This window comes from Mobula birostris, chromosome 2 (assembly GCF_030028105.1).
Source record: "Mobula birostris isolate sMobBir1 chromosome 2, sMobBir1.hap1, whole genome shotgun sequence".
NCBI classification, from domain to species: domain Eukaryota; kingdom Metazoa; phylum Chordata; class Chondrichthyes; order Myliobatiformes; family Myliobatidae; genus Mobula; species Mobula birostris.
The window spans coordinates 86,518,489-87,095,204 of NC_092371.1; the positions used below are offsets into that span (position 1 = coordinate 86,518,489).

Below are 576,716 nucleotides of genomic sequence, written 5' to 3' on the forward strand. Positions count from 1 at the left end.
TCACAGTGAACTCAATCATGTTATGATCACTGCCTCCTAAGGGTTCCTTCACCTCAATCTCTCCAATCACCTTCATTTTCATGGATCCTTGTAGAAACTTTTCTCCCAGTTTGGCTTACGTAATGCTTGCTGCGGTCCAATGGGTAGCAAATGATTGCCAATGGCACTGAATGAAAGACTAAAGGTTTTGTACATCTGTGGAGCCTCACTGGGGGAGGAAGTTGCCTGCAGAAATGAAACATTAGAAAAATCAAGCCAGTCCAAGCCCCTCTGATCTGCGACAGTGGCAATTTACCATCTACCATCAGGGAGATATAAGGGAACAGGGGAGAGAGGAATCAGGGAGGGATCTGTCATCATTGCTACAATCAGGGAGAAGGTACAGGAGCCTGAAGATACACACTCAACATTTCAGGAACAGTTTCTTCCCCTCTGCCATCAGATTTCTGAATGATCCATGAACCCATGAACACCACCTCACTATCTTTGCTTTCCTGTTGCACTACTTTTTAAATATTTTAATATACATTTCTTATTGTGAGTTCAGGGGTTCCTAACCTGCGATCCACAAGCCCCCTTGCTTAATGGTTTTGGTCAATGGCTTAAAAAAGGTTGGAAACCCAATTTAAAGTAATTTTTATGGACTGCACTGCACTGCTGCTACAAAACAACAAATTTCTCAATAGATGTCAGTGATATTAAACCTGATTTTGATTCTGATACTGGATTAAAATTACACTACAGTTACAGCTCCTGTCCAATCCATTGGTTATACACCGGTTTTCTCCCATCACATTCCTGTGCATTTCTGGTCATACCTGCTCTGTGTGTTTATGTAGTTTCCCCGCACTGTCATCTGCCATGTTAGCCCCAACCCTTACTCTTGTCCATTCACCTCTCCCCAGTATATGGACATTTCAGTCAGGACCAGAATTTGTTGTCCAAATCTAATTGTCCCTGGGGAGTTATTGGTGAGCTGCTTTCTTGAACTGCAGCTTTCAGAGTCACAGAGCTGCAGAGCACAGAAACAGGCTCTTCACCCCATCCTGCTCAGAGCGACCTTCCGACGCAACTCCATTAATCCCACCTGCCTCATTAATACGGTAGTAAATTCAGCATGGTGTTCTCCGAAGGGGTTGACATCTGGGATGTTGACGTGGATTCCCCTAGCGGAGAGTGCCTGGGCATGACTTCATTTAATGTGGGAGGCCTGATTCATGGATAACCACCACACAGTCACTGATAGGTCAGGGTCAGGATCTTGTGGCATGGAATGGAAGCTGACCGCACCCTTTGCCTTCACAACAATTGTGACGTATCATCACCTTCTACCAGCTCCGCCGCTGAGATTTTGGTTGGATTGTTCCTTAGTTGTAACTCCTCCTTTGACCTTACCGCTACGTCTGACCCTAGCAGGAGCTAAGCTCCAGACAACATCACACTCTCGGGATTTCAGGAACTCACAACTTTCTCCACCATGACGAGGTGATGATCATCAGAGGATTAAGACTATATCCCCATATTGCTTTCCGCTTTCAGTGTCTGTTAGAGAGAAAGTTCCAGAAACAATGATGCATGTGATCAAGATAGAGTGAGAAATCCAAATTCACCCTACCACCCGGGAAAAAGGACTTCCCCGAAATACCCGCTAGAAAGCTGTACTGACTGGAAAAGCCACATTGATGGTTCAGCACTGGAAAGGTGTGCAGATTAAACTTCCTAACGGGGGGATCAACACCTAGGAGCAATTATTCTCAGATCAAAACATTGAAGCAAGATTAACAAAGGTATCCCAGCAGTGAAAGCAAGCGGAGCATGGACAGTATCTCACTTCACCGCACTCAGACCATGGAGCATACCTTGTTTACTCCATTCAGACTATGGACAGTGTGTCACTTCACTCCATTCAGACCATGGACAGTATCTCACTAATCCGTATTCAGACAATGGACAGTGTCTCACTATTCTCCATTCAGACTGTGGTCAATTTCTCACTGTTCCCATTCATACCATGGAGAGTATCTCACTTCAGTCCACTCAGAACATCAGCAGTACTGTCAACTCAGACCACAGGCAGTATCTCACTCTTTGCCATTCAGTCCAAGGATAGTATCTCACTATTCTCCATTCAGATCATGGTCTGTATCTACTATTTCCCATTCAGACCATGGAGAGTATCTCACTATTCCCCATTCAGACAGTAGACCGTATGTCACTTCCCTCCATTCAGATCATGGACAGCATCTTACTCACTCCATTCAGACCATCACTAGTAATTCCCTATCCTCTACTCAGACCATGAACAGTGTCTCACTATTCTCCATTCAATCCATGGACAGTATCTCATTTTATTCCATTCATACCATGGAGCGTATCTCACTTCACTCCTTTCAGAGCATGGACTGAATCTCACTATTCTCCTTTCAGACCATAGACAGTATCTCGCTATTCTCCATTCAGACCAAGTACAGTATCTCACTCTTCTCCTTTCAGACCATGGACAGTATCTCACTTCACTCCATTCAGACCAAGTACATTATCTCACTCCTCTCCTTTCAGACCAAGCACAGTATTTCACTCTTCTCCATTCAGACCAAGTACAGTATCTCACTCTTCTCCATTCAGACCATGGACAGTATCTCACTCTTCTCCATTCAGACCAAGTACAGTATCTCACTCTTCTCCATTCAGACCATGGACAGTATCTCACTTCACCGCACTCAGACCATGGACAGTATATCACTATTCTCCATTCAGACTATGGACAGTATCTCACTTCACCGCACTCAGACCATGGAGAGTACCTTGTTTACTCCATTCAGACTATGGACAGTATCTCACTATTCTCAATTCAGAGCATGGACATTGTCTCAATTCACTCCATACAGACAATGGACAATACCACACTATTCTCCATACAGACCATGGACAGTATATCACTATTCTCCATTCAGACAATGAACAGTATCTCAGTGTTCTCAATTCAGACCATGGAGAGAATCTCACTTAACTCCATTCAGACAATGGACAGTATCTGATTTCTCTCCATTCAGACCAAGAAGAGTATCTCACTAATCTCTGTTCAGGCCATGGACAGTATCTCACTATTCTCTTTCTTTATTAATCTTTTTATTGATTTAAAAGGAACATAAATACAAACAAGAGGAGAATTATCTCAAATATATATATATATCAATAACAATACAAACTGAGATTGAGATAGACATCAAAATCATACATAGTGTTAAGCTAGTATATAGTATATAATAAAAAAGAAAACAGCAATTCTTCTCTTATCAGTTCATAAAGAGGAAAGAAAAAACTGAATTTTAAATTAAGAAAAACAATCACTACACTAGACAAAAAAAAAATAAAAAAAAAAGGGACTGGGCAGTCCATTCTGAGCATGCAACCAAAAAAAAAAGACTTTCTGATCAAATCTAGAACTTCGAGAAAAAAGATTGGAAGAGTAATAAATCAAATTAAATGAAAATATTGAATAAAAGGTCACCAGATTTGCTCTAATTTAAAAGATGTATCAAATGTCTGACTTCTTATTTTCTCTAAACTTAAACGAGACATAATGGAGGAGAGCCAATAAAAGACCATAGGTGGATTAGAATCCTTCCACTTCAATAAAATGGCTCTCCTAGCCAATATAGTTGAAAAGGCTATCATACATTGAACGGAAACAGAAATGTTTCCTGCTTCCGATGGGATAATCCCAAAAATTGCCGTAAGCAAATTAGGTTGTAGATCCAGATCCAAGACTTTTGATAGCATTTTAAAAACATCTCTCCAAAAGTTATCTAGCTTTATACAAGACCAATACATATGACTTGAAGTGGCCACCTCAATATTACATCTGTCACAAATAGGATTGATGTTGGAAAAAATACACGCTAGTTTATCCTTTGACATATGGGCCCGATGTACTACCTTGAACTGTATCAAGGAATGACAGGCACAAGTAGATGAGTTATTAACCAAATGAAGAAATTTACTCCATTGATTATCTGAAAATAACTCTTGAAATGTCGATTCCCAAGCACGTTTAATTTTATCATTAGATATCATTTGTGAGTTCAATAACCGTTTATAGATTATAGCTATCAACCCTTTTTGAAATGGCTTAAACTGAAAGAGAGCATCTGTTATATTAGATGGATAAGCAGAAGGGTAATTTGGCAACAAACCACGTAAAAAATTCCTAATTTGTAAATATCTAAAGAAGTGTACATTAGATAAATCATATTTATCCACTAACTGAGAAAAAGACATTAAACAGTCCCCTAAAAACAAATCTGAAAAAGTTATTATTTCCTTGGTTTTCCAAATTAAAAAGGCCTTATCCAAAATTGATGGTTTAAAAATAATTGAGATGGATATTACTAGAAAGAATAAAATTGTTTAACTCAAAAAATCTACGAAACTGAAACCAAATTCTTAACATATGTTTAATAATGGGATTAAAATCTTGTCTACTAATCTAGAAAACAAAAAGGGAAGAGAAGCTCCCAGTAAAGAGGCCAAAGAAAATCCTTTCACCAAGTTTTCCTCTAAATCCAACCATGAAGGACATTCATGTATATCTGAATAATGAATCCAAAAAGTAATATATCGAATATTAATTGCCAAATAGTATATTCCAAAAATTGGCAAGGCCATCCCACCATCCTTTTTTAATTTCTGCAACAAGGGTTTACTCAATCTAGGATTTTTATTGTTCCAAATATCAAATAAGATTATAGAATCTATTCTGTCAAAGATTTTTTAGGAACAGAGGAAGGAACTGCCTGAAATCACTATTCTTCATTCAGACCATGAACAGTAACTTACCTCACTCCATTCAGACCATAGACATGATCTCACTGTTCTCCATTCAGTCCATGAAGCGCATCTCACATCACTCCATTCAGACCATGGATGGTATCTCACTATTCTTTATTCAGACCATGGACAGTATTGCACTTCTCTCCATTCAGAACATCGGCAATATTTCACTATTCCCCATTCAGACCAATGGTAATATCTTATTTCCCTCCATTCAGACCATGGACACTATTTCACTTCACTCCATTCAGACCAAGAAGAGTATCTCACTAATCTCCAGTCAGGCCATGGACAGTATCTCACTATTCTCCATTCAGACCATGGACTGTATCTCGCTTCTCTCCATTGACACCATAGGCATTATCTCACTATTCTTCATTCAGAACATGGACAGTATCTCACAATTCTCCATTCAGACAAAGAACTGTATCTCACTCCACTCCATTCAGACCATGGGCAGTATATTATTTCACTCTATTCAGACCATAGTCAGTATCTCAGCATTCTCCATTCAGACCATGGACGGTATCTTACAATTCCCCATTCAGACAATGGACAGTGTCTCATTTCACCCCATTCAGCCCATGGACACTATAACACTTCAATTTATGATCTCACAATTCTCCATTGAGAACATGGACAGTATCTGTTTCACTATTCTCCATTCAGAATATGGACGTTGTCTCAATTCACTCCATTCAGACCATGCACAGCATCTCACTATTCTCCATTCAGAGCATGGACAGTATCTTACTATTCTCCATTCAGTCCATGGAGAGTATCTCACTATGCTCCATTCAGCCCATCGGCAGTATCTCACTATTCTCCATTCAGACCATGGACAGTATCTCGGTATTCCACATTCAGACCATGGACAGCATCTCACTATTCTCCATACAGACCATGGACAGCATCTCACTATTCTCCAGCCCATGGACAGCTTCTCACTATTCTCCATACAGACCATGGACAGTATCTCACTTCACTTCATTGAGACCATGAACAGTATCTCACTTCACTCCTTTCAGACAATGGACAGCATCTTACTTCAATCCATCCAGACCATGGTCAGTATCTCAGTATTCTCCATTCAGACCATAGACAGTGTCTCACTGCACTCCATTCAGACCATGCATAATATCTCACTTCACTCCATTCAGATTATGGAAATAATCTCAATATTCACCATTCAGACCATGAACAGTATCTCAGTATTCTCCATTCAGACAATGGACAGCATCTCACTTCAATCCATTCAGACCATGGACCGTATCCCACTATTCTCCATTATGTCCATGGAGAGTATCTCACTTCACTGCATTCAGACAATGGACAGTATCTCACTGCACTCCGGTCAGACAATGGACAGTATCTTACTATTGCCCATTCACACCATGGACAATTTCTCATTTCACTCCATTCAGTCCATGGACACTATCTCACTTCACTCAGTTCTAACCATGGACAGTATCTCACCATTCTCAGTTAAGACCATGGTCAGTATCACACTCCACTTCATTCAGATCATGAAGAGTATCTCACTTCGCTCCACTCAGACAATGCACAGTATCTTACTACTCTTCATTCAAATCATGGACAGTATCTCACTTCACTCCATTCAGACCATGGACAGTATCTCACTAATCCGTATTCAGACAATGGACAGTATCTCACTATTCTCCATTCAGACCGTGGTCAATTTCTCACTATTCCCATTCATACCATGGAGAGTATCTCACTTCAGTCCACTCAGAACATCAGCAGTACTGTCAACTCAGACCATAGGCAGTATTTCACTCTTCGCCATTCAGTCCAAGGATAGTATCTCACTATTCTCCATTCAGATCATGGTCTGTATCTCACTATTTCCCATTCAGACCGTAGACCGTATGTCACTTCCCTCCATTCAGATCATGGACAGTATCCATTCAGACCATCGCTAGTAATTCCCTATCCTCTACTCAGACCATGAACAGTGTCTCACTATTCTCCATTCAATCCATGGACAGTATCTCATTTTATTCCATTCATACCATGGAGCGTATCTCACTTCACTCCTTTCAGAGCATGGACTGAATCTCACTCTTCTCCTTTCAGACCATGGACAGTATCTCACTTCACTCCATTCAGACCAAGTACAGAATCTCACTTCACTCCATTCAGACCATGGACAGTATCTCACTTCACTCCATTCAGACCAAGTACAGTATCTCACTTCACTCCATTCAGACCATGGACAGTATCTCACTCTTCTCCATTCAGACCATGGACAGTATCTGACTTCACTCCATTCAGACCAAGTACAGTATCTCACTTCACTCCATTCAGACCAAGTACATTATCTCACTCCTCTCCTTTCAGACCAAGCACAGTATTTCACTCTTCTCCATTCAGACCATGGACAGTATCTCACTCTTCTCCATTCAGACCATGGACAGTATCTCACTCCTCTCCTTTCAGACCATGGACAGTATCTCACTTCACTCCATTCAGACCAAGTACAGTATCTCACTCTTCTCCATTCAGACCAAGTACAGTATCTCACTCTTCTCCATTCAGACCATGGACAGTATCTCACTTCACCGCACTCAGACCATGGACAGTATATCACTATTCTCCATTCAGACTATGGACAGTATCTCACTTCACCGCACTCAGACCATGGAGAGTACCTTGTTTACTCCATTCAGACTATGGATAGTATCTCACTATTCTCAATTCAGAGCATGGACATTGTCTCAATTCACTCCATACAGACAATGGACAATATCACACTATTCTCCGTACAGACCATGGACAGTATCTCAGTGTTCTCAATTCAGACCATGGAGAGAATCTCACTTAACTCCATTCAGACAATGGACAGTATCTGATTTCTCTCCATTCAGACCAAGTACAGTATCTCACTCCTCTCCTTTCAGACCAAGCACAGTATTTCACTCTTCTCCATTCAGACCATGGACAGTATCTCACTCTTCTCCATTCAGACCATGGACAGTATCTCACTCCTCTCCTTTCAGACTAAGCACAGTATTTCACTCTTCTCCATTCAGACCATGGACAGTATCTCACTCTTCTCCATTCAGACCATGGACAGTATCTCACTCTTCTCCATTCAGACCATGGACAGTATCTCACTCTTCTCCATTTAGACCAAGTACAGTATCTCACTCCTCTCCTTTCAGACCAAGCACAGTATTTCACTCTTCTCCATTCAGACCATGGACAGTATCTCACTCTTCTCCATTCAGACCATGGACAGTATCTCACTCTTCTCCGTTCAGACCATGGACAGTATCTCACTCTTCTCCATTCAGACCAAGTACAGTATCTCACTCTTCTCCATTCAGACCAAGTACAGTATCTCACTCTTCTCCATTCAGACCATGGACAGTATCTCACTTCACTGTACTCAGACCATGGAGAGTACCTTGTTTACTCCATTCAGACTATGGACAGTATCTCACTATTCTCAATTCAGAGCATGGACATTGTCTCAATTCACTCCATACAGACAATGGACAATATCACACTATTCTCCGTACAGACCATGGACAGTATATCACTATTCTCCATTCAGACCATGAACAGTATCTCAGTGTTCTCAATTCAGACCATGGAGAGAATCTCACTTAACTCCATTCAGACAATGGACAGTATCTGATTTCTCTCCATTCAGACCAAGTACAGTATCTCACTCCTCTCCTTTCAGACCAAGCACAGTATTTCACTCTTCTCCATTCAGACCATGGACAGTATCTCACTCTTCTCCATTCAGACCATGGACAGTATCTCACTCCTCTCCTTTCAGACTAAGCACAGTATTTCACTCTTCTCCATTCAGACCATGGACAGTATCTCACTCTTCTCCATTCAGACCATGGACAGTATCTCACTCCTCTCCTTTCAGACCAAGCACAGTATCTCACTCTTCTCCGTTCAGACCAAGTACAGTATCTCACTCTTCTCCATTCAGACCAAGTACAGTATCTCACTATTCTCCTTTCAGACCATGGACAATAGCTCAGTAATCTACTTTTGCCCTGTTTCTACATTTGCTTATTGATAGTTTGTGACTGATAGTAATTTTTATGGATTTACACTGTGAGTGAGGGCTCTGTCGTTTGTCGACCAACGATGCCTTTTCCATTGTACCTGTCTATGTGACACACAAGTTAGGGCAGCACAATATGGAGAGCAAGCTATTACCTGTGTATCATTCTCCTGCTCTCTACTCAGATTATGAGCCCAAAGGAACAGCAGAGACTGATGCATTTTGGCACCAGCAGCGTTGCAGGAGCTGCCAGTCAGTATTGAACTCAATGGAGGCCTGCCCTCGGTACGCCAGCTCCGGATTTTTCCTCCGGTTTTACTCCTGAAGTCTTCCCCGTGAGTGGGTACAGCTGTAAGGCTGCAGAGGTTTAAGATCAGAGTTTTTCCTTCTCCTAGATGAGCTGCCAACCACCACAGGTGAGCCCTATGTGCCCTTTAGACCTTACTGCTACCGCAAAAGAACAAATCTCCTGACATAAAGATAAAAGATTTGCGGGGGTCTTGTTCTGTATCCAGTGCTCCCACTGCTGAGGGCTGGGATTGGTGCCGGAGCAACTGGCTGGGTCATGCGAAGAGATAGGAAACAGAGAGGGAACAGGTTACTGGAAATTGGAGAATTTAGTGTTCCTATCATAAGGTTAGATGGGCCAAATGGTCTGTTTCTATGCTCTGTGATTCCCTGACTCTGTAATTTCAAAGTAAATGACAAATCCAGTGACAGTAGAGACTTTGCTTGAAGGGAGAATGCCACATCCACCACCTGACAGAACATAAGACAAAGGAACAGAATTAGGAGACTCTGCCCATCAAGTTTACCCTGCCATTCCATCATGGTTGGTTCATTTTCTCTCTCAACCACATTCTGCTGCCTTCTCGCTGTAACCTTTGGCACTCTGATAAATCAAGAACCAACCAGCCTGTGCTTTAAATATTCCCAACGTCTTGGCCTCCAGAGCCATCTGTGGCAAAGAATTTCACAGATTCACCACCCTCTGACTAAAGAAATTCCTTCTCATCTGTGTTCTAAAGGGACGTCACTCTATTCTGAAGCTGTGCCCTCTGGTCCTCTGGAAACTAGAAGGTTCACTTTGTCCACCTAGCTCTTCAGAACTTTCTCCTTCAGCTTCTCACCCAGAACCCTCCACCTGACAAGATATATTTCGGAGATATAATTCAGAGGTATTGCTGGGACAGTCAGACGGTTTAACCAGAGCTTCATTGTTGTGCAAAGTAATTGAGCTGGAATCCCAGATGAGAACGTGACCCAGCTTCTAACATTGCTCTGACGTGAGGCTTCTCATTCCTGGAGAATTTACGTAAGCAGACTTTTATTCTGTACTTCAGAAATATTAACCTGGAGAATTCAGTTGCTTCCATAGAGGCATTAAAAAAGCTTTTTACAGGGCCCAGGGGACAGTCACATCTCTAAGCAAATTTATCTGTGTCGTGAACTCCATCTCACTGCGTTCTGAATTCCAAGCTCCACAGAGTGACACACTTCAGAAATAGTGTTGGATCGGCAGCAGGAAGCAGAGCAGGGCAGGAAATTCACAAGTTCATCATGGAGTGAAGAATCACAGGAGAGGGAGGAATTTATTAGTCAGAAGCTTGAACAGAGAATTCAGAAAAAAAACACACAGCACTGTAAAACTCCAGCATCCATAACCCTCCAGACCTCACAAAGGGTCTCAGCCTGAAATGTCCACTGGTTATTCCCCTGCATAGATGCTGAGTTCCTCCAGCATTTTGTCTGTGTTACCCTGTATTTCCAGTGTCTCCCTGTGTGTCTACTGAAAGATTAGATTGAGGTTGATAGAGGGCAGTGTAGATAATCACAGACCCTGCTGTCTACTTTCCATCTCTCTCCTCTCTCTCTCTCTCTCTCTCTCTCTCTCTCTCACTCACTCTCTTTTCTCTCCTTCTCTGTCTATCTCTCTTTTTCTCTCTTTCCGCTCTCTCTCTGTCTTTCTTGCCTCTCTCTCTCTCCTTCTCTCCGCCCTCTCTCCCTTTCTGTCTCTCTTTCTCTCCTATCTCTCCCCCTCTCTTTGTCTCTCTCTGTCTCTGTCTGCTGTCTGTTTCTCTCTCTCTATAACACACACACACACACTCTGTCTCTCTATTCAACCTCTTTGCAAATCAACAGGCGCCTCCAGTGAGACTCCAGAGAGCATAGATTAACAAGAGTCCAAACATGGCTCTTGCTGGAGTACTTTACATACAAAGTACATCACCACAAGAAACAGCAGAGAGTTGCGGACACAGCCACTTGAACACAGAAACCAGCCTTCCCTCCGTGGACCCTGTCTACACTTCCCACCGCCTCAGTAAAGCAGCCAGCATAATCCTGGACATTCTCTCTTCTCCCCTCTCCCATTGGGCAGTCGATGCAAAGGCCTGAAAGCAGGTCAAGGACAGCCTCTCAAAGCTTCTTAGTACAAGAAGATAGCCTCTTGATCTCACAGGCTACCTCGTTGCGGTCTTGCGCCTCATTGTCTGTCTGCACTGCACTTTCTCTGTAACAGTAACACTAGATTCGATTTTTTTTTAAGATTCAGGATTGTTTGTTGTCATTATTCAGTACACAAGTGTAAAGGAGAACAAGATAATTGTTACTCGAGTCCAGATCCCCCTGTACAACCTTGATGTACTTGTGCCTGGAATGGTCAGACTGCTGGCACACAATGCTTTTCACAGTGGCTCAGTACATGAGACATGGATAAACTAGTCCCAGTGAGCAATAGTACCTCTCTGTCGGCGATCAGGAGTGAGCAGCTATTGATATCTCCGAATCCCAACCTGAGTCAGAATCACTGACGTATGTGTGAAATGTGTTGTTTTGCAGCAGCAGTACACACAAAAAAAGTTTCAATGAAAGTTCAAAGTGCAAAGTGCATTAATCATCAAAACATTTACTCCGTACACAACCAAGGGGAAGTATGCAGATGCTGGAAATCTAAGTAACACGCACAAAATGCTGGAGAACTCAGCAGGCTTGCTGAAGGGTCTCGGCCCGAAACTCTTTTCCAAAGATGCTGCCGGGCAGCCACAAAACAAAGAAACCTAATAAAACCCATTAAAATAAGAAGTCCACCAAACACCCGATGTGCAGAAAAGCAAAACAAATCGTGCACTCAATAAAAGTAAGCAAATGACATTTAAATCTGAAGTTCATGAAAGTGAGTCAACAGCCAGTCATCACTGCAGTCGATTCAGAAACCTGTTAGTTGCAGGCCACAGCCTCCATTCAATGCAGAGGTAATAACCTTCGCTGAATCGACCTGTCCCTCGCCCCTTGGCCCCGCCACCTTGACCCTTTCAACCCGGCCTGGTGCTTAAATCGTCCAAACCTTGAGTCATTCCTCATTCTTGCGCCGCCTTGACTTGGCCCCTACCCACTCTTTCCAATTAAATTAAATAAGTAATGAAATAATTACATTTCAATTTAAAAATTAAATGAAGCAAGTAGGGCAAGAGAGAGCAAAAATAATGAGGTAGAGTTCATGGGGTCAATGTATTGCGGGAAAGATACTAACTGGATAGAGGAATGACTGACAGAAAGAAGACAGCCAGTGGGAATAAAAGGGGCCTTTTCTGGTTGGCTGCCCCTGACTGGTGGTGTTCCTCAGGGGTCAGTATCGGGACCGCCAGCTTTCACGTTGTTTGTCAATGATTTAGATGATGCAATTGATGGCTTTGTGGCAAAGTTTGTGGATGATATGAAGATAGGTGAAGGGGTAAGTAATGCTGAGGAAGCAATGCGATTGCAGCAGGACTTAGACAAATTGGAAGAATGGGAAAAAAGTGGCAGATGGAATACAGTGTTGGGAAATGTATGATAATGCATTTTGGTAAAGGGAACAATAGTGTGAACTATTATCTAAATGGGGGGAAGGTTCAAACATCATAGGTACAGAGGGACTTAGGAGTCCTTGTGCAAGACTCCCATAATTTACAGATTGAGTTTATGGTAAAGAAGGCAAATGCAATGCTTGTGTTTAAAACTGGTGACCCACTTTAGAAGTCTCCAGAACCTGCTGTTCTTTAGCAATGGGAAACTCTGAGTCAGACCCAGCCACCGTGTAGTAAGACACTTGTCACATCTCGCAAGTGTTTCTGAGGACTTGCACCTGATGCGTGATGAACAATTTGTGGCGACTTCATCCTTCTCTGCAGTTCTCCCACCCCAGGTGCTCGTGACTGCCTGGGCAACTTCACAAGGTGCTGGAGAGTCTGCTAGGCTGGAGTCACGTCTGGCCACCATGATAAAGTTTGCAAATTCTCTTCCTAAAGAAAATTCGAGGATAGAATTAGATTCACAGTCCAGTTTATTATCTCTGACATATGACGTGAAATCTTGTTTTGCAGCAGCAGTACAGTGAAAGACATAAAATCTATAAGTTACCTGCTAGAAATAAATGGTACAGAAAAAAGGAAGAGTGAGGTAGTGTTCATGACTTCATCTTAAGGTGGATTGGAGGAAAGTATAGGGGGGGATGTCAGAGGTAGGATTTATCACAGAGACTGGTGGGTGTGTGGAAGGTGCTGCCTTTAATACCATCATTCCCACAATCCTGATTGAGAAGTTGCAGAACCTGGACCTCTGTACCTCCCTATGTAATTGGATCCTTGACTTCCTAACTGGAGACCATAATCTGTATGGATTGGTGATAACATCTCCTCCTCGCTGACAAGTAACACTGGGGCACCTTAGGGCTGTGTGCTTAGCCCACTGCTCTACTCTCTATATACACATGACTGTGTGGCTAGGCATAGCTCAAATACCATCTATAAATTTGATGACGAGAAGGCGTACAGGAATGAGATATGCCAACTAGTGGAGTGGTAGCAACAACCTGGCACTCAACGTCAGTATGACGAAAGAGTTGATTGTGGACTTCAAGAAGGGTAAGATGAAGGAACACATACCAATCCTCATAGAGGGATCAGAAATGGAGAGAGTGAGCAGTTTCAAGTTCCTGGGTGTCAAGACCTCTGAAGATCTAACCTGGTCTCAACATATCGATAAAGAAGACAAGACAGTGGCTATACTTCATCAGGAGTTTGAAGAGGTTTGGTATGTCAACCAATACACTCAAAAACTTCTGTAGATGTACTGTGGAGAGCATTCTGTCAGGCTGCATCTCTGTCTGGTATGGGGGGGCTACTGCACAGGACCAAAAGAAGCTGCAGAAGGTTGTAAATCTAGTCAGCTCCATCTTGGGTACTAGCCTACAAAATACCCAGGATATCTTCAGGGAGCGGTGTCTCAGAAAGGCAGCATCCATTATTAAGGATCTCCAGCACCCAAGGCATGCCCTTTTCTCACTGGCAGGAGGTACAGAAGCCTGAAGGCACACACTCAGCGATTCAGGAACAGCTTCTTCCCCTCTGCCATCCAATTCCTAAATGGACATTGAACCCTTGGACTCTATCTCATTTTTAAAAATATTTAGTATTTCTGTTTTTACATGTTTTTTAAAATCTATTCAGTATATGTACCGTATACTGTAATTGATTTGCTTATTTATTTGTTATTATTATTATTTCATTTATTATCTTTTCTGTTGCATTGAAGTGCTGCCGCTAAGTTAACAAATTTCACGTCACGTGCTGGTGATAATAAACCTGATTCTGATTCAAGGGTGATTGTAGATACAGATACAGTATGGACACTTAAAAAGACTCTCAGATTGGCACATTGATGAAAAGAAAAATGGAGGGTTATGGAGGAGAGAAGGTTTAGATTGATCTTTTAGGTTAAAAGGTCAACATTCTATGTTCAGAAATCTGACGGCAGAGGGAAAGAAGCTGTTTCTGAATCAGTGAATATGTGTCTTCACACTCCTGTACCTCCTCCCTGATGGTAGTAATGAGAAGAGGGCATGCTGAGAGCCTTACTGATGGATGTTGTGTTCGTGAGGTGCCAGATCTTGAAGATGCCCTCGATGGTGGGGAGGGTGGTACCCATGATGGATTTGGCTGGGTCTACAGCCTCTGTTCGTTCCTGGGCATTGGAGCCTCCACACCAGGCTGTGATGTAACCTGTCAGAGTGCTCTCTACCATATATGCATAGCAATTTCTAAGAGTCTTGGTGACATACAAAATCTCCTCAAACACAACAGATTGTGCTGAGGCTGGAAATCCAGAGCAACACACACAACAAATACATTTGACATTTCAGGATGAGGCCTGAAGTGTCGACTGTTCATTCCTCTCCAAAGTTGCTGTCTGGCTTGTTGAGTTCCTCCACCATTTTGTTTGTGTCCTCAGCTCCTCTAAAATAGACTTTTACCTGTACTGTGTATTCTCCAAGTAAAATTCTAAACCACAAACATCAGCGGGATTTTTAACCCATTTAATTTTTCAATTTATAGCTCATGCTTTCTGCATTAAAAAATCTGAGTACGTAATCACTTTGAGTCTTCTTAGTAACTTGAGAAATTATCGGCCTGCTCTGGCGTGCTGGGCCTGTCCCTCTGCTGTGACATGAGTAATGCACAATGCAGACAGAGGCATAATCCACGTCTGACTGCCACATTAACCCTTTAGTTCTCACTTTCTCAGAGATACACCCCATGTGGAGCACCTTCCCACCCCTTCCCACCTCCCCCAACACTGAACACCTGCTCGTTTTCATTTTAAACCGTTAGGATGAAGGTTGGTTGAGGAACAGTTATTACCCTACAACCATCAGGCTCCTCATAGAATCATAGAAAAGTACAGCATAGAAACAGGCCCCTCAGACCATCTAGTCCATGCTGACCTGCACTGGGACCATAGCCCTCAGTATCCCCACTTCACTCACTTCAGTTCGGGGCTGATTTCACAACCTATGGGCTCATTTTCAAGGACTCTGCAACTTATGTTCTCAGTTTTATTTATTACTAGTTGTTTTTTGTGTATGCACCATTTATCTTCTTTTGCAGGTTGATAGATTGTGTTTGTATTTTTCCACTGATTCCATTGTATTTCTTTGTATTTTCTATGAATGCCTGCAAGAAAATGAATTTCAGGGTTGTGCAGTATATGGGGACATACATGTACTTTGTAAGGCTTCGGGAGTAAACTCAGAGGAAGAAATCCGGAACTGGGGTCCCTAAGGCAGTTTGATGTTGTTTACAACTTCACTCTGGCAGCCTCTGTGACAACACTGGTGCCAAGCTGTATTGGCACTTACCCTTCCCTTGGACTACATCAGTGACGTGGAGAGGGGGAATCCACTGCATGGACAATAGCTGGTTCTTCAAATCTTCCTGCCCAGGCTTGTGCCCTGGAGAGGACACAGTCCACCAGAGGCGCAAACCCACGATCCCCTGGGATTGACAGCTGCCTACTACTACTGCATGTGCTTTGATAATAACTTTACTTTGAACTTTGAACGGTCTTCAAGTGGAAATGTTAACCCAAATGGTTCAAATGTTTTAATTTAATATCAGAGAATGTAACCTGAAATTCTTACTCTTCACAGAGACATCCACAAACCAAGAACCCCAAAAAAATGAATGATAGTAAGATCAGAACCACAAAGCCCCCCTTACCCCTCCCATGCACAAGCTGCAGCAGAAGCATTGACCCAGCCAACACCACCCCCCCACCATGCAAGCACCAGCAAACACCCCCAAAGAGACATTGGTCCAGAGCCAATCAAAAACCACAGCACCTCGGTATTTCAGACAAGCTCCACTCACCATCCAAAGAGAGAGAGAAAGATTCTTTCCTTTTTCTGTACATGGTGCCTCACCTCCTGAGAGTTCCATGGAATTACAAAGGGATGCAGCATGCAATCTGGCCCTTCTGCTGCCTCTTTACATCGATCCCAATTTTTCACTTTCCCACATTCCTTTCAAATCTCCCCCTCACCTGGACACTGGGGAGAATGGATGTGCTTTGGCCAAACCTTCAGTGCTGAACTCCCTCCGCGTCAGAGGGATTTCTATCATGGAATCACAGAGCACTACTGAACAGAATCGGGCCCTGCAATCCATCTGGTCTGTGCTAGCCTGGTCTTCTGCCTACTCCCTTTGACTTGCACCTGGATCATGGCTCTCCATACCCCTCCCATCCATGTATTTCTCCAGACATCTTAAATGTTGAAATCGAATCCACTGGTAGCTCGTTTCACACTCTCCCCCTCTTCAATATTTCACCTTTTACCCTTAACCTGTGACCTCTAGATCATCACCCAACCTCAGTGGAAACAGCCTGCTTGCATTTACCCTGTCTATACCCCTTACAATGTACACCTTTATCATTCTCCTGTGCTCCAGGGAATGAAGTCGTAAGCTATTTAATCTTCCCCTGTATCTCAGGTCCTCAAGTCCTGACACCATTCTTGTAAATTTTCTCTGTACTCTTTCAACCTTATTTACATTTTTCCTGTAGTTGGTGATCAAAACTGCACACAGTTCTCCAAATTAGGCCTCACCAATGTCTTGTACGACTTCAACATAACATCCCATCTCCTGTACTCAATACACTGATTTCTGAAGGCCAATGTACCGACTCTTTCTACCTGTGAAGCCACAATGACCTGTATTTTCACTCCGGCTGTTCTACTACACTCCTCCATGCCCTGCTGTTCACTGTGTAACCCCGAGAGATTCTGTAAACGCTGGAAGTCCAGAGCAACACCCACAAAATGCTGGAGCAACTCAGCAGGTCAGGCAGCATCGATGGTAATAAGTTAACAGCCGATATTTCGGGCTGAGGCCCTTCACCTGGACTGGAAAGGAAGGTGGAAGGTGCCAGAATTGGGAGGGGGCGTGGAAGGAGGAGACTATCTGGAAGGTGATCGGTGAAGCCAGGTGGATAGGTAAAGGGCTGGAGATGAAGAAATTTGATAGGAGAGGAGAGTGGATCTTAGGAGAAAGGGAAGGAGGAGGCTTCCCACAAGGAAGTGATAGGCTCCTACCCTGGTTGGGCCTCTCAAAGTGTACCATTCCACACTTATCTGCATTAAATTTCATCTGCCATTTTTTCAAACCATTTTGCTAGAGGTAGCTGTTATGTACAGTGGGCCTCCTCTCCACCCCCTCGCACGCCCCCCCCCATTCCAGGGGACGTCTGTCGAAGTGAAGCTAGGATTTTTAGATCCATGGATCTGTTGTATTGTAACTCCTCTCCACCCTCTCCCCCCTGCTCCAGGGGACGTCTGTTGAGGTGAAGCTAGGATTTTTAGATCCATGGATCTGTTGTATTGTAACTCCTCTCCACCCTCTCCCCCCTGCTCCAGGGGACATCTGTTGAGGTGAAGCTAGGATTTTTAGATCCATGGATCTGTTGTATTGTAACTCCTCTCCACCCTCTCCCCCCTGCTCCAGGGGACATCTGTTGAGGTGAAGCTAGGATCTTTAGATCCATGGATCTGTTGTATTGTAACTCCTCTCCACACCCTCCCCCCTGCTCCAGGGGACGTCTGTTGAGGTGAAGCTAGGATTTTTAGATCCATGGATCTGTTGTATTGTCAAAATTTTGATGACACACACGCCCACAGAACTATTTTTTTCTGAGCTCTTGACACTCATTATTAAAATAGGAATTAATACAAAAAGCCAAGAATAATTTTTAGACTTCACACCGTTCCCCTGAATCAACTCCCAAACATGTAATTAAATTCTGTGGTTATTTTGGAATAGATTTGGAACTTGAAGCATTGAATATGTAAATGCAGAGCTGAGTAACAGCTGGTGTTCTGATGAAGTTCCTGCCTGTGATTTACAAATTCTACAGAGAGGACAAATAATCTCATTGAGATGTATAGAATTCTTCCTGGCTTCGCAGTCAGGGTGGAGAGATGATGTTGCCTGTGCCTTGGACGTCCAGAGCAGGAGACACTGGCTCGCAATAGTGGGTTGGCCATGCAGGACAGTGTGTCTTCACAGATTCAGCATCAGGTTTAACATATTGTGAAATTTGTTGTTTTGTGCCAGCAGTGCATTGCAATGTACAATTAAAAACTATAAATTACAATATGTAATATATATAACATTGAATTAAATAAGTTGTGCAAAAAGAGAGCAAAGAAAAAGAATACTGAGGTAGTGTTCATGGGTTCATTGTCCATTCAGAGATCTGAAGGTGGAGGGAAAAGAGTCTGTTCCTGAAACATTGGGTGTGTGTCTTCAGGCTCCTGTACCTCCTCTCTGATAGTAACAATAAGAAGGGGGCTTGTCCCATGAGAATTTTTCTCAGGGTGGAAATGGCTAATATGAGGGGGAATAACTGTAGGAAAGTATTTGGGGGCAAGAATGTCAGAAGCAGATTTTTTGCACAGAGTGGTGAGTGCGTGGGACATTCTGATGGGGTTGGCGGTCGAGGGAAAATAAATAAATGGTAGCGTAGTAGTTAGTGTAACACTACTCCAGTGCCAACGACCTGGCTTCGCTTCAACTGCTTCTGTAAGGAGTTGGCGCATTATCCTGTGACCACATGGGTTTCCTCTGGGTGCTCCAGTTTGGGGATCGCTGTCCCTAAGGAGTTTGCACGTTTTCCTGTGACCGTGTGGGTTTCCTCCCACATTGAGAAGATGTACAGGTTGGCAGGTTGATTGGTTACAGGGTGTAATTTGGTGAAGTAGGCTCGTCGGGATGGAAAGACCTGTTAACATGTTGTATCTCTATATAAATAACAAATAAATAAATCAATTCACCATGACTCGATGGGCTGAATGGCCTGATTCTGTTCATTATGGACTTCCGTCAGCGCTCATCTATTCCGCACCCGACTATTTGAAATCTCTGCCTTTGACCCCTCTCTGGAGGGAACAACTGGATGATCCTACCCGCTCCCCAGTAGAGTTCTGCACCTTAATTAAATCTCCCTCTGCCTTCCCTGTTTCAAAGTAAAACAAGATGCCCTATCTTTCCTCTACAATCACCCAGAGCCAGTGATGTCCTGATAACCCCCTGCACCCTCCCCAGTGCACTCACATCCTTCAGTAGTCAGGATAATGAAAACCTCCCGGCCTCTCCTTCACATCTGCTGACTCAAATAGTTGTAAATGACTTAACAGCATTTTTTTTAAAAACAGAGACATTAAAAAGTTATTAAAATTGAAATAAATCATTTTTAAAAAGTTAGAAAGTATTAATTTTTTAAGAAAGAGAAAAGTTAATTAAAATATCTGTAACTCTAATAAATAATTAAAGATGTCAAGCTAATTCAGGGCAGTGTAATAATGGTAACTTACATTTCCTGACTCTAGATCCAAGACTTTAGAGCAGGGGATCCCAACCTTCTTAATGCCATGGAACCATTAACCGAAGGGTCCGGGGACACCAGGTTGGCAACCCCTGCTCCAGAATTACATAGAACTTACACCATGGAACAGCACAGAACAGGAACAGGCTATTCAGCCCCCAATGTCTGTGCTATCCATGATGGAATTAAACTAATTCTATATGATCTACATCCCTCCATTCCCATCTGTTCTTGTATCTGTCTATTCTTCAAGGTTCCCATTATTTCTATTTCCACCACCGGTCCGGGCAAATACCATTCCTTATGTAAAAAACATGCCTCCTAAATCTCCTTCATGCTTCTCCCGGTTCACAGTAAACTTACTTCCCTTGGAAACTAACTCTTCCTACCCTATCTGTACATCTTATAACTTTATATTTTTCTGTTAGGTCACCTTTCAACCAGAGATAACAGTCCACATTTGTCTAACATCTCCTTGTAGTTAATACTCTGCAATCCAGTCAGGATCCCAAGCTCTTCTTCACCCTCTTCAAAGTCTTCACATTCTTCTTGAAATCCTCTAATTCCACCTGCCTTGCCTGTAATACGTCTTGCTTTGAACTACATACCCTTCAAACCATCCATTGAGAATCGTCCTGGTTAGCAATCTGGCTCTATTGGACTCAGTTGACCTAACCTCCACGTTCCCCTCAATTGCTCTACCTGCTGACCCTTTGTCCCTGGGACTCCATTCCCAATCCCATTACTCCCCCGACCTGAATCCATCAGCCCATCATCTCCCTTTCATCTCATTCCACTTGTCATCTACCTGTCTCACCCCTTCCTCTTGCTTTTATAACCTGACGTTCTCATTCTCAACCCAAAACATCAACCATCCCTTTCCTTCCACGGACACTGTCTGACCTGCTGAGTTCCCGATTCAATTACCCGCAGTCTCCTGTGTCTCCATTCCTTCTGAAACTGTCTCTCACCTCACCATCTCCTCACTAACAGGTCTTTGCTAAACTGGAGGGTAAAGAGAAATAAAAGACTCCCTTTCCACCCCACCCTGACCTGCTAGCCCACCTCAGGTATCCCCCTTCAACAAGTACTGGATCTTTATCCCCGGAAGTCGTTTGTCAATGGAAGGGATGTATGGGGAGGATGGCAAGACATTGAGATTCTGGGGTGCCAACAGGGATGATGTTAACAACTAAAGGTTGGGATTTCTATAGCACCTTCCTGCAACTTCAGGCAATGCAAGGAACAACCAAGGAGACTTTTCTGAAGACTAGGCTTGGTTGTACACAGCAAGATCTGATAAAAAGATATAGGGGATATGTCAAGAGGTAGGCTTTTTTTTAACGCAGAGTGGTAGGTGCATGGAATCTGCTAACAGGCAGATACATTGGGGACAGTTAAGGGATGCTTGGATAGGCACGTGGATGATAGAAAAATGGAAAGTCATGTAGGAGGGAAGAGTTAGATTAATCTTAGAGTAGATTAAAATGTTGGCACAACATTGTGTGCCGAAGGGCTAGTATCGTGTTGTAATGTTCTATGTTCTATAAAGCAAAGTAAATGATTTGCTTGGAGTGATTCTGATTAAGGAGCAGGTCCTCGATGAAAAACAGATGAGATCACCATTGTCCCATTTTCTATCTGTGGGATCTCACTGTATATACATTGATAGCTGCCAACTCTATATTGCACAGTAACCACACTTCAAAAGTACACCGGCAGATGCTGGAAATGCAGAGTAACACACACACACAAAATGCTGGAGGAACTCAGCAGGTCAGGCAGCCTCTATAGAGGGAAGAGATGGCCAATCCTTATGAAGGGTCTCAGCCTGAAACATCAACTGTTCATTTCCCTCCTTGTTGGATTAGACTATATATTGTTATTTGTTTCACAGTTTAACATTTTATGCCTGATTGTATTTTATATAATTACGTACAGTGTACACAGTACATATAATTCCCCTCGTGCTTTCTCTTTCTGGAAGCTTCTTTGGTATTGCATTATTTGAATAGGGACTATCTGATTGGTTAACAATTATCTATAAATTTGAATGGAATGTCTCTCATTTAAGGTATAAGAAGGCAGAGCACATTGGCTTCCGTCTTTTACTTCTCCTACTGGACTCTTGCTACTCTCCATTTCCCATTCCTTTGCATTTAGTAAAACAATTCAGTGAAGCAACAAGTTTTACGCCTCTTTCTTGAAAGAACCCGAGATCAAAACATCGGAAAACCAACACCATAGATGCTGCTTGACCTGCTGAGTTCCTCCAGCATTTTTATTTATTTACTTCCAGTTGCACTGCCCAGCAACCTGTGAAAACCCATATTTAACCCTTACCTAACAAGGGGCCATTTACAATAATCAATTAACTTGTCCGGTAGGTCTTTGGATGGAGTGAGGAAACCAGAGGGCCTGGAGTAAACCCACACATTCCATGAGGAGGATGTACAAACTCCTTACAGAGGATGCCGGGATTCAACTCTAAATTACAGACTGCCCTGAACTGTAACATCGTCATGCTAACCACTACTCTACAGTGGGTGGTGGGGTGGAGATACATCTCTACCAAAGGAGGTGTAAGGTGCTCCTTCCCTCAGCTAGCCTGCGGGTCACCCTTGGACAAGGAGCAGCACCTGCTTAGCCCCTGATCAGGGTCACGTAAAGCCATGGAGCAGGTGGTGGACGGTCGTACAAGCAGCTGGTGCAGATCACACGTCCTGGTTGTGCGACCACTGATGCCAGGCAGACAGTCTCTGACTGTCTGGGATAACCTGTCTTGTAAATACACTGGCTAGAAGAAGGCAATGGCTAACCACTTCTATAGAAAAATTTGCCAAAACAATAATGGTCATAGAAAGACCGTGATCAACCATGTCAAACGACACAGCACATAATGATGATGATGATGACCATAACCGCTCGGATTTTAAATCTTATCTCGCAGATTGGGGTGTCCTGAGGGTATGTAGGATGTTAGAGAAAGGCAGTTCTTTCTTTCATTCATATTTGGAGGACCCTTTCTGTAGCCTTATTGTGCTCAGTTCTAGTCACCTCACTACAGGAAGGACGTGGAAACCATAGGAAGGGTGCAGAGGAGATTTACAAGGATGTTGCCTGGATTGGGAAGCATGCATTATGAGAATAGGTTGAGTGAACTCGGCTTTTTCTCCTTGGAGTGACAGAGGTTGAGAGGTGACCTGATAGAGGTGTATAAGATGATGAGAGGCATTGATCGTGTGGCTAGTGAGAGGCTTTTTCCCAGGACTGAAATGGCTGCCACAAGAGGGCACAGGTTTAAGGTGCTGGGGAGTAGGTACAGAGGAGATGTCAGGGGTAAGTTTTTTATGCAGAGAGTGGTGAGTGCATGGAATGGGCTGCCAGCGATGGTGGAGGCGGATACAATAGGGTCTTTTAAGAGACTTTTGGATAGGTACATGGGGCTTAGAAAAATAGAGGGCTATGGGTAACTCTCGGTAATTTCTAAGGCAAGGACGTGTTCAGCACAGCTTTGTGGGCCGAAGGGCCTGAATTGTGTGTAGGTTTTCTATGTTTCTATGTTTTTTAGCCTGGACAGGTCAGAAATACATGACCTCCTGTTGTGACGGCATTTCTGTCGACACTGCTTGACCTGTCACACAAATGCTGGCCCACAATTTTGAACTTCGAGGTGTGGCGTGATGATCTTTCTGTGGATCAGAGCACTTCTCAGGCCTTTCCCTGTGAACCCACCTGCTATGATCCTCCTGTATTCATGGCTTGGCTGGTTCTACCTTCTCAGGCATTCTCACTGTTTACGTTTGGCTTCTAGGCATAAGAGCTTTGTGAATTAACAATGGAGATTGAAGTGCTAATTCATTCATTGACTGTGAGAGAATTGTGTTTCCTTAATTCTGACTTTCACACTGTACACCAAAGAGACTGCTATACTCGCCCACAGTTCCCATTTCAAGATGGGTGTGATATTCTGGAATCGCTCAAACAGGGTATGGGTTTGACTAGTCCCCTCTCACCACTTCTCTTCTCCTCTCCTGCCCATCTCCTCCCTCTAGTGCCCCTCCTCCTTCCCCTTTTCCCATGGTCCACTCCCCTCTCCTATCAGATTCTTTCTTCTTCAGCTCTTTACCTTTTCCACCTATCACCTCCCAGCTTCCTACTTACACTTACTTCCCCCCTCACCTGACATCACCTATCACCTGTCAGCTTTTACTCAAATCCAATACCTTCTTATTCTGGCTTCTGCCCCCTTCCTTTCCAGTCCCGAAGAAGGGTCTCAGCCCAAAAAGTCGACTGTTTATTCATTTCCATAGATGCTGCCTGACCTGCTGAGTTCCTCCAACATTTTGTGTGTGTTGCTCTGGATTTCCAGCATCTGCAGAATCTCTTGTGTTATTACCGTGGCTGTGGCTGTCAGCAGTTCCAGGACACCAGTCTTTTTAATTCTCATCCACACCGCTACACTGACCTCTCTATCCTCGGTCTCCTCCATTGCTAGAAGCACCAAGTTCTCCAATTAAAAGCAACCTCTATTTCCTCTCTCTCCTCCTGATCCACTGAACCCATCGCAGCCCACTTCACCTTATTTCTAATCCCTCCACCACCCACTACATCTACCCATCACCCACCCACCCACCCACACACACGCCCACTGGTCCTGTCCCCCTGCCCTCCCCATCTCTGTTACATGGTTCCATGCTCCATCCTCCAGTCCCCTGGCATGGTGAGATGGACTCCTGACCTCACAATCTACTATACCTCATCATGCCCTCGCCCTGCACTATCTCTGTAACAATTCATTTTATTCGTTTCCCTTGTTCTACCTCCATGCACTGTTGTAATGAATTGATCTGTGTACTAGATGGCATGCAAAACAGTTTTCACTGTACCTTGGTGTACAAGATAATGAGAGACATTGATCGTGTGGATAGTCAGGGGCTTTTCCCCAGGGCTGACATGTCTAGCACGAGAGGGCATAGTTTTAAGGTGCTTGGAAGTAGGTACAGAGGAGATGTCAGGGTTAAGTTTTTTACGCAGAGAGTGGTGAGTGCGTGGAATGGGCTGCCGGCGGCAGTGGTGGAGGCAGAAATGATAGGGTCTTTTAAGAGACTCCTGGATGGATACATGGAGCTTAGAAAAATAGAGGGCTATGGGTCAGCCTAGGTAGCTCTAAGGTAAGGACATGTTCGGCACAGCTTTGTGGGCTGAAGGGCCTGTATCCTGCTGTAGGTTTTCTATGTTTCTATACGACAATAACAAACCAATTATTTATTTGAATGAAGTATTAAACTTAGTCTGGGTCTTAAACAGATGTTGAAGATTGTAGGCCTCAAGAATATAGAAGAGTATAGCACAGTGCAGGTCCTTTGGCCCAATGTGTTGTGTCTAACCTAATTTTAACACACTGAGCTGAGAGCTGGCAGATGAAGCTTAACTTGGAGAAGTGTGAAGTGATTCACTTTGGAAGGTCGAGCTTGAAGACAGAGTACAGGGTTAATGGCAGTATTCTTGGCAGTTGCTGCGTAAGTTGATAGTGTGGTTAAGAAGACATATGGTGTTTTGGCCTTCATTGAGTTCAAGAACTGTGAGCTAATATTGCAGCTCTATAAAACCCTGGTTAGACAAAACTTGAACTATTGAGCTCAATCTGTTTGCCTCCTGTGAGAATAATTTACCAATGTACCTGCCAGATTCCACCATCCTCAGCCCTTTGTTGCCTCCACCCATCACCACCCAACTGCTGATGGTATTTCTATCCTTCCCTCCTCAATCGACCAACCTGTCCTTCATCTATCATGCCTCATTCTCCCTCCTTCCCTCCTCAATTGACCTATCACCCCTCCTTACCTGGATCTATGTATCACATGTCTGCTCTTGCTCCACCTTCTTCCTTTATACCAGCTAACTCCCCCTCATCTTTCAGTGTTGTGTAAGGTGATGAACACTCAGTGACACTTTGTAAGACCATAAGATATAGGAGCAGAAGTAGGCCATTCAGCCCATCGAGTCTGCTCCGCCATTCAATCATGGGCTGATCCAATTCTTCCAGTCATCCCCACTCCTCTACCTTCTTCCCATTCCCTTTGATTCCCTGGCTAATCAAGAACCTATCTATCTCTGCCTTAAATGCACCCAATGACTTGGCCTCCACAGCCATTCGTGGCAAGAAATTCCACAGATTTATCACCCTCTGACTATAGTAATTTCTCCGCATCTCCATTCTAAATGGACGTCCTTCAATCCTCAAGTCGTACCCTCTTGTCCTAGACTCCCCTACCATGGGAAATAACTTTGCCATATCTAATCGCCTTTTAATATTTGGAATGTTTCTATGAGATCCCCCCTCATTCTCCTGAACTGCAGGGAATACAGCCCAAGAGCTGCCAGACATTCCTCATACAGTAACCCTTTCATTCATTTATGAGGTATACCTGCTCGTTACTGCAAATATCTAATCAGCCAAACATGTGGCAGCCATTCATTTGCATAAAGTCATGAAGGTGTGGTCAAGGGGTTCAGTTCAAACATCAGAATGGGTAAAAAATGTGATCTAAGTGACTTCAACTGTGGAATGATCATTGATTGTTGATGGTTTGAGTATCTCAGAAGCTGCTGATCACCTGGGATTTTCAGTCTCTAGAGTTTACAGAGAAGGGTGTGAAAAACAGAAAAACATCCAGTGACTGGCTTTCTGTGGGAGAAAATGCCTTATTAATGAGAGAGGGGTCAGAGGATAATGGCCAGAAGACCATGAACATACATGTAAAGTCAAACCATTGCATGCCATATTGTGAAGCGTCGACTGTTTATTCCTCTCCATAGATGCTGCCTGACCTCCTGAGTTCCTCCAACATTTTGTGCGTGTTGTTCTGAATTATCAGGTATCTTGGTGTAATGAGCTCTTCAGACCTGTGTGGGGCGCTGGAGAACACTGGGCGCTGAAGTTTTTCTGAGAACCTGAATGCGTTAATTGTTGTTTAACGAGTACTTTTAATTGTTTAGAGATCCTAGTGTTTTTCTTGAGAAATACGGACTCCTGGTGTTTTCTGTTTAAGCTTGTTGAGCTTATTTTGATGGACTTGGGGATTCTGTGTTACTTGTATTACTTGAGAGGATGACTGATTGGCGTTAATCGCAGGGTCCTAGTTTTGAGAATGTTACTTCTTGTGATGTTGCTCCGTCGAGCCACCATTGTCCTTTTGAAATTATAATGAATAAAGTCTGGTCACCAGCCCTATATTGAAGACTGTCTTTCCTCTGCACTTGGGTTCCGACATTGCTAGCTCACATTGTGACACAGTATCAAATTGTCTTTATTAATCATTCCTATAAAACAGACCACAATGTGTTACGAAACAAGAGCCTCTTTATAAGCGCAAGTTCTTAATGAGTTTTATAAAGTGTAACTAAAGTGAAACATAAAGGTGAGAGCATGACTCTTCTATGACGAAAGTCTAACCAGAACATTTACTGACTCGAGGAGCTGCGCATAGCCATGACCTGCTCTCCTTGCTGTGATGTTACCTCTCACGTGCTGATGAAGCCCAAGGCTTAATTTTTAATCATGCGCCCCTCGCTGTTCTGAATAATTTTCTGCGGTGACTCATTCCAGGAAGAGGCAGACTCTGTACACAGCAGGGACGGAGTCATTATAGCTTGGCTTCCTGTGAGGAGCCCGGCATTTGAGCAGATCATCAATTTCTGCCCTGCTTGCCGAGCATTACTGAGAAGCGTGGAGTGGTAGAAATTGAGCAAAAGAGCAGTCACTGTGTCCCCTTATGCAAACAAATAAAATTATTCAAGTAAAACGGGGAGAAAGATTCATAGTCACAGAGCACGACAGCACAGATAGATGCAACTTCAGGCGTCTGTCCTTTTCCTTTCCAATCCTGATGAAGGTCTCAGCCCAAAACGTTGACTGTTTATTCCTTTCGATAGATGCTGCCTGACCTGCTGAATTCCTTCAGAATTTTTTGTGTGTTGCTCTGGATTTCCAGCATCTATAGTATCTCTTACACTGAAGAAGAGTGACAAAACCTGTATTCCTAAAGCACTTGAGAATGGTGTTGAAATCACCGTGTGCCCCTTGGTGTAATGTACAAAATATATTAACAACCAGCAGAGATAGTGACTGAATTATCTGTTTTTATTATTATCATTATCATCATCATCATCATCATCATCATGTACCATATCGCATGACATGGGTAATCATGGTCTTTATGACCATGATCGTTCTTGGCAAATTGTTCTACAGAAGTGGTTTGCCATTGCTTTCTTCTGGGCAGTGTCTTTACGAGATGGGTGACCCCAATCATTATCAATACTCTTCAGTAATTGTGTGCCTGGCATCAGTGGTCGCATCACCAAGACTTGTGATCTGCACCGGCTGCTCATATGACCATCCATCACCTGCTCCCATGGCTTCATGTGACCCTGATCAGGGCTAACAGATGCTAACACCTTGCCCAATAGTGACTTGCAGGCTAGTGGAGGGAAGGAGTGCCCTACACCTCCTTTGGTAGAGACATATCTCCACACCACCACCCAGTTCTTTTAATATCACTCTTTGAAAATTAAGGCAAAGAAAATTTCATCTCAATTTATATATACTGCAGATTCTGGAAACATGAAACTAAAACAGAAAGTGCAGAGAACACTTGACAGGTCAGGCAGCATCTGTGAGGTAGAGTTCATGTTTCTGGTCAAACTGGGAAAAGTTAGAAACCCAACATGCTTACACTGTGGAGAAATTAAAGGAAGTATCTGTGATAGGGTGAGACCAAGAGAGACTGAATGACTTCGACAGAGCTAGTGCCAGTTGAGAGAGACAAGGAAGCTAACAAAATTCCCCACTGGCTTTCCACAATTTTTATTGACACACCATAGGCAGTGTAGTGTATTTAATATTTCAATAATGGAGATCTCCATCGGTTAGGGTCGACCATAGATATTGCTACTAGCTGTCCAGGTACACAAGCCAGTGCAGTACCATATAGAAAGCAAACTGTTGCCTATGTAGTAAACTCCCGCTCTCCAACCATCTGACGAATCTAAAGGAACAGAAAAGACTGATACAGATTGGCATCAATAATGTCGCTGGTGTTGCCAGTCAATGTTGAACTCAACATAGGACTGCCTTAAGAACTCCAGCCCTGGATTTTTTCCTCGGGGTTTACTCCCAAAGCCTTCCCCATGAGTGAGTATAGCCACAAGGCAGTGGAAGTTTGAAATCAGAGTCTTGTAAACTCTCAGCAGTATATCCTAACCTTTATACTGTATTCTAACAGGCCGCTGGATACTCAGTGGATCCAGAAGGCAGTGATCTCCACAGGACAGCACTCACCATCCCAGTGCAAAAGTTGAACTCTCCTGGCATTGAGGAGCAAGAAGGAAAGGTGATGGAGCTCAAGGGTAACATTCTGTCTTCAACAGAACCCAAATTCAACAAACTTGGAAAAGTTCGTCCTTCACACACAAGATGAATGAGCTGTCAATAAAACAAAAACATGACCTCCCTCATCTCTTGACCAGCTGTTTTTATATTTAACCCGTTTACAGTCGGAGGATATCAAGGGAAAGGAGCCCAGTTCATGGGAAGTTTTTGTGGATTGTGATGTTGTTCCTGAAGAGTTTTGCAGTGGGGATGTTGCTAGATTGTGACGTTGTGTCATGGTCCCTTCTGGCAATTCCCCCACCTTGCTATTTGCCTCAAGAATTGGGCCTCAATCACCTCAATTAGATTCCAATCGTTCCCAGGTTCCACTAACTGCACGTACCTGCTTCCCATCAGAAACGGCAGGATAAAAACCCTCTGACCACAGTAAGAAGCTGCCAATTTGTTGGTTGACTCTTGTGAGAGTAAACCTTGTTTCCTATTCCTGAGAACTGTTAGTTCTAAGCTTTGCATTGTCTCCTGGATATTGGCTCCCTGTTTGTGGTGGTGCTACGTCTAACGACTCTGCCTCAGCTTCTGTGTCCTGCACTTGGGTTTGTCCCCAGCCATGTCCTTGCAACACGTGGTTTCTGAAGAGTTTCAAGGTGGGGATGTTGATAGATTGTGATGTTGTTCCTGAAGAGTTCTGCAGTGGGGGTATTTATAGCCCCTCCGGTGGGTGATGATGTGTGCAGAGCCTGCTGTGAGAAGCTCAGTCAATTTAATCAGATCAGAATGAGATACAGAATCAGATTCACGTTTAATATTACTGACCTACAGTATTGTGCAAAAGTCTTGGATATATATATATAGTCACAATACCATATTTCCTCTCTCCTTGCCCCCTTGTTGTTTTGTGACAGCAGTACAATGCAATATGTAGAATATGCTATAAATTATAATAAGAAATATATCATTAAACAATATAAAGTGGATGTAACAATTAAATAAATAGCACAAAATGAGAGCAAAAATAGTGAGGGGTGTTCATGGGCCATTCAGAAATCTGATGCTGGTAGAGGGGAAGGAGCTGTTCCTGAAATGGTGAGTGTGTGACCTCAGGCTCCTGTACCTCCTCCTTGATGGTAGCAATGAGAAGAGGACGTGTCCTGGATGATGAGGGTCCTTAATGATGGATGCCAGCTTCAAAAGGTAATGCATCAAAAAGGTAGCATCCGTCATTAAAGATGCTGGCTTCTTGAAGCATCACCTATTGAAGATGAACTTGGTGATGAGAAAGCTAGTGTCCATGATGGAGATGGATGAGTTTACAAGCCTCTGTCATTTTTTCCAGTTCTGTGCAGTGACCCCCCCCCCCACTCCATACCGGATGGTGATAACACACCGAGGAGTTATGTGGTGGGGATGTTGGGACTACCCCGCCCCCCCCCGATGTGGATGATCATGTGTGTAGTTATGCATACGAACTGAAGTTTAGACTTCAAAGCCTGTTTTGAGAAGCTGTACCTTAATCAAATGCTATAATATGAGTGGAAAATATCCTGGAAGTGTTGTAAACTTGATTTATTTATGGAGTAGATAGATAGATAGATTGTTAAATAAATGGACATGCATAAGAAATAGGAGCAGGAGTAGGCCATTCGGCCCATTGAGCCTGCCCCGCCATTGAATAAGATCATGGCTGATCTGTCTGTAAACTCAGCTCCATCTACCTGTCTTTTCCCCATAACCCTTATTCCCTTACTGTGTAAAAACCTATCTAACTGTATCTTAAATATACTTAGTGAAGAAGCCTCAACTGCTTCCCTGGGCAGAGAATTCCAGATTCACCACTCTCTGGGTAAAACAGTTTCTCCTCATCTCCGTCCTAAATCTTCTCCCCTGAATCTTGAGGCAATGTCCCCTAGTTCTAGTCTCACCTATCAATGGAAACAACTTTCCTACTTCTATCTTATCTATCCCTTTCAAAATTTTGTATGTTTCTATAAGATCCCCTCTCATTCTTCTGAATTCCAGAGAGTATAGTCCCAGGCGACTCAATCGCTCCTCATAGGTTAACCCCTTCATCCCTGGAATCAACCTGGTGAACCACGTCTGCACTGCCTTCAAAGCCAGTATACCCTTCCTCAAGCATGGAGACTAGAACTGCATGCAGTACTCCAGGTACGGCCTCACCAGTACCCTGTACAGTTGCAGCATAACCTCCCTGCTCCTGAATTCAATCCCTCCAGCAATGAAGGCCAACATTCCGTTTGCTTTCTCAATAACCTGTTGTACCTGCAAGCCAACTTTTTGCGATTCATGCACAAGCACTCCCAAGTCCCTCTGCACAACAGCATGCTGCAATCTTTCACCATTTAAATAATAATCTGCTCTTTTATTATTCCTTCCAAAGTGGATGATCTCACATTTACCAACGTTGTATTCCCAGCCCTTGGCCCACTCACTTAACCAATCTATATCCCTCTGTGGACTCTCCACATCCTCTCAACAAACAAATAATGACTAAAAAGTGAAAATGCCCCAGAAGTGTTATAAGTTCAGGATGATCTGGAGGGGAATTTGACAGGGTTCATGGTTCCTTCCACAGAGGCTACACTGAGGGATGGTGAGCTGTCAGCTACCTCTCTCCACACATTCTCACTCCACAGAGAATTCCCATTCTCATTTTTACACAGGCAAACTCAGGCCCTGAAAATGTAACATCTCATCCTAATAAAGATGAAACAAGATTGGCTTTATGTATATGGAAACAGTGAACTGGGTTGTTTGTGTCGATGACCAACACAATCCAATATGTGCTGGGGGCAGCCTGCAAGCGTCGCCATGCTTTCAGTGCCAACACGGCACGCCCAGATGTACCAACTCTAACCTGTACATCTTTTTTAATCAGGAGGAAACCTACACAGTCAAGATGAGGACATATGAGTTCCTTACAGTCTGCGGTGGGAATTGAACCAGTATCGCAGACGTTCTGTGAATCGTGTGGCTACAATGATTCCCCTCCATGCTACACGTCACTTATAATAACATCAGCACCAGGGCTGAGTCATAGTCTCGGAGTCCTACAGACCATTCCACACAACTCATTTTAGATAATTCCCATCTAAAATAATCCCAGTTGTTCACTTTGGGCCCATATCCCTCTAAACCAGGGGTTCCACCCTTAACGCCATGGAGCCTTACCATTAACTGAGGGATCTGTGGATCCCAGGTTGGGAACCTCTGCTCTAAACCTTTCCTAAACATGTACCTGTCCAATGGTCTTCTAATGTAGCAGCTCCGTAGTGTAGAGGTTATCACAGCACCAGCAACCCGGGTTCAATTGCACTGCTCTCTGTGAGGAGTGTGTACCTTCTCCCCGTGAACTGTCTGGGTTTCCTCAGGGTGCTACGGTTCCACAATCCAAAGATGCACAGGTTAGTAGGTTAATTGGGCAGCACAGGCTAGTTGAGCCAGAAGGGCCTCTGTAACCACGTTGTATCTCTGAATAAATGTCACAATTGTACCCACCCCTACCATTTCTTCTGGTAGTCTGCTCCATATATAAGACCATAAGGCCGTAAGATATAGGAACAGAATGAGGCAATCTGGCCCATCAAGTCTGCTCTGCCCTCTGCCTTCCCACTCAATGACTTGGTTTCCACTGCCACCTGTGCCAATGAATTCCACAGCTTTACTACCTTCAGGCTAAAGAAATTCTTCATCTACATTCTAAATGCTCAACACTCTCTTTTGAGGCTGTGCCCTTGCGTCCTAGACTTCCCTGCTATAGGAACCATCCTCTCCACATCCACTCTACCTAGGCCTTTCAACTTTCAATAGATTTCAATGAGACTTCTCCTCCCCCATTCTTCTAAATTCCAGTCAGTACAGGCCCAGGGCTATTTATTCCACCTTGTGCATAAAGAAGTTACCCCACAAATCCTTCACCTTAAAATCTGATATCCTTCAACTCACTGTACTGAGCTGGTGGTGATCACAGTCCAACCATTTTGTTTGCCTGTCTGGGTATTGACCCTGAGAACTCTGATATCCCGCACGTATGCTCACCCCGATCTGTACATGTGACACAGATCTCACTGCAGTCCTCATTACAGTATTCCCCCAAAACTTACAGCAGATTTCCATCCCTGGAGGGGTTACAGAACCAAATGGAGCTTTGTCAGTTTTATTCAAATTCCTAGTTGAGTTTTTAAAAGATTTTAAAGATTAGCTCTATTTTGCCTCACATCCATTCAAGCATACAGTGAAGTGCGTTCTTTGCGCCATCTTGATTAGTGATCGCTGGATCTATAAAGCAATGATACTAAACACTACTCAACCGTGCCTCCACTGAGCTGCCGTGACAGGCCTTTGGATCAAAGATATCAAACTCTGGCTAGTAGTCCTGTGATCTAACCACTGTGCTGCCCACCGCTAATGTCCACCATACTGAGACTCACAGAACTGGAGGGACGAGGGGCTATTCACACCCAAACATCAGGCATAGAATGTTTTGTTTCATTGTTTACGTGTGTATGGGGTGGCCGGGGGGGGGTAGAACCCCTGGTGAAGGGGCAGCTCATTCACCTTTGATCCCCACCTGACACTTACCTCTCACCTGTGGCTCCAAGTAGCAGTTTGCAAGTGACAGCAGCCACACCCCAGTACACCGCTTCGACAGGTGAGCTAAAGCACGCAAGGGAAACCGGGGGGCCTCATATTCAGAATCAGAATCAGAATCAGAATCCTTTATTATCGCCAAGTATGTGGACACATACAGGGAATTTGATGCCGGTTTCCCTGAGCTCTCGCTGTACAGAATCAAAAAGCAAACAAAACAATTGTGCAAATAACTGTGAACTATATACAATGAGGTACACCTGTGTATGTACAGGTGGACTTGGTTTATAATAGACTAAAATTCAAGTGTTCATAAGACTGATGGCATATGGAAAGAAACTGTTCTTGTACCTATTTGTCCTGGCATACAGTGATCTAAAGCGCCTACCAGAAGGAAGGAGTTGGAACAGGTGATGTCCAGGGTGTGATGGGTCTACAATGATGCTGCTTGCTCGCTTCCTGACTCTTGATTCATATAAGTCCTGGATCGAGGGCAGCTTCACACCAATAATCCTTTCTGCAGCCCTGACGGTTCTTTGGAGTCTATTTCTGTCTTGTTTGGTAGCTGATCCAAACCAGACAGTGATGGATGAACAGAGAACAGACTGGATTATTCCTGAATAGAATTGAATCCGCAGCTCCTGAGGCAGGTTGTACTTCCTTAGTTGGCATAGGAAATACAACCTCTGCTGAGCCTTTTTGATAAGAGTGTCCATGTTGGGTGTCCACTTCAGGTCCTGGGAGATTGTGACACCCAGAAACCTGAAGGTCTCCACAGCAGACACAATACTGTTGAGTATAGTGAGTGGGGGGCTCCTCCTGAAGTCCACTGTCATCTCCACAGTCTTGAGCATATTTAGCTCCAGATTGTTCTGACCACACCAGAGGGCCAGCCGTTCCACCACCCGTCTGTATGCAGACTCATCACCGTTTCGGATAAGGCCAATGACAGTTGTGTCTTCTGCAAACTTCAGGAGTTTAACAGATGGATCCTGTGAGGTGCAGTCATTAGTGTAAAGGGAGAAGAGCAGTGGGGAGAACACACATCCCTGGGGAGCACCGGTACTGATTGTCCGGGTGCTAGAAATGATGCTCCCCAACCTCACTTGCTGCACCTCAGTGAGGTAGGGCCATACGTGTCTTAGCATGTGAAGTCAGCTCTGGCAGACTGGGCCGATGAGGTCTACAGTGAGATCCAACAGACAGGACGGCCATTCTGCAACACCTCATGGACAACGAAGGGCATGACAAGGCACAGAAGATGTCATGGTCATCCACTGCAACCAGGGAAGACCCCAGTTCGTGACAACTACTCGTACCACTGTACGCGGGCATCTGAGGCCAAGAGAGTGAAACTGCCCCAGTGCAAAAGCTTTTCCATTTTAAAAACTCTCCTGCACAGGTCTTCTGTCATTATCGAACCTCAGTAATATATTTAGGACAAGATTGAGCAATGAGGAAGGGTTAATTAGCAATCTTGTCGTGAGAGGCCCATGGGGTAAGAGTGACCATAATATGGTGGAGTTCTTTATTAAGATGGAGAGTGACATAGTTAATTCAGAAACAAAGGTTCTGAACTTAAAGAAGGGTAACTTTGAAGGTATAAGACATGAATTAGCTAAGATAGACTGGCAAATGACACTTAAAGGGTTGACGGTGGATATGCAATGAAAGCATTTAAAGATCGCATGGATGAACTACAACAATTGTTCATCCCAGTTTGGCAAAAGAATAAATCAAGGAAGGTAGTGCACCCGTGGCTGACAAGGGAAATTAGGGATAGTATCAATTCCAAAGAAGAAGTATACAAATTAGCCAGAAAAAGTGGCTCACCTGAGGACTGGGAGAAATTCAGAGTTCAGCAGAGGAGGACAAAGAGCTTAATTAGGAAGGGGAAAAAAGATTATCAGAGAAAACTGGCAGGGAACATAAAAACTGACTGTAAAAGCTTTTATAGATATGTAAAAAGGAAAAGACTGGTAAAGACAAATGTAGGTCCCCTCCAGACAGAAACAGGTGAATTGATTATGGGGAGCAAGGACATGGCAGACCAATTGAATAATTACTTTGGTTCTGTCTTCACTAAGGAGGACATAAATAGTCTTCCAGAAATAGTAGGGGACAGAGGGTCCAGTGAGATGGAGGAACTGAGCGAAATGCATATTAGTAGGGAAGTGGTGTTAGGTAAATTGAAGGGATTAAAGGCAGATAAATCCCCAGGGCCAGTTGGTCTGCATCCCAGAGTGCTTAAGGAAGTAGCCCAAGAAATAGTGGATGCATTAGTGATAATTTGTCAAAACTCATTAGATTCTGGACTAGTTCCTGAGGATTGGAGGGTGGCTAATGTAACCCCACTTTTTAAAAAAGGAGGGAGAGAGAAACCGGGGAATTATAGACCGGTTAGCCTAACGTCGGTGGTGGGGAAACTGCTGGAGTCAGTTATCAAAGATGTGATAACAGCACATTTGGAAAGCGGTGAAATGATCGGACAAAGTCAGCATGGATTTGTGAAAGGAAAATCATGTCTGACGAATCTCATAGAATTTTTTGAGGATGTAACTAGTAGAGTGGATAGGGGAGAACCAGTGGATGTGGTATATTTGGATTTTCAAAAGGCTTTTGACAAGGTCCCACACAGGAGATTAGTGTGCAAACTTAAAGCACACGGTATTGGGGGTAAGGTATTGATGTGGATGGTTAGCAGACAGGAAGCAAAGAGTGGGAATAAATGGGACCTTTTCAGAATGGCAGGCAGTGACTAGTGGGTACCGCAAGGCTCAGTGCAGGGATCCCAGTTGTTTACAATATATATTAATGACTTGGATGAGGGAATTAAATGCATCATCTCCAAGTTTGCGGATGACAGGAAGCTGGGCGGTAGTGTTAGCTGTGAGGAGGTTGCTAAGAGGATGCAGGGTGACTTGGATAGGTTGGGTGAGTGGGCAAACTCATGGCAGATGCAATTTAATGTGAATAAATGTGAAGTTATCCACTTTGGTGGCAAAAATAGGAAAACAGATTATTATCTGAATGGTGGCCAATTAGGAAAAGGGGAGGTGCAACGAGACTTGGGTGTCATTATACACCAGTCATTGAAAGTGGGCATGCAGGTACAGCAGGCGGTGAAAAAGGCGAATGGTATGCTGGCATTTATAGCGAGAGGATTCGAGTACAGGAGCAGGGAGGTACTACTGCAGTTGTACAAGGCCTTGGTGAGACCACACCTGGAGTATTGTGTGCAGTTTTGGTCCCCTAATCTGAGGAAAGACATCCTTGCCATAGAGGGAGTACAAAGAAGGTTCACCAGATTGATTCCTGGGATGGCAGGACTTTCATATGAAGAAAGACTGGATGAACTGGGCTTGTACTTGTTGGAATTTAGAAGATTGAGGGGGGATCTGATTGAAACGTATAAAATCCTAAAGGGATTGGACAGGCTAGATGCAGGGGGATTGTTCCCGATGTTGGGGAAGTCCAGAACGAGGAGTCACAGTTTGAGGATAAAGGGGAAGTCTTTTAGGACTGAGATTAGGAAAAATTTCTTCACACAGAGAATGGTGAATCTGTGGAATTCTCTGCCACAGGAAACAGTTGAGGCCAGTTCATTGGCTATATTTAAGAGGGAGTTAGATATGGCCCTTGTGGCTACGGGGGTCAGGGGGTATGGAGGGAAGGCTGGTGCAGGGTTCTGAGTTGGATGATCAGCCATGATCATAATAAATGGCGGTGCAGGCTCGAAGGGCCGAATGGCCTACTCCTGCACCTATTTCCTATGTTTCAATGTTTCTATTATGATAGATTTTTTGTATAGAAGCGGGAATCAAGGGTTATGGGGAAAAGGCAGGTAGGTGGAGATTGGTCCATGGCCAGATCAGCCATGAAGTTACTGAACGGCAGAGCAGGCTCGACAGGCCAGATGGCCTACTCCTCCTCCTGTTCTTATGTTCTTATGTATGGAGATTTGACATGACATCAAAAACCCTGGCAAACTTCTATAGATGTGTTGTGGAAAGTGTGCTGACTGGCTGCATTACAGCCTGGTATGGGAACACCAATGCCTTTGAGCATAAAATCCTAGTAGATTCGGCCCAGTACAACACGTGTAAATTCCTCCGAACCGTTGAGCACATCTACAGGAAACACTGTTGTAGGAAAGCAGCATCCATCATCAGTGACGCCCACCACCCAGGCCATGATCTTTTCTCACTGTTACCATCAGGTAAAAGGTACAGGTACATCAGGACTTGCACCATCAGATTCAGGAATGGTTACTACCCCTATTGACCAGGCTCTTTTTAAAAAAAAAGGGGATAACTACACTCATCTATTGAGATGTTGCCACAACCGATATTCTCACTTTAAGGACTCTTTATCTCATTATTTCATACTCTTGTTATTTATTGGTATTTATTTATAGTTGCATTTCAATAGTTTGTTGTCTTCTGTGCTCTTGCTCTTTAATTGATCCTGTTTACAGTGGCTATTTTATGGATTTTCTGAGTGTGCCCGCAGGATAGCCTCTTTTCATCGTTAATGTCAGGAAGGAGATACAGAAGCCTGAAGGTACAAGGGAATATTTTCTTTCCCTCTGCCATCTGATTTCTAAATGGACATTGAACCCATGACCACTACTTCAGTACTTCTTGTATTTCTGTTTTTGCATTACTTATTTTAATTTAACTATTTAATATTAACTATTTATACTGACTGTAATTAATGGTTTTTCTATATACCACATATTGCACTGTCCTATTGCTGCAAAGTTAACAAATTTCACGGTGACGTTAAACCTGGCTCTGATTCTGAGGAGAAAGAATCTCTGGGTTGTACATGGTGACATGTATGTACTCTGATCATAAATTTTACTTGGAACTTTGCTTTGAGACATGTTAAGGGAAAAGGCATTACAAGGGACAAAGTTGGTCCTCTGGAATATCAGAATGGTAATCCATGTGTGGAATCAAAAGAGAGGGGGGAGATCTTTAATAATTTTTTTGCATCTATATTTACTCAAGAGATGGACACAGGGTCTATATAACTGAGACAAAGCAGTAACAACTTCATGGACTCCATACAGATTACAGAGGAGGAAGTGTTTGCTATCTTGAGGCAATTTAGGGTGGATAAATCACCAGAGCCTGACAAGATGTTCCCTTGGATCCTATGGGATGCAAGTGCAGAAATTGCCAGGGACTGAGCAGAGATATTTAAATCACCCTTGGCAACAGGTGAGGTACCAGAGGATTGGAGGATAGACAATGTTGTTCCGCTATTTAAGAAAGGCTCTAAAAATAAACCAGGAAATTATAGGCTGGTGAGTATGATATCAGTTGTGGGAAAGTTATTGGAAGGTATTCTAAGGGACCAGATATATGAGTATTTGGACACAAATAGACTCTGTGTCCATCTCCTGAGCAAATACAGATGCAAAAGTAATTATTAAAGATCTCCCCTCTCTCCTTTGATTAAGGATATTCAGCATGGTTTCATGCATGGTAGGTCATGTCTAACCAATCTTTTAGAGTTTTTTGAGGAAGTTACCAGGAAAGTGGATGAAGGCAAGACCGTGAATGTTGTCTACATGGACTTTAGCAAAGGGTTTGAAAGGTCTCACATGGGAGGTTGATCAGAAATGTTTAGTCGCTCGGCAGTAAAGGTGAGGTTATAAATTGGATTAGACACTTGCTTTGTGGGAGAAGCTGGAGAATGGTAGTAGGTGGTTGCCTCTTTGACTGGAGGCTTATGACTGATGGCATGCTGCAGAGATCAGTGCTGGATCCTTTGCTGTTTGTCACCTATATCAGTGAACTGGATGATAACTGTATCATCAAATTTGCAGATGACACCAAGACTGAGGTTGCAGTGAACAGTGAGGAAGGCTGTCATGGCCTGCAGGGGGATTTGGATGAGCTGGAAAAATGGGTTGAAACAGGTCAGATGGAATTTAATGCAGACAGGTGTGAGGTGTTGCACTTTGGTAGGACCAACCAGGGTAGGTCTTGCACAGTGGACGGGAGGGCAAAGTGCTAGAGCAAAGGGATCTGAGACTACAGGTCCATTGAAGGTCACAGGTAGATAGGGTCGTAAAGAAAGCTTTGGCACGTTGGCCCAGGAGATGGGGCATTATGTTGAAGTTGTATAAGACACTGATGAGGCATAATTTGGAGTATTATGTGAAGTTCTGGTCACCTATCTACAGGAAAAATATAAATAAGTTTGAAAGTGTAGAGAAAATTTACAACGATGTTGCCAGGTCTGGAGGACCTGAGTTATGAGTAAAGATTGAATAGGTTAGAACTTTACTTTTTGGAATGTAGAAGATTGAGAGGAGAATTGATGGAGGTATACAAAATTATGAGGGGTATAGATAGGGTAAATGCAAGCAGGCTTTTTCCACTGAGGTTCGGGGTTGGGGGGGAGGAATGACAACCAGAGGTCATGGGTTAAGGGTGAAAGGTGAAAAGTTTAAAGGGAACATGAAGGATAACTTCTTCACTCAGAGGGTCGTGAGAGTGTGGAATAAGCAGCCAGCACAAGTGGTGCATATGAGCTTGAATTTAATGTTTAAGAGAAGTTTGGATAGGTACATCGGTGGTTGGAGTATGGAGGGCTATGGTCCCCGTGCAGATCAATTGGAGTATCCAGTTTAAATGATTCAGCATTGACTAGATGGGCCAAATGGTCTGTTTCTGTGCTGTTGTTTTCTTGACACCATTGTGCCAGACTGATGACTTCTCCTCTGTAGGCTGCCTTGTTATTATTTGAGACTAGGCCAATTATTGTAGTGTCGTTGGCAAATTTAATCAGCAGATTGGAACTGTGGGTGGCAACACAGTCATGGGTATACAGTGAGTAAGGAGGGGGCTTAGGACACAGCCCTGAGGGGCACCTGTGTTGAGGGGCAGAGGTGAGGGAGCCCACTTGAAGTTGAACTTGAGAATGTCATTCAGCCCCTTGAGCCGAGAAGTAGCTTTGGACTAATCATCCCATTTACCCTGCCTTTACTGACCCCCTTATACCTAACAGAAGTCCACTGCTCACACTGTTGAAATCATCCAGTAAGCCTCAAATTCCAAGTATCCACAGGAGACAAAATTCTATACTTTTATTAATAATCCAATGTTCAAAATTTCAAATTAAGTTTATTATCTAAGTATGTATACTATAGACAATAGGTGCAGGAGTAGGCCATTTGGCCCTTCGAGCCAGCACCACCATTCACTGTGATCATGGATCATCCACAATCAGTATTCAGTTCCTGCCTTATCCCCATAACTTTTGATTCTGCTATCTTTAAGAGCTCTATCCATCTCTTTCTTGAAAGCATCCAGAGACTTGGCCTCCACAGCCTTCTGGGGCAGAGCATTCCATATATCCACCACTTCCTGGGTGAAAAAGTTTTTCTTCAACTCCGTTCTAAATGGCCTACCCCTTATTCTTAAACTGTGGCCTCTGGTTCTGGACTCACCCATCAGTGGGAACATGCTTCCTGCCTCCAGCGTGTCCAATCCCTTAGTAATCTTACATATTTCAATAAGATCCCCTCTCAGCCTTCTAAATTCCGGAGTATACAAGCCCAGTTGCTCCACTCTTTCGACATATGACAGTCCCACCATCCCGGGAATTAACCTTGTGCACTCCCTCAACAGCAAGAACGTCCTTCCTCAAATTTGGAGACCAAAACTGCACACAGTACTCCAGGTGTGGTCTCACCAGGGCCCTGTACAGCTGCAGAAGGACCTCTTTGCTCCTATACTCAACTCCCCTTGTTATGAAGGCCAGCATGTCATTAGCTTTCTTCACTGCCTGCTGTACTTGCATGCTTGCTTTCAGTGACTGACGTACAAGCACACCTAGATCTCGTTGTACTTTCCCTTTTCCTAACTTGACTCCATTTAGATAATAATCTGCCTTCCTGTTCTTACCACCAAAGTGGATAACGTCACATTTATCCACATTAAACTGCATCTGCCATGCATCTGCCCACTCACCCAGCCTGTCCAAGTCACCCTGCATTCTCATAACATCCTCCTCACATTTCACACTGCCACCCAGCTTTGCGTCATTGGCAAATTTGCTAATGTTACTTTTAATTCCCTCATCTAAATCATTAATATATATCGTAAACAGCTGCGGTCCCAGCACTGAACCCTGCGGTACCCCACTGGTCACTGCCTGCCATTCCGAAAGGGACCCATTAATCGCTACTCTTTGTTTTCTGTCAGCCAGCCAATTTTCAATCCATGTCAGTACTCTGCCCCCAATACCATGTGCCCTAATTTTGCCCACTAATCTCCTATGTGGGACTTTACCAAAGGCTTTCTGAAAGTCCAGGTACACTCCATCCTCTGGCTCTCCCTTGTCCATTTTCATAGTTACATTCTCAAAAAATTCCAGAAGATTAGTCAAGCACGATACCCCCTTCGTAAATCCATGCTGACTCGGACCGATCCTGTTACTGCTATCCAGATGTGTCGTAATTTCATCTTTTATAATTGACTCCAGCATCTTTTCCACCATCGATGTCAGGCTAACCGGTCTATAATTTCCTGTTTTCTCTCTTCCTCCCTTCTTGAAGAGAGGGACAACATTAGCCACCCTCCAATCCACAGGAACTGATCCTGAATCTATAGAACATTGGAAAATGATTACCAATGCATCCAGGATTTCTAAAGCCACCCCCTTAAGTACCCTGGGATGCAGACCATCAGGTCCCGGGGTCTTATCAGCCTTCAGACCCAACAGCCTATCCAACACCATTTCCTGCCTAATATAAATTTCCTTCAATTCATCCATTACACTAGGTCCTTTGGCCACTATTATAGCTAGGAGATTGTTTGTGTCTTCCCTAGTGAAGGCAGATCCAAAGTACCTGTTCAACTCGTCTGCCATTTCCTTGTTCCCTGTAATAAATTCACCCGCTTCTGTCTTCAAGGGCCCAATTTTGGTCTTAACTATTTTTTTCCTTTTCACATACCTAAAGAAGCTTTTAGTATCCTCCTTTATATTCTTGGCTAGTTTACCTCCGTACCTCATTTTTTCTCCGCGTATTGCCTTTTTAGTTACCTTCTGTTGCTCTTTAAAAATTTCCTAATCCTCCGGCTTCCCACTTGTCTTTTCTATGTTATACTTCTCTTTTATTTTTATGCTGTCCATTACTTCCCTTGTCAGCCACGGCCTCCCCTTACTCCCCTTAGGATCTTTCTTCCTCTTTGGAATGAACTGATCCTGCACCTTCTGCATTATTCCCAGAAACACTTGCCATTGCTGTTCCACTGTCATCCCTGCTGGGGTATTGTTCCATTGAACTTTGTGCAGCTCCTCCCTCATAGCCCCATAGTTCCCTTTGTTCAACTGTAATGCTGACACTTCTGATTTTCCCTTCTCCCTCTCAATTTGTAGATTAAAACTTATCATATTATGGTCACTACCTCCTAATGGCTCCTTTACCTCAAGGTCCCTGATCAAATCCGGTTCATTGCACAACACTAAATCTAGAATTGCCTTCTCGCTGGTAGGCTCCAGTACAAGCTGTTCTAAGAATCCATCTCGGAGAGACTCCACAAACTCCCTTTCTTGGGATCCAGTACCAACCTGATTCCTCCAGTTTACCTGCATGTTGAAATCCCCCAGAACAACTGTAGCATTACCTTTGCGATATGCCAATTTTAACTCTTGATTCAACTTACACCCTACATCCATACTACTGTTTGGGGGCCTGTAGATAACTCCCATTAGGGTCTTTCTACCCTTAGAATTTCTCAGTTCTATCCATACTGCCTCTACGTCTCCTGATTCCATGTCCCCCCTCGCAAGGGACTGAATATCATTCTTCACCAACAGAGCCACCTCACCTCCTCTGCCCACCTGTCTGTCCTTTCAATAGGACGTATATCCTTGAATATTCATTTCCCAGGCCCTGTCCACTTGAAGCCATGTCTCTGTTATTCCCACAACATCATACTTGCCAATTTCCAACTGAGCCTCAAGCTCATCTACTTTATTTCTTATACTCTGTGCATTCATATGTAATACTGTATGTCACCCTGAGATTCATTTTCTTGCAACCGTTCACAGGGAAATAAAGACATGCAAAAGAATTTATGAAAAACTCTGCAGAGACAATGACTGGCAAAGAACCAATGTGCAAAAGAAGACAGGTCCCAATGGTCGTAGTGAGAAGACAGCATGGCCTGGATGGTGGGATCCTTGATGTTGACCACTACTCTCTTGTGACAGTGCTCCATGTTGATGTGATCAATGATGGGGAGGGTTTTCCCTGTGAGGGACAGTTGTACAAAAAATGTGTCGTCTAAAGGGATTGGCTCCAATTTAAATGGTTTCTGGATCTGAATTCACTCCTGCACGGTGGTGTAAATGTTTCTGCTGAGTACTTAAGAGGAAATAACTGATGGAGTTTGCGAATATGGACAAATCAGTAAGCGCCACAGAAAGTGAGACTGTATTTCACACCGGCAGTTCTTTGCAGTGTTCTCAATGTGATTGGCGCATCCCAAATGGAAATGCGATTCCCGATGGGATCACTGATTCTACAATGGATGTTTCCTGTAAGTGAAGAGAATTCCATCACATTCCAGACTTCACAAACCAGAGAAAATCTGCAGATGCTAGAAATCCAAGCAACACACACAAAATGCTGGAGAAACTCAGCCTTCATCAGGCTCTCAGCCCAAAACACTGACTGTTCTCTTGTCCATGGATGCTGCCTGGCCTGCTGGGTTCCTCCAGCATTTTGTGTGTGTTGCACATTCCAGACTTGTAGTCTGCAGACAGTGAAAAGCCCTTGTGTTATCAAGAAACGTGTGGCACATGACAAGGAAACCAAGATTTGACTAACTCATGTCATTGCCATTGTATATTGATGTGGAGACCCTCGGGATATTGATTCAATGGTAATGCTGTTGGAAGTCAAGGATGGTTGATGAGATTCCTATGGTAAGTATTGGGGAATTTTACTCCTGTTTGAAATTCACCATCTATAAATCCTCACAGTGGAATAGACCTGTACTGACATCAAACAATACACTGTGGTGACTCCCTGAATGATTGGTAAGGGTCTCTCACATTTACCTTCATTCTGACACAAGTCATGAGGCCTCCAACCAGGACAGAACAACCCTTGGAAAATTAAGGGCTAAACCAGTTCCTCTTGCAGTGGGCAAGAGAGGGATCCATGGTTGTCCCTCTAAGTATGTCATTATGAATATTTTCTCATTTAGGGGGCAGATCGAATTGATCTCTACTACCTGAACAGCATTATATTCTTTCTTTGCTCCTTTCTGTTTTAGCTCAGTGCTGACTGACAAATTAGCCGGCAAAATTCTGCCCTAGGGAGCGAACTGTCATTGTGAGTAACTTCACAACCAAGTTTGGTTTTAGAGTAGTTTTACTTCCAACAGCAGCCAACTCACAGCCCTGAGGGGGGGAGGTTCAGGATGGGGTGATAATTATTCATTAGCTTGACTTCTGACTAATCTGTAGGAATGTCACACATTGGTAGACACAAGGATGCCAGTCTTTAACTCTCTTTCTGATATTGGGGTTTATGTACCACTTTGTCATCTTCTGAAGCCCAACACCCCTAATGGGACATTGGCTGCCAACAGCAGCTTGCTAAAGTCCTTTGTCCTGGGCTGAAGTTTGATCAGCCTTGGGGCTTCCTCGTTCACTGCACAACTTTATATGGTTTTTAGGCAAAGATTCTTCCCTCCCCAAGGATGAAGTCTTTGGAGCTTCTGCTGGTGTTTCTGTAGCTCTGGGCTTTTACAGTCCTCCTACTTTCAGAGTCAGGATCGAGACTGTCCATGGCAAGGTTTTATTTACCACATGGAAGATAAAATGGAGCTGCTTAGTACTGAGGGAGAGGTGCAATGTTTTGGAGCGCTCAGGGAGGAAAGCAGCATTCATTATCAAGGAATTCCACCTTCCAGGTTGTGCTGTCTTCTCCCTGCTGCCATCAGGAGCCTCAGGTCCCACACCACCAGGTCCAGGAACAGTTATTACCCCTCAGTCATCAGGTCCCACACCACCAGGTCCAGGAACAGTTATTACCCCTCAGTCATCAGGTCCCACACCACCAGGTCCAGGAACAGTTATTACCCCTCAGTCATCAGGTCCCACACCACCAGGTCCAGGTATAGTTATTACCCCTCAGTCATCAGGTCCCACACCACCAGGTCCAGGAACAGTTATTACCCCTCAGTCATCAGGTCCCACACCACCAGGTCCAGGAACAGTTATTACCCCTCAGTCATCAGGTCCCACACCACCAGGTCCAGGAACAGTTATTACCCCTCAGTCATCAGGTCCCACACCACCAGGTCCAGGAACAGTTATTACCCCTCAGTCATCAGGTCCCACACCACCAGGTCCAGGAACAGTTATTACCCCTCAGTCATCAGGTCCCACACCACCAGGTCCAGGAACAGTTATTACCCCTCAGTCATCAGGTCCCACACCACCAGGTCCAGGAACAGTTATTACCCCTCAGTCATCAGGTCCCACACCACCAGGTTCAGGAACAGTTATTACCCCTCAGTCATCAGGTCCCACACCACCAGGTCCAGGAACAGTTATTACCCCTCAGTCATCAGGTCCCACACCACCAGGTCCAGGAACAGTTATTACCCCTCAGTCATCAGGTCCCACACCACCAGGTCCAGGAACAGTTATTACCCCTCAGTCATCAGGTCCCACACCGCCAGGTCCAGGAACAGTTATTACCCCTCAGTCATCAGGTCCCACACCACCAGGTCCAGGTACAGTTATTACCCCTCAGTCATCAGGTCCCACACCACCAGGTCCAGGAACAGTTATTACCCCTCAGTCATCAGGTCCCACACCACCAGGTCCAGGAACAGTTATTACCCCTCAGTCATCAGGTCCCACACCACCAGGTCCAGGAACAGTTATTACCCCTCAGTCATCAGGTCCCACACCACCAGGTCCAGGTACAGTTATTACCCCTCAGTCATCAGGTCCCACACCACCAGGTCCAGGTACAGTTATTACCCCTCAGTCATCAGGTCCCACACCACCAGGTCCAGGAACAGTTATTACCCCTCAGTCATCAGGCTCTCGAACCAGAGGGGCTAACTTCACTCAACTTTACTCATCTTAACACTGACCTGTCCAGAACCTATGGACTCGCTTTCAACGACTGTTCATCTCATGTTCTCAATATTTATTACTTGTCTATCAATCCATCTATTTATTATTATCATTATTATTTCTCTTTATTCTCTCTTTTTGTATTTGCACAGTCTGTTGGCTTTTGGGTGTTTGTACTTCTTGTTGGGGTGGTTTTTCATTGATTGTATTATTTTTGTATCTATTGTGATAAAATTAATCTCCGGGTCGTATATGGTGATATATATGTACTTGGATAATAAATTTACTTTGAACTTTGATAAATTGACTTTAGGAAACTTTTTGAATGAGAGCCTCCCTTGTCCCAGAGACTCATTTAGACGATAGGATGGTAAACTGGAAAGTTGGTTTATTATTGTCACATGTACTGAGGTACAGTGACAAACTTTGTCTTGCACTCCATCTGTGTTTATTTCCTCCCATCAGTACACTGAGGTAGTACAAAGTAAATCAATAATAGAATGCAGAAGAAAGTGTTACAGTTACAGAGAAAGCACAGTGCAGGGAACCATTAAGGTGCAAGGCCACAACGAGGTTGATTGTGAGGTCAAGGGTCCATCTTAACGGGCTAGGGTATCAGTCGATAGTCTGATAGAAGCTGTCCTTGAGGCTGAGGGACGTGCTTTCTGGCTTTTGTATTTTCTGCCCAATGGGAGAGGGGAGAAGAGAGAATGTTCGGGTGGGTGAGTCTTTGATTGAGCTAGCTGTGTTCCTGAGGCAATGAGAAGCATAGACAGAGTGCCCGGTTTCCATGATGCGCTCAGCTGTGCTGACAATGCTCTGCAGTTTATAGCAGTCACGGACAGAGCAGTGGATGTATCAAGCGATGATGCATCTGATTTGAATACTTTCTATGGTCCAACAATAACAACTGGTGTGACTTCTTTAGCTTTCTGAGGAATTAGGGCACCGGGGAATTTTCTTGGTGTGGCATCTACATGGTTGGAACAGGACAGACCATTGATGATTTTCACTCCTGGGAACTAGAGAAAATTTACAGGGATGTTGCTGGGACTGGAGGACCTGAGTTATAAGGAAAGATTGAATAGGTTAGGTCTGTGTTGTTTAGAACGTAGAGGATTGAGAGGAGATTTGATAGAGGTGTACAAAATTATGACAGGTATGGAGAGGGTAAATGAAAGGAAGCTTTTTCCACTGAGGTTGAGTGGGATCACAACCAGAGGTCATGGCTTAGGGGTGAAAGGCAAAAGGTTTAAAGGAAACATGAGGGGAAGCTTCTTCATTCAGAGCACCGTTAGAGTGTGGAATGAGCTGCTGGCACAAGTGGTGCATGCAAGTTTGATTTCAATGTTCAAGAGAAATTTGGATAGCTACGTGGATGGTAGGGGTATGGAGGGTTACGGTCTGGGAGCAGGTCGATGAGAGCTTAAATGGTTTGGCACAGACTAGATGGGCCGAAGGGCCTGTTTCTGTGCTGTGCTTTTCTATGACTATGACTATCTTGAAGCTCTCAACCTCTTGACCCCAGTACTGTTATTGTAAACAGGAGTGCATGCACACGATGTCAATGTGCCATCTGATAATCTGTTCATTAAAAAGGCAGAATTACATCTCTGCCATATATCCCACAAACTCAGGGTGTGTCAGAATCATGTCACTTGAATCTGTCTACCTTGTAGCTTAATTCTTGTCACTGGAATGTTGATTTTTCTCTTTAGTTCTTGAAAAGGATGACAATGATTTCTTTGCGCTCGGATCTTTTCCTTTGTTCTTGTAATACTTGATAAAACAGCTGTAAGGGACAAATTTTAAAGATTTTAAAGATTGACTTTCTATCCAAGCATCGAAACATACAGTGAAATGCATAATTTACAAGGATTGCGCTGGGCAGCCCACCAATGTCGCCAGGCTTCCAACACCAGCATACCATACTTATAACTTCCTAACCCTGTCCGCACGTCTTTGGAAAGTGAGAGGAATCCTAGGCGGTCACGAGAAGGAAGTACAACCTCTTCATGTACAGTGTCTGGAACTAAGCACTGATCAGTGATCAGTGGTGTTGTAAAGTGCTAGCTGTTATGCTACCGTGTGTGAGAGTGAGATGAGGCTGAGGCTGTCTACAAGAAGGGTCAGAGCCATCTCTACTTCCTGGGGAGACTGAGGTCCTTTAACATCTGCCGGACGATGCTGAGGATGTTCTATGGGTCTGTGGTGGCCAGTGTGATCATGTTTGCTGTTGTGTGCTGGGGCAGCAGGCTGAGGGTAGCAGACACCAACAGAATCAACAAACTCATTCGTAAGGCCAGTGATGTTGTGGGGATGGAAGTGGACTCTCTGACGGTGGTGTCTGAAAAGAGGATGCTGTCCAAGTTGCATGCCATCTTGAACAATGTCTCCCATCCACTACATAATGGACTGGGTGGGCACAGGAGTACATTCAGCCAGAGACTCATTCCACCGAGATGCAACACAGAGCATCATAGGAAGTCATTCCTGCCTGTGGCCATCAAACTTTACAACTCCTCCCTTGGAGGGTCAGACACTCTGAGCCAATAGGCTGGTCCTGGACATTTCCTGGCATAATTTACACATTACTATTTAATTATTTATGGTTTTATTACTATTTAATTATTTATGGTGCAACTGTAACGAAAACCACTTTCCCTCTGGATCAATAAAGTATGACTATGACTATGACTAGGAGCTCAGAGTTCATTACCGTGCAGGGGCGAGGAAAAATTATGGGATGGTTTCAGTACAGGAGCAGGAAGACTGGATTCCATGGCTTCTTTAACCCTTTATTGATCTTTAATGTAAACACTTGCACAGTGGGGTGGAGATATGTTTTTACTAAAGGAGCTATAAGGCACTCCTTCCCTCTGCTAGCCTGCAGGTCACCCTTGGGCAAGGAGTTATAAGGAAAGATTGAACAGGTTAGGACTGTGTTCTTTAGAACGTAGAAGATTGAGAGGAGATTTGATAGAGGTATACAAAATTATAAGGGGTAAGGTGTAGCACCTGCTTAGCCCCCTGATCAGGGTCACATCAAACCATGGGAGCAGCTGGTAGACGTTCGTACGAGCAGCTGGTGCAGATCACAAGTCCTAGTTTTGCGACCACTGACACCAGGCAGATAATCTCTGAATAGTATTGATAATGGCTGGGCTCACCCATCTTGTAAAGACACTGCCTAGAAGAAGGCAATGGCAAACCTCTTCAGTAGAACAATTTGCGAAAAACAATCATGGTCGTGAAAAGACCATGATCGCCCACATCATACGATATGGCGCAATATGATGATGTCATACAACACGGTACATGATAATGATGAATGTAATCACTGTTCATTTATTTCTTTCAGTTTGCCATTTGATGCCCTCACTGTTCCACTCAGTCGTAAAATTCCTACTTCACTGTCCTGTCAAACACTCTCAGAGCAGGGGTGGTCTGTGTAGTGTACAGATGTGAGCTCCCTCTGCATTAGTAATCAAAGTAAATTTATTATCCAAGTATATATATGTCATATATACCACCCTGAGATTCATTGTCTTGTAAGCGTTCATCTTAAGTGTAAGGAAATGCAATAGTTTTAGAAAAACATTACAAATATATAAAGACTAACAAACAGCCAGAGTGCAAAGGAAGACAAATTGTGAAAATAAAGAATAAGTAAATAAACTGAGAACATGAGTTGTAGAGTCCCTGAAAGTGAGTCTGTAGGTTGAGGAATCAGTTCAGTGCTGAGGTGACTGAAGTTACCACGCTGTTTCAGGAGCTGGATGGTTGTAGAGTAACGACTGTTCCTGAACCTGGTGGTGTGGGACACTCCTCCTCTGCCTCAGGGAGTCCCAGTCTGGGGTTCACAGATCCCTCGGCTAATGATAGGGATCCATGGCATAAAAAGGGTTGGGAACCCCCACTCTACCTCTTGCCTGATGGTAGTAACAAGAAGAAACCAAGGCCTGGATAGTGGGGGTCCAATTAATGACCACTGTGTTAGCTGCTGGAGAGAGAAGCCTGGATTTAAGTCCGTATGCTAGAGGACTCAGCCACCTGTGCTACCAGATATACCACTTCATTCACCGATCGCCACAGAGCAGGCCACCCATCCAGACATAATGTACCAGGCCGCTGACTAAACTGAAATAGCAAGACTTGGCATACAAGAATGAAAAAAGACAGCCGTCACCTCAATCATTTGGTCCTGTGTAACGTGTGTCAGGTAGGAGGAGCTGCTTAGAGGCTTTTGTTTGGGAAGTGTGACACGAGGTTTCTGCAGCTCCCAAAACTTCCAAAGCACTTTACAGCAAGGGAGGTTTAATCCTTAGTGTGGGTACTGCAATGACACCAGAGAGAGGGAAATTAGCGTCCCCTCCACGGACCCTGTCTACACTTCCCACCGCCTCAGTAAAGCAGCCAACATAATCTAAGACCCCAGCACCCCGGGCATTCTCTCTTCTCTCCTCTCCCCTCGGGCAAAAGATACAAAAGCCCGAAGGCACTCACAACTAGGCTGAAGGACAATTTCAACCCCACTGTATTCAGACTCTTGTACGATAAGATGAACTCTTGACCTCATAATCTACTTTATTGTGGCTTTGCACCTTATTGTTGGCCTGCACTGCACTTTATTCAGCACTCTGTTATTGTTTTTACACCTCAATACACTGATATGATAATATGATCTGCTTGAACTGTATACAACACAATTTTTCATTGTACATATATCAATAATAAAATAATCTACCAATTTACCAATTTATTTTGTGCACAGCCAGTTTCCAAAGAAGCAACATCAAACAAACAGATTTAGTGATGTCTGGTGAGGTTAAACATTGGCCAGATAAGTTATAAAGTACTGTCAGGAAATGTAGGGGAGGCTTGACCCAAATGCAGACCAGGAGAGACAACTTAGCAGTGAGGGATCAGGTTAATAATAAACTTCAAAAAACAAGCAACGAGGGTCAACAAAACAAGAGAGAACATACTTAACATGACAAGGTAACTGAAGGCTAGCAGCATCTGGCTGAGGCTGGCTGGTTCAAGTAAGTGAACAAGGACTGTGGATGCAAGCTGGGTCTAAATATGCTGCAGTCGATGAGTTGGAAACGAGTGGCTCATAACTCCTGTGCAGGCCTGACAATGCAAGATTATAATGAGATAGGTTGTGAGGTTAAAAGTCCTGCTTATTGTGCAAGATGTCTCTTTGAGAGTCTGATAACTGGGATAAAAACGAAAAGCAAAAAAAAAAATTTGTAAATAAAAATAACTAGGTAAATAAGTAATGCTGAGAACATTTTTTAAAGGTTCACTTGCAGGTTGAATCAGTGGTGAGGAAGTCAAATGCAATGTCAGCATCCATTTCAAGAGGACTAGAATACAAAAGCAAGGATGTAATGCTGAGACTTTTGGTCAGACCACACTTGGAGTATTGTGAGCAGTTTTTGGCCTCTGTATAAGAAATGATGAGCTGAATTTGCAGAGGGTCTAGAGGAGGTTCATGAGAATGACCCTGAAAATTAAAGGGTTATCATATGAGGAACGTTTGATGGTTCTGCGCCTGAACTTACTGGTTTAGAAGAATGAGGGGTGTCTCATTAAAACCTATTGAATATTGAAAGGCCTAGATAGAGTGGATGAGGAGAGGATGTTTCCTCTAGTGGGCGAGTCTAGGACCAGAGGACCCACCCTCGGAGTAGAGGGATGTCCACTTAGAGCAGATCAGGAGTAATTTCTTTAGCCAGAGGGTGGTGAATCTATGAAATTTCATTACCACAGATAGCTGTGGAGGCCAAGTCATTGGGTATATATAAAGCGGAGGTTGATGGGTTCTTGATTAGTCAGGGTGTCAAAGATTACAGAGAATGGGGTTGAAAGGGATAATAAATCAGCCATAATGGAATGTCAGAGCAGACTTGATGGGTTGAATGGCCTAATTCTGCTCCTTATGGGCTTAATATGAGTTGTAGGTCTTGAAATTGAGTCCAGAGGCTGTGGAAGCAGTTTAGAGTTGAGTTGAGGAAGGCTCAGAAATTCAACACATCCCCGTCGACTCCTACCCATAAGACCATAAGACATAGGAGCAGAATTAGGATATTTGGCCCATCGAGTCTGCTCTGCCATTTAATCATGGCTGATCCTTTTTTTCTCCTCCTCAGCCCCATTTCCTGGCCTTCTCCCCATAACCTTTGATGCCATGTCCAATCAAGAACCTATCAATCTCCTCCTTAAATACACCCAAGGACCTGGCCTCCACAGCTGCACATCTCTGTTTTGAAAGGATGCCTCTATATCCTGAGGCTGTGCCCTCTTGTCCTAGACCCTCCCACCATGGGAAACATCCTTTCCACATCTACTCTGTCAAGTGCTTTCAACATTCAAAAGGTTTCAATGAGATCCCCTCTCATCCTTCTAAATTCTAGTGAGTATAGACCCAGAGCCATTAAGCATTCCTCATATGATAACCCTTTCATTCCTAGAATCATCCTTGTGAACCTCCTCTGGACCCTCTCCAATGTCAGCACATCTTTTCTAAGATGAAGAGCCCAAAACTGTTCACAATACTCAAGGTGAGGCCTCACCAGTGCCTTATAAAACCTCAGCATCACATCCCTGCTCTTGTATTCTAGGCCTCTTGAAATGGATGCTAACATTGCATTCGCCTTCCTCACCACTGACTCAGCCTGCATGTTAACTTTTAGAGTGTTCTGCACAAGAGACTCCCAAGTTCCTTTGCATCTCAGATTTTTGGATTTTCTCCCCATTTAGAAAATATTCTGCACATTTATTTCTACAACCAAACTGCATAACCATGCATTTTCCAACGTTATATTTCATTTGCCACTTCCTTGCCCATTCTCCTAACCTGTCTAAGTCCTTCTGCATCCTACCTGTTTCCTCAACATAACCTGCTCCTCCACCAGTCTTCGTATCATCTGCAAACTTGGCAACAAAGCCATCTATTTCATCATCTAAATCATTTATATACAGCATAAAAAGAAGTGGTCCCAACACCGACCCCTGCGGAACACCACTGATTACCAGCAGCCAACCAGACAAGGATCCTTTTACTCCCACTCACTGACTTCTTCCAATCAGTCAATGCTCTAACCATGTTTGTAACTTTCCTGTAATACCATGGGCTCTTAACTTGGTAAGCAGCCTCATGTGTGGCACCTTGTCAAAGGCCTTCTGAAAGTTCAAGTATACAACATCCACTGCATCCCCCTTTATCTATCCTACTTGTAATCTTCTCAAAGAATTCCAACAAGTTTGTCAGGCAGGATTTTCCCTTAAGGACACCATGCAGACTCTGTCCTATCTTATCCTGTGTCACCAAGTACTCCATAACCTCATCCTTACCAATTGACTCCAACGTCTTCCCAACCACTGGGGTCAGGCTAACTGGTCTATAATTTCCTTTCTGCTGCCTTCCTCCTTTCTTAAAGAGTGGAGTGACATTTACAGTATTCCAGTCCTCAGCACCATGTCAGAGTCCAAAGATCTTTCAAAGATCATTTCTAATGCCACCACAATTTCTAACACTCTCTCTTTCAGAACCCTAGGGTGTAGTTCATCTGGTCTGGGAGACTTATGTACTTCTAGGTCTTTCAGCTTTTTGAGCACCTTCTCCCTTGTATTAGTAACTGCACCCACTTCTCTTCCCTCACACTCTTCAACATCTGGCACACTGCTAGTGTCTTCCATAGTGAAGGCTGATGCAAAATACTCATTTTGTTCACCTGCTATCTCCTTGTCCCCATTATTATTTCTCTTGCCTCATTTTCTAGCAGTCCTATATCGACTCTCATCTCTTTTTTAATTTTTACATACTTGAAAAAGCTTTTCCTATCCACTTTTATATTGTTTGCTAGCTTGCTTTCATATTTTATCTTTTAATTGCTCTCTGTAGGTTTTTAAAACCCTATCTTCCCACTAATTTTTGTTTTGTTTTATGCACTCTCTTTTCTTTGACTTCCCTTGTCTGCCATGGTTGTACTATTTTGCCATTTGAGTATTTCTTCACTTTTGGAATACACTGTCCTGCACCTTCCTCATTTTTCCCAGAAACGCACACCATTGTTGCTCTGCTGACATCCCTGCCAGCAGCTCCTTCCAATTTACTTTGGCCAACTCCTCTCTCATACCACTGTAATTTCCCTTACTCCACTGAAATACTGCTACATCAGACTTTACTTTCTCTGTATCAAATTCCAAGTTGAACTCAATCATATTGTGATCACTGGTTCCTAAGGGTTCTTAATCGCCTCCGGTTCACTACATAACACCCAGTCCAGTATAGCTGATCCTCTAGTAGGCTCAATGACAAACTGCTCTAAAAAGCCATCTTGCAGGCATTCAACAAACTCACTCTCTTGAGATCTATTACCAACCTAATTTTCCCGATCGACCTGCATGTTAAAATCTGCCATGACTATCCATGCCTCTCATAGTTTTAAGAACCTCTATCAGGTCTCCTCTCGGCTTCCAATGCTCTAATGAGGAGAACCCAATTCTGTCCACCCTTTCCTTCTAGCTCAACATTCCGGAAAGTGGGTTTTTGTTGTGGGGTACCAGCCCAGGTGATGCGGCTTCTGCTGTTTGGGGTCAATTATGGGTGTTGTGTCCCAGGTGTCTATGTGATATGCAAGCCAGGGCAGTACGATACGGAGAGGAAGCTATTGCCCATGAAGCAGGCCCCCTCACTCCATGCAGCTGATGAATCAAAAGGAATGTCAGAGACTGATACACTTTGGCACCAGCAGAGTTGCAGGAGTTGCCAGACATGATTCAACTCAGTGTAGGACTGTCTAAGCAACTCCATCTCCAGGTTTTCTCTGGAGGTTTACTCCTGAGGCCTTCCCCATGAGTGGGTACAGCTGCAAGGCAGCGGAGGCTTGAGATCACAGTTTTGAGCGGAGGTTTGAGATCAAAGTTTTCCTTCTCATAGATGAGCTGCCAACCACGGCTGATGAGCCCCATCTTCCCAAAGTGACTGGTTTTAAGATGCCAGTAACCTGCCTTTGACCCTTCTCTTGTCAGTAGAAATGGTTCTGCCGGTCTTAGTAATTAAACCACATGTGAAGGCCAGGAGCTGGGCTTGGTTGTCAAGGGCTATTTGAGACACATGCTATTGGGAGCATTTAATAGGTAGTGGGAGCTTGTCCCCATTACCAGCCCCAGCTATAACACCTTAAGGACCCCCAGGCCAAGTAGTAATGAACTTATCAGCACAGAGAAGGTTTCCTTCTCACGCTTTTGAAAATTATCCTCCTGATGTTTGCTGCGATTTCCACTTAACCCTGTTTCAGTGCCACATTTTCAACGCCTTGTGTAATTTATCTACAGATTAGTCTGTTTCCTTGCTGGGTCACCAAAAGCCCATTCTGCCTGTTCAGACTCTGAGCCTTGGCTGGACAGATCCAGAACCTCTTCATCCAGAAAATACCTTCAAATAAAAGGCAAAGCAAACAGGGGCAAAGAAATACCTGCAGGCCGGCATGTGAAACCTCATTAGTTGAAGAGAGATGTGAAGTAGGTTGGTGGAGATGCCGCGGTGCCTGCGTCGCGGGAGGGGCTGCTGCCAGATTCTGGGTCAATGATCTCTCGGGAGTCACTGAAGGACATCTTCATTTCTCAATGTCAAACACACAGAAAGGCGCACTGGCCCAATCACTAGGCACAGACACACTGATTCACAGGGAGAAACTCAACCATATTTATGTTTCTTCTCATTTTTGCTCACACATGCACACACTCACAAACACACACATGCACACAGGCACAGACACACATACACACTTACACTCACACACACTCACACAGACACACTCACATACATACACACACACTCACACATGCATACAAACACACACACACTCACACACACTTATACACTCACACACACACATACACACACACTCACACAGGCACAGACACACATACACACTTACACTCATACACACACAGACACACTCACACACATACACATACACACACACTCACACATGCATACAAACACACACACACACTTACACTCACACACACATATACACTCACACATACACATACACACACACTCACACAGGCACAGACACAAATACACACACTCACACAGACACACTCACACACTCACACAGACACACTCACACACACACATACACATACACACACACTCACACATGCATACAAGCACACACATACACACAGGCACACTCACACTCACACATATACACTCACTGTCACACACATATACTCACACACACATGCACACACACACACTCGCTTGCTCGCACTCTACCACATGCACAGCCACAATGGGTCACTCTCACACACACACTCACTCACACATGCACAGGTACACATACACACATGCATACTCACACAGACACTCACACACACATATAAACTCACTCACACACATCTGCTCACTCACACTCTATCACATGCACAGACACACACACACTCAGACACACTCACTCACGTACACACATGCTCTCACATGCACACACGGATACAGATGTGCACACACAAACACATGCATGCTCTCACACACAGATAGACACACACACAATTGCATACTCACACATACACAGACACACATGCACACACACATACACACATACCCACAGACACACACATACATACATACATAGCCACACAGACACACACACACTCATATACAAGGATTTATACATATTCACACACACACAGTCTCTCTCAAACACAGACAGGCACAGACACATACACACATATTCACATATGCACACTCTCTCACACACACACACTCGCTGTCACACACACACACACACTCACAGACACATATGCACACTCACATACACAGGTATAGACATAGATAAACACACACACATACACAGATACACACACACACTCTCACACACACATACCTGCACACTCTCTCACACACACATGTATAGGCATAGATAAACATACACAGACCCACATGTACACACATTCACTTACACACACTCTGTCACACACGCACACTCACACATACAAACAAACACAGGTGTAGGCACACACACACACACACACACACAGTCACAAAAACACACAAATACACACTCACACTCACATACATACATACACTCACGCATACTCACAGACACAGACAGACATGCATACATACACTTGTAAACACATACACATACACATATGTACACTTGCACAAACATAAACACAGGCACATTCACACATACAGACTCAGACAGATACACACACTCATTGTCACACACACAGACACACATACTCACACACCCACACGCACACTCGCTCACTCACACTCTATCACATGCACAGCCACAAGCACGCGTGCGCACACGCACACACACAGGCACATATATACTCACACATACTCACACATGCACTCACACATGCACACACACTCTCACACATATATACACATGCTCACATGCAAACACACAGACACACACACTCTCTCTCACATACACAGACACACACACATACTCACATACACACACCCACACACATATTTGCTCACTCAAACTCGATCACATGCACAGACACACAAAGTTGCTCACACACACACCGACACACACTCTCACACACAGACACATGTACTCACACACACACAGATACAGACAAGCACATGCAGACACACACACATACTCTCACACATTCTCTCTCACACAAAGACAGACACGCACACACTATCTCACACGCACATACACACATACTCACACACACATGCATACATACACAGACACACACACTCATACATGCATGCACACATATTCACACACACACAGACACATACACACATAGTTACATACGCACACTCTCTCACACACACATATGCACAGACACACACACTCTCTCACACACACACTCTCTCACACACAGACACACATATTCACACACACACACACTGACACACTCACACACATTCACACACACTCGCTCACACACACACTCGCTCTCACATACTCACGCACTCACACTTGCTCTCGCACTCACGCTTGTGCTCTCACACACACGCTTGCACTTTCTCACTCACACACACACACACACACACACACACACACAAATCACATTCAAATTCAGATTATGTAAACCTGAAGTATGTAAGTAGAAAATGTGAAGAAGAAAATACAAATAACGTAACAATTGCGTCTGGAATTTCTCTCCCAGATCCACAGCAGTGCAATCACAGGATCAACAAGGGAAGGATATCTGAAAATGATTGTATTCATTAGTTACTTTTGAAGATCAGGGGATACTGATAGTAAACCTTCCTGGGTTGATTTTGCATAGTGCCATGGGTGGGGAGGGTGCATGGTAGAGGGCTGTTGGGAAGAGTACAGTTGGAAATGAAGCCATTAGTAACACCAACTCAAACAGAGTACTGCTTCTCAGCATATGTGCTGAGCTCAATTTTATCAACATGAACACTCTCTTCCGCCAGAGGAACAAATCAAGGCACCTTGGAAGCAACCCCTGAGCTAAACAGTGTCACCTCACTGACTGTGTGTCATTGTCTGACTAGGGACCATCAGAAAGTGAGTATCGCAAGGACCACGAATAGCACAGACGACTGCTGGACGTTTCATTGGCCAGTCTGCTCCACCATGTCAGTCAGACATGAAAAAGAGGAGGGTTTTATGAGAAGCAGACCAGGCCAAGACTGAAACTTGAGAGCCTAACTGACACAACCAACTAACAGCACCTTCAGACCTTGTTTAGGGAAAACCTTCACCAGGAATATACGTAAGATATCAAAGAACACCAAGGCCCGCTGAAATCCGCCATCCTCGATACCTGCAAAAGCATCCTTGGGTACAAGTACAGAAAACATCAGAACTGGTTTGATGATAGGGCCTGGAGATAGAACAGTTTCTCTCCAAGAAGAGATCTGCCTTTTGTGCCTGGCAGAATGACACTGGCAGCAAGGCCAAAAGAGAAGCTTACTCCACAGCCAAGGCAAATGTCCAGCGCAGGGAGAGGGGGCTGAACAATTCTTGCTGAATTCAGGAAGAGCTGGAAATCCAGACACTGGTGAGCTCTGATGTTATGAGAGGCTTCTTCAGGTCCACCAAAGGAGTCTATGGTCCAAGCTTCTTGGGATTAAACCCCCTGCACTAAAGGGAGGGAAAACTTGCTGAAGGATCAGAAGGCCTTCAATGATGGATGGAGAGAGCACTTTCAAGAACTTCTTAACCACAGCAGTACTGCTGAACCAGAAGCTCCTAACCAATTCCTCCAGAGACCTGTGAGAGGCGACATGGGGGAAACTCCCAGTACGGAAGTGGTCCATGGAGAGAACATCAGGAGCCTGAAAAGCAACAGAACCACTGCTCAGCGCAGCAGAGAGCCTCAAGCACTCCTGCACCACCAACAGGCCCTGCTCTCCAAGGTCTGGGGAAAGGAATGAGTGCCCTCAGAGATCAGCAGTGGGGGTGTTGTAGTAGTGACCATAGAAGGGAGACAAGGCAGACTGTGGCAATTACAGAGGCATCCCCCTCCTGTCAAAAACAGGCAAAGTGCTGGCACTATCCTTGTCAATTGACTCGTATCTGAAGAAGTGTGCCCATCTAGAGGTACTGCAGACAGGATCTTCACCAATGACAGGAAAAATGCCAAGAACAAGCAATCCCTTCTGCTTGTCTTTCAGAAGTTTGACAAAGGCATTTGATACAGTAGACTGCCAAACTCTATGGGGTATACAATCAAGTCAGGTTGTCCTGACAAGTACTTATGAATACTGAGGCTTTTGTATGATGGAATGTCAGTCACAGTACTCGCAATAGCGGTGCTGAATCAGAACCCTTCACTGTCAGGACAGGAGGCAGACAGGGCTGTATCATTGTGCCCACCATATTTGCCATCTTTATCGCTGCTATCCTTCACCTCATTGGTCAAAACCTGCCACAGGGAATCCACCGTGCATAGAACGGACAACAGGCTTTTCAACCTCAACTGGGTCTGTACCACCATCATGGAGTTTCAGTATGCGGATGAAAACACCAGCACAGCGCGCTCTGTGGAAGACCTCCAGTGCATCCTGAGTGGCTGTACCAAGGCATATAGGGCCCTAGGTCTTGTTTCGAATGTTAAAAAAAGACACAGCTCCTCTATCAACCACCACCCAACCAGCCATTTATCCAGCCCTCCATAAGGGTTAACAATATCACCCTCAAAAATGTTGACCACTTTCCCTACCTTGCCAGCATTCTCTCCTCAGAAGCAGGCATCGACTCAGAGATCAACTACTGCCTGACTAGTGCAAACAACAGGAATTCTGCAGATGCTGGAAATTCAAGCAATACACATCAAAGTTGCTGGTGAACGCAGCAGGCCAGGCAGCATCTCTAGGAAGAGGTGCAGTCGACGTTTCAGGCCGAGACCCTTCGTCAGGACTAACTGAAGGAAGAGTGAGTAAGGGATTTGAAAGTTGGAGGGGGAGGGGGAGGGGAAGATCCAAAATGATAGGAGAAGACAGGAGGGGGAGGGATGGAGCCAAGAGCTGGACAGGTGATTGGCAAAAGGGATACGAGAGGATCATGGGACAGGAGGTCCAGGAAGAAAGACGGGGGGGGGGGACCCAGAGGATGGGCAAGGGGTATATTCAGAGGGACAGAGGGAGAAAAAGGAGAGTGAGAGAAAGAATGTGTGTATAAAAATAAGTAACAGATGGGGTACGAGGGGGAGGTGGGGCCTCAGCGGAAGTTAGAGAAGTCGATGTTCATGCCATCAGGTTGGAGGCTACCCAGACGGAATATAAGGTGTTGTTCCTCCAACCTGAGTGTGGCTTCATCTTTACAGTAGAGGAGGCTGTGGATAGACATGTCAGAATAGGAATGGGATGTGGAATTAAAATGTATGGCCACTGGGAGATCCTGCTTTCTCTGGCGGACAGAGCGTAGATGTTCAGCAAAGCGGTCTCCCAGTCTGCGTTGGGTCTCGCCAATATATAAAAGGCCACATCGAGAGCACCGGATGCAGTATATCACCCCAGTCGACTCACAGGTGAAGTATTGCCTCACCTGGAAGGACTGTTTGGGGCCCTGAATGGTGGTAAGGGAGGAAGTGTAAGGGCATGTGTAGCACTTGCTCTGCTTACACGGATAAGTGCCAGGAGGGAGATCAGTGGGGAGGGATGGGGGGGACAAATGGACAAGGGATTTGCGTAGGGAGCGATCCCTGCGGAAAGCAGAGAGAGGGGGTGAGGGAAAGATGTACTTAGTGGATAGATCCCGTTGGAGGTGGCGGAAGTTACGGAGAATAATATGTTGGACCTGGAGGCTGATGGGGTGGTAGGTGGGGACCAGGGGAACCCTATTCCTAGTGGGGTGGCGGGAGGATGGAGTGAGAGCAGATGTACGTGAAATGGGGGAGATGCGTTTAAGAGCAGAGTTGATAGTGGAGGAAGGGAAGCCCCTTTCTTTAAAAAAGGAAGACATCTCCCTCGTCCTAGAATGAAAAGCCTCATCCTGAGAGCAGATGCGGCAGAGACGGAGGAATTGCGAGAAGGGGATGGCATTTTTTCAAGAGACAGGGTGAGAAGAGGAATAGTCCAGATAGCTGTGAGAGTCAGTAGGCTTACAGTAGATATCAGTGGATAAGCTGTCTCCAGAGACAGAGACAGAAAGATCTAGAAAGGGGAGGGAGGTGTCGGAAATGGACCAGGTAAACTTGAGGGCAAGGTGAAAGTTGGAGGCAAAGTTAATAAAGTCAACGAGTTCTGCATGCGTGCAGGAAGCAGCGCCAATGCAGTCGTCGATGTAGCGAAGGAAAAGTCAACACCTTATATTCCGTCTGGGTAGCCTCCAACCTGATGGCATGAACATCGACTTCTCTAACTTCCGCTAAGGCCCCACCTCCCCCTCGTACCCCATCTGTTACTTATTTTTATACACACATTCTTTCTCTCACTCTCCTTTTTCTCCCTCTGTCCCTCTGAATATACCCCTTGCCCATCCTCTGGGTCCCCCCCCCCCCCGTCTTTCTTCCTGGACCTCCTGTCCCATGATCCTCTCGTATCCCTTTTGCCAATCACCTGTCCAGCTCTTGGCTCCATCCCTCCCCCTCCTGTCTTCTCCTATCATGTTGGATCTCCCCCCCCCCAACTTTCAAATCCCTTACTCACTCTTCCTTCAGTTAGTCCTGACGAAGGGTCTTGGCCTGAAACGTCGACTGCACCTCTTCCTAGAGATGCTGCCTGGCCTGCTGCGTTCACTAGCAACTTTGATGTGTGTTGCCTGACTAGTGCAAGTGGTTGGAGGTAAAGACTCTTAAGGTAAAGAGTCTTTTGAAGACTGCGACCTACAGGTCCAAACAAAACTTTTGGTCTGTAGAGCGTCGTCCTTCCTACATGACTGTTTGGAGCTGACCCATAGAGTACTACAGCAGGAGGCTGAAAGCCCTGGAAGAGTACCACCAAAGAACCTTGTGAAGGATTTTGAGGATCTGCTGGAAGGACAGACGTACCAACACCAGTGTTTTGGAGGAGGCCAACATGAACAGCATCTCCACTATGATGGAGCAACACCAACTCCGATGGATAGGTCATGTCATCCACAAGCCTAACTCACAGCTCCCCAAACAGATCCTTTAGGTCAGTGAGTCCCCGGTGGGCAAAGGAAACACTTCAACGATAACATCAAAATCAGCCTGAAGGAATTCAACGTTACGTGTGAAAACTGGGAAGACATTGTACTCAATAGATAAACCAGGAGGAAATCTGTTCAAGAGGGATCTGTGCTACATGAGAACGACCTCTGAAGAAGTGGGAGCTGAGAAAGGAGAGACTGAACAAGTAAAAGACCCAACCACTGACCACAGCCGCCACTTACTCTTGCCCACACTGCACAGGAATATGTGAATCCCTGATCAGCCTCTACAGCCACACGAGGACCCACCAATAGACAACCCCTTAGGGGAAGAGCGTACTTGGTTCGACAGATCACACATTTATGGGTACATGCAGGTTCGATCAATGATGGCGAAGCCACAGAAGTTTGAATTAAGTACGTTACTTAGCAACGGCTTGAATATATGAAGTGCTCTGACAGTAGTAGAGTTTAGCTCCATTGAACAAATCCTGAGTATTGTTATTTATATTTTTTTATTTTGAGATACATCACAGTAACTGAGTGATGACTGATTCGTCACCTCAGGAGAACTCCTGCTGGCCTGGAAGTCACGAGGCTGATCTGGTGATAAAATCTCCTGACTTGTCTCCTTGGGAGAGCTGAACTTAGGAAGGGAAAGCCTAAAATAGAGCACTATGTGCAGTTTTGGTCACCTACCATACCTACAGGAAAGATATCAACAAAATGGAAAGGGTACAGAGAAAACTTACAAGGATTTTGCTGGGACCTGAAGACCCGATTTATAAGGAAAGGTTGAATAGTGTAGAAGATTGAGAGGAGGTTTGACAGATATACAAAATTATAAGCAGTATAGATAAGGTAAATGCAAGCAGGCTTTCTCCACTGACGTTGAGTGAGACTACAACTAGAGTTAAGGATGGGTTAAGATGAAAGATGAAATGTTTAAGGAGGACATGAGGGGAAACTTCTTAGCTCAAAGGTAGTGAGAGTGTGGAACAAACTGCCAGTACAAGTAGTAGATGTGGTTTTGGTTTAACATTTAAGAGAAATTTGGATGGGTACAAGGATGGGAGAGATATGGAGGGCTATGGTCCAGAGGCATGTCAATGAGATGTGGCAGATTAATTGTTTGGCATGAACTAGATGGGCTGAAGGGCCTGATTCTCTGCTGTAGTGTTCTATGACTGTAAGGATGACTTTCAGCTCCACAAGCCCATTCAGCCATATTACAGACCAACTTTTTCCAAACTCCATCAACAGCAAAAATAAGAAAATTCCACTAACTTCAGACTTTGTAAAGTCCAACATTCACAATCTTTTGGGCACAGAGTCTCCATTTTCCTGAAAAAATAGTTTAACACGAAAGAAGAGATCAGGCTCAATTTTGGTGCTGTCCATTGTCAAATAGTTCACTAATACCTATTGTTTAGATGAGGTGTTGAGGGATGAGCACAGAATTGGATTTAAGTGCTTATCCATTCTCCACATGATTAATGTCTCTGAAGGAGACTAGGACAAAATTGGATGGCTGAAAATAGTAGTGTGAGGAATATCAGTCTGTATTAGAGATTCCATCATTGCCTCCTTGCTCATTGTCCACACATTAGTATTAATTTTTTATCAAATTAATTTCAGAAACAGGTAATAGTGAGCCAAAATTATAAAGATGATAAATGATTGCAATAAAATGAAATGAACAATCTGTTTTTTTTTCTTATTAAAATGTCACAGAGATCTGCAATGGCATTTGTTTTATCCTTTGCAACTCTTATCAAAGATAATTTAACTTTACCAAAGAAAAGCAATCGCAGGCTGATGGCTCTTGAACGTTGCTGCAGAGAGAATATGGTGGCCAATACTCAGCTTTATTGCACTGCGATTTGTTTTATTTTTAAAACATGCAGCGGAAAGACCTGCAAGTTCCTCTGATGCTTCAATTTTCTGTGGCAGGGATTCAACTCTCAACAAAATGCATTCACTAACATACTGCACATCCAAGATCTATTTCTGACCCTGGGTTTACGTATCAAGTTCAAGTTAACGTTCATGTCATTCAATTGTATACTGTGCATGTATACAATTAAATGAAACAACGTTTCTCCGGTCAAGGTTAACAACAAAATATGTATCACTCACACAGCCCACATAAAGCAAGCTGTTTCCCATCCTAACAGTCCTGCCCTAGTGTCTGATGGTAAGGGATCAGAGAGATTGTTGGATGGATAGGAAGGATTGGAGGGAAACCCTTTTGCAAATATTCCTTAACCTTTCTCTGTATCATGAAGGAAAACTGTGCATCCCCCACTCTCTTTATTACTACTTGCATGTTACAGTGAGATTGTATCAGAGAGTATTGCTTTCTGTGATTTATCATTGGTTATTGCAGCATAGACCTGTCACATTGTGGATATTTCAACAAATATTACTGTGCGGGAATATGCAGAAGAGTTACTGTGAGGGATGTATCGGAGGATGTTAGTGTGGGATACAATGGAGAATGTTAAAATGAGAGGTGCATAGAGGTGGGTAGGGTGGCACTGTGGCATAGCAGCTTGAGTAACGCTCTACAGGAGCGGTGACCAGGGTTCAATTCCCACTGTCGTCTGTAAGGAGTTTGTGAATGCAGGCATTTCCTCTGGTGCTCCAGTTTCCTCCCACATTCCAAAGACATATGGGTTCGTAAGCTGTGGACATGCAATGTTGGCGCCAGAAGCGTGGTGACACTTGGGGGCTGACCGACCCCTCCCAACCCCCCCCCCCCCAGCATGTCCTCAGATTGCGACAGTCATTTATGCAAACGATGCATTTCACCGTACAGTATATTTGGATGTATGTGTGACAAATAAAGCTCACCTTACATCATCTTATCTAATCTTATATCAGAGAATATCACAATGTAGGATACAACAGGATTTTATAGGGGGGGATATGGAAGTCGTTGCTAAAATTCTTTTCCTCCAGTTTTATTTCAATGGCTTACTTTATCGGATGGTCCCAACAGCCATTGGCGCAGTTTTGTACTGTCAGACTCAATCCCATAACCATTGTGAATGCAATGTTCTGCTACCGCCCATTTCTCTGAGTAACCCAAACGGATACACCTCCTTGATGCGGGTTTCCACCATGCGTCCTGTCTGGCGGATATTCGCTGCTCTGCATTCATACACCAGCCAGTCTGAGTCCCAGGTCATCTTTGACCCACATAAGCTGTGTTTGGAGTTTCCTTCTGGGTCTGTGGATAGCTTTAATCCAGAATTTTAACAAAGACGAAGGTCTTGCTCTAAGTAAGAACTGGAATTCAATTGTAAACAATGTGGGACAGTGGAAACCTGATTGGATGAGGACTAACCAATCAGGAGGGACAGATGATGGGGGTATAAATACCACCCAGGCATCATCCCTGATGAAGGTGGCAGAGTTTGTCATTGAAGCGTCAGTTAAAATCGATACTTGTACCCGGCTAGAAGCCCGAGAAGACTTTATATATCAAGAAGTGTTGGATTGTGGGATACTTCAGAAAGTGTTGCAGTGACAGTTGTGGGGTGTTGCCTTGGGGGTGCAGGTAATTACAGTGGGGGGATAGAGGATATGTCAGTATTACAGTGAGGCATTCAGAGTATATCAGTGTGTTACGACAGCGGATGTGAACTCTCTGTGAGAGTGTTAAAGCTATAGGAATCATTTGGTATATTTTATATGGGTGATATTTCCATGATTGAGGTGTTGGTGATAGCAGACGGTGTTCTTCGCTGCAGTCTGTGGCTCATCACTTCACTAAAGAAGTAATTGCTGAATATAGTTAGCACAACAAATGCCACAACAGACTGTTGGAGCTCTGGGGTCCGAGCTTAAACTCTCAAAGTCAAGAACTTTCCAAAATGACTTTCTAGTGGGAGGTACCTGCACATGATGATTGTTAAATTCTGTATGGGCGGGGGGAGGCGGGTGGATCTAACTGATGAGTAAATTGGGTGAATGAAGTAGGGAATATTTCTGCCCCCACCTTGCTCTATCCTTTTACCCACTCCCCACCCTCTCTATCTGCCCATCACCTACACACTCCAACCCCTAGTTCCTCTCCACATCTCCTGCTCATTATTCTATGCTCCACTCTTTTCCTGACAGATTCCATCACCTTTAGCCAATTTTCACCTTCCAGATTGAGACATCATTCCCACTCTTGCCCTTCCCTCTTCCACCCATCACCTCTGAGCCTCTTGTCTTCATCCACCTATAACCTGCCAGCTCTACCCCTTCCCCTCACCTCTTTATACTGGCTATCTCCCACTCTCTTTAAACACAAGACATACTGCAGATGCAGGAAATCCAGAGCAACACACATAAGATGCTGGAGGAGCTCAGCAGGTCAGGCAGCACTTATGGAGAGGAATAAAAACTCGATGTTTTGTGCTGCTACAAACAAGAGAAAATCTGCAGATGCTGGAAATCCAAGCAACACACACAAAATGCTGGAGGAACTCAGCAGGCCAGGCAGCATGCTTCACCAGGACTGGAAAGGAAGGGGGCGGAAACTAGAACAAGAAGGTGGGGGGGGCGGAGAGAGGGGAAGGAGTACAAACTGGTAGGTGATAGGAGAGACCAGGTGAGGAAGAAGGTGTGTGGGAAGAGGGATGAAGTATGAAACCCAGTCTCTGGTGCTGCGAAGTGTTACACCCTCCGTTATGCTGGCTACCTGTTGTAGAGTTGAGAGCTGTCCATTCAGAGCAGTACCACTGGGAGAGCTGCTGAAGCCCGAAGTCTTGCCTCCAACAGTGTTGGAATTAATGAACATAAGGAACAGGAGAGGAGTCAGCCATCTGTCCCGTTCTGCTCCACCATTCAATAAGATCATCACTGATCTGGCCACTGATACCGTTTACAGCTAAATAATCTCCATTGCTCTGCTTTTGGATCAAGCCTCCTCTACATCTTCCGACACCTGCGTTTTCCCTAGAACCCTCATTCCCCCATTATGCAAAAATCTCGATAACTGTGTCTTAAATAATTTTAATGCAGGAGTTCCCACTGCTTCCCTGCACAGCGAATTCCACTGATTCACCACTCTCTGGGAAAAGCAGTTTCTCCTCATCTCTGTCCTAAATCCATTCCCCTGAATCTTGAGGCTATGTCCCCCAGTTCTAGTCTCATCTACCAATGGAAACAACATTCTTGCCTCTATCTCATCTACCTCTTTAATAATTTTCTATATTTCTATAAGATCTCCTCTCATTCTGTGGTAATTCCAGCAAGTACTGTCCCAGCTGATGTAATCTCTCTTCCTAGGTTAACAGATGAAGCACTCTCCGGACAGGGCTAGTGCAATCTATTCTCATTCACACTGACACACTATCACTTGGCGTATATGTACACCATCCTTGAGTAAGGTAACAGATTCCTGCAGCTCACTGTGTGCCATGTGTCGTCAGTCACGGTCTCTTGTCATTGATCTGCTTGTGACGATCTTCTCACTGTAGCTGTGAGAGGTGGTGACAGAAGAGTAGCTTCAGCAGCCGGACCAGACTCTTTGACTAAAGTGGCCTGCGGCAACGTGTGTTGGGCTGAGGATGCAGGCTGGCCAGAAACGCAAACTGCTGGAGGATTCAAATATGTTTAATGTCATTTCCAGTACACAGGCGCAAAGGAGAACAGAATAACAGTTATTCCAGATTCAGTGCAGCACAAAAAACAAAATAAGATAAAGAGCTCAATAATAAAAGACAATAAGTATAAATACATAAGATAGCTTATATACATAGATTGATTGCCTGTCCATAGAGTGACACTAGGCTTAGAAGCATCTGTACTTAAGGTGACTCTGACAGGAGATGATAAAGTAGTGGTGGTTGGGGGTGTGGCAACCTCACTGCTTGGGGAAAGGTTCTGCTTTTGAGTCTGGTGGTCCTGGAGTGGATACTACATAACCTCTGCTCTGATGGGAGTGGGACAGACAGTCCATGAGCAGGGTGGGGGGGATCCTTCATGATGTTACTGCCCCTTTCTGGCTTCTTTCTGTATATATGTCCTTGATGGTGGGTAGGCTGGTGAGGGTGATTTATTGGGCAGTTTTGACTACCCATTGTAGTGACTTCCTGTCCACCACAGTGCGGTTTCTGTACCACACAGTGATGCAGTTTGTCAGGGTGCTCTCTATTGCACAGCTGTAGAATGATGTGAGTATAGAGGAGCTCAGCAGGTTGAGCTGTGGAGACCCTGAAACGTTGGTCATTCTTCTGTCCCCACAAATGCTGCTTGACCTGCTGAGATCCTCAAGCAGATTGGTTGTTGCTGCAGATTCCAGCATCTGTTTTCTCTTGTGTCTCTGTGAGAATGACCATCACATTCCTTCCACAGAGTCCTGATGCAAAGCTTCAACCCTGACAATGACAATTCTGCTCCCCGCCAAAGATGCTGCTCGGCCGCTGGGTTCTTCCAGTAGATTGTTTTATTTATGGAGACTCAGCATGGTAACAGGCCCTTCGAGCCCAACGAGCCTACACCACCCATTTACACCTATTTGACCAATTAACCGACTAACCCGTATGTCTTTGGAACGTGGGAGGAAACGGGAGAATCCAGAGGAAGCCTACACGATCATGGGGAGAACAGACAGACCCTGGCAGAAATTGAACCCGGCTTGCTGGCACTGTAATAGTGTTACACTAACTGCTACACTTTGGAGCCAGGTTGTTGCTTGGGATTCCAGTACCCAAGATCTCCTGTGTTCACATTTCTTCTGAGTTTGTTTCTCAGTTCACCATCTTATCATTGACTAGGTCTTTGTTAAACTGGGAAGTAACGAGAAAGAAAAGACTCCCTTCTCAACCCCATCTGTCTGGCCACCCCCCCTGCATCAGCCCATCCCCTCATCTTATTCCACCTATCACCTACCTGCCCCTGTTTCACCCCTTCTTCCCACTTCCATACCCTAGCTACCTCCCCCCTACATTCTCATTCTCAACCCAAAATATCGACCATCCCTTTCCCTCCACAACACTGCTGAGTTCCTCCAGCAGACCATTTGTAGCTCCAGGTTCTAGATCGACAGTCTCCTGTGTCTACATTCCTTCTGAGATTGTCACTCACGTCACTATCTCCTCATTGACCAAGTCTTTGTTAAACTGGGGAGTAAGGGGAAAGAAACGACTCCCTTCCAACTCCCCTTCCCAATCTGTTAACCCACTTCAACTTCATTCAGGTTCAAGTTTATTGTCATCTGACTGTACATACATGAGAGTTAATGTGAGAGAGCACAGTCTTAAGGTGCCTGGAAGTAGGTACAGAGGAGATGTCAGCGGTAAGTTTTTTATGCAGAGAGTGGCGAGTGTGCGGAATGGGCTGCCGGTGACAGTGGTGGAGGCGGATACCATAGGATCTTTTAAGGACTCATGGAGCTTAGAAAAATAGAGGGTTATGGGTAACCCTAGATAATTTCTAAAGTAAGTCAGTGTTTGGCACAGCACTGAGGGCCAAAGGGCCTGGGTATTATGATGTAGGTTTTCTATGTTTCTATATATAAAACCAAATGAAGCAACGTTCCTCCAGACCACAGTGTGCCCATAAAACACACAGCACATAGAACAAAATATCACCACAAATAAGTTCATAAAATATAATTCAAGAAGCACGTGAAGTGCAGAGGTTTCTTCTTTCGGGTATTAACTCTAAATTCCTCAACTTTCTAAGTTCAAAAAAGATGTGGGCAACCAGATTTTTTCACAGAGAGTGGTGAGTGGCAGGTGTGACAGAAGAGCAAACACAATGGAGATGTTTAACATAGAACATTACAGCACAGTGCAACCTTTTAACCTCCTCTAAATCAATCTAACCCTTCCTTCCTACGTAGGTCTTCATTTTTCTTTCATCCATTTGCTAATATGAGAGTTTCTTAAATGTCACTAATGTATCTTGGAGTCCAAATTTAAGAGGTACATGATCCGAGCCCAGCACTTAAGTGCAATTACAAAGAAAGCACTTAAAAAAAATTCATCGGGGTGGTTTTGTAGACTGAGAGGGGAGTGAGGGGTCATGTGGGGCGATCGGAGGACAGGCTGGAGTCGAAGTCTCCGCTGCATGTGCAAAGGCAGCATCATGGACATGTTTGGATGTTGGGTTGACAGACCAGTGAGACAAGGGCAGGACAACGAGTCGTTGGTAGGTTCCAGGATTGAGGTTCTATGTGAACAGGGTGCATGTGTGCACAGTGACCCCTAGGTACACAAATTGACAAGCCCAGGGCTCGGCCACTGGAGTTCATGGCTTCATCCAGAAACCTCGTTCGTCATTGGCAAATCCTGGGTTGATACTGAAGATCACAGCCTGCAGGTTGATCAGAAGTCCAGAAGTTGAGGCCCGATGGCTGAAGCCTTGAGTCTGTGAATCTCTGCTCGGGAGCCGAAGACCCGATGCCTGAGAGTCCAAGTCCATTAGTGGCTGGAGGCTGAAGACGGGCTGTCCTAGGATTAGAGGACTGTATCTGTGTGTGTTTGGGTGGGTGGGAGGGAGGAATGGGGCTTGTTTTGCTGTTGTTCTATTGCTTGTTGTGTTCTGTGTTGTTCTGCTGGAGTACTATGAAAGTGCTGGAACGTGTGGTGAAACTTGCAGGCTGCCCCCAGCACACCCTTAGGATGTGTTGGTTGTTAACGCAAACAACACATTTCACTGACTGTTTCGATGTACGTGTGATTAATAAATCTGAATTGACTTCTGTCTGTGGCACTATAACTACTCCTGCTTTAACCTTTTGAATATTAATGTCTTAGTGCAGAAGATTCACACAGTAGCTGTGACATTGCATTGAAAAACAGATGCAGTATCTATTTTCACTTTTATATCCTTCTCTGTAAGTGATGGCCTTCCACTGCAATTTGGCACTGCATAAGTTAGTTTCTTCCCTACAATTAATTTTTGTGGACTCTCTTGTTTTTGCAGTAAAGGGCAGAGCAGATGAAAAGCTGGGTCTTTAGTCTCGAACTGATTATTAGAGAGATCCTAATCCCTTCAGCCTGACTCATGCACATTCTGTCCCTCAGTAACAAGAACCAGGTACAATCAGCTTATGGAAATCAATGGGTTCAGACAGAGCAAATTAGACTGTAATGGGAACAGGCAGGAATTTGGTGCATTGGACTTTACTGAACATACATACAAGTAATACCTACAGACTCAGGTTCTTAGTAATATTTCTTTATTTATTGAATTTCCACAGTTTGTCTTCTATTACACACTGATTGTTTGTCAGTCTTTGTGTTAGTTTTTCATTGGTTCTGTTGTGTGTCTTGTTCTACTGTGAATATCCGCAAGAACATGAATCTCAGAGTAGTATATGGTGACATACACTCACTGGCCACTTTATTGGTACCTCCTCTACCTAATAAAATGGCCACTGAGTGTACGTTTGTGGTCTTCTGCTGCTGTAGCCCATCCACTTCAAGGTTTGACGTGTTGTTCACTCAGAGATGCTCTTCTGCACACCACTGTTGTGGCATGGTTATTTGAGTTGCTGTCACCTGCTGTCACCTTGAATCAGCCGGGTCATTCTCCTTTGATCTCTCTCATTAACAAGGCATTTTTGCCCACACAACTGCCACTTTTTGGATTTTTTTTTTTGATTTTCGCACCATTCTCTATAAACTCTAGAGACCATTGTGTGTGAAAATCCCAGCAGATCAGTAGTTTCTGAGATACTCAAACCATCCCAACTGGTACCAACAATCATTCACAGTCAAAGTCACTTAGATCTCATTTCTTCCCCATTCTGATGCTTGGTCTGAACAACAGCTGAACCTCTTGACCATGTCTGCATGCTTTTGTGCATTGAGTTGCTGCCACATGGTTGGCAGATTAGACATTGTTCTTAATGAGCAGGTGTGCAGGAGAACCTAATAAAGTGCCCACTGAGTGCATAGAAATTTTGATAATAAACTTACTTTCAACATAAACTTTGAAGTAAAGCATGCTGAGATGTTCAACTGCAGTGCGCTCATCTTTTCAGGTGGATGGAAAGGGTGTCATGATAACACACACAAAATGTTCTCAGCCCAAAATGTTGACTGTTTATTCCCCTTCATAGTTGCTGCCCGACCTGTAGAGTTCCTCCAGCATTTTGTGTGTAATACTTTGACTTCCTGCAGAATCTCTTGTGTTTATTATTAGGTGTCACAGTATGATTTTGAAGTAGTTGTCCAGACGTTGTGCCTTACTGTATATTTATCCCTCAACCAGCTCAATATCACAATGATATTAATGGAATCATTCTATGTACAACAGGGCATACCATCCGGGAACAGTTACCTCACACACAACTTCTTCCCTTCCACTGAATGGACATTAAACCCATGAACACTACTGTTTTTTTTATTATTCCTCTCTTCTTACATAACTTATTTAATTTTATACACATTTCCTTATTGTAATTTATAGTATTTTTCTACTTTTATGTGTAGAAGCCATGTATCTATTTTCTGTCTGTATTGTATATTGTGGCAGATTCATTATGGTCGGTTATGAGGGTTGAGGAGAGGTAGAAGCAAGCATTCCCGCTTTGTAAGCAAATGGGTATAGTTACGTATTCTTGCTTTGTCTTTATTCATTGTTTAGCTTAGGCTAGTGGAGGCAGGTTGAGCCACAGAGAATGATATTTTTTGTTGACCACCAATTATGACATTATTGGAGTGCTGACTAGACTGCTAACTTTGTATAGAACGTTAATTCTGAAATCACTAATTAGAACGCTAAGATAGCTATATCACTACTTCAGTTTCATTAGTTTTTTAGCAATACAGGATCGTCTGTCTTTGCTTGTTTCATAATAAAAGATCAAACGTGCCCTTTTTGATTTGGAAATTTGTTATTTGCATTACAGTGGTGATTACCCTGGCTCAGTCTCTCAGCGGTTTTGATTTGCTTTCAAGTAGCCACTAGTGTGTGTATTGCAATGTACTGCAGCCGCAAAATACGACACACGCCAGTGATATTAAACCTGATTCTGATCCTGTTTCAGGGCTGCTTCTCATACCATGACCTTCTATACAGTTCAAATATACTTCACTGTCTGGAGACCGTGCTTGGGCAGCTTGAGCTAATGGATCTGACTCTGACAATAAGGTTTTATGGAGACTGAAGTTGGGTTGTCATTACAACTGTACAGATCATTGGTGAGAGCATGCTTGGAGCATTGTGTACAGCTCTGGGCACCCAGTGTTAGGAAGGATGTCTCTAAGCTGGAAAGCTTGCTGAAAAAAAAGCAGGAGGTACAGGAGGGCTTAGAGAGAGGGTTTAGCTTTTTATGTCACATGTACATCAAAACATTCAGTGAAATTCATTGTTTGTGTCAACAACCAACACAGTCTGAGGATGTGCTGAGGGCAGCCCACAAGAGTCACCACACTTCCAGCTCTAACATAGTGTACCCATAACTCACCAACCCTACCCCGTACGTCTTCAGCAGTGGGAGGAAAGCAGAGCACCCGGAGGATACCCACGTGATCATGTAAACCCCTCAGAGACAGCAGTGAGAATTGAACCCAAGCTCTGTAATAATATTACACTAACCACTACACTACTGTGTAACAATATCACACTACTGTGTAACAGTATCACACTATTGTGTATCAGTATCACACTGCTGTATAATAGCTTTACTCTACTGTATAAGATTATTACTCTTCTGTGTAATAGCATGATACTACTGTGTAACAGTATTACTCTACTGTGCAATAGTATCACACTACTGTGTAACTGTATTACTCTACTGTGTAACAGTACTGTGTAATAGTATTACTCTGCTGTGTAAGAGTATTACACTACTACATAACAGTATCACTCTATTGTGTAACAGTATTTATCTACTGCGTAATCGTATTACTCTACTGTGTAACAATATCACACTACTGTGTAATAGCATCATTCTACTGTATAACAGTATTACTCTACTGTGTAATAGCATCACAGTACTGTGTAACAGTATTACACTAACTGCTACACTACTGTGCTGTCCTTTCAGAGAGGGCTTCACCACTACCTCCTGCAATATCATGAAGGATGCTTATGGATGAAGGAGTGTCAGGTGTGGGATGAGGCTGGGATTTACAGGGACTAAGCTCACGCTGAAACAGTCAGCAGGAGACATCTCATCCAATCTGTTCCTAAAGTTCCAGCACCAGGCGTCAGGAAGAACACCCTCAAACTTCCAGTCAGTCCATGGACAGAGGTGCTCAATGCACAGCACGTCTACTGCCTGGAGTTTTTGTCATGTTATCATAGGAATTACCATTTATCTGATGAACAGTTCATACACGTTGAACAGTTCTATGGCCACTCATAGATCCACCAAGATGGGAGCAGGTATATAGCTAACCAGCTGCAGAGGCTTGTAAACCCATTATGGGCAGTGGCCATCAAGGACATCTTCAAATGATGATGCTTTAAAAAGACAGCATCTATCATTATGGACCCCCTCCACCCAAGACATATCCTCTTCTCATTGCTGCCAACAAGAAGGAGGTACGGGAGCCTGAAGACACATAGTTAACATTTTAGAAATAGCTTCATCCCCACTGTCGTCAGATTTCTGAACATACAATTAACCCTTGAACACTACTCACTATTTTCTCAATATTTTTGCTCTCTTCTTGCAATACTTCTTTAATTTTAATTATATTTATATATAGTATATATTTCTTATAATAAGATATACATTGAGTCAGAGAATGGTGACTCTTTGTGGATGGAGTTAAGAAACTGCAAGGATGAAAAAAACTATTACGGGAATCATACATAGGCCTTCAAATAGTAGCCAAGATGTGAGGTTGAGATTGCAAAGGGAGCTGGAAGAGGCACGTAGTAAGGGTAGTTACACAAGTCTAATGGGGGACTTCAATATGCCAGAGAACTGGGAAAATCAGGCTGGTGTCGGATCCCAAGAGAGGGAATTTGTTGAATGCCTACGAGATGGCTTTTTAGAGCAGCTTGTGCTTGAGCCTACTTGGGAAAAGGCTTTCTTGGATTGGGTATTGTGTAATAACCCAGATCTTATTAGGGAGCTTAATTTAAAGGAACACTTAGGAGCCAGTGATCATAGTATGATTGAATTCATAATGTAATTTGAGAGGGAGAAGCATAAGTTACATGTATCAGTATTGCAATGGAACAAAGGGAATTACAGAGGCATGAGAGAGGAACTTGCCCAGGTGGATTGGATAATACTGGTGGAGATGACGGCAAGAGCAAAGATGGCTGAAGTTTCTGGGAATAGTTCATAAGGTGCAGGATAGATATTTCCCACAGAAAAAGTTGTTCTCAAATGGCAGGGGTAGGCAACCATGGTTGACAAAGGAAGTTAAGGACTGCATAAAAGCCAAGGAAAGGGCATATAAATTAGCGAAACTGAGTGGGAAGTTGATAATTCAGAAGCTTTTAAAATCCAACAAAAAGCAATTTAAAAAGCCATAAGAAGGGAAAAGATGAAATATGAGGACAAACTGGCCAATAATATAAAGCAGATATCAAAAGATTTTCCAGTTATATAAAGAGTAAACAGGAGGTGAGAGTTGATAGTGGATCACTGAAAGATGATGTTGGTGAGGTAGTAATGGGGGACAAAGAAGTGGCAGATGAACTTAATGGGTACTTTTCATCTGTCTTCACTGTGGAAGACACTAGCAGTGCGCTAGAGGTCAGCATTTGTCAGGGAGCAGGAGTGAGTGCTACTGCTATTACAAAGGAAAATCTGCTAGGCAAACTGAAAGCTCTTAAGGTGGATAAGTCACCTGGACTAGATGGACCACACCCCAGAGTCCTGAGAGAGGTTACTGAAGAGATAATGGATGCATTGGTCATGATCTTTCAAGAATCACTTGATTCTGGCATGGCCCTGGAGGACTGGAAGGTTACAAACGTCACTCCACTCTTTAAGAAGGGAGGAAGGTAGAAGAAAGGAAATTATAGGCCAGTTAGCCTAACATCTGTGGTTGGGAAGGTGTTGGAGTCTATTATTAAGAATGAGATTTTGGGGTACCTGGAGACTAATGATAAAATAAGTCAAAAGCAGCATGGTTCCTTGAAAGGCAAATCTTGCCTGACAAATCTGTTAGAGTTTTTTAAGGAAGTAACAAGCAGGGTGGACAAAGGAGAGGCAGTGGATATCACTTACTTGGATTTTCAGAAGGTATTTGATAATGTGCCACATATGAGACTGCTTAACAAAATAAAGTCCTGTAGTGTTACAGGAAAGATACTGGCATGGATAGAGGAATGGCTGACAGGCAGGAGGCAGCGAGTGGGAATAAAGGGAGCCTTTTCTGGTTGGCTGCCAGTGACTGGTAGTGTTCCTCAGGGGTCAGTATTGGGACCGCTGCTTTTCAGGTTGTTTGTCAATGATTTGAATAATGGAATTGTTGGCTTTGTGGCAAAGTTTGTGAATGATGCGAAGATAAGTGGGTAGGTAGTGCTGAGGAAGCAATGCAATTACAACAGGACTTGGACAAATTAGAAGAATGGGCAAAAAAGAATGGGCAGATGGAATACAGTGTTGGGAAATGTATGATAGAGTATTTTGGTAAAAGGGGCAATAGTGCAGACTATTGTATCTAAATGGGGAGAAGGTTCAAACATCAGAGGTGCAGAGGGACTTAGGAGTCCTTGTGCAAGACTCCCAGAAGGTTAATTTACAGGTTGAGTCTGCAGTAAAGAAGGCAAAGGCAATGTTGGCATTTATTTCAAGGGAAATAGAATATAAAAGCAAGGAGATAGTGTTGAGGCTTTATAAGACACTACTGTAGTCAGTTAATTGGGACACCTATTTATTTTGGACAATTCTTAAAGAACAAAAACTAATCAAGAAAATAGCCAGGACTGCCTTTGTTTATTTGGGACTCTATGCTACTTGAATGGGACAGACGACTTTTGCTGAACAGTTTCTAACTAGTAACACACATCAAAGTTGCTGGTGAACACAGCAGGCCAGGCAGCATCTCTAGGAAGAGGTACAGTCGAGGTTTCAGGCCAACACCCATCGTCAGGATTAACTGAAGGAAGAGTTAGTAAGAGATTTGAAAGTGGGAGGGGGAGATCCAAAATGATAGGAGAAGACAGGAGGAGGGATGGAGCCAAGAGCTGGACAGGTGATTGGCAAAAGGGATATGAGAGGATCATGGGACAGGAGGCCCGGGGAGAAAGACAAGGGGGGGGGAACCCAGAGGATGAAGGGTATAGTCAGAGGGACAGAGGGAGAAAAAGGAGAGTGAGAGAAAGAACATGTGTATAAAAATAAATAACGGATGGAGTACGAGGGGGAGGTGGGGCATTGGCAGAAGTTCGAGAAGTCGATGTTCATGCCATCAGGTTGGAGGCTACCCAGATGGAATATAAGGTGTTGTTCCTCCAACCTGAGTGTGGCTTCATCTTTACAGTAGAAGAGGCCGTGGATAGACTTGTCAGAATGGGAATGGGATGTGGAATTAAAATGTGTGGCCACTGGGAGATCCTGCTAACTAGTGTCAGTTGCGTGCACTTGTGTGGCCCTTAGACACTACACTGATCTTAGAGCAAACAGTTAATAAATACTGTCATTGGCATGTGTTTGTGTCCAATAATCAGTGATTTTTGTTACTGATAGTTGGCGAGAAATATGCAATAAGACAATTCGGAACTATTTTGTTCCCTGTGTTTTCTAAGATTCAGGCTTGGAGATGCCAGAAACAGCCGGGAGTGAAAATGAAACAACTTTACTACTTCAACAAGTTAGGAAGAATATCAAGGTATTGACAATCACCTTGAATGTTACAATGAAAATGAAGATTTGGAGTATACAATCATCCAGCATGAAGGCAGTTCATTATCATCACTAGGTGCCTGTGCTGAGTTTGTTCACTTACAGTCAGTCAAAAGAACACGACTGCGTACACTGGATAAATTCGTCTGTTGATAACTATTAAGAAATAATACACAGTTTTATAGTACTGTAGTAGTATTGGTAGTGTTCTAATGGGTCTGTATTTAATTTAAATACATAATCTGTTATGTAGTTAAACAGTAGTTTGTCTTTTTACACCTTTTTAACTATTCCATGAAACTTCAGCTAATTGGATTCTACTTAATTGTAACTTATAGTATATCTTCTGTCCTGCTCTGCACTGCTGCTGAAAAAAACAAATTTCATGACCTGTGTCAGTGATAATAAACCTGATTCTGATTCTGAAATGAGGCTGGAGAGCTGAAGAGTTTCTTCTGCAGGGTAGTGCATCGATTGTGTAGACTTTCAGGGAAAGCAGTTAATGTAGAATCAATTAACTCCATTTGGTCAAACTGAACTCAATCAATATCAGGTCAAGAATCTTTAGCAATATGCTTAGACCTTGATAATTAGATGCACGTTGGATCATCGCAGTCAAATCCAGGTGAATTATTTAAAAATACTGAATGGATGCATACATAAAGTGGAAAGTCTTGTAGGCATATTGGGGGAGTTGGATCTTGTGGATGGGTCAATGGAGCTAGTATAGATTATGGGCTGAATGGTCTCCTTCTGGGTCTATCATTCTGTGATAAAACTTTCAGTTTTATTAAGATCCCATAAAAGTATGTTGTCCACTCCTTATCCAGAGGAGACTCCAGTGCAGAACCTGGGGAGATTTGGATAGTTCAAGGACTCTGTTCTGTTAGGTGGATAAAGGCAATCCAAGGGTAATGGTTGATAAAAATATGTGGGAGGGTTATATGTGGGTTGTGAGGGAAGGAAGAGTTAGATTTTTAAAATTTATTTATATGTCAATTACTTTATTTACTTGTTTGATTGTTTGTTTATTAGTTGGGAGATATAGCACAGAACCAGCCCTTCTGGCCCAATGAGCCGCGACATCCAGCCACCCTGACCTAATCACAAGACCATTTACAATGACCAATTGCCCTACCTGGTACATCTTTGGACTGTGACAGAAAACTGGAGGACCCAAGGAAAACTTTTACACTCGAGGGGAGGGCGTACAGAGGACCCTGGGATTGAAGTCCATACCTTGGCACCCTGCGCAGTAATAGCCTCGCACTAACCACTACGTGACCGTGGCGCTAGTGTGACGCTATTATTTATATCTTTCTTGTAAAATTCTTGCCTATGGGAAAGACATCAGTATGCTTGAAAGAGTGCAGAGAAAAGTTATAGAAACATAGAAACATAGAAAATAGGTGCAGGAGTAGGCCATTCGGCCCTTCGAGCCTGCACCGCCATTTATTATGATCATGGCTGATCATCCAACTCAGAACCCCGCCCCAGCCTTCCCTCCATACCCCCTGACCCCCGTAGCCACAAGGGCCATATCTAACTCCCTCTTAAATATAGCCTATGAACTGGCCTCAACTGTTTCCTGAGGCAGAGAATTCCACAGATTCACAACTCTCTGTGTGAAGAAGTTTTTCCTCATCTCGGTCCTAAAAGGCTTCCCCTCTATCCTCAAACTGTGGCCCCTCGTTCTGGACTTCCCCAACATCGGGAACAATCTTCCTGCATCTAGCCTGTCCAATCCCTTTAGGATCTTATACGTTTCAATCAGATCCCCCCTCAATCTTCTAAATTCCAACGAGTACAAGCCCAGTTCATCCAGTCTTTCTTCATATGAAAGTCCTGCCATCCCAGGAATCAATCTGGTGAACCTTCTTTGTACTCCCTCTATGGCAAGGATGTCTTTCCTCAGATTAGGGGACCAAAACTGCACACAATACTCCAGGTGTGGTCTCACCAAGGCCTTGTACAACTGCAATAGTACCTCCCTGCTCCTGTACTCGAATCCTCTTGCTATAAATGCCAGCATACCATTTGCCTTTTTCACCGCCTGCCGTACCTGCATGCCCATTTTCAATGACTGGTGTATAATGACACCCAGGTCTCGTTGCACCTCCCCTTTTCCTAATCGGCCACCATTCAGATAATAATCTGTTTTCCTATTTTTGCCACCAAAGTGGATAACTTCACATTTATCCACATTAAATTGCATCTGCCATGAATTTGCCCACTCACCCAACCTATCCAAGTCACTCTGCATCCTCTTAGCATCCTCCTCACAGCTAACACTGCCACCCAGCTTCGTGTCATCCGCAAACTTAGAGATGCTGCATTTAATTCCCTCATCCAAGTCATTAATATATATTGTAAACAACTGGGGTCCCAGCACTGAGCCTTGCGGTACCCCACTAGTCACCGCCTGCCATTCTGAAAAGGTCCCATTTATTCCCACTCTTTGCTTCCTGTCTGCTAACCAACTCTCCACTCACACCAATACCTTACCCCCAATACCGTGTGCTTTAAGTTTGCACACTAATCTCCTGTGTGGGACCTTGTCAAAAGCCTTCTGAAAATCCAAATATACCACATCCACTGGTTCTCCCCTATCCACTCTACTAGTTACATCCTCAAAAAATTCTATGAGATTCGTCAGACATGATTTTCCTTTCACAAATCCATGCTGACTTTGTCCGATCATTTCACCACTTTCCAAATGTGCTGTTATCACATCCTTGATAACTGACTCCAGCAGTTTCCCCACCACCGACGTTAGGCTAACCGGTCTATAATTCCCTGGTTTCTCTCTCCCTCCTTTTTTAAAAAGTGGAGTTACATTAGCCACCCTCCAATCCTCAGGAACTAGTCCAGAATCTAACGAGTTTTGAAAAATTATCACTAATGCATCCACTATTTCTTGGGCTACTTCCTTAAGCACTCTGGGATGCAGACCATCTGGCCCTGGGGATTTATCTGCCTTCAATCCCTTCAATTTACCTAACACCACTTCCCTACTAACATGTATTTCGCTCAGTTCCTCCATCTCACTGGACCCTCTGTCCCCTACTATTTCTGGAAGATTATTTATGTCCTCCTTAGTGAAGACAGAACCAAAGTAATTATTCAATTGGTCTGCCATGTCCTTGCTCCCCATAATCAATTCACCTGTTTCTGTCTGCAGGGGACCTACATTTGTCTTTACCAGTCTTTTCCTTTTTACATATCTATAAAAGCTTTTACAGTCCATTTTTATGTTCCCTGCCAGTTTTCTCTCTAATCTTTTTTCCCTTTCCTAATTAAGCCCTTTGTCCTCCTCTGCTGAACTCTGAATTTCTCCCAGTCCTCAGGTGAGCCACTTTTCCTGGCTAATTTGTATGCTTCTTCTTTGGAATTGATACTATCCCTAATTTCTCTTGTCAGCCACGGGTGCACTACCTTCCTTGATTTATTCTTTTGCCAAACTGGGATGAACAATTGTTGTAGTTCATCCATGCAACCTTTAAATGCTTGACATTGCATATCCACCGTCAATCCTTTAAGTGTCATTTGCCAGTTTATCTTAGCTAATTCACGTCTCATACCTTCAAAGTTACCCCTCTTTAAGTTCAGAACCTTTGTTTCTGAATTAACTATGTCACTCTCCATCTTAATGAAGAATTCCACCATATTATGGTCACTCTTACCCAAGGGGCCTCTCACGACAAGATTGCTAATTAACCCTTCCTCATTGCTCAAAACCCAGTCCAGAATAGCCTGTTCTCTAGTTGGTTCCTCGACATGTTGGTTCAAAAAACCATCCTGCATACATTCCAAGAAATCCTCTTCCTCAGCACTTTTACCAATTTGGTTCACCCAATCTACATGTAGATTGAAGTCACCCATTATAACTGCTGTTCCTTTATTGCACACATTTCTAATTTCCTGTTTAATACCATCTCCGACCTCACTACTACTGTTAGGTGGCCTGTACACAACTCCCACCAGCGTCTTCTGCCCCTTAATGTTACGCAGCTCTACCCATATCGATTCCACATCTTCCCGGCTTAGATCATCAACTCGGTGAAAGACGCTCTTTGGTCAGCCCGAAACTTGATCATCTACCAGCACATGGAGATGTCCGTGGGAGAATGCTGCCGACTGGCACACTCTCGGCTGCAGGAGTACGTGCTGAGGGACGCACTGAAACTTGGTGCAGCCACCGCAAGGGCCCGGTGGGGAAGGACCACAGTATAGGTTTCTCCACCCGTGGGAGTGGGAGGGGTCGGTGGGCGAGGAGTATACCCCTCAACAATGAGATGCTAAGCTGAACTACTGGAGTGCCACGTGGGTGGCTATAAACACGGGTATTTCACTGAGTATAATGGAAACGTATGTAAAGGATGAAAAGTTATTGAATGGTTTATTGTATATATTTATTTTTGAATAAAGTATATTTTGAAATAAAAAAAAAAAAAAAAAATGTCTTTCCTTTCTATTGCGTTAATCTCTTCTTTAACCAGCAACGCCACCCCACCTCCCCTTCCTTCATGTCTATCCCTCCTGAATATTGAATATCCCTGAACGTTGAGCTCCCATCCCTGGTCACCCTGGAGCCATGTCTCTGTGATCCCAACTATATCATAATCATTAATAACAATCTGCACTTTCAATTCATCCACCTTATGAAGATGTTGCTGGGACTTGAGGACTTGAGTTATAGGGAAAGGCCGAATAGGTTAGGAATTTACTCACTGGAGCAAAGGAGAATGAGGGGAAATTTGACAGAGGGGTACAAAATTATGAGGGGTAAATGTAAGCAGGCTTTTTCCACTGAGGTTGAGTGAGACAAGAACTAGAGGTCATAGGTTAAGGGTCAAAGGTGAAATGCTTTAAGGGGAATCTGTGGGAACTTCGCTGCGGGTGGTGAGAGTGTGGAATGAGCTGCCAACAGGAGTGGTGGAAGTGGGTTCGATGCAACATTTAAGAAAAGTTAGGATAGGTACTTAGAAGGGAGGGGTATGGAAGGCTATGGTTCAGATGCAGATGGATGGGACTAGCCAGAATAACAGTTTGGCACTGACTAGGTGGCCCAAGATGCTTGTCCGTGAACAGTATTGCTCTATGACATGACACTCTGACCTACCCTAAGCTGGATCTAACCTTTCCCTCCTGCAAAACCCTCCATTGTTCTTTCATCAATGTGCCTCTTTTAAATGTCCCTAACATATCTGCCCCCACCTCCATCCCTACCTTTGTGTGGGCTCGATGGGCCAAAGGGTTGTTTCTGTGCTGTGGTGCTCTATAACTGCATGAGAGCAGAGGGTTGTGGCAAGCAGTTTGCGAACTCCACCTCCTCAGCCTCCCTCCTTCAACTCTTGTCCCTTTGTGTTCAGAGAGATTTTATTTTTTTTGCCAGAAGGTTTGGCTCCCAGGCACTGCTTGAGTGCCTACGCAAAGAGGAGCTCTTCAATTTGCTGGTGAGCCTCATCTCCCAGTCCCGAATGGGCAGCAATGCTGACAGTCAAACCTTCAGCACAGCTATTAATAGCAGCCTAACTACACCGGGAGCCTGCTGTGATTTAAGGAGCTTGCCAAGGTGTTCTATTCTAACCCAGAGGCTCAGATACGTGTTCAATGCTGTTCGCTTTATAGAGAGCAAAAAAAACCTACAAAATCTTAAATTCACAGTCCATGCAAATAGGATAGCCAAGCTAATTTTTAAATGTCACAGCCTAAAAGATTTTGATGTTAGAGCATAGCGTGCTTAAATCACCATAACTGCTCAGCACTACAGTTTGCTCTACAACACGTAGGAATAATCTTGTGAGTTTATAAAGCTGACCAGCTGGAGTTATTGGAACGTTCCATCATTTTATCCTATAAATGGAGCTGAGCTTGAACCAACCTTTAATGAAAAGACATGAATAATCTGTGCTGGATTAGGGTATAGAATTGGTATTTTTCTTGTTTAACTTTCTGATGGTCACCTGAAATTTTATATAATCACCTACATAAGAACAAGAAATATGAGCAGGAGTCGGCCATCTGGCCTGTCAGGCCTGCCCCGCCATTCAATATGGCTGATCTCGCCATGGACTCATCTCCACCTGCCTGCCTTTTCCCCATAACCCTCACATACACATGCACACTCACACTCATCTCACACTCACACACACACACACACACCACACACTGCAGGTCTCTGCAGGTCAGGAATAAACAGTTGATGTTTTGGATGTCCTGACGAAGGATCTCAGCCCAAAATGTTGATCATTTATTCTCAACCCTAGATGCTGCTTGTTCTGCTGAATTCCTCCGTACCTTGTGTCTGTTACTGCTCCCAGCACTACCCATTGGCAGATCCCGCTGTTTATTCCCATAGGAGGAAAATCTCACACACTGAAAAACAGGAATGAGTGGAAGGTACTGGAAATGAGCTAAGGAGGTTAAGTCATGGCACAAGGACATTCAGCCCATCAGTAAAAAGCTGCCAACTCTAATCCTGGGTCACAACTCTGTTTTTGGTCACCCTACTATCGTAAGGATGTCAAGGTTTTGGAGAGAGTTCATCAGGATGCTGCCTGGATTAGAGGGCATGTACTATAACGGGAAGTCGGAGAAACTTGGGTTGCTTTCCCTGGAGTGGTGGATCTTGAAGGAAAATCTGACAGAGGTTTATAAGATTATGAGAGGTATACATAAGATAGAGTGGACAGATAGCATCTTTTATCCTGGGTTGAAATGTCTAATACCAGAAGGAATGTATTTAAGGAGAAAAGGGGTCATTTCAAAGTAATTTCAAAGCAGGGCATGTATTTTATACTGAGATAAAGATAAAGATTAGTTTTATTTGTCACATGTACATCAAAATATTGAAGCCTCCAGTAATATGTGTCATTTCTATCAAATCAAATTAGTGAGGATTGTCCTGGGCAAGTGTCACCATACGTCCAGTGCCAACATAGCATGCCCACAACTCACTGACTTTCTGTAATGCTGACTCAGGTCCGTAGGTCTGGCAAATGATACAGAAGGCACTCTCTGTGAATAGGTATATCAATCATTTATTTACCAACAGTAAAAATTCGACCAAACATTCATGTTCCCCAAGTTACAGACACTACAAAGCCAAACACTCAACATGCATCCATTCACCAAACTTACTTAGTGAGAAGAGTACGGAGAGCGGACCTTCCCAATCAACTTCTTAAACAAAGGAAGAGGGGAGCAAGCCCCTTCCACATGCTATTCTGTATACCCAGGATATCTGAAATTGGACACCAGGCTGCCATCCAATGGGACAAGCAGCTGCAGCTTCTAAACTAACCAATCATGACGGAAGCAGCGTTCGACATTCAGAATCAGGCATGGCTCCCACAGGACAACTCTAACCCATACATCCTTAGGATGTGGGAGGAGACCGGGGCACCCAGAGGAAACCTGCATGGTGATGTGGAGAACATACAGACTCTTTACAGACAGCAGCAGGAATTGAACCACAATCTTACAGATAATGTGCTGTAAAGCATTGTGCTACCATGCTGCCTGGGGTGGTGGTGGAGGCAGATTCGATAACCTCCTTGGATAGGTGAAAGAATGAACAGGGAATGAAAGGCTACGGACATTGTGTAGGCAGAAGGGATTGGTTTAGTTAGGCATTTGATTACTGATGTAGTTAGGTTGGAACAAAACTGCAGGCCGAAGGCCCTTCTCCTGTGCTGTACTGTTGTACGTTCTAATTGCAGATCCAAGTTCTGTTTAAATGTGGAGTGGGTCCCTATCTCTCCCAACCCTTTCCATGGTGAGTTCCAGACCCCAATACTCATTGCAGCAGAAGGATCTCCCCATCTTCCCTCCAAACCTTCTCCCAGTTCCTTTAATTCCAGTCTCAGGCTCTCTACTGTACTTTCCATTAGGAAACATAGTTATTAAGTCATAGAGCATAACAACACAGAAGCAGGCACTTCGGCCCATCTATTATTCTGTGTAGTCCCATCAACCTGTACATGGACCCTGGCCCTCCACACCCTTCCCATCCATGTACTTATACAAACTTCTCTTAAACGTTGAAATTGAACTTCTGTCAGCAGCTCGTTCCACACTCTCACCACCCTTTGAGTGATGATCTTCCCCTCATGTTCCCCTTAGACATTTCATCTTTAACCTATGACCCGATGACCTCTAGTTCTAGTCGGTGGATTGAGTTTAGAAGTCACAAGATAATGTTGCAGCTGTGAGAAACTCTGGTCAGACCATACGTGCTGAGGAGATTTACCAGGATGCTGCCTGGATTAGACAGCATGTCTTATAAGGAAAGGTTAAGTGAGCCATGGGTTTTCTCTTTGGATTAGAATGCAGGAGGATGAGAAACAACTCAACAGAGGTATAAATCGAGTGGACAGCCGGAGACGTTTTCCCAGGGTGGCAATGGCTAATAGCAAAGGACATCCTTTCAACACAAGTGGAGGATAGAGATAATCCTGGCTAGAACACGTCTCTGGAGGCAGAGCATTGGTCAATGTTTAGGAGCCTCCAGCAACTCCTCCTCCTTCAGAATGTTGACATGTCACAGGTTTTCCTGGACTCATATCCATGGATTGTGATCTATTTCCCAGCTGGGATGGCGTGTGCCAATTTAAATCCAGCCCCGGCTGCCTTTGCCCTTCCCATTGGAAGAAACTGTGGCTTTGGTATTGAAGGTATTCATCCAACTCCATGCCCTGCCTCATTCCAGATGGCTAAACTAGGGGCTTAGTAGGATTCTAAACTAGGATTGGAGGAATGATGACTAATTGATTTGGTTCGGCACAACACTGTGATCTGAAGGACCTGTTCCTGTGCTGTACTAGTCTATGTTCCTTGAAAGCACAGGGGTTGTCAGAGGTAAGTTTTCACACAGAGAGTGGTGGGTGTGTGGAACACTGTCAGGGGTGGTGGTCGAGGCAGATGCATTAGGGGCATTTAGCAGACTCTTAGATCTACACATGGATGATGGAAAAATTGAGAGCTACATGGGAGGGAAGGGTTAGGTTCATCTTAGAGTAAATTAAAAAGTCAGCACAGCATTGCAGGCCAAAGGACCTGCCCTGTTAGAATTAGAGTAATACAGCATAAAAACAGGCCCTTCGGCCCAGCTGGACCATGCCATTCTCAACATCTTCTCAGCACTAGTCTTAGATGTCGGTGATCAGCCCTGAATCCTCCCAACCCTTTCAATAAATTTGCCGATGACACTACATTGATTGGCCTCATCTCAAACAATAACGAGCTGGCCTACAGGGAAGAAGTCATCACCCTGACACAGTGATGTGAAGAAAACAACCTCTCCATCAATGTCACAAAAACAAAGGAGCTGGTTTGTGGATTACAGGAGGAATGGAGCCGGGCTAACCCCTATTGACAGCAATGGTTCTGGGGTTGAGAAGGTAAACAGCTTTAAATTTTTTGGCATAAACATCACCTAGGACCTCACATGGTCTGTACACACCATCCGTGTGGTGAAAAGGCACACCAGTGCATCTTTCACCTCAGATGGTTGAGGAAGTTTGATATGGGCCAAATCCTAAGAACTTTCTACAGGAGCACAATTGAGAGCATCTTGACTGGCTGCATCACTGCCTGGTATGGGAACTGTACCTCCCTTAATCACAGGACTCTGCAGAGAGTGGTGCGGACAGCCCAGCGCATCTGTAGTTGTGATCTTCCCATGATTCAGGAGATTTACAAAGACAGGTGTGTAAAAAGGGCCTGAAGGATCATTGGGGACCTGAGTCACCCCAAACACAAACTGTTCCAGCTGCTACCATCCGGGAAATGGTACTGCAGCATAAAAGCCAGGATCAACAGGCTCCAGGACCGCTTCTTCCACCAGGCCATCAGACTGCTTAATTCATGCTGATTTGAGTGTATTTCTATGTTACATTGACTGTTTTATAAATTATTATAAATTACTATGATTGCACATTTAGAGGGAGACGCAATGTGAAGATTTTCAATGCTCATGTATGTGAAGGATGTAAGAAATAGTCAATTCAATTCAATATACAGATCCAAATGCATCTTCAAATGTTTTATGTAGTTTTTAATATCACAGGCATAAGTTGTGAAATTTGTTGTTTTGTGGTAGCAGTACATTGCAAACTATAATAATAAAACAACTATAAATTACAATATGAAAAAATAAAAAAAATCAATAAAAAGCTGCAAATTATAAGCTATACGCAGTAAGGTTGTGTAAAAAATAAATTCGATTTGGCTCCCTTTTTCTCTATGTGAATGTGTAAAAGCATTAAACTTTCTGGGTAATTCACTGATATGGGCTCCACTCTCTCTAGATTGTTACATTTGTTTTACTGACGGGATCTGGACAATACTCGGAGCATGAACAGCGGTTATCAGGTTAAGTCCTGCAGAGCCACCAGCATCCTGAGTGGCTGCTTGCACAAGCAAACAGACAGAGATAAAACGGAACTTCTCTTCTGATGGAGGGAACTGTCAATTCAACTGCAGAACCCGGCTACAATAATGCAACAAGAAGCAACCTACATCATACAAACCAGTTCTTAATACACACACACACACACACACACACACACACACACACACACACACACACATAGACACATAGACACACGCACAGAGACACAGACAAATAGGCACACACGCACTCACACACACACACACATACAGACAAATACACACACACAGACATACAGACAAATAGGCACACAGACACAGACAAATACACACACACACACACACACACAAATAGACACATAGACACGCACAGAGACACAAACAAATACACACACACACACACAAATAGGCACACACGCACTCACACACACAAACACATACACACAGACATACAGACAAATACACACAGACACAGACAAATACACACACACACACACACACACACACACACACACACAGACAAATAGACACATAGACACACGCACAGAGACACAGACAAATACAGACACACACAGACAAATAGGCACACACGCACTCACACACACAAACATACAGACAAATACACACACACACACATACAGACAAATAGACACACAGACACAGACAAATACACATACACACACACACACACACACACAGACAAATAGACACATAGACACACGCACAGAGACACAGACAAATACAGACACACACACACAAATAGGCACACACGCACTCACACACACAAACATACAGACAAATACACACACACACATACAGACAAATAGACACACAGACACAGACAAATACACATACACACACACACACACAGAGACAAATAGACACACAGACACACGCACAGAGACACAGACAAATACAGACACAGACACACACACAAACAAATACACACACACACACACACACACACACACACAGACAAATAGACACACAGACACATGCACAGAGACACAGACAAATACAGACACAGACACACGCACAGAGACCAGACACACACATAGAGACACAGATAAATAGACACACATGCACTCACACACAGACACACACACATAGAGACACAGACAAATAGACATACAGACACACGCACAGAGACACAGACAAACACAGACACAGACACACGCACAGAGACCAGACACACAGAGACACAGACAAATAGACACACATGCACTCACACACAGACACACACATACATGTGCACACAGACACATACACACATACACACAGATACACACACACACACACACACACACACACACACATACGCACACACAGATACAGACACACAATCACACACTCTCTCTCATACACACTGACATAGGCACAGACATACACATGCATACACACAGACACACACACACACATCCACTCATACAGAGATACAGACACACAATCACACACACACATAGACACACACTTCCACACACACACACACACACACACACACACACTCTCACATATCCACACAGAAGGACACATACATACACACAGATACAGACATACAATCTCACACACACTCTCTCTCTCTCACATACACTGAGACAGACACAGGCCCACACATCCATACACACACACATTCATTTGCACAACCACACAGACAGACAGCCAGGCAGACAGACAGACAGACACACACACACACACACACACACACATGACACACATGACACACACTCACTCTCTCACACACATAGATATACTCATCCATAGACACACATGAACACACACACTCACACTGACACAGACACACACATCCACCTAGACAGATACAGACACACAATCACACACACACACTGACACAGACACAGAAGTCATACGCACATCCATACACATGCACACACACAATCACATATAGACTGAAAGATAGACAGACACACACATCCAGATATGCACACAGACTGCCATACAGGTGGTCACATACACACACAGATAATGCATTGAAAACTGAAGAACTGCAGAATGGTAAAGATAAAGATTTGTTTTATTTGTCACATGTAGGAGTTATCAGAAAAGTTTGACTTTATTCCCTGGAGTGTAGGAGAATGAGGGGAGATTTGATAGAGGTATACACAGTTATGCGTGGTATAGATAGGGTAAATGCAAGCAGGTTTTTTCCGCTGAGGTTGGATGAGACTACAACTAGAAATCTTGGGTTAACGATGAAAGGTGAAATGTTTAAGGGGAATGAACATGAAGAGAGACTTCTTCACTCAGAGGCTGGTGAGAGTGTGGATGAGCTGCCAGCAGAATATAGGATTGTTTTCACCATTTAAGAGGAATTTAAATAGGTACATGGATGGGATGGTATGGAAGCTTACGGTCTGGCTGCAGGTGGTTGGGACTAGGCAGAGTAATGGGCCGGGTGGGCTAAGGGGCTGTTTCTGCACTGTGGAGTTTTATGAGTCTATGTTGTAACATACAGAGAAATGCATCATTTGCATTAATGACCTACACTGTCTGAGGATGTGCTGGGGGCAGCCTGCAAGTGTCCCCTCGCTTCCTGCTCCAACATAGCACGTCCAGAACTTACCAAGACAAACCTGTAAGTGGTTTTGGAATATGGGGTGACCCAGAGCATCCAGAGAAAACTAATACGGTCATGGTGAGAACATACAGTCTCCTTACAGACAGCAGTGGATGGCTGAAAATAATAAAGATAGGTACAGTTGTGACATTTATTTTTTAATCTTTACTTAGAGATACAGTGAGATAACAGGTCCTTTCGACCTAACGAGCCCGGGCTGCCCAGTTACACCCATGTTACCAATTAACCTAAAAGCCTGTACACTCTGGAAAGTGGGAGGAAACCGCAGCACCCGGAGGGAACCCACAGGGGCATGGAGGGAACCTTCACGGGCATGGAAGGAACCCACACGGGCATGGAGGGAACCCACACGGGCATGGAAGGAACCTTCACGGGCATGGAGAGAACCCACAGGGCAGGGAGGGAACCTTCATGGGCATGGAGGGAACCCACACGGGCATGGAAGGAACCCACACGGGCATGGAGGAAACCCGCACGGGCATGGAGGGAACCCGCACGGGCATGGAGGGAACCTTCACGGGCATGGAGGAAACCCACAGGGCATGGAGGGAACCTTCACGGGCATGGAGGGAACCCACACGGGCATGGAGGAAACCCACAGGGCATGGAGGGAACCCACAGGGCAGGGAGGGAACCTTCACGGGCATGGAGGGAACCCACAGGGCAGGGAGGGAACCTTCACGGGCATGGAGGGAACCCACACGGGTATGGAGGGAACCCGCACGGGCATGGAGGGAACCTCCATGGGCATGGAGGGAACCTTCACGGGTATGGAGGGAACCCGCACGGGCATGGAAGGAACCCGCACGGGCATGGAGGGAACCCACAGGGCAGGGAGGGAACCTTCACCGGCATGGAGGGAACCCACACGGGCATGGAGGAAACATTCACGGGCATGGAGGAAACATTCATGGGCATGGAGGGAACCTTCACGGGCAGGGAGGGAACCTTCACGGGCATGGAGGGAACCCACAGGGCATGGAGGGAACCTTTACGGGTATGGAGGAAACCCACACGGGCAGGGAGGGAACCCACATGGGCATGGAGGGAACACATAGATTCCTTACAGACAGCATTGGAATTAAACCACAATCTTACAGTTGGAAACCGGAAATTAAAAGGGTCTTGTCAGCAGATGAGGCATCACCTCTGGAAAGGGATACAAGGTTAACAAGTGAGGTCACTGGACTTCCGTCAGAATGTTGCCTCTTTCCGTAGGAGCTGCCTAACCAAGATTGTTCAATGTCATTTCCAGTACACAAGTGTAATGGAGAACAAAATCATTGTCACTCCAGATCCAATGCAGCACAAAAAAGCACACGAAGATAAAGAACACACTAATCAAAAAACACAATAAATGTGAATACATAAGATAGCTTATATAGATTGAGTTTATGTCCATAAAGTGACTCTAGGCAGAGGAATGTCTGTACATAGGGTGACTTTGACAGGAAATGATAAAGTAGTGGTGGTCAGAGGTGTGGAAGGGTGGAGGTTCTGATCAGCCTTACTGCTTGGGGAAAGTAACTGTTTTTGAGTTTGGCGATCTTGTTGAGACTTCCTGTGATTCCACACTGACTTTCCCTACATGACTCCACCACCTGAGGGGTGATCTTTATTCCATCAGTGGGCACATTTACAAGGACTGTCGGTGTGAGATACAAGCTCACTTTGTGTGGAGCTTCGTGACTTGTCCATATTCACCAACCTCCATTGATTATTCCATTTTAAATACTTGGCAGGAACATTTACACACAGTGCAGGAGCCCTCAGTGAATTCAGATCAGATCCAGAACCCATTTAAATTGGAGCCAATTCATTCAGACAACACATTTTCTGTACAAATAGCTATCACAGGGAAAACCCTCCCCATCATTGAGTAGATTTACAAGAATAGCTGCCACAAGAAAGATGCATCAGTCATCAAGTACCCCACCATCCAGGCCATGCTCTTTTTACACGGCTACTATTGGGAAAGGGGTATAGGAACCCACACCACCAGGTCCAGGCACAGGAATTACTCTACGGCCATCAGGCTCCTGAACCAACATGGATAACTTCATTCATCTCAATGATAAACTGATTCATACGCTACAGACTCACTTTCACGTTCTCTACAAGTCATGTTTCAGTACTGTTTATAATAAATAAAACAAACAATCAAATTAATAAATAATTCATTTATTTGAACAAATTTTCTTCCTTTGCACATTGGTTGCCAGTCTTTATTTATGTATAGATTTTCATAAATTCTATTGTATTTCTTTATTCTTCTGTAAATGCCTGCAAGAAAACGAATCTCAAGGTAGTAACTGGTGATGTACATGAACTCTGATAATAAGTTGGCTTTGAGTTTGAACTCAGCGGGTGAGAGAGCACACGTGGAGAGAAAGAGACGAACGGCAGTTTGGGTCGAGCTTGTTCATCTGGGCTCAGACTGCAGCCAAAGCTTTTAGTCCCACTCGTGCTCTTTTCTTCAGCCTCTTCCTCAAGCTCAAGGCACATTGCAGTCAAGGTACTTGTGAGGTGAGTGACTGGTGTAGGAGAAGAAATGCAGCAGGCAATCTGAGCACATCAGAGTCCCATGAGCACCAGAGTGATGACAGACAAATAACCAGTGTGGTTGGTATTCAACAAGAGCCAAATGTTGCTCAGGACATCACTGAGAAATGACAAGGTGTTACAGAACTTTTTCACAGTATAAATGTTAAAAAACATGATAGAACATGAAGGGTTTTAATGAATTAACTGAGATAAAGTCATACTGACAGTGTGACTCTCCCTCAGTTAGATAGCCAGTTAGCTCATCACCTTGCTGATCAGTGGGATTCAGTAGCTTAGAAGCAGTATATTCCTCACTTCAAATCTGGTCTGCTCATTGATGCCAATGTCCAGTACTACACCCAATACTACAATCCATCGAATACAATGTCCAACACTACACTCCATCGATAACAATGTCCAACACTACACTCCAACGATAACAATGTCCAACACTACACTCCATCCATAACAATGTCCAATGCTACACTCCATCGATAACAATGTCCAACACTACCCTCCATCCATAACAATGTCCAACACTACACTCCATCGATAACAATGTCCAACGCTACACTCCATTGAAAACAATGTCCAACACTACACTCCATCGATAACAATGTCCAACATGACACTCCATCGATAACAATGTCCAACGCTACACTCCATCGATAGCAATGTCCAATTGTACACTCCATTGATAACAATGTCCAACGTTACACTCTATCGATAACAATGTCCAACACGACACTCCATCGATAACAATGTCCAACACTACACTCCATCGATAACAATGTCCAATTGTACACCCCATCGATAACAATGTCCAACACTACAATCCATCGATAACAATGTCCAACGCTACACTCCATCGATAACAATGTCCAATGCTACACTCCATCGATAACAATGTCTAACACGACACTCCATCGATAACAATGTCCAACGCTACACTCCATCGATAACAATGTCCAACACTACAATCCATCGATAACAATGTCCAACATGACACTCCATTGATAACAATGTCCAACACGACACTCCATCGATAACAATGTCCAACGCTACACTCCATTGAAAACAATGTCCAACACTACACTCCATCGATAACAATGTCCAACACGACACTCCATCAATAACAATGTCCAACACTACACTCCATTGAAAACAATGTCCAACACTACAATCCATCGATAGCAATGTCCAACGCTACACTCCATCAATAACAATGTCCAACACGACACTCCATCGATAACAATGTCCAATTGTACACTCCATCCATAACAATGTCCAACACTACAATCCATTGATAACAATGTCCAACGCTACACTCCATCGATAACAATGTCCAACGCTACACTCCATCGATAACAATGTTCAATTGTACACTCCATCGATAACAATGTCCAACACTACACTCCATCGATAACAATGTCCAACGCTACACTCCATCGATAACAATGTCCAATTGTACACTCCACCGATAACAATGTCCAATTGTACACTCCATTGAAAACAATGTCCAATTGTACACCCCATCGATAACAATGTCCAACACGACACTCCATCGATAACAATGTCCAACGCTACACTCCATTGATAACAATGTCCAACACGACACCCCATCGATAACAATGTCCAACATGACACCCCATCGATAACAATGTCCAGCACTACACTCCATTGATAACAATGTCCAATTGTACACTCCATCCATAACATTTCAGTGCATCAGGCAATTTATTTCCAACTATGACACAGTTTCAGAAATATAGCCAGCTTTCTATTAATATACTAGATTTATAGAAATGACTAAATTCTGAATCTCTGTAGGTAATTATAGAACCTCTAATTGGACTCCTTGGGTTTAATGGATGTGGGAGGGCTTTCTGCTGTCAATGCCTAAAAGTAGCTTGGAAGAATGTGTCTCTTCACTGTGTGTTATACATGCTCAGAATGAGAATCACTGACATATGTTGTGAAATTTCTTGTACTGTGGCAGTAATACAGTTCAAGACACAAAATATTACTATGAATTACAATAAAATATAAAATATATAAATGGTGCGAAAGAGGAATAGGAGGAATTAGTCACAGAGTGGTGAATTTGTGGAATTCATTGCCACAGACAGACATAGAGGCCAAGTCAGTGGGTATATTTAAAAAATATTGATAGGTTCTTGATTAGTAAGTGCTTCAAAAGTTACAGGGAAAAGGCTGGAGAATGGGGTTGAGTGGGAAAACAAATCAGCCTTGATGAAATGGTGGAGTGAACTCAGTGGGCTAAATAACCTAAATCTGCTCTTCTGTCTTACGGTCTTATGGTTTGTGGACCCATGGTATTGGAGGGGCTACAGTGAAGGGTGTCACAAATGGGGGTTCAATACCGTGTGAAGCAAGGAAGATGCATGATAGGAAGAGGAAGGAAAGAATGAATACATTAATAAACTAAAATTCATAGTGTGATGCATAATGGAGACAGGGCATTTGACTGACCTGTGGCACCCTTCCATATAAATCACAACATCCTGAACTTGATCTCTAGCCCTCTCTACTCAGGTGATTCAATGCTTTTCTGACACTTCACACGGTCAATGACTTTGTTTTCACCACCCTCTCCAGCACTGTGTTCTAGGTTCTCACTGGTGGGCTGGTGGTGCAGTGAGATCAGCGCCGGGCTCGAGAACGGTTCCCGAGTTCGATCCAGTGACAGACTGCTCCCAAGTGCACTCTCCATTCGTGCCGGGTAGATGTCATTTTGTACTGTCTCAATACTTTTATACTTGTGTGCTGTAGCACTTACTTTTTATTCGCAGGTATTTTATAAATAACACTATTCTTTGCATTTCTGGTCAGATGCTAACTGCATTTCATTGGCTTTGTATCTGTACTCGGCACAATGACAATAAAGTTGAATCTAATCTAATCTAATCCAATGTTGAGCTTGCAGCTTGACCTCGTAAAAAAAAACACTGCCACCTCCAGTTTAAATTCCCACGTGGAATATTGTGGAGGATCAAATACCCAAACCCAAACACTCTCTGGATAAAAAATGTCCCCCTTATACCCCATCCCATCTGAAGCTTCCCCTAAATCTGCTTTAGAATTATTCGTGTTTATACCTCTCTGATAAGACCAACATTGACGGAAGGGACCAACAGCTGCTTCAAAATTTATATTGGAATCAAACGGCAGTGGTAAAAATTGATGATAATATAAGCAGTTGGACTAAAATTCAAAGAGGGGCTAGACAGGGATGCGTTGCCTCACCGGAATTATTTAATATCTATAGTGAAATGATTCTCAGAGAAATAGAAGACCTAGATAGGATAAAAATTGGAGGTGTAAACAACAAAAAATACAAGATATGCAGATGATACCACCCTAATAGCAAGTGCTGCAGAAGACCTACAAATCCTCCTAGACAAAGTAGTACAAACAAGTGCAGAGTTTGGTCTAACCATCAACTGTAAAAAAAGCAAATGTATGGTAATATCTAAACAGCAGGGTACTTCCAACTGCCAATTGTACATCAGTAACCAAGAGATTGAACAAAAGACCAGCTTTGATTACCTAGGTAGCTATATATCACAAGATGCTAGAAGTAAATTAGAACTAAAAAGAAGAATTGCCATTGCCAAAACCAACTTCCAAAAAATGAGACCCATTTTTACCAACAGACACATTTCTATGACACCAAGGCTTAGGCTACTAAAATGTTACATCTGGTCAATCTTGCTGTATGCTTCTGAAACACGGGCTATAACACCAGAACTCCAAAGAAACTTAGCAAAAGAAATATAGTTTCTTAGAAGAATGCTGAAAATATCTTATAGAGATAGGGTAACTAATAAGATAGTACTCCAACATGCCCATACAAAAAGATCTTTAATGAGAACATTAAATGAGAGGAAACTTAAATTCCTGGGCCATGTCATCAGAAAGGGCCATGTCATCAGAAAGGGCCATGTCATCAGAAAGGGCCATGTCATAGAATGCCTTACATTACAAGGCCGTATGCCTGGGAAATGTGGAAGAGGAAGGCAAAGAAGAAAATATATGGACACTGTGAAAGAACTAACAGATCTAAGTGTGCGAGATATCATTGATGCTTCGATGTGGAGAGCCATGATCGCCCAAGTGTGTAACGCACAAGGCACATGAAGAAGAAGAAGAAGATAAGACCAAAAGACAAAGGAGCAGAATTAGGCCATTTGGCCCACGAGCCTGTTCCACCATTCCATCATGGCTGATTTATTATTCTTCTCAAACCCATTCTCATGTCTTTTTCCCGTAACCAATAACACCCTTACTAGTAAAGAACCCAACAACCTCCACCTTAAATATATCCAACTGACTTTACCGCCACAGCCATTTGTGGCAATTAATTCCACAGACTCACCACACTCTGGCTAAAAAAGATCCTCCTCATCTCTGTTCTAAGTGAATACTTCTCTATACTGAGGCTGTGCCTTTTGTTCTTAGACTCCCCCATTATAGAAAACATCTTGTCCACATCCACCCTACCTAGGCCTTCCAATACTCAACAGATTTCAATGAGATCTCCCTTCCTCATTCTTCTAAACTCCAGTGAATACAGGCCGAGAGCCGTCAAACATTCTTCATGTGTTAACCCTTTCGTTCCAGGAATCATTCTTGTGAACTTTGTTTGAACCCTCTCCCATACCAGTGCATGCTTTCATAGACATGGAATCCAAAACTGTTCACAATGCTCCAAGAGCAGTCTGACCAATGCCTGATGAGGGGATAAGGTTCCTACTGTCTACCCTACCCATACCACTCATAATTTTATATACAAGTACTTCTCGCAACCTCCTTTGCCCCTGGAAGAACGCACCCAGCTTCTCCAGGCTAACACAGACAATATGCTGGTGGAAATCAGAAGGCCGGGCAACATCTATGGAGAGGAATAAAGAGTCAACATTTTGGGCTAAGACACTTCATCAGGATTTGAAGTATAGAAGCTGACTGATCTGCTGAGTTCCGCCAGCATTTTGTGTATGGATTTCCAGCATCTGCAGAATTTCTTGAGTTGATGATTCACCCAGCCCCTCCAGTCTCTTTGAATAACTAGAACCCTCCATTCTACTGCAGCATCCTGATGAATACCTTCCGCACCCTCTGCTGTGCAATCACATCCTTCCTAGAGTATGGAGACCAGAACAGCATTCAGTACACCAACATTGTGTGTGATTGCAACATGACATCCCTCAAGTCTCTCCCTTCTCTTGTTAGAACTATTATTTCTTCAGCCGAAGCATTGTTCAGGAGCAAAAGAAAATCTATCCAAGGTTCAGTTCCTTCTACAATACAAGCTATGTTCCATTGATCACAATACAAAGGAGGTCAATCAGCCAACTGTGGATGTGAAATGGCTGTCCAATTAGATCGTGCCTGGTCAATCTCTGTAATGCTGTAAACATTTCATTCTTTTATTGTTGTTCAAACTTCAGTGATAAAATTTAAGTTGTTTCCCCTCTTGTTCTGACAGTGTGCTCCAGATTACAGGGGAGATTTACTAGGGTTAGGCTGCCTGGATTAGAGAGCACATTTTATGAGGATAGGTAACTTGCACCACCAGATTCTAGAATGCTTACTACCTCTCAACCATCAGACTCCTGAATAAAGGGAATAACTACACTCACTTGCCCCATCATTGAGATGTTTCCCACAACCAATGATCTCACTCTTCATCTTATTATCTCACGTTCTCGTTATTTATTTATATTTGCATTTGCAGTTTGTTGTCTTCTGCACTGTTTGATCTTTCATTGATCTTATTATGGTTACTATTCTACAGATTTGCTGAGTATGCCCACAGGAAAGCAAATCTCAGGGTTGTATATGGTGACATGTACATATGTACCTTGATGATAAAATTTACTTTGAACTTTGAATTTTGAGCAAGTTAGGGCTTTTCTCTTTGGAGCAAAGGAGGATGAGAGGAGACTTGATAGAGATGAATGAAGTGATAGTGGCATAAATAGAGTGAGAGCCAGAGACTAATGCCCTTATTACTCAAGAACCTATCAACCTTTGCTTTAAATATACTCAATGACTTGTCCTATGCAGCCATCGGTGCCAATGAATTCCACAGATTCACCACCCTCTGGCTAAAGAAATTCCTTCTCATCGTTTTCCCTTTATCCTGAGGCTGTTCCCTTTGGTTCCTGACTCCCCCACCCCCGCTACCCCCCACTATCAGAAACATCCTCTTCACTCGATTGAGTAAAGGCTTAGAGCCATTAAATGTTCCTCATACGTCAACCCTTTCATTCCTGGGATCATTCTCGTGAACCTCCTCTGGATCCTCTCCAATGTTAGCTCATTTTTTCATAGATAAAGGGACCGAAGCTGCTCGCAATACTCCAACTGTGTCTGACCAATGCCTTATAAAGCCTCAGATTCCTGGATATGCTTTTCACAAATTATTAAAAGGCTATACTGCAATGCATCAAGTGTTCATGAGGGGAAAGGTGGTTTGGCCTTTTATTGTAAGAAGATTTGAGTACAGGAATGAAGATCTATAACTGCATCTTGACACATCCCCATCGGCCCTTATCAATTTTTATCGATGCACCATAGAAAGAATCCTATCGGGAAGTATCACGGCTCGGCATGGCAACTGCTCTCTCCATAACTGTAAGGAGCAGCTGCGAGTTGTGGACACAGCTCAGCGCATCGCAGAAATCAGCTTCCCCTCCAGGGAATGAGTCTACGCTTATTTCTGCCTCAGTAAAGCAGCCAGCATAATCAAAGACCTCACCTACCCCAGATATACTCTCCTCTCCACACTCTCCTTGGGCAGAAGATACAAAAGCCTGAAAGCACATACCACCAGGCTCCAGGACAGCTCCTATCCCACTGTTATCACAATGTCTTGTATGATAAGATAGGCCTTAGCCTCACAATCTACCTTGTTATGATCTTGTACTTTATCATTTACCTGCTCTGCACTCTCTCTATAGCTTTTACATTTTATTCTGTGTAGTTATTGTTTTACCTTATTCTAGCTCAAGGCACTGTGTAATGATCTGATCTGTATGAACACTACGCAAGACAAGCTTATCACTGTATCTTGGTACATGTGACAATAATAAACCCATTCCAATACCAATCCAAATAGCTCACGGCAAGACCATATCTGGAGAATATAGAGATTTGGTCTCTTTATCTAAAATAATAGTGTATTTGTTAACGGAGGGAGTTACATCAAAGATTCATCTGGGAAGGATGGTGTGTTTCCAGAGATGGCATGTTTGCCACAGGAGGAGAAATTGAGTAGGGACCTCCAATAGTTCCACAAGTGCAACAATTCAAGACGATGTTACAAAATTCTCAGAGCTTCACAGGTGGGTTTGCCCTGTCTGAGGAAGCTTGAACTGAAGGTTATGGAATCAGAAGTACAATTTCTTTACTCAGAGGCTGGTGGATCCTTGAAACTCTCTACTGAGAGTGCACACTCATTGAGTCATTCAAAACAGAACAACACATTAAAGGATTCGAGAAATATGAAGATGGGGCTGAATTCGGGCATGATGTTGATGATGGTTGGAACAAAATCAAAGTTCAAACTAAATTTATTATCAAAGTACACATATGTTACCATATGAGACCCTAAAGTTCATTTTCTTGCAGGCATTTACTGGAAAATAAGGATATGCAATAGCATTTATGAAAAACTATACATAGTCAAAGACTGACAACCAATGATGCCAAAGATGACAAGTTATGCAATTAAAAAGTAAATAATATGGAGAACATGAGTTGTTGAGTCCTTGAAAATGAGTCAGTAGGTTGTAGAATCAATCCAGTGCTGGGGTGAATGAAGTTACCCACGTTGGTTCAGGAACCTGGTGGTTGTAGGGTAATAACTGTTCCTGAACATGGTGGTGTGGGGCCCAAAGACTCCTGTAACTTCTTCCTAACGGTGGTGGCAAGGAGAAAGCATGGCCTGGATGATGAGCCTCTTGGATGATGGAGGCTGCTTTCTTGTGGCAGCACTGCTTGTAGATGTGCTCAGTGGTGGGGAGAGTTGTGTCAGTGATCGACTGGGTTGTATCCACCACTTCGAACTCACGTTCAAGTCTCTACCACTCACATTCTCAGTTTTATATATGTATGTACATATTTACTATTACTTGTTTCTTTTTGTATTTACACAATTTAACAGTCTCTGTAGTTTTTCATTGATTCTATTGCCTTTCTTTGTTCTACTGTGAATGCCTGCAAGACAGTGAATCTCAGGGTAGAGTTTGGTGACGTACTTTGATGATAACATCTACTTTGAGCTTTGCATAGAAGGTGGTAGCTGGCTCGAAGGATCAGCCTGCCTGCTCCTGCTGTGATTTCTATGTACTTATGTTGCATTTAAGGCATCTTTGATGTTTAAAATTGAATAATTTCTTTGCTCAGCTGTAGAGAGAAACACATCTCCCCCCCTCCTGATAGATTGAATTACAGGCAGATGCTCTTGGTGATATTTCTGTTAGGGGTGTCAAGACAATCATGTGTGTATCTTAGCAGATGTGACTCATGCTTCCTATCTTGGTGATAAGTTGCTGGCAGGAAGCTAGAAGGGACACAGAGAAGGAACCAGCTACTCAGCCAGTAACATTGATCAATTATATTGCAAGCAAAGTATTTAGATTTACTGATGACCAGGGAAAGTTATTCAACCTTAGTAGATACAGACAGTTTTTAGCTTGTAACTTGTCTGCATTTAAACACCAACACGCGATATAAATCAGTCTTCAGGCAATCCCTTGTGTTCAAGGATCAACTGCCTCCCATAATTAAATCTTCTCAAAGAAAGATACGGCTATGGAACAAGCCCATTGTCCCATTACATCTGTGCTGACCACTAATCACCCATTCATACTGATCTCACATTTTAACTCTATTCTTAATTCTCACTACATTCGCATGTGCTTCACCCTCCTCACCACTGCCCTTGGAATACTCCACTCCCTGACAGACGAGGAACAATTAACAGTGGCCAATGATCCTATGGTCTTTAGATAAGACCATAGACATGGGAGCAGAATTAGGCTATTCAGCCCATCAAGTCTGCTCCACCATTCCATCAGGGACAAATTGGAAGAATGGCCAAAAAAAAGTGGCAGATGGAATACAGTGTTGGGAAATGTACGATAATGCATTTTGGTAAAAGGAACAACAGTGTGGACTATTATCTAAATGGGGAGAAGGTTCAAACATCAGAGGTGCAGAGGGACTTAGGAGTCTTCGTGCAAGTCTACCAGAAGGTTCATCTACAGGTTGAGTGTGTGGTAAACAAGGCAAATGCAATGTTGGCATTTATTCAAGAGGAGTAAAATATAAAAGCAAGGAGATAATGCTGAGCCTTTATAAGGCACTAGTCAGGCTGCACGGAGTATTGTCAACAGTTTTGGGCCTCATATCTCAGAAAGGACATGTCGTCATTGGAGAGAGTTCAGAGGAGGTTCATGAGGATGATTCTGGGAATGAAGGGGCTAACATATGAAGAGCGTTTGGCAGTTTGGGCCTGTACTCAGTGGAATTTAGAAGAATGCGGGGGATCTCAGTGAAACCTACCGAATGTTGAAAAGGCTAGATAGGGTGGATGTGGAGAGGATGTTTCCTGTGGTGGGGGTATCCAGAACTACAGGACACAGCCTCAAAATTGACAGGCAACCTTTTAGAACAGAGGTAAGGAGTATTTTTTTTTATCCAGAGAGTAGTGAATCTGTGGAATTCTCTGTCACAGACCGTGGTGGAGGCCAAGTCCATGGGTATATTTAAGGTGGAAGTTGACAGTTTCCTGCTCAGTCAAGGCATCAAAGGATATGGCTAGAAGGCAGGTGTATGGGGTTGAGTGGGATCTGGGATTAGCCATGATGGAATGGCAGAGCAGACTCGATGGGCTGAATGGCCTAATTCTGCTCCTATGTTTTATGGCTGATTCATGTTCCCTCCCAACCCCATTCCCCTACCTTCTCCCTGTAACCTGTGACACCCTGACTAATCAGGAGCCTCTGTACCTCTGCTTTAAATATGCTTAATGATTTGGCCTCCGCAGCTGTCCGTGGCAATGAATTCCACAGATTTACTACCACCTGGCTAAAGAACTTCCTCCTCATCTTTTTTTTAAAGGGGTGTCCTTCTATCCTAAGGCTGTGCCTTCTGGTTTTAGACTCTCCCACAATTGGAAACATCTACAATATAGCCTCATGGGGGTGCGACCTTGACAAGGGAGCCTGAGTTGTGGGGAAAGATTTGCCACACTGAAGCTTTATTTCCTGGAGTGTAGGAGAATGCTGGGTGACTTCATAGAAGTTTATAAAGTCATGAGGGGCATGGATCAAGTGGACAGTCACAGTCCTTGCCCCAGGGTTGGAGAGTCCAAGACCAGGTACAAGATAAGAGGGAAGAGATTTAAAAGAGGCAACTCCTTTGCACAGAGGATGTACAGCAGAGAACAGGCTCTTTGGTCCCTAGTGATGTGCCAACATTTTAACTTCTATCCACTGAGCTTTGGTGAGACTAGAACTAGAGGTCATAGGTTAAGGGTGAATCACTTAAGGGAAACCTGAGGAGGAACTTCTCTCAGAGGGTGGTGCGAGTGTGGAATGAACTGCCAGTGGAACTGGTGGGTTCAGGTTCAATTGCAAAAGAGAAGTTTGGAGAAGTACATGGATGAGAGAGTTATGGAGGGCTATGGTCCAGGTGAGTGTCAATGGGACTAGGCGGAGCTGTTCAGCATGGACTAGATGGGTTGAAAGGCCTGTTTCTGTGCTGTAATGCTCTACGATCTACTCTAAGATCACTCTAATCCTCCCCTCCTGCATAGCCTTCTATTTTCCTTTCATCCATGTGACTATCTAAGAGTCTTTTAATTGTCCCTAATGTATCTGTCTTTACCACCACCACTGGCACAGCATTCCACGCACCCACCACTTTGTGTTAAAAACTTACCTCCGACTTCCTGCCTATATTTTCCTCCAATCACCTTGAAGTTATGCCCCCGTGTATTAGCCATCCCGCCCTGGGAAAACACTTCTGGCCGTCCACTCAATCTACACCTAATGGGCACTTTATTAGGTACACCTGTACACCTGTCTGTTAATGCAAACATCTAATCATCCAGTCGTGTGGCAGCAACTCAATGCATAAAAGCATGCAGACATGGTCAAAAGGTTCAGCTGTTATTCAGACTAAACATCAGAATGGGGAAGACATATGATCTAAGTAACTTGCCAGACTGGGTGGTTTGAGTATCTCAGAAACTGCTGACCTCCTGGGATCTTTAGGCACAACAGTCTCTAGAGTTTACAGAGAATGGTGCGAAAATAAAAAAAAACATTCAGTGAGAGGCAGTTCTGTGGTTGAAACTGCCTTGTTAATGAAAGAGGTCAGAGGAGAATGGCCAGACTGGTTCAAGCTGATAGGAAAGCGACAGTAACCCAAATAACCACACATTACAACAGTGGGGTGCAGAGGAGCATCTCTGAATGTACAACACTTTGAATCTTGAAGTGGATGGGCTATAGTAACAGAAGACAATGAATATACATTTAGTGGCCGTGCATATCACTCTGCACGCTTCAATTATATAGGTGCTTAAGAAGAACATAGTAACCGGTCTCAATGACTATTATCCAGTAGCACTGACATCCACAGTGATGAAGTGTTTTGAAAGGCTGGTAATGAAACATGTCAACTCCTGCGTGAGAAGTGACTTGGATCCACTCCAATTCGCCTACTGGAGCAACAAGTCCAGAGCAAATGCCATCATCTCCTTGGCTCTTTACTCAACCCTGAAACATCTGTACAGCAAAAATGCATACTTCAGGATGCTCTTTTTTGACTACAGCTTATCATCCACTCAAAACTAGTAACTAAGCTTCAAAACCTTGATTTCAATACCTCTTTGTGCAATTGGATTCTCAGTGTCCTCACTTGCAGACCCCAGGCAGTTTGCATTGGTAACAACATCTCCTCCACAATCTCCATCAGCCCAGGTGGAACATGGGACTGTGTGCTTAGCCCCCTGCTCTACTCGCTTTACACTTATGACTGTGAGGCTACGCACAGCTCAAACGCTATATTCAAGTTTACTGATGACACCAAATCAAAGGTGGTGACGAATCAGTATATCAGAATCAGGCTTATTATCACTAGCATGTGCCATGAAATTTGTTAATTTAGCAGCAGCAGTTCAATGCAATACATAAAATAGAAGAAAAATAATAATTATTAAGTAAATTCACTACAGTATGTGTATATTGAATAGATAAAAATCATGCAAAAAACAGAAATAATATACATTAAAAAAGTAAGGTAACGTTCAAGGGTTCAATGTCAATTTAGGAATTGGATGGCAGAGGGGAAGAAGCTGTTCCTGAATCACTGAGTGTGTGCCCTCAGGCTTCTGTACCTCCTACCTGATGGTAACAGTGAGGAAAGTGCATGCCCTGGGTGCCAGAGGTCCTTAATAATGGACTCTGCCTTTCTGAGACACCGCTCCCTGAAGATGTCCTGGGTACTTTGTAGGCTAGTTCCCAAGATGGAGCTGACTAGATTTACAACCCTCTGTAGCTTCTTTTGGTCCTGTGCGGTAGCCTCCCCCCACCCCCATACCAGACAGTGATGTAGTCTATCAGAATGCTCTCCACAATACATTTATAGAAGTTTTTGAGTGTATTTATTGACAAACCAAATCTCTTCAAACTCCTAATGAAGTATAGTCACTGTCTTCCCTTCTTTATAACTGGATTGATATGTTGGGAACAGGTTGGTCCTCAGAAATCTTGACACCCAGGATCTCCACTTCTGATCCCTCTATGAGGATTGGCATGTGTCCTTCTTCTTACCCTTCCTGAAGTCCACAATCAGCTCTTTCGTCTTACTGAGGTTGGGTGCCAGGTTGTTGCTATGACACCATTCCCCTATTTGGCATATCTCACTCCCGTACACCCTCTCATCATCATCTGAGATTCTAACAACAATAGTTGTATCATCAGCAAATTTGTAGATGGTATTTGAGCTATGCCTAGCCCTGTAGTCGTTGGTATATAGAGAGTAGAGCAGTGGGCTAAACACAAACCCCTGAGGTGCACTGGTGTTGATCATCAGTGAGGAAGAGATGTTATCTCCAATCCATGCAGATTGTGGTCTTCCGATTAGGAAGTTGAGGATAAAATTACAGAGGAAGGTACAAAAGCTCAGGTTCTGTAACTTCTCAATCAGGATTGGGGAATGATGGTATGAACTGCTGAGCTACAGTTGATGAACAGCATCCTGACATACGTGTTTGTGTTGTCCAGGTGGTCTTAGGCCGTGTGAAGAGCCATTGAGATTGCATCTGCCGTTGACCTATTGTGGCAATAGGCAAACTGCAATGGGTCCAGGTCCTTGCTGAAGCAGGAATTCAGTCTAGTCATGATCAACCTCTCAAAGCATTTCATCACTGTTGATGTAAGTGCTACCAGGCAATAGTCATTAAGGCTGCTCACATTATTCTTCTTAGGTACTGGTATAATTGTTGCCTTTTTGAAGCAAGTGGAAACTTCCACGCATAGCACTGAGAGGTTGAAAATGTCCTTGAATACTCCCACCAGTTGGTTGGCACAGATTTTCAGAGCCTTACCAGGTTCTCCATTTGGATCTTCTGCCTTGCGAGGGTTCACTCTCTTTAAAGACAGCCTAACATCGGCCTCTAAGACAGAGATCACAGGGCATCAGGTGCAGGAGGGATCTTCACAGCTGTAGTTATATTCTCCCTTTCAAAGCCGGCATAGAAGGCATTGAGTTCATCTGGTAGTGAAGCATCGCTGCCATTTATGCTATTGGGTTTCGCTTTGTAGGAGGTAATAGGAACAAAATTGAAAATCTGGCCGAATGGTGCCACAACAAAAAGAAACTCTCGCTTAATGTCAGCTCGATCAAGCAGTTGACTCTCGACTTCAGGAGGAGGAAACTGGAGGCCCATGAGCCACACCTCACCGTGGCATCAAAGGTGGAGAGGTTCAGCAACCTTAAACTCCTCAGTATTATCATTTCAGAGGACCTGTCCTGGGTCCAGCATGTATCTGCAATGAGGAAGAAAGCTCAGCAGTGTCTCTACTTCCTCAGGAGTTTGTGAAGATTCGATATGACATCTAAAACTTTGACAATCTTCTATAGATGTGTAGTGGAGAGTACATTGACTGGCTGCATCACAGCCTGGTATGGAAACACCAATGCTTTTGAACGGAAAATACTACAAAAAGTAGTGAATATGGCCTGGTCCTCCCCACCATTGAGCACATCTACATGAAATGCTGTTGCTGGAAAGCAGCATCCATCATCAGGGACCCCCACCATCCAGGACAAGCTCTCTTCTCACTGCTGCCATCAGGAAGAAGGTACAGGAGCCTCAGGACTCACACCAACAGGTTCAGGAACAGTTACTAACCCTCAACCATCAGGCTGTTGAACCAGAAGAATAACTTCACTTAACTTCACTTGCACCTTGACTGAACTGTTTCCACAACCTATGGATTCATATTCAAGGACTCTTCATCTCATGTTCTCGATATTCATTGCTTATTCATTTATTTATTATTATTATTTCTTTTCTCTCATATTTGCAGAGTTTGTTGTCTTTTGCACATTGGTTGTTTGTCTGTCCTGTTGGGTGCAGTCTTTTATTGATTCCGTTATGCTTCTTGGATTTGCTGAGTATGCCCACGAGAAAACTAATCTCATGGCTATATATATATGTACTTTGTTAATAAATTTACTTTGAACTTTGAATCTAAGATGATAGAGTGGACATTCAGAGACTTTTATTCTCCCCTATTCCCCCATGACTCTACCCCTCACCTCCACACTAGGGGTAACTTACAATGGGCAGTTAACCTACCAACCTGCCTGTCTTTGGACTGGAGAGGGTGAGGAGAATGGATGGGGAAGCTGGAGCTTGTTAGAGTGGAGTGGAGCTGTTCAGCGCTTCCACCTTTGCTCAGGGTCTCCACCCACCCCTCTCCATGTTGTATGACAGTACAGGCTCTCTCAGGGTCTCCACCCACCCCTCTCCATGTTGTATGACAGTACAGGCTCACTCAGGGTCTCCACCCACCCTTCTCCATGTTGTATGACAGTACAGGCTCATTCAGGGTCTCCACCCACCCCTCTCCATGTTATATGACAGTCCAGGCTCTCTCAGCTGTTGTAAAGATATCAGTTTCTCAGGAGGCTCTGATAACTTCTCTGAATGCTTCTGTTGGAAGTGGTGCCATTTTAGCTCCATGTGGGGTGCTTGTGTTGGGAGAGGTGCTGTCCTATTTGGCTCACTGTGGGGTACTTGTGTTGGGAGAGGTGCTGTCCTATTTGGCTCACTGTGGGGTACGTGTTGGGAGAGGTGCTGTCCTATTTGGCTCACTGTGGGGTGCTTCTGTTGGGAGAGGTGCTGTCCTATTTGGCTCACTGTGGGGTACTTGTGTTGGGAGAGGTGCTGTCCTATTTGGCTCACTGTGGGGTACTTGTGTTGGGAGAGGTGCTGTCCTATTTGGCTCACTGTGGAACGGTTCTGTTGAGTTTGGTGCTGGGTCCTTTAGGACTTGTTGTGGGGTGCTTGTGTTGGGAGTGGTGTTGGGCTGGTGGTCAAAATATTGCATCTATTGAAAATGGTATAGTGTGACCAGAAGCTGGGTGATCAGGAATGTGACACAGGAGAAACCAACCCAAGACTGGACACTGACCTGGGAGAGGAGACTGACCCAGGACTGGATGTTGCATTGGGAGAGGAGACTGGACATTATCCTAAGCCGGGACACTGACCCGGAAGAGGAGACTGACCCAGGACTGGACATTGCCCCAAGCTACGGCACTGACTTGAGAGAGGAGAGGTGACCCAGGGCTAGACATTATGTCCTGGGATTGGACACTGTCCCCTGACTGAACGCTGTTCTGGGAGACTGACCCAGGACAGGACTTTGTCCAGAGGAGAGGACAGGCCAGAAATTTGTCCTGAGAGGACATTGATACTGGACCAGACTCCAATTCCAGTCTGCTGCCTTTGTGGTGATGCACACTCTCACACATATAACAGGACTACACGCACACAAAACACGCGTGCACTGGTACGCGCACTCACAATCATGTACATACTTGTACACACATACACAAGGACCCACACAAACGCTCGCACACACATAAGGATCCATACACGCATGGCAGGTGTAGGGCGTCCGGTTACACCATGGACTGGGTGTCGCTGAGAAGAGGCGGTCCCTCACCGAGTGACTCCCACCTCTCCAGTCCCGCTTCCCCCGACCGCCGGCCGGCGATTGGCGGCTCGAACGTCAGCTGCCGGCGGATCCCACCCCCAGCCGCCCCTCCTTCCCTGCCCGCCCGCCCGCCCGCCCGCCCGCCCGTCCTCGTCCCATCAATGCGAGAGTGAGCACCGGGAGGTGTATGCCGAGTCGGGGATGTGACGGTCTATGAGGACAGGTAGAGTCGGGAGAGGGAGAGAAGCAGCGACCCCGCCCTCGCTCAGCTCAGCTCGGCGCGACCCCTGGCCACCGGCTCTCGGCAGGCAGACGTTTCTCGGCGCTCCCTGACCCCCCAACAGCTGCCAAGACGCCGCGAGCTGTGCTACGGGTGAAAAATGCGCCCCCGAGAGTGGCGAAGACGCCGGCCGCCACCGACCTGGCGCCGGGAGCCTTCAACATCCAGAGGTCGCAGAGCCGCATCAGCCTGTCCGCCTCGTTCGAAGCGCTCGCCATCTACTTCCCCTGCATGAACTCGTTCGACGAGGACGACGCCGGTAGGTGCAGGGGTCGCGGCCAGGGTGGGAGAGAGAGAGGAGGGGTCGATTAAAGGCGGGGGGGGGGGGTTCAGAGAGAGGGGAGAGTGAAGTGAGGGGGGGTCACAGACAGAGAGGACAGTGAAGTGAGGGGGTGTCACAGAGGGGAGAGTGAAGTGAGGGGTGTTCAGAGAGAGGGGGAGAGTGAAGTGAGGGGGTCACAGGGGAGAGTGAAGTGAGGGGGTTCAGAGAGAGGGGAGAGTGAAGTGAGGGGGTTACAGAGAGGGGAGAGTGGTGAGGGGGTGTCACAGAGAGGGGAGAGTGAAGTGGGGGGGGGTCACAGAGAGGGGAGAGTGAAGTGGGGGGGTCACAGGGGAGAGTGAAGTGAGGTGCTGTCACGGGAGAGTGAAATGAGGGGGATCACAGGGAGGGGAGAGTGAAGTGGGGGGGTCACAGGGGAGAGTGAAGTGAGGGGGATCACAGAGAGGGGAGAGTGAAGTGGGGGGGTCACAGGGGAGAGTGAAGTGAGGTGCTGTCACGGGAGAGTGAAATGAGGGGGATCACAGGGAGGGGAGAGTGAAGTGGGGGGGTCACGGGAGAGTGAAGTGGGGGGGTCACGGGGGAGAGTGGTGCTGTCACGGGAGAGTGAAGTGAGGGGGTCATAGAGGGGAGAGTGAAGTGGGGGGTAGCTGAGAGGGGAGAGTGAAGTGAGGGGGTCACGAAAGGGGAGATTGAAGTGGGGGGGGGTCGCAGGGAAGGGGATCACAGAGAGGAAAGGGGAGATTGAAGTGGGGGGGTCGCAGGGAAGGGGATCACAGAGAGGAAGAAGAAAGAGGGGTTTCATAGAAAGGGGAAAGAGAGGAGCGCGGAGAGGGAGAGTGTCCGTGTCAGGGAAGAGAAAGTGTCCGTGTCAGGGCTGTTGGAGAAAGAAGTGGCGGGAGATGTCGGGGAGAGGCGAGGAGAGAGGGATGCAGGGTCAGTCTGAAGGGGGGAGAGTAGGACATGGGCTGGAGAGAAGGCGAGAGTGTCGAGGGGAGAGAGTGGAGGATCGGATGGGGGAGGGAAGGGAATCTATCGATACGGAGCAGGAGGGAGAATTCGTTCACGAAATTATAGAGAGAGACGAACGAGGGGGAGACTGTGAAGGAGTCAGAGTGCCAGGAACGGTGTCAGAGCGAGTGCGTGAAACGAGAGGGGTGAGGACAGAAGGAGAGGGAGGGTGGGGGGCACTCAGATGTGCTTCTCGGAAGCGGCTCTCACACCTCGCTTGATCCGGGAGTCCGCACTCCCTCCGCCGGGGCGGTGTTCAGACAGCGAGTGACTGAGATGTGTGTCTAGCTTTGATAAAGTTATTCCGGGCTGGGCAGAGTGAGGACGGTCGGTAAGGGGTTGCGTGGGAGGGGGAGAGAGAGACTGCCGACCCTGAGACGCGGAACTGCACCCTCGTCTGATCCGGTGAATTGCGTCCCGTTATGGTGGATGGGCCCATCCCGCCCCCTCTCCAGCACCCCGTTTCTCCCTTTCGCCCCATCATCCTCTCTTTCCATCACCCCCCCCCCCATACTTCCCACTTGTCTCCTTCGAAGTACTTGGTACCCCCGAAGCTGACTGACAGGGTCCCAGGAAATGTTTTGGAGCGAGGAGAGTAAACTACCTACCCCCATCCCACCCCACCCTGATGCCTCTCTACCTTTACACCACCCACCAGCTGATTCCCCTCCATCCAGACCATCTGCCCCTCCCAATGTGTCACCGTGGCAGGGTGGCTCCCATAACCCGTTGGTGAAGTTACCGGGTGTGCAGCCCCTGCTCTGGACGCACAGATTCTAACCCCACGGAGCTGATTCTGATTGGAGCAGTGTACTATGTGGTGAAGGAACTCAGCCGACAGAGTAGTGTCCTCCTGACCTGCTGATGGTTGCTGGACCCGCTAAGTTTCTCCAGCAGATTGTGTATTCCTGCAGAATCTGCAGTCTCTCCTGTCTCTAATTTTCTCTAGAGTGTAGAAAACAGGAAGGTGGTGTTAACAAAGCACCCTGAATATGTTACTGGGCTTGATGGGGTGGATGCCAGTGTTGGAAATCTAAAAGCAGGAGGTGACAGTCTGAGTGTAAGAGGTCTACCATTCAGAACTTAAAATGGGGGATTTCAGCCAGAGGAGTGGCAAATCTGCACCAAGGGTTTGGAACCAACTGTGTGCATCATTGGATACCTAAGGTATCCGGGAAATAGGATTTGTGCAGGAATGAGGTGCTGAGGTTGCTGCATTGAATGGTGGTGCAGGTATGAGGGACTGAATGTAGCCTGTAATTGTAGGACATGACAAGGTATGAGGGACTGAATGTAGCCTGTAATTGTAGGACATGGACCAGGTATGAGGGACTGAATGTAGTCTATAATTGTAGGATATGGACCAGGTATGAGGGACACTGAATATGGTCTGTAATTGTAGGACATGGACCAGGTATGAGGGACTGAATGTAGTCTGTAATTGTAGGACATGACCATGCAATGAGGTATGAGGGACTGGATGTAGTCTGTAATTGTAGGACATGGACCAGGTATGGGGGACTGAATGTAGACTGTAATTGTAGGACATGACCATGCAATGAGGTATGAGGGACTGAATGTAGTCCGTAATTGTAGGACATGACCATGCAATGAGGTATGGGGGACTGAATGTAGTCTGTAATTGTAGGACATGACCATGCAATGAGGTATGAAGGACTGAATGTAGTCTGTAATTGTAGGACAATGCAGGATCAGGTCCTTCAGCCCACAGCATCTGAACTGAACAGTCAAGTTGAACTAAATCTTTTCTGCATGCTCTTCTGATCACTGACTGAAATGTGTTGTTTTCCAGCAGCAGTACAATGCAATGCATAAGATGTACGATGAATTGTAATAAAATATCAGAATCAGGTTTAATATCACCAGCATATGTTGTGAAATGTGGCAGCAGTACATTTCAATACATAATGAAAACTGAACTGCAGTAAGAAGTCTATATGTATTAAAAAGGTTAAATTAAGTAAGTAGTGCAAAAAGCACACACAAAAGTAGTGAGGTGGGAATGTGTCCATTCAGAGGAGAACATGTTCTGAGTGATGGGGTTTGCCTTTTGAAGATGTCCTTGATGCTGAGGTGGCTATTAACCATGAAGGAGCTGCCTGAGTCTGCAGCTCACGTTTCTGTCTAAAACCCATTATCACAGCTGCTTCCGTCACTGCCCTAGCAGTTGTTTTTAGGCACACAGGCACTGTGTTTAAAAATAAGATGCCCCCCCACCCTACATCTCCTTTAAACTTTCCCCTGCTCATCAGAAATGTATATGCTTGTATAATTGATATTTCTACCTTGGGAAAAGAGGTTCTGACTGCCCACCCTATCTACGCCTCTCACTATGATTTTTTTATATAGCTCTGTCAGGTCCCAAGAAAACAACTCAGCTTTGTCCAACTTCTCCTTACAGCTCATCCCCTCCAGGCAGCATCCTGCTAACCCTCTTCTGTACTGTTTCCACATCCTTCCTGTAATGGGGGTGACCAGTTGGTATGCCTGTAACATCCTATCTGGTCCATCACAGACCTTTGAATGTGGGAGCTACCATCCTTGCTCCTGTTTTGGATGTGACTCTACACTGACCAATGACTCTTCACTGCCTCCCTAGTTCAAGGAAGCTGGGTGTGGGCAATGTATTCTGTTAATGAGAGTGATGTTCATACCCCATCGATATGTAAATAAAAATAGCAAGCTGGTGGGGTCAGGCAGAGTTCTAGTTTTGCAACACCCACTACAGCTTCTGTGGGCATGGAGAAAAGGTTAAGTAGAGAGGGCAAAGAAAGTCTCCTTACAGAGACAGGAAATTTTATAATGGAGAATAAGGAAAGAACAATTAAACCAGTACATAGATCCCTGCAAGTTGTTAGGGTGGTTAAGAAGGCATATGGTGTGATGGCCTTCACTAGTCTGGGGACTGAGTTCAAGAGCCATGAGGTAATGTTGCAGCTCTATAAAGCCCTGGTTAGACCACACTTGGGGTATTTTCAGTTCTGGTCGTCTCATTATAGGAAGGATGAGGGTGCAGGGGAGATTTACCAGGATGCTGTCTGGATTGGAGAGCATGTCTTGTGAGGATAGGTTGAGTGAGCTAGGGTTTTTCTCTTTGGAGATGAGAATGAGATGTGACTTGATAGATATGTACTAGATGATAAGAGGCAAAGATTGAGTGGACAGGCACAAGAGGTTTTTTTTCTCAGGATGGAAATGGCTAATACAAAGAGGAATAATTTTAAGGTGATTGGAGGAAAGTATGGAGTGGGTGTCAGAGGTAGGGTTTTTTTTACACAGAGAGGTCGATATGTGAAACACCCTGCCAGGGGAGGTGGTAGAGGCAGATACATTAGGGACATTTAAGAACTCTTAGATAGCCACATGGATGAATGAAAAATGGAGGGGAATGTGGGAGGGAAGGGTTAGAGTAGGGTAAAAGGTTGGCATGACATTGTGCGCCGAAGGGCCTGTACTGCCTGATCTCTCTCTGGCCTCTTTGACCCTGTGGTGTTTTTCAGTTTTCATTGCACTGGAATGTGTTAATCAGAAATCTCTTCCATCTGCTCTTGATTCTAACTGACTCACTGAGACATTTTGCTATATTTGTCAAGAGTCTCAGAAACATAGGTCTGATGGTAATTGGCCACCAGTTGTCCAGGTTCTTTAATAACTCTCTGCCGTCAGTCTATGAGATTAATACCATTTGGCTGTTCAATGTACCTGGTTTTACTTTCTCAAGATACAATAAAACCTGCCAAAAATTCTAGCAAGCCAGGGAAATGAACTGAGGGAATTGAGTGTTAGTAAGGAGATAAATTGGTGAGTCTGATAAATCCCAAGGACATGATGATCTACATCTCAGATGGCTTTGGAGTTAATGGATGTTGTGAATATCTACATATACTGGAATTGTCCCTCTGGATTGGAGGGCAGAAAGTGTGATCCCACGATCTTAGACTGGAAGGAGAGACCAAACAGTGAACTCCTGACCTGTTAGCTTCATTTCAGTGGGGGGTAAAATCTATAATGAAGGATAAAAATACCTTGGGAAAAATTGATAGGATTAAGCAGAAGTAAGTATGGATTAATGAAGATTTATTCATGTTTGACTAATCTATTGGAATTATTTTGAGGATGTGGTAGACAAAGATGTGGTGAATTTGGATTTTTCCAAAGGCTGTCTATAAAGTCATACACAGGAATTAGTTGGCAGCATTAACACTCATGAAGTTGGGGAGGAAATGCTAGTGTGCTTTGAGAACTGGGTATTGAACAGAAATCAAAGTTTGGGAATAGATCCTTCTCAGATTGTGACTAGTGGAGTACCACAGAAACCGGTGCTTGAGTCCCAAAAATTCCACAATCTACGGCAGTGATTTAGTTGGGGGGGGGCAAATATTGCATTTCTCAATCTGCTGATGGATTGAGTGGGGAGGTGGATATATGGAAGTTTCAGGGGATACACACAAGCTGAGTATGTGGGGGTCACAATGTGGCAGATGAAATATAATGTGGAAAAATGTGAATACTAACAAAAAAAAGTATTTTTAAAATGATGAGATTCAAGTTGAATTTATCATCACATGCTCGGGTCTGGTGAGATTGTAACATTTATGTTCAAAGGAACTGAGGTGTCTTTGACCAGAAGTTATTGAAAGCCAAATTCATGTGATTAGGAAGGAAAATGATGTGTTAGTATTTATCACAAGAGGATTTGAGTGCATGAGTACAGTGCTGTCTTTAGGTAATTATGCAGGACATTGAGATCACACCTGAAGTGTTAGGAACAGCTTTGGTGTCCTTGCCTTGAAGGATGTACTTGATGTAGGAAAGGTTCACAAGGCTGGATCCAGAAATGGTTAGTTTGCCACTTGAAGTTTCTATGCCGTCTATAGAGTTGCAGAGGTTCCACGGACCCCTTGCTTAATGGTCCATGGCATAAAAATGGTTGGGAACCCCTATTCCAGAGTGTAGAAAATGTCATGGAGAGGACAAAGTCCTCAAGGCTCAAGAGACTAGGTGCCCGGAAGGCGTATCTCCTGAGGTTCCAGTCACAGGAAGTTTCTGACTGTCGTGGGGAGGTTTTCCCTAATGTAGAATGTGTGAATTCTTGAATGCAAAGCACTCTGGGGACTTGGTCACTGAATTCAGTCAAAACAGAGGTCAACACACCTCAGATGCTACTACCATCCAACAGGAAGTACACAAGCCTTAGGTTCCACAACACCAGGTTCAGGAATAGTTGTTACCTTACAATCATCAGCATCATAAAGACCCCCACCATCCAGGCTATGCTCTCTTCTTGCTGCTGTCATCAGGAAGGAAGTACAGGAGCCTCATGACCCACACCACCAGGTTCAGGAACAGTTATTACCCTTCAGCTCTCAGGCTCTTGAATCAGTGGGAATAACTTCACTCAATTTCATTCACCCCATCACTGAACTGTGCCCACAACCTAAGGACTCACTCTAAAGAACTCTTCACCTCGTTTTCTCGATATTTATTGCTTATTTATTTATTATTATTGTTTCTTTCTTTCTTTCTTTTGCTTAGTTTATTGTTTATTTGCACACTGGTCATTTGCTTGTCCTGTTGGGTGTGATATTATGTTCACTCTGATTTCCTGTGAATGCTCACAGGAAAATGAATGTTAGCATTGTATGTGGTGACGTATATACTTTTGATTTTGAACAGATTCCTGTTATGAAGGGAAATGAGGGATGAGGGGACAGTGCAGAGGGTAATTTTGAGGAAGTAGATCAGCTGTGATCTTGATGAATGATGGAACAGTCTCGAAGGGCCAAGTGGACTAATTTTGTATCTATTCCTATGTTAAAATATTTCCCATTTATAATATTTGGGGCACAATTCAGAATCTGATTTAATATCACCAGTATGTGTCATGAAATGTGTTGCTTTGCAGTGGCAGTACATTGCACTTTATATTTTATTATGCATTGCAATAAGTATATATAAAAATAAATTAAGTAAGTAATGCAAAAAGAGGGGAAAATACTGAGGAAATGTTCATGTCCAGTCAGAAATTTGATATTGGACAGGAAGAAGCTGTTCGAGGAAATTTTTAGTGTCTGTCTTCAGGCTCCTGTACCACCTCCTTGATGGTAGCAATGAGGAGAGGGCATAAATCCAGGGTGCCGATGGTCCTATTGACAGGGACTGCGCTTTTGATGCATCGTCCTTGGAAGGTGTCCTCAATGTGGGGGGGGGGCAGTGCCCATTCTGGAGCTGGCAGAGTTTACAACCCTCTGCAGCTTTTTCCCATCCTGTGCATTGGCCCCTCCGTATCAGACAGTGATGCAAGTCACAAGTCCATAACCCTTTCTAGTCCTACACCATTCTGAGATCTCTAAACCCCTCTGGTTTATTAATAAATGGAAGACAGTACTGTGATACAATTACTTTCTGTTCCAAAATGTATCTTCATAAACTGAGCATCGTTTGTCTTCTCTCCTGTTCCATGGTTACTGGTGTCTGTTTCTGATTTCCCCGTTAGCATTCCCTGTCCCAGTACCTCTCTGTTGCTGTCTTGCTCTGATACCTACTAGTGTGGGATATATCAGAAATGAATGAGGGAACTGTGTGGATTGCACAATAATAGTTATGTTGTACGGCTTTAAATATTATGTTTGTGGTGTTAGTTCTTCTGAGCTATACTGTTAGGGATGTAGTGCAATGTTGAGTATACGTGACAGTGTTATGGAGAGAGATCGGGGACGTCCCAGTGTTAAGTGTGGTTTGAAATCTATCCGTGTTACAGGAAGAGTTACAGTACTTCGACAATCATCGGCATTTTGGAAAAGCAGCATAAATCATCAGAGATCCCCCCCCCCCCCCCCAACTGTCCAGGACACCCTTTGATTGCTGCCATCAGGAAAGAGGTACAGGAGCCTCAGGACTCTCACCATTGGGTTCAGGATCAGTTATTACCCCTCAACCATCAGGCTCTCGAGCCAGAGCGAATAACTTCACTCAACTTCACTTGTCCCATCACTGACCTGTTCCCACAACCTATCACATTACAGTATTTCCTTACCGCGTAGCCCTCTATTTCTCTAAGCTCCATGTCCCTATCTAAAAGTCTTTTAAAAGACCCTGTTGTATCCGCCTCCACCGCTGTCGCTGCAGTGCATTCCACGCACCCACCACTCACTGTGTGAAAATCTTATCCTGACATCCCTTCTGTACCTACTTCCAAGCACTTTTAAACTATGCCCCCTTGCGTTAGCCATTTCAGCCCTGGGGGGGAAAAACTTCTTGCTATCCACATGATCAAAGCCTCTCATCATCTTATACACCTCTATCCTGCCACCTCTCATCCTCAGTTGCTCCAGGAGAAAAGGCCAAGCTGACTCAACCTTTTCTCATGAGGCATGCTGTCCAATCCAGGCAATATCCTTTGCACTCTCTCTATAGTGCACATCCTTCCAGTGGTGAGGTGACCCAAACTGGATACAGTTACTCCAAGTGAGGTTTGACCAAGGTGTTGTATAGTTGTAACATTAATCACGGCTCTTGAACTCAATCCCACAGTTGATGAATGCCATTATATTATATTCTGTCTTCAAATTTGACCTCCTGAAATGAACCGCTTCATGCTTATCTGGAATGAACTCCATCTGCCACTTCTCAGCCCAGTTTTGCATCCTATTGGTGTCCCACTGTAACCTCTGACAGCGCTCCACACTATCTACAACACCCACAACTTTTGTGCCATTAGCAAACTTACTAACTGATCCCTCCACTTCCTCATCCAGGTCATTTATAAAAATCTCAAAGAGGAGGGGTCCCAGAACAGATCCCTGTGGAACGCCACTGGTCACCAACCTCCATGCAAAATACGAACCATCTACAACCACGCTTTGCCTTCTGAGGACAAGCCAGTTCTGGACCCACAAAGAAAGATCTCCTTGGATCCCATGCCTCTTTACTTTCTGAAGGAATCTTGCATAGGGAACCTTATCAATACCTTACTGAAATCCATATACACTACATCCACTGCTCTACCTTCATCAATGTGTTGTTACATCCGCAAAGAATTCAATCAGGTTTGTAAGGCACAATCTGCCCTTGACAAAGCCATGCTGATTATCCCCAATCAGATTATGTCTCTCCAAACGCTCATAAATCCTGCCCCTCAGGATCTTCTCCAACAACTTGGCCACTACTGAAGTCAGACTCACTAGACTATAATTTCCTGGGTTATCTCTACTCTATTTCTTTAACAAGGGAACAACATTTGCAACCTTCCAATCCTTTGGTACTTCTGTCCCCATTGATGATGCAAAGAGTATCACAAGAGGCTCAGTATTCTCCTCCCTTGCTTCCCACAGTAGCCTTGGGTATATCTTGTCCGGTCGCGGCGACTTATGTAACTTAATGCTTTTCAAAAGCTCCAGCACATCCTCTTTCTTAATGTCCATATGCTCAAGCGTTTCAGTCTGCTGTAAGTCATTCCCACAATTGCCAAGGTCTTTTTCCCTGGGGAATACTGAAGCAAAGTATTCTTTAAATACCTCCGATACCTCCTCTGACTCCATGCACATGTTTTCATGATCGCACCTGATTGGTCCTATTCTCACACAGCTCATCTTCTTGCTTTTCACATACTTGTAGAATGCCTTGCAGTTTTCCTTAATCCTTCTCACAAGGCCTTCTCATGGCCTCTTCTCGTTCTCCTAATTTCATCCTTAAGCTCTTTCCTGGCAACCTTGTAATTTACTAGAGCTCTAACAGTACTTAGTTTTTTGAACCTTTCATAAGTTTATCTTTTCTTCATAACAAGATTTTCCACATCCTTTGTACACCATGGTTCTTTTACCCTACCATCCTTTCCCTGCATCTTTGGAACGTACCTATGTAAACACCATGCAAATGTTCGCTGAACATTTGCCACATTTCTGCCGTACGTTTCCCTGAGAACATCTCCCAATTTATGCTTCCAAGTTTCTGCCTAATAGCATCATATTTCCCCTTAGCTCAATTAAATGTTTTCCCAAATTGTCTGCTCCCATCCCTCTCCAGCACTATGGTAAAGGAGATAGAGTTACGATCACTACCTCCAAAATGCTCTCCCACTGTGAGATCTCCCACATGACCAGGTTCATTTCCCAATACCAAATCAAGGACAGTCTCTCCTCTAGTTGGCTTATCTACATATTGCGTCAGGAAACCTTCCTGAACACACTTAACGAACCACCCCATCTAAACCCCTTGCGCTAAGGAGATGCCAGTCACATCAAATCTCCCATCACAACAATCATATTATTATTGCACCGTTCCAGAATCTGCCTCCCCATCTACTTCGTGATGTCTCTGTTACTATTGGGGGGGGGGCACTATTAAAAAAAAACAGAGTTTTTCCCCTTTCCTGTTTCTGACTTCCACCCACACTGGCTCAATAGACAATCCCTCCATGACTTTCTCCTTTTCTGCAGCCATGACACTCTCCCTAATTAGCAATGCCACCCCCCACCTCCCTCCTTGTTCTTTATGAAGCATCCAAAGCCTGGCACACCCAGCCCCCATTCCTGCCCCTGGGACATCCAAGTCTCTGTAATGGCCACAACTCTTCATCTCATGTCTGCCATTAATTGCTTATTTGTATATTATGATTATTTCTTTTGTATTTGCATACTTTATTGTCATTTGCATGTGGCCAAGTGGTTAAGGCATTGGACTAGTGACCTGAAGGTCGTGAGTTCGAGCCCCAGCCGAGGTAACGTGTGTGTCCTTGAGCAAGGCACTTAATCACACATTGCTCTGCGACGACTCTGGTGCCAAGCTGTATGGATCATAATGCCCTTCCCCTGGACAACATCGGTGTCGTGGAGAGGGGAGACTTGCAGCATGGGCAACTGCTGGTCTTCCATACAACCTTGCCCAGGCCTGCGCCCTGGAGAGTGAAGACTTTCCAGGCGCAGATCCATGGTCTCGCAAGACTAACGGATGCCTTTACTATTGTCATTTGAACATTAATGGTTTGTCTGTCTTGGGAAATACCTTAACATGGGAATAAATACAGAATTAGTCTACTTGGCCCTTCGAGACTGTTCCATCATTCATCAAGATCACAGCTGATCTACTTCCTCATATTTACCCTGTGCACTGTCCTCTCATCCCTCAATTCCCTACAGAATAGGAACCTGTTGAAAGTCAAAAGATATCCGTGTTACAAGGAGAGTGCATGGTATTTCACAGGGTGTTTGATGGAGTGGGCTGAATCAGTAAATGCTAGAATTTAGTAGGAAGGATTGAGGGTTATTATCGAACGTTGGAATGACTGGCACAAAACATTGCAATGTTGCAGAGATTAGCTTCATTTGTCACAAGTACATGGAAGCATACAGTGAAATCAGTGAGGATGTGCTGGGGGCAGCCCACAAGTGTCACCATGCTTCTGGCATTAAATGCATCAGGCCCACAACACACTAACCCTAACCTGTACGTCTCGGGAATGTGGGAAGAAACCGGAGCACCTGGGTGAAGCTGATATAGTCATGGGGAGAACGTACAAGCTCCCTACACAAGGTGGTGGGATTTAAATCCCAATCCTGCAGCTGGTGCTGTAGTGCAATTGTGTACACTCCCATGACATTGCCACCCTTTTGGCATGGAACGTATCGGGCTGTGCTAAATATCTTCACCTCGTACGTGTGGGATGTATCAAAGCTGTTTTGTTCAGCTGTATGCATGTGTATGGTTGACTAATAGTTAAATGTACTTGAAGGCGAGTTGGAGGTCATGAGGACAGCTGGGGGAGAGAGTTAGGGGGGGCGCGAGGGCGGCTGGGGGAGAGTTAGGAGGCGCGAGGACGGCTGGGGGAGAGTTGGGGGGGCATGAGGATGGCTGGGGGAGAGTTGGGGCGCGAGGATGGCTGGGGGAGAGTTGGGGGGGCGCGAGGACGGCCGGGGGGAGAGTTGGGGGCGTGAGGACGGCTGGGGGGGGGGAGAGGGTTCGAGGGCGCGAGGACGGCTGGGGGTAGAGGTGGGGGGGGGGGCGCGAGGATGGCCAGGGAGGGGGGGGGGGTTGGGGGCGCGAGGACAGCTGGGGGGGTGGAGAGAGTTGGAGGGCACGAGGACGGCCGGGGGGGGAGAGTTGGGGGGGTGTGAGGACGGCCGGGGGGGGGGAGAGTTGGGTGCGAGGATGGCCGGGGGTAGAGTTGGGCGCAAGGACGGCTGGGGAGGGGGAGTTGGGGGTTGGGGGCACGAGGACGGCCTGGGGGAGAGTTGGGGGGTGCAAGGACGGCCGGGGGGGGGAGATTTGGGTGCGGGGACTGCCGGGGGCAGTGGGGGAGAGTTGGAGGGGAGCGAGGGCAGGTGGAGTGTGGAGTTTAGGGATGGGTGGGTGAGTTGGAGGATGGGCATGCAGACATGGCCAAGAGGTTCAGTTGTTATTTAAACCAAACATCAGAATGGGGAAGAAATTTGATCTCAGTGTCTTTGGCTCTGGAATGATTGTTGGTGCTAGACGGGGTGGTTTGAGTATCTCAGAAACTGCTGATCTCCTGGGATTTTCATGCACAACAGTCTCTCGAGTTTATAGAGAATGGTGGAAAAAAAAACAAAACAAATTCCAATGAGGGGCAGTTCTGTGGGTGAAAACACCTTGCTAATGAGAGTGGTCAGAGGACAATGGCCAGACTGGTTCAAACTGGTAGGAAGATGACAGTAACGCACATAACCACGCATTACAACAGTGGAGATCGCACTACACATGGAACTTTGAAGTGGATGGGCTGCAGCAGCTGATTAATTACGGGGAGTAGAGTACATGAGGTACCTGATAAAGTGGCCACTGATTATAAACATAATTTAAATTAATTAGACAGGCCAGATGAGGAAAACGCTGCAAGCTGTTGTGATCTCGAACATTCTGCCTGAAATGGTGTTGGAAACAAATGTAGTAATTTTCAGAAGAAGCAGAAATATCCAAAAACAAATTACCTCAGGGTGAAAAGGGCCAAGAGCTGGTGAATGAGTCCAGTGGGATTGCCAGCACGAGATTGCTGCATTGAATAGTTACCCTCCTGTGCGATGAGTCAGTGGAAGTGTTGGAAACACATCACTGTTTTCACAAAGTGTAGAGAGTGTGTGATGCATTCATTGATGAAATGACTTTACCTGGAGTATCAGAGTGAGGGGTCAGTTATTGTTGTGACTGAAATCTGCTGCAGCATCGTGAATGCACCTTCAGAAATACCATGTCAAGGAAACGTTCATGAATGGTTTTGCTGTGTTGCTATTGACAGACAGAGTCAATCTTCCACAGGGTGCATTCATTCAGAATTTCAGTGCTATGTGCAAGATCTCTCAGACTGAATGCAAAAGCAGATAAGTTCTGATTAAATTTAATTTCTCATCCAATAAAACATAGCAACAGAATTTGGCCTTTCGGCCCATTGAGTCTGCTCCAGCATTTCATCATGACAGACGGTGGCAGATTGCCATGAATGGTCCCAAAGCTGGGTGCGTAAGGAGAAGGGTTGGACACCCATCGACCATGAATGGTCCCAATGCCAGGTGTGTAAGGTGAAGGGTTGGACACCCATCGACCATGAATGGTCCCAATGCCAGGTGTGTAAGGAGAAGGGTTGGACACCCATCGACCATGAATGGTCCCAATGCCAGGTGTGTAAGGTGAAGGGTTGGACACCCATCGACCATGAATGGTCCCAATGCTGGGTGTTTAAGGAGAAGGGTTGGATACCCAACTATAAAATCCCAAATCTGCAGAAATGCCAATAGAAGTTCTGAGACCTTACCCCTGAGCGAGGAAGGATCTTCACTTCGAAGTCATGTGGTGAAAGTGGAAGCCACAAGGCTGATTAACTATCGGCCCAGGACAGAGCTGTCTGCTGAGCTGCTGTCAGCAAACTGTGATCCAGTAGAAGTGATGGGTTTAAGCAGAAGACGACGGTGGCGGGAATTGAACCCTGATTTTCTGATAGAAACATAGAAAACCTACAGCACAATACAGGCCCTTTTGCCCACAATGCTTCAGAACTTACCTGGGGTTACCCATAGCCCTCTATTTTTCTAAGCTCCATGTACCTATCCAGGAGTCTCTTAAAAGACTCTATCATATTACAGCAGTGCTCAGGCAGGACAGATTAGAGGGCTTGTCTACTGAGTCCTTATGGGTGGAGCTGAGAAACAGGAAAGGTATGGCCACATTAGTGGGATTGTATTACAGACCACCCAATAGTCAATGAGACTTGGAAGAGCAAATCTGCAGAGAGATAGCAGGCAACTGCAGGAAACATAAAGTTGTGGTGGTAGGGGATTTTAATTTTCCATACATTGATTGGGACTCACATACTGTTAGGGGTCTAGATGGTTTAGAGTTTGTAAAATGTGTTCAGGAAAGTTTTCTAAATCAGTATATAGAGGGACCAACTAGAGGGGATGCAATATTGGATCTCCTGTTAGGAAACGAATTAGGGCAAGTGACAGAAGTCTGTGTAGGGGAGCACTTTGGTTCCAGTGATCATAACACCATTAGTTTCAATTTGATCATGGACAAGGATAGATCTGGTCCTAGGGTTGAGGTTCTGAACTGGAAGAAGGCCAAATTTGAAGAAATGAGAAAGGATCTAAAAAGCGTGGATTGGGACAGGTTGTTCTCTGGCAAAGATGTGATTGGTAGGTGGGAAGCCCTCAAAGGGGAAATTTTGAGAGTGCAGAGTTTGTATGTTCCTGTCAGGATTAAAGGCAAATTGAATAGGAATAAGGAACCTTGGTTCTCAAGGGATGTTGCAACTCTGATAAAGAAGAAGAGGGAGTTGTATGAAATGTATAGGAAGCAGGGGGTAAATCAGGTGCTTGAGGAGTGTAAGAAGTGCAAGAAAATACTTAAGAAAGAAATCAGGAGGGCAAAAAGAAGACATGAGGTTGCCTTGGCAGTCAAAGTGAAGGATAATCCAAAGAGCTTTTACAAGTATATTAAGAGCAAAAGGATCGTAAGGGATAAAATTGGTCCTCTTGAAGATCAGAGTGGTTGGCTTTGTGCGGAACCAAAGGAAATGGGGGAGATCTTAAATAGGTTTTTTGCGTCTGTATTTACTAAGGAAGCTGGCATGAAATCTATGGAATTGAGGGAATCAAGTAGTGAGACCATGGAAACTGTACAGATTGAAAAGGAGGAGGTGCTTGCTGTCTTGAGGAAAATTAAAGTGGATAAATCCCCAGGACCTGACAGTGTGTTCCCTCGGACCTTGAAGGAGACTAGTGTTGAAATTGCGGGGGCCCTGGCAGAAATATTTAAAATGTTGCTGTCTACGGGTGAAGTGCCGGAGGATTGGAGAGTGGCTCATGTTGTTCCGTTGTTTAAAAAAGGATCGAAAAGTAATCCGGGAAATTATAGACAGGTGAGTTTAACGTCAGTAGTAGGTAAGTTATTGGAGGGAGTACTAAGAGACAGAATCTACAAGCATTTGGATAGACAGGGGCTTATTAGGGAGAGTCAACATGGCTTTGTGCGTGGTAGGTCATGTTTGACCAATCTGTTGGAGTTTTTCGAGGAGGTTACCAGGAAAGTGGATGAAGGGAAGGCAGTGGATATTGTCTACATGGACTTCAGTAAGGCCTTTGACAAGGTCCCGCATGGGAGGTTAGTTAGGAAAATTCAGTCGCTAGGTGTACATGGAGAGGTGGTAAATTGGATTAGACATTGGCTCGATGGAAGAAGCCAGAGAGTGGTGGTAGAGAATTGCTTCTCTGAGTGGAGGCCTGTGACTAGTGGTGTGCCACAGGGATCAGTGCTGGGTCCATTGTTATTTGTCATCTATATCAATGATCTGGATGATAATGTGGTAAATTAGATCAGCAAGTTTGCTGATGATACAAAGATTGGAGGTGTAGTAGGCAGTGAGGAAGGTTTTCAGAGCCTGCAGAGGGACTTGGACCAGCTGGAAAAATGGGCTGAAAAATGGCAGATGGAGTTTAATACTGACAAGTGTGAGGTATTGCACATTGGAAGGACAAACCAACGTAGAACATACAGGGTTAATGGTAAGGCACTGAGGAGTGCAGTGGAACAGAGGGATCTGGGAATACAGATACAAAATTCCCTAAAAGTGTCGTCACAGGTAGATAGGGTCGTAAAGAGAGCTTTTGGTACATTCGCCTTTATTAATCAAAGTATTGAGTATAAGAGCTGGAATGTTATGATGAGGTTGTATAAGGCATTGGTGAGGCTGAATCTGGAGTATTGTGTTCAGTTTTGGTCACCAAATTACAGGAAGGGTATAAATAAGGTTGAAAGAGTGCAGAGAAGGTTTATAAGGATGTTGCCGGGACTTGAGAAACTCAGTTACAGAGAAAGGTTGAATAGGTTAGGACTTTATTCCCTGGAGCGTAGAAGAATGAGGGGAGATTTGATAGAGGTATATAAAATTATGATGGGTATAGATAGAGTGAATGCAAGCAGGCTTTTTCCACTGAGGCAAGGGGAGAAAAAAACCAGAGGACATGGGTTCAGGGTGAGGGGGGAAAAGTTTAAAGGGAACATTAGGGGGGGCTTCTTCACACAGAGAGTGGTGGGAGTACGGAATGAGCTGCCAGACGAGGTGGTAAATGCGGGTTCTTTTTTAACATTTAAGAATAAATTGGACAGATACATGGATGGGAGGTGTATGGAGGGATATGGTCTGTGTGCAGGTCAGTGGGACTAGGCAGAAAATGGTTCGGCACAGCCAAGAAGGGCCAAAGGGCCTGTTTCTGTGCTGTAGTTTCTATGGTTCTATATCCGCCTCCACCACCATTGCTGGCAGCCCATTCCACACATTCACCACTCTCTGCGTTTTTAAAAAAAAAACTTCCCCCTGTCATCGCCTCTGTACCTACTTCCAAGCACCTTAAAACTGTGCCGTCTTGTGTTAGCCATTTTCGCCCTGGGAAAAAGCCTCTGACTATTCACACGATCAATGCCTCTCATCATTTTGTACATCTCTATCAGATCACCTCTTATCCTCTGCTGCTCCAAGGAGAAAAGGCCGAGTTCACTCAACCTGGTTTCATAAGGCATGCTCCCCAATCCAGGCAACATCCTCGTAAATCTCCTCTGCACCCTTTCTATAGTTTCAATATCCTGTAGTGAGGTGACCATAACTGAGCACAGTACTCCAAGTGGGGTCTGACCAGGGTTCTGTATAGCTGTAAATTACTCCTTGGCTCGTAAAACTCAATCCCACGATTGATGAAAGCCAATACACCGTATGCCTTCTTAACCACAGAGTCAACCTGTGCAGCAGCTCTGAGTGTCCTATGGACCCGGACCCTTATATCCCTCTGATCCTCCACACTGCCAAGAGTCCTACCATTAATATTATATTCTGCCATCATATTTGACCTGCCAAAATGAACCACCTCACACTTATCTGGGTTGAACTCCATCAGCCACTTCTCAGCCCAGTTTTGCATCCTATCAATGTCCTGCTGTAACCTCTGACAGCCCTGCACACTATCCACAACACCCCCAACCTTTGTGTCATCAACAAATTTACTAATCCTTCCCTCCACTTCCTCATCCAGGTCATTTATAAAAATCATGAAGAGGAGGGGTCCCAGAACAGATCCCTGAGGTACACCATTGGTCACCGACCTCCATGCAGAATACGACCCATCTACAACCACTCTTTGACTTCTGTGAGCAAGCCAATTCTGGATCCATAAAGCAAGGTCCCCTTGGATCCCATGCCTCCTTACTTTCTCAATAAGCCTTGCATGGGGTGCCTTATTAAATGCCTTGCTGAAACCCATATACACTACATCTACTGCTGTACCATCATCAATGTGTTTAGTCACGTCCTCAGAAAATTCAGTCAGACTCGTAAGGCATGACCTGCCTTTGGTAAAGCCATGCTGGCTATTTCTAATAATATTATGAGTCTCCAAATGTTCATAAATTCTGCCTCTCAGGATCTTCTCCATCAACTTACCAACCACTGAAGTAAGACTCATTGGTCTATAATTTCCTGGGCTATCTGTACTCCCTTTCTTGAATAAGGGAACAACATCTGCAACCCTCCAATCCTCCAGAACCTGTCCCGTCCCCATTGATGATGCAAAGATCATTGCCAGAGGATCAGCAATCTTCTCCCTCGCCTCCCACAGTAGCCTGGTGTACATCTCATCCGGTCCCAGAGACTTATCCAACTTGATGCTTTCTAAAAGCTCCAGCACATCCTCTTCCTTAATGTCTATATGCTCAAGCTTTTCAATCCACTGTAAGTCATCCCTACAATTGCCAAGATCCTTTTCCGTAGTGAATACTGAAGCAAAGTATTTATTAAGTATCTCTGCTATCTCCTCTGATTCCATACACACTTTTTCACTGTCACACTTGATTGGTCGTATTCCCTCACGTCTTATCCTCTTGCTCTTCACATACCTGTAGAATGCCTTGGGGTTTTCCTTAATCCTGCTCGCCAAGGCCTTCTCATAGCCCCTTCTGGCTCTCCTAATTTCATTCTTAAGCTCTGTCCTGCTAGCCTTATAATCTTCCAGATCTCTACCATTACTTAGTTTTTTAAACCTTTCGTAAGCTTTTCTTTTCTTCTTGACTAGATTTACAACAGCCTTTGTACACCCCGGTTCCTGTGCCCTACCGTCCTTTCCCTGTCTCGTTGGAATGTACCTGTGCAGAACCCCACACAAATATCCCCTGAAGATTTGCCACATTTCTTCGGTACATTTCCCTGAGAACATCTGTACCCTGCCTGATAGCTTCATATTTCCCCTTACCCCAATTAAACACTTTCATAACTTGTCTGTACCTATCTCTCTTCAATGCTGTGGTAAAGGAGATAGAATTGTGATCACTATCTCCAAGATGTTCTCCCACTGAGAGATCTGACACCTGACCAGGTTCCTTTCCCAATACCAGATCAAGTACAGCCTCTCCTCTTATAGGCTTATCTACATATTGTGTCAGGAAATCTTCCTGAACACACCTAACAAACTCCATCCCATCTCAACCCCTTGCTCTAGGGAAATACCAATCAATATTTAGGAAATTAAAATCTCCCACCACAACAACCCTGTTATTATTACACCTTTCCAGAATCTGTCTCCCTATCTGCTCCTCGATGTCCCTGTACTATTGGGTTGGTCTATTTAAAAAAAAAAACATCCAGTAGTGTTATTGACCCCTTCCTGTTCCTAATTTCCACCCACCGCAAAGTGTTCTTCCAACCATTACACTACCGTGTACATGGTGAAATCATCAGCGCACTACCATGACATGGGTTTGCAGCAAAATGATTTTGAAATGGGATGCACAGAGTTGACCTGAGGAGCAGTGCTGGTGTTTCCACTGCGGAGCACAGTCACAGATTAGGAGGCTGCTCATTCAGTAGTGCGATGGGGAGGTAGGGGCAGTGTGGTGGCATGGCATTGCGAGCGGGAAGGTGAAAGAAAGAGAGGAGGGTAGAATTTACCCAGAATTAGCTGCTAAATGTACGGTCACTCACTAAAGGACAGATGTTCCACCATCATCCCCTTCCTATGTTGTTGTTGGTCGGGATCAACCATAGATGTTACATCCTGGCTGTCTAGATACGCAAGCCTGGGCAGTAGGATATGAAGCGCAAGCTGTTGCCCATGCAGCAGGCTCCCCCTCTCCATGTAGCTGTTGAATCCAAAGGAACGGCAGAGACTGATATAGTTTGGCAGCACCAGCATGGCAGCTCATTGAACTCAACGTAGGACTGCCTTAGGGACTCCAGCTCTGGATTTTTCCTCAGGGTTTACTCCCGAAGCCTTCCCCACGAGTGGGTATAGCCACAAGGCAGCCGGGCTTTGAGATCAGAGTTTTATTTCTGCTTTGTGAGCTGCCAACCATTGCTGACGAACTCTATCTGCTTGACTGAGATGTAAATAAGATGGGAAAGCGGGGAAAGTGCGAGTGGCTATAGTTAGAGCCTCCTGCGGAAGCAATCTGGAGCAGTGTAGTTGAGCTTCCAGCCTCTGCAGTGGCTACCCTTGTAGGCACTGGCCCACCAAGGATGCTTTTGTGGTTCTTGTCAAAGTGACAGATGACAGCGCAAGAAGGGGAACATTCTTATCCCTTCTGTACAGTGCACACTTCTCAGATGTGATGGATCATATGCCTCTGTTACTGCTCAGTCCTCGGTGCCAGCTGGGGATCTGAGGGGGCTGTCTTGCTGTTGGATCCAGTCCCACTTCAGCGTCTCGAGCATGTGGTCAAAGCCTGGTACTGCCGTCCTCTTTGGAAAAAGTGCTGGACATCTCTTTCAATATTCAAGATTATTTAATGTCATTTCTGGCTCACAAGAGTGAAGGCTGTACATAGTGACTAGTGGGAAATAATAAAGTAGTGCCTGAAAGTGTTAATTAGCCTTATTACTTGGGGTAAGCAACTGTTTTTGAGTCTGGTGGTCCTGGTGTGGATGCTATGTAACATCCTCCCTGATGGGAATGGGAGAAGTCATCTCTCTGACACAGTGGTGACAAGAAAACAACCACTCCTTCAATTTTGCAGAAACGAAGGAGCTGGTTGTGGATTACAGGAGGAATGGAGATGGGCTAACCCTATTGAGATCAATGGATCTGGGGTTGAGAGGGTGAACAGCTTCAAGTTCCTTGGCATAAACATCACTGAGGATCTCACGTGGTCTGTACACACCAGCAGTAGTGAAAAAGCCACAACAGCGCCTCTTTCACCTCAGACGGTTGAAGAAGTTTGGTATGGGCCCCCAAATCTTAACAACTTTCTACAAGGGCACAATTGAGAGCACCTTGACTGGCTGCATCACTGCCTGGTATGGGAACTGTACTTCCCTCAATTGCAGGACTCTGCAGAGAGTGGTACGGACAGCCCAGCACAGCTGTAGATGTAAACTTCCCACTATTCAGGACGTTTACAAAGACAGGTGTGAGAAAAGGGCCTGAAGGATCATTGGGGACCTGAGTCACCCCAACCACAATCTATTCCAGCTGCTACCATCTGGGAAACAGTACTGCAGCATAAAAGCCGGCATCAACAGGCTCCGGGACAGCTTCTTCCACCAGACCATCAGTCTGATTGACTCTGCTAATTTGAGTGTATTTCTATGTTACATTGACAGTTCCATTTATTATAAATTACTATCATTGCACATTTAGACAGAGACATAACAAAGAATTTTACTCATTTATGTGAAGGATGCAAGAAATAAAGTCAATTCAATTCAAGTGGGATCCTTCATGGTGTTTCTGGTTCTTTTCTGGCATCTGTCTGCATATATAGTATGTCTTTGGCAGGTAGGGTGATGCATTGGACAATTCTGACTACCCATTGTAGAGGCTTCCTGTCCACCACAGTGTAATTTCTGTACCGTACAGTGGTGCAGTTTGTCAGGATGTTCTCCACTGTGCATCTGTAGAATGACGTCTAAAGTCCAGCTCTCTTCAGCCTCCTCAGAAGGTCGAGGCAATCATGAGTGTTCTTCACTGTGTAGGGTATGTTCTGAGAGGTTTCGTGTGATGTGTACTCCCAGGAGTTTGAAGCTGCTGTGCAGCCAATGTAAAGGGGGATGTGAGTGGCCTCCTATTAAATGTTCCTCTTATTTTAAACCTATGCCTTCTAGTTCTTGGTTTCCAATCTCTGGGGAAACAGACTGAGTGCATTCCCTCTTAGCACTGCCTCTCAGGATTTTATCAGCTCCATCGCTCCTCAGCTCTCCACCTGGAGAAAAGCCCTCCTGTTTTCAGGAGAGATACTCTGATGCTATGTTGGACTAGACTTCCTGCCCATTTAATACTTATCTCAGACTCTGAGTCAGGTTGATTATCACTTACATGTTGTGAAATTTGTTGTTTTGCTGCAGCTATACAGTTCAGTACATTAGAAATTAGTACAAGCTACATTCATCATCATTATGTGCTGTGTTGTATGACATGAGGGATCATGGTCTTTTCATGACAATTATTATTCTTGGCAAACTTTTCTATGGAAGTGGATTTCCTTTGCTGCCTTCTGGGCAGTGTCTTTACAAGACAGGTGACCCCAGCCATTATCAATACTCTTCAGAGATTGCCTGGTGACAGTGCATGCATAACCAGGGCTTGTGATATGCACCAGGTGCTCCACCTTGCTCAAGGGTGACTTGCAGGCTATTGGAAAGAAGAGGTGCCTTACAGCTCCTTTGGTAGAGACGTACCTCCACCTTGCCTCCCTGTAAGTTGCAATAAGAAGCATTTTTTAAAAAATAGTGCGGAAAGAGAGCAAAATATTGAGGTCATGCTCAATATCAGTTGATAAATCTGATGGCGGAAGGGAAGAAGCATTGAGTGTGTGTCTTCAGGCTCCTGTACCATATCCTGATGGTAACAATGAGAAGAGGGCATGGCCTGGCTGATGAGGGTCTGTAAGAATGCCGCTGCCTTCAGGGAGTATTTATGAACAGGTGGTTATTAGCACTGTTTAATATGATTGTAGAAAGGAATAGGAATCTTGAAACGGTATTGCTCAAACAAGGTTAAAGAGGGCAACAATATTTTCCTGTATAAGGCAATGTACCGGGGTGAGTGTAGAGTTATGTAATGTGGGACAGGAGTGCAATATTCAACAGAAATTTAATTGTGTGCATGTGGACCCTCCATATCTGTTGCACACTCTCCCAATGGTTCTTCGGTACTGGTCACGACCTCAGTGTGAAGAGGAGCTCCTGGAGACAAAGGAAAGCCTGCGAGTCTCTTTCACGTGCTATTCTTGTACCCCTGAGACACCCAGGACCACACTATTGCCGTGGTGAGAAAACAACCAATGGGAAAGAGCTGCTGTGTCCCTTGAACGGGTCAATGATAAACTGGCACAGTGGAAGCGGCTTTTGACTGGCAAGTAAGCTAACCCTTCACAATACACACTACAGACCCAGAAGCATCAAACACTCCTCATATGTTAAATGTTTTATTTCTTGGATTGTTCTTGGGAATCTCCTCTGGACCCACAGGGCCAGCACATCCGTCCTTAAATATGGGACTCAAGGTTGCTACAATATTCCAAATGCACTCTGTCAAGGGAAGAGATGTGCAGTATCGGATTTTGGAAATCTCAATAAAACAAAGTACTGGAAACACTCAGCCAGTCAGACAGTGTTTGTGGAGAGAGAAACAGTGTTAACATTTTGGGTCGGACAAATATTGTCAGTCCTGTGCAACAATCTCCAGCTCGTGATATACTCACAGTGGCCAATTTATTACTTACTGGTGTGGTCTTCTGTTGCTGATCCAAAGTGTTGTGCATTCACAGATGTTCTTCTGCACACCATTGTTGTAATGCGTGGTTATTTGAGTTACTGTCACCTTCCTGTCAACTTGAACCAGTTTGGCCATTGTCATCTGACCTCTCTCATTAACAAACCCATTTTCACCTACAGAGCTGGCATTCACTGGACATTTTTTGTTTTTTGCACCATTCACTGTAAACTCTAAAAACTGTTATGCATGAAAATCCCAGGAGATCAGCAGTTTCTGAGATACTCAAACCTCCCCATCAGACACCGACAATTACTCCATGCCCAAAGTCTCTTAGATCACATTTATTCCCCATTCCGATGTTTGGTCTGAACAACAACTGAACCTCTTGACCATGTCTGCATGCTTTAATATACTGAATTGCTGCCACATGATTGGCTGATTAGATATTTGCATTAACGAGCAGGTGTACCTGATAAAATGGCCTCTGAGAAACTGAAACAGTTTACAGAGAATGGCCAGCTTGTTCGGTACCAGCGTGGTCTTCTGCTGCGGGTGAAAACCTCTTGTTAATGAGAGAAGTCAGGAGAATGGCCAGACTGGTTCAAGCTGACAGGAAAGCAACAGTAACTCAAATAACCACAAGTAACAACAGTGGTGTGCAGAAGAGCATCTCTGAACGCACCAACACATCGAACCTTGAAGTGGATGGGCTACAGCAGCAGAAGACCACGGACATACACTCAGTAGCCACTTTAGGTACAGGAGGTATCTAGTAGAGAGGCCGCTGAGTGTGTGTAGCAATGCAAAATGATGGTGGCAGTGAGTTTGGTACAGGTTAACAGTGAGGACTGTACAACAGTATATCGAGCACCTGTGTAAAATTCAGTGATGTGGTTTGCTGCATAATATTTCATCAGGGAATGATTTCACATTGCACTGTAAGGAAAATGTTTGCTGATGCGACAACAAATGAATTATTTTTATTTCTGAAATTAAGAACACAGATGCAGAGACTGAAATAATCAGTGTGTGTCTTCACCCTAGACGCAGCAATGTAAAGGCATGGGGTGGGAAGATGCTTAAATGTGACAGATTTCACCCTGACATTTAAAGTAAGGCCTCCTACCCACTCGGAGCACAAAGGCTGGAACTGGGAATGGTCAGGATGAAGTCATCGTGATTATTTCAGGCACACTCCTGGAGTCCGGGCCACAGTTGGCAGCTATCCCAGTACCTTAGTGTTGAGCACCTGAGTGCCTTGCAGTTCCAGGGCACTTGCCTGTGCTGTCATCTTGGCTGAGCTTTAGTTACCCAGAGACGTGACGACAGGCAGCTCTTAGCCAAGGATCGGTAATACCTCTTGTGCCAAAAGGATGCCATTTAGCCCAACTAGCTGTTTAAAGGAGAAATCACATCAAGTCCTGTGCTCCACTCTTTCTGTAACTCTACAAGTCTACAAGTCATCGTCATACCATGTGGAGACTGGTCCTATGGCCCAACTCTGCCTCAAGATTCGAGGAGAAGATTTAGGACGGAGATGAGGAGAAAATGTTTTTCCTAGAAAGTGGTGAATCTGTGGAATTCTCTGCCCAGGGGACCAGTTGAGGCTTCTTCACTAAATATACTTAAGGAACAGTCAGATAGGTTTTTATATAGTAAGGAAACTAAGGGATATGGGGAAAAGGCAGGTAGATGGAGCTGAGTTTACGGACAGATCAGCCATGACCTTATTGAGTGGCGGGGCAGGCTTGATGGGCCGGATGGCCTACTCCTGCTCCTATTTTTTATGTTCTTATGTTCTAACTCATCCAAGTTGCCTTGTGCACTGGTCCCACCTGCCCGTGTTTGTAGCATCTTTGGCCAAACTGCTTCTGATGTCACAACTTGGTACCATACACCTTTATCCTGGGAACAGTGTGATGTAGCTTGTAACACCACACAGGGCACATGAAGTTCCCTGGGAGCAGTCTGATAGAACTCGTAACACCATACAGCATGGGAAGGATTTTAGACCCCATCTCTCACCAATGATTTCACACTGATGGCCCACTCACCAGAGTAATTGAGTGAAGTCCTCTCGGTGAAAACAGTCCTGATCTCTTCCCATAAACACAAGCCATGCAACCTGGGCCGCATCTCTGTGGAAGTTTTCTGCACCCACTCTAGCTTATTCATGTCCTTCCTATTGTGTGGTGATCAGAATTGCACTCAAAACTCCAAATGTGACCGAACCAACATTTTATAACGCAGGGACATGTGGGGCAACTCCTCCGTTGGCGGTCCCAGGCCCGGCTGTGAAAGGAGAAGGGTTTGGCATGGGTCTAGCAATCCCATCCCATTTAAAACCCAGAGCTACAGAAGCTCAAAAGACCCCCCCCCCCCCCCATCCCTGGGAGAGGAATGAACTTTGCCTAGAAGACGTGTGGAGCTGGTGTGGCAGTTAGTGTAACACTATTACAGCACCAGTGGCCCAGATTCCATTCCCACCGCTGTCTGTAAGGAGTTTGTACATTCTCTCTGTAACCACGTGGGCTTCCTCCCACACTCCAAAGGTGCAGGGGTTGGTAGGTTGTTTGGTCACGTGGGTGGCCAGGGCTTATTGAGTTGGAGGGGCCTGTTACTGTACTACAACTCTAAACACCATAAGACCTCGGAGCAGAATTAGGCCATTCAGCCCATTGAGTCTGCTTTGCAGGTAACATAACATCTCAAGTCTTGGTTTGTATGGGGGCTGTTGTAAGAAGTAGGTGTTTTATATGGTGGTGGGACAATTGAGCACCCTGCCAGGGATGTTGGTAGAGGCAGATACATTAGGGACGTTTAGGAAACCCTTAGGCATGTGGATGAAGGAAAATGGAGGGTAACGTTGGAGGGAAGGGTTAGATTGATGGTAGAGTAGGTTCAAAGGTTAGCACAGTATTGTGGGCCGAAAGGCCTGTACTGTGCTGCAATGTTCTATATTCTGTCTTGCTTCATTATGTTCTTATAGTTTGGTGACCAGTACTGCACTCAACTGCAAATTAACCAATATTTTATACAGCGGTATTGCTATAAGACACAGGAGCAGAATTAGGCCATTCCGCCCATTGAGTCTGTTCTGTTGGTAACATAATGCCCTAACTCTTGTACTCCCTACAATGGAAATCTGACTGTACTTTAGTTGTCTATCTTGTCTGTGGTGTGATAGGAATCTGCTCTTTGTCTTTGTAAGCCCCCTGATTTGACAGGGTCCCATTGCGTTCCAGAGAAAGCTAGCCAAGTAGATGAGGGAGAAGGGAGTAGAAAGGGGAGCCGGGCAAGAGGGACGGTTAGGCGGAGCCGGCATGCGGAACAGTCAGGCAGCGGACCCCAGGCAGTGGGGACATCTAGGGGGAAAGGTTCCAGGCTGTAAACAAGGTGACAGTGAAAGTGTTGTGTACTTTGTCAGGAAAGGAGATGTTGCGGGTTTTATAATGCACCTCAAATGCACCTGGGCAGAAATGTTCCTATTAAAATCCTTTTATTAATAGAAACAGTACAGATGGCAGAAATGAATGGAGAGTTTCTGACTGCAATTTTTTAGTTTTGTAGAAAAGCACAACTTGCATTTTTATTTGTAGCACTTTTTTCCCAGTGTCAGCCCATAAGAGAATATTTGAGATGCAAATATTCTTAATGCACGTGCAGAGCAAGATTGCACACACAGCAATGAGGTAACAATCTGCTCTTGTGAATGAGAGAGAGGTACTGCTTTATTATTGTCACATGTACTGAGACACAGCGAAAAGCTAGTGTGTTGATACAGATCAAATCGTTACTCAGTGCACTGAGCTGGAATAACAATGCAGAATGAAGTGTAACAGCTACCAAAAGAGTGCAGTGCAGGGAAACGATAAAGTGTAAGATCATAACAAAATAGATTGTGAGGCAGACAGTGGAATAAAACTTTCCTGGAGCCTGGTAATATGTTCTTTCAGCTGTTAATATCTTCTGCTTAATGGGAGTGTAGAGAAGAGAAAAGGCCTGTGGTGGGTGGTGTCTTTGACAACGCTGGCTACTTTACTGAGGCAGCGGGGAGTATAGACCGATTCCTGTGATGTGCTGTGTCCACAACCCTGCAGCTTCTTGCAGTCACGTGCAGAACAGTGGCCTCTGATTTTCTCCACTGGACCGCAGTCTCGTAGACCCAGTGCTTTGGCCAACTGGCTTCAGCTTCTCGACTTCTGATTGACCTTTGGGCTTTGATCTTCGGTATCAACCCCAGGACTATTACCCAGCCAAGTATAGCACCTGCCAATGAGAGAGGTCACAGAGAAAAATGTTATGAAAGGACAGTGTGTAGCACAATAGCACAGCTCCTTCCTCTCAGTAACAGAGTCCTTGGTTTGATGCTGACTGTACTGCTGCAAAAAAAAAATTTCACAATATGGCATGATACTGAAATGAGCAGGATATAGAAGGCTATGAAATTAATGCAGACACAATCAGAATCAGCTTTAATATCACTGGCATTTGTCATGATATTTGTCATGCAGTGCCTTACCTGATAAAACAATTATAAATTGCAACATTTTAAAAAAAAGTAAATAAGTAGTGCAATAAGAAAGACCATAGACCATAAGACATAGGAGCAGAATTAGGCCATTCAGCCCATCGAGTCTGCCCCATAGATCGAGACCATAAGACATAGGAGCAGAATTAGGCCATTCAGCCCATCGAGTCTGCCCCATAGATCGAGACCATAAGACATAGGAGCAGAATTAGGCCATTCAGCCCATCGAGTCTGCCCCATAGAGCAAGACCATAAGACATAGGAGCAGAATTAGGCCATTCAGCCCATCGAGTCTGCCCCATAGATCGAGACCATAAGACATAGGAGCAGAATTAGGCCATTCAGCCCATCGAGTCTGCCCCATAGATCGAGACCATAAGACATAGGAGCAGAATTAGGCCATTCAGCCCATCGAGTCTGCCCCATAGATCGAGACCATAAGACATAGGAGCAGAATTAGGCCATTCAGCCCATCGAGTCTGCCCCATAGATCGAGACCATAAGACATAGGAGCAGAATTAGGCCATTCAGCCCATCGAGTCTGCCCCATAGATCGAGACCATAAGACATAGGAGCAGAATTAGGCCATTCAGCCCATTGAGTCTGCTCCATAGATTGAGATGATAGACCATAAGACATAGGAGCAGGGGATATCAATGGTCTAAGTTCACCCAGCATCCTGGGGTGAAATTAAGCTCTCAATCAGATACTCGGAGGAGATGATCTGACCTTTATTACATTGCTCTGTGTGGGACTTGATCTGTAGTTGGGGTGCAATACATTACAGGTTTCCCCCGCCATCTGAAGATAGAGCGTTCCTATGAAACGGTTCGTAAGCCGAAATGTCGTAAAGCGAAGAAGCAATTACCATTTATTTATATGGGAAAGTTTTGTGAGCGTTCACAGACCCAAAAATAACCTACCAAATCATGCCAAATAACACATAAAACCTAAAATAACAGTAACATATAGTAAAAGCAGGAATGATATGATAAATACACAGCCTATATAAAGTAGAAATACTTTTCCACAATCATTGCCGGCACTGTTCTCCGAAGCGAAAATCTCATGCAAGTGCTGTTGGCAAAAACACTCTCCAGTAACCTTTAAGCTATGAAGCTGCCAAATCATACCAACTAACACGTAAAAATACACAGCCTATATAAAGTAGAAATAATGTATGTACAGTGTAGCAACACACATAAAAGTTGCTGGTGAACGCAGCAGGCCAGGCAGCATCTCTAGGAAGAGGTGCAGTCGATGTTTCAGGCCGAGACCGTTCGTCAGGACGTCCTGATTGCATCGCCTCTGATCTGGGCTGACGTTTACGTGTCGGGCAGCACCTAATTAATTAGCTTGTTTATTTCGGCTTTTTTCTTAAAGATGTGCTGGGTGCGTCCCGGCTACCACTGCATTCTCCGCAAATCGGTATCTGTCCGGGTCCTGGGTGTTGGGGTGGTGGGGCACTGGGGTGTCATCTCATCGTCGTCTGTTTCTATTAGAGCAGGTGGCTCATCTTCTCCTATGACTGCCCACCTCGATGTCGAAGGTCGAGGTTCGTTGTCTGCTGTGGCTGATGTGGAAGGCTTGCTTGACTGCTGAGCCTCGTGCATGTTTCTATCATACAGTTCTTTGTAAAGACTCAAACCATCTTGCAAATATCCCCTAAACCTATGTACCCTTTCAAAATTAAAGTCGTACTTGATCATTGCAGTGAAAATCTCACGCAGTTGCTTCACATTCATTTCGCTACTGAATTCGGTTTCGATTGTTATCCTTTCCTCTTCCAATTGCATCAGCTCTTCATCTATCAGTTCTTGGTCATGGGATGCCAAAACCTCTTCAATATCATCTTTGTCAGCTTCCATAAGCCAAACTCACTTTGTCCTTACTTCGTTCACCACGATCAAAACGCTTATTTATGTCTAGTTTTATGCTAAGTGTAACACTCTTACGAGATCTTTCAGCCTTTTCCAATACCTCAGAACTCATCTTGCAAACGGCTGCTCACAGGCACGTGTTAGAGCAATGCTGTTCTGAATCCGGGGGACAGCGGCTGCTCGGGGCGCGCACTGCCTTTTATCACGCGCTGGTTTTTTTCATAACAGTGAAAACACCTTCTAAAAGCGAAAACAGGGTACTAATGTAGGTCTTTCGTAACAGTGAGGTTTCGTAAAGCAAACGTTCGAAAAGCGGGGGACACCTGTACTGTAAGAGCAGAATTAGGCCATTCGACCCATTAAGTCTGCTCCACTATTCCATCATGGCTGATTATTTATCCCTCTGAACCCCAGTCTCCTGCCTTCTCCCCATAACCTTTGACCCCGTGCCTAATCAAGAACCTATCAACCTCTGCTTAAAATATGCTCAATGACTTGCTATCTGTGATAATGAATTCCACAGATTCACTATTCTCTGGCTAAAGAAATTCCTCTTTATCTCTATTATAAACGAACATCCCTCTATACTGAGGTTGTGCCCTCTAGTCTGAGACTCCCTCACTATAGGAAACATCCTCTCCACATCCACTTTATCTTGGTCTTTCAATATTCAATAGATTTCAATGAAATCCACACCACCCCCCATTCTTCTAAACTCATGTAAACACAGGTCCAGAACAATAAAATGCTCCTTGTGTGTTAACCCTTTCATTCCTGGAACCATTCTTGTGAACCATCTCTGGACCCTCTCTAATGCCAGCACATCCTTTCAAAGATGAGGGTCCAGAACTTTTCAATATTCCAAGTGAGGTCTGACCAATGCCTTATAAAGCCTCAGCGTTATATCCTTGTTTTTATATTCTAGTCCTTGAAATGAATGCTAACATTCCATTTGTTTTCTTTACCACCAAGCCATCCTGCAAGTTGACCTTTAGGGAATCCTGCCCAAGGACTCGAGTCTCTTTCCTCATTACCTCAATACGTATTGCTTATTTGCAAGGTTCTTGGTTAGCCAGGACATCAAAGGGTATGGGGAGAAGGCAGGGGAGTTGGGATGACTGGAAGAATTGGATCAGCCATGATTGAATGATGGAGCAGACTGAATGGGCCAAATGGCCTACTTCTGCTCCTATACATATGGTCTTTTTTTTTCTTTTTGTATTTGCACAGATCGTTGATTTTTGCACATTGGTTGTTGTCCGTCCTGTTGTGTGCCGTCTTTTATTGATTCTATTGCCTTCAGGAAAAATAATCTCGGGGTAGTATGTGGTGACATATGCTGTATGTACTTTGAACCTCTGATTTTTGAACGTTCTCCCCATTTATTCTTTCTACCAAAGTGCATGACCATCCACTTCCCGACACCGTGTTCCATCTGCCACTTCTTTGCATGTTTTCTCAATCTGTCCAAGTCCTTTTACAGACTCCCTGCACTTCCTGAACATTACCTGCCCCTCCACCTATCTGTGTATTATCTGCAAACTTGGCCAAAAAAAAAAAAATCAATGCTATCAACTAAATTGTTGACATATAACGTGAAAAGAAGCAGTCCAATACCAATCCCTGCAGAATACCACTTGTCACTGGCAGCCAACCAGAGTAGGCCACCTTCATTTTGACTCTGCCTCCTGCCAGCCTGCCAATTGTCTATCCATACCAGTATCTTTCCTGTAATACTTTGGAATCTCATCTTGTTAAGCAGCCTCATGTGTAGCACCTTGTCAAAGGCCATCTGAAAATTCAGGTAAACAACATCCACTGTCTCTCCTTTGTCTACCCAGCCTGTTCTTTCCACAAAGAATTCCAACAGCTGTGTTAGGCAAGATTTCCCCTTCAGGAAAGTTTGGCTATTTTAGCATACACTTCCAAGTACCCCAAAACCTCATTCTTAATAATGGACTCCAACATCTTCCCAACTACTGAAGTCAGGCTAACTGGCCTATAATTTATTTTCCTCTGCCTCCCTCTCTTCTTAAAATGTGGAGTGACATTTGCAATTTTCCATTTCTTTGGAACCATTCCAAAATCTAGTGATTTTTGAAAGATCATTACTAATACCTTCACAATCTCTCCAGCTACCTCTTTCAGAGCCCTGGGGTGTAGTCCATCTGGTTCAGGTAACTTGTCTACCTACAGACCTTTCAACTTACCAAGCAGCTTCTCCTTAGTATCATACACACCTCTGTCCCCTGATACACTCGAACTTCTGTTATATTGCTAGCGTCTTCCACAGTGAAAACAGACACAATACGTATTAGCTTCGTCTGCCATTTCTTTGTCTCCCATTATTACCTCTCTAGCATCATTTCCCAGCAGTCCGTTATACACTATCACACCTTTTTACTCTTTATATATCTGGAAAAAAGTTTTGGTTTATCCTTTGATCTTTTTGGCTAGCTTACCTTCATCTTTTCTCTCCTTATGTTTTTTTTTACTTGCCTTCTGTTGTTTTCTTTTTAAAGCTTCCAAATCCTCCAACTTCTCAGTAATTGTTGCTCTATTATATGCCCACTCTTTTGCTTTTATGCTGCCTTTGACTTCCCTTGTCAGCCACGATTGCCTCATTCTCCCTTAAGAATACTTGATCTTTGGGATGTATGTATTCTGCACCTTCCGAATTGCTTCTAGAAACTCTAGCCATTGCTGTTCTGCCATCGTCCCTGCTAGTGTCACCTTCCAATCAACTTTGACCAGGTCCTCTCTGGTACCTCTGCAATTCCCTTTACTCCACTGTAATACTGATATCTCTGACTTCATCGTCTCCCTCTCAAACTGCAGGGTGAATTCTATCATATTATGATCACTATCTCTTAAGGGTTCCTTTACCTTAAGCTCCTGAATCAAATCTGTTTCATTACACAATGCCCCATACAGAACCCTTTGTGGGCTCAACCACAAGCTGCTTTATAAAAGCATTCTATAAATTTCCTCTCTTGGGATCTAGCACCAACCCAATTTTTCCCCAATCTACCTGCACATTGAAGTCCCACATGAATATTGTATGTTGCCCTTATTACATGCCTTTTCTATTTCTTCTGTCTTCTGCCTGTCCTTCCTCACAATCTCACTACACATGCATCTGCTTGTATACCAGTTGCCCCATCCTCAGCCCTATCGCTCCAATTCGCATCCCTCCGTCAAATTAGTTTAAACCTTCCCAAGAGCTCTAGAAAATCTGCCTAAAAGAGAAAAAGTAGTGAGGTAATTGCATATTCAGAAAGCTGATGGCAGAGGGAAAGAAGCTGTTCCTGAAATCTTGTGTGTCTCTGTCATCTTCTGGTTCCTGTACCTCCTCCTTGTATTAATGAGAAGAGGGCATGTCCCAGATGGTGAGGTTCCTTAATGATAGATGCCACCTTGAGAATCCACCTTTTGAAAGTGTCCTCGATGGTGGGGAGGCTAGTTCCCATGATGGAGGTGGCAGAGTTTACACCCTCTGCAGCTTTTTCCAGTCCTGTGCGGTGGCCCTTCTATACCAGAATGTGCTGAAACCAGTCAGAATGCTCTCATAGAGTCACAGAGAAGTACAGCATTGAAACAGGCTCTTTGGCCCATCTAGTCCATGCCAAAATCATTTAAACTGCCTACTTCCATCGACCTGCACCATGCCCATAGCCCTCCATATCCCTACCATCCGTGTACCTATCCAAACTTCTCTTAAACATTGAAATCGAACTCACATGCACCACTTGTGCTAGCTGCCCATTCCGCACTCTCACAACCCTCTGAGTGAAGAAGTTTCACCTCGGGCTCCTCTTAAACTGCATCTGCCATCTTTTTCAGCCTATTTTTCCAGTGATGCAGATCCCTCTGTAAGCCATGATAGCCATCCTCTACACCCCTAATTTTGGAGTCATTCACAAATTTGCTGAGCCAGTAAACCACATTATCATCCAGATTATTGATGTTAGAAGAGAAACAACAACAGATCCAGCATTGATCCCTGCGGCGCACCACCAGTCACTGGCCTCCAGTCAGAGAGGCAACCCTCTACTACCACTCTCTGGATTCTTCTGCAAAGCCAGTGCCCAATCCAATTTACTGCCTGTTTGCTGAGTGACTGAACCTTCTTGATCAGCTTCCAATTCAGGACCTTGTCGAATGCCTTACTAATCGTAGACATATACGAGAGTCTCTTCAAGCTCCTAATGAAGTATATCCACTGTTATTCCTTCTTTGTAATGGCATTAATAAGGGCCAGGCTAGATCTTCAGAGATGTTGAGACCAGGAATGTGAATGTAGAAATGATCATGATGGCAAGCATAGACGTGATGGGTTGAAGGGCCTCTTTCTGTTCTATACATGTCCCATGGGGATGGGTGTTGGGTGTGGAAGTGGGGCACCTGGGAAAATCTGGGGATCTTCCAAAGTTAGGTGTTCCAGCAAGAAATCCCTTAGGTGAAACTTGATGCCTTTCAGTGGGCTGAAGGAAGGTTTACACTTCAGGCTTGGAAAGTGAAGGGTTAAATCGAACTTTGTCCTGGCAGCTGCTCTTGTCAATCAATGTCCTTTAGCTGCAGGCGGTGTTCAAGTGTACTGATACCTGATATACAGTACTTGACTGTACCATTTGGGAGCTGGTTAGGCAAGCAGACACTTGATCACGCACACCTTCAAGCACCAATGGTGGTGGAGCATTGACCTTGGTCCTTCTGATCAACTAGGCCATTTGCGTGTGCTCAGAACAGCATGGTTTGCATTGGAAATGAGGTTGAGGGGAGTGCAAGTGTGATAGGGTAGTTCAATACTCACTCGAGTCCACATGAGTGTGGCACTTATCTCCTTTGTCCCTGTCTCAAGTATGAGGAACTTGGCATCTATGTAGAGGAATAAAGAGTTAACATTGGATGGGAACTCAACAGGTCAAGCAGTGTATATGGAGATAAATGAAGAGTTGCACATTCCCATTGGCTGGGAACTCAGCAGGTCAGGCAGCATCTACGGAGAGAAATTAAGAGTTGATGCTGGATGAGAGATCAATGAAACTTAAAATTTGGGGTGTGTGGCAAGTGCATAAAGACACAAGAGCAACAAAAGGCACAAGAGCAACAAAAGTGAGCCCACCACGGGGTGGGGTGGGGGGGGGCAGGGGGTGTGAATTTGAATTAATGGTAATTATGTGGAATGGTTGGGTTTAGTGCTGAGCCTGGAAGGTTGTGATGTGCTGGGTTGGAAGACAAGTCCCTGAGTTTTCATTGCATTTGTCTGTTGTCATCTCAATGAACCCCACAGCTCTGGGACATTTTGAAATGCCCTCTGTTACAACGTCCTATCCCTGTTTGTGAAAGGCACTACCTAACGAAACCCTCTTCTCCCCTCTCTGCCCTTTAGCTCTCCTTTACCCCTCACTGCCTATCCCCTCTCTTTATGCCTTCCAGATACTCCCCTCTTCTCCCCTGCACCCGAGCTCCAGCTCTCCTCCCTCCTTAGTACCTAACCCCCCTCTTCATATCTTCCTGACCATCCCCTGCACTCATTCCTTCCTCCCCCACCCCTCCCCTTTCCTGGCTGTGTATGTGTTTACTCACATTCGGTAAACTCCCTACAGTTCTCAAATGCTCTGATGGTCTCTGCTCCAACTTCAGAAATCTCTTCAAATCCTGGCAACCAGCACCATCCAAACCATTAAACCAGATCGTTCTGTTCCTGTAACTTCTGCCACACTTTTATTTCCTGTTACGAGCTGCATTTTCATAAATCTGTCCGGTGGCTTTAATGCATCAGCTGGAAATGGAACGGCTGAACAGTAATGGCTTACATCCCCTGAGCTGATTTTATTATTGGGAACTTTAATATGGTCGACCGAGTCAAAATTTATGGAGACAAAAATTGCATAAATTCAGGTGACACAGGTTGGAGTAATATGTTGCTGTTTCTGTGAGCTTACTGTCTCAGATTTAGAAATGGCTTTGGTCTACATGAGATCACTGCCTGGTCCACCTGTTCCCATTATATTAATGGTAATAATTCAAGATTGAAGATTGTTTCATGTCATTTCCAGTACACAAGTGTAAAGGTGGATGAAATTTTTGTTACTCCGGATCTGGTGCAGCACCTAAAAACACACAATAAGATGAAGGACACAATAATAAAAACCACACTAAATCTAACGACATGAGATAGCTTGATGACTGACAGGAAATGAGAAAATAGTGGTGGTTGGAGGTGTGGAGGGGTGAGTTGGTGGTGGTGGTGTTGTTCAGTTTTACTGCTTGGGGAAAGGAACTATTTTTGAGTCTGGTGATCCAGACATGGATACTACGTAGCCTCCTCCCTGATGGGAGTGGGACAGCCAGTCCATGAGCAGGGTGGGTGGGATCCTTCATGATGCTACTGGACCTTTTCTGGCACCTTTCTGTATATATGTCCATGAGGCTGGTGAGGGTGATGTGTTGGGCAGTTCTGACTACCCATTGTAGAGATTTCCTGTCCACTGCAGAGCAGTTTCTGTACCGTGCAGTGATGCAGTTTGTCAGGATATTCCCTACTGTGCATCTGTAGAATGACGGGAGTGTGGATTTGCAAAGTCCAGCTCTTTTCAGTCTCCTCAGAAAGTAGAGGGGTTGGTGAGCTTTGTTCACTGTGTAGGATGTGTTCTGGGACCATGAGAGGTTGTGTGTGATGTGCACTCCCAGAGCTTTGAAACTGCTTGCAGTTTTCGCTACTGTGTGGCTGATGTAAAGAGGGGTGTGAGTTCTCCTGAAACTGATAACCATCTCCTTCCCCTTGTTGACACCGAGGAAGAGGGTTACTTGTCCCTTAGCTATTTGCCTATTAGCTTCACGATTAATTTTATGAATTATTCTCTTAGTTGGTTTATATTGTCACCTCTACTGAGGTAACAGTGAAAAGCTTTTATCTGTGTGCCATCTAGACATAATTAGATTGAAGTAGTACCAAAGGAATGCAGAGTGAAGTGTTACAGTTGTTAAGAATGAGCAGGTATGCGATAAGGTGCAAGGGCCTTCATGAGGTTGACTGGGAGATCAAAGAATTCATTGTTAGCTGTGAGAGTCCTAGTACAGAGGTACAAAATAGAAGCTGTCCTTGAGGTCGCTAGTATGAGTTCACAGGCTTTTGTATCTTCTGCCTGATGGAAGGGAAAATGACCAGAGTGGGAATTGTCCTTAATTATGCTGGCCATACCACCCAGGCCATGCTCTCTTCTCACTGCTGACATCAGGAAGAAGGTACAGGCACCACAGGACCCACATCATCAGGCTCTAGAACCAGAGAGATAACTTCACTCAGCTTCGCTTCCCCATCACTGAACTGTTCCCACAGCCTATGGACTGACTTTCAAGGACTCATCGTCTCATGTTCTCCATTTATTGTTTTTTTTTATTATTATTAATTCTCTTTTCTCTCCTCTACTTACAGTTAGTTGACTTTTGCACATTAGTTGTCTTGAGTGTGTTTTAATTGATTCCATTGTGTTTCTTTGTAGTTGCTGTGAATGCCCACAAGGAAATGAATCTTGTTATATATAGTGACGTGTATGTACTTTGATAATACACTATTGGGTGGCAGGTCAATCTAATTGCCTTATGGAATTACTCATCCTCTTGCAGATGGAGACGGTCGAAAGCTACGAGGCGCGATTCAACGCAGCACGGAGACGGGACTAGCTGTTGAGATGCCGAGGAGGACCATGCGTCAAGCCAGCCACGAGTCCATTGAGGAAAGCATGAACAGCTATGGATCGGAGGGAAAGTGAGTATCAGAATGGAATAGGCTGTAAACTGAACCAATGCAATTGTTGCTGTCTGATTCAGATTCAGCTTATTTATCACACGTATGTTGGAACATGCAGTGAAATGCGTCGTTTGTGTCAACCACCAACTCAGCCGAGGGATGTGCTGGGGGCAGCCCGCAGGTTTTGCCATGGATTCTGGTACCAACACAGGTGCCCACCGTGCTCGGCAGAACAACAAGCAACAGCAAAACAAGTCCCATCTGTCCCTCCCTCCCCTCTCCTCCCCTCCCATCCACCCACACACAGCCACAGTCCCTTAACCTTAGGACAAGCTGTCTTCGGCCTCCAGCAGGCTCGTGGGTTTGCAGACATTGTGCCTTCAACTTCCCCAGCAGACTCTCAGAGATTTGCAGCCTCTTGGCTTTGGCAATCAGAACTATAGTTCTGGGCTTCGCACTTCGTTATTGGTCCGGATGATAATCAATGAGGACCCGTACTACAGTTCTCATGCGTTGGAGTCACCAGTGACGGGACTCCAAACCAACTCTTCCTCAATTTCAAAGTTTTACAACATAATTGCCAATTAGAATTTATCAAGCAATCCTCACAGAGGCCAGATCGATGGTTGAAGGGTCTGTCTCCCATTCAGATGATACCAGCATCGGGATACACACACTTGAAGCTTCTCTTCACCCTGATGAGGTCTTTCTCCCCTGGACCACTGAAGTCCTTCTGAGTAAGGAGAACATCCCAGAGAGCTGGCATGAAAAACGAGGAGTGGGACTAGACTATTTGCACCCTGGAGGCTGCTCTACCATTCAGGACTGTGGTCCAACGCCGCCGCCTCGGGCAGTGAGGCAAGGACAATAAATTACCATAACACATAGGAGCCAAATTAGGCCATTCAGCCCATCAATTCTGCCCTGCCATTCCATCATGGCTGGTTTGTAATCCCATTCTCCTGCATTCTCTGCATAACCTTTGACTCACAGAACTTATCAACCCCTGATTTTCTTTAAACATACCCTATGACTTTGCCAATTAATTCCACAGATTCACCACACTCTGATTAAAGAAATCCCTCCTCCATTTCTCTTTTAAAGGGACGTCCTTATATTCTGAGGCTGTGCCCTCTGGTGCTCGACTCCCCCATGACAGAAAACATCCTCTACAGATCTACTCTAAATAGACCTTTCAATATTCGATGTGCTTCAAATGTTGGCCTACAGGAGTGTAACATCAGAGGGCACAGGGTTAGGATGAGAGGGGTAAGATTTTAAAGGGATCAACGGGACAGCTCCTTCACACACAGAGGGTGGTATGTGTGGAACAAGAAAGTGGTAGAGATGTACACAATTATAATAGTTAAAGAACAATAGAACAGGTACATGGTTTGGAGCAAGGATTCCCAACCTTCATGTCATGGATCAATAGCATTAACTAAGGGGTCCACGGACCCCCATGTTGCAAACCTCTGGTTTAGAGGGATACGGGCCAAGTGCAGGGAAATGGGACTTTCTCTGGGTCAGCTTGGACAAGTTGGGACTAAGGGCCTGTTTCCATACTGTGTTCCTCTGAGTGAAGGACCAGAAGGCGGTGAATCTGTGGAACTGGTTGCCACAGGCAACTGTGGAGGCCAAGTCACTGGATATATTTGAAGCAGAGGTTAGTAGGTTCTTGATTAATCAGCACCAGTGGTTACGGGGAGAAGGCAGAAGAATGGGGTTGAGAGGGATAATAAATCAGCCATGATGGAATGGTGGAGCAGACTCGATGGGCTGAATGTCCTAATTCTGCCCCTATGCCTTACGGTCTGGTACAGACAATGTTAGATATCAGTAAAGTTGCTGAAAATAAGTTTCACAGTTGGATGTATAGCAATGTCCATCTGCTGTGAAACGTATTCAGATATGTCTTCTCTATTGTAGATGTTTAAGAATTAATAATTAGTCGTTCTTAATAGATGTATGAAATATTGTATCATTTCTTAATGCATGCATTACTAAATGACAATAAAAAGAGGACTGCGTGTCTTCATAATCTAATAATCTAATAGAAGATTAATATAGAGATCCAATAACTAGAGAGCAGTTGGTATTATCACTATTTCTCAGGCCTCTGCAAACATAAATTGGCTAATTCTGTTCCCAAGTTGTATGTCTAAATGGGCTGAATGGCCTTTTCCCTGCTGTGTGACTCTGTGACCTGCCAGATGTGCTTAGATCTGAAAACTCGACCTCACAGTCAGTGACCAGAGCTGTGACTGCTCGCCCAAGCAAACAACAACGAGGATCAAGGGAGGAGGCAGTAGGGTCTGGTAGGGACTGGAGGCTGCCTTCGGGGAGGCTTTAAGGATATACTCAGGACACATTACACCAGAACAGACATACTACTTGAGGGCTGAGTTTCAAGATTCAAGATTGTTTGATGTCATTTTCAGTACATAAGTGCAAAGGAGAATGAAATAATTGTTACTCCAGATCTGATGCAGCCCAAAACACAATTAGATAAAGAATATAATTTTAAAAAACACAATAAATATAAATACATAAGATATCTTATGTACATTGATTGTTCATAAAGTAATGCCAGACACAGGAGAGTCTGTACATAAGGTGGTTGACAGGAAATGATAGTGGTGGTGGGAGGGTTAATTTATTGTCTAAAGAATCCAGATATGATCCTAAGGATAGAATGGGTACTTCTTCACGACTGAGGTCTGACAAAGATGCTTCTCCCAAGTTCGCTGCTGAATCTATTTGTTCCTTTTGAGTGTTCATGAGGATTTACTCTGGTCCTCATTCAAGTGAATGGACAGCATTTCCACTTGGATGAGGACCAACATAAATCCTCCTGAACGCTTGAAAGGAATAAATAAATTCAGCAGGGAATTCAGAAGTATCTTTATTCTGGAAGTGAAGGGATGCAGTGTAAATACATGACAATTGAAAGGGTTAAACTGTGAGGACTGATTGCATGGACCAAGCTCGTAATTCGTCCAAGAACAGAAGATTAAGGGATGATCCCATTAAGATTTATAAATTCTTACAGAATTTGAGTAGACAGAAATGATTCAGTCTGGCGAGGGAGGCCAGAACAAAGAGCCTCGCCCAAGCCCACAGGGAAAACAGACCCTCACACGAAGGCTGATGGAGTTTGCAAGCCTTCGTGCACAAATGAAAATTGAGAATCTTTGTTTGTAAAGGATTGACAGTGGCACAGATCTTTCAGCTGTGGCTCAGTGGGAGGAAACCGGCCTCTGGGTCAGGAAGCTGTCCCGCTGGAGACTTGAACACAGCAATTTACGCACCCTTGTGGCCTCAAGATTACCAGCTCTTTACTTACAAACCACAGCTTCAGTCTTCAATTACAAGGGGAATCACAATCAGTTAAACAAGACAGCTGAGGAATGGCAAAACTGGCATTCAATTTGGTAAAGTGCAACGTGTTGCATTTTAGGAAGTCAAACACGAATAGGACATTCACAGTGAATGGTTGGGACCTGGGGAGTGTTGTAGAACAGGGAGACATAGGGATATACATATGTACATGGCTGTCTGAAAATGAGTCACAGGTAGGCAGGGTGGAGAAGAAGTCAAAATTATTATCGAAGTATGTATACATCACCAAATACTACCCTGAGATTCATATTCTTACAGGAAAATGAAGAAATACAATATAATTGATGAAAAACCATGCACAAAGACAGACAAGCAACCAATGTGAAAAAGATGACGGATTGTGAAAATGAAATAGTGTTTCCATACAAGGTTGTGATGCAGCCGGTTAGGATTCTCTCTACTGTGCATTTATAGAAGTTTGTCAAAGTTTTTTGCATAAAATTCGGGTAAAGGTTTCCCTTGGTGTTGCTGAAGGGAGAGTTTCAGAATGTCGACCATATTGCACTGAAGGATTGGCAGGACAGGGTGATGCACGTGTTAGAGGAGACTTCTTTGGTGGTGACATTCCATGCACCAGTGACCAAAGTTGCAAGTTTGAGATGAGTTGCTTGACTGAGAGTCAGAATCAGGTTTATAATCACTGACATATGTCATGAAGTACATCGTACCCCTCTCCCCCACCTCTTTGATTTTTTTTTTCCTTTCCAGTCCTGATGAAGGGTCTCGGCCTGAAACGTCGACTGTCAATTCATTTCTGTAGTTGCTGCCTGACCTGCTGAGTTGCTCCAGCATTTTGTGTGTGTTGCTCTGGATTTCCAGCATCTGCAGAATCTCATGTTTATCTCATGTAATCTGTGGTTTTGCGGCAGCAGGACAGTATGATACATAAAAAATGTTAAAGTTACAATGAGAAATATAAAAGGATTAAATAAGTAGGGCAAAAGTGAGGCAGTGTCCATGGGTTTGTTGTCCATTCAGAAATCAGGTGGCAGAGAGCAAGAAGCTTTTCCTGAAACAATGAGTGTGGGTCTCCTCTCCCCCCTTCCTTGACGGTAGCAATGAGAAGAGGGCATGACTTGGATGGTGAGGATCCCTAATGACAGATGCTGCCTTCTTGAAAAACCGCTAGTTCCCTCAGTGGAGCTGGCAGAGTTCACCCCCTCTGCAGCTTTTTCCGGTCCTCTGTACCAGGCAGTGATGCAACCAGTCTGAGTGCTCTCTGCAGTACACTGGTAGAAATTTGCCAAATCTGTTGCATTCTGTGTCTGTGCCACAATCACTGTGCGTCGGTCATGGTGGGAGTGTCTCATTTTCTCTGTGTTTAGAGCCTTCCCCTCTCTATCCTATCATCTCTAATCAATTTAAAACATCCCAATTGGATGATCTGTTAATCCCCACACAAGGGGATTACTAGCTCCACTTGTGTAGCCTGTCCATGTAGTTAATCCTGTCTACTGAGATCTGGTGAATCTGTGACCACCAGCTTTAGTGACCAAAATCACCGGGACCTACACGAGGGCAGACTTTGCAGTCTAGCACTGAAACAGCCATTCATCCCAAATCATCCCTGCTGTTCTCTTTGCCTTGTCCTACATTCAGTTCCTTCCTTCATACTTAGAGTTTCCCCTTCAGTCCATTTCCATTTTTACCACAATTATTGTTTGTGGCGTTAAGTCGCCTATTTTCAGAACCAGAATCCCAATCAGGTCTAATATCATTGACATAGTTTTTGCCACAGCATTAGAGCACAATACATTAAAAATTGCGATAGAAAGTATATATAAGAATCAATTAAATGGACAGTGCAAAAAGAGGAAAAAATAGTGAGGTTGTGTACATGGGTTCATTGTCCATTCAGAAATCTGATGGTAGAGGGTTAGAAGTTGTTCCTAAAACATTGAGTGTGTGCCTTCAGTCCCCTGTACCTTCTCCCTGATGGTAGCAATAAGAGGGCATTTCCTAGGAGATGGGGTCCTTAATGATGGATGTTGCCTTTTTGAGGTATCACCAATGGAGAATGTTCCCGATGGTGGGGAGGCTGTTGCCCATGATGGAGTTGGCTGAGTTTACAACTTCCTGCAGCTTTTTCTGATCCCGTGCAGTGCCCCTCTATACCAGGTGGTTTTGCAACTGGTTAGAATGCTCTCTATAGTCCACCGTGTACTGTGGAATTACGTTAGCCTACAGGAGAGGAGATTGTGTTGGTCTAACCCTTCATCAAGCAACCCCATCACTTCACACGAGATTCTGCAGATGCTGGAAATCTGGAGCAACACACACAAAATGCTGGAGGAACTCTTCAGGTCAGGCAGCATCAGTGGAGGGGGATAAACAGTTGATGTTTCCGGCCAAGAGGATTGGGAAGGAGGGGAGGCAGAAGCCAGAATAAGGAGGTGGAGGAGTGGAAGGAGTACGAGCTGGCAGGTGAGGGGTGAGACCAGGTGAGGAAGAAGGTGGGTGGATAGGAGAGGGGTTGGGGGATGAAATGAAAAGCTGGGGTTGATAGGTGGAAGAGATAGGAGGATGGAAAGGAAGGAATCTGATAGGAGAGGAGAGTGGACCGTTGGAGAAAGGGAAGGAAGAGGGGAACCAGAATGGGGAATGGAAAAAGAGGGTGGAGAGAGGATGGAGAAAGTACTAGATTATACATATTGGTGTTCATGCTGTCAAGTTGGAGGCTACCCACATGGAATGAGGAGTTGTCTTTCCCTCCCTTTCTCTCCATAGACGCTGCCTGACCTGCTGAGGTCCTCCAGTATTTAGAGATTACAGTGTGGAAGAGATCTTTTCAGCGCACCGAACCAGACCCCCCAGCAACCCACCTCTGTAGCCTGAACCTAATCACAGGACAATTTACAATGACCAATTAACCTACTAACTGCTATGTCCTTGGACTGTGGGAGGAAACCCGGGCATGCAGAGGAAACCCACACATTCACTGTGAGGACATGCAAACTCCATACAGACAGTGTAGGAATTGAAGTTGTACCTGTAGTAACCGCTGTGTTAGTGTGGTGCCCCATTTTGGGTGTATTACTCCTTCACTTCTCTTTCCATGAGCAAGCCCCTGAAGCCTGTTCACCCTGTCATGGCTCTGGTGTTCTCCTTGTCAATCTTTCTACATGATTGCAGCCTCACATTCTGCACTGGCAGAACCGCACTCGCTTCTCTGAGTGTGCCACAAGCAAGGTTTGATACCAGTCTGGCACTGTTGTACTTTGCAGTCCTGTGTATTGAAATAAACCCTAATCTGTAGTGGCTTTGATCATCAGTACATTTTGGTGATTTATGTATTTATTCTCTAAGGAGTAACTCAGATTAATTTCCCAAGTAACATGTGATGTCATTATTTCATTATCAAAATGTAATGCTTACGTTGGAAACGGGTTACCACAACTTGCCCGATTCTGCCATTCTGTCAGCCTCCTCTCAGCTATCTGTCCCTAACAGCTGATGCTAAAGGGCATAGCACAGAGCAGCATAGCACAGAAACAGGCCCTTCAGCCCAATATATCTATGCTGACCACCTATTATTAAACCTCCTTACAACACAGAAGCATACTGCACAGATACAGTCCCCTCAGTCAATACTATTGTGCTGAACCAATTAAATTGGTCATCAAATGGCCAACTAAACTAACCTCTTCAGCCTATCTTTCCATTTTCCTCACATTCATGTGGCTATCTAAACATTGTGTTAACAGCCAGCACACCCAAGGATGTGCTGGGGGCAGTCTGCAAGTGTCACTGCACTTTCTGGTACCAATACAGTATATCCATAATGTTCAACAGAACACAACAAAACAACAACAGCAAAACAAGCCCTGCTCCTCCTCCCCCACCCCCGCCAAATTACATGAAACAGTACAGCAGAGGACAAGACCCTATGACCCACAGTTAAACGAACAATCAAATATCCAACTAAACCAAACCCTTCTGCCTACATAATGTCCATATCCCCCCATTTTCCTCACATTCATGTACCCATCTAAACATCTGTAAAAACTCCCTAATGTACCTGCCTCTGCCACCAGTACATTCCAGGCACCCACCACTCTCTGTGTAAATAATCTCCTTTAAAATTACCCCCCTCTCCTGAAATGCATGCCCTCTGGTATTAGACATTTCAACTCAGGGTGAAACGATACTGTCTGTCTACTACTCTATCTATGCCTCTCATAATCCTACAAACTGCTATCAGATCTCCCCTCAGCTTCTGTCGCTCCAGAGAAGACAACACATGTTTATTCAACCTCTTGTTATAGCACATGCCCTCTAATCCAGACAGCGTCCTGGTAAACCTCTTCTGCACTGTCTCCGAAGTCCCAACATCCTTCTTGTATTGGGGGTGACCAGAAATGAATGCAATATTCCAGATGAGCCTGACTAGAGTTTTATAAAGCTGCAACAAGACTTCCTGACTTTTGAACTTGGTGACTCAACTAATAAAGGCAAGCATACCAGATACTTTCTGAATCACCCTATCAAACTGTGTGGCCAACTAAAGTGACCCCAACATCCCTCTGCTCATCAAACCAGATACTTTCTGAACCACCTTATCAAACTGTGTAGCCAATTTCAGTGACCCCAACATCCCTCTTCTCATCAAACCAGATACCTTCGGAATTACCCTATCAAACTGTGTAGCCAATTTCAGTGACCCCAACATCCCTCTGCTCATCAACACTGTTAAGGGTCTTGCCTGCATTAATTCTATATTCCTCCGTGCCCACTTATTCTGGCACCCATCCTAAATATTGCTACTGACCCTGCCTCCACCACCACTTCTGGCAGCTCATTCCAGATGGCAATTACTATTTGTATGTGGAGAATTTACCCCTCAGACCCCCCTTCACACCATCTCCCTCTGACTTTAAAATGAAGGGCAGTACGGTTGGTTGTGTGGGGGTTAGTGTAACGCTCTACAGCACCAGCAATCTGGGTTCAGTTCCATCGCTGTCCTGGAAGGAGTTTGTACGTTCTCTCTGTAACCACATGGGTTTCCTCTGGGTGATCCGGTCTTCACCCACTTTCCAAAAATGTGCTGGTTTGTAGGTTAATTGGTCACACAGGTATAAGTGGGCAACACAGGCTTGTTGGGCTGAAAGGCCTTTTAACAAGCTGTATCTCTAAATAAGTGAACCCTTGCAAGGCAGAAGGTCCCGATGGAATACCTGGTAAGGCTCTGAAAACCTGTGCCAACCAACTAGCGGGAGTATTCAAGGACATTTTCAACCTCTCACTGTTATGGGCAGAAGTTCCCACTTGCTTCAAAAAGGCAGCAATTATACCAGTACCTAAGAAGAATAATATGGGCTACCTTAATGACTATCCCCCAGTAGCACTCACATTGACAGTGATGAAATACTTTGAGAGGTTGGTCATGACTAGACTGAACTCCTGCCTCAGCAAGGACCTGGACCCATTGCAATTTGCCTATTGCTACAATAGGTCAATGGTAGAAGCAATCTCAATGGCTCTCCACACGGCTTTTGACCACCTGGACAACACAAACACCTACATCAGGATGCTGTTCATCGACTATAACTCAGCATGGAATACCATTGTTCCCACAATCCTGAATGAGAAGTTGCAGAACCTGGGCCTCTGTACCTCCCTCTACAATTGGATCCTCAACTTCCTAACCAGAGACCGCAGTCTGTGCGGACTGGTGAAAACATCTCCTCCTCACTGACGATCAACACTGGTGCACCTCGGGTGAGTGCTTAGCCCACTGCTCTACTCTCTGTATACACATGACTGTGTGGCTAGGCATAGCTAAAATACCATCTACAAATTCGCTGACGATACAACCATTGTTGGTAGAATCTAAGGTGGTGACGAGAGAGCGTACAGGAGTGAGATATGCTAACTTGTGGAATGGTGCCATAGCAACGACCTAACACTCAACGTCAGTAAGACGAAAGAGCTGAGTGTGGACTTCAGGAAGGGTAAGACGAAGGAACACATACCAATCCTCGTAGAGGCATCAGAAGTGGAGAGAGTGAGCAGTTTCAAGTTCCTGGGTTTCATTATCTCTGAGGATCTAACCTGGTCCCAACATATCGATGTAGTTATAGAGAAGACAAGACAGCAGCTATACTTTATTAGGAGTTTGAAGAGATTTGGTGTGTCAACAAATACACTCAAAAACTTCTGTAGCTGTACCGTGGAGAGAATTCTGACAGTCTGCATCACTGTCTGGTATGGAGGGGCTGCAGCACAGGACCGAAAGAAGCTGCAGAAGGTTGTAAATCCAGACAGCTCCATCTTGGGTGCTAGCCTACAAAGTACCCAGGACATCTTCAGGGAGCGGTGTCTCAGAAAGGCAGCGTCCATTATTAAGGACCTCCAGCACCCAGGGTATGCCCTTTTCTCACTGTTACCATCAGGTAGGAGGTACAGAAGCCTGAAGGCACACACTCAGCAATTCTGGAACAGCTTCTTCCCCTCTGCCATCCGATTCCTAAATAGACATTGAAGATTTGAACACTACCTCACTTTTTAAAAAAATATACAGTATTGCTGTTTTTGCATGTTTTTTAATCTATTCAATGTGGAATTGATTTACTTGTTTATTATTGTTTTATTTATTATTATTTTTTTCTTTGTGCTAGATTATGTATTGCATTGAACTGCTGCTGCTAAGTTAACAAATTTTACGTCACATGCCAGTGATAATAAATCTGATTCTGAAAATACAATTAAATTAAATTAAACTCGTGCCCTCCAGTTTTAGATGCACCTACCACGTGGAATAGACGCTGACTATCTATGCTAACTGTGCTCTCGTGATGCCATAACCATCTATCATATCAACTTCAGTCTCGCTCACTCCAGGGAATGAAGGATTGGGGAAAGGCCTAACCTATCTAACCTCTCCCAATAACTCAAGCCCTCCAAAACAAGCAACCTCCCTCTAAATCTTATGTATTTAATTTTGGAGAGATACAGCACTTCTGGCCCGATCAGTCTGCACTACCCAATTAGACCCGTGTGACCAACCAACCTACTAACCCATACGCCTTGGGATTTTGTGGGAGGAAACCAGAGCAAGCACAGGAAGGATCTACAAATTCCTTAAAGACAGCCGTGGAATTGAACCCCTATTTTCCAGTCACTGGTGCTGTGAATGATTTTGCCAACTGCTATGTTATTGATCTATCTCCCCCCCCCCCCCCCCAAACTGCATGGCCAGTATGCATAACAAAGGTTTTCACTGTAGCTTGATACAATAAACCAACTTACTGTCAATATAAGGTGGTCACTGAGAAATTCAGAAAGAAACTTTTGTTATCCGGAGGGCTGCTGAGAATGTGGAGGGACTGAGGTGAGGAATGTAAATACCAGGTTTATCAGAATCAGATTCAATATCATTGGCATCTGTTGTGAGGTTCATTGTTTTGTGGCAGCAGTGCAATGCAATACATAAAAACTGAAATTCACAGTAAGAAATGGATATAGGAAAGGTAGTGTTCATGGGTTTATTGTTCATTCAGAAATCTCTTGGCAGAGGTGAAGATGCTGTTCCTGAAAAGGTTTAGGGGACGAGAGGAAGAGAAGGTGATGATAAAGGGGTGAAATGAAGAAGGCTGACAGGGTTTATGAGGAGAATTCATGCAAATTAAAATGGGAAAAGCTGTTAGTTTCAAAATCCAAATAAACCCCAGTTGGGGAAAATGTAAATTTCTAAAATTTGGGGGGAAAATTGAGAGCCAGCACAAATGGAATTTGTTATTTCTTAGAGGGTATTCCTTCACATTGAATAATGTGGTGGATTCTTTGTTAGCCGTTGCAATATGTACAACGCTTGTACCTTGTTAAAATATCATTTGGATATCATGGTGGCTATTATGCGTGTGAATGCTGGTGCAGACTGTTTTCCTGCTGCCAGTTCTGACTCATTCCACTACAGCATGACAATATCCAGATCCCCTATTCCCATCTAATAATCGACTGAGAAATATGACTGTCAGACTATTAGACAGCTCCACACTGTTGAGGGGGAACGGCCCATCTAGACCCAACCTATTGCCATGCCAACATACCGTACAAGAAGAAAATGCAAAAGAGTATTCCGCCATTGATTTTGTCTCTCTGCCAGCAGCCATTAAAATCTCCACAGCTTGGTCTGCACCACTGTCTCTAGGGCAACTCTTTCATCTTTCTGTCGCTAATTGAAGCCTCTCTCCAGAGGGGTCGGGAGAGCAGGTGGGATGGATTGATGTTGGTGACAAGCTGCTGGCTGGATAATTCAGCATAGTTCTCAGGATCAGGCAGAGATAAATCTGCCCGCATTGGCAGATGGAATATAGTGTGGGGAAGTGCATGGTCACGCCACTTGGGTAGAAGGAATAAAGGTGTAGATTATTTTCTAAACAGGGAGCAAAATCAGAAATTAGAGGTGCAAAGAGACGTGGGAGTCCTGAAGCATTCCCTAAAGGCTGAGTCATGATAAGGAAGGCAAATGCAACATTAGCATTCATTTTGAGAGGACTAGAATATAAAAGTAAGGATGTAATGTTGAGGCTTTAAAAGGCACTGGTCCAACTGCACTTGGGATATTGTGAGTAGTTTTGTACCTCTTATCTATGAAAAAATGTGTTGACATTGAAGAGGGTCCAGAATAGGTTCACAAGATTTATCCTGGGAATGAAAGGGTTAATGTATGAGGAGTGTTTGATGGCTCTGGGCTTGTACTCATTGGAGTTTAGAAGAATGAAAGGGGATTTCATTGAAGCCTATCAAATATTGAAGGCTGAGATACAGTGGATGTGGAGGGGCTGTTTCCTAGAGTGGGTGAGTTTAGGTCCAGAGGGGACAGCCTCAGAATAGAGTGACGTCCATTGAGAACAGATATGAATTTCTCTAGCCAGGGCATTGTGAATCTGTGGAATTCATTGCCATGGATGACCATGGATGCTATGCCAATAGGTATATTTAAAGGGGAGGTTAATAGGTTCTTTTAGTCAGGATGTCAAAGCTTAGGCGGGGAGAAGGCAGGAGAATGGGGTTGAGAGGGATAATAGATCTGCCATGATGGAATGGTTGAGCAGACTTGATGGGATGAATGGCCTAATTCTGGTCCAATGCTTCATGGTTTTATGAGTGAAGAGATTATAGATTAGATTTATTTGTTTCCCTTGCACTGATGTGTTGAAATGATTATTTGTCACATGCACATCAGAGCATTGGAACAGTGAAACACGCTATTTGCATCAAAACCAGTGCAGTTCGAGGATTGTGCTGGAGGCAGCCTGCAAGAGTCACCATTTATTATTTAATTCTAATTATAAAGGTTAGCTTATTTGTCAGTAGGGTAAGTGTGTACAGTATTCTCCACCCCTCCACCCCAAAGTTAGGGAATCAAGAACTAAAGGGCATAGGTTGAAGGTGAGGGGAGGGGAGGGAGATTTCATGTCCTCTCTGGGCCTTTCTGGTCAGTGGGTCAGGCAGTCAGTGTTTGGGTTGAGACCCCAGATATGGTTCAACACAACCCACAGAGTTTCTCCTGCACCTTATGAGTTGTTTGTAGTGCAGAAGCTTTTATTGTCCGTCTCCAAGAGTGAACAAAGTTCAAAGCAAACTTATTGAATACATTTATAAATATTGAGACCGTGAGTTGCAGATTCCTTGAGAGTGAGTACATAGGTTATGGGAACACTTCAGTGATGGGGTGAGTGAAGCTGTGTAAAGTTATCATCTCTGGTTTGAGACTGTTCCTGAAACTGGTGGTGAGAGTCCTGAGGCTCCTGTGCCACCTTACTGTGGGCAGCAGTGAGATGGCCTGGGTGCCAGGAACCCTTGATGATGGATGTTGCTTTCCTGCAACAGAGTTTCATGTAGATGCGCTTGATGGTGGAAGGACTTTATCTGGGATGGACTGGGCCATACTTTTTACAGGCTTTTCCTCAGTAATGAGGAGGGCTTTACCCAGGATGGACTGGGCCATATCCACGACCTTTTATAGGATTTTCCTCCGTAATGAGGAGGGCTTTACCCAGGATGGACTGGGCCATATCCACGACCTTTTATAGGATTTTCCTCAGTAATGAGAAGGGCTTTACCCAGGATGGACTGGGCCGTATCCACTACTTTCTTGAGGCCATCCATCAGTTTGTTGATTTTCAAGAAGCAACAGACACACCAAGGGGGTCGTTGGTGTATCGGGGTCTATCCAAAATCATTCTTATTTACACAGTCTTATAGAGTCTCTGAGCTGCTTGGCTCTCCTGCAACATTGAAACCTAACTGTTTTGGGCAAGAGTTGCACGTTAGTAAAGCAGCTACAAGTTCAAAGGAAACATTGTGATAAATGGTGAAATTTGCTTCAGAATGTAAGTCACAAATCAGATACACACAGACTAAAATAGTTAATAAGATTTGTGTTGATCAAAAAACAAGGCAGCAATTTAATAATAAATTGCACCGTGCTGGTTCTACAAGAAATGCTTCCATGAGAGCAGCATCTATCATCAGGGACCCCGCCACCCTGCCACCCCGCCATGCTGTCTTCACACTGCTCTTATTGGGAAGTTACAGGAGCTTTAGGTCCCTACCACATGATATAGTGCCGACCATACAACACAGGAGTAGTATCACACCATTCAGCCCATCCAGTCTGCTCAATCATGAATGGCAGAACAGACTTCTCCTTGTAACTGTTAATCCCCTTACCAGTCAAGAACTATTTAAATTAGATTAGATTAGATTCTACTTTATTTTCATTGTGCCGAGTACAGATACAAAGCCAGTGAAGTGCATTTAGCATCTGACCAGAAATGTGAAGAACAGTGTTATTTACAAAATAACTGCGAATAAAAAAAAAGTGCTACAGCACACAAATGTAAAAGTACTGAGACAGTACAATACGGGTGCAATGCTGCTTAGCGCTGTGATGAGAGGTTCAGCAGGGTCACAGCCTCGGAAGGAGCTCGTCCTGTGCCTGCTGGTGCGGGAGCAGAGGCTCCTGTAGCGCCTACTGGATGGGATGAGAGTAAAAAGTCCATGGTTAGGGTGAGATGCATCCCTGATAATGCTTTTCACCCTGCCCAGGCAGCGTTTATGGTAGATGTTCTCAATGGTGGGCAATTGGGTGCCGATAATCCACTGGGCAGTTTTCACCATGCTGGAGTGCTTTGCAGTCCGATACGGGACAATTGCCATACCACACAGAGGTGTAGTTGGTGAGTATACTCTCAATGGTACAGCAGTAAAAGTCCGTCAGTATCCTGGGACAGAGGTGAGTTTTCTTCATGCTCCGCAGGAAGTAAAGGCACTGTTGTGCCTTTTTGATCAGGATGGAGGAGTTCAGGGACCAGGTGAGATCCTCGGAAATGTGGACACCAAGGAATTTGAAGCTTGATACACGCTCCACTACAGTTCCGTTGATGTAGATGGGGACGTGAGTGTAACTCCTGGCATGCCTGAAGTCCACAATGATCTCCTTGGTCTTCTGGGTGTTAAGGGCCAGATTGTTGTCGGCACACCACGTGGCCAGGTGCTGGACCTCGTCCCTGTCGGCCGTCTCGTCATCCCCTCCTGATCAGGCCAACCACGATGGTGTAGTCTGCAAACTTGATTATGGAGTTAGAATCATGTACAGGAATAGAGTCATAGGTGAAAAGGGAGTACAGAAGAGGGCTCAGCACACAGCCTTGAGGCACGCCGGTGTTCAGGGTGAGAGTGGAGGAGGAGAGGTTGCCTCACTTAACAGATTGGGATCTGTTAGTCAGAAAGTCCAAGGTCCAATTGCAGAGGGATACGCTGATACCAAGCTGGTGAAGTTTGGTGATCAGCTTGGAGGGGATCACAGTATTGAATGCCGAACTAAAGTCAATGAACAGCATTCTGACGTAAGAGTTGGGGCTGTCCAGGTGGGTCAGGGCAGAGTGAAGTGCCGTGGAGATGGCATCCTTTGTTGACCTGTTGGTGCAATACGCAAATTGATGGGGGTCCAGGGTAGGGGGTAGACAGGATTTCAGATGTGATGGAACCAGTCTCTCAAAGCACTTTGCAATGATGGGGGTGAGTGCAACTGGGTGGAAGTCATTCAGGCCCGTGGCAGTGGAATACTTCGGCACTGGCATGATGGTGGCGATCTTGAAGCTTGTGGGGACAACTGGCTGGACCAGGGACAGATTAAAAATGTCCATGAAGACCCCAGCCAACTGCCCTGCACAGACTCTGAGCACACGGCCAGGTATTCCATCCAGACCAGCTGCCTTCCATACATTCACCCTGCTCAGGGTGGTGTAAACATCGGAGGTGGAAAGTGAGAGAGGCAGTTCATCAGGTGGTAGATCCACTTTGAGGATGACCTCCTTGTTCTGTAGGTCAAAGCATGCGTAAAAGTAATTGAGCTCATCAGGGGGGGAAGCAGAACTGGAAAGGGGGTTTGAAGTCTGTAATGACCTGTCTGCCATGCCACATGCGCTGGGGGTCCGAGGAGTTGAAATGCTCCTCAATTCTCTGTTTATATATGTGTTTAGCCTGAGAGATTCCCCTCCTCAGGTTGTCCCTGGCTGAGCTGTAAGCCTCCCGGTCTCCAGACCTAAAGGCTGAATCTCCGCCATTGACTTGGCCTCCACAGCCTTCTGTGGCAATGAATTCCACTTGCTCTCCTCTTACTGCTGCCATTGGTCAGAAGGCATTTACACCAGGACCACCTGGTTCAGGAACAGTTATTACACCTCAACCATCAGGCTCCTGAACCAGAGGAGATAACTCGCCTCAACACTGAACTGTTCTCACAAATTCATGTTATCGATATGTATTGGTTGTTTGTTTGTTTGTTTATTTATTTATTTATCTTTTACACTATGGTTGTTAGTGTAGTTTTTTGATTATTCTTTACTACTTTGTTCTACTGTCCATGTCAGTAAGAAAATGAATCTCGGGGTAGTATATAGTGACATATATGTACTTTGATAATAAATTTAGTTGAACTATTGATGCAGGAATGAAGTAGTAAATTCCATGGGTCGATTTACCAGAACCAGTAGACTCCAGGCATCCCTCACAGGTTTGGTCTAGGAGTGAATATACAATGCACGAACTTTGGTGCTGAGGTGAAAGTGACTTCAAAGGGCAACAACTGCGTGTGGCGTCAAGGAACAATGGTGCTCTGGGAAAAGGTTCAGGAGCTTGAATTGTACCTTAGCCAGATATCCTAGTCCCAGGACATCCCTGCAGGAGTTCCTCAGGGCATTATCCTGGGCCCAAACATCTTCATTTGCTTTACCAATGATCGACCTTCCATTATGAGGTTTCACACTATCTGGTGCAGTGTGGGCACAAGTAAGTGGTGGCTGTGGTTAGTGGTTGAGTCTTTTGATTACTCACTCTCTCCTTTCACAGCTGCCGCTTGTTCTGTACGTTACTGTGGAGGTCACTCTCGTGTAGCGCAGCTCCCTGTTGAACTGGTTTCCTCCATGTGTATTGAGTGCAGTGTCTTCCCAGTTTTCAGACGTAATGTTGGGTTTCTTCAGGAGGATTCTGATGTTATCTCTGAAGTGCTTCCTTTGCCCGCCAGGGTCTCGCTGAACTTTCAGCTAGGAGCCAAGGATCTGTTTGGAGAGACGCAAGTTAGGCATTCCAATAACATGGCCAATCTATCGGAGTTGGTGTTGCTTCGTCATGGTGGAAATGTTGTTCATGTTGGTCTCCTGTTGGTGTATCTGTCCTTCCAGCTGATCCTCAAAATTCTTTGCAAGGTTCTCTAGTGGTACTATCTCACGCAGTGCCAACTGACTCTAATAAATCCTCAGACAGTGCCTAATCTGCAAAAAAAATCAGCATTGTTTCCAGAAGTTGAACTGTTAACGTAAGTGGATGGGTACTCTGCATCAGCACACTTCAGATAAATCTTGTCCAACTACTTAACAAAACGAACACACTTAATTAACATCATTAAAGCAGGATTTATTGAGCTGTTGACAGTTCACCAGTTTGGCAGGACCTGTGGATTTCACTGGGGATCAGGGTGATTGCCAACACGACTGGTGTTTTAAAGAAGGTAACACTCACGGTTTTTTCCTGTGAATTTTCTCAGTTAGTAACTTCTCACTATGGTAGCAGTGCTGAGGTGGGACAGGGAAAAAATGGTGACAGGAGCGCAAGTTCATATTGACACACTCAAAACGTTTGAGGAACTCAGCAGGTCAGTCAGCGTCTATGGAGGGGAATAAACAGTAGATGTTTCCAGCTGAGAACCTTCATCAGGACGGGAGAGGAAGGGGAAAGAAACCAGAATAATGTGGGGGGAGAATAAGTGAATTGAGTGTTCTTATTAAAACCTATTGAATATTGAGAGGCCTAGATAGAGTGGACATGGAGAAGATGTTTCCTATAGTGGAGGCGTCTAGGACCAGAGGCACAGCCTCAGATTAGAGGAATGTCCCTCTAGAACAGAGATGAGGAATTTCTTTAGTCAGAAGGTGGTGAATCTGTGGAATTCATGTCGCAGGTGGGTGTAGAGGCCAAGTCATATAAAGTGGAGTTTGATAGGTTCCTGTTTAGTCGGGGCATTAAAGGGAGAAGGCAGGAGAATGGGGCTGAGATGAAAAATAAATCAGCCATGATTGACTGGTGGAGGACACTTTGGGCTGAATGGCCTAATTCTGCTCCTATGTCTTGTGGATGGGGTACAAGTTAGCAGGTGTTAGGTGAGAAGGGGTGAAGGGTGTGGGGGATGGAGTGGGATATAACGACGGGTCTATGCCGGAGAGAAGTTCCTTCCTGTTTGTGAGAGGGTTGGGAACCAGAGGGCACAATGAAGATGTTGGCAAAAGAAGCAAGGATGGAGTGAGCAGTTTTGTGAGTCGATGAATGGTTGGCACCTGGAATGCAGTGACTGATCTAATCCAAGCTTTTGAAAAGAAATTGGATGAGTCGTTGGATGTTGGTGCATTGCAAGGATCCTGGTATTGATTGGGGACAGAGCCCATGCTACTGCAGAGAACTTGGAAGGAGCACAGTTTTAAATCTAGTAATTTTCATGTTAACGTTGTCAGTGGTGAGACTCGCCTGTTAAAGCTGAACCCTTACCGACCTTCTAAAGATCAACTTTACACGTGCTGGTCAGGGTGTGACGTACAGTGAAAAACATGAACATTCAACAGTTACAAAGAATAAAGAATTATACAAATTACTTTCTTTAAAAGAATTATGGCGCGTTGTAGTAACGCAGTAGATGGTGCAATGCTAATACGGCTCGGGGCATCATCGTTTGGAGTTCAATTCCAGCGTCTTCAGTTATAAGTTTTATATTCTTTCCTGTGAGTGTGTGGATTTCCCCCCACAGTCCAAAGGTCCCCTGGTAAGTAGGTTAATTGGTCGTTGTAAATTGTCCTGTGATAGGTTAGGATTAAATCAGTGGCTTCCTGGGCCAGAAGGGCCAGTTCCGCACTATATCCCTAAATAAATAAGTAATTGTATGTAAATAAAAAATGCTGATAAAGTGAGAGGTTAAAGTACAGATATGGAATAAAATGTGCATAAATACACAATTCCCAGCATACTTACAATGTAAACAGCATTACCAGAAGTGGTTTAAAGAGTTTCTGGTGCAGTGATGAGTAATGGAGTGGGATTGGCGGGGGTGGGGGGGGGGGGCGCTAACTAGAATGGTTGATCAGATTAATTGCCTGGAGAAGAAACTTTTAAAATGGCATGAAGTTTTTATTTTAAGCTCCCTCTTGCGTTTTCCAGAACAGAGCTTTTGGAAAATTGAATGTAAATTTATTATCAAAGTGCATACAGTATATTTCACAATACATTACCATGAGATTCATTTTCTTGTAGGCATTTACAGGAAAAATAAAGAAATGGCAATAGAATTTGAGAAACTATACAAGGATTGTTAGACAACCAATGTTGAAAAGAAGCCAAACTGCAAATAAAAAAAATAATAATACCAAGGAGATGAGCTGTAAATAGTTCTTAAAGGTAAGCTGCCTTATTCTCTGCTTTCTCTTGCATTCCAATGATGCATAGGTTAGGGTTAGTAAGGTGTGGACAAGATACGTTGGCGTCGGAAACATTGCAAGCTGCCCCAACGCAATCCTCGCTGACTGGATTCAATGCAAATGACGCACTTCATTGTACATGTGACAAATAAAGTTCACCTTTGGAATTCCTATCTATCTTTCATGAAAGCAGGCTGTTGAACTATCCTGGTACCCTCTAGAGCAGTGCACAAAAGCTAACCAAGCAGAGTTATTTCAGTTTTACCTTTTGTATTCATCACTAATTTTTCTTCATGTGCTGTATAATGCATCCTTAGTAGATGCATAACAGCTTGGCAATGGCAACTGCTCAGCACTCAACCACGAGAAACTGCAGAGAGTTGTGGGCACAACTCAGCACATCATGGAAACCAGCCTCACGCCCACGAATTCTGCATACACACACTTCTTGCTGCCTCGGTATAGTAGCCAACATAATCAAAGATTCCACTCACCCTGGGCAGTCTCTCCTCTTTCCCCCTCCCCCTCCCCCTCCCCCACCCCCACCCCCACCCCTAATTGGGCAAAAATTACAAAAGCCTGAAAGCACATACCACCAGGCTCAGGGACAGCTTCTACCCCACTGTTATCCGACTCTTGAACAATAAGATGGACGTGTTCTCACAAGCTAACTTGTTACAGCTTTGCCCCTGTCTACCTGCATGCATAACCAGAGTGTGTGGCAACACTTGTGGGCTGCCTCCAGCACGTCCTTGGGTGTGCTGGTTGCTCATGCAAATGACACGTGAAATATGTTTCGATGTACCTGTGCTAAAAAAGCTTGAGTCCTGCACAGCACTTATTCAGTAACTGTAACACTTTATTTGACTGTTCATTTCCCTCTATCGATGCTGCCCGACTTGCTGAGTTCCTCCAACATTTTGTGTGTGTTGCTCTGGATTTAACTTCAAAAGCAACTGAAGATGCAACTTTAAAGTTCTCAGCATTATCATTTCAGAGGATCTGTCCTGGGCCATTACAAAGAGAGCATAGCAGCTCCTCTACTTCCTTAGAAGATTGTACAGATCTGGATGACATCTAAAACTTTGACAGACTTCTATAGATGTGTCGTGGAGAGCATGTTGACTGGTCTAGTCACAGCCTGGTATGAAAACACTAATGCCCTCGAGTGGAAAACCCTACAAAAGGTAGTGGACATGGCCCAGTCCATCAAGAAATGGCCTTGCCCACCATTGAGTACATCTACACAAAGCACTGTCACAGGAAAGCAGTACCATCGTCAAGAACCCTCACCATCCAGACCATGCTCTTTTCTCACTGCTGCCATCAGGAACAAGGTACAGGAACCTCAGGACCTATGACACCAGGTTTAGGAACAGTTACTACTTCAACCGTCAAGCTCTTGAATCAGAGTGGGATTACTTCACTCAACTTCACTTTAACACTGAACTGTTCCCACAACCTATGAACTCATTTTCAACTCGTGATCTCTATTTATTGCTTATTTATTATTATTATTATTATTTATTTTTGTATTTGCAGTTTGTGTCTTTTGCACACTAGTGAATCCCCAGCTGGTGCAGTCTTTCATTGATTCCATTATGGATTTATTGAGTACGCCCACAAGAAAATTAATGTATTTTTTTTCTTTTTGTATTTGCAGTTTGTTGTCTTTTACACATTGGTTGTTTTTTCCATCCTGTGTGTGGTCTTTCATTGATTCTGTGTGTTTTTGTATTTACTGTGAATGCCCACAAGGAAATGTTATACATGGTGACATATATGTACTTCGGTAATAAATTTACTTTGAACTTTTGAATTTTGATTTCCAACTTCTATTGTGTCGCTAGACAGGAGGGCCTCAAAGTGCCCTGCTTCCTTATGACAACAAACCCAGCTGGTTGCCCTCCACAATCACTTTCAAACTGGTCCTCGCCTTCAATAATTTCTCCTTTCGCTCCTCCCATTTCCTTCAAACAAAAGGACTCGCATGGGTCCAACTCTGCCTGCCTTTTTGTCGGCTATGTAGAACAGTCTATGTTCCAAGCCTACACTGCTATTGTTCCCCAACTCTTCCTTCATTGAGGACTGCATTGCTGCTGCTTCCTGCGCACCCAGGCTGAGCTTGTTGACTTCATCAACTTTGCCTCTAACTTCTACCCTGCCCTTACAATTCCACCACCTCTCTCCTCTTTCTCAATCTCTCTGTCTCTATCTCTGGAGACAGTTTATCTATTGATGTCTTTTACAAATCCACTAATTCTCACAGCTACCTGGACTATACCTCTTCCCACCCTGTCACTTGTAAAAATGCCACCCTCTTCTTTCAATTCCTCCATCTCCTCTGCATCTGCTCTCAGGGTGAGGCTGTTCATTCCCAAGCTACTAAGATGTCCTCCTCCTTCAAAGGAGGGGCTTCCCTTCCTCCACCATCAGTGCTGCCCTCATCCATAGCTCTTCCATTTTGAGCACGTCTGCCCTTACCCCATCCTCCTACCACCCCTCCAGGGATAGAGTTTCTGTTGTCCTCCACTGTCACCCCACCAACCTCTGCATCCAGCACATAATTTCTACCACCTCCAATGGGATGCCACCGGCAAACACATCTTTCCCTCCCCACTCCGCCCCCCCCCCCCAACATGACTCCCTTGTCCACTCGTTCATCCCTTCCAACTGATCTCCCTTCTGCTACTTAACCTTGCGAGCAGAACAAGTGCCTCACCTGCCCCTACACCTCCTCCCTCGCTACCATTCAGGGCCAAAAACAGTCCTTCCAGGTGAGGCAGCTCTTCACTTGTGAGTCTGTTGAGGTCATTCCTGTGCTCCCAATGTGGCTTCCTGTATATTAGTGAAATCTGATGTAGATTGGGAGACCACTTTGCCATGCATCTACTCTCCAAACTGCCAGAAAAAATGGGATCTCCCAGTAGCCATCATTTCAATTCTACTTCCCGTTTCCATTCTGACACATCTTCTTCTATGGCTGTGATGAGGCCACACTCAGGCTGAAGGAGCAGCGCCTTGTATTCCATCTGGGTAGCCTCCAATCTGATGGCATAAACATCAATTTCTCAAACTTCTGGTAATTTCCCCCTCAACCCCTCCCTTATTCCCGTTTTTCCCCTCTCACCTTATCTCCTTACCTGCACATCACCTCCCTCTGGTGCTCCTACCCATTCCCTTTCTTCCAGGGTCTTCTGTTCTCTCCTATCAGATTCCCCTTCCTGCAGCCCTTTATCACTTTCACCAATCGACTTCCCAGGTCTTACTTCACCCCCTTTCTCTCTCTCTGTTTCACCTATCACCTACCACCCACCACCTTTTTACTCTGACTCCTCTTCCTTTCCAGTCTCGATGGAGGGTCTCTGCCTGAAAAGCTGACTGTACTTTTTTCCATAGATGCTACCTGGCCGGCAGAGTTCCTCCAGCATTTTGTGTGCGTTTCTCTGCGTCTCTGTTAACTGGCCTTGTACTACCTCGATGCACTGTGGTAATGAAATGATCAGTATAAACAGTATGCAAGACAAGATTTTACCGAGCCTCAGCACATGTGACAATAATAAACCAACTTAGCAGTTGAAGATCTCCCTGGTCAGCAGTGTGACGACCAAATTGTTTGCTCTACCCACCCGCACCGCAACCCACCTTTCAAATGGCTTGTGAAATAAATTCGGCTGTCAGAAATAATGAACAGATTGAAGCAGCATTGGTGTCAGCGGCTACAATTCCACTGACTCTGCCATCAGTGCAGCATGTAAGATTTGTATTGGTGCATTATTTTTGACAGTTAGTGAAATGCAATTGTAGAAATGCTCCCAAGTTACAAAGAGGGAGAAGGGGCTGAGGTTTTATATAGTCACTCAGGGGATGAGGCCAGGTCAGCATTTGGAGTCACTTCAACCTTAGAGTCCTGTTGGGTTAATAACCGTGATGTTGAGTCTTGAACCACACATAAACTATGCTGGATCTGGATAAGGCATTATTCAGATAGCGCTTGGAGGATTGTGAGCAGTTCTAGGCCCTTTATCTAAGAAAGGATGTGCTGGCATTGGAGAGGGTCCAGAGGAGATTCAGGAGAATAAGTCTAGGAATGAAAGGGTTACTGTGCAAGGATAATAAAACAGCCATGATGGGATGGCAGAGCAGACTCGATGGGCCAAATGGCCTAATTTGCTCCTATGAGTTATGGATAGGGCAGGCTAGACTTCCTTCCCTGAAGGAGCTCATAAACCATGTGTTTATAACAGTTTTCTGGTTTTCTAGGCAGAAATATAAAATGTAGGAGGCTAGTCTAGAAGATGGAAATGCAGGGATCCAAGGTGAAGTGGCCATTGGGATTCTGAACTGGTTTGTCCATAGAAGGCAGAGGATAGCGATCGAAGGGACTTAATCTAGCTGGGGGTCTGTGATTAGTGGCGTTCCACAGGGGTTTGTACTGGGACCTCTGCTGTTCGTGATGTATGTAAATGACCTGGATGAAAATGTAGATGGGTGGGTTAGTAAATTTGCAGATGATATGAAGTTCCATACTGTTGTGAATACTGTGGAAGACTGGCAAAGAATACAGTGGGGTGTAGAGCAGTTACAAGTATGGGCAGAGTGTTGATAAGCAGAGGGACTTTGGGATCCAAGTGGCTACACAGATTGATAGGGCAGCTTATAAAGATTGTAGCTCTATAAAACTCTAGTAAGGCTGCATCTGGAGTATTGCAAACAGGTCTGGTTGTCCCATTACAGGAAGGATGTCGAAGCTTTGGAGATGGTACAGAAGAGGTTTACAAGGATGCCACCTGGATTAGAGAGCATTTGCAGGCAAAGGGTTGGACAAACTTGGGTTGTTTTCTCTGGAGCAGCAGAGGCTGAGTGGAGATCTGATAGAGGTTTATAAGATTAAGAGACATAGATAGAGTAGACAGACACTATCTTTTTTTCCCGGGTTTGAAATGTTTAATACAGAAAGGCATACATTTCAGGTGAGAGGTGATAATTTCAAAGGAGATGTGAGGGTCAAGTTTTTTTACATAGTGGTGGGTGCGTGGAATGCACTGCCTGGGCAGGAGGTCGAAGCAGAAACACCAGGGACTGTTAAGAGACATTTAGATAGGCAGACGAATGTGAGGGAAGTGGACATTGTGATTAGCTGGCCATTTGATTACCAATGTAATATGTTTGGCACAACATTGTGGGATGAAGGGCCTGTCCCTGTGCTGTACTGTGTAATAGGGCTGGAGGGAGGAACGGGGCTTGTTTTGCTGCTGTTGTTGTGTTGCCTGTTGTGTTCAGTGTTGTTCTCCCGAGTGTTGTAGGCCTGGTCTCGGCCTGAAATGTCGACTGTACCTCTTCCTATAGATGCTAACTGGCCTGCTGTGTTCACCAGTGAAATGCATCGTTTGTGTCCACGATCAACAGTCTGAGGATGTGCTGGAGGCAGCTCGCAAGTGTTGCCACGTTTCTGGTGCCAACACAGTGTGCCCACTACTTACTAGTCCTAGCCCGTACGTCTTTGGACTGTGGGAGGAAAGCCACGCAGTCACGGGGAGAACGTACAAACTCCTTACAGTCAGTGGCAGGAATTGAGCCCTGATCTTGCAGCTGTTACTGTAAAGTGTTGTGCTAACAGCTACGTTACCTTTTGACCAGTGCAGGAAGGTGAACATTTTATAAAAAAGTTTCATTTATTTTGAGATACAGCATGGTGACAGACCCTTCTGACCCAACGAGCCCATGCCACCCAATTACACGCATGTAACCAGTGAACCCACTAACCTGTACGTCTTTGGAGTGTGGGAGGGGACAGGAGTGCCCGAAGGAAACCCACGTGGTCATGGGGAGAACGTACAAACTCCTTACAGACAGTGATGGGAATTGAACCCCGCTGGGCACTGAAAATCGATGGTGCTAACCACTGCCCAGCTATAACAGTTAAACCTGAGCCTCGAGATACCTGTAAAGCAGCTTGCCCACTGTGTTACTGGCGTTGCTACATGGACTGTCAGGACAAATGGCATTTCTTTCCAGAATTTTCACCATGTTGCATTGACTTTTTCAGGACCAGCCAATTGAAATTTGATTGAACCAGCACTAAATTGCATTTGTAAAAATTTCTGAATCTAAGTGCAACACTTGGGGAATCAGAATCAGGTTTATTATCACAGACATATGTCATCAAATCTGTTGTTTTGCAGCAGCAGTACATTGCAACACAAAATGTATTTACCATAATAATATACAGAAATAAGGGCAATATTGTGAGATTGTGTTCATGGGTTCAGGGACCTTTCAGAAATCGAGAAGTTACAATGAGAAATATATTAAAAATCAATAGAGCAAAGTGAGAACTAATTTTCATGGACCGTTCAGAAATCTGATGGTAGGGGGGAAGAAGCTGTTGCTGAAATGTTTACTGTGTGTCTTCAGGCTCCTGTTCCTGCTCCCTGATGGTAGCAGTGAGAAGAAGGCATGTCCTGGGCAGTGACGGTTCTCCTGCCAGGCACTCTCTAGGGATCCCAGTGTAGTTTCTCCAGCATGCAAATAGGGATGGTTGTTCTTTCCTGCGGAACATTTCTTCAGGAACTAGATGTTACCCAGAGAACGCATCCACTGGACGGTGTGCGCCTAGTTTTAGTGGGTAATGCATTCACCGGTGGTGTTGATCACAGGGCAGTCCCGGGATAACGTCTGGATCTGACACCACCATACTGGGAGTCCTGATCACAGGGCAGTCCCGGGATGACGACCAGCTCCAGCACCACATTGGGGGTTCTGCATGAAATATAAAGTTTAATTAAATTATTCCGCACAGACGAGGCTCGTTTTACTGTGGTTGGCAGCTCATCTAGGAGAAGGAAAACTCTGATCTCAAATCTCCACTGACCTGTGGTCTATCCACTCAAAGGGAAGGCTTCGGGAGTAAACCCAGAGTGAAAAATGCGGAGCTGGAGTCACTAAGGCAGTCGTACGTTGAGTTCAACGCTGACATCTCCTGTGATGCAGCTGGTGCTGAACAGTGCTGGTATCTGCTGTTCCTTTGGGTTCATCAGTTGCATGGAGGGGGGAGCTGGCCACACGGGCAACAGCTTGCTCTCCATGTTGTCCCGGCCAGGCCGGTGTATCTATACAGCTTGGACACAACATCCATTGTCAACCCTGACCAACAGAGGGCCTCAACTAAATTATTGCCAGTACCGAGAAAGGCTCCTAAAGTTGAAACTTTGCGGCAAAGTCGCCCAAGAACAGTTCTGGAAACCGCCAGAGGCTTTGGGAGTGTGGGGTCTGATCTCAGCAGCAAACTGAAACAGTTTCCTTTCCTGGAAGGATTCTGCTCGGTGAAGCTTTTGGTTCATGTCTCTTCAGCGCCGAGCAGTGGTGTGGCTGGTGGATTGCCAAAGTCTAACTTTGCTGGGAGCCGGAACGAACTTATTCTGTTTGTAACAGCGGAAAACCCCAGCTCCACCTGCATGAAAACCCTCCCCACTCTTAACCCCTGACCCCGAAGTGCCTAGCCCAGGGCGACTAGGTGAAGAGGACTTTGGAGAGGCCGATGGAAGAAAGGACTGGCCTGGGGAAAAGCCTTTACTTGCAGTGCTGAAGTTTTAACACCCTACGGACTTCCCTGCCTATTCACTCCTTTTTTCCCCTCCCGTCCCATCTCGTCTGTGAAGTGTTTGTTTCTGACTGTTTGCTGGTGTCCCGCTGGGTGTGGACTGTGTAATATCTCAGTGCCGGTGTTGATCTTTGAATTTCTGAATGCTATGGCAGCCTGCAGCTCCAACATGTCGTATGTGGAGACTGTGGGCTCGGGAGATACAGCTCACAAAGAGAACCACCCGTTCAAGTTACTGACTTTAAAGAACGCCGTGCCTACTGCAGTTGGTAGCAATGCCACTGTAAGAGCCATGGCGGAGACTGCTGGAGGCTGTTAGGGCTTTGTTGTGTCAGCGGTTTTGAATGGGAAGACTATTTTCTATTCGGAGTCGGCGAGTGATGTGTTTTTTGGCTCTGGGTCAGGGGTTAAGAGTGGGGAGGGTTTTCATGCAGGTGAAGCTGGTGTTGCCCCCCCCCCCCATACAGATGGTGATACCCCCTATCAGCGCTCCATAAGTAAGGTGCGACCCAAAATAACCCAGGGCACCCCCGAGGGGTTATGAGCATCTTTTCTCATTTCAGCATATGCGACTGGAGCGGGGAGGGGATGCTGAGGGGCAGCTTCAGGTTTATTTTGACAAGCATTACTATGCCATCCCGTGGGCTACGGGCTGTCCGAGGTGCCATGCCTGTAGGGAGTCTGGGCACATTTGGAAGAATTGCCCGAACCATCAGGCTGCCGGTTCTCGGAGGCACAAGGTGATCTGATGGCTGGGCCTTCCCCTGCTGACCCCCTTCCTGCAGTTTTCCTCCCCCTGTTGCCCCATCACCCACCCCTCTGTGCCACCGGCTGTGGTTGGGCACGGTGCGAATGATGCAATGATGCTGACGGGTGGGTTCAGGAGAAAGCATCTGAAGGCTTCTGCCCCGGAGAAGGAGCGGACGGTTGTTGTTGAGTTAAGGACAGAGGGTCCGGAGGCTCCTGAGATCCAGCTAGAGCCTGGGGAAATCGAGGGAGGGGAAAGTGGTGCCAGAAACTGAGGACGCTTCTGAAATGGAGGCAGCAATTATACCAGTGCCTAAGAAGAATAATATGGGCTGCCTTAATGACTATCCCCCAGTAGCATTCACATTGACAGTGATGAAATGCTTTGAGAGGTTGGTCATGACTAGACTGAACTCCTGCCTCAGCAAGGACCTGGACCCATTGCAATTTGCCCATAGCCACAACAGGTCAACGGCAGACGCAATCTCAATGGCTCTCCACATGGCTTTAGACCAGCTGAACAACACAATCACCCATGTCAGGATGCTGTTCATCAACTAGAGCTCAGCATTTAACACCATCATTCCCACAATCCTGACTGAGAAGTTGCAGAACCTGGGCCTCTGTACCTCCCTCTGCAATTGGATCTTTGACTTCCTAACAGGAAGACCACAATCTGTGCAGATTGGTCATAACATATCCCCCTCACTGACGATCAACACTGGCACACCTCAGGGGTGTGTGCTTAGCCCACTGCTCTATTCTCTATATACACATGACTGTGTGGCTAGGCATTGCTGAAGTACCATCTACAAATTTGCTGACAATACAACCTTTGTTGGTAGAATCTCAGGTGGTGATGAGAGGGCGTACAGGAGTGAGATATGCCAACTAGTGGAATGGTGTCACAGCAACAACCTGGCACTCAACGTCAGTAAGACGAAAGAGCAATTTGTGGACTTCAGGGAGGGTAAGGTGAAGGAATACATATCAATCTTTATAGAGAGATCAGAAGTGGAGAGAGTGAGCAGCTTCAAGTTCCTGGGTGTCAAGATTTCTGAGGATCTAACCTGGTCCCAACATATCGATGTAGTTATAAAGAAGGCAAGACAGTGGCTATACTTATTAAGAGTTTGAAGAGATTTGGAATGTCAACAAATATACTCAAAAACTTCTGTAGCTGTACCGTGGAGAGCATTCTGACAGTCTGCATCACTGTCTGGTATGGAGGGGCTACTGCACAGGACTGAAAGAAGCTGCAGAAGGTTGTAAATCTAGTCACCTCCATCTTGTGCACTAGCCTACAAAGTACCCAGGACATCTTCAGGAAGTGGTGTCTCAGAAAGGTAGCATCCATTATTAAGGATCTCCAACACCCAGGGCATGCTCTTTTCTCACTGTTACCATCAGGTACGAGGTACAGAAGCCTGAAGGCACACACTCAGCGATTCAGGAACAGCTTCTTCCCTTCTGCCACCCGATTTCTGAATGGACATTGAACCCTTGGACACTACCTCACTTTTTTTAATATGCAGTATTTCTGTTTTTTGCGCTTTTTAAAATCTATTCAATATATGTATACTGTAATTAATTTACTTATTATTATTATTTTAATTTATTTTTTCTCTTCTATATTATGTACTGCATTGAACTGCTGTTGCTAAGTTAACAAATTTCACGTCACATGCCGGTGATAATAAACCTGATTCTCCCTCTGTCACCGGTCCTGGGGATGGGGTAGTGCCTGTGGTGGGGCCTCCCGTTAGGACTGTGGTGAGGAGTGAGGTGGTCACGTCAGGTGCAGATGATGACTACTTGGAGGGAGAGGAGAGTGTTGGACGTGGTGAGGGGGAAGAGGTGATGACTACTTGGAGGGAGATGAGAGTGTTGGACGTGGTGAGGGGGAAGAGGTGATGACTACTTGGAGGGAGATGAGAGTGTTGGACGTGGTGAGGGGGAAGAGGTGATGACTACTTGGAGGGAGACGAGAGTGTTGAATGTGGTGAGGGGGAAGGGGAGAACTCTTGAAGTCAAGCTGGCCACCTTTCTTGATCCCACCTCTGAGTTTCTGTGGAGGAGATCCGGCAGTTCATGAAGGACTACTGCAGGACACTGTTCAAGGAGTCTGCAAAGGTGTCACTCAGTCTATCTGCACAATCCTCCAAAAGATGAGGAGGGGAGCTCAGGTGACCTGTCAGGAGAAGCATCAGTTTAGGAGACTCCTGGAGTCACTGGAGAAGGGTTGTAAGCAAAGGTGGGAGAAGGCTGAAAGGAGAGCTCTGCTCCTTCTCCCAGGCCCAGGGGCTCTGGTGAGGGGTCTCAATGAAAGGAGAGCTGTGCTCCTTCTCCCAGGGGCTCTGGTGAGGGGTCTCAATGAAAGGAGAGCTCTGCTCCTTCTCCCAGGGGCTCTGGTGAGGGGTCTCAATGAAAGGAGAGCTCTGCTCCTTCTCCCAGGGCTCTGGTGAGGGGTCTCAATGAAAGGAGAGCTGTGCTCCTTCTCCCAGGGGCTCTGGTGAGGGGTCTCAATGAAAGGAGAGCTCTGCTCCTTCTCCCAGGCCCAGGGGCTCTGGTGAGGGGTCTCAATGAAAGGAGAGCTCTGCTCCTTCTCCCAGGCCCAGGGGCTCTGGTGAGGGGTCTCAATGAAAGGAGAGCTCTGCTCCTTCTCCCAGGCCCAGGGGCTCTGGTGAGGGGTCTCAATGAAAGGAGAGCTCTGCTCCTTCTCCCAGGCCCAGGGGCTCTGGTGAGGGGTCTCAATGAAAGGAGAGCTCTGCTCCTTCTCCCAGGCCCAGGGGCTCTGGTGAGGGGTCTCAATGAAAGGAGAGCTCTGCTGCTTCTCCCAGGGGCTCTGGTGAAGGGTCTCAATGAGATGCACCGTGAGGTTCATTGTTGCAACCCTTCATGTCAGTGGCAGTAGTGGGGCTCTGACCTTCGGGGCGGGCGATATGCGGTGATCTTCTTGCTGGAAACCCACACTGTTCCGGGAGATGAGTCCACCTGGCTCCTGGAATGGCGAGGTGAAGGGTTGGGGGGGGTCCACATTGGTCACCTCAGCCCCACTTCCAGGGGGGTGGCTGCATTTCTGGCCCCGTTTTTCTAGCCTGAGGTATTGCAGGTTCAGGAACTCGTGCCAGGCCGGCTGTTTTGCATTGCTGTGCATCAGTACAGTGTGCCGATGCATTTTGTAAATGTATACACCCTTGAACCTGGCCCGATGCAGGCGCGCCTGTTCTGAGAGTTATCACATTGCTGGGGTCCATAGATCATTGTGAGTGCGTTATCCTGGGGGGTGATTTCAATTGCCTCGAGGAGAGGGATCGCACTGGTCCCCAGAGTAGTCGAGCATCAGTAAGAGAGTTGAGGTATTTGGTCGTATCCTCCGACTTGGTTGATGTCTGGCGGAGCCTTCACCCTGCATTATGTCCTCCATTGCATCGTATTACACGCCCTGCGTTGCATCCTATTACATGCCCTGCATTGCATCGTATTACACGCCCTCCATTGCATCCTATTACACGCCCTCCATTGCATCCTATTACATGCCCTGCATTCTTGTTTCGAGGCTTCCGTTGTGACCTGACCAGGGGTTTCAGATTCAACCAGGCACTGACCACTCTCCTGTCTTTCTCTTGGCAGCTTAAACTACAGCGGTGTCTGCCTGGCATCTGACGGACAATTCCGAGACTTCTTGGATGGAATGGGCCCGGCCCAGTTTGTGGGGCGTCAGACCTTGGCCACCCCGTCGATGGGTAAGGCAAATGTGTCCCCTCTTCACCTATGTTCTGTAATATAGATCCATAATTCCTCAAAAGATATGGTAGTAAATTGGATTAGCTATTGGCTTTGTGGGAGAAGCCAGAGAGTGGTAGTAGGTGGTTGCCTCTCTGACTGGAGGCCTGTGACTAGTGGAGTGCCGCAGGGATCGGTACTGGGTTCGTTGTTATTTGTCATTGATATCCACAATCGGGACGAACGTGATTAACTGGATCGGCAAATTTGCAGGTGACACCAAGATTGTGGGTGTAGTGGACAACGAGGAAGACTCTGAAAGCTTGCAGCGGGATCTGGACTGGCTGGAAAAATGGCAGATGGAACTTAATGCCTACAGGGAAGATATTAACCTGCTTGAAAGAGTGCAGAGAAAATTTACAAGAAAGTTGCTGGAACTTGAGGACCTGGTTTACAGGGAAAGATTGAGTAGGTAGAACTTTATTCCCTAGAACACAGAAGATTGAGAGGAGATTTGATAGAGGTGTATAAAATTATGAGAGTATGGATAGGGTAAATGCAAGCAGGCTTTTCCGCTGAGTTTGGGTGCGACCACAACCAGAGGTCATGGGTTAGGGGTGAAAGGTGAAATGTTTAAGGGGAACTTCTTCACTCAGTGGTGAGAGTGCGAATCGAGCTGCCATCAGAAGTGGTGGATGTGGGTTTGACTTCAATATTTAAGAGAAGTTTGGATAGGTACATGGATGGGAGGGTATGGACGACTATGGTCTGGGTGTGGGTCAATGGGACCAGGGAGAAGTTTGGATGGGTACATGGATGGAAGGGATATGGAGGACTATGGTCTGGGTGTGGGTTGATGGGATTAGGGAGAAGTTTGGATAGGTACATGGATGGGAGGGTATGGAGGACTATGGTCCGGGTGTGGGTCGATGGGATTAGGGAGAAGTTTGGATAGGTACATGGATGGGAGGGTATGGAGGACTATGGTCCGGGTGTGGGTCAATGGGACCAGGGAGAAGTTTGGATAGGTACATGGAATGGAGGGTATGGAGGGCTATGGTCCGGGTGTGGGTCGATGGGACCAGGGAGAAGTTTGGATAGGTACATGGATGGGAGGGGTATGGAGGGCTATGGTCTGGGTGTGGGTCAATGGGACCAGGGAGAAGTTTGGATAGGTACATGGATGGGAGGGTATGGAGGGCTATGGTCTGGGTGTGGGTCGATGGGACTAGGGAGAAGTTTGGATAGGTACATGGATGGGAGGGTATGGAGGGCTATGGTCTGGGTGTGGGTCGATGGGACTAGGGAGAAGTTTGGATAGGTACATGGATGGGAGGGTATGGAGGGCTATGGTCAGGGTGTGGGTCAATGGGACCAGGGAGAAGTTTGGATAGATACATGGATGGGAGGGTATGGAGGGTTATGCTCTGGGTGTGGATCGATGGGACTGGGCAGAGTACCTGTTCAGTATGAACTGGATGGGCCTATCATAATTACTCTAGAATTGATTACTTTTTTACTGACTCTCGATTAGTTTCATATGTCACTACCTGTGAGTATGATACAATCGCCATTTCTGACCATGCGCCTTTGAAATTATCAATTAAAATTAGAGGTGCAACTTTTAGTATTAGACAGTTGTGGTTCAATTCTACTTTGCTTCAAGATTTAAATTTTGATAATTTTATTAAAGAACAGATTGCATTTTTCTTTTCATCTAACTCAATGGAAGAAATTTCCAGTGGGATATTATGGGATACCTTTAAAGCATATATTTGTGGGCAAATTATTTCATACTCGACTGAAGTGAAAAAACGTATTAATAGTGAAATACGTACGTTGGTTGATAACACTAAAGAAATTGATTAAAAATATTCCATTGCTCCTAATTTGGAGCTTAAGAAAGAGAGAGTTGAACTTCAGATGCAACAGAGTTTGTTATTAACAGCTCCGATTGAAAACCAATTACTTAAAACTAAGAGTCAATTTTACATACATGGTGATAAGTCGGGCAAGTTACTGGCTAATCAATTGAAAGCTGCTTTGGCGAAACGTCAGATTAATAAAATTCATAGATGGGATGGTAATTTGATGATTGACTATGATGAAATTAATAAATCTTTTCAAGAATTTTATACCAATTTATATCAATCAGAATTTCCTGATGATCCTATCGTAATGCATGAACTGTTAAGGAAACTAAATATTCCGAAATTACTAGCTGATGAATGTTTAACATTAGATGCATCCATTACTGAAGAGGAAATAAGGAAAGCAATTCTTTCAATGAACTCTGGTAAAGCTCCTGGCCCGGATGGGTATACAGCTTTATAAATTTTTTTCAGATGTACTGTCTCCTTGGTTATGTAGAATTTTTAAAGATGCCTTATTTGTAGGTAAGTTACCACAATCCTTTTATGAAGCATCTATCTCATTAATCCTTAAAATAGGTAAAGATCCCACTGAATGTGCATCATATAGACCTATATCTTTGTTGAATGTGGTTTCTAAAATCTTTTCCAAAATATTAGCGATTAGAATAGAGAAGGTACTACCACAAATTGTCACCAAAAATCAGACAGGATTTATTAAAAATCGTTAGGAGGCCATTGAACATTGTATACACTACGACACACATCAAAGTTGCTGGTGAACGTAGCAGGCCGGGCAGCATCTCTAGGAAGAGGTACATTCGACGTTTCGGGCCGAGACCCCGTCGACTGTACCTCTTCCTTGAGATGCTGCCTGGCCTGCTGCGTTCACCAGCAACTTTGTGTGTTGCTTGAATTTCCAGCATCTGCAGAATTCCTCGTGTTTATGATTGTATACACTACTTCAGTTAAAACCCCAGAACGTGTTATTTCGCTTGATGCCGAGAAGGCATTTGACAGACTTGAATGGGAATATTCATTTGATATACTTGAGAAATTTAATTTCAGCTCAAAATTTATATCCTGGATTCAATTGATGTATACCTCTGGCTGCTGTATTTACCAATAATCAGAGATCCCTGTTTTTTAGGCTTTTTCGAGGTACTAGACAGGGCTGTCCTTTAAATCCCTTACATTTTGATATTGCCCTGGAGACCTTGGCAATTGCTATTCGTGACTCACCTAATATATTTGGCATAATTCGTGGGAATGGGACGCATAAAGTATCACTATATGCAGATGACCTGTTACTATATATCTCTAACCCAGAGAAATCTATTCCTGCAGTCATACATTATTTGCTCAGTTTTTCTGGTTATAAATTGAATCTTAATAAGAGTGTGCTTTTCCCATTAAATATGCAAGTTCCGATTTATAGACAATCACCATTTAGATTAGTCACTGATTAATTTACTTTTTTGGGTGTTAAAATTACTAAGAAGCACAAGGATCTATTTAAAATTAATATATTTTTTTACCCTTAATCGATCATGTTAAACAACTGTTTACTAAATGGTCCCCTTTGTCTTTATCTTTGATTGGTCGAATTAATACTATTACGGTGATTATTTTACCTAAATTTTTGTATCTATTTCAGGCGGTATCAATTTTTATCCCTAAATCTTCTTTTGATATTATTGATTCTAAAATTTCTTCATATATATGGCAGAATAGAAATCCCAGGTTAGGTAAGAAATATTTACAGAAATCAAAAAAAGAAGATGGTTTGGCTTTGCCGAATCTTAGATTTTACTACTGGGCAATTAACATTCGATATTTAATGTTTTCGACTCAAGAATTGGATTAAACTCAAAGTCCACGATGCATGAACCTCGAGCGTGAGTCTGTACAGGGGTTCTCATTGGCTTCTATTTTAGGAGCTGCACTTTCCTTTGCACTTACTAAATTGAATAAACAAATGATAAATCCAGTAATTAAACATGCAATACGAATATGGCTTCAATTTCATAAATTCTTTGGATTGAACAAATTTATCCTGTCAAGGTCTATTATATCTAATTTTTTCTTTCAACCACCTAGAATTGACCAAGCTTTTTTTCTATGGAAAACAAAGGGAATAACATGTTTTTGTGATTTATTCATGGATGACTGTTTCAAGTCTTCTGATAAATATAATTTGCCTAGGTCACACTTTTTCAGATATTTACAGAATAGAAACTTTTTGAACCCTACTTTATCCACCTTTCTGATATCACATCAAATTGAAGTTACAAGAAAAAATTTTAGGTTTAAACCCCTTTCAGAAGAGTGTAATAGCAATTATTTATGATCTGATTATGAAAATACGTCTAGGTACATTTGATAAAAATTAAGTATGAGTGGGAAAGAGAACTTCAAATATCATTATCTACAGAGAAATGGGAAAAAATTCTTCAATTAGTCAATACTTCTTCAATGTGTGCTGGACAACGCCTTGATACAATTTAAGGTGGTTCATAGGGCTCATATGTCCAAGGATAAGCTAGCTCGTTTTTATTGCCATGTAAATCCTGTTTGTGATAAATGTAATTCTGAGGTAGCTTCCTTGACACATATTTTCTGGTCTTGTCCTCTTTTAGAAAAATATTGGAAAGATATTTTTGATATTATTTTAGTAGTTCTGCGTATTGATTTACAACCTCATCTTATTACTGCAATTTTTGGACTACCAGTGATGGACTCTAGTCGTTTATCCCCTTCAGTTTGCCGTCTAACTGCATTTGTTACATTAATAGCCAGAAGATCCATTTTATTTAAATGGAAAGATTCTAATTCTCCCAGTACCTTTCAATGGTTTTCCCAAACGACAGCATGCCTGAGCTTGGAAAAAATTAGGAGAGGTACTATGGATCCTTCCGTTAAATTTGAAGAAACTTGGGGCCATTTATTTAATATTTTCATATGATGTAAGTTGATCCTTTCTGAATCCTTTGTAGTAATTTTTTTCATGTATAGAGGAGCGGAGTTAACCACAAATAATTTTAGCCAACGTAATATGACAGCCCAAGCTTTGTTTGTTTTTTTTTAGTTTAGTTTCTTTTTAGTTTAGGGGCTTTTCTTTTTCTCTCTTTATTAATATCTTTTTCATGGTCAATTACTATGAGATTGGGAGGCTAAACTATACTTGCTACTTGGAATTTGTGTTAACTGTTATTATTGTAATCCCGATCTCTATGTATCATTACTATTATTGTTGTGTTTAATTTTGAAACCTAGTAAAAAGATTGAAAAAGAAAGAAAGAAAGAAAGAATGGGCCTGTTACTGGGCTGTAGTACTCTATGACTCTGTGGAGAGGTCTATGAATCCTGGCGTGGGCCCTTGGAGAAGGGGAGTGGGGGGTATTGTCGGCAGGCAGACCCTGGCGTTTGGGAGGGAGTTGGAGATCACGGCTTGGAGTGGGACAATGAAGCCAGAGCGACCATCAGGGACCCCAGCCTGAATGTGTCTATTGGGAGCACACCTCCTCCCAGCCTCCATGGAGGGCTGGACATGATATTTAACCCTGTCGGCCCACTTTTCTGCTTCCCATTCACAGCCACTTTCCCTGACTCCTGAGTCACTCACTCATCAGCTGGGACAAGGCAATCATCAGAACCAATGGGGGTTTACACCAAATCCAAAGGGGTCCGATCTCCACAATGAGAGGCACGTGGATCATGTATGACGTGTTGATGGAGTGTTGGGTTCTCCCTTCACCCTCCTCCCCCTCTACCCCATCACACACTCACCCTCACATTAGTCTCTCACCCTCTACCCCCCTTGGCATGTGTCCTGCCCCAATTACGTGGCACAGTGTCTCAAATAAACCAAGGGAATCCTAGCTAATTCCTCCATTAGTCTTTGTTCTTCAAGAGATGTTCCAAATAAGCATCTGCTCCAATTAATTGGAATCCACTGTACTGGAACCAAAAAGGCCTGGGAATGCTCAGCAAATGTAGAGAATAGAACGAGTTTAAATCCATATTGATTGTAGTTCAATAATGTGCCAAGTCATTTGCATGAAGAAAATCTGGGTCACAGAGAGAGGTGGCGGGGAGGCATAGAGGAGACAGAGAAAACAGGCAAACTGATGGGAGACAGGGAGGCGGAGATGTAATCAGACAGACTGATGGGAGAGAGACAGACAGACAGGGAGACAGAGATGTAATCAGACAGACTGATGGGAGAGAGACAGACCGACAGGGAGACAGAGATGTAATCAGACAGACTGATGGAAGACAGACAGACAGGGAGACAGAGATGTAATCAGACAGACTGATGGGAGAGAGACAGACCGACAGGGAGACGGAGATGTAATCAGACAGACTGATGGAAGACAGACAGACAGGGAGACAAAGATGTAATCAGACAGACTGATGGGAGAGAGACAGACTGACAGGGAGACGGAGATGTAATCAGACAGACTGATGGAAGACAGACAGGGAGATGGAGATGTAATCAGACAGTGATGGGAGAGAGACAGACAGACAGGGAGACGGATTTGTAATAGACAGACTGATGGGGGAGAGACAGACAGGGAGCCGGAGAAGTAAACAGGCTGATGGAGAGGGAGAGTTTCTACATTACTAAATAATAGGAATTTAGGAATATATGTTGTTGATGTTTACTGTGGAGATTGTAAGGTGGTGAATTTTGGTTGGAATTACGAGTACAGGTGATATAGAATACAGGACTTGTTCCAAAATGCGTGCAGGAGCAGGTAATCGAACCTGTACGTCAGGCTGAGGAACTGGTTTGTATGTGAACATGCTTCAGGGCTTTGTCAACAGTGTCACTGAGTATAAAAACAGAGGTCATGATGAACCTTTAAAACAGTCTTCCAGCCTTGTGATCAGTTTGGGTCCCTACATTACAGGAAAGGTGTGAGAGTCTTAAACAGGGTCCTGATAGATTTATGGGAATGTGCAATGAGGGTTACTGTTGCAAGGAAAGATGAAAGAGAGGAAAACTGTTCTTTTGGGAGATTTGCTAGAAATACATGGAAAGATGTGTAATCTGGGCAACGGGTCAAAGTTCTAAGTAAATTGATTATCAAAGTATCACCATATACTACCCTCAAATTCATTTTCTTGCAGGCATTCACAGGAAAATAAAGAAATGCAATAGAATTTACGAAAAATTATACAAATACTTTGTACGTAAATACTGACAAACAACTAATGTGTAAAAGACGACAAAATGTGCTAGTAAGTACATTAAACGTATATCACGAGCATAGTTGTGGAGTCCTTGACAAGTGAGTCTGTAGGGTGTGGAATGCACACAGAGTTGAGGTGAGTGAAGTTAGCCAGGTCAGTTCAATAGCCTGATGGTCGTTGAAAAGTTGAAAGTACATTTATCAGAGTATGTACAGTACACTTTACACAGCCTTGAGCTTAGTCTCCCTTCAGGCAGCTGCAAAACAAAGAAACCCAATACAACCCATTTCAAAAAGGAAACCTTCAAACACTTAATGTGCAGGAAAAAAAACAATTTGTGCAAACAATAAAATCAAGCTGATAACATTCAGAACTGAAGCTCAGAAAGTGAGTCCACAGCTATGAAGCCAGTCACAACACGCTGGAGGAACCCAGCAGGCCGGGCAGCATCTGTGGAAAAGATCGGTCGACGTTTCGGGCCGGAACCCTTCGTCAGGACTGAAGAGGGAGGAGGTAGAGGCCCAATAAAGAAGGTGGGGGGAGGGTGGGAAGGAGAAGGCTGCTAGGTTCCAGGTGAAAAACCAGTAAGGAGAAAGGTAAAGGGGTGGGGGAGGGGAGGCAGGGAGGTGATAGGCAGGAAAGGTGAAGAGAGAATAGGGGAAAACACAATGGGTAGTAGAAGGAGGCCATGTATGGACATATCAGAATGGGAGTGGGAAGCAGAGTTGAAGTGGGTGGCTACTGGGAGATCCTGTCTGTTTTGGCGCAATGGACAGGATCTCCCAGTAGCCACCCACTTCAACTTTGCTTCCCACTCCCATTCGGATATGTCCATACATGGCCTCCTCTACTGCCATGATGAGGCTAAACTCAGGTTGGAGGAGCAACACCTCATAGACCGTCTAGGTAGTCTCCAGCCCCTTGGTATGAACATAGAATTCTCCAACTTCCGGTAATTCCCTCCCCCTCCCTTCCTCTATCCCTATGTCACTCTGCCCCCTCCCCCAGCTGCCTACCTCCTCCCTCATGGTTCCGCCTCCTTCTACTACCCATTGTGTTTTCCCCTATTCTCTCTTCACCTTTCCTGCCTATCACCTCCCTGCCTCCCCTCCCCCACCCCTTTATCTTTCCCCTTACTGGTTTTTCACCTGGAACCTACCAGCCTTCTCCTTCCCACCCTCCCCCACCTTTTTTATAGGGCCTCTGCCCCTTTCCCCTACAGTCCTGATGAAGGGTTCCGACCCGAAACGTCGACCAATCTTTTCCATGGATGCTGCCCGGCCTGCTGTTCCTCCAGCATGTTGTGAGTGTTGCTTTGACCCCAGCATCTGCAGATTACTTTGTGTTTATGAAGCCAGTCACAGCCGCTCCAGAACCCTGTTAGTTGTAGGCCACGGCCTCAGTTCAGTGCAGAGACGAATAAATCTTGTGGATCAGCGAGCGGAACTGGCCTGTCCCTCGCCTCCGGCCCTGGCCCAGCTGCTTCAATACACTCTCGGGCCCAGGCCCACTGCCTCGATTCTGCCTCGCCTCCATTTATGCTGGTTCTGCCCCGTCAAATTGCAGCTAAGTCTGTGCCAGCAACAGCCAAGCATTGTCTCATTCCCCACTCTCGGGTCCAGGCCCCACTGCTTCATTTCAGCCCGTACGCACCGCGTCACAACCGCCCTGCGCCGTCGAGACTTTAGTTCACACTGCAAAAATGCAGGTCAAAGGTCAACTCCGAAAGGGAAGTTACTGGCTATTGATGGCAGTGGTTATATCCAAGAAAAATAACTGTTCCTGAATCGGGGAGTGGGACCTAGGGCTCCTGTACCCCCTTCCTGATGGTAGGAGGGAGAAGGGGCATGGCCTGTGTGGTGGGAGTCCTTGGTGATGGATGCTTCTTTCTTGTGGCAGTGCTCCTTGTCAATGCGCTCAGTGGCTGGGAGTGCTTTGCCTGTGATTGCCCGGGCTGTATTATGTAGTGGCATTGGAGGACTGGACTGGCAGAAAGTTAAGAGTGATATATATTGTGGCCTTCGAGAGGGATTGCATCACAACCTAGCAAAGGGAAGTTGACTGGACTGTGGAGGTGAAGTCTTTGGGGGGTAAATTTAGAGTGGAGGTTGATAACTTGATTAAAAAGGGCATCAAAGGTTAACGGAGAATGGGGATGAGAGGGAAAATAAATAAGCCATGATTGAATGGTGGAGCAAACCGGATAGGTCAAATGGCCCAATTCTGCCTATTAAATGCCCCTGTTGTATTTGCCTCCCCACCACTTCCCCACAAATCTCCTTTGAATGTAACCCCTCTCACTTTAAATGCCCTCTAGAGGGGAGGGGAAAAATCAGGGATAAAGGATTGTATAAACCGTGGAACAGCAATCTTGAGAGAAAGCCGCGCCCAGTGTTGCTGCTGGATGATCAGAACTGCCCAGGATTGGCTTTTCCAGATTCCGATTCATTAATTCAGATTGCATTGAACTGCTGCTAAATTAACAAATCTTACATCACATGCCGGCGATAAAAAACCTGATTCTGATTCTGAATTTATCACGTGTACATCGAAACAGACAGTGAAATGTGCTCTTTACATTAACAACAAACACAAACTAAGGATGCCCACAAATGTAGACACTTGTGTGTTGTTATCTACACTTGTAGACCTGTCTGCCCCTTTTAGATTTTTGCCAGAGCTTTAGTTCTAAAGCAACTCCACCAAGAGTCCTGGAGCCAGCACGGACTTGGAGCGTCACTGTAAATCTTCTGCCTCTTTTCTTTCTAGCCCTGATGAAGGGTCTTGGCCAGAAACGTCCAGTGTTTATTTCTTCCATTAAGTCCGGCGCCTCAAGGCGACTCGAGTAGCAGCAGAACTCTCAATGGATATGATTAAATATTCTCGTTTCAGCCTGATACAGCTAAAAAGCACAACTGCTTCCAAGGTCAGTACAGTCAACAAATATGTCTTAATGCGATTAACCAAACTATCGCTGCTTGAAACTGATGGAAACAACTCTGATTGTTTAACAGAAGCCTGGTTAACCCCTTCTGTACTGGATGCAGCAATCCAGATCAACGGGTTTGCTAAACATGGTCAGGATAGATCTACAAAGTCTCTCAAAAGCAGAGGTGGAGGAGTATGCCTCATGATCAACCCTTCTTGGTGCACAAACATATCAGTGCCGTCCCAATTCTGCTCACCAGACCTGGAATATCTAGCAGTAAAGTGCCGTCCTTTTTACCTACCACGGGAGTTCTCTGGGGTCATTTTGGTAGCAGTTTACATTCCACCTCAGGCCAATGTCAAGCAGGCTTTAGATGATCTGAGCAATGGGATCAACATGCATGAAGCAGCGTACCCTAACGCCTTCATCATTGTTTTAGAGGATTTTAACCAGGCCAGTCTGAAAAAAATCACTAAACAACTACCATCAACAGAACACTTGCAATACCAGAGGAAACAACATACTGGACCATTCCTACACCATCATCAGGAATGCCTGCCGTGTTATTCTACGCCCTCACTTTGGGAAGTCTGATCACCTAGCTGTACTTCTACTCCCCGAGTATAGGCAGAGACTGAAGACTGAAGTGAGGACCAAGAAGGTATGGACAAGGGAAGCACAGGAGCACTTACAGGACTGCTTTGAATCAGTGGACTGGACTGTATTCAGAGATTCATCTTCGAATCTGGGTATGCTGCAGTTGTTACCGACTTCATTAAGACCTTTGTGGATGAATGTATGCCTACAAAGACTTGCTATACATTCCCAGACCAAAATCCATGGATGAATCAGGAGGTATGTCATCTGTTGAAGGCTAGATCTGTGGCATTCAAGTCTGGCGACCCAGGTCTGTACCAGAAAACCAGCTATGATTTGCAGAGGGCTATTTCAAGGGCGAAGAGACAATTTTGAACAAAGTTGGAGGTGACATCGGATGCACGACAACACTGGCAGGGTTTGCAAGATATTACTTCCTACAAAGCGAAACCCAATAGCACCAATGGCAGATATGCTTCCCTACCAGATGAACTCAACGCCTTCTATGCCCGCTTTGAAAGGGAGAACATAACTACAGCTGTGAAAATCCCTGCTGCACCTGATGACCCTGTGATCTCTGTCTCAGAGGCTGATGTTAACCTGTCTTTAAAGAGAGTGAACCCTCACAAGGAGGAAGGTCCCTATGGAGTACCTGGTGAGGTTCTGAAAACCTGTGCCAACCAACTGGCAGGAGTATTCAAGGACATAAGTGGACTTCAGGAAGGGTAAGATGAAGGAACACATACCAATTCTCATAGAGGGATCAGAAGTGGAGAGAGTGAGCAGTTTCAAGTTCCTGGGTGTCAAGATCTCTGAAGATCTAACCTGGTCCCAACATATCGATGCAGTTATAAAGAAGGCAAGACAGTAACTATACTTCATTAGGAGTTTGAAGGTATTTGGTATGTCAACAAATACACTCAAAAACTTCTATAGTTGTACTGTGGAGAGCATTCTGACAGGCTGCATCACTGTCTGGTATGGGGGGGGGGCGGGAAGCTACTGCACAGGACTAAAAGAAGATGCAGAGGGTTGTAAATTTAGTTGGTACCATCTTAGGTACTAGCCTACAAAATACCTAGGACATTTTAAGGGAGCGGTGTCTCAGAAAGGCAGCGTCCATTATTAAGGACCTCCAGCACCCAGGGCATGCCCTTTTCTCACTGTTACCATCAGGTAGGAGGTACAGAAGCCTGAAGCACACACAAAGTGATTCAGGAACACTTTCTTCCCCTCTGCCATCTGATTCCGAAATAGACATTGAACCGGTGAACACTACTTCATTTTTTAAAATGTATATCATTAATGTTCTTTGCACGATTTTTAATGTATTCAATATATGTAAACTGTAATTGATTTAGTTATTTATTATTATTATTTTCTTTTTGTTCTTGCTGCTAAGTTAACAAAATTCACGACACATGCTGGTGATAATAAACCTGATTCTGATTCTGAGATCCTTCAGCATTTTGTTTCTGAGTTGCAGCTGAGTCTCTGATCTAGCTGTAGTGCTGTTGTCCACCACACGGTGGCAGTGCAGGACCATGTGTTGCATCTCCAACAAAGCTGTTGGCCGATGTTAAATTAAATGGAAGTTTTTAGAAAGCAGCCCCAGACGGTGTTTGAACATAAAACAATACAGTGCAGGAATAGGCCCATCAGCCTACGTATCTGTGCTAACCATGATGCATATCTGACTCATCCCATCTGAACCCATGAAGACTACTTCACTAGTTTGCTGTCTTTTTGCACTACTTATCTATTTTTAATATATTTCTTATTGTAACATAGTAATTTTAATGCATTACATTGTATGTGTATATACACAGTGGATTCTGGTTAATTGGCCCATTGGTTTATTGGGGCTGCTGCTTAATTAGGACGTTGCTGAACAGTTTCTAAAGAGCGTCTGTTGAGCGTTTATATTCAAATAGCCCTGACTTTTGTCACTAATAGGTGACTAGAAATGAGCAGTAAGACAATTTATCTGACCTCTCCCCTCCAATCTGGGCAACATTTTGGTGAAAAATAGATGGGTCAGGCAGCATTGTGGAGGTAAAGAGATGGTCACCATTTTGCATTGAGAGCCTGTGTTAGCTCTCCAGATTTCAACACCCACAGTTCCTTGTGTCAGCATCCCGGGCTGAACCTCTTCTGCACCCTCTCCAAAGCCTCCACATCGTTCCTGTGTTGCAGTGACCTGACCTTCTCACACAGACTTCAAATATAAGCTAATCAAAATTTTCCATGGCTGCAACATCACTTCCTGATTAAATGCCCAGTACTTCGACTGCTGAAGGCAAGCATACCAAATGCCGCCTTTATCTAATTGTCTTGTCACTTTCAGGGAGATGTGGACGTGCATCCTAAATACACCAGTGTTCCTGCACTTTCTGTACGCTTTCCTCTTGCACCTGCCCTCCTAGAATGCATCACCCCACAGAAACCTGAATTAAACTCAGTTAGATTTCCAACTGTTCTGCATCCTGGTATGTGGTATGTATTTGACAACCACATGAACAATGCCCCCCACCCCACTCCATTCCAATATCCCTTTATTCAAACTGTTCTTCAAGTTTTGAAGTTCTCGATCCACCTCGAGGGAAGACAGTAAAGGAGTGGGGTGGCACACTAGCACAGTGTTTAGCCGAATTACTTTACGGCACCAGCGATCGCCAATTGAGGTTCAATTCCCGCTACTGTCGGTATGGAGTTTGTACGTTCTCCCCGTGACCGTGCAGGTTTCCTCTGGGTACTCCGGTTTCCTCCCATGTTCCAAAGATGCACTGGTCAAGGTCAGTGAGTTGTGGGTGTGCTACATTGGTGTCGGAAGTGTTGAGACCCTTCCGAGCTGCCCAGCACATCCTTGTTGATGCAAATGAGGCATTTCACTGTCCGTTTTGCTGTTTCAACATATCTGTGACAAATAAAACTACTTCTTGTCTTTAAACCTCAGAAGAACTGACCGATGATTTCTTCCTCTTTGCACATTGCCAAATGCCAGAGATGGAATAACCTTCAGCTGGGCTTTTGACCAGCCCTAACATTTTAATTCATTTAAAATAAATTTCTTATTTAATTTTATTACAGTTTGTCAAGAAAGATATTAATCTCAGAGCAGCAGATGGTCAGCACTGAGAAACTCAGACACTCTGATGTGGGTATCGTGGTTTGAGATGCAATTTGTTCATTAATTAAATCACATCTTTCATACCAACACAGCTCTGCCGGGGAGCCGACTGTGATAACAGGAGCCTCTGAGGGTTTCAGGATAAAACTCTAATTTAATGCTGCAGTGTTGTGAAAGATTTGGGTCAGAAATCAATGGACAGCACTCTTATCTGAGATGGACGGTTGTAGGAGATAACCGCACTTAGTCCAGGGATCAGCAATTCAACATAGACTGAGACTGAGATCTGCACTGAGGGAGGGTCACACTGTGGGAGGGGTGGTACCGAGGGAGGGTCACAACGTGGGACGGGCGGTACCGAGGGAGGGTTTACACTGTGGGAGGGGCGGTACCGAGGGAGGGTCACAGCGTGGGAGGGGTGGTACCGAGGGAGGGTCACACTGTGGGAGGGGCGGTACCGAGGGAGATTCACACCGTGGGAGGAGCGGTACCGAGGGAGGGTCACACTGTGGGAGGGGTGGTACCGAGGGAGGGTCACACTGTGGGAAGGGCGGTACCGAGGGAGATTCACACTGTGGGAGGGGCGGTACCGAGGGAGGGTCACTCTGTGGGATGGGCAGTACCGAGGGAGGGTCACACCGTGGGAGGGGTGGTACCAAGGGAAATTCACACCGTGGGAGGGGTGGTACCGAGGGAGGGTCGTTGTGGGGATGGGTGGTACCTAGGGAGGGTCGTTGTGGGGACGGGTGGTACCAAGGGAGGGTCACACTGTGGGACGGGTGGTACCTAGGGAGGGTCACACTGTGGGACGGGTGGTACCGAGGGAAGGTCACACTGTGGGAGGGGCGATACCAAGGGAGGGTCACACTGAGGAAGGGGTGGTACCGGGGGAGGGTCACATTGAGGGAGAGGTGGTACCGGGGGAGGGTCACATTGAGGGAGGGGTGGTCCTGGGTACTGAGGGAGGGTCACACTTAGGGAGGGGAGGTACTGAGGGAGAGTCACACTGAGGGAGGGGAATACTACTGAGGACCAATGACACTGACGATTCTTAGGACGGGATATTAATGGTCTAAGTTCACCCAGAATCCTGGGGTGAAATTAAGCTCTCAATCAGATACTCGGAGGAGATGGTCTGATCTTTATTACATTGCTCTGTGTGGGATACATTGGGTGCAATACATTACTGTAAGAGCAGAATGAGGCCATTTGGCCCCTTGAGACCACTCTGCCGTTCCGTCATGACTGATTTTTAAAAATCCCTCTCAACCCCATTCTCCTGTCTTCTCCCCGTAACCTTTGATGCCTTTACTAATCAAGAACCTATGAGCCTCAGCTTTAAATATACTCAATGACTTGCCCTCGACAGCCGTCTGTTGCAATTAATTTCACAATTGTGTCTACACTACAAGAGGCTTGAGATGTCCAGAAGGGGACACGCCTTCCTCCCTCTTTCTGGGAGGAGGGTTGATGGCTACAGATGGGGCGTTGCAGTAAATCCTCAGCCCTCTTTCTTTCCCGACAGGTGACGTTGAAATGGGAATTCTGGAACGAGATGGGCAGCTGGAAGTGGAGGTGATTCAAGCTCGGGGTCTCACCCCGAAACCAGGGACCAAGACTCTGCCAGGTAGGCGTCTGTACCCAATGCCAGATCGAGCAAACCCATTAAAACACACAAACTGTGTGGGGTCCAGCAGGTCAAACAGCATGTGTGGAGGTGGAGAATTAGAGTAATAGAAAAGGCCCTTCAGCCCATCTGCTCCATGCTGACCAACATTCCCATTTGCCCATATTTGGCCCATGTCTGTCAAAGATTCCCAACGTGGGGTTCACGAACCCCTTGCTAAATGGTAAACCATGAAACTTGCTCTAAAACTTTCCTCTTCATGTACCTTTCAAATGCTTATTTATGTAGAGACACAGCGTGGAATGGCACCTTGAGCCACACTGTCCAGCAACTCACCGGTTTAACACTAGCCTAATCACAGGACAATTTACAGTGACCAATTGACTGAACAACTGGTACATTTTTGGGAGGAAACTTGAGCACCCGGAGGAAACCCACACGGTCACGGGGAGAATGTACAAACTCCTTACAGATAGTGCCGGAGTTGATCTCCAAACTATGCAACAGCCCAGGCTGCAATACAGTCACAATGTCCATCACCAAACTGTCCATCGCCCAATCCTCCAGGCTGTAATATATTCACACTGTCCACTGCCCAATCCCCCAGGCTGCAATACAGTCACAATGTCCATCTCCAAACTGTCCATCGCCCAATCCCCCAGGTACTAATACAGTCACAATGTCCATCGCCCAATCCCCCAGGTTCTAATACAGTCACACTGTCCATCGCCCATTCCCCCAGGCTGTAATACAGTCACACTGTCCATCGCCCAATCCCCCAGGCTGCAATACAGTCACAATGTCCATCGCCCAATCCCCCAGGCTGTAATACAATCACACTGTCCATCGCCCAATCCCTCAGGCTGCAATACAGTCACACTGTCCATCTCCAAACTGTCCATCGCCCAATCCCCCAGGCTGTAATACAGTCACACTGTCCATCAACAAACTGTCCATCGCCCAAGCCCCCAGGCTGCAATACAGTCACACTGTCCATCGCCCAATCCCTCAGGCTGCAATACAGTCACACTGTCCACCTCCAAACTGTCCATCGCCCAATCCCCCAGGCTGTAGTACAGTCACACTGTGCATCGCCCAATCCCCCAGGCTGTAATACAGTCACACTGTCCTTCGCCCAATCCCCCAGGCTGCAATACAGTCACACTGTCCATCTCCAAACTGTCCAGCGTCTAATCCCACAGCTGTAATACAGTTACACCGTCCTTCGCCCAATCCCCCAGGCTGCAATACAGTCACACTGTCCATCTCCAAACTGTCCATCGCCCAATCCCCCAGGTTCTAATACAGTCACAATGTCCATCGCCCAATCCCCCAGGTTCTAATACAGTCACACTGTCCATTGCCCATTCCCCCAGGCTGTAATACAGTCACACTGTCCATCGCCCAATCCCCCAGGCTGCAATACAGTCACAATGTCCATCGCCAAACTGTCCATCGCCCAATCCCCCAGGCTGTAATACAATCACACTGTCCATCGCCCAATCCCTCAGGCTGCAATACAGTCACACTGTCCATCTCCAAACTGTCCATCGCCCAATCCCCCAGGCTGTAATACAGTCACACTGTCCATCAACAAACTGTCCATCGCCCAAGCCCCCAGGCTGCAATACAGTCACACTGTCCATCGCCCAATCCCTCAGGCTGCAATACAGTCACACTGTCCACCTCCAAACTGTCCATCGCCCAATCCCCCAGGCTGTAGTACAGTCACACTGTGCATCGCCCAATCCCCCAGGCTGTAATACAGTCACACTGTCCTTCGCCCAATCCCCCAGGCTGCAATACAGTCACACTGTCCATCTCCAAACTGTCCAGCGTCCAATCCCACAGCTGTAATACAGTTACACCGTCCTTCGCCCAATCCCCCAGGCTGCAATACAGTCACACTGTCCATCTCCAAACTGTCCATCGCCCAATCCACCAGGCTGTAATACATTCACACTGTCCATCGCCCAATCCCCCAGGCTGCAATACAGTCATACTGTCCATCTCCAAACTGTCCATTGCCCAATCCCCCATGCTGTAATATAGTCACACTGTCCACTGCCCAATCCCCCAGGCTGCAATACAATCACAATGTCCATCGCTCAATCCCCCAGGCTGCAATACAGTCACAATATCCATCGCCCAATCCACCAGGCTGTAATACTGTCACACTGTCAATCGCCCAATCCCCCAGGCTGTAATATAGTCACACTGTCCATTGCCCAATCCCCCAGGCTGCAATACAGTCACACTGTCCATTGCCCAATGCCCCAGGCTGCAATACAGTCACACTGTCCACTGCCCAATCCCCCAGGCTGCAATACAGTCACACTGTTCATCGCCCAATCCCTCAGGCTGCAATACAGTCACACTGTCCATCTCCAAACTGTCCATCGCCCAATCCCCCAGGCTGTAATACAGTCACACTGTCCATCTACAAACTGTCCATCGCCCAATACCCCTGCTGCAATACAGTCATACTGTCCATCGCCCAATCCCTCAGGCTGCAATACAGTCAAACTGTCCATTGCCCAATCCCCCAGGCTGCAATACAGTCACACTGTCCATTGCCCAATCCCCCAGGCTGCAATACAGTCACACTGTCCACTGCCCAATCCCCCAGGCTGCAATACAGTCACACTGTCCATCGCCCAATCCCTCAGGCTGCAATACAGTCACACTGTCCATCTCCAAACTGTCCATCGCCCAATCCCCCAGGCTGTAATACAGTCACACTGTCCATCTACAAACTGTCCATCGCCCAATACCCCTGCTGCAATACAGTCATACTGTCCATCGCCCAATCCCTCAGGCTGCAATACAGTCACACTGTCCATCTCCAAACTGTCCATCGCCCAATCCCCCAGGCTGTAATACACTCACACTATCCATCGCCCAATCCCCCAGGCTGTAATACAGTCACACTATCCATCGCACAATCCCCCAGGCTGCAATACAGTCACACTGTCCATCTCCAAACTGTCCATCGCCCAATCCACAAGGCTGCAATACAGTCACACTGTCCATCTCTAAACTATCCATTGATTAACCCCCAGGCTGTAATGCATTCACACTGTCCATCGCCCAATCCCTCAGGCTGCAATACAGTCACACTGTCCAACTCCAAACTGTCCATCGCCCAATCCCCCAGGCTGTAATACAGTCACACTGTCCACCTCCAAACTGTCCATCGCCCAATCCCCCAGGCTGTAATACAGTCACACTGTGCATTGCCCAATCCCCCAGGCTGTAATACAGTCACACTGTCCTTCGCCCAATCCCCCAGACTGCAATACAGTCACACTGTCCATCTCCAAACTGTCCAGCGTCCAATCCCACAGGCTGTAATACAGTTACACCGTCCTTCGCCCAATCCCCCAGGCTGCAATACAGTCACACTGTCCATCTCCAAACTGTCCATCGCCCAATCCACCAGGCTGCAATACAGTCACACTGTCCATCTCCAAACTGTCCATCGACCAATCCCCCAGGCTGTAATACATTCACACTGTCCATCGCCCAATCCCCCAGGCTGCAATACAGTCACACTGTCCATCTCCAAACTGTCCATTGCTCAATCCCCCATGCTGTAATATAGTCACACTGTCCACTGCCCAATCCCCCAGGCTGCAATACAATCACAATGTCCATCGCTCAATCCCCCAGGCTGCAATACAGTCACAATATCCATCGTCCAATCTACCAGGCTGTAATACTGTCACACTGTCAATCGACCAATCCCCCAGGCTGTAATATAGTCACACTGTCCATTGCCCAATCCCCCAGGCTGCAATACAGTCACACTGTCCACTGCCCAATCCCCCAGGCTGCAATACAGTCACACTGTCCATTGCCCAATCCCTCAGGCTGCAATACAGTCACACTGTCCATCGCCCAATCCCTCAGGCTGCAATACAGTCATACTGTCCATCTCCAAACTGTCCATCGCCCAATCCCCCAGGCTGTAATACACTCACACTATCCATCGCCCAATCCCCCAGGCTGCAATACAGTCACACTGTCCATTGCCCAATCCCTCAGGCTGCAATACAGTCACACTGTCCATCGCCCAATCCCTCAGGCTGCAATACAGTCATACTGTCCATCTCCAAACTGTCCATTGCCCAATCCCCCATGCTGTAAAATAGTCACACTGTCCACTGCCCAATCCCCCAGGCTGCAATACAATCACAATGTCCATCGCTCAATCCCCCAGGCTGCAATACAGTCACAATATCCATCGCCCAATCTGCTAGGCTGTAATACTGTCACACTGTCAATCGCCCAATCCCCCAGGCTGTAATATAGTCACACTGTCCATTGCCCAATCCCCCAGGCTGCAATACAGTCACAATGTCCACTGCCCAATCCCCCAGGCTGCAATACAGTCACACTGTCCATCGCCCAATCCCTCAGGCTGCAATACAGTCACACTGTCCATCGCCCAATCCCTCAGGCTGCAATACAGTCATACTGTCCATCTCCAAACTGTCCATCACCCAATCCCCCAGGCTGTAATACACTCACACTATCCATCGCTCAATCCCCCAGGCTGCAATACAGTCACACTGTTCATCTCCAAACTGTCCATCGCCCAATCCACAAGGCTGCAATACTGTCACACTGCCCATCTCCAAACTGTCCATTGACTAATCCCCCAGGCTGTAATACAGTCACACTGTCCATCTACAAACTGTCCATCGCCCAATCCCCCTGCTGCAATACAGTCATAATGTCCATCGCCCAATCCCTCAGGCTGCAATACAGTCACACTGTCCATCGCCTAATCCCCCAGGCTGCAATACAGTCACACTGTCCATCTCCAAACTGTCCATCGCCCAATCCACAAGGCTGTAATACAGTCACACTGTCCATCGCCCAATCCCCCAGGCTGCAATACAGTCACAATGTCCATCGCCAAACTGTCCATCGCTCAATCCCCCAGGCTGTAATACAATCACACTGTCCATCGCTCAATCCCTCAGGCTGCAATACAGTCACACTGTCCATCTCCAAACTGTCCATCACCCAATCCCCCAGGCTGTAATACAGTCACACTGTCCATCAACAAACTGTCCATTGCCCAAGCCCCCAGGCTGCAATACAGTCACACTGTCCATCGCCCAATCCCTCAGGCTGCAATACAGTCACACTGTCCACCTCCAAACTGTCCATCGCCCAATCCCCCAGGCTGTAATACAGTCACACTGTGCATCGCCCAATCCCCCAGGCTGTAATACAGTCACACTGTCCTTCGCCCAATCCCCCAGGCTGCAATACAGTCACACTGTCCATCTCCAAACTGTCCAGCGTCCAATCCCACAGCTGTAATACAGTTACACCGTACTTCGCCCAATCCCCCAGGCTGCAATACAGTCACACTGTCCATCTCCAAACTGTCCATCGCCCAATCCACCAGGCTGCAATACAGTCACACTGTCCATCTCCAAACTGTCCATTGCCCAATCCCCCATGCTGTAATATAGTCACACTGTCCACTGCCCCATCCCCCAGGCTGCAATACAATCACAATGTCCATCGCTCATTCCCCCAGGCTGCAATACAGTCACAATATCCATCGCCCAATCTACCAGTCTGTAATACTGTCACACTGTCAATCGCCCAATCCCCCAGGCTGTAATATAGTCACACTGTCCATCTCCAAACTGTCCATCGCCCAGTCCCCCAGGCTGTAATACACTCACACCATCCATCGCCCAATCCCCCAGGCTGTAATACAGTCACACTATCCATCGCACAATCCCCCAGGCTGCAATACAGTCACACTGTTCATCTCCAAACTGTCCATCGCCCAATCCACAAGGCTGCAATACTGTCACACTGTCCATCTCCAAACTGTCCATTGACTAATCCCCCAGGCTGTAATGCATTCACACTGTCCATCGCCCAATCCCCCAGGCTGCAATATAGTCACAATGTCCATCTCCAAACTGTCCATCGCCCAATCCCCCAGGCTGTAATACAGTCAGAATTTCCATCGCCAAACTGCCCATCGCCCAATCCCCCAGGCTGCAATACAGTCACACTGTCCATCTCCAAACTGTCCATCGCCCAATCCCCCAGGCTGTAATACAGTCACACTATCCATCAACAAACTGTCCATTGCCTAAGCCCCCAGGCTGCAATACAGTCACACTGTCCATCGCCCAATCCCTCAGGCTGCAATACAATCACACTGTCCACCTCCAAACTGTCCATTGCCCAATCCCCCAGGCTGTAATACAGTCACACTGTCCTTCACCCAATCCCCCAGGCTGCAATACAGTCACACTGTCCATCTCCAAACTGTCCAGCGCCCAATCCCACAGGCTGTAATACAGTTACACCGTCCTTCGCCCAATCCCCCAGGCTGCAATACAGTCACACTGCCCATCTCCAAGCTGTCCATCGCCCAATCCACCAGGCTGCAATACAGTCACACTGTCCATCTCCAAACTGTCCATCGACCAATCCCCCAGGCTGTAATACATTCACACTGTCCATCGCCCAATCCCCCAGGCTGCAATACAGTCACACTGTCCATCTCCAAACTGTCCATTGCTCAATCCCCCATGCTGTAATATAGTCACACTGTCCACTGCCCAATCCCCCAGGCTGCAATACAATCACAATGTCCATCGCTCAATCCCCCAGGCTGCAATACAGTCACAATATCCATCGCCCAATCCACCAGGCTGTAATACTGTCACACTGTCAATCGCCCAATCCCCCAGGCTGTAATATAGTCACACTGTCCATTGCCCAATCTCCGAGGCTGCAATACAGTCACACTGTCCACTGCCCAATCCCCCAGGCTGCAATACAGTCACACTGTCCATCGCCCAATCCCTCAGGCTGCAATACAGTCACAATGTCCATCGCCAAACTGTCCATCGCCCAATCCCCCAGGCTGTAATACAATCACACTGTCCATCGCCTAATCCCTCAGGCTGCAATACAGTCACACTGTCCATCTCCAAACTGTCCATCGCCCAATCCCCCAGGCTGTAATACAGTCACACTGTCCATCAACAAACTGTCCATCGCCCAAGCCCCCAGGCTGCAATACAGTTATACTGTCCATCGCCCAATCCCTCAGGCTGCAATACAGTCACACTGTCCACCTCCAAACTGTCCATCGCCCAAGCCCCCAGGCTGCAATACAGTCATACTGTCTATCGCCCAATCCCTCAGGCTGCAATACAGTCACACTGTCCATCGCCCAATCCCCCAGGCTGCAATACAGTCAGAATGTCCATCGCCCAACTGTCCATCGCCCAATCCCTCAGGCTGCAATACAGTTACACTGTCCATCTCCAAACTGTCCATCGCCCAATCCCCCAGGCTGTAATACATTCACACTGTCCATCAACAAACTGTCCATCGCCCAAGCCCCCAGGCTGCAATACAGTCACACTGTCCATCGCCCAATCCCTCAGGCTGCAATACAGTCACACTGTCCACCTCCAAACTGTCCATCGCCCAATCCCCCAGGCTGTAATACAGTCACACTGTGCATTGCCCAATCCCCCAGGCTGTAATACAGTCACACTGCCCTTCGCCCAATCCCCCAGGCTGCAATACAGTCACACTGTCCATCCCCAAACTGTCCAGCGTCCAATCCCACAGGCTGTAATACAGTTACACCGTCCTTCGCCCAATCCCCCAGGCTGCAATACAGTCACACTGTCCATCTCCAAACTGTCCATCGCCCAATCCACCAGGCTGCAATACAGTCACACTGTCCATCTCCAAACTGTCCATCGACCAATCCCCCAGGCTGTAATACATTCATACTGTCCATCGCCCAATCCCCCAGGCTGCAATACAGTCACACTGTCCATCTCCAAACTGTCCATTGCTCAATCCCCCATGCTGTAATATAGTCACACTGTCCATTGCCCAATCCCCCAGGCTGCAATACAATCACAATGTCCATCGCTCAATCCCCCAGGCTGCAATACAGTCACACTGTCCATCTCCAAACTGTCCATCGCCCAATCCCCCAGGCTGTAATACAGTCACACTGTCCATCTACAAACTGTCCATCGCCCAATCCCCCTGCTGCAATACAGTCATACTGTCCATCGCCCAATCCCTCAGGCTGCAATACAGTCACACTATCCATCGCTCAATCCCCCAGGCTGTAATACACTCACACTATCCATCGCCCAATCCCCCAGGCTGTAATACAGTCACACTGTCCATCTCCAAACTGTCCATCGCCCAATCTACCAGGCTGCAATACAGTCACACTGTCTATCTCCAAACTGTCCATCGACCAATCCCCCAGGCTGTAATACATTCACACTGTCCATCGCCCAATCCCCCAGGCTGCAATACAGTCACACTGTCCATCTCCAAACTGTCCACTGCCCAATCCCCCAGGCTGCAATACAATCACAATGTCCATCGCTCAATCCCCCAGGCTGCAATACAGTCACAATATCCATTGCCCAATCCACCAGGCTGTAATACTGTCACACTGTTAATCGCCCAATCCGCCAGGCTGTAATATAGTCACACTGTCCATTGCACAATCCACCAGGCTACAATACAGTCACACTGTCCACTGCCCAATCCCCCAGGCTGCAATACAGTCAGACTGTCCATCGCCCAATCCCTCAGGCTGCAATACAGTCACAATGTCCATCGCCAAACTGTCCATCGCCCAATTCCCCAGGCTGTAATACAATCACACTGTCCATCGCCCAATCCCTCAGGCTGTAATACAGTCACACTGTCCATCTCCAAACTGTCCATCGCCCAATCCCCCAGGCTGTAATACAGTCACACTGTCCATCAACAAACTGTCCATCGCCCAAGCCCCCAGGCTGCAATACAGTCACACTGTCCATCGCCCAATCCCTCAGGCTGCAATACAGTCACACTGTCCACCTCCAAACTGTCCATCGCCCAATCCCCCAGGCTGTAATACAGTCACACTGTGCATCACCCAATCCCCCAGGCTGTAATACAGTCACTCTGTCCTTCGCCCAATCCCCCAGGCTGCAATACAGTCACACTGTCCATCTCCAAACTGTCCAGCGTCCAATCTCAAAGGCTGTAATACAGTTACACCGTCCTTCGCCCAATCCCCCAGGCTGCAATACAGTCACACTGTCCATCTCCATACTGTCCATCGCCTAATCCACCAGGCTGCAATACAGTCACACTGTCCATCTCCAAACTGTCCATCGACCAATCCCCCAGGCTGCAATACATTCACACTGTCCATCGCCCAATCCCCCAGGCTGCAATACAGTCTTACTGTCCATCTCCAAACTGTCCATTGCTCAATCCTCCATGCTATAATATAGTCACACTGTCCACTGCCCAATCCCCCAGGCTGCAATACAATCACAATGTCCATCGCTCAATCCCCCAGGCTGCAATAGAGTCACAATATACATCGCCCAATCCACCAGGCTGTAATACTGTCACACTGTCAATCGCCCAATCCCCCAGGCTGTAATATAGTCACACTGTCCATCGCCCAATCCCCCAGGCTGCAATATAGTCACAATGTCCATCTCCAAACTGTCCATCGCCCAATCCCCCAGGCTGTAATACAGTCAGAATTTCCATCGCCAAACTGCCCATCGCCCAATCCCCCAGGCTGCAATACAGTCACACTGTCCATCTCCAAACTGTCCATCGCCCAATCCCCCAGGCTGTAATACAGTCACACTATCCATCAACAAACTGTCCATTGCCTAAGCCCCCAGGCTGCAATACAGTCACACTGTCCATCGCCCAATCCCTCAGGCTGCAATACAATCACACTGTCCACCTCCAAACTGTCCATTGCCCAATCCCCCAGGCTGTAATACAGTCACACTGTCCTTCACCCAATCCCCCAGGCTGCAATACAGTCACACTGTCCATCTCCAAACTGTCCAGCGCCCAATCCCACAGGCTGTAATACAGTTACACCGTCCTTCGCCCAATCCCCCAGGCTGCAATACAGTCACACTGCCCATCTCCAAGCTGTCCATCGCCCAATCCACCAGGCTGCAATACAGTCACACTGTCCATCTCCAAACTGTCCATCGACCAATCCCCCAGGCTGTAATACATTCACACTGTCCATCGCCCAATCCCCCAGGCTGCAATACAGTCACACTGTCCATCTCCAAACTGTCCATTGCTCAATCCCCCATGCTGTAATATAGTCACACTGTCCACTGCCCAATCCCCCAGGCTGCAATACAATCACAATGTCCATCGCTCAATCCCCCAGGCTGCAATACAGTCACAATATCCATCGCCCAATCCACCAGGCTGTAATACTGTCACACTGTCAATCGCCCAATCCCCCAGGCTGTAATATAGTCACACTGTCCATTGCCCAATCTCCGAGGCTGCAATACAGTCACACTGTCCACTGCCCAATCCCCCAGGCTGCAATACAGTCACACTGTCCATCGCCCAATCCCTCAGGCTGCAATACAGTCACAATGTCCATCGCCAAACTGTCCATCGCCCAATCCCCCAGGCTGTAATACAATCACACTGTCCATCGCCTAATCCCTCAGGCTGCAATACAGTCACACTGTCCATCTCCAAACTGTCCATCGCCCAATCCCCCAGGCTGTAATACAGTCACACTGTCCATCAACAAACTGTCCATCGCCCAAGCCCCCAGGCTGCAATACAGTTATACTGTCCATCGCCCAATCCCTCAGGCTGCAATACAGTCACACTGTCCACCTCCAAACTGTCCATCGCCCAAGCCCCCAGGCTGCAATACAGTCATACTGTCTATCGCCCAATCCCTCAGGCTGCAATACAGTCACACTGTCCATCGCCCAATCCCCCAGGCTGCAATACAGTCAGAATGTCCATCGCCCAACTGTCCATCGCCCAATCCCTCAGGCTGCAATACAGTTACACTGTCCATCTCCAAACTGTCCATCGCCCAATCCCCCAGGCTGTAATACATTCACACTGTCCATCAACAAACTGTCCATCGCCCAAGCCCCCAGGCTGCAATACAGTCACACTGTCCATCGCCCAATCCCTCAGGCTGCAATACAGTCACACTGTCCACCTCCAAACTGTCCATCGCCCAATCCCCCAGGCTGTAATACAGTCACACTGTGCATTGCCCAATCCCCCAGGCTGTAATACAGTCACACTGCCCTTCGCCCAATCCCCCAGGCTGCAATACAGTCACACTGTCCATCCCCAAACTGTCCAGCGTCCAATCCCACAGGCTGTAATACAGTTACACCGTCCTTCGCCCAATCCCCCAGGCTGCAATACAGTCACACTGTCCATCTCCAAACTGTCCATCGCCCAATCCACCAGGCTGCAATACAGTCACACTGTCCATCTCCAAACTGTCCATCGACCAATCCCCCAGGCTGTAATACATTCATACTGTCCATCGCCCAATCCCCCAGGCTGCAATACAGTCACACTGTCCATCTCCAAACTGTCCATTGCTCAATCCCCCATGCTGTAATATAGTCACACTGTCCATTGCCCAATCCCCCAGGCTGCAATACAATCACAATGTCCATCGCTCAATCCCCCAGGCTGCAATACAGTCACACTGTCCATCTCCAAACTGTCCATCGCCCAATCCCCCAGGCTGTAATACAGTCACACTGTCCATCTACAAACTGTCCATCGCCCAATCCCCCTGCTGCAATACAGTCATACTGTCCATCGCCCAATCCCTCAGGCTGCAATACAGTCACACTATCCATCGCTCAATCCCCCAGGCTGTAATACACTCACACTATCCATCGCCCAATCCCCCAGGCTGTAATACAGTCACACTGTCCATCTCCAAACTGTCCATCGCCCAATCTACCAGGCTGCAATACAGTCACACTGTCTATCTCCAAACTGTCCATCGACCAATCCCCCAGGCTGTAATACATTCACACTGTCCATCGCCCAATCCCCCAGGCTGCAATACAGTCACACTGTCCATCTCCAAACTGTCCACTGCCCAATCCCCCAGGCTGCAATACAATCACAATGTCCATCGCTCAATCCCCCAGGCTGCAATACAGTCACAATATCCATTGCCCAATCCACCAGGCTGTAATACTGTCACACTGTTAATCGCCCAATCCGCCAGGCTGTAATATAGTCACACTGTCCATTGCACAATCCACCAGGCTACAATACAGTCACACTGTCCACTGCCCAATCCCCCAGGCTGCAATACAGTCAGACTGTCCATCGCCCAATCCCTCAGGCTGCAATACAGTCACAATGTCCATCGCCAAACTGTCCATCGCCCAATTCCCCAGGCTGTAATACAATCACACTGTCCATCGCCCAATCCCTCAGGCTGTAATACAGTCACACTGTCCATCTCCAAACTGTCCATCGCCCAATCCCCCAGGCTGTAATACAGTCACACTGTCCATCAACAAACTGTCCATCGCCCAAGCCCCCAGGCTGCAATACAGTCACACTGTCCATCGCCCAATCCCTCAGGCTGCAATACAGTCACACTGTCCACCTCCAAACTGTCCATCGCCCAATCCCCCAGGCTGTAATACAGTCACACTGTGCATCACCCAATCCCCCAGGCTGTAATACAGTCACTCTGTCCTTCGCCCAATCCCCCAGGCTGCAATACAGTCACACTGTCCATCTCCAAACTGTCCAGCGTCCAATCTCAAAGGCTGTAATACAGTTACACCGTCCTTCGCCCAATCCCCCAGGCTGCAATACAGTCACACTGTCCATCTCCATACTGTCCATCGCCTAATCCACCAGGCTGCAATACAGTCACACTGTCCATCTCCAAACTGTCCATCGACCAATCCCCCAGGCTGCAATACATTCACACTGTCCATCGCCCAATCCCCCAGGCTGCAATACAGTCTTACTGTCCATCTCCAAACTGTCCATTGCTCAATCCTCCATGCTATAATATAGTCACACTGTCCACTGCCCAATCCCCCAGGCTGCAATACAATCACAATGTCCATCGCTCAATCCCCCAGGCTGCAATAGAGTCACAATATACATCGCCCAATCCACCAGGCTGTAATACTGTCACACTGTCAATCGCCCAATCCCCCAGGCTGTAATATAGTCACACTGTCCATTGCCCAATCCCCCAGGCTGCAATACAGTCACACTGTCCACTGCCCAATCCCCCAGGCTGCAATACAGTCACACTGTCCATCTTCAAACTGTCCATCGCCCAATCGCCCAGCCTGTAATACAGTCACACTGTCCATCTACAAACTGTCCATGGCCCAATTCCCCTGCTGCAATACAGTCATACTGTCCATCGCCCAATCCCCCAGGCTGTAATACAGTCACACTGTCCATCTACAAACTGTCCATCGCCCAATCCCCCAGGCTGCAATACAGTCACAATGTCCATCGCCCAATCCCCCAGGCTGCAATACAGTCAGAATGTGCATCGCCAAGCTGTCCATTGCCCAATCCCCCAGGCTGTAATACAGTCACACTGTGCATTAACAAATTGTCCTTCGCCCAATCCCCCAGGCTGCAATACAGTCACACTGTCCATCTCCAAACTGTCCAGCGTCCAATCTCACAGGCTGTAATACAGTTTCACCGTCCTTCGCCCAATCCCCCAGGCTGCAATACAGTCACACTGTCCATTTCCAAACTGTCCATTGCCCAATCCCCCAGGCTGTAATACAGTCACACTGTGCATTAACAAATTGTCCATCGCCCAAGCCCCCAGGCTGCAATACAGTCACACTGTCCATCGCCCAATCCCTCAGGCTGCAATACAGTCACACTGTCCACCTCCAAACTGTCCATCGCCCAATCCCCCAGGCTGTAATACAGTCACACTGTGCATTGCCCAATCCCCCAGGCTGTAATACAGTCACACTGTCCTTCGCCCAATCCCCCAGGCTGCAATACAGTCACACTGTCCATCTCCAAACTGTCCAGCGTCCAATCCCACAGGCTGTAATACAGTTACACCATACTTCGCCCAATCCCCCAGGCTGCAATACAGTCACACTGTCCATCTCCAAACTGTCCATCGCCCAATCCACCAGGCTGCAATACAGTCACACTGTCCATCTCCAAACTGTCCATCGACCAATCCCCCAGGCTGCAATACAGTCACACTGTCCATCTCCAAACTGTCCAGCGTCCAATCTCACAGGCTGTAATACAGTTACACCGTCCTTCGCCCAATCCCCCATGCTGCTATACAGTCACACTCTTCATCTCCATACTGTCCATCGCCTAATCCACCAGGCTGCAATACAGTCACACTGTCCATCTCCAAACTGTCCATCGACCAATCCCCCAGGCTGTAATACATTCACACTGTCCATCGCCCAATCCCCCAGGCTGCAATATAGTCATACTGTCCATCTCCAAATTGTCCATTGCTCAATCCCCCATGGTATAATATAGTCACACTGTCCACTGCCCAATCCCCCAGGCTGCAATACAATCACAATGTCCATCGCTCAATCCCCCAGGCTGCAATAGAGTCACAATATCCATCGCCCAATCCACCAGGCTGTAATACTGTCACACTGTCAATCGCCCAATCCCCCAGGCTGTAATATAGTCACACTGTCCATTGCCCAATCCCCCAGGCTGCAATACAGTCACACTGTCCACTGCCCAATCCCCCAGGCTGCAATACAGTCACACTGTCCATCGCCCAATCTCTCAGGCTGCAATACAGTCACACTGTCCATCTTCAAACTGTCCATCGCCCAATCCCCCAGGCTGTAATACAGTCACACTGTTCATCTACAAACTGTCCATGGCCCAATTCCCCTGCTGCAATACAGTCATACTGTCCATCGCCCAATCCCCCAGGCTGTAATACAGTCACACTGTCCATCTACAAACTGTCCATCGCCCAATCCCCCAGGCTGCAATACAGTCACAATGTCCATCGCCCAATCCCCCAGGCTGCAATACAGTCAGAATGTGCATCGCCAAACTGTCCATCGCCCAATCCCTCAGGCTGCAATACAGTCACACTGTGCATTAACAAATTGTCCATTGCCCAAGCCCCCAGGCTGCAATACAGTCACACTGTCCATCGCCCAATCCCTCAGGCTGCAATACAGTCACACTGTCCACCTCCAAACTGTCCATCGCCCAATCCCCCAGGCTGTAATACAGTCACACTGTGCATTGCCCAATCCCCCAGGCTGTAATACAGTCACACTGCCCTTCGCCCAATCCCCCAGGCTGCAATACAGTCACACTGTCCATCCCCAAACTGTCCAGCGTCCAATCCCACAGGCTGTAATACAGTTACACCGTCCTTCGCCCAATCCCCCAGGCTGCAATACAGTCACACTGTCCATCTCCAAACTGTCCATCGCCCAATCCACCAGGCTGCAATACAGTCACACTGTCCATCTCCAAACTGTCCATCGACCAATCCCCCAGGCTGTAATACATTCATACTGTCCATCGCCCAATTCCCCAGGCTGCAATACAGTCACACTGTCCATCTCCAAACTGTCCATTGCTCAATCCCCCATGCTGTAATATAGTCACACTGTCCATTGCCCAATCCCCCAGGCTGCAATACAATCACAATGTCCATCGCTCAATCCCCCAGGCTGCAATACAGTCACACTGTCCATCTCCAAACTGTCCATCGCCCAATCCCCCAGGCTGTAATACAGTCACAATGTCCATCTCCAAACTGTCCATCGCCCAATCCCCCAGGCTGTAATACAGTCACACTGTCCATCTACAAACTGTCCATCGCCCAATCCCCCTGCTGCAATACAGTCATACTGTCCATCGCCCAATCCCTCAGGCTGCAATACAGTCACACTATCCATCGCTCAATCCCCCAGGCTGTAATACACTCACACTATCCATCGCCCAATCCCCCAGGCTGTAATACAGTCACACTGTCCATCTCCAAACTGTCCATCGCCCAATCTACCAGGCTGCAATACAGTCACACTGTCTATCTCCAAACTGTCCATCGACCAATCCCCCAGGCTGTAATACATTCACACTGTCCATCGCCCAATCCCCCAGGCTGCAATACAGTCACACTGTCCATCTCCAAACTGTCCACTGCCCAATCCCCCAGGCTGCAATACAATCACAATGTCCATCGCTCAATCCCCCAGGCTGCAATACAGTCACAATATCCATTGCCCAATCCACCAGGCTGTAATACTGTCACACTGTTAATCGCCCAATCCGCCAGGCTGTAATATAGTCACACTGTCCATTGCACAATCCACCAGGCTACAATACAGTCACACTGTCCACTGCCCAATCCCCCAGGCTGCAATACAGTCAGACTGTCCATCGCCCAATCCCTCAGGCTGCAATACAGTCACAATGTCCATCGCCAAACTGTCCATCGCCCAATTCCCCAGGCTGTAATACAATCACACTGTCCATCGCCCAATCCCTCAGGCTGTAATACAGTCACACTGTCCATCTCCAAACTGTCCATCGCCCAATCCCCCAGGCTGTAATACAGTCACACTGTCCATCAACAAACTGTCCATCGCCCAAGCCCCCAGGCTGCAATACAGTCACACTGTCCATCGCCCAATCCCTCAGGCTGCAATACAGTCACAATGTCCACCTCCAAACTGTCCATCGCCCAATCCCCCAGGCTGTAATACAGTCACACTGTGCATCACCCAATCCCCCAGGCTGTAATACAGTCACTCTGTCCTTCGCCCAATCCCCCAGGCTGTAATACAGTCACACTGTCCATCTCCAAACTGTCCAGCGTCCAATCTCAAAGGCTGTAATACAGTTACACCGTCCTTCGCCCAATCCCCCAGGCTGCAATACAGTCACACTGTCCATCTCCATACTGTCCATCGCCTAATCCACCAGGCTGCAATACAGTCACACTGTCCATCTCCAAACTGTCCATCGACCAATCCCCCAGGCTGTAATACATTCACACTGTCCATCGCCCAATCCCCCAGGCTGCAATACAGTCTTACTGTCCATCTCCAAACTGTCCATTGCTCAATCCTCCATGCTATAATATAGTCACACTGTCCACTGCCCAATCCCCCAGGCTGCAATACAATCACAATGTCCATCGCTCAATCCCCCAGGCTGCAATAGAGTCACAATATACATCGCCCAATCCACCAGGCTGTAATACTGTCACACTGTCAATCGCCCAATCCCCCAGGCTGTAATATAGTCACACTGTCCATTGCCCAATCCCCCAGGCTGCAATACAGTCACACTGTCCACTGCCCAATCCCCCAGGCTGCAATACAGTCACACTGTCCATCTTCAAACTGTCCATCGCCCAATCGCCCAGCCTGTAATACAGTCACACTGTCCATCTACAAACTGTCCATGGCCCAATTCCCCTGCTGCAATACAGTCATACTGTCCATCGCCCAATCCCCCAGGCTGTAATACAGTCACACTGTCCATCTACAAACTGTCCATCGCCCAATCCCCCAGGCTGCAATACAGTCACAATGTCCATCGCCCAATCCCCCAGGCTGCAATACAGTCAGAATGTGCATCGCCAAGCTGTCCATTGCCCAATCCCCCAGGCTGTAATACAGTCACACTGTGCATTAACAAATTGTCCTTCGCCCAATCCCCCAGGCTGCAATACAGTCACACTGTCCATCTCCAAACTGTCCAGCGTCCAATCTCACAGGCTGTAATACAGTTTCACCGTCCTTCGCCCAATCCCCCAGGCTGCAATACAGTCACACTGTCCATTTCCAAACTGTCCATTGCCCAATCCCCCAGGCTGTAATACAGTCACACTGTGCATTAACAAATTGTCCATCGCCCAAGCCCCCAGGCTGCAATACAGTCACACTGTCCATCGCCCAATCCCTCAGGCTGCAATACAGTCACACTGTCCACCTCCAAACTGTCCATCGCCCAATCCCCCAGGCTGTAATACAGTCACACTGTGCATTGCCCAATCCCCCAGGCTGTAATACAGTCACACTGTCCTTCGCCCAATCCCCCAGGCTGCAATACAGTCACACTGTCCATCTCCAAACTGTCCAGCGTCCAATCCCACAGGCTGTAATACAGTTACACCATACTTCGCCCAATCCCCCAGGCTGCAATACAGTCACACTGTCCATCTCCAAACTGTCCATCGCCCAATCCACCAGGCTGCAATACAGTCACACTGTCCATCTCCAAACTGTCCATCGACCAATCCCCCAGGCTGCAATACAGTCACACTGTCCATCTCCAAACTGTCCAGCGTCCAATCTCACAGGCTGTAATACAGTTACACCGTCCTTCGCCCAATCCCCCATGCTGCTATACAGTCACACTCTTCATCTCCATACTGTCCATCGCCTAATCCACCAGGCTGCAATACAGTCACACTGTCCATCTCCAAACTGTCCATCGACCAATCCCCCAGGCTGTAATACATTCACACTGTCCATCGCCCAATCCCCCAGGCTGCAATATAGTCATACTGTCCATCTCCAAATTGTCCATTGCTCAATCCCCCATGGTATAATATAGTCACACTGTCCACTGCCCAATCCCCCAGGCTGCAATACAATCACAATGTCCATCGCTCAATCCCCCAGGCTGCAATAGAGTCACAATATCCATCGCCCAATCCACCAGGCTGTAATACTGTCACACTGTCAATCGCCCAATCCCCCAGGCTGTAATATAGTCACACTGTCCATTGCCCAATCCCCCAGGCTGCAATACAGTCACACTGTCCACTGCCCAATCCCCCAGGCTGCAATACAGTCACACTGTCCATCGCCCAATCTCTCAGGCTGCAATACAGTCACACTGTCCATCTTCAAACTGTCCATCGCCCAATCCCCCAGGCTGTAATACAGTCACACTGTTCATCTACAAACTGTCCATGGCCCAATTCCCCTGCTGCAATACAGTCATACTGTCCATCGCCCAATCCCCCAGGCTGTAATACAGTCACACTGTCCATCTACAAACTGTCCATCGCCCAATCCCCCAGGCTGCAATACAGTCACAATGTCCATCGCCCAATCCCCCAGGCTGCAATACAGTCAGAATGTGCATCGCCAAACTGTCCATCGCCCAATCCCTCAGGCTGCAATACAGTCACACTGTGCATTAACAAATTGTCCATTGCCCAAGCCCCCAGGCTGCAATACAGTCACACTGTCCATCGCCCAATCCCTCAGGCTGCAATACAGTCACACTGTCCACCTCCAAACTGTCCATCGCCCAATCCCCCAGGCTGTAATACAGTCACACTGTGCATTGCCCAATCCCCCAGGCTGTAATACAGTCACACTGCCCTTCGCCCAATCCCCCAGGCTGCAATACAGTCACACTGTCCATCCCCAAACTGTCCAGCGTCCAATCCCACAGGCTGTAATACAGTTACACCGTCCTTCGCCCAATCCCCCAGGCTGCAATACAGTCACACTGTCCATCTCCAAACTGTCCATCGCCCAATCCACCAGGCTGCAATACAGTCACACTGTTCATCTCCAAACTGTCCATCGACCAATCCCCCAGGCTGTAATACATTCATACTGTCCATCGCCCAATCCCCCAGGCTGCAATACAGTCACACTGTCCATCTCCAAACTGTCCATTGCTCAATCCCCCATGCTGTAATATAGTCACACTGTCCATTGCCCAATCCCCCAGGCTGCAATACAATCACAATGTCCATCGCTCAATCCCCCAGGCTGCAATACAGTCACACTGTCCATCTCCAAACTGTCCATCGCCCAATCCCCCAGGCTGTAATACAGTCACAATGTCCATCTCCAAACTGTCCATCGCCCAATCCCCCAGGCTGTAATACAGTCACACTGTCCATCTACAAACTGTCCATCGCCCAATCCCCCTGCTGCAATACAGTCATACTGTCCATCGCCCAATCCCTCAGGCTGCAATACAGTCACACTATCCATCGCTCAATCCCCCAGGCTGTAATACACTCACACTATCCATCGCCCAATCCCCCAGGCTGTAATACAGTCACACTGTCCATCTCCAAACTGTCCATCGCCCAATCTACCAGGCTGCAATACAGTCACACTGTCTATCTCCAAACTGTCCATCGACCAATCCCCCAGGCTGTAATACATTCACACTGTCCATCGCCCAATCCCCCAGGCTGCAATACAGTCACACTGTCCATCTCCAAACTGTCCACTGCCCAATCCCCCAGGCTGCAATACAATCACAATGTCCATCGCTCAATCCCCCAGGCTGCAATACAGTCACAATATCCATTGCCCAATCCACCAGGCTGTAATACTGTCACACTGTTAATCGCCCAATCCGCCAGGCTGTAATATAGTCACACTGTCCATTGCACAATCCACCAGGCTACAATACAGTCACACTGTCCACTGCCCAATCCCCCAGGCTGCAATACAGTCAGATTGTCCATCGCCCAATCCCTCAGGCTGCAATACAGTCACAATGTCCATCGCCAAACTGTCCATCGCCCAATTCCCCAGGCTGTAATACAATCACACTGTCCATCGCCCAATCCCTCAGGCTGTAATACAGTCACACTGTCCATCTCCAAACTGTCCATCGCCCAATCCCCCAGGCTGTAATACAGTCACACTGTCCATCAACAAACTGTCCATCGCCCAAGCCCCCAGGCTGCAATACAGTCACACTGTCCATCGCCCAATCCCTCAGGCTGCAATACAGTCACACTGTCCACCTCCAAACTGTCCATCGCCCAATCCCCCAGGCTGTAATACAGTCACACTGTGCATCACCCAATCCCCCAGGCTGTAATACAGTCACTCTGTCCTTCGCCCAATCCCCCAGGCTGCAATACAGTCACACTGTCCATCTCCAAACTGTCCAGCGTCCAATCTCAAAGGCTGTAATACAGTTACACCGTCCTTCGCTCAATCCCCCAGGCTGCAATACAGTCACACTGTCCATCTCCATACTGTCCATCGCCTAATCCACCAGGCTGCAATACAGTCACACTGTCCATCTCCAAACTGTCCATCGACCAATCCCCCAGGCTGTAATACATTCACACTGTCCATCGCCCAATCCCCCAGGCTGCAATACAGTCTTACTGTCCATCTCCAAACTGTCCATTGCTCAATCCTCCATGCTATAATATAGTCACACTGTCCACTGCCCAATCCCCCAGGCTGCAATACAATCACAATGTCCATCGCTCAATCCCCCAGGCTGCAATAGAGTCACAATATACATCGCCCAATCCACCAGGCTGTAATACTGTCACACTGTCAATCGCCCAATCCCCCAGGCTGTAATATAGTCACACTGTCCATTGCCCAATCCCCCAGGCTGCAATACAGTCACACTGTCCACTGCCCAATCCCCCAGGCTGCAATACAGTCACACTGTCCATCTTCAAACTGTCCATCGCCCAATCGCCCAGCCTGTAATACAGTCACACTGTCCATCTACAAACTGTCCATGGCCCAATTCCCCTGCTGCAATACAGTCATACTGTCCATCGCCCAATCCCCCAGGCTGTAATACAGTCACACTGTCCATCTACAAACTGTCCATCGCCCAATCCCCCAGGCTGCAATACAGTCACAATGTCCATCGCCCAATCCCCCAGGCTGCAATACAGTCAGAATGTGCATCGCCAAGCTGTCCATTGCCCAATCCCCCAGGCTGTAATACAGTCACACTGTGCATTAACAAATTGTCCTTCGCCCAATCCCCCAGGCTGCAATACAGTCACACTGTCCATCTCCAAACTGTCCAGCGTCCAATCTCACAGGCTGTAATACAGTTTCACCGTCCTTCGCCCAATCCCCCAGGCTGCAATACAGTCACACTGTCCATTTCCAAACTGTCCATTGCCCAATCCCCCAGGCTGTAATACAGTCACACTGTGCATTAACAAATTGTCCATCGCCCAAGCCCCCAGGCTGCAATACAGTCACACTGTCCATCGCCCAATCCCTCAGGCTGCAATACAGTCACACTGTCCACCTCCAAACTGTCCATCGCCCAATCCCCCAGGCTGTAATACAGTCACACTGTGCATTGCCCAATCCCCCAGGCTGTAATACAGTCACACTGTCCTTCGCCCAATCCCCCAGGCTGCAATACAGTCACACTGTCCATCTCCAAACTGTCCAGCGTCCAATCCCACAGGCTGTAATACAGTTACACCATACTTCGCCCAATCCCCCAGGCTGCAATACAGTCACACTGTCCATCTCCAAACTGTCCATCGCCCAATCCACCAGGCTGCAATACAGTCACACTGTCCATCTCCAAACTGTCCATCGACCAATCCCCCAGGCTGCAATACAGTCACACTGTCCATCTCCAAACTGTCCAGCGTCCAATCTCACAGGCTGTAATACAGTTACACCGTCCTTCGCCCAATCCCCCATGCTGCTATACAGTCACACTCTTCATCTCCATACTGTCCATCGCCTAATCCACCAGGCTGCAATACAGTCACACTGTCCATCTCCAAACTGTCCATCGACCAATCCCCCAGGCTGTAATACATTCACACTGTCCATCGCCCAATCCCCCAGGCTGCAATATAGTCATACTGTCCATCTCCAAATTGTCCATTGCTCAATCCCCCATGGTATAATATAGTCACACTGTCCACTGCCCAATCCCCCAGGCTGCAATACAATCACAATGTCCATCGCTCAATCCCCCAGGCTGCAATAGAGTCACAATATCCATCGCCCAATCCACCAGGCTGTAATACTGTCACACTGTCAATCGCCCAATCCCCCAGGCTGCAATACAGTCACACTGTCCACTGCCCAATCCCTCAGGCTGCAATACAGTCACACTTTCCATCGCTCAATCCCCCAGGCTGCAATACAGTCACAATATCCATCGCCCAATCCACCAGGCTGTAATACTGTCACACTGTCAATCGCCCAATCCCCCAGGCTGCAATACAGTCACACTGTCCACTGCCCAATCCCTCAGGCTGCAATACAGTCACACTTTCCATCGCCCAATCCCTCAGGCTGCAATACAGTCACACTGTCCATCTCCAAACTGTCCATTGCCCAATCCCCCAGGCTGTAATACAGTCACACTGTCCATCTACAAATTGTCCATCGCCCAATCCCCCTGTTGCAATACAGTCATACTGTCCATCGCCCAATCCCTCAGGCTGCAATACAGTCACACTGTCCATCGCCCAATCCCGCAGGCTGTAATACACTCACACTATCCATCGCCCAATCCCCCAGGCTGTAATACAGTCACACTATCCATCGCTCAATCCCCCAGGCTGCAATACAGTCACACTGTTCATCTCCAAACTGTCCATCGCCCAATCCCGCAGGCTGCAATACAATCACACTGTCCATCGCCCAATTCCTCAGCCTGCAATACAGTCACACTGTCCATCTCCAAACTGTCCATCACCCAATCCCCGAGGCTGTAATACAGTCACACTGTCCATCAACAAACTGTCCATCGCCCAAGCCCCCAGGCTGCAATACCGTCACACTGTCCATCGCCCAATCCCTCAGGCTGCAATATAGTCACACTGTCCACCTCCAAACTGTCCATCGCCCAATCCCCCAGGCTGTAATACAGTCACACTGTGCATTGCCCAATCCCCCAGGCTGTAATACAGTCACACTGTCCTTCGCCCAATCCCCCAGGCTGCAATACAGTCACACTGTCCATCTCCAAACTGTCCAGCGTCCAATCCCACAGGCTGTAATACAGTTACACCGTCCTTCGCACAATCCCCCAGGCTGCAATACAGTCAAACTGTCCATCTCCAAACTGTCCACCGACCAATCCCCCAGGCTGTAATACATTCACACTGTCCATCGCCCAATCCCCCAGGCTGCAATACAGTCACACTGTGCATCGTCCAATCCCTTAGGTTGCAATACAGTAACACTGTTCATCTCCAAACTGTCTATTGTCCAATCCCCCAGGCAGCAATACAGTCACGGTGTCCATCTCCAAACAGTCCATTGCCCAATCCCCCAGGCTGCAATATAGTCACACTGTCCATTGCCAAACTGTCCATTGCCCAATCCCCCAGGTAGCAATACAGTCCCACTGTCTATTTCCAAACTGTCCATCGTCAAATCCCCCAGGTAGCAATACAGTCACGGTGTCCATCTCAAAACTGTCCGTCGCCCAATCCCCCAGGCTGTAATACAGTCACACCGTCCATCGCCCAGTCCCTCAGGCTGCAATACAGTAACACTGTCCATCGTCCAGTCTCCCAGGCTGCAGTACAGTCACACTGTCCATCGCCAATCTGTCTATCGCTCAATCCCCCAGGCTGCAATACAGTCACACTGTCTATCGCCCAATTCTGCAGGCTGCAATACACTCACACTGTCCATCTTCAATCTGTCCATCGACCAATCCCCCAGGCTGTAATACAGTCACACTGCCCATCGCCCAATCTTTAGGCTGCAATACAGTAACACTGTTCATCTCCAAACTATCCATCGCCCAATCCCCCAGGCTGCAATACAGTCACACTGTCCATCTCCAAACTGTCCATCGCCCAATCCCCGAGGCTGCAATACAGTCACACTGTCCGTTGCCCAATCCTGCAGGCTGCAATACAGTCACATTGTCCATCGTCTAATCCCCTAGGTTGTAATATAGTCACACTGTTCGTCTCCAAACAGTCTATTGCCCAATCCCGCAGGTTGTAATACAGTCACACCGTCCATCGCCCAGTCCCTCAGGCTGCAATACAGTAACACTGTTCATCTCAACTATCCATTGTCCAGTCTCCCAGGCTGCAGTACAGTCACTCTGTCCATTGTGCAAACTGTCTATCGCCCAATCCCCCAGGCAACATTACAATCAAACTATCTATCTCCAAACTGTCCATCGCCCAATCCCCCAGGCTGCAATACAGTCAAACTGTCCCTCGCCCAATCCCCCAGGCTGCAATACAGTCATACTGTCTATCGCCCAATCCCGTAGGCTGCAATACAGTCAAATTGTCCATCGCCCAATCCCCCAGGCTGTAATACAGTCACACTGCCCATCTCCAAACTGTCCGTCTCCCGATCCTTTAGGCTTTAATATAGTCACACTGTCCATCACCCAATCCCCCAGGCTGTAATACAGTCATACTGTCCATCGCCCAATCCCTCAGGCTGCAATACAGTCACACTATCCATCGCTCAATCCCCCAGGCTGTAATACACTCACACTATCCATCGCCCAATCCCCCAGGCTGTAATACAGTCACACTGTCCATCTCCAAACTGTCCATCGCCCAATCCCCCAGGCTGCAATACAGTCACACTGTCCATCTCCAAACTGTCCAGCGTCCAATCTCAAAGGCTGTAATACAGTTACACCGTCCTTCGCCCAATCCCCCAGGCTGCAATACAGTCACACTGTCCATCTCCATACTGTCCATCGCCTAATCCACCAGGCTGCAATACAGTCACACTGTCCATCTCCAAACTGTCCATCGACCAATCCCCCAGGCTGTAATACATTCACACTGTCCATCGCCCAATCCCCCAGGCTGCAATACAGTCTTACTGTCCATCTCCAAACTGTCCATTGCTCAATCCTCCATGCTATAATATAGTCACACTGTCCACTGCCCAATCCCCCAGGCTGCAATACAATCACAATGTCCATCGCTCAATCCCCCAGGCTGCAATAGAGTCACAATATACATCGCCCAATCCACCAGGCTGTAATACTGTCACACTGTCAATCGCCCAATCCCCCAGGCTGTAATATAGTCACACTGTCCATTGCCCAATCCCCCAGGCTGCAATACAGTCACACTGTCCACTGCCCAATCCCCCAGGCTGCAATACAGTCACACTGTCCATCTTCAAACTGTCCATCGCCCAATCGCCCAGCCTGTAATACAGTCACACTGTCCATCTACAAACTGTCCATGGCCCAATTCCCCTGCTGCAATACAGTCATACTGTCCATCGCCCAATCCCCCAGGCTGTAATACAGTCACACTGTCCATCTACAAACTGTCCATCGCCCAATCCCCCAGGCTGCAATACAGTCACAATGTCCATCGCCCAATCCCCCAGGCTGCAATACAGTCAGAATGTGCATCGCCAAGCTGTCCATTGCCCAATCCCCCAGGCTGTAATACAGTCACACTGTGCATTAACAAATTGTCCTTCGCCCAATCCCCCAGGCTGCAATACAGTCACACTGTCCATCTCCAAACTGTCCAGCGTCCAATCTCACAGGCTGTAATACAGTTTCACCGTCCTTCGCCCAATCCCCCAGGCTGCAATACAGTCACACTGTCCATTTCCAAACTGTCCATTGCCCAATCCCCCAGGCTGTAATACAGTCACACTGTGCATTAACAAATTGTCCATCGCCCAAGCCCCCAGGCTGCAATACAGTCACACTGTCCATCGCCCAATCCCTCAGGCTGCAATACAGTCACACTGTCCACCTCCAAACTGTCCATCGCCCAATCCCCCAGGCTGTAATACAGTCACACTGTGCATTGCCCAATCCCCCAGGCTGTAATACAGTCACACTGTCCTTCGCCCAATCCCCCAGGCTGCAATACAGTCACACTGTCCATCTCCAAACTGTCCAGCGTCCAATCCCACAGGCTGTAATACAGTTACACCATACTTCGCCCAATCCCCCAGGCTGCAATACAGTCACACTGTCCATCTCCAAACTGTCCATCGCCCAATCCACCAGGCTGCAATACAGTCACACTGTCCATCTCCAAACTGTCCATCGACCAATCCCCCAGGCTGCAATACAGTCACACTGTCCATCTCCAAACTGTCCAGCGTCCAATCTCACAGGCTGTAATACAGTTACACCGTCCTTCGCCCAATCCCCCATGCTGCTATACAGTCACACTCTTCATCTCCATACTGTCCATCGCCTAATCCACCAGGCTGCAATACAGTCACACTGTCCATCTCCAAACTGTCCATCGACCAATCCCCCAGGCTGTAATACATTCACACTGTCCATCGCCCAATCCCCCAGGCTGCAATATAGTCATACTGTCCATCTCCAAATTGTCCATTGCTCAATCCCCCATGGTATAATATAGTCACACTGTCCACTGCCCAATCCCCCAGGCTGCAATACAATCACAATGTCCATCGCTCAATCCCCCAGGCTGCAATAGAGTCACAATATCCATCGCCCAATCCACCAGGCTGTAATACTGTCACACTGTCAATCGCCCAATCCCCCAGGCTGTAATATAGTCACACTGTCCATTGCCCAATCCCCCAGGCTGCAATACAGTCACACTGTCCACTGCCCAATCCCCCAGGCTGCAATACAGTCACACTGTCCATCGCCCAATCTCTCAGGCTGCAATACAGTCACACTGTCCATCTTCAAACTGTCCATCGCCCAATCCCCCAGGCTGTAATACAGTCACACTGTTCATCTACAAACTGTCCATGGCCCAATTCCCCTGCTGCAATACAGTCATACTGTCCATCGCCCAATCCCCCAGGCTGTAATACAGTCACACTGTCCATCTACAAACTGTCCATCGCCCAATCCCCCAGGCTGCAATACAGTCACAATGTCCATCGCCCAATCCCCCAGGCTGCAATACAGTCAGAATGTGCATCGCCAAACTGTCCATCGCCCAATCCCTCAGGCTGCAATACAGTCACACTGTGCATTAACAAATTGTCCATTGCCCAAGCCCCCAGGCTGCAATACAGTCACACTGTCCATCGCCCAATCCCTCAGGCTGCAATACAGTCACACTGTCCACCTCCAAACTGTCCATCGCCCAATCCCCCAGGCTGTAATACAGTCACACTGTGCATTGCCCAATCCCCCAGGCTGTAATACAGTCACACTGCCCTTCGCCCAATCCCCCAGGCTGCAATACAGTCACACTGTCCATCCCCAAACTGTCCAGCGTCCAATCCCACAGGCTGTAATACAGTTACACCGTCCTTCGCCCAATCCCCCAGGCTGCAATACAGTCACACTGTCCATCTCCAAACTGTCCATCGCCCAATCCACCAGGCTGCAATACAGTCACACTGTTCATCTCCAAACTGTCCATCGACCAATCCCCCAGGCTGTAATACATTCATACTGTCCATCGCCCAATCCCCCAGGCTGCAATACAGTCACACTGTCCATCTCCAAACTGTCCATTGCTCAATCCCCCATGCTGTAATATAGTCACACTGTCCATTGCCCAATCCCCCAGGCTGCAATACAATCACAATGTCCATCGCTCAATCCCCCAGGCTGCAATACAGTCACACTGTCCATCTCCAAACTGTCCATCGCCCAATCCCCCAGGCTGTAATACAGTCACAATGTCCATCTCCAAACTGTCCATCGCCCAATCCCCCAGGCTGTAATACAGTCACACTGTCCATCTACAAACTGTCCATCGCCCAATCCCCCTGCTGCAATACAGTCATACTGTCCATCGCCCAATCCCTCAGGCTGCAATACAGTCACACTATCCATCGCTCAATCCCCCAGGCTGTAATACACTCACACTATCCATCGCCCAATCCCCCAGGCTGTAATACAGTCACACTGTCCATCTCCAAACTGTCCATCGCCCAATCTACCAGGCTGCAATACAGTCACACTGTCTATCTCCAAACTGTCCATCGACCAATCCCCCAGGCTGTAATACATTCACACTGTCCATCGCCCAATCCCCCAGGCTGCAATACAGTCACACTGTCCATCTCCAAACTGTCCACTGCCCAATCCCCCAGGCTGCAATACAATCACAATGTCCATCGCTCAATCCCCCAGGCTGCAATACAGTCACAATATCCATTGCCCAATCCACCAGGCTGTAATACTGTCACACTGTTAATCGCCCAATCCGCCAGGCTGTAATATAGTCACACTGTCCATTGCACAATCCACCAGGCTACAATACAGTCACACTGTCCACTGCCCAATCCCCCAGGCTGCAATACAGTCAGATTGTCCATCGCCCAATCCCTCAGGCTGCAATACAGTCACAATGTCCATCGCCAAACTGTCCATCGCCCAATTCCCCAGGCTGTAATACAATCACACTGTCCATCGCCCAATCCCTCAGGCTGTAATACAGTCACACTGTCCATCTCCAAACTGTCCATCGCCCAATCCCCCAGGCTGTAATACAGTCACACTGTCCATCAACAAACTGTCCATCGCCCAAGCCCCCAGGCTGCAATACAGTCACACTGTCCATCGCCCAATCCCTCAGGCTGCAATACAGTCACACTGTCCACCTCCAAACTGTCCATCGCCCAATCCCCCAGGCTGTAATACAGTCACACTGTGCATCACCCAATCCCCCAGGCTGTAATACAGTCACTCTGTCCTTCGCCCAATCCCCCAGGCTGCAATACAGTCACACTGTCCATCTCCAAACTGTCCAGCGTCCAATCTGAAAGGCTGTAATACAGTTACACCGTCCTTCGCTCAATCCCCCAGGCTGCAATACAGTCACACTGTCCATTTCCATACTGTCCATCGCCTAATCCACCAGGCTGCAATACAGTCACACTGTCCATCTCCAAACTGTCCATCGACCAATCCCCCAGGCTGTAATACATTCACACTGTCCATCGCCCAATCCCCCAGGCTGCAATACAGTCTTACTGTCCATCTCCAAACTGTCCATTGCTCAATCCTCCATGCTATAATATAGTCACACTGTCCACTGCCCAATCCCCCAGGCTGCAATACAATCACAATGTCCATCGCTCAATCCCCCAGGCTGCAATAGAGTCACAATATACATCGCCCAATCCACCAGGCTGTAATACTGTCACACTGTCAATCGCCCAATCCCCCAGGCTGTAATATAGTCACACTGTCCATTGCCCAATCCCCCAGGCTGCAATACAGTCACACTGTCCACTGCCCAATCCCCCAGGCTGCAATACAGTCACACTGTCCATCTTCAAACTGTCCATCGCCCAATCGCCCAGCCTGTAATACAGTCACACTGTCCATCTACAAACTGTCCATGGCCCAATTCCCCTGCTGCAATACAGTCATACTGTCCATCGCCCAATCCCCCAGGCTGTAATACAGTCACACTGTCCATCTACAAACTGTCCATCGCCCAATCCCCCAGGCTGCAATACAGTCACAATGTCCATCGCCCAATCCCCCAGGCTGCAATACAGTCAGAATGTGCATCGCCAAGCTGTCCATTGCCCAATCCCCCAGGCTGTAATACAGTCACACTGTGCATTAACAAATTGTCCTTCGCCCAATCCCCCAGGCTGCAATACAGTCACACTGTCCATCTCCAAACTGTCCAGCGTCCAATCTCACAGGCTGTAATACAGTTTCACCGTCCTTCGCCCAATCCCCCAGGCTGCAATACAGTCACACTGTCCATTTCCAAACTGTCCATTGCCCAATCCCCCAGGCTGTAATACAGTCACACTGTGCATTAACAAATTGTCCATCGCCCAAGCCCCCAGGCTGCAATACAGTCACACTGTCCATCGCCCAATCCCTCAGGCTGCAATACAGTCACACTGTCCACCTCCAAACTGTCCATCGCCCAATCCCCCAGGCTGTAATACAGTCACACTGTGCATTGCCCAATCCCCCAGGCTGTAATACAGTCACACTGTCCTTCGCCCAATCCCCCAGGCTGCAATACAGTCACACTGTCCATCTCCAAACTGTCCAGCGTCCAATCCCACAGGCTGTAATACAGTTACACCATACTTCGCCCAATCCCCCAGGCTGCAATACAGTCACACTGTCCATCTCCAAACTGTCCATCGCCCAATCCACCAGGCTGCAATACAGTCACACTGTCCATCTCCAAACTGTCCATCGACCAATCCCCCAGGCTGCAATACAGTCACACTGTCCATCTCCAAACTGTCCAGCGTCCAATCTCACAGGCTGTAATACAGTTACACCGTCCTTCGCCCAATCCCCCATGCTGCTATACAGTCACACTCTTCATCTCCATACTGTCCATCGCCTAATCCACCAGGCTGCAATACAGTCACACTGTCCATCTCCAAACTGTCCATCGACCAATCCCCCAGGCTGTAATACATTCACACTGTCCATCGCCCAATCCCCCAGGCTGCAATATAGTCATACTGTCCATCTCCAAATTGTCCATTGCTCAATCCCCCATGGTATAATATAGTCACACTGTCCACTGCCCAATCCCCCAGGCTGCAATACAATCACAATGTCCATCGCTCAATCCCCCAGGCTGCAATAGAGTCACAATATCCATCGCCCAATCCACCAGGCTGTAATACTGTCACACTGTCAATCGCCCAATCCCCCAGGCTGCAATACAGTCACACTGTCCACTGCCCAATCCCTCAGGCTGCAATACAGTCACACTTTCCATCGCTCAATCCCCCAGGCTGCAATACAGTCACAATATCCATCGCCCAATCCACCAGGCTGTAATACTGTCACACTGTCAATCGCCCAATCCCCCAGGCTGCAATACAGTCACACTGTCCACTGCCCAATCCCTCAGGCTGCAATACAGTCACACTTTCCATCGCCCAATCCCTCAGGCTGCAATACAGTCACACTGTCCATCTCCAAACTGTCCATTGCCCAATCCCCCAGGCTGTAATACAGTCACACTGTCCATCTACAAATTGTCCATCGCCCAATCCCCCTGTTGCAATACAGTCATACTGTCCATCGCCCAATCCCTCAGGCTGCAATACAGTCACACTGTCCATCGCCCAATCCCGCAGGCTGTAATACACTCACACTATCCATCGCCCAATCCCCCAGGCTGTAATACAGTCACACTATCCATCGCTCAATCCCCCAGGCTGCAATACAGTCACACTGTTCATCTCCAAACTGTCCATCGCCCAATCCCGCAGGCTGCAATACAATCACACTGTCCATCGCCCAATTCCTCAGCCTGCAATACAGTCACACTGTCCATCTCCAAACTGTCCATCACCCAATCCCCGAGGCTGTAATACAGTCACACTGTCCATCAACAAACTGTCCATCGCCCAAGCCCCCAGGCTGCAATACCGTCACACTGTCCATCGCCCAATCCCTCAGGCTGCAATATAGTCACACTGTCCACCTCCAAACTGTCCATCGCCCAATCCCCCAGGCTGTAATACAGTCACACTGTGCATTGCCCAATCCCCCAGGCTGTAATACAGTCACACTGTCCTTCGCCCAATCCCCCAGGCTGCAATACAGTCACACTGTCCATCTCCAAACTGTCCAGCGTCCAATCCCACAGGCTGTAATACAGTTACACCGTCCTTCGCACAATCCCCCAGGCTGCAATACAGTCAAACTGTCCATCTCCAAACTGTCCACCGACCAATCCCCCAGGCTGTAATACATTCACACTGTCCATCGCCCAATCCCCCAGGCTGCAATACAGTCACACTGTGCATCGTCCAATCCCTTAGGTTGCAATACAGTAACACTGTTCATCTCCAAACTGTCTATTGTCCAATCCCCCAGGCAGCAATACAGTCACGGTGTCCATCTCCAAACAGTCCATTGCCCAATCCCCCAGGCTGCAATATAGTCACACTGTCCATTGCCAAACTGTCCATTGCCCAATCCCCCAGGTAGCAATACAGTCCCACTGTCTATTTCCAAACTGTCCATCGTCAAATCCCCCAGGTAGCAATACAGTCACGGTGTCCATCTCAAAACTGTCCGTCGCCCAATCCCCCAGGCTGTAATACAGTCACACCGTCCATCGCCCAGTCCCTCAGGCTGCAATACAGTAACACTGTCCATCGTCCAGTCTCCCAGGCTGCAGTACAGTCACACTGTCCATCGCCAATCTGTCTATCGCTCAATCCCCCAGGCTGCAATACAGTCACACTGTCTATCGCCCAATTCTGCAGGCTGCAATACACTCACACTGTCCATCTTCAATCTGTCCATCGACCAATCCCCCAGGCTGTAATACAGTCACACTGCCCATCGCCCAATCTTTAGGCTGCAATACAGTAACACTGTTCATCTCCAAACTATCCATCGCCCAATCCCCCAGGCTGCAATACAGTCACACTGTCCATCTCCAAACTGTCCATCGCCCAATCCCCGAGGCTGCAATACAGTCACACTGTCCGTTGCCCAATCCTGCAGGCTGCAATACAGTCACATTGTCCATCGTCTAATCCCCTAGGTTGTAATATAGTCACACTGTTCGTCTCCAAACAGTCTATTGCCCAATCCCGCAGGTTGTAATACAGTCACACCGTCCATCGCCCAGTCCCTCAGGCTGCAATACAGTAACACTGTTCATCTCAACTATCCATTGTCCAGTCTCCCAGGCTGCAGTACAGTCACTCTGTCCATTGTGCAAACTGTCTATCGCCCAATCCCCCAGGCAACATTACAATCAAACTATCTATCTCCAAACTGTCCATCGCCCAATCCCCCAGGCTGCAATACAGTCAAACTGTCCCTCGCCCAATCCCCCAGGCTGCAATACAGTCATACTGTCTATCGCCCAATCCCGTAGGCTGCAATACAGTCAAATTGTCCATCGCCCAATCCCCCAGGCTGTAATACAGTCACACTGCCCATCTCCAAACTGTCCGTCTCCCGATCCTTTAGGCTTTAATATAGTCACACTGTCCATCACCCAATCCCCCAGGCTGTAATACAGTCACATTGTTCATCGCCCAATCCCCCAGGCTGTAATACAGTCACACTGTCCATCGCCCAATCCCCCAGGCTGCAGTACAGTCACACTCTCCATCGCCCAATCCCTCAAGCTGCAATACAGTAACACTGTCTATCTGCAAACTGTCCATCGTTCAATCCCCCAGGCAGCAATACAGTCACGGTGTCCATCTCAAAACTGTCCGTCGCCCAATAACCCAGGCTGTAATACAGAGAAACTGTTCATCTCCAAGCAGTCCATTGCCCAATTTCCCAGGCTGCAATATAGTCACACTATCCATCGCCCAACCCCACCAGGCTGCAATACAGTCACACTGTCCATTGCCGAACTGTCCATCGCCCAATCCCCCAGGCAGCAAAACAGTCACACTGTCCATCTCCAAACTGTCCATCGCCCAATCCCCCATGCTGCAATACAGTCACACTGTCCATCGCCCAATCCCCCAGGATGTAATATAGTCACATTGTCCATTGCCCAATCCCCCATGTTGCAATACATTCACACTTTGCATTTCCAAACTGTCCGTCGCCCAATCCCCCATGCTTCAATACAGTCACACTGCCCATCGCCCAATCCCCCCGGCTGCAATACAGTCAAACTGTCCATGTCCAAACTGTCCATCGCCCACTTCCCCAGGCTGCAATACAGTCACATTGTCCATCACCCAATCCCCCAGGCTGCAATACAGTCACACTGTCCATCTCCAAACTGTCCATCGTCCAATCCCCCAGGCTGCAATACAGTCACACTGTCCATCGCCCAATCCCCCATGCTGCAATACAGTCACACTGTCCATCGCCCAATCCCCCAGGATGTAATATAGTCACATTGTCCATCGCCCAATCCCCCATGTTGCAATACATTCACACTTTCCATTTCCAAACTGTCCGTCGCCTAATCCCCCCAGCTGCAGTACAGTCACACTGTCCATCGCCCAATCCCCTAGGCTGTAATACAGTCAAACTGTCCATCGCCCAATCCCCCAGGCTGCAATACAGTCATACTGTCCATCTCCAAACTGTCCATTGTCTAATCCCCCAGGCTGCAATACAGTCACACTGTCCATCGCCCAATCCCTCAGGCTGCAATACAGTCACACTTTGCATTTCCAAACTGTCCGTCGCCCGATCCCCCATGCTTCAATACAGTCACACTGCCCATCGCCCAATCCCCCCGGCTGCAATACAGTCAAACTGTCCATGTCCAAACTGTCCATCGCCCACTTCCCCAGGCTGCAATACAGTCATATTGTCCATCACCCAATCCCCCAGGCTGCAATACAGTCAACTGTCTATCACCCAATCCCCCAGGCTGTAATACAATCAAGCTGTCCATCTCCAAACTGTTCATCGCCTAATCCCCCAGGTTGCAATACAGTCACATTGTTCATCTCCAAACTGCCCACCGCCCAACCCCGCTAGGCTACAATACAGTCTCGCTGTCCATCGCCCATCCCCCAGGTTGTAATATAGTCACAATGTCCATTGGCAAACTGTCATTCACCCAATCCTATAGGCTGTAATATAGTCGCACTGTCCATCGCCCAATCCCCTAGGCTGTAATACAGTCACAATGTGTATCGTACAATCTCCCAGGGTATAATACAGTCACACTGTCCATTGCCAAACTGTCCATTTCCCAATCCCCTAGGCTGTAATACAGTCACACTGGCCATCGCCCAATACCCTAGGCTGTAATATAGTCACAATGTGTATCGTACAATTGTCCATCACACAATCCCCCAGGCTGCAATACAGTCACACTGTCCATCGCCCAATCCCGCAGGCTGCAATACACTCACATTGTCCATCGCACAATCCCCCAGGCTGTAATACAGTCAAACTGTCCATCTCCAAACTGTCCATCGCCCAACCCTCCAGGCTGCTATACAGTTACACTGTCCATCGCCCAATACCCCAGGCTGTAATACAGTTACAATGTCCATCTCGAAACTGTCCATCACCCAATTCCCGAGGCCTTAATACACTCACACTGTGCATCGCTCAATCCCCCAGGCTGTAATACAGTCACACTATCCATCTTCAAACTGTCCAGCGTCCAATCCCTCAGGCTATAATACAGTTACACCATCCTTCACCCAATCCCCCAGGATGTAATAAAGTCACACTGTCCATCTCCCAATCCCCCAGGCTGCAATACAGTCAAACTGTCCATCTCCCAATCCCCCAGGCTGCAATACAGTCACACTGTCAATCTCCAAACTGTCTATCATCCAGTCCCCCAGCCTGTAATATAGTCACACTGTTCATCTCCAAACTGTTCATCGCCCAATCCCCCAGGCTGCAACACAGTCACACTGTCCCTCGCCCAATCCCCCAAGCTGCAATACAGTCACAATGTTCATCTCCAAACTGTCCATCGTCCGGTCCCCTAGCCTGCAATACAGTCACATTGTCCATTTCCAAACTGTCCATCGCCCAATCCCCCAGGCTGTAATGCAGTCACAGTATCCTTTGACCAATCCCCCAGGCTGCAATACAGTCAAACTGTCCATCTCCCAATCCCCCAGGCTGCAATACAGTCAAACTGTCCATCTCGAAACTGTCCATCTCCCAATCCCCCAGGCTGCAATACAGTCACACTGTCAATCTCCACACTGTCCATCATCCAGTCCCCCAGCCTGCAATACAGTCACACTGTCGCTCGCCCAATCCCCCAAGCTGCAATACAGTCACAATGTCCATCGCCCAATCCCTCAGGCTGCAATACAGTCACACTGTCCATCGCCCAATCCTGCAGGCTGCAATACACTCACATTGTCCATCGCACAATCCCCCAGGCTGTAATACAGTTAAACTGTCCATCTCCAAACTGTCCATCGCCCAATCCCCCAGGCTGCAATACAGTCACACTGTCCATCTCCAAACTGTCCATCGTCCAATCCCCCAGGCTGCAATACAGTCACACTGTCCATCGCCCAATCCCCCATGCTGCAATACAGTCACACTGTCCATCGCCCAATCCCCCAGGATGTAATATAGTCATATTGTCCATCGCCCAATCCCCCATGTTGCAATACATTCACACTTTCCATTTCCAAACTGTCCGTCGCCTAATCCCCCCAGCTGCAGTACAGTCACACTGTCCATCGCCCAATCCCCTAGGCTGTAATACAGTCAAACTGTCTATCGCCCAATCCCCCAGGCTGCAATACAGTCATACTGTCCATCTCCAAACTGTCCATTGTCTAATCCCCTAGGCTGCAATACAGTCACACTGTCCATCACCCAATCCCTCAGGCTGCAATACAGTCACACTGTCCATCTCCAAACTATCCATTGTCCAATCCCCCAGGCTGCAATACAGTCACACTGTCTATCTCCAAACTGTCCATCGCCCAATCCCCCATGCTGCAATACAGTCACACTGTCCATCCCCCTATCCCCCAGGATGTAATATAGTCACATTGTCCATTGCCCAATCCCCCATGTTGCAATACATTCACACTTTGCATTTCCAAACTGTCCGTCGCCCAATCCCCCATGCTTCAATACAGTCACACTGCCCATCGCCCAATCCCCCCGGCTGCAATACAGTCAAACTGTCCATGTCCAAACTGTCCATCGCCCACTTCCCCAGGCTGCAATACAGTCACATTGTCCATCACCCAATCCCCCAGGCTGCAATACAGTCAACTGTCTATCACCCAATCCCCCAGGCTGTAACACAATCAAGCTGTCCATCTCCAAACTGTTCATCGCCTAATCCCCCAGGTTGCAATACAGTCACATTGTTCATCTCCAAACTGTCCACCGCCCAACCCCGCTAGGCTACAATACAGTCTCGCTGTCCATCGCCCATCCCCCAGGTTGTAATATAGTCACAATGTCCATTGGCAAACTGTCATTCACCCAATCCTACAGGCTGTAATATAGTCGCACTGTCCATCGCCCAATCCCTTAGGCTGTAATACAGTCACAATGTGTATCGTACAATCTCCCAGGGTGTAATACAGTCACACTGTCCATTGCCAAACTGTCCATTTCCCAATCCCCTAGGCTGTAATACAGTCACACTGGCCATCGCCCAATACCCTAGGCTGTAATATAGTCACAATGTGTATCGTACAATTGTCCATCACACAATCCCCCAGGCTGCAATACAGTCACACTGTCCATCGCCCAATCCCGCTGGCTGCAATACACTCACATTGTCCATCGCACAATCCCCCAGGCTGTAATACAGTCAAACTGTCCATCTCCAAACTGTCCATCGCCCAACCCTCCAGGCTGCTATACAGTTACACTGTCCATCGCCCAATACCCCAGGCTGTAATACAGTTACAATGTCCATCTCGAAACTGTCCATCACCCAATTCCCGAGGCCTTAATACACTCACACTGTCCAGCGTCCAATCCCTCAGGCTATAATACAGTTACACCATCCTTCACCCAATCCCCCAGGATGTAATAAAGTCACACTGTCCATCTCCCAATCCCCCAGGCTGCAATACAGTCAAACTGTCCATCTCCCAATCCCCTAGGCTGCAATACAGTAACACTGTCAATCTCCAAACTGTCTATCATCCAGTCCCCCAGCCTGTAATATAGTCACACTGTTCATCTCCAAACTGTTCATCGCCCAATCCCCCAGGCTGCAATACAGTCACATTGTCCCTCGCCCAATCCCCCAAGCTGCAATACAGTCACAATGTTCATCTCCAAACTGTCCATCGTCCTGTCCCCTAGCCTGCAATACAGTCACATTGTCCATTTCCAAACTGTCCATCGCCCAATCCCCCAGGCTGTAATGCAGTCACAGTATCCTTTGACCAATCCCCCAGGCTGCAATACAGTCAAACTGTCCATCTCGAAACTGTCCATCTCCCAATCCCCCAGGCTGCAATACAGTCACACTGTCAATCTCCACACTGTCCATCATCCAGTCCCCCAGCCTGCAATATAGTCACACTGTCGCTCGCCCAATCCCCCAAGCTGCAATACAGTCACAATGTCCATCGCCCAATCCCTCAGGCTGCAATACAGTCACACTGTCCATCGCCCAATCCCCAGGCCGCAATACAGTCACACTGTCCATTGTCCAATCCCGCAGGGTGTAATATAGTCACGCTGTCCATCATGTAATCTCCCAGTCTGCAATACAGTCACACTGTCCATCTCTAAGCTGTCCATCAAACAACCGCCCAGGCTGTAATAAATTCACACTGTGCATCGCCCAATCACCCAGGCTGCAATACAGTCACACTGTTCATCTCCAAACTGTTCATCGCCCCATCCCCCAGGCTGCAATACAGTCACACTGTCCCTCGCCCAATCCCTAGGCTGCAATATAGTCACATTGTCTATCGCGCAATCCCCCAGGCTGTAATACAGTCACTCTGTTCATCTCCAAACTGTCCATCGCCCAATCCCCCAGGCTGCAATACAGTCACACTGTTCATCTCCAAACTGTCCATCGTCCAGTCCCCCAGTCTGCAATACAGTCATACTGTCCATTTCCAAACTGTCCATCGCCCAATCCCTCAGGTAGTAATACAGTCACACTGTCCATTTCCAAACTGTCCATTGCCCAATCCTCCAGGCTGCAGTACAGTCACACTGTCTATCGTCCTATCCCGCAGCCTGTAATATAGTCACAGTGTCCATCGCCCAATCCCCCAGGCTGCAATACACTCACACTGTCCATCTCCAAAATGTTCATCGCCCAATCCCCTAGGCTGCAATACAGTCAAACTGTCCCTCGCCCAATCCCCTAGGCTGCAATACAGTCATAATGTCCATCTCCAAACTGTTCATCGCCCAATCCCCCAGGCTGCAATATAGTCACAATGTCCATCTCCAAACTGTCCATCACCTAATCTCCCAGGTCTTAATACACTCACACTGTGCATCGCCTATTCCCCCAGGCTGCAATACAGTCACATTGTCCATCTCCAAACTGTCCATCGCCCAATCCCCCAGGCTATAATGCAGTTACAGTATCCATTGACTAATCCCTAAAGGCTGCAATACAGTCAAACTGTCCATCTCAAAACTTTCCATCTCCTAATGCCCTAGGCTGTAATACAGTCAAACTGTCTGTCTCGAAACTGTCTATTTCCCAATCCCCCAGGCTGCAATACAGTTACACTGTCAATCTTCAAACTGTCCATCGTCCAGTCCCCCAGCCTGCAATACAGTCACACTGTGCATTTCCAAACTGTCCATCGCGCAATCCCCCAGGCCGCAATACAGTCACACTGTCCATCTTCAAACTGTCCAGCCTCCAATCCCCCAGGCTGTAATATAGTTACGCCATCCTTCACCCAGTCCCCCAGGATGTAATGCAGTCGCACTATCCATCGCACAATCCCCTAGGCTGCAATACAGTCACACGGTCTATCTCCAAACTATCCATGGCCCAATCCCCCAGGCTGTAGTACAGTCACACTATCCATCGCCCAATCCCCCAGGCTACAATACAGTCACACTGTCCCTCGCCCAATCCCTCAGGCTGTAATACAGTCACACTGTCCATCGCCCAGTCCCGCAGGCTGCAATACAGTCACATTGTCCATCGCCCAATCCCCTGGGCTGTAATACAGTCACACTGTCCATCTCCTAACTGTCCATCGCCCAATGGCCCAGGCTGCAATATAGTCACACTGTCCCTCGCCCAATCTCTAGGCTGTTATACAGTCATATTGTCTATCGCGCAATCCCCCAGGCTGCAATACAGTCATACTGTCCATCACCGAATTCCTCAGGCAGCAAAACAGTCACACTGTCCATCTCCAAACTGTCCAGTACCCAATCCCCAGGCTGTAATACGGTCACACAGTCCCTCGCCCAATCCCCCAGGCTGCAATACAGTCACAATGTCCCTCGCCCAATCCCCCAGGCTGCAATACAGTCACAATGTCTATCTCCAAACTGTTCATCGCCCAATCCCCCAGGCTGCAGTACAGTCACACTGTTCCTCTTCAAACTGTCCATCGTCCAGTCCCCCAGCCTGCAATACAGTCACACTGTGCATTTCCAAACTGTCCATCGCGCAATCCCTCAGGCCGCAATACAGTCACACTGTCCATCTTCAAACTGTCCAGCCTCCAATCCCCCAGGCTGTAATATAGTTACGCCATCCTTTACCTAGTCCCCCAGGATGTAATGCAGTCGCACTATCCATCGCACAATCCCCTAGGCTGCAATACAGTCACACGGTCTATCTCCAAACTATCCATGGCCCAATCCCCCAGGCTGTAGTACAGTCACACTATCCATCGCCCAATCCCTCAGGTTGCAATACAGTAACACTGTACATCTCCAAACTGTCCATTGTCCAATCCCCGAGGCAGCAATACAGTCACACTGTCCATCGCCCAATCCCCCAAGATAGTAATACAATCACACTGTCCATCTGCAAACTGTCCATCGCCCAATCCCCCAGGCTACAATACAGTCACACTGTCCCTCGCCCAATCCCCCAGGCTGTAATACAGTCACACTGTCCATCGCCCAGTCCCGCAGGCTGCAATACAGTCACATTGTCCATCGCCCAATCCCCTGGGCTGTAATACAGTCACACTGTCCATCTCCTAACTGTCCATCGCCCAATGGCCCAGGCTGCAATATAGTCACACTGTCCCTCGCCCAATCTCTAGGCTGTTATACAGTCATATTGTCTATCGCGCAATCCCCCAGGCTGCAATACAGTCATACTGTCCATCACCGAATTCCTCAGGCAGCAAAACAGTCACACTGTCCATCTCCAAACTGTCCAGTACCCAATCCCCAGGCTGTAATACGGTCACACAGTCCCTCGCCCAATCCCCCAGGCTGCAATACAGTCACAATGTCCCTCGCCCAATCCCCCAGGCTGCAATACAGTCACAATGTCTATCTCCAAACTGTTCATCGCCCAATCCCCCAGGCTGCAGTACAGTCACACTGTTCATCTCCAAACTGTCCATCGTCCAGTCCCCCAGCCTGCAATACAGTCACATTGTCCATTTCTAAACTGTCCATCGCCCAATCCCCCAGGCTGTAATGCAGTCACACTGTCCTTTGACTAATCCCCCAGGCTGCAATACAGTCAAGCTGTCCATCTCGAAACTGTTCATCTCCCAATCCCTCAGGCTGCAATACAGTCAAACTGTCCATCTCCAAACTGTTTATCTCCCAATCCCCCAGGCTGCAATACAGTCACACTGTCAATCTCCAAACTGTTCATCGTCCAGTCCCCCAGCCTGCAATACAGTCACACTGTCCATTTCCAAACTGTCCATTGCCCAATCCCCCAGGCCGCAATACAGTCACACTGTCTATCGTCCAATCCCGCAGGGTGTAATATAGTCACACTGTCCATCATGTAATCTCCCAGGCTGCAATGCAGTCACACTGTCCATCGTCCAATCCCGCAGGGTGTAATATAGTCACACTGTCCATCATGTAATCTCCCAGGCTGCAATACAGTCACACTGTCCATCTCCAAACTGTCCATTGAACAATCACCCAGGCTGTAATAAATTCACACTGTGCATCGCCCAATCACCTAGGCTGCAATACAGTCACACTGTTCATCTCCAAACTGTTCATCGCCCCATCCCCCAGGCTGCAATATAGTCACACTGTCCCTCGCCCAATCACTAGGCTGCAATACAGTCACACTGTCCCTCGCCCAATCACTAGGCTGCAATACAGTCACATTGTCTATCGCGCAATCCCCTAGGCTGTAATACAGTCACACTGTTCATCTCCAAACTGTTCATCGTCCAGTCCCCTAGTCTGCAATATAGTCATACTGTCTATTTCCAAACTGTCCATCGCCCAATCCCTCAGGTAGCAATACAGTCACACTGTCCATTTCCAAACTGTCCATTGCCCAATCCTCCAGGCTGCAGTACAGTCACACTATCCATTGCCCAATCCCCCACACTGTAATATAGTCACACTGTCCATCTCCAAATTGTCCATCGCCGAATCCACCAGGCTGCAATACAGTCACACTGTCCATTGCCCAATCCCCAAGGCTGCAATACAGTCACACTGTTCATCTCCAAACTGTCCATCGCTCAATCCCCCAGGCTGTAATATAGTCATACTGTCCCTCGCCCAATCCCATAGTCTGAAATACAGTCACACTGTCTATTGCCTAATCCCCCAGGCTTTAATACAGTCACACAGTCCATCGCCCAATCCCGCAGGCTGCAATACAGTTACATTGTCCATCGTCCAATCCCACCGGGGTGTAATACAGTCACACTGTCCACCTCCTAACTGTCCATCGCCCAATTCTCCAGGCTGCAATACAGTCACACTGTCCATCGCCCAATCCCCCAGGCTGCAATACATTCACAATGTCCATCTCCAATCTGTCCATCGCCCAATCCACCAGGCTGCAATATAGTCACACTGTTCATCTCTAAACTGTCCATCGTCCAGTCCCCTAGTCTGCAATACAGTCACACTGTTCATTTCCAAACTGTCCGTCGCGCAATCCCCCAGGCTGCAATACAGTCACACTGTCCATCGCCCAATCCCCCAGGCTGCAATACAGTCACAGTGTCCATCGTCCAATCCCCCAGGCTGCAATACACTCACACTGTCCATCTCCAAACTGTTCATCGCCCAATCCCCTAGGCTGCAATACAGTCACACTGTCCCTCGCCCAATCCCCCAGGCTGCAATACAGTCACAATGTTCATCTCCAAACTGTCCATCACCTAATCTCCCAGGTCTTAATACACTCACACTGTGCATCGCCTAATCCCCCAGACTGAAATACAGTTACACTGTCCATCTCCAAACTGTCCATCGTCCAATCCCCCAGCCTACAATACAGTCACATTGTCCATTTCCAAACTGTCCATCGCCCAATCCCCCAGGCTGTAATGCAGTCACGCTGTCCATTGACCAATCCCCTAGGCTGCAATACAGTTATACTGTCTATCTCAAAACTGTCCATCTCTCAATCCCCCAGGCTGCAATACAGTCACATTGTTCATCTCCAAGCTGTCCATCGTCCAGTCCCCCAGCCTGCAATACTGTCACACTGTCTATTTCCAAACTGTCCAATGCCCAGGCCACCATACAGTCACACTGTCCATCGTCCTATCCTGCAGGGTGTAATATAGTCACACTGTCCATCGCCCAATCCCCCAGGCTGCAATACAGTCACAGTGTCCATCGCCCAATCCCCCAGGCTGCAATACACTCACACTGTCTATCTCTAAACTGCCCATCATCCAGTCCCCCAGGCTGCAATACAGTCACATTGTCCATCGCGCAATCCCCCAGGCTGCAATACAGTCATACTGTTCATCTCCAAACTGTCCATCGCCTAATCCCTCAGGCTGCAATGCAGTTACATTGTCCATCGCTCAATCCCCTAGGCTGTAATACAGTCACACTGTCTATTTCCAAACTGTCCATCTCCCAATCCCCCAGGCTGCAATACAGTCACACTATCCATCTCCAAACTGTCCATCGTCCAATCCCCCAGCCTGCGATACAGTCACATTGTCCATTTCCAAACTGTCCATCGCCCAATCCCCCAGGCTGCAATACAGTCACACTGTCCATCGCCCAATCCCGCAGGCTGCAATACAGTCACATTGTCCATCGTCCAATCCCCCGGGTTGTAATACAGTCACATATCCACCTCCTAACTGTCCATCGCCCAATCCCCCAGGCTGCAATACAGTCACAATGTCCATTTCCAAACTGTCCATCGCCCAATCCCCCAGGCTGTAATGCAGTCACACTGTCCATTCACCAATCCCCTAGGCTGCAATACAGTTATACTGTCTATCTCAAAACTGTCCATCTCCCAATCCCCCAGGCTGCAATATAGTCACATTGTTCATCTCTAAGCTGTCCATCGTCCAGTCCCCCAGCCTGCAATACTGTCACACTGTTTATTTCCAAACTGTCCAATGCCCAGGCCACCATACAGTCACACTGTCCATCGTCCTATCCTGCGGGGTGTAATATAGTCACCCTGTCCATCGCCCAATCCCCCAGGCTGCAATACAGTCACAGTGTCCATCGCCCAATCCCCCAGGCTGCAATACACTCACACTGTCTATTTCCAAACTGTTCATCTCCCAATCCCCCAAGCTGCAATACAGTCACACTATCCATCTCCAAACTGTCCATCGTCCAATCCCCCAGCCTGCGATACAGTCACATTGTCCATTTCCAAACTGTCCATCGCCCAATCCCCTAGGCTGCAATACAGTCATACTGTCCATCGCCCAATCCCGCAGGCTGCAATACAGTCACATTGTCCATCGTCCAATCCCCCGGGCTGTAATACAGTCACATGTCCACCTCCTAACTGTCCATTGCCCAATCCCCCAGGCTGCAATACAGTCACAATGTCCATCTCCAAACTGTCCATCGTCCAGTCCCCTAGTCTGCAATACAGTCACACTGTCCATTTCCAAACTGTCCATTGCCCAATCCCCTGGCTACAATAAAGTTACACTGTTCATCGCCTAATCCCTCAGGCAGCAATACAGTCACACTGTCCATTGCCCAATCCCCCAGGCTGCAATACAGTCACACTGTCAATCGCCTAATCCCCCAGGCTGCAATACAGTCACAATGTCCATTTCTAAACTACCCATTGCCCAATTCCCTAGGCTGCAATACAGTCACACCGTCCATCGCCCAATCCCCCAGGCTGCAATAGAGTCACACTGTTAATTGCCCAACTTCTAGGCTGCAATATAGTCACACTGTTCATCTCCAAACTGTCCATTGCCCAATCCCCCAGGCTGCAATACAGTCACACTGTCTATCGTCCTATCATGCAGGGTGTAATATAGTCACACTGTCTATTGCTGAATCCCCCAGGCTGCAATACAGTCACAGTGTCCATCGCCCAATCCCCCAGGCTGCAATACACTCACATTGTCCATCTCCAAACTGTTCATCGCCCAATCCCCCAGGCTGCAATACAGTCACACTGTCAATTGCCCAACCCCTAGGCTGCAATACAGTCACACTGTTCATCTCCAAACTGTCCATCACCCAATCCCCCAGGCTGCAATGCAGTCACACTGTCCATCGCCTAATCCCCCAGGCTGAAATACAGTTATATTGTGCATCGCCTAATCTCGCAGGCTGCAATACAGTCACAATGTCCATTTCTAAACTACCTATCGCCCAATTCCCTAGGCTGCAATACAGTCACACCGTCCATTGCCCAGTCCCCCAGGCTGCAATACAGTCACACTGTTAATTGCCCAACCCCTAGGCTGCAATACAGTCACACTGTTCATCTCCAAACTGTCCATCGCCCAATCCCCCAGGCTGCAATACAGTCGTGTCCATCGCCCAATCCCCCAGGCTGCAATACACTCGCACTGTCCATCTCCAAACTGTTCATCGCCCAATCCCCCAGGCTGCAATACAGTCACACTGTCCCTCGCCCAATCCCCCAGGCTGCAATACAGTCACACTGTCCATCTCCAAACTGTCCATCGCCCAATCCCCCAGGCTGTAATGCAGTCACACTGTCCATTGACCAATCCCCTAGGCTGCAATACAGTTACACTGTCCATCTCGAAACTGTCCATCTCCCAATCCTCCAGGCTGCAATACAGTCACATTGTTCATCTCCAAGCTGTCCATCGTCCAGTCCCCCAGCCTGCAATACAGTCACACTGTCTATTTCCAAACTGTCTAATGCCTAGGCTACCATACAGTCACACTGTCCATCGTCCTATCCCGCAGGGTGTAATATAGTCACACTGTCCATCGCCCAATCCCCTAGGCTGCAATACAGTCACAGTGTCCCTCGCCCAATCCCCCAGGCTGCAATACACTCACACTGTCTATCTCCAAACTGCCTATCATCCAGTCCCCCAGGCTGCAATACAGGCACATTGTCCATCGCGCAATCCCCCAGGCTGTAATACAGTCACACTGTCTATTTCCAAACTGTCCATCTCCCAATCCCCCAGGCTGCAATACAGTCACACTGTCCATCGCCCAATCCCGCAGGCTGCAATACAGTCACGTTGTCCATCGTCCAATCCCCCGGGCTGTAATACAGTCACATGTCCACCTTCTAACTGTCCATCGCCCAATGCCCCAGGCTGCAATACAGTCACAATGTTCATCTCCAAACTGTCTATCGTCCAGTCCCCTAGTCTGTAATACAGTCACACTGTCCATTTCCAAACTGTCCATTGCCTAATCCCCTGGCTACAATAAAGTTACACTGTTCATCGCCTAATCCCTCAGGCAGCAATACAGTTACACTGTCCATTTCCAAACTGTCCATTGCCCAATCCCCCAGGCTGCAATACAGTCACACTGTCAATCGCCCAATCCCCCAGGCTGCAATACAGTCACAATGTCCATCTCCAAACTGTCCATCAAGCAATCCCCCAGGCCTTAATACACTCACACTGTGCATCGCCCAATCCCCGAGGCTGAAATAGAATCACACTGTCCACCTCCAAACTGTCCATCGTCAAATCCCCTAGCCTGCAATACAGTTACACTGTCCATCTCCAAACTGTCCATCGCCCAATCCCCAAGGCTGCTATACAGTCACACAGTCCATCGCGCAATCCCCCAGGCTGCAATCCAGTCACAATGTCCATCTCCAAACTGTCCATCGCCCAATTCCCCAGGCTGCAATACAGTCACACTGTCAATTGCCCAACCCCTAGGCTGCAATACAGTCACACTGTTCATCTCCAAACTGTCCATCACCCAATCCCCCAGGCTGCAATACAGTCGCACTGTCCATCGCCCAATCCCCCAGGCTGCAATACAGTCACACTGTCCATCGCCCAATCCCGCAGGCTGCAATACACTCACATTGTCCATCACACAATCCCCCAGGCTGTAATACAGTTAAACTGTCCATCTCCAAACTGTCCATCGCCCAATCCCCCAGGCTGCAATACAGTCACACTGTTCATCGCCCAATACCCAAGGCTGCAATACAGTCACACTGTCCGTCGCCCAATCCTGCAGGCTGCAATACAGTCACATTGTCCATCGCCCAATCTCCTAGGTTGTAATACAGTCACACTGTTCATCTCCAAACAGTCCATTGCCCAATCCCGCAGGTTGTAATACAGTCATACCGTCCATCGCCCAGTCACTCAGGCTGCAATACAGTAACACTGTTCATCTCCAAACTATCCATCGTCCAGTTCCCCAGGCTGCAGTACAGTCACACTGTCCATCGCCAAACTGTCCATCACCCAATTCTCCAGGCCTTAATATACTCACACTGTGCATCGCCCAATCCCCCAGGCTGCAATACAGTCACACTATCCATCTTCAAACTGTCCAGCGTCCAATCCCTTAGGCTGTAATACAGTTACACCATCCTTCGTCCAAATCACCCAGGATGTAATAAAGTCACACTATCCATCGCACAATCCCCTAGGCTGCAATACAGTTACACAGTCCATCTCCAAACTGTCTATGGCCCAATCCCCCAGGCTGCAGTACAGTCACACTGTCCATCGCCCAATCCCTCAGGTTGCAATACAGTAACACTGTCCATCTCCAAACTGTCCATTGTCCAATCCCCCAGGCAGCAATACAGTCACACTGTCCATCGCTAAACTGTCCATCGCCCAATCTACTAGGTCTTAATACACTCACACTGTGCATCACCTAATCCCCCAGGCTGCAATACAGTCACACTGTCCCTCGCCCAATCCCCCAGGCTGCAATACAGTCCCAATGTCCATCTCCAAACTGTCCATCACCCAATCTACTAGGTCTTAATGCACTCACACTGTGCATCGCCTAATCCCCCAGACTGCAATACAGTCACACTGTCGTTCTCCAAACTGTCCATCATCCAGTCCCCTAGCCTGCAATACAGTCACATTGTCCATTTCCAAACTGTCCATCGCCCAATCCCCCAGGCTGTAATGCAGTCACACTATCCTTTGACCAATCCCCCAGGCTGCAATACAGTCAAACTGTCCATCTCCCAATCCCCCAGGCTGCAATACAGTCAAACTGTCCATCTCGAAACTGTCCATCTCCCAATCCCCCAGGCTGCAATACAGTCACACTTGTCAATCTCCACACTGTCCATCATCCAGTCCCCCAGCCTGCAATACAGTCACACTGTCGCTCGCCCAATCCCCCAAGCTGCAATACAGTCACAATGTCCATCGCCCAATCCCTCAGGCTGCAATACAGTCACACTGTCCATCGCCCAATCCCGCAGGCTGCAATACACTCACATTGTCCATCGCACAATCCCCCAGGCTGTAATACAGTTAAACTGTCCATCTCCAAACTGTCCATCACCCAATCTACTAGGTCTTAATACACTCACACTGTGCATCGCCTAATCCCCCAGACTGCAATACAGTCACACTGTCGTTCTCCAAACTGTCCATCATCCAGTCCCCCAGCCTTCAATACAGTCACATTGTCCATTTCCAAACTGTCCATGGCCCAATCCCCCAGGCTTCAGTACAGTCACACTGTCCATCGCCCAACCCCGCCAGGCTGTAATACACTCACATTGTCCATCGTCTAATCCCCCAGGCTGTAATACAGTTACACTGTCCATCGCCCAATCCCTCAGGCTGCAATACAGTCACCCTGTTCATCTCCAAAGTGTCCATCACCCAATCCCCCAGGCTGCAATACAGTCACACTGTCCATTTCCAAACAGTCTATTGCCTAATCCCCTAGGTTGTAATACAGTCACACCATCCATTGCTCAGTTCCTCAGGCTGCAATACAGTAACACTGTCCATCTCCAAACTGTCCATCGCCCAATCCCGCAAGCTGCAATACAGTCACATTGTGGATAGGCGAATCCCCCAGGCTGCAATACAGTGACACTGTCCATCTCCAAAATGTCCATTGCTCAATCCCCCAGCTGCAATACAGTCACACTGTCTATCGCCCAATACCCCAGGCTGCAATACAGTCACAATGTCCATCTCGAAACTGTTCATCACCCAATTCCCCAGGCCTTAATATACCCACACTGTGCATCGCCCAATCACCCAGGCTGCAATACAGTCACACTATCTATCTTCAAACTGTCCAGCGTCCAATCCCTCAGGCTGTAATACAGTTACACCAACCTTCGCCCAATCCCCCAGGCTGCAATACAGTCAAACTGTCCAATGCCCAATACCCCAGGCTGCAATACAGTTACAATGTCCATCTTGAAACTGTCCATCACTCAATTCTCCAGGCCTTAATACACTCATACTGTGCATCGCCCAATCCCCCAGGCTGCAATACAGTCACACTATCCATCTTCAAACTGTCCAGCGTCCAATCCCTTAGGCTGTAATACAGTTACACTATCCTTCGTCCAAATCACCCAGGATGTAATAAAGTCATACTATCCATCGCACAATCTCCTAGGCTGCAATATAGTCACAATGTTCATCTCCAAACTGTCCATCACCCAATCTACTAGGTCTTAATACACTCACACTGTGCATCGCCTAATCCCCCAGACTGCAATACAGTCACACTGTCATTCTCCAAACTGTCCATCATCCAGTCCCCCAGCCTTCAATACAGTCACATTGTCCATTTCCAAACTGTCCATTGCCCAATCCCCCAGGCTGTAATGCAGTCACACTGTCCATTGACCAATCCCCCAGACTGCAATACAGTCAAACTGTCCATCTCCCAATCCCCCAGGCTGCAATACAGTCACACTGTCAATCTCCAAACTGTCTATCATCCAGTCCCCCAGCCTGCAATACAGTCACACTGTCCATCTCCAAACTGTTCATCGCCCAATCCCCCAGGCTGCAATACAGTCACACTGTCCCTCGCTCAATCCCCCAAGCTGCAATACAGTCACAATGTTCATCTCCAAACTGTCTATCGTCCGGTCCCCTAGCCTTCAATACAGTCACATTGTCCATTTCCAAACTGTCCATGGCCCAATTCCTCAGGCTGCAGTACAGTCACACTGTCCATCGCCCAATCCCCCAGGCTGCAATACAATCACAAAATCCATCTTCAAGCTGTCTATCACCCAATCCTCCAGGCCTTAATACACTCACACTGTCCATCGCCCAACCCCGCCAGGCTGCAATATAGTCACACTGTCCATCTCCAAACTGCCCATCACCCAATCCCCAAGGCTGTAATATAGTCACACTGTCCATCGCCCAACTGTTCATCGCCCAATCCCTCAGGCTGCAATACAATCACATTGTCCATCTCCAAAATGTTCATCGCCCAATCCCCCATGCTGCAATACAGTCACACTGTCCATCGCCCAATCCCCCAGGCTGCAATACAGTCACCCTGTCCATCTCCAAACTGTCCATCGCCCAATCCCCCAGGCTGCAATACAGTTACACTGTTCATCTCCAAACTGTCCATCGTCCAGTCCCCTAGTCTGCAATACAGTCATACTGTCCATTTCCAAACTGTCCATCGCCTAATCTCTCAGGTAGTAATACAGTCACACTGTCCATTTCCAAACTGTCCATTGCCCAATCCTCCAGGCTGCAGTACAGTCACACTGTCCATCGTCCTATCCCCCAGGCTGCAATACAGTCACACTGTCCCTCGCCCAATCCCGCAGGCTACAATACAGTCATAATGTCCATCTCCAAACTGTCCATCACCTAATCTCCTAGGTCTTAATACACTCACACTGTGCATCGCCTATTCCCCTAGGCTGCAATACAGTCACATTGTCCATCTCCAAACTGTCCATCGCCCAATCCCCCAGGCTATAATGCAGTTACACTATCCATTGACCAATCCCCAAAGGCTGCAATACAGTCAAACTGTCCATCTCAAAACTTTCCATCTCCCAATGCCCCAGGCTGCAATACATTTACACTGTCAATCTTCAAACTGTCCATCGTCCAGTCCCCCAGCCTGCAATACAGTCACACTGTGCATTTCCAAACTGTCCATCGCGCAATCCCCCAGGCCGCAATACAGTCACACTGTCCATCTTCAAACTGTCCAGCGTCCAATCCCCCAGGCTGTAATACAGTTACGCCATCCTTTACCCAGTCCCCCAGGATGTAATGCAGTCGCACTATCCATCGCACAATCCCCTAGGCTGCAATACAGTCACACGGTCCATCTCCAAACTATCCATGGCCCAATCCCCCAGGCTGTAGTACAGTCACACTATCCATCACCCAATCCCTCAGGTTGCAATACAGTAACACTGTCCATCTCCAAACTGTCCATTGTCCAATCCCCGAGGCAGCAATACAGTCACACTGTCCATCGCCAAACTGTCCGTCGCCCAATCCCCCAAGATGGTAATACAATCACACTGTTCATCTGCAAACTGTCCATCGCCCAATCCCCCAGGCTACAATACAGTCACACTGTCCCTCGCCCAATCCCCTAGGCTGTAATACAGTCACACTGTCCATCGCCCAGTCCCGCAGGCTGCAATACAGTCACATTGTCCATCGCCCAATCCCCTGGGCTGTAATGCAGTCACACTGTCCATCTCCTAACTGTCCATCGCCCAATGGCCCAGGCTGCAATATAGTCACACTGTCCCTCGCTCAATCTCTAGGCTGTTATACAGTCATATTGTCTATCGCGCAATCCCCCAGGCTGTAATACAGTCACACTGTCCATCATCCTATCCCGCAGGCTGTAATATAGTCATACTGTCCATCGCCCAATCCCCCAGGCTGCAATACAGTCACACTGTCCATCACCGAATTCCTCAGGCAGCAAAACAGTCACACTGTCCATCTCCAAACTGTCCAGTACCCAATCCCCAGGCTGTAATACGGTCACACAGTCCCTCGCCCAATTCCGCAGGCTGCAATACAGTCACAGTGTCCATCGCCCTATCCCCCAGGCTGCAATACAGTCACACTGTCCCTCGCCCAATCCCCCAGGCTGCAATACAGTCACAATGTCTATCTCCAAACTACCCATCGCCCAATTCCCTAGGCTGCAATACAGTCACACCGTCCATCGCCCAATCCCCCAGGCTGCAATACAGTCACACTGTTAATTGCCCAACCCCTAGGCTGCAATACAGTCACACTGTTCATCTCCAAACTGTCCATCGCCCAATCCCCCAGGCTGCAATACAGTCACAGTGTCCATCGCCCAATCCCCCAGGCTGCAATACACTCGCACTGTCCATCTCCAAACTGTTCATCGCCCAATCCCCCAGGCTGCAATACAGTCACACTGTCCCTCGCCCAATCCCCCAGGCTGCAATACAGTCACAATGTTCATCTCCAAACTGTCCATCACCCAATCTCCCAGGTCTTAATACACTCATACTGGGCATCGCCTAATCCCCCAGACTGAAATATAGTCACACTGTCCATCTCCAAACTGTCCATCGTCCAATCCCCCAGCCTACAATACAGTCACATTGTCCATTTCCAAACTGTCCATCGCCTAATCCCCCAGGCTGAAATACAGTTATATTGTGCATCACCCAATCTCGCAGGCTGCAATACAGTCACAATGTCTATTTCTAAACTACCCCTCTCCCAATTTCCTAGGCTGCAATACAGTCACACCGTCCGTCGTCCAATCCCCCAGGCTGCAATACAGTCACAATGTCCATCTCCAAACTATCCATTGCCCAATCCCCCAGGCTGCAATATAGTCATATTGTCCATCGCCCAACCCCGCCAGGCTGCAATATAGTCACACTGTCCATCTCCAAACTGCCCATCACCCAATCCCCAAGGCTGTAATATAGTCACACTGTCCATCGCCCAACTGTTCATCGCCCAATCCCTCAGGCTGCAATACAATCACATTGTCCATCTCCAAACTGTCCATCGCCCAATCCCCCATGCTGCAATACAGTCACACTGTCCATCGCCCAATCCCCCAGGCTGCAATACAGTCACACTGTCCATCGCCCAATCCCCTAGGCTGAAATACAGTCAAACTGTCCATCGCCCAATCCCCCAGGCTGCAATACAGTCACACTGCCTATCTCCAAACTGTCCATCGCCCAATCTCCCATGCTTCAATACAGTCACACTGTCCATCTTCAAACTGTCCGTCGCCCAATCCCCCAGGCTGCAATACAGTCACACTGTCCATCACCGAATCCCTCAGGTTGCAATACTGTAACACTGTCCATTGTCCAATCCCCCAGGCAGCAATACAGTCACACTGTCCATCGCTAAACTGTCCATCGCCCAATCTACTAGGTCTTAATACACTCACACTGTGCATTGCCTAATCCCCCAGGCTGCAATACAGTCACACTGTCCCTCGCCCAATCCCCCAGGCTGCAATACAGTCCCAATGTTCATCTCCAAACTGTCCATCACCCAATCTACTAGGTCTTAATACACTCACACTGTGCATCGCCTAATCCCCCAGACTGCAATACAGTCACACTGTTGTTCTCCAAACTGTCCATCATCCAGTCCCCCAGCCTGCAATACAGTCACACTGTCCATCTCCAAACTGTTCATCGCCCAATCCCCCAGGTTGCAATACAGTCACACTGTCCCTCGCCCAATCCCCCAAGCTGCAATACAGTCACAATGTTCATCTCCAAACCGTCCATCGTCCGGTCCCCTAGCCTGCAATACAGTCACATTGTCCATCTCCAAACTGTCCATCACCCAATCTACTAGGTCTTAATACACTCACACTGTGCATCGCCTAATCCCCCAGACTGCAATACAGTCACACTGTCGTTCTCCAAACTGTCCATCATCCAGTCCCCCAGCCTTCAATACAGTCACATTGTCCATTTCCAAACTGTCCATCGCCCAATCCCCCAGGCTGTAATGCAGTCACACTGTCCGTTGACCAATCCCCCAGACTGCAATACAGTCAAACTGTCCATCTCCCAATCCCCCAGGCTGCAATACAGTCAAACTGTCCATCTCCCAATCCCCCAGGCTGCAATACAGTCACACTGTCAATCTCCAAACTGTCTATCATCCAGTCCCCCAGCCTGCAATACAGTCAAACTGTCCATCTCCAAACTGTCCATCTCCCAATCCCCCAGGCTGCAATACAGTCACACTTGTCAATCTCCACACTGTCCATCATCCAGTCCCCCAGCCTGCAATACAGTCACACTGTCGCTCGCCCAATCCCCCAAGCTGCAATACAGTCACAATGTCCATCGCCCAATCCCTCAGGCTGCAATACAGTCACACTGTCCATCGCCCAATCCCGCAGGCTGCAATACACTCACATTGTCCATCGCACAATCCCCCAGGCTGTAATACAGTTAAACTGTCCATCTCCAAACTGTCCATCACCCAATCTACTAGGTCTTAATACACTCACACTGTGCATCGCCTAATCCCCCAGACTGCAATACAGTCACACTGTCGTTCTCCAAACTGTCTATCATCCAGTCCCCCAGCCTTCAATACAGTCACATTGTCCATTTCCAAACTGTCCATCGCCCAATCCCCCAGGCTGTAATGCAGTCACACTGTCCGTTGACCAATCCCCCAGACTGCAATACAGTCAAACTGTCCATCTCCCAATCCCCCAGGCTGCAATACAGTCAAACTGTCCATCTCCCAATCCCCCAGGCTGCAATACAGTCACACTGTCAATCTCCAAACTGTCTATCATCCAGTCCCCCAGCCTGCAATACAGTCACACTGTTCATCTCCAAACTGTTCATCGCCCAATCCCCCAGGTTGCAATACAGTCACACTGTCCCTCGCCCAATCCCCCAAGCTGCAATACAGTCAAAATGTTCATCTCCAAACTGTCCATCGTCCGGTCCCCTAGCCTGCAATACAGTCACATTGTCCATTTCCAAACTGTCCATCGCCCAATCCCTCAGGCTGTAATGCAGTCACACTATCCTTTGACCAATCCCCCAGGCTGCAATACAGTCAAACTGTCCATCTCCCAATCCCCCAGGCTGCAATACAGTCACACTGTCAATCTCCACACTGTCCATCATCCAGTCCCCCAGCCTGCAATACAGTCACACTGTCGCTCGCCCAATCCCCCAAGCTGCAATACAGTCACAATGTCCATCGCCCAATCCCTCAGGCTGCAATACAGTCACACTGTCCATCGCCCAATCCCGCAGGCTGCAATACACTCACATTGTCCATCGCACAATCCCCCAGGCTGTAATACAGTTAAACTGTCCATCTCCAAACTGTCCATCGCCCAATCCCCCAGGCTGCAATACAGTCACACTGTCTATCGCCCAATACCCCAGGCTGCAATACAGTCACAATGTCCATCTCGAAACTGTTCATCACCCAATTCCCCAGGCCTTAATATACCCACACTGTGCATCGCCCAATCACCCAGGCTGCAATACAGTCACACTATCTATCTTCAAACTGTCCAGCGTCCAATCCCTCAGGCTGTAATACAGTTACACCATCCTTCGCCTAATCCCCCAGGATGTAATAAAGTCACACTATCCATCGCACAATCCCCTAGGCTGCAATATAGTCACACAGTCCATCTCCAAACTGTCCATGGCCCAATCCCCCAGGCTTCAGTACAGTCACACTGTCCATCGCCCAATCCCCCAGGCTGCAATACAATCACAAAATCCATCTTCAAACTGTCTATCACCCAATCCCCCAGGCCTTAATACACTCACACTGTCCATCGCCCAACCCCGCCAGGCTGTAATACACTCACATTGTCCATCGTCTAATCCCCCAGGCTGTAATACAGTTACACTGTCCATCGCCCAATCCCTCAGGCTGCAATACAGTCACCCTGTTCATCTCCAAAGTGTCCATCACCCAATCCCCCAGGCTGCAATACAGTCACACTGTCCATTTCCAAACAGTCTATTGCCTAATCCCCTAGGTTGTAATACAGTCACACCATCCATTGCTCAGTTCCTCAGGCTGCAATACAGTAACACTGTCCATCTCCAAACTGTCCATCGCCCAATCCCGCAAGCTGCAATACAGTCACATTGTGGATAGGCGAATCCCCCAGGCTGCAATACAGTGACACTGTTCATCTCCAAAATGTCCATTGCTCAATCCCCCAGCTGCAATACAGTCGTACTGTCCATCGCCCAATCCCCCAGGCTGCAATACAGTCACACTGTCCATCGCCCAATCCCGCAGGCTGCAATACACTCACATTGTCCATCGCACAATCCCCCAGGCTGTAATACAGTTACAATGTCCATCTCGAAACTGTCTATCACCCAATTCCCCAGGCCTTAATACACTCACACTGTGCATCGCCCAATCCCCCAGGCTGCAATACAGTCACACTGTCAATCTCCACACTGTCCATCATCCAGTCCCCCAGCCTGCAATACAGTCACACTGTCGCTCGCCCAATCCCCCAAGCTGCAATACAGTCACAATGTCCATCGCCCAATCCCTCAGGCTGCAATACAGTCACACTGTCCATCGCCCAATCCCGCAGGCTGCAATACAGTCACACTATCCATCTTCAAACTGTCCAGCGTCCAATCCCTTAGGCTGTAATACAGTTACACTATCCTTCGTCCAAATCACCCAGGATGTAATAAAGTCACACTATCCATCGCACCATCCCCTAGGCTGCAATACAGTCACAATGTTCATCTCCAAACTGTCCATCACCCAATCTACTAGGTCTTAATACACTCACACTGTGCATCGCCTAATCCCCCAGACTGCAATACAGTCACACTGTCGTTCTCCAAACTGTCCATCATCCAGTCCCCCAGCCTTCAATACAGTCACATTGTCCATTTCCAAACTGTCCATTGCCCAATCCCCCAGGCTGTAATGCAGTCACACTGTCCATTGACCAATCCCCCAGACTGCAATACAGTCAAACTGTCCATCTCCCAATCCCCCAGGCTGCAATACAGTCACACTGTCAATCTCCAAACTGTCTATCATCCAGTCCCCCAGCCTGCAATACAGTCACACTGTCCATCTCCAAACTGTTCATCGCCCAATCCCCCAGGCTGCAATACAGTCACACTGTCCCTCGCCCAATCCCCCAAGCTGCAATACAGTCACAATGTTCATCTCCAAACTGTCTATCGTCCGGTCCCCTAGCCTTCAATACAGTCACATTGTCCATTTCCAAACTGTCCATGGCCCAATTCCTCAGGCTGCAGTACAGTCACACTGTCCATCGCCCAATCCCCCAGGCTGCAATACAATCACAAAATCCATCTTCAAGCTGTCTATCACCCAATCCTCCAGGCCTTAATACACTCACACTGTCCATCGCCCAACCCCGCTAGGCTGTAATACACTCACATTGTCCATCGCCTAATCCCCCAGGCTGTAATACAGTCACACTGGTCATCTCCAAACTGTCCATCGCCTAATCCCCCAGGCGACATTACAGTCACACTGTGCATCGCCCAATCCTCCACGCTGCAATATATTCACACTGTCCATGGCCCAAGCCCGCAGGCTGCAATACAGTCACCCTGTCCATCTCCAAACTGTCCATCGCCCAATCCCCCAGGCTGCAATACAGTTACACTGTTCATCTCCAAACTGTCCATCGTCCAGTCCCCTAGTCTGCAATACAGTCATACTGTCCATTTCCAAACTGTCCATCGCCTAATCTCTCAGGTAGTAATACAGTCACACTGTCCATTTCCAAACTGTCCATTGCCCAATCCTCCAGGCTGCAATACAGTCACACTGTCCCTCGCCCAATCCCCCAAGCTGCAATACAGTCACAATGTTCATCTCCAAACTGTCCATCGTCCGGTCCCCTAGCCTGCAATACAGTCACATTGTCCATTTCCAAACTGTCCATCGCCCAATTCCTCAGGCTGTAATGCAGTCACACTATCCTTTGACCAATCCCCCAGGCTGCAATACAGTCAAACTGTCCATCTCCCAATCCCCCAGGCTGCAATACAGTCACACTGTCAATCTCCACACTGTCCATCATCCAGTCCCCCAGCCTGCAATACAGTCACACTGTCGCTCGCCCAATCCCCCAAGCTGCAATACAGTCACAATGTCCATCGCCCAATCCCTCAGGCTGCAATACAGTCACACTGTCCATCGCCCAATCCCGCAGGCTGCAATACACTCACATTGTCCATCGCACAATCCCCCAGGCTGTAATACAGTTAAACTGTCCATCTCCAAACTGTCCATCGCCCAATCCCCCAGGCTGCAATACAGTCACACTGTCTATCGCCCAATACCCCAGGCTGCAATACAGTCACAATGTCCATCTCGAAACTGTTCATCACCCAATTCCCCAGGCCTTAATATACCCACACTGTGCATCGCCCAATCACCCAGGCTGCAATACAGTCACACTATCTATCTTCAAACTGTCCAGCGTCCAATCCCTCAGGCTGTAATACAGTTACACCATCCTTCGCCTAATCCCCCAGGATGTAATAAAGTCACACTATCCATCGCACAATCCCCTAGGCTGCAATATAGTCACACAGTCCATCTCCAAACTGTCCATGGCCCAATCCCCCAGGCTTCAGTACAGTCACACTGTCCATCGCCCAATCCCCCAGGCTGCAATACAATCACAAAATCCATCTTCAAACTGTCTATCACCCAATCCCCCAGGCCTTAATACACTCACACTGTCCATCGCCCAACCCCGCCAGGCTGTAATACACTCACATTGTCCATCGTCTAATCCCCCAGGCTGTAATACAGTTACACTGTCCATCGCCCAATCCCTCAGGCTGCAATACAGTCACCCTGTTCATCTCCAAAGTGTCCATCACCCAATCCCCCAGGCTGCAATACAGTCACACTGTCCATTTCCAAACAGTCTATTGCCTAATCCCCTAGGTTGTAATACAGTCACACCATCCATTGCTCAGTTCCTCAGGCTGCAATACAGTAACACTGTCCATCTCCAAACTGTCCATCGCCCAATCCCGCAAGCTGCAATACAGTCACATTGTGGATAGGCGAATCCCCTAGGCTGCAATACAGTGACACTGTCCATCTCCAAAATGTCCATTGCTCAATCCCCCAGCTGCAATACAGTCGTACTGTCCATCGCCCAATCCCCCAGGCTGCAATACAGTCACACTGTCCATCGCCCAATCCCGCAGGCTGCAATACACTCACATTGTCCATCGCACAATCCCCCAGGCTGTAATACAGTTACAATGTCCATCTCGAAACTGTCTATCACCCAATTCCCCAGGCCTTAATACACTCACACTGTGCATCGCCCAATCCCCCAGGCTGCAATACAGTCACACTGTCAATCTCCACACTGTCCATCATCCAGTCCCCCAGCCTGCAATACAGTCACACTGTCGCTCGCCCAATCCCCCAAGCTGCAATACAGTCACAATGTCCATCGCCCAATCCCTCAGGCTGCAATACAGTCACACTGTCCATCGCCCAATCCCGCAGGCTGCAATACAGTCACACTATCCATCTTCAAACTGTCCAGCGTCCAATCCCTTAGGCTGTAATACAGTTACACTATCCTTCGTCCAAATCACCCAGGATGTAATAAAGTCACACTATCCATCGCACCATCCCCTAGGCTGCAATACAGTCACAATGTTCATCTCCAAACTGTCCATCACCCAATCTACTAGGTCTTAATACACTCACACTGTGCATCGCCTAATCCCCCAGACTGCAATACAGTCACACTGTCGTTCTCCAAACTGTCCATCATCCAGTCCCCCAGCCTTCAATACAGTCACATTGTCCATTTCCAAACTGTCCATTGCCCAATCCCCCAGGCTGTAATGCAGTCACACTGTCCATTGACCAATCCCCCAGACTGCAATACAGTCAAACTGTCCATCTCCCAATCCCCCAGGCTGCAATACAGTCACACTGTCAATCTCCAAACTGTCTATCATCCAGTCCCCCAGCCTGCAATACAGTCACACTGTCCATCTCCAAACTGTTCATCGCCCAATCCCCCAGGCTGCAATACAGTCACACTGTCCCTCGCCCAATCCCCCAAGCTGCAATACAGTCACAATGTTCATCTCCAAACTGTCTATCGTCCGGTCCCCTAGCCTTCAATACAGTCACATTGTCCATTTCCAAACTGTCCATGGCCCAATTCCTCAGGCTGCAGTACAGTCACACTGTCCATCGCCCAATCCCCCAGGCTGCAATACAATCACAAAATCCATCTTCAAGCTATCTATCACCCAATCCTCCAGGCCTTAATACACTCACACTGTCCATCGCCCAACCCCGCTAGGCTGTAATACACTCACATTGTCCATCGCCTAATCCCCCAGGCTGTAATACAGTCACACTGTTCATCTCCAAACTGTCCATCGCCTAATCCCCCAGGCGACATTACAGTCACACTGTGCATCGCCCAATCCTCCACGCTGCAATATATTCACACTGTCCATGGCCCAAGCCTGCAGGCTGCAATACAGTCACCCTGTCCATCTCCAAACTGTCCATCGCCCAATCCCCCAGGCTGCAATACAGTTACACTGTTCATCTCCAAACTGTCCATCGTCCAGTCCCCTAGTCTGCAATACAGTCATACTGTCCATTTCCAAACTGTCCATCGCCTAATCTCTCAGGTAGTAATACAGTCACACTGTCCATTTCCAAACTGTCCATTGCCCAATCCTCCAGGCTGCAGTACAGTCACACTGTCCATCGTCCTATCCCGCAGGCTGTAATATAGTCACAGTGTCCATCGCCCAATCCCCCAGGCTGCAATACACTCACATTGTCCATCTCCAAAATGTTCATCGCCCAATCCCCCATGCTGCAATACAGTCAAACTGTCCCTCGCCCAATCCCCCAGGCTGCAATACAGTCACAATGTCCATCTCCAAACTGTTCATCGCCCAATCCCCCAGGCTGCAATACAGTCACACTGTCCCTCGCCCAATCCCCCAGGCTACAATACAGTCATAATGTCCATCTCCAAACTGTTCATCGCCCAATCCCCCAGGCTGCAATATAGTCACAATGTCCATCTCCAAACTGTCCATCACCTAATCTCCTAGGTCTTAATACACTCACACTGTGTATCGCCTATTCCCCCAGGCTGCAATACAGTCACATTGTCCATCTCCAAACTGTCCATCGCCCAATCCCCCAGGCTATAATGCAGTTACACTATCCATTGACCAATCCCCAAAGGCTGCAATACAGTCAAACTGTCCATCTCAAAACTTTCCATCTCCCAATGCCCCAGGCTGCAATACAGTTACACTGTCAATCTTCAAACTGTCCATCGTCCAGTCCCCCAGCCTGCAATACAGTCACACTGTGCATTTCCAAACTGTCCATCGCGCAATCCCCCAGGCCGCAATACAGTCACACTGTCCATCTTCAAACTGTCCAGCGTCCAATCCCCCAGGCTGTAATACAGTTACGCCATCCTTTACCCAGTCCCCCAGGATGTAATGCAGTCGCACTATCCATCGCACAATCCCCTAGGCTGCAATACAGTCACACGGTCCATCTCCAAACTATCCATGGCCCAATCCCCCAGGCTGTAGTACAGTCACACTATCCATCGCCCAATCCCTCAGGTTGCAATACAGTAACACTGTCCATCTCCAAACTGTCCATTGTCCAATCCCCGAGGCAGCAATACAGTCACACTGTCCATCGCCAAACTGTCCATCGCCCAATCCCCCAAGATGGTAATACAATCACACTGTTCATCTGCAAACTGTCCATCGCCCAATCCCCCAGGCTACAATACAGTCACACTGTCCCTCGCCCAATCCCCTAGGCTGTAATACAGTCACACTGTCCATCGCCCAGTCCCGCAGGCTGCAATACAGTCACATTGTCCATCGCCCAATCCCCTGGGCTGTAATACAGTCACACTGTCCATCTCCTAACTGTCCATCGCCCAATGGCCCAGGCTGCAATATAGTCACACTGTCCCTCGCCCAATCTCTAGGCTGTTATACAGTCATATTGTCTATCGCGCAATCCCCCAGGCTGTAATACAGTCACACTGTCCATCATCCTATCCCGCAGGCTGTAATATAGTCATACTGTCCATCGCCCAATCCCCCAGGCTGCAATACAGTCACACTGTTAATTGCCCAACCCCTAGGCTGCAATACAGTCACACTGTTCATCTCCAAACTGTCCATCGCCCAATCCCCCAGGCTGCAATACAGTCACAGTGTCCATCGCCCAATCCCCCAGGCTGCAATACACTCGCACTGTCCATCTCCAAACTGTTCATCGCCCAATCCCCCAGGCTGCAATACAGTCACACTGTCCCTCGCCCAATCCCCCAGGCTGCAATACAGTCACAATGTTCATCTCTAAACTGTCCATCACCCAATCTCCCAGGTCTTAATACACTCATACTGGGCATCGCCTAATCCCCCAGACTGAAATATAGTCACACTGTCCATCTCCAAACTGTCCATCGTCCAATCCCCCAGCCTACAATACAGTTACATTGTCCATTTCCAAACTGTCCATCGCCTAATCCCCCAGGCTGAAATACAGTTATATTGTGCATCACCCAATCTCGCAGGCTGCAATACAGTCACAATGTCTATTTCTAAACTACCCCTCTCCCAATTTTCTAGGCTGCAATACAGTCACACCGTCCATCGTCCAATCCCCCAGGCTGCAATACAGTCACAATGTCCATCTCCAAACTATCCATTGCCCAATCCCCCAGGCTGCAATATAGTCATATTGTCCATTGCCCAACCCCGCCAGGCTGCAATATAGTCACACTGTCCATCTCCAAACTGCCCATCACCCAATCCCCAAGGCTGTAATATAGTCACACTGTCCATCGCCCAACTGTTCATCGCCCAATCCCTCAGGCTGCAATACAATCACATTGTCCATCTCCAAACTGTCCATCGCCCAATCCCCCATGCTGCAATACAGTCACACTGTCCATCGCCCAATCCCCCAGGCTGCAATACAGTCACACTGTCCATCGCCCAATCCCCTAGGCTGAAATACAGTCAAACTGTCCATCGCCCAATCCCCCAGGCTGCAATACAGTCACACTGCCTATCTCCAAACTGTCCATCGCTCAATCTCCCATGCTTCAATATAGTCACACTGTCCATCGCCCAATCCCCCCGGCTGCAATACAGTCACACTGTCCATCGCTCAATCCCCCAGGCTGCAATACAGTCACACTGTCCATCTCCAAACTGTCCATCGTCCAATCCCCCAGGCTGCAATACAGTCACACTGTCCATCTCCAAACTGCCCATCGCCGAATCCCCCAGGCTGCAGTACAGTCACACTGTTCATCTCCAAACTGTCCATCACCCAATCTCGCAGGCTGCAATACAGTCATAATGTCTATTTCTAAACTACCCCTCTCCTAATTTCCTAGGCTGCAATACAGTCACACCGTCCATCGTCCAATCCCCCAGGCTGCAATACAGTCACAATGTCCATCTCCAAACTATCTATTGCCCAATCCCCCAGGCTGCAATATAGTCATATTGTCCATCGCCCAACCCCGCCAGGCTGCAATATAGTCACACTGTCCATCTCCAAACTGCCCATCACCCAATCCCCAAGGCTGTAATATAGTCACACTGTCCATCGCCCAACTGTTCATCGCCCAATCCCTCAGGCTGCAATACAATCACATTGTCCATCTCCAAACTGTCCATCGCCCAATCCCCCATGCTGCAATACAGTCACACTGTCCATCGCCCAATCCCCCAGGCTGCAATACAGTCACACTGTCCATCGCCCAATCCCCTAGGCTGAAATACAGTCAAACTGTCCATCGCCCAATCCCCCAGGCTGCAATAGAGTCACACTGCCTATCTCCAAACTGTCCATCGCCCAATCTCCCATGCTTCAATACAGTCACACTGTCCATCTTCAAACTGTCCGTCGCCCAATCTCCGAGGCTTTAATACAGTCACACTGTCCATCTCCAAACTGTCCATCGTCCAATCCTGTATGCTGCAATACAATCACACTGTCCATCGCTCAATCCCCCAGGCTGCAATACAGTCACACTGTCCATCTCCAAACTGTCCATCGTCCAATCCCCCAGGCTGCAATACAGTCACACTGTCCATCTCCAAACTGCCCATCGCCGAATCCCCTAGGCTGCAGTACAGTCACACTGTCCATCGCCCAATTCCCCAGGCTGTAATACAGTCACACTGTCCATCGCTCAACCCCGCCAGGCTGTATTACATTCACACTCTCCATTGCCCAATACCCCAGGCTGCAGTACAGTCACACTGTTCATCTCCAAACTGTCCATCACCCAATCTCGCAGGCTGCAATACAGTCATAATGTCTATTTCTAAACTACCCCTCTCCCAATTTCCTAGGCTGCAATACAGTCACACCGTCCATCGTCCAATCCCCCAGGCTGCAATACAGTCACAATGTCCATCTCCAAACTATCCATTGCCCAATCCCCCAGGCTGCAATATAGTCATATTGTCCATCGCCCAACCCCGCCAGGCTGCAATATAGTCACACTGTCCATCTCCAAACTGCCCATCACCCAATCCCCAAGGCTGTAATATAGTCACACTGTCCATCGCCCAACTGTTCATCGCCCAATCCCTCAGGCTGCAATATATTCACACTGTCCATGGCCCAAGCCCGCAGGCTGCAATACAGTCACCCTGTCCATCTCCAAACTGTCCATCGCCCAATCCCCCAGGCTGCAATACAGTTACACTGTTCATCTCCAAACTGTCCATCGTCCAGTCCCCTAGTCTGCAATACAGTCATACTGTCCATTTCCAAACTGTCCATCGCCTAATCTCTCAGGTAGTAATACAGTCACACTGTCCATTTCCAAACTGTCCATTGCCCAATCCTCCAGGCTGCAGTACAGTCACACTGTCCATCGTCCTATCCCGCAGGCTGTAATATAGTCACAGTGTCCATCGCCCAATCCCCCAGGCTGCAATACACTCACATTGTCCATCTCCAAAATGTTCATCGCCCAATCCCCCATGCTGCAATACAGTCAAACTGTCCCTCGCCCAATCCCCCAGGCTGCAATACAGTCACAATGTCCATCTCCAAACTGTTCATCGCCCAATCCCCCAGGCTGCAATACAGTCACACTGTCCCTCGCCCAATCCCCCAGGCTACAATACAGTCATAATGTCCATCTCCAAACTGTTCATCGCCCAATCCCCCAGGCTGCAATATAGTCACAATGTCCATCTCCAAACTGTCCATCACCTAATCTCCTAGGTCTTAATACACTCACACTGTGCATCGCCTATTCCCCCAGGCTGCAATACAGTCACATTGTCCATCTCCAAACTGTCCATCGCCCAATCCCCCAGGCTATAATGCAGTTACACTATCCATTGACCAATCCCCAAAGGCTGCAATACAGTCAAACTGTCCATCTCAAAACTTTCCATCTCCCAATGCCCCAGGCTGCAATACAGTTACACTGTCAATCTTCAAACTGTCCATCGTCCAGTCCCCCAGCCTGCAATACAGTCACACTGTGCATTTCCAAACTGTCCATCGCGCAATCCCCCAGGCCGCAATACAGTCACACTGTCCATCTTCAAACTGTCCAGCGTCCAATCCCCCAGGCTGCAATACAGTCACACTGTTAATTGCCCAACCCCTAGGCTGCAATACAGTCACACTGTTCATCTCCAAACTGTCCATCGCCCAATCCCCCAGGCTGCAATACAGTCACAGTGTCCATCGCCCAATCCCCCAGGCTGCAATACACTCGCACTGTCCATCTCCAAACTGTTCATCGCCCAATCCCCCAGGCTGCAATACAGTCACACTGTCCCTCGCCCAATCCCCCAGGCTGCAATACAGTCACAATGTTCATCTCTAAACTGTCCATCACCCAATCTCCCAGGTCTTAATACACTCATACTGGGCATCGCCTAATCCCCCAGACTGAAATATAGTCACACTGTCCATCTCCAAACTGTCCATCGTCCAATCCCCCAGCCTACAATACAGTCACATTGTCCATTTCCAAACTGTCCATCGCCTAATCCCCCAGGCTGAAATACAGTTATATTGTGCATCACCCAATCTCGCAGGCTGCAATACAGTCACAATGTCTATTTCTAAACTACCCCTCTCCCAATTTTCTAGGCTGCAATACAGTCACACCGTCCATCGTCCAATCCCCCAGGCTGCAATACAGTCACAATGTCCATCTCCAAACTATCCATTGCCGAATCCCCCAGGCTGCAATATAGTCATATTGTCCATTGCCCAACCCCGCCAGGCTGCAATATAGTCACACTGTCCATCTCCAAACTGCCCATCACCCAATCCCCAAGGCTGTAATATAGTCACACTGTCCATCGCCCAACTGTTCATCGCCCAATCCCTCAGGCTGCAATACAATCACATTGTCCATCTCCAAACTGTCCATCGCCCAATCCCCCATGCTGCAATACAGTCACACTGTCCATCGCCCAATCCCCCAGGCTGCAATACAGTCACACTGTCCATCGCCCAATCCCCTAGGCTGAAATACAGTCAAACTGTCCATCGCCCAATCCCCCAGGCTGCAATACAGTCACACTGCCTATCTCCAAACTGTCCATCGCCCAATCTCCCATGCTTCAATATAGTCACACTGTCCATCGCCCAATCCCCCCGGCTGCAATACAGTCACACTGTCCATCGCTCAATCCCCCAGGCTGCAATACAGTCACACTGTCCATCTCCAAACTGTCCATCGTCCAATCCCCCAGGCTGCAATACAGTCACACTGTCCATCTCCAAACTGCCCATCGCCGAATCCCCCAGGCTGCAGTACAGTCACACTGTTCATCTCCAAACTGTCCATCACCCAATCTCGCAGGCTGCAATACAGTCATAATGTCTATTTCTAAACTACCCCTCTCCTAATTTCCTAGGCTGCAATACAGTCACACCGTCCATCGTCCAATCCCCCAGGCTGCAATACAGTCACAATGTCCATCTCCAAACTATCTATTGCCCAATCCCCCAGGCTGCAATATAGTCATATTGTCCATCGCCCAACCCCGCCAGGCTGCAATATAGTCACACTGTCCATCTCCAAACTGCCCATCACCCAATCCCCAAGGCTGTAATATAGTCACACTGTCCATCGCCCAACTGTTCATCGCCCAATCCCTCAGGCTGCAATATATTCACACTGTCCATGGCCCAAGCCCGCAGGCTGCAATACAGTCACCCTGTCCATCTCCAAACTGTCCATCGCCCAATCCCCCAGGCTGCAATACAGTTACACTGTTCATCTCCAAACTGTCCATCGTCCAGTCCCCTAGTCTGCAATACAGTCATACTGTCCATTTCCAAACTGTCCATCGCCTAATCTCTCAGGTAGTAATACAGTCACACTGTCCATTTCCAAACTGTCCATTGCCCAATCCTCCAGGCTGCAGTACAGTCACACTGTCCATCGTCCTATCCCGCAGGCTGTAATATAGTCACAGTGTCCATCGCCCAATCCCCCAGGCTGCAATACACTCACATTGTCCATCTCCAAAATGTTCATCGCCCAATCCCCCATGCTGCAATACAGTCAAACTGTCCCTCGCCCAATCCCCCAGGCTGCAATACAGTCACAATGTCCATCTCCAAACTGTTCATCGCCCAATCCCCCAGGCTGCAATACAGTCACACTGTCCCTCGCCCAATCCCCCAGGCTACAATACAGTCATAATGTCCATCTCCAAACTGTTCATCGCCCAATCCCCCAGGCTGCAATATAGTCACAATGTCCATCTCCAAACTGTCCATCACCTAATCTCCTAGGTCTTAATACACTCACACTGTGCATCGCCTATTCCCCCAGGCTGCAATACAGTCACATTGTCCATCTCCAAACTGTCCATCGCCCAATCCCCCAGGCTATAATGCAGTTACACTATCCATTGACCAATCCCCAAAGGCTGCAATACAGTCAAACTGTCCATCTCAAAACTTTCCATCTCCCAATGCCCCAGGCTGCAATACAGTTACACTGTCAATCTTCAAACTGTCCATCGTCCAGTCCCCCAGCCTGCAATACAGTCACACTGTGCATTTCCAAACTGTCCATCGCGCAATCCCCCAGGCCGCAATACAGTCACACTGTCCATCTTCAAACTGTCCAGCGTCCAATCCCCCAGGCTGTAATACAGTTACGCCATCCTTTACCCAGTCCCCCAGGATGTAATGCAGTCGCACTATCCATCGCACAATCCCCTAGGCTGCAATACAGTCACACGGTCCATCTCCAAACTATCCATGGCCCAATCCCCCAGGCTGTAGTACAGTCACACTATCCATCGCCCAATCCCTCAGGTTGCAATACAGTAACACTGTCCATCTCCAAACTGTCCATTGTCCAATCCCCGAGGCAGCAATACAGTCACACTGTCCATCGCCAAACTGTCCATCGCCCAATCCCCCAAGATGGTAATACAATCACACTGTTCATCTGCAAACTGTCCATCGCCCAATCCCCCAGGCTACAATACAGTCACACTGTCCCTCGCCCAATCCCCTAGGCTGTAATACAGTCACACTGTCCATCGCCCAGTCCCGCAGGCTGCAATACAGTCACATTGTCCATCGCCCAATCCCCTGGGCTGTAATACAGTCACACTGTCCATCTCCTAACTGTCCATCGCCCAATGGCCCAGGCTGCAATATAGTCACACTGTCCCTCGCCCAATCTCTAGGCTGTTATACAGTCATATTGTCTATCGCGCAATCCCCCAGGCTGTAATACAGTCACACTGTCCATCATCCTATCCCGCAGGCTGTAATATAGTCATACTGTCCATCGCCCAATCCCCCAGGCTGCAATACAGTCACACTGTTAATTGCCCAACCCCTAGGCTGCAATACAGTCACACTGTTCATCTCCAAACTGTCCATCGCCCAATCCCCCAGGCTGCAATACAGTCACAGTGTCCATCGCCCAATCCCCCAGGCTGCAATACACTCGCACTGTCCATCTCCAAACTGTTCATCGCCCAATCCCCCAGGCTGCAATACAGTCACACTGTCCCTCGCCCAATCCCCCAGGCTGCAATACAGTCACAATGTTCATCTCTAAACTGTCCATCACCCAATCTCCCAGGTCTTAATACACTCATACTGGGCATCGCCTAATCCCCCAGACTGAAATATAGTCACACTGTCCATCTCCAAACTGTCCATCGTCCAATCCCCCAGCCTACAATACAGTCACATTGTCCATTTCCAAACTGTCCATCGCCTAATCCCCCAGGCTGAAATACAGTTATATTGTGCATCACCCAATCTCGCAGGCTGCAATACAGTCACAATGTCTATTTCTAAACTACCCCTCTCCCAATTTTCTAGGCTGCAATACAGTCACACCGTCCATCGTCCAATCCCCCAGGCTGCAATACAGTCACAATGTCCATCTCCAAACTATCCATTGCCGAATCCCCCAGGCTGCAATATAGTCATATTGTCCATTGCCCAACCCCGCCAGGCTGCAATATAGTCACACTGTCCATCTCCAAACTGCCCATCACCCAATCCCCAAGGCTGTAATATAGTCACACTGTCCATCGCCCAACTGTTCATCGCCCAATCCCTCAGGCTGCAATACAATCACATTGTCCATCTCCAAACTGTCCATCGCCCAATCCCCCATGCTGCAATACAGTCACACTGTCCATCGCCCAATCCCCCAGGCTGCAATACAGTCACACTGTCCATCGCCCAATCCCCTAGGCTGAAATACAGTCAAACTGTCCATCGCCCAATCCCCCAGGCTGCAATACAGTCACACTGCCTATCTCCAAACTGTCCATCGCCCAATCTCCCATGCTTCAATATAGTCACACTGTCCATCGCCCAATCCCCCCGGCTGCAATACAGTCACACTGTCCATCGCTCAATCCCCCAGGCTGCAATACAGTCACACTGTCCATCTCCAAACTGTCCATCGTCCAATCCCCCAGGCTGCAATACAGTCACACTGTCCATCTCCAAACTGCCCATCGCCGAATCCCCCAGGCTGCAGTACAGTCACACTGTTCATCTCCAAACTGTCCATCACCCAATCTCGCAGGCTGCAATACAGTCATAATGTCTATTTCTAAACTACCCCTCTCCTAATTTCCTAGGCTGCAATACAGTCACACCGTCCATCGTCCAATCCCCCAGGCTGCAATACAGTCACAATGTCCATCTCCAAACTATCTATTGCCCAATCCCCCAGGCTGCAATATAGTCATATTGTCCATCGCCCAACCCCGCCAGGCTGCAATATAGTCACACTGTCCATCTCCAAACTGCCCATCACCCAATCCCCAAGGCTGTAATATAGTCACACTGTCCATCGCCCAACTGTTCATCGCCCAATCCCGCAGGCTGCAATACACTCACATTGTCCATCGCACAATCCCCCAGGCTGTAATACAGTTAAACTGTCCATCTCCAAACTGTCCATCGCCCAATCCCCCAGGCTGCAATACAGTCACACTGTCTATCGCCCAATACCCCAGGCTGCAATACAGTCACAATGTCCATCTCGAAACTGTTCATCACCCAATTCCCCAGGCCTTAATATACCCACACTGTGCATCGCCCAATCACCCAGGCTGCAATACAGTCACACTATCTATCTTCAAACTGTCCAGCGTCCAATCCCTCAGGCTGTAATACAGTTACACCATCCTTCGCCTAATCCCCCAGGATGTAATAAAGTCACACTATCCATCGCACAATCCCCTAGGCTGCAATATAGTCACACAGTCCATCTCCAAACTGTCCATGGCCCAATCCCCCAGGCTTCAGTACAGTCACACTGTCCATCGCCCAATCCCCCAGGCTGCAATACAATCACAAAATCCATCTTCAAACTGTCTATCACCCAATCCCCCAGGCCTTAATACACTCACACTGTCCATCGCCCAACCCCGCCAGGCTGTAATACACTCACATTGTCCATCGTCTAATCCCCCAGGCTGTAATACAGTTACACTGTCCATCGCCCAATCCCTCAGGCTGCAATACAGTCACCCTGTTCATCTCCAAAGTGTCCATCACCCAATCCCCCAGGCTGCAATACAGTCACACTGTCCATTTCCAAACAGTCTATTGCCTAATCCCCTAGGTTGTAATACAGTCACACCATCCATTGCTCAGTTCCTCAGGCTGCAATACAGTAACACTGTCCATCTCCAAACTGTCCATCGCCCAATCCCGCAAGCTGCAATACAGTCACATTGTGGATAGGCGAATCCCCTAGGCTGCAATACAGTGACACTGTCCATCTCCAAAATGTCCATTGCTCAATCCCCCAGCTGCAATACAGTCGTACTGTCCATCGCCCAATCCCCCAGGCTGCAATACAGTCACACTGTCCATCGCCCAATCCCGCAGGCTGCAATACACTCACATTGTCCATCGCACAATCCCCCAGGCTGTAATACAGTTACAATGTCCATCTCGAAACTGTCTATCACCCAATTCCCCAGGCCTTAATACACTCACACTGTGCATCGCCCAATCCCCCAGGCTGCAATACAGTCACACTGTCAATCTCCACACTGTCCATCATCCAGTCCCCCAGCCTGCAATACAGTCACACTGTCGCTCGCCCAATCCCCCAAGCTGCAATACAGTCACAATGTCCATCGCCCAATCCCTCAGGCTGCAATACAGTCACACTGTCCATCGCCCAATCCCGCAGGCTGCAATACAGTCACACTATCCATCTTCAAACTGTCCAGCGTCCAATCCCTTAGGCTGTAATACAGTTACACTATCCTTCGTCCAAATCACCCAGGATGTAATAAAGTCACACTATCCATCGCACCATCCCCTAGGCTGCAATACAGTCACAATGTTCATCTCCAAACTGTCCATCACCCAATCTACTAGGTCTTAATACACTCACACTGTGCATCGCCTAATCCCCCAGACTGCAATACAGTCACACTGTCGTTCTCCAAACTGTCCATCATCCAGTCCCCCAGCCTTCAATACAGTCACATTGTCCATTTCCAAACTGTCCATTGCCCAATCCCCCAGGCTGTAATGCAGTCACACTGTCCATTGACCAATCCCCCAGACTGCAATACAGTCAAACTGTCCATCTCCCAATCCCCCAGGCTGCAATACAGTCACACTGTCAATCTCCAAACTGTCTATCATCCAGTCCCCCAGCCTGCAATACAGTCACACTGTCCATCTCCAAACTGTTCATCGCCCAATCCCCCAGGCTGCAATACAGTCACACTGTCCCTCGCCCAATCCCCCAAGCTGCAATACAGTCACAATGTTCATCTCCAAACTGTCTATCGTCCGGTCCCCTAGCCTTCAATACAGTCACATTGTCCATTTCCAAACTGTCCATGGCCCAATTCCTCAGGCTGCAGTACAGTCACACTGTCCATCGCCCAATCCCCCAGGCTGCAATACAATCACAAAATCCATCTTCAAGCTGTCTATCACCCAATCCTCCAGGCCTTAATACACTCACACTGTCCATCGCCCAACCCCGCTAGGCTGTAATACACTCACATTGTCCATCGCCTAATCCCCCAGGCTGTAATACAGTCACACTGTTCATCTCCAAACTGTCCATCGCCTAATCCCCCAGGCGACATTACAGTCACACTGTGCATCGCCCAATCCTCCACGCTGCAATATATTCACACTGTCCATGGCCCAAGCCCGCAGGCTGCAATACAGTCACCCTGTCCATCTCCAAACTGTCCATCGCCCAATCCCCCAGGCTGCAATACAGTTACACTGTTCATCTCCAAACTGTCCATCGTCCAGTCCCCTAGTCTGCAATACAGTCATACTGTCCATTTCCAAACTGTCCATCGCCTAATCTCTCAGGTAGTAATACAGTCACACTGTCCATTTCCAAACTGTCCATTGCCCAATCCTCCAGGCTGCAGTACAGTCACACTGTCCATCGTCCTATCCCGCAGGCTGTAATATAGTCACAGTGTCCATCGCCCAATCCCCCAGGCTGCAATACACTCACATTGTCCATCTCCAAAATGTTCATCGCCCAATCCCCCATGCTGCAATACAGTCAAACTGTCCCTCGCCCAATCCCCCAGGCTGCAATACAGTCACAATGTCCATCTCCAAACTGTTCATCGCCCAATCCCCCAGGCTGCAATACAGTCACACTGTCCCTCGCCCAATCCCCCAGGCTACAATACAGTCATAATGTCCATCTCCAAACTGTTCATCGCCCAATCCCCCAGGCTGCAATATAGTCACAATGTCCATCTCCAAACTGTCCATCACCTAATCTCCTAGGTCTTAATACACTCACACTGTGCATCGCCTATTCCCCCAGGCTGCAATACAGTCACATTGTCCATCTCCAAACTGTCCATCGCCCAATCCCCCAGGCTATAATGCAGTTACACTATCCATTGACCAATCCCCAAAGGCTGCAATACAGTCAAACTGTCCATCTCAAAACTTTCCATCTCCCAATGCCCCAGGCTGCAATACAGTTACACTGTCAATCTTCAAACTGTCCATCGTCCAGTCCCCCAGCCTGCAATACAGTCACACTGTGCATTTCCAAACTGTCCATCGCGCAATCCCCCAGGCCGCAATACAGTCACACTGTCCATCTTCAAACTGTCCAGCGTCCAATCCCCCAGGCTGTAATACAGTTACGCCATCCTTTACCCAGTCCCCCAGGATGTAATGCAGTCGCACTATCCATCGCACAATCCCCTAGGCTGCAATACAGTCACACGGTCCATCTCCAAACTATCCATGGCCCAATCCCCCAGGCTGTAGTACAGTCACACTATCCATCGCCCAATCCCTCAGGTTGCAATACAGTAACACTGTCCATCTCCAAACTGTCCATTGTCCAATCCCCGAGGCAGCAATACAGTCACACTGTCCATCGCCAAACTGTCCATCGCCCAATCCCCCAAGATGGTAATACAATCACACTGTTCATCTGCAAACTGTCCATCGCCCAATCCCCCAGGCTACAATACAGTCACACTGTCCCTCGCCCAATCCCCTAGGCTGTAATACAGTCACACTGTCCATCGCCCAGTCCCGCAGGCTGCAATACAGTCACATTGTCCATCGCCCAATCCCCTGGGCTGTAATACAGTCACACTGTCCATCTCCTAACTGTCCATCGCCCAATGGCCCAGGCTGCAATATAGTCACACTGTCCCTCGCCCAATCTCTAGGCTGTTATACAGTCATATTGTCTATCGCGCAATCCCCCAGGCTGTAATACAGTCACACTGTCCATCATCCTATCCCGCAGGCTGTAATATAGTCATACTGTCCATCGCCCAATCCCCCAGGCTGCAATACAGTCACACTGTTAATTGCCCAACCCCTAGGCTGCAATACAGTCACACTGTTCATCTCCAAACTGTCCATCGCCCAATCCCCCAGGCTGCAATACAGTCACAGTGTCCATCGCCCAATCCCCCAGGCTGCAATACACTCGCACTGTCCATCTCCAAACTGTTCATCGCCCAATCCCCCAGGCTGCAATACAGTCACACTGTCCCTCGCCCAATCCCCCAGGCTGCAATACAGTCACAATGTTCATCTCTAAACTGTCCATCACCCAATCTCCCAGGTCTTAATACACTCATACTGGGCATCGCCTAATCCCCCAGACTGAAATATAGTCACACTGTCCATCTCCAAACTGTCCATCGTCCAATCCCCCAGCCTACAATACAGTCACATTGTCCATTTCCAAACTGTCCATCGCCTAATCCCCCAGGCTGAAATACAGTTATATTGTGCATCACCCAATCTCGCAGGCTGCAATACAGTCACAATGTCTATTTCTAAACTACCCCTCTCCCAATTTTCTAGGCTGCAATACAGTCACACCGTCCATCGTCCAATCCCCCAGGCTGCAATACAGTCACAATGTCCATCTCCAAACTATCCATTGCCCAATCCCCCAGGCTGCAATATAGTCATATTGTCCATTGCCCAACCCCGCCAGGCTGCAATATAGTCACACTGTCCATCTCCAAACTGCCCATCACCCAATCCCCAAGGCTGTAATATAGTCACACTGTCCATCGCCCAACTGTTCATCGCCCAATCCCTCAGGCTGCAATACAATCACATTGTCCATCTCCAAACTGTCCATCGCCCAATCCCCCATGCTGCAATACAGTCACACTGTCCATCGCCCAATCCCCCAGGCTGCAATACAGTCACACTGTCCATCGCCCAATCCCCTAGGCTGAAATACAGTCAAACTGTCCATCGCCCAATCCCCCAGGCTGCAATACAGTCACACTGCCTATCTCCAAACTGTCCATCGCCCAATCTCCCATGCTTCAATATAGTCACACTGTCCATCGCCCAATCCCCCCGGCTGCAATACAGTCACACTGTCCATCGCTCAATCCCCCAGGCTGCAATACAGTCACACTGTCCATCTCCAAACTGTCCATCGTCCAATCCCCCAGGCTGCAATACAGTCACACTGTCCATCTCCAAACTGCCCATCGCCGAATCCCCCAGGCTGCAGTACAGTCACACTGTTCATCTCCAAACTGTCCATCACCCAATCTCGCAGGCTGCAATACAGTCATAATGTCTATTTCTAAACTACCCCTCTCCTAATTTCCTAGGCTGCAATACAGTCACACCGTCCATCGTCCAATCCCCCAGGCTGCAATACAGTCACAATGTCCATCTCCAAACTATCTATTGCCCAATCCCCCAGGCTGCAATATAGTCATATTGTCCATCGCCCAACCCCGCCAGGCTGCAATATAGTCACACTGTCCATCTCCAAACTGCCCATCACCCAATCCCCAAGGCTGTAATATAGTCACACTGTCCATCGCCCAACTGTTCATCGCCCAATCCCTCAGGCTGCAATACAATCACATTGTCCATCTCCAAACTGTCCATCGCCCAATCCCCCATGCTGCAATACAGTCACACTGTCCATCGCCCAATCCCCCAGGCTGCAATACAGTCACACTGTCCATCGCCCAATCCCCTAGGCTGAAATACAGTCAAACTGTCCATCGCCCAATCCCCCAGGCTGCAATAGAGTCACACTGCCTATCTCCAAACTGTCCATCGCCCAATCTCCCATGCTTCAATACAGTCACACTGTCCATCTTCAAACTGTCCGTCGCCCAATCTCCGAGGCTTTAATACAGTCACACTGTCCATCTCCAAACTGTCCATCGTCCAATCCTGTATGCTGCAATACAATCACACTGTCCATCGCTCAATCCCCCAGGCTGCAATACAGTCACACTGTCCATCTCCAAACTGTCCATCGTCCAATCCCCCAGGCTGCAATACAGTCACACTGTCCATCTCCAAACTGCCCATCGCCGAATCCCCTAGGCTGCAGTACAGTCACACTGTCCATCGCCCAATTCCCCAGGCTGTAATACAGTCACACTGTCCATCGCTCAACCCCGCCAGGCTGTATTACATTCACACTCTCCATTGCCCAATACCCCAGGCTGCAGTACAGTCACACTGTTCATCTCCAAACTGTCCATCACCCAATCTCGCAGGCTGCAATACAGTCATAATGTCTATTTCTAAACTACTCCTCTCCCAATTTCCTAGGCTGCAATACAGTCACACCGTCCATCGTCCAATCCCCCAGGCTGCAATACAGTCACAATGTCCATCTCCAAACTATCCATTGCCCAATCCCCCAGGCTGCAATATAGTCATATTGTCCATCGCCCAACCCCGCCAGGCTGCAATATAGTCACACTGTCCATCTCCAAACTGCCCATCACCCAATCCCCAAGGCTGTAATATAGTCACACTGTCCATCGCCCAACTGTTCATCGCCCAATCCCTCAGGCTGCAATATATTCACACTGTCCATGGCCCAAGCCCGCAGGCTGCAATACAGTCACCCTGTCCATCTCCAAACTGTCCATCGCCCAATCCCCCAGGCTGCAATACAGTTACACTGTTCATCTCCAAACTGTCCATCGTCCAGTCCCCTAGTCTGCAATACAGTCATACTGTCCATTTCCAAACTGTCCATCGCCTAATCTCTCAGGTAGTAATACAGTCACACTGTCCATTTCCAAACTGTCCATTGCCCAATCCTCCAGGCTGCAGTACAGTCACACTGTCCATCGTCCTATCCCGCAGGCTGTAATATAGTCACAGTGTCCATCGCCCAATCCCCCAGGCTGCAATACACTCACATTGTCCATCTCCAAAATGTTCATCGCCCAATCCCCCATGCTGCAATACAGTCAAACTGTCCCTCGCCCAATCCCCCAGGCTGCAATACAGTCACAATGTCCATCTCCAAACTGTTCATCGCCCAATCCCCCAGGCTGCAATACAGTCACACTGTCCCTCGCCCAATCCCCCAGGCTACAATACAGTCATAATGTCCATCTCCAAACTGTTCATCGCCCAATCCCCCAGGCTGCAATATAGTCACAATGTCCATCTCCAAACTGTCCATCACCTAATCTCCTAGGTCTTAATACACTCACACTGTGCATCGCCTATTCCCCCAGGCTGCAATACAGTCACATTGTCCATCTCCAAACTGTCCATCGCCCAATCCCCCAGGCTATAATGCAGTTACACTATCCATTGACCAATCCCCAAAGGCTGCAATACAGTCAAACTGTCCGTCTCAAAACTTTCCATCTCCCAATGCCCCAGGCTGCAATACAGTTACACTGTCAATCTTCAAACTGTCCATCGTCCAGTCCCCCAGCCTGCAATACAGTCACACTGTGCATTTCCAAACTGTCCATCGCGCAATCCCCCAGGCCGCAATACAGTCACACTGTCCATCTTCAAACTGTCCAGCGTCCAATCCCCCAGGCTGTAATACAGTTACGCCATCCTTTACCCAGTCCCCCAGGATGTAATGCAGTCGCACTATCCATCGCACAATCCCCTAGGCTGCAATACAGTCACACGGTCCATCTCCAAACTATCCATGGCCCAATCCCCCAGGCTGTAGTACAGTCACACTATCCATCGCCCAATCCCTCAGGTTGCAATACAGTAACACTGTCCATCTCCAAACTGTCCATTGTCCAATCCCCGAGGCAGCAATACAGTCACACTGTCCATCGCCAAACTGTCCATCGCCCAATCCCCCAAGATGGTAATACAATCACACTGTTCATCTGCAAACTGTCCATCGCCCAATCCCCCAGGCTACAATACAGTCACACTGTCCCTCGCCCAATCCCCTAGGCTGTAATACAGTCACACTGTCCATCGCCCAGTCCCGCAGGCTGCAATACAGTCACATTGTCCATCGCCCAATCCCCTGGGCTGTAATACAGTCACACTGTCCATCTCCTAACTGTCCATCGCCCAATGGCCCAGGCTGCAATATAGTCACACTGTCCCTCGCCCAATCTCTAGGCTGTTATACAGTCATATTGTCTATCGCGCAATCCCCCAGGCTGTAATACAGTCACACTGTCCATCATCCTATCCCGCAGGCTGTAATATAGTCATACTGTCCATCGCCCAATCCCCCAGGCTGCAATACAGTCACACTGTTAATTGCCCAACCCCTAGGCTGCAATACAGTCACACTGTTCATCTCCAAACTGTCCATCGCCCAATCCCCCAGGCTGCAATACAGTCACAGTGTCCATCGCCCAATCCCCCAGGCTGCAATACACTCGCACTGTCCATCTCCAAACTGTTCATCGCCCAATCCCCCAGGCTGCAATACAGTCACACTGTCCCTCGCCCAATCCCCCAGGCTGCAATACAGTCACAATGTTCATCTCTAAACTGTCCATCACCCAATCTCCCAGGTCTTAATACACTCATACTGGGCATCGCCTAATCCCCCAGACTGAAATATAGTCACACTGTCCATCTCCAAACTGTCCATCGTCCAATCCCCCAGCCTACAATACAGTCACATTGTCCATTTCCAAACTGTCCATCGCCTAATCCCCCAGGCTGAAATACAGTTATATTGTGCATCACCCAATCTCGCAGGCTGCAATACAGTCACAATGTCTATTTCTAAACTACCCCTCTCCCAATTTTCTAGGCTGCAATACAGTCACACCGTCCATCGTCCAATCCCCCAGGCTGCAATACAGTCACAATGTCCATCTCCAAACTATCCATTGCCCAATCCCCCAGGCTGCAATATAGTCATATTGTCCATTGCCCAACCCCGCCAGGCTGCAATATAGTCACACTGTCCATCTCCAAACTGCCCATCACCCAATCCCCAAGGCTGTAATATAGTCACACTGTCCATCGCCCAACTGTTCATCGCCCAATCCCTCAGGCTGCAATACAATCACATTGTCCATCTCCAAACTGTCCATCGCCCAATCCCCCATGCTGCAATACAGTCACACTGTCCATCGCCCAATCCCCCAGGCTGCAATACAGTCACACTGTCCATCGCCCAATCCCCTAGGCTGAAATACAGTCAAACTGTCCATCGCCCAATCCCCCAGGCTGCAATACAGTCACACTGCCTATCTCCAAACTGTCCATCGCCCAATCTCCCATGCTTCAATATAGTCACACTGTCCATCGCCCAATCCCCCCGGCTGCAATACAGTCACACTGTCCATCGCTCAATCCCCCAGGCTGCAATACAGTCACACTGTCCATCTCCAAACTGTCCATCGTCCAATCCCCCAGGCTGCAATACAGTCACACTGTCCATCTCCAAACTGCCCATCGCCGAATCCCCCAGGCTGCAGTACAGTCACACTGTTCATCTCCAAACTGTCCATCACCCAATCTCGCAGGCTGCAATACAGTCATAATGTCTATTTCTAAACTACCCCTCTCCTAATTTCCTAGGCTGCAATACAGTCACACCGTCCATCGTCCAATCCCCCAGGCTGCAATACAGTCACAATGTCCATCTCCAAACTATCTATTGCCCAATCCCCCAGGCTGCAATATAGTCATATTGTCCATCGCCCAACCCCGCCAGGCTGCAATATAGTCACACTGTCCATCTCCAAACTGCCCATCACCCAATCCCCAAGGCTGTAATATAGTCACACTGTCCATCGCCCAACTGTTCATCGCCCAATCCCTCAGGCTGCAATACAATCACATTGTCCATCTCCAAACTGTCCATCGCCCAATCCCCCATGCTGCAATACAGTCACACTGTCCATCGCCCAATCCCCCAGGCTGCAATACAGTCACACTGTCCATCGCCCAATCCCCTAGGCTGAAATACAGTCAAACTGTCCATCGCCCAATCCCCCAGGCTGCAATAGAGTCACACTGCCTATCTCCAAACTGTCCATCGCCCAATCTCCCATGCTTCAATACAGTCACACTGTCCATCTTCAAACTGTCCGTCGCCCAATCTCCGAGGCTTTAATACAGTCACACTGTCCATCTCCAAACTGTCCATCGTCCAATCCTGTATGCTGCAATACAATCACACTGTCCATCGCTCAATCCCCCAGGCTGCAATACAGTCACACTGTCCATCTCCAAACTGTCCATCGTCCAATCCCCCAGGCTGCAATACAGTCACACTGTCCATCTCCAAACTGCCCATCGCCGAATCCCCTAGGCTGCAGTACAGTCACACTGTCCATCGCCCAATTCCCCAGGCTGTAATACAGTCACACTGTCCATCGCTCAACCCCGCCAGGCTGTATTACATTCACACTCTCCATTGCCCAATACCCCAGGCTGCAGTACAGTCACACTGTTCATCTCCAAACTGTCCATCACCCAATCTCGCAGGCTGCAATACAGTCATAATGTCTATTTCTAAACTACCCCTCTCCCAATTTCCTAGGCTGCAATACAGTCACACCGTCCATCGTCCAATCCCCCAGGCTGCAATACAGTCACAATGTCCATCTCCAAACTATCCATTGCCCAATCCCCCAGGCTGCAATATAGTCATATTGTCCATCGCCCCACCCCGCCAGGCTGCAATATAGTCACACTGTCCATCTCCAAACTGCCCATCACCCAATCCCCAAGGCTGTAATATAGTCACACTGTCCATCGCCCAACTGTTCATCGCCCAATCCCTCAGGCTGCAATACAATCACATTGTCCATCTCCAAACTGTCCATCGCCCAATCCCCCATGCTGCAATACAGTCACACTGTCCATCGCTCAATCCCCCAGGCTGCAATACAGTCACACTGTCCATTTCCAAACTGTCCATCGTCCAATCCCCCAGGCTGCAATACAGTCACACTGTCCATCTCCAAACTGCCCATCGCCGAATCCCCCAGGCTGCAGTACAGTCACACTGTCCATCGCCCAATTCCCCAGGCTGTAATACAGTCACACTGTCCATCGCTCAACCCCGCCAGGCTGTATTACATTCACACTCTCCATTGCCCAATACCCCAGGCTGCAATACAGTCACACTGTCTATCTCCAAACTTTCAATCAGCCGATCCCCTAGGCTGTAATACCATCACAATATCCATCGCCCAATCCACCAATGTGTAATACAGTCACACTGTCCATCGCCCAATGCCCCAGGATGCAATACAGTCTCAATGTTCATCTCCAAACTATCCATCGCTCACTCCCCCAGGCTGTAATACAGTCACACTGTTCATCTACAAACAGTCCATCGTACAATCCCCCAGGCTGTAATACAGTCACACCGTCCATCGCCCAATCCCCCAGACTGTAATACATTCACACTGTCCATCTCCAAACTGTCCATCGCCCAATCCCCTAGGCTGTAATACAGTCACATTGTCCATCGCCTAACCCCACCAGGCTGCAATACAGTCACAATGTCCATCGCCAAACTGTCCATCGCCCAATCCCACATGCTGCAATACAGTCACACTGCCCATCTCCAAACTGTCCATCGCCGACTTCCCCAGGCTGCAATACAGTCACACTGTCCATCTCTAAACTGTCCATTGTCCAATCCCCCAGGCTGCAATACAGTCACACTGTCCATCGCCCAATCCCCCAGGATGTAATACAGTCACATTGTCCATCGCCCAACCCCCAGGTTGCAATACATTGATACTTTCTATCTCCAAACTGTCCATCGCCCAATCCCCCCGGCTGCAATACAGTCAAACTGTCCATGTCCAAACTGTCCATCGCCCACTTCCCCAGGCTGCAATATAGTCACACTGTCCATCGCCCAATCCCCCAGGCTGCAATACAGTCACAAAGTTCATCTCCAAACTGTTCATTGTCCAATCCCCCAGGCTGCAATACAGTCACAGTGTCCATCTCTAAACTATCCATTGCCCAATCCCCCAGGCTGCAATATAGTCACATTGTCCATCGCCCAACCCCGCCAGGCTGCAATACAGTCACACTGTCCATCTCCAAACTGTCCATCGCCCAATCCCCAAGGCTGTAATATATTCACACTGTCTATCGCCCAACTGTTCATCGACCAATCCCTTAGGCTGCAATACAATCACATTGTCCATTTCCAAACTGTCAATCACCCAATCCCCCAAGGTGTAATACAGTCACACTGTCCATCACCCAATCCCCTAGGCTGCAATACAGTCACATTGTGCATCTCCAAACTGTCAATCACCCAATCCCCCAGGCTGCAATACAGTCACAATGTGTATCGTACAATCCCCCAGGGTGTAATACAGTCACACTGTCCATCGTCAAACTGTCTATCGCCCAATCCCCTAGGCTGTAATACAGTCACACTGTCCATCGCTAAATACCCTAGGCTGCAATATAGTCACAATGTGTATCATACAGTTGTACATCACACAATCCCCCAGGCTGCAATACAGTCACACTGTCCATCTCCAAACTGTCCATCATCCAATCCCCCGGGCTGTAATACTGTCACACCGTCCATCGCCCAATCCCCCAGGATGTAATACATTTATGCTGTCTATCTCTAAACTATCCATCGCCCAATCCCCCAGGCTGTAATACAGTTACATTGTCCATCGCCTAACCCCACCAGGCTGCAATATAGTCACAATGTCCATCGGCAAACTGTCCATCGCCCAATCCCACATGCTGCAATAGTCACACTGTCCATCGCCCAATCCCCCAGGCTGTAATACAGTCACACTGTCCATCGCTCAACCCCGCCAGGCTGTATTACATTCACACTCTCCATTGCCCAATACCCCAGGCTGCAATACAGTCACACTGTCTATCTCCAAACTTTCAATCAGCCGATCCCCTAGGCTGTAATACCATCACAATATCCATCGCCCAATCCACCAATGTGTAATACAGTCACACTGTCCATCGCCCAATGCCCCAGGATGCAATACAGTCTCAATGTTCATCTCCAAACTATCCATCGCTCACTCCCCCAGGCTGTAATACAGTCACACTGTTCATCTACAAACAGTCCATCGTACAATCCCCCAGGCTGTAATACAGTCACACCGTCCATCGCCCAATCCCCCAGACTGTAATACATTCACACTGTCCATCTCCAAACTGTCCATCGCCCAATCCCCTAGGCTGTAATACAGTCACATTGTCCATCGCCTAACCCCACCAGGCTGCAATACAGTCACAATGTCCATCGCCAAACTGTCCATCGCCCAATCCCACATGCTGCAATACAGTCACACTGCCCATCTCCAAACTGTCCATCGCCGACTTCCCCAGGCTGCAATACAGTCACACTGTCCATCTCTAAACTGTCCATTGTCCAATCCCCCAGGCTGCAATACAGTCACACTGTCCATCGCCCAATCCCCCAGGATGTAATACAGTCACATTGTCCATCGCCCAACCCCCAGGTTGCAATACATTGATACTTTCTATCTCCAAACTGTCCATCGCCCAATCCCCCCGGCTGCAATACAGTCAAACTGTCCATGTCCAAACTGTCCATCGCCCACTTCCCCAGGCTGCAATATAGTCACACTGTCCATCGCCCAATCCCCCAGGCTGCAATACAGTCACAAAGTTCATCTCCAAACTGTTCATCGTCCAATCCCCCAGGCTGCAATACAGTCACAGTGTCCATCTCTAAACTATCCATTGCCCAATCCCCCAGGCTGCAATATAGTCACATTGTCCATCGCCCAACCCCGCCAGGCTGCAATACAGTCACACTGTCCATCTCCAAACTGTCCATCGCCCAATCCCCAAGGCTGTAATATATTCACACTGTCTATCGCCCAACTGTTCATCGACCAATCCCTTAGGCTGCAATACAATCACATTGTCCATTTCCAAACTGTCAATCACCCAATCCCCCAAGGTGTAATACAGTCACACTGTCCATCACCCAATCCCCTATGCTGCAATACAGTCACATTGTGCATCTCCAAACTGTCAATCACCCAATCCCCCAGGCTGCAATATAGTCACAATGTGTATCGTACAATCCCCCAGGGTGTAATACAGTCACACTGTCCATCGTCAAACTGTCTATCGCCCAATCCCCTAGGCTGTAATACAGTCACACTGTCCATCGCTAAATACCCTAGGCTGCAATATAGTCACAATGTGTATCATACAGTTGTACATCACACAATCCCCCAGGCTGCAATACAGTCACACTGTCCATCTCCAAACTGTCCATCATCCAATCCCCCGGGCTGTAATACTGTCACACCGTCCATCGCCCAATCCCCCAGGATGTAATACATTTATGCTGTCTATCTCTAAACTATCCATCGCCCAATCCCCCAGGCTGTAATACAGTTACATTGTCCATCGCCTAACCCCACCAGGCTGCAATATAGTCACAATGTCCATCGGCAAACTGTCCATCGCCCAATCCCACATGCTGCAATAGTCACACTGTCCATCGCCCAATCCCCCAGGCAGCAATACAGTCACAATGTCCATTGCCAAACTGTCCATTGCCCAATCCCCTAGGCTGTAATACAGTCAAACTGTCCATCACCTAATCTCCTAGGCTACAATACAGTTATACTGTCCATCGTCCAATCCCCCAGGCTGTAATATAGTCACACTGTTCATCTCCAAACTGTCCATCGCCCAATCCTCCATGCTGCAATATAGTCACACTGTCCATCGCCCAATCCCCCATGCTTCAATACAGTCACACTGTCCATCGCCCAATCCCTCAGGTTGCAATACATTCACACTTTCTATCTCCAAACTGTCCATTGCCGAATCCCCCCGGCTGCAATACAGTCAAACTGTCCATGTCCAAACTGTCCATCGCCCACGTCCCCAGGCTGCAATACAGTCATACTGTCCATCACCCAATCCCCCAGGCTGCAATACAGTCAACTGTCCATCTCCTAATCCCCTAGGCTGTAATACAGTCACACTGTCCATCTCCAAACTGTCCATCGTCCAATCCTCCATGCTGCAATACAGTCACACTGTCCATCGCCCAATCCCCCAGGCTGCAATACAGTCACTCTGTCCATCTCCAAACTTTCAATCAGCCGATCCCCTAGGCTGTAATACCATCACAATATCCATCGCCCAATCCACCAATGTGTAATACAGTCACACTGTCCATCGCCCAATGCCCCAGGATGCAATACAGTCTCAATGTTTATCTCCAAACTATCCATCGCTCACTCCCCCAGGCTGTAATACAGTCACACTGTTCATCTACAAACAGTCTATTGCCCAATCCCCCAGGCTGCAATATAGTCACACTGTCCATCGCCCAACCCCGCCAGGCTGCAACACAGTCACACTGTCCATCTCCAAACTGTCCATCGCCCAATCCCCAAGGCTGTAATATAGTCACAATGTCCATTGGCAAACTGTCATTCACCCAATCCTATTTGCTGTAATATAGTCACACTGTCCATTGCCCAATCCCTTGGGCTGCAATATAGTTACAATGTGTATCGTACAATCCCCAGGGTATAATACAGTCACACTGTCCATTGCCAAACTGTCCATTTCCCTATCCCCTAGGCTGTAATACAGTCATACTGGCCATCGCCCAATACCCTAGGCTGCAATACAGTTACAATGTGTATTGTACAATTCTCCATCACACAATCCCCCAGGCTGCAATACAGTCACACTTTTTATCGCCAAACTGTCCATCGTACAATCCCCTAGGCTGTAATACAGTCACACCGTCCATCGCCCAATCCCCCAGACTGTAATACATTCACACTGTCCATCTCCAAACTGTCCATCGCCCAATCCCCTAGGCTGTAATACAGTCACATTGTCCATCGCCTAACCCCACCAGGCTGCAATACAGTCACAATGTCCATCGCCAAACTGTCCATCGCCCAATCCCACATGCTGCAATACAGTCACACTGTCCATCGCCCAATCCCCCAGGCTGCAATGCAGTCACACTGTCCATCTCTAAAATGTCCATTGTCCAATCCCCCAGGCTGCAATACAGTCACACTGCCCATCTCCAAACTGTCCATTGTCTAATCCCCCAGGCTGCAATACAGTCACACTGCCCATCTCTAAACTGTCCATTGTCCAATCCCCCAGGCTGCAATACAGTCACACTGCCCATCTCCAAACTGTCCATCGCCGACTTCCCCAGGCTGCAATACAGTCACACTGTCCATCGCCCAATCCCCCAGGATGTAATACAGTCACATTGTCCATCGCCCAACCCCCAGGTTGCAATACATTGATACTTTCTATCTCCAAACTGTCCATCGCCCAATCCCCCCGGCTGCAATACAGTCAAACTGTCCATGTCCAAACTGTCCATCGCCCACTTCCCCAGGCTGCAATATAGTCACACTGTCCATCGCCCAATCCCCCAGGCTGCAATACAGTCACAAAGTTTATCTCCAAACTGTTCATCGTCCAATCCCCCAGGCTGCAATACAGTCACAGTGTCCATCTCTAAACTATCCATTGCCCAATCCCCCAGGCTGCAATATAGTCACATTGTCCATCGCCCAACCCCGCCAGGCTGCAATACAGTCACACTGTCCATCTCCAAACTGTCCATCGCCCAATCCCCAAGGCTGTAATATATTCACACTGTCTATCGCCCAACTGTTCATCGACCAATCCCTTAGGCTGCAATACAATCACATTGTCCATTTCCAAACTGTCAATCACCCAATCCCCCAGGCTGCAATACAGTCACACTGTCCATCGACCAAACCCCAGGCTGCAATACAGTCACAATGTGTATCGTACAATCCCCCAAGGTGTAATACAGTCACACTGTCCATCACCCAATCCCCTAGGCTGCAATACAGTCACATTGTGCATCTCCAAACTGTCAATCACCCAATCCCCCAGGCTGCAATACAGTCACAATGTGTATCGTACAATCCCCCAGGGTGTAATACAGTCACACTGTCCATCGTCAAACTGTCTATCGCCCAATCCCCTAGGCTGTAATACAGTCACACTGTCCATCGCTAAATACCCTAGGCTGCAATATAGTCACAATGTGTATCATACAGTTGTACATCACACAATCCCCCAGGCTGCAATACAGTCACACTGTCCATCTCCAAACTGTCCATCATCCAATCCCCCGGGCTGTAATACTGTCACACCGTCCATCGCCCAATCCCCCAGGATGTAATACATTTATGCTGTCTATCTCTAAACTATCCATCGCCCAATCCCCCAGGCTGTAATACAGTTACATTGTCCATCGCCTAACCCCACCAGGCTGCAATATAGTCACAATGTCCATCGGCAAACTGTCCATCGCCCAATCCCACATGCTGCAATAGTCACACTGTCCATCGCCCAATCCCCCAGGCAGCAATACAGTCACAATGTCCATTGCCAAACTGTCCATTGCCCAATCCCCTAGGCTGTAATACAGTCAAACTGTCCATCACCTAATCTCCTAGGCTACAATACAGTTATACTGTCCATCGTCCAATCCCCCAGGCTGTAGTATAGTCACACTGTTCATCTCCAAACTGTCCATCGCCCAATCCTCCATGCTGCAATATAGTCACACTGTCCATCGCCCAATCCCCCATGCTTCAATACAGTCACACTGTCCATCGCCCAATCCCTCAGGTTGCAATACATTCACACTTTCTATCTCCAAACTGTCCATTGCCCAATCCCCCCGGCTGCAATACAGTCAAACTGTCCATGTCCAAACTGTCCATCGCCCACGTCCCCAGGCTGCAATACAGTCATACTGTCCATCACCCAATCCCCCAGGCTGCAATACAGTCAACTGTCCATCTCCCAATCCCCTAGGCTGTAATACAGTCACACTGTCCATCTCCAAACTGTCTATCGTCCAATCTTCCATGCTGCAATACAGTCACACTGTCCATCGCCCAATCCCCCAGGCTGCAATACAGTCACTCTGTCCATCTCCAAACTGTCCATCGCCCAATCCCCTAGGCTGCAATACAGTCACACTCTTCATCTCCAAACTGTCCATTACCCAATCCCTCAGACTGCAATACAGTCACACTATCCATCTCCAAACTGTCCATCGTCCAATCCCCTAGGCTGCAATACAGTCATACTGTCCATCTCCAAACTGTCCATCGTCCAATCCCCCAGGCTGTAATACAGTCACACTGTCCATCGCCCAACCCCGCCAGGCTGTATTACATTCACACTCTCTATTGCCCAATACCCCAGGCTGCAATACAGTCACACTGTCCATCTCCAAACTTTCAATCGCCCGATCCCCCAGGCTGTAATACTATCACAATATCCATCGCCCAATCCACCAGTGTGTAATACAGTCACACTGTCCATTGCCCAATCCCCCAGGATGCAATAAAGTCACAATGTTCATCTCCAAACTATCCATTGCCCAATCCCCCAGGCTGTAATACAGTCACACTGTTCATCTCCAAACAGTCTATTGCCCAATCCCCCAGGCTGCAATACAATCACGCTGTCCATCTCCAAACTGTCCATCGCCTAATCCCCTAGGCTGCAATACAGTCACATTGTTCATTTCCAAACTGTCCACCGCCCAACCCCGCTAGGCTACAATACAGACTCACTGTCCATCGCCCAACCCCGCTAGGCTACAATACAGTCTCACTGTCCATTGCTCATCCCCCAGGTTGTAATATAGTCACAATGTCTATTGGCAAACTGTCATTCACCCAATCCTATAGGCTGTAATACAGTCACACTGTCCATCGCTCAATTCCCTAGGCTGTAATACAGTCACAATGTGTATCGTACAATCCCCCAGGGTGTAATACAGTCACACTGTCCATTGTCAAACTGTCCATTTCCCAATCCCCTAGGCTGTAATACAGTCATACTGGCCATCGCCCAATACCCTAGGCTGCAATACAGTCACAATGTGTATCGTACAATTGTCCATTACACAATCCCCCAGGCTGCAATACAGTCACACTGTCTATCACCAAACTGTCCATCGCCCAATCCCCCAGGCTGTAATACAGTTACACTGTACATCCCCTAATCCCCCAGGCTGCAATACAGTCACACTGTCTATCTCCAAACTGTCCATCGTCCAATCCCCCGGGCTGTAATACAGTCACACCGTCTATCGCCCAATCCCCCAGGATGTAATACAGTTACACTGTCCATCGCTCAATCCCCCAGAGTGTAATACATTCACACTGTCCATCTCCAAACTGTCCATCGCCCAATCCCCTAGGTTGTAATACAGTCACATTGTCCATCGCCTAACCCCACTAGGCTGCAATATAGTCACAATGTCCATCAGCAAACTGTCAATCACCCAATCCCCCAGGTTGTAATACAGTCACACTGTCCATTGCCCAATCCTCAGGCTGCAATACAGTCATAATGTCCATCGCCTAATCCCACATGCTACAATACAGTTACACTGTCTATTGCTCAATCTCCTAGGCAGCAATACAATCACAATGTCTTTTGCCAAACTGTCCATTGCCCAATTCCCCAGGCTGTAATATAGTCAAACTGTCCATCGCCTAATCCCCCAGGCTGCAATACAGTCACACTGTCCATCTCCAAACTGTCCATCGTCCAATCCCCCAGGCTGCAATACATTCACACTTTCCATTTCCAAACTGTCCGTCGCCCAATCCCCCAGGCTGCAATACAGTCACACTGTCCATCGCCCAATCCCTCAGGCTGCAATACAGTCACACTGTCCATCTCCAAACTATCCATCGTCCAATCCCCCGGGCTGCAATACAGTCACACTGTTCATCTCCAAACTGTCCATCGCCCAATCCCCCATGCTGCAATACAGTCACACTGTCCATCGCCCAATCCCCCAGGATGTAATATAGTCACATTGTCCATTGCCCAATCCCCCATGTTGCAATACGTTCACACTTTGCATTTCCAAACTGTCCATCGTCCAATCCTCCATGCTGCAATAGAGTCACACTGTCCATCGCCCAATCCCCCAGGATGTAATACAATCACATTGTCCACCGCCCTATCCCCCAGGCTGCAATACATTCACACTTTCTATCTCCAAACTGTCCGTCGCCCAATCCCCCATGCTTCAATACAGTCACACTGCCCATCGCCCAATCCCCCCGGCTGCAATACAGTCAAACTGTCCATGTCCAAACTGTCCATCGCCCACTTCCCCAGGCTGCAATACAGTCACATTGTCCATCACCCAATCCCCCAGGCTGCAATACAGTCAACTGTCCATCGACCAATCCCCTAGGCTGTAATACAGTCACACTGTCCATCTCCAAACTGTCCCTCGTCCAATCCTCCATGCTGCAATACAGTCACACTGTCCATCGCCCAATCCCCCAGGCTGCAATACAGTCACTCTGTCCATCTCCAAACTGTCCATCGTCCAATCCCCCAGGCTGTAATACAGTCACACTGTCCATCGCCCAACCCCGCCAGGCTGTATTACATTCACACTCTCCATTGCCCAATATCCCAGGCTGCAATACAGTCACACTATCCATCTCCAAACTTTCAATCGCCCGATCCCCCAGGCTGTAATACTATCACAATATCTATTGCCCAATCCACCAGTGTGTAATACAGTCATACTGTCCATCGTCTAATCCCCCAGGATGCAATAAAGTCACAATGTTCATCTCCAATCTATCCATCGCCCAATCCCCCAGGCTGTAATATAGTCACACTGTTCATCTCCAAACAGTCCATTGCCCAATCCCCCAGGCTGCAATATAGTCACACTGTCCATCGCCCAACTCCGCCAGGCTGCAACACAGTCACACTGTCCATCTCCAAACTGTCCATCGCCCAATCCCCAAGGCTGTAATATAGTCATATTGTCTATCGCCCAACTGTCTATCACCCAATCTCCCAGGCTGCAAGACAGTCACATTGTTCATCTCCAAACTGTCCACCGCCCAACCCCGCTAGGCTACAATACAGACTCACTGTCCATCGCCCAACCCCGCTAGGCTACAATACAGTCTCACTGTCCATCGCCCATCCCCCAGGCTGTAATATAGTCGCACTGTCTATCGCCCAATCCCCTAGGCTGTAATACAGTCACAATGTGTATCGTACAATCTCCCAGGGTGTAATACAGTCACACTGTCCATTGCCAAACTGTCCATTTCCCAATCCCCTAGGCTGTAATACAGTCACACTGGCCATCGCCTAACCCCACCAGGCTGCAATATAGTCACAATGTCTATCAGCAAGCTGTCAATCACCCAATCCCCCAGGCTGCAATACAGTCACACTGTCCATCGCCCAATCCTCAGGCTGCAATACAGTCACAATGTCCATCGCCAAACTGTCCATCGCCCAATCCCACATGCTGCAATACAGTCACACTGTCTATCGCCGAATCCCCCAGGCAGCAATACAATCACAATGTCCATTGCCAAACTGTCCATTGCCCAATCCCCTAGGCTGTAATATAGTCAAACTGTCTATCGCCTAATCCCCCAGGCTGCAATACAGTCACACTGTCCATCTCCAAACTGTCCATCGCCCAATCCCCCAGGATGTAATATAGTTACATTGTCCATCGCCCAATCCCCCATGTTGCAATACATTCACACTTTCCATTTCCAAACTGTCCGTCGCCCAATCCCCCCAGCTGCAGTACAGTCACACTGTCCATCGCCCAATCCCCCAGGATGTAATACAGTCACATTGTCCATTGCCCAATCCCCCAGGTTGCAATACATTGATACTTTCCATCTCCAAACTGTCTATCGCCCAATCCCCCCGGCTGTAATACAGTCAAACTGTCCATGTCCAAACTGTCCATCGCCCACTTCCCTAGGTTGCAATATAGTCACACTGTCCATCGCCCAATCCCCCAGGCTGCAATACAGTCACACTGTCCATCTCCAAACTGTCCATTGCTCAATCCCCCCGGCTGTAATACAGTCAAACTGTCCATTGCCCAATCCCCTAGGCTGTAATACAGTCACACTGTCCATCAACCAATCCCCCAGGCTGCAATACAGTCACACTGTTCATCTCCAAGCTGTCCATCGCCCAATCCCCCAGGTTGCAATACATTGATACTTTCCATCTCCAAACTGTCCATCGCCCAATCCCCCCGGCTGCAATACAGTCAAACTGTCCATGTCCAAACTGTCCATCGCCCACTTCCCTAGGTTGCAATATAGTCACACTGTCCATCGCCCAATCCCCCAGGCTGCAATACAGTCACACTGTCCATCTCCAAACTGTCCATTGCTCAATCCCCCCGGCTGTAATACAGTCACACTGTTCATCTCCAAACTGTCCATTGCTCAATCCCCCCGGCTGTAATACAGTCAAACTGTCTATTGCCCAATCCCCTAGGCTGTAATACAGTTACACTATCCATCAACCAATCCCCCAGGCTGCAATACAGTCACACTGTTCATCTCCAAGCTGTCCATCGCCCAATCCCCCAGGTTGCAATACATTGATACTTTCCATCTCCAAACTGTCCATCGCCCAATCCCCCCGGCTGCAATACAGTCAAACTGTCCATGTCCAAACTGTCCATCGCCCACTTCCCTAGGTTGCAATATAGTCACACTGTCCATTGCCCAATCCCCCAGGCTGCAATACAGTCACACTGTCCATCTCCAAACTGTCCATTGCTCAATCCCCCCGGCTGTAATACAGTCACACTGTTCATCTCCAAACTGTCCATTGCTCAATCCCCCCGGCTGTAATACAGTCAAACTGTCTATTGCCCAATCCCCTAGGCTGTAATACAGTTACACTATCCATCAACCAATCCTCCAGGCTGCAATACAGTCACACTGTTCATCTCCAAGCTGTCCATCGCCCAATCCCCCAGGCTGCAATACAGTCACACTGTCCATCTCCAAACTGTCCATCGTCCAATCCCCCAGGCTGCAATACAGTCACACTGTCCATCTCCAAACTGTCCATCGCCCAATCCCCCATGCTGCAATACAGTCACACTGTCCATCGCCCAATCCCCCAGGATGTAATATAGTCACATGGTCCATCGCCCAATCCCCCAGGATGTAATACAGTTACATTGTCCATTGCCCAATCCCCCAGGTTGCAATACATTGATACTTTCCATCTCCAAACTGTCCATCGCCCAATCCCCCCGGCTGCAATACAGTCAAACTGTCCATGTCCAAACTGTCCATCGCCCACTTCCCTAGGTTGCAATATAGTCACACTGTCCATCGCCCAATCCCCCAGGCTGCAATACAGTCACACTGTCCAACTCCAAACTGTCCATTGCTCAATCCCCTCAGCTGTAATACAGTCAAACTGTCCATTGCCCAATCTCCTAGGCTGTAATACAGTCACACTGTTCATCTCCAAACTGTCCATCACCCAATCCCCCAGGCTGCAATGCAGTCACACTGTCCATCGCCTAATCCCCCAGGCTGAAATACTGTTATATTGTGCATCGCCCAATCTCGTAGGCTGCAATACAGTCACAATGTCCATTTCTAAACTACCCATCGCCCAATTCCCTAGGCTGCAATAGAGTCACAATGTTTATCTCCAAACTATCCATTGCCCAATCCCCTAAGCTGCAATATAATCACATTGTCCATCGCCCAACCCCGCCAGGCTGCAATATAGTCACACTGTCCATCGCCCAACTGTCCATCGCCCAATCCCTCAGGCTGCAATACAATCACTTTGTCCATCTCTAAACTGTCAATCACCCAATACCACAGGCTGTAATACAGTCACAATGTGTATCGTACAATTCCCCAGGCTGCAATACAGTCACACTGTCCATCTCCAAACTGTCCATCGTCCAATCCCCCGGGCTGTAATACCGTCACACCGTCCATCGCCCAATCCCCCAGGATGTAATACAGTTACACTGTCCATCGCCCAATCCCCCAGGCTGTAATACGTTTACACTGTCCATCGCCCAATCCCCCAGGCTGTAATACAGTTACATTGTCCATCGCCTAACCCCACCAGGCTGCAATATAGTCACAATGTCCATCGGCAAACTGTCAATCACCTAATCCCCCAGGCTGTAATACAGTCACACTGTCCATCGCTCAATCCTCAGGCTGCAATTGTCACAATACAGTCACAATGTCCATCGCCAAATTGTGCATCGCTCAATCCTACATGCTGCAATACAGTCACACTGTCCATTGCCCAATCCCCCAGGCAGCAATACAGTCACAATGTCCATTGCCCAATCCCCTAGGCTGTAATATAGTCAAACTGTCCATCACCTAATCTCCTAGACTACAATACAGTTACACTGTCCAGCTCCAAACTGTCGATCGTCCAATCCCCCAGGCTGCAATACAGTCACACTGTCCATCTCCAAACTGTCCATCGCCCAATCCTCCATGCTGCAATATAGTCACACTGTCCATCGCCCAATCCCCCAGACTGCAATACATTTACATTTCTATCTCCAAACTGTCCGTCGCCAAATCCCCCTTGCTGCAGTACAGTCAAACTGTCCATGTCCAAACTATCCATCGCCGACTTCCCCAGGCTGCAATATAGTCACACTGTCCATCGCCCAATCCCTCGGCTGTAATACAGTCTAACTGTCCATTGCCCAATCCCCCAGGCTGCAATACAGTCACATTGTTCATCTCCAAACTGTCCATCGCCCAACCCCGCTAGGCTACAATACAGTCTCACTGTCCATCGCCCATCCCCTAGGCTGTAATGTAGTCACAATGTCCATTGGCAAACTGTCATTCACCCAATCCCACAGGCTGTAATATAGTCACACTGTCCATGTCCAAACTGTCCATCGCCCACTTCCCCAGGCTGCAATATAGTCACACTGTCCATCGCCCAATCCCCCAGGCTGCAATACAGTCACACTGTCAATCTCCAAACTGTCCATGCTCAATCCCCTAGGCTGTAATACAGTCACACTGTCCAACCAATCCCCCAGGCTGCAATACAGTCACACTGTTCATCTCCAAACTGTCCATGCTCAATCCCCTAGGCTGTAATATAGTCACACTGTCCATCGCCCAACTGTTCATCGCTCAATCCCTCAGGCTGCAGTACAATTACTTTGTCCATATCCAAACTGTCAATCACCCAATCCCACAGGCTGTAATACAGTCGCACTGTCTATCGCCCAATCCGCCAGGCTGCAATACAGTCACACTGTCCATCACACAATCCCCCAGGCTGCAATACAATCACACTGTCTATTGCCAAGCTGTCCATCGCCCAATCCCCCAGGCTGTAATACAGTCACACTGTACATCCCCTAATCCCCCAGGCTGCAATACAGTCACACTGTCCATCTCCAAACTGTCCATCGTCCAATCCCCCGTGCTGTAATACCGTCACACCGTCCATCGCCCAATCCCCCAGGATGTAATACAGTCACACTGTTCATCTCTAAACTGTCCATCGCCCAATCCCCCAGGCTGTAATACAGTTATATTATCCATCGCCTAACCCCACTAGGCTGCAATATAGTCACAATGTCTATCGGCAAACTGTCAATCACCCAATCCCCCAGGCTGTAATACAGTCACACTGTCCATCGCCCAATCCTCAGGCTGCAATTCAGTCACAATGTCCATCGCCAAACTGTCCATCGCCCAATCCCACATGCTGCAATACAGTCACACCGTCCATTGCCCAATCCCCCAGGCTGCAATACAGTCACAATGTTCATCTCCAAACTGTCCATCGCCCAATCCCCCAGGATGTAATACAGTCACACTGTCCATCGCCCAATCCACCAGGATGTAATACAATCACATTGTCCACCGCCCAATCCCCCAGGCTGCAATACATTCACATTTCTATCTCCAAACTGTCCGTCGCCAAATCCCCCCTGCTGCAGTACAGTCAAACTGTCCATGTCCAAACTATCCATCGCCGACTCCCCCAGGCTGCAATACAGTCACACTGTCCATTGCCCAATCCCCCAGGCTGCAATACAGTCATACTGTCCATCTCCAAACTGTCCATTATCCAATCCCCCAGGCTGCAATACAGTCACACTGCTCATCTCCAAACTGTCCATCGCCCAATCCCCCATGCTTCAATACAGTCACACTGTCCATCGCCCAATCCCCCAGGATCTAATACAGTCACATTGTCCATCGCCCAATCCCCCAGGTTGCAATACATTCATATTTTCCATCTCTAAACTGTCCATTGCCCAATCCCCCCGGCTGCAATACAGTCACACTGTCCATCTCCAAACTGTCCATTGTCCAATCCCCCAGGCTGCAATACAGTCACACTGCTCATCTCCAAACTGTCCATCGCCCAATCCCCCATGCTTCAATACAGTCACACTGTCCATCGCCCAATCCCCCAGGATGTAATACAGTCATATTGTCCATCGCCCAATCCCCCAGGTTGCAATACATTCATATTTTCCATCTCTAAACTGTCCATTGCCCAATCCCCCCGGCTGCAATACAGTCAAACTGTCCATCTTCCACTTCCCCAGGCTGCAATACAGTCACACTGTCCATCGCCCAATCCCCCAGGCTGCAATACAGTCACACTGTCCATCTCCAAACTGTCCATCGCCCAATCCCCTAGGCTGTAATACAGTTACACTGTCTATCTCCAAACTGTCCATTGTCCAATCCTCCATGCTGCAATACAGTCACACTGTCCATCGCCCAATCCCCCAGGCTGCAATACAGTCACTCTGTTCATCTCCAAACTGTCCATCGCCCAGTCCCCTAGGCTGTAATACAGTCACACTGTCGATTGCCCAATCCCCCAGGCTGCAATATAGTCACACTGTCCATCGCCCATCGCCCAGGCTGTAATATAGTCACACTGTCCATTGTCCAATCCCCCAGGCTGCAATACAGTCACACTGCCCATCTCCAAACTGTCCATCGCCCAATCCCCCATGCTTCAATACAGTCACACTGTCCATCACCCAATCCCCCAGGATGTAATACAGTCATATTGTCCATCGCCCAATCCCACAGGTTGCAATACATTCACACTTTCCATCTCTAAACTGTCCATTGTCTAATCCCCCCAGCTGCAATACAGTCAAACTGTCCATCTCCCACTTCACTAGGCTGCAATACAGTCACACTGTCGATTGCCCAATCCCCCAGGCTGTAATATAGTCACACTGTCCATCGCCCAACTGTTCATCGCTCAATCCCTCAGGCTGCAGTACAATCACTTTGTCCATATCCAAACTGTCAATCACCCAATCCCACAGGCTGTAATACAGTCGCACTGTCCATCGCCCAATCCCCCAGGCTGCAATACAGTCACACTGTCCATCTCCAAACTGTCCATGCTCAATCCCCTAGGCTGTAATACAGTCAGACTGTTCATCAACCAATCCCCCAGGCTGCAATACAGTCACACTGTTCATCTCCAAACTGTCCATCACCCAATCCCCCAGGCTGCAATGCAGTCACACTGTCCATCGCCTAATCCCCTAGGCTGAAATACAGTTATATTGTGCATCGCCCAATCTCGCAGGCTGCAATACATTCACAATGTCCATTTCCAAACTACCCATCGCCCAATTCCCTAGGCTGCAATACAGTCACACCGTCCATCGCCCAATCCCCCAGGCTGCAATACAGTCACAATGTTCATCTCCAAACTGTCCATCGTCCAATCCCCCAGGCTGCAGTCACACTGTCCATCGCCTAATCCCCCAGGCTGAAATACAGTTATATTGTGCATCGCCCAATTTCGCAGGCTGCAATACATTCACAATGTCCATTTCCAAACTAACCATCGCACAATTCCCTAGGCTGCAATACAGTCACACCGTCCATCGCCCAATCCCCCAGGCTGCAATACAGTCACACCGTCCATCTCCCAATCCCCCAGGCTGCAATACAGTCACAATGTTCATCTCCAAACTGTCCATCGTCCAATCCCCCAGGCTGCAAACAGTCACAGTGTCCATCTCCAAACTATCCATTGCCCAATCCCCCAAGCTGCAATATAGTCACACTGTCCATCGCCCAATCCCCAAGGCTGTAATATAGTCACACTGTCCATCGCCCAACTGTTCATCGCCCAATCCCTCAGGCTGCAGTACAATCACTTTGTCCATATCCAAACTGTCAATCACCCAATCCCATAGGCTGTAATACAGTCGCACTATCCATCGCCCAATCCCCCAGGCTGCAATACAGTCACAATGTGTATCGTACAATCCCCCAGGGTGTAATACAGTCATACTGTCCATCGCCAAACTGTCCATCGCCGAATCCCCTAGGCTGCAATACAGTCACATTCTCCTTCTCCAAAATGTCAATCACCCAATCCTATAGGCTGTAATACAGTCGCACTGTCCATCGCTCAATACCCTAGCCTGCAATACAGTCACAATGTGTATCCTATAATTGTCCATCGCCCAATCCCACAGGCTGTAATAGTCACACTGTACATCCCCTAATCCCCCAGGCTGCAATACAGTCACACTGTCCATCTCCAAACTGTCCATCGTCCAATCCCCCGGGCTGTAATACCGTCACACCGTCCATCGCCCAATCCCCCAGGATGTAATACAGTCATACTGTCCATCGCCCAATCTCCTAGGCTGTAATACATTCACACTGTTCATCTCTAAACTGTCCATCGCCCAATCCCCTAGGCTGTAATACAGTTATATTGTCCATCGCCTAACCCCACCAGGCTGCAATATAGTCACAATGTCTATCGGCAAACTGTCAATCACCCAATCCCCCAGGCTGTAATACAGTCACACTGTCCATCGCCCAATCCTCAGGCTGCAATTCAGTCACAACGTCCATCGCCAAACTGTCCATCGCCCAATCCCACATGCTGCAATACAGTCACACTGTCCATCGCCCAATCCCCCAGGCAGCAATACAGTTAAAATGTCCATTGCCAAACTGTCCATTGCCCAATCCACTAGGCTATAATACAGTCAAACTGTTCATCATCTAATCCCCCAGGTTACAATACAGTTACATTGTCCATCTCCAAACTGTCCATTGCCCAATCCCCCAGCCTGCAATACAGTCACACTGTCCACCTCCAAACTGTCCATCGCCCAATCCTCCATGCTGCAATATAGTCACACTGTCCATCGCCCAATCCACCAGGATGTAATACAATCACATTGTCCACCGCCCAATCCCCCAGGCTGCAATACATTCACATTTCTATCTCAAAACTGTCCGTCACCAAATCCCCCCTGCTGTAGTACAGTCAAACTGTCCATGTCTAAACTATCCATCGCCGACTTCCCCAGGCTGCAATACAGTCACACTGTCCATTGCCCAATCCCCCAGGCTGCAATACAGTCACATTTTCCATCTCTAAACTGTCCATTGCCCAATCCCCCCGGCTGCAATACAGTCAAACTGTCCATCTCCCACTTCCCCAGGCTGCAATACAGTCACACTGTCCATTGCCCAATCCCCCAGGCTGCAATACAGTCACACTGTCCATCTCCAAACTGTCCATTGTCCAATCCCCCAGGCTGCAATACAGTCACACTGCTCATCTCCAAACTGTCCATCGCCCAATCCCCCATGCTTCAATACAGTCACACTGTCCATCGCCCAATCCGCCAGGATGTAATACAGTCATATTGTCCATCGCCCAATCCCCCAGGTTGCAATACATTCACATTTTCCATCTCTAAACTGTCCATTGCCCAATCCCCCCGGCTGCAATACAGTCAAACTGTCCATCTCCCACTTCCCCAGGCTGCAATACAGTCACACTGTCTATCGCCCAATCCCCCAGGCTGCAATACAGTCACAATGTCCATCTCCAAACTGTCCATCGCCCAATCCCCCAGGCTGCAATACAGTCACACTGTCCATCGCCCAATTCCCCAGGCTGCAATACAGTCACAGTTTCTATCGCCCAATCCCCTAGGCTGCAATACAGTCACAATGTCCATCGCCCAATCCCCTAGGCTGTAATACAGTTACACTGTTTATCTCCAAACTGTCCATTGTCCAATCCTCGATGCTGCAATACAGTCACACTGTCCATCGCCCAATCCCCCAGGCTGCAATACAGTCACTCTGTCCATCTCCAAACTGTCCATCGCCCAGTCCCCTAGGCTGTAATACAGTCACACTGTCGATTGCCCAATCCCCCAGGCTGCAATACAGTCACACTGTCCATCACCCAATCCCTAAGACTGCAATACAGTCACACTGTCCATCTCCAAACTGTCCATCGTCCAGTCCCCCAGGCTGCAATACAGTCACACTGTCCATCTCCAAACTGCCCATGGCCGAATCCCCCAGGCTGCAGTACAGTCACACTGTCCATCGCCCAATTCCCTAGGCTGTAATACAGTCACACTGTCCATCGCCCAACCCCGCTAGGCTGTATTACATTCACACTCTCCATTGCCCAATACCCCAGGCTGCAATACAGTCACACTGTCCATCTCCAAACTTTCAATCGCCTGATCCCCCAGGCTGTAATACCATCACAATATCCATCGCCCAATCCACCAGTGTGTAATACAGTCACACTGTCCATCGCCCAATCCCCCAGGATGCAATACAGTCACAATGTTCATCTCAAACTATCCATCGCCCAATCCCCCAGGCTGTAATACAGTCACACTGTTCATCTCCAAACAGTCCATTGCCCAATCCCCCAGGCTGCAATATAGTCACACTGTCCATCGCCCAACTCCGCCAGGCTGCAGTACAGTCACACTGTCCATCTCCAAACTGTCCATCGCCCAATCCCCAAGGCTGTAATATAGTCACATTGTCTATCGCCCAACTGTCTATCACCCAATCCCCCAGGCTGCAATACAATCACGCTGTCCATCTCCAAACTGTCCATCGCCCAACCCCGCTAGGCTACAATACAGTCTCACTGTCCATCGCCCATCCCCCAGGCTGAAATACTGTTATATTGTGCATCGCCCAATCTCGTAGGCTGCAATACAGTCACTCTGTTCATCTCCAAACTGTCCATCGCCCAGTCCCCTAGGCTGTAATACAGTCACACTGTCGATTGCCCAATCCCCCAGGCTGCAATACAGTCACACTGTCCATCGCCCATCGCCCAGGCTGTAATATAGTCACACTGTCCATTGTCCAATCCCCCAGGCTGCAATACAGTCACACTGCCCATCTCCAAACTATCCATCGCCGACTCCCCCAGGCTGCAATACAGTCACACTGTCCATTGCCCAATCCCCCAGGCTGCAATACAGTCACACTGTCCATCTCCAAACTGTCCATTGTCCAATCCCCCAGGCTGCAATACAGTCACACTGCTCATCTCCAAACTGTCCATCGCCCAATCCCCCATGCTTCAATACAGTCACACTGTCCATCGCCCAATCCCCCAGGATCTAATACAGTCACATTGTCCATCACCCAATCCCCCAGGTTGCAATACATTCATATTTTCCATCTCTAAACTGTCCATTGCCCAATCCCCCCGGCTGCAATACAGTCACACTGTCCATCTCCAAACTGTCCATTGTCCAATCCCCCAGGCTGCAATACAGTCACACTGCTCATCTCCAAACTGTCCATCGCCCAATCCCCCATGCTTCAATACAGTCACACTGTCCATCGCCCAATCCCCCAGGATGTAATACAGTCATATTGTCTATCGCCCAATCCCCCAGGTTGCAATACATTCATATTTTCCATCTCTAAACTGTCCATTGCCCAATCCCCCCGGCTGCAATACAGTCAAACTGTCCATCTTCCACTTCCCCAGGCTGCAATACAGTCACACTGTCCATCGCCCAATCCCCCAGGCTGCAATACAGTCACACTGTCCATCTCCAAACTGTCCATCGCCCAATCCCCTAGGCTGTAATACAGTTACACTGTCTATCTCCAAACTGTCCATTGTCCAATCCTCCATGCTGCAATACAGTCACACTATCCATCGCCCAATCCCCCAGGCTGCAATACAGTCACTCTGTTCATCTCCAAACTGTCCATCGCCCAGTCCCCTAGGCTGTAATACAGTCACACTGTCGATTGCCCAATCCCCCAGGCTGCAATACAGTCACACTGTCCATCGCCCATCGCCCAGGCTGTAATATAGTCACACTGTCCATTGTCCAATCCCCCAGGCTGCAATACAGTCACACTGTCCATCGCCCAATCCCCCAGGATGTAATACAGTCATATTGTCTATCGCCCAATCCCCCAGGTTGCAATACATTCATATTTTCCATCTCTAAACTGTCCATTGCCCAATCCCCCCGGCTGCAATACAGTCAAACTGTCCATCTTCCACTTCCCCAGGCTGCAATACAGTCACACTGTCCATCGCCCAATCCCCCAGGCTGCAATACAGTCACACTGTCCATCTCCAAACTGTCCATCGCCCAATCCCCTAGGCTGTAATACAGTTACACTGTCTATCTCCAAACTGTCCATTGTCCAATCCTCCATGCTGCAATACAGTCACACTATCCATCGCCCAATCCCCCAGGCTGCAATACAGTCACTCTGTTCATCTCCAAACTGTCCATCGCCCAGTCCCCTAGGCTGTAATACAGTCACACTGTCGATTGCCCAATCCCCCAGGCTGCAATACAGTCACACTGTCCATCGCCCATCGCCCAGGCTGTAATATAGTCACACTGTCCATTGTCCAATCCCCCAGGCTGCAATACAGTCACACTGCCCATCTCCAAACTGTCCATCGCCCAATCCCCCATGCTTCAATACAGTCACACTGTCCATCACCCAATCCCCCAGGATGTAATACAGTCATATTGTCCATCGCCCAATCCCACAGGTTGCAATACATTCACACTTTCCATCTCTAAACTGTCCATTGTCTAATCCCCCCAGCTGCAATACAGTCAAACTGTCCATCTCCCACTTCACTAGGCTGCAATACAGTCACACTGTCGATTGCCCAATCCCCCAGGCTGCAATACAGTCACACTGTCCATCTCCAAACTGTCCATCGTCCAATCCCCCGGGTTGTAATACAGTCACACCGTCCATTGCCCAATCCCCCAGGATGTAATACAGTTACACTGTCCATCGCCCAATCCCCCAGGCTGTAATACATTCACACTGTCCATCGCCCAATCCCCCAGGCTGTAATACAGTTACATTGTCCATCGCCTAACCCCACCAGGCTGCAATATAGTCATAATGTCTATCAGCAAACTGTCAATCACCTAATCCCCCAGGCTGTAATATAGTCACACTGTCCATCGCTCAATCCTCAGGCTGCAATTGTCACAATACAGTCAAAATGTCTATCGCCAAACTGTCCATCGCCCAATCCCACATGCTGCAATACAGTCACACTGTCCATTACCCAATCCCCCAGGCAGCAATACAGTCACAATGTCCATTGCCAAACTTTCCATTGCCCAATCCTCCATGCTGCAATATAGTCACACTGTCCATCGCCCAATCCCCCAGGATGTAATACAATCACGTTGTCCACCGCCCAATCCCCCAGGCTGCAATATATTTACATTTCTATCTCCAAACTATCCGTCGCCAAATCCCCCCTGCTGCAGTACAGTCAAACTGTCCATGTCCAAACTGTCCATCGCCCACTTCCCCAGGCTGCAATATAGTCACACTGTCCATCGCCAATCCCCCAGGCTGCAATACAGTCACACTGTCCATCTCCAAACTGTCCATGCTCAATCCCCTAGGCTGTAATACAGTCACACTGTCCATCAACCAATCCCCCAGGCTGCAATACAGTCACACTGTTCATCTCCAAACTGTCCATGCTCAATCCCCTAGGCTGTAATATAGTCACACTGTCCATCGCCCAACTGTTCATCGCTCAATCCCTCAGGCTGCAGTACAATCACTTTGTCCATATCCAAACTGTCAATCACCCAATCCCACAGGCTGTAATACAGTCGCACTGTCCATCGCCCAATCCGCCAGGCTGCAATACAGTCACACTGTCCATCGCCCAATCCCCCAGGCTGCAATACAGTCACACTGTCCATCTCCAAACTGTCCATGCTCAATCCCCTAGGCTGTAATACAGTCAGACTGTTCATCAACCAATCCCCCAGGCTGCAATACAGTCACACTGTTCATCTCCAAACTGTCCATCACCCAATCCCCCAGGCTGCAATGCAGTCACACTGTCCATCGCCTAATCTCCTAGGCTGAAATACAGTTATATTGTGCATCGCCCAATCTCGCAGGCTGCAATACATTCACAATGTCCATTTCCAAACTACCCATCGCCCAATTCCCTAGGCTGCAATACAGTCACACCGTCCATCGCCCAATCCCCCAGGCTGCAATACAGTCACAATGTTCATCTCCAAACTGTCCATCGTCCAATCCCCCAGGCTGCAAACAGTCACACTGTCCATCGCCTAATCCCCCAGGCTGAAATACAGTTATATTGTGCATCGCCCAATTTCGCAGGCTGCAATACATTCACAATGTCCATTTCCAAACTAACCATCGCACAATTCCCTAGGCTGCAATACAGTCACACCGTCCATCGCCCAATCCCCCAGGCTGCAATACAGTCACACCGTCCATCTCCCAATCCCCCAGGCTGCAAACAGTCACAGTGTCCATCTCCAAACTATCCATTGCCCAATCCCCCAAGCTGCAATATAGTCACACTGTCCATCGCCCAATCCCCAAGGCTGTAATATAGTCACACTGTCCATCGCCCAACTCCTCAGGCTGCAGTACAATCACTTTGTCCATATCCAAACTGTCAATCACCCAATCCCATAGGCTGTAATACAGTCGCACTGTCCATCGCCCAATCCCCCAGGCTGCAATACAGTCACAATGTGTATCGTACAATCCCCCAGGGTGTAATACAGTCACACTGTCCATCGCCAAACTGTCCATCGCCGAATCCCCTAGGCTGCAATACAGTCACATTCTCCATCTCCAAAATGTCAATCACCCAATCCTATAGGCTGTAATACAGTCGCACTGTCCATCGCTCAATACCCTAGCCTGCAATACAGTCACAATGTGTATCCTATAATTGTCCATCACACAATCCCCCAGGCTGCAATACAGTCACACTGTCTATTGCCAAACTGTCCATCGCCCAATCCCCCAGGCTGTAATAGTCACACTGTACATCCCCTAATCCCCCAGGCTGCAATACAGTCACACTGTTCATCTCCAAACTGTCCATCGTCCAATCCCCCGGGCTGTAATACCGTCACACCGTCCATCGCCCAATCCCCCAGGATGTAATACAGTCATACTGTCCATCGCCCAATCTCCTAGGCTGTAATACATTCACACTGTTCATCTCTAAACTGTCCATCGCTCAATCCCCTAGGCTGTAATACAGTTATATTGTCCATCGCCTAACCCCACCAGGCTGCAATATAGTCACAATGTCTATCGGCAAACTGTCAATCACCCAATCCCCCAGGCTGTAATACAGTCACACTGTCCATCGCCCAATCCTCAGGCTGCAATTCAGTCACAATGTCCATCGCCAAACTGTCCATCGCCCAATCCCACATGCTGCAATACAGTCACACTGTCCATCGCCCAATCCCCCAGGCAGCAATACAGTTACAATGTCCATTGCCAAACTGTCCATTGCCCAATCCACTAGGCTATAATACAGTCAAACTGTTCATCATCTAATCCCTCAGGCTACAATACAGTTACATTGTCCATCTCCAAACTGTCCATTGCCCAATCCCCCAGCCTGCAATACAGTCACACTGTCCATCTCCAAACTGTCCATCGCCCAATCCTCCATGCTGCAATATAGTCACACTGTCCATCGCCCAATCCACCAGGATGTAATACAATCACATTGTCCACCGCCCAATCCCCCAGGCTGCAATACATTCACATTTCTATCTCAAAACTGTCCATCGCCAAATCCCCCCTGCTGTAGTACAGTCAAACTGTCCATGTCCAAACTATCCATCGCCGACTTCCCCAGGCTGCAATACAGTCACACTGTCCATTGCCCAATCCCCCAGGCTGCAATACAGTCACACTGTTCATCTCCAAACTGTCCATTGTCCAATCCCCCAGGCTGCAATACAGTCACACTGCTCATCTCCAAACTGTCCATCGCCCAATCCCCCATGCTTCAATACAGTCATATTGTCCATCGCCCAATCCCCCAGGTTGCAATACATTCACATTTTCCATCTCTAAACTGTCCATTGCCCAATCCCCCCGGCTGCAATACAGTCAAACTGTCCATCTCCCACTTCCCCAGGCTGCAATACAGTCACACTGTCCATTGCCCAATCCCCCAGGCTGCAATACAGTCACACTGTCCATCTCCAAACTGTCCATTGTCCAATCCCCCAGGCTGCAATACAGTCACACTGCTCATCTCCAAACTGTCCATCGCCCAATCCCCCATGCTTCAATACAGTCACACTGTCCATCGCCCAATCCCCCAGGATGTAATACAGTCATATTGTCCATCGCCCAATCCCCCAGGTTGCAATACATTCACATTTTCCATCTCTAAACTGTCCATTGCCCAATCCCCCCGGCTGCAATACAGTCAAACTGTCCATCTCCCACTTCCCCAGGCTGCAATACAGTCACAATGTCCATCTCCAAACTGTCCATCGCCCAATCCCCCAGGCTGCAATACAGTCACACTGTCCATCGCCCAATTCCCCAGGCTGCAATACAGTCACAGTTTCTATCGCCCAATCCCCTAGGCTGCAATACAGTCACAATGTCCATCGCCCAATCCCCTAGGCTGTAATACAGTTACACTGTTTATCTCCAAACTGTCCATTGTCCAATCCTCGATGCTGCAATACAGTCACACTGTCCATCGCCCAATCCCCCAGGCTGCAATACAGTCACTCTGTCCATCTCCAAACTGTCCATCGCCCAGTCCCCTAGGCTGTAATACAGTCACACTGTCGATTGCCCAATCCCCCAGGCTGCAATACAGTCATACTGTCCATCACCCAATCCCTAAGACTGCAATACAGTCACACTGTCCATCTCCAAACTGTCCATCGTCCAGTCCCCCAGGCTGCAATACAGTCACACTGTCCATCTCCAAACTGCCCATGGCCGAATCCCCCAGGCTGCAGTACAGTCACACTGTCCATCGCCCAATTCCCTTGGCTGTAATACAGTCACACTGTCCATCGCCCAACCCCGCTAGGCTGTATTACATTCACACTCTCCATCGCCCAATACCCCAGGCTGCAATACAGTCACACTGTCCATCTCCAAACTTTCAATCGCCTGATCCCCCAGGCTGTAATACCATCACAATATCCATCGCCCAATCCACCAGTGTGTAATACAGTCACACTGTCCATCGCCCAATCCCCCAGGATGCAATACAGTCACAATGTTCATCTCAAACTATCCATCGCCCAATCCCCCAGGCTGTAATACAGTCACACTGTTCATCTCCAAACAGTCCATTGCCCAATCCCCCAGGCTGCAATATAGTCACACTGTCCATCGCCCAACTCCGCCAGGCTGCAGTACAGTCACACTGTCCATCTCCAAATTGTCCATCGCCCAATCCCCAAGGCTGTAATATAGTCACATTGTCTATCGCCCAACTGTCTATCACCCAATCCCCCAGGCTGCAATACAATCACGCTGTCCATCTCCAAACTGTCCATCGCCCAACCCCGCTAGGCTACAATACAGTCTCACTGTCCATCGCCCATCCCCCAGGCTGTAATATAGTCACACTGTCCATCTCCAAACTGTCCATTGTCCAATCCCCCAGGCTGCAATACAGTCACACTGCCCATCTCCAAACTGTCCATCGCCCAATCCTCCATGCTGCAATATAGTCACACTGTCCATCGCCCAATCCCCCAGGCTGCAATACATTTACATTTCTATCTCCAAACTGTCCGTCGCCAAATCCTCCTTGCTGCAGTACAGTCAAACTGTCCATGTCCAAACTATCCATCGCCGACTTCCCCAGGCTGCAATACAGTCACACTATCCATCGCCCAATCCCTCGGCTGTAATACAGTCTAACTGTCCATTGCCCAATCCCCCAGGCTGCAATACAGTCACATTGTTCATCTCCAAACTGTCCATCGCCCAACCCTGCTAGGCTACAATACAGTCTCACTGTCCATCGCCCATCCCCCAGGCTGTAATGTAGTCACAATGTCCATTGGCAAACTGTCATTCACCCAATCCCACAGGCTGTAATATAGTCACACTGTCTATGTCCAAACTGTCCATCGCCCACTTCCCTAGGCTGCAATATAGTCACACTGTCCATCGCCCAATCCTCCAGGCTGCAATACAGTCACACTGTCAATCTCCAAACTGTCCATGCTCAATCCCCTAGGCTGTAATACAGTCACACTGTCCATCAACCAATCCCCCAGGCTGCAATACAGTCACACTGTTCATCTCCAAACTGTCCATGCTCAATCCCCTAGGCTGTAATATAGTCACACTGTCCATCGCCCAACTGTTCATCGCTCAATCCCTCAGGCTGCAGTACAATCACTTTGTCCATATCCAAACTGTCAATCACCCAATCCCACAGGCTGTAATACAGTCGCACTGTCCATCGCCCAATCCGCCAGGCTGCAATACAGTCACACTGTCCATCGCCCAATCCCCCAGGCTGCAATACAGTCACACTGTCCATCTCCAAACTGTCCATGCTCAATCCCCTAGGCTGTAATACAGTCAGACTGTTCATCAACCAATCCCCCAGGCTGCAATACAGTCACACTGTTCATCTCCAAACTGTCCATCACCCAATCCCCCAGGCTGCAATGCAGTCACACTGTCCATCGCCTAATCCCCTAGGCTGAAATACAGTTATATTGTGCATCGCCCAATCTCGCAGGCTGCAATACATTCACAATGTCCATTTCCAAACTACCCATCGCCCAATTCCCTAGGCTGCAATACAGTCACACCGTCCATCGCCCAATCCCCCAGGCTGCAATACAGTCACAATGTTCATCTCCAAACTGTCCATCGTCCAATCCCCCAGGCTGCAAACAGTCACAGTGTCCATCTCCAAACTATCCATTGCCCAATCCCCCAAGCTGCAATATAGTCACACTGTCCATCTCCAAACTGTCCATCGCCCAATCCCCAAGGCTGTAATATAGTCACACTGTCCATCGCCCAACTGTTCATCGCCCAATCCCTCAGGCTGCAGTACAATCACTTTGTCCATATCCAAACTGTCAATCACCCAATCCCACAGGCTGTAATACAGTCGCACTGTCCATCGCCAAACTGTCCATCGCCGAATCCCCTAGGTTGCAATACAGTCACATTGTCCATCTGCAAAATGTCAATCACCCAATCCCATAGGCTGTAATACAGTCGTACTGTCCATCGCTCAATACCCTAGGCTGCAATACAGTCACAATGTGTATCATACAATTGTCCATTCACACAATCCCCCAGGCTGCAATACAGTCACACTGTCTATTGCCAAGCTGTCCATCGCCCAATCCCCCAGGCTGTAATACAGTCACACTGTACATCTCCTAATTCCCCAGGCTGCAATACAGTCACACTGTCCATCTCCAAACTGTCCATCGTCCAATCCCCCGTGCTGTAATACCGTCACACCGTCCATCGCCCAATCCCCCAGGATGTAATACAGTCACACTGTCCATCGCCCAATCTCCTAGGCTGTAATACAGTCACACTGTCCATCGCCCAATCCTCAGGCTGCAATTCAGTCACAATGTCCATCGCCAAACTGTCCATCGCCCAATCCCACATGCTGCAATACAGTCACACCGTCCATTGCCCAATCCCCCAGGCTGCAATACAGTCACAATGTTCATCTCCAAACTGTCCATCGCCCAATCCCCCAGGATGTAATACAGTTACACTGTCCATCGCCCAATCCACCAGGATGTAATACAATCACATTGTCCATCGCCCAATCCCACAGGTTGCAATACATTCACACTTTCCATCTCTAAACTGTCCATTGTCTAATCCCCCAGCTGCAATACAGTCAAACTGTCCATCTCCCACTTCACTAGGCTGCAATACAGTCACACTGTCGATTGCCCAATCCCCCAGGCTGCAATACAGTCACACTGTCCATCTCCAAACTGTCCATCGTCCAATCCCCCGGGTTGTAATACAGTCACACCGTCCATCGCCCAATCCCCCAGGATGTAATACAGTTACACTGTCCATCGCCCAATCCCCCAGGCTGTAATACATTCACACTGTCCATCGCCCAATCCCCCAGGCTGTAATACAGTTACATTGTCCATCGCCTAACCCCACCAGGCTGCAATATAGTCACAATGTCTATCGGCAAACTGTCAATCACCTAATCCCCCAGGCTGTAATACAGTCACACTGTCCATCGCTCAATCCTCAGGCTGCAATTGTCACAATACAGTCACAATGTCTATCGCCAAACTGTCCATCACCCAATCCCACATGCTGCAATACAGTCACACTGTCCATTGCCCAATCCCCCAGGCAGCAATACAGTCACACTGTCCATTGCCAAACTGTCCATTGCCCAATCCTCCATGCTGCAATATAGTCACACTGTCCATCGCCCAATCCCCCAGGATGTAATACAATCACGTTGTCTACCGCCCAATCCCCCAGGCTGCAATACAGTCACACTGTTCATCTCCAAACTGTCCATCACCCAATCCCCCAGGCTGCAATGCAGTCACACTGTCCATCGCCTAATCCCCTAGGCTGAAATACAGTTATATTGTGCATCGCCCAATCTCGCAGGCTGCAATACATTCACAATGTCCATTTCCAAACTACCCATCGCCCAATTCCCTAGGCTGCAATACAGTCACACCGTCCATCGCCCAATCCCCCAGGCTGCAATACAGTCACAATGTTCATCTCCAAACTGTCCATCGTCCAATCCCCCAGGCTGCAAACAGTCACAGTGTCCATCTCCAAACTATCCATTGCCCAATCCCCCAAGCTGCAATATAGTCACACTGTCCATCTCCAAACTGTCCATCGCCCAATCCCCAAGGCTGTAATATAGTCACACTGTCCATCGCCCAACTGTTCATCGCCCAATCCCTCAGGCTGCAGTACAATCACTTTGTCCATATCCAAACTGTCAATCACCCAATCCCACAGGCTGTAATACAGTCGCACTGTCCATCGCCAAACTGTCCATCGCCGAATCCCCCAGGTTGCAATACAGTCACATTGTCCATCTGCAAAATGTCAATCACCCAATCCCATAGGCTGTAATACAGTCGTACTGTCCATCGCTCAATACCCTAGGCTGCAATACAGTCACAATGTGTATCATACAATTGTCCACCACCCAATCCCCCAGGCTGCAATACATTCACATTTCTATCTCCAAACTGTCCGTCGCCAAATCCCCCCTGCTGCAGTACAGTCAAACTGTCCATGTCCAAACTATCCATCGCCGACTCCCCCAGGCTGCAATACAGTCACACTGTCTATTGCCCAATCCCCCAGGCTGCAATACAGTCACACTGTCCATCTCCAAACTGTCCATTGTCCAATCCCCCAGGCTGCAATACAGTCACACTGCTCATCTCCAAACTGTCCATCGCCCAATCCCCCATGCTTCAATACAGTCACACTGTCCATCGCCCAATCCCCCAGGATGTAATACAGTCACATTGTCCATCGCCCAATCCCCCAGGTTGCAATACATTCATATTTTCCATCTCTAAACTGTCCATCGCCCATCCCCCAGGCTGTAATGTAGTCACAATGTCCATTGGCAAACTGTCATTCACCCAATCCCACAGGCTGTAATATAGTCACACTGTCTATGTCCAAACTGTCCATCGCCCACTTCCCTAGGTTGCAATATAGTCACACTGTCCATCGCTCAATCCTCCAGGCTGCAATACAGTCACACTGTCAATCTCCAAACTGTCCATGCTCAATCCCCTAGGCTGTAATACAGTCACACTGTCCATCAACCAATCCCCCAGGCTGCAATACAGTCACACTGTTCATCTCCAAACTGTCCATGCTCAATCCCCTAGGCTGTAATATAGTCACACTGTCCATCGCCCAACTGTTCATCGCTCAATCCCTCAGGCTGCAGTACAATCACTTTGTCCATATCCAAACTGTCAATCACCCAATCCCACAGGCTGTAATACAGTCGCACTGTCCATCGCCCAATCCGCCAGGCTGCAATACAGTCACACTGTCCATCGCCCAATCCCCCAGGCTGCAATACAGTCACACTGTCCATCTCCAAACTGTCCATGCTCAATCCCCTAGGCTGTAATACAGTCAGACTGTTCATCAACCAATCCCCCAGGCTGCAATACAGTCACACTGTTCATCTCCAAACTGTCCATCACCCAATCCCCCAGGCTGCAATGCAGTCACACTGTCCATCGCCTAATCCCCTAGGCTGAAATACAGTTATATTGTGCATCGCCCAATCTCGCAGGCTGCAATACATTCATAATGTCCATTTCCAAACTACCCATCGCCCAATTCCCTAGGCTGCAATACAGTCACACCGTCCATCGCCCAATCCCCCAGGCTGCAATACAGTCACAATGTTCATCTCCAAACTGTCCATCGTCCAATCCCCCAGGCTGCAAACAGTCACAGTGTCCATCTCCAAACTATCCATTGCCCAATCCCCCAAGCTGCAATATAGTCACACTGTCCATCTCCAAACTGTCCATCGCCCAATCCCCAAGGCTGTAATATAGTCACACTGTCCATCGCCCAACTGTTCATCGCCCAATCCCTCAGGCTGCAGTACAATCACTTTGTCCATATCCAAACTGTCAATCACCCAATCCCACAGGCTGTAATACAGTCGCACTGTCCATCGCCAAACTGTCCATCGCCGAATCCCCTAGGTTGCAATACAGTCACATTGTCCATCTGCAAAATGTCAATCACCCAATCCCATAGGCTGTAATACAGTCGTACTGTCCATCGCTCAATACCCTAGGCTGCAATACAGTCACAATGTGTATCATACAATTGTCCATCACACAATCCCCCAGGCTGCAATACAGTCACACTGTCTATTGCCAAGCTGTCCATCGCCCAATCCCCCAGGCTGTAATACAGTCACACTGTACATCTCCTAATTCCCCAGGCTGCAATACAGTCACACTGTCCATCTCCAAACTGTCCATCGTCCAATCCCCCGTGCTGTAATACCGTCACACCGTCCATCGCCCAATCCCCCAGGATGTAATACAGTCACACTGTCCATCGCCCAATCTCCTAGGCTGTAATACAGTCACACTGTCCATCGCCCAATCCTCAGGCTGCAATTCAGTCACAATGTCCATCGCCAAACTGTCCATCGCCCAATCCCACATGCTGCAATACAGTCACACCGTCCATTGCCCAATCCCCCAGGCTGCAATACAGTCACAATGTTCATCTCCAAACTGTCCATCGCCCAATCCCCCAGGATGTAATACAGTCACACTGTCCATCGCCCAATCCACCAGGATGTAATACAATCAGATTGTCCACCACCCAATCCCCCAGGCTGCAATACATTCACATTTCTATCTCCAAACTGTCCGTCGCCAAATCCCCCCTGCTGCAGTACAGTCAAACTGTCCATGTCCAAACTATCCATCGCCGACTCCCCCAGGCTGCAATACAGTCACACTGTCTATTGCCCAATCCCCAGGCTGCAATACAGTCACACTGTCCATCTCCAAACTGTCCATTGTCCAATCCCCCAGGCTGCAATACAGTCACACTGCTCATCTCCAAACTGTCCATCGCCCAATCCCCCATGCTTCAATACAGTCACACTGTCCATCGCCCAATCCCCCAGGATGTAATACAGTCACATTGTCCATCGCCCAATCCCCCAGGTTGCAATACATTCATATTTTCCATCTCTAAACTGTCCATTGCCCAATCCCCCCGGCTGCAGTACAGTCAAACTGTCCATCTTCCACTTCCCCAGGCTGCAATACAGTCACACTGTCCATCGCCCAATCCCCCAGGCTGCAATACAGTCACACTGTCCATCTCCAAACTGTCCATCGCCCAATCCCCTAGGCTGTAATACAGTTACACTGTCTATCTCCAAACTGTCCATTGTCCAATCCTCCATGCTGCAATACAGTCACACTGTCCATCGCCCAATCCCCCAGGCTGCAATACAGTCACTCTGTTCATCTCCAAACTGTCCATCGCCCAGTCCCCTAGGCTGTAATACAGTCACACTGTCGATTGCCCAATTCCCCAGGCTGCAATACAGTCACACTGTCCATCGCCCATCGCCCAGGCTGTAATATAGTCACACTGTCCATTGTCCAATCCCCCAGGCTGCAATACAGTCACACTGCCCATCTCCAAACTGTCCATCGCCCAATCCCCCATGCTTCAATACAGTCACACTGTCCATCACCCAATCCCCCAGGATGTAATACAGTCACATTGTCCATCGCCCAATCCCCCAGGCTGCAATACAGTCACACTGTTCATCTCCAAACTGTCCATCACCCAATCCCCCAGGCTGCAATGCAGTCACACTGTCCATCGCCTAATCCCCTAGGCTGAAATACAGTTATATTGTGCATCGCCCAATCTCGCAGGCTGCAATACATTCACAATGTCCATTTCCAAACTACCCATCGCCGAATTCCCTAGGCTGCAATACAGTCACACCGTCCATCGCCCAATCCCCCAGGCTGCAATACAGTCACAATGTTCATCTCCAAACTGTCCATCGTCCAATCCCCCAGGCTGCAAACAGTCACAGTGTCCATCTCCAAACTATCCATTGCCCAATCCCCCAAGCTGCAATATAGTCACACTGTCCATCTCCAAACTGTCCATCGCCCAATCCCCAAGGCTGTAATATAGTCACACTGTCCATCGCCCAACTGTTCATCGCCCAATCCCTCAGGCTGCAGTACAATCACTTTGTCCATATCCAAACTGTCAATCACCCAATCGCACAGGCTGTAATACAGTCGCACTGTCCATCGCCAAACTGTCCATCGCCGAATCCCCTAGGTTGCAATACAGTCACATTGTCCATCTGCAAAATGTCAATCACCCAATCCCATAGGCTGTAATACAGTCGTACTGTCCATCGCTCAATACCCTAGGCTGCAATACAGTCACAATGTGTATCATACAATTGTCCATCACACAATCCCCCAGGCTGCAATACAGTCACACTGTCTATTGCCAAGCTGTCCATCGCCCAATCCCCCAGGCTGTAATACAGTCACACTGTACATCTCCTAATCCCCCAGGCTGCAATACAGTCACACTGTCCATCTCCAAACTGTCCATCGTCCAATCCCCCGTGCTGTAATACCGTCACACCGTCCATCGCCCAATCCCCCAGGATGTAATACAGTCACACTGTCCATCGCCCAATCTCCTAGGCTGTAATACAGTCACACTGTCCATCGCCCAATCCTCAGGCTGCAATTCAGTCACAATGTCCATCGCCAAACTGTCCATCGCCCAATCCCACATGCTGCAATACAGTCACACCGTCCATTGCCCAGTCCCCCAGGCTGCAATACAGTCACAATGTTCATCTCCAAACTGTCCATCGCCCAATCCCCCAGGATGTAATACAGTCACACTGTCCATCGCCCAATCCACCAGGATGTAATACAATCAGATTGTCCACCACCCAATCCCCCAGGCTGCAATACATTCACATTTCTATCTCCAAACTGTCCGTCGCCAAATCCCCCCTGCTGCAGTACAGTCAAACTGTCCATGTCTAAACTATCCATCGCCGACTCTCCCAGGCTGCAATACAGTCACACTGTCTATTGCCCAATCCCCCAGGCTGCAATACAGTCACACTGTCCATCTCCAAACTGTCCATTGTCCAATCCCCCAGGCTGCAATACAGTCACACTGCTCATCTCCAAACTGTCCATCACCCAATCCCCCATGCTTCAATACAGTCACACTGTCCATCGCCCAATCCCCCAGGATGTAATACAGTCACATTGTCCATCGCCCAATCCCCCAGGTTGCAATACATTCATATTTTCCATCTCTAAACTGTCCATTGCCCAATCCCCCCGGCTGCAGTACAGTCAAACTGTCCATCTTCCACTTCCCCAGGCTGCAATACAGTCACACTGTCCATCGCCCAATCCCCCAGGCTGCAATACAGTCACACTGTCCATCTCCAAACTGTCCATCGCCCAATCCCCTAGGCTGTAATACAGTTACACTGTCTATCTCCAAACTGTCCATTGTCCAATCCTCCATGCTGCAATACAGTCACACTGTCCATTGTCCAATCCCCCAGGCTGCAATACAGTCACACTGTCCATCTCCAAACTGTCCATCGTCCAATCCCCCGGGTTGTAATACAGTCACACCGTCCATCGCCCAATCCCCCAGGATGTAATACAGTTACACTGTCCATCGCCCAATCCCCCAGGCTGTAATACATTCACACTGTCCATCGCCCAATCTCTCAGGCTGTAATACAGTTATATTGTCCATCGCCTAACCCCACCAGGCTGCAATATAGTCACAATGTCTATCGGCAAACTGTCAATCACCTAATCCCCCAGGCTGTAATACAGTCACACTGTCCATCGCTCAATCCTCAGGCTGCAATTGTCACAATACAGTCACAATGTCTATCGCCAAACTGTCCATCGCCCAATCCCACATGCTGCAATACAGTCACACTGTCCATTGCCCAATCCCCCAGGCAGCAATACAGTCACAATGTCCATTGCCAAACTGTCCATTGCCCAATCCTCCATGCTGCAATATAGTCACACTGTCCATCGCCCAATCCCCCAGGATGTAATACAATCACGTTGTCCACCGCCCAATCCCCCAGGCTGCAATATATTTACATTTCTATCTCCAAACTATCCGTCGCCAAATCCCCCCTGCTGCAGTACAGTCAAACTGTCCATGTCCAAACTGTCCATCGCCCACTTCCCCAGGCTGCAATATAGTCACACTGTCCATCGCCAATCCCCCAGGCTGCAATACAGTCACAATGTTCATCTCCAAACTGTCCATCGTCCAATCCCCCAGGCTGCAAACAGTCACACTGTCCATCGCCTAATCCCCCAGGCTGAAATACAGTTATATTGTGCATCGCCCAATTTCGCAGGCTGCAATACATTCACAATGTCCATTTCCAAACTAACCATCGCACAATTTCCTAGGCTGCAATACAGTCACACCGTCCATCGCCCAATCCCCCAGGCTGCAATACAGTCACAATGTTCATCTCCAAACTGTCCATCGTCCAATCCCCCAGGCTGCAAACAGTCACAGTGTCCATCTCCAAACTATCCATTGCCCAATCCCCCAAGCTGCAATATAGTCACACTGTCCATCGCTCAATCCCCAAGGCTGTAATATAGTCACACTGTCCATCGCCCAACTGTTCATCGCCCAATCCCTCAGGCTGCAGTACAATCACTTTGTCCATATCCAAACTGTCAATCACCCAATCCCATAGGCTGTAATACAGTCGCACTGTCCATCGCCCAATCCCCCAGGCTGCAATACAGTCACAATGTGTATCGTACAATCCCCCAGGGTGTAATACAGTCACACTGTCCATCGCCAAATCCCCTAGGCTGCAATACAGTCACAATGTGTATCCTACAATTGTCCATTGCCCAATCCCCCAGGCTGCAATACAGTCACACTGTCCATCTCCAAACTGTCCATGCTCAATCCCCTAGGCTGTAATACAGTCACACTGTTCATCAACTAATCCCCCAGGCTGCAATACAGTCACACTGTTCATCTCCAAACTGTCCATGCTCAATCCCCTAGGCTGTAATATAGTCACACTGTCCATCGCCCAACTGTTCATCGCTCAATCCCTCAGGCTGCAGTACAATCACTTTGTCCATATCCAAACTGTCAATCACCCAATCCCACAGGCTGTAATACAGTCGCACTGTCCATCGCCCAATCCGCCAGGCTGCAATACAGTCACACTGTCCATCGCCCAATCCCCCAGGCTGCAATACAGTCACACTGTCCATCTCCAAACTGTCCATCGTCCAATCCCCCGGGCTGTAATACCGTCACACCGTCCATCGCCCAATCCCCCAGGATGTAATACATTCATACTGTCCATCGCCTAATCTCCTAGGCTGTAATACATTCACATTGTTCATCTCTAAACTGTCCATCGCCCAATCCCCTAGGCTGTAATATAGTTATATTGTCCATCGCCTAACCCCACCAGGCTGCAATATAGTTACAATGTCTATCGGCAAACTGTCAATCACCCAATCCCCCAGGCTGTAATACAGTCACACTGTCCATCGCCCAATCCCCTAGGCTGCAATACAGTCACAATGTCCATCGCCCAATCCCCTAGGCTGTAATACAGTTACACTGTTTATCTCCAAACTATTCATTGTCCAATCCTCGATGCTGCAATATATTCATACTGTCCATCGCCCAATCCCCCAGGCTGCAATACAGTCACTCTGTCCATCTCCAAACTGTCCATCGCCCAGTCCCCTAGGCTGTAATACAGTCACACTGTCGATTGCCCAATCCCCCAGGCTGCAATACAGTCATACTGTCCATCACCCAATCCCTAAGACTGCAATACAGTCACACTGTCCATATCCAAACTGTCCATCGTCCAATCCCCCAGGCTGCAATACAGTCACACTGTCCATCTCCAAACTGCCCATGGCCGAATCCCCCAGGCTGCAGTACAGTCACACTGTCCATCGCCCAATTCCCTAGGCTGTAATACAGTCACACTGTCTATCTCCAAACTGTCCATTGTACAATCCTCCATGCTGCAATACAGTCACACTGTCCATCGCCCAATCCCCCAGGCTGCAATACAGTCACTCTGTTCATCTCCAAACTGTCCATCGCCCAGTCCCCTAGGCTGTAATACAGTCACACTGTCGATTGCCCAATCCCCCAGGCTGCAATACAGTCACACTGTCCATCGCCCATCGCCCAGGCTGTAATATAGTCACACTGTCCATTGTCCAATCCCCCAGGCTGCAATACAGTCACACTGCCCATCTCCAAACTGTCCATCGCCCAATCCCCCATGCTTCAATACAGTCACACTGTCCATCACCCAATCCCCCAGGATGTAATACAGTCACATTGTCCATCGCCCAATCCCACAGGTTGCAATACATTCACACTTTCCATCTCTAAACTGTCCATTGTCTAATCCCCCCAGCTGCAATACAGTCAAACTGTCCATCTCCCACTTCACTAGGCTGCAATACAGTCACACTGTCGATTGCCCAATCCCCCAGGCTGCAATACAGTCACACTGTCCATCTCCAAACTGTCCATCGTCCAATCCCCCGGGTTGTAATACAGTCACACCGTCCATCGCCCAATCCCCCAGGATGTAATACAGTTACACTGTCCATCGCCCAATCCCCCAGGCTGTAATACATTCACACTGTCCATCGCCCAATCCCCCAGGCTGTAATACAGTTACATTGTCCATCGCCTAACCCCACCAGGCTGCAATATAGTCACAATGTCTATCGGCAAACTGTCAATCACCTAATCCCCCAGGCTGTAATACAGTCACACTGTCCATCGCTCAATCCTCAGGCTGCAGTTGTCACAATACAGTCACAATGTCTATCGCCAAACTGTCCATCGCCCAATCCCACATGCTGCAATACAGTCACACTGTCCATTGCCCAATCCCCCAGGCAGCAATACAGTCACAATGTCCATTGCCAAACTGTCCATTGCCCAATCCTCCATGCTGCAATATAGTCACACTGTCCATCGCCCAATCCCCCAGGATGTAATACAATCACGTTGTCCACCGCCCAATCCCCCAGGCTGCAATATATTTACATTTCTATCTCCAAACTATCCGTCGCCAAATCCCCCCTGCTGCAGTACAGTCAAACTGTCCATGTCCAAACTGTCCATCGCCCACTTCCCCAGGCTGCAATATAGTCACACTGTCCATCGCCAATCCCCCAGGCTGCAATACAGTCACGCTGTCCATCTCCAAACTGTCCATGCTCAATCCCCTAGGCTGTAATACAGTCACACTGTCCATCAACCAATCCCCCAGGCTGCAATACAGTCACACTGTTCATCTCCAAACTGTCCATGCTCAATCCCCTAGGCTGTAATATAGTCACACTGTCCATCGCCCAACTGTTCATCGCTCAATCCCTCAGGCTGCAGTACAATCACTTTGTCCATATCCAAACTGTCAATCACCCAATCCCACAGGCTGTAATACAGTCGCACTGTCCATCGCCCAATCCGCCAGGCTGCAATACAGTCACACTGTCCATCGCCCAATCCCCCAGGCTGCAATACAGTCACACTGTCCATCTCCAAACTGTCCATGCTCAATCCCCTAGGCTGTAATACAGTCAGACTGTTCATCAACCAATCCCCCAGGCTGCAATACAGTCACACTGTTCATCTCCAAACTGTCCATCACCCAATCCCCCAGGCTGCAATGCAGTCACACTGTCCATCGCCTAATCCCCTAGGCTGAAATACAGTTATATTGTGCATCGCCCAATCTCGCAGGCTGCAATACATTCACAATGTCCATTTCCAAACTACCCATCGCCCAATTCCCTAGGCTGCAATACAGTCACACCGTCCATCGCCCAATCCCCCAGGCTGCAATACAGTCACAATGTTCATCTCCAAACTGTCCATCGTCCAATCCCCCAGGCTGCAAACAGTCACAGTGTCCATCTCCAAACTATCCATTGCCCAATCCCCCAAGCTGCAATATAGTCACACTGCCCATCTCCAAACTGTCCATCGCCCAATCCCCAAGGCTGTAATATAGTCACACTGTCCATCGCCCAACTGTTCATCGCCCAATCCCTCAGGCTGCAGTACAATCACTTTGTCCATATCCAAACTGTCAATCACCCAATCCCACAGGCTGTAATACAGTCGCACTGTCCATCGCCCAATCCCCCAGGCTGCAATACAGTCACAATGTGTATTGTACAATCCCCCAGGGTGTAATATAGTCACACTGTCCATCGCCAAACTGTCCATCGCCGAATCCCCTAGGTTGCAATACAGTCACATTGTCCATCTGCAAAATGTCAATCACCCAATCCCATAGGCTGTAATACAGTCACACTGTCCATCGCTCAATACCCTAGGCTGCAATACAGTCACAATGTGTATCATACAATTGTCCATCACACAATCCCCCAGGCAGCAATACAGTCACACTGTCTATTGCCAAGCTGTCCATCGCCCAATCCCCAGGCTGTAATACAGTGCAACTGTACATTCCCTAATCCCCCAGGCTGCAATACAGTCACACTGTCCATCTCCAAACTGTCCATCGTCCAATCCCCCGTGCTGTAATACCGTCACACTGTCCATCGCCCAATCCCCCAGGCTGTAATACAGTTATATTATCCATCGCCTAACCCCACTAGGCTGCAATATAGTCACAATGTCTATCGGCAAACTGTCAATCACCCAATCCCCCAGGCTGTAATACAGTCACACTGTCCATCGCCCAATCCTCAGGCTGCAATTCAGTCACAATGTCCATCGCCAAACTGTCCATCGCCCAATCCCACATGCTGCAATACAGTCACACCGTCCATTGCCCAATCCCCCAGGCTGCAATACAGTCACAATGTTCATCTCCAAACTGTCCATCGCCCAATCCCCCAGGATGTAATACAGTCACACTGTCCATCACCCAATCCACCAGGATGTAAAACAATCACATTGTCCACCGCCCAATCCCCCAGGCTGCAATACATTCACATTTCTATCTCCAAACTGTCCGTCGCCAAATCCCCCCTGCTGCAGTACAGTCAAACTGTCCATGTCCAAACTATCTATTGCCGACTCCCCCAGGCTGCAATACAGTCACACTGTCCATTGCCCAATCCCCCAGGCTGCAATACAGTCACACTGTCCATCTCCAAACTGTCCATTGTCCAATCCCCCAGGCTGCAATACAGTCACACTGCTCATCTCCAAACTGTCCATCGCCCAATCCCCCATGCTTCAATACAGTCACACTGTCCATCGCCCAATCCCCCAGGATGTAATACAGTCACATTGTCCATCGCCCAATCCCCCAGGTTGCAATACATTCATATTTTCCATCTCTAAACTGTCCATTGCCCAATCCCCCCGGCTGCAATACAGTCAAACTGTCCATCTTCCACTTCCCCAGGCTGCAATACAGTCACACTGTCCATCGCCCAATCCCCCAGGCTGCAATACAGTCACACTGTCCATCGCCCAATCCCCTAGGCTGTAATACAGTTACACTGTCTATCTCCAAACTGTCCATTGTCCAATCCTCCATGCTGCAATACAGTCACACTGTCCATCACCCAATCCCCCAGGCTGCAATACAGTCACTCTGTTCATCTCCAAACTGTCCATCGCCCAGTCCCCTAGGCTGTAATACAGTCACACTGTCGATTGCCCAATCCCCCAGGCTGCAATACAGTCACACTGTCCATCGCCCATCACCCAGGCTGTAATATAGTCACACTGTCCATTGTCCAATCCCCTAGGCTGCAATACAGTCACACTGCCCATCTCCAAACTGTCCATCGCCCAATCCCCCATGCTTCAATACAGTCACACTGTCCATCACCCAATCCCCCAGGATGTAATACAGTCACATTGTCCATCGCCCAATCCCACAGGTTGCAATACATTCACACTTTCCATCTCTAAACTGTCCGTTGTCTAATCCCCCCAGCTGCAATACAGTCAAACTGTCCATCTCCCACTTCACTAGGCTGCAATACAGTCACACTGTCGATTGCCCAATCCCCCAGGCTGCAATACAGTCACACTGTCCATCTCCAAACTGTCCATCGTCCAATCCCCCGGGTTGTAATACAGTCACACCGTCCATCGCCCAATCCCCCAGGATGTAATACAGTTACACTGTCCATCGCCCAATCCCCCAGGCTGTAATACATTCACACTGTCCATCGCCCAATCCCCCAGGCTGTAATACAGTTACATTGTCCATCGCCTAACCCCACCAGGCTGCAATATAGTCACAATGTCCATCGGCAAACTGTCAATCACCTAATCCCCCAGGCTGTAATACAGTCACACTGTCCATCGCTCAATCCTCAGGCTGCAATTGTCACAATACAGTCACAATGTCTATCGCCAAACTGTCCATCGCCCAATCCCACATGCTGCAATACAGTCACACTGTCCATCGCCCAATCCCCCAGGCAGCAATACAGTTACAATGTCCATTGCCAAACTGTCCATTGCCCAATCCAGTAGGCTATAATACAGTCAAACTGTTCATTATCTAATCCCCCAGGCTACAATACAGTTACATTGTCCATCTCCAAACTGTCCATTGCCCAATCCCCCAGCCTGCAATACAGTCACACTGTCCATCTCCAAACTGTCCATCGCCCAATCCTCCATGCTGCAATATAGTCACACTGTCCATCGCCCAATCCACCAGGATGTAATACAATCACATTGTCCACCGCCCAATCCCCCAGGCTGCAATACATTCACATTTCTATCTCAAAACCGTCCGTCGCCAAATCCCCCCTGCTGTAGTACAGTCAAACTGTCCATGTCCAAACTATCCATCGCCGACTTCCCCAGGCTGCAATACAGTCATACTGTCCATTGCCCAATCCCCCAGGCTGCAATACAGTCACACTGTCCATCTCCAAACTGTCCATTGTCCAATCCCCCAGGCTGCAATACAGTCACACTGCTCATCTCCAAACTGTCCATCGCCCAATCCCCCATGCTTCAATACAGTCACACTGTCCATCGCCCAATCCCCCAGGATGTAATACAGTCATATTGTCCATCGCCTAATCCCCCAGGTTGCAATACATTCACATTTTCCATCTCTAAACTGTCCATTGCCCAATCCCCCCGGCTGCAATACAGTCAAACTGTCCATCTCCCACTTCCCCAGGCTGCAATACAGTCACAATGTCCATCTCCAAACTGTCCATCGCCCAATCCCCCAGGCTGCAATACAGTCACACTGTCCATCGCCCAATTCCCCAGGCTGCAATACAGTCACAGTTTCTATCGCCCAATCCCCTAGGCTGCAATACAGTCACAATGTCCATCACCCAATCCCCTAGGCTGTAATACAGTTACACTGTTTATCTCCAAACTGTCCATTGTCCAATCCTCGATGCTGCAATACAGTCACACTGTCCATCGCCCAATCCCCCAGGCTGCAATACAGTCACTCTGTCCATCTCCAAACTGTCCATCGCCCAGTCCCCTAGGCTGTAATACAGTCACACTGTCGATTGCCCAATCCCCCAGGCTGCAATACAGTCACACTGTCCATCACCCAATCCCTAAGACTGCAATACAGTCACACTGTCCATCTCCAAACTGTCCATCGTCCAATCTCCCAGGCTGCAATACAGTCACATTGTCCATCTCCAAACTGCCCATGGCCGAATCCCCCAGACTGCAGTACAGTCACACTGTCCATCGCCCAATTCCCTAGGCTGTAATACAGTCACACTGTCCATCGCCCAACCCCGCTAGGCTGTATTACATTCACACTCTCCATTGCCTAATACCCCAGGCTGCAATACAGTCACACTGTCCATCTCCAAACTTTCAATCGCCTGATCCACCAGGCTGTAATACCATCACAATATCCATCGCCTAATCCACCAGAGTGTAATACAGTCACACTGTCCATCGCCCAATCCCCCAGGGTGCAATACAGTCACAATGTTCATCTCAAACTATCCATCGCCCAATCCCCCAGGCTGTAATACAGTCACACTGTTCATCTCCAAACAGTCCATTGCCCAATCCCCCAGGCTGCAATATAGTCACACTGTCCATCGCCCAACTCCGCCAGGCTGCAGTACAGTCACACTGTCCATCTCCAAACTGTCCCATCGCCCAATCCCCAAGGCTGTAATGTAGTCACTTTGTCTATTGCCCAACTGTCTATCACCCAATCCCCCAGGCTGCAATACAATCACGCTGTCCATCTCCAAACTGTCCATCGCCCAACCCCGCTAGGCTACAATACAGTCTCACTGTCCATCGCCCATCCCCCAGGCTGTAATATAGTCACATTGTCCATCTCCAAACTGTCCATTGTCCAATCCCCCAGGCTGCAATACAGTCACACTGCCCATCTCCAAACTGTCCATCGCCCAATCCCCCATGCTTCAATACAGTCGCACTGTCCATCACCCAATCCCCCAGGATGTAATACAGTCACATTGTCCATCGCCCAATCCCACAGGTTGCAATACATTCACACTTTCCATCTCCAAACAGTCCATTGCCCAATCCCCCAGGCTGCAATATAGTCACACTGTCCATCGCCCAACTCCGCCAGGCTGCAGTACAGTCACACTGTCCATCTCCAAACTGTCCATCGCCCAATCCTCCATGCTGCAATATAGTCACACTGTCCATCGCCCAATCCCCCAGGCTGCAATACATTTACATTTCTATCTCCAAACTGTCCGTCGCCAAATCCCCCTTGCTGCAGTACAGTCAAACTGTCCATGTCCAAACTATCCATCGCCGACTTCCCCAGGCTGCAATACAGTCACACTGTCCATCGCCCAATCCCTCGGCTGTAATACAGTCTAACTGTCCATTGCCCAATCCCCCAGGCTGCAATACAGTCACATTGTTCATCTCCAAACTGTCCATCGCCCAACCCCGCTAGGCTACAATACAGTCTCACTGTCCATCGCCTATCCCCCAGGCTGTAATGCAGTCACAATGTCCATTGGCAAACTGTCATTCACCCAATCCCACAGGCTGCAATACAGTCACTCTGTCCATCTCCAAACTGTCTATCGCCCAGTCCCCTAGGCTGTAATACAGTCACACTGTCGATTGCCCAATCCCCCAGGCTGCAATACAGTCACACTGTCCATCTCCAAACTGTCCATCGTCCAATCCCCCAGGCTGCAATACAGTCACACTGTCCATCTCCAAACTGCCGATGGCCGAATCCCCCAGGCTGCAGTACAGTCACACTGTCCATCGCCCAATTCCCTAGGCTGTAATACAGTCACACTGTCCATCGCCCAACCCTGCTAGGCTGTATTACATTCACACTCTCCATTGCCCAATACCCCAGGCTGCAATACAGTCACACTGTTCATCTCCAAACTTTCAATCGCCTGATCCCCCAGGCTGTAATACCATCACAATATCCATCGCCCAATCCACCAGTGTGTAATACAGTCACACTGTCCATCGCCCAATCCCCCAGGATGCAATACAGTCACAATGTTCATCTCAAACTATCCATCGCCCAATCCCCCAGGCTGTAATACAGTCACACTGTTCATCTCCAAACAGTCCATTGCCCAATCCCCCAGGCTGCAATATAGTCACACTGTCCATCGCCCAACTCCGCCAGGCTGCAGTACAGTCACACTGTCCATCTCCAAACTGTCCATCGCCCAATCCCCAAGGCTGTAATATAGTCACATTGTCTATCGCCCAACTGTCTATCACCCAATCCCCCAGGCTGCAATACAATCACGCTGTCCATCTCCAAACTTTCCATCGCCCAACCCCGCTAGGCTACAATACAGTCTCACTGTTCATCGCCCATCCCCCAGGCTGTAATATAGTCACACTGTCCATCTCCAAACTGTCCATTGTCCAATCCCCCAGGCTGCAATACAGTCACACTGCCCATCTCCAAACTGTCCATCGCCCAATCCTCCATGCTGCAATATAGTCACACTGTCCATCGCCCAATCCCCCAGGCTGCAATACATTTACATTTCTATCTCCAAACTGTCCGTCGCCAAATCCCCCTTGCTGCAGTACAGTCAAACTGACCATGTCCAAACTATCCATCGCCGACTTCCCCAGGCTGCAATACAGTCACACTGTCCATCGCCCAATCCCTCGGCTGTAATACAGTCTAACTGTCCATTGCCCAATCCCCCAGGCTGCAATACAGTCACATTGTTCATCTCCAAACTGTCCATCGCACAACCCCGCTAGGCTACAATACAGTCTCACTGTCCATCGCCCATCCCCCAGGCTGTAATGTAGTCACAATGTCCATTGGCAAACTGTCATTCACCCAATCCCACAGGCTGTAATATAGTCACACTGTCCATGTCCAAACTGTCCATCGCCCACTTCCCCAGGCTGCAATATAGTCACACTGTCCATCGCCCAATCCTCCAGGCTGCAATACAGTTACACTGTCAATCTCCAAACTGTCCATGCTCAATCCCCTAGGCTGTAATACAGTCACACTGTTCATCAACCAATCCCCCAGGCTGCAATACAGTCACACTGTTCATCTCCAAACTGTCCATGCTCAATCCCCTAGGCTGTAATATAGTCACACTGTCCATCGCCCAACTGTTCATCGCTCAATCCCTCAGGCTGCAGTACAATCACTTTGTCCATATCCAAACTGTCAATCACCCAATCCCACAGGCTGTAATACAGTCGCACTGTCCATCGCCCAATCCGCCAGGCTGCAATACAGTCACACTGTCCATCGCCCAATCCTCCAGGCTGCAATACAGTCACACTGTCCATCTCCAAACTGTCCATGCTCAATCCCCTAGGCTGTAATACAGTCAGACTGTTCATCAACCAATCCCCCAGGCTGCAATACAGTCACACTGTTCATCTCCAAACTGTCCATCACCCAATCCCCTAGGCTGCAATGCAGTCACACTGTCCATCGCCTAATCCCCTAGGCTGAAATACAGTTATATTGTGCATCGCCCAATCTCGCAGGCTGCAATACATTCACAATGTCCATTTCCAAACTACCCATCGCCCAATTCCCTAGGCTGCAATACAGTCACACCGTCCATCGCCCAATCCCCCAGGCTGCAATACAGTCACAATGTTCATCTCCAAACTGTCCATCGTCCAATCCCCCAGGCTGCAAACAGTCACAGTGTCCATCTCCAAACTATCCATTGCCCAATCCCCCAAGCTGCAATATAGTCACACTGTCCATCTCCAAACTGTCCATCGCCCAATCCCCAAGGCTGTAATATAGTCACACTGTCCATCGCCCAACTGTTCATCGCCGAATCCCTCAGGCTGCAGTACAATCACTTTGTCCATATCCAAACTGTCAATCACCCAATCCCACAGGCTGTAATACAGTCACAATGTGTATTGTACAATCCCCCAGGGTGTAATACAGTCACACTGTCCATCGCCAAACTGTCTATCGCCGAATCCCCTAGGTTGCAATACAGTCACATTGTCCATCTGCAAAATGTCAATCACCCAATCCCATAGGCTGTAATACAGTCGCACTGTCCATCGCTCAATACCCTAGGCTGCAATACAGTCACAATGTGTATCATACAATTGTCCATCACACAATCCCCCAGGCTGCAATACAGTCACACTGTCTATTGCTAAGCTGTCCATCGCCCAATCCCCTAGGCTGTAATACAGTCACACTGTCCATCTCCAAACTGTCCATCGTCCAATCCCCCGTGCTGTAATACCGTCACACCGTCCATCGCCCAATCCCCCAGGATGTAATACAGTCACACTGTCCATCGCCCAATCTCCTAGGCTGTAATACATTCACACTGTCCATCTCTAAACTGTCCATCGCCCAATCCCCCAGGCTGTAATACAGTTATATTATCCATCGCCTAATCCCACTAGGCTGCAATATAGTTACAATGTCTATCGGCAAACTGTCAATCACCCAATCCCCCAGGCTGTAATACAGTCACACTGTCCATCGCCCAATCCTCAGGCTGCAATTCAGTCACAATGTCCATCGCCAAACTGTCCATCGCCCAATCCCACATGCTGCAATACAGTCACACCGTCCATTGCCCAATCCCCCAGGCTGCAATACAGTCACAATGTTCATCTCCAAACTGTCCATCGCCCAATCCCCCAGGATGTAATACAGTCACACTGTCCATCGCCCAATCCACCAGGATGTAATACAATCACATTGTCCACCGCCCAATCCCCCAGGCTGCAATACATTCACATTTCTATCTCCAAACTGTCCATCGCCAAATCCCCCCTGCTGCAGTACAGTCAAACTGTCCATGTCCAAACTGTCCATCGCCAAATCCCCCCTGCTGCAATACAGTCACACTGTCCATCTCCAAACTGTCCATTGTCCAATCCCCCATGCTTCAATACAGTCACACTGTCCATCGCCCAATCCCCCAGGATGTAATACAGTCACATTGTCCATCGCCCAATCCCCCAGGTTGCAATACATTCATATTTTCCATCTCTAAACTGTCCATTGCCCAATCCCCCCGGCTGCAATACAGTCAAACTGTCCATCTTCCACTTCCCCAGGCTGCAATACAGTCACACTGTCCATCGCCCAATCCCCCAGGCTGCAATACAGTCACACTGTCCATCTCCAAACTGTCCATCGCCCAATCCCCTAGGCTGTAATACAGTTACACTGTCTATCTCCAAACTGTCCATTGTCCAATCCTCCATGCTGCAATACAGTCACACTGTCCATCGCCCAATCCCCCAGGCTGCAATACAGTCACTCTGTTCATCTCCAAACTGTCCATCGCCCAGTCCCCTAGGCTGTAATACAGTCACACTGTCGATTGCCCAATCCCCCAGGCTGCAATACAGTCACACTGTCCATCGCCCATCGCCCAGGCTGTAATATAGTCACACTGTCCATTGTCCAATCCCCCAGGCTGCAATACAGTCACACTGCCCATCTCCAAACTGTCCATCGCCCAATCCCCCATGCTTCAATACAGTCACACTGTCCATCACCCAATCCCCCAGGATGTAATACAGTCACATTGTCCATCGCCCAATCCCACAGGTTGCAATACATTCACACTTTCCATCTCTAAACTGTCCATTGTCTAATCTCCCCAGCTGCAATACAGTCAAACTGTCCATCTCCCACTTCACTAGGCTGCAATGCAGTCACACTATCCATCGCCTAATCCCCCAGGCTGAAATACAGTTATATTGTGCATCGCCCAATTTCGCAGGCTGCAATACATTCACAATGTCCATTTCCAAACTAACCATCGCACAATTTCCTAGGCTGCAATACAGTCACACCGTCCATCGCCCAATCCCCCAGGCTGCAATACAGTCACACCGTCCATCGCCCAATCCCCCAGGCTGCAATACAGTCACAATGTTCATCTCCAAACTGTCCATCGTCCAATCCCCCAGGCTGCAAACAGTCACAGTGTCCATCTCCAAACTATCCATTGCCCAATCCCCCAAGCTGCAATATAGTCACACTGTCCATCTCCAAACTGTCCATCGCCCAATCCCCAAGGCTGTAATATAGTCACACTGTCCATCGCCCAACTGTTCATCGCCCAATCCCTCAGGCTGCAGTACAATCACTTTGTCCATATCCAAACTGTTAATCACCCAATCCCATAGGCTGTAATACAGTCGCACTGTCCATCGCCCAATCCCCCAGGCTGCAATACAGTCACAATGTGTATCGTACAATCCCCCAGGGTGTAATACAGTCACACTGTCCATCGCCAAACTGTCCATCGCCGAATCCCCTAGGCTGCAATACAGTCACATTCTCCATCTCCAAAATGTCAATCACCCAATCCTATAGGCTGTAATACAGTCGCACTGTCCATCGCTCAATACCCTAGCCTGCAATACAGTCACAATGTGTATCCTACAATTGTCCATCACACAATCCCCCAGGCTGCAATACAGTCACACTGTCTATTGCCAAACTGTCCATCGCCCAATCCCCCAGGCTGTAATAGTCACACTGTACATCCCCTAATCCCCCAGGCTGCAATACAGTCACACTGTCCATCTCCAAACTGCCCATCGTCCAATCCCCCGGGCTGTAATACCGTCACACCGTCCATCGCCCAATCTTTCAGGATGTAATACAGTCATACTGTCCATCGCCCAATCTCCTAGGCTGTAATACATTCACACTGTTCATCTCTAAACTGTCCATCGCGCAATCCCCTAGGCTGTAATACAGTTATATTGTCCATCGCCTAACCCTACCAGGCTGCAATATAGTCACAATGTCTATCGGCAAACTGTCAATCACTCAATCCCCCAGGCTGTAATACAGTCACACTGTCCATCGCCCAATCCTCAGGCTGCAATTCAGTCACAATGTCCATCGCCAAACTGTCCATCGCCCAATCCCACATGCTGCAATACAGTCACACTGTCCATCGCCCAATCCCCCAGGCAGCAATACAGTTACAATGTCCATTGCCAAACTGTCCATTGTCCAATCCACTAGGCTATAATACAGTCAAATTGTTCATCATCTAATCCCCCAGGCTACAATACAGTTACATTGTCCATCTCCAAACTGTCCATTGCCCAATCCTCCATGCTGCAATATAGTCACACTGTCCATCGCCCAATCCACCAGGATGTAATACAATCACATTGTCCACCGCCCAATCCTCCAGGCTGCAATACATTCACATTTCTATCTCAAAACTGTCCGTCGCCAAATCCCCCCTGCTGTAGTACAGTCAAACTGTCCATGTCCAAACTATCCATCGCCGACTTCCCCAGGCTGCAATACAGTCACACTGTCCATTGCCCAATCCCCCAGGCTGCAATACAGTCACACTGTCCATCTCCAAACTGTCCATTGTTCAATCCCCCAGGCTGCAATACAGTCACAGTGCTCATCTCCAAACTGTCCATCGCCCAATCCCCCATGCTTCAATACAGTCACACTGTCCATCACCCAATCCCCCAGGATGTAATACAGTCATATTGTCCATCGCCCAATCCCCCAGGTTGCAATACATTCACATTTTCCATCTCTAAACTGTCCATTGCCCAATCCCCCCGGCTGCAATACAGTCAAACTGTCCATCTCCCACTTCCCCAGGCTGCAATACAGTCACACTGTCTATCGCCCAATCCCCCAGGCTGCAATACAGTCACAATGTCCATCTCCAAACTGTCCATCGCCCAATCCCCCAGGCTGCAATACAGTCACACTGTCCATCGCCCAATTCCCCAGGCTGCAATACAGTCACAGTTTCTATCGCCCAATCCCCTAGGCTGCAATACAGTCACAATGTCCATCGCCCAATCCCCTAGGCTGTAATACAGTTACACTGTTTATCTCCAAACTGTCCATTGTCCAATCCTCGATGCTGCAATACAGTCACACTGTCCATCGCCCAATCCCCCAGGCTGCAATACAGTCACTCTGTCCATCTCCAAACTGTCCATCGCCCAGTCCCCTAGGCTGTAATACAGTCACACTGTCGATTGCCCAATCCCCCAGGCTGCAATACAGTCACACTGTCCATCACCCAATCCCTAAGACTGCAATACAGTCACACTGTCCATCTCCAAACTGTCCATCGTCCAATCCCCCAGGCTGCAATACAGTCACACTGTCCATCTCCAAACTGCCCATGGCCGAATCCCCCAGGCTGCAGTACAGTCACACTGTCCATCGCCCAATTCCCTAGGCTGTAATACAGTCACACTGTCCATCGCCCAACCCCGCTAGGCTGTATTACATTCACACTCTCCATTGCCCAATACCCCAGGCTGCAATACAGTCACACTGTCCATCTCCAAATTTCAATCGCCTGATCCCCCAGGCTGTAATACCATCACAATATCCATCGCCCAATCCACCAGTGTGTAATACAGTCACACTGTCCATCGCCCAATCCCCCAGGATGCAATACAGTCACAATGTTCATCTCAAACTATCCATCGCCCAATCCCCCAGGCTGTAATACAGTCACACTGTTCATCTCCAAACAGTCCATTGCCCAATCCCCCAGGCTGCAATATAGTCACACTGTCCATCGCCCAACTCCGCCAGGCTGCAGTACAGTCACACTGTCCATCTCCAAACTGTCCATCGCCCAATCCCCAAGGCTGTAATATAGTCACATTGTCTATCGCCCAACTGTCTATCACCCAATCCCCCAGGCTGCAATACAATCACGCTGTCCATCTCCAAACTGTCCATCGCCCAACCCCGCTAGGCTACAATACAGTCTCACTGTCCATCGCCCATCCCCCAGGCTGTAATATAGTCACATTGTCCATCTCCAAACTGTCCATTGTCCAATCCCCCAGGCTGCAATACAGTCACACTGTCCATCTCCAAACTGTCCATCACCCAATCCCCCAGGCTGTAATAGAGTCACACTGTCTATCTATCGCCCAATCCCCCAGGCTGCAATGCAGTCACACTGTCCATCGCCCAACCCCGCCAGGCTGTAATACAGTCACACTGTCCATCACCCAATCCCCCAGGCTGCAATAGAGTCGCAATGGCCACTGCGGGTTTCTGTGACACCCCAAAGTGTTATTTATTATCCTGTACAAGCACTTCCTTTGGAAGCTCATTCCATTGTGGGCTGAAACCCCATATCACAACGTAGTGAATCCTGATGTAGAGTCCTGACCTGGAACAGCGACAGTTCCTTTCCCACCACAGAAGCTGCTTGACCCAATCAGTACCTTCAGCAGATTGTGTGTTGCTCCAGATTCCAGTCTCTGGTCTCTGCACCATGGTGTCTGCGGAGAACAATCCACCTCTCAGTTCTGTCGTTCATTGTTGGCTCTGTTGGGAAGGCTACAGTTGTTCAGTGTAATTCCTTGATCTTGAGGTGACAATGTGGATTGCCTTATCACACTGTGGAGTTTGTACTGGTGAGATCTCCTACAGTTCCCTTGTGGCTTCGGAGTCTTTGGAGCCCAGACTGGGCCAGCAGGGGACAACTCCTATCCCAATGCCCCAGGAGGGCAATTGTGCCAGTTTCTCTCTGCCTAACAAACACACACTCTTCTGTTGACTAACCTGATCCAAGTTCTCAAACAGTTGGCTGGGAGTTGAACTCCCTCTGATCAACAGATCCATTAAGAGCCATGGCAGTGGGGAACCCCTCCCCCCACAGCAGTGGCTAATCCCCCTCCCCCCACAGCAGTGGCTAACCCCTCCCTGCACAGCGATGGCCAATCCCTCCCCCCCGCCCCCCACCCTCAGCGGTGGCTAATCCCCCTCCCTCCACAGCGATGGCTAATCCCTCCCCCCCCCCACCCACAGCGGTGGCTAATCCCCCTCCCTCCACAGCGATGGCCAATTCCTCCCTCCATAGCAGTGGCTAATCCCTTTGCCCACAGCAGAGGGGAAGGTGGTGAAAGTTAGCAACAAACATTTCCAGCTGAATAATACAACCTCATCAATATTCAACATCAATATTCAACCTCATCAATATTCAACCCCATCAATTATCCCTCTTCATCAATAATCTGTCCCCCATCAAGAATTAACTTCCATCAATGATCAGCCCTCATCAATATTCAACATGCATCAATTATCTACCTTCATTAATAATTTGTCATCAGAAATCTGCGGCCTTAGTAATGCACAGTCTGTCAGTAATCTATGCATCCCCGTCATACTTTGCTCCATTATTAATGTGCATGTCAATGTTCCGGGCACATGATAGTGTGGCTCTTAGATATTAGAACACATCAGTGACCCGGGTTAAGTCCCTGCTGCTATCTGCAAGGAGTTTGTACATTCTTCCTGTGACTACGTGCATTTCCTCTGAGTGCTCTGGTTTCCTCCCAGATGCAAAGATGTCCAGTTTAGTAGGTTAATTGTTCACATGGATATAATTGGGCAGCACAGGCTGTTACTGTGCTGTATCACTCAATGAAAAGATTCTGCTGTAGTCAGAAACCTCCAGCCCATCAATAATCTATTAATCCATTAATTATTCATCCCCGATCAATACTTTGTCCTGCATCAATCAACTGCTGCCATCATAGAAACATAGAAAACCTACAGCACAATACAGGCCCTTCGGCCAACAAAGCTGTGCTGAACATGTCATTACCTTAGAGCTCCCTAGGGTTACCCATTGCCCTCTATTTTACTAAGCTCCATGTATCCATCCATGAGTCTCTTAAAAGACCCTATCATTTCCACCTCCACCACCGTTGCCAGCAGCCCATTCCACGCACTCACCACTCTCTGCGTAAAAAAACTTACCCCTGGTATCTCCTCTGTACCTACTTCCAAGCACCTTAAAACTCCGCCCTCTCGTGCTAGCCATTACCCCTGACTTCTATGGTCGGAGTCCATAGGACACTCATAGCTGCTATGCAGGTTGACTCTGTGGATGAAGGAGGCATGCAGTGCATTGGCCTTCATCAACCGTGGGATGGAGTTTAAGAGCTGAGAGGTAATGTTGCAGCTATATAGGACTCTCGTCAAACCCCACTTGGAGTACTGTGCTCAGTTCTGGTTGCCTCACTACAGGAAGGATGTGGAAACCATAGAAAGGGTGCAGAGGAGATTTACAAGGATGCTACCTGGATTGGGGAGCATGCCTTATGAGAATAGGTTGAGTGAACTCGGCCTTTTCTCCTTGGAGCGATGGAGGATGAGAGGTGACCTGATAGAGGTGCACAAGATATTGAGAGGCATTGATCATGTGGATAGTCAGAGAATTTTTCCCAAGGCTGAAATGGCTAACACAAGAGGGCACAGTTTTAAAGCGCTTGGAAGCAGGTACAGAGGAGATGTCAGGGGTAAGTTTTTTACGCAGAGAGTGGTGAGTACGTGGAATGGGCTGCTGGCAACGGTGGTGGTGGAGGCGAAATGATAGGGTCTTTTAGGAGACTTCTGGATGGATACATGGAGCTGAGAAAAATAGAGGGCTATGGGTAAGCCTAGGTAGTTCTAAGGTAAGGACATGTTCAGCACAGATTTGTGGGCCGAAGGGCCTGTATTATGCTGTAGGTTTCCTATGTTTCTATTTCAGCCCTGGGAAAAAGTCTCTGACTATTCACACGTTCAACACCTCTCATTATCTTGTACACCTCTATCAGGTCACCTCTCATCCTCTGTCGCTCCAAGGAGAAAAGGGCCAAGTTCACTCAATCTATTCTCATAATGCATGCTCCCCAATCCAGGCAACATCCTTGTAAATCTCCTCTGCACCCTTTCTATGGTTTCCACGTCCTTCCTGTAGTGAGGCAACCAGAACTGAGCACAGTCTGACCAGGGTGCTATTTAGCTGCAATATTACCTCTCGGCTCTTAAACTCAGTCCCACGGTTGATGAAGGCCAATGCACCGTATGCCTTCTTAACCACACAATCAACCTGCACAGCAGCTTCGAGTGTCCGATGGACTCGGACCCCAAGATTCCTCTGATCCTCCACATTGCCAAGAGTCTTACCATTAATACTATATTCTACCATCATATTTGAGCTAGCAAAATGAACCACCTCACACTTATCTGGGTTGAACTCCATCTGCCACTTCTCAGCCCAGTTTTGCATCCTATCAATGTCCCGTTGTAACCTCTGACAGCCCTCCACACTATCCACAATACTCCCAACCTTTGTGTTATCAACAAATTTACTAACCCATCCCTCCACTTCCTCATCTAGGTCATTTTAAAAAATCAAAAAGAGTAAGGGTCCCAAAACAGATCTTGAGGCACACCACTGGTCACCAACCTCCATGCAGAATATGACCCGTCTATAACCACTCTTTGCCTTTTGTGGCCAAGCCAGTTCTGGATCCACAAAGCAATGTCCCCTTGGATCCCATGCCTCCTTACTTTCTCATTAAGCCTTACATGGGGTACCTTATCAAATGCCTTGCTGAAATCCATATACCCTATATCTACGGCTCTATCTTCATCAATGTGTTTAGTCACATCCTCAAAAAATTCAGTCAGGTTCGTAAGGCATAACCTGCCTTTGACAAAGCCATGCTGACTATTCCTAACAATATTATGCCTCTCCAATGTTCATAAATCCTGCCTCTCAGGATCTTCTCCATCAGCTTACCAACCACTGAAGAAAGACTCACTGGTCTATAATTTCCTGGGCTATCCCTACTCCCTTTCTTGAATAAGGGAACAACATCCACAACCCTCCAATCCTCCGGAACCTCTCCCGTCCTCATTGATGATGCAAATATCATTGCCAGAGACTCTGCAATCTCCTCTCTTGCTTCCCACAGTAGCCTGGGGTACATCTCGTCTGATCCTGATGACTTATCCAACTTGATGCTTTCCAAAAACTCCAGCACATCCTCTTCCTTAATATCTACATGCTCAAGCTTTTCGGTCCGCTGCAAGTCATCACTACAATCGCCAAGATCCTTTTCCGTAGTGAATACTGAAGCAAAGTATTCATTAAGTACCTCTGCTATCTCCTCCAGTTCCATACATACTTTTCCACTGTCACACTTGATCAGTCCTATTCTCTCACGTCTTTCTTGCTCTTCACATACTTGTAGAATGCCTTGGGGTTTTCCTTAATCCTGTCCGCCAAGACCTTCTCATAGCCCCTTCTGGCTCTCCAAATTTCATTCTTAAGCTCCTTCCTGCTAGCTTTATAATTTTCTAGATCTTTATCATTACCTAGTTCTTTGAATCTTTTGTAAGCTCTTCTTTCATTCTCGACTAGATTTATAACAGCCTTTGTACACCATGGTTCCTGTACCTTACCATCCTTTCCATGTCTCATGGGATGTACCTATGCAGAACCCCACACAAATATCTCCTGAAGATTTGCCACATTTCTTCTGTATGTTTTCCTGAGAACATCTGTTTCCAATTTATGCTTCCAAGCACCTGCCTGATAGTTTCATATTTCCCCTTACTCCAATTAAACACTTTCCTAACTTGCCTGTTCCTATCCCTCTCCAATGCTATGGTAAAGGAGATAGAATTGTGATCACTATCTCCAAAATGCTCTCCCACTGAGAGATCTGACACTTGACCGGTTTCATTTCCCAATACCAGATCAAGTGCAGTCTCTCCTCTTGTAGGCTTATCTACATATTGTGCCAAGAAACCTTCCTGAACACACCTAACAAACTCCACCCTATCTAAACCCCTCTCTCTAGGGAGATGCCAATCAATATTTGGGAAATTAAAATCTCCCACCACAACAACCCTGTTATTATTACACCTTTGCAGAATCTGTCTACCTATCTGCTCCTCGATGTCCCTGTTACTATTGGGTGGTCTATAAAAAAACACCCAGTAGAGTTATTAACCTCTTCCTATTCCTAACTTCCATCCACAGATACTTAGTAGACAATCCCTCCATGACTTCCTCCTTTTCTGCAGCCGTGGCATTATCCCTGATCAACAGTGCCACGTCCCCGCCTCTTTTGCCTCCCTCCCTGTCCTTTCTGAAACATCTAAAGCCTGGCACTTGAAGTAGCCATTCCTGCCCCTGCACCATCCAAGTCTCTGTAATGGCCACAACATCATAGCTCCAAGTGCTGGTCCATGCTCCACTAAGCTGTCCCTCATCAAAAATCCTCCTCCTTATCAGAAATCTACTCCATCACTCATCAAGAACTTCAAAGCTTGTCAAAAATCTCGCTTACTAGTAATCCACCTTCCCTCATCAATAAGACCCCCCCCTCCACTTCTCAGTAATCTATTGACCCCCCTTCAATTATCCAATCACCTTTACGAACCCCTCACTCCCCACCCCCTACTCCTGTGTTGGGCTTTAGATGGGGTGCTGAGTGTTTTGGGAATCCCATCCTCCATCCATTGAAGGGTCTTTAAAGAGCCAGTGCTCCACTGAGTGACATCTTCTGTAGATGTTCCTGCCCCAGCCGATCCCACCAAACACTCCGAGACATTGACTCCTTCATGTGATCCACTCTTCCCCTTTTCTCCAATGGCTGGAGGCCCAGAGGGTGTGAGAGAAGAAGGGGGTTGTTTTGGTGCTTGTTGTGTTCTGTGTGGTGACACTGGCTCCTGCACATCCCCGGGTTGTGTTGGTTGTTAATAAGAACAATGTATTTTACTGTACATTTCTCTGTTCGTTCTTTTGCTGCCATGCCGTATGACGTAGGTGATCATGGTCTATGACCGTGATTGTTTTCGCCAATTTTTTCCACAAAAGTGGTTTGCCATTGCCTCCTTCTGGACAGTGTCTTTACAAGACGGGCAACCCCAGCCATTATCAATACTCTTCAGAGACTGTCTGCCTGGCGTCAGAAGTTGCATAACCAGGACTTGTGATATGCACCAGCTGCTCCCACGGCTTCACGCGACCCTGATCAGAGGGTAAGTAGGTGCTACACTTTGCCCCAGGGCAACCTGCAGGCTAGCAGAGGGAAGGAGAGCCTTACACCTCCTTTGGTAGAAATGTATCTCTACCCCACCACCCAGCGTTTTCACGTACATGTGAATCTGAATGTCTGCATGCTGATGATGAATTGGGTTGGGTTCCAACCATTCTCCTTTTCTTCCAGCTGCTTATATTAAACTCTACCTTCTGGAGAACGGGGTCTGCATTGCGAAAAAGAAAACCAAGAGTGTGCACAAATCTCTTGACCCGCTGTATCACCAGATCCTGGTCTTCAATGAGAGTCCCCAGGGCAAGATCTTGCAGGTCAGTGTTGGATGAATTGGGTGGGGGTGGGGCTTCATGCACTAGAGAGCCCTAGAATCAGAGAGTAATACAGCACAGAAACGGGCTCCTTCAGCCCATCTGATTCATGCTGACCTTCCCAGTTACCCATTTCGGCCCATAATCCTCCAAACCCCTCCCTTCATGTATTTATCCAAATAACTCATAAAGTGGAGACATCCATAAGTACTCACTCCACTCTGGTTGGGTGAGCCTAAAGGTGAAAGGTGAAATATTTAAGGGGAACCTGAAAGGGTACTTCACTGAGCGTGGTGAGAGTATGGAATGAGCTGCCAATGGAAGTGGTGAATGTGGGTTCGATTTCAACATTTAAGAGAAGTTTGGATAGATACATGGATGGGAAGGATATGGAGGACTATGGCCTAGGAGTGGGTAGATGGGACTAGGGAGAAGTTTGGATAGGTACATGGATGGGAGGGTATGGAGGACTATGGTCTGGGTGTGGGTCGATGGGACTAGGGAGAAGTTTGGATAGGTAAATGGATGGCAGGGATATGGTCCAGGTGTGGGTCGATGGGACCAGGGAGAAGTTTGGATAGGTACATGGATGGGAGGATATGGAGGGGTATGGTCAGGGTGAGGGTCAATGAGATGAGGCAGAATAATAGTTTGGCATGGACTAGATGGACCAAAGGGCCTGTTTCTGTTCTGTAGTGTTTTATGACTCTATGCCTTTGTAGCTGCCTCGACCTCTTCCTCTGGCAGCTCATTCTGGGTCCTCACTACCCTCTGTGTAAAGAGCAAAACCTAGAATGCTGGAGGAGCACAGCAGGTCAGGCTGCCCACACGGCATTGTCAGATGTGTCGACAGGAGTGGGAGTTCAGGGAATGGAGATTTATGTAGTAGTGAGCTTGAGCAGGTTGGGACTTCTCACTTTGGAGCGTAGGAGAATGAGGAATGATCTTACAGAGCTGTAAAAAAATAATGCTGGGCAAAGGTAAGGGTGAAGACATCATCACTCTGTGCTGTGTCAGGGTCGGTATGCACAGTCTATTCCCTCGGGTTGGGGAATCAAAACCTGGGAGCAAACTTTTAAGATGAGAGGGGAGAGTTTTAGTAGGAACCTGAGGGGTAACTTTTCACCCAGAGAGCTGTCAGCATATGAAACAAGATGCCAGAGGAAGAGGGGCCAGACATGTTAACAGCATTTAAAAAGCACATTTCCAGGTGGATGGAGAGGAAAGATTTAATGTGATATGGGCCAAACACGGCAAATAGGCCTGGCTTGGATGGGAATCTGGGTTGGCAGAATGGGCAGTGTCTGTGCTGTGTGACTCTGGAGGACCATTCTTGTTGGGTTGGATGGCCTGCTCTTGCTCTCAGGTGACCTCATTGTGACTCTTGTGCCTTGCTGTCCACCGGAGCTGCCCCCTTCTCTATAACTCGATTTGCATCCCAATATTGTTTTACTTCTGTACCTCCTCAATGGAGTGGCGGAATGGCAGGCAAACAAAAACTTTCACTGTATCTCTGTATGCTGGACAACCGATTAGCAATTCTGACACTCCTAAATAGTCGTTTGGCCCTCTCATTAACGTGAGATTCAGCATGTCACCAAGAACTTTGACAAACTTCTAAAGATGCACTGTGGAGAGTATTCTGACTGTTTGTATCACAGCCTGGTGTGCAAACACCAAATCCCAGGAATGGAAAAACCTACAAAGCTGGTGGATATATCCTAGCCCATCACAGGGAAAGCCCTCCCCACCATTGAGCACATCTACAAGGACTGCTGACACAAGGAGGCAGCATCTTTCATCAAGAACCTCCACCATCCAGGCCACACTCTCCTCTTGCTACTACCAGTGAGCAGGAACCTTGGCTGTCACACCGTCAGGTTCAGGAACAGTTATTACCCTACAACCATCAGGCTCTTGAACCAGCGTGGATAACTTCACTCACCAGAACTCTAAACTGATTCTACAACCTGCAGGCTCACTTTCGATGACTCTTTACACTCATGTTCTCAATGACTCTTTACACTCATGTTCTCAGTATTATTAATTTTATTTGCACTTTGGTTATTTGTCAGTTTTTTTTTGTATTTCTTTATTTTTCTGTGAATCTCAGGGTAGTGTATGGTGATATATATGTACTTTGATAATAAATAGGACTTTGAAGTTTGATAAGGTCCCCTACTGTTTGAGGCAGCTCTCTGGGGTGTTTGAAAGTTGACTGAGTTCGCCCTGGGACTGGGACCCTTGCAGTCAGTCATAGAGCACTAGAGCACAGAATCAGGCCCTTCAGCCCATCTAGCCCATGGTGCAATGTTCTTCTACCTTGTCCTATTATTTTCGAGAAAACCTTGAAGTTTTCCAGCCTCTTGTCCAAAATCAGATTTCAAAGTTCAACATAAATTTATATCATATGTCACCAGCTACTAACCTGAGATTTATTTGCTTGAGGATATTTACAGTAGAACAAAGAAATGCAATAGAATTAATGAAAAACTACACACAAACAAAAGCTGACAATTAATGTGGAAAAGAAAACAAACCGCAAAAACAAAAATTAGTAATACTGAGATTAGGACAAGGGGCTGAAGTTCCCTTAAAGTGAAGCATGTGTGATCAGTATATTATCATGGACATACATCATGAAGTTTGTTGTTTTGTGGCAGTGTGCAGTGCAATACTTAAAAAAATTATAAATTACAAAAAGAAATATAAAAAAGTAGTGTAAAAAGAGAACAAATCAGTGAGGTAGTGTCCATGGGTTCATGGGCTGTTCAGAAACCTGTTAGTGGGGGAGTAGAAGTTGTTCCTGAATTGTTCTGTGTGTGTCTTCAGGCTCCTGTAATCCCCCGATGGCAGCATTGAGAAGAGGGCATGTCCTGGATGGTGAGAGTCCTTAGTAATGGACCCTGTTGTCTTCAGTGTTCACTTTTTGAAGACACCTTGGTGTCTGGGGAGGCCAGTGCCCGTGATGGAGCTGGCTGAGTTTACAACTTTCTGCAGCTTTTTCCAATCCTGTACATTGGCCTCTCCATGCCGGACAGTGATGCACCAGTCAGAATGTTCTCCACAATCCACGGTCCATCTATAGAAGTTTGCTAGTGTCTTTGGAGACATACCAAAGCTTCTCACATTCCTAGTGAGATATGATGGCTACACTGTCCTCTTACCTCTTCATAGCCTCTCACCTCCCTGGGTCCCCTCCTCCTTCTCTTTCTCCTGTGGTCCACTCTCCTCTCCTATCAGATTCCTTCTTCTCCAGCCCTTTACCTCAGGGAAAAAAAACCATAGAATAGAAAACCCACAGTACAATATAGGCCCTTCAGTCCACAATGCTGTGCCGAACATGTACTTACTTAGAAATTACATAAGGTTACCCACAGCCCGAATCGTCGACTGTACCTCTTCCTATAGATGCTGCCCGACCTGCTGTGTTCCACCAGCATTTTGTGTGTGTTGCCCTCTATTTTTCTAAGTTCCATGTACCTATCCAGGAGTCTCTTAAAAGACCCTATCGTATCTGCCTCCACCACCGTCGCCAGTAGCCCATTCCATGCACAACACTGTCTGTGTAAAAGTCTTCCCCTGACTTCTCCTCAGCACCTGCTTCCAAGGACCTTAAAACTGTGCCCTCTCGTGCTAGCCATTTCAGCCCTGGGGAAAAAGCCTTTGACCATCCACACGATCAATGCCTCTCATCATCTTATACACCACCATCAGGTCACCTCTCATCCTCTGCCACTCCAAGGAGAAAGGGTCGAGTTCACTCAACCTATTCTGATAAGACATGTTCCCCAATCCAGGCAAATCCTTATAAATCTCCTCTGCACCCTGTCTATGGTTTCCACACCTTTTCCACCTTTCTCCTCCCAGCTTCTTACTTCATTCCCTCTGCCCTGGCTTCACCTATCACCTTCCAGCTTGTTCTCCTTTCTCTCCGGTCTTCATCTTATTCCGGCATCTTCCCCCTTCCTTTCCGGTCCTGATGAAGGGTCTGGGCCTGAAATGTCGACTGTTTTTTCATATGCCGCCTGACCTGCTGTGTTCTTCCAACGTTTTGTGTGTGAAGCTAGTGTGACTGTGTGTGTCTCTCTCTACTCTGGCAGGTAATTGTGTGGGGCAACTATGGCAGGATGGACCGCAAGTGCTTCATGGGGGTGGCCCAGGTCTTGCTGGAAGAGCTGGATCTCTCAAGCTCGGCCACCGGCTGGTACAAGCTCTTCCCGACCTGCTCCATGGTTGAGCCGCCGCTGGCCCCTCTGCTGCGCAACGCCTCTCAGCTCTCCCTGGAGAGTACCATCGGACCTTGCTGTGACCGATCCTAGCTGCGGTGGAGTCTTTTTCCCCCCGCCTTTTGTTTTTCCTCGCCGAGCAAGCGGGCATTCGGGGCTCCTCCCAGGCAGAGGGCGCGCCCTGCCGATCGGTGCATGCTTGACTTGGCCGACTTCCTCGGGGGCCTCTTTCGGCCAGAAGGATGACCCGGCGCCTGGTAATGGCCTCACGGAGGGGAGGAGGTCATTTATGACTCTGCGCCTGGCACCGTTCCCCCGTGAGGACCGGTCATAGTTGCATTCTTTCACTTGACGCTCGCCTCCGGTCATGGTACGTCTCTCTGCACCTCCAGTACCTCACCTCCTGCTCGATGTGCCAAGCGGACTCCATTGACCTTTCATTTGCAGCCCCCTTGCCAACGCCATCCGTAGAGCAAGGTCCTGTCATCTCTCTCAACAAGTGTATTTTTGATCATCCACTGTCACCTAAAGGTGTCCACTACACACGAATGCAAGTAATGTTCTGCATCTGCAGATTATTTTGTATTTATGTTCTGTCATCACCTGCCAGGTGACCTCCAAAGTCTAACAGTTAAATGTGAGCCCTGCCCACCAGGGGATACTAGAAACCTTGCTGTGTTACCTACTGGGGTGAAAGATAACTAGTTTTTTTGTTCTCAGTGATTTCTGAGAACTGGAAGACCAGCCTGTATTATTGGCATTTTGTCATTGTTGTTCCATTGGCTCTGTGCCCGATTTTAGTCACCTCCAGTTCATTCCATCGTATACACTCGACACTTTGCTAACATTAGAGTTTACAAAATTAAGTGAATAAAACGTAGTTTTCAGTGTTAGTTTAACTTATTTCACAACTATAATGCACTGGTTTAAAAAAATGGTAAAGCAATTTTTTTGGCAATAATAGTCTTGTAAAAGGGGAAGCGTTGTGTCCACCCTGCGCCTTAGCAGAGAGTGGTCTCAGGGATGGCGATAGGTCTATTGGATTAAGTACAGAAGTTTATTGAAGGCAGAGAGTGGAAGGACAACAGTTGAGGGAGTTTGTACAATATTGAAGTAGCACAAAGATGTGTTCTGAATATTTTAAAACAAGGAAGAGTTTGAAATTCTCCATTATTAAAGCAATTTGAAACTTTAAAGCATTCTCTGTGTATTAAGAGAGGATGCTGTATTTTATAGATTGTAGCATGCAAGGATAGTACAGTAGATTAAGGTGTTTGAGTAGAAAGTGTGTTCAGAACTGTGCCAACCATGTCCTTGTGTGCAAAGAATACGAGCAAGGACCAACAATGGCAGTTCAAAAAGGGAGGAAAGGCTTGAATCTAATTGGTGACAAAGTCTCATTAAAATCCCAATTTGTGTTCCAAATTAAATCTTGTTTTTGAATTTTTCAGACTTTGAACAAACGACGTATTCAATCTCACAATCTTCAAAGTTTATGTTCAAATTAGACTATTAAGAGTTTATATAGCTTATTTGCTGTAAATCTGGCTATAAAAATCAAATTTTTTTTGCTTTTTTGATCCTTTTCTAAATATCCTGGCTTAAAATAAGCCTTTAAATAAAATAATTATTCATAATGCAATAAAAAGGAATCCAAATTAATTATTACAGATGAATTTGTCACTGTCAGAATTAACTAAATCACTTAAAGGATAAGTATTATCATAAAACTATTCCTTCTAAGCCAATATTACCATTTAAGGAACAGTTCTGTTTCACAGGAGCCTGATTTAAGTAGTTACAATGCCTGTTATTAATTAAGATTACCATATTGTTCTTAATGAATCCTCAAGATTATTCTAGTTAACAAGTATTCTTGCTCAGAATTACTTTGCAGCAACCCAGGGAAGGAAGTGGACAGATGTAATTGTTCAGAGAAGTACTGGAAGGTAAGACTGAGAGTTGTCCCACCTTCAGGGACATAACCTTTAAATGGAGCAGGTTTTTTTTGTACGTTGCTGTCACAATAGATATAAATAATAAGTTAGATTAACTTGGCGAAGATTTAGCCCCCTGCATGTTTGGGTGCGTGTTAGCATTGTATTGACTTTAAACAAAGCACATTTCTTAGAGTTCTGACACGTATAGGTGTTTCAAAGGCATATTGGTTGGTAGGTACCTAATATGCATTGTGTGTAGCAGGTTAGGAGAAGGTTCTATTCAGTCCCGTAGGAGTTTTCGTCTCAGTAAATGTTGAAAATATGAGAAATGTTATTTACAAAGTAGGTATTAATGTGGATTTAGTAAGAATAGAGTTTAAAAATTACCACACAACCACAGGCAGTGAGTTTATTATTGCTGAGAGAAGATTAAATTGTAAAATCTGACACTTTTCTTAGTTTTATTCCAGGTTAATAAGGTATGCTGGTTGTATAATATTAAAAATATTGAATAATTTTCAACTTTCAACTTTTAATTTTAAATGTCTGAAGCTATTAGATTAGTACAGCGTGGAGAGTTTCCTAGAATGAGTCGATGTTGTACTGGGACACCATTGGTTTAATGGTATTAGCAGCAGTGTTGAATTATTCATGTAACCCAGGTCACTTTCCATGCCTACATCTACCCTTCCAAGCATTACAGGCACTAAACGGACAAATTACATGGTAGTTTTTTAGGATGTTGTACTCAGCGTGGTCAGTCCCTGCCTAGGTGCTCTGCTAGCATTGATCCATTGTTGATACATTTCTTTCATTGTTCTCCAAGACCAGTGGACAGACTGAAGGTCCAGGGTAATGGGTCTTCCAGGATCCCCCTCATTGCTCTTTTAGTCAACCAATCACAAATGGAATCATAGAGTCATACAGCATGAAAACACCCTTCAGCACAATTGGTCCATCCCAACCTAGATTCCCATCTAAGCCAGACCCACTTGCCCATGTTGGACCCAGATCCCTTGGAACCTCTGAGTGCCAAGCGTCATCTGGGTACAGTGCCAATGAGGAATATTGGCCAGGATAGAATCATTCACACCTTCTATTCTTTAATTGTTAATCCACCTTAATGTTTCAAATGCTATGTTCCTGATCTAAAATCTAAAATCTAACCCCATCTTGAACAACAGACACTAAATGTGGAGGGACTCAGCAGGTCAGACAGCATCTATGGAGGAGAGTGAACACTGGATGTTTCAGGCTGAGTGCTCCCATCTCCTTGTGTCCTATCCCTGTTATCCCATCTGTTTCTGAGAATTCCGATCTCCTTGTGTCCTATGTTATCCCATCTGTTTCTGAAAATTCCGATCTCCTTGTGTCCTATCCCTGTTATCCCATCTGTTTCTGAGAATTTCGATCTCCTTGCGTCCTATGTTATCCCATCTGGGGCTGAGAATTCCGATCTCCTTGTGTCCTATGTTATCCCATCTGGGACTGAGAATTCCGATCTCCTTGTGTCCTATCCCTATTATCCCATCTGGGACTACTGTACTTGTCTTCCCCTGTTTCTCCTTTCCCAAAGAGCACAAGTCCCTTTGTCAACTTCCCTGTGGGTTTTACTTTCTCTCTCATATATACACATTCTAAACTGGTGAAATTTGTGGTCACAGTATTCTAATGCAGTGTTTAACCTTTGAGTGTGGACCTCTAGGTCACAATTCCTGCCAGACTACTTAAAGTTTGTACTCCTTCCTCTCCTCCCTACCTTCTTCCCTCTTTACTTCCTGTCCTGGGTGAAGGATCTTGGCCTGAAAAGTCAACTGTTTATTCATTTGCACAGATGCTGCCTGACCTGCTGAGTTCCTCCAGCATTTTGCACGTTACTTAAAGCAATATTTGGAGGAATCACTCCTTGTCAGTGCTTCCTTCATCAGCGCCTCTTCCAGTCCACCCTCGCCCTGCATCTATTGTCACCCAATAATGTCATAGAGTCACACAGCATGGGAACAGGCTCTTTGGCCCATCTGATTCATGCCACCCAACATGTCAATTTAAGCCAGTCCCCTTTGCCCACATCCCTCTAAACCATTCCAATCCAAACACCTGTCATGTATTTTTCAAATATCGTTAATGCACCTGCCTCACTCACCTCCGCTGGCAGCTCGTTCCATATGCAGGCCACCCTCTGGGTCAGGCGCTCCCAACCTGCGGTTCACAGACCCCTCGGTTAATATGTGGCTCCATGGCATAAAAAAGATTCGAAATCCCTGCTTTAGATGGAAATGTTAACCATTGGGTTTTGTTAAACCTCTCTCCTCTCACTCTATTCTCTCTGGTTGTTGATTCTCCAACCATGGGATGAACGAGGCCATTAGGAGCACATTTGATGGGCCAAATGGCCTAATTCTGCCTCTGTCTTATTTGACCACTGAGTCCATTCTCACTCTAATGTTGCCCCTCCCGTTCTCCGCAGCTCTGTAACCATTTGCCCTTTACGTGCAACAGGAACAGGCTGATTTGTCCCTCAATCTTGATCCACTGTTGAACAAAATCCAGTCTTAGCTTCAACACCATTGCCTCTCTCTCCCAATATCCCCCCTGCCCCTGTCAAACCCCTGACCATGCCCTCCCTCCTGCCACCACCACCCTGGTCATCTGCTGCCCAGATCATGACTGCGAGTATCTCCTGCTGCCCATATCCCTTCAGTGTTTCCACCTCCACAGCTCTTAGCGGCTCAGAAATATGGCTTGCCTCTTTCAGAAATGAGCTCCTCCTTACTGAAACTCTGTCTCCATCGGGGGAAATGTCCATTCACCAACCACCTTGTCAACACCCCTCAGAACTTAATACATCGATACGATCGCGCACCCACTCCCAACTCCGATTCTTCATCTAAACTCCAATGCGACTAACCTCAACCTGTTGATAGGACAACCCTTCCATTCCAGGAATCAACCCACTGACTCTTCTCATCAGTGTCTCCAGTAAAGCCCTAACCCTAACCCGACCGACCTTAAATGTGGAGAACAAAACTACTCTCTACTCTAGGAATGATCCAACCAACACCCTGTAACATTTCATCAGAACCTCCCTACACTTCTGGTTTTACACCATTCATTCATTATGTGCCATGTCGTATGATGTGGGCATCATTGTCTTTATGATTGTTCTTGGCAAATTTTTGTAGAGAAGTGGTTTGCTATTGCCTTCTTCTGGGTAGTGTCTTTGCAAGACAGGTGACCCCAGCCATTACCAATACTCTTCAGAGATTGTTTGCCTGGTGTCAGTGCACCAGCTACTCATACGACCATTCACCACCTGCTCCCATGGCTTCATGTGACCCTGATTCAGGGGGTGGGAGTGGTGGGGGATGGTGCTAAGCAGATGAAATACCTTGTCCAAGGGTGACGTGCAGGGTAGCAGAGGGAAGGAGCACCTTACACCTCCTTTGTTAGAGATGCATCTCCACCTTTTGCAATAAAAGTCAATCAATCTCCCTCAGAAGATGGTTGTTGTAAGGTATGACCAATATTTGCTTCGTAGGTCAGAGGCGGGTGACACAGGTCACGTATCAACTTCAGGCTGGTTGGTGTCTCTTCACAGTCACGTCTTACTGTTGGAAATTTGGTCTAGGATAGTTTAAATATGTTTTATGTTATTGCCAGTGGGGTGGGGAGTGTTTGGTGATTTGAGACAAGGAATTTGCCTCTGATTGCTGAGGTAGACACAAACTCAGCAAGTCAAGTCATGCAGCATCTGTGAAGAAAGGATGAGAGGTAATGTTTCTGCCCTATGCCTTTCTCTCTGATTTCCTCCATCTGGTCTTCAATGAATTATCTGCCACACTTAAAACCTCAAAGGGCAGTCATTGGCATCTTATACCTGGTACACCAATGCCAGGATAAGCATTGAAAACTACTTTCACTTTGAGCACAACCAAAGTTAGAAGCATTAAATATTATATGGAACTTAACAGCCTAAAACCAGCCATTCAAGCACTCTGCTCAGTGCAGGTGGTGTCCTACAATCACCTTCCACAGCCCTCTGTCTTCTCATCATCTTTACCTCAATACCTCCATTTTACTCTCTCTACCTCAATCCCAACTCGGTCTCCCCTCGTCCCCACCCCCCCGTCTCTCCTCGTCCCCACCCCCCCGTCTCTCCTCGTCCCCACCCCCCCGTCTCTCCGTGTCCCCACCGCCTCTCCGTCTCCCCTTGTCCCCACCGCCTCTCCGTCTCCCCTCGTCCCCACCCCCCTCCATCTCTCCTTGTTCCCAACCCCTCTCCGTCTCCCCTTGTCCCCACCCCCCCTCCATCTTCCCCCGTCCCCACCCCCTCTCCATCTTCCCCCGTCCCCACCCCCTCTCCATCTCCCCTTGTCCCCACCCCCTCCATCTCTCCTTGTTCCCATCCCCACTTCCCCTCTCCATCTCTCCTCATTCCCATCCCTCTCTGTTTTCCCTCTGTCCCCACCCTATCTTCCCTCATCCCCTCCTCCTCCTCCTATTTACCTCAAAATTTTCATTCACTCATCTCTACCTCAATCTCCCCTCTTCCCCTCCATCTCCCCTCTTCCCCCTTCCCCAAACCTTTCATAGAAACATAGAAAACCTACGGCACAATACAGGCCTTTTGGCCCACAATGCTGTGTCGACCATGTCCCTACCTTAGAACTACCTAGGTTGACCCATAGCCCTCTATTTTTCTGAGCTCCAGGAGTCTCTTAAAAGACCGTATTGTTTCCACCTCCACCACCGTTGCCGGCAGCCCATTCCACACACTCACCACTCCCTGAGTAAAAAAGAACTTACCCCTGACATCTCCTCTGTACCTACTTCCAAGCACCTTAAACCTGTGCCCTCTGGTGTTAGCCATTTCGGCCCTGGGAAAAAGCCTCTGACTATCCACACCATCAATGCCTCTCATCATCTTGTACACCTCTATCAGGTCACCTCTCATCGTCCTCGTGCCTTTATCCAGCTTCCCCCTACAAGCCACTTGCCTCACCTATCCTTGATGGCAATGAGTTCCAAATGCTGTCCTCGGTTCATCCACTCACCCACACAGTCTGCGTTTTCTGGCTCGGTAATAACAAAAAATCAAGGTTGCGAAGTGGTTTTCAATGTATGAGCAATGAAGTTAATTAATAAAATTTTTGAATGAGCTTGCTGGCACTCAGGGTTGTGGGAATGTTTCTCAGCAGACTGAGCTGGATTGATGGCAGAGATTAACTCTCCAGCATGTGTAATAACAGTGGGTTTGGGTGTTGGTGTGGGGGAGGGGGGAGTTGCAGAGATTCTTTGTGTCTCCCTACATGTAATAACCAGGTCTTTAGAGCAAAGAAACAGGAATGGTCCTGGGGATTGGGAGTGAAAGCAGAGCTCATGTGGGAATCAGAATCAGATTTATTAACACTGACTTATTTGCGGAAGCAAGAAAATAAGAATTACCATAAATTACTAAATAAATAGTGCAATAAAAAGAAATAATACTAAAAAATACTGTACATTACAAAATAAGCAGAACAATAATGAAGAGGTTGTGTGTGGAAATCTGATGGCAGAGGGGAAGAAGCTGTTCCTGAATCATTGAATGTGGGTCTTCAGGCTCCTGTACCTCCTCCCCGGTGGTAACAGAGAGACACCAAGTTCAGAGATCACAGTAAATTTGTTATCGGTGTGCCTGTGTCACTATGTACTCCCTTGGGATTCCTATAGGAAGGAAAACGGGTTTGTAGGGTCAATTACTCAATCCCTGATTGCTCACACTATCAGCTTGTACATCTCTGGGCTGGTCATCTGCTGAAGAAACAGGAAAGTCTTGTTTCTTCAACTCCACCCCCCCACCCCGGGTAAAACTGAACCCTAAATCATCACTGTTTAATGAATAATATTTTCAGCTCAGCCTTATAATAGTTTACACCTCTTGTCCTCATCACTAAAACCAGCTTTTGACCTTCAGGCATAGAAGCAGAATTAGGCCATTCAGCCTATCGAGTCTGCTCCACCATTCCATCATGGCTGAATTATTATCCCTCTTAACCCCATTTCCCTGCCTCCTCCCTGTAACCTTTGACACCCTAACTAATCAAGAACTTATTACCCCCCACTTTAAATATACTCAGTGACTTGGCTTCCACAGTTGTCCATGGCAATGAATTCCACAGATTCGCCACCCTCTGGCTAAGGAAATTCCTCCTCATCTCTGTTCCAAAGGGACGTCTAGACTCACCCACTATAGGAAACATCTGCTCCTCATCCACTCTATCTAGCCCTTTCAATATTTGATAGGTTTCAGTAAGGTCCCCCCTCATTTTCCTAAACTCCAGTGATTATAGGCCCAGAGCTATCACACTGCTTCTTGTACATTAACCCTTTCATTCCTGGGATCATTCTTATGTAAGGTCTTTGCTGTTACAAGTTAACCCTGCTCTTGCGCAGGATCATATTGCAGTATTGACACTTGGCTGCACCAATGAAAGATCACTGTAATAAAACAGACCATAGACCAGACACTCAGCAGATATTTTATTCGGTACATCCAGTATGTTTATTGTCTTCTGCTGCTGTAGCCCATCCACTTCAAGGTTCACTGCATTGTGTGTTCAGAGATGCTCTTCTGCACACCACTGTTGTAAGGCGTGGTTACTTGAGTTACTGTCACCTTCCTGTCAGCTTGAACCAGTCTGGCCATTCTCCTCTGACCTCTCTCATTAACAAGGTGTTTTCACCCTCAGAACTGCCACTCACTGGATTTTTTTTTGGTTTTATTTTGCACCATTCTCCGTAAACTACACATCAGCGTGAGATCAGCAGTTTCTGAGATACTTAAACCCTCCCGTCTGGCACCAACAATCATTCCATGGTCAAAGTCACTTGAATCACATTTCCTCCCTATTCTGATGTTTGGTCTGAACAACAACTGAATCTCTTGACCATGTCTGCATGCTTTATGCACTGAGTTGCTGCCACATGATTGGCTGATTAGATACTTGCCTTAATGAGTAGATATACAGGTGTACCTAATAAAGAGGTTACTGAGTGTAGAACTTGTATTGACCTTTCAACCTACCCTAAGACCAATCTGACTCTTCCCTCTCACACGGTCCTCTGTTTGAGGGGCTTTCCGTTTCTCAGTGAGGGTTCTAACACGGCGTGAGTAATTGTCTGACCAGATGGGATGCACGGGAATTGGCGGAAGCGAGGGAAATGTCGGCGGGCTGCAGGACCATGGCAGTGGGACGCGGGAGTGGTGTACGGTCGCTAACGGAGCTCTCGGGCACTGGTGGGTCACAGCAGGACGTCGGGGAACACGGCGGCGGGATGCATCAAAAATGGCAACGGTGTATGGATAAACACGAGACGAGGAATCTGTTGGCGGGATGCATGAAGAGCGGAGCGGTGCATGGATTTGGCAGTTTTGCATGTGGGGATAGCGGCGGGTTGCGTGGCCAGCGCCGAGCCGCTTCAGTGCGCATCAGCACGGGGCCCAAGCAGGCCGGCACAGGCGCGGCTCTAACGTGGCCGCTGCTGGGTCTTTGGAGGAAGCCGTCGGTGATGGTTTTATCCAGCTGGGTGCGTGGCAAGTAGCAGCGCATCGGTTCCCATGGAAACGGCCATTCATAGTCACGTGACATGCATAAGCCGACTGCCCTGCAGTAACTAATTTAACTTCCTTGTATTTGGTAAGACTTTTCTGGGGTCCCTTGTACAAGGATCTTTTACTGATGACCACATGGACTCGGGTTTGGCCAGTCCATGTGGATTGTACCCAAACTCTGCGGACAGTGACCTTGTCTGTCTGCCTCTGCTGCTAGCGCTTTGCCTGCGGGGAGCCTCACTGAAAACGGAAGGCTGCGTTATCGCGGCCGCCCAACACAAATGGAGCTTGCTTATACATCCCTACCTGACTCTAAACTTCCAGTTAAGCACGAGGAAATGAAATGGTAGCGCAGGGAAAATTGAATTTAAAAAATTGGGCCGTAAACATTAAAAATAAATGAATATTGTGCTGGAAGTTCTCAGACCGCATCTTTAGAGAGTGAACTAAAGTGAAGAGTTTGTGACCCGAGGACTACTTTTTCTTTCCTCAGAAGCGAACTGACTCGATGGATATTTCCATTTTCTGTTTTTATTGTAATTGCATTAGCTTATTGAGTCTGAATCAATGATATAATATAGAAATCTAAAGCACATTACAGGCTCTTCGGCCCACAATTTGGTGCCGGCCACGTAACCCACTCTAGAAACTGCCTAGAATTTCCCTAGCCCTTAGCCCTCTATTTTTCTAAATTCCATGAGGCTATGTAAGAGTCTCTTAAAAGACCCTGTTGTATCCGTCTCTACCATCGTCGCCGGCGGTGCATTCCACTGCCATGATCTGGAGACATCAGTTATAGAACATGAAGTGAAGTAAATAATCAGATCAACTTTGTTCGCCACATTCATTTCAAAAAATTTTAAGGTCATTCCCAGTACACAAGTGGAAGAAGAACGAAATAATCATTACTGTAGATGAGATGCAGCACAAAAATAAAGAACACAATAACAATAAAATAAGATAGCTTTTATTCATATACTGATCCATAAAATGACACGAGGCTGTGCATAAGGTGCCTAACGTGAAATAATAAAGCAGTGGGGAAGTTGGTGGGTGGTGGTGTTAGGGAAAGGAACTATTTTAGAAATTTGTGTGTTGGCAGGACATGCAGCAAAAATTCAACAATTATAAGGAAGAATTATATGAAAAATAAAATCAGAGGCTGAAGTGCAGATATGAAATAAGATGCATAAATATCATTAAAAATCCAAACAGCATTATAAAAAGTGGTTTCACATATCAGGGGTGATAGATGGGGGTGTTGTTGGGGGTTAACTAGAATGGTTGATCAGATTAACTGCCTGGGGGAAGAAACTTTGAAGATGACAGAAGCTTTTCAGGTTTATCATTACCAACTTTTATGATGTCATGTTTGTTGTTTTGTGACAGCAGTACAGGGCAAAGAGAGAGAATTACTGTAAATTACAAAGTCATTAGATAGAGCAAATACAAAGGAGTAGTGAGATGGTGTTCATGGATCGTTCAGAAATCTGATAACTGAGAGGGAGAAGCTGTCCCTCAATCACTGAGGGTGGGGCTTCCTGTACCTCATGCCTGGTATAGAAACATAGAAAATAGGTGCAGGAGTAGGCCATTCGGCCCTTCGAGCCTGCACCACCATTTATTATGATCATGGCTGATCATCCAACTCAGAACACCGCCCCAGCCTTCCCTCCATACCCCCTGACCCCCGTAGCCACAAGGGCCATATCTAACTCCCTCTTAAATATAGCCAATGAACTGGCCTCAACTGTTTCCTGTGGCAGAGAATTCCACAGATTCACCACTCTCTGTGTGAAGAAGTTTTTCCTAATCTTGGTCCTAAACGGCTTCCCCTCTATCCTCAAACTGTGACCCCTCGTTCTGGACTTCCCCAACATCGGGAACAATCTTCCTGCATCTAGCCTGTCCAATCCCTTTAGGATCTTATACGTTTCAATCAGATCCCCCCTCAATCTTCTAAATTCCAACGAGTACAAGCCCAGTTCATCCAGTCTTTCTTCATATGAAAGTCCTGCCATCCCAGGAATCAATCTGGTGAACCTTCTTTGTACTCCCTCTATGGCAAGGATGTCTTTCCTCAGATTAGGGGACCAAAACTGCACACAATACTCCAGGTGTGGTCTCACCAAGGCCTTGTACAACTGCAGTAGTACCTCCCTGCTCCTGTACTCGAATCCTCTCGCTATAAATGCCAGCATACCATTCGCCTTTTTCACCGCCTGCTGTACCTGCATGCCCACTTTCAATGACTGGTGTATAATGACACCCAGGTCTCGTTGCACCTCCCCTTTTCCTAATCGGCCACCATTCAGATAATAATCTGTTTTCCTATTTTTGTCACCAAAGTGGATAACTTCACATTTATCCACATTAAATTGCATCTGCCATGAATTTGCCCACTCACCCAACCTATCCAAGTCACCCTGCATCCTCTTAGCATCCTCCTCACAGCTAACACTGCCACCCAGCTTCGTGTCATCCGCAAACTTGGAGATGCTGCATTTAATCCCCTCATCCAAGTCATTAATATATATTGTAAACAACTGGGGTCCCAGCACTGAGCCTTGCGGTACCCCACTAGTCACCGCCTGCCATTCAGAAAAGGTCCCGTTTATTCCCACTCTTTGCTTCCTGTCTGCTAACCAACTCTCCACCCACACCAATACCTTACCCCCAATACCATGTGCTTTAAGTTTGCGCACTAATCTCCTGTGTGGGACCTTGTCAAAAGCCTTCTGAAAATCCAAATATACCACATCCACTGGTTCTCCCCTATCCACTCTACTAGTTACATCCTCAAAAAATTCTATGAGATTCGTCAGACATGATTTTCCTTTCACAAATCCATGCTGACTTTGTCCGATCATTTCACCGCTTTCCAAATGTGCTGTTATCACATCCTTGATAACTGACTCCAGCAGTTTCCCCACCACCGACGTTAGGCTAACCGGTCTATAATTTCCCGGTTTCTCTCTCCCTCCTTTTTTAAAAAGTGGAGTTACATTAGCCACCCTCCAATCCTCAGGAACTAGTCCAGAATCTAACGAGTTTTGAAAAATTATCACTAATGCATCCACTATTTCTTGGGCTACTTCCTTAAGCACCCTGGGATGCAGACCATCTGGCCCTGGGGATTTATCTGCCTTCAATCCCTTCAATTTACCTAACACCACTTCCCTACTAACATGTATTTCGCTCAGTTCCTCCATCTCACTGGACCCTCTACAGTAAGTAATGAGAGTGGAACATGCCCTGGGTGCTGGGGGATGCTAACTTCTTGAAGCAGCAAATACAAGAATCGAAGTAGAGTGTTAAAAGTACAGGCAGCCTTAGGAGCAATAACCACAAAGATACTAGATTTCTGCATTAAAATGTCCAATTCGCTAACGCCCCTCATTTTGCCTCCATACCCAGCCTGATCTATATGTAACTGCACAGCTACTGCAGAGAGGTTGGCTCTGGCCTGTCCCTCAGTAAGTGAGGGGGAAAGTAGCATCAAAGTTCAAAGCATATTTATGATCAAAGTACTTTATGTCAGCGTGTACAACCAGTAGATTCATTTTCTTGTGGGCATACTCAGTAAGTACAAGAAACTCGGTAGACCACACACAAGATGAACAAATGACCAATGTGCAAATGCATAAAGAAAGAAAAATAAATAATAATAAATAATAAATATCAAGAACATGAGATGAAGCTATCTAAGAGTCTCTTAAATGCCGCTAATATATCTGCCTCTACCACCTCCCTGGCAGGGTATTTTGCACACGCACCACTCGGTACAAAAAAAACTCATACCACTGACATTTCCTCTATACTTTCCTCCAATCACCTTAAAAATATGCCCCTTTCATTAGCCATTCCTACCCCGGGGAAAAGTCTCTGGCTGTCCTCTCGATCTATGCCTCTTATCATCTTGTATAGCTCTATTGTCACTTCCCATTCTCCTTCACTCCAAGAGAAAATCCCGAGCTCGCTCAACCTGTCCTCATAAGACACGCTCTCTAATCCAGCCAGCATCCTGGTAGATCTCTGCATTCTCTCTAAAGCTGCCACATCCTTCTTACAGTGAGGTGACCAGAACTGAACACAGTGCTCCCAAGTGTAGGTGGAAGGTGTGTAAAGGATAACAAAGGATTTGAGGATGGGTGTGAGGGGGCTGCTGGTAGCAGAAACATTGATGTGGGTACAATGTCCTGTCCCAATGCTTAAATCTGGAGTCAACACAGTGCAAAGTAGAGACACTGCAACAGACTCTGCTAGGACATAGAACATTACAGCACAGTACAGTACAGGCCCTTCAGCCCACAAAGTTGTGCCAGCATTTTAACCCACTCCATGATCAATCTAACCCTTCCCTCCCCATAGACCTCCATTTTTTTTTTTTTACTGTCTGTGTGTCTATCAGCTTCTTAAATGGTGCAAGTGTATCTGCCTTGACCACCAGCCCTTGCAGGGTGTTCCACACACCCAGCACACTCTCTGTAAAAAAAAACACCTTGGGTCTAACATGCCCACTATAAGTTCCTCCAATCACCTTAAAATGATGCCCCCTCCTATAACCCAGCTCTGCCCTGTGCACAGCTGATCATCAAATGCACTTTGCTAGGATGGATGAATTATTAGGAACCCTTCAGAACCGGGAGTGACTGCCAATATCCGAACAATGTAATCACCCATTGACAGTGAAACAGCTTCTAATGTGCATTACCTGATTGCAGAGCCAGTCCAACAGTGCAGTGAGTGAAGCCGTGACTAAGGTCTCCTCTTTAATCAAAGGAACTAGTACCAGGCTGCTGCTGTAAAGGGGGGAGGGAATCTCCATGGCAGCTCGAGGCTGAATTCATCCACATTAAATTTGTTTTAGGTATTGAGGGATTCCTGGATAACAGTTAGTGCCAGAAAAAGAGCTGAGGTAGAAGGTTATCAGACACAAAATGCCAGAGGAACTCAGCAGGTCAGGCAGTTTGGGCCGAGATCCTTCTCCAGGAAACAACATGGTTCCTGATGAAGGGTCTTGGCCCAAAATGTCGACTATCTATTCATTTCCACAGATGCTGCCTGCCCTGCTGAGTTCCTCCAGCACTTGGTTTGTGTTGCTTTGGATTTCCAGTATTTACAGAATCTCTTGTGTAAAAGATTATCAGATTCAGATTCTGATTCATCAACATATCAAAGTCAAAAGTAATTTTTTTTATCAAAGTATGTGTACATTTGGAGGCCATTTTATTTAGGTAGAGGAATGGAAGCCAGTGTGGTCTTCTGCTGATGTAGTCCATCCACTTCAAGGTTCGATATGTGTGTTCAGAGATGGTCTCCTGCACACCGTTGTGGTAACGTGTAGTTATCTGAGTTACCATAGCCTTTTGGCAGCTTGAACCAGTCTGGGAATTCTCTGATCACTCTTATTACAAGGCGTTTCCCCCCACAGAACTGCCACCTTGGATGTTTTTTTTTGTTTTCCACACCATTTTCTGTAAACTCTAGAGACTGTTGTGCGTGAAAATCCCAGGAGATCAGCAGTTTCTGAGATACTCAGACCACCTCATCTGGCATCAACAATCAAAGTAGATCACATTTTTTCCACATTCTGATGTTTGGTCTGAACAACAATTGAACCTCTTGACCATGTCTGCATGCTTTTATGTATCGAGTTGCTGCCACATGATTGGCTGATTAGATATTTGCCTTAACGAGGCAGGTGTAGAAGTGTACCTACTGAAGTGGCCACAGAGTGTTGTAAAGAACTGCTGTTATAAGGGGAGCTCCATAGTGGCTGAGTTTATCTGAGTCGGGGTGAGGGATTTTGATTTAGGTATTGAGGAGTTCCGGGATAGGAGTTAGTGAGGGAAACAGTTTTGAGGTAAAAGAATATTAAATTTGTTTATTTTTCAAAATAAAAGTAAATTTATTGGCAAAGTACATATACATCACCATATTCGACACTGAACTTCTACTCTTCAGGACTCTCAGCCCAAAACATCGACTGTTTACTCTCTTCCACAGATGCTGTCCTCCAGTGTTTTGTATATGTTGCTTTGGATTTCCAGCATCTGCAGATTTTCTCATATTTGTGATTTTTTTATTGACGAGTTCAGTTTTGTAACTTACTGTCATGTCAATGCCTGCATCAGCCTCCACATTGCCCTGTGACCAATACGGAAGATACCAGGCACTGGGAAATCTTCATGGCAAAACTCTGGGTTTAATGCCTGTGCCCAGTGGGTAGGAGCGGTCAGTCCCGTGGGTGTGCACTAGTGGTCCAGAGATTTACAGTCACTCAACATCACTCCTGGTTTCCCATTTGAGATGAAACAATGGACGGTAATAACTCCATTTAATGTCATTGTTTAAAGCGGTCAGGAAGCTTCTGTTTAACGGTAAATACTTTGGTGTGAAGTGTTTATTTAGTTCAGGAGTTTGGTGCCTCAAGGCATTTTTCAGTTCTTTGTAAAACTGGAAAACAATGTGTTTACCCAGTATGAATATTTTACAAAATAAACTGAATGATTAAACTTTGCCAAAGTTCTTGAGTCATTTGGTGTTGTATGACACTTGCTTAATCACTGTTTGTAAAATTAATCCAGGCAGATGCTCCAGTGTTATAGTCAGGGAGGGCCCTACTGAAGGAGAATCACACTGAGAGATAACGAGGGAAGGTCACACAGTAGGAGGGGTCATACTGAGGGAGAGTCACACTGTGGGAGGGGTGGTACTGAGGGAGGGTCACACTGGGAGAGGTTCTGAGAGAGGGTCACACTGTGGGAGGGGTGGTACCGAGGGAGGGTCACACTGTGGGAGGGGCGGTACCGAGGGAGGGTCACAATGTGGGAGGGGCGGTACCGAGGGAGGGTCACAATGTGGGAGGGGTGGTACCGAGGGAGGGTCACACCGTGGGAGGGGCAGGACTGACGGAAAGTCACATTGTGGGAGGGGTGGTACTGACGGTCACACCGTGTGAGGGGCATAACTGAGGGAGCCCCACAGTGTTGGGAGACAACATGATAGGAACGTGCAGTAAGATCCATGGGGAAGGTGCTGACACTTAATTTACAGTGGAATGTGTCATTTGTGTCAAATCAGTTTAGCAACCGTTGTGCTGGGGGCAGCCCACAAGTGTTACCATGCTTCCAGTGCCAATGTAGTATGCCCACAACTCACTAACCCTAAACCATATGTCTCTATTGAAAGTATTTTCAAATTTGTTCTTTGCTCATCTCCGGTTCAGCAGCAAGAAGTGTCCACAAACAAAAGCCACTGTCTATAAGAGGTTATAAGAAATTACTTTATTAGAGTTATATAAAGAATATACTGTATAGAAAGTTATATATTTAAAGCCCAGCAGAGATTGTCCTTTGTAGGTCAGCTTAGGAAAGTCAACTTCCCTCTCCCTCCCCCTGCTCCTCCACCTCTCCCTCTACCTCCCTCTCCCTCCCTCTCCCACTCACTCTTTCTTTCTCTTTGTCTCTTACTGCCTCTCTCTATACTCTGTCTTTCTTTTCTTTCTGTCTCTTTCTGCCTCCTTTGCGCTCCCTGTTTCGCCTCTCTCTCTCTCCCTGTCTCCCGCTCCCTATTGGTGATTGTTGTATTTATAATCAGCTGTTCAGGTTTTCCCCACATCCAAACATTTCTTGTAAAACAAGCATCATCGCAATCGTGGAGACATAATGGATTGCAGATTGAAGCTGCAATCTGCAGCAACACTCAGTGTGCTGGCAGAACAACGCTACAGGTTGAGTATCAGTGGGAGGAAAGGAAGTGTCAATGTTTCAGATTGAAACGCTTGTATCAGGACTGAGAATGGAGGGGGCAGAGGGTGGCTGTAAAGAGGAGAGAGGCAGTGGTGAGACAAGAGGCCAAGATGATTGGAAGATGCAGCAGGTCAAGGGAGGTAAGGTAGAAGTAGATGATGGATCAAAGTTCAAAGTCAAATTTATCAGAGTACATACACGTCACCACATACAACCCTGAGATCTTTTTTCCTGCGGGCATACTTGACAAATCTATAGATCAATAACTGCAAACAGGATCTATGAACAACGAACTGTGCAAATGCAAACATAAAGAAATAGCAATAAATAATGAGTATGGAAGAGTCCTTAACTGAGACCATTGGTTGTGGAAACACCAGAGATAAAGTGAGTTTGGTTCAAGAGGCTGCAGGTTGAAGTGTAGTAACTTTTCTTGATCCTGGATGGAGGCAGAGTAGGAGAGGTAGATGGAGCAATTTGGGGGGAGGGAGAGAAAGCCTGAAATGTCAACTATTTATTCCTTTTCTGCCTGATGTGGTGAGTTCCTCTAGTTCATGTCACTGTTAATAAAATTATTGGGTCATGATGAACCTTTGCTGATGTTTATCACTAATTATCCCAAAGAGAGTTACAACAATATCCCTGGAATAGGTTAATGGTGATGCCTTCTCCTAGATTCACTACTATTGTTTATAAAACCACATGACATGTGAGCAGAAGCAGGCCATTCAGCCCATTGGGTTTCCTGTGCTATCCCATCATGGCAGATTTATTATCCCTTCCAATCTATTCTTCTGCCTTCTCCCTGTAACCTTTGACGCCCTTACTAATCATGAACCTATCAACCCCTGCTTTAAATATACCCAATGACTTAGCCTACTCAGCTCCCTGTGGCAATGAATTCCACAGAATCACCACCATCTGGCATCTGGCTAAAGAAATTTCTCCTCATCTCTGTTGAAAATAGATGTCCCATTGTTCCAAGGCTGTGTTCTCTAGTCCTAGACGCTCTCACTATAGGAAACATCCTCTTCACATCCCCTCTATATTTCAATACAAATTTCAGTATTCAACAGATTTCAATGAGATCCCCCCTCATCCTTCTAAACTCCAGTGTGTACAGTCACAGAGTCATCAAATGCTCCTCATATGTGAACCCATTTCACTCCAGCAACCATTTTTGTGAATCTCCTCTGGACTGTCCCCAATGCCAGCACATTTTTTTTAGATAAGGGCCCCAAAGTTGCTCACAGTGTGGTCTGACCAATACCTCATAAAGCCCTAGCATTATGTTCCTGGCCTGTCCATGAGCAGTGCTGGGAACCAGGCATTGTACCAACCAGAGATTTGGAAGCAACACGAAGCTCATTTCAGAACTAGAAAGAAAGATGTAAAATAAGTGCATGAAATCCAGGATCAGCTCAATTAGATCAAAGAGCGACCTTAGACACAGAGCCCAGTCTCAGTTATCACACTGATATAGAGCTGTAGGAAATCCAGAACAGCACATGCAAAAAGCTGGAAGAACTCAGCCAGTCAGGCAGCATCTACGGAGAGGAATAAACAGTCAACATTTGGCTTGAGACCTACGATTCCTGATGAAGTGTCTCAACTAGAAATGTCGACCATTTATTCCTCTTCATAGTTGCTGCCTGACCTGCTGAGTTTTTCCAGCATTTTGTGTGTGTTGTTCTGGTTCATTTCACTCACAGGTAATGCCCTCCCCACCATTGGGCACGTCTGCATGGAGCGCAGTCACAAGAAAGCAGCATCCTTCATCAGGGACCCCCACCACATAGGCCATGCTCTCCTCCTGCTACTGCCATCTAGAAGGAGCTACAGGAACCTCAGGGCTCACACCACTAGGTTCGGGAGCAGTTATTACCTCTCAAGCATCAGGCTCTTGAACCAGCGGAGATAACTTCACTCCATTTCAGTCACCCCATCACTGAACTGTTCCCACAGCCTATGGACTCACTATCAAGGACTCTTCGTCTCATGTTCTGAATACTTACTGTGTACTTATTTATTGCTATATCCTCCTTTTGTATTAGTACAGTTTGTTGCCTTTTGAACACTGACTGTTTATCTGTCCTGCTGGGTGTGGTCTTTCATTGATTACATTGGCTTTCTTGGATTTAGACCACAAGACCATAGACATAGGAGGATAATTAGGTCATTCGGCCCATCAAGTCTGCTCTGTCATTCAATCATGGCTGATCCTTTTATCCCCTTCTCAGCCCTCTGTGGCCTTCTTCCTGTAATCTTTGATGGCATGTCCAATCAAGAACCTATCAAGCTCTGCCTTAAATATACCCAACGACCTGGCCTCCACAGCGGCCTGTGGTAATAAATTCCGCAAATTCACCATCTTTGGCTAAAGAAATTTCTCCGCATCTCTATTTTCAATAGATGCCCCTCTATCCTGAGGCTGTGCCCTCTTGTCCTAGACTCCCCCACCATGGGAAACATCCTTTCCATATCTACTCTGCCTAGACCTTTCAACATTCAAAAGGTTTCAATGAGATACCCCCTCATTATTCTAAATTCCAGCGAGTACAGACCCAGAGCCATCAAACGTTCCTCATATGTTAACCCTTTCATTCCTGGAACCATCCTTGTGAACCTCCTCTGAACCATCTCAAATGCCAGTACATCTTTTCTTAGATGAGAAGCCCAAAGCTGTTCACAATACTCAAGGTGAGGCCTCACCAGTGCCTTATAACGCCTCAGCATCACATCCTTGCTCTTGTATTCTAGACCTCTTGAAATGAATGCTAACATTGCTTTGCCTTCCTCACCACTGACTCAACCTGCAAGTTAACCTTTCGAGTTTTCCGCACAAGGACTCCCAAGTCCCTTTACATCTCTGTTTAGAAAATAGTCTGCACATTTATTTCTACTGACAATGTGCATGACCATGCATTTCCAACATTGTATTTCATTTGCCACTCTCTTGTCCATTCTCCTAATCTGTCTGAGACCTTCTGCAGCCTACCTGATTCCTCAACACTACCTGCCCCACCAATCTTCGTGTCATCTGCAAACTTGGTAACAAAGCCATCTATTCCATCACCTAAATCATTGACATACAGCATAGAAAGAAGTGGTCCCAACACCAATCCCTGTGGAACACCACTAGTCACTGGCAGCCAACCAGAAAAGGATCTTTTTATTCCCGCTCACTGCCTCCTACCAATCAGCCAATGGTCTAACCATGCCAGTAACTTCCCTGTAATACCACAGGCTCTTAACTTGGTAAGCAGCCTCATCTCTGGCACCTTGTCAAAGGCCTTCTGAAAGTCCAAATATACAACATCCACCGCATCCCCTTTATCTAATCTGCATGTAATCTCCTCAAAGAATTCCAACAGCTTCGTCAGACAAGATTTTTCCTTAAGGAAACCATGCTGGCTATTTTCTACTGCGCCACCAAGTACTCCATAACCTCATCCTCAACAATTGACTCTAACATCTTCCCAACCACTGAGGTCGGGCTAACTGATCTATAACTTCCTTTCTGCTGCCTTCCTCCTTTCTTAAAGAGTGGAGTGACACAGCAATTTTCCAGTCCTCTGCCACCATTCCAGAGTCCAATGATTTTTGAATGATCATTTGTAATGCCTCCACAATCTCTACTACTACCTCCTTCAGAACCCTCGGGTGTAGTTCATCTGGTCCAGGTGACTTATATACCCTTGGGTCTTTCGGCTTTTTGAGCATCTTCTCCCTTATAATACTGCACTCACTTCTCTTCCCTCACACCCTTCAATGTCTGGCACACTGCTAGTGTCTTCCACAGTGAAGACTGAAGCAAAATCTTTCATATTTTAACTTTTCCCTCCTAATGATCCTTTTAATTGCGTTCTATAAGCTTTTAAAAGCTTCCCAATCCTCTATCTTCCTGCTAATTTTTGCTTTGTTGCTTGCCTTTTCTTTTGCTTTTACATTAGCTTTGACTTCCCTTGTCAGTCACAGTTGTACTAGTTTGCCACTTAAGTATTTCTTTGTTTCTGGATTACATCTATCCCGCATCTTCCTCATGTTTCCTAGAAACTCACACCATCGCTGCTCTGCTGATGTCCCTGCCAGCAGCTCCTTCCAATTTACTTTGGCCAATTCCTTTCTCATACCACTGTAATTTTCTTTACTCCAGTGAAATACTGCTACCTCAGACTTTATTTTCTCCCTATCAAATTTCTAGTTGAACTCAATCATATTGTGATCACTGCCTCCTAAGGGATCTTTTACCTTAAGTTCTCTAATCACCTCCAGTTCATTATATAACACCCAAACCAGTATAGTTGATCCCCTAGTAGGCTCAAACACAAACTGCTCTAAAAAGCTATCTCATAGGCATTCAACAAACTCATTCTCTTGGAATCTATTTCCAACTTGATTTTCCCAATCGACCTGCATGTTGATTTCCCCCTGACTATGATAACATTGCCCTTTTGACTCACCTTTTCTATCTCCTGTTGTAACCTATGGTCCACCTCCCAGCCACTGTCAGGAGGCCTGTATATAACTGCCATCTGGGTCCTTTTACCCTTGCAGTTTTTTAACTCAACCCACAAGGATTCAATGTCTTCCAATTCTATGTCACATCTTTCTACTGATTTGATGCCATTCTTTAGCAGCAGAGCCACGCCACCCCCTCTACCTACCTTCCTATCCCTCCGATACAACGTGTAACCTTGGACATTCAGCTCCCAACTACAACCATCCTTCAGCCACCATTCAGGGATGGCCACAACATCAAACCTGACCTTCTGTAATTGTGTGACAAGATCATCCACCTTATTTCTTATACTTTGTGCATTGAGATATCACACTTTGAGTGTTGTATTTGCTACCCTTTTTGATTCTGCATCCCTAATGCACTGATACTCACCCTGCTGGCTGCAATTTTGTCCTACCATCTGCCTGTCCTTCCTGACTGTCTGACTGCACGCCATCTTTGCTTTTTTACCATGCATGGTATCCTGAGTTCCTTCACTCTGTTTCCCATCCCCCTGCCAAATTAGTTTACACCCTCCCCAGCAGCTCTAACAAACCTGCCCATGAGAATATTGGTCCCCCCCCCCACCTCAGGTTCAGGTACAACCTGTCCCTTTTGTACAGATCATAGAGAAGAGATCCCAATGATCCAAGAACCTGAAGATCTGCCCCCTGCACCAAATCATCCTGTTTCTATCTTCACTGGCACGTGGCATAGACAACAATCCAGAAATTACTACCCTGGAGGTCCTGTTCCCCAGCTTTCTACCTAGCTCTCTAAATTCTCTCTTCAGGATCACTTTGCTTTTCCTTTCTGTATCATTAGTACCAATATGTACCAAGACATCTGATTGCTCTCCCTTCCTCTTTGAAAATGCTCTGGACATGATTCGAGACATCCCTGACCCTGGGACCTGGGAGGCAACATATCATCTGGGTGTCTCCTTCACGTCCACAGAGTCTCCTGTCTGTTCCCCTCACTATTGAGTCCCCTGTCACTACCGCTCCGCTCTTCTCCCTCTTTACTTTCTGCACCATGGATCCACGCTCAGTGCCAGTACCCCAGTCTCCATGTCATTCCCCTGGGGGGTCATCTCCCACAACAGTATCCAAAGTGGTATGCTTATTTTTGAGGGGAATGGCCACAGGGGTGCTCTGTGCTAACTGCCTGTTCACATTTCCACATCTCCTGACAGTCACCCAGCTACTTGCCTTTGCAACTTCGGGGTGACTACTTCCCTGTAACTCTGATTGATTATCTCCTCACTCTCCCGTACAAGCTGAAGGTCATCCAGCTGCTGCTCCAGATCCCTAACATGGTCTTCAAGGAGCAGCAGCCAGATGTACTTCATGCAGATTTAGTTCCCTGGGAGACTGGGTTTCCCAGGACTCCAGCATTCGGCATGAAGAACACACAACAGCCAGCTACTGCACCAGAGTGAAAAGAAAAGGTAACCTTAACAGAAACTTAGCCAGAGCCAACACCTCATTCAAGCCAAAGCTTCCTTTGAGACAAAGTCTGACACTCCTACTCTCACCACTAGCCCACTCCCGACAATGGCTGCCCCGCTTGTCCCTTCTGTACTTCTAAACAAGCATCGCTGACCTGTGAGAAACCTCATCGCTGTGCCTGCTCTTGCTGCTGATCGGGCCGTCATTTACTGCAGGAAAATTGGCGGTTACGTAAATAATAAATTTACTTTGTACATTGTACTTTGTACCATTAGTAAAATTATTGGGTCGTGATGAACCTTTGTTGATGTTTATCACCAATTATCCCTAAGAGATTTACAACAATTGCCCTGGAATAGGTTAATGGTGATGCCTTCACTGTTAGATTCACCACCGTTGTTCATAAGACTACATGACATAGGAGTAGAATCAGGCCATTCAGTCCATCGAGTCTGCTCTGCTATCCCATCATGGCAGATTTATTATTCCTCTAAACCCCATTCTCTTGCCTTCTTCCCGTAACACTTGTCACCCTTACTAGTTAAGAACCTATCAACCACCACTTTAAATATACCCAATGTCATGTCAATTCTAAAGGGTCATCCCTCAATTCTGAGGCTGTGCCTTCTGGTCCTAGACTCCCCTGCTATAGGAAACATCCTCTCCACAAACACTCTATCCAGCCCTTTCAATATTTGACAGGTTTCAATGGGATCTTCCAAGTTTAAGGCTCCTTAAGCATAAGTAGATAGCAATGCTGTCTCGAAGAGAGAGTGATCCGAGAAGGGAAGAATTGAGAATCCATCACTTCATGGAGACATCCCTTAATATCTGCTACAGAATTGAACAGCAGAGGGAGTATGTGTAATATAAACCTATGATCTCATTCTCAGGGTAATAACACTTCTTAGAGGCTGCATTCTTCAGCAGGCTTCAGAAAACATCTTGCCTTCCACATCTCCCTCACCTGGTAAAGAAAGAGCTGTTCACTGTCAGCTGACACTTTCTCAAATCAATGATGAAGCAGTTGTCAGTTTGTGCAGAGCAAACTCCCACAGCATCAGAGTGGCAGTGACCCATGCACATCTGCTCAGTCTGTACACCTGGGCAATTCCACTCAGTCCACACACCTGAGCAATCCCACTTAGTCCACACACCCTGGCAATTCCACAAGTCCATACACCTGGGCACACCTGCACAGTCCAGACACCTGGGAAATTCCACTCAATCCATACACCAGAGCACATGTGCACAGACCATACACCTGGGCAATTCCATTCAGTCCATACACCTGGGCACACCTGCACAGACCATACACCTGGGCAATTCCACTCAATCCATACACCTGAGCACATGTGCACAGACCATACACCTGGGCACACCTGCACAGTCCATACACCTGTGCAATTCCATTCAGTCCATACACCTGAGCACATGTGCACAGACCATACACCTGGGCACACTTGCACAGTCCATACACCTGGGCAATTCCACTCAGTCCATACACCTGAGCACATGTGCACAGTCCACACACCTGGGCACCCCTGCACAGTGCATACACCTGTGTAATTCCATTCAGTCCATACACTTGAGCACATGTGCACAGACCATACACCTGGGCACACCTGCACAGTCCATACACCTGGGCAATTCCCCTCAATCCACACACCTGAGCACATGTGCACAGTCCATACACCTGGGCACACCTGCACTGTCCATACACCTGGGCAATTCCACTCAGTCCATACACCTGGGCATATGTGTGCAGTTCATTCACCTGGGCACACCTGCACAGTCCATACACCTGGGCAATTCCACTCAGTCCATACACCTGAGCACATGTGCACAGTCCATTCACCTGGGCACACCTGCACAGTCTATACACCTGGGCAATTCCACTCAGTCCATACAGCTGGGCACATCTGCTCAGTCTGTACACCTGAGCACATCTGTGCAGTCCATACACCTGGGCACTTCCACTCAGTCCATATACCTGGGCAATTCCACTCAGTCCATACACCTGGGGGTTCCCCTCACCTATACACCTGGGCACCATCACAACCTATACATCTGGGATCTCCCCTCACCTGTACACCTATGGACTTCATCACAACCCAAACACCTGTGATCTCTCCTCACCTGTACACCTGGGGATCTCCCCATCTGTACTCCGGGGGATCTCATATAACCAGGGAATATCACCATAACCTGTGCTCCTGGAGATCTTCCCCAGCTCACAGAAATTTCCCCCTCTGTACACCTGGAGAACTCCCCAAACCTGTACACCTCAGCATCTTACCCTAACTGTTTGCCTGAGGATCTACCCCCGCCTATACACCTAGAGATATCCCCATCTATACACCAGGAGAGACCATTCTAACCTGCACACCTGGGGACTTCTTCAGAACCTGTACACTTGGATATTCCCCCCACCCACTCTGTGCACCTGCATATGTCCACAAACCTGCTGACCGCTAAGGTCCTCTAAATATCCCACATATCAAGTCAAGTGAAGCTCAGTTTGTTGTCATTCAGCCATATGCATGTATGCTGCCAAACAAAACAATTTTCCTGCAGACCAAGGGGCATAACACAGCACATATAACTCACACACACAACACTTAAAGTAATATTACCACAAATAAATTAACAAATAATAAGATGCATTTACAACACACGTTAAAAAGGGAACAGTTTAACGCGACCGGCGCTTCATATGCGGTGAATCCTGGGTGGTGTCAGGGAGTTCGGTAGTCTCACGGTCTAGGGAAGAAGCTGTTTCCCATCTCAACAGTTCTTGTCCTATTGCTATGGTACCTCCTTCCTGCTGGCGGGTGGTCAAAGAGAGAGTTAGACAGATGGGAGGAATCACTAACAATGTGTATGTGATGTTCCTGATACATATCTCTAATAGGTTTGAAGCGACCCCAGTGATTCTCCCAGTGGTCCTTTGTAGAGACTTGCAGTCAGATGCCTTGCAATTCCTGTATCTAATGGTGATGCAGCTGGTAAGGGCACTCCTGATGGTGTTCCTGTAAAAATTGATTAATATGGTGGCATGGGGTGTGGTGGGGGGGGGGAGCCTCACTAGCCTCAATCTCCTTAGGAAGTGGAGATGCAGCTGTAGTTTCTTGACACAAGAAGTGGTGTTAAGGGATCAGGTGAGATTGTCCGTTATGTGCACTCCCAGAAGTTTGGAGCTCCTAACTCTACTCACTGTTTATGTGCAGTGAGGAGTGGTCAGTCTGCTACTTCCTAAAGTTCACAATCATCTCCTTGGTCTTGTCCATGGTGAGATTCAAGTTGTTGTGCTTGCATCATTCTACCAGATAATCTGTATCTGAATTCCAAACCCACCAAATCTTTGGGAGGATTTGTGTTCCAGATCCCAGCAATTCTCTAAGTGTAACTATTCCTCTCCGTCTCTCCTACAGACCTTCTGAGAATGGTTTGGAACCCGTGATGCAGAATCCGGGGTTACTCAGATCAGAAACAAGGCCCTTTGGGGCAGCTCAGAAACATATTGACCAAGTTGGTTACATGAGATAATCCCATATAGCTGTCCAAAAGTCTTTTAAGTATTGTAATTGTACCAGTCTCTATCATTTCCTCTGGGAATTTGTTCCTTATATGCATCCTCTTCATGAAAAAGTTTAATTATTTAGTGATAGAGAGCAGAGTGGGCCCTTCTGGCCCTTGGAACCACACCTCCCCAGCAACCCCAGCACCCTGATAACCCTAACCTCATCACTGGACAGTTTACAGTGACCAATTAACCTGCCCAATACTTCTCTAGACTGTGGGAGGAAATGGCTAGCACGAGAGGGCACAGTTTTAAGGTGCTTGAAAGAAGGGACAGAGGAGATGTCAGGGGTAAGTTTTTTACGCAGAGAGTGGTGAGTGCGTGGAATGGGTTGCCGGTGACGGTGGTGGAGGTGGAAACGACAGGGTCTTTTAAGAGACTCCTGGATAGGTACATGGAGCTCAGAAAAATGAAGGGCTATGGATAATCCTAGGTAGTTCTAAGGTGGGGACATGTTCGGCACAGCTTTCGGCCGAAGGGCCTGTATTGTGCTGTAGGTTTTCTATGTTTCTAAACCAGAGCACCTAGGGAAAACCCACGCCTTCTACGGCGAGGATGTCCAGAGACTCCTTACAGAATGGTGCCAGAATTGAACTCTGAACTGCGGAACATCCTGAGCTGTAATAGCCTTGTGCTAACCACTACTAGGAGCATTTGGCACCTTCGGGCCTGTACTCACTGGAAGAACGCAGGGGGATCTCATTGAAACCTAGTGAACGTTGAAAGGATTAGATAAGGTGGATGTGGAGAGGATGTTTCCTGTGGTGGGGGTATCCAGAACTAGAGGACACAGCTTCAAAATTGAAGTACAACCCTTCAGAACTGAGGTAAGGAGGAATATATTTAAACAGAGGGTAGTAAATCTGGGGAATGCTCTGCCACAGACTGCAGTGGAGGCCAAGTCTGTGGGTGTATTTAAAGGGAAAGTTGATGGTTTCCTGATTGGTCAGGGCATCAAAGGATATGGCAAGAAGGTAGGTCTATGAGGTTGAGTGGTATCTGGATTTGCCATGATGGAATGGCGGAACAGACTCGATGGGCTGAATGGCCTATTTCTACTCCTATATCTTGTGGTCTTATGGTCTTCTGCTCTCCCACAGCACCCAAGTTTCTCTTCAGGTCCTGTTTAAATCTTGTCCCTCTCATTTTAAACCCATGCCCTTTAGTTTTGTACTGCCTCACCCTGGGGAAAAGACTGTGACTATTCACCTGATATATGATATCATATACCTCAATCTCCTATAGTGTTTCCAATCATGGGAGAGTCTACAACCAAAGGGCATAGCTTCAGAATAGAAGTTTGTCTCTTTAGAGCAGAGATGAGGAGGAATTTCTTTAGCCAGAGGGTAGTGAATCTGTGGACTTCATTGCCACAGATGGCTATGGAGGTCAAATCATTGGGTATATTTAAAGCAGTGGTTGATAGGTTCTTGATTAGTAAGGGTGTCAAAGATAATGAGGTGAATGCAGGAGAATAGACTTTGAGATGAAAAATAAGTCAGTCATGATGGAATTGTAGAACAGATTCAATGGGCTAAATAGCTTAATTCTGCTTATATTCTCCTACAACCCAGGGACAGAATTCCTAGCATACTTAGCCTGTTCTTATAATTCAACCACACCGCCTAGTCCCAATTACATCCTCATGAATTGTCTTGTATCCTTTCCAGTTTAATGACGTCTTTCCTGTGCAGTGGGGTTACCAGACCTGTACATAGTACTCCGATTGTGGACTCTTCCTGTGCAGTGAGAGTGACCAGACCTGTACATAGTTCTCCGATTGTGGACTCTTCCTGTGCAGTGAGAGTGACCAGACCTGTACATAGTACTCCGATTGTGGACTCTTCCTGTGCAGTGAGAGTGACCAGACCTGTACATAGTACTCCGATTGTGGACTCTTCCTGTGCAGTGGGGTTACCAGACCTGTACGTAGTACTCCGATTGTGGACTCTTCCTGTGCAGTGAGAGTGACCAGACCTGTACATAGTACTCCGATTGTGGACTCTTCCTGTTTCAGTAACTTCGAGGTCTGCAGTCTGGCAATGCCAGCTTTCCCAGGGTGGAGCTCAGGGGGTCCTCTGGTGCTCTCGATATGGCCTCCTTTACATTGGTGAGACCAGATAGAAATTGGGGGATCTCCACTCCACCAGCCAGAAAGTGGCGTTTCCCAGTGCCTAAGCATTTTAATTGCTATCCCATCCCCATTCCAACATGTCAGTCCATGCCCTCTTTTAGTGTCATGATGAGCCCACTCTCAGGGTGGAGGAGCAAGGCCTTATATTCCATCTAGGTAGCCACCAACCATGACATGAACATTGATTTCTCCTTCCAGTAATTTTATTTTCCCTTACCCTTCCCTCATCTTCTCTCTCACCTAATACCTCTTCTCACCTGCCTATACCTCCCCCTGGGTCCCCTCCCCTCTTCTCTTTCTCCCATGGTCTACTCTCCTTACCTATCAGATTTCTTCCTCTCCAGCCCTTCACTCTTCCCACCTATTGGCTTCACCTATCACCTTCTACCTGATCCTCCTCCCCTCCCCCCACTTTTTTTATTCCGGCACCTTCCCCCTTCCCCTCAAGTCCCGAAGAAGACCTCAGCCCAAATCATTGCCAGTTTATTCCACTCCATAGATGCTGCCTGACCTGCCAAGTTCCTCCAGGATTTTGTGTGTGTTGCCCAAGGTTCTGTAAGCCCTTAAGAGAAGTCAACTCACAGGATGGGTGGGATTACGTTCCAGTATGAACTCAGGTGGTCCCATGTTGTATCTGCAAGGACAGCAGGATTCCTAAGTTCCAAACTTCTGCCTAGGAACGCTTTTTATGTGATTTACTTTCTATAAAGTCAAACTGACGAGGAATGTTCAGGCAGAGCAGCCCACACAGAGTCATGGCACAAAAGGATACCCTTCAGCCCACCTAGTGTGTGCCAACCTGTTGTTCTGCGTAGTCCCATTGACCTGCACAGGGACCAGAGATCTCCATACCTTCTCATCCAAACTTCCCTTAAATGTTGCAGTGAGACCCACATCCACCACATCCACTGTCTGCTCATTCCACACTCTTATTGCCCTCTGAGAGAAGTTGTTCCCCCTCATGTTTCCCTTAAAACATTTCACGTTTCATCCTAAATCCATGATCTTTGATCCTAGTCTCACTCAACCTCAGTGGATAAAAGCCTAATTACATTTACCCTATCTATACCCTGCAGCATTTTTTATACCCCTATCAAATCTCCCCTCATTCTCCTAAATGAGGCAATAAAGGCCCAACCTAGTCAACCTTTCCCCCATTGTTTCCATCCACAAAGCTTTGTCCCCTCCTGCTACAGTGGCAAAGTTTCACAGGGCCAGCCTCTGCTCCGTGCTTTCCTCACACTCTGTGCACTCAGCATTCTCTCTCCCAGCTTCTCTATAAAAAAATCTACATCAGGAGTTGGCCAGCGCAGGGGACCTGAAGTACATTAGTGCAAATTAAATCTCCAGTAATTGAGTTTTTTTATGTGTGCGAGCAGGGCAGTTTGATGAGTCACCACCATCCGGCACTCACACAAGTGGCCCACAGCTTCCCAACAGTGTCCCGTTCATCAACAAAGAGGGGTTTCAGTCACCAGGGAACAAAGGGTGATTGGGGTGATGTATCTACCTCTGATAAATGCATCCACTTCTGGTCACCACAAGAGGGACAGATAAAGTGACAAACATGAGAAAATCTGCAGATGCTGGAAATCCAGAGCAACGCACACAAAATGCTGGAGGAACTCAGCAGGTCAGGCAGCATCTATGGAGAAGAGTAAACAGCTGATGTTTCAGGCCGAGACCCTTCATTAGGACTGGTAAAGACAGACAGAGTGGACAGCCAGAACCTTTCTCCCAGGGAGGAAGTAGTTAATCGGAGGGGACGTAATTTTAAGGTGAATGGAGGAAAATATAGGGGGGTATCAGAGGTTTTTTATACACAGAGGGTGGTGGGTGTGTAGAATGTCCTGACAGGGGTGATGGTAGAGGCAGATACATTAGGGACTCTGGATTTTAAGGAACACATGGATGAGAGAAAAATGGAGGACTATGTGGTGGGAAGGGTTAGATTGAACAGAGTAGGTTAAGGGGCTGGCACAACATCGTGGGCTGAAGGGCCTGTACTGTGCTGTTCTGTACTGCTCTATGTTCTCTGTTCTATAAAAGACCACAGACATAGGAAGAGGATTGGGCCATTCAGCCCATCAAGTCTGCTCCACCATTTCATCATGGCTGATTTATTATCCCATTCTCCTGCCCTCCTCCTATAACCTTTGAATGGCTTACTAATCAAGAACCTATCAACTTTCATTTTAAGTATACCCAACGACTTGGCCTTCGCAACCATCTGTGACAATGACTTCTGTTAATCTCTGTTCTAAAGGGACGTCCCTCTATTCTGAGGCTGTGCCTTCTGGTCCTAGACTCCCCTAGTGTAAGAAGCATCCTCTCCACATCCATAGCAAAGCTTTTCAACAGGTTTCAATGAGACCATCCCCCCCCTCATATCTGCCTGTAATATTGCTACAACTAAGGTTTTCATTCACTTGTGACGAGGTAGTGTAGTGGTTAGTGCAATGGCATTACAACTCAGTGTCTGGAGTCCAATTCCGTCTCTGTCTGTAAGGAGTTTGTACGTTCTTCCCGTGACCGTCTGTGTTTCTTCCGGGTGCTCCGGTTTCCTCCCAGGGTCCAAAGATGTACTGGTTAGTAGGTAAATTGTAAACTGTCCTGTGATTTGGCCAGTGTTGAGTAGATGGGTTGCTGCTCAGTACAGCCTGTTGGGCCAGAAGGGCCTGTTTCACACTGTATCTCTACTCAGGGGTTTCAACCCTTTCTATACCATGGACCCCTACCGTTAACCAGTCCATGGATCCTAGGCTGGGAACCCCTGGTCTAAATAAATGAATAAGTAAACAAATAAAACTCTGCAAATGGCCATAAAATTGACGGACTAATTACCCGAAAGAAGGACCATTGAAGGCCCAATGTCCTCCTTGTTCCAAGAAGACTGTGAACTGATTGCATCTTAATATTGAATAAACATCACAACATAGAGAGTAACCTTTTTAATACAAAAAACTATTATGTGTCAATCAATACAGCAAAAGTTTCCTTACAGTATTCTGTTGGTTCAGTCCCACTGTACAAAAGATGGTTCAACACCACAACATCAACTAGTTTCCTAATCCTCAGTTAATAATTTAGAATAAGAAAATATCCCAATACTAGTTTTAACCTGCAATAGAATTTCAGTAAAATACAGGCAATCTCTGGATGATCCTAAACAAAGAGATTGGAAGACCATACAGGGTATTCCAGGGATGTCCATGGCCCAGTCAATCTCTGGAAATGCCTCCAAAATATTCAACCTATTTTTCCTACTTTGCGTGTGACCCAGCCTGTCCTGTTCTTCATAAACGTTTTCCCAGTTTCATTTCTAACTTCACACTTGTTTCTGATTTGTTTAACTCACAAAGGTGCAGAAGTTATCAACCACTCATCTTAGCATTGCCGGTGATCCTTTCCATCCATCCCAAAAACTCTTTGACTCCCTTCCATCAGGCAGGAGGTACTGCAGCATTAGAACAAGGACCGTTAGGCTGGGAAACAGTTTCTTCCCCCAGGCCGTGAGACTACTGAACTCCCCACCACCATCCAGGTCTCACCAATTACGGAGTGCCAGTAGCGTTATACTGTTTACTCTTTATCTTGTATCGTAAATGCACCATACTATTTGTTAGTTTACTAGTGGTGAGTTTGTGTGTGACTTAAATGTACTGTGTTGTGCACTTTGGTCCGGAGCAACGTCGTTTTGTTTGGTGCTACACGGTTGAATAACGATGGCCTGAACTTGTACTTGAAGTCTTGGGTGGAGAGGCTGGTTGGTGAGGGAGGGGATGGGAAGAAATTATTTTGCAAATGCTTGTTATTATGGGAATGAACAGGGCATATTTAGGGTGCCCGAGTACCCACCCCATCATAGCCCTGGCATGCCTCATTGCCAAGGGCTTCTAGGTGAGGTGTCACCAAGTCTGTCTACCGGCAAGCCCTTCAATCTGCTAGCAAGTGGTGAGTTGTATCCTGAGCACAAGGAGATCTCCTCTCATCACCTCCCTGTTGTTTGTGCTCCAGCCCCTGAGAGACCCCCCCTTTCACTGGGGCACCATGGTAGCTTAGTGGTTAGTACAGCACTCTTACAGTTTGGGGCGCTGGAGATCGGAGATCATTTCCGGTATCATTTGTACGTTCCTCCCCATGACCGCGTGGGCTTCCTCGGGTGCCCAGTCAGAGGTTGCAGCCTCTGTTTGAGCATCTAACGGGGCTGCTCCCCAAGGTCTGGAGGAACTTCAGCCCCACGCTCCTGGTCTATAGTCACCCAGCACGTGGGTGGGGGTGGTTCAGGGGATCTCCTGGTTGGCCTGGGCAAGGTGGCCATTCATGGATCCAGGTGGTGGGCAGTCAAACTGACTGCCTGGCCTGCCCCTCTTCCAGGGTTATGTTCAGGCCCAGCTGTCCTTGGAGAGTGAGCATATGGTACAGTGGAGGAATTCCGAGAACAGTGGGCCTCCCAGCAAATAGAGTGTTCTGTAGATAATGGTAATCATATTTTAATTTGAAACTATTCATAGCTTTATAAACCCCTGATCACTGAATGTATTTTGGGATTGAATAAACATTTGCAGTTTTGTACAATAGAGGGTTGTGAATCTATGGAATTCAGCTGTGGAGGCCCGATCATTGAGGGTGTTTAAGGAGGAGATTGATAGGTATCTAATTAGTCAGGGTATCAAGGGATATGGGGAAAAAGCCGGAAATTGGAACTAGATGGGAGAATAGTTTAGCTCATGGGGGAGTGGCGGAGCAGACTCGATGGGCTGAATGGCCTGCTTCTGCTCTTTTGTCTTGTGATCTTGTGAAGGAGGACAAGTGGCCCAGTGTGTTCATTTCCACTCTAGTGAGAGCACACCACTGCACAGCCTCACCCTCAGGCTTGCTTGGTCCTTCTGAATATCACCAAATCTGCACCCACTCCCACCAGCGGTGCATTCCAGACCCCGGGAAAAAGAAGCCATTTCCTGTGTCACTTTGATCAAAGTCGAAGGCAGATACAGGATTAATGGCAGGATTGTTAGCAGAGTGGAGGAACAGAGGGTGCTTGGCCTTCATGTCCAGAGACCCCTTAAAGGTTGCCACTCAAGTTGGTAAGGTGTTTAAGAAGGCACAAGGATGTGTTGGCCTTCATCAGTCTGGGGACTGATTTCAAGAACCACAAGGTAATGTTGCAGTTCCATAAGACTCTGGTCAGACCACATGTGGGGTTGTGGCCGCCTAATTATAGGAAGGATACCGGAGCTTTAGAGAGGGTGCAGAGGAGATCACTAGAGACTAGAGAGCATGTCTTATGAGGACAAGCTAGGACTTTTCTAGTGGAGTGAAGGAGGACAAGGCGACTTGTTAGAGGTGTAGAAGATGGTAAGAGGCATAGATCGAGTGGACAGCCAGAGCTTTTATCTCAGGGTGGAAATAACAAAGATAAGGGGACATAATTGGTGGTTGGTGGAAAGTACAGAGGGGATGTCAAAGGTAGGTTTTATACTCAAGACACCCAGGCCTAATAACAGCCCCTGAGGAAACACCACTTTAATCTAAGAAACAACTTTTTACAACTGCCCTACCCCCTTCCTGTTAGTGCATTTGCTATCCAAGCTGTTCCCAACTTTAAGGCCTCCTGGCTTGATGAGAAGCCTGTTAACTGGCATTTGATTTAGTGCCATCCACAAGACAATCTTCACCAGATTCACTTCATCAACTCTCCCTGCTCCTTCATCAAAAAAAAAGTTCAAATTCATTAAATACAGTTTAGCTTTAGCATCTCCATGCTGTCTTTTTCTCATTAATCCACTCCTGTCTAATAGATCGCTAATTCTGTTTCTGATTAATGCTGTGAAATAGTCATTAAACTGATTGTTAGGTAGCTACTGCATTTAACCCCACACTTTTCTTTGAATAAGGGTGTAACATTTGCACCTTTCAAGTCTTTGGATTTCGAGCCAGAATCCACAGAGATTAGGGCTGGGGTTTCTTCTATTTGCTCCCTTACTTCCCTCAGACATAACAAACAAAATGCTGGAGGAACTCAGCAGGTCAGGCAGCATCAATGGAGGGGAATAAGCAGTCAACATTTTGGGCCAAGACCCTTCATCAGGACTGGAAAGGAAGGGGGCAGAAGTCAGAATAAGGAGATGGGTTGGGGGGGACAGGGGGAGGAAGTAGCACATGCTAGGGGTACAAGCTTTTACAGGTACAGTTCTGCTTGCCAAACTTTGATCCCAACTCACCCAGCCCTGGTCCAGTTTCATCCCATTCAGCCTGGGCCTACTCCAGTCAACCACTCGTACCCTGAGGTGGTCTGTATCCACACCCTGTGACATTGTGATTACTGTTACCTGACCCGGCTCCTTTCCCAGAACCATAAGACCATAAGACATAGGAACAGAATTAGACATTCCAGCCCATCAAGTCTGCTCCACCATTCCATCATGAGTGATTTAATATCCCCCTCATCCGCATCCTCAGGTCTTCTCCCAGTAATATTAGACACCTTGACTAATCAACAACCTACCAACCTCCACTTTAAATATACCCAATGACTTGGCCTCCATAGCCACCTGTGGCAATGAATTCCACAGATTCACCATTCAGATCTTTAGGTTCTGTGTAAAGAAGTTCCCAACAGGGCACACAAACGGGCAACATTTTAATTGCTACCCTGAAGATCCTGCTTTCAGCTTTTTATCTAGCTCCCTAAGTTCTCTCTTCAGGACCTCCTCCCTTTTCTTACCTATGTCATTGGTGCCTACATGTACAAAACTTCTGACTGCTCACCCTCCGCCTTTAGAATGCCCCGGTCGTGATCTGAGACATCCCTGATCCTGGCACCTGGGAGGCAACGCATTGTCTGGGTGTCTCCATTTTGTCCACAAAACCTCGTGTCTATTTCTCTAACTATTGAATCCCCTTTCACTACTGTCGTCCTTTTCTCCCCCTGTTCCTTCTGAGCCACAACAGCAGACAAAGTGCCAGAGGCCCATTCACTGAGGCTCACCTCTGGTAAGTTGTTTTTCCACCCTCCTCCCAACAGTATTCAAAGTGTCCAGCTGTATCCAACTTACTTTTGAGGGGCAACACACAGGGTGCTGGAGGAGCTCAGCAGGCCAGGCAGCATCTATGGAAAAGAGTACAGTCGATGTTTTGTCCCAAGACCCTTGTGAGTCCTGCTAAAGGGTCTCGGCCCGAAATGTTGACCAGCCTGGCCTGCTGAGTTCCTCCACCACTTTGTATGTGTTGCTTGGATTTCCAGTATCTGCAGATTTTCTCTTGTTTTTTATTGTTGAGGGAAATGGCCACAGGGGTACTCTGTTGCTGGCTTCCCATCTCCCTCCCTTTTCTGCAGACACCCATTTACATGCCTCCTACTGCTGAACGGTGGCTACCTCCCTGTAGCTCCTCTCTATCATCTCCTGAGATTCCCGTATGAGCCAAAGGTCGTCGAGATGCAGCTCCAGTCCCTTACACGGTCTCCAAGGAGCTGCCAGTCAGCGCACCTGGTGCAGATGTGGTTATCCGGGAGGCTATGGAGATCTCCCAGAATTCCCAAGTCACACCAAGAACACAACACAGAACCTGGAATCATTCTCACTGCCCTGACTATGTGTACCAGACAAAAAATGGCGAATGAAGAAACTTACCATATAGGAAGGATGTTGAGGCTTTGGAGTGGGTGCAGAAGAGGTTTACCAGCATGCTGCCTAGTTTAGAGGGCATATGCTATCAGGAATGAAAGGGTTACCATATGAGGAACCTCTGGCAGCTCTTGGGCTGTATTCCCTGCAGTTCAGGAGAACGAGGGGGGATCTCAAGGAAACATTCTAAATGCTAAAAGGCTCAAACAGATTAGAAATGGCAAAGTTATTTCCCATGATAGGACAAGACTTCAGGATTGAAGGACGTACATTTAGAACAGAGATGTGGAGAAATTACTTTAGTCAGAGGGTGGTAAATTTGTGGAATTTGTTGTCATGAGTGGCTGTGGAGGCCAAGTCATTGGGCGCATTTAAGGCAGAGATAGAGAGGTTCTTGATTAGCCAGGGCATCAAAGAGTATGGGGACAAGGCAGTGGAGTGGGGATGACTGGAAGAATTGGATCAGCCCGTGATTGAATAACGAAGCAGACTTGATGGGCCGAATGGCCTACTTCTGCTCCTATATTTTATGGTCTTATGAGAGGCTGGACGAACTTGGTTGTTTTCTCTGGAGCTGCAGAGGCTGAGGGGAGATCTGATAGAGGTTTATAAGATCTCGAGAGGGATGGATAGAGTAGATGGAGTATCTTTTTCCCAGGGTAGAAAGGTCTTAATACCCGAGGGCATGCATTGAAGGTGAGAAGGGGTAGTTTCAACTGGGATGTGAGGGTAAGTGTTTTACCCAGTGAGTGTTGGATACTTGGAATGCACTACCTGGTCTGGTGGTAGAGGCAAATACATTAGAGGCTTTTAAGAGATGTTTGGATAGGCACATGGATGTGAGGAAGATGGAAGATACAGACATTCTGTAGTAGTAAGGATTAGTTTTTGAGATTTTTTGTTTTACTTTTTAGCTGGTTTGGCACAACATTGTGGGCCGAAGGGCCTGTTCCTGTTCTGTGTGATTGGAGGAAAGTATGGAGGGGATGTCAGGTAGGTATTTTACTCGGGGGGTGGTGGCGTGTGAAATGCCCTGCCAGGGGTGGTGGTAGAGGGACATAAGGGACACTTAAAAGGCTTTTGAATTGGCAGATGGACGACAGAAAAATGGATGCCTATGTAGGAGGGAAGGGTTAGATTGATATTAGTAGTTTAAAAGTTCAGTACAACATCGTGGGCTGAAGGGCCTGTACTGTGCTGTTTTCTATGTTCTAGCTGCCTGGGGTACAGGCGCTGAAGATATCAACTCTCACCAAGGTACAGTCCCTGACGTCCCGACTCTCCCCGGGGTACAGTCTGTGACACAGGAACTCTACCACATTCCGAGGATGTACGGGCTAGTTGTGGGCATGCTATGTTGGCACTGGACGCGCGATGACACTTACAGGCTGCCCAGCACATCTTCAGACTGTGTTGGTCATTGAGATAAACGACACATTTCGCTGTATGTTTCAATGTTTCAATGTACATGTGACAAGTAAAACTGATATTTTAAGCAAGGGTCCTGCTAATTCACAGCCTGGCTGTGGTTATTACTCAGCAAACAGAACAAAACCCATTTCCATCAGGGCCTCTTTGGCAGCACATGAAACGAGTGACCAGAGGCCTGATGTGTTGACAAGTGTTCACCTACCACTAACTTTCCTCCCACACAAGCCACGCTCTGCAGGCACGGTTGCATAGATGAGAGGGTGCTAGGGTGGCCCACCGTAGAAGAGTGGGGGAGTGATTATGAGTCAGCAGTGTTAGCACTTCAGACTAACTACCAGCAACCTCCAAACGCACCCGACAGCAACAACCTGCACTTTACACACAGTGCAGACGTGAATATGTGCATCAGATGTCACGGCCCTGGACATCCTGAAACACCGCAGAACATGAACCCATCTGTAAGATTATCCAGGGAGCTGGGGACTGCCATTCATTGTCCTCCGGGCAGGAGTGGCAGGGGTTGGATAGCACAATAGCGTTGGGGTTGGGATAATGCTCTACAGTGCCGTTTATCGGCGACTGGGGTTCAATTCCTGCTGCCATCTGTAAGGAGTTTGTATGTATTGACTGTATTGGGTTTCCTCCGAACATAATAAATTAGTAATCAATCCAATCCCTTGTGTATACACAATGTCCTCATCCCTCCATTTCCTGCACATTGATGAGCCTCTTGAATGCCCCTGTCATTTCTGCCTCCACCAGCACCCTAGGCCGTTCGTTCCAAGCACTCAGCAACCTCTGTGTAAAAACCTTGACCCACATATCTCTTTACCCCATCTCACCTTAAAAGTATATCCCCTAATATTCAACATTTCAACCATGCTAAGCGTCATCATTTCTTCGAAGTGGAAGCATTTGGTACGAGGAGGAGTGTAGGCAGCAGAGGAGAATTGCTGCTGATCAGGTTAAGGAGATGTCAGCATGGGATGGTTAGAGACTTGGAAGAGAAGGAGGGTTGTATACAAAAAAAAAGCTTAAAAGGAGTTCAAAAGGGGGGCTAAAGTTCTGCCAAGGAATTGCAAAGACAAGATTTTGAAAACCAAAGTTTTAGGAACTATAGCTGTTTCCTGTGGTGGGGGTGTCTAAGAGCAGAGGGCACAGCCTCAGAATAGAGGGATGCCCATTTAGAGTGGGGATGCGGAGGAGTTTTTTTAGCCAGAGGATGGTGAATCTGTGGAATTCGTTGCGAAAGGTTGCTGTGGAGGCTAGGTCGTTGGGTGTATTTAAGGCAGAGGCTGATAGATTCTTGATTAATCAGGGCATGAAGAGTTTCGGGGAGTGGTGAGTGCATGGAATGGGCTGCCGGCAACGGTGGTGGAGGCGGATACTACAGGGTTTATTAAGAGACTTTTGGATAGGTACATGGAGCTTATAAAAATAGAGGGCTATGGGTAAGCCTAGTAATTTCTAAGGTAAGGACATGTTCGGCACAACTTCGTGGGCCGAAGGGCCTGTATTGTGCTGTAGGTTTTCTATGTTTTTTTTCTATGAGAAGGGGTTGAGGGGGAAATGGATCAGCAGTGATGAAATGGTGGGGCAGACTAAATGGCCTAATTCTGCTCCTATATCTATGGTCTTATGCGAATGATAAGAAGCCTAAAATGGATAAAAGGATCTTATTAAACACAAACGACTCTGCAGAGGCTGGAAGTCCAGAGCAAAACAATGGTGGGACTTCTCCCTCCCCTCACTTGACCTGCTTATTTTGGCTTCTGCTCCCTTCCTTCCCAGTTCTGATGGTACAAAATGTTGAGTGTTTATTTCCCTCCACTGATGCTGCCTGACCTGCTGAGTTCCTCCAGCATTTTTGTGTGTGTTACCTTATTCTACATGCTGTTATCATTTACCTTGGGGTACCTCAATGCATTTTCATAATGAATTGATCTGTATGCACAGTGTGAAAGACAGGTTTTTCACTGTAGCTCAGTACATGTGACAACAGTACAGTATGAGGCATGGCGCCAGATCTCGTTTCTTAGTGTTCTTGCAAAGGACCTAGGGAGATTATACTGCTTTAATCTTGCCTTTTGAAAGCCAGTTCTTGTAAAGAGGGTTAGCACAAGAGTGAAATGAGTCAGGCAGCATCTATGGAGGTGAATAATCATTGACTGTTATTCCCCTTCATCGATGCTGCCTGACCTGCTGAGTTCCTTCAGCATTCTGCATGTGTTACTAAACCGATATGAAAGTGTGAGGGCTGTGCCATCTCAATACAGAATTGCAGAGTACCATCTTCATCCTTTGCTCTGTGCTGAGTACCTGGACCTATCACCCAGTGGGAACTACAGTCCACCTCACAGAATCTATGGAGAGGAATAAACAGTCAACGTCCTGAGCTGAGAACTTTCACCTGGACTCATGAAGGGTCTCAGCCCGAAATGTCAACTGTTTATTCCTCTCCACAGATTCTGCCTGACCTGTTGAGATCCCCCAGCACTCTATGTGCATTGCTCTGGATTTCCAGAGTCTCTTGTGTTTACGGCCCACTGGGGTCGGAGATATACAATCATTCACCGTTTTCCTTTGTTGGTTCTCAATGCTGGAATGTCTGTGTGTGTGTGTGGAGGAAGTGGTGGTATGAAGGTATGACTGGGTTCCGCTGTGATGTTTTTGGTCAAGTAGCTGACGCCAATTGAACATTATGAAAGAAAACCATTTGACCCAGCGAGTCCATAATACCTGCCAATCACCTCTATGTTTATTACAGAGCAGTCAGAGAGAGAAGCGTGAAACGTCCCCTGACCCTGAAGGAACTCGCTGATATTAATTCAGCTTCTGCTCTCCTCCCTGAAAATACCAAGTGTGGCTGGTGTCCAGGTTACCTGAGTCAGTACAGTGAGTGGGAGGGCTTCCTAGAGGAAGACAGGCTCAATAAGGGTTTTTGATCATCACTGCTTATTCCTCACATATTCATGTGGTGAAGGATTTTGGGAATAAAGGCACAGTTCTATTAATAGTAATAATAATAAATGAGTGTGTTTGGCTAAGCCTGGCCTGTACCTCGGGTTTTACTGGCTCAAGCTGAGAAAAATAAAAAAAATAATAATAATAACTTATGTATAGAGCCCTTTTCACACAGACAACGTTGTTCTAAATGGGATAAAAGGCAAACATGAAAGTAAAGACAAAATTCTATTCGTTAAAAACAAGGTTAAATAAATATGTTTTGAAATGGTGTTCATAAGTGTCAACAGTCTGCATCCCTTATAGTTTTGGGTATTAAATTCCACAGTTCAGGAGGATGGTTCAAAAAAGCTGACCTGCCAATTATCTTTTGAGGGAAATTATTTAAATTCAAGAGACTGGTGGAAGAAGCCCTGAGAGTTCGAATGGGATTACAGAATGAAAGCAGTTCTGTGATGTACTTCAGTCACAGACCATTGAGAGTTTTAAAAACAAGTAAACTGACTTTAAAATGAATTCTAAAAGAACAAGAAGCCATACATAGTTAGGATGGGATGCTCTCTCACCCTGGTTTTAGTTAAAAGCCTAGAAGCAGTGTTCTGAATCATTTGAAGTTTGTCAACAGATAGTTATTCACAAAACCATCCTGATGTTGTCTATAGAAACAAAGGACATCACATGTCTGATCACACATCTCCCACTATCGAGGGCGTCTTCACGAGACAGCGCCTCAGGAAGGCGACATTCATCACAGAGGACCCTCACCAACCAGCACATGCCCTCTTCTCATTATCACCGTCAGTGAGGAGGTACGGAACCCTGAAGACCTAAACTCAATGATTTAGGGACAGCTTCTTCCCCTCCGCCATCAGATTTCTAAACGGGCCATGAACACTCTGTTGCCCTCTTTTTGCACTATTTATTTATGTTTATATTTATTGTTGTAACCTATAGTAATATTGTTTATGTATTACATTACAATGCTGCAAAACAACAGAATTCCCAGCGCATCACTGAAAATAAACCTGAACCTGTTTCTGTGCTGACATTGGAGTGGACCCAGATGAGGTTTGCGAGAATGATCTCAGGAATGAAAGGGTTAACACATGAGAGCGTTTGATGGATCTGAGCCTGTACTTGCTGGAGTTTAGAAAAAGTGGGGGTAATGTCATTGAATCCTATTGAATATTGGTGAATGTAGAGAGGATGTTTCCAATAGTAGGAGAGTCTAGGACAGATGGCACAGCCTCAGAATACAAGGATGTCCCCTTGGAACAGAAATAAAGTGGAATTTCTTTCACCAGAGTGTGAACTCATTGCCACAGGTAGCTATGGAGGCCAAGTCATTTGGTATATAGAACATAGAATAGTACAGCACAGTACAGGCCCTTCAGCCCACAATATTGTGCTGACCCTCCAACCCTGCCTCCCATATAAGCCCCCACCTTAAGTTCCTCCATATACCTGTCTAGTAGTCTCTTAAACTTCACTAGTGTATCTGCCTCCACCACTGACTCAGGCAGTGCATTCCATGCACCAACCACTCTCTGAGTAAAAAACCTTCCTCTAATATCCCCCTTGAATTTCCCACCCCTTACCTTAAAGCCATGTCCTCTTGTATTGAGCAGTGGTGCCCTGGGGAAGAGGCGCTGGCTATCCACTCTATCTATTCCTCTTATTATCTTGTATACCTCTATCATGTCTCCTCTCATCCTCCTTCTCTCCAAAGAGTAAAGCCCTAGCTCCCTTAATCTCTGATCATAATGCATACTCTCTGAACCAGGCAGCATCCTGGTAAATCTCCTCTGTACTCTTTACAATGCTTCCACATCCTTCCTATAGTGAGGTGACCATATTTAAAACAGAGGATAATAGTTTCTTAACTAGTAAGGGCGTCAAGAGTTATGAGAAGAAGGCAGGAGACTGGGGTGGAAAGGGATAATAAATCAGCCATGATGGAATGGTAAAGCAGACTTGATGGGCTGAATGGCCTAATTCTGCTCCTATTGCAAAAGTTTGTTTCTGTGTTTCAACGTACCTGACAAATAACGCTAATCTTTAATCTTTAATTTGCTTAATTCTAAATCTCTGATGGCAGTTAGTTATTCCCTGCAACACATACAAAATACTGGAGGAACTTAGCAAACCAGGCAGCATCTATGGAAAAGAGTACAGTCAACGTTTCTGGCCGAGACACTTCAGCAGGACTGTTGAAAAAAAGATGAGGAGTAGATTTAAAAGGAGGACAGGGAGGGGAGAGAGAAACACAAGGCGATAGGTGAAACCAGGAGAGGGGAGGGGTGAAGTAAGTAGCTGGGAAGTTGATTGGTGAAAGAGATACAGGGCTGGAGAAGGAAGAATCTAACAGAAGAGGAAAGAAGACCATGGAAGGAAGAAAAGGGGAGAGGAGCACCAGAGGGATGCAACAGGCAGGCAAGGAGTTAAGATGAGAGAGGAAAAAGAGGATGGGGAATGATGAAGGATTGGGGGGTGCCATTACTGGAAGTTTGAGAAATCCATGTTTATGCCATCAGGTTGAAAGCTACCCAGTCGGAATATAAGGTGCAACCTGAGTGTGGCCTCATCGCGACAATAGAGGAGGCCACGCAGTGATGCATTGGAATGGGAATGGGAAGTGGAATTAAAATGGGTGCCACTGGGAGATCCCACTTTTTCTGGTGGATGGTGCGTAGGTGTTCAATGAAAATGTCTCTCAATCTATGTTGGGTCTCACCAATATACAGGAGGCCACACTGAGAACACCAGACACAGTATGTGACCCCCAACAGACTCCCACGTGAAGTGTTGCCTCTCCTGGAAGGACTGTTTGGGGCCCTGAATGGTAGTGAGGGAGGAGGTGTAGGGACAGGTGTAGCATTTGTTCCACTTGCAAGGATAAGTGCCAGGATGGAGGTCAGTGGGGGGGACGAATGGACAAAGGAGTTGTGTAGGGAGTGATCCCTGTGGAAAGCAGAAAGTTGGGGTGTGGGAAAGATGTGCTTGGTGGTGGAATCCCGTTGGAAATGGCAGAAGTTGTAGAGAATTATGTGCTGGACACAGAAGCTGGTGGTGTAGTAGGTGAGGACAAGAGGAACTCTATCCCTGTTAGGGTGGCAGGTGGATGGGTTGAGAGCAGACGTGTGTGAAATGGAAGAGATGCGGTTGAGGGCAATGTAGATGGTGGAGGAAGGGAGCCTCTTTTTTTGAAAAAGAAGTTCATCTCCTTTGTTCTAGAATGAAAAGCTTCATCCTGAGAGCAGAGGAGATGGAAGAATTGAGAGAAGAGGATGCCATTTTTACAAGCAACAGGATGGGAAGAGGTATAGTCCAGGTAGCCGTGAGAGTCTGTGGGTTTATAATAGACATCGGCAGATAAGCCGTCTCCAGAGACAGAGAGATCAAGAAAGGGGAGGGAGGAGTTGGAAATGGACCAGGTAAATTTGAGATCAGGGTGGAAGTTGGAGGCAAAGTTAATGAAGTTGATAAACTCAATATGGATGTAGGAAGCATTACTAATGCAGTCATCGATGTAGCACTGGAAAAGTGGGGGACGGACACCAGTGTAGGCTTGGAACATAGACTGTTCCATGTAGCTGACAAAAAGGCAGACATAGCTGGGACCCTTGCGAGTGCCCTTGGCTACACCATTTGTTTGAAGAAAGTGGGGGGAACCAAAGGAGAAATTATTGAGAGTGAGGAGAAGTTCTGCCAGATGGAGGAGAGTGGTGGTGGAGGAGAACTGGTTGGGCCTGTTGTCCAGAAAGAAAAGGAGAGCTTTGAGGCCTTTCTGGTGGGGATGGAGTGTATAGGGACTGGACATGCATGGTGAAAACAAGATGATGGGGGACAGGGAATTTGAAATCATTGAAAAGATCATGAGCATGTGAAGTGCCAGGAATGTGGGTAGGAAGGGACTGAACTGGGGGAGAGTTGAAGTATCCAGATATGAGTTCAGTGGGGCAGGAACAAGCTGAAACAATAGGTCTACCTGGACAGGCAGGTTTGTGGATCCCCAGTATTTTTAGTATGAATGTGCACTTTATATCTTATTCTACAGTAGGAATGGATGCAATATACAGTATCTGTTCAATTTCCCTGACATTTCCTTCTTTCCCATAAATACATTCCCAGCCTCCTCCTCCTGTGATCCTTGCTACATATCAGTGAAAATAGTATTTTAGGATTGTTTCGACATTGGTATACAAACCCCTGAGGAACAATATCAACTAAATGAATTTATAAACTGCATTCTGGTTGCTAAACTTTGCCTAGAGGAACGAGCAAGAACATCTGTTGATTTGATCAGAGACTCTCTAGGGGAAATCTGTCCTCAGATCCTGTATGCTGCAATGTGTTTGCTCTCTACACGTAAATGGGAGTTTAACCTGAAGTCAGCACACTGTAATGAAACATACAAAGGCTATCAAATGTCTCCGGTCAACCCTCAATGGATAACGATAAGACATCCACTTCAGGGCTCAGGTGCTGGGTCATATTCACTGGGAAACAAAGCTAAGAGTAGTGGACTCGGCTCAACACATCCCCACCCCCACCCCTATCATTGGTAGTGTCTACAAGAGGAGCTACCTCAAGAAGGCACCGCCCATCATCAAAGATCCCCACCACCTTCTCATAGCTTCCATTGGGCAGGAGGTACAGAAACCCCACAGCATCATCATCAGGAATAGCTTCGTCACTTCAACCATTCATTTCCTGAACCGACTGCCACAATCTAATCACTACTGTTCAGCAACGCTGTGACCACTGCCACCCTTTGAAGTGTGGTGGGAATCTGGAACTCAGCTCCTGAAAGGTTTGGAGGACATGAGGATGCATACTTAAGAAGAGTACAGAGAGTAGTGAGCTCAGCCCAGCACATCACCGGCATATCCCTCTCCACCATCGGTAGTGTCTACAAAAGGCAACATCTATCATCAAAGATTTCCTCGGTCCGGACCAAGCCACCTTCGCACAGCCGCCATCAGGCAGGAGATATAGAAACCTGAAGTCCTACACCACCAGGTTCTAAAACAGCTTCTTCACTTCTGCTACTGGCATCTTGAAACAACTATCATAACCGTAATCTCTGCCTCGGTTCAGCAACACTTTGTCAACTTTGCACTAAACTAGTTACAGTTCTTTCTGGTTCTAATTTTAAAGATCATCACTATTTGTCACATACATTGAATCAGACAGTGAAATGCATTGTTTGTATCAGATCAAATCAGGGAGGATTGTCCTGGGCAACACCCTACCAGAGGAAGTGGATGATACCCCAGGTAAGTTGTATAATTTAAGAAACACTTGGATAGGTACATTCAACTTGAACTTGAAATAAATGACTAAATTACCAGCAGGCTTTGTGTGTTTTGGTTTCAACGAAATAAAGACTACAGAAACAATGTCCCACGTCCTGACTTCTGATCCTACCTGATAAAAGGTCCTTTAATTTTGTCACTGATAAAGCAGACACCACACAATTGAGGCAATTGTGCCTATGGCCCTTTGTGGTTGTCATAGCCGAGGGTGGTAATGGGGACAAGCTCCCACCACCTGTTAACTGCTCCCAATGGCGCGTGTCTCAAATAGCCTCTGACCACTGTCCAGCTCCTGGCCTTCACATGTGGCTTAGCTACTAAGCCCAGTGGAACCATTTCTACTGACAGGAGAAGGGGCAAAGGTGTGTTACTGGCAACTTAAAACCAGTCACTTCAGGCAGATGGGGCTCGTCAGCTGTGGTTGGCAGCTCAGCTAGAAGCAGAAAACCTCTGATCTCAACCCTCCACTGTCTTGCGACTATACTCACTCATGGGAAAGGTTTCGGGAGTAAAACCTGTGGGAAAGATCTGGAGCTGGAATCCCTAAGGCAGTCCTATGTTGAGTTCAATGCTGCTGGCACCTTCTGCGATGCCACTGGTGCTAAACACTATCAGTGTCCGCCGTTCCTTTGGATTCATCAGCTGGGTGGAGAGGGGGAGCCTGTCATACGGACAACAGCTTGTCTCCGTATCATACAGTCCTGGCTTGCTTATCGCATAGACAGTAAGGACACAGCATCCATGGCCAACCTCGACCAATGGAGAGCCTCAAGCCAATTGTTTCTCACTAGTCTCACTTTAGGAGTCTCCCATGTGACTTTCAGTAACCTTACACAGACAACTGCCCAGTGTAGGGTGTTTGTGGGTGCTCACTGGGGCTTCTGTGGAATCAAAAGGTCGGTAGTGTTTTTGTGGAACGCACGGGTCAGTGTTGAGTTTCTGGAATGTATTGGTCAGTCGTGTGTTTGTGGAACGCACGGGTCGGTGTTGAGTTTCTGGAATACATTGGTCAGTCGCGTGTTTGTGGAGTGCACGGGTCAGTGTTGAGTTTCTGGAATGCATTGGCCAGTAGCGTGTTTGTGGAACGCACGGGTCAGTGTTGAGTTTCTGGAATGCATTGGTCAGTAGCGTGTTTGTGGAACGCACGGGTCAGTGTTGAGTTTCTGGAATGTATTGGTCAGTAGCGTGTTTGTGGAACGCACGGGTCAGTGTTGAGTTTCTGGAATGTATTGGTCAGTAGCGTGTTTGTGGAACGCACGGGTCAGTGTTGAGTTTCTGGAATGCATTGGTCAGTAGCGTGTTTGTGGAATGCATGGGTCAGTGTTGAGTTTCTGGAATTCATTGGTCAGTTGTGTGCTTGTGGAACGCATGGGTCAGTGTTGAGTTTCTGGAATGCATTGGTCAGTTGCGTGTTTGTGGAACGCACGGGTCAGTGTTGAGTTTCTGGAATGCATTGGTCAGTCGCGTGTTTGTGGAACAGACTGGTGAAAAAGTCTGGGAGTGTGGATTGAAACAGAGTGTAAAACAAAGCACAACTGTAATACCATGAAAGAAAATAACGATTTTGCTGAATAAGTAATTCAGATGAAGACTGAACTGGCCTCTAATCGCTATTACTACCAAATTCAATTTAGCTTTAATTTACTTAGACTGAAAGTTGATGTATTAAAGCCAAGTTTTAATGAACAGAAGTACCTGACTTTGTTTAAAAAGAAACTCTCAATCTAAACCAAAATTAAAATTGAAAATTCCAGTGATTACTCATTAGGATCGTGGTCCGCATTTGTAAAGGACACATCTGTGTGGACCCAAAGCTGTAAATGAGCTGTGAATTCTGGGGAGGAGCAGGTGAAGGATTGTGTAAAAATGGAAATGATATCGGTAGATGTTTGTAGGGAAAGAGTGCTGAAGAGTACAAGTAATTAGGCCACACACTTCGGAATGTGTGGTCAGACATACTGATAGAACTGCAGGTGCCCTCCTGTGGGATCAGAGGTTTAGGTAATTCAAAAGAAACAGTTTTTGTTATTGCTTTTAAAAGCAAGTGGTTTCTATTCCCTAAGTAGTCAGAGTTTGAGAAAGTTTAGTAAAATAGTTAAAAGTAACACGTGCTATGGCCTTCCCCAAGAGGATTTAATATAAAACTCTAAGTCCTTTATGCTGTAAGTTACTCATTATGATTACTTCTTTAATGACCTGATTGAATTCTCTATTATGAGCCAGCAATGTAACTGAACAGCATCTAAAGTCTTGTTAGTATATTTATAATTGCAGTAGTGTTGTGAAGAGTGGCCTGTCAAAGTCTCATGTCTCATGCAGAAAGCATCATTTTCACTTTGGGGCTCAGAGATATTGGATTGGAACGTATAACTGTTACTTTCTTTGTGGTTTAACAGTTTTATGCTTGCTTGTATACAATGGATTCTGGTTATCGGGCTATTGGTTAATCAGGACAGCTGCTTATTTGGGACAAGTCATAAAGAACAAAAACTAACCAAAGAAATAGCTGGGATTCCCTTCATTTATTTGGGACACTATGCAGCTTAATTGGGACAGTGGACTGTTGCTGAACGGTTTCTCACTAGTGTCAGAAGTGGCCTTTAGACACTACACCGTGCTTGAAGTGAACAGTTTATAAACAGCGTCAGTTGCGGATGTTTATATTCAAAAAGCAGTGATAGTTGGTGAGAAATAAGCAGTAAGACAATTCAGAATTGTTTTGCTCACCACGTTTTCAAGCATTCAGGCTTGGAGATACCAGAAAAAGGCCAAGCGTGAAGATGAAACAACTTCACTCCTTCAACAAGTTAGCAACGGCAAATTTGAAGGTATCAACGATCAACTTGAATGTTATAATGCAAACAAAGATTTGGAGGATGCAGTTGTTGATAGTATTGTATGAAGGCAGACCATTATTTACATTACGTGCCTGCGCTGGTTTTGATAATTTACAATCAATCCAAAGAACACGGCAGTTTTATAGCTCTGTAGTATTATTATTAGTGTTCTAATCTGTTCTGTATTTTCTTTAAATGCATAATTTGTTACTCAGTTAAATGGTAGTTTGTCTATTTTATACCTCTTTCCATGAAACCTCAGCTAATTAAGGCAGCTGTTTAGTTGGGCCAAAACGAATTGGTCTCAGTGTGTTTCAATTAACCGGAATCCACTCCGGAGTGGGTATGGAATTATTCTGTGTGTTTTCTAGTGGTTACAGTTCATCTGTATCTTTTCTGGAAGCTGCTTGGTTTCAGTGGCAGGTATCACATTACTTGAATGCGGACTATCTTATTGGTTGATTGCAGCAATGGAATTTGAACAGGATTTATTGCTATCAAGTAATTGGTCTACAAAGACTAGATCAACACACACAAAATGCTGGAGGAACTGAGAAGTACAAAGAGCATCTATGGAAATGAATAACATTTGCTCTTTTGGGTTGAGATTTTGCTTCAGTACTGGAAAATGAAGGGGGAAGATGCCAGAATAAGAAGGTAGGGAGAGGGAAAGGACGACAAGCCAGAAGGTGATAGGTGAAGCTGGGTAGATGGGGTGAGGAGGACAATGAAGTAAGCTGGTTGAGCACACAATCAAACAGTTGGAGAGCAGCAGAGATCATGGGGTGGGGGCAGTGAGAGAGTGTCTCACTGAACTGTTGAAGAGAAGATGTAATCTTCTTCAGGGTAGGCATCCCTGAAAGAGACTTCTAAGTGAAGTAGTAAGTCATGAACACAAGAGATTCTGCAGAAACCCAGATGTGCTCACCCACGTGGTCTCACCAATCACCTTTTAGCTTGTCCTCTTTCCCCTCCCCCTACCTCACCTTCTTATTCTAGCATCCTCCCCCTTCCTTTCCAGTCCAGATGAAGGGTCTCGGCCCAAAACATCAATTGCTTATTCTTGTCCATAGATGATGCCTGATCTGCTGAGTTTCTCTGGTATTTTGTGTTGTGTTGCTCTGGATTTCCAGCAGCTGAAGAATCTCTTGTGTTTGTAAGAAGATCAGGCTGAGCTGGATTGGTCTCTTTGCCTCTTTCTTTTCACCTTTGACTTCCTTTCACTACCAGGCTATTCTTTTGCTAGTCCACTTTCCTTATTAGACTATAATATCATAAGACGTTGGATAAGAATTAGGCCATTCAAGTCGGCTCTGCCATTTACTCATAGCTGATTCATTTTCCCCTCAACCCTATTCTCCTGCCTTCTCCCCATAACCTTTCACACACTAACTTACCAAGAATCTACCTACTTCTGCCTTAAATATCCCCAATGACTAGGCCTCCACAGTCACCTATGGTAATAAATTCCACAGATTCACCGCCCTCTGGCTAAAGAAATTTCTCCACACCTGTTTTAAATGGACACTCCTCTATCCTGAGGCTGTGCCCTCTTGTCCTAGACTCTCCCACCATGGGAAACATCCTTTCCACATCTACTCTATCTAGGTCTTTCAACATTCAAAAGATTTCAATGAAATTCCCTTTCATCCTTCGGAATTCCTGCAAGTACAGACCCAGAGCATCTAACGCTCCTCGTAATGATAACCCCTTCATTCTTGGAATCATACTTGTGAACCTCCCCCGAACCCTCTCCAATGCCAGCATATCTTTACTTATCACTTTGCTTTTGCAATGCTTAATAAAACAATTGTGAAACAACATGCTTCATGCCTCATTCTTGACTTCCGAAGAATCTTCAGATCACAAAAACATCAGGGTCCAACAGGGGTAATGACAGTTTTAGTGCTTTTTATACATCTCCCCTACATTACTGCTTTTTTTTTTGCACTATTTATTTATTTTGTAATTTATAGTTATTTTAAGTCATTGCCTACCATCCAAAAACAACACATTATGCGCAGTCATACGAGACAGCAATATAAACCTCACTCTGATTTGAAGATGTTTGAGCTTGTGATAATTACAGTGAGCATATATATTGTGGGCTGAAGGGCCTTTTCCTGTACTTTACTATTCAGTGTTTCCTGTTGTTGCCACATTATAGTAACCCAGTGTCAAAACAGCTCCCAAGAGAAAAGACCATTAGTCTTCACATGAATTGGGGTTGGAAATGATTCTATAAGCACGCACTCTCCCATAAATTTTATATTTTCAATATCAGTTTCTAAAGGCAACTGTTCACGTAAACTTGTCACAATGGGGCGGCGTGTTAACACAGTGGTTAGCATAATGCTTTATAGAACCAGTAGCCATAATTCAATTCCCTCTGCTGCCTGTAAAGAGTTTGTATGTTCTCCCTGTGACCGTGTGGGTTTCCTCACAGTCCTAAGATGTCATTGTAAATTATCCCATGGTTAGGCTGGGATTAAATCAGGGATTGGTGGGCAGTGCAGCCTAAAGGGCCTGAAGAGCCAATAAATAATGGCCCACGTCCAGCAGAGGTGTAACACCAGCTCTTAAAGCACTGCCCAAATTACAGTGCCAATAATTCACACTAACGGTTTAGAGCAGGGCCTCCCAGTCTGGGTCCATTGACCCCTTGCTTAATGGCATTGGTCCATGGCATAACAAAGGTTGGGAAGCCCTGGTTTACAGGAACTTCTGGCAGTGCATGGTGAACCTTTGGACTTGTCTAAATGCCAGATCTACAGAATTTAAAGAGGAGTGGCTAAGGTTTAGATAGCTAGGAATGTGTTACCGCTTGGTAGGAAAACTGCTCAGCCCAAGTCTGGAAGAAATCTCAGGATCTGTGGACTCAGGTCTGTCCGTCATGAAAACCATCCCCCTTCCAGGAACTGTCTATTCAGCCAAAGTTCTTCAGACAGCTCCTTCCCTACCACCATCAGATTTATGAACGGATAATGAACCAACCCATGAACCCTACCCCTACCTCACTATTTCTTGGCTCTTTTTTTGCATCACATTTAATTTTATATATATATATTCCTTATTCTAATTTGTAGTATTTATATATATTGCATTGTACTGCTGCCACAAAACAACACATTTCATGACATATGCCAATGAAATTAAAAACTGATTCTGATTCAAAGATCTCAGAGAGTTGCAGATACAGCCCATTCCATCATGCAAACCAGAATCAGAATCAGGTTTATTATCACCGGCATGTGACGTGAAATTTGTTAACTTAGAAGCAGCAGTTCAATGCAATACATAATTTAGCAGAGAGAGAGAAAAAATAAAATAAAACAATAATAAATAAACAAGTAAATCAATTATATATGTTGAATAGATTTTTTTTAAAAATGTGCAAAAACAGAAATATTGTATATTAAAAAAAGTGAGGTAGTGTCTAAAGCTTCAAAGTCCATTTAGGAATCTGATGGCAGAGGGGAAGAAGCTGTTCCTGAATCGCTGAGTGTGTGCCTTCAGGCTTCTGTACCTCCTACCTGATGGTAACAGTGAGAAAAGGGCATGCCCTGGGTGCTGGAGGTCCTTAATAATGGACACTGTCTTTCTGAGACACCACCTCCTAAAGATGTCCTGGATACTTTGTAAGCTAGTGCCCAAGATGGAGCTGATTAGATTTACAACCTTCTGCAGTCTCCCATCCCGGGCCTTCAGTCTATTATTTGCGTTGCCTTAGGAAAGCAGTCACCATAATCACGGGCCCCTTCCCAACCCAGTCATTCTGTCTTATCTCTCCTTCCATCAGGTAGAAGATACAAAGGCTTGAGACACCAGGCTCAAAGACAGATTCTATCCCACTGTTATAAAACCCTCGAATGGACCTCTTACATACCAAAATTGAAACCTTAATCTTGTAATCCACCTCATCATGGCTCCTGCCCTTTGCCTGTCCGCCGGCGCTGCACTTCCCATGTAACTAAAAATCTACTCCTTCTGCCTTCCCCTGGTACTGCCTCCATGTACATATAGTACCTATAAATAGTAGTAAACCCACCCCCCCAGAAGTTTTCATGCTTTATTGTTTTACAAAATTGAATCACTGTGGATTTAATTTGTTTTTTTTGACACTGATCAACAGAAAGAGGCTCTTTCATGTCAAAGTGAAAACAAATCTCTACAAAGTGATCCAAATTAATTACAAATATAGCACACGAATAAGTATTCACCCCCTTTAATATGACATGCCAAATCATAATTAGTGTAGCCAATTGGTTTTAGAAGTCATATAATTAGTTAAATGGAGATCACCTGTGTGCAGTCAGGGTGTTTCAATTGATTGTATTAAAAATACACTTGAATGTGGAAGGTCCAACTGCTGGTGAGTCAGTATCCTGGCAGAAACTACACCATGAAGACAAAAAAACCACTACAAACAACTTCATGAAAAGGTTCTTGAAAAGCACAAGTCAGGAGCTGGATACAAGAAAATTTCCGAGTCACTGAATATCCTTTGGAGTACAGTTGGAGTCAATCATCAAGAAACGGAAAGAATATGGCACAGCTGTAAATCTGCCTAGAGCAGGCCGTCCTCAAAAACTGAGTGACCGTGCAAGAAGGGGACTAGTGAGGGAGGCCACCAAGAGACATATGACAATTCTGGAGAAGTTACAAGCTTCAGTGGCTGAGATGAGAGAGACTGTGCATGCAAAACAGTCACAGTTTTATGGGAGTGTGGCAAAGAGAAAGCCACTGTTGAAAAAACTCACATGAAATCTCGCTAGAGTTCGCCAGAAGGCATTTGGGAGACTCTGAAGCCAGCTGGAAGAAGGTTCTATGGTTTGATGAAACCAAAATTGAGGTTTTTGGCCATCAGACTAACACTACGTTTGGCATAAGCCAAGCACTGCACATCATCAAAAATACACCATCCCTACCATGAAGCATGGTAGTGGCTGCATCATGCTGTGGAGATGCTTCACTGCAGCAGGTCCTGGGAGGCTTATGAAGGCAGAGGGTAAAATAAATGCAGCAAAATACAGGGAAATCTTGGAGGAAATCCTATTGCAGTCTGCAAGAGAACTGCGACTTGGGAAAAGATTTGTTTTCCAGCAAGATGATGACTCCAAGATTAAAGCCAAAGCTACACAGGAATGGCTTAAAAACAAAAAGTTAATGTCCTGGAGTGACCAAGTCAGAGTCCAGACCTCAATCCAATTGAAAATTTGTGGCTGGACTTGAAAAGGGCTGTTAACTCAAAATCCCCATGCAATCTGACAGAGCTTGAGCAGTTTTGTAAAGAAGAATTGGGAAAAGTTACAGTGTCCAGATGTGCAAAGCTGATAGAGACCTATCCACACAGACTCAAGGCTTAAATTACTGTCAAAGGTGCATCTACTAAATACTGACTTGAAGGAGTAAATACTTATGCAATCAATTATTTTGTGTATTATAACTGCAATAAGTTTAGAGCAATTTGCAGAAATTTGTTTTTACTTTGACACAAAAGAGTCCTTTATGTTGATCAGTGTCAAAAAAGCCAAATTAAATCCACTGTGATTCAATTTTGTAAAACATGAAAACTTCTGGGGGGTGGTGAATACTTTTTATATGCACTGTATATATGGAATGATCTGCCTGGATGAGAAACAGATGCCTTTCACTGTGCATAAATAAACCAATCATCATTCAAGGACTGTGGGTCAGAGGATGAGGCTTGAGACAGATCAGCCATAACATGGGGTAGTCTTGAGGTGCCAAGTGCACTTATCCTGCCCCTAAACTCTTGTGTTCTTAATGCAGGTGCAAAAGGACTGGAAAATTGCAAATGTTACTCCACTCTAAGAAGGGAGAGAGGCAAAAGACAGGATATTATAAGCCAGTTAGACTGAATTCAGTAGTTAAGGATATTTCCTATAGTGGGACAGTCTAGGACCAGAAGACACAGCTCTCAGAATAGAGAGATATCTCTTTAGAATAGAGAAGAGGAGGCATTTATTTAGCCAGAATCTGTGGAATTCATTGCCATGGACAGTCATGGAGGCCAAGCCATTGAGTACATTTAAAGTGGTGGGTAATAGGTTCTTGATTAGCATGGGGATCAAAGGATACATGGAGAAGGCAGGAGAATGGGGTTGAGAGAGATAATAATTTAGCCATGATGGAGCAGACTTAATGGGCCAAATGGTCTCACAAGAGAATACTAGGTGTCTGGAATGTATTGCTAGGGGAGGTGGTGAGAGTAGATATGTTTGCATTCTTTAGGAGGCATTTAGACAGGCACATGAACAGACAGGGAGTGGACGGATATGGATCATGTATTCAGATTGGCATCATGGTTTTGCACAGACAAGCTGGAAGTTGCAGCAAGGCAAGGGTTAATGTGATGTCCGGGCAAGGACAGTTTATAGAATAACTTTACTGTCGCACGTCGTAAAATTTGTTGTTTCATGCCAGCAGTACAGTGCAACACATTATAAAACTATAGATTATAATAAATATATATACGTATTGCAAAAGGAGAAGGAAAATAGTGAGGTAATGAACATAGATTTATTGTCCATTCATAAATCTGATGGCGGAGAGGAAGAAGCTGTTCCTAAAATGCTGAATGTGAGTATTCAGGCTCCTATACCTCCTCCTTGATGCTATCAATGAGAAGAAGACATGTCCTGGGTGTTGAGGGTCTTTAATGATGGATGCCACCTTTTACAGGTATCGCTTTTTGGAGATCCCCTCAATGCTGGGGAGACTAGAGCCCGTGATGGAGCTGCCTGAGTTTACAACTGTCTGCAGCTTTTTCCGATGCTGTGCAATGACCGCTCCAGACCAGTCGCTGATAGTGTGCAGTCAACCCAGGCAAGACAGATCTTCGAAGAGCATCACTTCCCTCTGTACAGCACGGACCAGAGCCATTTGGCATACAGGGACAAGAGCAGGATTCTAGGTTGACAGTTAGTATTGGTCAGTTACTTTACTAATTCTTAAATACTATTGGCCTTTAACATTGGCTATTAATACCTGTATTAACACAGTGTGTTTGGTGATTGGTCATGTAAATAAGGAATCTGAACATACACAAGATCAGTATCTGTATCCAACTAATCAATTTTGTATAAAAATATAATTTCTTTGTTCAGACTTCAGAGCAGCAATGAAGGAATGATGATGTTGCACAAGTATTGATTGAGGAACGAGTGTGAGTTGTTAAAGTCCAAACGGCAACGACAGGCCTGTTCCTACTGTGTATGTTCTGTTTCATAAGGATACAGTAGCAGCAGCCAAGAGTTCAAGCTTGCTGATGTCAGTCTTATTCCTCAGACTTGATTCATCATCAGTGGAATAACTGATAGATGGGTCCCGTCCCACAATTACACCCTCAGTGTTCCAGGGCAGGGAGATGAGACTGGGGACTTGGTGACTGAAAGCAAGGTTGAAAGGGACAGAACTGAAAGAAACAACTGTTTTTGTCCTTGCGGTAATTATAAAGGGATCTGTTTCACGACAGGGCCCTCCTTTGCCTTTCTTATCATATTCTTCACTCCTGACAAACTATTAATCCTGTGTGGACTGCCTCCTCTGTCTGACTCAATGGCAGTTACAAATGAATGCTATAAATGCTCATCTGGCCACGATTTTGTCACTGAAAAATGCCACTTGTGATGTAGTGGCTGTCAGCAAGATCCTTGTATTTGCCAGCACTGGATCGTGCCTCAGTCAGTCCAGTTTGCTGCCTCATTAGACCCACAACATGTAAATATTCATGTAGGTATTTTCATGATAGCATTTAAAAGGAGCAATACTTGTACTGAAGGCTTGATTAGCTTGTTATTAGGGTACTCCAAATCCAATTTAAATTCCATTCTGGTCCTTTCTTTCACAGAATTGTATCTTCCATCAAACATAATTCTCCAAAATTACCCTGTAAACTCCATTAAAAATGCACAATTTCATGTATAACATCAATTTTACTAACTTCTGGTAATTATTCTCCCCCCCCGTCTCTTCTTCCATTCACCACTCTGGCTCAGGTGTTACCTCTCTCTTCTCCTCACCTGCTTTTCACCCCTCCCTGGTCCCTCCTCCTCCCTTTCCTCCCATGAACCACTCTCCTCTCCAATCAGATTCCTTCTTCTTCAGCCCTTTACCTTTTCCACCAATCACCCTCCAGCTTCTTACTTCAGACTGCTCCCCCACCCATCCACCTTCCCCTTCTTCTGGTCCCACCTATCACCTGCCTGCTTGTATTTCTTCCCCTCCCCCCACCTTCTTATTCTGGCTTTTTATTCTTCCTTTCTTGTCCTAATGAAGGGTCTCGGCTCAAAATATCGACTGTTTATTCCCCTCCATAGATGCTGCCTGCCCTGCTGAGCTCCTGCAGCATTTTGTGTGAGTTGCTCTGGATTTCCAGCATCTGCAGACTCTCCTGTCTTTATTGTTCCCTCACAGTTCCCTGCAAGTTCTACTTTGAACTTTGCTGATAGCCAGCCCCCAGTCTACCTGCTCCTTCAACTGCACTGATTACTGCCTGAAACTATAACCTTGACCTCTCAATGCCCAAGAAATTGGTTCTATGTCAACAAATTAGAGATTGAAGGGGCTCGGGAGTCCTCGTGCAGGATTCCTTAAAGGTTAACATCGGTTGAGTCAGTGGTATGTATGGCAAATTAAATTCACTTTGAGAAGACTAGAATATAAAAACAAGGATGTGATGCTGAGGCTTTATAAGGCATTGGCCAGACTGCATATGGAGCACTGTGAGTAGTTTTGTGCCTCTTATCTAAGAAAGGATATGCTGGCATTGGAGAAGGTCCAGAGGAGGTTCACAAGAATTGTCCCAGGAACGAAAGGGTTAACATATGAGGAGCATTTGATGGCCCTGAGCCTGTATTCGCTGGAGTTTAGAAGAATGAGGGGGATCTCACAGAACCCTATTAAGTATTAAAAAAGGCCTACATAGCGCGGGTGTGGAGAGGATGTTTCCTATAGTGGGAGAGTCTAGGATTAGAGGGCCAGGCCTCAAAGTACATAGACATCCGTTTAGAACAGAGATGTGGAGGAATTTAACCAGAGGGTGCTGAATCTGTGGAATTCATTGTCACAGACAGCTGTGGAGGCCAAGTTGTTGGGTGATAGTTCTTGATTACTCATGGTGTCAAAGGTTATGATGAGAAAGTAGGAAATAGAGTTGAGAAGGATAATGAATCAACCATGACAGAATAGCAGAGCAGACAATGGGCCAAATGGCTAATTCTACTTCTACGTTTTATGGTCTTTTGGTACCTGAGGGGAGTTTCCTTTCTGCTAGGAAAACATGAGGAGAGATGGTGTTAAAGCTACAAGAATTTGGAGAGGGACATGTTTGGCACCCTTCCTTGTCCTGGGAATTACACACTTGCTTGAAGGACCTGGCCAACACTCCACGACCCACAGTGACATCCCTAGGAGGGAAGGTCACAGCCGGTGAATGTGCTGTTGTCCCATATTTTGAGACTGTTGTGGCTGACTTCTCTCCAGAACCACATGTCCCTCCATGTCCTGGGCCATTTGGTAGATTGCTGCAGCGTCTCTAGCACCCTCCAACCCCAACCCAGAGATCTTCCTATGCCCTCTGGTACTGGGCTGCGCCATAACAACCTTACCATCAGCTGGTGGTGAAATCCCTCACAACCCATCCCATCCCCTGCTCATAGTTATCCAGTGGTCAGCCCTGGGGTCACACTGCCCTGAAGGTTTGCGGAACAGAAACCATCACTATCAGCCTTGGCACAGTCCAGCGCAAACTAAATTGGGATGAAACGAGACAGTGCTGAATTCTGGGGCATGTGGTGGATGGGTTGTGAGGAGCTGGCCTGTGGGGGAGGGATGAAAAATGGAACAATATTATCAGGCCTGCAAATTCAGGCTCCTCCCAGCTAACTGGAGTCACCTGCCACTTGTTTCCAACGTATCACCTGCAGCCTGTTTAAAACCTGCCCTCATCCTCAATCCATGTTCACTCATATTAACCAGCCAGCCTCAACCAGTTGCTCCGAGCCTTCAGTTCCCTTGTCGCTAGGTATCTGTGCTCTCTTGTTTTGTGGCCACTCTTGGCTCTTTTGCAGTTTATTATTAAAGTTATTGCTCCCTGCTAAATCGTCTCTGCTGCTCTGTGTTTGGCTCCTCTACAGTTCCTGAGAGACGTGGGTGTCAGAGTGAGCCTGAACTCCTCTGTGCCAGGCCCTGGAACACCCACTCCCACCCGCAATTCACTCATGGTCTGTGGACTCTGCTGCCAAGGGCTTCACTTGGTGCCATCCCTAACTGAATTGCTCACTTGGGTGGGTAGGAGCTGATCCACAGACACAGGCCAGGCAGAATCCTTCTCTAAGGGATATTAGTGACTTCGGAGTCAGAGGGGAGGTTGTTCTCACAACCATGGTCATCATTGCTGAGACTGGCACACATTCACTTCACCTTCCTGTGAGCCTTGTTTAATTATCCAGCTGCCAGAGTGGGATTCAACTCTTAGCATAGAATCTCCACACCACTGGAGATGTCTGGCCCATTTAGAGCTTTTGATTGACACCTACCATCTCACCAACTCGAGCCTCTGGGTTATCCTCCTCAGCTGCCCCACATGACTAGTTCAGCAGGTTAACCCTATACCCAACCAGCCATCGGCTCCCACCACGTGTAAACCGAAGCGCAGGCGTCGATGCTGGGCGGAAACCACGTGAACCGTGGATTATCATCGGACCCGCGCTGTCTAATCGGGTAATTCACAAGTCTGGTCACAGGAAAGTTCGTCTCAACCTCTTCTCGGACTAGAAAGATGAGGGTTCACCTCCGTGACTCCCGGCTGGGTCTGGAGCTGTGTGCCGCTTTGCACCTTCTGGCATTCTCTCCGGGCATCCCTGTCGCCCGGTAGCACAGCCGGGCTTTACCGAGCGCTGTGTGCAATAGCCATGCTATTTATTGGTTTCCTTTGGCACTGGGCGCCATGCGGTTGCTGCCAATGCACTGAGCAATCTCCAGCAAGGATGCGCATGCAGTGGGATCACACCGACCTCCGCCGGCTGCGCCGGGGCTGGGCAGAGGCAGGAAACCCCAGCGAGCAGTGGCTGCCCGGGGAGGAGAGGACAAGCCTGTCGCCCGCGCTCAGCGACACCTCCTCGTCCACCTTGTAGGAGATAGAGTTGAAGTAGACAGGGTTGGAATGAGCCCCGAAGGAGCCGGCGGGACTGTCGCCGCGCTGGGACCGATAGCACATACAGGAGCAGAGGGATTCAGCGTCCGAAACGGGTTCCTGTGGGCTCCCTCGACCGACCCCCGCCTCCGCTGCTATCAGTGGTATCAGGTTGCTCCTACTTCGGCTCGCCTCCCCCGGCAGCAGTGAGGCGCTCCTGCCCTGGGCGTCCTCTCCCACCGTCATAGCCAAGTGCTCCTTGTTGCTGGCACGCTCCTCCGCGTCCCTCTTCTCGTCCTCGGAGTTCATGGTGAGGAAGCGCAGGACCACCAGGTTGAGGAAGGCTCCGATCACTGTCAGGCCCACCAGGATGTACATGAAGCTGAACGCCACATAGGGGGGTCTCTTCTGCAAGGCCTCGTTATTCTGCAGGGCCACAAAGTCTCCGAAGCCGATGGTGGTGAGAGTGATGAAGCAGTAATAGTAAGCGTGGAAGAAGGTCCAGTCCTCAAAGTGGGCAAACGCCGCGGCGCCGATGCACAGCGTTCCTAGGCAGGAGAAGAAGCCCACCGTGACCATATTCTCCATAGATACCTCTGTGTTCTTCATTCCCAGACATCTCTTTATCCTCTTCAGCAGGTAGCGAACAAAGGTGTTCATCCTCTCGCCCAGACTCTGGAACATCACCAGCGTCAGCGGGATCCCCAGCACCGCGTAGAACATGCAGAAGGCTTTGCCGGCGTTAGTACCCGGGGCAGCGTGACCGTAACCTACACAGAGCAAAGACAAAAGACCGGGAGTTAAGCCAGCTCCAAAACTACCCAGCTGATTAATGTCAAGGATCAAGGATCAAAGTTCAAGTTCAAAATACATTTAGTACATGCATGTCACTATATATTACCTTGAAATTCATTTTCTTTCAGGCATTCACTGTAGAACAGAAGAAAATTAAATAAAATTGAGACAAAGTCTGGCAAATAACCAATGTGTAAAAGGAGATAAACTGCAAAAATAAATAAATAAATAATACTGAGAACATGAGTTGTGGGTCTTTGAAAGTGAAATCAATTTGGAGCTGAGTGAAGTTATCCACTCTGGTTCCAGGTTAAGAGGTAATAACTGCTCCTGAACCTGGTGGTGTGGGAACCCAGGTAGCTCCTTTCTGATGGCAGCAGTGAGAAGTGAATATAATCTGGATGGTGGGGGTCAGTGATGATGGATGTAGCTTTCTTGTGGCAGTGCTAGTAGATGTGCTGAAAGGTGGGGAGGGTTTTGCTGTGATGGATTGGGCTGTATCCACCACTTTTTGTTGGCTTTTCCAACAGTAAAAGTCAAAGTTGTAGGATCAGCTCATTCACCATACACATTTACATGTTTTTGGAATTTGCTGTGGTGTGTGCAGCAGATGATCAGCAAAACCTGTGGCACAACAGCAGCTATGTTTCATTAGGAGTTTGAGGGGCTTGACTTCATATGTCACAAAAGAGACTTGCTAATTTCTATAGATGTACCATGGAATGCATTCTAACTGGCTGCATCACTGTTTGGAATGGGATGGCTGCAGCACAGGATCAAAATAAGCTGTAAGGAGTGTTAAACTTAGTCATCATCATGGGCACTAGCCTCCGTAGTACCAGGACAAGTTCAAGAAGCGACACCTCAAAAAGGCGGCAGTCATCATTAGGGAACCCCAAGACCCAGGATATGCCCTGTTCTCTTTGCTACCATCAGGAAGGAGGTACAGAAGCCTGAAGGCACACACTCAACAATTCAGGAACAGCTTCTTCCCCTCTGCCATCGATTTCAGAATGGGCATTGAACCCATGAACACTACCTTACTATTTTTTTTGCATTACTTACTTAATTTAACTACAGTAATTCAAGTTTTTTTCCTCTATTATGTATTGCATTGTACTGCTGCCACAAAGTCAATAAATTTCATGACATTTGCCAGTGATATTAAACTTGATTCTGTGTTGGCGTGACATGCAACAAAAACACTCAGCAATTATAAAAAAAAATAAAGTTGGGGGTTAAAATACAATATGGAATGAAAAGTGTATAAATACATGGATACCAGCATGTACTTACAAGGTAAATGGCATGATAAACAGTGGTTTACAATGTTTAAAGTGCACTGACAGGTAGTAGATAGAAGGGGTGGGGAGGCTAATGAAAATGGTTGATCAGATTAACTGCCTGAGGGAAGAAACTTTTAAGATGGTGGGAAGTTTTTGTTTTAATAATCCTACAGTGCTTTCCAGAAGGAAGATTTTGGAAAAGGCAGTTTTCAGGGAGGTTAGTGTCTGCAATGATTTTCCCTGTCTGCTTCTTCTTCCTGGACAAATCATGGCTGAAGAACTGGTGCAGGGGGCAGAGGTTTAGATTTATGTATCATTGGGCTCTCTTCTGGGGAAGGGAGGGCCGGTACAAAAGGTTAGGGTTAGACTTGAGCCCGAGGGGTCCAATATCCTTGCGGGTAGGTTGACTTGACTTGAGGTGATCAGGAGAGTTTAAACTAATTTGGCAGGGGGATAGGAAATGGAGGTTAGTGCTGAGAAAGGGGTAGTTGGTTTGCAAACAGAGGCAATGTATAGTGAGACTCCTAGCAAGAACAGACTAATGAAAGGGCAAAATAGCAGCCAATGAGATAGCAATATCCATAGGTCAGCAGGTCCATTTCATGTCACAGAAATGTATACAATATACATCCTGAAATTCTTTTTCCTCACAAACATTCACAAAAACAGAGAAGTGCCCCAAAGAATGAATGATAGTTAAATGTTAGAACCCCAAACACCCCCCACCCAGCTTCCCCCTCCCACGGACAAGCAGCAGGGCAACCCCCCCCACCCCCAGAAATTCCAATGTAAAAGGCAGACAACATCGAAAAAGGGTGAATATTGGACTGAAGGTGTTATATTTGAAAATGTGCAGTATAGAGAATATGGTGGATGAACCTGCAGCACAGTTGCAGATTAGCATGTATGATGTTGTGAGCGTCACTGGCTGAAACAAGCTAATAACTGGGTACTTAACATCCAAGGATACACATTGTATCAGAAGGACGGGCAGGTAGGCAAAGGAGTTGCATTGCTTTGTTGGTAAAAATAAAATTAAATCCTTAGAAAGAGGTGACATAGGGTCAGAAGGTGTTGAATTGTTGAGAGTAAAACAAAGGAACTGCAAGGGTAAAAAGACTCTAATGGAAGTTATATACAGACCGCCAAAAGATGTATTCTACAAGTTGTAGTTGGAGATAGAAAATGCATGTCAAAAGGGCAATGTCACAATAGTCATGGGGGACTTCAGTACACAGGTAGATTGGGAAAACCAGGTTGGTGTTGGATCCCAATAGGGGGAGTCTGAAGAATGCTTACTAGATGGCTTTTTAGAGCAGCTTATGGTTCAGCCCACCAGGGGATCATCTGTTCTGGATTGGGTGTTGTGCAATAAACTGGGATTGATCAGAGAGCTTAAGGTAAAGGAACCTTAATCACAATTCTATCTCCTTTACATTAGCATTGGAGAGGGATAGGAACAGGCAAGTTAGGAAAGCATTTAATTGGAGTAAGGGGAAATATGAAGCTATCAGGCAGGAACTTGGAAGCACACATTGGGAACAGATGTTCTCAAGGAAATGTATGGAAGAAATGCGGCAAATGTACAGGGGATATTTGCGTGGCATTCTGCATAGGTACGTTCCAATGAGACGGAAAGGATGGTAGGGTACAGGAACTGTGGTGGGCAAAGGCTGTTGAACATCTAGTCAAGAAGAAAAGAAAAGCCTACGAAAGATTTGAAAAACTAAATAATAATAGAGATCTAGAAGATAATAAGGCTAGCAGGAAGGAGCTTAAGAATGAAATTAGGAGAGCCAGACGGGGTCATGAGAAGGCCTTGGCAGACAGGATTAAGGAAAACCCCAAGGCATTCTACAAGTATGTGAAGAGAAAGAGGATAAGATGTGAGAGAATAGGACCAATCAGGTGTGACAATGGAAAAGTGTGTATGGAACTGAAGGAGATAGCAGAGGTATTTAATGAATACTTTGCTTCAGTATTCACTATGGAAAAGGATCTTGGCGATTGTAGGGATGAATTACAGTGGACTGAAAAGCTTGAGCATATAGATATTAAGAAAGAGGATGTGTTGGAGCTTTTGGAAAGCATCAAGTTGGATAAGTCTCCGGGAATGGACGAGATATACCCCAGGCTACTATGGGAGGCAAGGGAGCAGATTGCTGAGCCTCTGGCAATGATCTTTGCATCATCAATAAGGAAGGGAGATGTTCTGGAAGATTGGAGGGTTGCAGATGTTGTTCCCTTATTCAAGAAAGGGAGTAGAGATAACCTAGGAAATGATAGACCAGTGAGTCTTAATTCAGTGGTTGGTAAGTTAATGTAAAAGATCCTGAGAGGCAGGATTTATGAACATTGGAGAGGCATAATATGATTAGGAATAGACAGCATGGCTTTGTCAAAGGCAGGTCATGCCTTACAAGCCTGATTGAATTCTTTGAGGATGTGACTAAACACGTTGATGAAGGTAGAGCAGTAGATGTAGTGTATATGGATTTCAGCAAGGCATTTAGTAAGGTACCCAATGTAAGGCTTATTGAGAAAGTAAGGAGGCATGCGATCCAAGGGGTCATTGCTTTGTGGATCCAGAATTAGTCTGCCTACAGAAGGCAAAGAGTGGTTGTAGATGGGTCATTTTCTGCATGTGGTCAGTGACCAGTGGTGTGCCTCAGGGATCTGTTCTGGGATCCCTTCTCTTTGTGATTTTTATAAATGACCTGGATGAGGAAGTGGAGGGATGGGTTAGTAAATTTGCTGATGACACAAAGGTTGGGGGTGTTGTGGATAGAGTGGAGGGCTGTCAGAGGTTACAGCGGGACATTGATAGGATGCAAAACTGGGCTAAGAAGTGGCAGATGGAGTTCAACCCAGGTAAGTGTGAGGTGGTTCATTTTGGTAAGTCAAATATGATGGCAGAATATAGTATTAATGGTAAGGCTCTTGGCAGTGTGGAGGATCAGAGGGATCTTGGGGTCAGAGTCCATAGGACACTCAAAGCTGCTATGCATGTTGATTCTGGTTAAGAAGGCATACAGTGCATTGGCCTTCACCAATCATGGGATTGAATTTAAGAGCCGAGAGGTAATGTTGCAGCTATATAGGACCCTGGTCAGACCCTACTTGGAGTACTGTGCTCAGTTCTAGTCACCTCACTACAGGAAGGATGTGGAAACCATAGAAAGGGTGCAGAGGAGATTTACAAGGATGTTGCCTGGATTGGGGAGCATGCCTTATGAGAATAGGTTGAGTGAACTTGGCCTTTTCTCCTTGGACCAACAGAGGATGAGAGGTAACCTGATAGAGGTGTATAAGATGATGAGAGACATTGATCGTGTAGATAATGAGAGGCTTTTCTCCAGGGCTGAAATGGCTAACACGAGAGGGCACAGTTTTAAGGTGCTTGGAAATAGATACAGAGGAGATGTCAGGGGTTCTTTTAAGCAGAGAGTGCTGAGTGCATGGAATGGGCTGCCGGCGACGGTGGTGGAGGCAGATACAATAGGGTCTTTTAAGAGACTCCTGGATAGGTACATGGAGCTTAGAAAAATAGAGAGCTATGGGCAATCCTGGGTAATTTCTAAAGTAGGGACATGTTCAGCACAGCATTGTGGGCCAAAGGGCCTGTACTGTGCTGTAGGTTTTCTATGTTTCTGTGATGGCATTGTACAGTGCCAGTCTATGATGGCTGTTTAGAGTGCCAGATTATGATGGCTGTGTAGAGTGCCAGTCTATGATTGTTGTGTAGAGTGTCAGTCTATGATGGCTGTATTGATTACCAGTCTATGATAGCTCTGTAGAGTGCCCGTCTATGATGGCTGTGTAGAGTGGTAGGCTAGGATGGCTGTGTAGAGTGCCCATCTGTGTTGACAGTGTTGAGTGCCAGTCTATGGTGGCAGTGTAGAGTAGCAAACTGTGATGGCTGTGTAAAGTGCCAGACTACGATAGCAGTATAGTGCAGTGTCTATAATTCAGTGTAGAGTGCCAGTCTATGATGCCTGTGTATAGAGCACTCTCTGATTCAGAGTAGAATACCATTCTATGATGGCTGTGTAGACTGGCAGACTATGGTGGCAGAGTGCCAGTCTATGATGGCTGTGTAGTGTACCAGTCTATGAGACCTGTGTAGAATACCAGTCTATGATGGGGTGGAGTGCCAGTTTATGTTGGCTGTGTAGAGTACCAAACAATGATAGCAGTGTAGAGTGCTTGTTTAAATTGGCTGTGTAGAGTGGCAGTTTGTGATGGCTGTGTAAAGTGCCAGCCTATGATGGCAATGTAGAGTGTCAGTATATGATGGCAGTGTAAAGTGCCAAACAATGATGGATGTTTAGGATGCCAGACTATGTGGCTGTGTAGAGTGCCAGTCTATGATTGCCATGTGAAGTGCCAGTCTATGATGGCAGTGTAGAATGCCATCTCTGATTCAGTGTAGAGTGCCAGTCTATGATGGCTATGCAGACTGACAGACTGTGATGACAGTGTAGAGGGTCAGTCTCTGATGGTGGTGTAGATTGCCAGACTCTTGTGGTGGTGCAGAGTGCCTGTGTATGATCGCAGGGTAGTGTGACATCTGTGATGGCAGTGTAGAGTGCCAGTCTATGACATCTGTGTAGAGTGCCCGTTTATGATGACAGTGAGGAGTGGCAGACTGTGATGGCAATGTAGCATGGCAGACTGTGATGGCCATGTAGAGTGCCAGTCTATGATGGTGGTGTAGAGTGCCAGACTATGATGGAAGTGTAGAGTGCCAGTCTATAATACCTGTGTAGAGTGCCAGTCTATGACGGCTATGTGCAGTGCCACTCTATGATGGCAGTATATATTGCCAGTCTATGATGACTGTGTAGAGTGGCAGACTATGATGACAGTGTAGAGTGACAGTGTAGAGTGGCAGTCTATGATGCTGTGTAGAGTGCCCATCAATGATGGCAGTGAGAAGTGGCAGACTATGATATTGGTGTAGAGTACCAGACCATTATGGCCGTGTAAAGTGCCAGTCTCTGATGGCAGTGTAGCATGCCAGTCTATGATGGTAGTGTAGAGTGCCAGACTAAGATGGCCATTTAGACTGCCAGTCTTTGATTCCTATGTAGAGTGCCAGTCTATGATGGCTGTGAGGTGTACTAGTTTTTCATGCCAGTGGAGAGTGCCAGTCTTGATCCAGTGATGCTGGCTCACATAAAATGATTCTTGAATCTTCACCGTGTGCTTCCAACTGAGGCAGAGAGATATACAAGGCATCTGATAAGATATCAGAGTTTATTCACACCAAGAAGAGGGATTCATTTACAACCTGAGATATTCTATTGGTGAAGCACTGACTTAAACAACCAGAGATGCTGAGCAGAGTTGCTATGGCACCTGCTTTTGGATTTTGCGAGATCAAAGTCTATTTGAAGTGGAGGTTAATGCATTATTTTTAACACACTGAAGCAGTAATTGAACGGGTGATTGTAACATAAATATTACTATAAGCATATGATAACTTGGAGCATGGTGGCTGGATTTACCTATTTTTTACCTATTTGTTTTGGCAGATCCTCCCAAGACAGATGTTCTGTTTAATAATGGTGAAAAGTGGCCATAGGCTGCATGTTATCAGCTGTACTGAGTATACTGTGTACTGTGTATACTTTTGATGCTCCACATTGTTGTGGGAATTCTAATGTCCACCCTGCCCCCATATAAAAATTGTAACACTCTTGTGTTCCAGTTTGGAATGGCATTAAGTTGATCTACACCCAGAAACATACCCCACTAGTTGGTCTACACACAGAAACATACCCACAAGTTAGTCTACACCAGAAACATACCCACAAGTTACTCTACACCCAGAAACATACCTCACAGGTAGGTCTATACCCAGAAACATACCCACAAGTTGGTCTACACCCAGAAACATACCCCACTAGTTGGTCTACACCCAGAAACATACCCACAAGTTGGTCTACACCCAGAAACATACCTCACAGGTTGGTTTACACCCAGAAACATAACCACAAGTTGGTCTACACCCAGAAACATACCTCACAGGTTGGACTACACACAGAAACCTACCCCACTAGTTGATCTCCACCCAGAAACACACACCACTATTTGGTCTACACCCAGAAACATACCCCAAGAAGTTGGTCTACACCCAGAAACATACCTCACAGGTTGGTCTATACCCAGAAACATACCCATAAGTTGGTCTACACCCAGAAACATACCCTACGAGTTGGTCTACACCCAGAAACATACCCCCACAAGTTGGTCTACACCCAGAAACGTACCTCACAGGTTGGTCTATACCCAGAAACATACTCATAATTTGGTCTGCACCCAGAAACATACCCCACTAGTTGGTCTACACCCAGAAACATACCCACAAGTTGGTCTACACCCAGAAACATACCTCACAGGTTGGTTTACACACAGAAACCTACCCCACTAGTTGGTCTACACCCAGAAACCTACCCCACTAGTTGGTCTACACCCAGAAGCATACCTCCACAAGTTGGTCTACACCCAGAGACATACCTCACAGGTTGGTCTATACCCAGAAACATACCCATAATTTAGTCTACACCCAGAAACATACCCCACAAGTTAGTCTATACCCAGAAACTTACCCACAAGTTGGTCTACACCCAGAAACGTACCCCACAAGTTGGTCTACACACAGAAACCTACCCCACTAGTTGATCTACACCCAAAAACATACGTTCAGAGGTTGGTCTACACCCAGAAACATACCCATAAGTTAGTCTACACCCAGAAATATATCCTCACAGGCTGGTCTACATCCAGAAACATACTCATAAGTTAGTCTACAGCCAGAAACAGGCCGGTGAAGTTGAAAGATGGTTCACCTTTCATGTTGAAGATCAATGTTGTCAAATCCAGAGGTGGAGGCCTGAAGGACTGTGTATTTGGAAGTTGGAGGTCCGATGCCTGTGTGTTAGTGTTTTGTGTGTGTGTAGGTTGGTATCTTTTTGCTGTGTATGTGTTAGTGTGTTAGTGTCTGTGCGTGTGGTGGTGTGTGTGGTCATGTGTTGTGTGTTGTGTGCTAGAGTCTGTGTGTGTCATGAGTGTATTAGTGTCTGTGTGTGTGTATTTTGTGTGTATGTGTTAGTGTCTGTATGTTATGTATATATGTGTTAGTGTCTGTATATTGTGTGTGTGTGTGTGTGTGTGTGTGTGTGTGTGTGTGTGTGTGTGTAGGTGGGTGAATGAGTGGGTAGGAACGGGGCTTGTTTTGCTGTTGTAGTTGGTGGTGTTGTTGTTGCTGTTTGCATTGTTCTCCTGAGCTTTGTGGGGATTCTATGTTGGTACCAGAATGAGAGCACCAGGTTTAGTGCTTCATTCTTGGCTTTGGAAGGATCTCTGGATCACAGAATCACCAGGATCTAACACTGCGACTGTATTCCAGGTTTTTGCCTGTTGTGCTATTCATATCATGATGTCTCTGACAAGTGAGAACACTTCCTGCTGTGAGGAATCGAGTCACATCATTGAGCCCAACTCTCTTGTAAGACAGCATCTTCAAGTCAGGGTTTCTGTTTGACTTCCCTTTGTCAATCACTTCAAAGTCATCTGTGGACCAGTTTCACTGGCTAAGATCTCTCACACAACAGATTATGCTGTTCCTATTCTGGCTGGGACAACCTTAGTGAAGTAACACACACAAAATGCCAGAGGAAGACAGCAGGTCAGGCAGCATCTATGGAGGGGGATATACAGTCAATGTTTCGGGCCCAGACTCTTCATCAGGACTGGAAAGGAAGGGGGAAGGAGCCAGAGTAAGAAGATGGCATACCAGCAGGAGTACAAGCTGGCATGTGGCAGCCTGAATGGGGAATGGAAAGAGAAAGCTGGAGGGGTGGGGGTGGAGAAATGACTGGAAGTCAGGTCAATTGATGTTCATGTCATTAGGCTGGAGGCTACCCAAACAGAATATGATGAGTTAGCCTTTTCTCAGTAACGTGTCCATGTATTTACAACTTGCTAATCAGCAAGTATCTCCGCTGCACCCTGGAGATTTATTTGTTAAAGCCATCCTGGGAAGACTATTAAATCTATTATGAGGAAAGTTAAAAACCTTCATAGGTGATACAAAAGTGTGCTGGCAGCAACACCGGGTAATGTAGCCTACATTGTAGCACACACTTTTCAGGAGAGGCTGGTGCTACAGATGTGATCAGGAGGATCATAATTACTTCTAAGAAATAGAGTCCCACAGTCATATAGCACAGAAACAGGTCCTTCAGCCCATCTGTCCATGTTAACCACGGTACTTATCTATACTGATTCCATTTATACATGTTTGGTCCTTAGTGACTCAAGAGTTTGCATTCAGATGCTTCCTAAATGTTGCGAAGGTCTCTGACCCCTCCACCTTCTCTGGCCTTCCCTATTGCAGCTGCTCTGCCTGTGACCACAGGAAACAGCAGGGAGTTGTGGACACAGCAGAAAATCCAGCTGTGGGCTCTGTCTATTGTTTTCCCTGCCTCGGAAAAGCAGCCTGCATAACCAACATCCCACCCACCCTGGACATTCTCCCTTCTCCCATTGAGTAGGAGATACAAATCAGTAAGCACATACCACTGGGCTCAAGGACAGCATCTCCCTCATGTTATAAGACTACTCGATGGACTCCTAGTACGATAAGATGGACTCTTCACTTCATAATCTGCCTCATTATGGTACCTTATTGTCAGGCCTGCACTGCACTTTCTCTGTCACTGTAATACTTTATTTTACACCTATTATTGTGCAGCTCAATGTGCTGCTGTGATGAAGTGGTCCGTATGGAAAGTGTGCAAGATGAAGACAGGGCAGCGGTCAAAGGGAATTACTCAAGCTGGTGATGTTCTGCTGGGACCTCTGGTGTTTGTGATGTATATAACTGACCTGGATGAAAATGTAGGTGGATGGATTAGTAAATCTGCGGATGATACAAAGATTGGTGAAGTTGTGGATAGTGTAAGACTGGCAAAGAATGCAAGCATCATATAGATCAGTTGCAGGTATTGGCAGAGAAATGGAGTTTAACCCAGATAAATGTGAGGTGTTGCACCTCAGTGGGGAAAATACAAAGAGACAGTACACTGTTAGAGGCAAGGTCCTTAACAGTGTTGCTGAGCAGAGGGATCTTGGGGTTCAAGTTCATAACTCCTTGAAAGTGGCTACACAGGTCAATAAGGTGGTTAAGAAGGCTTATGGAATGCTTGTTTTTATTATTCGAGGCACTGAGTTCAAGAATCAAGAAGTTATGTTGCAACTTTATAAAACTCTGGTTAGGCCACATCTGGAGAATTGTGTACAGTTCTGGTCGCCCACTACAGGAAGGATGTCGAGGCTTTGGAGAGGGTGCAGGAGAGGTTTACCAGGATGCTGCCTGCTTTAGAGGGCATGTGTTTTTATGAGAAGCTGGGTAAACTTGGGGTGCTTGCTTTGGAGCAACAGAGACTGAGGGAAGATCTGACAGGGGATTATGAGTGTTCCACCGAGATGCAGCACAGAGCGTCATAGCAAGTCATTCATGCCTGTGGCCATCAAACTTTACAACTCCTCCCTTGGAGGGTCAGACGCCCTGAGCCAATAGGCTGGTCCTGGACTTATTTCATAATTTACTGGCATAATTTACATATTACTATTTGACTATTTATGGTTCTATTACTATTTAATTATTTATGGTGCAACTGTAATGAAAACCAATTTCCCCCGGGATCAATAAAGTATGACTATGACTATGACTATGACTATGAGAGGCATAGATAGAGTAGACAGGAAGTATCTTTTTTCCCAGATAGAAATGTCTAATACTAGAGGGTATGCATTGGAGGTGAGAGGGGGTAGGTTCAAAGAGGATGTGAGGGGTAAGTTTTTTTTAGCAGAGAGTGTTGGATGCCTGGAATGTGCTGCCTGGTATCGTGGTAGAGGCAAATACATTAGAGGCTTTTAAGAGACATTTAGATAGGCACATGGATGTGAGGAAGATGGAGGGATATGGATATTACATAGGTAGGGGGATAAATTTTTGGATTTTTTGTTGGCTTGACATAACATTGTGGGCCAAGGGGCCTGTGTCATGTTCTGGTCCGTGAAGTCTGGATTCCGGTTCATAGTCCGGTCCATCGTTCCTTATTCCAGGTTTTCTGGTTTTCCCTTCTTTCTGTTGGGTGCTCTAATTGAGGCAGCTGATTCACATTTTGGGCTGACTACATAAATAGCTCCTTGGGTCAGCTTTAGTGGCTGGATTGTTCCTGTTCAAACCCTCTGCCTGAATCCCTTCTCTGCCTTTTCCTCCTGAAGTCTTGCCCCACCTGGAGCCTTGCCAACCTTTGCCTGCACTGCCGTCAAGTTCAACTGCTGGAGCAAGATAAGGAAGTGTCTATAACAACAGGAATTCTACAGATGCTGGTGAACGCTGCAGGCCAGGCAGCATCTCTAGGAAGAGGTACAGTTGATGTTTCAGGCTGAGACCCTTTGAAGGAAGTGTCTATTGTTGTTTTGAACTGTCTCTGTGTCCATGCTTTCATTAGGTAGGTTTGGCTGTTTGTCATTCCCTAGTGTTGGGAACTGTCTCTGTGTCCACGCCTTTGCTAGGTAGGTTTGGCTGTTTCCTGCTACCTTGAGTGGAGATCTGCCTCTCAGCGTTCTGTGCATGAGTCCTGGCCCTACATCCTGGTCCTGGTTCTGTGTTCCATGTCCCCATGTTCCTGTCTCTCAAGTCCAAGGCTTTGTGTTCCCATGCTCAAGACCAAGGCTCTGTATTCATATCCTCCCCAAGACCAAGGCTCTGTGTTCTGTGTTCCTGTCATCCTTGTCCAAGGCTCCGAGTATCTAGTCCTTGTCCAAGGCTCCAAGGTTCCTGTCTCCCAAGACCAAGTCACGTCTTCATCTAGTTCTGGAGTCCGAGCCCAAGTCAAGACCCAGGTTCTGGGTCCTTGCCCAGTCTCTGGCTCGAAGTCCATACCCAAGCCTCGTCACATCCTCGCCTCGGGGAACCCAAGCTTCGTCACGTCCTCGCCTCAGGGAACCCAAGCCATGTCCAGTCCTGTAGCCACGTCATGTCCTCGCCTAGTTCCGGGGTCTGAGCCCGAGTCAAGACCCAGATTCTGGGTCCTTGTCCAGGCTCTGGCTTGGAGTCCAAGCCCAGGCTCCTGGTTCCCAGTTCCTTGTCCTGGTCCTGCTTGCCTCACCAATGTCCTAGCCCAAGTCTGTGTTCTCGTCCCAGCTCCTAGTCTGCATCCAGTCACATCCTTAACTCTTGTCCTGTCCTGTTCCTCGTAAATTCAGTGTCTGTGTCTTGCATTTGGATCTGCTCCCAACCACTCCTCTCCCCCCCCCCCACCCCCCATGACAGCCTGTTCCTGTGCTGTTCTGTTCTATTCTATGTTTTATGTTCCAGAAACTAGTGAGGAGAGACTGCCTGTGATCACCGGTGGGATCGTTCAGTACTGGAGAGGGGAGACTGCTTTCTGATCACTGGTGGGATTGCTCTGAAACTGGAGAGGGGAGACTGCTTTCTGATCACTGGTGGGATTGCTCTGAAACTGGAGAGGGGAGACTGCTTTCTGATCACTGGTGGGATTGCTCAGTACTGGAGAGGGAAGCCTGTATGGCCTGCCGCTGTGCCTGAAGAATGTTACCCAGGTTTTCAGCATTTCGGACTTGGACTTGGACTATGGACAATGGACTTTTTCATTTTTTTTTATAATCTGTTTATTTTACCTGATCTTTCCTGTTTTTTATTTGTACGGGGTGGGGGGGAGAGGTGTTTGAGGTTGAAGTGCATGTTCTGTTTTTATTCATAGAACATGAGTGCAGCTCCATCAATACTCAAGAAGCTGGACACAATCCAGTACAAGGCAGCCCACTTGATTGGTACCCCTCCCACAAGCATCCAATCCCTCCACCATCGATGAACCGTTACAGCAGTATGTACTACCTACAAGATGCACTGCAACAACACACCAAACTTCCTAAGGCAACACCTTCCAGACCCACAACCAATTCCATCTAGAAGGACAAGAACGGCAGATACCGGGGAACACCACCACTTGGAAATCCCCCTCCAAGTCACTCACTATCCCGACTTGGAAACATATCACAGTTCCTTCACTGTCGCTGGGTCAAAATCATGGAATTCCCACCCTAATAGCATTGTGTACCTACACCTCAGGGACTGCAGTGGTTCAGGAAGGCAGCTCATCACCACCGTCTCAAGGGCAACTACAGATGGGCAATAAATGCTGGCTTAGCTAGCAACATCCACATCCCGTAAGTGAAAAAATAAAAAAATAACATACAACATAGGATATATAAATCAACAGCACCTTACAGGGCCTTCAGCCCACAATGTCGTGCTGACCTGTACCTACTCTAGAAACTGCCTCAAATTACCCTGCCTCATAGCCCCCTATTTTTCTAAGCTCCATGTACCTATTTAAGAGTCTATTTAAAACAAAAACCCTGTTGTATCTGCCTCCACCACCGTCGCTGGCAGTGCATTCCACACACCCACAACTCTGTGTGAAAAGCTTACTTCTGACATTCCACCCCCCCCCCCCCCCCCCCCGGTACCTACTTCTAAGTGCTTTAAAAACAATGCCTCCTTATGTTAGCCTTTTCAGCTCTGGGAAAAAGCCTCTGACTATCCACATGATCAACGCCTCTCATCATCTCTATCAGGTCACCTCTCATCCTCCATCGCCCCAGGAGAAAAGGCCGAGTTCACTCAACCTATTCTCATAAGGCATACTCCCCAATCCAGGCAACATCCTTGTAAATCTCCTCTGCACTCTCCCTACAGTATCCACATCCTTCCTGTAGTGAGGCGACCAGAAATGAACACAATACTCCCAGTGGGGATCAGATCCTACTGGCTGTTGAGGGTGTAGCAGTGTTTTTATAGGTGCTCCTACTCTTTTTAATTTACTGCTTCCAACTTGTTTTGAAAACTTACTTTTAAACGTATTACTGCTTTATAATGAGTCGTGCTAAAGCTACTAAGAAAGAAGAGAACCCTCCGGTAACTTTGGAATCTATTTTAGTGACACTTCGGCAACATAAAAATGAACTTTCAGAGGAGTTACAGCAACTCAGCGCTGAATTTAAAAGGATGGATGGAAAATTGGATCAGAAAATTCTATTCAAAAATCTTTAAGTGAACACGATAAATGGATAAAAGAGAATGAAGATATTTTGTTGACGTTCAATGCGAAGATTGATGACCTGGAACAGATCTGTGATAAACAGTTAAAGGCTAATGAAATATTAAGACAGAAGATTATTGACTTAGAAAATGGAAATAGAAGAAGTAATCTACGTGTTCAGGGTTTTAAAGAGTCATTGAAAGGCAATCAGCCTTCGGAATTTTTTGCAAACCTTTTGGCTAATTTATTTCTGAATATTTTAAAATCTCCACCTAAAATAGACCGAACTCACAGATCGCCTGTACCAAGACCTCCTCCAGGAGGATGACCCTGTTCAGTGATAATTTGTCTTCACGGCTTTCAAACAAAGGAACTTTTAATTTGTGAAGCTCATCGAAAAGATATGAAGACCAAAAGTTCAGAATTGTGGAAGATTTTTCACCCGAGGTGTTGAATGAATGCTTCAAGTTTTAAAAAGTCATGTCTGAGCTGTATAATAAAGGTTTTAAACCGTCTCTTCGATAACCTGCTCGTTTTAGAATCATTTTGAAAATTGGTTCTCAGAGATGGTTTCGCTCGACTGAAGAGGTGCAGGACTTCTTGAGTGCCGAATCAGTCTCAGAGGTTTAACTGTTCGGTAATTCTTTACACAAATTTATGTTGTGTCCGCTTGATGGACTTTTTGTTTTAGAATCAGCAGTCTAACTTCATTATTTTCTTTTATGAACAATTATTTTTAACTTTTGGTATACCTTCCTATCTAATTTTGTACTTTTATTTCCTTGTTTAGAAAATTAAAGATTTAGTATTAGTAAGTTTTCTTTGAATTAATATTTTCTCAGTTAATGTTTTGAACTTTCATATTTATTTCTAATATTTTTATACTATAATTTGAGGTTTTTTTAATATGTTTAATTGTGCTCTGTTTTTCTGTTGTGTCTTGTTGGAATGCAGTTTTACCTTGAAAATTTTTTTTTTGGAGCTCAGCAAGTAGATTGATTTGGGAGGGATGGTAGATTTAGCTGCCGACTGCCCTTTGGTCGATTTTCCCTCTTTGGGTGGGGGGTGGGGGTGGTTTTCTTTTTTTTTTAAATCAGCTGTTTGGTTCTCTTAGCTTCATTCATTGCTTGGTTACTTTTTCTTAAAGTTCATGGTTTGGATTTAATCAAATCAAATTTAATTTAATCAAAGTCCAGCAGTTTTTATTCAAACATCTCCTTTAAGCAATATTTAAAATGGACCATATTTTTAGTTTACTTAGATTTAATGTGGAAGGATTAAACCATCCAGTGAAACGTAATAAGATATTTAATTATATTAAGAAATTGAAAGTCTCAATTCTTTTTTACAAGAAACACATGTACGTAAATGTGATCATTTACGTCTTTTCAGCCGTTGGAAGGGTTTGTCTTTCCATTCCAACTTTCAGGCTAAGGCAAGAGGAGTTTAGATTCTTATACGCAATTCAGTTTCTTTTGTTCAACATAATATAGTATCTGATACCAATGGGTGTTTTGTTATAATCTCAGGGAAATTAGATAATAAGTTAATGATTGTTGCTAATTTGTATGCCCCAAATATATTTTTGAATGTTTTTTTTTCACTTTTACCAGATTTAAGTTTATGTTCTTTGGTTTTAGGAGGAGACTTCAACTGTTGTTTAGATCCTGTTTTAGATCATTCTTCTTCTAAACGATTGACATGTAGTAGATCTGTCTCCTTTATCCAATCTTTTCTATTGTTGATGTTTGGCACTTTTTGCATCCAACAGATAGAGTACTCATTTTTTTTTCCTCATGTTCATCATACGTATTCCAGGATTGATTTTTTTTTTTTTTTTTGTTGATAGCGAATTGATTCCATTAGTTTGATCCTGCGAATATAAAGAAATTGCTGTTTCAGATCATGCTCCTGTTTTTTTATCTTTAAATCTTCCAGGTGTCTTCTGAATAAACAGATTCTGGCATTTTAATCCAATTCTGTTATTGGATAAGGATTTTTTTTAATTTTTGGAGAGACAAATTACTTTTTTTTTTTGAAGAGAATATGCTAGAAGAGAATATGCTAGAAGAGACTTCTAGTGTTATTTTATGGGATCTTTTTAAGGCTCCTATTAGAGGACAAATTATTTCTTTTACCGCAAGTGTTAAGAAAAAAGCTAATAAGGAGAGAATTGAATTAGTCAATCAGTTAAAATGATTAGACCAAAAATATGTTTTGGCTCCAGATCATGTTTTATATAAAAGACATGTTGAAATTAAAACTAAATACGATCTGCTTTTAACTTATCCAATTGAAACTCAACTTTTAAAAGATAAAAGTCAGTTTTATGTTCATGGAGATACAACAGGTAAACTACTGGCTAGCCAATTAAAAACCTTTATAGTTAAATGCCAAATTAAAGAAATTTGTAAAGATAATGGTGATAAAACATCTGATCATTTAGAAATAAACAATACTTTCAGAGAATTCTATTCTAAACTTTATAGTTCTGATCCTCCTAAAGATAATACTGTAATGAATAATTTCTTAGGTTGATTAAACATTCCTACACTTTCTGATGATAATTGAAAATTGCTGGATCAACCCATTTCTTACGAGGAAATTGCCGAGGTTGTTCACTCTTTGCACTTGGGGAAGGCTTCGGGTCCTGATGGATTTTCTGGAGAGTTTTATAACGCTTTTTCCTCTTTGCTTATACCTCACTTATATTCAATCCTTTCAGACTCTTTTAAATTAGGTAGGTTGCCACAATCTTTTTATGAAGCCTCTATTTCACTTATTCTGAAAAAGAATAAGGATCCTACTGAATGTTTTTCTTATAGACCAATTTCCTTACTTAATGTTGATACTAAAATTTTATCTAAACTTTTGACTCGTAGGATTGAAAAAATTTTGCCGTCTATTATTTCTGATGATCAGGCTGGATTTATCAAAAATCGATACTCGCACTTTAATATTCATTGTTTATTGAATGTTATTTATTCTCCTTCTAAAGAGATACCAGAATGTGTGATATCCTTAGATGCTGAGAAAGCCTTTGATTGGGTTGAATGGAATTATTTATTTAAAACTATAGAAAAATTTAACTTTGGGCCCGATTTTATTCAATGGATTAAATTACTTTATTTATCTCTCTCTGCTCAGGTTCCTACTAACTCTCAGAATTCTAAACCATTTAAACTTCATCATGGAACCAGACAAGGTTGTCCTTTGAGTCCTTTGCTTTTTGATTTGGTCCTAGAACCTTTAGCTATTGCTTTCTGGGAATCTAATGATATCACTGGTATTTTAAGAAGGGGTATTACTCACAAAGTGTCGCTTTATGCTGATGACCTTTTGCTCTACATTTCTAATGCAGAGTTTTCTTTACCTTTCGTACTTGCTTTACTCTCCTGCTTTAGTCAGTTTTCAGGATATAAACTTAATTTTCATAAGAGTGAACTTTTTCTTTTGAATAATTTGGTATTAGCTAATACTAACCTTCCTTTTAAAATTGTAAGAAATCAATTTACTTGGGTGTAACAATTACTAGGAATTATAAATTCCTTTTTAAAGAAAATTTTTTTACACTTCTGAATTATGTTAAGAAGGCACTATCAATTTGTTCACCCCTCTCGTTGATTGGCCGAATTAATTCTATTAAAATGAATATTTTGCCTAAAATTTTATATTTATTTCAGGCCATACCTGTTTTTATTTCTAAATCCTTTTTTGATTCTCTGGATTCTATTATATCTTGTATATGCAAAAATAAAATTTCTCGATTAAATGAAGTTCATCTTCAAAAAACTAAAAAGAATAGAGGTTTAGCCTTACCCAATTTTAGGATTTATTACTGGGCAGTCAATATGTGGAATCTTACGTTTTGGTTATATTATATTAATCGAGAGAACTGTCTGGTCTGGGTTTCGTTAGAAGCTAATTCTGTTAACAAATTTTCTATTATTTCTCTTCTCGGATCCTCAATTCCTTTATCTTTAAGTAATTTAACTGATAATTTTGTAGTTAAACACACCTTGAGGATTTGGGTACAATTTAGAAAATATTTTGGTTTATTGAGTTTTTTACTTTCAAGTCCCATATTTTTGTAACTGTTTTTTAAACCTTCTATGACTGATGTAGTTTTTAAAGAGTGGAATAGATCGGGTATTAAATGTTTTCAGGATTTGTTTGTAGAAGATAGTCTCTCTTCATTTGACAACTGTCAGCTAAGTATAGCCTATCCAAAACCCACTTTTTTTGATATTTACAAATTAGAGACTTCTTGCATTCTCAAGTACATACATTTCCTAAAAATCCAGATAAGAATTTACTTGATACAATTTTTAATTTGAAACCCTTCCATAATGGATCTATATCTAATATTTATGGTATGTTGGGAATGAGAAATATTCCTTTAGACAAAATTAAAAATCTCTGGGAACAAGATTTACAGGTTCCAGTTTCTGAGGATACTTGGAATGAAATTTTTAAATTAGTCAATCCCTCATCGCTATGTGTCGTCATTCCCTTCTACAACTTAAAGTGGTTCATAGGGCCCACATGACTAAAGATAAGCTCTCTCGGTTTTTATTTGGATATATCTCCCTATTGTGATAGATGTAACAATGGAGAAGCTTCACTAATTCATATGTTTTGGACCTATCCGAGTCTTGAAAATATTGGGAGGAAGTATTCCAAAGTTTTCTCAGTGCTTTTTAAAGTAAATTTTAAACCTAATCCTTTGACTGCCTTATTTGGTATTGTTGGAGGAAATTATATTATTTTGGAGTCACATAATTTGTATATTTTGGTCTTTATGTTTCTTTTCACCAGGAGGGCATTGTTGCTGAAGTGGAAGGATGCCACTCTGCCTACTCGTACTCATTGGTTAAATGATGTTATGTCTTGTTTAAATTTAGAGAAGATTTGTTGTTCAATTTCTGAACCTAGACAAGATATTTTAACATTCTGGGGACCTTTTTTGAATTATTTTCAAAATCTTTGAGTTGATATTAAGCACAGATTTTGGCTAACAATATGTTTTATTATATGATAAGGATTTTTTTCCTTCTCTTTAACCAAACAGCTGATTTTTTTTCCTGGTAGTGGGTTTAGATTTTTTTTGTATAACAAAGTATATCTTTTCAATATTATGTTTAAATTTAATGTATATGGATATGGGGTTATGAAACTATATTTGTGATTCCAATATATTGTAACCTATATATATCTTACTGTAATCTGTATTCTTTTATGTAAGAAATCAATAACAATATCGAAAAAGAAAGAAAAAAAAGAATACTCCAAGTGGGGTCTGACCAAGGTCTGGTATAGCTGTAGCATTACCTCACGGCTCTTGAACTCAACCCCATGGTTGATGAATGCCAACACACCTACGCCTTCTTAACAACACTGTCAACCTGCGCAGCAGCTTTCAGTGTTTAGCGGATACGGACCCCAAGATCTCTCAGATCCTTCACACTGTCAAGAGTCTTATCATTGATATTATATCCTGTCTTCAAATTGGAACTACCAAAATGAACCACTTCACACTTATCTGGGTTGAACTCCATCTGCCACTTCTCAGCCCAGTTCTGCATCCTATCAATGTCCCACTGTAACCTTTGACAACCTTCCAGACTATCCACAACACCCCCAACCTTTGGTATCATCAGCAAACTTACTAACCCACTTTTCTACTTCTTCATCCAGGCCATTTATAAAAATCACAAAGAGGAGGGGTCCCAGAAGAGATCCTTGCGGAATGCCACTGGTCACTGGTAGAATATGAACCATCTACAACCACCTTTTGCCTTCTTTGTGCAAGCTAATTCTGGATCCACAAAGCAACGGTCTCCTTGGAATCCATACCTCCTTACTTTCTGAATGAGCCTTGCATGGGGATCCTTATCAAATGCCTTATCGAAATCCATATACACTACATCCACTGCTCTACCTTCACCATTGTGTTTTGTTACATTCTCAAAGCATTCAATCGGGTTCATAAGGTACGACCTACCCTTGACAAAGCCATGCTGACTATCCCTACTCAGATTATGTCTCTCCAAATGCTCATAATCCCGCCTCTCAGGATCTTCTCCAACAACTTGCCCACCACTAAAGTCAGATTCACTGGTCTATAATTTCCTGGATTATCTCTACTCACTTTCTTGAACAAGGGAACAATATTTTCAACCCTCCAATCCTCTGGTTCTTCTCCTATCCCTATTGATGATGCAAAGATCACTGTCAGAGGCTCAGCAATCTCCTCTCTTACTTCCCATAGTAGCCTGGGGTATACCTCAGTCACTCCTGGTGACTTATCTAACCTATTGTTTTTCAAAAGCTCAAGTACATCCTCTTTCATAATGTCTATATGCTCAATCATTTCAGTCTGCTGTAAGTCATCCCCACAATTGCCAAGGTCTTTTTCCCTGGGGAATACTGAAGCAAAGTATTCATTAAGTACTTCCGCTACCTCCTCTGACTCCATGCACACGTTTCTAGTATCGCACCTGATTGGTCCTATTCTCACACAGCTCATCCTCTTACTCTTCACATACTTGTAAAATGCCTTGGGGGTTTTCCTTACTCCTGCTCACCAAGGCCTTCTCATGGCCCCTTCTGGCTCTCCTAATTTCATTCTTCAGCTTCTTCCTGGCAACCTTGTTAATTTTCTAGAGCTCTTACAGTACCTAGTTTCTTGAACCTTCTGTAAGCTTTTCTTTTCTTAACTAGATTTTCTACATCCTTTGTACACCATGGTTCTTTTACCCTACCATCCTTTCCCTGCCTCAGTGGAACATACCTACGCAGAATGCCATGCAAATGTTCCTTGAACATTTGTCACATTTCTGCCATGCATTTCCCTGAGAACATCTGCTCCCAATTTATGCTCCCAAGTTCTTGTCTAACAGCATCATATTACCCCCCACCCAATTAAATGTTTTCCAAAATTGCCTGTTCCTATCCCTCTCCAGCACTATGATAAAGGAGATAAAAGTTACGATCACTACCTCCAAAATGCTCTCTCACCGAGAGATCTGACACCTGACCAGGTTTATTGCCCAATACCAGGTCAAGTACAGCCTCTCCTCTAGTTGGCTCATCTATATACTCTGTCAGGAAACCTTCCTGAACACGCCTAACAAACTCCACCCCATCTAAACCCCTTGCTCTAAGGAGATGCCAGTCATATTAGGAAAGTTAAAATCTCCCATCACAACAACCATATTATTATTGCACTGTTCCAGATTCTGCCTCCCTATCTGCCCCTTGATGGCCCTGTTACTATTGGGGGAGGGTCTATAAAAACACCCAGCAGAGTTATTGTCCCTTTCCTGTTTCTGACTTCCAGTCACACTGACGTGGATAATCCCTCCATGACTTCCCCCTTTTCTGCAGCCGTGACACTATCCCCGATCAGCAGTGCCATGCCCCACCTCTTTTGCCTCCCTCCTTGTCCTCTTTGAAGTAACTAAAGCCTGGAACACTCAGTAGCCATTCCTGTCCTTGAGATATCCAAGTCTCAGTAATGGCCACAATGTCATAGTTCCACATATTGATCCACAACTTTATAGTTTCATTATGTTATCTGGGGAGAAAGGAATTGGGGGTTCTTAACCATCCTGCCGTTCTTTTCTTTCTTTGTTTCATGGCTATCTGAAGCAGAAGAATTTCAGAGTTGTATGCTTTGATAATAAATGAACCTTTGAACCTTTTTGAACCAACCATCATCTGGGGAACAATGTTCCTCCTAGAAATCTCCTCTAAACCTCTTACCTTTCAACTTAAAACTATCACCTTTTGTCTTAGAAGTGGGGTAAAAACTCTCCCTTCCCGATCCCACTCATGATTTTATATGCCTCCATTAGGCTGTTCTCCCCACAACCCCCTCTGCTCCAGGGCAAACATACCTCTCATGTCAATCATTGAAATGATCCAAATCAGGCAATATCCTGGTGAATTTCCTTTGCACTTTAACACTGGTGTCAACCTTCCAGCCCAGGATCAGAGATGAAGGGGGTCAGAAACTTTAAGTTCCTCTGTGGTATTATTTTGGAGGACATGTCCTGTAAGTGCAATTATGATGAAGGTACAGCAGCGCCTCTACAACCTTAGGAGTTTGTGAAGATTCAGCATGATATCTAAAAGTTTGACAGACTTCTATAGATGTGTAGTGGCTGTATCACAGCCTGGTATGGAAATATCAATGACCTTGAATGGAAAATCCTACAAAAAGTAGTGTACACGGCTCAGTCCATCATAGGTAAAGCCCTCCCCACCATTGAGCACATCAACAGATAACGTTGTCACAAGAAAACAGCATCCATCACCAAGGACCCCCACCGTCCAGGCCATGCTCTCTTCTCACTGCTGCCATCAGAAAGGAGGTACAGGTGCCTCAGGACTCACACCACCAGGTTCAGGGGAGAGTTATTACCCCTCAACCATCAGGCTCTTGAACCAGAGGGGATAACTTTACTCAACTTTACTTGCCCCATCATTGAAATCTTCCTACAATCATCAGTCAATTTCAAGGACTTTTCATCTGATGGTCCTGGTATTTATTGCTCATTTATTTATTATTATTATTTATTTAGTTTGTTGTCTTTTGTGCACAGGTTGAACACCCAAAACAGTGCCATCTTTCATTGGTTATTATTCTATATTTATTGAGTATGCCTGCAAGAAAATTAAATTGTATACTGTGACATTTATGCACTTTGTTAATAAATTTACTTTGACCTTTGACCTTTGTTCCTATGCCAGATTTCTGACTGGACAATGAACCCACGTACACTACCTCAATATTTTTTTCTTTTTGCATTACTTATTTAGTTTATATATAAATTTGTAATTTATAGCTTTTATTATTATAAACTGCAATGTACCGCTGCCACAAAGCAACAAATTTCATGACATGTATCAATGTTACTAAACCTGTCTCTGATTCTGAAACCTGTTCGATCGAACTCCACTTCCTCGCCCTCAAGTGTTAGTGCTCATGAAATGAAGGACTCTGCCTGCATCACTCTTCAAGGCAGCCAGTTCCAAACCCCCATCACCTCTGGGTAAAAGCAATTCTCAGCACCTCTCCCTCTCCAACTTCTATCAACCATCATATATCAATGCACCCACCCCATCCCGGCTTAATGTTTGGTCCTCCCTTCCCACTCTGTCTGGGGCTCTTTTAAAATAAAACACCAACATTTGCACTTCACAACTTCAAGACATCTCAAAGTGTCCACTTTGGTTCTGAAAAACCCAGAATCTTTGGTCATGTTTGATCAACAGGTTGTGAACACACAGAAACGGTAGTTGGGAAGAGGATTTGAAATGGAGAGGGTGAAGAGATTCATCAGGTTGTAGACTGGGATGGGGTGTTTCAGTGGAGAGGCTGAACTTTTTACACTACAAAAGTTCAAAATCAAAATAAATTCAGCATCAACAAATGTTATCATAGTATGTAACCATATACCATCCTGATATTTACTTTCTTGTGGGTATTCCCAGTAAGTAGAAAGAAACACAAGAGAATCAATGAAAAACTCACAACAAAGACAAGCAACCAATGTACAAAAGACAACAAACTGCAAGTACATTCATTCATTATGTGCTGTGTTGTATGACATGGATGGTCGTGACTTTGATCATAATTGGCAATTTTTTCTACAGCAGTGGTAGCATTGGCTTCTTCTGGGGCAGAATCTTTACAAGACCAGTAACCCCAGCCGTTACTGATACTCTGCAGAGATTGTCTGCTTGGTGTCAGTGGTCGCATAATCAGGACTTGTGACATGCACCAGCTGCTCATACGACCATCCACCACCTGCTCCCATGGCTTTACATGGCTCTGATCGGGGGCTAAGCAGGTGCTACACTTTACCCAAGGGTGACCGGCAGGCTAGCAGAGGGAAGGATCGCCTTGCACCTCCTTTGGTAGAAACGTATCTCCACCCGGCAATGCCGTGCAAATACAAAAAGAGAAAAAAAACAAAATAATAATAAGTGTTTCTGTTTTTGTGATATCATACTGGAGGAACATTGTATCATTTCTTAATGCATGCATTTCTAAATGACAGTAAATAAGGACTGAGTGTCCTCATAAACTAATCTAATCTAAATAAATAAGGAATGAATATCGACAACGTGAGTTGTAGAGTCCTTGAAAGACAGTCCATAGGTTGTGGAACCAGTTCAGTACTGAGGTAATAGAAGTTATCCCCACTTGTTCAAGAGCCTGATGGTTGAGGGGTATTAATTGTTCCTGTACCAGGTGATTGTGGGACCAGAAGCTGCCATAACCCCTGGCCAGTGATAACAGTGAGAAGGGAGCATAGCCCGGATGGTAGGGACTTTTGATAATGGACACTGCTTTGGGCAACAGAGCACTTTGTAGATATACTCAATGGTAGGGAGTGCTTTACCAGTGATGCACAAGATTGTATCTACTACACTTTGGAGGCTGTGGAGGAGTCTGAAGGGAGACCTGTTAGAAATGTACAAAATTCTACGGGATATAGATATAGTGGAGAGTGATAAATATTACCCCATAAGGGTAGGCAAAAGTGATTCAAAGCAGCAGGGCCCAGGTCTGAGAGTGAAGAACAAACTGCTGTTTGGCCAATTTAAGTGCTGGACCAGATTGAAAAAGACAGTGTTTCGGGGCCAGATACGAAGGCCGGGTCAGTGTTCAGCTCGCTGATCCACAAGCTTTACTCGTCTCTGCGCTGAACTGAGGCCGTGGCCTACAACAAACAGGGTTCTGGATCGGCTGTGACTGGCTTCGTGGCTGTGGACTCACTTTCTGAACTTCAGTTCTGAATGTTATCAGTTTAATTTTATTGTTTGCACGAATTGCTTTTTTTCTTCACATTGGGTGTTTGATAGTCTTTTGTTAATGGGTTCTATTTGGTTTCTTTGTTTTGTTGCTGCCTGCAAGGAAACAAACCTCAAGTTTGTGGATAGTTTACATACTTTGAACTTTGAAGTTCTAAAGCTAGGCATGAAGGTGAAGTGTAAGAGGATTGGTGGCAATCTGTACCACACGGCCTGAGACTGCATGATCAGACTCAATGTGCTGAATGGCCCAATTTTCATTTTTAAATCTTTTTTATTGATTATTATTGAAAATCAACAACAGAGAAAAATACATCAAAATAATCAAGACAACATATCCATATGTAGAATAAGAGTTAAACTATCAACCAAACTGAACAGTATATCAATAATAATTAAAAAAATGTTAAAGCTATTTTTTTGAAAAAAAGAAGAAAGAAGAAAGAACCCCTACTAAGTAAACCAAAAAAAAAAACCCCTAATAACAAAAAAAACAGGAAATAAACCCATTTGGAGCACAAACCCGGAGCTATACGCCATAGAAGCTTCCATAAAAAAAGACATCAATCCGCCAACCAAATCCATATACCCAAGCATCAGAAAAGGACCATCTTTATTATCTCAAATCAAGTGATAATAACGGGCAAAAGAACCCCACCTTTTCTCAAAGTCAAATCCAGGATCAAAAGTTCGACCTCTAATTTTTTCCAGACTAAAACATAACATCACCTGAGAGAACCTGAATGGCCCAATTTTGCTGCTCTATCTATTTTAACAGGTCTAACAGCACAGCAATCTATCAGAAGTGCAGCAGAGTGTCAGCCTAGATTATGGTCTCAAATTTGGAAGGCATGATTCGAACCCACAACTATCTCTTTAGAGGTGAGAGCAGTAAAACTGAGTAATGCCTGGCAAGTAACTGAGTGGGTGTTGGGTTACACCCTAAAGGTGCCTGCTCGCTGAGTGGGTGCTGGGTTACACCCTAAAGGTGTCTGCTCACTGAGTGGGTGCTGGGTTACACCCTAAAGGTGTCTGCTCGCTGAGTGGGTGCTGGGTTACATCAAAAAAAACACTAATGAGAGTTATATACAGACATCCAAAAAGAAGTAAGGATGTGTTCCACCAATTACAACAGGAAGTAGAAAATAAGATGATAAAATCATAAGATATAGGACAAAAATTAGGCCTTTCGGCCCATCGAGTCTGCTCTGCATTCAATCATAGCTAATCCTTTTTCTCCTCCTCAACCCCATTTCCCGACCTTCTCCCCACAACCTTTGATGCATGTCCAATCATGAACATATCAATTTCTGCCTTAAATACACCCAACGACCTAACCTCCACAGCTACCTGTGGTAACAAATTCCACAAGTTCACCACCCTCTGGCTAAAGAATTTTCTCCACATCTCTGTTTAAAATGGACGCCCCTCTATACTGAGGCTGTGTACTCTTGTCTTAGACTTCCCCACCATGGGTAATATCCTTTCCACATCTACTCTGTCTAGACCTTTCAACATTCAAAAAGTTTCAATAAGATTTCCCCACATCATTATAAATTCCAGTGATGTACAGACCCAGAGCGATCAAACATTCCTTGTATGATAACCCTTTGATTCCTGGAGTCATCCTTGTGAACCTCCTCTGAAACCTTTCCAATGCCAACACATCTTTTCTTAGATAAGGAGCTCAAAACTGATCACAATACTCAAGGTGAGACCTCACTAGTGCCTTATAAATCCTCAGTATCACATCCTTGCTTTTGTATTCAAGACCTCTTGAAATGAATACTTACATTGCATTTGCCTTCCTCACCACTGACTCAACCTGCAAGTTAACCATTTAAGGACTCCCAGGTCCCTTTGCATCTCAGATTGTTGGATTTCCTTCCCATCTAGAAAATAGTCTGCACGTTTATTTCTACAACCAAAGTGCATGATCATGCATTTTCTAACATTGTATTTCATTTGCCACTCTCTTGTCCATTCTCCTAATCTATCTAAGTCCTTCTGCAGCCTACCTGCCCACCCTCCACCAATCTTTGCATCATCTGTAAACCTGGCAACAAAGCCGTCTATTCCATCATCTTAATCATTCTCTAGAGCATAAAAAGAAGTGGTCCCAACACCGACCCCTGCGGAACACTACTCGACACTGGCAGCCAACCAGAAAAGGATCCTTTTATTCCCACTCACTGCCTCCTACTAATCAGCCAATGCTCTAACCATGTTAGTAACTTTCCTCTAATACCATGGGCTCTTAACTTATTAAGTAGCCTCATGTGTGGCACCTTGTCAAAGGCCTTCTGAAAGTCCAAATATACAACATCCACTACATCCCCTTTATCTATCCTACTTGTTATCTTCTAAAGAATTCCAACAGGTTCATCAGGCAAGATTTTCCCTTAAGGAAACCGTTCTGACTTTGTCCTATCTTGTCCTTTGTCACCAAGTACTCCACAAGCTCATCCTTGACTCTATCATCTTCCCAACTACTGAGGCCAGGCTAACTGGTCTATAATTTCCTTTCTGCTGCCTTCCTCCTTTCTTAAAGAGAGGAGTGACATTTGCAATTTTCCAGTCCTCTGGCCCCATTACAGAGTGCAATGATTTTTGAGAGATCATTGCTAATGCTTCCATAATCTCTACCGCTACCTCTTTCAGAATCCTAGGGTGCAGTTCATCTGGTCCGCGTGACTTATGTACCTTTAGGTCTTTCAGCTTTTTGAGCACCTTCAGAGAGGCAGAGCGAAGTTATGATGGTGCTAAATGGCAATTCCTTTGCTTGCATCTTCGGAAACAGCGCTATTTCTACCATTGATAGCTCTTTTTTTTCCTTTTCAAGGTTCTTTTGAAGTTACACTCTGAATCCAATCTTTTGCGGGAATGAGACCCATTCTCAGGGCATTACGACCGGCCGCTCTTTGATATCCCAAGGACATGGCCTGGAAGACTAGCGCACCTTCAGGGTGCTGGATTTTCATGGCTCTGGAGACAGGCTGATTCTAGGCCGGTGCCTCTGACAGAGGCGTAGCGGGAGAACACGGAACATTGGCAGCAGAGGGTTAGCTGCCGTGGGCTGCGTGTCCAGAGACCTGAGCTGTTCTGAGGCCAACTCTCAGTGCAGAGCTCGGAAAAAGTGACACAACAGACTTTTAACATCATAAATCTGCGAGTTGTTTGTCATGTCTCCCCTCTCACTGTGAAATGGGGACATCCATTTTTCCCTTATTAGGGATAGAGAGTGTCTGTGGCATGTTGAATTACCGGGTGAACGAGTAGTCTTTGCGATACTGCAAGTCTGCATCTTTATTGCCGCCTTGCTACACGCTTGAGTGCTCAGTGGGGGGGGGGGGCGTCGATGCTTTTTGCTGGTGGGGGAGGGGGGTCATTGCCAAGCTGCTGCTTGTCCGTGGGAGGGGGGAGCTGGGGGGGGCTTTGGGGTTCTAACGTTTAACTATCATTCATCTTTTGGGGCACTCCTTTGTTTTTGTGGATATTTGCAAAGAAAAAGAATTTCAGGATGTATATTGTATTAGTTTCTCTGACATTAAATGTACCTATTGAAACCTATTGAACCCTTCTCCCTTGTTATAGTACCTGCACTCACTTCTCTTCCTTCACACATTACAACAACTGGCACACTGCTAGTATGTTCGACAGTGAAAACTGATATAAAATACTCATTTAATTCATCTGCCATCTCCTTGTGCCCTGTTATTATTTCTGCAGTCTTATTTTCTAACAGTCCTATATCCAGTCTCATCTCTCTTTTATTTTTTAGAGTTGAAAAAGCTTTTTCTATCCACTTTGATATTGTTTGCTAGCTTGCCTTCCTGTTTCATCTTTTTCCTTCTAATGACTCTTTTAGCTTAGCTTTTTAAAAGCTTCCCAATCCTCTATCTTCCTGCTAATTCTTGCTTTATTGTGTGCCTTCTCTTTTGTTTTTGAAATTTGCTTTCACTTCCCTTGTCAGCCATGGTTGTACTGTTTTACCATTTGAGTATTTCTTCGTTTTTGGAATACACATGTCCTGCACCTTCTTCATTTTTCCCAGAAATACACGCCGTTGCTGCTCTGCTGACATCCCTGCCAGCAGCTCCTTCCAATTTACTTCATCTAACTTCTCTCTCATATCACTGTAATTTATTTTACTCCACTGAAATATTGCTACAACAGACTTTACTTGTTTCCTATCAAATTTCAAGTTGAACTCAATCATATTGTGATCACTGCTTCCTAAGGGTTCTTTTACCTTAAGCTCCCTAATCGCCTCCAGTTCATTACACAACACTCAGTCTGGTATAGCTGATTTCCTAGTAGCTCAATGACAAACTGCTCTAAAAAGCCATCTCATGGGCATTCAACAAACTCACTCTCTTCAGATCCATTTCCAACTTGACTTTCCCAATCGACCTGCATGTTAAAATGTTCCATGACTACCATAACATTGCCCTTTTGACTTGTTTTTTCAATTTTCTGTTGTCATCTGTAGTCCACGTTCCTATTTCCTGTGAAATAGGGAAATGCATGCCAAAAGGGCAACGTTACAATAGTCTTGGGGGATTTCAATACGTGGGTAGATTTGGAATATCACGTTGGTGCTGGATTTCAAGAGAGGAAATTTCTAGAATGCCTATGAAATAGCTTTTTAGAGCATCTCATGGTTGAACTCACTAGGGGATCAGCTGTTCTGGTTTGAGTGTTGTGTAATGAACTGGAATTGATTGGAGAGCTTAAGGTAAAAGAATGGTTTAGGGCAAGTGATCATAATATGATCAAATTTACCCTGAATTTTGAGAAAGAGAACCTGAAGTCATATGTATCAGTATTACACTGGCCTAAAAGGAATTACAGAGGCATGATAGAGGAGTTGGCCAGAATTGATTGGAAAAGAACACTGGCAGGGATGATGGAAGTGCAGTCTTGGCTTGAATTTCTGGAAGCAATTCGGAAGGTACAGGATATATACATCCCAAAGAGGAAGGAGTATTCTAAAGGCAAGATGTCACAACCGTGGCTAACAAGAGAAGTTAAAGCCAACATAAAAGCTAACGAGAGGGTATATTTTAGAGGAATAATTAGTAGGACATCAGAGAATTGTGAAGCTCTTAAATCCCAACAGAAGGCAACTAAAAAAGTCATTAAGAAGGTAAAAATGGAATACAAAAGTAAGCTAGACTATAATATTAAAGAGGATACCAAAAGCTTCTTTGGATATATAAAGTGTAAAAGAGAGGTGAGAATGCATATTCGACCACTGGAAAATGATGGTGCAGAGTTAGCAACGGGGGACAAGGAAATGGTGGATGAACTGAATAAGCATTTTGCATCATCTTCACTGTAGAAGACACAAGCAGTATGGTGGAAGTTACAGGGGTCACGGAGCATGTATTGTGTGAAGTTACCATTACTGGGGAGAAAGTTCTTGAACTGAAAGAAGGTTCTTTCAGAAACTGAAAGGTCTGAAGGTGGATAGGTCAGCTGGACCAGATGGTGTACACCTCAGGCTTCTGAAAGAGGAGGCTGAAGAGATTGTGGAGGCATTAGTAATGATCTTTCAAGAATCACTAAATTCTGGAATGGTTCTGAAAGATTGGGAAATTGCAGATGTTACTCCACTCTTCGAGAAGGGAGAGAGGCAGAAGAAAGGAAATTATAGGCCAGTTAGTCTGACCCCAGTAGTTGGGAAGATGTTGGAGTCAATTGTGAAGGATGTGGTTTCAGGGTAATTGGAGGCACACGATAAAATAGGCTATAGTCAGCATGGTTTCCTCAAATCTGTGGAATTCTTTGAAGAAATAACAGGCAGGTTAGACAAAGGAGAATTGATTGATGTTGTGTATGTGAATTTTCAGTCAGTCTTTGACTGTCACACATGAGACTGCTTAACAATCTACAAGCCCATGGTATTACAAGGAAGTTTCTCGCATGGATAAATCAGTGACTGATTGGCAGGAGGTAAAGAATGGGAATAAAGGGAACCTTTTCTGGTTGGCTGTAAATGACTAGTGGTGTTCCACAGAGGTCTGAGTTGGGACCGATGCTTTTTAGGTTATATATTAATAATTTGGATGATGGACGATGGCTTTGTTGCAAAGTTTGCAGATGATACAAAGATAGGTGGAGGGGCAGATAGTTTTGAGGAAGTAGAGAGGCCACGGAAGTACTCAGATAGATTAGGAGAATGGGCAGGGAAATCGTAGCTGGAATACAATGTAGGGAAGTGTATGGTCATGCACCTTGGTATAAGAAATTGAAAGGGTTGACTGTTTTCTAAATTAAGAGAAAACACAAAGAATTGAAGTGCAAAGGAACTTGGGAGTGCTTGTGCAGGATTCTCTGAAAATTAATTTGCAGGTTGAGTCTGTGGTGAGGAAGGCAAATGTGATAGTACCATTCATTTCAAGAGGTCTAGAATACAAAAGCAAGGATGTAATGTTGAGACTTTCTAAAACACTGGTGAAGCCTCACTTGGAGTATTGTGACTCATTTTGGTCCACTTATCTTAGAAAGGATATGTTGAAACTGGAGAGGGTTCAAAAGAAGTTCACAAAAATGATTTCAGGATTGAATGGCTTGTCACATGAAGACAGTTTGATAGCTTTTGGCCTGTATTCACTAGAATTCAGAAGAATAAGCAGTGATCTCATTGAAAGCTATTGAATGATGAAAGGCCTTGATAGAATGGATGTGGAGAGGATGCTTCTTATGTTTGGAGAGTCTAACACCAGAGGACACAGCCTCAGAATAGCAGGGCGTTCTTTAGGACAGAGATGAGGAGGAATTTCTTCAGCCAGAGAATTGTGAATCTATGGAATTTGTTGCCACAGGCAGCTGTAGAGGCCAAGTATTTATGTACAGTGGTATGCAAAAGTTTAGGCACCCCTGGTCAAAATTTCTGTTACTGTGAATAGCTAAGCGAGTAAAAGATGAACTGATTTCCAAAAGGCATAAAGTTAAAGATGACACATTTCTTTAATATTTTAAGCAATATTACTTTATTATTTCCATCTTTTACAGTTTCAAAATAACAAAAAAGGAAAAGGGCCCAAAGCAAAAGTTTGGGCACCCTGCATGGTCAGTACTTAGTAACACCCCCTTTGGCAAGTATCACAGCTTGTAAACACTTTCTGTAGCCAGCTAACAGTCTTTCAATTTTTGTTTGGGGGGATTTTCACCCATTCTTCCTTGCACATGTTGGGCACATGCCCAAGTGGTTAAGGCATTCGTCTAGTTATCTCAAGGTCGCTAGTTTGAGCCTCAGCTGTGGCAGCATGTTTGTGCCCTTGAGCAAGGCACTTAATCACACATTGCTCTAGTTTGTGTGAGGAGTGGCGCCCCACATAGACTTCCAATCTGCGCCTTGTAAGGCATGAAAATGCCCGACGCAGGCCTCTCATGGTCTGAGTCGACGTTCCCTCCCTCCCTCCTCTCCCCTCCCTTCCTTGCAAAAGGCTTCTAGTTCTGTGAGATTCTTGGGCCGTCTTGCATGCACTGCTCTTTTGAAATCTATGCACAAATTTTCGATGATGTTTAGGTCAGGGGACTGTGAGGGCCATGGCAAAACCTTCAGCTTGTGCCTCTTGTGGTAGTCCATTGTGGATCTTGAGGTGTGTTTAGGATCATTATCCTGTTGTAGAAGCCATCTTCTTTTCATCTTCAGCTTTCTTACAGACAGCGTGATGTTTGCGTCCAGAATTTGCTGGTATTTAGTTGAATTCATTCTTCCCTTACCAGTAAATGTTCCCTGTGCCGCTGGCTGCAACACAAGCCTAAAGCATGATCGATCCACCCCCGTGCTTAACAGTTGGAGAGGTGTTCTTTTCATGAAATTCTGCACCCTTTTTCCTCCAAACATACCTTTGCTCATTGCAAGCAAAATGTTCTATTTTAACTTCATCAGTCCACAGGACTTGTTTCCAAATGTATCAGGCTTGTTTAGATGTTCCTTTGCAAACTTCTAACGCTGAATTTTGTGGTGTGGACATAGGAAAGGTTTTCTTCTGATGACTCTTCCATGAGGGTCATATTAGTGCAGGTGTCACTGCACAGTAGAACAGTGCACCACCACTCCAGAGTCTGTTAAATCTTCCTCAAGGTCTTTTGCAGTCACACGGGGGGTTTTGATTTGCCTTTCTAGCAATCCTACGAGCAGTTCTATGGGGAAGTTTTCTTGGTCTTCCAGTCCTCAACTTGACCTCCACCGTTCCTGTTAACTGCCATTTCTTAATCACATTATGAACTAAGGAAATGGCTACCTGAAAATGCTTTGTTATCTTCTTATAGCCTTCTCCTGCTTTGTAGGCATCATTTATTTTAATTTTCAGAGTGCTAGGCAGCTGCTTTGAGGAGCCCATGGTTGCTGATTGTTGGGACAAGGTCAGGGTATTTATAAAGCTTTGAAATTTGCATCACCTGGCCTTTCCTAACAATGATTGTGAACAAGCCATAGCCCTAACAAGCTAATTAAGGTCTGAGATCTTGGTAAAAGTTATCTGAGAGCTCAAATTTCTTGGGGTGCCCAAACTTTTGCATGCCACTGTATATGTGCATAAGCCTTTTGCACAGTACTATAGATACAGTAAAAGTCTCCAAATTTAGTACAATGATCTGAGGAGAAATTTCTTTACTCAGAGGGTGGTGAACCTTTGGAAATCTCTATCCCAGAGGGTTTGGAGTACTGCTGTGAAAACCAAGATCAACAGATATCTGTACACTTGAGGAATGAGTCAGTGCAGGGAAATGGTGCCGAGGGAGAAGATCAGAAAAAATCTTCAACAGTGGAGCTACAAAGGGGACCATTCAGCCCATCAGGTCCATACTAGTCAAATAAGAGAAACCTGCCTTGTCCCACCCTCCAGCACTGGTCTGTAGCACAGCAGGTTTTGGAACTTCAAGTCAAAGTCAAGTTTGGGCAGCACAGTAACACAGTGGTTAGGATAAGGCGATTGCAGCGTCTGCGATCCGGGTTCAATTCCACCACTGTCTGCAAAGAGTTTGCACATTCTTCACATGACCATGTGAGTTTCCTTCAGTTTCCTCCCACATCTCAAAGACGTATGGGTTAGAAGTTAATTGGTCACATGGGCATAATTGGGCAATGCAACTTGTTGGCCAAGAAAGACCTATTGCCGTTCTGAATCTGTAAATAAAAAATACAGAAGTTTATTGTCATCTGCACGGGTACACATATGCACAGGTGCAATGAAAAACTCACTTGCAGCAGCATCACTGGCACAAAGTGGCATTCCCATGGACAACGTAAATGTACATGAGACATGATCTTTGCAAGAGACAACACTATTGGAACATTAAAAAGTCTGTTTGTAATGGAAAGTGATCACAGTGTTGCTATAATATAGTAATCAAGGTTGTGATGGTTGGTTCAAGAGACAAATGATTTAAGGGAAATAGCTACACTCAAAATGTTGGAGGAACTCAGGAGGCCAGGCAGCATTTATAGAAAAGAGTACAGTCCATGTCTCAGGCCAAAACATCGACTGTTTACTCGTGCCGTAGATGCTGTCTGGCCTCCTGAGTTCCTCCAGCATTTTGTGTGTGTTACTCGGGATTTCAAGCATTTGCAGATTTTCTCTTGTTTGTGAAGGGGAGTAGCTGTTCTCTTCCTGAACCCGGTGATGTGGGAGTTCAGGCTTCTGTACCTCCTGCCCAGTGGTAGCTGCACAAAGGTGGTATGGCCCAAATGGTGGAGATCTTTGATTGATGTTGCCTTCTTAAAGTAGTACCTCCTTCAGATACTGCCGATCGTGAGGAGGAATGTGGCCGAGATGTATGCATCTTCATCTTCATGTGATGAGGATTTCTGTTCTCCCAGCCTTTCAGGAGGTGAGTTCCAGATTCCCACCACCCTCATTTACCTCATTTTTCCTCTTTACCTTCTACCAGCTGTTTTATGTCCCTGCTTCCTGATTTATTACCCTTCCCCTATGCAAAATAGGTCTTTCCTCTCAACTCTATCTGGGCTCTCCCAAATCCACGCTTCAGTTAAATCTACCTTCAGCCTGCCACAGAATTTGTATAGATGTTCTGATTAGTTGGGCAGATAGGTGGCAAATGCAGTTTAATCCAGAAAAATATTGGATCTTGATACTTCTGCGATCCAAATGTTCTTTGGAAGTCAAGAATGAGGTATAAAACTTATTGCTTATGATTGTTTTAGATTGCAAAGAAGAGGAGGGAAGAAGAAGTGTGGTGAAAGAGGTAAAGAAAAGAGAAAGGCTGAAAAGTAGATTGGTCTTCTCATGCCAGACTACAGATAACATAAAATTCTATTGACAACAGTGAACTACTAAGATAGTCTAGTAGTGTGACACCCACTACTAGCCGCAAGAGGTTTCCAGAAAAATAAAGAGGCAACTGTAGCCACTAGAAAACATACTGAATAATCACAGATACCTAATGTGATTAAATAAAAATAAAAACAAGCATAAAAAAGTTAAACTACAAGAAAAATTACAATTCTATACCCCAATCCAAAAGAAGGATGTCATAATGCTCTGGATATACCAGATTATAACAAGACATAGCGCCCGGACCATGGGACTACTGATTTCCCTGCCACCATCCAGGTCTCATCTCTCAGGAAGCACCAGAAACATTATACTGATTACTTTTTGATGTGTTGTAAGCACACCTTATGCTAAACGTCAATCTTCTGGAATATATTTTATTAATTGTTATGTATTTGTGATATTATTGCATTGTGTTATGTGTGTGAGTTATATGCACTGTGCTGCGCACGTTGGTTCATTTGGCGGTAAACATTTGTACGGTTGAATGACAATAAACTTGAACTTGACAATAAATTGGAGTGGGAGGGTAGTTACGGAAAGATCTTGAGGGGTGGGGGAGACAGCATTAATGTTTCAGATTAATGAGTATTAATTAGGACCGGCCAGTTTTGAAAAGCATTTAGTTGGATAAGTCACCGGGACTGGATGAGATATACCCCAGGCTACTGTGGGAAGCAAGAGAGGAGATTGTTGAGCCTCTTGCAATGACCTTTGCATCATCAATAGGGACAGGAGAAGTGCAGGAGGATTAGAGGGTTACAAATCTTGTTCCCGTGTTCAAGAAAGGGAGTAGAGATAATCCAGGAAATTATAGACCAGTGAGTCTGACTTCAGTAGTGGCAAGTTGTTGGAGAAGATCCTGAGAGGCAGGATTATAAGCATTTGGACAGACATAATCTGAGTAGGGATAGTTAGCATGGCTTTGTCAAGGGCAGGTCATGCCTTATGAGCCTAATTGAATTCTTTGAGGATTAACAAAACGCAATGATGAAGATAGAGCAGTGGATGTAGTGTATATGGATTTCAGTAAGGTATTTGATAAGGTTCCCCGTGCAAGGCCCCTTCGGAAAGTAATAAGGCATGGGTTCTAAGGAGATCTTGCTTTGTGGATCCAGAAGCATGAGGAATTCTGCAGATGCTGGAAATTCAAGCAACACACATCAAAGTTGCTGGTGAACGCAGCAGGCCAGGCAGCATCTCTAGGAAGAGGTACAGTCAACGTTTTGGGCTGAGACCCTTCATCAGGACATGAAGTCCTAACGAAGGGTCTTGGCCCGAAACGTCGATTGTACCTCTTCCTAGACATGCTGCCTAGCCTGTTGCGTTCACCAGCAACTTTGATGTTTGTGGATCCAGAATTGGCTTGCCCACATAAGGCCAAGGAAGGTTATAGGTGGTTTGTATTCTTCATGAAGGTTGATGACCAGTGACGTTCCACAGGGATCTGCTCTGGCACCCCTCCTCTTTGTGATTTTTATAAATGACCTGGATAAAGAAGTAGAACGGTGGGTTAGTAACTTTGCTGATGACACAAAGGTTGGGGGTATTGTGGATAGACTGTAGGGTTGTCAGAGGTGACAGCAGGGCATCGATAGGATGCAGAACTAGGCTGAGAAGTGGCAGGTGGACTTCAACCCAGATAAGGATGAAGCGGTTCATTTCGGTAGGTCCAATTTGAAGACAGAATATAATGTTAATGGTAAGACTCTTGGCAGTGTGATGGAGCAGAGAGATCTTGGAGTCCGTGTCCATTGAACACTCAAAGCTGTTGCGCAGGTTGACAGTGTTGTTAAGAAGGTGCATGGCGTGTTGGCATTCATCAACCATGGGATTGAGTTCAAGAGCCGTGATGTAATGTTTTAGCTATATAAGACCTTGGTCAAACCCCATTTGCAGTACTGTGTTCAGTTCTGGTCACCTCACTACAGGAAGGTTGTGGATACTATACAGAGAGTGCAAAGGAAATTTACAAGAATGTTACCTGATCTTGAGGACCTGAATTATAAGGAAGGGTTAGATAGGTTAGTGTTTTTTTTTGTCTGGTACATAGTAGAATGAGTGGAGATTTGATGCAGATATACAAAATTATGAGGGGATAGATAGGTAAATACAATTGTCCTTTTCCACTGAGGTTGGGTGAGACGAGAACTAGAGGTAACACATGCAAAATGCTGGTGAACGCAGTGGGCCAGGCAGCATCTATAGGAAGAGGTACAGCTGACACTTCGGGCCAAGACCCTTTGTCAGGACTAACTGATAGTAAGAGATTTGAAAGTAGGAGGGGAGGGGGAGATCCAAAATGATAGGAGAAGATGAGGGTGGGGGGAAGGATAGAGCCAAGAGCTGGACAGGTGATTGGCAAGAAGATACAAGGCTAGAGAAGGGAGAGGATCATGGGATGGGAGGCCTAGGGAGAAAGAAAAGGAGAGGGGAGCATCAGAGGACGATATAGTGAGAGGGACAGAGGGAGAAAAAAAAAGAGAGAAAGAAAAGGGGAATAAATAAATAAATAAATAAATAAATAAGGAATGGGGTAAGAAAGGGAGGAGGGGCATTAATGGAAGTTAGAGAAGTCAATGTTCATGCCATCAGGTTAGATCCTACCCAGCCGGAATATAAGGTGTTGTTCCTCCAACCTGAGTGTGACTTCATCTTGACAGTAGAGGAGGCTGTGGATAGACATATCAGAATGGGAATGGGACGTGGAATTAAAATGTGTGGCCACTGGGAGATCCTGCTTTCTCTGGCGGACAGAGCGTAGGTCCCATCCCATGATCCTCTCCCTTCTCCAGCCTCATATCCCTTTTGCCAATCAACTTTCCAACTCTTAGCTCCATCCCTCCCCCTCCTGCCTTCTCCTATCATTTTGGATCTCCCCCTCCCCTTCCCACTTTCAAATCTCTTACTATCGCTTCTTTCAGTTAGTCCTGACGACGGGTCTCGGCCCGAAACATCAACCGTACTTCTTCCTATAGATGCTGCCTGACCTGCTGCGTTCCACCAGCATTTTGTGTGTGTTGCTTGAATTTCCAGCATCAGCAGATTTCCTTGTGTTTGAGAACTAGAGGTCATGGGTTAAGGGTGAAAGATGAAACGTTCAAAGGGAACATGAGGGAGAACATCTTCACTCATAGTGTTGTGCAAGTGTGGAATGAGCTGTTGACAAAATGCAGATCAATGGGACAAGGCAGATTAATAGTTTGGCATCGACTATAGGGGCTGAAGAGCCTGCTTCTGTGCTGTAGTGTTCTATGACTTTATGAATCTATATGTAGAATTAATTATCTCAGGCTGTGGGATTGTTTGCGTAAAACTGGGGGATTAATTCCATCTGAGAATGTTCTCATTTATGTCAAACTGGGGGATTAATTCCATTTGAGGCTGGCTTTATTTACATCAAACTGTGGGATTAATTACATCAGGCTATATGATTAAAAAGTCAGGCAAGAGTGAATAGTTTCTGCCTCTTGTCTCCAGAAGCAAGAGACTGTTCTTGCCCAACGAATGTCCATATGAATTTTGTGGGGTATTATGGATAACACCCGTGGAAAAACAGTGTGAATGCAGAAAATCTGAAAACTTTTTTTAAATACTTGCACAGCTACAGCAGCAGTCTATATATTCAGTGGCCACTTTATTAGGTACACCTCTACACTTGCTCGTTATTGCAAATATCTAATCAGCCAATCACATGGCAGCAACTCAATGCATAAAAGCATGCAGACATGGTCAAAAGGTTCAGTTGTTGTTCAGACTGAACATCAGAATGGGGAAGAAATGTGATCTAAGTGACTTCGAGCGTGGAATGATTGTTGATGCCAGATGGGGTAGCTTGAGTATCTCAGAAACTGCTGACCTCCTGGGATTTTCATGCACAACAGTCTCTACAGTTTACAGAAAATGGTGCAAAAAGCACCATGTGGTTGAAAATGCCTTGTTAATGAGAGAAACTGGAGGAGAATGGCCAGACTGGTGTTCAAGCTGACAGGGAAGGTGACAGTATCTCAAATAACCATGCGTTACAGAGTGGTGTGAGAAAAGCATCTCAGAACACATAGCATGTTGAACCTTGAAGTGGATGGGCTACAGCAGCAGAAGACCATGAACATACACCAGGTGGCCACTTTATCAGGAGGTATCTAATAAAGTGGCCATTGAATGCATGTGTATCCATGGAGTGGACTGAAACTATTTAGCATAAAGACCAGGTTCTGAGCATTAAGTCCAACATGCTTTTCAGGAATATTTCTTTCAAGTTGGAGAGATTGGATGATTCAGGCCCATACTATTTTATGTTGTGAAAAATTAATGAGGGACCATCGAGTCATAAAGTCACAGAGTCATAGACTACAGAAATAGGGCCTTCAGCCCATCTAGTCTGTGTTATGACTGTTATGTTGCCAAGTCCCATTGACAGGAACCCAGACCATAATGCCCCATACCCCCCCCATTCATGAATCTGTCCAAATTTCTCTTAAATGTTGAAATTGAACCCGTTTCCACCACTTCCACTGGCAGCTCGTCCCACACTCTCACAACCCTCTGAGTGAAGAAGCTCCCCCTCATGTTCCCCTTAAACATTTCATCTTTCACACTTAACCCATGACCTCTAGTTCTAGTCTCACCCAACCTCAGTGGAAAAAGCCTGCTTGCATTTACCCTATCTATACTCCTCATAAATTTGTATACCTCTATCAAACCTCCCCTCATTCTCCTACACTCCAAGGAATGAAGTCATAACTTATTCAACCTTTCCCTATAACTCAGGTCCTCAAGTTCCAGCAACATACTCTGCACACCTTCAAACTTATTGATGTTTTTCCTGTAGGTGGGTGACCAGAACTGCACATAATACTTCAAATTAGGCCTCACTGAAATCTTATAGAACAGAGGGCTTAAATTCAAGATGAAAGTGGAGAGATTTAATGGGAATGTGAGGGGCAACATTTTTAAGATGTTAAAGTTACCAGAGAAAGTAGTTGAGGTACACTAACAACTTTTGAAAGATAGTTGGACGTGTACATGGACTAGGAAAGGTTAAGGACCTGGGCAAAATGTAGGCTAATGGGACCATCTCAGATGGGCAACTTGATTGGCATGTCGAAGTCAAAGTCAAGTTGATTGTCATCTGCACAAGTCCATGTCTGCACAGGTGCAATGAAAAACTTCCTTGCAGAAGCATTGCAGGTACGGAGCAGCAGATAAGCAGCATTCACAGGATGGTAGGTCTGAGGAGAGGTGTGACCTGGATGGTGGGGATTTTTGATGATAAATGCTGCCTTCTAGAGCGTGCACCTCCTGAAGACACCACTGATAGTGGAGGGACATGATGCATTGGACTGGATTCACTACTCTCTGCAGCTTTTTGAAGTCCTGCACATTTGGACCAGTTGGTCTGAAGGGTCTGTTTCCCTGCTGCTTGTCTCTGTGACTCTAAGATTCAGTAAGGCAAATATATTCTGAGAAGGAAAGGTAGGATCAATTCTGGGAATGGACACAGTCTACAGGAGTAAATATTGAAAGAGGGGGCTGGATCATTGAATCACTCCTAGGATGTGTGGTGCTCAGTCATTGAGAATGTACAAGAGTGAAATTGAGAGATGTTTTGAGAATGTGGGGACTGGACAGGATGAAACTTGGCATCTGAACAAGAGCACAGATTGAAGAGGATGGATGGTCTATTCCTACTGAGTAACACACACAAAATGCTGGCGGGACTCTGCAGTTTCATAAGACCATAAGAGTATACGATATAGGAGCAGAATTGGGCCATTTGCCATTTCATCATGGCTGATACATTTTCCCTCTCAGTCTCCATCTCCTGCATCCCCTCATGCCCTGACTAATCAAGAATCTATCAACCTCTGCCTTAAATATACATAAAAGACAGACAGCATCTATGGAGAGGAATAAACAGTTGATGTTTTGGGCTGAGACCTATCATCAGGACTGGAAAGGAAGGGGGGCAAAAGCCAGAATAAGAAGACAGGGGAAGTGAAAGGAGTACAAGCTAGCAGGTGACTCCTTGTGTCACAATGAGCTCACCCTCAGAGTGGAGAAGCAACACCTTATATTCCACCTGGTTTGCTTCCAACCTGGTGGCATGAATATCAATTTCTCATTCCCATTAGAAAATATCCACCCCCCCCCCACACTTCCTCTGTTCCCCACTCTGGCCCCTTAGCCCCTCTCACCCACTTATTACCTCCCCTCCGTACCCATCCTCCTCCTCTTTCTCCTATGGTTCACTCTCCTCTCCTATCCGATTCCTTCCTCTCCAGTCCTTCACCTTTCCCACCCACATGGCTTCACCTTCCAGCTTTCCTCCTTCACTCCCCCCACCTTTTCATTCTTTCCCCTTCCCTTCCAGTCCTGAGGAAGGGTCTTGGCCTGAAACGTTAACTGCTTATTCGTTTGCATAGATGCCGCCTAACCTGCCGAGTTCCTCCAGCACTTTGTGTGCGCTGCAGGTGATAGGTGAGACCAGGTTGGAGGGGGTGGTGGTTGAAGTGAGAAGCTGGGAGGTGAAAGGTAGAAGGAGTAAAAGGCTGAAGTAGAAATCTGATGACAGTGGACCCCGGGAGAAAAGTAAGGAGGAGGGTAACCAGAGGAAGGTTCTATTCCTTCTCTGTTGGTATTCTCATACATTGTCAAAGCGAAAGGTGTGAGATTGCCTGCTGCCAACATTTGTCATATTTCTCACCCCTCATTTGACTCATAGTTCTTTCATGTCATTGGTAATTCAGAGAGCAGACACCTTTAGGATATAACCCAGCACCCTTTCACAGAGCAGACACCTTTAGACTATAAAACCATTAGATATAAGAGCAGAATTAGGCCACATGGCCCATCAAGTCTGCTCCGTCATTTCATCATGGCTGATCCATTTTCCCTCTCAGCTGTAATCTCCTGCCTTCTCCCCATACCCCTTCATGCCCTGACCAACCAAGAATCTATCAACCCCTGCCTTAAACATTTGTAAACACTTGGCCTCCACAGCGGCCTGTGGCCATGAATTCCTTAGATTCACCACACTCTGGATGAAGAAATTCTTCCTCATCTCTGTTCCAAAAGGATGCCCCTCTATTCTGAGGCTGAGTCCTCAGTCTTAGACTCTCCCTCCAGAGGAAACATTAGAGTTTGGCGTTCAATTCTAACATCCCCTGTAAGGAGTCTGTACATCCTCTCTGCAGAGTGTTCTGTATATAGTTAGGGTGCCCAAGACTTTTCCACAGCACTATATTTGACAACGTGGAGCAGAGAGCAGGTTTGTAAGTCTGGCTGGAACAAAGGATGTTGGGAATGGCGAGGGTGGAGTGCTGGCAGGATGAGTGTGTGATAGGTGACAGAGAAGGAGTGACAGGGGCCGGGGGGTGCAGACATACCAGCCCTGAGTCGCCAGCAAGTAATTTCATTCCAAACAATGAGTATATTGATCATTACAGAATGTCTCTCCAGTGCTTCCCACTTCCTCCCCACTCCCTGCCCTCTCCCTTCCCATTTTCCCAACCATAATTCCCCCCTCCCTGCCCCCTTCCCACTCTCAGTCCACAACAGAGACCCATATCAGTATCAGGTTTATCATCACTCACATATGTCATGAAATCTGTTTTGTTTTGTGGCAGCAGTACAGTGCAATACATAAAATTACTACAGTACTGTGCAAAAGGCTTAGACACCCTAACACCTATATATGTGTGTGTGTGTGTGTGTGTGTGTGTGTGTGTGTGTACGCGCGCCTAAGACTTTAGCACAGTATTGTATGCACTTCACCAATACCTTCTCTTTGCCCATCTTGTTGAGCTCTCTAATTATATGGTATCTTTTAATGAGTTCACCTCTCACTCGTCCAGAGGACACAGATGCAGAATGTTGAATTCTGAGAGTCACAGAATCACAGAGTGTTACAGCACAGAAACAGATCCTTCAGCCAGCCATGATCATGTTGACCATTCCATGCATCTACACCTATCCCATTTCCCCACACAATGTCCAAATTCTTCTACTCATTGCCTGTCTAAATGCCTTTTAAACATCGAGATTGTAGCTGATTCACTACCTCCTCTGGCAGCAAGCTCAAGGTATTAACTAATCTTGATGTAAAACGTTTACCCCTCAGATTTAAAACCCCTCCTTTCACCTTAATCCTGCCCCCTCTTGTTTTTCATTCAAGACTCAGAATTCAAGATTCAAGATTGTTTACTGTCATTTTCAGTACACAGAAGTATAAAGGAGAATGAAATAATTGTTAATCTGGATCTGATGCAGCAGAGAAAAATACAATAAGATAAAAAAACAAAATAATAATTTTTGGATGTGTTGAACAGCCTTCCAGCTTGGGAAAGGTAACTGTTTTTGAGTCTGGTGGTCCTGGCGTGGAGGCCCTGTAGCCTCTTCCCTGGTGGGAGTGGGACAAACAGCACCTTTCTGTATATATGTCCTTGATGGTGTAAGATGGGAAAGAAATTGTGACAATCCATGTCTATGTTATCTATGTCCTGATCCATGCTATATTCCCTTTACATCACCCTCCCTTCCTGTATTGCTACATTCAGGGAGCAAGGGACTGGAACCCCAATGTCTCTCTGTAACGCTCCTCGAATTTTCTTTTACAGCTGGGCATACCAACCATCGCTCTGCGTAGAGAATTTTTGTAATATGCACACCAAACAAACTCAAACCTCAACCCACAAAAGAAATAAACTACATCAGGCAGACAAAAGAACTGACAGGCACAATGGTGAAAGTAAAATGTTTTGACTAGATGGCATCAGCACTAAGTGGGCCAGTGATTTATTAACAATGAGCTACCAACTTCCTTTCTGCATTTATTGTTACAATTTGTAACAGTACTGTAACTTGAAATACTGACACTGTAAACACATTGAAGGTCTAAAATGTTTTAAAGTAAAGGTTTTGGTCCATTCATTATTTAGAAAATTTATGGATTATATTCCTTAACACATAATTAATTACAGGGTACTTCACATTTATATTAACATAGATTTAAAAATTATGTTAGCATAATTTCAAAATTATATTAGCATTTTATAAAAGAAAATTCCAACAAAGGCTAAGCACATGTGAGCTTTTTAGTTACTGTGCGGCTGAGTGCTTGTGCACCTTAGAAGAAACAGTTTCCCTCTGTACATCAGCATTCCTTACTGCCTTACCTTTCATAATATACGTCCCGTCCCTACTTCAATTCCCAAAATACATCACAGAGGCCCAAATTATAGGGAGAGGTTGGTCAAGCTCGGTCTTTATTCCTTGCAACATAGGAGAATGAGGGCTGGCCTTAACAAAATCTTTAAACTTATAGGAGGCAGAGATAAGATGGGTGGTAACAGTCTTTTCCCCAGGGTCAGGGAGTCCAAAACTTCAGGGCATGGATTTAGGGTGGGAGTGGAAAGATTTAATCGGCTTCCGAGGAGAAACCCATTCATTCAGAGGTGGTGAGTATATGGAATAAGCTGCCAGAAGAAGTGGTTAAGGCAGGTATAACAGTAGCATTTATGAATCATCTGGACAGATACATGGAGGGGAAGGGCTTGGAGGGATATGGACTGAACACATGAAATTGGAATTAGCTGGTCGGGCACTGAGATCAGCATGGAGTTATTGGGCTGAGGAGCCTGCATGCATGCTGTATTTCCCTAAAACCTCATACTTGGATTAAATTCCAACTGTAAACCCTCTGTCTAATTGTCCATCTGATCTATATCCCACTATAGCCTTAGGTAATATTCCCTGTATCCACAATACAACCAATGTCCACGTCTTCCACAGACTTGCCACTCATATGCCCCCTGCATCCACATTCAATTCATTATTGTATAACTCAAGCAACAAGGATCCCAGCACTTATCCCTGCCGTATGCTACTAGTCACAGAGAAACAACCATACACAACTATCCTCCGCTCCATTGACCAAACCACATTTACATCCAATTAACCAGCTCACCGAGAACCCCAAGTGCTTGAACTTTCTGAACCAGAAACCGATGGGTTGCTGCCATGCTGACTATTCCTCAGAATAACCCTCAGAATTCCAGACTCTGCATGACTGGCTGATGAGTTGGCACTTTACTGCTTATCCTGATATCTCTTCGTAAGTAGTGCAAGTCAGATAATATTCTTATAGTCATAGAGTTGCAGAGCACGACAGCACAGAAATGCACACTAGTCTGTGTTACTCTGCCTAGTCGCATCTGGGGAGGCTCCAGTTCACAGTATTGGGAAAATGGATTTTGTAGGCCCGGCAGGCTCCTCCACAAGCAGAACCCTCCCCAGCACAGAGGCCACCTCCAAAGGACGATGCCTCAGGAAAGTGGTATCCATCACTAAGGACCTTCACCATCCTCTTCCCATTTTTTCTAAGTTTCTATGATTTTACCCTCATCAGGGAGAAGGTACAGGAGGTCCAATATTGCTAGGATCCTGAACTATCCAACAAATTAATGTAATTAATCCCACAATCTTCTGTAATTAACACAATAATGGTGTATTGAATTCAATTATCAATTGTATTTAAGGATTTATAAGGCACTCTTCCTGCGCCCCCTCCCCGTCCTGCTAGCCTGAAGGTCACCCAAGGTGTAGGATCTGCCTAGACCCTGATCAGGGTCACATGAAGCCATGGTGCAGGTGGTGGATGATTACATGAGCAGCTGGTGCAGATCACAAGTCTTGGTTATGTGATCACTGACACCAGGCAGACAATCTCTGAAGAGTATTGATAATGACTGGGGTCACTCAGTTTGTAAAGATACTACCAAGAAGAAGGCAATGGCAAACCACTTCTATAGAAAAATTTGCTAAGAACAATCATGGTCATAGACCACAATCACCCATGTCAGACAACACAGCATGTAATGATGATGATAACGTTTAATCTCACATCCCAACACAATTAATCCCAATGTTTTGTCTAATTAATCCCAGTGATGGTCTAATTAATCCATAATCCAGGGCATTTAATACCATAGTTTGGTGTAATTAACACCACAGTTTGGCGTTGTAACACCAGATTCTGATGTAGTTAATAACACAGAACAGTGAAATTAATGGCACAGTGTGACATAACAGTGGCTCAGCTTGTGGGAATTAGTACTGCCATTTGATGTAATTATTCCCACAGATTGGTGTAATTAACAATACTGTTTTGCACAATAAAGTACCACAGTCTGGCGTTCTAACACCATAACCTGATAGAAGTATATCAGTGTTGCCATGGCAGCATAGTGATTAGTGCGACACTACTACAATTTAGGGCATTAGAGTTCAGAGTCAATTATGGCACCTTTCTCCCTGTGACTGTGTGGGTTTCCTCCAAGTCCTCTGGTTTCCTCCAACATTCCAAAGGCATACTGATTTGTAGGTTAATTGGCCATGGAGCCATTGAACACTACAACACAGAAACAGGACCTTTTAGCCCATCTAGTCTGTGCAGAACCATTAATCTGCCTCTTCCCATTGACCTGCGCCTGGACCACAGCCTTCCATCCATGTACCCATCCAAATTTCTCTTAAACGTTGACATCAAATCCACATCCGTCACTTATGCTGACTGCTTGTTCCACACTCTCACCACACTCTGAGTAAAGAAATTCCCCTTAAACATTCACCTTTCACCCTTAACCATAACCTTCTTGCTCGCAGTTACACTGTCTATACCCCTCATAATTTTGTATATCTCTATCAAATCTCCCCTCAATCCTTATAAATTGTCCAGTGATTAGGCCAGGGTTAAGTAGATGAGTTGTTGGGAGGTGTAACTTGGTGGGCCAAGAAGGGCCGATACCACACTGTACCTCCAAATAAAATAAAATAAATATTAAATAAATAATCCTATGTTTTAATGATGTGTAATCCCACAAAATGGCAAAATTAATCCAGACATCTAATGTAATTATTCCTCAATCTGTTGTAATTAATCAACAATATTGTTCAACTATACCCACAATTGAATATAATTAATCCGGCAGTATGATAATGTTAATCTCACAGTTTGATGTAATTAACCCTATGATCTGACGTGTTTAATATCTCAATTGATACAATTAATCTCTCAGTCTGATTTAATTAACTGATTCCTCCCTTGTCTGTTATAGTGGGAAACACAAAATGATGTCACTATTTTCACATTTTAATCGTATTAATACCCTGGTTGATGTAATTAAGCTCTTTCTGGTGTCATTAACCCTGGAATCCAGTGAAATTAATATCTTGTCCAGGACTAGAGGTCACAACCACAGGATAGAGAGACGTCCATTTAGAACAGAGATGAGGAGGAATCTCTTTAGCCAGAGGGTGGTGAATCTGTGGAATTCATTGCCACAGACAGCTGTGGAGGTGGAGTCATTGGGCATATTTAATAAAGAGGTTGATAGGTTTTTGATTAGTCAGGGTGTTAAAGGTTACGGAGAGGAGGCAGGAGAATGGGTTTCAGAGGGATAATAATTCCTGACGAAATGGTGAGAGACTGCCTGTGGGATGTCTAATATGTTGGAGCTAACCGATAGTTTTTGATGTACTGTAGACCATGGTCTCTTTGGGGGCTTTGCTGTTGCAGGCATGGTCAGCAGAGGGAATGCTGATACTTGAAGCTGGAATAAGTGGGGGAGGGGGAGTGTTGATACTGCTGGCTGATACTTTTGTGTGAGGGGGCAGGGTGCTTTGGGGCTCTGACATTTTTCTATTATTCATTCTTTGGGGTTTTCTTCTGTTTTGAGGAAGTCTGCAGAGAGTAAGAATTTCAGGTCGTATATTGTATACATTCTCTGATACTAAATGGAACAATTGAACTATTGAACAGACTTAATGGGCTAAATAGCCGAATTCTGCTACTATGTTTTATGATGTTATATCCTCGTCCTGAGGCCCTTAATCCCACGGATTGGTGCAATTACTTTCCGTGTTTGTTACCATTACCTCACAGTTATGGTCTTGTGGTCAGCCTGATTCCAATTCACTCAACCATCTCAGTTATGGTGTCAGAACTGCCAGGACAGCCGGTACTAATCTCATAGTCTGAAGTAGCAATTAATCTCATCAGGCAAGATTTCCCATTAAAGCATCCAAGTACTACAAGCTGTTGAAATTATTCCCACTGAAAGAGACGATTAACCCCCCAAGTTTAACTTACTCAACACAACTCTCCCACTATAGTGTTATTTATTCCTAAAGCCCGGAGTAATTCCTTCCAGTGAGTGGCATGGTAGCATAGTGGTTAGCACAATGCTTCACAGTGCAGCAATCTGGCTTCAATTCCTGCTGCTGTCTGTAAAGTGTTTGTACGTTCTCCCCCTGACCCGCCGAGTGTTTGTACATTCTCCCCCTGACGCGCAGAGTGTTCCTACATTCTCCCCCTGACCCGCCGAGTGTTCCTACATTCTCCCCCTGACCCGCCGAGTGTTTCTACATTCTCCCCCTGACCCGCCGAGTGTTTGTACATTCTCCCCCTGACCCGCAGAGTGTTCCTACATTCTCCCCCTGACCCGCCGAGTGTTTCTACATTCTCCCCCTGACCCGCCGAGTGTTTCTACACTCTCCCCCTGACCCGCCGAGTGTTCCTACATTCTCCCCCTGACCCGCCGAGTGTTTCTACATTCTCCCCCTGACCCGCCGAGTGTTCCTACATTCTCCCCCTGACCCGCCGAGTGTTCCTACATTCTCCCCCTGACCCGCCGAGTGTTCCTACATTCTCCCCCTGACCCGCCGAGTGTTTCTACATTCTCCCCCTGACCCGCCGAGTGTTCCTACATTCTCCCCCTGACCCGCCGAGTGTTTGTACATTCTCCCCCTGACCCGCCGAGTGTTCCTACATTCTCCCCCTGACCCGCCGAGTGTTCCTACATTCTCACCCTGACCCGCCGAGTGTTTCTACATTCTCCCCCTGACCCGCCGAGTGTTTGTACATTCTCCCCCTGACCCGCCGAGTGTTTCTAAATTCTCCCCCTGACCCGCCGAGTGTTTCTACATTCTCCCCCTGACCCGCCGAGTGTTCCTACATTCTCCCCCTGACCCGCCGAGTGTTTCTACATTCTCCCCCTGACCCGCCGAGTGTTTCTACATTCTCCCCCTGACCCGCCGAGTGTTTGTACATTCTCCCCCGACCCGCCGAGTGTTTCTACATTCTCCCCCTGACCCGCCGAGTGTTTCTACATTCTCCCCCTGACCCGCCCAGTGTTTCTACATTCTCCCCCTGACCCGCCCAGTGTTTCTACATTCTCCCCCTGACCCGCCGAGTGTTTCTACATTCTCCCCCTGACCCGCCGAGTGTTTCTACATTCTCTCCCCGACCCGCCGAGTGTTTGTACATTCTCTCCCTGACGCGCAGAGTGTTCCTACATTCTCCCCCTGACCCGAGTGTTTCTACATTCTCCCCCTGACCCGCCAAGTGTTTGTACATTCTCCCCGACCCGCCGAGTGTTTCTACATTCTTCCCCTGGCCCGCCGAGTGTTCCTGCATTCTCCCCCTGGCCCGCCGAGTGTTCCTGCATTCTCCCCCTGACCCGCCGAGTGTTCCTACATTCTCCCCCTGACCCGCCGAGTGTTTCTACATTCTCCCCCTGACCCGCCGAGTGTTTCTACATTCTTCCCCTGGCCCGCCGAGTGTTCCTGCATTCTCCCCCTGACCCGCCGAGTGTTCCTACATTCTCCCCCTGACCCGCCGAGTGTTTGTACATTCTCTCCCTGACCCGCCGAGTGTTTGTACATTCTCCCCCTGACCCGCCGAGTGTTTCTAAATTCTCCCCCTGACCCGCCGAGTGTTTGTACATTCTCCCCCTGACGCGCAGAGTGTTTCTACATTCTCCCCCTGACCCGCCGAGTGTTCGTACATTCTCCCCCTGACCCGCCGAGTGTTTGTACATTCTCTCCCTGACCCGCCGAATGTTTCTACATTCTCCCCCTGAACCGCCGAGTGTTTCTACATTCTCCCCCTGACCCGCCGAGTGTTTGTACATTCTCCCCCTGACCCACCGAGTGTTTGTACATTCTCCCCCTGACCTGCCGAGTGTTTGTACATTCTCCCCCGACTCGCCGTGTTTGTACATTCTCCCCCTGACCCACCGAGTGTTTGTACATTCTCCCCCGACCAGCCGAGTGTTTGTACATTCTCCCCCTGACCAGCCGAGTGTTTGTACATTCTCCCCCTGACCCGCCGAGTGTTTGTACATTCTCCCCCTGACCCGCCGAGTGTTTGTACATTCTCTCCCTGACCCGCCGAATGTTTCTACATTCTCCCCCTGAACCGCCGAGTGTTTCTACATTCTCCCCCTGACCCGCCGAGTGTTTGTACATTCTCCCCCTGACCCACCGAGTGTTTGTACATTCTCCCCCTGACCTGCCGAGTGTTTGTACATTCTCCCCCGACTCGCCGTGTTTGTACATTCTCCCCCTGACCCACCGAGTGTTTGTACATTCTCCCCCGACCAGCCGAGTGTTTGTACATTCTCCCCCTGACCAGCCGAGTGTTTGTACATTCTCCCCCTGACCCGCCGAGTGTTTGTACATTCTCCCCCTGACCCGCCGAGTGTTTGTACATTCTCTCCCTGACCCGCCGAGTGTTTGTACATTCTCCCCCTGACCCGCCGAGTGTTTCTACATTCTCCCCCTGACCCGCCGAGTGTTCCTACATTCTCCCCCTGACCCGCCGAGTGTTTCTAAATTCTCTCCCTGACCCGCCGAGTGTTTCTACATTCTCCCCCGACCCGCCGAGTGTTTGTACATTCTCCCCCGACTCGCCGGGTGTTTGTACATTCTCCCGCTGACCCGCCGAGTGTTTCTACACTCTCCCCCTGACCCGCCGAGTGTTTCTACACTCTCCCCCTGACCCGCCGAGTGTTTCTACACTCTCCCCCTGACCCGCCGGGTGTTTCTACATTCTCCCCCTGACCCGCCGAGTGTTTCTACACTCTCCCCCTGACCCGCCGAGTGTTTGTACATTCTTCCCCTGACCCGCCAAGTGTTTGTAAATTCTCCCCCAACCCGCCGAGTGTTTCTAAATTCTCTCCCTGACCCGCTGAGTGTTTGTACATTCTCCCCCGACTTGCCGAGTGTTTCTACATTCTCCCCCTGACCCGCCGAGTGTTTGTACATTCTCCCCCGACTCGCCGTGTTTGTACATTCTCCCCCGACCAGCCGAGTGTTTCTACATTCTCCCCCTGACCCGCCGAGTGTTTCTACATTCTCCCCCTGACCCGCCGAGTGTTTGTACATTCTCCCCCTGACCCGCCGAGTGTTTCTAAATTCTCTCCCTGACCCGCCGAGTGTTTCTACATTCTCCCCTGACCCGCCGAGTGTTTCTACATTCTCCCCCTGACCTGCCGAGTGTTTGTACATACTCCCCCTGACCCGCCGAGTGTTTGTAGCATTTTGATTCCAGATTATTTTCACCTGATGTTATATGAAATGGTAACATCACCCTCATGGGAAACAGATCTTATCTTCCCAGTTCTCCTTGTAACTCAAGCTCTTCAGCCCAGGCAACATCCTCGTGAACTTTCTAGCTTATTCACCTCCTTTCTATAGTGTAGTGTCCAGAAAGGCATCCGTTAGTCTTGCGAGACCATGGATCTGCGCCTGGAAAGTCTTCAGTCTCCAGGGCACAGGCCTGGGCAAGGTTGTATGGAAGACCAGCAGTTGCCCATGCTGGAAGTCTCCCCTCTCCACGACACCAATGTTGTCCAAGGGAAGGGCATTAGGACCCATACAGCTTGGCACCAGTGTCGTCGCAGAGCAATGTGTGATTAAGTGCCTTGCTCAAGGACACAACACGTTGCCTCGGCTGGGGCTTGAACTCATGACCTTTAGGTCGCTAGTCCAATGTCTTAACCACTTGACCACGTGCCCACAGCACACGATACTTCAGGGAATGTCTAAATGACATTTTGTACAGCTGTAACATGAATCTCAACTCTTCTACTTGGTGCTATAACTGATGAAGGTAAACTGGCCTAAAGCCCTCTTCACCTCCTGTCTACCTGTGGCACCAACTTCACATACTTGACAGTCACAAAAACAATGGAGAGATTATCGGAGGTGAGGTGGTCTTCAAGTCTTGGCAACATCCATGTAAATTTTCTCTGTACTCTTTCAATCTTATTGACATCTTTCCTATGGGTAGGTGACCAGAACTGCACACAACACCTCAAATTTGTCCACACTAACATTTTATATATATTTAATATCCTAACTCCTGAACTCAATACTCTAGTTTACATCTGGTTTGGACTGGATATGCTGCAGGGCTTGTTTCTGTGCTCTGTGACTCTATGAAATGTTAACTGTTTCTCTTTCCACTGGTGCTATCTGACCTGCTGAGTGTTTCCAGCTATTTCACTCTGAGTCCGTATGACATTGGAGTTGCAGTATTGGGCCATTTGGCCCATCAAATCTGCTTTGCTATTCCATCATGCCTGAACTATTATCCTGCTCAACCCCATTCTCTTGCCTCCTTCCTGTGACCTTTGACGCTCTTACTAATCAAGAACATATCAACCTGTGCTTTAAATACATCCAAAGACTTGGTCTCTACAGCCACTGTGGCATGGAATTCCACAGATTAATCACTTCCTGGCTGAAGAATTTCCTCCTCATCTCTGTACTAAAGGGACATCCTTCTATTTGAGGTTGTGCCCTCTGGTCCTAGACTGTCCCACTGTAGGTAACATCCTCTCCATGTCCACTCTATCTAGGCCTTTCAATAGGTTTCAATGAGATAGATTTTCATCACCCTGAATATCTGTTTTTGACTTAGTTTATGTCATCGTTTGGTGATTTTCATCTCACGGCTAAGTCTGTGTTCAAATGCCAACAATGCCATATTCTGACATACTCAAGCCTTGTGATTTGATAGAATTAGTTTCAGAGGTGGGACTAATTTACCATCCAGTGTGATGGTGAACTTAATGTCAAAATTGGATTTATTCTCATAGCATAAAATATCCATGATCTCACTAAGAATGAAAGAGTGGAGAGAAAACTTAGAAGGATGAGGCCAGGTGTTGAGGAAATGAGTTACTGGGAATGATTGAATAGGTTAACACTTTATTTCCTGGAGTGTGGGAGAACGCGTGGTGATTTAGTAGAGATATACAAAATTATGAGGTGTATAGATAGATTAAATGCAAAAAGGCTTTTTCCACTGAGGTTGGGTGAGACTAGAACTAGATGTCATTGGTTAAGGGTGAAAGGTGAAATATTTAAGGCGAAGCTGAGGGGTAAGTTTTTTCACTCAGAGGGCACTGAGAGTGTGGGAATGAGCTGTCAGTGGAAGTGGTAGACGTGAGTTCGATTTCAACCACTAAAAGAAGTTTGGATAGGTACATGAATGGGAGAGGTGCGGATCAATAGACCTAGGCAGAATAACAGTTCGGCAAGACTAGATGGGCTGAAGGGCCTGTTTCTGTGCTGTAGCACTCTATGACTCCATGATATAATTTCTTCCTTACCATTTCATGATCAGATGGCAGGACAAGTTTGAAAGATTGAGTGGCCTAATCCTTCTCCTATTTCCTTGTGTTTACGGCATTTTTAATCTGTTGGTATGATGAAATGAATCCTGGTTTTGAATTTGTAGGACCCCTGATTCTGATTAAATTAATCCCACTGCCTGATAACCATTGATTTCTTTCTGCAGTCTAAAACTTTCCTCCTCACTTACAACCATTCAGCCAACTTTTGTATCATCTATAAACTTACTTTTGTACCCTTGCACATTAAGATTAAATTTAAAAGCAAGGGGCAAAGTTCTGAGCACCAGTGAACCTGTAACAGTTCAACTATCACCAAAGCACACATCAGCCATTTGCTACAGCCACAATTTAGCAGCTCTACTTCATTAGGAGTTTGGGGAGATTTGGTATGTCACCGGAGACTCTTGCAAATTTCTATAAATGTACAGGGAAGAGAATTCTGGCTGATTGCATCACATCCTGTAATTAAACCCACATCCACCACTTCTATGGGTAGCTCGTTCTGTATGCGCAGCACCCTCTGAGTGAAGGATTTCCCCTTAAATATTTTACCTTTCACCCTAAACCAAAGACCTCTAGTTCTGGTATCATCTGACCTGAGTAGAAAAAGCCTGCAAACATTCACCCCTCATAACTTTATATACTTCTATCATTCTCCTTTGCTCATGTCAATAAAGTCCCAACTGTTAGCTGTTTTCTTTTTTATTATATATTACATACTAGCTTAACACTATGTATGATTTTGATTGCCTATTTCAATCTCTGTTTGTATTGCTATTGATATATATATTTGAGATAATTCTCCTCTTGTTTGTATTTATGTTCCTTTTAAATCAATAAAAAGATTAATAAAAAAATAAAGCTTTGACCTATTCAACCTTTCTGTACAACTCACATCCTCAAATCCTTGTTAATTTTGTCTGTACACTTTCAAAATTATCAATATCTTTCCTATAGGTAGATGATCAGAACTGCACACAATACTCCATATTAGACCTCACCAATGTCTTATATAACTTCAACTTCCCAACTCTGTATTCAATGGCCTGATTTATGAAGGTCAATATGGCAAAAGCTCTCTTTATGACCCTGTCTACCTGCAATGCCAATTTCAAGGATTTATTGATTTGTATTCCCAGACCCTCTGCTCTACTGCACTCTTTAATGCTCGACTATTCAGTGTGTAAGTCCTACCCTGATTTATTCTGCCAAATGGCAACACCACATACTTGCCTGCATTAATTACTACCTGCTATTTTTCCACCCATTTCTAAGCTGGTCCAGATCCTGCTTCAAGCTTTGATAGTCTTCCTCAGTGTCCATTATGCCCCCAATCTGATATATGCCAGAGAGAGGTCCGGGTCTGGGTGTAATATGCCATTCTCATGTACTGTTCCCTTAATGTTCCTCCGTGTTTAGAATTAACTCAGTGACTGAGTTACCATGGTTGACCAGAGTTGGAGATTCACCACTTTCTGAGTGAAGAAATATTTCAACTTTTCACAGCTCAACCTGTGGTTCTAGTGCCTGCCTCCTCAACTGGAGGAAATACTCTCCCTGCATCCAGACCATTGAGCTTTGATGAGATCTTATTTTACTCAATTCTTTCTGAATACACCACACACTTGCCTGTTCACAAACAAGAGAAAATCTGCAGATGCTGGAAATCCCAGCCACACACACAAAATGCTGGAGGAACTCAACAGGCCAGGCAGCATCTAAGAAAAGAGCACAGTCAGCGTTTCACGTTCCTCCAGCATTTTCTGTGTGTTGCATGCTTGTCTGTGTTAAATTCCATCTGAAATTTGTCTCCCTTGTCCACATGACAGAGGCCTGGTGCAGTGTTTCATGTTCAACCAGGAAGGTACAGTGACTGCACCTCTATAACACAGTAAATAAAAATGAAAGCAGCTGCAGATGCTGAAAATCTGAAATAAAGCCAGAAGATACTGGAAACACACAACAGGTCAGGAAGCATCTGTGGTGAGTGAAACAGTCAATGCTACAGGTCAAAGACCTTTCATCGGTTCTGCAAGGACATAGACCTGAAATATTGACTTGATTCTCAATTCTGCTGATACTTTCTGACCTATAGTTAAGGTAGTTAGGCTGGAACTGTAGATAGAACTAATAAGACCACAGCTTGGTTACTGGGTACAGTTCTGGCCACACCAACTAAGTGACTATACAGGAGAGGGTGCAGCAGAGATTTGGAAGAGTATTACCAGGACTGGAAAATTGCAGCTGTGGAGAAAGGCTGGGTGGGGTGAGAATCACATTGGACCAGTGGAGAGTGGTAGAACATTTTACTCTGATGTATACCATCCGATACAGGAGTTGCAAGGCATCTGACTGCAAGACCCTACAAAAGATTATGAGGAATGCTGAGGGGGTCATTGTGGTCTCTCTTCCACCCATCCCAGATACTTACAAGGAGCACTGTGTACACAGGGCTCTTAGCATTGTCAATGATCCCTCCCATCCATCCAACAATCTCTTTGACCCCTTACCATCAGGCAGGGGTACCATAGCATTAGGACAAGGACTGTTGGGATGGGAAACAGCTTCTTCCCCCAGGCCGTGAGACTACTCCAGCCAGGCCTCACCACATATGAAGCATTATACTGTTTACTTTTTAACTTGTAACATAAATGCCCCTTACTATTTTTAATTTATTTTTGGTAATATTACTTTATGTGTTGTGTGTGAGTTACATATACTGTGTTGTGCACCTTGGTCTGGAGGAATGTTGTTTCATTTGACAGTATACATACGTAGGGTTGAATGGCAATGAAGTTAAACTTGAACTTGGACTAAACTGATGACGTCCCGAGTCAGAGTAAAGAGTTTGGATTTGTTTCTCATCATCTCAGGGGTATAGACTGAAACCAATTAGAAAGATCAAGAGACAAAGGAATACTTTTCACTCAGATATTGTCAGGGGCGGGGGTCAGGAACACACACCTTAAAAGGACAAGCTACAGACTGGTTCACAACTGAGGAGCACAGTTTCAACTAGCACAGACACGAAGGGCCAAATGGCTTCCCGTGCTGGAACATTGCGCTGATTTTATAATGCAATCAGCCCCCATGTAATTAATCCCAGTTAGATGTAAACAGTGTTGTAATTAATTCTACAGTGTGCTGTTATGCTCTAATGCTCTAATGTAATTCATTCTACAGTGTCAAGTAATCAATCCTCAAAATAGTCAAACCTGCAGCCCGGTGGTAATCATCCCCGACCACTCCATAGCTGAGCGGTTTAATTCGTTCCCACATTCTGATTTACACTGTTATGCCCCATAGTTACCTGGCCTCTCCTCCCTCCGGTGAAGAGTCCTGGATGTCCTGCCCTGGTTGACATGTGTTGTGGTCAATCAGCAGTGAGCAGACTCCAAGGGGTATGTGTATCTGCTGTGGGATCCCTATGTACTCGCAGAGTCCCCCGCTCCTGTCGAATTCACACATCCAACCCGCAACTAAACGTCAGTGAAGAAGTTTGATTAAGTTCGATTAACCCGATGGGTCGGGAAGAAAACCTTCACCCCAACCTTTGTCTCAGTGCGAGTTCAGGGCACAATCTTCGCCGAGCAGCAGGAACTTTCAAAGGCGTGGGCCGGGCTCTCATCTTCGGGGGACAGCCGAGAGTCTTTCTTTGATTTGCGCTGGTACACCGTCGTTCATCGCTCACCACCCTGGGGTGAGGGGACTATAGGGCATGGGAAACACTAGGACGGCGGGCGCCCCAAGAACTCTCTCTTTAGCCCCTTCATAGCAGCACCTAGTGACCAACCCGTTACGGAGAGAGGGCGGGCAACTGCGGGGGAAATAATGGGCCATTAGTGTCAATCAGAATGTGAAGAAGAATTCAATCAACTGCACCAGAGATTAATTACATTAGACTGCAGGAATGTAGAGGTACCGGCTACCAATTGTGTCAATCGATCGCAATCGTTCCAACTACAGAGCATTGCAACTAGACTTTCTTAAGGACATTTTAAAAGAAAACTTTACTTCATGTGACGGGGTATCCCTAGCTGTGACCTGTCCTCCCCCCTCCCCTCCCCTCCCCATCCCTCTCCTCCCTGCCCTCTTACCTATGGTGGTGATCACGGTGATGGCAAAGTAGAAGGAGCCAGCGAATTTCCACTGGTGCCCGGCGCGGTGCGGCTCGCTTTGCAGAACTACCCATTCCAGTTCCTTGTAATCCTCCTCACTCATGCCGTACTTGCTCTTCAGTTCCATGCGCTTGGAGTTCAGCAACCGCTTGCGGGAGGTCTCGAAGTCGGACTCGAGCGCGTCGAAGACGGCGGCGCCCACCAGCAGGTAGGTGAACATGCAAAGGATGAGGGAGAGAGTCCGCACGTTCTGCCGCTTCATGACCACCAGAGCCCGGCTCCAGCTCGCCGCATCCCCGCCTCCCCCCACCCACAGCACCCCGGGCACTCCGGCCGCGGGGACGCGCGAAACCGCGCGCCTCCCGACGACGTGCACGCGTCTCAATGTAATAATCAACTGAGTAAAATAAATGTGTGACCCGAGAGTCTCTCTAAGGGGCAAAATCCCCCACCCAGCCCGAAGTAGGGTTGAAGTGGCTTTAGCTGGAGTGAGTTGAGTCAGTTTAGACCCAGTTGGATGGTTATGGCCAGGCTTAACTTGTTTGGGATGGATCGGATTTAGCTGGTCGTTTTCGCTTGAGATGGACTGGATGGTTTAGCGTGGATTGGATTGGCTGCGGTTATGATGGGTAGCTTTGGTTTAGTTTGGGTTGGTTTAGGGAGGTTGAGTGTGGCTTGGATTGGTCTAGCTTGGGTTGGCTTGGATTAGCTAGATTTAACGTTGGCTGAATTGGATAGGGGAGGTTTAGGGTTGGAAAGAGTCGGTTTGATCTAATGTAGGTCGTTTCGATCTGGGTCGGAAAAAATAGATTTGGTTCGTTAGGGTTAGGTTGCTATGGATGGGGCGCCTCCATACACGGTTGAGGTGGGTTACTTTCTCACCTTCGTGGCGGCAACTACCTCCCCCTTCCCACCACCTACCCGCTCACTCCAGTCGGGTTATGGGCGGCCCCAACTAATTTTCTAAAGCCGGGCCTAGTTTAATTAATCAAGAAAACCCTTCCCCGAAGAAAAAAAAAGTCCAAACCTTCCCCCGAGTAACCTCCCCGAGGGTCAAAATGCTCACGGTAGCTCCGCTCCGCTATCCCGGTCTAACTTTGTCTGCAGTTTAACCCCGGGATTCTGAATGCGTCGCTAGAACCCTGAGCCAAATTGGTTGACACGGAGTAGGATGAAAGCCTCCCCGGTTCGTTGTTCGTTCCGGTTTGACGGTAAGTCCGTTCAGTACGCGTCCTTATCCCGTCTCTTCAGCAGCTGACCATTCCGATCCACAGGCGCTGCGCTCCCGGGGGGATCCAGGTCTCCCCCAGTGTCCTGGCTGGAGCGCTGCTCTCGCCTTCCTTGCGCCGCGGTGCAGATAAAATCCAGTTTTTCATTCTGCCTCCTCTAGATCTGCGAGACTCCAAACTGCCGTGATCCAGCCGGGTAAGGACCCAAAGCTGAGATACTCCAGGCGGAGTAATCGATCAGAGGTCACGGCGCCCCTCTCCGCGTCTCGCTCACCCTCTCTGCATCGTTCCCGCGGGCGTAGAGCGCCAGCTCGGTGCACGGCGTCCGCCGCCGCGATCTACAAGTGACCCGAGCCTGCAGCCGAGCTCTGTCGAAGAGTTAACGTGGAGCCCGGGCAACTCTCACTATGCGGAACCCGGACGCTTAGCGAGACTGGCAGAGAGCTGCAAATCTAGTTTGTGTCTGGAGTGAGGCACTCGCTCATCCAGGCTGGGTGAGGGGGTTAATTCAGTGAAGGCACGAAGTGATTCATGCACAGGTACAAGAATGCCACACAATAACGCAGGCACAGACTTGGCACACACTCACACACACTCATAGACACACACACTCACAGACACATACATATACTCGCAGACTCAGACACACTCAGACACACACTCACAGACACAGACACACTCACACACACACAAACTCACATACATAAACACACATGGACACAAGCAGGCACACTCATACATACACTCACAATTGCAGAAAAACACACGGAGACATGCAATCGTACACTCAGATGAATAACCTGACAAACACAATCTCACACGATGATACACAATTTCACATATACTGTAGACGCACACGTTTTTTCTGACACACACAATTCCAAGCATATGCTCAAAAATGAAGGCAATGTCCATCACAGACACATCAGTACACACAATCACACACATGAATACGAGTACTCGCACAACGATACATAATTACATTCACACTACGATGTACAGTCACACACACATGCAGACAAATGCAGGCAATGACAGATAGGCCAGCATACATAAGATATAAGATACAGTTACAGAAACACAACTGTACATAATGACGTTCACACAACCACACTGTCACAAAGTGACACACATGGCAATCCAAACACAATGAAATACACTCGATCTACAGCATGCACTTACATGTATATAGTCCTACTAATGTCATGCAAAAGAAACATTGGGGCTGGTATCCAAAAGAGCTAGGAGTCTGACGGGCCATCTGAAAGGAGTTGGGGAGGCAGGGAGTTTGGGGAAGAAATTTCTTGAGTTAAGGCTTCTAGCGGTCACTAGTGGCGGAATTTGTGGCAAAAGGCCCACATTAGAGGACAGGAAAACCCATATGCACGTAACACACACGATTATATTTTGAAAGACCATTAGCCTTAGATAAATAGACATCCACTCAAGTACACATACGTATTTGTTGAAACTTTATACAACACAGCACATCCACACATTCAGGAACACAATGTATATTGGTGTATTCGCCCAAACCCACGCACATTCATGCACACATGGTCTTGCTCGCCATTTTAAACATACAACCCATCAATCCACATCAATCTGTGTGCAATTTTACACCCCCACTTAATCTGGACATTACTCATAAGCTCTGACACAATATCATTAGCACGTCAGTTCTAGTCTACGGGACAATATTTTACACGCGTACGTAGTTAAAGAGAGCTACATTTACAGCAATACGTGTATACTGTGGACACACACCATCCATGCACATTCCTCAGAGTATCACCCTCACTGCTATATGCACCACAAACATTTACACTCCGTACACACGAATACACATTCAACAGCACAAACACATAAATACGCATGTGAATACTTGTATATGTATACACACGCATATAGCAGCACAGGGATACACATTGACGCCTGCGTGTGCGTATACAGTCACCCAAGTCTACCAATCTTTACTGAACTTGGTCAATCTAACATTGATTGCATAGTACAGTGTATTCCGCACGATCTAATTTATTTCACGTTCAGAATTGATTCATTTTGACCTGATCGATATCTCTTCGTCAGTAACAGAAGGGAGTGATATGACCAACAGTTTTACTTACTCCTGGACAGCAGTTAGCAGAGGGAGTGGGAAGTATCACCTTGTACGCGATACTTAGTCACGCTTCGATTATTTTCCAAGGGTTGTATATCAGCTTTGATTTATGTTGTTGTTGAATAAAGACGATCAGATAAATGGCAGAGTTCATTTGCACAGTGGGCGCCCACGCTAATAGATTTTAACACAGCTCTAAATACTAATTAGACATCAGCAAGAGTGGCAACAAACGGCAGCATATTGGGGATAATTCTCCGGATTCTGCAAGATAAGCTTGCATTCTGCGCGTGGCGTAAACTATTTTACACGCTGCAGTTAACAGATCCAAGTGGCAAAAAGAGATTAAAAACGGAAGGCATTTTTTTAAATGATTCTTTGCATTTGCAACATACTTCCCAAACGAGAACTGTTCACTTCTTCCCTTTTTTACGTTTGATTTTTTATTTTTAGCAATTTACTGGTGATGATTTCTCTCTCTCTCTCTCTGCCTGCGATGTGCTATAAATAGGTTTCACTGGTAAGATCCAGGGTGCAGCAGCAAACAGTTCAGTTAGAAGCTGTCCGTGGTGCTGAAGACAATGCCAAATGCAAGTGCCAGAGCAAAGCCATTCAGCACCAAAGGCAGCGACCTGCGCAACGTTTACACGACCAATCCGGCCAGATATTATTTAGACTGCAGATACTGGCATTCAGGACCAATAACACACACAAAAAAAAACACTCGAGAAACTCATCAAGTCAGGCAGCGTCTATGGAGGGACATGAACAATCGATGTTTCTCGTCGAGACCCTTCACCAGGACTAGGAAAGAATGGGGTCAAAAACCAGAATAAGCAGGTGGGGGAGGGAGAGGAGTATAAACTGGCCGGTGACGGGTGAATCCAGGTAAGAGGTGGAAGGTAGGAAGATGGGAGGAATGTAAGAATATGGGAGGTGATCGGTGGAAAATGCATAGTAAGAAAGAATCAAATAGGAGAGGACAGTGGACTACGGAATAAAACAGTTGGGGAAGGGAACAGCAGGGAATTGTCACTGGAAGTTAATGAAATCATTGCTGATGCTGTCAGGTTGGCGACTACCAAAATGGAATATGAGGTGTTGTTCCTCTAATCTGTATCTAGCCCCAATTCGGCAGCAGAGGGGTCAGACGTGTCAGTGTGAAAATCGGAAGTGGAAATAAAATAGATGGCTTCTTGGAGCTCCTGAATTGGCAGAACAAAGGTGCAAACTATGAACACAGTTTGACCATTTAAAAACAAACATCACAGAGATATAAAACATGGAAAACAACTGCAAACAAACAGAACCTTCAGCCCATAAGGTTGTGCTGAACAAATTAAACTGGTAATTAAATGTATAATCAATTTTGTCCTTGATTAATAGTGCAACTTCCCCTCCCCCCAACCAATGTTCCCTCTATTTTTTTATAGTTGTGTGGACCAATCATTGTTCTGAACAGAGCATTTTTTACATGGCCTGAAAAGTAAATATATATAGCCACCCTCAGACTAATCACCAAAGAAAACTAATCTCAAAGCCTTGGTAACCTGAGGCTAAACCCCTCCCCCTAGACCAACCAAAAGCTAATCAAGTCGATTATCCAATTAAAGATGGTGTCCTCCACCGTCAGCACACCTGTGCAGGTGGTTGCTGCCTCTATATGAGACAGCTCCATGCAGCAGCTCTGTTTCAGACCCAGTCACTATTACTGCTGGGGATGAATGTTTTACCAAGTGCACCTTGTGCCGTCTGTAATCAGTGACGGGCCTTCATCACACTTGTGTTTATTAACAATAAACTACTGACTTCCATTCTGTATATATTGTTACAATTTGTAACAGTGTTGTAAATTGAAACACTAACAATGTAAATATGTTGAAGCTCTAACATGTTTCAAAGTAAAGTTTGAGGAACATTCATTATTGCAAAAATTTGTGGATATATTCATGAACATAACTAATTGCAAGCTATTTCACAATTATATTAACATTATATAGTTGTGCAGCTGCAAAGGCTACGTGCATGGAAGCATTTCAGTTACTGCGCAGCCATAAACCTGCACAACTTAGAGGGAATAGTGATATCATCTCAGCCCACCACCTATTACCTCCCTCTTTATGCCTTCTAAAACATGGAAAATTGAACAAAATCCTGTTCCTTCTCAGCTACAGTCAGTGTCTACTTTAATGTACCTAATAAAGTGGTTACTGCATGTATGTTCATGGTCCTCTGCCACTATAGTCCATTCATTTCAAAGTTTGACATGTTGTGCGTTCAGAGATGCTCTTCTGCACACCACTGTTGTAACACATAGTTATTTGAGTTACTGTCACCTTCCTGTCAGCTTGAATCAGTCTGACCATTCTCCTCTGACCTCTCATTAACAAGGCATTTTGATCCACAGAACTGCAGCTCAATGATTTTTTTTTCCTGTTCACTCCATTCTCTGTAAACTCTAAAGACTATTGTGCATGAAAATCCCATGAGTTTAGCGGTTTCTGAGATACTTAAACCATCCCGACTTGCACCAACAGTCAATTTGCAGTCAAAGTCACTCAGATCACATTTCTTTGCCTTTCTGTTGCTGAGTCTGAACAACCAAACCTCTTGACCTTGTCTGCATGCTTTTATGCATTGAGTTGCTGTCACATGATTAGCTGATTAGATATTTGCATCAATGAGCAATTGTACAGGTGTACGCAGGAAGTAGCTACTGAGTGTAAGCCCCTGTAATGACCACAACATCATATTCCCAATATACTGATCCATGCTCAAAGTTCATTGCCCTTACCCATAATACTCTTAGCTTTAAAATAAACACACTTCAAACCATCCGTCCTATCTTGTCTACGTCTTTCCTTGCAGACTTCGTGATCATATTTTATGCTTGGGTGTCTTCAATGGGGTTTGAAACCAGAATTTCCTGGCTGAGAGAACATTCAGCCCTTGTGCCTTTGGTATCCCTTGAGTAAGGTCTCCAATCAGTCCAATCCTGCTCCACTCTATGAACAACTCTGCAGGGTTTTCCTTTACAACTAATCATCCAATTCATTTTTGGAAGTCATTAATAAATTCACTTCCATCATTGTTCTGGGCTATTCACATTGCAGATCACATCAGCTGAAAATCAAACAGTTCTCTCCTTTCTCTTTTCTCAGAGTCTGCTCAAGCTCTCAAATATGAATAATTAGAGAGATTGCTATGATGTCTGCTAAGCAATCTGATGAATATGTCACTCAATCCAGCGATGAAAATATCCATGAAAGAGAAACTTAATTAAGACCATAAGACAAAAGAGCAGAAGTCGGCCATTCGGCCCATCGAGTCTGCTCCACCGTTCTATCATGAGCTGATCCATTCTCCCATTTAGTCCCACTCCCCTACCCTCTCACCATAACCTTTGATGCCCTGGCTACTCGGATACCTATCAATCTCTGCCTCAAATACACCCAATGACTTGGTCTCCACTGCCAGCCGTGGCAACAAATCCCATAAATTCACCACCCCCTGGCTAAAAAAATTTCTTCGTATCTCTGTACTGAATGGGCGCCCTTCAATCCTTAAGTTATGCCCTCTCGTATTAGACTCCCTCATCATGTGAAAGAACTTTGCCACATCCATTCTGTCCATGCCTTTTAACATTCGAAATGTTTCTATGAGGTCCCCCCTCATTCTTCTAAACTCCAAGGAATACAGTCCAAGAGCGGACAAACGTTCCTCATATGTTAACCCTCTCATTCCCGGAATCATTCTAGTGAATCTTCTCTGTACCCTCTCCAATGTCAGCACATCCTTTATTAAATAAGGAACCCAAAACTGCCCACAGTACTCCAAGTAAGGTCTCACCAGCACCTTATAGAGCCTCAACATCACATCCCTGCTCCTATACTCTATTCCTCTAGAAATGAATGCCAACATTGCGTTCACCTTCTTCACCGCCGACTCAACCTGGTTAACCTTAATTAAGTCCCTTAAAGTGCTGCTCAAACAAGATCACCTGTGATATAAAGTTAGTAGATATTGATGTTTGCTTCACCTAAAACATGGCAAAACATTTAAAAAACCCTTGACGTATTCCAGTACTTCCTTAATCAGTCAAGGCGTGGAGATGGCAGAAATGAGGATAAAAGAAGGGCAGCAGAGGTTAAGCTCAAAATGAAGAATGGCTTTGAAAGAATATACATAGGAAGAAGCTGCTCCCATTCACAAAGGGCATGTAACAAAACTATCTGTGCTAACATAATTGCAAATAATCCCAGAAGGGATACTGTTTGTGTGGTGAGCTGTTAAAGCATAGAACACTACAGCACAGGAACAGGGCTTTGGCCCACAATATTACACCAAACCAACTAAGTAGTGATCAAATGCCCAGCTAAACTAATCCCTTCTGCTTACACAATGTCCATATCCCTCCATTTGCTGTACATTCATGTGCTGATCTAAGAGCCTCTTAAGTGCCTCTATCATATCAGCCGAGACTGCCATCCCAGGGCAGCACATTCCAAGCACTCACTATTCTCTGTGTGATAAGCTTCCCCATACATTTCTGTTGAACTTACCCCCTCTCACCTCAAATGAACACCTTCTGGTATTGGACATTTCAATCCAGGGAAAAAGATACATTTTTGCTGTCTATCTGTGTCTCTCATAATCTTGTTAGTCTCTATCCAATATTCCCTCAGCCTTCACCACTCCAGAGTAAACAACCCAAGTTTGTTCAGCTTCTCTCTAATCCAGGCAGCATCCTGGTAAAGCTCTTCAGCACCCTCTGCAAAGTCTCCATATCCTTCTTGTCATGTGTGACCAGAAATGATTGCAATTGATTGTCTGTCTCTTAGTTAATTTCGCTCACCTCTTTGATGGCACAGTGGATCAGACCTGTGAAATGCAAGGCATAGAGATAGAGAGATAGATAGATGAATGGAGAGAGAGAGATGGAGGAGAAAGAGAGAGATGGAAGGGAAGAGAGAGAAAGAGAGGAGAGGAGAAACAGTTATATCCTAGTTTAATCCACCTTCCACACTATGTGAACTGATTACTGTTGGTCTGAGAGCGGCTGGTGTTAGAATCTATATTCCAATTGCTAAGTGATGGGAAAAGTCTGCTAGACTCTTGCTCCTGATCATTGCACTGTGGCGGCCACTGAAGAAGAGCTGTCCTGTGACAGAGAACTGGGGAGATGCAGGATCAACACCAGTAGTGATGCCTCTGCTGTTAAATGGTGTTCACTGCAGCAATCACAGCAATGGAAGACTCTGGTTCCGGGTAACACAACAGAAACAAGAAGGCAAGAAGTGACTCAACCATATACACAGTTTCATATTAACCTGGCTAAAGTTCAGTTAGTGGGATTTTACATGCAGCTCATAAGTGATGAAATAAAATCAACTTGATTCACATATCATCGACAGATTTTGATGTTGTTGCATTTGGACATCAAGAGATAATTCATTCTAAGGGGACTTTAATGAGGTCAGAGGCAAAAGTGAGGCTAAAAAGTCCAAAGCGCAAAGTAAATTTATTATCAAAGTATAGATATGTCACCATATACAACCCTGGCATTCGTTTTCTTGCAGGCATACTCAGTAAATCAAACAACCATAACAGAATCAATGAAAAATTGCACCAATAGGGTGTACAACCAGTGTGAAAAAGACAGCAAATGAAAAAAGAAAGGAATAGCAAAAAATAAATAAGCAATAAATATCAAGACCATGAGATGAAGAACCCTTGAATGAGTCCATAGGCTGTGGGAACAGTTCAGTGATGGGGAAAGTGAAGTTGAGTGAAGTTATCCCCACTGGCTCAAGAGCCTGGTGGTTGAGGGGTAATAACTGTTCCTGAACCCAGTGATGTGGGCCCTGTGGGCCCTGTAGCTCCTTCCTGATGGCAGCAGTGAGAAGCGAACATGGCCTGGGGAGTGGGGGTTTCTGATGATGGATGCTGCTTTCCTATGACAGCATTCCATGTAGATTATTTCAGTGGTGTTGATAGACTGGTTTGTACCCACCACTTTTTGTAGGATTTTCTGTTTAAAGGCATTGGTGATTCTGTACCAGGGTGTGATACAACCAGCTCATATACCCTCCAGCACATGTCTACAGAAGTTTTAGATGTCATATCGAATGGTTGAAACTTTTCAGGAAGTAGAGGCACTGCTGTACTTTCTTCGTAACTGCAGCTACTTGCCAGGCCCAGGACTAGTCCTCCAAAATAATAACATCGAGGAATTTAAAGTTGTTGACCCTCTCCACCTCTGATCCTCCGATGCGGACTGGCTTGTGGACTTCTGGCGTTCTCTACCTGAAGTCAATAATCAGCTCCTTGGTCTTGCTGATATCAAGTGAGAGGTTGTTGTTGTAGCACCTTTCAGTCAGATTTTCAATCCTGTATGCTGATTCCTCACCATCTTTGATTCGGCCAATAATCGAAAGAATAATGATCAAAAGCTGTACACCTGAGGAACAATTAAGGTTAACTTTATTTTGATACATGCCCGTCAAAATATGTAATAAAATGTGTTATTTGCATCACCAACCAACACAGCCCCCAAGTGTCGCCACTCTTCTGACGCCAACATATCATAGTAACCCTAAAAAGTGGAAAAGCCAGAGGAAATGCACACGGTTACGGGCAGCCGCAGTCAGTGATCACTGCCATTATGAGACAGCTGCACTAACCGCTATGCTACCATGCTGCCTCCATCTTAAATGTCTCAGTGAGCTGCAGCTGAGAACCTCCACACTGAGATTCATGTCTTCACCATTATTCCCTCAGAACGTTCCAAGGCAATATCCTTCATTACCTCTCCTTGTTCTTGTGTGTTTGCAAGTCAACTAACAGAAACCTAAAATTAACTGAGATAAAGGAGGTTAATGCAGTTTAAACCTTTACTTTTATTTATTTAGAGAGATACAACAAGGTGACAGAACTTTCCAACCCAACGGACCGATACCACCCAATTACACCCAATTAACCTTCCAATCCAATGGACCGACACCACCCAATTACACCCAATTAACCTTCTAACATGCACACCTTTGGAATATGGGATTAAACTGGAGCACCTGGCGGAAACTCACATAGTCATGGGGAAAACATATAAATTATTTACGGACGGCAGTGGGAATTGAACTCTGATTGTTGGCACTGTAGTGGGACTTCAAACTGTAAAACTCAGTACCATGAACTTTGCTCTGATCCAAGTGGTGATCTATATCTTCCATAAGATCATAAGGTATAGAAGCAGAATTAGGCCATTCAGCTCACCGAATCTGCCCTGTCATTCATGGTTGATTTTTCAATCCCATTGTCCCATCTTCTTTCCGTAACCCTAGACCCCCTGATTAATCAAAAATGTACCAATCTTTGTCTTTAATATGATCAATGATTTGGCCACCACAGCCGTTGGTGGTAATGAACTCCATAGATTCATCACTCTCAAGCTAACAAAATTTCTCCTCATCTCTTTTCTAAAGGGACAACCCTCTATTTTGAGGCTGTGCCTCTGGTCCAAGACTACCCCTCTATTGGAAACATCCTCTCCACATCCACTCTGTTTAGGCCTTTCAGTATCCGGTAGGTTTCAATGAGATTCCCCCACCCCGCTAGTACAAAGAGTTCAGGCACAGAGACTTCAATTGCACTGCTACGCCTTCCATTCCTGGAATTATTCTTGCCAATCTCCTCTGGATCCTCTCTACGGTCAGAATATCCTTCCTTAGACACTGGGCCCAAAATTGTTCACAGTACTCCAAATGTAGTCTGAGCAATGTCTTATAAAGCCTAAGCATTACATCCTTGCTTTCATACTTGCTTTTATATTCTAGTCCTCATTTTCATCGAATTAATATTAATTGGCTATGCTTAATATGTTTGCATCTATTTTTTAAAACAGTTTTCAAATCCAGGAAATTATCTCTTTTAGTTGTCATATCCTGATTAGTATAATCATTTCTTTGATCCCTTTAAATTTTGGTGGGGTGTGACTGTGGAACTTGGGGTAGAGAACAGAAACAGGCCTTTTGGCCCATCATCTCCATGTTGATCATTGTACTCACCTACATTAACACCATTTTCCCACACTGTCCATTGCCTTCCATGCCTTGATGATTGAAGTACTTGTTCAGATGCTTCTGAAATGTTGTGAGGGTATCTCCCTCCACTCTGGAGACAGAGCTTTCCTGACTGCACCCATACTTTGTGTGAAAATATCCTGCTATCTCTGCCTCTCATAATTTTGTAAACCTCTATCAGGACTCCCCTCAGCTTCCATCAGTCCAGAGAAAGCAACCTCTCCTTATGGCAGATACCCTCTAAACCAGGCAGCATCCTGGTGAACATCTTCTGCACCCACTCCAAAATCGACACATCTTTCCGGTAATGGGATGACCAGGATTAAATCAGACCAGAAGACATGGGAGCAGACTTAGACCATTTGGCCCATCGAGTCTGCTCTGCCATTCCATCATGGCTGACTTACTATCCCTCTCAAACCCATTCTCCTACTTTCTCCCCATAAACCAATCAAGAATCTATCAACCTCAGCTTTAAATATACCCAATGACTTGGCCTCCACAGCATCTGTGGCAATGAATTCCACAGTTTCACCACCCTCTGGCTAACGAAATTCCTCCTCATCTCTGTTTTAACTGGACGTCCTTGTATTCTGAGGCTGTGTCCTCTGATCCTAGACTCCCCAACCATAGGAAACATCATCTCTATATCCACTCTGTGTAGGCCTTTTAATATTCAATAAGTTTCAATGAGATCTCCCCTCAGTCCTGGAAACATACATACTTCTGATATGATGAGTTAAAAATGATCAGAGAACTAATGTTAAAAATTTACAAATCAGCTGGAATATCTAGACCATCAGATCTATAACATGCAAAAATAATTGGTAGAAACTGGTCCATCCACTCTCTGCTCATCTGTGTCTCTGCTTCAAAGCTTGAGGAAGCAATTTGCTGGAGGAACTCACCAGTTGCAACAGCACCTCTGGGGAGGAAGCACTTGGCAACGTTTTGGGTTGAAGCTCCGTTTTAGTCCAGGAAACATCAACAATTCCTTTCCTCAGAGTTCCCCTGGCTTCAGATTCCAACATCCATTAATGAGGATTACTGTCTTCACTGCCCCTAAGGGCTGTGAGTTTATAGATAAAGATTGGCTTTATTTATCACATGTACATCAAAACAAACAGTGAAACGTGTCATTTGCATCAACAAGTGTGGGCACGTGGCCAAGTGGTTAAGGCATTGGATTAGCAATCTGAAGGCCGTAAGTTCGAGCCCCAGCCGAGGGAACGTGTTGTGTCCCTGAGCAAGGCACTTAATCACACATTGCTCTGCGATGACACTGGTGCCAAGCTGTATGGGTCCCAATGCCCTTCCCTTGGACAACATCGGTGCTGTGGAGAGGGGAGACTTGCAGCATGGGCAACTGCTGGTCTTCCATACAACCTTGCCCAGGCCTGCGCCCTGGAGAGTGAAGACTTTCCAGGCGCAGATCCATGGTCTCGCAAGACTAACGGATGCCTTCACATCAACAATGAATACAGTCAGAGAATGTGTTCAGGGCAACCCACAAGAGTCACCATGCTTCTGGCACCAACATAGCATGTTCACAACCTACTAACCCCAACCCGTATGTCTTTGGGATGTGGGAGGAAACTAGAGCACCTGGAAGAAACCCACACGGTCACGGGGATAACGTACAAACTCCTTACAGACCCACACGGTCACAGGGATAACGTACAAACTCCTTACAGACCCACACGGTCGCGAGGATAATGTACAAACTCCTTACAGACCCACACGGTCACAGGGATAACGTACAAACTCCTTACAGATCCACACGGTCACGGGGATAACGTACAAACTCTTTACAGACCCACACGGTCACGGGGATAATGTACAAACTCCGTACAGACCCACACGGTCATGGGGATAAGGTACAAACTCCTTACAGACCCACACAGTCACTGGAATAATGTACAAACTCCTTACAGACCCACACGGTCATGAGGATAATGTACAAACTCTGTACAGACCCACACGGTCACGGGGATAACGTACAAACTCTTTACAGACCCACACGGTCACGGGGATAATGTACAAACTCCGTACAGACCCACATGGTCACTGGAATAACGTACAAACTCCTTACAGACCCACATGGTCACGGGGATAATGAACAAACTCCTTACAGACCCACACGGTCACTGGGATAACGTACAAACTCCTTACAGACCCACACGGTCACGTGGATAATGTACAAACTCCGTATGGACCCACACGGTCACGGGGATAACGTACAAACTCCTTACAGACCCACACGGTCACAGGATAACATACAAGGTCCTTACAGACCCACACAGTCACGGGGATAACGTACAAACACCTTACAAAGAGCAGCCGAGTTGAATCCGGGTCACTGGCACTTTAATCGTGTTACACTGGCTGTTACACTACTCAGTTCCAGACCCCACCAGCCTTTCTTCAGCGCCCTGATAATTATTCTACTAATTCCTTTAAATCCTTCCTTCCTGGTTCTTAAACCTCTCTAGTAGGAAAAAAATAGATTCAATCTGGGACCATTATAGTTTTATATTAAATCTCTCCTCAGACTTATTTGATTTAAAGAAAATATCCCCCAAACAATCTGATCTATGTTGATTCTGAAGTCTCAGTCCTGGCAATATCCCCATAAATCGCATCTGCACTCTTTCCAATGTTGTCACACACCGCTCTGCAATCTGCTGACCAGAATTGGACACGATATTCCAGCTGCATTCGAACTAATGTTTTATTCAGTTCTGGCATTTCTTTCCTAATCTTGCATTCTGCTCCTTGTCCAACAATGGACAGAATCACACACTTCCTTGTAACTAGAATGCCTCATATCTTCAGGAACTTTTGGACATGCATTCCAAGATACCTTTGTCCCTCTACACCTCCATGGAGAAAAATTAATCAATTGGTAAATGGCCTTTTTAAAATAATTTAGAGATACAGCACAATAACAGGCCCTCAGCCAAATGAGCACGAGCTGCCCAATTACTCCCATGTGACCCATTGACCTACTGACCTCGGGGACCATGGGAGGGAACTGAAGCACCCGGAGGAAACGCAGGCAGTCATGAGGAGAATGTATCAACTCCTTACAGACAGTGGCAGGAATAGAACTCCCTGTAATAGCTCGATGCTAACCTAACTACTACACTACTGTGTCACCCTGGTTTATTATTGTCAGATGTACCAAAGTATACTTTGTTTCGCAAACAGATCTTTTCATCCCTCCAGTGCATTGAGGTAGAACAATGGAAAACAATAACAGAATGCAGAATGAAGTGTTGAAAGTTACAGAGAAAGAGCAGTTCAGGTGGTCAAAAAGGTGATAGGCAGGGGAGACTGCAGGCTCAGAAGTGCATCCTTTCATATGAGGGGCCTGTTCAATAGTCATATAACAGTGGGGTAGAAGCTGTCCCTGAGCCTGGTGGTACGCGCTTTCAGGTGCCAACTTGTATCTTCTGCCTGAAGGGAGAGGGGAGAAGAGAGAAGGTGCTGGCTGGGAGGGGTCTCTGATTGAGCTGGCTGCTTAACTGAGAAGCGTAGACAGAGTCCATGCAGGATAAGCTACTTTCTGTGACGTGCTGAGCGGAGTCCACAACTCTGCAGATCCAGCAGACCTGGGCAAAGCAGCTCTTCGTACCCCAGGGGTCAGTATTGGGAGCACTACTTTTCACATTGTTTGTCAATGATTTAGATAATGGAATTGACGGCTTTGTGGCAAAGTTTGTGGATGATGCGAACATAGGTGGAGGGGTGGGTAGTGCTGAGGAAACAATGCGATTGCAGCAGGATTTAGACAAATTGGAAGAATGGTCAAAAAAAGTGGCAGGTGGAATACAGTGTTGGGAAACATATGATAATGCATTTTGGTAAAAGGAACAATAGTGCAGACTATTATCTAAATGGGGAGAAGGTTCAAACATCAGCGGTGCAGAGGGACTTTGAAGTCCTCATGCAAGACTCCCAGAAGGTTAAATTACAGGTTGAGTCTGTGGTAAAGAATGCAAATGCAATGTTGGCTTTTATTTCAAGGGGAATAGAATATAAAAGCAAGGAGATAATGCTGAGCCTTTATAAAACACTAGTTAGACCACACTTGGAGTATTGTCAACAACTTTCGGCCCCATATCTCAGAAGGGTTGTGTTGTCATTGGCGAGAGCCCAGACTAGGATCACGAGGATGATTCTGGGAATGAAGGGGTTAACATATGAGCAGTGTTTGGCAGCTTTGGGCCTGTACTCACTGGAATTTAGAAGAATGTGGAGAGATCTCGTTGAATCTACCGAATGTTGAAAGGACTAGATAGGGTGGATGTTTAGAGGATGTTTCCTATGCTGGGAGTATCCCGAACTAGAAGGGACAGCCTCAAAATTGAGGATTGACCTTTTAGAACAGAGGTAAGAAGGAATTTTTTTTTAGTCAGAGAGTAGTGAATCTGTGGAATGGTCTGCTACAGACTGCAGTGGAGGCCAAGTCCGTGGGTATAGTTAAGGCGGAAGTTGATAATTTCTTGATTAGTCAGGACACCAAACGATATGGAGAGAAGGCAGGTGTATGGGGTTGAGTGGGATTCAGTATCAATCCTGATGGAATGGCAGAGCAGACTTGATGGGCTGAATGGCCAGATTCGACTCCTATGTCTTATGGTCAAATGGTCTAATTCTGCTTTGTTGCTTTATGGTTCTATGGCCTATGGAAAAATGAGGCTGAACTGAAATACATGGTGATGCACTCACTGAGTCGAACATTATCCTCTGTGCGAGCTGCCAGCTGGTTTTACACAAAATCCCTTTCTCTTCTCTGTTGGAGTCAGCAGAATAGAATTTGTTGTGGAGGGTTGTGAACACATCCTAGTCTATCACAGAAACCAGCAACACCCCTACCACATGGTTTCTATTTACCCTTCCTGCTGCCTCAGGAAAGCAACAACAAAAACAAGGACACTTGCCATCCTGGTCTTCCTGTCTTCCCCCTTCTCAATAAGATGGATTCTTGACCTCACAATCTACCTTAGAACCGTCACTACGTTCAGATAGGGCCCCAGTGGGAGAGACACTGAAGCTGGTCGATAGTTCACGGACTTTAATGTGAACAGAGTTAGGGGGAAAAGAAAACAATAAATGCTAGGCCAGACAGGGCCGTTAACTGAAACTCTCAAATGGAAAACAAAGCCTGTACTGTGGCTGTGTGGAATAACTAAATACAAAATGAATACCACTAGTCTTCAGAGTCAGTTGACTCGACAGTCCAATTTCTCAGGCAAGACCGAATGCAAAAAGACAGCGAAACATTGCTGGGCTTTGCTCAAGTCTCAACAAGAACTACAACAAAAAGAATGGAGTTAAAATACTATCACAATGAAATAATAATTAGCTGACATATGCATATTCACAGGCACAATCGCCGTAGCTGCTGCGCTGTCGAAGCTGTGGCTGTGACAAAGACATAGAACATTGAGCAGTACACCACAGGAACAGGGCCTCCGTTGTGCTGATCCAATTAAATTAGTAATCAGTTAGGCACTCTAACCAATCAGCTCTGCCAACACAACATTCACAACTTGCATTTTGCTCACATTCATGTGCCTACCTAAGTGCCTGTAATTCACCTGCCACCACTGCAGGCCGTGCATAGCTCATTATGACCTTGCGTCTTATTACCTGCGCTGCTCTCTTTCTGGAACTGTTACACTTTATCCTGTATTCTGTCATTGTTTTCCCTTGTTCTACCTCAATGCACCGAGTAATGATTTGATCTGCAGGAACAGAATGTAAGACAAGTTTTTCATTGTACTCGGTCCATGACAATAATAAAACAGTTCCAATTCCAGTTCCACCTCTCATCAGGCAGAAGGCACAAAAACTTGTCTCAAGGACATCCTCTATCTCACTGTTATCAAACTCTTAAACAAACCTTAAACGCATATGAACTGTTGATCTCTCAGTCTACCTGGTCATGGCCCCTGCACTTTATTCATCTACCCGCACTGCACTTCCTCAGTAACTGTGACACTATATTCTTCATCATCTTGATTTCTTTCCTATCTCAATGGACCTTTGCATGGCATTATCTGGCTGGATGGCACTCAGACCAGAAGCCTTTCACTGTACCTCAGTACATGTGACAATAATAAACCAATTCCCACACTGAATACTTTGGAGAATTGTGACCACAGGCAGGATGGGGGCTGCTGGCCGAGCATTATGAGTTGGACTCCACAACTGATGTTCTCAGTGTTATTAATTTTACATTTGCCCAATACGTCCTTTGCTCATTGGTCGCTTGTCAGCCTTTGTAATAGTTTTTTGTAAATTCTATTGTATTCATTTTCACGTAAATGCCCGCAAGAAAATAAATTGCAAGGTGGCATATGATGGCATGTACTGTACATACTTGCTAAAAAATTTTAATTTGACTCTATTTGGACTTAGACTTTGAATTTTATCACTGAGTGACAAAATGGCTTGGCACAGACTCGGTCGGCTGAAGAGCCTGTTTCTGTGCTGTACTTTTCTGTGACTCGATGAGTACACCAGGTTGTGCAATAGGTGGATTTGGAAGCGCTGGTGGAGAGTCCATGACTGCTCTGGAAGTTCTGGCCACCAGCCTTCAAAAAATCTGCTTCTCCCAGTTCAACTTAGATGTAGAACTATTAAGGAAAAGAACAAGCTAAGTCCTTTCTGGCAGGGAAGCTTCCCAGAAAGGACTTTATTCAAGAAGTTATTGGCTTGGCAATCCCAATAAGATATTTGTCAACCTTCCTGTCTATTCCTGCTATGCTCTTGCATGGCCTCTTCAGAAAATATTGAGCTGCAGACAGGCGTTGTCTTGGATTGCATCCATCAGGTAAGGGGACAGGATGAGAGGCAAGATAGGGCATTGGCAGCTTCTGTGACAGGAGACATGGACCTGGCTGTTGTGATTGGTAAATCACCTTCCCTGTTTTGTCTCCAAGGGTCGGTGTGCTTTGATAGAACAGAGAACAGTGCAGCACAGGATTAGGCCCTCTGGCCTACAATGTTCTGTTGAACTGAAGAAAAGTACCTAACTAAAGTAATTCCTTCTGCCTACACAATATCCATATTCCTCTTTTCTCTGCACCTTCATGTACTTACCCCACCACTATTTGTAAGGAAGTTTGTATGTTCTCCGCATGGTCTCGTGAGGTTCCTCCGGGTGCTCTGGCTCCCTCCCACATTACAAAGACATCCAGGATGGTAAGCTAGTTGGTCTCAGGGGTGTAATAGGGTGCCACAGGCTCATTGGACCGGAAGGGTCTGTTACTGTTCTGTAATTTTCAAAACTAAGAGACTTTTAAAAACCTCTATTATATTTGAACCACCACCAACCCAGCACCCAGGCAGATATTCCAGGAACTTCCCACTCTGTAAAAATCTTACCCTGCAAATCTCCTTTGAACATGCCATCTGTCACCTTAAATAAATACTTCTGTGTTCAGCATTTCAACGCTGGGAAAAAGATAGTGGCTATCTATCTCTGCTTCTCATGATCTTATAAACCTCTGTCAGATCTCCGCTTAGCCTCCAGTGATCCAGAGAAAACAACCCAAATTTTCAAGACGTCTTCTAATAATGCATGCCTTCTAATCCAGGCTTTGGCCTACCTATAGTTTTATAAAGCTGCAACGTAACTTCTTGACTCTCGAAATTGATAGAGCCATGATTCATGGTTCATGCCAAGGACGGGACAGCGAACTCTGACATTATGAGTTGGCAGCACTGATTTTGCATCTTTTTGTCTCAATGCCTGAAGAATCAGCCTCGAGTTTGACCATTCAGCTGCCTGCAGATTCTGGGGACCAATCCCAGCGTAAAGACCGAGACTGATACGTTATTGTTGAATGCTGAGGGGAAAGAAGCCAAGGAGGGGTTGAACGGCAGCCTCTTGTTTCTCCTCATGCATTAACCCTTTCATTCCTGGGGTTATTCTTGGAACCTTCTTTGTTCAATCTCCAATGCTACTGCTCACAATACTCCAAGTGTGGTCTGACCCATGATCTATAAAGCCTCAGAATTACACTGTTGCTTTTATGTGATTTAAACATTTTACTTGTATATTGTCACTGTTGCTGTAATAACGTCATGCCAACCACTTCGTAATGGTGCTGTCCCCTTCATTTTGTGTGAAGTACTGGTTTAGACCCTTTTCAAATGTTGTGAGAGTATCACCAAGCCAATAGGGACATTCAGTAGTTTGATCTCTTCTTGTGGTCAGATGTCCATTTCTGTCACAAGCTCTGTCACAAGGCAGCAGAGTTAGTAGGAATGCATAAACTCCCAGTCCACTAGAGACTACCTGTCACCCTATGTGGCAGCTTTACACGAGTGAGCAAGCTGCAAGACCAAGTATGAGTGAAATGGGAACGTATACGGCAGTTTTCCAAATGCTGTACTTATGCGTCAATACTCAACAAACATTGACGTTGTCCCTTTTAGCAACAAAAAATACAGTGCTTCTAGTGCATGCAACAGACAAAGGGAGAGACATAGAACACTACAACACACAATCAAACTCTTTGGCCCATCTAGACATGCTATTATTCTGCCTAATCCCATCAACCCATTCCTGGACCATCGACTTCCATATCCCTCCCATCCATGTATTGTCCAAATTTCTCTTAAATGTTGCAAATGAATCCACATCCACTGGCAGCTCGTTCCAGACTGTAACCACCCTCTGAATGAAGAAGTTCCCCCTCAGGTTCCCCTTAAATCAAGGGTTCTCAACCTGAATTCCATAGACATTCAGTTAATGGTAAGGCTCATTGTCATAAAAGAGATTGGGAATCCCCGCCTTAAATATTTCACTTCTCACCCTTAACTTATGACCTCTAGTTCTAGTCTCACACAACCTCAGTGGAAAAAGCCTGCTTGCACATCCCCTATGTATACCGCTATCAAATCTCCCCTCATTCTCCTACACTCCAAGGAATAAACTCCTAATTGATTCAACCCTTCCCTTTAACTTAGGTCCTCAGATCCCAGCAACATCCTTGTAAATTTTCTCTGCATTCCTTCAGTCTTATCGATATCATTCTTGTTGGTAGGTGAACCAAAACTGCACACAATACTCCAAATTAGGCCCCAGAAATGTCTGATACAACATTCAAGAGAGATTTGAGATGTGAGTCCAAGGTGAGAGGAGGAAGAGGTGATGTTTGGGAGGGAATTCTAGTGTCTGGGGCCTCAGCAGCTATAAACACATCATAGGAATGAAAAGGATTGGAGGATCCAGGATTGTGCAGGTTTGTAGAGATGGTAGAGCAGCATTGGAGGAACAGAAAGACAAAAATGTTAACTAAAAAGCAAAACAGAGCCTTGGAAATCTGGAATAGTGGCTGAGAATGCCAGAAACATACAGTAGGTCGGGCAGCATCTGCAGGGAAAGAAAAACAGTGTCAACATTTGAACTTGACAAGCTTCCTTCTGAAGGTGCAAGTGCTGCCGGAAATGTCGATTTCACCTGGGCAACTGGAGCCATCGGAGGAGCGTGTGGGGGAGCCAGAGTGGGTGGGGTGGGTAGGGGGTGGTAAGAGCGATAGGGTCAGAGGGATGGCCAGGATTGTAAAAGGCAATGTCAAAAAAGAGGTTCCCTGATCTCCTGGCATATATTGCAAGTGTTAGAAACAGAATATTCCTCAAACATTAACAACCAACATCAGAATCAGGTCTATTATCACTGACAAATGTGTTGTTTTGTGGCAGCAGTAAAGTGCAATACATAAATATTTCTATAAATAACAATAAGAATATGTAAAAATAAATACGCACTGCAATAAGAGTACAAAAATAGTGAGATAATATTTATGGGTTCATAGGCCATAGACCAGGGGTCAGTTCCCGGCGCTGCCTCTAAGAAGTTTGTATGTTCTCCCCGTGACCGCATGGGTTTCCTCCAGGTGCCCCAGTTTGCTCCAACTGTCCAAAGGTGTACTGGTTAGTAGGCTAATTGGTCACTGTAAATTTTCCTGTGATTAGGCTATGGTTAAATAAGGGAACCGCTGGGTGGTGTGGCGCAAAGGGCAGAGGGGCCTGCTCCTGCTCGGTATCTCAATAAATAATTAAATACGTGGGCAATGAGAAGTGGGCAAGTCCTGGGTGGAGAGGGTCCTTCATGTCCTGGGTGGTGAGGGTCCTTCATGTCCTGGGTGGTGAGGGTCCTGTCCTGGGTGGTGGGGGTCCTTCATGTCCTGGGTGGTGAGGGTCCTTCATGTCCTGGGTGGTGGGGGTCCTGTCCTGGGTGGTGAGGGTCATTTGTGTCCTGGGTGGTGAGGGTCCTTCATGTCCTGGGTGGTGGGGGTCCTGTCCTGGGTGGTGAGGGTCCTTCATGTCCTGGGTAGTGGGGGTCCTGTCCTGGGTGATGAGGGTCCTTCGTGTCCTGGGTGGTGAGGGTCCTTCGTGTCCTGGGTGGTGAGGGTCCTTCATGGTAGATGCCTCTTTCTTGAGGCACTGTCTTTTGATGATGTTCTTGATGGTGCAGAGGCTAGTACCCTGATGGAGCTGGCTGAGTTTACAACCTTCTGCAGCCTTTTACGATCCTGTGCAGTGACTCCTCCACACCAGACGGTGATGCAGCCAGTTAGAATGCTCTCCATGTCACATCTGTAGAAATTTGCCAGAGTCTTTGGTGACGCACCAAATGTTCTCAAACTCCTAATGACATATAGCTGCTGGTGTTCCTTCTTCATAGTTGCATCAATATGTTGGCCCCGGGATGGACATTCTGAGATGCTGATGTCCAAGGACTGAAGCTGCTCACTCTTTCGACTGCTGACTCCTTGACAAGGACTGGGGCTGTGTTCTCCCAATTTCCCCTTCCCCTTTTCCCTTCCTTCCTCAAAGTTCAAAGTGAATTTATTATCAAAATACTTATCGTATCTGTCACCATACACAACCCTGAGATGCATTTTCTTGTGGACATTCACAGAAAATACAAAGAAACACAACAGAATCAGTGAAAAAACCTCATCCAACAAGATGGACAAAAAACAGTGTGCAACAGGTAACGACCTTTGCAAATACAATACAAAAAAGAAAGAAGAAACAAATGAAATAATAATAAATAAGTAAATAATATAGAGAACATGAGATGATGAGTCCTTGAAAGTGAGTCCATAGGTTGTGGGAATAGCTCAGTGATGGGGTAAGTGAATTTGAGTGAAGTTATCCCCTCTGGTTCAAGAGCCTGATGGTTAAGGGGTGATAATTGTTCCTGAAGGCAGCAGCAAAAAGAGAGCATGGCCTGGTTGGTAGGAGCCCTTGATAACGGATGCTGCTCTCCTGAGACAGCGCTCTTTTTAAACAAAACAACCTTATTGTTGCCTTTCTCTCTCTCTCCCTGCTTCAGATGGGACTTGTTGGTCATTGCTTGTCAGGCCTGAACTTGGAAGCTCCTGATTGTGTCCACCCAGCTAACAGGAGTCACCTGCCACTTGTTTCCAACTCATCACCTGCAGCCTATTAAACCCAGCTCTCATTCATAATCCCTGTTCAGATGTTCGAACCAGTCAGCCTCAATCAGTTGCTGCTAGCTTTTAGTTACCTTGTTGCATTTAGTATCTGTCCTCTTTTGTTTTGTGGTCCCTCATGGCTTGTTATTTTGCAGTTTGTTATTAAAGTTATCACTCACAGCTGAATCGCCTCTGCTGTTCTATGTTTGGGTCAAGTCTCCTCCACATTTCCTGACACTGCCACCTCCTGAGTGTTGCTCATTGAGAGCTGCACCATAATTGGAGCCTAACCCACACAATCAGTTGAAAGCAGGGTTTGTGCTGACTGATTACCAGCAGTGAGTCTGACTGTGAAGCTGAAGCCAATTGGCACTCCCCGACTATTATCAGCTTACTCAGCACCGACCTGGAAGCAAGCATTTTGTAAAAATAAATTGCCTTTATGACACAGTTATTGCATGACTTGGAAAGCCTGCATTGTAGCATGGATATACTGTGCTTTTATAAACTTGCCGATTTGCTGCATTGTGTTCCACACTGTCAAAAAGGTAATGGATGAGATTATTTCTTAACAGAATTCCAGAATTGATGCAGTATGGCTAAGGCCCCTTTGGCCTATTTATTCTGTACTGGTTCTTTGCAGGAGCACTCTCCTCCCTGGGTTCTTCCCAGACACTGCAAATTCACTTCCCCAGCTCCCTATCCAAGTTTATAACTGAATCTGCCCCAGTTCTCTCTCTGACAGTGCTCTCTCAATCTTGCATGTAAAATATCTCCTCTCATCACCTTTAGTTCTTGAACCCCTCTTCCAGTGAGAGAGTTGCTCACTTTTTCTCCCTCTTTTCCGGGAAGAAGGAACAAATGCCTGAGAACATGCACTGGCCACTTGAAGGACAGCTTCTATCTGTCAGGCCAGCACAAGCAGGTATCTCCCAATTTCCACGCAGCTAACAGGACCCACCTGCCACTCACTTCAACTCATCACTTGCAGCCTATTTAAATCCAACTCTCAACGTTCAAAGTAAATGTATTATCAAAGCACATATATGTCATGATGTACAATCCTGGGGTTCATTTTCTTGTGGGCATTCTCAATAAATCCAACAACCATAATAGAATCGATGAAAGACTGTGGCAACAGGGCGGACAACCAGTGAACAAAAGAGAACAAACTGTGCAAATACAAAAAGAAAGAATAAAAGTATAGATAAAGAAATAATAAATAAATAGGCAATAAATATTGAGAACATGAGATGAAGAGCCCTTGATAGTGAGTCTATTGGTTGTGGGACCAGTTCAGTGATGAGGCAAGTGAAGTTATTCCCTCTAGTTCAGGAGCCTGATGGTTGAGGAGTAATAACTGTTCCTGAACCTGGTGGTGTGAGTCCTGAGGCTCCTGTACCTCCTTCATCGTGGCAGCAGCGAGAAGGGAGCATGACTTGGGTTGTTGGGGGCACACTTGCCTACGAATATTTGTTATAAAGTCCGTGACAACTGAGATGTGTTCATTCAGATCCTCTGATGAGTCCTTGAACGCGACCCAGTCCACAGCCTTGCAGCAATCCAGTAGCCGCTGTCCTGCCTCCCACGACCACTTCTTTGTCATGGGATCCTCAGGAGCTTTGCTCTTTAGCCTCTGCCTGCCATTAGCAGAAGGACAGCCAAGTGAACTGATTTCCTGAAGTCCGGTCTGGGCATGGAACGGTAGGCAGTGTAGCATCCATCTAAGCCCTCATTGAACCATCTAAACCCTCACTGAACCATCTAAACCCTCATTGAACCAACTAAGCCCTCACTGAACCAGTCAGCCTCAACCAGCTGCTCCCGGCTTTCAGTTATCTTGTTGCTTGTTGTGTTAAGTATCTGTCCTCTCTTCTTTCGTGGCTCCATGTGGCTTGTTATTTTGCAGTTTATTATTAAACTTATTGCTCCTCACTGAATTATCTCTGCTGCTGTGCATTTGGGTCAAGCCTTCTCCACATTTCCTGACACTACCCCATTGTTATAAGACTCCTATATGATGAAGATAGACTCTGGGATTCACAATCTACTTTGTCATGACATGGCCTTGTACCTTATTGTCTGCCTGCACTGCACTTTCTCTGTAACTGTAACACTTTATTCTGTACTCTGATTTCCTTTTGTGCTCCCTTGGTATGCTTAGGTATGGAATGGTCTGTCCGAATCACACAGAGGCAAAGGCTTTTCAATGTACCTGTGATGATAATAAGGCAACTAACGATTACTGTTTACTCTGTATACCTTTTCTAATATTAAATCCCTCTCCCAGATATCCTCCCTCCTTGTTCCAACAAGAAAACAAACCTACCTTCTCCAGTCTAAGAACTAAACGCCCCATCCCTCAAACTGTTCTGGTGAATCATTTCTACACCCTTTTCCAAAAATCTGCACTGGCTCTATTTTGCCGCAGCTCTCTCCTGACAGGGTACTCGATGCACCCACCACTTTCTCTGTCAAAAAATGTACCTTGACATCCCCTTCATACTGTCCTCCAATCATGTTAAGATTATGCCTCCTCGGATTAGCCATTTCCATACTGGGAAAATAACAATAGCCTCTCACTCTATCCATTCATCATCACCTTATACATCTCTATCAAATCACCTCTCATCCTCCTTCACACCAAACAGAAAAGCCCGAGCTCACTCAACCTCTCCTCAGAAGACATTTTCTCTAATCCAGGCAGCATCCTGATAAATCTCCTCTGTACCTTCTCTAAAACTTCCACATCCTTCCTATAATGAGGTGACTAGAACTGAACACAATATTCCAAGTGTGGTCTAACCAGAGTTTTATCCAGCTGCAATATTTCCTCATGGGTCTAGAACTTAATCTCCCGACTAATGAAGGCCATACATCTTCTTAGTCACACTATCAGATTGTACCTGAAGACTTTTCTGTTTTAAATGATTACCAAACCAAACCGGACGGTAGTGGTTGATGTGAGGATTCTCTGTATGGTGGCATTGGACATTGGCTGCAGTCTACCATCATGGAAGGACTGAAGCAGAAAGAAGCAGGCAGGAAAAATCATTGCAGACACTACCCACACTGCAAACTCCCTTTTCCAAAAGCTCCCTTTCAGAAAGTCCTGTAGGACTATTAAAACAAAAACTTAATGCCATCTTAAAAGTTTCTTCCCCCAGGCGGTTAATCTGATCAACCATTCTAAATTAGTCCCCGTCCCCTCTATCTATTACCCTGTCACTGCATTGTAAATATTTTAAACCACTTTTGTTAATACTGTTTACCTTGTAAGTACATGCTGCTCTTTATGTATTTTCGCATATTTTATCCATATCTGTATTTAATCTCTAACTTTATTATTATATAATTCTTTATCCTTTATAATTGTTGAATGTTTTTATTCTTGTATAATGCTGTTTACATTGTAAGCAATGCTCATATTTATGTATTTATGCACATTTTATTCCTTATCCGTACTTCTAACTTTATTTGTATAATTCTTTATTCTTGTTAATTTTATTTTACATTTTATTTTAGAGCTACGACGTGGAACAGTCCCTTCCGTCGCAACGAGCCGCACTGCTGTCAACCCATCAATTTAACCCTAGCCCAATCACAGGACAATTTACATTGACCTATTAACCTGCTAACCGGTATATCTTTGGACTGTGGGAGGAAACCAGAGCACCCAGAGGAAACCCACACAATCACAGGAAGAACAAATGAACAAATAAAAGACACGGAAATTGCACTCTGAACTCCGACAGTTGCAAGCTGAAATAGCGTCAAGCCAACCGCTGCACCCCTTGAATGTTGTAGTCTTGCTGATTGTCGTGCTGATGGACTCCAGCAAATTCCAAATACATGTAGATGTGCGCAGTGAATCAAGCTGATCCTTGATTCCATTTTGAGAACTTTTGATTCCCTTTTGAGATATTGTCTGATCCAGGTGTGGGATCGCCCTGATAGTATTAACAAGCAACCCAGTTTCAAATCTCCCCCAGCTCATGAACCCAACTTATGATTGGCTTCTTCCGCACACAACCCCCGAGTGTTGTTGAATAAATTCTCCTGAGTCTTCGCCAATGTGCTCTGCTATGAGTTTCATTCCAGTCTCCCTGTAACTGTAACATCTGTTTTAAAACTAATTAATTTTTTGAAGTTTCACCAATGAATTCCTGATGAACCCAGGTTTCATGTTGTGGTAGGACTCACTGTAAATGAACATTGAATATGTTGGAATTCTTCCAATTTAATAATTCTGTGACTATCCAGAGATAACTTGAGGTGACCTTGTAGTGAGAGATCACACAAACAGATTCTGCAAGCTCAGTCGAAGAGAAATAAACAGCAGGGTTTTTCTCCAGTTGTGTGTTCCACTGGCATGGCCTCATTTTAGGCCGTAACACCACAGGAGCAGAATTAGGCAATCCCGCCCATTTATTACTGTTTATTACTCTGAGTGTAAAACAATGGTGTGGATCATCGCATTAAAGACACAAACACCTTTCATGAGCATCACTTCACAACCAATGAAATATGCTTTGGCTTCTGTTGTAACATTGTAACCATAGCTGCCAGCCATGCACAGCAAGATCCCGCAATTGACGTCAGAACATAGAACAATGCACAGGATAGGACCAGCCCTTCAGCCGACAATGTTGGTAAAACTGGCCAATTGATTTATTAGTGTACAGCACAGGATCAGAACCTTCAGTGTATCTAGCCCATCTGATGTTCTGCCCAGTCTCATTGACCATAGCCCTCTATACCCCTGCCATCCATGTGCTTATCCAAACTTCACTTCAACATTGAAATTGAATCCACATTCACCACTTCCGCTGGCAGCTCGTTCCACACTCTCACCTCCCTCTGAGTGAAGTTCTCCCTCATGTTCCCCTTAAATATTTCCCCTGTCACCCTTAACCCAAGACCTCTAGTTGTAGTCTCATCCAGCCTCAGTGGAAAAAGCCTGCTCACATTTACTCTATCTATACCACTCATAATTTTGCACACCTTTATAAAACTTCCCCTCATTCTCCTATGCTCCAAGGAATGAAGCTTATTCAGTCTTTCCCTGTAACTCAGGTCCTCAATTCCCAGCAACATCCTTGTAAATTTTATCTGTACTCTGGACATCTTTCCTGTAAGAAGGTAACTAAAACTGCACACGATATTCCGAATCTGGCCTTACCAACATCTTATACAACATCAAGGGAGATTTGTGATCTGAGTTAAAAATCAATCTGAGGTGAGTGGAGCGAGAGGTGTAGAACAAGGAGGGAATTCTAGTGTCTAGGGCGACAACAGTTAAAGGCACATCAATAGGAATGGAAAGGATTGGAGGGTCAAATGTCCTGACAGCGCACATGTGAATTTTAGAACATGGAACATAGAGCGGTACAGCACAGTACAAGTATTCAGCCCACGATGTCATGCTGACTTTTTAACCTACTCCAAGATCAATTTAACACTTCCCTCTCTCAGATCACTCCATTCTTCTGTCATCCATGTGTCAATCTAAGGGTTTCTTAAATGCCCCTAAAGTTTCTGCCGCTACCACCACCCCTGGAAGGGCATTCTGTCCACCCACCACTCTCTATGTTAAAACTAAACTCCCTCACTGACCCCTCTATACTTTCCTCCAATCTGCTTAACATTATACCCCCTTGCATTTGCCTTTTCTGCCCCGGGAAAAAGTCTCTGAATGTCAACTAAAGCTATGCCTCTTATCATCTTGTACAACTCTGTGAAGTTACCTCTCATCCTCCTCTCCAAACAGAAAAGCCCTAACTCACTCAACCTATCCTTAGGAAACATGCTCTCCATTCCAGACAGTATCCTGGTAAATCTCCTCTGCACTTCTCTAAAGCTTCTACATTTTCACTGAGTCCGTTCAATCCTACTGACATCTTGTGATGAATCTTGTACTCCATAACCTCAACCAAGACCCAATTCCAATTAACAACAACTCCCCGAGTGAAGAAACCCAGCAAAGGACCCTTGATTCCTAAAATCCTACCTCATTATGACTTTGCACCATATTGTCTACTTGCACTTTCTCCTCAACTGTAATACTTTATCCTGCACTCTCTTGTTGCTTTCTTTTGCATTACCTTGAAGCGCAGTTGTGATGAAGTGGATGGCATGCAGAACAAAATTTTCTGCTGTTCAGCCTTTGGGTTTGGACAATACATTTGTAAGCCGAGATTTGCAAAATCATGACGTTTTACTTTCTGGCTGCAGATAAAAAAAAAATAGCTCTCTTAACCTTATGTCTTCTCAATGTACTTTTGTTAATTTGAATTAATTTGTATTAAAGGATAATTTGAAGTTATAATGTAATTTAGAAAGAGAAGCTTACATTGCTTTTTATCTAAGGAAATAATTCAAATATTGGATAAGAAGAAAATGATAAGACCAAGCCGCCTCTGTGAAATGGCTGGTTGTTCATTAATGCAAGGTTTTGATAGTTCTAGGAATGTTATTAAAACCCGCAGATATCGAGGTGTGCTGAATAAGGAAACAAAATTCACTCATTGTAATCAATGGTTCATCCCTTCAACTGCTGCTCAAAGCCTCCTAGTTAGTCAGGAGCAGACTTCAACAACAGGGGATTCAATTGGAATTAATCAGGAGTCCAACAGAACTGGATGGAGTACCATGGAACCAACAGCAATCGGGCATGGTCTGCCTCATACAGAAGCAAATGGACATTAGGTACCCTGGACTCCAACAAACATGGCTTACGCTGCAATTCAACATCTGGGCCTACTGTATGCTACCCTGAAATTCAAAAACATCTGGACTTATGCTTCCCTGGAATCCAAAAACATCTGGACATATGCTACCCTGAAATCCAAGAACAGCTGGACCAATGCTGTTCTGGAATCCAAGAACACCTGCAGCAAGCCTGTTATGGAATCCAGAAACATCTGGACCTGGTCTATCCTGGAATCCAGCAACAACCAGACTATATCTATTCCAGCTAGTCTTTGGAAGTCAACAGCAGCCACTGTGTCATCCAGCCAAAAGTAGACCTGATCTCCCTTGGAATTCAACAACAACTGCACCATATCAGACTGGAGCTCATCAACAAATTATTCTGATCTACTTTGGAACTCAGCAGTTTTCAAGCAAACAAAAAATACAAAATTCTGGAAACCTGGAATGTAACAGGAAGTTTTGGAAATTTTCACCAAGTCAGGCAGCTCTTGTGGAGCAAGATCCCAAATTGTTTCAGTTAGATGATCTTTTGTTTGAATCATTTTGGATCACTATCATGAAACATTAGCCCAAAAGTAACCAGGCATGTAACTACAGGTCTGTATTTTTCCCCAGCGGCATCTTTTTTGCCTTTTTCTAGATCTACCTCTTTGAAGCTCTTCCTGGGCTTCGAGGAGACAGAACCAGTTCCTGGGTGTCAACACCTCTGAGGATTTATCCTGAGCCCAACATATCAATGCAGTTACAAAGAAGGCACAGCAGTGGCTATATTTCAGTTTCATGCAGAGCATTCTGGCTGGCTGCATCACCGTCTAGTATGGCAGGTGGGGGCTGGGGGGTTTGTTGGTGGTGGCTACCGCACATGATCTGCAGAAAGTTGTGAACTCATTTGGCTCCATCGTAGGCACTAACCTCCGTAGTACCCCCGGGCATCTTCAAGGAGTGGTGGCTCAGAAGGGTGGCATCCGTCATTAAGGACCCCCATCACACAGGATGTGCCCTCTTCTCATTGCTGCTATCAAGAAGGAAGTACAGGAGACACACACTCAACACTTCAGGAATAACTTCTTCCCCTCTACCATCAGATTTCGGAATGAACCCGTGAACACGACCTCACTACCTTTCAGGGGAGAGAAGTGGACCACTGTTGTCTTGGGTTGAGGCACTTCCATTGGTTGCTTCCCCACAACAGGTGCAACCTGGCCCATGAGATCCCCCAGCTTTGGGTTTAAGCATCTGCTGTCTTTGCCAGAATGTTGCCTGGAATGAAAAGTATTAGCTATGAGAAGATGGGCACACTGGATTGTTTCCTCCGGGCTATCAGAGGCAGAAGGGCAACTTGATAAGGCACAAATAGAGTAGGCAGTCATAATCTTTTTCCCAGGAAAGTGCCAAATACTAGAGTGCATAGGCCTAAGGTGGGAGGGAGACAGTTTAAAGGATATTTACAAGGTATGTTTTTGTCATAGAGAGAGTGGTGGGTACCTGGAATGATCTTCCATGGGAGATGGTATAGGCAGATACAACAGCAATGTTTAGAACAAATGCACTGCTGATGAAAAGTCTTGGCCCGAAATATTGACTGTTTATTCCTCTATACAGAGGCTGCCTGACCTGCTGAGTTCGTCCTGCATTTTGTGTGTGCTCCTTTGGATTTCCAGCATCTGAGAATCTCTTGTGTAAGAATGCTTAAGACATATGTGGACAGGCACATATACAGGGAATGGGGTGGATATGGATCATGTACAGGTAGATGGGATTGGGTTAGATTGTTATTGTGGTCAGGAGGACAAGATGGGCCAAAGGGCCTGTTCCTGTGCCGTACAGACCTGCTCTCCTGTACTGTGCTCTGTGTTGTCCCTGTGCCGTACTGTCCTGAGTTCTGTGGACTGCGCTCTGTGTTGTTCCTGTGCCAGACCATCCTGCAGTCCGTTTACTGTTCTCTGCGTTGTTCCTGTGCCGCACTGTCCTGAGTTCTGTGGACTGCGCTCTGTGTTGTTCCTGTGCCAGACCATCCTGCAGTCCGTTTACTGTTCTCTGCGTTGTTCCTGTGCCGCACTGTCCTGAGTTCTGTGCACAGCGCTCTGTGTTGTTCCTGTGCTGTACTGTCCTGCTTTCCGTGTTCTGTGCTCTGTGTTGTTCCTGTGCTGTGATGTCTTGCTTTCCCTGTACTGTGCTTTGTGTTGTTGCTGGACCGTACTGTCCTGCTTTCCGTGTACTGCGCTCTGTGTTGTTCTTATGGCGTACTGTCCTGCTTTCTGTGTACTTTGCTCTGTGTTGTTCCTCTGCCGTACTGTCCTGAGTTCTGTGTACTGCGCACTGTGTTGCTCCTGTGCCGTACTCTCCTGCTTTCCATGTACTGTGCTCTGTATTGTTCCTCTGCCATACTGCCCAGCGTTGGGTATATTGTGCTCTTTATTTTTCCTGTGCCGTACTGTCCTGCTTTCTGTGTACTATGCTCTGTGTTGTCCCTGCGCTGTACTGTCCTGAGTTCTATGTACTGTGCTCTGTGTTGTTAATGTGCCGTACAGTCCTGAGTTCTGTGTACTGCACTATGTGTTGTTCCTGTGCCATACCATCCTGAGTTCTGTGTACTGCGCTCTGTGTTGTTGCTGTTCCGTACTGACCTGAGTTCTGTGTACTGCACTAGTGTTGTTCCTGTGCTGTACTGTCCTGAGTTCTGTATACTGTGCTCTGCATTGTTTCTGTGCCGTACTGTCCTGAGTTCTGTGTACTGCGCTCTGCATTGTTTCTGTGCCGTACTGTCCTGAGTTCTGTGTACTGCACTCTGTGTTGTTCCTGTGCCGTATTGTCCTGAGATCAGTGCACTGTGCTCTGTGTTGTTCCTGAGCCGCAGTGTCCCGAGTTTTGTGCACTGCGTTCTGAGTTGTTCCTCTGACGTATATTCCTGAATTCAGTGTAATGCGCTCTGTGCTGTACCTGTGCCATTCTGTCCTGACTTCTCTGTACTGCTCTCTGTGTTCTTCCGGTGTCATACTGTCCTGCTTTCTGCGTACTGTGCTCTGTGTTGTTCCTGTGCCGTTCTGTCCTGCTTTCTGCGTACTGTGCTCTGTGTTGTTTCTGTGCCGTACTGTCCTGAGTTTTGTGTACTGTGCTCACTGTTGTTCTTGTAATATACTGTCCTGAGTTCTGTGTACTGTGCTCTATGTTGTTCCAGTGCCGTACCGTCCAGAGTTCTGTGTACTGCACTCTGTGTTGTTCCTATGCCGTTCTGTCCTGAGTTTTGTGCACTGCGCTCTGTGTTGTTCCTGTACCGTACTGTCCTGCTTTCCCGGTACTGCGCAATGAACTGTTCCTGTGCCGTACTTTCCAGAGTTCTGTGTGCAACGCTCTGTGTTCTTCCTGTGCCATACTGCCATGAGATCAGTGTACTGCAGACTGTGCTGTTCCTGTGCCGTACTGTCTTGAGTTCTGTGTACTGCAGTCTGTGTAGTTCCTGTCCCATACTGTCCTGAGTTCTGTGTACTGCGCTATCTGTTGTTCCTGTAACATACTGTCCTGAGTTCTGTATACCATGCTCTGTGCTGTTCCTGTGCCGTACTGTCCTGCTTTCCGTGTGCTTCGCTCTGTGTCATTCCTGTGCCGTACTGTCCTGTGTTCCGTGTTCTGCCCTCTCTGTTGTTCTTGGGCCGTCTTTTCCTTAGTTCTTTGTACTGCGCTCTGTGTTGTTTCTGAGCCGTTCTGTCCTGCTTTCTGTGTACTTTGTTCTGTGTTGTTCCTGTGCCGTACTGTCCTGAGTTCTGTGTACTGCGCTCTGTGTTGTTCCTGTGCCGTACTGTCCTGAGTTCCATGTAATGCGCTCTGTGTTGTTCCTGTGCGGTACTGTCCTGAGTTCTGTGTACTGCGCTCTGTGTTGTTCCTGTGACGTACCATCCTGCAGTCCGTTTACTGCGCTCTGTGTTGTTCTTTTACCGTACTGTTCTTCCTTCTCTGTACTGCGTTCTGTGCTGTTCCTGTGCCATACTGTCCTGCAGCCCGTGTACTGTGTGTTGTTTTGTTCCTGTGCCGTACTGTACTGCTATCCGTGTATTGTGCTCTGTGTTGTTCCTGTGCCGTTCTGTCCTGCTTTCTGCATACTGTGCTCTGTGTTGTTTCTGTGCCGTACTGTCCTGAGTTCTGTGTACTGCGCTCACTGTTGTTCTTGTAATATACTGTCCTGCGTTCTGTGTACTGTGCTCTATGTTGTTCCAGTGCCGTACCGTCCAGAGTTCTGTGTACTGCACTCTGTGTTGTTCCTATGCCGTTCTGTCCTGAGTTTTGTGCACTGCGCTCTGTGTTGTTCCTGTACCGTACTGTCCTGCTTTCCCGGTACTGCGCTATGAGCTATTCCTGTGCCGTACTTTCCAGAGTTCTGTGTGCAATGCTCTGTGTTCTTCCTGTGCCATACTGTCCTGAGATCAGTGCACTGTGCTCTGAGTTGTTCCTGAGCTGCAGTGTCCCGAGTTTTGTGCACTGCGTTCTGAGTTGTTCCTCTGACGTATATTCCTGAATTCAGTGTAATGCGCTCTGTGCTGTTCCTGTGCCGTTCTGTCCTGACTTCTCTGTACTGCTCTCTGTGTTCTTCCGGTGTCGTACTGTCCTGCTTTCTGCGTACTATGCTCTGTGTTGTTCCTGTGCCGTTCTGTCCTGCTTTCTGCATACTGTGCTCTGTGTTGTTTCTGTGCCGTACTGTCCTGAGTTCTGTGTACTGCGCTCTGCATTGTTTCTGTGCTGTACTGTCCTGAGTTCTGTGTACTGCACTCTGTGTTGTTCCTGTGCCGTACTGTCCTGAGATCAGTGCACTGTGCTCTGTGTTGTTCCTGAGCCGCAGTGTCCCGAGTTTTGTGCACTGTGCTCTGTGTTGTTCCTGAGCCGCCGTGTCCCGAGTTTTGTGCACCGCGTTCTGAGTTGTTCGTCTGACGTATATTCCTGAATTCAGTGTAATGCGCTCTGTGCTGTACCTGTGCCGTTCTGTCCTGACTTCTCTGTACTGCTCTCTGTGTTCTTCCGGTGTCGTACTGTCCTGCTTTCTGCGCACTGTGCTCTGTGTTGTTCCTGTGCCGTTCTGTCCTGCTTTCTGCATACTGTGCTCTGTGTTGTTTCTGTGCCGTACTGTCCTGAGTTCTGTGTACTGCGCTCACTGTTGTTCTTGTAATATACTGTCCTGCGTTCTGTGTACTGTGCTCTATGTTGTTCCAGTGCCGTACCGTCCAGAGTTCTGTGTACTGCACTCTGTGTTGTTCCTATGCCGTTCTGTCCTGAGTTTTGTGCACTGCGCTCTGTGTTGTTCCTGTACCGTACTGTCCTGCTTTCCCGGTACTGCGCTATGAGCTGTTCCTGTGCCGTACTTTCCAGAGTTCTGTGTGCAATGCTCTGTGTTCTTCCTGTGCCATACTGCCATGAGATCAGTGTACTGCAGACTGTGCTGTTCCTGTGCCGTACTGTCTTGAGTTCTGTGTACTGCAGTCTGTGTAGTTCCTGTCCCGTACTGTCCTGAGTTCTGTGTACTGCGCTATCTGTTGTTCCTGTAGCATACTGTCCTGAGTTCTGTATACCGTGCTCTGTGCTGTTCCTGTGCCATACTGTCCTGCTTTCCGTGTGCTTCGCTCTGTGTCATTCCTGTGCCGTACTGTCCTGTGTTCCGTGTTCTGCCCTCTCTGTTGTTCTTGGGCCGTCTTTTCCTTAGTTCTTTGTACTGCACTCTGTGTTGTTTCTGAGCCGTTCTGTCCTGCTTTCTGTGTACTTTGTTCTGTGTTGTTCCTGTGCCGTACTGTCCTGAGTTCTGTGTACTGCGCTCTGTGTTGTTACTGTGCGGTACTGTCCTGAGATCAGTGCACTGTGCTCTGTGTTGTTCCTGAGCCGCAGTGTCCCGAGTTTTGTGCACTGCGTTCTGAGTTGTTCCTCTGACGTATATTCCTGAATTCAGTGTAATGCGCTCTGTGCTGTACCTGTGCCGTTCTGTCCTGACTTCTCTGTACTGCTCTCTGTGTTCTTCCGGTGTCGTACTGTCCTGCTTTCTGCGTACTGTGCTCTGTTGTTCCTGTGCCGTTCTGTCCTGCTTTCTGCGTACTGTGCTCTGTGTTGTTTCTGTGCCGTACTGTCCTGAGTTCTGTGTACTGTGCTCACTGTTGTTCTTGTAATATACTGTCCTGAGTTCTGTGTACTGTGCTCTATGTTGTTCCAGTGCCGTACCGTCCAGAGTTCTGTGTACTGCACTCTGTGTTGTTCCTATGCCGTTCTGTCCTGAGTTTTGTGCACTGCGCTCTGTGTTGCTCCTGTACCGTACGGTCCTGCTTTCCCTGTACTGCACTATGAACTGTTCCTGTGCCGTACTGTCCTGAGTTCTGTGTACTGTGCTCTGCGTTGTTTCTGTGCCATACTGTCCTTAGTGCACTGCGCTCTGTGTTGTTCCTGCGCCCTACTGTCCTGAGTTCTGTGTACCGCGCTCTGTGTTGTTCCTGTACTGCACTATCCTGAGTTCTGTGTACTGCACTGGTGCTGTTCCTGTGCCGTACTATCCTGATTTCTGTGTACTGTGCTCTGTGTTGTTCCTGTGCTGTACTGTCCTGAGTTCTGTGTACTGCACTCTGTGTTGTTCCTGTGCCGTAGTGTCCCGAGTTCAGCATACTGCGTTCTGTGTTGTTCCTGTGCAGTAGTGTCCTGAATTCTGTGTACTGCGCAATGAGTTGTTGCTGTGCCGTACTGTCCTGAGTTCTGTGTTCTTCCCGTGCCGTACTGTCCTGAGTTCTGTGTACTGTGCTCTGTGTTCTTTATGTGCCGTACTGTCCTGAGTTCTGTATACTGCATTCTGTGTTGTTCCTCTGCCGTTCAGTCCTGCGTTCAGTGTAATGCGCTCTGTGTTGTTCATGTGCCGTTCTGTCCTGACTTCTGTGTACTGCGCTCTGTGTTCTTCCTGTGCCATACTGTCATGAGATCAGTGTACTGCAGACTGTCCTGCTCCTGTGCTGTAAATTTTGAGTTCTGTGTACTGCACTCTGTGTTGTTCCTGTGCCGTACTGCTTCAGATCTGTGTACTGTGCTCTGTGCTGTTCCTGTGCCATACTGTCCTGCTTCCTGTATACGGTGCTCTGTGTTGTTCATGTGCTGTACTTTCCTGAGTTTTGTGTGGTGCGCGCTGTGTTCTTCTTGCGCCATAATGCAATAAGAACAGTGTACTGCAGACTGTGTTGTTCCTGTGCCGTCCTCGCTTGAGTTCATTTTGAGTTCTGTGTACTGCACTCTGTGTTGTTCCTGTGCCATACTGCTTCAGATCTGTGTACTATGCTCTGTTCTGTTCCTGTGCCGTACTGTCCTGCTTTCCATGTGCTTCGCTCTGTGTTGTTCCTGTGCCGTACTGTCCTGTGTTCCGTCTACGACGCTCTGTTTCATTCCTGTGCCGTACTGTCCTGAGTTCCGTGTACTGCCCTCTGTGTTATTCTTGGGCCATCTTGTCCTTAGTTCTGTGTACTGCGCTCTGTGTTGTTCCTGAGCCGTTCTGTCCTGCTTTCTGTGTACTGCGTTCTGTGTTGTTCCTGTGTGGTACTGTCCTGATTCTGTGTACTGTGCTCTGTGTTGTTCCTCTGCCGTACAGTCCTGAGTTTCATGTAATGCGCTCTGTGTTGTTTCTGTGCTTACTGTCCTGACTTCTGTGTACTGTGCTCTCTGCTGTTCCTGTGCCGTACTGTCCTGAGTTCTGTATACTGCGCTCTGCGTTGTTCCTGTGCGGTACTCTCCCGAGTTCTGTGTGCTACACAATGTGATGTTCCTGTGCCGTACTGTCCTGAGTTCAGTGCACTACGCTCTGTGTTGTTGCTGTGCCGTACTGTCCTGAGTTCTGTGTGCTGCACTATGTGTTCCTGTGCCGTAGTGTCCTGAGTTCTGTGTACTGCGCTCTGTATTGTTCCTGTGCTGTACGGTCCTGAGTTTTGTCTACTGCGTTCTGTGTTGTTCCTCTGCGGTACAGTCCTTCATTTAGTGTAATGAGCTCTGTGTTGTTCCTGTGCCATACTGTCCTGACATCTGTATACTGCATTTTCTGTTCTTCTTGTGTCGTTCTGTCCTGCCGTCCGTGTACAGAGCTCTGTGTTGTTCCTGTGCCTTACTGTCCTGAGTTCTGTGTACCTCGCTCTGTGTTGTTCCTGTGCCGTACAGTCCTGAGTTCAGTGCACTGCCCTCTGTCTTCTTCCTGTGCTGTACTGTCCTGAGTTCTGTGTACCGCGCTCTGTGTTGTTCCTGTGCCGTACTGGCCTGAGTTCAGTGCACTGCGCTCTGTGTTGCTCCTGTACTGTACTGTCCTGAGTTCGGTGTACTGTGCTATGTGTTGCTCCTCTGCCGTAATGTCCTGCTGTCTGTCTACTGTGCTCTGTGTTGCTCCTGTGCCCTAATGTCCTGCTTTCTGCTTACTGCGTTCTGTGTTGTTCCTGTGCCGTACTGTCCTGTGTTCCGTCTACGGTGCTCTGTGACGTTCCTGTGCCGTACTGTCCTGAGTTCTGTGTACTGCGCTCTGTGTTGTTCCTGTGACGTACCATCCTGCAGTCCGTTTACTGCGCTCTGTGTTGTTCTTTTACCGTACTGTTCTTCCTTCTCTGTACTGCGTTCTGTGCTGTTCCTGTGCCATACTGTCCTGCAGCCCGTGTACTGTGTGTTGTTTTGTTCCTGTGCCGTACTGTACTGCTATCCGTGTATTGTGCTCTGTGTTGTTCCTGTGCCGTTCTGTCCTGCTTTCTGCATACTGTGCTCTGTGTTGTTTCTGTGCCGTACTGTCCTGAGTTCTGTGTACTGCGCTCACTGTTGTTCTTGTAATATACTGTCCTGCGTTCTGTGTACTGTGCTCTATGTTGTTCCAGTGCCGTACCGTCCAGAGTTCTGTGTACTGCACTCTGTGTTGTTCCTATGCCGTTCTGTCCTGAGTTTTGTGCACTGCGCTCTGTGTTGTTCCTGTACCGTACTGTCCTGCTTTCCCGGTACTGCGCTATGAGCTATTCCTGTGCCGTACTTTCCAGAGTTCTGTGTGCAATGCTCTGTGTTCTTCCTGTGCCATACTGTCCTGAGATCAGTGCACTGTGCTCTGAGTTGTTCCTGAGCTGCAGTGTCCCGAGTTTTGTGCACTGCGTTCTGAGTTGTTCCTCTGACGTATATTCCTGAATTCAGTGTAATGCGCTCTGTGCTGTTCCTGTGCCGTTCTGTCCTGACTTCTCTGTACTGCTCTCTGTGTTCTTCCGGTGTCGTACTGTCCTGCTTTCTGCGTACTATGCTCTGTGTTGTTCCTGTGCCGTTCTGTCCTGCTTTCTGCATACTGTGCTCTGTGTTGTTTCTGTGCCGTACTGTCCTGAGTTCTGTGTACTGCGCTCTGCATTGTTTCTGTGCTGTACTGTCCTGAGTTCTGTGTACTGCACTCTGTGTTGTTCCTGTGCCGTACTGTCCTGAGATCAGTGCACTGTGCTCTGTGTTGTTCCTGAGCCGCAGTGTCCCGAGTTTTGTGCACTGTGCTCTGTGTTGTTCCTGAGCCGCCGTGTCCCGAGTTTTGTGCACCGCGTTCTGAGTTGTTCGTCTGACGTATATTCCTGAATTCAGTGTAATGCGCTCTGTGCTGTACCTGTGCCGTTCTGTCCTGACTTCTCTGTACTGCTCTCTGTGTTCTTCCGGTGTCGTACTGTCCTGCTTTCTGCGCACTGTGCTCTGTGTTGTTCCTGTGCCGTTCTGTCCTGCTTTCTGCATACTGTGCTCTGTGTTGTTTCTGTGCCGTACTGTCCTGAGTTCTGTGTACTGCGCTCACTGTTGTTCTTGTAATATACTGTCCTGCGTTCTGTGTACTGTGCTCTATGTTGTTCCAGTGCCGTACCGTCCAGAGTTCTGTGTACTGCACTCTGTGTTGTTCCTATGCCGTTCTGTCCTGAGTTTTGTGCACTGCGCTCTGTGTTGTTCCTGTACCGTACTGTCCTGCTTTCCCGGTACTGCGCTATGAGCTGTTCCTGTGCCGTACTTTCCAGAGTTCTGTGTGCAATGCTCTGTGTTCTTCCTGTGCCATACTGCCATGAGATCAGTGTACTGCAGACTGTGCTGTTCCTGTGCCGTACTGTCTTGAGTTCTGTGTACTGCAGTCTGTGTAGTTCCTGTCCCGTACTGTCCTGAGTTCTGTGTACTGCGCTATCTGTTGTTCCTGTAGCATACTGTCCTGAGTTCTGTATACCGTGCTCTGTGCTGTTCCTGTGCCATACTGTCCTGCTTTCCGTGTGCTTCGCTCTGTGTCATTCCTGTGCCGTACTGTCCTGTGTTCCGTGTTCTGCCCTCTCTGTTGTTCTTGGGCCGTCTTTTCCTTAGTTCTTTGTACTGCACTCTGTGTTGTTTCTGAGCCGTTCTGTCCTGCTTTCTGTGTACTTTGTTCTGTGTTGTTCCTGTGCCGTACTGTCCTGAGTTCTGTGTACTGCGCTCTGTGTTGTTACTGTGCGGTACTGTCCTGAGATCAGTGCACTGTGCTCTGTGTTGTTCCTGAGCCGCAGTGTCCCGAGTTTTGTGCACTGCGTTCTGAGTTGTTCCTCTGACGTATATTCCTGAATTCAGTGTAATGCGCTCTGTGCTGTACCTGTGCCGTTCTGTCCTGACTTCTCTGTACTGCTCTCTGTGTTCTTCCGGTGTCGTACTGTCCTGCTTTCTGCGTACTGTGCTCTGTTGTTCCTGTGCCGTTCTGTCCTGCTTTCTGCGTACTGTGCTCTGTGTTGTTTCTGTGCCGTACTGTCCTGAGTTCTGTGTACTGTGCTCACTGTTGTTCTTGTAATATACTGTCCTGAGTTCTGTGTACTGTGCTCTATGTTGTTCCAGTGCCGTACCGTCCAGAGTTCTGTGTACTGCACTCTGTGTTGTTCCTATGCCGTTCTGTCCTGAGTTTTGTGCACTGCGCTCTGTGTTGCTCCTGTACCGTACGGTCCTGCTTTCCCTGTACTGCACTATGAACTGTTCCTGTGCCGTACTGTCCTGAGTTCTGTGTACTGTGCTCTGCGTTGTTTCTGTGCCATACTGTCCTTAGTGCACTGCGCTCTGTGTTGTTCCTGCGCCCTACTGTCCTGAGTTCTGTGTACCGCGCTCTGTGTTGTTCCTGTACTGCACTATCCTGAGTTCTGTGTACTGCACTGGTGCTGTTCCTGTGCCGTACTATCCTGATTTCTGTGTACTGTGCTCTGTGTTGTTCCTGTGCTGTACTGTCCTGAGTTCTGTGTACTGCACTCTGTGTTGTTCCTGTGCCGTAGTGTCCCGAGTTCAGCATACTGCGTTCTGTGTTGTTCCTGTGCAGTAGTGTCCTGAATTCTGTGTACTGCGCAATGAGTTGTTGCTGTGCCGTACTGTCCTGAGTTCTGTGTTCTTCCCGTGCCGTACTGTCCTGAGTTCTGTGTACTGTGCTCTGTGTTCTTTATGTGCCGTACTGTCCTGAGTTCTGTATACTGCATTCTGTGTTGTTCCTCTGCCGTTCAGTCCTGCGTTCAGTGTAATGCGCTCTGTGTTGTTCATGTGCCGTTCTGTCCTGACTTCTGTGTACTGCGCTCTGTGTTCTTCCTGTGCCATACTGTCATGAGATCAGTGTACTGCAGACTGTCCTGCTCCTGTGCTGTAAATTTTGAGTTCTGTGTACTGCACTCTGTGTTGTTCCTGTGCCGTACTGCTTCAGATCTGTGTACTGTGCTCTGTGCTGTTCCTGTGCCATACTGTCCTGCTTCCTGTATACGGTGCTCTGTGTTGTTCATGTGCTGTACTTTCCTGAGTTTTGTGTGGTGCGCGCTGTGTTCTTCTTGCGCCATAATGCAATAAGAACAGTGTACTGCAGACTGTGTTGTTCCTGTGCCGTCCTCGCTTGAGTTCATTTTGAGTTCTGTGTACTGCACTCTGTGTTGTTCCTGTGCCATACTGCTTCAGATCTGTGTACTATGCTCTGTTCTGTTCCTGTGCCGTACTGTCCTGCTTTCCATGTGCTTCGCTCTGTGTTGTTCCTGTGCCGTACTGTCCTGTGTTCCGTCTACGACGCTCTGTTTCATTCCTGTGCCGTACTGTCCTGAGTTCCGTGTACTGCCCTCTGTGTTATTCTTGGGCCATCTTGTCCTTAGTTCTGTGTACTGCGCTCTGTGTTGTTCCTGAGCCGTTCTGTCCTGCTTTCTGTGTACTGCGTTCTGTGTTGTTCCTGTGTGGTACTGTCCTGATTCTGTGTACTGTGCTCTGTGTTGTTCCTCTGCCGTACAGTCCTGAGTTTCATGTAATGCGCTCTGTGTTGTTTCTGTGCTTACTGTCCTGACTTCTGTGTACTGTGCTCTCTGCTGTTCCTGTGCCGTACTGTCCTGAGTTCTGTATACTGCGCTCTGCGTTGTTCCTGTGCGGTACTCTCCCGAGTTCTGTGTGCTACACAATGTGATGTTCCTGTGCCGTACTGTCCTGAGTTCAGTGCACTACGCTCTGTGTTGTTGCTGTGCCGTACTGTCCTGAGTTCTGTGTGCTGCACTATGTGTTCCTGTGCCGTAGTGTCCTGAGTTCTGTGTACTGCGCTCTGTATTGTTCCTGTGCTGTACGGTCCTGAGTTTTGTCTACTGCGTTCTGTGTTGTTCCTCTGCGGTACAGTCCTTCATTTAGTGTAATGAGCTCTGTGTTGTTCCTGTGCCATACTGTCCTGACATCTGTATACTGCATTTTCTGTTCTTCTTGTGTCGTTCTGTCCTGCCGTCCGTGTACAGAGCTCTGTGTTGTTCCTGTGCCTTACTGTCCTGAGTTCTGTGTACCTCGCTCTGTGTTGTTCCTGTGCCGTACAGTCCTGAGTTCAGTGCACTGCCCTCTGTCTTCTTCCTGTGCTGTACTGTCCTGAGTTCTGTGTACCGCGCTCTGTGTTGTTCCTGTGCCGTACTGGCCTGAGTTCAGTGCACTGCGCTCTGTGTTGCTCCTGTACTGTACTGTCCTGAGTTCGGTGTACTGTGCTATGTGTTGCTCCTCTGCCGTAATGTCCTGCTGTCTGTCTACTGTGCTCTGTGTTGCTCCTGTGCCCTAATGTCCTGCTTTCTGCTTACTGCGTTCTGTGTTGTTCCTGTGCCGTACTGTCCTGTGTTCCGTCTACGGTGCTCTGTGACGTTCCTGTGCCGTACTGTCCTGAGTTCTGTGTACTGCGCTCTGTGTTGTTCCTGTGACGTACCATCCTGTAGTCCGTTTACTGCGCTCTGTGTTGTTCTTTTACCGTACTGTTCTTCCTTCTCTGTACTGCGTTCTGTGTTGTTCCTGTGCCACACTGTCCTGCAGCCCGTGTACTGTGTGTTGTTTTGTTCCTGTGCCGTACTGTACTGCTATCCGTGTATTGTGCTCTGTATTGTTCCTGTTCCGTACTGCCCTGCTTTCCGAGGACTCTGCTATTTGTTGTTCCTGGGCCGTCCTGTCCTGAGTTCTGTGGACTGCGCTCTATGTTGTTCCAGTGCCGTACTGTCCTGAGTTCTGTGTACTGCGTTCTGTGTTGTTCCTCTGCCGTTCAGTCCTGCGTTCAGTGTAATGTGCTCTGTGTTGTTCATGTGCTGTTCTGTCATGAGATCAGTGTACTGCAGACTGTGTTGCTCCTGTGCTGTACATTTTGAGTTCTGTGTACTTCACTCTGTGTTGTTCCTGTGCCGTATTGTCCTGAGTACTGTGTACCGCGCTCTCTGTTGTTCCTGTACCATGCTGTTTCAGTTCTGTGTACTGTTCTCTGTGCTGTTCCTGTGCTGGACTGTCCTGCTTCCTGTATACGGTGCTCTGTGTTGTTCATGTGCCGTACTTTCCTGAGTTTTGTGTGCTGCGCTCTGTGTTCTTCCTGCGCCATAATGCAATGAGATCAGTGTACTGCAGACTGTGTTGTTCCTGTGCCATCCTCTCTTGAGTTCTGTGTACTGCACTCTTTGTTGTTCCTTTGCGGTGCGGTCCCGAGTTCCGTGTACTGCGCTCTCTGTTGTTCCTGTACCATACTGTCCTGAGTTATTTGTACTATGCTCTGTGCTGTTCCTGTGCCGTACTGTCTTGCTTTCTGTGTACTGTGCTCTGTGTTGTCCCTGTGCTGTACTGTCCTGAGTTCTATGTACTGTGCTCTGTGTTGTTAATGTGCCGTACAGTTCTGAGTTCTGTGTACTGCACTATGTGTTGTTCCTGTGCCATACCATCCTGAGTTCTGTGCACTGCGCTCTGTGTTGTTGCTGTTCCGTACTGACCTGAGTTCTGTGTACTGCACTAGTGTTGTTCCTGTGCTGTACTGTCCTGAGTTCTGTATACTGTGCTCTGCATTGTTTCTGTGCCGTTCTGTCCTGAGTTCTGTGTACTGCGCTCTGCATTGTTTCTGTGCCGTACTTGTCCTGAGTTCTGTGTACTGCACTCTGTGTTGTTCCTGTGCCGTACTGTCCTGAGATCAGTGCACTGTGCTCTGAGTTGTTCCTGAGCCGCAGTGTCCCGAGTTTTGTGCACTGCGTTCTGAGTTGTTCGTCTGACGTATATTCCTGAATTCAGTGTAATGCGCTCTGTGCTGTACCTGTGCCGTTCTGTCCTGACTTCTCTGTACTGCTCTCTGTGTTCTTCCGGTGTCGTACTGTCCTGCTTTCTGCGTACTATGCTCTGTGTTGTTCCTGTGCCGTTCTGTCCTGCTTTCTGCATACTGTGCTCTGTGTTGTTTCTGTGCCGTACTGTCCTGAGTTCTGTGTACTGCGCTCTGCATTGTTTCTGTGCTGTACTGTCCTGAGTTCTGTGTACTGCACTCTGTGTTGTTCCTGTGCCGTACTGTCCTGAGATCAGTGCACTGTGCTCTGTGTTGTTCCTGAGCCGCAGTGTCCCGAGTTTTGTGCACTGTGCTCTGTGTTGTTCCTGAGCCGCAGTGTCCCGAGTTTTGTGCACCGCGTTCTGAGTTGTTCGTCTGACGTATATTCCTGAATTCAGTGTAATGCGCTCTGTGCTGTACCTGTGCCGTTCTGTCCTGACTTCCCTGTACTGCTCTCTGTGTTCTTCCGGTGTCGTACTGTCCTGCTTTCTGCGTACTGTGCTCTGTGTTGTTCCTGTGCCGTTCTGTCCTGCTTTCTGCATACTGTGCTCTGTGTTGTTTCTGTGCCGTACTGTCCTGAGTTCTGTGTACTGCGCTCACTGTTGTTCTTGTAATATACTGTCCTGCGTTCTGTGTACTGTGCTCTATGTTGTTCCAGTGCCGTACCGTCCAGAGTTCTGTGTACTGCACTCTGTGTTGTTCCTATGCCGTTCTGTCCTGAGTTTTGTGCACTGCGCTCTGTGTTGTTCCTGTACCGTACTGTCCTGCTTTCCCGGTACTGCGCTATGAGCTATTCCTGTGCCGTACTTTCCAGAGTTCTGTGTGCAATGCTCTGTGTTCTTCCTGTGCCATACTGTCCTGAGATCAGTGCACTGTGCTCTGAGTTGTTCCTGAGCTGCAGTGTCCCGAGTTTTGTGCACTGCGTTCTGAGTTGTTCCTCTGACGTATATTCCTGAATTCAGTGTAATGCGCTCTGTGCTGTTCCTGTGCCGTTCTGTCCTGACTTCTCTGTACTGCTCTCTGTGTTCTTCCGGTGTCGTACTGTCCTGCTTTCTGCGTACTATGCTCTGTGTTGTTCCTGTGCCGTTCTGTCCTGCTTTCTGCATACTGTGCTCTGTGTTGTTTCTGTGCCGTACTGTCCTGAGTTCTGTGTACTGCGCTCTGCATTGTTTCTGTGCTGTACTGTCCTGAGTTCTGTGTACTGCACTCTGTGTTGTTCCTGTGCCGTACTGTCCTGAGATCAGTGCACTGTGCTCTGTGTTGTTCCTGAGCCGCAGTGTCCCGAGTTTTGTGCACTGTGCTCTGTGTTGTTCCTGAGCCGCCGTGTCCCGAGTTTTGTGCACCGCGTTCTGAGTTGTTCGTCTGACGTATATTCCTGAATTCAGTGTAATGCGCTCTGTGCTGTACCTGTGCCGTTCTGTCCTGACTTCTCTGTACTGCTCTCTGTGTTCTTCCGGTGTCGTACTGTCCTGCTTTCTGCGCACTGTGCTCTGTGTTGTTCCTGTGCCGTTCTGTCCTGCTTTCTGCATACTGTGCTCTGTGTTGTTTCTGTGCCGTACTGTCCTGAGTTCTGTGTACTGCGCTCACTGTTGTTCTTGTAATATACTGTCCTGCGTTCTGTGTACTGTGCTCTATGTTGTTCCAGTGCCGTACCGTCCAGAGTTCTGTGTACTGCACTCTGTGTTGTTCCTATGCCGTTCTGTCCTGAGTTTTGTGCACTGCGCTCTGTGTTGTTCCTGTACCGTACTGTCCTGCTTTCCCGGTACTGCGCTATGAGCTGTTCCTGTGCCGTACTTTCCAGAGTTCTGTGTGCAATGCTCTGTGTTCTTCCTGTGCCATACTGCCATGAGATCAGTGTACTGCAGACTGTACTGTTCCTGTGCCGTACTGTCTTGAGTTCTGTGTACTGCAGTCTGTGTAGTTCCTGTCCCGTACTGTCCTGAGTTCTGTGTACTGCGCTATCTGTTGTTCCTGTAGCATACTGTCCTGAGTTCTGTATACCGTGCTCTGTGCTGTTCCTGTGCCATACTGTCCTGCTTTCCGTGTGCTTCGCTCTGTGTCATTCCTGTGCCGTACTGTCCTGTGTTCCGTGTTCTGCCCTCTCTGTTGTTCTTGGGCCGTCTTTTCCTTAGTTCTTTGTACTGCACTCTGTGTTGTTTCTGAGCCGTTCTGTCCTGCTTTCTGTGTACTTTGTTCTGTGTTGTTCCTGTGCCGTACTGTCCTGAGTTCTGTGTACTGCGCTCTGTGTTGTTACTGTGCGGTACTGTCCTGAGATCAGTGCACTGTGCTCTGTGTTGTTCCTGAGCCGCAGTGTCCCGAGTTTTGTGCACTGCGTTCTGAGTTGTTCCTCTGACGTATATTCCTGAATTCAGTGTAATGCGCTCTGTGCTGTACCTGTGCCGTTCTGTCCTGACTTCTCTGTACTGCTCTCTGTGTTCTTCCGGTGTCGTACTGTCCTGCTTTCTGCGTACTGTGCTCTGTTGTTCCTGTGCCGTTCTGTCCTGCTTTCTGCGTACTGTGCTCTGTGTTGTTTCTGTGCCGTACTGTCCTGAGTTCTGTGTACTGTGCTCACTGTTGTTCTTGTAATATACTGTCCTGAGTTCTGTGTACTGTGCTCTATGTTGTTCCAGTGCCGTACCGTCCAGAGTTCTGTGTACTGCACTCTGTGTTGTTCCTATGCCGTTCTGTCCTGAGTTTTGTGCACTGCGCTCTGTGTTGCTCCTGTACCGTACGGTCCTGCTTTCCCTGTACTGCACTATGAACTGTTCCTGTGCCGTACTGTCCTGAGTTCTGTGTACTGTGCTCTGCGTTGTTTCTGTGCCATACTGTCCTTAGTGCACTGCGCTCTGTGTTGTTCCTGCGCCCTACTGTCCTGAGTTCTGTGTACCGCGCTCTGTGTTGTTCCTGTACTGCACTATCCTGAGTTCTGTGTACTGCACTGGTGCTGTTCCTGTGCCGTACTATCCTGATTTCTGTGTACTGTGCTCTGTGTTGTTCCTGTGCTGTACTGTCCTGAGTTCTGTGTACTGCACTCTGTGTTGTTCCTGTGCCGTAGTGTCCCGAGTTCAGCATACTGCGTTCTGTGTTGTTCCTGTGCAGTAGTGTCCTGAATTCTGTGTACTGCGCAATGAGTTGTTGCTGTGCCGTACTGTCCTGAGTTCTGTGTTCTTCCCGTGCCGTACTGTCCTGAGTTCTGTGTACTGTGCTCTGTGTTCTTTATGTGCCGTACTGTCCTGAGTTCTGTATACTGCATTCTGTGTTGTTCCTCTGCCGTTCAGTCCTGCGTTCAGTGTAATGCGCTCTGTGTTGTTCATGTGCCGTTCTGTCCTGACTTCTGTGTACTGCGCTCTGTGTTCTTCCTGTGCCATACTGTCATGAGATCAGTGTACTGCAGACTGTCCTGCTCCTGTGCTGTAAATTTTGAGTTCTGTGTACTGCACTCTGTGTTGTTCCTGTGCCGTACTGCTTCAGATCTGTGTACTGTGCTCTGTGCTGTTCCTGTGCCATACTGTCCTGCTTCCTGTATACGGTGCTCTGTGTTGTTCATGTGCTGTACTTTCCTGAGTTTTGTGTGGTGCGCGCTGTGTTCTTCTTGCGCCATAATGCAATAAGAACAGTGTACTGCAGACTGTGTTGTTCCTGTGCCGTCCTCGCTTGAGTTCATTTTGAGTTCTGTGTACTGCACTCTGTGTTGTTCCTGTGCCATACTGCTTCAGATCTGTGTACTATGCTCTGTTCTGTTCCTGTGCCGTACTGTCCTGCTTTCCATGTGCTTCGCTCTGTGTTGTTCCTGTGCCGTACTGTCCTGTGTTCCGTCTACGACGCTCTGTTTCATTCCTGTGCCGTACTGTCCTGAGTTCCGTGTACTGCCCTCTGTGTTATTCTTGGGCCATCTTGTCCTTAGTTCTGTGTACTGCGCTCTGTGTTGTTCCTGAGCCGTTCTGTCCTGCTTTCTGTGTACTGCGTTCTGTGTTGTTCCTGTGTGGTACTGTCCTGATTCTGTGTACTGTGCTCTGTGTTGTTCCTCTGCCGTACAGTCCTGAGTTTCATGTAATGCGCTCTGTGTTGTTTCTGTGCTTACTGTCCTGACTTCTGTGTACTGTGCTCTCTGCTGTTCCTGTGCCGTACTGTCCTGAGTTCTGTATACTGCGCTCTGCGTTGTTCCTGTGCGGTACTCTCCCGAGTTCTGTGTGCTACACAATGTGATGTTCCTGTGCCGTACTGTCCTGAGTTCAGTGCACTACGCTCTGTGTTGTTGCTGTGCCGTACTGTCCTGAGTTCTGTGTGCTGCACTATGTGTTCCTGTGCCGTAGTGTCCTGAGTTCTGTGTACTGCGCTCTGTATTGTTCCTGTGCTGTACGGTCCTGAGTTTTGTCTACTGCGTTCTGTGTTGTTCCTCTGCGGTACAGTCCTTCATTTAGTGTAATGAGCTCTGTGTTGTTCCTGTGCCATACTGTCCTGACATCTGTATACTGCATTTTCTGTTCTTCTTGTGTCGTTCTGTCCTGCCGTCCGTGTACAGAGCTCTGTGTTGTTCCTGTGCCTTACTGTCCTGAGTTCTGTGTACCTCGCTCTGTGTTGTTCCTGTGCCGTACAGTCCTGAGTTCAGTGCACTGCCCTCTGTCTTCTTCCTGTGCTGTACTGTCCTGAGTTCTGTGTACCGCGCTCTGTGTTGTTCCTGTGCCGTACTGGCCTGAGTTCAGTGCACTGCGCTCTGTGTTGCTCCTGTACTGTACTGTCCTGAGTTCGGTGTACTGTGCTATGTGTTGCTCCTCTGCCGTAATGTCCTGCTGTCTGTCTACTGTGCTCTGTGTTGCTCCTGTGCCCTAATGTCCTGCTTTCTGCTTACTGCGTTCTGTGTTGTTCCTGTGCCGTACTGTCCTGTGTTCCGTCTACGGTGCTCTGTGACGTTCCTGTGCCGTACTGTCCTGAGTTCTGTGTACTGCGCTCTGTGTTGTTCCTGTGACGTACCATCCTGTAGTCCGTTTACTGCGCTCTGTGTTGTTCTTTTACCGTACTGTTCTTCCTTCTCTGTACTGCGTTCTGTGTTGTTCCTGTGCCACACTGTCCTGCAGCCCGTGTACTGTGTGTTGTTTTGTTCCTGTGCCGTACTGTACTGCTATCCGTGTATTGTGCTCTGTATTGTTCCTGTTCCGTACTGCCCTGCTTTCCGAGGACTCTGCTATTTGTTGTTCCTGGGCCGTCCTGTCCTGAGTTCTGTGGACTGCGCTCTATGTTGTTCCAGTGCCGTACTGTCCTGAGTTCTGTGTACTGCGTTCTGTGTTGTTCCTCTGCCGTTCAGTCCTGCGTTCAGTGTAATGTGCTCTGTGTTGTTCATGTGCTGTTCTGTCATGAGATCAGTGTACTGCAGACTGTGTTGCTCCTGTGCTGTACATTTTGAGTTCTGTGTACTTCACTCTGTGTTGTTCCTGTGCCGTATTGTCCTGAGTACTGTGTACCGCGCTCTCTGTTGTTCCTGTACCATGCTGTTTCAGTTCTGTGTACTGTTCTCTGTGCTGTTCCTGTGCTGGACTGTCCTGCTTCCTGTATACGGTGCTCTGTGTTGTTCATGTGCCGTACTTTCCTGAGTTTTGTGTGCTGCGCTCTGTGTTCTTCCTGCGCCATAATGCAATGAGATCAGTGTACTGCAGACTGTGTTGTTCCTGTGCCATCCTCTCTTGAGTTCTGTGTACTGCACTCTTTGTTGTTCCTTTGCGGTGCGGTCCCGAGTTCCGTGTACTGCGCTCTCTGTTGTTCCTGTACCATACTGTCCTGAGTTATTTGTACTATGCTCTGTGCTGTTCCTGTGCCGTACTGTCTTGCTTTCTGTGTACTGTGCTCTGTGTTGTCCCTGTGCTGTACTGTCCTGAGTTCTATGTACTGTGCTCTGTGTTGTTAATGTGCCGTACAGTTCTGAGTTCTGTGTACTGCACTATGTGTTGTTCCTGTGCCATACCATCCTGAGTTCTGTGCACTGCGCTCTGTGTTGTTGCTGTTCCGTACTGACCTGAGTTCTGTGTACTGCACTAGTGTTGTTCCTGTGCTGTACTGTCCTGAGTTCTGTATACTGTGCTCTGCATTGTTTCTGTGCCGTTCTGTCCTGAGTTCTGTGTACTGCGCTCTGCATTGTTTCTGTGCCGTACTTGTCCTGAGTTCTGTGTACTGCACTCTGTGTTGTTCCTGTGCCGTACTGTCCTGAGATCAGTGCACTGTGCTCTGAGTTGTTCCTGAGCCGCAGTGTCCCGAGTTTTGTGCACTGCGTTCTGAGTTGTTCGTCTGACGTATATTCCTGAATTCAGTGTAATGCGCTCTGTGCTGTACCTGTGCCGTTCTGTCCTGACTTCTCTGTACTGCTCTCTGTGTTCTTCCGGTGTCGTACTGTCCTGCTTTCTGCGTACTATGCTCTGTGTTGTTCCTGTGCCGTTCTGTCCTGCTTTCTGCATACTGTGCTCTGTGTTGTTTCTGTGCCGTACTGTCCTGAGTTCTGTGTACTGCGCTCTGCATTGTTTCTGTGCTGTACTGTCCTGAGTTCTGTGTACTGCACTCTGTGTTGTTCCTGTGCCGTACTGTCCTGAGATCAGTGCACTGTGCTCTGTGTTGTTCCTGAGCCGCAGTGTCCCGAGTTTTGTGCACTGTGCTCTGTGTTGTTCCTGAGCCGCAGTGTCCCGAGTTTTGTGCACCGCGTTCTGAGTTGTTCGTCTGACGTATATTCCTGAATTCAGTGTAATGCGCTCTGTGCTGTACCTGTGCCGTTCTGTCCTGACTTCCCTGTACTGCTCTCTGTGTTCTTCCGGTGTCGTACTGTCCTGCTTTCTGCGTACTGTGCTCTGTGTTGTTCCTGTGCCGTTCTGTCCTGCTTTCTGCATACTGTGCTCTGTGTTGTTTCTGTGCCGTACTGTCCTGAGTTCTGTGTACTGCGCTCACTGTTGTTCTTGTAATATACTGTCCTGCGTTCTGTGTACTGTGCTCTATGTTGTTCCAGTGCCGTACCGTCCAGAGTTCTGTGTACTGCACTCTGTGTTGTTCCTATGCCGTTCTGTCCTGAGTTTTGTGCACTGCGCTCTGTGTTGTTCCTGTACCGTACTGTCCTGCTTTCCCGGTACTGCGCTATGAGCTATTCCTGTGCCGTACTTTCCAGAGTTCTGTGTGCAATGCTCTGTGTTCTTCCTGTGCCATACTGTCCTGAGATCAGTGCACTGTGCTCTGAGTTGTTCCTGAGCTGCAGTGTCCCGAGTTTTGTGCACTGCGTTCTGAGTTGTTCCTCTGACGTATATTCCTGAATTCAGTGTAATGCGCTCTGTGCTGTTCCTGTGCCGTTCTGTCCTGACTTCTCTGTACTGCTCTCTGTGTTCTTCCGGTGTCGTACTGTCCTGCTTTCTGCGTACTATGCTCTGTGTTGTTCCTGTGCCGTTCTGTCCTGCTTTCTGCATACTGTGCTCTGTGTTGTTTCTGTGCCGTACTGTCCTGAGTTCTGTGTACTGCGCTCTGCATTGTTTCTGTGCTGTACTGTCCTGAGTTCTGTGTACTGCACTCTGTGTTGTTCCTGTGCCGTACTGTCCTGAGATCAGTGCACTGTGCTCTGTGTTGTTCCTGAGCCGCAGTGTCCCGAGTTTTGTGCACTGTGCTCTGTGTTGTTCCTGAGCCGCCGTGTCCCGAGTTTTGTGCACCGCGTTCTGAGTTGTTCGTCTGACGTATATTCCTGAATTCAGTGTAATGCGCTCTGTGCTGTACCTGTGCCGTTCTGTCCTGACTTCTCTGTACTGCTCTCTGTGTTCTTCCGGTGTCGTACTGTCCTGCTTTCTGCGCACTGTGCTCTGTGTTGTTCCTGTGCCGTTCTGTCCTGCTTTCTGCATACTGTGCTCTGTGTTGTTTCTGTGCCGTACTGTCCTGAGTTCTGTGTACTGCGCTCACTGTTGTTCTTGTAATATACTGTCCTGCGTTCTGTGTACTGTGCTCTATGTTGTTCCAGTGCCGTACCGTCCAGAGTTCTGTGTACTGCACTCTGTGTTGTTCCTATGCCGTTCTGTCCTGAGTTTTGTGCACTGCGCTCTGTGTTGTTCCTGTACCGTACTGTCCTGCTTTCCCGGTACTGCGCTATGAGCTGTTCCTGTGCCGTACTTTCCAGAGTTCTGTGTGCAATGCTCTGTGTTCTTCCTGTGCCATACTGCCATGAGATCAGTGTACTGCAGACTGTGCTGTTCCTGTGCCGTACTGTCTTGAGTTCTGTGTACTGCAGTCTGTGTAGTTCCTGTCCCGTACTGTCCTGAGTTCTGTGTACTGCGCTATCTGTTGTTCCTGTAGCATACTGTCCTGAGTTCTGTATACCGTGCTCTGTGCTGTTCCTGTGCCATACTGTCCTGCTTTCCGTGTGCTTCGCTCTGTGTCATTCCTGTGCCGTACTGTCCTGTGTTCCGTGTTCTGCCCTCTCTGTTGTTCTTGGGCCGTCTTTTCCTTAGTTCTTTGTACTGCACTCTGTGTTGTTTCTGAGCCGTTCTGTCCTGCTTTCTGTGTACTTTGTTCTGTGTTGTTCCTGTGCCGTACTGTCCTGAGTTCTGTGTACTGCGCTCTGTGTTGTTACTGTGCGGTACTGTCCTGAGATCAGTGCACTGTGCTCTGTGTTGTTCCTGAGCCGCAGTGTCCCGAGTTTTGTGCACTGCGTTCTGAGTTGTTCCTCTGACGTATATTCCTGAATTCAGTGTAATGCGCTCTGTGCTGTACCTGTGCCGTTCTGTCCTGACTTCTCTGTACTGCTCTCTGTGTTCTTCCGGTGTCGTACTGTCCTGCTTTCTGCGTACTGTGCTCTGTTGTTCCTGTGCCGTTCTGTCCTGCTTTCTGCGTACTGTGCTCTGTGTTGTTTCTGTGCCGTACTGTCCTGAGTTCTGTGTACTGTGCTCACTGTTGTTCTTGTAATATACTGTCCTGAGTTCTGTGTACTGTGCTCTATGTTGTTCCAGTGCCGTACCGTCCAGAGTTCTGTGTACTGCACTCTGTGTTGTTCCTATGCCGTTCTGTCCTGAGTTTTGTGCACTGCGCTCTGTGTTGCTCCTGTACCGTACGGTCCTGCTTTCCCTGTACTGCACTATGAACTGTTCCTGTGCCGTACTTTCCAGAGTTCTGTGTGCAACGCTCTGTGTTCTTCCTGTGCCACACTGCCATGAGATCAGTGTACTGCAGACTGTGCTGTTCCTGTGCCGCACTGTCTTGAGTTCTGTGTACTGCAGTCTGTGTAGTTCCTGTCCCATACTGTCCTGAGTTCTGTGTACTGCGCTATCTGTTGTTCCTGTAACATACAGTCCTGAGTTCTGTATACCATGCTCTGTGCTGTTCCTGTGCCGTACTGTCCTGCTTTCCGTGTGCTTCGCTCTGTGTCATTCCTGTGCCGTACTGTCCTGTGTTCCGTGTTCTGCCCTCTCTGTTGTTCTTGGGCCGTCTTTTCCTTAGTTCTTTGTACTGCGCTCTGTGTTGTTTCTGAGCCGTTCTGTCCTGCTTTCTGTGTACTTTGTTCTGTGTTGTTCCTGTGCCGTACTGTCCTGAGTTCCATGTAATGCGCTCTGTGTTGTTCCTGTGCGGTACTGTCCTGAGTTCTGTGTACTGCGCTCTGTGTTGTTCCTGTGCCGTACTGTCCTGAGTTCCATGTAATGCACTCTGTGTTGTTCCTGTGCGGTACTGTCCTGAGTTCTGTGTACTGCGCTCTGTGTTGTTCCTGTGACGTACCATCCTGCAGTCCGTTTACTGCGCTCTGTGTTGTTCTTTTACCGTACTGTTCTTCCTTCTCTGTACTGCATTCTGTGCTGTTCCTGTGCCATACTGTCCTGCAGCCCGTGTACTGTGTGTTGTTTTGTTCCTGTGCCATACTGTACTGCTATCCGTGTATTGTGCTCTGTATTGTTCCTGTTCCGTACTGCCCTGATTTCCGATGACTCTGCTCTGTGTTGTTCCTGTGCCGTTCTGTCCTGAGTTCTGTGTACTGCGTTCTGTGTTGTTTCTCTGCTGCAGAGTCCTGAGTTCCATGTAATGTGCTTTGTGTTGTTTCTGTGCCTACTGTCCTGACTTCTGTGTACTGCGCTCTTTGTTGTTCCTGAGCCGTTCTGTCCTGCTTTCTGTGTACTTTGCTCTGTGTTGTTCCTGTGCTGTACTGTCCTGAGTTCTGTGTACTGCGCTCTGTGTTGTTCCTCTGCCGTACAGTCCTGAGTTCCATGTAATGAGCTCTGTGTTGTTTCGGTGCTCACTGTCCTGACTTCTGTGTACTGCGCTCTCTGCTGTTCCTGTGCCGTACTGTCCTGAGTTCTGTATACTGCGCTTTGTGTTGTTCCTGTGCGGTACTCTCCCGAGTTCTGTGTGCTGCACAATGTGATCTTCCTGTGCCGTACTGTCCTGAGTTCTGTGTACTGTGCTCTGCGTTGTTTCTGTGCCAAACTGTCCTTAGTGCACTGCGCTCTGTGTTGTTCCTGCACCCTACTGTCCTGAGTTCTGTGTACTGCGCTGTGTGTTCTTCCTGTGCCATACTGTCTTGAGTTCTGTGTACCGCGCTCTGTGTTGTTCCTGTACTGCACTGTCCTGAGTTCTGTGTACTGCACTGGTGCTGTTCCTGTGCCGTACTATCCTGATTTCTGTGTACTGCGCTCTGTGTTGTTCCTGTGCTGTACTGTCCTGAGTTCTGTGTACTGCACTCTGTGTTGTTCCTGTGCCGTAGTGTCCCGAGTTCAGCATACTGCGTTCTGTGTTGTTCCTGTGCAGTAGTGTCCTGAATTCTGTGTACTGTGCAATGAGTTGTTGCTGTGCCGTACTGTCCTGAGTTCTGTGTTCTTCCCGTGCCGTACTGTCCTGAGTTCTGTGTACTGTGCTCTGTGTTCTTTATGTGCCGTACTGTCCTGAGTTCTGTATACTGCATTCTGTGTTGTTCCTCTGCCGTTCAGTCCTGCGTTCAGTGTAATGCGCTCTGTGTTGTTCATGTGCCGTTCTGTCCTGACTTCTGTGTACTGCGCTCTGTGTTCTTCCTGTGCCATACTGTCATGAGATCAGTGTACTGCAGACTGTCCTGCTCCTGTGCTGTAAATTTTGAGTTCTGTGTACTGCACTCTGTGTTGTTCCTGTGCCGTACTGCTTCAGATCTGTGTACTGTGCTCTGTGCTGTTCCTGTGCAATACTGTCCTGCTTCCTGTATACGGTGCTCTGTGTTGTTCATGTGCTGTACTTTCCTGAGTTTTGTGTGCTGCGCGCTGTGTTCTTCCTGAGCCATAATGCAATAAGAACAGTGTACTGCAGACTGTGTTGTTCCTGTGCCGTCCTCGCTTGAGTTCATTTTGAGTTCTGTGTACTGCACTCTGTGTTGTTCCTGTGCCATACTGCTTCAGATCTGTGTACTATGCTCTGTGCTGTTCCTGTGCCGTACTGTCCTGTGTTCCGTCTACGACGCTCTGTTTCATTCCTGTGCCGTACTGTCCTGAGTTCCGTGTACTGCCCTCTGTGTTATTCTTGGGCCATCTTGTCCTTAGTTCTGTGTACTGCGCTCTGTGTTGTTCCTGTGCCGTACTGTCCTGTGTTCCGTCTACGGTGCTCTGTGACGTCCCTGTGCCGTACTGTCCTGAGTTCTGTGTACTGCGCTCTGTGTTGTTCCTGTGCCATACTGTCCTGCAGCCCGTGTACTGTGTGTTGTTTTGTTCCTGTTCCGTACTGCCCTGCTTTCCGAGGACTCTGCTATTTGTTGTTCCTGGGCCGTCCTGTCCTGAGTTCTGTGGACTGCGCTCTATGTTGTTCCAGTGCCGTACTGTCCTGAGTTCTGTGTACTGCGTTCTGTGTTGTTCCTCTGCTGTTCAGTCCTGCGTTGTGTAATGTGCTCTGTGTTGTTCATGTGCTGTTCTGTCATGAGATCAGTGTACTGCAGACTGTGTTGCTCCTGTGCTGTACATTTTGAGTTCTGTGTACTTCACTCTGTGTTGTTCCTGTGCCGTATTGTCCTGAGTACTGTGTACCGCGCTCTCTGTTGTTCCTGTACCATGCTGTTTCAGTTCTGTGTACTGTTCTCTGTGCTGTTCCTGTGCTGGACTGTCCTGCTTCCTGTATACGGTGCTCTGTGTTGTTCATGTGCCGTACTTTCCTGAGTTTTGTGTGCTGCGCTCTGTGTTCTTCCTGCGCCATAATGCAATGAGATCAGTGTACTGCAGACTGTGTTGTTCCTGTGCCATCCTCTCTTGAGTTCTGTGTACTGCACTCTTTGTTGTTCCTTTGCGGTGCGGTCCCGAGTTCCGTGTACTGCGCTCTCTGTTCCTGTACCATACTGTCCTGAGTTAATTGTACTATGCTCTGTGCTGTTCCTGTGCCGTACTGTCCTGCTTTCTGTGTACTGTGCTCTGTGTTGTCCCTGCGCTGTACTGTCCTGAGTTCTATGTACTGTACTCTGTGTTGTTAATGTGCCGTACAGTTCTGAGTTCTGTGTACTGCACTATGTGTTGTTCCTGTGCCATACCATCCTGAGTTCTGTGCACTGCACTCTGTGTTGTTGCTGTTCCGTACTGACCTGAGTTCTGTGTACTGCACTAGTGTTGTTCCTGTGCTGTACTGTCCTGAGTTCTGTGTACTGCACTAGTGTTGTTCCTGTGCTGTACTGTCCTGAGTTCTGTATACTGTGCTCTGCATTGTTTCTGTGCCGTTCTGTCCTGAGTTCTGTGTACTGCACTCTGTGTTGTTCCTGTGCCGTACTGTCCTGAGATCAGTGCACTGTGCTCTGAGTTGTTCCTGAGCCGCAGTGTCCCGAGTTTTGTGCACTGCGTTCTGAGTTGTTCCTCTGACGTATATTCCTGAATTCAGTGTAATGCGCTCTGTGCTGTACCTGTGCCGTTCTGTCCTGACTTCTCTGTACTGCTCTCTGTGTTCTTCCGGTGTTGTACTGTCCTGCTTTCTGCGTACTATGCTCTGTGTTGTTCCTGTGCCGTTCTGTCCTGCTTTCTGCATACTGTGCTCTGTGTTGTTTCTGTGCCGTACTGTCCTGAGTTCTGTGTACTGCGCTCTGCATTGTTTCTGTGCTGTACTGTCCTGAGTTCTGTGTACTGCACTCTGTGTTGTTCCTGTGCCGTACTGTCCTGAGATCAGTGCACTGTGCTCTGTGTTGTTCCTGAGCCGCAGTGTCCCGAGTTTTGTGCACTGTGCTCTGTGTTGTTCCTGAGCCGCAGTGTCCCGAGTTTTGTGCACCGCGTTCTGAGTTGTTCGTCTGACGTATATTCCTGAATTCAGTGTAATGCGCTCTGTGCTGTACCTGTGCCGTTCTGTCCTGACTTCTCTGTACTGCTCTCTGTGTTCTTCCGGTGTCGTACTGTCCTGCTTTCTGCGTACTGTGCTCTGTATTGTTCCTGTGCCGTTCTGTCCTGCTTTCTGCATACTGTGCTCTGTGTTGTTTCTGTGCCGTACTGTCCTGAGTTCTGTGTATTGCGCTCACTGTTGTTCTTGTAATATACTGTCCTCCGTTCTGTGTACTGTGCTCTATGTTGTTCCAGTGCCGTACCGTCCAGAGTTCTGTGTACTGCACTCTGTGTTGTTCCTATGCCGTTCTGTCCTGAGTTTTGTGCACTGCGCTCTGTGTTGCTCCTGTACCGTACGGTCCTGCTTTCCCTGTACTGCACTATGAACTGTTCCTGTGCCGTACTTTCCAGAGTTCTGTGTGCAACGCTCTGTGTTCTTCCTGTGCCACACTGCCATGAGATCAGTGTACTGCAGACTGTGCTGTTCCTGTGCCGCACTGTCTTGAGTTCTGTGTACTGCAGTCTGTGTAGTTCCTGTCCCATACTGTCCTGAGTTCTGTGTACTGCGCTATCTGTTGTTCCTGTAACATACAGTCCTGAGTTCTGTATACCATGCTCTGTGCTGTTCCTGTGCCGTACTGTCCTGCTTTCCGTGTGCTTCGCTCTGTGTCATTCCTGTGCCGTACTGTCCTGTGTTCCGTGTTCTGCCCTCTCTGTTGTTCTTGGGCCGTCTTTTCCTTAGTTCTTTGTACTGCGCTCTGTGTTGTTTCTGAGCCGTTCTGTCCTGCTTTCTGTGTACTTTGTTCTGTGTTGTTCCTGTGCCGTACTGTCCTGAGTTCCATGTAATGCGCTCTGTGTTGTTCCTGTGCGGTACTGTCCTGAGTTCTGTGTACTGCGCTCTGTGTTGTTCCTGTGCCGTACTGTCCTGAGTTCCATGTAATGCACTCTGTGTTGTTCCTGTGCGGTACTGTCCTGAGTTCTGTGTACTGCGCTCTGTGTTGTTCCTGTGACGTACCATCCTGCAGTCCGTTTACTGCGCTCTGTGTTGTTCTTTTACCGTACTGTTCTTCCTTCTCTGTACTGCATTCTGTGCTGTTCCTGTGCCATACTGTCCTGCAGCCCGTGTACTGTGTGTTGTTTTGTTCCTGTGCCATACTGTACTGCTATCCGTGTATTGTGCTCTGTATTGTTCCTGTTCCGTACTGCCCTGATTTCCGATGACTCTGCTCTGTGTTGTTCCTGTGCCGTTCTGTCCTGAGTTCTGTGTACTGCGTTCTGTGTTGTTTCTCTGCTGCAGAGTCCTGAGTTCCATGTAATGTGCTTTGTGTTGTTTCTGTGCCTACTGTCCTGACTTCTGTGTACTGCGCTCTTTGTTGTTCCTGAGCCGTTCTGTCCTGCTTTCTGTGTACTTTGCTCTGTGTTGTTCCTGTGCTGTACTGTCCTGAGTTCTGTGTACTGCGCTCTGTGTTGTTCCTCTGCCGTACAGTCCTGAGTTCCATGTAATGAGCTCTGTGTTGTTTCGGTGCTCACTGTCCTGACTTCTGTGTACTGCGCTCTCTGCTGTTCCTGTGCCGTACTGTCCTGAGTTCTGTATACTGCGCTTTGTGTTGTTCCTGTGCGGTACTCTCCCGAGTTCTGTGTGCTGCACAATGTGATCTTCCTGTGCCGTACTGTCCTGAGTTCTGTGTACTGTGCTCTGCGTTGTTTCTGTGCCAAACTGTCCTTAGTGCACTGCGCTCTGTGTTGTTCCTGCACCCTACTGTCCTGAGTTCTGTGTACTGCGCTGTGTGTTCTTCCTGTGCCATACTGTCTTGAGTTCTGTGTACCGCGCTCTGTGTTGTTCCTGTACTGCACTGTCCTGAGTTCTGTGTACTGCACTGGTGCTGTTCCTGTGCCGTACTATCCTGATTTCTGTGTACTGCGCTCTGTGTTGTTCCTGTGCTGTACTGTCCTGAGTTCTGTGTACTGCACTCTGTGTTGTTCCTGTGCCGTAGTGTCCCGAGTTCAGCATACTGCGTTCTGTGTTGTTCCTGTGCAGTAGTGTCCTGAATTCTGTGTACTGTGCAATGAGTTGTTGCTGTGCCGTACTGTCCTGAGTTCTGTGTTCTTCCCGTGCCGTACTGTCCTGAGTTCTGTGTACTGTGCTCTGTGTTCTTTATGTGCCGTACTGTCCTGAGTTCTGTATACTGCATTCTGTGTTGTTCCTCTGCCGTTCAGTCCTGCGTTCAGTGTAATGCGCTCTGTGTTGTTCATGTGCCGTTCTGTCCTGACTTCTGTGTACTGCGCTCTGTGTTCTTCCTGTGCCATACTGTCATGAGATCAGTGTACTGCAGACTGTCCTGCTCCTGTGCTGTAAATTTTGAGTTCTGTGTACTGCACTCTGTGTTGTTCCTGTGCCGTACTGCTTCAGATCTGTGTACTGTGCTCTGTGCTGTTCCTGTGCAATACTGTCCTGCTTCCTGTATACGGTGCTCTGTGTTGTTCATGTGCTGTACTTTCCTGAGTTTTGTGTGCTGCGCGCTGTGTTCTTCCTGAGCCATAATGCAATAAGAACAGTGTACTGCAGACTGTGTTGTTCCTGTGCCGTCCTCGCTTGAGTTCATTTTGAGTTCTGTGTACTGCACTCTGTGTTGTTCCTGTGCCATACTGCTTCAGATCTGTGTACTATGCTCTGTGCTGTTCCTGTGCCGTACTGTCCTGTGTTCCGTCTACGACGCTCTGTTTCATTCCTGTGCCGTACTGTCCTGAGTTCCGTGTACTGCCCTCTGTGTTATTCTTGGGCCATCTTGTCCTTAGTTCTGTGTACTGCGCTCTGTGTTGTTCCTGTGCCGTACTGTCCTGTGTTCCGTCTACGGTGCTCTGTGACGTCCCTGTGCCGTACTGTCCTGAGTTCTGTGTACTGCGCTCTGTGTTGTTCCTGTGCCATACTGTCCTGCAGCCCGTGTACTGTGTGTTGTTTTGTTCCTGTTCCGTACTGCCCTGCTTTCCGAGGACTCTGCTATTTGTTGTTCCTGGGCCGTCCTGTCCTGAGTTCTGTGGACTGCGCTCTATGTTGTTCCAGTGCCGTACTGTCCTGAGTTCTGTGTACTGCGTTCTGTGTTGTTCCTCTGCTGTTCAGTCCTGCGTTGTGTAATGTGCTCTGTGTTGTTCATGTGCTGTTCTGTCATGAGATCAGTGTACTGCAGACTGTGTTGCTCCTGTGCTGTACATTTTGAGTTCTGTGTACTTCACTCTGTGTTGTTCCTGTGCCGTATTGTCCTGAGTACTGTGTACCGCGCTCTCTGTTGTTCCTGTACCATGCTGTTTCAGTTCTGTGTACTGTTCTCTGTGCTGTTCCTGTGCTGGACTGTCCTGCTTCCTGTATACGGTGCTCTGTGTTGTTCATGTGCCGTACTTTCCTGAGTTTTGTGTGCTGCGCTCTGTGTTCTTCCTGCGCCATAATGCAATGAGATCAGTGTACTGCAGACTGTGTTGTTCCTGTGCCATCCTCTCTTGAGTTCTGTGTACTGCACTCTTTGTTGTTCCTTTGCGGTGCGGTCCCGAGTTCCGTGTACTGCGCTCTCTGTTCCTGTACCATACTGTCCTGAGTTAATTGTACTATGCTCTGTGCTGTTCCTGTGCCGTACTGTCCTGCTTTCTGTGTACTGTGCTCTGTGTTGTCCCTGCGCTGTACTGTCCTGAGTTCTATGTACTGTACTCTGTGTTGTTAATGTGCCGTACAGTTCTGAGTTCTGTGTACTGCACTATGTGTTGTTCCTGTGCCATACCATCCTGAGTTCTGTGCACTGCACTCTGTGTTGTTGCTGTTCCGTACTGACCTGAGTTCTGTGTACTGCACTAGTGTTGTTCCTGTGCTGTACTGTCCTGAGTTCTGTGTACTGCACTAGTGTTGTTCCTGTGCTGTACTGTCCTGAGTTCTGTATACTGTGCTCTGCATTGTTTCTGTGCCGTTCTGTCCTGAGTTCTGTGTACTGCACTCTGTGTTGTTCCTGTGCCGTACTGTCCTGAGATCAGTGCACTGTGCTCTGAGTTGTTCCTGAGCCGCAGTGTCCCGAGTTTTGTGCACTGCGTTCTGAGTTGTTCCTCTGACGTATATTCCTGAATTCAGTGTAATGCGCTCTGTGCTGTACCTGTGCCGTTCTGTCCTGACTTCTCTGTACTGCTCTCTGTGTTCTTCCGGTGTTGTACTGTCCTGCTTTCTGCGTACTATGCTCTGTGTTGTTCCTGTGCCGTTCTGTCCTGCTTTCTGCATACTGTGCTCTGTGTTGTTTCTGTGCCGTACTGTCCTGAGTTCTGTGTACTGCGCTCTGCATTGTTTCTGTGCTGTACTGTCCTGAGTTCTGTGTACTGCACTCTGTGTTGTTCCTGTGCCGTACTGTCCTGAGATCAGTGCACTGTGCTCTGTGTTGTTCCTGAGCCGCAGTGTCCCGAGTTTTGTGCACTGTGCTCTGTGTTGTTCCTGAGCCGCAGTGTCCCGAGTTTTGTGCACCGCGTTCTGAGTTGTTCGTCTGACGTATATTCCTGAATTCAGTGTAATGCGCTCTGTGCTGTACCTGTGCCGTTCTGTCCTGACTTCTCTGTACTGCTCTCTGTGTTCTTCCGGTGTCGTACTGTCCTGCTTTCTGCGTACTGTGCTCTGTATTGTTCCTGTGCCGTTCTGTCCTGCTTTCTGCATACTGTGCTCTGTGTTGTTTCTGTGCCGTACTGTCCTGAGTTCTGTGTATTGCGCTCACTGTTGTTCTTGTAATATACTGTCCTCCGTTCTGTGTACTGTGCTCTATGTTGTTCCAGTGCCGTACCGTCCAGAGTTCTGTGTACTGCACTCTGTGTTGTTCCTATGCCGTTCTGTCCTGAGTTTTGTGCACTGCGCTCTGTGTTGCTCCTGTACCGTACGGTCCTGCTTTCCCTGTACTGCACTATGAACTGTTCCTGTGCCGTACTTTCCAGAGTTCTGTGTGCAACGCTCTGTGTTCTTCCTGTGCCACACTGCCATGAGATCAGTGTACTGCAGACTGTGCTGTTCCTGTGCCGCACTGTCTTGAGTTCTGTGTACTGCAGTCTGTGTAGTTCCTGTCCCATACTGTCCTGAGTTCTGTGTACTGCGCTATCTGTTGTTCCTGTAACATACAGTCCTGAGTTCTGTATACCATGCTCTGTGCTGTTCCTGTGCCGTACTGTCCTGCTTTCCGTGTGCTTCGCTCTGTGTCATTCCTGTGCCGTACTGTCCTGTGTTCCGTGTTCTGCCCTCTCTGTTGTTCTTGGGCCGTCTTTTCCTTAGTTCTTTGTACTGCGCTCTGTGTTGTTTCTGAGCCGTTCTGTCCTGCTTTCTGTGTACTTTGTTCTGTGTTGTTCCTGTGCCGTACTGTCCTGAGTTCCATGTAATGCGCTCTGTGTTGTTCCTGTGCGGTACTGTCCTGAGTTCTGTGTACTGCGCTCTGTGTTGTTCCTGTGCCGTACTGTCCTGAGTTCCATGTAATGCACTCTGTGTTGTTCCTGTGCGGTACTGTCCTGAGTTCTGTGTACTGCGCTCTGTGTTGTTCCTGTGACGTACCATCCTGCAGTCCGTTTACTGCGCTCTGTGTTGTTCTTTTACCGTACTGTTCTTCCTTCTCTGTACTGCATTCTGTGCTGTTCCTGTGCCATACTGTCCTGCAGCCCGTGTACTGTGTGTTGTTTTGTTCCTGTGCCATACTGTACTGCTATCCGTGTATTGTGCTCTGTATTGTTCCTGTTCCGTACTGCCCTGATTTCCGATGACTCTGCTCTGTGTTGTTCCTGTGCCGTTCTGTCCTGAGTTCTGTGTACTGCGTTCTGTGTTGTTTCTCTGCTGCAGAGTCCTGAGTTCCATGTAATGTGCTTTGTGTTGTTTCTGTGCCTACTGTCCTGACTTCTGTGTACTGCGCTCTTTGTTGTTCCTGAGCCGTTCTGTCCTGCTTTCTGTGTACTTTGCTCTGTGTTGTTCCTGTGCTGTACTGTCCTGAGTTCTGTGTACTGCGCTCTGTGTTGTTCCTCTGCCGTACAGTCCTGAGTTCCATGTAATGAGCTCTGTGTTGTTTCGGTGCTCACTGTCCTGACTTCTGTGTACTGCGCTCTCTGCTGTTCCTGTGCCGTACTGTCCTGAGTTCTGTATACTGCGCTTTGTGTTGTTCCTGTGCGGTACTCTCCCGAGTTCTGTGTGCTGCACAATGTGATCTTCCTGTGCCGTACTGTCCTGAGTTCTGTGTACTGTGCTCTGCGTTGTTTCTGTGCCAAACTGTCCTTAGTGCACTGCGCTCTGTGTTGTTCCTGCACCCTACTGTCCTGAGTTCTGTGTACTGCGCTGTGTGTTCTTCCTGTGCCATACTGTCTTGAGTTCTGTGTACTGCACTCTGTGTTGTTCCTGTGCCGTACTGCTTCAGATCTGTGTACTGTGCTCTGTGCTGTTCCTGTGCAATACTGTCCTGCTTCCTGTATACGGTGCTCTGTGTTGTTCATGTGCTGTACTTTCCTGAGTTTTGTGTGCTGCGCGCTGTGTTCTTCCTGAGCCATAATGCAATAAGAACAGTGTACTGCAGACTGTGTTGTTCCTGTGCCGTCCTCGCTTGAGTTCATTTTGAGTTCTGTGTACTGCACTCTGTGTTGTTCCTGTGCCATACTGCTTCAGATCTGTGTACTATGCTCTGTGCTGTTCCTGTGCCGTACTGTCCTGTGTTCCGTCTACGACGCTCTGTTTCATTCCTGTGCCGTACTGTCCTGAGTTCCGTGTACTGCCCTCTGTGTTATTCTTGGGCCATCTTGTCCTTAGTTCTGTGTACTGCGCTCTGTGTTGTTCCTGTGCCGTACTGTCCTGTGTTCCGTCTACGGTGCTCTGTGACGTCCCTGTGCCGTACTGTCCTGAGTTCTGTGTACTGCGCTCTGTGTTGTTCCTGTGCCATACTGTCCTGCAGCCCGTGTACTGTGTGTTGTTTTGTTCCTGTTCCGTACTGCCCTGCTTTCCGAGGACTCTGCTATTTGTTGTTCCTGGGCCGTCCTGTCCTGAGTTCTGTGGACTGCGCTCTATGTTGTTCCAGTGCCGTACTGTCCTGAGTTCTGTGTACTGCGTTCTGTGTTGTTCCTCTGCTGTTCAGTCCTGCGTTCAGTGTAATGTGCTCTGTGTTGTTCATGTGCTGTTCTGTCATGAGATCAGTGTACTGCAGACTGTGTTGCTCCTGTGCTGTACATTTTGAGTTCTGTGTACTTCACTCTGTGTTGTTCCTGTGCCGTATTGTCCTGAGTACTGTGTACCGCGCTCTCTGTTGTTCCTGTACCATGCTGTTTCAGTTCTGTGTACTGTTCTCTGTGCTGTTCCTGTGCTGGACTGTCCTGCTTCCTGTATACGGTGCTCTGTGTTGTTCATGTGCCGTACTTTCCTGAGTTTTGTGTGCTGCGCTCTGTGTTCTTCCTGCGCCATAATGCAATGAGATCAGTGTACTGCAGACTGTGTTGTTCCTGTGCCATCCTCTCTTGAGTTCTGTGTACTGCACTCTTTGTTGTTCCTTTGCGGTGCGGTCCCGAGTTCCGTGTACTGCGCTCTCTGTTCCTGTACCATACTGTCCTGAGTTAATTGTACTATGCTCTGTGCTGTTCCTGTGCCGTACTGTCCTGCTTTCTGTGTACTGTGCTCTGTGTTGTCCCTGCGCTGTACTGTCCTGAGTTCTATGTACTGTACTCTGTGTTGTTAATGTGCCGTACAGTTCTGAGTTCTGTGTACTGCACTATGTGTTGTTCCTGTGCCATACCATCCTGAGTTCTGTGCACTGCACTCTGTGTTGTTGCTGTTCCGTACTGACCTGAGTTCTGTGTACTGCACTAGTGTTGTTCCTGTGCTGTACTGTCCTGAGTTCTGTGTACTGCACTAGTGTTGTTCCTGTGCTGTACTGTCCTGAGTTCTGTATACTGTGCTCTGCATTGTTTCTGTGCCGTTCTGTCCTGAGTTCTGTGTACTGCACTCTGTGTTGTTCCTGTGCCGTACTGTCCTGAGATCAGTGCACTGTGCTCTGAGTTGTTCCTGAGCCGCAGTGTCCCGAGTTTTGTGCACTGCGTTCTGAGTTGTTCCTCTGACGTATATTCCTGAATTCAGTGTAATGCGCTCTGTGCTGTACCTGTGCCGTTCTGTCCTGACTTCTCTGTACTGCTCTCTGTGTTCTTCCGGTGTTGTACTGTCCTGCTTTCTGCGTACTATGCTCTGTGTTGTTCCTGTGCCGTTCTGTCCTGCTTTCTGCATACTGTGCTCTGTGTTGTTTCTGTGCCGTACTGTCCTGAGTTCTGTGTACTGCGCTCTGCATTGTTTCTGTGCTGTACTGTCCTGAGTTCTGTGTACTGCACTCTGTGTTGTTCCTGTGCCGTACTGTCCTGAGATCAGTGCACTGTGCTCTGTGTTGTTCCTGAGCCGCAGTGTCCCGAGTTTTGTGCACTGTGCTCTGTGTTGTTCCTGAGCCGCAGTGTCCCGAGTTTTGTGCACCGCGTTCTGAGTTGTTCGTCTGACGTATATTCCTGAATTCAGTGTAATGCGCTCTGTGCTGTACCTGTGCCGTTCTGTCCTGACTTCTCTGTACTGCTCTCTGTGTTCTTCCGGTGTCGTACTGTCCTGCTTTCTGCGTACTGTGCTCTGTATTGTTCCTGTGCCGTTCTGTCCTGCTTTCTGCATACTGTGCTCTGTGTTGTTTCTGTGCCGTACTGTCCTGAGTTCTGTGTATTGCGCTCACTGTTGTTCTTGTAATATACTGTCCTGAGTTCTGTGTACTGTGCTCTATGTTGTTCCAGTGCCGTACCGTCCAGAGTTCTGTGTACTGCACTCTGTGTTGTTCCTATGCCGTTCTGTCCTGAGTTTTGTGCACTGCGCTCTGTGTTGCTCCTGTACCGTACGGTCCTGCTTTCCCTGTACTGCACTATGAACTGTTCCTGTGCCGTACTTTCCAGAGTTCTGTGTGCAACGCTCTGTGTTCTTCCTGTGCCACACTGCCATGAGATCAGTGTACTGCAGACTGTGCTGTTCCTGTGCCGCACTGTCTTGAGTTCTGTGTACTGCAGTCTGTGTAGTTCCTGTCCCATACTGTCCTGAGTTCTGTGTACTGCGCTATCTGTTGTTCCTGTAACATACAGTCCTGAGTTCTGTATACCATGCTCTGTGCTGTTCCTGTGCCGTACTGTCCTGCTTTCCGTGTGCTTCGCTCTGTGTCATTCCTGTGCCGTACTGTCCTGTGTTCCGTGTTCTGCCCTCTCTGTTGTTCTTGGGCCGTCTTTTCCTTAGTTCTTTGTACTGCGCTCTGTGTTGTTTCTGAGCCGTTCTGTCCTGCTTTCTGTGTACTTTGTTCTGTGTTGTTCCTGTGCCGTACTGTCCTGAGTTCCATGTAATGCGCTCTGTGTTGTTCCTGTGCGGTACTGTCCTGAGTTCTGTGTACTGCGCTCTGTGTTGTTCCTGTGCCGTACTGTCCTGAGTTCCATGTAATGCACTCTGTGTTGTTCCTGTGCGGTACTGTCCTGAGTTCTGTGTACTGCGCTCTGTGTTGTTCCTGTGACGTACCATCCTGCAGTCCGTTTACTGCGCTCTGTGTTGTTCTTTTACCGTACTGTTCTTCCTTCTCTGTACTGCATTCTGTGCTGTTCCTGTGCCATACTGTCCTGCAGCCCGTGTACTGTGTGTTGTTTTGTTCCTGTGCCATACTGTACTGCTATCCGTGTATTGTGCTCTGTATTGTTCCTGTTCCGTACTGCCCTGATTTCCGATGACTCTGCTCTGTGTTGTTCCTGTGCCGTTCTGTCCTGAGTTCTGTGTACTGCGTTCTGTGTTGTTTCTCTGCTGCAGAGTCCTGAGTTCCATGTAATGTGCTTTGTGTTGTTTCTGTGCCTACTGTCCTGACTTCTGTGTACTGCGCTCTTTGTTGTTCCTGAGCCGTTCTGTCCTGCTTTCTGTGTACTTTGCTCTGTGTTGTTCCTGTGCTGTACTGTCCTGAGTTCTGTGTACTGCGCTCTGTGTTGTTCCTCTGCCGTACAGTCCTGAGTTCCATGTAATGAGCTCTGTGTTGTTTCGGTGCTCACTGTCCTGACTTCTGTGTACTGCGCTCTCTGCTGTTCCTGTGCCGTACTGTCCTGAGTTCTGTATACTGCGCTTTGTGTTGTTCCTGTGCGGTACTCTCCCGAGTTCTGTGTGCTGCACAATGTGATCTTCCTGTGCCGTACTGTCCTGAGTTCTGTGTACTGTGCTCTGCGTTGTTTCTGTGCCAAACTGTCCTTAGTGCACTGCGCTCTGTGTTGTTCCTGCACCCTACTGTCCTGAGTTCTGTGTACTGCGCTGTGTGTTCTTCCTGTGCCATACTGTCTTGAGTTCTGTGTACCGCGCTCTGTGTTGTTCCTGTACTGCACTGTCCTGAGTTCTGTGTACTGCACTGGTGCTGTTCCTGTGCCGTACTATCCTGATTTCTGTGTACTGCGCTCTGTGTTGTTCCTGTGCTGTACTGTCCTGAGTTCTGTGTACTGCACTCTGTGTTGTTCCTGTGCCGTAGTGTCCCGAGTTCAGCATACTGCGTTCTGTGTTGTTCCTGTGCAGTAGTGTCCTGAATTCTGTGTACTGTGCAATGAGTTGTTGCTGTGCCGTACTGTCCTGAGTTCTGTGTTCTTCCCGTGCCGTACTGTCCTGAGTTCTGTGTACTGTGCTCTGTGTTCTTTATGTGCCGTACTGTCCTGAGTTCTGTATACTGCATTCTGTGTTGTTCCTCTGCCGTTCAGTCCTGCGTTCAGTGTAATGCGCTCTGTGTTGTTCATGTGCCGTTCTGTCCTGACTTCTGTGTACTGCGCTCTGTGTTCTTCCTGTGCCATACTGTCATGAGATCAGTGTACTGCAGACTGTCCTGCTCCTGTGCTGTAAATTTTGAGTTCTGTGTACTGCACTCTGTGTTGTTCCTGTGCCGTACTGCTTCAGATCTGTGTACTGTGCTCTGTGCTGTTCCTGTGCAATACTGTCCTGCTTCCTGTATACGGTGCTCTGTGTTGTTCATGTGCTGTACTTTCCTGAGTTTTGTGTGCTGCGCGCTGTGTTCTTCCTGAGCCATAATGCAATAAGAACAGTGTACTGCAGACTGTGTTGTTCCTGTGCCGTCCTCGCTTGAGTTCATTTTGAGTTCTGTGTACTGCACTCTGTGTTGTTCCTGTGCCATACTGCTTCAGATCTGTGTACTATGCTCTGTGCTGTTCCTGTGCCGTACTGTCCTGTGTTCCGTCTACGACGCTCTGTTTCATTCCTGTGCCGTACTGTCCTGAGTTCCGTGTACTGCCCTCTGTGTTATTCTTGGGCCATCTTGTCCTTAGTTCTGTGTACTGCGCTCTGTGTTGTTCCTGTGCCGTACTGTCCTGTGTTCCGTCTACGGTGCTCTGTGACGTCCCTGTGCCGTACTGTCCTGAGTTCTGTGTACTGCGCTCTGTGTTGTTCCTGTGCCATACTGTCCTGCAGCCCGTGTACTGTGTGTTGTTTTGTTCCTGTTCCGTACTGCCCTGCTTTCCGAGGACTCTGCTATTTGTTGTTCCTGGGCCGTCCTGTCCTGAGTTCTGTGGACTGCGCTCTATGTTGTTCCAGTGCCGTACTGTCCTGAGTTCTGTGTACTGCGTTCTGTGTTGTTCCTCTGCTGTTCAGTCCTGCGTTCAGTGTAATGTGCTCTGTGTTGTTCATGTGCTGTTCTGTCATGAGATCAGTGTACTGCAGACTGTGTTGCTCCTGTGCTGTACATTTTGAGTTCTGTGTACTTCACTCTGTGTTGTTCCTGTGCCGTATTGTCCTGAGTACTGTGTACCGCGCTCTCTGTTGTTCCTGTACCATGCTGTTTCAGTTCTGTGTACTGTTCTCTGTGCTGTTCCTGTGCTGGACTGTCCTGCTTCCTGTATACGGTGCTCTGTGTTGTTCATGTGCCGTACTTTCCTGAGTTTTGTGTGCTGCGCTCTGTGTTCTTCCTGCGCCATAATGCAATGAGATCAGTGTACTGCAGACTGTGTTGTTCCTGTGCCATCCTCTCTTGAGTTCTGTGTACTGCACTCTTTGTTGTTCCTTTGCGGTGCGGTCCCGAGTTCCGTGTACTGCGCTCTCTGTTCCTGTACCATACTGTCCTGAGTTAATTGTACTATGCTCTGTGCTGTTCCTGTGCCGTACTGTCCTGCTTTCTGTGTACTGTGCTCTGTGTTGTCCCTGCGCTGTACTGTCCTGAGTTCTATGTACTGTACTCTGTGTTGTTAATGTGCCGTACAGTTCTGAGTTCTGTGTACTGCACTATGTGTTGTTCCTGTGCCATACCATCCTGAGTTCTGTGCACTGCACTCTGTGTTGTTGCTGTTCCGTACTGACCTGAGTTCTGTGTACTGCACTAGTGTTGTTCCTGTGCTGTACTGTCCTGAGTTCTGTGTACTGCACTAGTGTTGTTCCTGTGCTGTACTGTCCTGAGTTCTGTATACTGTGCTCTGCATTGTTTCTGTGCCGTTCTGTCCTGAGTTCTGTGTACTGCACTCTGTGTTGTTCCTGTGCCGTACTGTCCTGAGATCAGTGCACTGTGCTCTGAGTTGTTCCTGAGCCGCAGTGTCCCGAGTTTTGTGCACTGCGTTCTGAGTTGTTCCTCTGACGTATATTCCTGAATTCAGTGTAATGCGCTCTGTGCTGTACCTGTGCCGTTCTGTCCTGACTTCTCTGTACTGCTCTCTGTGTTCTTCCGGTGTTGTACTGTCCTGCTTTCTGCGTACTATGCTCTGTGTTGTTCCTGTGCCGTTCTGTCCTGCTTTCTGCATACTGTGCTCTGTGTTGTTTCTGTGCCGTACTGTCCTGAGTTCTGTGTACTGCGCTCTGCATTGTTTCTGTGCTGTACTGTCCTGAGTTCTGTGTACTGCACTCTGTGTTGTTCCTGTGCCGTACTGTCCTGAGATCAGTGCACTGTGCTCTGTGTTGTTCCTGAGCCGCAGTGTCCCGAGTTTTGTGCACTGTGCTCTGTGTTGTTCCTGAGCCGCAGTGTCCCGAGTTTTGTGCACCGCGTTCTGAGTTGTTCGTCTGACGTATATTCCTGAATTCAGTGTAATGCGCTCTGTGCTGTACCTGTGCCGTTCTGTCCTGACTTCTCTGTACTGCTCTCTGTGTTCTTCCGGTGTCGTACTGTCCTGCTTTCTGCGTACTGTGCTCTGTATTGTTCCTGTGCCGTTCTGTCCTGCTTTCTGCATACTGTGCTCTGTGTTGTTTCTGTGCCGTACTGTCCTGAGTTCTGTGTATTGCGCTCACTGTTGTTCTTGTAATATACTGTCCTGAGTTCTGTGTACTGTGCTCTATGTTGTTCCAGTGCCGTACCGTCCAGAGTTCTGTGTACTGCACTCTGTGTTGTTCCTATGCCGTTCTGTCCTGAGTTTTGTGCACTGCGCTCTGTGTTGCTCCTGTACCGTACGGTCCTGCTTTCCCTGTACTGCACTATGAACTGTTCCTGTGCCGTACTTTCCAGAGTTCTGTGTGCAACGCTCTGTGTTCTTCCTGTGCCACACTGCCATGAGATCAGTGTACTGCAGACTGTGCTGTTCCTGTGCCGCACTGTCTTGAGTTCTGTGTACTGCAGTCTGTGTAGTTCCTGTCCCATACTGTCCTGAGTTCTGTGTACTGCGCTATCTGTTGTTCCTGTAACATACAGTCCTGAGTTCTGTATACCATGCTCTGTGCTGTTCCTGTGCCGTACTGTCCTGCTTTCCGTGTGCTTCGCTCTGTGTCATTCCTGTGCCGTACTGTCCTGTGTTCCGTGTTCTGCCCTCTCTGTTGTTCTTGGGCCGTCTTTTCCTTAGTTCTTTGTACTGCGCTCTGTGTTGTTTCTGAGCCGTTCTGTCCTGCTTTCTGTGTACTTTGTTCTGTGTTGTTCCTGTGCCGTACTGTCCTGAGTTCCATGTAATGCGCTCTGTGTTGTTCCTGTGCGGTACTGTCCTGAGTTCTGTGTACTGCGCTCTGTGTTGTTCCTGTGCCGTACTGTCCTGAGTTCCATGTAATGCACTCTGTGTTGTTCCTGTGCGGTACTGTCCTGAGTTCTGTGTACTGCGCTCTGTGTTGTTCCTGTGACGTACCATCCTGCAGTCCGTTTACTGCGCTCTGTGTTGTTCTTTTACCGTACTGTTCTTCCTTCTCTGTACTGCATTCTGTGCTGTTCCTGTGCCATACTGTCCTGCAGCCCGTGTACTGTGTGTTGTTTTGTTCCTGTGCCATACTGTACTGCTATCCGTGTATTGTGCTCTGTATTGTTCCTGTTCCGTACTGCCCTGATTTCCGATGACTCTGCTCTGTGTTGTTCCTGTGCCGTTCTGTCCTGAGTTCTGTGTACTGCGTTCTGTGTTGTTTCTCTGCTGCAGAGTCCTGAGTTCCATGTAATGTGCTTTGTGTTGTTTCTGTGCCTACTGTCCTGACTTCTGTGTACTGCGCTCTTTGTTGTTCCTGAGCCGTTCTGTCCTGCTTTCTGTGTACTTTGCTCTGTGTTGTTCCTGTGCTGTACTGTCCTGAGTTCTGTGTACTGCGCTCTGTGTTGTTCCTCTGCCGTACAGTCCTGAGTTCCATGTAATGAGCTCTGTGTTGTTTCGGTGCTCACTGTCCTGACTTCTGTGTACTGCGCTCTCTGCTGTTCCTGTGCCGTACTGTCCTGAGTTCTGTATACTGCGCTTTGTGTTGTTCCTGTGCGGTACTCTCCCGAGTTCTGTGTGCTGCACAATGTGATCTTCCTGTGCCGTACTGTCCTGAGTTCTGTGTACTGTGCTCTGCGTTGTTTCTGTGCCAAACTGTCCTTAGTGCACTGCGCTCTGTGTTGTTCCTGCACCCTACTGTCCTGAGTTCTGTGTACTGCGCTGTGTGTTCTTCCTGTGCCATACTGTCTTGAGTTCTGTGTACCGCGCTCTGTGTTGTTCCTGTACTGCACTGTCCTGAGTTCTGTGTACTGCACTGGTGCTGTTCCTGTGCCGTACTATCCTGATTTCTGTGTACTGCGCTCTGTGTTGTTCCTGTGCTGTACTGTCCTGAGTTCTGTGTACTGCACTCTGTGTTGTTCCTGTGCCGTAGTGTCCCGAGTTCAGCATACTGCGTTCTGTGTTGTTCCTGTGCAGTAGTGTCCTGAATTCTGTGTACTGTGCAATGAGTTGTTGCTGTGCCGTACTGTCCTGAGTTCTGTGTTCTTCCCGTGCCGTACTGTCCTGAGTTCTGTGTACTGTGCTCTGTGTTCTTTATGTGCCGTACTGTCCTGAGTTCTGTATACTGCATTCTGTGTTGTTCCTCTGCCGTTCAGTCCTGCGTTCAGTGTAATGCGCTCTGTGTTGTTCATGTGCCGTTCTGTCCTGACTTCTGTGTACTGCGCTCTGTGTTCTTCCTGTGCCATACTGTCATGAGATCAGTGTACTGCAGACTGTCCTGCTCCTGTGCTGTAAATTTTGAGTTCTGTGTACTGCACTCTGTGTTGTTCCTGTGCCGTACTGCTTCAGATCTGTGTACTGTGCTCTGTGCTGTTCCTGTGCAATACTGTCCTGCTTCCTGTATACGGTGCTCTGTGTTGTTCATGTGCTGTACTTTCCTGAGTTTTGTGTGCTGCGCGCTGTGTTCTTCCTGAGCCATAATGCAATAAGAACAGTGTACTGCAGACTGTGTTGTTCCTGTGCCGTCCTCGCTTGAGTTCATTTTGAGTTCTGTGTACTGCACTCTGTGTTGTTCCTGTGCCATACTGCTTCAGATCTGTGTACTATGCTCTGTGCTGTTCCTGTGCCGTACTGTCCTGTGTTCCGTCTACGACGCTCTGTTTCATTCCTGTGCCGTACTGTCCTGAGTTCCGTGTACTGCCCTCTGTGTTATTCTTGGGCCATCTTGTCCTTAGTTCTGTGTACTGCGCTCTGTGTTGTTCCTGTGCCGTACTGTCCTGTGTTCCGTCTACGGTGCTCTGTGACGTCCCTGTGCCGTACTGTCCTGAGTTCTGTGTACTGCGCTCTGTGTTGTTCCTGTGCCATACTGTCCTGCAGCCCGTGTACTGTGTGTTGTTTTGTTCCTGTTCCGTACTGCCCTGCTTTCCGAGGACTCTGCTATTTGTTGTTCCTGGGCCGTCCTGTCCTGAGTTCTGTGGACTGCGCTCTATGTTGTTCCAGTGCCGTACTGTCCTGAGTTCTGTGTACTGCGTTCTGTGTTGTTCCTCTGCTGTTCAGTCCTGCGTTCAGTGTAATGTGCTCTGTGTTGTTCATGTGCTGTTCTGTCATGAGATCAGTGTACTGCAGACTGTGTTGCTCCTGTGCTGTACATTTTGAGTTCTGTGTACTTCACTCTGTGTTGTTCCTGTGCCGTATTGTCCTGAGTACTGTGTACCGCGCTCTCTGTTGTTCCTGTACCATGCTGTTTCAGTTCTGTGTACTGTTCTCTGTGCTGTTCCTGTGCTGGACTGTCCTGCTTCCTGTATACGGTGCTCTGTGTTGTTCATGTGCCGTACTTTCCTGAGTTTTGTGTGCTGCGCTCTGTGTTCTTCCTGCGCCATAATGCAATGAGATCAGTGTACTGCAGACTGTGTTGTTCCTGTGCCATCCTCTCTTGAGTTCTGTGTACTGCACTCTTTGTTGTTCCTTTGCGGTGCGGTCCCGAGTTCCGTGTACTGCGCTCTCTGTTCCTGTACCATACTGTCCTGAGTTAATTGTACTATGCTCTGTGCTGTTCCTGTGCCGTACTGTCCTGCTTTCTGTGTACTGTGCTCTGTGTTGTCCCTGCGCTGTACTGTCCTGAGTTCTATGTACTGTACTCTGTGTTGTTAATGTGCCGTACAGTTCTGAGTTCTGTGTACTGCACTATGTGTTGTTCCTGTGCCATACCATCCTGAGTTCTGTGCACTGCACTCTGTGTTGTTGCTGTTCCGTACTGACCTGAGTTCTGTGTACTGCACTAGTGTTGTTCCTGTGCTGTACTGTCCTGAGTTCTGTGTACTGCACTAGTGTTGTTCCTGTGCTGTACTGTCCTGAGTTCTGTATACTGTGCTCTGCATTGTTTCTGTGCCGTTCTGTCCTGAGTTCTGTGTACTGCACTCTGTGTTGTTCCTGTGCCGTACTGTCCTGAGATCAGTGCACTGTGCTCTGAGTTGTTCCTGAGCCGCAGTGTCCCGAGTTTTGTGCACTGCGTTCTGAGTTGTTCCTCTGACGTATATTCCTGAATTCAGTGTAATGCGCTCTGTGCTGTACCTGTGCCGTTCTGTCCTGACTTCTCTGTACTGCTCTCTGTGTTCTTCCGGTGTTGTACTGTCCTGCTTTCTGCGTACTATGCTCTGTGTTGTTCCTGTGCCGTTCTGTCCTGCTTTCTGCATACTGTGCTCTGTGTTGTTTCTGTGCCGTACTGTCCTGAGTTCTGTGTACTGCGCTCTGCATTGTTTCTGTGCTGTACTGTCCTGAGTTCTGTGTACTGCACTCTGTGTTGTTCCTGTGCCGTACTGTCCTGAGATCAGTGCACTGTGCTCTGTGTTGTTCCTGAGCCGCAGTGTCCCGAGTTTTGTGCACTGTGCTCTGTGTTGTTCCTGAGCCGCAGTGTCCCGAGTTTTGTGCACCGCGTTCTGAGTTGTTCGTCTGACGTATATTCCTGAATTCAGTGTAATGCGCTCTGTGCTGTACCTGTGCCGTTCTGTCCTGACTTCTCTGTACTGCTCTCTGTGTTCTTCCGGTGTCGTACTGTCCTGCTTTCTGCGTACTGTGCTCTGTATTGTTCCTGTGCCGTTCTGTCCTGCTTTCTGCATACTGTGCTCTGTGTTGTTTCTGTGCCGTACTGTCCTGAGTTCTGTGTATTGCGCTCACTGTTGTTCTTGTAATATACTGTCCTGAGTTCTGTGTACTGTGCTCTATGTTGTTCCAGTGCCGTACCGTCCAGAGTTCTGTGTACTGCACTCTGTGTTGTTCCTATGCCGTTCTGTCCTGAGTTTTGTGCACTGCGCTCTGTGTTGCTCCTGTACCGTACGGTCCTGCTTTCCCTGTACTGCACTATGAACTGTTCCTGTGCCGTACTTTCCAGAGTTCTGTGTGCAACGCTCTGTGTTCTTCCTGTGCCACACTGCCATGAGATCAGTGTACTGCAGACTGTGCTGTTCCTGTGCCGCACTGTCTTGAGTTCTGTGTACTGCAGTCTGTGTAGTTCCTGTCCCATACTGTCCTGAGTTCTGTGTACTGCGCTATCTGTTGTTCCTGTAACATACAGTCCTGAGTTCTGTATACCATGCTCTGTGCTGTTCCTGTGCCGTACTGTCCTGCTTTCCGTGTGCTTCGCTCTGTGTCATTCCTGTGCCGTACTGTCCTGTGTTCCGTGTTCTGCCCTCTCTGTTGTTCTTGGGCCGTCTTTTCCTTAGTTCTTTGTACTGCGCTCTGTGTTGTTTCTGAGCCGTTCTGTCCTGCTTTCTGTGTACTTTGTTCTGTGTTGTTCCTGTGCCGTACTGTCCTGAGTTCCATGTAATGCGCTCTGTGTTGTTCCTGTGCGGTACTGTCCTGAGTTCTGTGTACTGCGCTCTGTGTTGTTCCTGTGCCGTACTGTCCTGAGTTCCATGTAATGCACTCTGTGTTGTTCCTGTGCGGTACTGTCCTGAGTTCTGTGTACTGCGCTCTGTGTTGTTCCTGTGACGTACCATCCTGCAGTCCGTTTACTGCGCTCTGTGTTGTTCTTTTACCGTACTGTTCTTCCTTCTCTGTACTGCATTCTGTGCTGTTCCTGTGCCATACTGTCCTGCAGCCCGTGTACTGTGTGTTGTTTTGTTCCTGTGCCATACTGTACTGCTATCCGTGTATTGTGCTCTGTATTGTTCCTGTTCCGTACTGCCCTGATTTCCGATGACTCTGCTCTGTGTTGTTCCTGTGCCGTTCTGTCCTGAGTTCTGTGTACTGCGTTCTGTGTTGTTTCTCTGCTGCAGAGTCCTGAGTTCCATGTAATGTGCTTTGTGTTGTTTCTGTGCCTACTGTCCTGACTTCTGTGTACTGCGCTCTTTGTTGTTCCTGAGCCGTTCTGTCCTGCTTTCTGTGTACTTTGCTCTGTGTTGTTCCTGTGCTGTACTGTCCTGAGTTCTGTGTACTGCGCTCTGTGTTGTTCCTCTGCCGTACAGTCCTGAGTTCCATGTAATGAGCTCTGTGTTGTTTCGGTGCTCACTGTCCTGACTTCTGTGTACTGCGCTCTCTGCTGTTCCTGTGCCGTACTGTCCTGAGTTCTGTATACTGCGCTTTGTGTTGTTCCTGTGCGGTACTCTCCCGAGTTCTGTGTGCTGCACAATGTGATCTTCCTGTGCCGTACTGTCCTGAGTTCTGTGTACTGTGCTCTGCGTTGTTTCTGTGCCAAACTGTCCTTAGTGCACTGCGCTCTGTGTTGTTCCTGCACCCTACTGTCCTGAGTTCTGTGTACTGCGCTGTGTGTTCTTCCTGTGCCATACTGTCTTGAGTTCTGTGTACCGCGCTCTGTGTTGTTCCTGTACTGCACTGTCCTGAGTTCTGTGTACTGCACTGGTGCTGTTCCTGTGCCGTACTATCCTGATTTCTGTGTACTGCGCTCTGTGTTGTTCCTGTGCTGTACTGTCCTGAGTTCTGTGTACTGCACTCTGTGTTGTTCCTGTGCCGTAGTGTCCCGAGTTCAGCATACTGCGTTCTGTGTTGTTCCTGTGCAGTAGTGTCCTGAATTCTGTGTACTGTGCAATGAGTTGTTGCTGTGCCGTACTGTCCTGAGTTCTGTGTTCTTCCCGTGCCGTACTGTCCTGAGTTCTGTGTACTGTGCTCTGTGTTCTTTATGTGCCGTACTGTCCTGAGTTCTGTATACTGCATTCTGTGTTGTTCCTCTGCCGTTCAGTCCTGCGTTCAGTGTAATGCGCTCTGTGTTGTTCATGTGCCGTTCTGTCCTGACTTCTGTGTACTGCGCTCTGTGTTCTTCCTGTGCCATACTGTCATGAGATCAGTGTACTGCAGACTGTCCTGCTCCTGTGCTGTAAATTTTGAGTTCTGTGTACTGCACTCTGTGTTGTTCCTGTGCCGTACTGCTTCAGATCTGTGTACTGTGCTCTGTGCTGTTCCTGTGCAATACTGTCCTGCTTCCTGTATACGGTGCTCTGTGTTGTTCATGTGCTGTACTTTCCTGAGTTTTGTGTGCTGCGCGCTGTGTTCTTCCTGAGCCATAATGCAATAAGAACAGTGTACTGCAGACTGTGTTGTTCCTGTGCCGTCCTCGCTTGAGTTCATTTTGAGTTCTGTGTACTGCACTCTGTGTTGTTCCTGTGCCATACTGCTTCAGATCTGTGTACTATGCTCTGTGCTGTTCCTGTGCCGTACTGTCCTGTGTTCCGTCTACGACGCTCTGTTTCATTCCTGTGCCGTACTGTCCTGAGTTCCGTGTACTGCCCTCTGTGTTATTCTTGGGCCATCTTGTCCTTAGTTCTGTGTACTGCGCTCTGTGTTGTTCCTGTGCCGTACTGTCCTGTGTTCCGTCTACGGTGCTCTGTGACGTCCCTGTGCCGTACTGTCCTGAGTTCTGTGTACTGCGCTCTGTGTTGTTCCTGTGCCATACTGTCCTGCAGCCCGTGTACTGTGTGTTGTTTTGTTCCTGTTCCGTACTGCCCTGCTTTCCGAGGACTCTGCTATTTGTTGTTCCTGGGCCGTCCTGTCCTGAGTTCTGTGGACTGCGCTCTATGTTGTTCCAGTGCCGTACTGTCCTGAGTTCTGTGTACTGCGTTCTGTGTTGTTCCTCTGCTGTTCAGTCCTGCGTTCAGTGTAATGTGCTCTGTGTTGTTCATGTGCTGTTCTGTCATGAGATCAGTGTACTGCAGACTGTGTTGCTCCTGTGCTGTACATTTTGAGTTCTGTGTACTTCACTCTGTGTTGTTCCTGTGCCGTATTGTCCTGAGTACTGTGTACCGCGCTCTCTGTTGTTCCTGTACCATGCTGTTTCAGTTCTGTGTACTGTTCTCTGTGCTGTTCCTGTGCTGGACTGTCCTGCTTCCTGTATACGGTGCTCTGTGTTGTTCATGTGCCGTACTTTCCTGAGTTTTGTGTGCTGCGCTCTGTGTTCTTCCTGCGCCATAATGCAATGAGATCAGTGTACTGCAGACTGTGTTGTTCCTGTGCCATCCTCTCTTGAGTTCTGTGTACTGCACTCTTTGTTGTTCCTTTGCGGTGCGGTCCCGAGTTCCGTGTACTGCGCTCTCTGTTCCTGTACCATACTGTCCTGAGTTAATTGTACTATGCTCTGTGCTGTTCCTGTGCCGTACTGTCCTGCTTTCTGTGTACTGTGCTCTGTGTTGTCCCTGCGCTGTACTGTCCTGAGTTCTATGTACTGTACTCTGTGTTGTTAATGTGCCGTACAGTTCTGAGTTCTGTGTACTGCACTATGTGTTGTTCCTGTGCCATACCATCCTGAGTTCTGTGCACTGCACTCTGTGTTGTTGCTGTTCCGTACTGACCTGAGTTCTGTGTACTGCACTAGTGTTGTTCCTGTGCTGTACTGTCCTGAGTTCTGTGTACTGCACTAGTGTTGTTCCTGTGCTGTACTGTCCTGAGTTCTGTATACTGTGCTCTGCATTGTTTCTGTGCCGTTCTGTCCTGAGTTCTGTGTACTGCACTCTGTGTTGTTCCTGTGCCGTACTGTCCTGAGATCAGTGCACTGTGCTCTGAGTTGTTCCTGAGCCGCAGTGTCCCGAGTTTTGTGCACTGCGTTCTGAGTTGTTCCTCTGACGTATATTCCTGAATTCAGTGTAATGCGCTCTGTGCTGTACCTGTGCCGTTCTGTCCTGACTTCTCTGTACTGCTCTCTGTGTTCTTCCGGTGTTGTACTGTCCTGCTTTCTGCGTACTATGCTCTGTGTTGTTCCTATGCCGTTCTGTCCTGCTTTCTGCATACTGTGCTCTGTGTTGTTTCTGTGCCGTACTGTCCTGAGTTCTGTGTACTGCGCTCTGCATTGTTTCTGTGCTGTACTGTCCTGAGTTCTGTGTACTGCACTCTGTGTTGTTCCTGTGCCGTACTGTCCTGAGATCAGTGCACTGTGCTCTGTGTTGTTCCTGAGCCGCAGTGTCCCGAGTTTTGTGCACTGTGCTCTGTGTTGTTCCTGAGCCGCAGTGTCCCGAGTTTTGTGCACCGCGTTCTGAGTTGTTCGTCTGACGTATATTCCTGAATTCAGTGTAATGCGCTCTGTGCTGTACCTGTGCCGTTCTGTCCTGACTTCTCTGTACTGCTCTCTGTGTTCTTCCGGTGTCGTACTGTCCTGCTTTCTGCGTACTGTGCTCTGTATTGTTCCTGTGCCGTTCTGTCCTGCTTTCTGCATACTGTGCTCTGTGTTGTTTCTGTGCCGTACTGTCCTGAGTTCTGTGTATTGCGCTCACTGTTGTTCTTGTAATATACTGTCCTCCGTTCTGTGTACTGTGCTCTATGTTGTTCCAGTGCCGTACCGTCCAGAGTTCTGTGTACTGCACTCTGTGTTGTTCCTGTGCCGTTCTGTCCTGAGTTTTGTGCACTGCGCTCTGTGTTGTTCCTGTACCGTACTGTCCTGCTTTCCCGGTACTGCGCTATGAGCTGTTCCTGTGCCGTACTTTCCAGAGTTCTGTGTGCAATGCTCTGTGTTCTTCCTGTGCCATACTGCCATGAGATCAGTGTACTGCAGACTGTGCTGTTCCTGTGCCGCACTGTCTTGAGTTCTGTGTACTGCAGTCTGTGTAGTTCCTGTCCCGTACTGTCCTGAGTTCTGTGTACTGCGCTATCTGTTGTTCCTGTAACATACTGTCCTGAGTTCTGTATACCGTGCTCTGTGCTGTTCCTGTGCCATACTGTCCTGCTTTCCGTGTGCTTCGCTCTGTGTCATTCCTGTGCCGTACTCTCCTGTGTTCCGTGTTCTGCCCTCTCTGTTGTTCTTGGGCCGTCTTTTCCTTAGTTCTTTGTACTGCACTCTGTGTTGTTTCTGAGCCGTTCTGTCCTGCTTTCTGTGTACTTTGTTCTGTGTTGTTCCTGTGCCGTACTGTCCTGAGTTCTGTGTACTGCGCTCTGTGTTGTTCCTGTGCGGTACTGTCCTGAGATCAGTGCACTGTGCTCTGTGTTGTTCCTGAGCCGCAGTGTCCCGAGTTTTGTGCATTGTGCTCTGTGTTGTTCCTGAGCCGCAGTGTCCCGAGTTTTGTGCACCGCGTTCTGAGTTGTTCCTCTGACGTATATTCCTGAATTCAGTGTAATGCGCTCTGTGCTGTACCTGTGCCGTTCTGTCCTGACTTCTCTGTACTGCTCTCTGTGTTCTTCCGGTGTCGTACTGTCCTGCTTTCTGCGTACTGTGCTCTGTGTTGTTCCTGTGCCGTTCTGTCCTGCTTTCTGCATACTGTGCTCTGTGTTGTTTCTGTGCCGTACTGTCCTGAGTTCTGTGTACTGCGCTCACTGTTGTTCTTGTAATATACTGTCCTGCGTTCTGTGTACTGTGCTCTATGTTGTTCCAGTGCCGTACCGTCCAGAGTTCTGTGTACTGCACTCTGTGTTGTTCCTATGCCGTTCTGTCCTGAGTTTTGTGCACTGCGCTCTGTGTTGTTCCTGTACCGTACTGTCCTGCTTTCCCGGTACTGCGCTATGAGCTGTTCCTGTGCCGTACTTTCCAGAGATCTGTGTGCAATGCTCTGTGTTCTTCCTGTGCCATACTGCCATGAGATCAGTGTACTGCAGACTGTGCTGTTCCTGTGCCGTACTGTCTTGAGTTCTGTGTACTGCAGTCTGTGTAGTTCCTGTCCCGTACTGTCCTGAGTTCTGTGTACTGCGCTATCTATTGTTCCTGTAACATACTGTCCTGAGTTCTGTATACCGTGCTCTGTGCTGTTCCTGTGCCATACTGTCCTGCTTTCCGTGTGCTTCGCTCTGTGTCATTCCTGTGCCGTACTGTCCTGTGTTCCGTGTTCTGCCCTCTCTGTTGTTCTTGGGCCGTCTTTTCCTTAGTTCTTTGTACTGCGCTCTGTGTTGTTTCTGAGCCGTTCTGTCCTGCTTTCTGTGTACTTTGTTCTGTGTTGTTCCTGTGCCGTACTGTCCTGAGTTCTGTGTACTGCGCTCTGTGTTGTTTCTGTGCGGTACTGTCCTGAGTTCTGGGTACTGCACGCTATGTTGTTCCTGTGCTGTACTGTCCGGAGATCTGTGTACTGCGTTCTGTGTTGTTCCTCTGCCATACAGTCCTGAGTTCCATGTAATGCGCTCTGTGTTGATTCTGTGTTTACTGTCCTGACTTCTGTGTACTGCTCTCTGCTGTTCCTGTGCCGTACTGTCCTGAGTTCTGTATACTGCGCTCTGTGTTGTTGCTGTGCGGTACTCTCCCGAGTTCTGTGTGCTGCACTATGTGATGTTCCTGTGCTGTACTGTCCTCAGTTCTGTGTACTGCGCTCTGTGATCTTCCTGTGCCGTACTGTCCTGAGTTCTGTGTACCGCGCTCTGTGTTGTTGCTGTGCCGTACTGTCCTGAGTTCTGTGTGCTGCACTATGTGTTGTTCCTGTGCCATACTATCCTGAGTTCTGTGTATTGCACTCTGTGTTGTTCTTGTGCTGTACTGTCCTGAGATCTGTATACTGCGCTTTCTGTTCTTCCTGTGTCGTTCTGTCCTGCCGTCCATGTACAGAGCTCTGTGTTGTTCATGTGCCTTACTGTCCTGAGTTCTGTGTACTGCGCTCTGTGTTGTTCCTGTGCCGTACAGTCCTGAGTTCAGTTAACTGCCCTCTGTCTTCTTCCTGTGCCGTACTGTCCTGAGTTCTGTGTACCGCGCTCTGTGTTGTTCCTGTGCCGTACTGTTCTGAGTTCAGTGCACTGCGCTCTGTGTTGTTCCTTTGCCGTGTGGTGCTGAGTTCCGTGTACTGCACTCTCTGCTGTTCCTGTACCATACTGTCCTGAGTTATTTGTACTATGCTCTGTGCTGTTCCTGTGCCATACTGTCCTGCTTACCGTGTGCTGCGCTCTGTGTTATTCCTGTCCCGTACTGTCCTGAGTTTGGTGTTCTGTGCTCTGTGTTGCTCCTCTGCCGTAATGTCCTGCTGTCTGTCTACTGTGCTCTGTGTTGTTCCTGTGCCGTAATGTCCTGCCTTCTGTGTACTGCGCTCTGTGTTGTTCCTGTGCCGTACTGTCCTGAGTTCCGTTTACTGCGCTCTGTGTTGTTCTTTTACCGTACTGTTCTTCCTTCTCTGTACTGCGTTCTGTGTTGTTCCTGTGCCATACTGTCCTGCAGCCCGTGTACTGTGTGTTGTTTTGTTCCTGTGTCGCACTGTACTGCTATCCGTGTATTGTGCTCTGTATTGTTCCTGTTCCGTACTGCCCTGCTTTCCGAGGACTCTGCTCTTTGTTGTTCCTGGGCCGTCCTGTCCTTAGTTCTGTGTACTGCGCTCTCTGTTGTTCCTCTGCCGTGCAGTCCTGAGTTCCATGTAATGAGCTCTGTGTTGTTTCTGTGCTCACTGTCCTGACCTCTGTGTACTGCGCTCTCTGCTGTTCCTGTGCCATACTGTCCTGAGTTCTGTATACTGCGCTTTGTGTTTTTCCTGTGCGGTACTCTCCTGAGTTCTGTGTGCTGCACAATGTGATCTTCCTGTGCCGTACTGTCCTGAGTTCTGTGTACTGTGCTCTGCATTGTTTCTGTGCCATACTGTCCTTAGTTCAGTGCACTGCGCTCTGTGTTGTTCCTGCGCCCTACTGTCCTGAGTTCTGTGTACTGCGCTCTGTGTTCTTCCTGTGCTGCACAGTCCTGAGTTCTGTGTACTGCACTGGTGCTGTTCCTGTGCTGTACTATCCTGATTTCTGGGTACTGCGCTCTGTGTTGTTCCTGTGCCGTACTGTCCTGAGTTCTGTGTACTGCACTCTGCGTTGTTCCTGTGCCGTAGTGTCCCGAGTTCAGCATACAGCGTTCTGTGTTGTTCCTGTGCAGTAGTGTCCTGAATTCTGTGTACTGTGCAATGAGTTGTTGCTGTGCCGTATGTCCTGAGGTCTGTGTTCTTCCCGTGCCGTACTATCCTGAGTTCTGTGTACTGCGCTCTGTGTTGTTCCTGTGCTGTACTGTCCTGAGTTTTCTCTACTGCGTTCTGTGTTGTTCCTCTGTGGTACAGTCCTTCATTTAGTGTAATGCGCTCTGTGTTGTTCCTGTGCCATACTGTCCTGACATCTGTATACTGCACTTTCTGTTCTTCTTGTGTCGTTCTGTCCTGCCGTCTGTGTACAGAGCTCTGTGTTGTTCCTGTGCCTTACTGTCCTGAGTTCTGTGTACCGCGCTCTGTGTTGTTCCTGTGCAGTACAGTCCTGAGTTCAGTGCACTGCCCTCTGTCTTCTTCCTGTGCCGTACTGTCCTCAGTTCCGTGTACTGCCCTCTTTGTTATTCTTGGACCATCTTGTCCTTAGTTCTGTGTACTGCGCTCTGTGTTGTTCCTGAGTCGTTCTGTCCTGCTTTCTGTGTACTGCGCTCTGTGTTGTTCCTGTGCTGTACTGTCCTGAGTTCTGTGTACTGCGTTCTGTGTTGTTCCTGTGCGGTACTGTCCTGAGTTCTGTGTACTGTGCTCTGTGTTGTTCCTGTGCGGTACCGTCCTGAGTTCTGTGTACTGCACACTGTGTTGTTCCTGTGCCGTACTGCCGGAGTTCTGTGTACTGCGTTCTGTGTTGTTCCTCTGCCGTACAGTCCTGATTCCATGTAATGCGCTCTGTGTTGTTTTTGTGCTTACTGTCCTGACTTCTGTGTACTGCGCTCTCTGCTGTTCCTGTGCCGTACTGTCCTGAGTTCTGTATACTGCGCTCTGTGTTGTTCCTGTGCGGTACTCTCCCGAGATCTGTGTGCTGCACTATGTGATGCTCCTGTGCCGTACTGTCCTGAGTTCAGTGCACTACGCTCTGTTTTGTTGCTGTGCCATACTGTCCTGAGTTCTGTGTGCTGCACTATGTGTTGTTCCTGTGCCGTAGTGTCCTGAGTTCTGTGTACTGCGCTCTGTGTTGTTCCTGTGCTGTACTGTCCTGAGTTTTGTCTACTGCATTCTGTGTTGTTCCTCTGCGGTACAGTCCTTCATTTAGTGTAATGCGTTCTGTGTTGTTCCTGTGCCATACTGTCCTGACATCTGTATACTGCACTTTCTGTTCTTCCTGTGTCATTCTGTCCTGCCGTCTGTGTACAGAGCTCTGTGTTGTTCCTGTGCCGTACTGTCCTGAGTTCTGTGTACCGGGCTCTGTGTTGCTCCTGTGCCGTACTGTCCTGAGTTCGGTGTACTGTGCTATGTGTTGCTCCTCTGCCGTAATGTCCTGCTGCCTGTCTACTGTGCTCTGTGTTGCTCCTGTGCCGTAATGTCCTACTTTCTGCTTACTGCGTTCTGTGTCGTTCCTGTGCCGTACTGTCCTGAGTTCCGTGTGCTGTGCTCTGTGTTGTTCCTGTGATGTACCATCCTGTAGTCCGTTTACTGCGCTCTGTGTTGTTCTTTCACCGTACTGTTCTTCCTTCTCTGTACTGCGTTCTGTGTTGTTCCTGTGCCATACTGTCCTGCAGCCCGTGTACTGTGTGTTGTTTTGTTCCTGTGCCGTACTGTACTGCTGTCCGTGTATTGTGCTCTGTATTGTTCCTATTTCGTACTGCCCTGCTTTCCGAGGATTCTGCTCTTTGTTGTTCCTCGGCCGTCCTGTCCTGAGTTCTGTGGACTGCGATCTATGTTGTTCCGGTGCCGTATTGTCCTGAGCTCTCTGTACTGCATTCTGTGTTGTTCCTCTGACGTTCAGTCCTGCGTTCAGTGTGCTGCGCTCTGTGTTCTTCCTGTGCCATAATGCAATGAGATCAGTGTACTGCAGACTGTGTTGATCCTTTGCGGTGCGGTCCCGAGTTCTGTGTACTGCGCTCTCTGTTGTTCCTGTACCATACTGTCCTGAGTTATTTGTACTATGCTCTGTGCTGTTCCTGTGCCGTACTGTCCTGCTTTCCGTGTGCTTCGCTCTGTGTCATTCCTGTGCCGTACTGTCCTGTGTTCCGTGTACTGCCCGCTGTGATGTTCTTGGGCCATCTTTTCCTTAGTTCTTTGTACAGCGCTCTGTGTTGCTCCTGAGCCGTTTTGTCCTGCTTTCTGTGTACTTTGTTCTGTGTTGTTCCTGTGCCGTACTGTCCTGAGTTCTGTGTACTTTGTTCTGTGTTGTTCCTGTGCTGCACTGTCCTGATTTCTGTGTACTGCGCTCTGTGTTGTTGCTCTGCCGTACAGTCCTGATTTCCATGTAATGCGCTCTGTGTTGGTTCTGTGCTTACTGTTCTGACTGCTGTGTACTGCGCTGTCTGCTGTTCCTGTGCCGTACTGTCCTGAGTTCTGTATACTGCGCTCTGTGTTGTTGCTGTGCGGTACTCTCCCGAGTTCTGTGTGCTGCACTATGTGATGTTCCTGTGCCGTACTGTCCTCAGTTCTGTGTACTGCGCTCTGTGATCTTCCTGTGCCATACTATCCTGAGTTCTGTGTACCGCGCTCTGTGTTGTTGCTGTGCCGTACTGTCCTGAGTTCTGTGTGCTGCACTATCTGTTGTTCCTGTGCCGTAGTGTCCTGAGTTCTGTGTACTGCACTCTGTGTTGTTCCTGTGCCATACTATCCTGAGTTCTCTTTATTGCACTCTGTGTTGTTCCTGTGCCGTACTGTCCTGAGTTCAGTGCACTGCGCTCTGTGTTGTTCCTTTGCCGTGTGGTGCTGAGTTCCGTGTACTGCGCTCTCTGCTGTTCCTGTACCATACTGTCCTGAGTTATTTGTACTATGCTCTGTGCTGTTCCTGTGCCGTACTGTCCTGTGTTCCGTCTATGGTGCTCTGTGTCGTTCCTGTGCGGTACTGTCCTGAGTTCAGTGCACTACACTCTGTGTTGTTTCTGTGCTTACTGTCCTGACTTCTGTGTACTGCGCTCTCTGCTGTTCCTGTGCCGTACTGTCCTGCATTCTGTATACTGCGCTTTATGTTGTTGCTGTGCGGTACTCTCCTGAGTTCTGTGTGCTGCACAATGTGATGTTCCTGTGCCGTACTGTCCTGAGTTCTGTGTACTGTGCTCTGCGTTGTTTCTGTGCCATACTGTCCTTAGTTCAGTGCACTGCGCTCTGTGTTGTTCCTGCGCCGTACTGTCCAGAGTTCTGTGTACTGCGCTCTGTGTTCTTCCTGTGCCATACTCTCCAGCTTTCAGTGTACTGTGTTCTGTGTTCTTCCTGTGCCATACAGCCCTGAGTTCTGTGTACCGCTCTGTGTATTTTTCCACCGCCGTACTGTCCTGAGTTCTGTGTACTGCGCTCTGTGTTGTTCATGTGCAGTACTGTCCTGAGTTCTGTGTACTGCCCTCTCTGCTGTTCCTGTACCATACTGTTCTGAATTATTTGTACTATGCTCTGTGCTGTTCCTGTGCCATACTGTCCTGCTTTCCGTGTGCTGCGCTCTGTGTTATTCCTGTGCTGTACTGCCCTGATTTCTGTGTACTGTGCTCTGTGTTGCTGCCTGCCGTAATGTCCTGCTGTCTGTCTACTGTGCTCTGTGTTTTTCCTGTGCCGTAATGTCCTGCTTTCTGCTTACTGCGTTCTGTGTTGTTCCTGTGCCGTACTGTCCTATGTTCCATCTATGGTGCTCTGTGTCGTTCCTGTGCTGTACTGTCCTGAGTTCTGTGTACTGCGCTCTGTGTTGTTCCTGAGCCGGTCTGTCCTGCTTTCTGTGTACTTTGCTCTGTGTTGTTCCTGTGCCTTACTGTCCTGAGTTCTGTGTACTGTGCTCTGTGTTGTTCCTCTGCCATACAGTCCTGAGTTCCATGTAATGAGCTCTGTGTTGTTTCTGTGCTTACTGTCCTGAGTTCTGTGTACTGCGCTCTGTGTTGTTCCTGCGCCGTACTGTCCTGAGTTCTGTGTACTGCGCTCTGTGTTCTTCCTCTGCCATACTGTCCTGAGTTCTGTGTACCGCGCTCTGTGTTGTTCCTGTGCCGTACAGTCCTGAGTTCAGTGCACTACGCTCTGTGTTGTTGCTGTGTCGTACTGTCCTGAGCTCAGTGCACTGCGCTCTGTGTTCTTCCTGTTCCGTACTGTCTTGAGTTTTGTGTACCGCGCTCTGTGTTGTTCCTGTGCCGTACTGTCCGCAGTTCTGTGTACTGCGCTTTGTGTTGTTCCTGTGCTGTACTGTCCTGAGTTCTGTGTACCGCGCTCTCTGTTGTTCCTGTACCATACTGCTTCAGTTCTGTGTACTGTGCTCTATGCTGTTCCTGTGCCGTACTGTCCTGAGTTCAGTGCACTGCGCTCTGTGTTCTTCCTGTTCCGTACTGTCTTGAGTTCTGTGTACCGCGCTCTGTGTTGTTCCTGTGCCGTACTGTCCTGAGTTCAGTGCACTATGCTCTGTGTTGTTGCTGTGCCGTACTGTCCTGAGTTCTGTGTACTGCGCTCTGTGTTGTTCCTGTGCCGTACTGTCCTGAGTTCTGTGTGCTGCACTATGTGTTGTTCCTGTGCCATACTGTCCTGAGTTTTGTGTACTGCGCTTTCTGTTCTTTTGGTGTCGTTCTGTCCTGCCTTCCATGTACTGAGCTCTGTGTTGTTCTTGTGCCGTACTGTCCTGCTTTCTGCATACTGTGCTCTGTGTTCTTCCTGTGCCGTACTGTCCTGAGTTCTCTGTTGTTCTTGTAATATACTGTCCTGAGTTCTGTCTACTGTGCTCTATGTTGTTCCATTGCCGTACTGTCCAGAGTTCTGTGTACTGAACTCTGTGCTGTTCCTATGCCGTTCTGTCCTGAGTTCTGTGTTCTGCGCCATGTGTTCTTCCTGTGCCATACTGTAATGAGCTCAGTGTACTGCAGACTGTGCTGTTCCTGTGCCGTACTGTCTTGAGTTCTGTGTACTGCAGTCTGTGTAGTTCCTGTTCCGTACTGTCCTGAGTTCTGTGTACTGTGCTCTGTGTTGTTCCTGTGCCGTACTGTCCTGAGTTCTGTGTGCTGCACTATGTGTTGTTCCTGTGCCGTAATGTCCTGCTGTCTGTGTACTGCGCTCTCAGTCGTTCCTGTGCTGTAATGTCCTGAGTTCCGTGTACTGCACTCTGTGTTGTTCCTGTGCCGTACCATCCTGCAGTCCGTTTACTGCGCTCTGTGTTGTTCCTTTACCGGACTCTTCTGCTTTCTGTGTACTGTGTTCTGTGTTGTTCCTGTGCCGTACTGTCCTGCGGTCCGTGTACTGTGCGCTGTTTTGTTCCTGTGCCGTACGGTACGGCTGTCCGTGTATTGTGCTCTGTGTTGTTCCTGTGCCATACTTTCCTGAGTTTTGTGGACTTCGCCATGTGTTCCAGTGCCGTACTGTCCTGAGTTCTGTGCACTGCACGTTGTGTTGTTGCTGTGCCGAACTGTCCTGAGTTCTGTGTACTGCTCTCTGTGTTGTTCTAGTGCCGTAGTGTCCTGAGTTCTGTGTATTGCGTTCTGTCTTGTTTCTCTGCCGTAAAGTCCTAAGTTCAGTGTAATGCGCTCTGTGTTGTTCCTCTGCCGTACTGTCCTGCCGTCCGTATACTGCACTCTGTGTTGTTCCCGTGCTGTACTGTCCTGCCGTCCGTGTACTGCGCTCTGTATTGTTACTGTGCAGTACTGTCCTGCTTACCGTTTACTGCACTCTGTGTTCTTCCTGTGCCATACTGTCCTGCTTTCTGTGTACTGTGCTCCTTGTTGTTCCTGTACCGTACTGTCCAGAATTCTGTGTACTGTGCTCTCTGTTGTTCCTCTACCGTACTGTCCTGAGATCTGTATACTGCGCTCTGTGTTCCTGTGCGCTACTCTGCTGAGTTCTGTGTGCTGCACTATGTGATGTTCCTGTGCTGTACTGTCCTGAGTTCTGTGTACTGCGCTCTGTGTTCTTCCTGTGCCGTACTGTCCTGAGTTCTCTGTTGTTCTTGTAATATACTGTCCTGAGTTCTGTCTACTGTGCTCTATGTTGTTCCATTGCTGTACTGTCCAGAGTTTTGTGTACTGAACTCTGTGCTGTTCCTATGCCGTTCTGTCCTGAGTTCTGTGTTCTGCGCCATGTGTTCTTCCAGTGCCATACTGTCATGAGCTCAGTGTACTGCAGACTGTGCTGTTCCTGTGCCGTACTGTCTTGAGTTCTGTGTACTGCATTCTGTGTAGTTCCTGTTCCGTACTGTCCTGAGTTCTGTGTACTGCGCTCTCTGTTGTTCCTGTAACATACTGTACTGAGTTCTGTGTACTGTGCTCTGTGCTGTTCCTGTGCCGTAATGTCCTGCTGTCTGTGTACTGCGCTCTCAGTCGTTCCTGTGCTGTAATGTCCTGAGTTCCGTGTACTGCGCTCTGTGTTGTTCCTGTGCCGTACCATCCTGCAGTCCGTTTACTGCGCTCTGTGTTGTTCCTTTACCGGACTCTTCTGCTTTCTGTGTACTGTGTTCTGTGTTGTTCCTGTGCCGTACTGTCCTGCGGTCCATGTACTGTGCGCTGTTTTGTTCCTGTGCCGTACGGTACGGCTGTCCGTGTATTGTGCTCTGTGTTGTTCCTGTGCCATACTTTCCTGAGTTTTGTGGACTTCGCCATGTGTTCCAGTGCCGTACTGTCCTGAGTTCTGTGCACTGCACGTTGTGTTGTTGCTGTGCCGAACTGTCCTGAGTTCTGTGTACTGCTCTCTGTGTTGTTCTAGTGCCGTAGTGTCCTGAGTTCTGTGTATTGCGTTCTGTCTTGTTTCTCTGCCGTAAAGTCCTAAGTTCAGTGTAATGCGCTCTGTGTTGTTCCTCTGCCGTACTGTCCTGCCGTCCGTATACTGCACTCTGTGTTGTTCCCGTGCTGTACTGTCCTGCCGTCCGTGTACTGCGCTCTGTATTGTTACTGTGCAGTACTGTCCTGCTTACCGTTTACTGCACTCTGTGTTCTTCCTGTGCCATACTGTCCTGCTTTCTGTGTACTGTGCTCCTTGTTGTTCCTGTACCGTACTGTCCAGAATTCTGTGTACTGTGCTCTCTGTTGTTCCTCTACCGTACTGTCCTGAGATCTGTATACTGCGCTCTGTGTTCCTGTGCGCTACTCTGCTGAGTTCTGTGTGCTGCACTATGTGATGTTCCTGTGCTGTACTGTCCTGAGTTCTGTGTACTGCGCTCCGTGTTCTTCCTGTGCCGTACTGTCCTGAGTTCTGTGTACTGCGTTCTGTGTTGTTTCTCTGCTGCAGAGTCCTGAGTTCCATGTAATGCGCCCTTTGTTGTTTCTGTGCTTACTGTCCTGAGTTCTGTGTACTGTACGCTGTGTTGTTCCTGTGCCGTATTGTCCTGAGTTCTGTGTACTGCACTCTGTGTTGTTGCTGTGCCGTACTGTCCTGCTTTCTGTGTACTGTGCTCCGTGTTGTTCCTGTACCGTACTGTCCAGAATTCTGTGTACTGTGCTCTCTGTTGTTCCTGTACCGTACTGTCCTGAGATCTGTATACTGCGCTCTGTGTTGTTCTTGTGCGGTACTCTGCTGAGTTCTGTGTGCTGCACTATGTGATGTTCCTGTTCTGTACTGTCTTGAGTTCTGTGTACTGCGCTCTGTGTTGTTCCTGTGCGGTACTCTGCTGAGTTCTGTGTACTGCGCTCCGTGTTCTTCCTGTGCCGTACTGTCCTGAGTTCTGTGTACTGCGCTCTGTGTTGTTCCTGTGCCATACTGTCCTGAGTTCAGTGCACTACGCTCTTTGTTGTTGCTGTGCCGAAATGTCCTGAGTTCTGTGTACTGCTCTCTGTGTTGTTCTAGTGCCGTAGTGTCCTGAGTTCTGTGTATTGCGTTCTGTCTTGTTTCTCTGCCGTAAAGTCCTAAGTTCAGTGTAATGCGCACTGTGTTGTTCCTGTGCTGTACTGTCCTGCCGTCTGTGTACTGTGCTCTGTGTTGTTCCTGTGCCCTACTGTCCTGCCGTCCGTGTACTGCGCTCTGTGTTGTCACTGTGCAGTACTGTCCTGCTTACCGTTTACTGCGCTCTGTGTTCTTCCTGTGCCATAAGGTCATGAGATCTGTGCGCTGCAGACTGTGCTGTTCCTGTGTCGTACTGTCCTAAGTTCTGTGTACTGCGCTCTCTTTTGTTCCTGTAACATACTGTCCTGCGTTCTGTGTACTGTGCTGTATGTTGTACCAGTGCCGTACTGTCCTGACTTCTGTCTACTGCACTCTATGTTGTTCCTGTGCCGTGCTGTCCTGAGTTCAGTGTAATGCGCTCTGTGTTGTTACTGTGCAGTTCTGTCCTGCTTAGCGTTTACTGCGCTCTGTGTTCTTCCTGTGCCGTACTGTCCTGCTTTCTGTGTACTGTGCTCCGTGTTGTCCCTGTACCGTACTGTCCAGAATTCTATGTACTGTGCTCTCTGTTGTTCCTCTACCGTACTGTGCTGAGATCTGTAAACTGCGCTCTGTGTTGTTCCTGTGCGGTAATCTGCTGAGTTCTGTGTGCTGCACAATGTGATGTTTCTTTGCTGTACTGTCCTGAGATCTGTGTACCCCGTTCTGTGTTGTTTCTCTGCTGCAGAGTCCTGAGTTCCATGTAATGCTCTCTGTGTTGTTTCTGTGCTTACTGTCCTGACTTCTGTGTACTTTGCTCTGTGTTGTTCCTCTGCGGTAGTCCTGAGTTCTGTGTACTGCACGCTGTGTTGTTCCTGTGCCGTATTGTCCTGAGTTCTATGTACTGCACTCTGTGTTCTTCCTGAGCCGTACTGTACTGCTTTCTGTGTACTGTGCTCTGTGTTGTTCCTGTACCGTACTGTCCAGAATTCTGTGTACTGTGCTCTCTGTTGGTCCTGTATCGTATTGTCCTGAGATCTGTATACTGCGCTCTGTGTTGTTCCTGTGCGGTACTCTGCTGAGTTCTGTGTGCTGCATTATGTGATGTTCCTGTGCTGTACTGTCCTGAGTTATGTGTACTGCGCTCTGTGTTCTTCCTGTGCCGTACTGTCCTGAGTACTGTGTACTGCACTCTGTGTTGTTCCTGTGCCGTAAAGTCCTTAGTTCAGTGTAATGCGCTCTGTGTTGTTACTGTGCAGTTCTGTCCTGCTTAGCGTTTACTGCACTCTGTGTTCTTCCTGTGCCGTACTGTCCTGCGTTCTGTGTACTGTGCTCCGTGTTGTTCCTGTACCGTACTGTCCAGAATTCTGTGTACTGTGGTTTCTGTTGGTCCTCTACCGTACTGTCCTGAGATCTGTATACTGTGCTCTCTGTTGTTCCTCTACCGTACTGTTCTGACATCTGTATACTGCGCTCTGTGTTGCTCCTGAGGGGTACTCTGCTGAGTTCTGTGTGCTGCACTATGTGATGTCCCTGTGCTGTACTGTCCTGAGTTCTGTGTACTGCGCTCCGTGTTCTTCCTGTGCCGTACTGTCCTGAGTTCTGTGTACTGCGTCTGTGTTGTTTCTCTGCTGCAGAGTCCTGAGTTCCATGTAATGCGCTCTTTGTTGTTTCTGAGCTTACTGTCCTGACTTCTGTGTACTGCACTCTGTGTTGTTCCTCTGCGGTAGTCCTGAGTTCTGCGTAATGCACTCTGTGTTGTTCCTGTGCCGTATTGTCCTGAGTTCTGTGTACTGCGCTCTGTGTTCTTCCTGTGCCGTACTGTCCTGCTTTCTGTGTACTGTGCTCCGTGTTGTTCCTGGACGGTACTGTCCAGAATTCTGTGTATTGTGCTCTCTGTTGGTCCTGTACCGTACTGTTCTGAGATCTGTATACTGCGCTCTGCGTTGTTCCTGTGGGGTACTCTGCTGATTTCTGTGTGCTGCACTATGTGATGTTCCTGTGCTGTACTGTCCTGAGTTCTGTGTACTGCGCTCTGTGTTATTCCTGTGCCGTACTGTCCTGAGTTCTGTGTACTGCGCTCTGTGTTGTTCCTGTGCGGTAAAGTACTAAGTTCAGTGTAATGCGCTCTGTGTTGTTACTGTGCAGTACTGTCCTGCTTACCGTTTACTGCGCTCTGTATTCTTCCTGTGCCATAAGGTCATGAGATCTGTGCGCTGCAGACTGTGGTGTTCCTGTGCCGTACTGTCCTAAGTTCTGTGTACTGCGCTCTCTATTGTTCCTGTAACATACTGTCCTGCGTTCTGTGTACTGTGCTGTATGTTGTTCCAGTGCCGTACTGTCCAGAGTTCTGTCTACTGCACTCTATGCTGTTCCTGTGCCGTGCTGTCCTGAGTTCTGTGTACAGCGCTTTGTGTTGTTCCTGTGCCGTACCATCCTGCAGTCCGTTTACTGCGCTCTGTGTTGTTCCTTTACCGTACTGTTCTTCTTTCTGTGTAGTACGTTCGGTGTTGTTCCTGTGCCATACTGTCCTGCAGTCCATGTACTGTGTGTTGTTTTGTTCCTGTGCCGTACTGCACTGTTGTCCGTGTATTGTGCTCTGTATTGTTCCTGTTCCGTACTGCCCTGATTTCCGAGGAGTCTGCTCTGTGTTGTTCCTGGGCCACCCTGTCCTTAGCTCTGTGTACTGCGCTCTGTGTTGTTCCTGAGCCGTTCTCTTCTGCTTTCTGTGTACTTTGCTCTGTGTTGTTCATGTGCCGTACTGTCCTGAGTTCTGTGTACTGCACGCTGTGTTCTTCCTGTGCCGTACTGTCCTGCTTTCTGTGTACTGTGCTCCGTGTTGTTCCTGTACCGTACTGTCCAGAATTCTGTGTACTGTGCTCTCTGTTGTTCCTCTACCGTACTGTCCTGAGATCTGTATACTGCGCTCTGTTTTGTTCCTGTGGGGTACTCTGCTGAGTTCTGTGTGCTGCACTATGTGATGTTCCTGTGCTGTACTGTCCTGATTTCTGTGTACTGCGCTCTGTGTTCTTCCTGTGCCGTACTGTCCTGAGTTCTGTGTACCGCGTTCTGTGTTGTTTCTCTGCTGCAGAGTCCTGAGTTCCATGTAATGCTCTCTGTGTTGTTTCTGTGCTTACTGTCCTGACTTCTGTGTACTGCGCTCTGTGTTGTTCCTGTGCGGTAGTCCTGAGTTCTGTGTACTGCGCTCTGTGTTGTTCCTGTGCCATAAAGTCCTATGTTCAGTGTAATGCGCTCTGTGTTGTTACTGTGCAGTACTGTCCTGCTTAGCGTTTACTGCGCTCTGTGTTCTTCCTGTGCCATAAGGTCATGAGATCTGTGCGCTGCAGACGGTGCTCTTCCTGTGTCTTACTGCCCTGAGCTCTGTGTACTGCACTCTGTGTTCTTCCTGTGCCGTACTCTCCTGAGTTCTGTGTACTGTGCTCCGTGTTGTTCCTGTACCGTACTATCCAGAATTCTGTGTACTGTGCTCTCTGTTGTTCCTGAGCCGTTCTGTACTGCTTTCTGTGTACTTTGCTCTGTGTTGTTCCTGTGCCGTACTGTCCTGAGTTCTGTGTACTGCACGTTGTGTTGTTCCTGTGCCGTACTGTCCTGAGTTCTGTGTGCTGCACTATGTGATGTTCCTGTGCCGTACTGTCCTAAGTTCTGTGTACTGCGCTCTCTATTGCTCCTGTAACATACTGTCCTGCGTTCTGTGTACTGCGCTGTATGTTGTTCCAGTGCCGTACTGTCCAGAGTTCTGTCTACTGCACTCTATGTTGTTCCTGTGCCGTGCTGTCCTGAGTTCCGTGTACTGCGCTCTGCTTTGTTCCTGTGCCGTACCATCCTGCAGTCCGTTTACTGCGCTCTGTGTTGTTCCTTTACCGTACTGTTCTTCTTTCTGTGTAGTACGTTCTGTGTTGTTCCTGTGCCATTCTGTTCTGCAGTCCGTGTACTGTGTGTTGTTTAGTTCCTGTGCCGTACTGCACTGTTGTCCGTGTATTGTGCTCTGTATTGTTCCTGTTCCGTACTGCCCTGATTTCCGAGGACTCTGCTCTGTGTTGTTCCTGGGCCATCCTGTCCTTAGTTCTGTGTACTGCGCTCTGTGTTGTTCCTGAGCCGTTCTGTTCTGCTTTCTGTGTACTTTGATCTGTGTTGTTCCTGTGCCGTACTGTCCTGAGTTCTGTGTACTGCACGCTGTGTTCTTCCTGTGCCGTACTGTCCTGAGTTCTGTGTACTGCACGCTGTGTTCTTCCTGTGCCGTACTGTCCTGAGTTCTGTGTACTGCGTTCTGTGTTGTTTCTCTGCTGCAGAGTCCTGAGTTCCATGTAATGCTCTCTGTGTTGTTTCTGTGCTAACTGTCCTGACTTCTGTGTACTGCGCTCTGTGTTGTTCCTGTGCGGTAGTCCTGAGTTCTGTGTACTGCATGCTCTGTTGTTGCTGTGCCGAAATGTCCTGAGTTCTGTGTACTGCTCTCTGTGTTGTTCTAGTCCCGTAGTGTCCTGAGTTCTGTGTATTGCGTTCTGTCTTGTTTCTCTGCTGAAAAGTCCTAAGTTCAGTGTAATGCGCTCTGTGTTGTTCCTCTGCCGTACTGTCTTGCCATCCGTATACTGCACTCTGCGTTGTTCCCGTGCTGTACTGACCTGCCGTCCATGTACTGTACTGTGTGTAGTTCCTGTGCCCTACTGTCCTGCCGTCCGTGTACTGTGCTGTGTGTAGTTCCTGTGCCCTACTGTCCTGCCGTCCGTGTAGTGCGCTCTGTGTTATTACTGTGCGGTACTGTCCTGCTTAGCGTTTACTGCGCTCTGTATTCTTCCTGTGCCATAAGGTCATGAGATCTGTGCGCCGCAGACTGTGCTGTTCCTGAGCCATACTGTCCATAGTTCTGTGTACTGTGCTCTCTGCTGTTCCTGTGCCGTACAGTCCTGACTTCTGTGTACTGCGCTCTGTGTTGTTCCTGTGCGGTAGTCCTGAGTTCTGTGTACTGCACGCTGTGTTGTTCCTGTGCCGTATTGTCCTGAGTTCTGTGTACTGCGCTCTGTGTTTTTCCTGTGCCGTAATGTCCTGAGTTCTGTGTACTTCGCTCTGTGTTGTTCCTGTGCCTTACTGTCCTGAGATCAGTGCACTACGCTCTGTGTTGTTCCCGTGCTGTACTGTCCTGCCGTCCGTGTACTGTGCTCTGTGTTGTTCCAGTGCCGTACTGTCCCGCCGTCCGTGTACTGCGTTCTGTGATGTTTCTCTGCTGCAGAGTCCTGAGTTCCATGTAATGCACTCTGTGTGGTTTCTGAGCTTACTCTCCTGACTTCTGTGTACTGCGCTCTGTGCTGTTCCTGTGCGGTAGTCCTGAGCTCTGTGTACTGCACGCTGTGTTGTCCCTGTGCCGTACTGTCCTGCGTTCTGTGTACTGTGCTGTATGTTGTTCCAGTGCCGTAGTGTCCAGAGTTCTGTCTACTGCACTCTATGTTGTTCCCGTGCCGTGATGTCCTGAGTTCCGTGTACTGCGCTCTGCGTTGTTCCTTTACCGTACTGTTCTTCTTTCTGCGTATTACGTTCTGTGTTGTTCCTGTGCCATACTGTCCTGCGGTCCGTGTACTGTGTGTTGTTTTGTTCCTGTGCCGTACTGCACTGTTGTCTGTGTATTGTGCTCTGTATTGTTCCTGTTCCGTACTGCCCTGATTTCCGATGACTCTGCTCTGTGTTGTTCCTGGGCCATCCTGTCCTGAGTTCTGTGTACTGCACACTGTGTTGTTCCTGTGCCGTTCTGTCCTGAGTTCTGTGTACTGCGTTCTGTGTTGTTTCTCTGCTGCAGAGTCCTGAGTTCCATGTAATGTGCTTTGTGTTGTTTCTGTGCCTACTGTCCTGACTTCTGTGTACTGCACTCTGTGTTGCTCCTCTGCGGTAGTCCTGAGTTCTGTGTACTGCACGCTGTTTTGTTCCTGTGCCGTATTGTCCTGAGTTCTGTGTACTGCGCTCTGTGTTCTTCCTGTGCCGTACTGTCCTGAGTTCTGTGTAGTGCGCTCTGTGTTCTTCCTGTGCCGTACTGTCCTGAGTTCTGTGTACTGCGCTCTGTGTTGTTCCTGTGCCGTACTGTCCGGAGTTCAGTGCACTACGCTCTGTGTTGTTCCTGTGCTGTACTGTCCTGCCGTCCGTGTACTGCGCTCTGTGTTGTTACTGTGCAGTACTGTCCTGCTTACCGTTTACTGCGCTCTGTGTTCTTCCTGTGCCATAAGGTCATGAGATCTGTGCGCCGCAGACTGTGCTGTTCCTGAGCCGTACTGTCCATAGTTCTGTGTAGTGCGCTCTCTGCTGTTCCTGTGCCGTACTGTCCTGACTTCTGTGTACTGCGCTCTGTGTTGTTCCTGTGCGGTAGTCCTGAGTTCTGTGTACTGCACGCTGTGTTGTTCCTGTGCGGTAGTCCTGACTTCTGTGTGCTGCACTATCTGATGTTCCTGTGCTGTACTTTCCTGAGTTCTGTGTACTGCGCTCTGTGTTTTTCCTGTGCCGTACTGTCCTGAGTTCTGTGTACTGCGCTCTGTGTTGTTCCTGTGCCATAAAGTCCTAAGTTCAGTGTAATGCGCTCTGCGTTGTTACTGTGCAGTACTGTCCTGCTTAGCGTTTACTGCGCTCTGTGTTCTTCCTGTGCCATAAGGTCATGAGATCTGTGCGCTGCAGACGGTGCTCTTCCTGTGTCTTACTGTCCTGAGCTCTGTGTACTGCACTCTGTGTTCTTCCTGTGCCGTACTCTCCTGCTTTCTGTGTACTGTGCTCCGTGTTGTTCCTGTACCGTACTATCCAGAATTCTGTTTACTTTGCTCTGTGTTGTTCCTGTGCCGTACTGTCCTGAGTTCTGTGTACTGCACGCTGTGTTGTTCCTGTGCCGTACTGTCCTGAGTTCTGTGTGCTGCACTATGTGATGTTCCTGTGCTGTACTGTCCTGAGTTCTGTGTACTGCGCTCTGCGTTCTTCCTGTGCCGTGCTGTCCTGAGTTCTGTGTACTGCGTTCTGTGTTGTTTCTCTGCTGCAGAGTCCTGAGTTCCATGTAATGCGCTCTTTGTTGTTTCTGTGCTTGCTGTCCTGACTTCTGTGTACTGCGCTCTGTGTTGTTCCTGTGCGGTAGTCCTGAGTTCTGTGTATGGCACCCTGTGTTGTTCCTGTGCCGTATTGTCCTGAGTTCTGTGCACTACGCTCTGTGTTGTTGCTGTGCCGAACTGTCCTGCCGTCCGTATACTGCACTCTGTGTTGTTCCTGTGCTGTACTGACCTGCCGTCCGTGTACTGTACTGTGTGTAGTTCCTGTGCCCTACTGTCCTGCCGTCCGTGTACTGCGCTCTGTGTTATTACTGTGCAGTACTGTCCTGCTTACCGTTTACTGCGCTCTGTGTTCTTCCTGTGCCATAAGGCCATGAGATCTGTGCGCCGCAGACTGTGCTGTTCCTGAGCCATGCTGTCCATAGTTCTGTGTACTGTGCTCTCTGCTGTTCCTGTGCCATACAGTCCTGACTTCTGTGTACTGCACGCTGTGTTGTTCCTGTGCCGTATTGTCCTGAGTTCTGTGTACTGCGCTCTGTGTTCTTCCTGTGCCGTATTGTCCTGAGTTCTGTGTACTTCGCTCTGTGTTGTTCCTGTGCCGTACTGTCCTGAGTTCAGTGCACTACGCTCTGTGTTGTTCCCGTGCTGTACTGTCATGCCGTCCGTGTACTGTGCTCTGTGTTGTTCCAGTGCCGTACTGTCCTGCCGTCCGTGTACTGCGTTCTGTGTTGTTTCTCTGCTGCAGAGTCCTGAGTTCCATGTAAAGCGCTCTGTGTTGTTTCTGTGCTTACTGTCCTGACTTCTATGTAATGCGCTCGGTGTTGTTCCTCTGCGGTCGTCCTGAATTCTGTGTACTGCACGCTGTGATGTTCCTGTGCCGTATTGTCCTGAGTTCTGTGTACTGCACTCTGTGTTCTTCCTGTGCCGTACTGTCCTGCCTTCTGTGTACTGTGCTCCGTGTTGTTCCTGTACCGTACTGTCCAGAATTCTGTGTACTGTGCTCTCTGTTGTTCCTCTACCGTACTGTCCTGAGATCTGTATACTGCGCTCTGTGTTGTTCCTGTGTGGCACTCTGCTGAGTTCTGTGTGCTGCACTATGTGTTCTTCCTGTGCCGTACTGTCCTGAGTTCTGTGTACTGCGCTCTGTTTTGTTCTTGTACGGTAGTCCTGAATTCTCTGCACTACGCTCTGTGTTGTTGCTGTGCCGATCTGTCCTGAGTTCTGTGTACTGCTCTCTGTGTTGTTCTAGTGCCGTAGTGTCCTGAGTTCTGTGTATTGCGTTCTGTCTTGTTTCTCTGCCATAAAGTCCTAAGTTCAGTATAATGCGCTCCGTGTTGTTCCTCTGCCGTACAGTCCTGCCGTCCGTATACTGCACTCTGTGTTGTTCCCGTGCTGTACTGTCCTGCCGTCCGTGCACTGCGCTCTGTGTTGTTACTGTGCAGTACTGTCCTGCTTACCGTTTACTGCGCTCTGTGTTCTTCTGTGCCATAAGGTCATTAGATCTGTGCGGCGCAGACTGTGCTGTTCCTGAGCCGTACTGTCTATAGTTCTGTGTACTGCGCTCTCTGCTGTTCCTGTGCCGTACTGTCTTGACTTCTGTGTACTGTGCTCTGTGTTGTTCCTCTGCGGTAGTCCTGAGTTCTGTGTACTGCACGCTGTGTTGTTCCTGTGCCGTATTGTCCTGAGTTCTGTGTACTGCACTCTGTGTTCTTCCTGTGCCGTACTGTCCTGCTTTCTGTGTACTGTGCTCCGTGTTGTTCCTGTACCGTACTGTCCAGAATTCTGTGTACTGTGCTCTCTGTTGGTCCTGTACCGTACTGTCCTGAGATCTGTATACTGCGCTCTGTGTTGTTACTGTGCAGTACTGTCCTGCTACTGTTTACTGCACTCTGTGTTCTTCCTGTGCCATAAGGCCATGAGATCTGTGCGCCGCAGACTGTGCTGTTCCTGAGCCGTACTGTCCAGAATTTTGTGTACTGTGCTCACTGTTGTTCCTCTACCGTACTGTCCTGAGATCTGTATACTGTGTTCTGTGTTGTTCCTGTGCGCTACTCTGCTAAGTTCTGTGCGCTGCACTATGTGATGTTCCTGTGCTGTACTGTCCTGAGTTCTGTGTGCTGCACGCTGTGTTGTTCCTGTGCCGTACTGTCCTGAGTTCTGTGTACTGCGTTCTGTGTTGTTTCTCTGCTGCAGAGTCCTGAGTTCCATGTAATGCACTCTGTGTGGTTTCTGAGCTTACTCTCCTGACTTCTGTGTACTGCGCTCTGTGCTGTTCCTGTGCGGTAGCCCTGAGCTCTGTGTACTGCACGCTGCGTTGTCCCTGTGCCGTATTGTCCTGAATTCTGTGTACTGCGCTCTGTGTTCTTCCTGTGCCGTACTGTCCTGCGTTCTGTGTACTGTGCTGTATGTTGTTCCAGTGCCGTAGTGTCCAGAGTTCTGTCTACTGCACTCTATGTTGTTCCTGTGCCGTGCTGTCCTGAGTTCTGTGTACTGCGTTCTGTGTTGTTTCTCTGCTGCAGAGTCCTGAGTTCCATGTAATGTGCTTTGTGTTGTTTCTGTGCTTACTGTCCTGACTTCTGTGTACTGCACTCTGTGTTGCTCCTGTGCGGTAGTCCTGAGTTCTGTGTACTGCACGCTGTTTTGTTCCTGTGCCGTATTGTCCTGAGTTCTGTGTACTGCGCTCTGTGTTGTTCCTGTGCCGTACTGTCCTGAGTTCAGTGCACTACGCTCTGTGTTGTTCCTGTGCTGTACTGTCCTGCCGTCCGTGTACTGTGCTCTGTGTTGTTCCAGTGCCGTACTGTCCTGCCGTCCGTGTACTGCGTCTGTGTTGTTTCTCTGCTGCAGAGTCCTGAGTTCCATGTAATGCGCTCTTTGTTGTTTCTGAGCTTACTGTCCTGACTTCTGTGTACTGCGCTCTGTGTTGTTCCTCTGCGGTAGTCCTGAGTTCTGCGTAATGCACTCTGTGTTGTTCCTGTGCCGTATTGTCCTGAGTTCTGTGTACTGCGCTCTGTGTTCTTCCTGTGCCGTACTGTCCTGCTTTCTGTGTACTGTGCTCCGTGTTGTTCCTGGACGGTACTGTCCAGAATTCTGTGTATTGTGCTCTCTGTTGGTCCTGTACCGTACTGTTCTGAGATCTGTATACTGCGCTCTGCGTTATTCCTGTGGGGTACTCTGCTGATTTCTGTGTGCTGCACTATGTGATGTTCCTGTGCTGTACTGTCCTGAGTTCTGTGTACTGCGCTCTGTGTTATTCCTGTGCCGTACTGTCCTGAGTTCTGTGTACTGCGCTCTGTGTTGTTCCTGTGTGGTAAAGTACTAAGTTCAGTGTAATGCGCTCTGTGTTGTTACTGTGCAGTACTGTCCTGCTTACCGTTTACTGCGCTCTGTATTCTTCCTGTGCCATAAGGTCATGAGATCTGTGCGCTGCAGACTGTGGTGTTCCTGTGCCGTACTGTCCTAAGTTCTGTGTACTGCGCTCTCTATTGTTCCTGTAACATACTGTCCTGCGTTCTGTGTACTGTGCTGTATGTTGTTCCAGTGCCGTACTGTCCAGAGTTCTGTCTACTGCACTCTATGCTGTTCCTGTGCCGTGCTGTCCTGAGTTCTGTGTACAGCGCTTTGTGTTGTTCCTGTGCCGTACCATCCTGCAGTCCGTTTACTGCGCTCTGTGTTGTTCCTTTACCGTACTGTTCTTCTTTCTGTGTAGTACGTTCGGTGTTGTTCCTGTGCCATACTGTCCTGCAGTCCATGTACTGTGTGTTGTTTTGTTCCTGTGCCGTACTGCACTGTTGTCCGTGTATTGTGCTCTGTATTGTTCCTGTTCCGTACTGCCCTGATTTCCGAGGAGTCTGCTCTGTGTTGTTCCTGGGCCATCCTGTCCTTAGCTCTGTGTACTGCGCTCTGTGTTGTTCCTGAGCCGTTCTGTTCTGCTTTCTGTGTACTTTGCTCTGTGTTGTTCATGTGCCGTACTGTCCTGAGTTCTGTGTACTGCAGGCTGTGTTCTTCCTGTGCCGTACTGTCCTGCTTTCTGTGTACTGTGCTCCGTGTTGTTCCTGTACCGTACTGTCCAGAATTCTGTGTACTGTGCTCTCTGTTGTTCCTCTACCGTACTGTCCTGAGATCTGTATACTGCGCTCTGTGTTGTTCCTGTGGGGTACTCTGCTGAGTTCTGTGTGCTGCACTATGTGATGTTCCTGTGCTGTACTGTCCTGATTTCTGTGTACTGCGCTCTGTGTTCTTCCTGTGCCGTACTGTCCTGAGTTCTGTGTACCGCGTTCTGTGTTGTTTCTCTGCTGCAGAGTCCTGAGTTCCATGTAATGCTCTCTGTGTTGTTTCTGTGCTTACTGTCCTGACTTCTGTGTACTGCGCTCTGTGTTGTTCCTGTGCGGTAGTCCTGAGTTCTGTGTACTGCGCTCTGTGTTGTTCCTGTGCCATAAAGTCCGATGTTCAGTGGACGGCGCTCTGTGTTGTTACTGTGCAGTACTGTCCTGCTTAGCGTTTACTGCGCTCTGTGTTCTTCCTGTGCCATAAGGTCATGAGATCTGTGCGCTGCAGACGGTGCTCTTCCTGTGTCTTACTGCCCTGAGCTCTGTGTACTGCACTATGTGTTCTTCCTGTGCCATACTCTCCTGCCTTCTGTGTACTGTGCTCCGTGTTGTTCCTGTACCGTACTATCCAGAATTCTGTGTACTGTGCTCTCTGTTGTTCCTGAGCCGTTCTGTACTGCTTTCTGTGTACTTTGCTCTGTGTTGTTCCTGTGCCGTACTGTCCTGAGTTCTGTGTACTGCACGTTGTGTTGTTCCTGTGCCGTACTGTCCTGAGTTCTGTGTGCTGCACTATGTGATGTTCCTGTGCCGTACTGTCCTAAGTTCTGTGTACTGCGCTCTCTATTGTTCCTGTAACATACTGTCCTGCGTTCTGTGTACTGCGCTGTATGTTGTTCCAGTGCCGTACTGTCCAGAGTTCTGTCTACTGCACTCTATGTTGTTCCTGTGCCGTGCTGTCCTGAGTTCCGTGTACTGCGCTCTGCTTTGTTCCTGTGCCGTACCATCCTGCAGTCCGTTTACTGCGCTCTGTGTTGTTCCTTTACCGTACTGTTCTTCTTTCTGTGTAGTACGTTCTGTGTTGTTCCTGTGCCATTCTGTTCTGCAGTCCGTGTACTGTGTGTTGTTTAGTTCCTGTGCCGTACTGCACTGTTGTCCGTGTATTGTGCTCTGTATTGTTCCTGTTCCGTACTGCCCTGATTTCCGAGGACTCTGCTCTGTGTTGTTCCTGGGCCATCCTGTCCTTAGTTCTGTGTACTGCGCTCTGTGTTGTTCCTGAGCCGTTCTGTTCTGCTTTCTGTGTACTTTGATCTGTGTTGTTCCTGTGCCGTACTGTCCTGAGTTCTGTGTACTGCACGCTGTGTTCTTCCTGTGCCGTACTGTCCTGAGTTCTGTGTACTGCACGCTGTGTTCTTCCTGTGCCGTACTGTCCTGAGTTCTGTGTACTGCGTTCTGTGTTGTTTCTCTGCTGCAGAGTCCTGAGTTCCATGTAATGCTCTCTGTGTTGTTTCTGTGCTAACTGTCCTGACTTCTGTGTACTGCGCTCTGTGTTGTTCCTGTGCGGTAGTCCTGAGTTCTGTGTACTGCATGCTCTGTTGTTGCTGTGCCGAAATGTCCTGAGTTCTGTGTACTGCTCTCTGTGTTGTTCTAGTCCCGTAGTGTCCTGAGTTCTGTGTATTGCGTTCTGTCTTGTTTCTCTGCTGAAAAGTCCTAAGTTCAGTGTAATGCGCTCTGTGTTGTTCCTCTGCCGTACTGTCTTGCCATCCGTATACTGCACTCTGCGTTGTTCCCGTGCTGTACTGACCTGCCGTCCATGTACTGTACTGTGTGTAGTTCCTGTGCCCTACTGTCCTGCCGTCCGTGTACTGTGCTGTGTGTAGTTCCTGTGCCCTACTGTCCTGCCGTCCGTGTAGTGCGCTCTGTGTTATTACTGTGCGGTACTGTCCTGCTTAGCGTTTACTGCGCTCTGTATTCTTCCTGTGCCATAAGGTCATGAGATCTGTGCGCCGCAGACTGTGCTGTTCCTGAGCCATACTGTCCATAGTTCTGTGTACTGTGCTCTCTGCTGTTCCTGTGCCGTACAGTCCTGACTTCTGTGTACTGCGCTCTGTGTTGTTCCTGTGCGGTAGTCCTGAGTTCTGTGTACTGCACGCTGTGTTGTTCCTGTGCCGTATTGTCCTGAGTTCTGTGTACTGCGCTCTGTGTTTTTCCTGTGCCGTAATGTCCTGAGTTCTGTGTACTTCGCTCTGTGTTGTTCCTGTGCCTTACTGTCCTGAGATCAGTGCACTACGCTCTGTGTTGTTCCCGTGCTGTACTGTCCTGCCGTCCGTGTACTGTGCTCTGTGTTGTTCCAGTGCCGTACTGTCCCGCCGTCCGTGTACTGCGTTCTGTGATGTTTCTCTGCTGCAGAGTCCTGAATTCCATGTAATGCACTCTGTGTGGTTTCTGAGCTTACTCTCCTGACTTCTGTGTACTGCGCTCTGTGCTGTTCCTGTGCGGTAGTCCTGAGCTCTGTGTACTGCACGCTGTGTTGTCCCTGTGCCGTACTGTCCTGCGTTCTGTGTACTGTGCTGTATGTTGTTCCAGTGCCGTAGTGTCCAGAGTTCTGTCTACTGCACTCTATGTTGTTCCCGTGCCGTGATGTCCTGAGTTCCGTGTACTGCGCTCTGCGTTGTTCCTTTACCGTACTGTTCTTCTTTCTGCGTATTACGTTCTGTGTTGTTCCTGTGCCATACTGTCCTGCGGTCCGTGTACTGTGTGTTGTTTTGTTCCTGTGCCGTACTGCACTGTTGTCTGTGTATTGTGCTCTGTATTGTTCCTGTTCCGTACTGCCCTGATTTCCGATGACTCTGCTCTGTGTTGTTCCTGTGCCGTTCTGTCCTGAGTTCTGTGTACTGCGTTCTGTGTTGTTTCTCTGCTGCAGAGTCCTGAGTTCCATGTAATGTGCTTTGTGTTGTTTCTGTGCCTACTGTCCTGACTTCTGTGTACTGCACTCTGTGTTGCTCCTCTGCGGTAGTCCTGAGTTCTGTGTACTGCACGCTGTTTTGTTCCTGTGCCGTATTGTCCTGAGTTCTGTGTACTGCGCTCTGTGTTCTTCCTGTGCCGTACTGTCCTGAGTTCTGTGTAGTGCGCTCTGTGTTCTTCCTGTGCCGTACTGTCCTGAGTTCTGTGTACTGCGCTCTGTGTTGTTCCTGTGCCGTACTGTCCGGAGTTCAGTGCACTACGCTCTGTGTTGTTCCTGTGCTGTACTGTCCTGCCGTCCGTGTACTGCGCTCTGTGTTGTTACTGTGCAGTACTGTCCTGCTTACCGTTTACTGCGCTCTGTGTTCTTCCTGTGCCGTACTGTCCTGAGTTCTGTGTGCTGCACTATGTGATGTTCCTGTGCCGTACTGTCCTAAGTTCTGTGTACTGCGCTCTCTATTGTTCCTGTAACATACTGTCCTGCGTTCTGTGTACTGCGCTGTATGTTGTTCCAGTGCCGTACTGTCCAGAGTTCTGTCTACTGCACTCTATGTTGTTCCTGTGCCGTGCTGTCCTGAGTTCCGTGTACTGCGCTCTGCTTTGTTTCTGTGCCGTACCATCCTGCAGTCCGTTTACTGCGCTCTGTGTTGTTCCTTTACCGTACTGTTCTTCTTTCTGTGTAGTACGTTCTGTGTTGTTCCTGTGCCATTCTGTTCTGCAGTCCGTGTACTGTGTGTTGTTTTGTTCCTGTGCCGTACTGCACTGTTGTCCGTGTATTGTGCTCTGTATTGTTCCTGTTCCGTACTGCCCTGATTTCCGAGGACTCTGCTCTGTGTTGTTCCTGGGCCATCCTGTCCTTAGTTCTGTGTACTGCGCTCTGTGTTGTTCCTGAGCCGTTCTGTTCTGCTTTCTGTGTACTTTGATCTGTGTTGTTCCTGTGCCGTACTGTCCTGAGTTTTGTGTACTGCACGCTGTGTTCTTCCTGTGCCGTACTGTCCTGAGTTCTGTGTACTGCACGCTGTGTTCTTCCTGTGCCGTACTGTCCTGAGTTCTGTGTACTGCATTCTGTGTTGTTTCTCTGCTGCAGAGTCCTGAGTTCCATGTAATGCGCTCTGTGTTGTTTCTGTGCTTACTGTCCTGACTTCTGTGTACTGCACTCTGTGTTGTTCCTGTGCGGTAGTCCTGAGTTCTGTGTACTGCATGCTCTGTTGTTGCTGTGCCGAACTGTCCTGAGTTCTGTGTACTGCTCTCTGTGTTGTTCTAGTCCCGTAGTGTCCTGAGTTCTGTGTATTGCGTTCTGTCTTGTTTCTCTGCTGTAAAGTCCTAAGTTCAGTGTAATGCGCTCTGTGTTGTTCCTCTGCCGTACTGTCTTGCCATCCGTATACTGCACTCTGCGTTGTTCCCGTGCTGTACTGACCTGCCGTCCATGTACTGTGCTGTGTGTAGTTCCTGTGCCCTACTGTCCTGCCTTCCGTGTAGTGCGCTCTGTGTTATTACTGTGCGGTACTGTCCTGCTTAGCGTTTACTGCGTTCTGTATTCTTCCTGTGCCATAAGGTCATGAGATCTGTGCGCCGCAGACTGTGCTGTTCCTGAGCCATACTGTCCATAGTTCTGTGTACTGTGCTCTCTGCTGTTCCTGTGCCGTACAGTCCTGACTTCTGTGTACTGCGCTCTGTGTTGTTCCTGTGCGGTAGTCCTGAGTTCTGTGTACTGCACGCTGTGTTGTTCCTGTGCCGTATTGTCCTGAGTTCTGTGTACTGCGCTCTGTGTTCTTCCTGTGCCGTACTGTCCTGAGTTCTGTGTACTGCACTCTGTGTTCTTCCTGTGCCGTAATGTCCTGAGTTCTGTGTACTTCGCTCTGTGTTGTTCCTGTGCCTTACTGCCTGAGATCAGTGCACTACGCTCTGTGTTGTTCCCGTGCTGTACTGTCCTGCCGTCCGTGTACTGTGCTCTGTGTTGTTCCAGTGCCGTACTGTCCCGCCGTCCGTGTACTGCGTTCTGTGATGTTTCTCTGCTGCAGAGTCCTGAGTTCCATGTAATGCACTCTGTGTGGTTTCTGAGCTTACTCTCCTGACTTCTGTGTACTGCGCTCTGTGCTGTTCCTGTGCGGTAGTCCTGAGCTCTGTGTACTGCACGCTGTGTTGTCCCTGTGCCGTACTGTCCTGCGTTCTGTGTACTGTGCTGTATGTTGTTCCAGTGCCGTAGTGTCCAGAGTTCTGTCTACTGCACTCTATGTTGTTCCCGTGCCGTGATGTCCTGAGTTCCGTGTACTGCGCTCTGCGTTGTTCCTTTACCGTACTGTTCTTCTTTCTGCGTATTACGTTCTGTGTTGTTCCTGTGCCATACTGTCCTGCGGTCCGTGTACTGTGTGTTGTTTTGTTCCTGTGCCGTACTGCACTGTTGTCTGTGTATTGTGCTCTGTATTGTTCCTGTTCCGTACTGCCCTGATTTCCGATGACTCTGCTCTGTGTTGTTCCTGGGCCATCCTGTCCTGAGTTCTGTGTACTGCACACTGTGTTGTTCCTGTGCCGTTCTGTCCTGAGTTCTGTGTACTGCGTTCTGTGTTGTTTCTCTGCTGCAGAGTCCTGAGTTCCATGTAATGTGCTTTGTGTTGTTTCTGTGCCTACTGTCCTGACTTCTGTGTACTGCACTCTGTGTTGCTCCTCTGCGGTAGTCCTGAGTTCTGTGTACTGCACGCTGTTTTGTTCCTGTGCCGTATTGTCCTGAGTTCTGTGTACTGCGCTCTGTGTTCTTCCTGTGCCGTACTGTCCTGAGTTCTGTGTAGTGCGCTCTGTGTTCTTCCTGTGCCGTACTGTCCTGAGTTCTGTGTACTGCGCTCTGTGTTGTTCCTGTGCCGTACTGTCCGGAGTTCAGTGCACTACGCTCTGTGTTGTTCCTGTGCTGTACTGTCCTGCCGTCCGTGTACTGCGCTCTGTGTTGTTACTGTGCAGTACTGTCCTGCTTACCGTTTACTGCGCTCTGTGTTCTTCCTGTGCCATAAGGTCATGAGATCTGTGCGCCGCAGACTGTGCTGTTCCTGAGCCGTACTGTCCATAGTTCTGTGTAGTGCGCTCTCTGCTGTTCCTGTGCCGTACTGTCCTGACTTCTGTGTACTGCGCTCTGTGTTGTTCCTGTGCGGTAGTCCTGAGTTCTGTGTACTGCACGCTGTGTTGTTCCTGTGCGGTAGTCCTGACTTCTGTGTGCTGCACTATCTGATGTTCCTGTGCTGTACTTTCCTGAGTTCTGTGTACTGCGCTCTGTGTTTTTCCTGTGCCGTACTGTCCTGAGTTCTGTGTACTGCGCTCTGTGTTGTTCCTGTGCCATAAAGTCCTAAGTTCAGTGTAATGCGCTCTGCGTTGTTACTGTGCAGTACTGTCCTGCTTAGCGTTTACTGCGCTCTGTGTTCTTCCTGTGCCATAAGGTCATGAGATCTGTGCGCTGCAGACGGTGCTCTTCCTGTGTCTTACTGTCCTGAGCTCTGTGTACTGCACTCTGTGTTCTTCCTGTGCCGTACTCTCCTGCTTTCTGTGTACTGTGCTCCGTGTTGTTCCTGTACCGTACTATCCAGAATTCTGTTTACTTTGCTCTGTGTTGTTCCTGTGCCGTACTGTCCTGAGTTCTGTGTGCTGCACTATGTGATGTTCCTGTGCTGTACTGTCCTGAGTTCTGTGTACTGCGCTCTGCGTTCTTCCTGTGCCGTGCTGTCCTGAGTTCTGTGTACTGCGTTCTGTGTTGTTTCTCTGCTGCAGAGTCCTGAGTTCCATGTAATGCGCTCTTTGTTGTTTCTGTGCTTGCTGTCCTGACTTCTGTGTACTGCGCTCTGTGTTGTTCCTGTGCGGTAGTCCTGAGTTCTGTGTATGGCACCCTGTGTTGTTCCTGTGCCGTATTGTCCTGAGTTCTGTGCACTACGCTCTGTGTTGTTGCTGTGCCGAACTGTCCTGCCGTCCGTATACTGCACTCTGTGTTGTTCCTGTGCTGTACTGTCCTGCCGTCCGTGTACTGTGCACTGTGTAGTTCCTGTGCCCTACTGTCCTGCCGTCCGTGTACTGCACTCTGTGTTGTTACTGTGCAGTACTGTCCTGCTACCGTTTTCTGCGCTCTGTGTTCTTCCTGTGCCATAAGGTCATGAGATCTGTGCGCCGCAGACTGTGCTGTTCCTGAGCCGTACTGTCCATATTTCTGTGTACTGCGCTCTCTGCTGTTCCTGTGCCGTACTGTCCTGACTTCTGTGTACTGTGCTCTTTGTTGTTCCTCTGCGGTAGTCGTGAGTTCTGTGTACTCCACGCTGTGTTGTTCCTGTGCCGTATTGTCCTGAGTTCTGTGTACTGCACTCTGTGTTCTTCCTGTGCCGTACTGTCCTGCTTTCTGTCTACTGTGCTCCGTGTTGTTCCTGTACCGTACTGTCCAGAATTCTGTGTACTGTGCTCTCTGTTGTTCCTCTACCGTACTGTCCTGAGATCTGTATACTGCGCTCTGTGTTGTTCCTGTGCCGTACTGTCCTGAGTTCTGTGTGCTGCACTATGTGATGTTCCTGTGCTGTACTGTCCTGAGTTCTGTGTACTGCGCTCTGCGTTCTTCCTGTGCCGTGCTGTCCTGAGTTCTGTGTACTGCGTTCTGTGTTGTTTCTCTGCTGCAGAGTCCTGAGTTCCATATAATGCGCTCTTTGTTGTTTCTGTGCTTGCTGTCCTGACTTCTGTGTACTGCGCTCTGTGTTGTTCCTGTGCGGTAGTCCTGAGTTCTGTGTATGGCACCCTGTGTTGTTCCTGTGCCGTATTGTCCTGAGTTCTGTGCACTACGCTCTGTGTTGTTGCTGTGCCGAACTGTCCTGCCGTCCGTATACTGCACTCTGTGTTGTTCCTGTGCTGTACTGTCCTGCCGTCCGTGTACTGTGCACTGTGTAGTTCCTGTGCCCTACTGTCCTGCCGTCCGTGTACTGCACTCTGTGTTGTTACTGTGCAGTACTGTCCTGCTACCGTTTTCTGCGCTCTGTGTTCTTCCTGTGCCATAAGGTCATGAGATCTGTGCGCCGCAGACTGTGCTGTTCCTGAGCCGTACTGTCCATATTTCTGTGTACTGCGCTCTCTGCTGTTCCTGTGCCGTACTGTCCTGACTTCTGTGTACTGCGCTCTTTGTTGTTCCTCTGCGGTAGTCGTGAGTTCTGTGTACTCCACGCTGTGTTGTTCCTGTGCCGTATTGTCCTGAGTTCTGTGTACTGCACTCTGTGTTCTTCCTGTGCCGTACTGTCCTGCTTTCTGTCTACTGTGCGCCGTGTTGTTCCTGTACCGTACTGTCCAGAATTCTGTGTACTGTGCTCTGTGTTGTTCCTCTACCGTACTGTCCTGAGATATGTATACTGCGCTCTGTGTTGTTCCTGAGCGGTACTCTGCTGAGTTCTGTGTGCTGCACTATGTGATGTTCCTGTGCTGTACTGTCCTGAGTTCTGTGTACTGCGCTCTGTGTTCTTCCTGTGCCGTACTGTCCTGAGTTCTGTGTACTGCGTTCTGTGTTGTTTCTCTGCTGCAGAGTCCTGAGTTCCATTTAATGCTCTCTGTGTTGTTTCTGTGCTAACTGTCCTGACTTCTGTGTACTGCGCTCTGTGTCCTTCCTGTGCCGTACTGTCCTGAGTTCTGTGTACTGCATGCTCTGTTGTTCCTGTGCCGTATTGTCCTGAGTTCTGTGCACTACGCTCTTTGTTGTTGCTGTGCCGAACTTTCCTGAGTTCTGTGTACTGCTCTCTGTGTTGTTCTAGTCCCGTAGTGTCCTGAGTTCTGTGTATTGCATTCTGTATTGTTTCTCTGCCGTAAAGTCCTAAGTTCAGTGTAATGCGCTCTGTGTTGTTCCTCTGCCGTACTGTCTTGCCGTCCGTATACTGCACTCTGTGTTGTTCCCGTGCTGTACTGACCTGCCGTCCATGTACTGTACTGTGTGTAGTTCCTGTGCCCTACTGTCCTGCCGTCCGTGTACTGTGCTCTGTGTTATTACTGTGCAGTACTGTCCTGCTTACCGTTCACTGCGCTCTGTGTTCTTCCTGTGCCATAAGGCCATGAGATCTGTGCGCCGCAGACTGTGCTGTTCCTGAGCCATGCTGTCCATAGTTCTGTGTACTGTGCTCTCTGCTGTTCCTGTGCCATACAGTCCTGACTTCTGTGTACTGCACGCTGTGTTGTTCCTGTGCCGTATTGTCCTGAGTTCTGTGTACTGCGCTCTGTGTTCTTCCTGTGCCGTACTGTCCTGAGTTCAGTGCACTACGCTCTGTGTTGTTCCCGTGCTGTACTGTCCTGAGTTCAGTGCACTACGCTCTGTGTTGTTCCCGTGCTGTACTGTCATGCCGTCCGTGTACTGTGCTCTGTGTTGTTCCAGTGCCGTACTGTCCTGCCGTCCGTGTACTGCGTTCTGTGTTGTTTCTCTGCTGCAGAGTCCTGAGTTCCATGTAAAGCGCTCTGTGTTGTTTCTGTGCTTACTGTCCTGACTTCTATGTAATGCGCTCGGTGTTGTTCCTCTGCGGTCGTCCTGAATTCTGTGTACTGCACGCTGTGATGTTCCTGTGCCGTATTGTCCTGAGTTCTGTGTACTGCACTCTGTGTTCTTCCTGTGCCGTACTGTCCTGCCTTCTGTGTACTGTGCTCCGTGTTGTTCCTGTACCGTACTGTCCAGAATTCTGTGTACTGTGCTCTCTGTTGTTCCTCTACCGTACTGTCCTGAGATCTGTATACTGCGCTCTGTGTTGTTCCTGTGTGGTACTCTGCTGAGTTCTGTGTGCTGCACTATGTGTTCTTCCTGTGCCGTACTGTCCTGAGTTCTGTGTACTGCGCTCTGTTTTGTTCTTGTACGGTAGTCCTGAATTCTCTGCACTACGCTCTGTGTTGTTGCTGTGCCGATCTGTCCTGAGTTCTGTGTACTGCTCTCTGTGTTGTTCTAGTGCCGTAGTGTCCTGAGTTCTGTGTATTGCGTTCTGTCTTGTTTCTCTGCCATAAAGTCCTAAGTTCAGTATAATGCGCTCCGTGTTGTTCCTCTGCCGTACAGTCCTGCCGTCCGTATACTGCACTCTGTGTTGTTCCCGTGCTGTACTGTCCTGCCGTCCGTGCACTGCGCTCTGTGTTGTTACTGTGCAGTACTGTCCTGCTTACCGTTTACTGCGCTCTGTGTTCTTCTGTGCCATAAGGTCATTAGATCTGTGCGGCGCAGACTGTGCTGTTCCTGAGCCGTACTGTCTATAGTTCTGTGTACTGCGCTCTCTGCTGTTCCTGTGCCGTACTGTCTTGACTTCTGTGTACTGTGCTCTGTGTTGTTCCTCTGCGGTAGTCCTGAGTTCTGTGTACTGCACGCTGTGTTGTTCCTGTGCCGTATTGTCCTGAGTTCTGTGTACTGCACTCTGTGTTCTTCCTGTGCCGTACTGTCCTGCTTTCTGTGTACTGTGCTCCGTGTTGTTCCTGTACCGTACTGTCCAGAATTCTGTGTACTGTGCTCTCTGTTGGTCCTGTACCGTACTGTCCTGAGATCTGTATACTGCGCTCTGTGTTGTTACTGTGCAGTACTGTCCTGCTACTGTTTACTGCACTCTGTGTTCTTCCTGTGCCATAAGGCCATGAGATCTGTGCGCCGCAGACTGTGCTGTTCCTGAGCCGTACTGTCCAGAATTCTGTGTACTGTGCTCTCTGTTGTTCCTCTACCGTACTGTCCTGAGATCTGTATACTGTGTTCTGTGTTGTTCCTGTGCGCTACTCTGCTAAGTTCTGTGCGCTGCACTATGTGATGTTCCTGTGCTGTACTGTCCTGAGTTCTGTGTGCTGCACGCTGTGTTGTTCCTGTGCCGTACTGTCCTGAGTTCTGTGTACTGCGTTCTGTGTTGTTTCTCTGCTGCAGAGTCCTGAGTTCCATGTAATGCACTCTGTGTGGTTTCTGAGCTTACTCTCCTGACTTCTGTGTACTGCGCTCTGTGCTGTTCCTGTGCGGTAGCCCTGAGCTCTGTGTACTGCACGCTGCGTTGTCCCTGTGCCGTATTGTCCTGAATTCTGTGTACTGCGCTCTGTGTTCTTCCTGTGCCGTACTGTCCTGCGTTCTGTGTACTGTGCTGTATGTTGTTCCAGTGCCGTAGTGTCCAGAGTTCTGTCTACTGCACTCTATGTTGTTCCTGTGCCGTGCTGTCCTGAGTTCCGTGTACTGCGCTCTGTGTTGTTCCTGTGCCGTACCATCCTGCAGTCCGTTTACTGCGCTCTGTGTTGTTCCTTTACCGTACTGTTCTTTTTTCTGATATTACGTTCTGTGTTGTTCCTGTGCCATACTGTCCTGCAGTCCATGTACCGTGTGTTGTTTTATTCCTGTGCCGTACTGCACTGTTGTCTGTGTATTGTGCTCTGTATTGTTCCTGTTCCGTACTGCCCTGATTTCCTATGACTCTGCTCTGTGTTGTTCCTGGGCCATCCTGTCCTGAGTTCTGTGTACTGCACGCTGTGTTGTTCCTGTGCCGTACTGTCCTGAGTTCTGTGTATTGCGTTCTGTGTTGTTTCTCTGCTGCAGATTCCTGAGTTCCATGTAATGCGCTCTGTGTTGTTTCTGTGCTTACTGTCCTGACTCTGTGTACTGCACTCTGTGTTGCTCCTGTGCGGTAGTCCTGAGTTCTGTGTACTGCACGCTGTTTTGTTCCTGTGCCGTATTGTCCTGAGTTCTGTGTACTGCGCTCTGTGTTCTTCCTGTGCCGTAATGTCCTGAGTTCTGTGTACTGCGCTCTGTGTTGTTCCTGTGCCGGACTGTCCTGAGTTCAGTGCACTACGCTCTGTGTTGTTCCTGTGCTGTACTGTCCTGCCGTCCGTGTACTGTGCTCTGTGTTGTTCCAGTGCCGTACTGTCCAGCCGTCCGTGTACTGCGTTCTGTGTTGTTTCTCTGCTGCAGAGTCCTGAGTTCCATGTAATGTGCTCTGTGTTGTTTCTGTGCTTACTGTCCTGACTTCTGTGTAATGCGCTCCGTGTGGTTCCTCTGCGGTAGTCCTGAGTTCTGTGTACTGCACGCTGTGTTGTTCCTGTGCCGTATTGTCCTGAGTTCTGTGTACTGCACGCTGTGTTCTTCCTGTGCCGCACTGTCCTGCTTTCTGTGTACTGTGCTCCGTGTTGTTCCTGTACCGTACTGTCCAGAATTCTGTGTACTGTGCTCTCTGTTGTTCCTCTGCCGTACTGTCCTGAGATCTGTATACTGCGCTCTGTGTTGTTCCTGTGCTGTACTCTGCTGAGTTCTGTGTGCTGCACTATGTGATGTTGCTGTGCTGTACTGTCCTGAGTTCTGTGTACTGCGCTCTGTGTTGCTTCTCTGCCGTAAAGTCCTAAGATCAGTGTAATGCGCTCGGTTGTGTTCCTCTGCCATACCGTCTTGCCGTCCGTATACTGCACTCTGTGTTATTCCCGTGCTGTACTGACCTGCCGTCCATGTACTGTGCTGTGTGTAGTTCCTGTGCCCTACTGTCCTGCCGTCCGTGTACTGCGCTCTGCGTTGTTACTGTGCAGTACTGTCCTGCTTACCGTTTACTGCGCTCTGTGTTCTTCCTGTGCCATAAAGTCATGAGATCTGTGCGCCGCCGACTGTGCTGTTCATGAGCCGTACTGTCCATAGTTCTGTGTAGTGCGCTCTCTGCTGTTCCTGTGCCGTAGTGTCCTGACTTCTGTGTACTGCGCTCTGTGTTGTTCCTGTGCGGTAGTCCTGAGTTCTGTGTACTGCACGCTGTGTTGTTCCTGTGCCGTATTGTCCTGAGTTCTGTGTACTTCACTCTGTGTTCTTCCTGTGCCGTACTGTCCTGCTTTCTGTGTACCGTACTGTCCAGAATTCTGTGCACTGTGTGCTCTGCTGTTCCTCTACCGTACTGTTCTGAGATCTGTATACTGCGCTCTGTGTTGTTCCTGTGCGGTACTCTGCTGAGTTCTGTGTGCTGCACTATGTGATGTTCCTGTGCTGTACTGTCCTGAGTTCTGTGTATTGCGTTCTGTCTTGTTTCTCTGCCGTAAAGTCCTAAGTTCAGTGTAATGCGCTCTGTGTTGTTCCTCTGCCGTACTGTCCTGCCGTCCGTGTACTGCACTCTGTGTCGTTACTTTTTTTTTTTCTTTTTTTTTTCCAAAATTCTTTATTACAAATGTCGGTGCTATACAATATTTACAAACCCAGTGAATAACACATTTACTACACTACAAACAGACAATACATGTTAAACCAATATATTGCCATCCTCATCAATGATGGCATTTACACCCCGCGGAGCCCAACGGTCCCGGAACATCTCGACGGTCGCCGTGGACTGCGCGTATTCCTTTTCAATGTTCACCCGGGCTCGAACATACCCCCTAAACATAGCCAGGCAGTCCGCCCGGGGAGAACCTCCTGCCACCCTTTTCCAGGAGCCACGGATGGCAATTTTCGCCAGCCCCAGGAGCAAGTTGACAAGGACATTCTCATCCCTCTGTGCCCCCCTCCTTACTGGATGACCATATATGAATAGGGTGGGACTGAAATGCAACCAGAAGGCGAGAAGCAGCCCACGCAAATACGCGAAAAGGGGCTGCAGCCTCACACACTCCACGTACATATGGTACACGGTCTCCTCCAGCCCGCAGAAGTGACATGCGACTGGGAGATCCGTGTACAAACTAAAGAACTTATTGCAGGGCACCGCTTTATGCAGCACCCTCCAGCCGAGATCCCCAAGGTGCATGGGAAGGACTCCCTTGTAGAGGGACTTCCACTGGGGACCCCCCTCACCTCCAGGTGGAAAGACCGACCGCCATGGCGTGTCGGGACGGTGGACAAATGCTAGGAAGTGGAGGGTGTGGAGCAGCAGCCCATAAAGGTAACTCCTGCCTGCATCCCTGAATGGGATTGTGGGTGTTGATGAAAGACGGCTCAAGTTGTGTGGATTCGTCTCTCGGGTAAGGCTGCGGGGCCTGGGCCCGACGAGCAGCTCAGCCCGAGTCGTTCCACACACCTGAGCCGCACTGACATCCGTTGACACAGGGCAAGGTTCGGCCAGGACCCCGCCCTCTGCCAGAGGAGGGGATTCCCGGCCTGAGGCAACCATGTTCCAGACTCTCAGTAGGTCCTGATAGAAGCCGGGCAGCCTCTGCAAAGCAGCACGGCTAACGCCCGCCGGTGGTAGCTGCATATCTTCGGCAAGACAGCAGCCCCTCCGGAGGAAGAAAGTCGCCAACACGTGCCACCTGGGAGGGTGCTCGGCGTACAGGAATCTCTGCAGCGTCCTGAGGCGGAGAGCCGCCAGTCGTGTGCGTACACACACCAGCGACTGTCCGCCCTCTCCTTCTGGGAGACTCAGAACCGCTGCAGAGACCCAGTGCTTCCTGTTTCCCCAGAAGAAGTCCACTAGCTTCCTCTGCATTCTTGCGACAAAAGGGGCAGGGGGGGGGCCAAGGTGACCATCCGGTACCACAACATGGAGGCCACCAGCTGGTTTATGACCACCACCCTGCCTCGATAGGAAAGCACCCTGAGAAGGCCTGACCAGCGCCCTAGCCGGGCCAGACCTTTGCCTCCAGGTCCTGCCAGTTCGCCAGCCAGGTCTCCCCAGAAGGACTCAGGTAGACTCCCAGATAGAGAAGACGTCTGGTGCTCCACTCAAAAGCTCTCATCTCCTCCGGCAGGGAGTCCACCTGCCACTGGCCTACTAAGAGTCCGGAACATTTCGCCCAGTTGATCCTGGCGGAGGATGCCGCCGAGAAAACATCTTGGCACTCGCGCATCCTCCGCAGGTCACAGGGGTCTGTCATCATGAGGAGTACGTCATCGGCGTAGGCCGGGAGGACGACCCCCATGTCCGGTTCGCGCAGAAGCAGACCTGTCAGCCTTCGCCGAAGAAGGCTGAGGAATGGCTCGACACAGATCGCATACATTTGACCGGACATGGGGCACCCTTGACGCATTCCTCTTCGGAAGTGGATAGGTCCTGTCAATGATCCGTTAATCTTAACTAGGCACTCTGCGGCAGAGTACAGGAGCCGAACTCGGGCCACAAAGTGTGGTCCGAGCCCAAAAGCCTGCAGGGTGCCCACCAGGAAACTGTGGTCCACCCGGTCAAAAGCCTTCTCCTGGTCAAGAGAAAGAAACGCTGCCGGGGTCCCAGTCTCCTGGAGTAGGTGGATCAGGTCCCGTACTAGGTGGACAT

General features: G+C 46.8%; 2 protein-coding genes across 2 annotated transcripts; one reads left to right on the forward strand and one right to left on the reverse strand.

Moving 5' to 3' along the window:
- Positions 1–111,614: 111,614 nt before the first annotated feature.
- rims4 (regulating synaptic membrane exocytosis 4) lies at positions 111,615–346,520 on the forward strand. The gene is made up of 6 exons (XM_072244541.1): positions 111,615–111,925; positions 149,221–149,362; positions 180,698–180,810; positions 196,042–196,143; positions 335,891–336,030; positions 340,131–346,520. Exons 1-6 carry the CDS (start codon positions 111,898–111,900, stop codon positions 340,347–340,349), a joined length of 744 nt encoding a protein of 247 aa, XP_072100642.1. The 5' UTR covers positions 111,615–111,897; the 3' UTR covers positions 340,350–346,520.
- Positions 346,521–400,420: 53,900 nt separating this feature from the next.
- On the reverse strand, positions 400,421–459,780 carry LOC140210702 (potassium channel subfamily K member 9-like). Its single transcript, XM_072279910.1, has 2 exons — positions 459,495–459,780; positions 400,421–401,319 (listed from the first exon to the last, which is right to left on the reverse strand). The coding sequence occupies exons 1-2, from the start codon at positions 459,775–459,777 to the stop codon at positions 400,421–400,423; spliced, it is 1,182 nt and encodes a 393-aa protein (XP_072136011.1). The 5' UTR covers positions 459,778–459,780.
- Between the last annotated feature and the right edge of the window lie 116,936 nt (positions 459,781–576,716).

What these genes read in the sequence shown, in the direction of transcription:
- rims4 (XM_072244541.1), top strand. Translation starts at nt 111,898, where the DNA reads ATGAACTCGTTCGACGAGGACGACGCCG. An exon ending in CTTGGCCACCCCGTCGATGG is followed by an intron (nt 180,811 to 196,041) that starts GTAAGGCAAATG and finishes CTTTCCCGACAG; the next exon opens with GTGACGTTGAAATGGGAATT. An exon ending in AGGGACCAAGACTCTGCCAG is followed by an intron (nt 196,144 to 335,890) that starts GTAGGCGTCTGT and finishes CTTTTCTTCCAG; the next exon opens with CTGCTTATATTAAACTCTAC.
- LOC140210702 (XM_072279910.1), bottom strand. Translation starts at nt 459,777, where the DNA reads ATGAAGCGGCAGAACGTGCGGACTCTCTCCCTCATCCTTTGCATGTTC. An exon ending in CACCGTGATCACCACCATAG is followed by an intron (nt 401,320 to 459,494) that starts GTAAGAGGGCAG and finishes TGCTCTGTGTAG; the next exon opens with GTTACGGTCACGCTGCCCCG.